At 38.5% G+C, this 494914-nt stretch overlaps 1 protein-coding gene, 1 long non-coding RNA gene and 3 pseudogenes across 6 annotated transcripts, besides 10 other annotated features; 3 read left to right on the top strand and 2 right to left on the bottom strand.

Moving 5' to 3' along the window:
* Window positions 10715-12917, top strand: THUMPD1P1 (THUMP domain containing 1 pseudogene 1; annotated as a pseudogene).
* Window positions 25149-27497, top strand: HSPD1P7 (heat shock protein family D (Hsp60) member 1 pseudogene 7; annotated as a pseudogene).
* Window positions 28699-29257: an enhancer, noted in NCBI's record as "OCT4-H3K27ac hESC enhancer chr21:30257548-30258106 (GRCh37/hg19 assembly coordinates)". NCBI's record gives its function as "activates a minimal SCP1, AML or CMV promoter by ChIP-STARR-seq in primed H9 embryonic stem cells {active_cell/tissue: H9 hESC(primed)}" and the evidence as "EXISTENCE:reporter gene assay evidence [ECO:0000049][PMID:30033119]".
* Window positions 28699-29262: a biological region, named in NCBI's record as "OCT4-H3K27ac hESC enhancer GRCh37_chr21:30257548-30258106".
* On the top strand, window positions 29116-338885 carry HEMK2 (HemK methyltransferase 2, ETF1 glutamine and histone H4 lysine). 4 transcript variants are annotated; one of them, XR_007067787.1, is made up of 9 exons: window positions 29116-29271; window positions 31412-31498; window positions 32233-32323; window positions 34530-34613; window positions 36150-36291; window positions 37992-38171; window positions 41744-41870; window positions 92510-92578; window positions 337103-338885. XR_007067787.1 is itself a non-coding variant. In NM_013240.6 (6 exons), exons 1-6 carry the CDS (start codon window positions 29138-29140, stop codon window positions 38096-38098), a joined length of 645 nt encoding a protein of 214 aa, NP_037372.4. In that variant the 5' UTR covers window positions 29116-29137; the 3' UTR covers window positions 38099-42292. The 4 variants fall into 4 exon arrangements, 2 of the variants coding, with proteins under 2 accessions (NP_037372.4, NP_877426.4); NR_047510.3 differs by lacking the exons at window positions 92510-92578; window positions 337103-338885 and having other exon boundaries at window positions 41744-42292; NM_013240.6 differs by lacking the exons at window positions 92510-92578; window positions 337103-338885 and having other exon boundaries at window positions 37992-42292.
* Window positions 29203-29262: an enhancer, noted in NCBI's record as "active region_18323". NCBI's record gives its function as "activates an Ori minimal core promoter by ATAC-STARR-seq in GM12878 lymphoblastoid cells {active_cell/tissue: GM12878}" and the evidence as "EXISTENCE:reporter gene assay evidence [ECO:0000049][PMID:35858748]".
* Window positions 29258-29817: an enhancer, noted in NCBI's record as "OCT4-H3K27ac hESC enhancer chr21:30256988-30257547 (GRCh37/hg19 assembly coordinates)". NCBI's record gives its function as "activates a minimal SCP1, AML or CMV promoter by ChIP-STARR-seq in naive and primed H9 embryonic stem cells {active_cell/tissue: H9 hESC(naive and primed)}" and the evidence as "EXISTENCE:reporter gene assay evidence [ECO:0000049][PMID:30033119]".
* Window positions 57079-57578: an enhancer, noted in NCBI's record as "H3K4me1 hESC enhancer chr21:30229227-30229726 (GRCh37/hg19 assembly coordinates)". NCBI's record gives its function as "activates a minimal SCP1, AML or CMV promoter by ChIP-STARR-seq in primed H9 embryonic stem cells {active_cell/tissue: H9 hESC(primed)}" and the evidence as "EXISTENCE:reporter gene assay evidence [ECO:0000049][PMID:30033119]".
* Window positions 57579-58080: an enhancer, noted in NCBI's record as "H3K4me1 hESC enhancer chr21:30228725-30229226 (GRCh37/hg19 assembly coordinates)". NCBI's record gives its function as "activates a minimal SCP1, AML or CMV promoter by ChIP-STARR-seq in primed H9 embryonic stem cells {active_cell/tissue: H9 hESC(primed)}" and the evidence as "EXISTENCE:reporter gene assay evidence [ECO:0000049][PMID:30033119]".
* Window positions 79110-80309: an enhancer, noted in NCBI's record as "MED14-independent group 3 enhancer chr21:30206496-30207695 (GRCh37/hg19 assembly coordinates)". NCBI's record gives its function as "activates an origin of replication core promoter dependent on BRD2, BRD4, P300/CBP and CDK7 cofactors, and independent of MED14, by STARR-seq in HCT116 cells {active_cell/tissue: HCT116}" and the evidence as "EXISTENCE:reporter gene assay evidence [ECO:0000049][PMID:35650434]".
* Window positions 124770-124970: a silencer, noted in NCBI's record as "peak4395 fragment used in MPRA reporter construct". NCBI's record gives its function as "represses an SCP1 promoter by STARR-seq MPRAs in K562 erythroleukemia cells {active_cell/tissue: K562}" and the evidence as "EXISTENCE:reporter gene assay evidence [ECO:0000049][PMID:32103011]".
* Window positions 168783-168872: an enhancer, noted in NCBI's record as "active region_18322". NCBI's record gives its function as "activates an Ori minimal core promoter by ATAC-STARR-seq in GM12878 lymphoblastoid cells {active_cell/tissue: GM12878}" and the evidence as "EXISTENCE:reporter gene assay evidence [ECO:0000049][PMID:35858748]".
* Window positions 171192-171291, bottom strand: LOC124905067 (uncharacterized; annotated as a pseudogene).
* Window positions 171582-171876: a silencer, noted in NCBI's record as "tiled region #7516; K562 Repressive non-DNase unmatched - State 13:Ctcf". NCBI's record gives its function as "represses a minimal TATA promoter and a strong SV40 promoter by Sharpr-MPRA in K562 cells {active_cell/tissue: K562}" and the evidence as "EXISTENCE:reporter gene assay evidence [ECO:0000049][PMID:27701403]".
* A 35242-nt stretch (window positions 338886-374127) lies between the features above and the next one.
* On the bottom strand, window positions 374128-375165 carry LINC00161 (long intergenic non-protein coding RNA 161). 2 transcript variants are annotated; one of them, NR_026552.2, is made up of 2 exons: window positions 374599-375165; window positions 374128-374430 (listed from the first exon to the last, which is right to left on the bottom strand). It is a non-coding gene; the product is annotated as a long intergenic non-protein coding RNA 161 (long non-coding RNA). The 2 variants fall into 2 exon arrangements; NR_026553.2 differs by having other exon boundaries at window positions 374955-375165.
* Window positions 375166-494914: the final 119749 nt, after the last annotated feature.

Below are 494914 nucleotides of genomic sequence, written 5' to 3'. Positions count from 1 at the left end.
TCTGGATATCTATTCAACAGCATGGTGATTACAGTCAGTCATGATGTATTGTAGACTTGAAACTTGCTAAGACAGTAGATAAGTGTTCTCACCACACACATAAAATAACTGTGAAGTGACAGATATGTTCGATTCAATAATTTCACAATGTATACATATACCAAAATATCACATCGTATACCATTTAAAATATTAAATAAGATAATAAATAAAATTTAACCAATAAAGCAAACGAGTTAAAGCATTTGTACCTCTCATCATTCTAGAACCTGATATTCCTGAAATGCCCTCTTAACAGAATTTAATATGATGGTGTTTTTAATGGAGCATACTGCCTACTTTATGTGGGGTCATCACATGTTTCTTTCCACAAAATACTACTTTCTGATCTCTTTCTCATCATCATACTGCCTTCCTTTATCTCTCCTTTATCACTTTTATCTATTATTTATTCCCTTAGCCAATCCCCATTTTCCCAACTTTTATCCCATTTTCCTTGTCCATGCAATTAGCTTGTCAGGAGCACGCAGCATACCCCAAAACTCCAGAAAGCTGATTCTCAGGGCTCCAGAGTGTGGTAGTCCTTGAGCCAGAAATGAGAGACCAGGAACAGAGGCTGGGAAAACAGAACTGTCTTCCCTCCTGCTTATTTTGTTTTGAAAATTGCTTCTAGCTCCCATTTATCTTTGTGTAATTATCAAAATAAGAATAACACCTACTTCATATAAAATTAATGGGCTCTGTGTAAATTTATTTGCATTTAGGGGTAGAATATTCTGAAAAAAATAGAAATTGAGATCAAATGGTCATTTATTTTGGCTCTTACCTTTTAGGAGGTAAGTGGTTATGATCTCATTTAAGCTTAATTACTTCCTTAGAGGCCCATCTCCAAATATAGACACATTGAAGGTGTTAGGGCTTCTGGGTATGAATTTTGGAGGGATACATTCAGTTCATAACACACAACTTAATTTTTTTAAAGACTGAAAGTAAAATGATGGAAAAAGCTAAAATATGCTAAATATAAATCCAAAAAAACCTAGTGTTATGGACTGAATTTGTCCATGCAAAATTCATACGTTGAAATCCTAGCCCCCAATGTGATGGTATTAGGAGGTGGGATCTTTCGTAGGTAATTTAGCACATCAAGGTGGAATCCTCATGAATAGAATGCATGCCTTTATAAAGGGATCCAAGAGAGCTCTCCAGCTCTCTTTCTGTCATGTGAGGATACAATGGGAAGATGGTAGCCTGTAACCTGGAAGAGAGCCCTCACTCCAACCCAATCATGCTGGCACCCTGAACTCAGACTTCCAGCCTCCAGAACTATAAAGAGTAAATTTCTGTTGCTTAGAGGCCACTCAGTCTATGGTCCTTTGTTATAGCAGAGCAAACTGACTCAGACACCTACTATACCTATACTAATGTCAGACAAAATAGGTGTTCAGGTAAAAAGCTTTACTAAAGATAAAAAGGAACATTTCCACAATGATAAAAATTCAGTTCACCAGGAAGATATAATTATTCTAAATTTGGTCACCTACTAGCATAAGTTTGAATTCTATGATGCAAAAATTGAAACAGCTAAAAAAAATAGAATTATCCACAATCATAGCGGGAGACTTCAACACACCTCTCTCTGTAACTGATGGAACAAGCAGACAAAAATAGATAAGTAAGGGCATAGACATTTCAAACAATGTGAAAGTCATCTTTAAAGGGCTAGGACCAAGACAAAGAAAAAGATAATACATGTCCGTTTATATTATAGCGGCAGTAGCTATAGGGGCATATATTGTCTTTATTTTCAGTTACAATTTCATTTGACAGAAGGAGAAACCAAGGCTCAGAGAGGTGAAATAACCTTACACCGTCCAAGTGGTAGAGCCAGAAAATTCACTGTTTCTTAAAAGTTTAGTAGGACTCACCAGTGAGTTTCTTACCAAATAAAGATAATATATGCCCCTACAGCTACTGACATTGGGGCAAAGATAAGCCTATCAGTATAAGCAAAAGATGTGAGATAGCAGTGGGAAAGAGAACAAAGTGACATAAAGCCCACTAAATTATTTAGTTCAGGGGAAATAAGGGCATTGAAAATATAAGAACTCAATAGAAGCAAATAAATATGGCCAGGCATAGTGGCTCACGCCTGTAATTCCAGCACTTTGGGAGGAAGAGGCCAGTGGATCACCTAAGGTCAGGAGTTCACGACCAGCCTGGTCAACACGACAAAACTCTGCCTCTACTAAAAATACAAAAAGAGGCAGGAGAATCGCCCGACCCCGGTAGGTGGAGGTTGCAGTTAGCCAAGATCACACCACTGCACTACAGCCTGGGCAACCATGTGAGACTCCATCTCAAAAATAAATAAGCCCAGAGAAAAAATTTCAAACTATTCAACTAAAAGTGGGAAATTGAAATTATAGTCAAAAACTTCCCCTCTCAAAAAAAGCCCACCCAGATGGTTTCATTGGTGAGTTCTATTAAACTTTTAAAAAACAATGAATTTTCTGGCTCTACCACTTGGACTGTATAAGGTTATTTCACCTCTCTGAGCCTTGGTTTCTTCTTCTGTAAAATGAAATCGTAACTGAAAATAAAGTGCTTAGCACAGTGCCTGGGTAGAAAGCATCCAGTAAATAATATAATTTCTGCTATTTTTACTACTTTTACTATTACGATTGCTACTTCTACTACTATTATTCATGAATCTTTAGAGTCTCCTGAGTCCCTGACAGCTACTGACATTGGGGCAAAGATAAGTCTATGAATATTTTTAAATTTGACTTACGGAAATAGATACTAGGTGTTGCAGGCATGAGAAGTGTTTCTTAGCATGATGAAATCTGGAGAAAAAAGTTTGAATTAATTCCAAAGTAAATCAGAAGTAATAGTTGGTGGCACTGGTAATGGAGCTGAATGCATTAGAAAATGTCAGTTATAAAAATTGACTGATCTGGGTGTGAGATCAGTCCAGTTACAGTACTGCCCAGTTACAGTAAGTTAGAAAGAGGAAACGGATGGGAAGAGTTTATTCTTGTCAGTGATTTACTGGCGGGAATAAGGAATGATATCGCTAACTAGGTGCCTACTCCAAGCCCCTACATCTTTGCTTCTGTTTAGTAGAGAGCAAATTTCAAATGGAAGTTTGGCTTTGCATATATATAGTCACTGCTCAAAAATATGTTTATCAATTTATCAATTTTGGTCTATCTGTCAATTTTGGTCTGTCAGTTTAACAATTTCAATAGCTTTGTCAATATCAATTAGGTCATTCATGATTTGTCACTCTTCTTCAGATAGCCAACATTTTCAAAATTGACTTCTTTACTAATATCAGATCCTCAGACTGTAAAGACTCTACTAATAAAGTGAAATTCACACCAGGGGTTTGTGTTCATTATTATGAACAAATGAAAGAAAATGTGCATTATAATCACTCTCTACAAAAACATGGTGACCAAACTACCTTTCCAGAAGCTTGACTTGAAAATTTAGTATTTACTGAGAACAAGAGAGATGAACACCTGAACAGGCTGGAAAACATATGGGGATAAATGCCTGAGTTCACAGCAAAATGTCTGGCAAGAGAAAGAATGTTAGTGTGAAATATACAGAAATTTTGGTTATAAATTTTCCCACCAAAGTTTCACTTCAAAAAACAAACAGTGCAGACTAGTTGTTGTGTCAGAATGGAAAAAGAGTGTACCTTAGGAACTAGTTCAGGAGGATATTTTAGTTCTCTTGCTTTGTTTTTTTCAATCAATCATGTGACTAGTTTGTGTATTTCCTTTCCTTGGGGAAATATGCTAACTCCGATCCAATGTTTTTTAAAAGCTCTTTCATCGTGTGCAAAATATCTTTGGTTAGTGAATTTACAAAATGTTCTTAACCTCAGAGAAAATAAATAAGTTAGAGAAAATTAAAATAAGTCCAAATCATTAAGTACATTTTTTCAAATCCCTCAAGTGTAGGAAGAATGTAGGTGGAACAGAACAACAGTCAGGCTTGGGCCAGAACCTAGAGAAATCTCCAAAGACGTCAAAAATGATTTCACATGAAGAGTTGTGTTCTTTTTTTCTTTAGGACTTCTTCAAAAGCAGAGGAAGGGCTGGAGAAAAACATGAAAAAGAAAAGCTTATCGGAATTCAAGGTTTGGCAAGAATACTTTCCCAAGCCCATCCAGCTTACCATCAATGATAATTCAATTTCAATCAAATCAAAGAGAAGGTGCCATGCTATGTGCTGAGCTTGTGTAGAAATATGAACAAGTCTGTATGCTCACCCTCACAAGCTGTTTAAGATGATGAAGCTGGGTTAAAGATGAACGACAATAACTATAATATTTTATGAGATTATAATATAACAATATTATGGAGAGGATTTTCAAGCCATCTTCTCCCAGAAGTCTAAGTGAGAGGAGCTCTACCTCTCACCTGTTCAAATCCTTCCTATCCCTCAAGGGCAGCGTTAGTCCCACATCTGGTTCAGACTCTCCAAAACTTTCCAGCCCGTTGTTGTTTATATCACAGATGTGAGGCCATTATAAGCACCTCTTGATTTGGGTTATAAAAACAGGAAAAGAGTGTATTTTACTCTGAGGGAGAAGACAGCTTAGTATGCAGAGGCAACAGAACAAAGTGGTCAAGAGAACAGATTTCAGGGCCAGCTGACTTTGCTACAAATCCCAGGATCACCACTGGGGAACACTGGAAAAGTTACTTAAATCTTTCTAAGCCTCAGTTTCCCCATCTTCAAAATGGAAATATTAATAGTTCCTACCTCATGGAATTGTGAGAATCAAATGAGGCAGCAACTGTACTTAAAATACTAGGGGGCAGGTTGGGCGTGGTGGCTCACACCTGTAATCTCAGCACTATGGGAGGCTGAGGTGAGCAGATCACTTGAGGTCAGGAGTTCAAGACCAGCCTGGCCAATATGGTGAAACCCCATCTCTACTAAAAATACAAAAATTATCTGGGTGTGGTGGTGCACACTTGTAATCCCAGTTACTCAGGTGGCTGAGGCAGGAGAATCACTTGAACCTGGGAGGCGGAGGTTGCAGTGAGCTGTGGTCGCACCACTGCACTCCAGCCTGGGCAACAGAGCGAGGCTCTGTCTAAAAAAATAAAAAATAAAAAACACTAGGGGGCACAGTCAACCACTGTGGCACAAGCCTGTAATCCCACTTACTTGGAAGGCCAAGGCGGGAAGATCAGCTTAGCCCAGGAGTTCGAGTCCAACCTGAGCAACACAGCAAGACCCCATCTCTAAAGAAAAAATGAGGTGGGGGGAATAAATATTAGACATATAAATGTTTGTTGGTTATGACTAATGTTCATCTATGCATTCCACAAATGTTCCTTGGGTGCCTTTTCTCTGCAAGATGCTGTTCTAGGCACTAGATCCTAACAGTGGGTAAAACAGACAAAGTTCCAGACCTCATGGAGTCTCCATTCATATGTCAACCAGAAAACAAGCTCTATGGGGAAAGACAGCATATAAAATATCATTTTGTATTTCCTATGGTGCTTTACACAAAATAGACAACAAGAGTCTGTGAAGGAATTCTAAGTGGAAGAAGGAAGACGTGCTTGGAAAATCTTGCACTCCTGCACAAAGAAAAAAATTATGTGAACAAACCATCTGTATTCTATGAAGGTCTTCTAGAATCTAGTCCTTTAATATTTCATAAAATTCAACTCCTTGGTAATTTAAAATAGGATGGATTACACAAAATTTCCACTGCACCGCGCCACACTTTGCTCGCGTGGCGGAGAAGTGCATGGCATGAAAAATATTTCTGGACTATGATGCTCAGCCAGGTGAGCTCAGGTTACTTGTGTTTCATGGCCTTTCAGTCTGGAGCTTGATTGCCAGTTGGAAGCCTTGGATTGGCTCCTTGATCTTAGAGCTACAGGAGGTTAGCCATGTGGCCAGGGTGACTGCGGGAGGCCAGGGAGGCTCAGGGGTGCCTGGCTAAAGAGTTTCACTTCTTTAAGACTTGGGTTACTATTAAAACACATTCCTCAAATGCCAGGCATGGTGGCTCACACCTGTAATCCCAGCACTTCAGGAGGCTGAGGTGGGCGGATCACCTGAGGTCGAGAGTTCAAGACCAGCCTGACCAACATGGAGAAACACCATCTCTACTAAAAATACAAAATTAGCCAGGCTTGGTGGCACATCCCTGTAATCCCACCTACTCGGGAGGCTGAGGCAGGAGAATCGCTTGAACCTGGGAGGCAGGAGTTGTGGTGAGCCAAGATTGCACCATTGCACTCCAGCCTGGGCAACAAGAGCGAAACTTCGTCTCAACAACAACAACAACAAACAAAAACACATTCCTCTAGGACAGTTAGTAATTTGTGCTATTAACAGTTATTCAGTCTTCACAGAAATAAGGACCAGATATATTCTCTTTTTTTAAAAAAAAAAAGAACTTTGGCCAGGCACGGTGGTTCACGCCTGCAATCCCAGCACTTTGGGAGGCCAAGACGGGTGGATCACTTGAGGTCAGGAGTTTGAGACCAGCCTGACTAACATAGTGAAACCCTGCCTCTAGTTTAAAAAAAAAAAAATTAGCCAGGTGTTGTGGCACATGCCTATAGTCCCAGCTACCCAGGAGGCTGAGACAGGAGAATAGCTTGAACCCAGGAGGCTGAGGTTGCAGTGAGCTGAGATCGCACCACTGCTCTCTAGCCTGGGCGACAGAGTGAGACTCCATCTCAAAAAATAAATAAATAAATAAATAAATTCAGCCTAATAATAAAAATAGTTTCCCTTGTTCATTGTAGGCAACTGGAAGCTATAACTTTACCTACATCCATAGTCTTAAGAGCAAGTTTTTAGAATTGTAGAATAACTTAGAGGTAGCTTGAAAAAACACTGGCCTAGGAAGTCAAGAGATCTGAGTTCTAGTTTTGACTAAGTAAGCTGACTGAACTTAAACAACGGAAATAATTCTCAAGCCCCAGTTCCCACATCTGTAAAATGAGAGTTCTTAGGTGTCCCTTCCATTGTTTTTTTAAGTACTTATGAAATAATTATCCATCATATACCCACCTCTTTCATACAATGTTTAGAACAACGACTTTGTACGATAGTGTCTTAGTCTGTTTTGTTCTAGTACAACAAAATACCTGAAACTGGGTAATTTATAAAGAAGAGAATTTTATTTTCTCACAGTTCTAGGGACTGGGAATCCAAGATCAAGGCACCAGCATTTGGTGTCTGGCAGGGCTTTTTTGCTGTGTCCTTATATGGGGAACGTTAGACGGTCAAGAGAAACTAACTCCCTCCATCAAGTCCTAGTTTGATGGCATTAATCTATTTATAAAGGCAGAGCCCTCATGACCTAAACACCTCCCAAAGGGACTCACCTTTCAGCACTGTTGCATTTGGGATTAAGTTTTCAATACATGAATTTGGGGGAACACATTCAGACCATAGCAGATAGTTACATTTGACACTGAGGAGATTAAAGCTCAAAGAAGCTCATTTATTTACCCAAGGCCATAGGCTATGGGGCAAAGGTGTGATTTAAGGTTATCTGCCAACTAAATCACATCCTCTTCCTCCCAAAGTACAGCTGCCTTTAATTTGCTAGTATATGAAATAGCTCTGGGTTTGAAAAGAAAGAATGACTCTGACAAAAAAAATCTCATTGCCTACTTGACCCTTCTGCTTAAGATTCACTCTGCTCTGTCACTTAACTATAGGACAATTTTTTTATGTTTACATTTCTGTGGTGAATAGGTTACAAAGTTAAGTCTTACCTAGAGAGGGTATCTGAGTTTCATTGAATGGATATTCAGAAGATTTGCTCTCAAATAAAGGGGATCTTTATCTTCTTTCCACTTGTGTTCCAATGATTGTGAAGAAGTGTAATCAGAAAGTAAGATGGCATGCAGATCTAACTTACCCATAACCAACTCTCAAGGACTGTCAGGCATATCATTCATTATGCCAGTCACACCCTAGCAAAAGGAAGTTGTCCACCCATTCCCCTCAATGAAGGGCAGCCTTCTTAATGAACATCTTTAATTGGATTAGGAGTAAAGGCCTGTCTGTCCCATCACCAGCCAATCCATAAACTAGCAGTTGGGCTAAAATGTGACCTGGCCAATAAGTCTGTGCTCAAACAGGCCAGAATGCCTGTTTCGAGAGCCTGAATTGTGAAATACAGAAAACACAAGCCCTTTGGTGGACAGGGGAGCACAGAGAAGACAACAGATGCATAGTGTCTTCACATTAACATGGGGCACTCAGAGTGAAATTAATGGACTTCTGCTTCTGAGGATCCCAGACTTGTCTTGGGTTCCAAATCACTTCCCCTAGAAATTATTCTATTACAAATCCTGTTCTTGGATTTCTAAGAGATGATCTTTCTCAAATATATATATATGTGTGTGTGTGTGCATTTATCTATACATATATATCATACTGATACATTAAAATTCTTTTAATTGTTGGAACAGGTGACTCTCTATTCTTTAAAACCAAAAGAACTGAATAAAGCTCTGTACAACTATTTTGTTAAACTATATACTGTAATTCTACTCTGTTAAATAACACTGAAATTAGTAGGGATTTGGCACCTGGTCTGTCAGTTCCAAGGCCTGATTTATATATAATTGCTGCATTATACCATCTGAAATTCTTTTTGCTACTGCAATTGGCTCAATCGTACTCATTTAGGTCAGAAGAATTCAGTAGGACTTTCCAGTAAGAGATATCTAGTATGCAACTTACCTCTCAGCTCAAAGACTACCATTTTCTAAGACCAATTCCCTATTCTCTGGGGGGTGAATTTTAAGCATTTGGTTTTAATCCATCTATAACTTCTACACCAGGAAGAAGCTGAAATATTTTAAGTATGATGAAACTCTATGTAAAGATATGTGGTATTGATTATTTATAAAAGCAATGACTGCTCTTCCAGTAGGGCAAACAAGCTTCTTCTCTTTAGAGGCTTCTTTGCTCACCTAATGAAGATTGGCCAATAAAGTTGAGCCAGAGGGTTTCTAACCTCTGACTTAGTCAAGGCACTCAGCCTTGTTGTTTTTGCTTCCATCAACAGTAATGAGTTCTGCATGCCTTAGAAAAGAACAAAGCACTTGGTTATTTCCCAGATTTTCACTCTCAATGTTCCTACCCCATCTAGCTCATCTGATGCCTGGAGGAATCCTTCTTCACATATTTAATTTAATGTTAGCATTTCCTTCATTGGCTCATTAACTGCCCTCTGGTGCAGGTTAACCAATGACCCTAAAAGAGGTCTCCAGTTGCTCTGCAAGGGTGATGAGCAATTCTCACCCTGCACTTCAGCCAACAAAAATGTTGTGCCATTTTACAAGCAGCAGAAGTCCCAGAAGGCCACACAGTTCCGTGGCCTGATATATGCAGAAGAATAATAAAAAATTTTATGGCTCTGGGGAAACCAATCAATCCCAGGAGTGCCCCAAGGCAGGTAAAGCTGGTGTGTCCTCACTCAGCCTCCTGCCTTGACAGCTTTACCTGAGAACACTTAGACTTGCAGTGCATGGTCTGTAAACATAAAAACAGTCCTGGATTTGAGATAAACACATGCACCAGATTCTGGTGCATGTGGTACACTTATACCACAATGATAAGTGTACACGGATTTGTCAGGAAGTGGGGAAACTTTTCAGAGGTTACTATTTCATTAAAACACCGCAAGTGGTCAATACTTACATCAATTAGTAGATGCAGCCCCTAGATGAGTGTGGCAGCCCCTACAAAATAAAGTAAAAAACTGGTGATGGGTTGGGGGAGGGATGATCCAAGTAATTTAAAGAGAAATCCTTCCACTAATAATCATTTATGCCACTTATTTACTTATTGAAATTATAAAGTTTGTGCAAATTTTCTGTTTTTCTTTTTCTTTTCTTTTTTTGGAGACAAAGTCTTGCTCTATCTCCCAGGCTAGAGTGCAGTGGCACCATCTCAGCTCACTGAACCCTTTTGTCTCCTGGGCTCAAGTAATCCTCCTACCTCAGCCTCCCAAGTAGTTGGGATTGCAGGCATGCACTACCACACCCAGCTCATTTTTGCAGTTTTAGTAGAGACAGGGTTTCGCCATGTTGGCCAGGCTGGTCTTGAACTGCTTGCCTCTAGCCTCGCCCATCTCAATCTCCCAAAGTGCTAATATTACAGTTGTAAACCACCACGCCCAGCCTAAATTTTCTTAATATATATTTTTTCATGCTGAGTGTCAAACCATGAGCCTCATGTCCTAGGTGATATTTAGCATTCGCAAAATGGTATGGAGTGCCCAGAAGGCAAATGTTTTGTCTTTTGCCAAATATACATCACTTTGCTTTGCATACATATATACACACGCCTAATATACATATATGTTTTTTTCAACACTGAACTCTAAGGTGGTCGCCACACAAAACATAATTGCTTTCGGATCCTGTTTAGTTTCCTAAGATTTCTTGATCATACAAACATAACTCTGGTCCAGGAAGCTGCACTAGCTAGATGCCTTCATGAAACACTAACAGGATTTCAAAAGAAATTTGTTTCTTCGGAAAGAGAAAGATGTGTCCATGAAGACTCTGTGAGAAGACAAAAAACACTGAAGTGATTCAAAACTACTCATGGTCTGCAGGTAAAAAGGCATATGTATGCCAAATGTTGAAGCCATCATACTTCTTCTATTCACACCCGTAAACCGTGGAGAAGTTCGCCGGGAGGTGAGGACGCCAACTGCAGTGGAGAAACGTTTCTCTTTCCTCTCAGCTTGCACACATCATGGCGGCTGCTGCCCAGCAGCCTCCTCAGCCTGGCGGCGGGAAGCACAGAGGCAAGGCTCAGTATGTGCTGGTCAAGCGAGCTCGGCACTGCGAATCTGGCGGGCCCAGTCAGCCAGAGCCCGGGCTACGGGCATCCTCATCACCTGCAACATGAACCAGCGCCAAGTGTGTGGAGGAGGCTTACACCCTGCTCAACGAATATGGCGATGACATGTATGGGCCAGAAAAGTTTACAGACAAGGATCAGCAGCCCTCTGGAAGTGAGGGAGAAGATGATGATGTGGAGGCTGTCTTGAAGAAAGAAGTTGGTGACATTGAGGCATCTACAGAGATGAGCCTAAGAGGATTCCAGTCAGTGGAAAGTGGAGCAAATAACGTCGCCTTCATCAGGACACTTGGGAAAGAACCTGAGAAACTGGTGCATCATATTCTCCAGGATGAGTACAAAACCAAGAAGACTCAAGTTATTCTACGAATGTTACCCATCTCAGGCACATGCAAAGCTTTTTTAAAAGATATGAAAAAATATGCAGAAACATTTTTGGAACCCTGGTTTAAAGCTCCAAACAAAGGGACATTTCAGATTGTGTACAAATCTTGAAATAGCAGTCATGAGAGGTGAAGCCAGCTGGACTTCCTGGTGGAGTGGGGACTTGGAGAACTGTTCTGTCTTATAAGGGGATTGTAAAATGCACCAATCAGCGCTCTGTAGCTAGCAAGAGGTTTGTAAAATGCACCAATCAGCACTCTGTAAAAATGCATCAATCAGTGCTCTGTAGCTAGCATGAGGTTTGTAAAATGGACCAATCAGAGCTCTGTAAAATGGACCAATCAGCCTCTGTAAAATGGACAAATCAGCAGGATTCTAAAAGTAACCAATCACAGGGAGGATTGAGAAAAGGGCATTCTGATAGGGCAGAAATAGGACATGGGCGGGGACAAATAAGGGAATAAAAGCTGGCCACCCCCAACCAGCAGCGGCAACCTGCTTGGTACCCTTACATGCTGTGGAAGCTTTGTTCTTTTGCACTTCACAACAAATCTTGCTGCTGCTCACTCTTTGGGTCTGTGCCACCTTTAAGGGCTGTAACACTTACCGCGAAGGTCCACGTCTTCATTCTTTAAGTCAGTGAGACTATGAACCCACTGAAAGGAACCAACTGCGGACACAGTCACATGAATAGAGAAGTTATCAAAAAATTGGCAGGAATAGTGTGCACCCTCAATTCAGAAAGTAAAGTGGCTCTCAGCAATCCACAGTACACGGTGATAGTAGAAATTATGTTGCCTGAGTGTCCTGAAAGATTACATGTAGTTTAGAAAATAGTTTCCGACTGGGCGTGGAGGCTCATGCCTGTAATCCCAGCACTTCGGGAGGCCAAGGAGGCAGGCAGATCATGAGGCCAAGAGATCAAGACCATCCTGGGCAACAGGGTGAAACCCCATCTCCACTAAAAATACAAAAATTAGCTGGAGGTGGTGGTGTGGGCCTGTAGTTCCACCTCTTCAGGAGGAGGCTGAGGCAGGAGAATCGCTTGAACCCGGAGGCGGAGGTTGCAGTGAGCTGAGATGGCGAGATGGTGCCATTGCACTCCAGCCTGGCAACAGAGCATTAGGAAAAAAAAAAAGGAAAAAAAAAAATTCAATCTCCAGGAGGTGATAAAGAGCTCTAAGGGTCCATCACAGCTTAATTCAAAGCAGAGAAATGGGAAGGAAGGTAAACTGGAAGCTGCTGACAAATCAGATCAAAACAATACAGCAGAAGGGAAAAATAACCAGCAGGTACCAGAGAATACTGAAGAGCTAGGGCGGAAAAGAACGTCTAATCCGCAGGTGATAAATGAGGGAGGAGCCAAACCTGAACTTGCAAGTCAAGCCACAGAAGGGTCCAAATCAAATGAAAATGATCTGTCATAGGAGGCCATTTCGTGCTGGAGGTGGGTTTCTCAACTGGGTCTCTATGAGATGTTGCTGGGGTTCCACCTTAAATTGTGACTAAAAACAGTTTTTTATTTGTGTGCTGCATTATGCTATTCTCGCAGTAGTGAACAATGATTGCACAGCCCTGTTAATCATTTTGTTAGGGAACTTTCAGCCCTTATGGTATTATGTAGAGGCAGACCCATGTGCCACACTATTGCAAAGAGGGGAGGATGGGAGGAGAGGGGGACGTTGGCCTCTCCCAGGCTCCTCTTATGTGGTGCCAGCTGACTTACTGTAGTGAACTGACTGTAAAGTAGGAAATCAGAGGGGAGTTTTCATTTGAAGGAAGGAGGTTTACATGCCACAGCTCAGCTGTCCCCCTGCCACTTTGTTGTAAACATTGCAAAAGTGTGGATCATGTAGGTTAGAATTGAATTGTTTGGTGAAGTTTTTGTACTTTGTGATTTTCTTGTTTGGTTATGTCTGTGTGTATATATACATATATATATATATATTTTTTCTTTTCTTTTCTTTTTTTTCTTGAGACAGAGTCTCGCTCTGTCACTCAGGCTGGAGTGCAGTGGCACGATCTCGGCTCACTGCAAGCTCCGCCTCCCGGGTTCACGCCATTCTCCTGCCTCAGCCTCCCGAGTAGCTGGGACTACAGGCGCCCGCCACCGCGCCCGGCTAATTTTTTGCTTTTTTTTTTTAGTAGAGACGGGGTTTCACCGTGTTGGCTAGGATGGTCTCGATCTGACCTCGTGATCCACCTGCCTCGGCCTCCCAAAGTGCTGGGATTACAGGCGTGAGCCACCACGCCTGGCCTGTTTTTATATTATATTAACATTTGTGTGTAACAAAGCTGACAGTTCAGTGCTGCAATTTTGGAAGGTAAGATGTGAGAAAGAAGAGAGGCATTTTAGGCACAGAGCTACAGACATTTCTGAAAAGGTTGGTGATGAAGAATTTTGGTCTTCTGAGTATACTTCAGTATTCTAGTACAACAAGGGACACAAAGAGATTCTGTCTTTATAATGAAAGCTGCTCCTTAAGGGTTTAATATGGACTCAGTCCAAGCTGTCCTGTCCCACTGTGCATTGTCTGTGGCATGCAACTTACAAAACTAAAAATTGTAACTATAAATCACAGGCACTTGACAAGAAAGGATATTCATTATCTTCAGTTGGCTTTTGGACCATCAAAACAGTACGGCTTCTGTTCAAAAATCACGTTTAGTCAAAATGTTTTGAAAGCAAATTATTTACTAGCAGAACTTATCTCAGGAAAGAAAAATATGCATAGTTGATGAGAATCTAATAACATTAAAATGCTGGGGCAGGATGCAGTACAAAATTGAAAAGACTTTATTCTCAGTAAGTTGATTTACTGATGATATCTCATACGATGCTACAAAGGTTTTGTGTCATTAACTGAAGAGCAGCAACTTCAGGCCGGGTGCAGTGGCTCACGCCTGTAATCCCAGCAATTTGGGAGGCCGAGGCAGGAGGATCACAAGGTCAAGAGATGGAGACCATCCTGGCCAACATGGTGAAACCCTGTCTCTACTAAAAATACAAAAATTAGCTGGGCGTGGTGGCGTGTGCCTGTAGTCGCACCTACTCGGGAGGCTGAGGCAGGAGAACTGCTTGAACCCAGGAGGCGGAGGTTGCAGTGAGCTGAGATACGCCACTGTGCTCCAGCCTGATGACAGAGCAAGACTCCGTCTCAAAAAAAGAGAAAAGCAGCAGCTTCTCTATCCAGGATGATGAGTCAACGGGTTTCACTAATATTTGTCATGCTGTAGCATTTGTAAGATTTGTAAGTGATGAAATTCAAAGAAAACTTTTTCTATTGCTAGGAGCCTGCCAAAACAAAGGCCAATATACAATGTTGTGATATCATATCTGATAACCAGAGGTCTGTTATCTACACTCCTGGTGCCCCATCAGTGGTTGTCTCCATAAGTCATTTTGCATCATTAAAAAAAAGAAGAAAGAAATCCTGATGTTGACGCTATAGCACACTGCTTTCTTCACAGAGATGCTGATATCAAAAACTTGAAGATACAATGACATTCTGAATAATGCTACAAAACTGGTTACCTGTATCAAAGACCCATTTATGCAAAAATGTTAAAAAAATAAAAACACCCAAAACAAAAACCTGGACAAACAGCGCATAAACCTCCTGTACCATACAGATATCCAGTGGCTTTTCAGAGGAAGAGTTCTCTACAGGACTTTTGAGTTGAAAGGTGAATTGCCAGAGTACTTACAAGAAAATAGCCAGCTTTTGCTGAATGCTTTGGAAATGAAAAATAGCTACAGAAACTAGCCGATTTAGCAGACGATTTTCATCACATGAACAAATGAACAAGTCTCTGAAAGGTCCTGGAGAAAATTTTTTTTCTTAAAGTGACAAGAGTCTTAGATCAAAAAGGAAACTGATTTGCTACCTTGCCAGGGGAATTATTGAAATGTTTCTGCAGCCACTTGGACTTGAAAATGAAGAGTACAACTCTCAAATCTTGCTATAACCCACCTGGAGGAACCACAAAACACAATTAAGTAGTATTTTCTCTCCTTTTCCCAGCACTAGTATATGACTGTATGGGGAACCCTTTCTCCAAATCTGCTCAGCTTGAAATTTTGTCTCTGAAGGAAGAGAATGAACTCAGCCCTAGTCTGACAGTCCTACATTTCTGTGAAATAAGAGTATTCTTCAACTTAGTGCTCACACTCACACACCATGAGGGTTCCCTGCAGGGGTTTCCTGAATTTGAAAGTTTTTTCAAGGCCTATTTTTGGGTAAAATAATTGAAAAAGGCAGACACCAACAAAGTCTGCAAAGTAAACCATCCAGATTAAGAATATTAAGGAGCTGTAAAGTTAGCTTGTGGAAATGGGCTTATCCTTAAGTTTTAAAAAGTTAGGAAGTAGTAAAAACGTTAGGCTTCCTGCACAAGTGGCTATGTTTATTTAATGGCTAGTGAACACGGGAACATATTTCTATCCTCTTAGCTAGTGGTTCTGTTTGGTAAACCAGACTAGAATGATTTGAGAGGGGCAAAGAGAATAGGCAGGACCTTCCTTCTATAGCTTTACATATTTAGAATATTAATTCTTAATGGCGTTGAAGTTACCTTGAAAGGATTGATAAGAGGTTTATTAATATTATTTAGGGGAATAGGGAGGATAGAATTTTGGTGCCTTCTTTAGCAGACTTGCTCCAAGACAAAGATTCTTTTATTTTGATAGTGCAAGACAAAAGGACTCGGAAAAGAATTGACCATATGCCTACAGAACATACAATTCTGTGGAACGAAGTTGTTTTTACTTTGTGAAGGCTGCCACTCTACGGAAATATTTTGATTTTATAATTTGCTTTTAATTGCCTTTTATCTCTATTTGTATTTGGTAAGGCTTGGTTGTTATACAAGCTGTTCTTTCCCAGCTACAAAATCCTGCGTTCGGTTGTAACCTGAACTCATTAAAAGATTTTTCAGGTTTATCAACTGTTTATTTTCACTGATATTTGAGCATGTTATTTTATAAATAATGAGATTCCAGGGTAGGAGGTAAGTGCTTTTTATTCCCCTTTAGTTTTTTCTTCTAAAAAATTATGTCAGTTAAAAAAAAAAACCTGCAGTCTTGTGGTTTAGAAAACTTGTTTAAATCTGTAGAGAAAAGAATGTTAAACTTTGTATTTTAAAACATGTTTCTCTAAGGTTAAACATGGTTTTCAAATGTTATTTTTACTTGTACTTTGCTTTTGGTACAGCCAAATATCAACCTTGTTTTTCATAGTTCCTGATATTTTCAGAAAAATCAAAATAAATTTGTTCCCCCCCCAAAAAAAATTAGTTTGCCAATGGTCTAGGAAGCTCTAACCTAATCATTCTATTGGTAGCATATTCTATTCCTAACCAGACACACATGTGTTAATGAAGCCACAAGGTTTAGGTCTTTCCTAATGTCTTCAACTGGGTGATTTTCATCCCAGCAAGCTGCCTCCTCTTTTTAATTCTGTGTCTTCCCTGTAAGTATTCCTACACTAAAAGGAAAAAATATGTTTTTCATTTTACCAAAAAAAATTACCTAAATTAAGGTTTTTATAGTAACAATGTCTTCATAGGTATGGACTACTTTTCCTTCCTTTAAAAAAAAAAGCAACAAAACATCCACAAAGGTCACTTTCACCCACCACAGAAAACCCTACCTCCCGCCATCCAAAAATGCCACCTTTGAGCTGCCAACAGGATTTCTCACTATTCCTTAGGCATTCGTCCAGATATTTTTTTCAAAGTCTGACTTAACTCACCACAATTTAATTTGAGATTTGTAGAGGTCAGACTCTGGCAAAATATGACTACAAAAAATGGAGATGCTAGTTTTAAACTGCATAAATATATATAAAATCCATTAACTCTCTCAACTGCAGCAGTCTAATGATTAATCAATAATCTATCAATTGACATAAGTAACCTACATTATATTAATTACATCATTACATAGAATTCATCTGTTTAGAGCAACTGTCCAATAGAAATAAAATATGACTTATATATGTAATTTAAGCTTTCCTGTAACAGCATTCATAAAGTTAAAACAAGTTAAAATTAAAATTAGTAATATATTTTATTTAACCCAATATATCCAAACTAGTATCATTTCAACATGTGATCAATATTTTAAAATTATTGCCAGGTGCAGTGGCTCACACCTGTAATTCCAGCACTTTGGGAGGCTGAGGCAGGTGGATCACTTGAGGTCAGGAGTTTGTATCAGCCTGGGCAACATAGTGAAACCCTGTCTCTACTAAAAACACAAAAATTAGCCAGGCATGGTGGCGCGTGCCTGTAGTCCCAGCTACTTTTGGGAGACTGAGGCAGGAGAATTACTTAAACCCAGGAGGAGGTTGCAGTGAGCTGACATTGTGTCACTGCACTCCAGCCTGGATGACAGAACAAGATTGTCTCAAAAACGAAACAAAACAAAAATTATCAAGGTATTTTGCACTCTTCTTTACAAAATCCACAGTGTATCTTAGACTTCCTGCACATCCCATTACATTCTAGATACATTTCCAGGGCACAGTAGCTCCAGGTGGGGTGGACAGTGCAGGTCTAGAGGGTGCTGGGTTAAAGGGTTGGACAAACACCACGTGAACACTACCAGTTCTCCCAGTCTTCAGTGTGCCCATAGATGTCAGAAGGTTAAATTAGTCTCATATTCATTTAGGTTTGTCTCTTTAGAGAATTTGACAACTAGTGTGTAAAGTTTAAATTGCTTTTAAGTTGGTATTAGTTGCACCATGTTAAGAAAATAAAATCAGTGTTGATTTGCTGTATTCTTCTCCTATTGCTACTATAACAGATTATCACAAATTTATTGCCTTAAAACAACACATATTTATTATTTTACAGTTCAGGAGATCAGAAGTCTAAAACAGGTTGGCATGGTTGTGTTCCTTCTGGAGGCTCTTGGGGGATTTCATTTCCTTGCCTTTTCCAGCTTCTAGAGGTGGCCTGCTTTCCTTGGCTCAGGGCCCCTTCGTCCATCTTCAAAACAAAACCAGCAGCATATCATCTTCAAATCTCTCTCTCTCTTTCTCTCTCCTCTGCTTGAACATCATATATCCTACTCTTATTTCTGACTCTCTTCCTTCCTCATAGGAGGAGCCTTCTGATGACATTGAACCCACCTGGTTAATCCAAGACAGTCTCCCCACATCAAGATCCTTAACTTAATCATGTGTGCAAACTCCCTTTTGCCATGTAAAGCATCATATTCACAGGTTCTGGGGATTAGGATGTGAATATCTTTGGAGGACCACGGCAGACAGAATTGTCTACCACAGTGAAATAGGCTGATATGCTCAACTCAGATCTACAGGTGAGATTTTATCACAACACATCTAGTTATGACATAGCTATGGCAAAAACTAGCTATGCCCTAGATCAGTGGTCCCCAGCCTTTTTAGCACCAAGGACCAGTTTCGTGAAAGACAATTTTTCCATGGCCAGGAGGCAGAGGGGATAGTTTCAGGATAAAACTGTTCCACCTCAAATCATCAGGCATTAATTAAAATCTCATAAGAAGCACACCGCCTACATCCCTCACATGCGCAGTTCACCATAGGATTTGTGCTCTTATGAGAATCTAACACCGCCGCTGATCTCACAGGAGGCGGAGATCAGGCAGTAATGCTCATTTACCTGCCACTCACCTCCTGCTGTGCAGCCCAGTTACGAACAGGCCACAGACTAATACCAGTCCGTGGTCCAGGGGTTCGGGACCCCTGTCCTGGGTGACTATTTGTTTCAATCAGTATTTCATAAAAATAAAAATGTAATGTAATAAATATTAGATGCATGCTTGGCATTTGTGTTTAATAAGTGAATGTGGTGGTTTCTAGAATTTAAATATATAGGCTTAGAGAAAGTCAAGATAGTAGGTATATGAGTTGAATCTGGAAAGAAAGACTCTTCAGCTGTGTATTACCTATTTTTTAAGCTGCTGTTCCAAATTTGCCAGGAAAAATCTTCACCTTCACACTCAAGTAATTAGTACCACATTTAGCATGGAGTATACTTTGTCACAAGAATGTGATAAAATTCTTTTATAAGAATTTACTCTGCTAAATACATGTGATGAAGTAAAAAACATCTTAAATCAACAAATATTTAATAAGAATATTATGAGGAAGGCACAGTGCCCAGTATAAAATATACCATAACTTAAACTATAAATTTAACTTTCTTAAGAACAACGACTACTTTTAAAATTTTCCTTCCTTAGCAAATCAGTGCAAACAAACAAGTAATTTTACTTACAAACTGTTCATGGATTCCACTGGAATACTGCCCTTTAATGCTTTCTCTTCAATTTAATCTTATTTGGAGGTTCCATTTACACACTGAAAGAGAAAATTGAGGCAACAATTCCAATTTTAAAACATGTGTTCCTGAACTGTCTGGACCAACATCTGAGTTTGCACCATCCCTGTGTGCTCAGGCTCCAAGTCTCTTGTCCTTGGGGGATGGACAGATACACCTTGACTTGTGATGGGGTTATGTCACAATAAACTAATCATAAATGGAAAATATCTTAAGTTTAAAATGCATTTAATACACCGAATCTACAGAATATTGTAGCTTAGCCTAACCTTCTTTTTTTTTTCTTCTTTTTTTTTTTGAGACGGAGTCCCGCTCTTTAGCCCAGGCTGGAGTGCAGTGGCACACAATCTCGGCTCACTGCAAGCTCCGCCTCCCAGGTTCACGCCATTCTCCTGCCTCAGCCTCCCGAGTAGCTGGGACTACAGGCGCCCACCACCGTGCCCGGCTAATTTTTTGTATTTTTAGTAGAGACGGGGTTTCACCGTGTTAGCCAAGATGGTCTCGATCCCCTGACCTTGTGATCCACCCGCCTCGGCCTCCCAAAGTGCTGGGATTACAGGCGTGAGCCACCGCGCCCAGCCAGCCTAACCTTCTTGAAACATGCTCAGAATACTTACATTAGCCTACAGATGGGCAACATCATCTAACAACAAAGCCTATTTTATAAAGTGTGGAATATCTCATGTAATTTTTTGAATACTATACTGAAAGTAAAAACCAGGATGACTGTATGGATGCTCCAATTACAATTTCTACTGAATGCTTTTCACTTTTGCACCATCATAAAGTCAAAAAAGCATTAAGTGGAACCATTGTTAGGTTGGGGACCATTTCTATTCCTCAGCTCATGCTGCAATAACAAAATACCATAGACTGAGTGGCTTAACGACAGACATTTATTTCCACAGTTATGGAGGCTGGAAGTCTTCATGCACCAGCATGGTTGGAGCTAGATCCCTCTTTCTGGCTTGCAGATGTCTGCCTTCTCACTGTGTCCTCATAGTGGCAGAAAGAGACACAGCAAGCTCTCTGATGCCACTTCTTTTAAGAGTATTAATCCCATGGCCTCATGACCTCATCTAAACTTAATTATGTCCCAAAGACCCCATCTCCAAATACTGTGACATTGGGGGTTAAGGCTTCAAAATACGAATTTTACAGGGACGTAATTCAGTCTATAGCATGGAATATGCAGGACCTAGGCAAAAAAGGGCCTCAGGGCGATGGACCTAATCTGGCAAACTGGATCAAACTCAGCCCTTTAGTCATCCTCCAGCTTTCCTGGTGGCTTCTTCCAGATGCCCCAGGCTGTGGGGAGAAGAGTAAATGGGATTGCTGCTGAAAGCTCATTTCTCAGGTTCTCTAAATATGGGTTCAATGTGCAACCCTCAAAGGGAATTTTCTACCCAAAACTGTAGCTTTGCAGCTAAACAATTATGTTCTTGAAATGATGTCTAGGGGACTGAGTTTTCTTAAATAACACCTCTAAGGAGAAACCAAATGCCTAGCTAGCAAGATGACTTTCTTGCCTAATTTTACTTTTTAAAATATTTTTACTTTTCTTGAAATAGAAATAAATAGGGTGAAGTTTTATAAGCCAGGGAAAAGATTCACCTACCAATTCTTGAACTAAATATCACTGAGCTGAAAAGAGAAGTAGATGATGAGTGTGTATATGACAATCACTTTCATGAGAATTCAATTCTAGAAAGACACTAAATTTCATTCATTGTTTGTCTAAAGAGAAAGTGCAAGCATAGAAATTAATGGGCAAGACGGCCAAAAAGTAACTGTTCTAGTGCTTTATTCTGGATAAACGCAGCGTAATTTTGATTCTTGTGAATTTCAATAAAACATGATTTAATACCACAGCAAGGGTGCCATTAAAATGTGGGTATTAACTTTCCAATAATTTCTAGAAATTGAAATGGAATCTATTTGGCAATAACATGACATTTTGACACCAATGAAAATATTTTATGTAGTTATGTAAGCGATAAAAATAAATGCTATAAAAATGTATCCAGAAGGACTTATAACTAGGAAAAACAATCATAATTAACAAGATTTTGTGAAGTGTGCAGCAGCCAAAGACAACTTTAGACCAGCTGAAGGTGATGAGGTCATTTCTGGTCCTAAGTTCATAGAGTCTGACCACCTGTAGAGATTTTTTTTAAAGCACTTAAAAGAATTAATTTTCCAAATATGGAGAAGCTGAGAGAGTCTCCCTCTTTTACATGACTTTCTATTGTGCCAATGTAATGGAATCAAATACACACTTCAGCTTTTTAAGCAGCTGTTCCTATGGTGCAGGAGTAAATGTGTAAACTCTACCAGTACCAGCTGGAAAAAAAGAACATGAATCTATTATTTCCGAATGTATTATGAAGCCTAGATTTTGTTTCCAGGATAGAATGTGTCCAAAGCAACCAAATTAAGAGGAGGGTTGTGAAATTATTCAGTGGATAAGGAACCATGTTGACATTTCAACTGGCTGATACAAACAAAGCTATATGGGCAGGTAACCATGCCTCTTGTTGCATGAACTGTGCAGAGTCCACCACAATATTCAAGAGATTCTTTTTACTATTTTTAACTGAGATCATTACAGCACAAGACTCTTAACCACAGTAACGCCAAAAGAATAAGAAGCAATTTTATCAAGTATATGTCTTTTTCAACTAGAACATTACTGATCTCTAATTTCATAATGTCTACTGAGGATTTCTAAGTCAAATAATAATAACTATGATGATAGTAATAACAATAGAAGATATTTCACTAAAACATGCATATCTTTTGACTCTACTTTTAAATATAATCTTAATAAAATTATATTTCTAAGTATTACCAAATAAGGACAAAAGAAGTTTTAGTGTATCATAGTGTTTTTCAAAATAAAATTTATCTTTCAGAGAAGTTTTAGGTTCACAGCAAAATTGAGTACAAAGTAGAGGGTGTTCCCATCTATACTCTGCACCCCCTGACACACACACATAGCCTCCCCGACTATCAGCCTCATACAAGAGAGTGGTACATTTGTTACAATCAACAAACCTACATTTATACACATTTATGACCCCAAATCCATAGCTTACATTAGAGTTCATTCTTTTTTTTTTTTTTTTTTTTTTTTTTTTTTTTTTTTTGAGACGGAGTCTCGCTCTGTCGCCCAGGCTGGAGTGCAGTGGCGCGATCTCGGCTCACTGCAAGCTCCGCCTCCCGGGTTCACGCCATTTTCCTGCCTCAGCCTCCCGAGTAGCTGGGAATACAGGCGCCCGCTACCACGCCCGGCTAATTTTTTGTATTTTTAGTAGAGACGGGGTTTCACTGTGTTAGCCAGGATGGTCTCGATCTCCTGACCTCGCGATCCGCCCGCCTCGGCCTCCCAAAGTGCTGGGATTACAGGCGTGAGCCACCGCGCCCGGCCCATAGTGTTTTTCAAAATAAAATTTATCTTTCAGAGAAGTTTTAGGTTCACAGCAAAATTGAGTACAAAGTAGAGGGTGTTCCCATCTATACTCTGCACCCCCTGACACACACACATAGCCTCCCCGACTATCAGCCTCATACAAGAGAGTGGTACATTTGTTACAATCAACAAACCTACATTTATACACATTTATGACCCCAAATCCATAGCTTACATTAGAGTTCATTCTTGATGTTGTATATTCTATGGCTTTGGACAAATGTATAATGACATGTATCCACAATTATAGTATCATAAACAATAGTTTCACTGTTCTAAAAAATCCTCTGTGTTCCATCTACTTATCTCTCACTCCTCCTTAACCCCTGGCAAGTACTGTTCTTTTTACTACCTCTATAGTTCTGTGTTTTGCAGAATGTCATATAGTTAGAATCATACAGTATATAGCCTTTTAAGATTGGCTTCTTTCACTTAGCAATATGCATTTAAGTTTTCCCCATGTCTTTTCATGGCTTGATAGTTCATTTCATTTTAGTTTTGAATAATATTCTGTTTTCTGGATGTACCACAGTTTATTTACCCATTCACCTAGAGAAAGACATCTTGATTGCTTCTAAATTTTGGCAATTATGAACAAAGCTGTTATAAATATCAGTGTGCAGGTTTTTGTGTAGACACAGGTTTTCAACTCATTTGAGTAAATACCAAAGAGCACTATTGTTGGAGTGTATGGTAAAAGTATGTTTAGTTTTGTAAGAAATTGCCCAGCTGTCTTCCAAAGTAGCTGTACCATTTTGCATTCCCACCAGCAATGAATGAAAGTTCCTATTGTTGCACATTCTCTTCAGCATTTGTTGTCAGTGTTTTAGATTTTGGCCATTATAATAAGTGTGTAACAGTATCTCATTGTGGCTTTAATTTGCAATTTCCTAATGCCATATCATTTTCAGGATCCTTACACATGCATATTTGCCGTCCACATGTCTTCTTTGGTGAGGTGTCTGTCCGGGTCTTTTCTTTTTGGTGAGGTGTCTGTCCAGGTTGTTCCTTTTCTTATTCTTGAGTTCTAATACTCTGCATATTTTGGATAGCTGTCCTTTATCAGATATGTCTTTTGCAAATATTTTCTCCTACTCTGTATCATAGTGTTTTAAGTGTTGGTCAACCTTGAGGCTTTATAGCAACAAAAAACAATTTGAACAAATTATATGGTTCTAAAGCTTTAGAACCATTCTTGAAGATGCATTTAAAATGATCTATTGGCTGGGTGCAATGGCTCACATCTGTAATGCTAGCACCTTTGGAGGCCAAGACGGGAGAACTGCTTGAGCCCAGGAGTTTGAAATCAGCCTGGGCAACATAGAGAGACTCCATCTCTACAAAAAAATTAAAAATTAACCAGGTGCAGTGGCATGTGCGGTAGTCCCAGCTACTTGAGAAGCTGAGATGGGAGGATTGCTTGAGCCCAGGAGGTCAAGGCTGGAGCGAGCCATGATGGCACCACTGCACTCCAGCCTAGGTGACAGAATGAGACCCTGTCTCAAAAGAAAAAATAAAAATAATGAAAAAAATTATCTATCTTAGATTATTATTTCACTAACTACTGTGAAAGTTGTCAGAATCAAAATGGAGTCACTAATGTTAAAACACACACACACACACACACACACACACACAAACCTGACATACCAAAACCAGACAAGGACACAATAAAAAAAGAAAACTACAAGCCAATATCCTTGATGAACATAGATGCAAAAATCCTCAATGCAATATTAGCAAACTGAGTGCAACAACACATTAAAAAGGTCATTCACCATGATCAAGTGGGATTCATCCCAGGGATACAAGGATGGTTCAGCATGCACAAATCAATAACAAGTGTGATACATCATGTCAACAGAACCAAGAACAAAAGCCATGTAATCATTTCAATAGATGCTGAAAAAGCATTCAATAAAATTCAGTGTTCCTTTATGATAAAAATGTTGAACATGTTGTGGGTAAAAAAATACACGCAAACTGGGTATATATGACAAATCCACAGCTAACATCATACTCAACGAGGAAAAGCTGAAAGCCTTTCCTTTAAGAATTAGAACAAGCCCCCTCACTCATCACCGACAGCCTGCGGTCAGCGTGCGCAAGCCCTGCCACTGCCCCGCAGAAATGATTCAATTACCCACAGTCTTAAGTCAGATGACACCAGTGTCGAGGGTCCTGGCTCCTCATCTCACTCGGGTTTATGCCAAAGATGTACAATTTTTGGTTCAGATGCCTGAGTCTTAATGCTTCAAGGTGTAGACCTTTTACTCACTGCTGTAGCCATTACAATGGGGCCAAAGGGAAAAACAGTGATTACTGAGCAGAACTGGGGAAGTCCCAAAGTAACAAAAGATGGTGTGACTGTTGCAAGGTCCATTGACTTAAAGGATAAATATAAAAATATTGCGGCTAAACTTGTTCAAGATGTTGCCAATAACACAAATGAAGAGGCTGGGGATGGCACTACCACTGCTACTGTTGCCAAGGAAGTCTTCAAGAAGTTTAGCAAAGGTGCTAATCCAGTGGAAATCAAGAGAAGTGTGATGTTAGCTGTTGATGCTGTAATTGCTGAACTTAAAAAGCAGTCTAAACCTGTGACCACCCCTGAAGAAATTGCTCAGGTTGCTACAATTTCTGCAAATGGAGACAAAGAAATTGGCAACCTAATTTCCGATGCAATGAAAAAGGTCAGAAGAAAGGGTTTCACCACAGTAAAGATGGAAAAACGCTACCGATGAATTAGAAATTATTGAAGGCATGAGGCCAGGTGTGGTGGCTCACGCCTATAATCCCAGCACTTTGGGAGGCGGAGGTGGGCGGATCACGAGGTCAGGAGATTGAGACCATCCTGGCTAACACGGTGAAACCCCGTCTCTACTAAAAATACAAAAAATTAGCCGGGTGTGGTGGCATGCACCTGTAGTCCCAGCTACTCAGGAGGCTGAGGCAGGAGAATTGCTTGAACCCAGGAGGTGGAGGTTGCAGTGAGCCGAGATTGTGCCACTGCACTCCAGCCTGGGTGACAGAGTGAGACTCCATCTAAAAAAAAAGAAAAAAAAAAAAGAAATTATTGAAGGCATGAAAGTTTGAGGATATATTTCTCCATACTTTATTAATACATCAAAAGGTCGGAAATGTGAATTCCAAGAAAATTTCTAGTGTCCAGTCCATTGTACCTGATCTTGAAATTGCCAATGCTCACCGTAAGCTTTTGGTCATAATTGCTGAAAATGTTGATGGAGAAACTCTAAGTACACTCATTTTGAATAGGCGAAAACTTGGTCTTCAGGTTGTAGCAGTCAAAGCTCCAGGGTTTGGTGACAATAGAAAGAACCACCTTAAAGGTATGACAATTGCTACTGGTGGTGCAGTGTTTGGAGAAGAGGAGTTGACCTCAAATCTTGAAGATGTTCAGCCTCATGACTTAGGAGAAGTTGGAGAGGTCACTGTGATCAAAGATGATGCTATGCTCTTAAAAGGAAAAGGTGACAAGGCTCAAATTTAAAAACGTATTCAAGAAATCATTGAGCAGTTGGATGTCACAACTAGTGAATATGAAAAGGAAAAACTGAATGAACAGCTGGCAAAACTTTCAGATGGAGTAGCTGTGCTGAAGGTTAGTGGGACAAGTCACGTTGAAGTGAATGAAAAGAAAAACAGAGTTACAGATGCCCTTAATGCTACAAGAGCTGCTGTTGAAGAAGGCATTGTTCTGGGAGGGGGTTGTACCCTACTTCGATGAATTGGTGCCTTGGACTCATTGACTCCAGCTAATGAAGATCAAAAAATTGGTACAGAAACTATTAAGAAAACACTCAAAATTCCTGCAATGACTATTGCTAAAAATGCGGGTGTTGAAGGATCTTTGATAGTCCAGAAAATTATGCAGTTCCTGAGAAGCTGGTTGTGATGCCACGGTCAGATTTTGTGAATATGGTGGAAAAAAGGAATTATTGACAAAACAAAGGTTGTGAGAAGTGCTTTACTGGATGCTGCTGGGGTGGCCTGTTAACTACAGCAGAAGTTGTAGTCAAAGAAATTCCTAAAAAAAGAGAAGGACCCTGTATTGGGTGCAATGGGTGGAACGGGAGGTGTTATGGGAAATGGCAAGTTCTAATGATTAGAATAGCGTTTTACTTTAATTAATGAACTGTGGCAGGAAGCCCAAGGCAGTATTCCTCACCAATAACTTCAGAGAAGTCAGCTGGAGAAAACGACTGAAGAAAAGGCTAGCAGATGTTTAGGAAATCACTATAACAATCAGTTACTGGTTTCAAGTGACAAAATATATAATGTTTTACTGCTGTCACTGTCCATGCCTACAGATAATTTATTTTGTATTTTTGGATAAAAAGACATTTGTATATTCCTAATACTGGGTGCGAGAGCACCTATGGTTCCAGTTCCAGCTACTCAGGAGGCTGAGGGAGGAGGATCGCTTGAACCCAGGAGATCAAGTACAACTCTTTCTATATATATATATTTTTCATATTTTTACATAATAAAATTCTATATGGCAGTTAAGAGGAGTAACCTAACCATATATCAAAACATAAATCTCATATAATGTTGACTGAAAAAGAAATTTGAAAAATATGTCCAACCTAGTACCAGTTATGTAAATTTTAAAATACACCGTATGTTGCTTATAAAGATATGAATGTTTATAAACGTATAAATACAAGATCCATGTTTTTACATGGATTAGATGGACATACACTAAATCCATAAGAGCCTTGGAGAGAATGTTACACAATTAAACTGAAGGCAAATAGAGAAAGAACATCCATCTTATTTGTAATATTTTAGTTCTTGTATTTAAAAAATATTTTAAGGAAACATGAGAAAATACTGTCATTTCTGGGTTTAAAACTTGGGGTTTTGAAATTTGTAACCCAGCCGGGTGCGTTAAAGGCTCACACCTGTAATCTCAGCACTTTGAGAGCCCAAGGCGGGTGGATCACCTGAAGTCAGCAGTTTGAGACCAGCCTGGCCAACATGGGGAAAATCCGTCTCTACTAAAAATACAAAAATTAGGCAGCCGTGGCTGCAGGCGCCTGTAATCCCAGCTACTCCGGAGGCTGAGGCAGGAGAACCGCTTGAACCTGGGAGGCAGAGGTTGCAGTGAGCCTAGCTCGCGCCACTGCACTCCAGCCTGGGGGATACAGCGAGACTCTGTCTCCAAAAAAAAAAAATACATAAGTAGAAATAAAATAAAATAAAATTTGTACCTCAAATACTTTTCTGTATTTTTATTTCTCAAATTTAAAAAACGAGCTGTAAAAATGTTTCATTGCGAAACAAATTTCAGAAATTGACTCAAAAAGAATGCAAATACTTGAATAGTCTAATAACTTACAGATGTTCCAAAACATCAAAGATCCATTCACTCAAAAAGGCACCAAGCCCAGCCAGTTTTAAGGCTTTCTACCTAATGTTCCAGAAACAGTGTCCTAACTCACATAACGAGGGTAGCGTAATCTTGGTAAAAAAAAACGGAGCCAGATTATTAGCCTCCCCAATTCAGCAGTGTATTAAACCGCATCATCTTGCTTAAGGTTTATAAAAAGAGTGCATTCATGATTCATCAGGAAGGCAATTTATAAAGTACAGTAAAAAAACGAGGAAAGTCTTCATCTTTATAGCGTAAAGCTTAAAGTTCAGCTGACAAAAAAACAGTAAAATTTATTATGTATTTTTTCAAATCCTTGCAAACTAGGAATAAAACAGAATTTCCAAATATCATTAGAATGAAGAAAGAACATTCACCTTAGTCAAAAACAACTCAGAATGCCCACTATCAGGTTCTAGTTCACAGAATAAAATTTAAATGTTCCAAAGAAGAAAGCAAATGTCAATAGTCACGGATTATACAACTGTCTACTTAGCAATTTCAAGGAGAGCCACTGACAAATTTAGAATTAAGACCCAACAACAACACACTGGTCGCCCGGGACGCCAGCCCCACTCCTAGGCCTGCGCATGAGGGTGAGGGCATGCGCATGCGCATGCGCACGCCCTGCGCACGCGCATGGAACGCAGCGAAGGACTATGGCAGGGGAGAACTTCGCTACGCCGTTCCACGGGCACGTGGGCCGCGGCGCCTTCAGCGACGTGTACGAGCCCGCGGAGGACACGTTTCTGCTTTTGGACGCGCTGGAGGCAGCGGCTGCCGAACTGGCAGGGTGCGAGGAGGGGAGGGGCTCTGACGGGAAAGGGTTGCGGCTTTCTGAAGAAGTGCGGTGGAGGAGGGCCGGAACGGTGACTATCACCGCCCTGAGCCGGAGCAGGCGGGGTCCACTTGCAGATGATTGACAGCCAGGACGCCGTAATTGAGAATTTTCCTGTAGCTACAAGTAATGAGTGTGCCGGGGACGCATCTCCTTTGCCAGGGGGCTGCTCTGTCTCATGAGCTCCCTGACTGCTTACCATGCAAAGGCGTATCTTTTCCTGTCGCCTGTTAATCTGAAGAACACATGTCCCTGAGAGAAGCGATAGTATAACACGTTTGGAAACAAAATATTCCGGAAACATTGCTTATTAATATTTTTAAAGTATTACATATTAAAATTGCATGGTATTATTTGATTTACTCAGCACATAGAAAGCACCCTTAACAAACATGAAAGAAAGTTGTGTTACTGGAGTGGGGAAATATTTTTAAACCCACTGAATAGCATACTCTAGCACCAGCCAGTCCTCACATGTGGCTACAGAGCGCTTGAAATGTGGCTAGTGCTATTGAGGAACTGAATTTTTCATTTAATTGTTACCAAAAAAAAGTTACATGCAGCTAGCAGACAATAGTCTACCCTAGCACTTTATTTAAATGGATTTATTGAAGTGATCGCCATCAATTTTAAATTAATAGCAGAAGGAATGAATACTGACATTGTGATTTTTAAATGTAAGGAATTTGGGTTGTTAGATTTGTTTGAAGATAAGATGAACTGGGTTTTCTCAGGATGGAACAAACAGCTTTCAGGTTTCAAAGATCTATATTGTATTTATTTATCCCTCTTAAACTTGGTCATATTTCTCCAGTATAAAATGTCCCAGCTCTTATTAAACTAGTCTTTCATTGTAGATGATGGAACTTTTGGATCTACTGGAATATACAGTGGAACAGTACTGTTTTATAACTTGTCTTTTCTTCTCAAGATAGCCCAGAAAGATTTACAAGCACAAATTGCACTGCAAAGTATGCTGTAAAAGGAGCTGATTTTGTTATAAAGTCTTGGGTTATTTCTAGTTTGGAATTCTAATTATTTATGAGACCATGATAGTTATTTTCAAAGAGAAGCCACCTGGTGAGATTCTCAGACCTTACTACCACCTAATAAAGACTTGTCAGATGTGTAGACTGGTTCCAAAAGTTTAAAACCTCTGGAGCTTGTCACTGGGTAGTTGTTTTGGGAGTTCAGTGCTAAAAATTTCCCTAAATGCCATCAAGCTGATCTTTTTAATGGGGATGATTTATGCTTTTGATGCATGTATAACATTATAGAGGGCTGGCACTGTGGTTCGTGCCTATAGTCCTAACTACTTGGGAGGCTGAGGTGGGAGGATCACTTGAGCAAGCCCAGGAGTTAAAGGCAGCAGTGAGCTGTGATGGCACCACTGCACTCTAGCCTAGGTGACAGAGCAAGAGCCTGTCTCTAAAAAAGAAGCAACTTCCAAGATTATAGGCAAGAAAATAAATTTAATGGAAAGATAAAGTACAGTAGAATGAAGATTTTATAGTTAACAGCATTCTAAGATGGTTAACATTCAAAGATCAGATACTATTTTCCCAATTAGCATATAGCTGTCCAGAAAAAGAATTTTTGTCCTGCTCTATTATTGGGGGACCTTTTAATTCTCTAGGATATACTGATGGCTCTATGAATGTTAGGTATTAAAAATGATAGAGGAACTTTTTTCAAAAATAAATTTTGTAATAATACAAACTTTATTTTAGGAAATACTAAGCTAGGAGCTCCTTGTGCGAAGGAATGATGTCTTTCACATTAATATTTCCAACCCTAGATTAACATTTTTCCATACTTTTTAATGTAATGGTTTGTTGAAATTAACTGAAAGCCATGTTTGGTAATAGATAACTTTTATGGACTTATATTACGTACCCAAAATATTAGTAATTTTGAGTTATGCAATATTAAGTACAAAGTAGTTGTCAGAAATTATAAATTTCTATTTTCATATATTTGCAGGTGAGTGATGATGCTAGAGAAATATATATGCTAGAAATAACACTAGCATGAGAGTTTTCTGTGAAGAGTATTTTGATTCTACTATACTAATATTTATTTATTTTTTTTTCAGAGTGGAAATATGCCTGGAAGTAGGGTCAGGGTCTGGTGTAGTATCTGCATTCCTAGCCTCTATGATAGGCCCTCAGGCTTTGTACATGTAAGTATATCATATTCATCTAGATCTTCCACTGACAGGTTAACTATGATAACTCTAATGAAATAATTTTTAAAGAGACAGTATGTATCTTATAGTATTTAAGCATAGCAAAAACTCAGATTACAAACTATGCTTCCCTAAAAATTATTCATGTTCAAACTGCTCCATCATACTACGTAATTGTAGAAGCAGCATAATTTTAGATCATCTCTAAATTTGATTTCTTAGCTAAGTAATTTGATATCATAAGACATTTAAAGTTGCTTAAATTTATAGAAGATTGGGAATGTAGAAAAGTATAAAGAAGAAAATTAAAATCACCTATAAATTTTACCATACATGGTCCAACTGTGTTTCCTTCTGTTTTTTTTCATTTCCTGTGTTTTTAATTTAATTTCGTCTCATAAACATTTTCCTATCAAAAATTCCTTTTAAATTTCATTTTTGGTGGCTGCATAGTACTCCTTCATTGGATGTATAATTCATAAATTCCTTCAGATGTCTGTGCATGTATGTGTATTCTTCTACTCTTGGACATTGTATCAATATAACAGTCTTTTTCATCAATAGAACAAATCCTTGTTCTCTTTTTCTTTGCCATTATTGAATACGTTCTAATTTTTTTTTTTCTAAATCTGTTCTGTGTAGAATTAATGGAACATACCTTGATATTACTCAGTAACAGATTTGCCTTATGGACATAGGATATAGTTTCCTTCCATTTCTGTTTATAGGTGCACTGATATCAACCCTGAGGCAGCAGCTTGTACCCTAGAGACAGCACGCTGTAACAAAGTTCACATTCAACCAGTTATTACAGATTTGGTAAGATAATCTTTGTCCAGTAATAATTTTCTTTTCAAATAAAGTTAAGATGCTTTAGGTCAAAGAAACTTTGGTAAGTAATTAACTTTTGACCCACTAAGCAGTATACCATGTACAAAGTAAATTCTTTGTTGATGTAATCCACCTTTTCCACAATTCAGGCCTCTTTCAGTCAGAAGTGATAGTGAACCCAGTTCAAACTGGCTTAAATTTAAAAAATTAGTCCGGGTACAAAGGCTCACGCCTTTAATCCCAGTACTCTGGGATGCTGAGGTGGGATGATTGCTTGAGCCCAGGAGTTCAAGACCAGCTTGTACAATATAGTGAGAACTCGTCTCTACAAAAAATAAAAATTAAAAAAATAGCTGGACATGGTTGTGCGCACCTGTCGTGCCAGCTACTTGGGAGGCTGAGATGCGAGGATCACTTGACCCTGGGAGGTTGAGGCTGCCTTGAGCCATGATCGTGCCACTGCACTCCAGCCTGTGGAACAGAACAAAGCCCTGTCTCAAAAAAAAAAAAAAAAAAAAAAAATTGATGGCTTCAGCACAGCTACTTCCAGGAACTCTAAGAATGCTATAGACATCTTTTTCTTATCTCTGAACTTCTCTCTGGTGGCTCTATTCCTAGGCAGTCTTCCCTTCATGGTAACAAGATGTTTGCATATCTGTATCTTATTTCTGAACACCTTCCCAAGGAAAGAGGCCCTTTCTATTCAGTTACTCTAGAAGAGGCCCCAGAATGAGTGTTATCTGGATCAACTTGGGTTATGTGCCTATCTCTCAACCTTTTGCTGTGGCCAAAGGAGATTTGAATGTGGAGATGATTGGCTTCAAAATGCCTCATAGTTCCATCCCAGGAGCTGGATTGGGATAAACCCTACTCAGGCCACTTAGATTGAGAATGATGGGAGGTAGAGCTTCCCTAACAAAAGTCAAGGAAATTAAATCAGAAGAAAGGGGCAGTGGGTCCTCAGTAGGTAAAAACAACAAATGACAACTGCACAACCATTGTTTTAAGAAGTTAACAGCACACATTTTCAAGTGGCAGTTTTAAATTTGTAGGTTTTTAATTTATATATGTCAAATACCTTTTTATAGGCAAAAATAATAATAGCATGCACCAGGTAGACATATGAAAGGCAAAATACTTCTGTGCTCCTTAACTTGCACTTTTCTTACAATGACGAGGGTAGGTAGCTTTCCGGTTTTTTTTTTTTTTTTTTTTTTTTAAATAAATGATTTTGTAGCTTAGAAGGAATTAAGCCAAAGAGATAAGAAATTATTTTCATATTATTAGAAGTTGTTACTGCTAATAAAAGCTAGAATATCAAGAAAGGTACTCCAGTGATTTACATGAGATCAACGTGGTGATTTTTTTTTTTATTTAAAAAATTTCTTTCTTTCTTTTTTTTTTTGAGACACAGTCTCACTCTGTCGCCCAGGCTGGAGTGTAGTGGCGCAATCTTGGCTCACTGCAGACTCCGCCTTCTGGGTTCAAGCAATTATCCTGCCTCAGCCTCCCCAGTAGCTGGGATTACAGGCACCCACCACTGTGCCCGACTAGTTTTTGTATTTTTAGTAGAGACTGGGTTTCATCATGTTGGCCATGGGTTGGCGAGGCTGGTCTCGAACTCCTGAGCTCGGATGATCCGCCCGCCTCGGCCTCCTAAAGTGCTGGGATTACAGGCATGAGCCAGTGTGCCTGGCCTAAAAATTTCTTTAATGTTTCCATAATTAGTATAAGTAAGTGTTTTTGATAGAATGGTGAAACACCAGAGATAGAAGAGACTATAGAACAGTATCCAGTAAATAATGGTAGGTATCTGTACAGATATCGGAAAAATTGTGAAAATGTTAGCATATATAGTTGTAAACTTATATCCAAGTCTATACAGATTATACAGAATTAGAGTTTGCTTTCTTATTTCATTTTCTAAAAGTGAACCCAGAATATAAATATATGTGCTGTTGAGGAGTATAGGCTTTTTAATATTCATTCTGATAGTTTAATTTCCTTATTTTTATTTAATTGCATGTATTATTTTTCTGAATGAAAACATAAAAATACTTCATTTCTGTCTACAAGCGTAGCCCGTAACACATTATTTTCCCAAAAACATGGGAGATTATTTTTAAAGATTAATTTGTCAGTTATTTAATTCAGAGTTTAATGTAAAATTCTTACTGTTGTTGAATACATTTAGGTCAAAGGCTTGCTACCAAGATTGACCGAAAAAGTTGATCTTCTGGTGTTTAATCCCCCCTATGTAGTGACTCCACCTCAAGAGGTAAAACATACAACAAAATTTAATTATTAATATTTTCAATTATTTTGTTTGTAAAATCAAATGAATGTCATCCTATGACATCAGTCAGCTGCTGCTATCACAGACTACTCTGATTTTACTCCTAATTGTCAGTAATTGAGTCCTATTAAAAGACCTAGGAAAGGAACCTTAAATGATGGAAATACAAACTGTGACACATATCTATCCCTAAAAATCACATTCATATCAGGCCATGGTATTTATATTCATATATTCAAATATAAATGTACATATATATTACATGTATCCTTTATCATGAATAAAAAATTTGCAAAACAAAAGGTTTTAACTGGCCGAGTGCAATGGCCCACGCCTGTAATCCTGTACTTTGGGAGGCCGAGGCGGCAGATTACCTGAGGTCAAGGGTTCAAGACCAGCCTGGCCAACATGGTGAAACCCCATCTCTACTGAAAATACAAAAATTAGCCGGGCCTGGTGGCACACACCTGTAATCCCAGCTATTTGGAGACTGAGGCAGGAGAATGGCGTTAACCCTGGAGGCGGAGCTTGCAGTGAGCTGAGATCAAGCCACTGCACTCCAGCCTGGACGATAGTGCGAGACTCTGTCTCAAAAAAAAATTAGCCAGGCATGGTGGCTTGCGCCTGTAGTCCTACATACTTGGGAAGCTGAAGTGGGAGGATCACCTGAGCCCACAAGGTGGAAGCTGCAGTGAGCCATGATTACACCACTGTACTCCAGTCTAGGTGACAGAGCAAGACCCTGTCTCTAAAAAAAAAAAAAAAAAAAAAGAAACAATCTACAATGATAAGGATCTAAAGATTTTTTAATATTATATAAACTCCTGGATATTATTTCTAAAATATAATTAGATTGTTAGAGGAAACATGCTTCAGTGTGCCTTTATATAATATATAATAAATATATATATTTAATAATATATAAATATAATAAATAAATGCATTCCTTAGAAAAGATCTATGTGTTTCACACTTTAAACTACAAGAGGGCCAGATGCATTGGGACATTTTGAAACTTTGTTTCTGTACAGTAGGTCTCTTATAAAACAAGCTGTTCCTTCTAGCTTCTTTCTGTGTTAAGTACAAAAGCTACCCATGTCTCTCAATGTTAAGCATTGTATTAATAGTAATAACTTATTAAGCCCTTGATATACGCAGGGCAATGTTCTCAAAACTTTAAATATACTTCCTTATTTATTCCTAACAGTGGATAAAAATATTTTTTTATTAATAAAAACATTTTTTATCCACTTATTATTTTTCTAATTGTACATATGGAACTATTCTTTTTCTAATTTTACAGATAAAAGAGGAAAGTAATTCACAAACAGGATTACTAATTTATCCAAGGTTACACACTAGAAAATGATGAAACTTAGATTCAACTTGACTGCTCCTTCGTCAGCAGTAAAATGCAAAATATATACTTTTTTGGTGATATTACTTGTCAAAAAGATTCAGTTTGTGATCTAAATCAAACTTGAGTTAAAAGAAAACATTCTTTCTAATTGTTCACAGGTAGGAAGTCACGGAATAGAGGCAGCTTGGGCTGGTGGCAGAAATGGTCGGGAAGTCATGGACAGGTTTTTTCCCCTGGTTCCAGATCTCCTTTCACCAAGAGGATTATTCTATTTAGTTACCATTAAAGAAAACAACCCAGGTAATACAGACCAATTTATTGTTTAAGCATTTATGTTGCTGAAATCAAAAGTTAATAATGTAAAATGCTTTAATTTATAAGATAACCTGGCATGTTAATGAATCACTTAAAACAGTTAATCACTGACAGTAGCTAATACAGGCATAAATTTATGTTGAAAGAGAAAAGAGGTTTTCAGAGGTAAATTTTTCTGATTTTAAAAAGTATTATCTTCTCTTTTCCCCGTTTATAACCTAATATTCAAGTATAAAAATCTCTAATGTTTTTTTCTAACACCTCACTCTCAGTATTATGAATTTTCTCTCTACCCTCTAGTCTTCATGCCCTTGACAATTGTGCTGTACTCTTTAGTTCGTTAGGAGTTTTATCATGAAAGCTATTTAATTGTATAGATTTTTATATCTTTGTTTTCAGATTGCTTTATAACTAAATTGACCATAATCTTTCCTCTCTTTTTCTGTACACTTCAAGTTTGATTTTCAGCTTATACTAAAAGTCCTCAGCCCTTCAAATCACATGATTGCTAGTTTTCTCTTGTCTTTCTCCCTTCCTTCCTTCCTATTTCTCTCTTTTCTCTTTTTTTCCTTCCTTCTCTCCATCTTTCTTTCTTCCTTTCTTCTTTCCTTTCCTTTTCTTTTTCTTTATCTCTCTCTCTTCTCTTCTCTTTTCTTTTTTCCTTCTGTCCATCTTTGTCTCTTTTTCTTTCTCTTTCTCTTCTCTTCTTTTTTTCCTTCCTTCTGTCCATCTGTCCTTCCTTCTCTCTCTCTTTCTTTCCTTCCTTCTTTTTTTTCTTCCCTTCCTTCCTTCTTTCTTCCCTTCCCTTCTCTTCTTTCTTTTTTTTCTTTCCTTCCTTCCTTCTTTCTTTTTCTTTCTTTCTCTCTTTCTCTCTCTCTTCCTTCCTTCCTTCCTTCCTTCCTTCCTTCCTTCCTTCCCTTCTCTTCCCTTCCCTTCCCTTCCTTTCCTTCCTTCCCTTCCTTTCTCTCCCTTCCCTCCCTTCCTTCCTCCCTCCCTCTCTTTCTTTCTTTCTTTCTCTTTCTTTCTCTCTCTCTCTTCTCTTCTCTTTTTTTCTTCCTTCTGTCCATCCATGCGTCCTTTCCTTTCCCTCCCTTCCCTTCCCTTCCCTCCCTCCTTCCCTCCCTCCCTCCCTCCCTCCCTCCTTCCTTCCTTCCTTCCTTCCTTCCTTCCTCCCTCCCTCCCTCCCTCCCTCCATTGTCTTAGTTCAGTCTTCTTAGTTTTATTTATTTATAAGGAAGGTTTTCTTTTTTCAATATGCCTGAAAGAAATAAGCTACTTCTTTCACTCTCACTGTGCAATGTCACTATTCAGTTTGTCCACACCTTCATTGGCTTTTGTCATCCAAAGAGAAAGACATAGGGCAGAGATTGGAGCCAATCAACTAAAAAACTGATCACTTGCTATAATAACAATGACAATTAATGTTTCTGCTGAGTCAAAAGTAGGCTGTGACTGCAAAGCAAGCCATTTATTCTGATTAGACTCACCAGCAACACTTTGAAAATACCAAGTGCTCCCATTTAGCTGAAGACCAAGTTCACTTTAGTAGACATTTATTTGATATACATTGTTTTGTCAGATGAATACAATTTATAAATCATCTGTGTTTAACTTATTAAATTGCTTATTGATCATGCACACTACCAAATGGCTTAATGGATTTTACCTTTTGATTTTTATTTTAGAAGAAATTTTGAAAATAATGAAGACAAAAGGTCTGCAAGGAACCACTGCACTTTCCAGACAAGCAGGCCAAGAAACTCTTTCAGTCCTCAAGTTCACCAAGTCTTAGCATACAGTGTGTGCCCAGAACTACTGGAAACTGAATGCATTTAGCATATTTTGAAACTGAAGTCATTCATTAGGTAACAAGGAATTTTATCAGAAATTTGTCATTAAAAAAAGGTAGAAAGGTGGAACATTCCCTTTCAGTCAGGCCTATAGAATTATTTGCACAAGTACAAGTAAATATGTGTATTATATTTATAGTTTGCATTTTAAATATAAAAATTATGTATGAAATATTTATTTCAGCATTATGTGGTAAGGCAATGGAATTGATCTGGCAAATGTCTTTTTTTTCATACCAGTCCATAAAGGCAGTTTGCTTTCAGATGGCAGGGCCAGCAACACACCTTCATTGTCGTATCTCCGGTGTGTATCAGCTCTCCAACTCTATGTCATAATTCAGTTCATGGGGATCTTGATTACCTTTCCCTTCCACAAAATATTACACTGATTGGTTATATCGATGACATTATGCTGATTTGACCTAGTGAGCAAGAAGTAGGAACTACATTAGACTTAGTGGAAAGACATTTGCATCAGAGGGTAGGAAATAAATATGACTACAATTCAAGGGCCTTCTACCTTAGTGAAATTGGTAGGGATCCAGTGACATGGGGCATGTTAGGATATTTCTTCTACGGTGAAGGATAAGTACTTGCATCTTGCTGCTCTTAAAACCAAGAAAGAGGCACAATACTTAGTGGGCCTCTTTGGGTTTTGGAGGCAACATTTTCCAATTTCATTATGTTATACCAGCCTGTTTACCAATTGACTCAAAAAGCTGCTAGTTTTGAGTAGGGCCCAGAACAAGAAAAGAGTCTGCAACAGGTCCAGGCTGCTGTGCAAGCTGCTCTGCCACTTGGGTCATATGATCCAGCAGATCCAGTGGTGTTTCAGTGGCAGTGGCAGATAGGGATGCTGTTTGAAGCTTCTGGCAGGTCCCTATAGGTGAATCTTGGTTTAGGATTTTAGAGCAAAGCCGTGCCATTACCAACAAATAACTAGTCTCTTTTTGAGAAACAGCTCTTGGCCTGCTACTGGGCCTTAGTAGAGACTGATACTTAATGAGTCACCAAGTTACCGTGCAACCTGAGCTTCCCATCATGAACTGGATGTTATCTGAGCCACCAACGCACAAAGTTGGATATGCACAGCAACACTCTGTCATCAGATGGAAGTGGTATACACATGATTGGGCCTGAGAGGCCCTGAAGGCACAAGGAAGTTACATGAAGAAGTAGGCCAAATTTCCGTAGTCCCCACTTCTGCTACCTGCCTTCTCTCTTCCAGCCTGCATCGGTGGCTTCATGGGGACTTCCCTGTGATCAGCTGACAGAGAAAGAGAAGACTTAGGCCTGGTTTACAGAGTGTTCTGTATGATATGCAGGTACCACCCTAAAGTGGATAGCTGCAGCACTACATCTCACCTCTGGGCTACCTTGAAGGACAGTGGTGAAGGGAAATCCTCCTGGTGGACACAACTTTGAGCAGTCCCCCTGTTGACTTTGCTTAGAAGGAAAAATAGCCAGATATTCAATTATATGCCAATTCATAGGCCGTGGCCAGTGGTTTGGCTGGATGGTCAGGGAGTTCAATATAACTGGAAAATTGGTGACAAAGAAATTTGGAGATGAAGTATGTGGATAGACACTGAATGGGCAAAAAGGGTGAAGATATTTGTGCCCCATGTGAATGCTCACCAAAGGGTTAGCAAAAAAGGATTTTAATAAAGTGGACAAGATAACCTGTTCTGTGGATACTAGTAGGCCTCTTTCTCCAGCCACACCTGTCATCACCCAATTGTTTCATGAGCAAAGTAGCCATGGTGACAAGAATAGAGGTTATGCATGGGCTCAGCAACGTGGACTTCTACTCACCAAGGCTGACCTGGCCAAGGCTATCTCTGAGTGCCCAGTCTGCCAGCAACAGAGACCAACACTGAGCCCCTGATATGACACCATTCCCCAGGGTCATCAGTCAGTTGCCTAGTGGCAGGTTCATTACATTGATCCACCTCTATCATTGAAGGGATAGTGTTTTATCCTTACTGAAATAGATCTTACTCTGGATACAGATTCACTTTCCCTTCGCGCAGGGTGTCTGCTAAAACTACCATCCGTGGACTTACAGAATGTCTCATCTATGACCATGGTATTCCACACAGCATTACAAGAAACTCAGTTCACAGCAAAAGTGTGGCAGTGGGCCCATGATCATGGAATTTTCTTACCATGTTCCCTACTATCTTGAATCAACTGGCTACATAGAGCAGTGGAATGGCATTTTGAAGACAGTAATAACACCAGCTATATAGCAGTGCCTTGTAGGGCTGGGACAAGGTTCTCTAGAAGACTGTCTATGCTCTGAATCAACATCCAGTATATGGTGCATTTCTCTTATGACTGGGATTCACAGGTCCAGGAATCAAGGGGTCAGAATAGGAAGGACACCATTCGCTATTAGCCCTGGTGACCCACTAGCAAAATTTTTGCTTCCTGTTCCCATGACTTATGCACTGCTGGCCTAGAGGTCTTACATAGGGTGGAATATTTTCCACTGAGAGACGCAATCATGATTTAATTGAACTGGAAGTTTAAGACTGCTCCTCAGCCATTTGGGGCTTCTTATGCCTCTAACTCAATAGACAAATGAGTTACAGTGCTGGCTGGGTGATTGTTCCTGACTACCAAGTAGAAACTGGACTACCCCGAATGGTGGTAAGGTAAAGTATGTTGGGAATACACAGGATTCCTTAGGGCATCTCTTAGTGTTATCATGCCCTGTGATTAAGGTCAATGGAAAACTACAGCCTAATTCAGACAGGACCACTAATGATCCAGACCTTTCAGGAATGAAGGTTTGGGTCACCACCAGGTAAGTACCATGACCAGATGAAGTGCTTGCTGAAGGCAAAGGGAATACAGAATAAATGGTGGAATAAATACTAGCTTTGATCATATGACCAGTTACAGAAACACAGACTGTGATTGTCATAAGTATGTCCTCCATATTTTGCTATAACTACATTTTGTGTGTGTGTAGCTTTGTTTTCTTCTCATTTCCTTATTCTGTAACATAAGATGCATTGATTTTATAGCATAGTGTTTAAATATTGTTAATTTTTTTAACTGGCTCCAGTGTTCAACCTTGATTAATTTTACATCATAGTATTTAAGTTATGGGATATCAAGGAGAGAGTAAACATCACATGAAGACTTTACCACCTCTTCTGGGAAACGGGTTAGAGTGTTTCTGGTGGAATGCTGGATTGTTAATCGTGTTAGATGGAATTATGACCTTGTTGTTGTCTTTATGTGGCAGTTAAGTATGGTTTAAAGAGATGTTTATGGGTGCCAAGTTGACAAGGGTAAACTTGTGATGGTTAATTTTATATGTCAACTTGAATAGGCCACAGGGTGCCAAATATCTGTTTAAACATTATTCTGAAGTGTCTTGAGTGTGTTTACAGACAAGATTTGCATTTGAACTGGGGGACTCAGTAAAGGAGATAGCCATCCCCAAGGTGGGTGGACATCATCCAGTTTGTTGAGGGCGTAAATAAAATAAAAGGCAGAGGAAGGAAGAATTCCCCCCCCTTTTTTTTCCTGCCTCATTGTTTGAGCTGTGACATCTCATCTTCTGTCCTCAGATGGATTTACATCACTGGCTTCCCTGGTTCTCAAGCCTTTGGATTCAGACTGAATTATACCACAGGCCTTCCTGGGTCTCCAGCTTATAGATGACAGATCATGGGACCTCTTAGCCTCCATAATCATGTAAGCCACTTTCTTGTAGTACTGGTAAAAGATATATTAGACCAATCTATAAAACAGCTAGCTATGAAAGAGAAAGGTGACAGGCACAAGCCTAGGCAAATAGAGAAGGGTTCCTGGAGAGCCTCTGACTTGCCTAGGTCATTGTGCACACGTGGCTTGCCTGAATGAACATGCCCACTGTGAAAGATTCCATTTCTCAACACATGTGCAGTAAGGGAAATAAATCAATGTGGCTCAGACTAAGCGCCCACACATGGGGTGGAGCCACGAGGAGTTTGCTCCTTATGCAGGGGAGAAGCCGTGCCTCTTCAGCTCGTGTGTGGTGGCCTGGCATTCAATTTGTGAGGTGTAAAACCTGCATGAAGGACCCCTCTTTTTGTGGAGAGCTTTCCTTTTGCCTAATAAATTCTGCCCTCCTCGCCTTTCAGTGTGTACGCGTGCCTAATTTTTTCTGGTCATGTGATAACCCAAATTTAACTGAACTAAGGAGCAAAAAATCCTGCATCAGCTACATTAATAGCTGATTGTACTAGATTGAGTAGTGTCCCCCCAACAAAATTCGTGTCCAACTGAAACCTGTGAATATGCTCCTATTTGGAATTAGGGACTTTGCAGATGTAATCAAGTTAAGACAAGGTTGTACTTGATTAGGATGGGCCCTAAATCCAATATCTCTTGTGTCCTTGTAAGAACAGGAAAATCTGAACACAGAAACAGAGACATAGGGCCATATGAAGACAGAGGCAGAGGTTGGAGTGATGAGTCAATGAGTAAAGGAATGCCAGGGGTTGCTAGCAACTGCCAGAGGCTGGAAGAGGCAGGCAAGGATTCTTCCTTCAAGGCTTCAGAGGGAGCATGGTCCAGCCCACACCTTTATTTCAGACACCTAGCCTCAAGAACTGTGAGAGAATGCATTGGTTTTACAACAAACAGTTGTAAAACTGTGAGAGGATGTGTTTGTTTTACAACAAACAGTTACCCAGTTGGTGACACTGTTACAGTAGCTCTCAGAAATTAATACGCTGAGTACAAAGTTAAAAGCTAATTAGGAATAGACATGGACACTGATATGGTTTGGATTTGTGTCCCCACTCAAATCTCATGTTGAATTTTAATCCCCTAGTATTGGAGGAGGTGCATGGTGAGAGGTGATTGGATCATGGGGGCAGACTTGCTCCTTGCTGTTGTCGTGATAGTGAGTTCTTAGCGAGATCTGGTTGTTTAAAAGTGTGTAGCACTCCCTCTTCGCTCTCTTCCTCCTGCTCCAACCATGTGGACGTGCCTCCTTCCTCTTCACCTTGTGCCCTGATTTTAAGCTTCCTGAGGCCTCCCCAGCCATGCTTCCTGTACGGCCTGTGGAACCGTGAGCCAATTAAACTTCTTTTCTTTACCCAGTCTCAGGTAATTCTTTATAGCAATGCGAGAACAGACTAATACAGACACTAAAGAATGATAAAGGTTTACACTTTACTAAAATTGTGTCCAGGAAAATTGCTTCATACTATGTAAAATAAAGAAAAATACAAGTATAAATTTGCAAATTGATCATACAGGAGGATTTCAAATTGTCTGTCTCAATTAGTACTACATCAAGGAGACCAAAAAGGCAAAGAGGAGATTTGAACAATAGCAGTGAATTTGATATAATAGACTAATATAGAACTCTGAAACTAACAATCAGGGAATGCATATTCTTTCTCAAGCACCCATGGGATGTTTACAAACATAATTACGTATTAGACCAAAAGTAAGTCCCTGTAAAATTCAAAGAATCAATATGATATAGCTAATCTTCTCTGACTATAAAGTGTTTAGGTTATAAATTAATAACAAAAATAAAATTTTAAAGTCCCCATACATTTACAAAATTTAAAACATGCTTCTAAACAATTCATATGTCAAGGAAGAAATAATGACATTTTAGGCTGGGTGCGATGTAATCCCACCACTTTGGGAGGCTGAGGCAGGCAGATCACCTGAGGTCAGGAGTTTGGGACCAGCATGGCCAACAGGATGAAACCCCATCTTTACTGAAAATAAAAAAATTAGCGAGTGTGGTGGTATGCACCTGTAATCCCATCTACTCGGGAGGTTGAGGCAGGAGCATTGTTTGAGCTTCAGAGGCGGATATGGCAGTGAGCTGAGATCATGCCATTGCACCTCCAGCCTGGGCAACAAGAGCAAGACTCCGTCTCAAAAAAAAAAGAAATGACATTTTGAAAATTAACTGAACAGAGGGTGAACCCTAATATAAACTGTGAACTTTAGTTAGTAATAGTGTATCAATATTGGTTCATCAGTTGTAACAGATATACCACACTAATGCAAGATGCAAATAATTGGGGGGAACTGTGCTTGTGTTTGTGCAGTCAGGGAGAGGAGGTTTGTGTAAAGTCCATACTTTTTTTTGTTTTTTAACCTGTGTCTACAACAAAACTCTCTGTACTTCCTTATCAGTTTTCCTGTAAAGCTAAAACTGTTCTAAAATATATTTGAAAAGTCTTTTAGTATAAGAGAAAACCAAAACAAAGCAAACAAAAAGGCAACAACATAATGATAAACAAAAAATTCAGGCTAGTGCTAACCGGTTGGATGAGAGGAGGTAAGGATGACTGGGAGAAAGGCTAGAGGAGAACCAGGCACCCAGATAAACAGCATAAAGGGACTGGCAGTGTTCCAGTTCTGAAGTTGGCCAGAGAGTTTCTTGGGTATACATTTTATTATTTTAAATTCATGTGAACTGGGCCACGATCTTACAGTCTATGTTATTCTCATGTGCAGAGGTTCAACTGATGTACCAAGTTCTTTATTAGTGACACACTAAAAATTTATTGCTTATGCATTTTATAATCTAATGTGCTTTGTCCAGAGCATAGAAAGTGTTCTATTCCATTTAGTCATTCGGAGACTGAGGATCCCTCTGTTTTGTGCCACCATCACAGTCAGCCTGTAACCTCTAAGTCAGCGTGGATATGGAAAAAAGAGGAAGATTATGCATGAGAGATTTTCGAGCCAGTCCTGGAAGTAGCATAAGTGACTTCAAATTCCAGTGGCCAGGGCTCATTCAGGTGGTTCCAATATAGTTGAACTGTATGCCCAAGAAGAAGAAGTGGTTCTTATAATTCTTTCCCCTAAATAATTGTGTTAGACAAAAACCTTGATAACAAAACCAGATAAGGGTTATATAAGAAAGGAAAGTGACAGGCCAACCACATTCACATAGAGGAAAAAAGAAGAAAACTTCAACAAACTAAATCTAGCAGTATATATAAAACAGATGATACACTGTGACCAAGTTGAGTTTATCCCAGGAATGTAACCACGGTTTAATAGAAAAATCTATAAATTCCATTTATCATTCTAATAGGTTAAAGGGAAGAAAAATAACACATTATCACCTCAACAGATGTGGATATACGTTTGTTGAAATTCAATACACTTGGCAAACTAGGAAGAGAAGGAACTTTCTTAACCCAACATGGTCTGTATACAAAAAACTGTGGCAAATATTCTGAAAGTAGAAATACTGGAAGCATTCCCTATAAGAATCAGAAACGAGAAAATTGCCACCTATTACCACTCCTATTCAACATTTTCACTGGAAGTCCTAGCCAGCAAAATAAAGAAAAAAAAAAATGAAAGGGAAAAGGATAGGAAAATACGAACAAAATTGTCATCACTAACAGATGATATTATTTACCAAGAAAATATTTAAAAAACCACTGACTTATTATAATAAGAGGGCTTAGGAAAGTGGTTGCCTGTAATAACAATATTCAGAAATCATTTGTATTTCTATGCGTTAGTCCCCCAAAGCAGGAAAATGTATTTTAATAATACGACTAAAAATGATAAATAAGGCATCATGGAATAAATATAACGTGTACAGGACTAACATGCAATTTGATTAAAATACTTTTTTGTTTTTTGAGACAAGGTCTTGCTCTGTCACCCAGGCTGGAGTGCAGTGGCGTGAACTTGGCTCACGGCAACCTCCACCCCACAAGCTTAGGCAATCCTCTCACCTCAGCCTCTTGAGTTTCTGGGACCACAGGTGTGCACCACCACAACCAGCTAATTTTTTGTATTTTTAGTAGAGACGGGGGTCTCACCATGTTGCCCAGGCTGGTCTTGAACGCCTGAGCTCAAGCGATCCTTCCACCTCGGCCTCCCAAAGTGGTGAGATTACAGGCATGAGCCACCATGCACAGCCTAAAAGATATTTTAAATACCTAAGTAAATGGAAAGTTATTTTATGTTTATGACTAGGAAGATTCACTGTTATAAAGATACCAATTGTTCCTATACTTACAGTAAAATTCCAGTCAAAATCTCAAAAGTGTTTTTCATAAAACCGGAACAAATGACCAAGAACAGCCTAGACACTCCTAGATAATAGGAGGAGCATGAGAGAGCTTGAGCTACTCAGATGCCAAATACTTATTATTAAACAACAGTAATTAAGATAGTTTTATATTGACCCAAAGATAAATAAACTGAAACAGAATGGAAAGTCCATAAAGAAACATGTACATATATAGAAATGTGTATATGATGAAATGGAACTGCAGAACAAATGGAATAGTACTGTATAAGTGATTATACACAAAGGGAAACAATGAAATTAGATTCTTACCTCACACCATATACAAAAGTCCACTAAAATTGATTAAGTTGTAAATAAAAAGGTTGAATTTTAAATTTGGAAAAAATATAGGAGAATATTTTTATGACAATGGAATGGGAAAGAGTATCTATAAAATAAAAAAGAATCACAGACCCTAAAAGACTGATAAATCCAGTTGCAGTAAAGGGTTTTGTTCGTCAAAAGGCATTATAAAGAAAATTGAGGCTGGACGTGATGTAATCCCTGCACTGTGGGAGGCCAAGGAGGTCAGATCCATCTGGGCCCATCCATGTTACCCCCATAAGACTTGAGGCAAGGGGAAACTGATGAAACATGCTGTTGCTCATGCTAATTGTTGTATGAATACTATGAGTAATAAAGTTCCTTGTCTCTGACCCAAAAGCCTTGTTTTTTTCTGCCAACAGTGAAACTGTGGCAGACTAATTTGGGTTGCAAGTGGAGTAAAATCTCAGATCCTTTACATTTCTCGACAGTGCAGTGTGCTGCAATTTTCCCTTGTTAGAACTTCCTTTAGTTCTGCCTCACTGGAGTCAACAATTTTTCACTTGCCCTTGGTGATGGCACATTGGGATTTTTTTATAGATTATAAAAAGATTTTTATAAATGTCTCAAATTGAGTTTTCTGCTTAATATTTTTGTGCAACTTCTCCATGTTGAAGAGTTATTCACTCATTTTCACCAATATATTCCACTATTCATTTATTCATACTTTGGTCATTGAATTTTAGGTTGTTTCCAGTTTTCACTATTATGAATAATGTTGCTATAAACATCTCTGTACATGTCTGTTGGTACTCTAGTCAATACCTAGAAGTGGAATTTCTAAATCATACGGTACAATTATGTTTCATTTTACCTGATAATGCCAAATTGTTTTCCAGAAAGATGCCAGTTTACTTGCCAGTAGTGTATATGAGTTTCTGTAGCGCCATATCTTCACCAATATTTGGGACTGTTAGACTTCTTAGATTTTGCCAATCTAGTAGGTCTAATATAGTATTGATTTATATTTTCCTAATGAATAATATGGTTGAAATTTTCATATGTTTATTAGCCATTAGGTATTTTTGCTTTATTGTCATTTAAGCATTTTGTATCAGATTTCTGTTGTCTTTTTACTTGTTGATCTGTAAGAACTAATTATTCATATATTCTGGCTACTAATCTCTACATTTTGCAAACATTTTCTACTCAATCGTGTCAATTTTCTTTCTTTCCTTTTTTTGTTTTTTGAGACAGCATCTTGTTTTGTCACCCAGGCTGGAGTGCAGTAGCGCAATTTTGGCTCACTGCAACCTCTGCCTCCGGGTTTCAAGCAATTCTCATGCCTCAGCCTCCCAAGTAGCTGGATTATAGGCATGTGCCATCACACAAGCCTCTGGAGTAGCTGGGACCACAGATGTGCACCATCACAACTGGCTAATTCGTGTATTTTGAGTAGAGAGGGGAGTTTCACCATGTGAAACTAATGCTTATTAGACTGTAGAGAAGAATGTGTGCTCTTTATTTATTTTTTGAGATGGAGTCTCACTCTGTTACCAAGGCTGGAGTGCAGTGACATGATCTTGGCTCACTGCAGCCTCTGCCTCCTGGGTTTAAGCAATTCTCCTGACTCAGCCTCCCGAGTAGCTAGGATCGCTCTGTTGCCCAGGCTGGAGTGCAGTATTGTGATCTCGGCTGTCTGCAGACTTGACCTCTCAAGCTCAAGTGATCCTCTCACCTCAGTTTCCCTAGTAGCTGGGATTACAGGTACGGGCCACTATGCCTGGCTAATTTTGTGTGTGTGTGTTTTTTTTTTTGTTTGTTTTTGTTTTTTCTGTAGAGACAGGCTTTTGCCATACCATGTTGCCCAGGCTGGTCTCCAATTCCTGGACTCAAGTGATCCACCCCTGCCTTAGCCTCCCAAAGTGCTGGAAGTACAGGCATGAGTCACTGTGCCTGCCAAAACTTATACTATTCTTATTGGCCAATAAAAGGACAGTGAACTTTGATTGTGTCACTGCTGTCTAGCCCGGGTGACAGAGTGAGACCGTGTTTCAAAAAAGAAAAGAAAAGGGCAACTTTAGAATTTTGGAAGCCTGAAACAGTGGGGATATGTGGCTACAGTTTGATGATAGAGGAACGCACAGAGAGTTTTGGAGACTGTGAAGTATATAATACATCCTAGAATTGATAATGGCTAAATTGAGTCTAGAAAGGAGAATGGGATTCAGGCAAGTGCAAAAGAGGTGAGAGGGCATTCAGCAGAGGGAAGAGTGCATGGAAAGGCCTAGAGACTTCAGAGTCAGAGTCCAGCATATTCAGGGAGTTGCAAGTAGCTCAGTCTGGCTAGGTCCAGGGTTCAGGTGGAGGACTAGTCAAAGAGGAGTCTAGGATAGAGCAGGAAACAGCATTCAGTGCTCACAAATTATGGGAAAGGATGTAGTCTTTATTCTGAAGATGTGCTTCTAGAAGCGAGGAGTCAACAAAATCAAACGTGCTTTCAAAAGATCATTCTAGGCTGGGCGTGGTGGCTCACGCCTGTAATCCCAGCATGCTGGGAGGCCAAGGTGAGCAGATCACTTGAGGCCAGGAGTCCGAGACCCAGCCTGGCCAATAGGGTGAATCCACATCTCTACTAAAAATACAAAAATTAGCCAGGCATTCTGGTGTGCACCTGTAATCTCAGCTACTCGGGAGGCTGAGGGAGGAGAATCACTTGAACCCAGGAGGCGGAGGTTGCAGTGAGTGGAGATTGTGCCACTGCACTCCAGCCTGGGCAAGAGAGCAAAATTCCATCTTGAAAACAAAAACAAAAACAAAACAAAAGAAAAACTAAAAGATCACTCTGGCTGTGGGGAATGGACTAGAGGCAGGTTAATCAGGAGATGGAGGACCCTCTTGAGACTGCTGTGGTTAAATGAAGAGATGGTAGTGGCCTGAACTGAGGTTAAGGCTGTGGGAATGGGAAGGGGGAACATATCTGCATAGGGTAAGGAAGGGACGACGCTTGGTAACTGATTGAATACCTGTATCTATAGATTCTGTCTGTCTGTCTGTCTATCTATCTATATCATCTATCTATATCTATCTATCATCTATATCTACCTATCATCCATCTATCTATCTATCTATCTATCTATCTATCTATCTATCTATCTATCTGTCTGTCTGTCTTTCAGAGAGAGGTAGGAGTCGAGGTGACTTGTGGGTTTTTAACTTGGGCAGCTGAGAGAATAATAGTGCCATTCCCAGGAATGGAAAACCAGAAGGAGCAAGCTTTGTGGAGGGAGAGTAAAATGGAATAGGGGGAAGATGATAAGGACAACATGGGGGCAAGTTAGGATTGAAGTGAAACTTTTTAAGTGGACGTGTCCAAATGTTTATGCATATGGGTCCGGGTTGAGGAGAGAGGAAATGAACTAGAGTTATTGAAATAGGAGCTATTATCATATGAGGAGCGTTTGAAGTCATGTGATTGAATGAGCTCATCAAAGGACAGTCTTCATGGGACAACAAGTTTTCAGGAAAGATTAAGCTGGTGCAATGCTCTTTTGGACATACATCTTAAATGCTAATGTAAGACCCATAGGGGTCAAATTAATACACTTTTTAAAGTGTCTAATATTTGAAGCTGTAGAAATCTTTTTAGCTATTTACCAAAGGTGTCTTTTGCTTTAGAAGGCCTTTGGTTTTATAGCTCTCTCTCTCTCATCTCTAGATTTATGCAAAAGGAGGTGGGTGGTTAAAGTTCTAGGTTGGGAATGCCAGCTCTTATGTTGCTATAACTTATAATCCTTTCATCCAGCCAAGGGGAGGATTCTGTTCAAAAGGAACATTAAGACTGTTTCTGGGGGCCAGGCACAGTGGCTCATGCCTGTAACCCCAGCACTTTGGGAGGCCAAGGTGGGTGGATCACTTCAGGTCAGAAGCTCTAGACTACCCTGGCCAACATGGTGAAACCCTGCCTCTACTAAAAAAATACAAAAAATTAGCCAGGCGTGGTGGTACACACCTGTAGTCCCAGCTACTTGGGAGGCTGAGGCAGGAGAATTGCTTGAATCTGGGAGGTGGAGGTTGCAGTGAGCCAAGATCGTGCCACTGCACTCCGGCCTGGGCGACAGAGCAAGACTCTGTCTCAAAAAATAAATAAATTATAGAAAAGACTGTTTCTGGTGCCAGAGCAGCAAGTGTTCAGTGAGGCCAAGGAATAAGAACAGTTTCTACGGTCCTGATAATCTTACTCTGAAAAACAGAGAAATGACAGACAGTCTCTCCTTGGTGGTCTCTTAATCTGAAGTTTATGGACTTCCAGAAACCTGGCCACCCTCTGTGTATACGTAAGGGCTTTTTCCTTCTAGAGAAAGTATGTCTAGCTTTGTTTAGGTTTTCACCAGTGTCTGTGATCTCCTGTAAGTTAACACCACTTACCATTTTCTCAAAGCCTTGTAGTAGAATACAGTAAAACGGAACCTTGGTTTATTAGCGTTCTCTAGAGGGACAGAACTAATGAAGTATATATATATATATATATATATATATATATATATATATATATATATATATATATATATAAAAGGGAGTTTATTAAGTATTAACTCACACAATCACAAGGTCCTACAATAAGCCGTCTGCAGGCTGAGGAGCAAGGAGAGCCAGTCCAAGTTCCAAAACTGAGGAACTAGGAGTCCCGCGTTCACGGGCAGGAAGCATCCAGCATGGGAGAAAGATATAGGCTGGAAGGCTAGGCCAGTCTCTCTTTTTACATTTTTCTGCCTGCTTATATTCTAGCCATGCTGGCAGCTGATTGGATTGTGCTCACCCAGATTAAAGGTGGATCTGCCTTTCCCAGCCCACTGACTCAAATGTTAATCTCCTTTGGCAACACCCTCAGAGACACACCCAGGATCAATCCTTTGTATCCTTCAATCCAAACAAGTTGACACTCAGTATTAACCATCGCAAATCCACCCCTTGTCAACTTGAGCCTATACACATCTGCTGAGATCACACATAATCTTCAAATAAAGGCAATAATAAGGTCATAATGACACGTAACATAATTCAACTATCCTTCGTACAACCAGAAACGCACCAATCCCCGACCCAAATACATAAAGTTAACAGTACTTAAATGCTGATGTGAAGTCAATAAATCTTATGTCACATGATAAAGGAGAAAGGAAATAAAATGAAGATATTTTCTTAGTACAAGTGTATGCATGCAAAAACATGTTTTTAACAAAAGGAGGAAATACTCATGACAATTACAGTCCTTCTTTCTGCAGTTGGTCACATGGTCGTAGCTGGTACTGATGACTACTTTCTTTTTTTTTTTTTGAGACGGAGTCTCGCTCTGTCGCCCAGGCCGGACTGCGGACTGCAGTGGCGCAATCTCAGCTCACTGCAAGCTCCGCTTCCCGGGTTCACGCCATTCTCCTGCCTCAGCCTCCCGAGTAGCTGGGACTACAGGCGCCCGCCACCGCGCCAGGCTAATTTTTTGTATTTTTAGTAGAGACGGGGTTTCACCTTGTTAGCCAGGATGGTCTTGATCTCCTGACCTCATGATCCACCCGCCTCGGCCTCCCAAAGTGCTGGGATTACAGGCATGACCCACCGCGCCCGGCGACTACTTTCTTCTACTACTCATTCTGTATTCCTTTTGCCTTCAGCAAGCATCTCAGCAGGTCGTGGTTTTTTTCCTAGTGGAGTGACCCAAACCTTTATTCCTGAAGGGTCTGGGTCATTTGTAGTCCTGCCTGGATTGGGCTCTTGTAGTTTCCTACTGACCTTAATCACAGGGCATGGTAATACTAAGAGACACCCTAATTAATCTCCTGTATTCTATGCAAACTCTTCCTTACCTCCTTTGTGAAGTAGTAGACTGATTTCATCTTGAAAGTCCAGGTCAGTAACCCCAACCAACACTGTAACTCCCTTCTTAGTGTGTTGACTTAAAGGTAGGAGGAGCCCAAAGTGTCCAGGTGGCAATCTTAACTTCCAGTTTAATGGAATTGTTGTGTCTCCTGGTGGCAGCATTCCTCCCTCTGCAATTAAGACCTCTAGGCCAGCACAACGTAATGTGGCGGGAACAGGAAGCAAAAAATTTGGTAGCTGATTACTAAAGGTGATGGTGAGTGGTGCCACTTCCACTTCCACCCCTTGATTCCTGGACCTGTGAATCCTGGCTGTGAGAGAAACAGTACCGTATATTGGACACTGATTCACAGCATACATGGCCTTCTGGAGAACTTTGCCCCAGCCCTGCAAAGTATTGTCACCTAGTTGGCATTGGAATTGTGACTTTGAAAGGCTAATCCACCATTCTATCAATACAGCTGCTTCAGGATGATGGGGAACATGGTAAGACCAGTGATTTCCATGACCATGACGTCTCCTTGGGGAAGGATGGGAGAATCACTGCATAAAGTGTTGGTAATATGGTGGGGTCCTTCCTCAAGGGGAAGTAAACCGTAAACTGGCTCAAGTCTGGAAATTGATTGAGGGGCCGTGATTCTCTGTATTTGTAATTCAAATTAGTCTTTTGTCCATTTGACCTAGAAGTTTTCTGCTTATATAAATTAAGAATGCAGTAGGCTTCCTATCAATTTCACTTCTAGGAGCACCATGATTAATTAGCCAATGCCAGAGCTCTACATGAGTCAGACTATTCTGATTGCTGCTTTGCCTCTGCTGTTTATTACAGCAGGTATGCCCACCTTGCCTTTGATAGTTGAGTGCCACCACTTGGCCCCTGCCATCTTGTGATCCAGTTACTCCCATTGTATTTTAATTTTGTAGTCGAGTGTCTGCAGTTCTCACTGTTAGATCTGACATGCAGACAAGAGCAATTACAAGACTCTTCAAAGATGCAGGTGCTGCCTTCACGAATCTGTTTCGCAAGACATTGGTCAAGGGTATATCTTCTGCACCCTCCCAGCTGGGACGAATAGGTCTAAAGTGTCTAATTCATTCCACCATGCCAATTTCCCTAAGCCTTTGGATCCCTTTTTCTACATTAAACCAAGGAAGATCAGGCATTTCCAGCTCATTCACAGTGGGCCATCTTTTAATCCATATTTCAGCTAATCAAGCAAATAAACTATTAGAACCTTTTTTAACTCCCTGAGCTGCAACATTAAATGCAGAGTCCCTACTTGGTGGGCCCAAATCAATAAATTCAGCCTGATCCAACTCCATGTTCCTTCCACCACTATCCCACACTTTTAATATCCATTCCCATGGCTGTTCTCCAGATTTCTGTTTATATAAATTAGAAAACTCAAGCAATTCTTGTGTCTGTTTTTTCAGTTTCAGCTCTTTCTCGACAGTAGATAAGACTGTCACTCAGGGCAATCTTAGCAGATTTGAGGCTCAGTATCTGCTTCTGAAGCCAGGAGATAGAATCCTTGAGTTCATAATTTTTTAAAATTTCTTTGTTCAGTGAACTTAGGAGCAACCAACTAGGTTCATTTTGTTCTATATATACATATATTTATATATGTATTATATATGTTATATATATATATTTTGTATATATAAAGGGGAGTTTATTAAGTTTAACTCACACAATCACAAGGTCCCTTCATAGGCTGTCTGTAGGCTGAGGGGCAAGGAGAGCCAAGTCTGAGTTCCAAAACTGAAGAACGTGGAGTCCAGTGTTCCAGGACAGGAAGCATCCAGCAGGGGAGAAAGATGTAGGCTGGGAGGCTAGGCCAGTCTCTCCTTTTATTTTTCTGCCTGCTTCTTTTCTAGGCACGCTGGGAGCTGAGTAGATTGTGCCCACCCAGATTAAGGGTGGGTCTACCTTTCCCAGCCCAGTGACTCAAATTTTAATCTCCTTTAGCAACACTCTCAGAGATACATCCAGGATCAATCCTTTGTATCCTTCAATCCAAACAAGTTGACACTCAGTATTAACCATCGCAAGTCCACCCCTTGTCAACTTGAGCCTATACACATGTGCTGAGATCATGCATTATCTTCAAATAAAGACAATAATAAGGTCCAATCAAGTTGACACGCCATATTAACCATCACACTCAGTATATCTTGTTTCCAACGATGAAGCTCAGATAGTTCATTTATTCACTAATTAAAGACAAATATTGGGGAAAAGGATGAACAGTATCATTTTTGGGGACATAGTGACCTAAATTTGGTTACTTTTTTTCTATATGGAGAGCTGGGGGAGGGGGATGTGAGCCTGAGGTTTCCACACTCAGGTCTGGGGTGGTGAGGGCAGCTGCTGCTTCTCCTTCCAGCATCCATGGGAGTCCAGCCATTCAGAATTCTCCACAGTACACCTGAGGTCCCCATAACTATCAGAGATAAATAACCACAAATGTGAGGGTACCATAGATGAGAGATGAAAATATCAGACAAAAATTAGAGCACAAACCCAGTAGAAGAGAATTGTTAGAAGAGCAGAAGAATGGCTGAATTGAAAAAAAGTAACCACACTTAAGGCAGTGGTTAAAAGACTTCTTTGACTTTAATGCCATGATTTCTCAAATAACTCAGTAGATACATTTAAGATAAGGATGGTGATTATTGACATCTGAATTGGTAAACTGGATGACCAGGTGCAGGGAAAACGTCAAAGCACAAATGAAAATTGTAGGCAACTTGAATGCAAGATTTGAGGATCCCTACCATAAAAATAATTGGAGATTCTTAAGGAAAAAAAAGAGCAGATGGAAGATAGGCAATCATTAAACAAATACTAAAAAACAATTTATCTAAGGTAAATACAGTTTTGAGACTAGAGTGTAAGAGCTTTCCAAGTTGCGGGCTTTACTGATGAGACGAGATACACACCAGGTATGTCCTGAGTGAATCCTGGAACTTTAATAATGAAGATAATATTATAGGCTTCTAGGTAGAAATAACAAACAACCAACAAAGGGAAATATGAACAAAGCTTTGGGCAATGGAATCCTCTGTTATTTTTTAATTAATTTACTGAAAGCTGGCTGATAGTGAAATAGCATCAATTAAAGAATTGGAACCCAGAGTCTTCTCAAATAAGATAATTGACCTGTCAGAGTGACAGAGAGATATGTGAGGATAAATAAAAATTCAGAGTATATCAGCCATGTACCCCTTTTATTTTATTTTGTTTTGTTGTTATGTTTTAGAGAGTTGCTCAGACACCCAGGCTGGAGTCAGTGGTGCGATCATAGCTCCCTGTGACATTGAACTCCTGGCATGGTCCCTTTTAAAAAATTTCTTGAGAAAATACTCTAACTGAGCAATAAATGAACCAGAGCAGAAACCTTAGGATGGAGAAAATAAAGAGGCAAGGCAACAAGGCCACAGTGGTGAGCAGCAATACTTGTCCTTCCCTCCTTCCTTCCCTCCTTTCCCCACTTCCCTCCCTGCGTCCCTCCCTCCTTCCTTCCTTCCTCCCTCCCTTCCTCCTTTCCTCCCTCCCTCCTTCCTGTTTTCATCTATACATCTATCTGAATAACAACATAGTATCTCAAAATGTGATCTATAAGCAAGTCTCCTGAAACGGGAAGGATAAGACATTTCTAAAATGTACTACCCAAATTCAGAAAACTTAGGAGCTGGTGATTGTGGTAACAATGGAAAGTAGAAGCTTCCCAAGGTTATAACTGGTGCAGAGAATGAAGTTGGGGAGGAGAAAGGAGAAGTGAAGGTAGTCTATGGGCTTCAACTTATTGGGGTTAAGGAAGAAGTAGAGGTGAAGTAGGGCATACTGATGGGGGAAAAGAGTGGTTAGGGACATAGTTGACAGATTGTAGACTAGGGTACAAACAAATCATAGCTATTTGCTATGTACAAGAAAATAAACCCCGCTTAAGCAGTGTTAACAGCTTAAATTGAGAATTGAGTGAAGAGATAAGAGACATATTCAAATAAAAAGAAAGGAGCATGTGGTAGAACCTTGCAGCTGTTTTGTTGTTCAGTCGCATAAAGATAAGACCAAGGATAGAAGATCTTTATTGTAGGATTGTAGGCTAAGTGGGTCAGCATGACCTATGAAACAAGAGGCCTGTTCCTGTTGAAAAGTCAAAGCCAACCTTAACACCTGACACAATCTGGATACTGTTTGTATGAACAGTGGACTGTGTGGACCCTGTTCTTAGAACATATATAGCTTTGTGACGTAAGTGTTAAACAGTAGAAAGATTTAACATAGAGAGTAGATTTAACATAGAGAGTAGCTCATATAATCTCTTTCCCTAAAGGAGGGAAATCTTTGGTTATTCTTAATAAGACCCAGAACATCTATGTTCTGGCAGGATTGCAATTAATTTTACATAACAAATGGCAATATTAATAACAGACAAGGTTAAATGTAAGGTTAAATGCACTGAAGAGGCATGTTATATAATAATGAAAGGAACAGTTTATGAAGAGTATATTACATTTATAAATCTGTATTAAATGATACAGCAGCTAACTACATGAGGAAAAAATTTGGGAAAATAAAACTATCATGAGAGACAAATTATTTCTCTTTCAGAATTACACAGGTCTAGTTAAAAACAAGCAAAAAAAAGTTATACAGAAAAGAATCATACAATCAATAAACTTTAATAAATGTACATTAAAACTTACATCCTTTCAACGAAGAATCTTTCTTGTATATGTTCATTGAACATTTACAAAATACGTTTTGTGCTTGTATGGTGCTTGGTTTCAGGAAAACCTCTACAATTTTAAGGTAGAAATTTTGTAGTTTGTGTTTTTTTTTAATCAAATTCAATAAAATTAAATAACAAATTCAATAAAATAAAGAACTTTATACAAAGTTTGCTAAAAAGTTTAATCTCCTTGGAAATTAATAAGCATACTTCTGGGTAACTCTTCAATCAAAACAAATTTAAAAGGGAAACTATAAACTCTGTGTAAAACACATGGTCATCTTGGGCAATCTCCAGCCTGCTGCTGCTGCTGGCTGGCTAGAATTCCAAGCCAGTGGGTCTTAACTTGTGAGGTGCTGTGGGAGTGGGGCCCAGTGAATGATGCCACTTGGCTCCCTGGCTTCAGCCACTTTCCTAGGGGAATGAACAGATCTCCTGCCTTACTGGAATTCCCGGGGCTGGAGTATGCAAAAACTCCTGTGTCTCCATGCATGCCTGAGCAGCTGCTGGGAGTCCGCACAGCTCAGTGCTTCAGACCCAAAACCCTGGTAGCATGGGCCCACGAGGGGATCTCCTGATACGCAGGTTGCATAGATCCATGGGAAAAGTACACTTTCCTTGGCAGGGTTGCACAATCACTCATTGTATCCCTTGGCTAGGGGTGGGGGATCCCTGGCTCTGTGCTGCTCCTGGGTGGACTGTCGCCTGACCCTGCTTTTCCTCACTCTTTGTGGGTTGCACCAATTGCCTAGTCAGTCACAATGTGACAACCTGGATACCTGGATACCTCAATTGAAGGTACAGAATTTACTCGATACTTTCATTCTTCTCTGTGAGAGGTGCAGACTGCAGCTGCTTCTAATTGGCCATCTTGGACCACCAGATTTTTCATTCATTACATGGATTTTATCAAGCCAAAATAACCTTAATTATTATTATTCTTTTTTTTTTTTTGAGATGGAGTCTTGCTCTGTCAATCCAGGCTGGAGTGCAGTGGCACGATCTCAGCTCACTGCAACCTCCACCTCCCAGGTTGAAACAATTCTCCTGCTTCAGCCTCCCAAGTAGCTGGGATTACAGGAACCTGCCACCACTCCTGGCTAATTTTTGTAATTTTAGTAGAGTTAGGGTTTCACCATGTTTGCCAGGCTGGTCTCAAACTTCTGCCCTCAAGTGATCCACCCTCCTTGGCCTCCTAAAGTGCTGGGATTACAGGCATAAGCCACTGTGCCCAGCCCAAAATAACTTGTAAAAAAGCTGCCAAAGGTGCCCAACAAATAAAATAATATATCACTCTAACAAAGGAATATAGAGAATAATTCTGAATACATTTTACCTAATAATATCTGCAATGTATTTAAAAAACATATTATTTTTTGTCTTCTGCTAGTTTGGTTCGGTCTTGTTTCTCTAGCTTCTCTAGATGTAATGTTAGGTTGTTAATTTGAGATCTTTCTAATTTCTTGATGTGGGTGGTTAGCATTGTCAACCTCCCTCTTAACACTGCTTTAGCTGTGTCCCAGAGATTCTGCTATATTGTATGTTTGTTCTCATTAGTTTCAAAGAATTTCTTGATTTCTGCCTTAATTTCATTGCTTACCCAAAAGTCATTCAGAAGCAGATTGTTTAATTTCCATGTAATTGCATGGTTTTATATGATTTTCTTAGTATTGATTTCCATTTTCATTGGACTGTGGTCTGAGAGTGTGTTTGATGTAATTTTATTTTCCATTTTTTGAATTTGCTGAGAGTTGTTTTCTGATTGTGTGGTTTATTTTAGAGTATGTGCCATGTGCAAATGAGAAGAATGTATATTCTGTTGTTTTAGGGTGGAAGAGTTCTATTAGGCCCATTTGGTCAAGTGTTGAGTTCAGGTCCCAACACTTATAATTAATATCTTTGTTAGTTTTCTACCTTAATGGTCTGGCTAATACTGTCGGTAGGGTATAGAAGTCTACCACTATTATTGTGTGGGAGTCTAAGTCTCTTTGAAGGTCTCTAAGAACTTGCTTTATAATCTGTGTGCTCCTGTGTTGAATGCATGTATATTTAGGACAGTTAGCTCTTCTTGTTGACTTCAATCCTTTACCCTTATGTAATTCTTTCCTTTGTCTCTTTCGAATGTTGTTGGTTTAAAGACTGTTTTGTCTGAAATTAGAATAGCAACCCCTGCTTTTTTTTTTACTGTTTGCTTGGTATATTTTTCTCCATCTCTTTACTTTGAGCCTACAGGTGTCATTATATAAGAAATAGTCTCTGGAAGACAGCATACAGTTGGGTCTGCTTCTTTATTCATCTTGCCACTTTATGCCTTTTAATTGAGGCATTTAGCCCATTTACATTCAAGGTTGGTGTTGGTATGTGTGAATTTGTTGCTGTCATAATGTTGTTAGCTAGTTATTACGCAGACTTGATGGTGTGGCTGCTTTATAGTGTCAATGATTGTAATGGTTAATATTGAGTGTCAACTTGATTGGATTGAAGGATACAAAGTATTATTTCTGGGTGTGTCTGTGAGGGTGTTGCCAAAGGAGATTAACATTTCAGTCAGTGGACTGAGAAAGGCAGGCCCAACCCCAATCTGGATGGGCACAATCTAATCACCTGCCAGTGTGACTAGAATATATGTAGGCAGAAAAATGTGAAAAGAGAAACTGGCCTAGCCTCCCAGCCTGCATCTTTCTCCTGTGCTGGATGCTTCCTGCCCTCCAACATTGGACTCCAAGTTCTTCAGTTTTGGAACTCGGACTGGCTCTCCTTGCTCCTCAGCCTGCAGATGGCGTATTGTGGGACCTTATGATTGTGAGTTAATACTTAGTAAATCCCCTTTATATATCTCTATCTCTATCTCTATGTATATCTATAGATATAGATATATAGATATATCTATTCCATTCTGTCCCTCTAGAGAACCTGACTAATACAGATTTTGGTACCAGGAGTGGTTCTAGAGGAACAAAATATTAAGGTTGGAGTTCTTTCATTGGTTTTAGGGTTTCTGGACTTGGCTGCTTAATATGATTAGACCCAAAAATGTTAAGGACTCTACTTCTAATAGTGTGGAGAACACTTATAATCCTTGGCATGAACTGTATAGAAAGTTATGCAAAATAAATGCATTTGACATTCCTGATGCATTGGTGATTAGAGGCAAGGAACTTAGCAACTGTATACTTAATACCTTTGATCATATGTGGGGAACCAAGGAAAATAATGAAGCTTGTTGGTTGCTCCTAAGTTTGGTGGACAAAATGATGAAAATATATAATGAACTCAGGGATTCTGTCTCCTGGCTTCAGAAGCAGATACTGAGCCTCAAATCTGCTAAGATAGCCCTGAGTGAGAGTCTTATCTCCTGTCGAGAAAGAGCTGAAATTGTGGAAAAACAGACACAAGCTCTTATCGTGTATATGGCTGACCTGCAGTGAAAGGTGCATGTACAACCTCACCAGGTGTCTACTGTTAAAGTGAGGGCCTTGATTGGAAAAGAATGGTACCCTGCAACTTGAAATGGGGATGTGTGAGAGGACCCTGATGAAGCTGGGGACATTGAGCGTGTAAACTCTGATAAACCTTTTTTTGCCTGAAGAAATACCTTCCTCAACTCCAATAGTGGCAACATCCCCTCCCCAACCCATGCTGCTCTCAGCCTTTCCACCTTTGTCTGAGGAGATAAACCCTACATTGCCTGAGGCAACAGTGATGGCCTCCCCTGAGGCAGTTTCCAGGCAAGATAATGTTGATTCTCCTTAGGAGCCACCCCCAACACTCCTGTTTGCTTCTAGACCTATAACTAGTCTAAAGTCCCAGTAGGCCCTTAGAGGTGAGGATGAGAGTGTGACCCATGAGGGGGTGTGCTACACCTGAAAATAACTGCTTGAGTTTTCTAATTTATATAAACAGAAATCTGAACAACAGTCATGGGAATGGACATTAAGGGTGTGGGATAATTGTGGAAAAAACATAGTTGGATCAGGCTGAATTTATTGATTTGGGCCCACTAAACAGGGACTCTGCATTTAATGTTGTAGCTTGGGGAGTTAAAAGAGGTTCTAATAGTTTATTTGCTTGGTTAGCTGAAATGTGGATTAAAAGATGGCCCACTGTGAGCGAGCTGGAAATGCCTGATCTTCCTTGGTTTAATGTAAAGAAAGGGATCCAAAGGCTTAGGGAGATTGGGATGCTGGAGTGGATTAGTCACTTTAGACTTACTCATCCCAGCTGGGAGGGTCCAGAAGATATATCCTTGACCAATACTTTGTGAAATAGATTTGTGAGGGTGGACCTGCCATCTTTGAAGAGCTCTGTGATTGCTCTTCTCTATATGCCAGATCTAACAGTGGAAACTGCAGCCATTCAACTGCAAAATTTAAATGCAATGGGAAAAATTAGATCCCGAGGTGGCAGGGGCCAGGTGGCAGCACTCAACCATCAAAGGCAAGGTGGGTGTAGCTACCAGAATGGACAGCAGATGCAAAGTCGCAATCAGAATAGTGTGACTTATGTTGAGCTCTGACATTGGCTAATTAATCATGGTGTTCCTAGAAGTTAAATTGATACGAAGCCTACTGCATTCTTACTTAATTTATATAAGCAGAGAACTTTCAGATCGAGTAAACAAAAGACTAATCTGAATTACAAATACAGGGAATCATGGCCCGTCAATCAATTTCAGTACTTGAACCAGTTTACAGACCTATAACCCCTTGAATGAAGGAGAGGTCGGGTCTTTTTGTGTAAGGACCCCACTACACTACTGACAATTTATGCTGTTAATTCTTTCTCCAATCATTTCCCAAGGACACCTCTAGCTTCTACCAGGGCAACTGTGGATTGGGGAAATGGAAATGATCAGACATTTCAGGGACTACTGGACACTGGCTCTGAGCTGACATTGACTCCAGGGGACACAAAATGTCATTGTCGTTCTCCAGTTAAAGTAGGGGCTTATGGAGGTCAGGTAATTAATGAAGTTTTAGCCCAGGTCTGACTTAAAGTGGGTCCAGTGTGTCCCGGGACTCATCCTGTGGTCACTTCCCCGGTGCCAGAATGCATAATTGGCATAGACATACTTAGCAGCTGGCAGAACCCACACATTGGCTCCCTGACTGATAGGGTGAGGGCTATTATGGTGGAAAAGGTCAAATGGAAGTCATTAGAGCTGCCTCTACCTAGAAAAATAGTAAATCAAAAACAATATCTCATCCCTGGAGGGATTGCAGAGATTAGTGCCACCATCAAGTACTTGAAAGATGCAGGGATGGTGATCGCCACCACATCCCCTTTCAACTCTCCCGTTTGGACTGTACAGAAGACAGATGGATCTTGGACAATGATAGTGGATTATCGTAAGCTTAACTAAGAGGTGACTACAAGTGCAGCTGCTGTACCAGATGTGGTTTCATTGCTTGAGCAAATTAACACATCTCCTGGTACCTGGTATGTACCAGGTACTTGGCAAATAACTTTTTCTCCATTCCTGTCCATAAGGCCAACCAGAAGCAATTTCCCTTCAGCTGGCAAGGCTAGCAGTATACCTTTACTGTCCTACATCAGGGTGTATTAGCTCTCTGACTTTGTGTCATTGTCTTATTTGGAGAGACCTTGATCACTTTTCCCTTCCATAAGATATAACACTGGTCTATTACATTGATGACATTATACTGATTGGATCCAGTGAGTGAGAAGTAGTGAACACACTGGACTTATTGGTGAGACATTTGCATGCCAGAGGATGGAAAATAAATCCAACTAAAATTTAGGGACTTTCTACCTCAGCAAAATTTCTAATGGTTCAGTGATGTGGGGCCTGTCGAGATATTCCTTCTAAGGTAAAAGATAAGTTGCTGCATTTGGCCCCTCCGACAACCAAGAAAAAGGCACAACTCCTAGTGGGCCTATTTGGATTTTGAAGGCAACACATCCCTCATTTAAGTGTGTTACTCTGGCCGATTTATCCAGTGACCTGACAGGCTGCCATTTTTCAGTGGGGTCCAGAACAAGAGAAGGTTCTGCAACAGGTCCAGGCTGCTGTGCAAGCTGTTCTTACACTTGGGCCATATGACCCATCAGATCCAATGGTGCTTGAGGTGTCGGTGGCAGATAGGGATGCCGTTTGGAGCCTTTGGCAGGCCCCTGTAGGTGAAACACAGTGGCAGCCTCTAGGATTTGGAGTAAGGCCCTGCCATCTTCTGCAGATAACTACTCTCCTTTTGAGAAACAGTTCTTGGCCTGTTACTGGGCTTTGGTAGAAACTGAATGTTAGATTATGGGTCATCAAGTCACCATGCGACCTGAACTGCCTATCAAGAACTGGGTGTTTTCTGACCCATCTAGCCATAGGTGGGGTGTGCACAGCATCATTCCGTTATCAGATGGAAGTGGTATATATGCATCTGGGCACAAGTAAGTTACAGGAGGAAGTGGCTCAAATGCCCATGGTCTCCACTCCTGCCACCCTTCCTTCTCTCCCCTTCTCTTCCCCAGCCTGCACTGATAGCTTCTTGGGGAGTTCACTATAATCAATCGATAGAGGAAGAGAAGACAAGGGCCTGGTTAATAAACTCCCCTTAGTAAACTCCCTTTTATATGCACATCTATCCTATTAGTTCTGTCCCTCTAGAGAACCCTGACTAACACAATGGTTTCTGTACTTAAGTGTGTTTTTGTGGTGGCCAGTAATGGTCTTTTGTTCCAATATTTAGCACTCCCTTAAGGACCTTTTGTAAGGCAGGTCTGGTGGTAAGAAATCACCTTAGCATTTGCTTATTTGAAAAAGAGTTTATTTCCCCTTCACTTATGAAGCTTAGTTTGGCTCCATGTAAAATTCTTGGTTGGAATTTCTTTTCCATAAGAATGCTGATCACACCTGTAATCCCAGCACTTTGGGAGGCCGAGGCAGGCGGATCACGAGGTCAGGAGATCGAGACCATCCTGGCTAACACGGTGAAACCCCGTCTCTACTAAAAATACAAAAAATTAGCCGGGCGTGGTGGCGGGCGCCTGTAGTCCCAGCTACTCGGGAGGCTGAGGCAGGAGAATGGCGTGAGCCTGGGAGGTGGAGCTTGCAGTGAGCCGAGATTGCGCCACTGCACTCCAGCCTGGGCGACAGAGAGAGACTCCGTCTCAAAAAAAAAAAAAAAAAAAAAAAAAGAATGCTGAATGTAGGTATTCTGTCTCTTCTGGCTTGTGGGGTTTCTGCTGAAAAGCTGGCTGTTCATCTGACAGGATTTCCTTTGTAGGTGACCTGCCCCTTCTCTGTAGCTGTCTTTAACATTTTTTCTTTCATTTTGACCTTGAGGAATTTGGTGACTACATGTCCTGGAGATCATTGTCTTGCATAGTATCTCACAGGGGTTCTGTGCCTTTCCTTAATTTGAATGTTTCCTCTCTAGTTAGGTTAGGAGAATTTTCATGGATGATATCCTCAAATATGTTTTCCAAGTTGCTTGCTTTCTCTCTTTCTCAGGGATGCCAATGAGTCATAGATTTGGTCCCTTTACATAATCCCATATTTGTTGGAGGTTTTATTCATTCTTCTTTATTATTTCTTTATTTTTGTCTAAGTAATTTTGGAGAACTGGTCTTCAATATCTGAGATTCTTTCATCAGCTTGTTTTATTCTGCTGTCAGTACTTACTATTGTATTATGACATTCTTGAAGTGAGTTTTTCAGCTGTATCAGATCCGTTTCTTTTTTTCTTAAAATGGCGATTTCGTGTTTTACCTCTCATATCATTTTATTGAATTCCTCAGATTCCTTGGATTGGGTTTTGACTGTCTCTTGGATGTCGATGATCTTTGTTCCTAACCATATTTTGAATTATATTTCTGTCAACCATTTAAGCCTGGTTAAGAATCACTGCTAGGGAACTAGTGCAGACATTTGGAGGTGAGAAGACACTCTGGCTTTTTGAGTTTCCTGAGTTCTTGCTCTGGTTCTTTCTCATCTGTGTGGCCTGATGTTCCTTCAGTCTTTGAAGTTGATGTCCTTTGGATGGGTTTTTTTTTGTTGTTGTTGTTTTTTTGCTTTTATCTTTTTTGATGCTCTGGGAGTTTGATTGTAGTATAATGTGGGTTCAGCTGACTGGGTTTTTTTCTTTGCTGGAAGATACCAGGGAGCCAAACCTCAGCTCGGCACTCCTGGTCTGCATACTATAACTCTGGGGGGCTGGTACTGGGCCCCTGGCTTTTGTTCTCTGGCCCCTCAAAGTTAGGAACCTTCTGTACCGGAGGGGCTGAGGTCTTCCCAGTCCACTGGCCACAACACTCTGATGGGTGGTCGTAGCCAAAGCATGTTGTCAGGGTGGTGGCTGTAGGATCTGTGCTAACTCACACATGCCAGCAGCTGGGGCAGCACAGTGGGGTGTATGCGTGTCAGCTGGGGTGGGGTACTGGCGGGAGTGGGGCTGCAGAGTTCCTGCGTGCACTCATACCAGTGGCAGAGCGCAGGCAGGGGCAGGGTTGCTGGTGTCTGTGCTTGCACTCACACTGGCAGTGACTGGGGTGGGATACTGATGGGTGTAAGACTGCTGGCCTCCATGTGTGTATTCATAGTTGGTGGTGGTGGCACAGCAGTGGGTGGAAAAATGCATTTCACACAGTGGGTTTTTTAGATTTTCAGTTGTTGAATATTAGGAAATTTTATAAACATAATCTGTTATAACAACACATTAAAGGAAAACTATAGTTTTATCAATAGATGCCTAAAGGAGTTTGAAAGAAATGAATTGTTTCTAATAACATTGCTAAGTAAAAGAGAATGTATTAAAATTAGAAAACATAAAGCCATTCAGAAAATTCTTTAAATTTTAAAATGCTAAAACTATTTTAATTAAATTAGTTACTAGAGGAGGACACTCATTATCATTCTATTTAACATTACCTCAGAAGGGCTACTGAATGTAGTAAGATAAGAAAATTTAAAAAACCGATATAAACTTACAAAAAAGAGATCAAATGATCTCTTTTTGTTGATAATATTGTATGCCTAGAAAATTCAAGAAACCGTAGTAAATATTACTAGATTTAAAAATAAGAATTTTCTACAGTTAGAATTACAAAACATGGCTGAAAGAAATCAGAGACCACATGAACAAATGAAAAAACATTCCATGCTCATGGATAGGAAGAATCAATATTGTTAAAATGGCCATAATACTGAAAGCAATTTATAGAATGAATGCTATTCCTGTCAAACTGTCAATGACATTTTCCACAGAATTGGAAAAGACTGTTCTAAAATTCATTTGGAACCAAAAAAGAGCTCGAATAGCCAAAGCAATCCTAAGCAAAAAGAACAAAGCTGGAGGCATCACACTACCTGACTTCAAACTGTACTATAAGGCTACAGTAACTGAGACAGCATGGTACTAGTACAAAAGCATACAGACAGACCAATGGAACAGGTTAGAGAACCCAGAAATAAAGTTTCGCATCTACGACTATCTGGTCTTTGACAAAGTCAACAGTAGCAAGCAATGGGGAAAGACTCTCTCTCTTCTGTAAATGGTGCTGGGATAACTGGCTAGCCACATACAGAAAACTGAAACTGGACTCCTACCTTTTACCATACACAAAAATCAAGTCAAGGTGGATTAAAGACTTAAATGTAAAACCTAAAACTATAAAAATCCTAGAAGAAAATCTAGGAAATAGCATTTTGCACATTGGCCATGGCAAAGTCTTCATGATGAAGATGCCAAAAGCAATTGCAACAAAAACAAAAATTGATAAATGGGACATAATTAAATGAAAGAGCTTCTGCACAGCAAAAGAAACTATTAACAGAGTAAACAAACAACCTACTGAATAGGAGAAAATATTTGCAAACTATGCATCTGAAAAATATCTAATATCCAGAATTTATAAGGAAATTAAATTAACAAGCAAAAAGCAAATAACTTTGTTAAAAGGTGGATAAAGAACATGAACAGACACTTTTCAGAAGAAGATGTAACCATGGCCAAAACGCATATGAAAATATGCTCAACATTGCTAATCATTAGGGAAATGCAAATCAAAATCACGATGACATGCCATCTTGCATCAGGCAGAATGGCTATTATTAAATGTCAAGAAATAAATGATGCTGGTGAGGTTGCAGAGAAAAGGGAATGCTTATACATTGCTGGTGGGAATATAAATTAATTCAGCCACCGTGGAAAGCGGTCTGAAGATTTCTCAAAGAACTTAAACAGAAATACCAATCCCATTCCTGGTTATATACCTAAAGTAATATAAATTGTTTAGCCTTAAAAATACATGCATACATATATTCATCACAGCATTATTCACAATAGCAAAGACATGGAATCAACCTAGATGCCAGTCAGTGGTGGAGCTGATGAAGAAAATATGGTACATATATACCACAGAATACTACACAGCCATAAAAAAGAACAAGATAATGTTCTTTGCAGTAACATGCATGGAGTTGGAGGCCATTATTCTAAGCGAACTAATGCAGGAACAGAAAAACAAATGCCACATACTCTTGCTTATAAGTGGGAGCTAACATTGAGTACACATGGACACAAAGATGGAAACAACAGACACTGGAGCTTACTTGAGGGTAGATGGTGGGAGGAGGCCAAGGATTGAAAAATTACCTATCAGATACTATGCTTATCACTGGGTTATGAAATAATCTGTATACCAAACTCCTGCAACACACAATTTACCTATATACCAAATCTGCACATGTACCCCTGAACCTAAAATAAAGGTTAAAAAAAATTGACAAAGGGCATGAACGGACACTTCTTAAAAGAATACATACATGTGGCCAACAAACATATGAAAAAATACTCAATATTACTAATCATTAGGGAGATGCGAATTGAAACCCCAACAAGATACCATTCCAAGATACTAGTTAGAATGGCTATTGTTAAAAAGTCAAAAAACAATAGATGCTGGCAAGGTTACAGAGAAAAGGAACACTTATATATTGCTGGTGGGAATGTAAATTAGTTCAGCTATTGTGGAAAGCAATGTGGAGATTTCTCAAAGAATTTAAAGCAGAAGCACCAGTTGACCCAGCAATCCCATTACTGGGTATATATCCAAAGGAATAGAAATCATTTCTACCATAAAGGCACATGAATGCATATGTTCATTGCAGCACTTTTCACAATAGCAAAGACATGGAATCAACCTAGACGCCCATCAGTGGTAGACTGGATAAAGAAAATGTGGCACATGTACACCATGGAATACTGTGCGGCCATAAAAAAGAATAAGATTATGTTCTTTGCAGCAGCATGGATGGAGCTGGAGGCCATTCTCTGAAGCAAACTAATGTAAGGACAGAAAACTAAATACCACATATTCTCACTTATAAGTGGGAGCTAAACACTGAGTACATATGGACACAAAGAAGGGAACAATAAACACTGGGCCTACTTGAGGGCAGAGGGTGGGACGAGGGTTTGGATTCTAAAACTACCTATTGGGTATTATGCTGACTATCTGGGTGACAAAATTATCTATACATGAAACCCCCATGACACACAATTTACCCATGTAACAAATCTGCACACGTACCCCTTGAACTTAAAATAAAAACTTTAAAGAAAAAAAAGAGAATTTGGTAAGGAGATGAATAGAAGATAAATTTTTAAAAAGCATTAGTTTATCTCTGTGTTAACAAAATACTTAGAAATAGAAGTGAGAAAAAAATTTCTACTTACAATTATTGGAAAAATATAAAATACTTAGGAATAAATCAAACAAGAAAAGAAACTGCATAAAGAAAAATAGAAAATCTTACTGAAAGAAAATAAGATTTGAACAAATGGAAAGGCATATCACATTGAATAGAAATACTTAAGAAGAGAAGCATTAAATACACACACCTAGTGAGTGTATAAACATAAGGCAGTAAAATTAGAATTGGCATTCTTTGGAGGTATGATTGGCCAAAGAAGGTTAAAGTTTATACTGAAGAATAAATGCTTCAGAATAGCTAAGAAAATATGCAAAGGGGGAATAGTGAGAGGTCTTGTCTTACTGGATATTAGTATAAATAATAAAACTACTGCATCATAATCATGTGGTTGGGAAAGGAATAAAAATTGCAGAAATAGAAGCCAGTATAGATGAGTTTAATATATTTCCAAAGTAGTAGTTCATTTTAGTGTGAAATGAATCAATTGTTTGATAAATGATGTTTGGACAATTGATTATCCATCTGGAAGAAAAGAAAAGAGGATCACCATTTTATTCTACCTTTAAATATAAATTCCAGATGGCTAAGAAGCTTACATGGTCAAAATAAAATTGTAAAAGCCTTGCAAGAAGATCTAGAAAATTGAATGTAGAAAAATGTATGAACTGAGAGCATCTTTTCCAGAAGCTATAAAAGATAGACATATTTGAACCTTGATGTCACAAAGGATATCATAAATAAAACAATAGACAGACATTCAATTTTCAACAAATATTTGTAACTGATTTTTTCAAATAGCTGAACATTTGGCCAAAAGTAACACAATCCAATTAAAAAATGGGCAAAGAATTATGAATCCATATGTCCAAAAAATATATAGAAGGATTCTCAAGTTTGTTATAATAAGGAAAATGCAAATTAAAGTAAAAGAAAGTGTAATTTTACATCAATCAGATGACAAAAATTGAAGAGTTATAATAAATACTACTGGTGGTGATTTAGGGAAGGGATTAGTCTCATGGCTGGGAAAAATATGAGGTGTTATAGGTTTTGGGAAAGCCATTTGCCAACATCTATTAAATTTAAAAATATATGTGTGCTTCTTGGCCCAGCAATTCCAGTTCTTGGACTCTATTCCATAGAAAGATATTCACATGTAAGGCCATGTGTTTGTAGTGGCAAAAATGTCATTAAAAATAATGATTAGTGCTATACCTATTGACCTGTAGTGATTTCCACAAGGTATTCCACACAAAAGTTTGAGGAGACAAGATATAGAAATTGTAGGATCCCTTTTTGTAGAATAAACAATAATACTTATATATGTAGACTTACATCACATTTCTGTATAGGATTGCATGGTCAGGGAGAGAAGTATGGAATTAGGCTAATATGAAGAGTGGAGAAAAAAGCAGATGGATAGCTTCTCTGCTTTGAAAGAATGACCATCAGCCACTGTTGAGGATATTTAAAATCAGATGGTATTGACTGTTAATAAAATTCCTAATGAGAAATTCAAACAATTAAAGCTTACCAAATTGACCACTATGGAGGATATATATGCTTGAAATTTGTGTATATGTATTACGTTTAAATGTGTATATATATATAATTCCTTTGTCATTTCTCTTATTGCTTCACATATTGGAAGTAGGTATTATATAATCCCTAAATAAGCAATAGATTATTAAAACTTTGACTTAAAAACAGTCACACTTATAATGTGCTCTAATAGTGCATATAAATATATGTTTTATTTTTGAGCATTTTAAAATTCAGATTCCCTTAAAATTTCTTAAAAACACTAATTTCATATTATACGGCTTCCCAGTCCTGAATTACACATTTTACTACTATGTGAAGCTGGATGCCCTTCAGAGAAATTGGCAAAGGATAATGGCATGTAAAATACTGTTCATTTCTCATTTCCCAACCATGAATAGTAATATCCACATTATAAACATAAAATATACTCCTCAGACTTCACATCCACAGAACTGGCTTATCTGCACAGAAAATTTCATGTTTAATCAAGAAGGTCTTTAAGCTGAAAGGAGACCATGACATGCTTTAAAAGACTAAAGAATTTTCTGGTTCTATCTTCCTACCTTTCTTTGCAAAAATAATTGGGTTCTGATTGAAGTTTGTTATTACTGAGTATGTCTTTTTTGGAAGAAGATCATTAAGTTTGAATTGCACATGTGCTACCTTTTCAGAATTCCCGGATAAGGACTTAATATGGTTTTGGATTGTAATCCAAATTGTAATCACCACATGTCAAGGGAGGGACCTCGTGGGAGGTAATTGGATCATGGGGGTTGTTTCCCCCATGCTGTTCTAGGATAGCAAGTGAGTTCTCATGATTGCCTTTCTTCCCCTTCGCCTTTGCCATGATTGTAAGTTTCCTCAGGCCTCCTCAGCCATGCAGAACTGTGAGTCAAGTAAACCTTTTTCCTTTACAAATTGCCTAGTCTCAGGTACTATCTTTATAGCAGTGTGAAAATGGACTAATACAGGGCTGTGCATAATTTGTCTTTACAAAACGCGTGTTGAAACCACATGTGTTTCAAGTTCATGAGGATACTATTAGTCTCATGTAAGAGAAGACTCAGCCAATAGTGACTAGACAAAATGAACATTTACTTTTCTTATTTAAAGGAAGTCTAAATATAAGTAGTTACAAAGTTACAGTTCAACAATTTTATCAAGACCAAACTGTCTATCTTCCCATTCTTCCATCTCCAGTAATTTGATGCTATCTCCCATTGTAGACTTGGGATAACAACTGCACACTTAGCAGCAGGTTTTTACATATCCATCTCCAAAGTTAGGCAAAGGGACCCTCCTAACTAATATCTACCTGATTCTCTGTATACAATCAGAGGAGGAAATCTTCCCAGTTGCTTACTGGGATATTCTACCTTTGTCTCATCATTCATAACGAGGTCCCATGATCACCTGAAATAAATCATTGGCAAAAGGAAATGCGACTACTAGCACTAGCTTAGACTAGCCAAGATTTATCCTCTGTGACTGGGCACGTTGTTGCTGAACAAAACTCGGCTTCTGTTAGGTGGGGAGAAGGAGTAATGGCTTTGGGTAGGCAATCAACAGTGACTGCCACATGAGCAAATAATTTCCAGGTATCGTCTGGGTCTACCCTCTACGAGTCATCAGGAAGGAACAGTAGAAAGCACAATCAAATACTATCAGGCCAGTTGCTAACAAGCATCCAATTATTTCATGGCATCTGTTGATAGTCTGAGAAGTTAGGATATTAGTTCATGTGTTCAGTAGAAATACAGCTAAATCAACAAAGGGTGAGAGAGGTAAATGTTTAAGGAAAAATAAGACAAGAAAGAATTATCTCAATCTTTTATTAATAGTGTATAGAAAACTGAGTTATGTAGTTATACATGTGATATAATAAGATATAATTTTATATGAATAAATAATGTAATATATAATAATGATGCCAATAACACCCATGGAACACTTTAGGCTAGCCATTATGTCAAGTGCTTGATATGCATGTTGCTGTTTAATCTTCACAATTATCCTTTGGGATAGTGTGTCAGGCATCTATCCCTAAGACCACCCCAGGTTCAGTGACTTTCTAGAAGGACTCATAGAACTCAAAAGTTGTAATAGTTACAGTTACAGTTTATCGTAGTGAAAAGATATACAGCAAAATCAGCAAAGGGAATAGGCACATGTGACTAAATCCAAAGGAAAGCAGCCTCAAGCTTCCAAGAGTCTCTCCCAGTGGAGTTGCACAGAATGTGCCTAATTCCTCCAGCAATTAGTTGAGACAAGTGTGAAATGTTGTCTTTCAGCAGGGCTCTCCTAGCCTAGGAGTCTAAGGGTTTTTGTTTTTATTTTTTATTTTTCCATAAATTATTGGGGTACAGGTGGTATTTGGTTACATGAGTAAGTTCTTTAGTGGTGATTTTGTGAGATTTTGGTGCACCTGAGCAGTATACACTGCACCATATTTGTAGTTATTTATCCCTCATCCCCTCCCACTCTTCCCCGCAACTCCCTAAAGTCCATCGTATAATTCTTATGCCTTTGTGTCCTCATAGCTTAGCTCCCACATATCAGTGAGAACATACGATGCTTGATTTTCAATTCCTGAGTTACTTCACTTAGAATAACAGTCTCCAGTCTCATCCAGGTCACTGCAGATGCTGTTAATTCATTCATTTTTATGGCTATGTAGTATTCCATCATATATATTATATATAATATTTTATATATAATATATATATTTTATATATATAATATATATATTATATATATAATATTTTATATATTATATATAATATTTTATATAATATATAATATTTATATATATAATATATATTTATATATAATATATATTATATATTATATATAATATATAATATATATTATATATAATATATAATATATATTATATATAATATATTATATATATAAATATATATAATATATAATATATATAATATATTATATAATATATATATTATAATATATATTTATATATTATATATTATATATAAATTATAATTATATAAATTATATATTATATATTATATATAATATTTATTATATAATATATAATATATATAATATATAATATATAATATTTATTTATATATAATATTTATTTATATATAATATATAATATTTATTTATATATTATATATATAATATATATATGTATCTATCACAGTGTCTTTATCCATCCATTGATTGATGGGCATTTGGGTTAGTTCCACGATTTTGCAATTGTAAATTGTGCTGCTATAAACATGCTTGTGCAAGTGTCTTTTTTGAATAATGACTTCTTTTCCTCTGGGTAGATACTCAGTAGTGGGATTGCTGGATCAAATGGTATTTCTACTTTTAGTTCCTTAAGGAATCTCCATACTGTTTTCCATAGCAGCTGTACTAGTTTACATTCCCACCAACAGTGTAGAAATGTTCCCTGTTCACTGCATCCATTCTAGTATCTACTGTTTTTGATTTTTTGATTATGGCCATTCTTGCAGGAGTGAGGTAGTATTGCGTTGTGGTTTTGATTTGCATTTCCCTGATCATTAATGTTGAGCATTTTTCACGTTTGTTGGCCATTTGTGTATCTTCTTTTGAGAATTGTCTATTCATGTCTTTATCCCACTTTTTGATAAGATTGTTTTTCTTAGTGATTTGAGTTCATTGTAGATTCTGGATATTAGTCCTTTGTCAGATGTATCGATTGTGAAGATTTTCTCCCACTTGTGAGTTGTCTGCTTACTCTGCTGACTGTTCCGTTTGCAATGCAAAAGCTCTTTAGTTTAATTAGGTCCCAGCTATTTATGTTTGTTTTTATTGCATTTGCTTTTGGGTTCTTGGTTATGAAATCCTTGCCTAAGCCAATGTCTAGAAGGGTTTTTCCAATGTTATCTTCTAGAATTTTTATAGTTTCAGGTCTTAGGTTTAAGGACTTAATCCAACTTAAGTTGATTTTGCATAAGGTGAGAGATGAGGATCCAGTTTAATTCTCCTACATGTGGCTAGGCAATTATCCCAGCACCATTTGTTGAAAGAATGTCGTTTCCCCACTTTATGTTTTTGTTTACTTTGTCAAAGATCATTTGGCTGTAAGTATCTGGGTTTATTTCTGGGTTCTCTCTTCTGTTCCATTGGTCTTTGTGCCTATTTTTGTGCCAGTACCATGTTGTTTTGGTAACTATGGCCTTATAGTATAGTTTGAAATCAGATAGTGTGATGCCTCCAGATTTGTTCTTTTTGCTTGGTCTTGCTTTGGCTCTGCAGGCTCTTTTTTCGTTCTGTATGAATTTTGGAATTGTTTTTCTAATTCTGTGAAGAATGGTGGTGGTATTTTGATGGGGATTGCATTGAATTTGTAGATTGCTCTTGGCAGTATGGTCATTTTCACAATATTGATTCTGCCTATCCATGAGCATGGGATATGTTTCCATTTGTTGATGTTGTCTATGATTTCTTTCAGCAGTGTTTTATAGTTTTCCTTGTAGAGGTCTTTTGACTCCTTTGTTAGTATATTCCTAAGTATTTTATTTTTGCAGCTATTGTAAAAGGGGTTGTGTTCTTGATTTGATTGTCTGCTTGGTTGCTCTTGGTGTATGGAAGAGCCACTGATTTGTGTACATTAATCTTGTATCTGGAAACTTTGCTGAATTCTTTTATCAGTTCTAGGAGCTTTCTGGAGGAGTCCTTAGGGTTTTCAAGGTAATCAATCATATTGTTAGCAATCAGTGACAGTTTGACTTCCTCTTTACTGATTTGAATGCGCTTTATTTCTTTCTCTTGTCTGATGGCTCTGGTCAGGACATCCAGTACTATGTTGAAGAGGAGTGGTGAGAGTGGGCATCCTTGCCTTGTTCCTGTTCTCAGAGGGAATGCTTTCAACTTTTACCATTCAGTATTAAGTTGGCTGTGAGTTTGTTGTAGATGGCTTTTATTACATTAAGGTATGTCCCTTGTATGCTGATTTTGTTGAGAGTTTTAACTATAAAGGGATGCTAGATGTTGTTGAATGCTTTTTCTGCATCTATTGAAATGATCATGTGATTTTCGTTTTTAATTCTGTTTATCTGTTGTATCACATTTATTGACTCACATATGTTAAACCATCCCTGAATCCCTGGTATGAAACCCACTTTATCATGGCAGATTGTGTATATATATGTATATATATATATATATATATATATATATTTTTTTTTTTTTTTTTTTTTTTTTTGAGGCGGAGTTTCAGAGTTTCGCTCTTGTTGCCCAGGCTAGAGTGCAATGGCATGATTTCGGCTCACCACAACCTCTGCCTCCCAGGTTCAAGCGATTCTTCTGCCTCAGCCTCCCGAGTAGCTGGGATTACAGGCATGCGCCAACACGCTCAGCTAATTTTGTATTTTTAGTAGAGACACGGTTTCTCCATGTTGGTCAGGCTGGTCTCGAACTACCGACTTCAGGTGATCTGCCTGCCTCGGCCTCCCAAAGTGCTGGGATTTCAGGTGTGAGCCACTGTGCCTGGCCCTAGATCTTTTTTATATATTGTTGGATTCAGTTAGTTCGTATTTTGTTAAGGATTTTAGCATCTGTGTTCATCAAGGATGTTGGTCTGTATGTAGTTTTCTTTCTTCCTTTTTTTTTTTATTTTGAGACAGAGTCTCACTCTGTCGCCCAGGCTGGAGTGCAGTGGCGCTATTTCAGCTCACTGCAAGCTCCACCTCCTGGGTTCATGCCATTCTCCTGCCTCAGCCTCCAGAGTAGCTGGGACTATAGGCGCCTGCCACCATGCCCGGCTAATTTTTTGTATTTTTAGTAGAGACGGGGTTTCACCTTGTTAGCCAGGATGGTCTCAATCTCCTGACCTCGTGATCCACCTACCTTGGCCTCCCAAAGTGCTGGGATTACAGGTGTGAGCCACCGCACCCGTCCTGTAGTTTTCTTTTTTGGTTATGTCCTTTCCTGGTTTTGGCATTAGGGTAATGCTGCCTTTATAGAACAAATTAGGGATGGTTCCTTCTTTCTTTATCTTGTGAAATAGTGTCAAAAGGATTGGTACCAATTTTTCTTTAAATGTCTGGTAGAATTCTGCTGTGAATCTGTCAGGTCCTGGGCTATTTTTTTGTTGGCAGTTTTAAAATTGCCATTTCAATCTCGCTGCTTGTTATTGTTTTGTTCAGGGTATCTAATTCTTCCTAATTTAAGCTAGGAGGGTTTTGTTTTTCCAGAAATGTATGCATCTATTCTGGGTTTTCTAGTTTATGTGTGTAAAGGTGTTCATAGTGGCCTTGAACTATCTTTTATATTTCAGTGATGTCAGTTGTAATATCTCCTGTTTTATTTCTTAGTGAGGTTATTTGGATTTTCTTTCTTCTTTTCTTGGTTAATCTTGCTAATAGTCTATCAATTTTATTTATCTTTTCAAAGAGCCAGCTTTTTGTTCATTTATCTTTTGTATTTTTTTTGTTTCAGTTTCCTTTAGTTCTGCTCTGATCTTGGTTATTTCCTTTCTTTGCTGGGTTTGAGTTTGGTTTGTTCTGTTTCTCTAGTTTCTTTAGGTGTGACCTTAGAGTGTCAGTTTGTGCTCTTTCAGTCTTTTTGATGTACGTGTTTAGGGATGTGAACTTTCCACTCAGCACTGCCTTTGCTGTATCCCAGAGGTTTTGATAAGTGGTATCATTATTGTCATTCAGTTCAAAGAATTTTTAAATTTCCATCTTAATATCATTTTTGACCCATTGCTCATTAAGGAGCAGGCTATTTAATTTCCATGTGTTTGCTGGCTTTGAAGATTCCTTTTGGAGTTGATTTCCAGTTTTATTCCAGTGTTGTCTGAGAGAGTGCTTGATATAATTTTAATTTTCTTAAATTTATTAAGGCTCATTTTATGACCTATTATATGGTCTGTCTTGGAGAAAGTTCTATGTGTTGTTGAATAGAATGTGTATTCTGCAGTTGTTGGATGAACTGTTCCGTATATATCTGTTAAGTCCATTTGTTCCAAAGTATAGTTTAAATCCATTGTTTCTTTGTTGACTTTCTGTCTTAATGAGCTGTCTAGTGCTGTCAGTGGAATGCTGACGTCCCCCACTATTATTGTGTTGCTGTCTATCTCATTTCTTAGGTCTATTAGTAATTGTTTTATAAATTTCAGAGCTCCAGTGTTAGGTGCATATATTTTCAGATTTATGATTGTGGTATTTAGGGTTTAGGATTGTGATATTTTCCTGTTGGACAAGGCCTTTTACCATTATATAATGTTTCTCTTTGTCTCTTTTAACTGCTGTTACTTTAAAGTTTGTTTTGTCTGATGTAAGAATATTTACACCTGCTTACTTTTGGTTTCCATTTGCATGAAATGCCTTTTTTTTTTTAACCGCTTTACTTTAAGTTTATGTGAGTCCTTATGTGTTAGCTGAGTCCCCTGAAGGCAGCAGATGGTTGGTTGGTGAGTTCTTATCCATTCTGTGGTTCAGTATCTTTTAAGTGGAGCATTTACATCATTTACATTCAATGTTAGTATTGAAATGTGAGGTACCATTGCATTCATTGTGCTCTTTGTTGCCTGTATACTTTGTTTTTGTTTTTTGTTTTTGCTTTTTAGCTTGTATTTTTGTTTTATAGGTCCTGTGTGATTTATGCTTTAAAAAGGTTCTGTTTTGATGTGTTTCCTCCAGGATTTTTTTTCAAGATTTAGAGCTCCTTTTAGCAGTTCTTGTAGTGGTGGCTTGGTAATGGCGAATTCTCTTAGCATTTGTTTGTCTAAAAAAGACTATCTTTCCTTCATATATGATGCTTAGTTTTTCTGGATACAGAATTCTTGGCTAATAATTGTTTTGTTTGAGGAGGCTGAAGATAGGGCCCCAATCCCTTCTAGCTTGTAGGGTTTCTGTTGAGAAATCTGCTGTTAATCTGATAGGTTTTGCTTGCTAGGTTACCTAGTGCTTCTGTCTCACAGCTCTTAAGATTCTTTCCTTCGTCTTAACTTTGGATAAGCTGATGACAATGTGCCTAGGTGAAGATCTTTTTGCGATGAATTTCCCAGGTGTTCTTTGTGCTTCTTGTATTTACATGTCTATGTCTCTAGCAAGGCTGAGGAAGTTTTCCTCAATTATTCCCCAAAATATGTTTCCCAAGCTTTTAGAATTGTCTTTTTTCTCAAGAACACTGATTATTACGTTTGGTTGTTTAGCATAATCCCAGACTTCTTGGAGGCTTTGTTCATATTTTCTCATTTTTTTTTTCTTTGTCTTTGTTGGACTGGGTTAATTTGACGACCATGTCATTGAGCTCTGAATTTCTTTCTTCTACTTGTTCAATTCTATTGCTGAGATTTTCCACAGCATTTTGCATTTCTAAAAGTGGTCCAAAATTTCCTGAATTTTTGATTGTTTTTCTTTAAGCCGTCTATTTCCTTGAATATTTCTCCCTTTACTTCCTGTATCATTTTTTGGATTTCCTTGCATTGAACTTTGCCTTTCTCTGGTCCCTCCCTTATTAGCTTAATAACTAACCTCCTGAATTCTTTTTCAGGTAAATCAGGGATTTCTTCTTGGTTTGGATCCATTGCTGGTGAACTAATGTGGTTTTTTGGGGGTGTTGAAGAGCCTTGTTTTGTAGTATTACCTGGGTTGGTTTTCTGGTTCCTTCTCATTTGGGTAGGCTCTGTCAAAGGGAAGGTCTAGGACTGAAGGCTATTGTTCAGGTTCTCCCACGGGTTGTTCCCTTGATGTAGTACTCTCCCCCTTTTCCTATGGATGTGACTTCCTGTGAGATGAACTGCAGTGATTTTTGTCTGTCTTCTGGGTCTAGCCACCCAGTGAGTCTACGCAGTTCTGGGCTGGTACTGGGGGTTTTCTGCACAGTGTCCTGTTACGTGAACCATCTATGTGTCTCTCAGCCATGGATACCAGTGCCTGTTCTGGTGGAGGGGGCGTGGGGTGCAATGGACTCCATGAGGGTCCTTTGCTTTGGTGGTTCAATGCTGTTTTTGTGCTGGTTGACCTTCTGCCAGGAGGTGGCATTTTCCAGACAGCATTAGCTGTAGTAGTATGGGGAGGAACTGGTGGTGGGTGGGGCCCTAGAACTCTCAAGATTATATGCCCTTTGTCTTCCGTGACCAGGGTGGATAGGGAAGGACCATCAGGTGGGAGCTGGGCTAGGCCTGTCTGAATTCAGGCTCTCCTTGGGTGGGTCTTGCTGCAGCTACTGTGGGGGATGGGGGTGAGATTCCCAGGCCACTGGAGTTGTGTACCTAGGAGGATTATGGCTGCCTCTGCTGAGTCATGCAGGTTGTCTAGGAAGTAGGGGAAAGCCAGCAGTTACAGGCCTCACCCAGCTCCCGTGCGAACTGAAGGGCCCATCTCACTCCCACCATGCCCCCACCACCAGATCCCCATTCATTTCCAGGTGGAGAGCAATATGGGTTTGAAAACCTGCCTCAGTCTACCCACCTCCACGCTACAAAAGAAAGGGGCTTGGGTCTTCCCTTGCCTTTGGAGTCTGCATGCCGGATTTGTGCCCTCCCCTGAGTTCTGGCCAGGAGGCTTCAACCCCCGTTCTAATTGTTACATAGTTCAGCTAGAGATTTCCTTCTCCTTGTGTAGTTTTATCCCCTGCTCCTCTCCTGTTGGATCCCTGTGGTGACAGGCAGGAATGGCCTGCTAGGGGAGCCAGTGAGTTCCCAGAGCCTTTCTGCCACTTCCTCTGCCCCTGAATTTCACTCAGCTCTCTAGATTGACTCAGCTTCAGGTAAAGTAAGAAAATTCTCCTGCAAACAGACCTTCAGCTTCTCCAGTGGGAGTGTGAGTTCAGGAAAGGAGGGTCTCCATTTTCTGCTTCCAAGGTTGGGGCACTCACAGTTTTGGGGGGTCTCCCAGGTCCTGTAGGAGCTGTCTGCTTCCTTCAGAGGGTCTGTGGGTCCTCTCAGGATTGCTGGTTTGTTCTTGCAGTTGATCTGGAGCTAAAATTCACAATGCAAGACCTTGCACACTGCTCTGTCTGGAGTTGCAATCTAGTCCTACCTCCCATCTGCCATGATTGAGCGAGTCTAGGGTTTTTGTTGGGGATCATTCACATAGGCACATGACTTGTGCCATTGAAGCTCCAGGCTCCCAGAAGCAAGCATAAACCACGTTGCACACGTATGCAGACAAACTGGTATAGTATGGCTCAAGAACCCATGTGAGAAAAATACTCTTAGTTCTTGGAACATTCTAACAGTTTAATTCCCAGAAGCTGGTCAAAGAGCAGTCATGAAAACAGGCCTTTCTTGGGAATGTGCAAGGTTTGAACAATTCAGCCCTGCTGAGTTAACTCTTTTCTGCACAGGTAGATATCGTTGCTATACCCATTTTACAGATGAGGAAGCAGAGACTTAAAAAAATTTAGTGACTCACTGCAAATGTAGTGAGAAAACGATAGAGGCAGGATTCAGTCCAACCTTGCCTGGCCTTGTCCAAACCTGAGCTTGTAACTCTGAAGTCCATACTTTTCCCTAAACGTGGGCATATGTGGCCTCTTTCCATAAATTTGGAAAAACATTTTTAAGTTAAAAACCTCACAAAGTTAGAAATTTCAAAATGGTAGAGCCAAAAAGGAGGGATAATGTAATTTATGTTTGTTTAGTTGAAAAATAGTTTCTGTTTAGTTAAAGCACTGGCATGTACCTGGTAAGTCATTCTTGGTCTTGGACATGTTCTTAGAGTCATTGAGAAAGATCTTGAGATTATGTAACTGCCATTACTGGATTTGTCACATCCATCTGTTTATGTCTCTGCTGTAAAATTATTAGGGCACAGTACTTCTAGGAATGTAAAGATGTGATGTCACCTGCCACTTGGCACATCTCCACATCACATCTCTGGAGCCTGTGGTTGCTTGGCCTTGTGTGCACAAAGCTATCAGCCCATAGACAAAGGTGGCTAAAATTCTGTGCGGTTTTATTTCTTTCTAATCAAACTATAAGTGGCTTTGTTTCTTTCTGATCAGATATTCTTTTGCATAGAAGAGGATAGTAAAAGCGTGGACCTAAGACAGACAATACTACCAATTAGAAAGAGCCAGAGAGAAGACTCAGGACCAAAAAGCCAGTTTTAAGTCTTGACTAATTTTATGACTTCAGGCAAGTCACTCACCTTTTCTGAGTGTTAGTCTCCTATCTATAAAATAAAAAATGCCGACCTACTAGGTTGTTATGAAGACCAAATGAGATAATGTGTTAAAGTAACTAGTTCAACACCTAGCACATGATAGGCACCTAAATAAGACAAAGTCTTTAGCTCAATACCTAGTGCATGGGTGTTACTCCAGAAATATTAGCTGAATCTGAATTTGAGTTCCTTCAGAGCAGGCACTCAGTTCATCATTGCTGTTTGAACATACGTATCAATACACGAATGGTTATGGTTAACTTAGTAGTCTGTATGTAGGGCAACACTTGTATGTTAAATCCTCTAGCAATGGATAAGTGAGATAAGCCAAATATTTAGAGTATGAGTATTTGTCACACAGGTTGTGAGAATGGGAGAGTTAATGGTTCTTAGGTGGAACATGATGTTTAGAGAGAGTTTTAACTCTGAATACAGGAGGAGCTAGATCAGAACAATCTTCTCAATTTATATCATAATACAAGTTCTTTGTTGCAGCAGAATCCACCCTCAATTCAATGATTCATTTGTTAGTTTACTACTGCTATTAAATTTGTGTTCAAAAGAGTTAAAGTATTTCAACATTTTTGCTTCCGGCTCTTATTACTAATTATTTACATCAATGGTAATGGAGACTCTTGGAGAGGTAGAGAGAAGAACAAGAAGACTCCAGGTAACAGAGACACACTCAAGACTGCTCCTGATTGTTATTTCCTCTCTCAACCCAGCTTTGTGATTGTATCACCTTTGGCTAAAACCACATCCTGAAACATGACTGTGCCTCTTTGTACTGCCTCAAGCATATTTGCCCTACAATGTGAGATCTTTTGCCCTTTCCAGGGAAGGATACTTAAGTCCAGTCCTGATAATAAGGCAGAGTGACTCCAGGGAAAAATGCCTGGTGTCTGGGCTCTGCTCTGTTGGGTTTATGATGAAAAACTGCAAATCAAAAGCTTTATGTACAGTAATGGTGCTTTTAAAGTCTGAGAGTGCTACATAAATATACATTCCTTGTTAAAAAAATAGTTAATTCTCTTTAGCAGTTTGCTAGTATATTAACTTTCACCTCCTACAAATATGATATTTTAGTAAACAGTTATACTATATACCTTACAAAATCTGAATTAAACAGTGTTTTTTGTTTTCTGTCTTGTGTACGTATAGTAAAAATGACACAGAATACAAACAGCTATGGAACATGAGTGTGACAATACTCAGCATATAGGTATTAGGGACCCATCACTGTTTGAAAGGTGATACTGTTTCTTTCTTTCTTTCTTTCTTTCTTTCTTTCTTTCTTTCCTTCCTTCCTTCCTTCCTTCCTTCCTTCCTTCCTTCCTTCCTTCCTTCCTTCTTTCTTTCTTTCTTTCTTTCTTTCTTTCTTTCTTTCTTTCTTTCTTTCCTTCCTTCTTTCCTTCTTTCCTTCTTTCCTTCTTTCCTTCTTTCCTTCTTTCCTTCTTTCTTTCTTTCCTTCTTTCCTTCTTTCCTTCTTTCCTTCTTTCCTTCTTTCCTTCTTTCTTTCTTTCTTTCTTTCTTTCTTTCTTTCTTTCTTTCTTTCTTTCTTTCTTTCTTTCGTTCTTTTCTTTCTTTTTGAGATAGAGTCTCGCTCTGTCACCCAGGCTGGAGTACAGTGGCATGTTCTTGGCTCCCTGCAACTCTGCCTCCCAGGTTCAAGTGATTCTCCTGCCTCAGCCTCCTGAGTAGCTGGGATTACAGGCGCCCGCTACCACGCCCAGCTAATTTTTGTATTTTTAGTAGAGACGGGGGTTTCGCCATCTTGGCCAGGCTGGTCTTGAACTGCTGACCTCAAGTGATCCACCCACCTCGGCCTCCCAAAGTGCTGGGATTATAAGCATGAGCCATAGCTCCCAGCTAATACTGTTCTTTTTTGTGAGTTTTAATCACTAAGTTTCTTCTGTTTGCGTAGCTATGACACATGGCATCCCTCCTGCCCCTACAAATTGATTTCTACTCCTTTACTGAATACCAGTGGTCCTGGGCTCATAAATCTACAAAGTGGAATCCAGAAGAAATCAGAATAAAAGACAATACATATTTTAAAAAATTTTCTACAGATGGATAGAATACTAATTTTCCATTTCCTTTCTTCCTTTCACCTTCTATTCTTTCTGATACCATTCTTTTTTTTTTTTTTTTTTAAAGATGGAGTCTTGCTCTGTCACCCAGGCTGGAGTGCAGTGGCACGAACTTGGCTCACTGCAACTTCCTCCTCCTGGGTTCAAGCGATTCTCCTGCCTCAGCCTCCCAAGTAGCTGGGATTGCATGCGCCTGCCACCATGCCCGGCTAATTTTTTGTATTTTTAGTAGAGACAGTGTTTCACCATGTTAGCCAGAATGGTCTTGATCTCTTGACCTCATGATCTGCCCACCTTGGTCTCCCAAAGTGCTGGGATTACAGGCGTGAGCCACGCGCCTGGCCTCCATCCATACATTTTTTTAAAAAATAAACAACATTTTGAAGATATTGTAGAGTCTGTTCTCACACTGCTATAAAGAACTACCTGACCTGGATAATTTATGAAGAAAGAGGTTTAATTGACTCACAGTTCCATAGGCTGTACAGGAAGCATGGCTGGAAGGTCTCAGGAAACTTACCGTCATGGCAGAAGGTGAAGGGGAAGCAAGCACGTCTCACCATGGTAGAAAGAGAGAGAGAGTGAAGGGGGGGAAGTGCCACACACCTTTAAACATTTATCAGATCTCGTGAGAACTTACTATCGCAAGAGCAAGGGAGAAATCTGCCCCCATGATCCAATTACCTCCCACCAGATCCCTCCCCCAACATTGGGAATTACAGTTTGACATGAGATTTGAGTGGGGACACAGAGCCAAACCATATCAAATATTTTCTGCCGTAAGTGTCTGGATGTACCATACCCAGGGTTCTCAGTTTTAGATAACATAATTGTTATCTAATTATACAGATATAAGATATACTCTCAGCCTGGAGGACTAGTCTCTGGCAAGAATTCAGGGAGACAAAATGTGGCTAAGATCTTAGTGTAGGAAGAGCCCACCCTTCTCTGACTGGGAGCAGACAGATCTTCTCCCTCTTAGGATTCCGTATTGGGAGTTGGGACCTCTGCCTACCATCTTTCCAGGAATTTTCTCCAAATGAACAGGACATTTCATGACAGTTTGCCAAAATGAAACACGTTCATTATAATGGGTATCAATGAAATTTTCACTCTGATATGAACCACATCTTTGTTTTCCAAAGTTTTAGAAACAGAGTGTATGTTCTTGTAAACTAATTGGTCTAGGGAAAATACCTCTTTGAGAGGACATAATTAACTCTCCCTACTCAGATGTCTTAAAATCCATGGAGTTTTGTCTTAAAAAGAATTGCTGCAGCTGAGAATGGGATACTGCCTTAGTCTGTTTTGTGCAGCTGTAACAGAATACCTGAGACTGGATAATTTGTAATGAACAGAAATTTATTGGTTCATAGTTCTTTAGTTGGGAAGTCCAAGATTGAAGCACTGGTATCTATCAGGGACCTTCTTGCTGTGTCATCTCATGGTGAAAGGCATAGGATGTCAGAGGGCAAAAAGAGGATGGGAGAGAGGAAAGGTGACTGACCTTATTTTATAAGGAACCTACTTCCACACATTCATCTATTCATAAATGCAGAGCCCTCATGTTCTAATTACCTCTCATTGGAACCTACCTCCCAACAAACACTGTTGCATTAAAGGTTAAGTTTCCAACATATGCTTTCTGAGGGACACATTCAAACCTTAGCAGATACCAAGGGGCAACTCACAACTAACAAGACTTGGGTAATGGTAGATGACTAAGTGCTTACTGTGTAATTAGCAATTTCACTTGTTCTAAAGAAGCATTTCTCAAGAGACAGCTGCAGTCCATCTTCATCAAAATCGTTAAAAATGAAGATTGTTGAGGATCCCTCCAGGCCTTCAGAATTAGAAATTTTAAGAGGAGCTCTTGAAGTCAGCAATTTTTATAAATCCCCAGATGAACTTTAAACCCACTAAAGTTTGAGAAACACCAGGAATGTAAAGGAATGCAGGTCTATTAAAAATTGTTAAAGCTCTTGTTAAAATCACTCATTTTCAGCCTGTCCTCTCCCTGCTTATAATAATCACTGTATATATAGTTTTATTAAATATTGCATTTATATTTTACTAAGAAAGATGCTATTCTAAGGCTTAATGAATTAAAAAAAACAGGTTGTTGCAGCTGAGTCGGTTTCTTCACAGAGATGGATATTCGTAAAGTGTTAGGTGGCTATTTGGGTGAAAGATCAACAAGCCCACTGGAAACTTTTGGAAGGTGAGCTGGCATGGAATTTCTGGAAGAAAGGGAACATTTTCTGACAGCAGTTGGTCAATGCAGAACTTTCAGATAATGATGGATTGGCAGTCGAAGGGCTACCTAAGCTAAGTGTCACCAAAGTGCCTTTGGTCTGTTTGACCTGCTTAGTGTCTAGTAGCTTCTTAGTTTAGAAAAAACTGAAGGCTGCTTCAATTTATTTACAAATGTGTTGTTCGGAACTGGTGCCACTATTATGAGTGTTCACCTAGTAGTTCTTAGAGCCTCATTCGTATTAGAGTTACCTACATTCTCTACTTCTTGTTGGCACATGAAGCATTAAAATGAGGGCTTCAAGGTCACTTTAGAGGAGAAAAGCCCCTCAAATCAACTCCCCTCTTTCCTTAGCTTGAAATCTCTCATGATAAGCCCAACATGTGCATCTAAATCCCACTGCTCCACCCCTTCCTCCTTACTTACTGTGTCACGGGGTTTTAAACCCTTGGAGTTGGGCACATCTGCACACAAATCCTGTTTCCATCACCTGTAGTCTGCAGGCTTTGTGGGTCTTACGCTTATATCAGTTTCGAAATACTCTTTCAAAAATAGATAAGAAAATGTATGAACATGCAAACATGTTTCTAAGAACCCTTTCTGGAACCTTAGAAAAGCCTATGCTAGTGGAGGACTTGTAGCCTAAGCTACAAGGGGTAAGTTACCTGATACTCTACATTACATATACATATATAAGAATATAAGTATATGCACATACCTACATACATACCCCTCAGAGAACTATGGGAATTGACAGAGATGATATATACTGGCTCAGAGCAAGTTTTCAATAAATTGCAGCTGTTGTGGTTAAGTCCCACAGAGATAGGTTCAAATAAAATGGTTGCAAATTATCAACTCAAATAAGGAAGTATTAAAAGCAGCATGCAATTTCTTGTAAGAACTCATCAAAGCAAAAACTAGATGCATGCAATTATAACAGTAGAATACAAATAATCAATATAGACATTCTAATAGTTCACTACATAAGTGATTTCAACATAGTGGTTAAGATCTTGAACATGAAGTGGACTGTCTGTGTTCACTTCTTGCCCCATCATTGACAGACTGAGGGTAAACTAGTTAATCCCACTGTGATTCATTTCCCCTTGATTTCTAAAGTGGAGAGAGCATGCTGCTTGTTACGCAGGGCTGAGGATTGAGTGGAGTAATGTGTGCAAAACACTCAGTGTAGTGCCTGGCACATAGTAGGTATCACTAAATGGTAGCTGTTGACAGTCTTAGAATCACAATAACATTTGATGAGACTCTGATCTCTCAGAAAAGCAATAATTATTTTTTTCCCAAAAGTGACTCAAAGAAGAAGCTTCTGAGAAGGAAGGACTTAACTGTGGTATCAAAGACAGTTAGTTGCACTGAGAATAATACAAGGCTGGGGAAAATTCTCTCTCATCTGTGCTTCTCTGAGGTTGCATATATCCTTTTATTATAAAACGTCTTAGAGGTACTGCAATTACTTGTTAATTTGTCTGCTTGTTCTATTTGATTACAAATACCTATAAAGCAGTTCCATTAGACTTTGTAGCCTTTCTGCCTAGCATGGGGTCTGGCATTGAGATGGCACATCATAACTATCTGTTGAATGAAAGATTGAATGGATGGGCAAATTCCTGTTTCTTCTGGCATTTTCTCCCAGGTTATCTGGGAGATTTTCAATCTTCTCCACTCTGCTCTGAACTCCCACTTCAGCTCTGGGAGAGTCTCCTCGTCGGATCCCTCTGTTTCAGCCTACTTACTGGATGACATGGCTCATTCCAGAAGGACATAGGGTACTTGCATTTTGAAGATGCTGGTTATGCCAGGTTCTCCTTGATCATGAAGACTCAGCACATTGGGACACTCAATTCACTGCGGCTAAAGTTCATTATCATAGTGAATATTTTAAGTGTGATTGAGAAGATTATTTCTACATAAGCAGCATTTTGCAGGAGTTAGTTGCTGGGAGGATGGATTAGTTCAGTGTTTGCTTTCGGATTTTGTGATGGTTTAGGTACTTTCCCTGGTGATGATCCTTGTTACTGTTAAACGTTTTCTGTTATTATTTTTATACAGTCTGTGGATAACGTTAGTGAAGAACATCTTAAACATCTCTCATGATTAGTAGGCTGTGTTCCTGTCAATAGTGGCCCTCATGCTCCCCATTCTGGTGGAATATTAATATTTGGTTATGAAAGAGATTTGAAATAACTCTGGCATGCTGGGAATGACACTAAGGATCTTAGGTGAAATCCATATTCCCAACAGAGAGATTCTTTCCCCAGATTTAAATGTCCTTTAGTGTTTTAGTCATTTTGAACTGTGTGTTCATTCCACTTAGCTTATTTTTGTGTGTGAAGGAAACCAAAAGAACATGGGAGACTCTGCTAATATTTACAGATGGGTTTTAGTTCCCCTACTGATGTGTACTTATCAGGGCTCTTTAAGGCTATACTTACAATGAGATCTTAAGTGTGTGTGATGACTGTCAAAAGGCAGTGAGAGAGACTTCCATCTACGGGGTGTCTGGATGGTTCTGTTTGTGCTGAACTTTTCCACTTTCATGAGTTTAGAAAAGCTGCAGGCCTGAGGAGTCATTTAACGTGTTTTGCCCATTTAAAGCAAATGCATTTCAGCATTTATAGACAATATTTCTGGGTGCCCTTTTATCCTCTCTTGAAGGCTATAGGTTGCAATGAGCATCCTGGCTCTCTGCCTCGTTTTCCAGCTGGCTCCTCCTCTTCTCATGTGTGCTTTCTTTCCTTATGGCTGGAGCCAACTGACCCAGAGATGTAGGTGGATCTAGGCTGTAGTCTTCTAAGAGCACAATTAGGGTGACCAGATGTCTTAGGACTGAGGGGTTTCTAGGCCCTGCACTTTCAGTGCTGAAGTAGGGAAATTCCTGGGAAAACTAGAATAGTTGGTCACCCAACTTTTATGGTTGTCAGGGGATCTTTAAAATTCCTAATTCAGGAACTCCAGTGACTGACCATTAAGTCTGTGCTCCTCAATGATTGCTTACGCATTGAATTTTGCCTTGTTCCTAAGGCCAACACCACACCTTGCACCCACATCCAGTAGAAAGATCTTGGTCATACTTCTTTAAGATGGAGCTCCTGTTTTGTTTATCTGCCTAGTACTCCAGATCCTCTTAGCCTGGTCCTGCCATGTTAGCTCACATTTGCTCAGTGCTTTGAGTCCTGCCTTTGGTCCCTAGCTCATATCTCTGCCTAATGTGGCCTGCTAGCTCCCTAGTGCCAAGACATCACCTTCACACCTATTACTTATGCTCAGCTGAAAGTCTAGACTAGCACCTAGAGCAGTGGTTCTCAAGGCGTGATCCTGGGACCAACAGCATCAGCATTACATGGGAATGTGTTAGAAATGCAAATTCTAGGCCCCTCTCCAGACCTACTGAATCAGGAACTCTGGAGGTGGTGCCCAGCAATTTGTGTTCTAACAAGCCCTCCAGGGGGTTGTAATACACACTCAAGTTTGAGAGCCCCTTCCCTGGGTCATGCACTGTGCCTTCCCAGCTAGACTTCAAAGCCTGAAGCCAAGTCTGCCCACCTTCATGGATCTTTAGATTGTCCCACTCCCTGCCCATTGCTGGCCTGGCTGATCTTCCTAACTAACCTTAAACTCCCATTCCTGCATAGATCTTCAAAGCAGTGTTTATTTCCACTGCTGATAGGGACTGTCCAGGTTTGCCCAAGACGGGTTAACTGGGCACAGGACTTTCAGTACTAAAACTGAGAACATTCTGGGCAAACTGGGAGGGATTAAAAACCCTAACTGAGCAAGCCCATTAATACATTCAGTGATGTTGCCTTATGGAGACAGAAAAATGGAGAAATAGAAGGAGGATTATTGACCCTTTAGGATATTCCCTTCTTTATAATAACAACAACAAAAAAGCCAAGAGGAAGACTGTCCATTATGGAGTGTGGATGGACTACTTATTTGAATAATTTTTAGTATTGAATAGGCTACATTTCAACTAGGACTGTTCAAAGACTCTCTATCTCTCTCTCTCTTTTTTTATTTCTGGGAAGCAACTCCAGTGAAGTCAGAATTTTAGAATGAATTTGTTGTGTGATCTCAGGCGGAGTACTAATCTTTTGCTTTATCTATAATTGGAATACTAATACGTTTTTCTTCTAATTACATTACAGTAGATGAATTGAAGACAAATGAAATTATGTGCTATCTGTAAAAACTGTTTCTTGCATGGGTGCTATATAAATATGTAATTTTTAAAACAATAACAAACTCATACACACACACTTTTCAAAGAGAACATGAAGTCTTTTGCAAGATATGAGAGGAAATCAAAGGTAGTATCTGACCACTTCAGATAGGAGTGATTTCTTCCTGTCGTAAATTCTGATAGAACCTAAAGTCTAGAACCATGGTTCACAGCCTTGGATGCCCATTAGAGTTACATGTGGACTTAACAACGACAACAACAACAGCAGCAACAACAACAACAATGACTGATGCTCAGGCTCCCCCTTACCCCAGAGGGTCTGATTTAATTGGTCTGCTGTGGTACTAGGTCATTGGTGGTCTTAAATTCACTAGGTGATTCAAATGTGCAGCCAGGTTTGAGAATCCTGAGTCTAGAATAGTTCTCAAACATTACTCATAAGCATCATTTGGGAGAAGCTTATAAAAAAATGCAAATTTAGCCCCCTCCTCCAATCAAGTAGATCTGGGGTGGGATTCAGGAATCTGCTTAATACACAAGCTTACCTGAGGGTTCTGATGGAGATGATTGGCAGATCAGGTAACTTTTAGAAACCTTCTAGAAACCTTCAACTGTGACTTCTTTTTTTTTTCACAGTATGTAACACATGGTTAGTAGAGGGTTAACATATGGCAGGTACTTAACATGTGCTGAATGAAGTTTGCTGATTTATGTCCAAGAGACAATGATTTTAGCTCTTAGATTGTAGGGTGCTAGGTCCTAGGATTTGCGGGCTACTTTTTAACTTATCTGTGTCTCAGTTAAGTCTGATACAGACAAGGTAATATAAGAGCTCAGTATACATCTCTATAGTGCTCAGATCCTTACCCAGTTGGAAAATGCCCCAACAGTAGGAAGATAACCCCACATTGCGGATTAGGTTGTAACCCAGCTTTGTGTTTCAGTGTCTGAGATGGTTCAGTGGAAACAGAGATTCCATGTAAACTTTAAACAACAACAACAAAAAGCACCAGCCAAAAGAAATTAGCAGAGCACACTGTGATATCCAAATCTATGTTTTTATAAAATGATTTTTCTTTCTCTTAGAACCTAATTTTTATGCTCAGATTCAACAAACAACGATCTATTGAGTTTTCTAAGTGTTATCATGGACTCAGAGATGAAAATCCCCAGAGCACTTTGAGCTTTCCTGTTGAAAAATCACAACAGAAAAGCAAAGCCTTGGATATAAAACTGTCAAAAGCCTTTGGATATAAAATTGTCAACTTGGCAGTTTAACAAGGCCCACCCTGTTTGCAGCAAAAGGCCAAAAGTCCAAGACAAGCAAAGGCCTATAGCAATCACTTAACAGAATTAACCCTGCTGCCCTGTTCACATTACAGTGCATTTGTCAAGCTTGATAGCCATCTCTCTTCCTGGAGGAACCAACTTTTTTTTAAGTTGACTTTTGTTTTCTGAGCCATGCCAACATTCCAGCCACATGAGAGAGCCTGAACAGATTTAAACCCCAAATTCAAAAATGCAAAGTACTGTTTGTACTACAAACATACTACAGTTGTCAGCAAGCAGTACACAAACACATTAGAAGGGGTGAATGGAAATCGAATGGAGTAATGGACGTTAATATCTGGGATTAGCCATCAGGTGGAATGCTACATTTCAGAAGGTCCATCTGAATTGTAATGGGCTTCCCAAAAGTTTATATATCAAGTCATTATGGCACAGAGCTTTGTTGATGCTAATTACAGCAGCTCAGCTAGATAATTAAATATAACCTTCAGTAATAACTGGGGAAAGGAATGGCTCCAGCTGGAGTTCCTCAGCTTTTTCATAGCAAAGCTAGTCTAGCAATCTAACAATTACGAGGGCTCAGGGATATATATATGTGTATATATATATATATATATGCATTGTAGCCACTTTTATGGTGTGGCTCATTTAAGGAAATAAACTAGGGAAATTCCTTACATATTTTATTCCACACATGTTCTATAATTTTTTTTGTTGCAATTGGTCTCCTATATCTTTTTAGAACATGAGCCAAGAAATTCAGCATTTTTAAAGCAAATTACTATTTCATATGATGTGTGATTTAAATTGTGGGTATCTTAATATTGTAATAGGACTTGGACCACAATTGCCAAATGATTAAAATAGTCAAACCTTATATTCTGCTCAATTTGGAATGATATCATTAGGTAAATTTGTAACTGCTAAGGAAATGAAAAAATACTTTATTTTCTTTGTCCCAGATGGTATATAAGATACCTCCCTGAGTGCTTCTAAACTGATTGGCTCCACTACAAGTCAAAAAGGAAAATGACTTTTCAGAGTGTGGCTAAACTAGTGATTGGAATTCTGTAGCAGAATAAAATGTCCATAAAAGGGAAGCAGAGAATGTAATATTCTACATGATAGAGTATCTCTCTTCTTTGCAGTTGTTTGTCCATATTGCCTCATTCAATTATACTGATATTTGTGTTTATCTCACTTTTTGGTCCTCCAGGAGGTATTACTGAGGTAAACTTCCAGTATCCAGATCCAAAGCGGTGGACAGTGAAAATAACCAGAACTAGTAAGTGTTGCCACTAACAAATGGAGAAAGGGCAAGGTCTTGAAATACCTTCTGATGTGTAAAAAAACCTTCTAAATTATACTTTAATTTGAATATATTTGATTATATTACATTTTTCTTTGAAGATTGAGCCACCAGTATATTCTAGCAGCAAACAGATGTCAGAATTGTTGTTTTTATTATTAGCGATTGGGGGAGGGGCACTGGAAATTCTTGGGAAGAGTATTCTTGGGTTTTGTGAGACTGGAAATTTGGCAGAAGTCTACTGATTTTTTCAGATAAACATTTTAGCTTCTTTTCTTTGGTACTCTGCCATTGAACTTTCATTTAGATTGTTAAGATAAAGGGGTGCGGTGGAAAAGTGGTATGAGTTTATAGACACAGTCATTGTTATTCCTCCTTCCAAATTCCTCAAACTAGGGAAGAGAAACTAGAATTTACTAAGTATCTATTGAAAGTCAGTTTCTTTCACATAGGTCAACTCATTTAAATATTTCCAGCAAATTACCCAGTTTTGCTATTATCTCCACTTTTACAGATAAAGGAATAGAGGCTCAGAGAGGTTAAGAATCCCGCAGTGGGGCAGCGGAGATTCAGATTGAGGTTGCCGATTCTGGAGCCCACAGCCTCTCCCTCTGTGGTGCAGTGTAATTAGTGCTAGACAATGGAATAGGTTTTGGAAGGTGTCAGTGAACCAAATGGAGGGGGCCGGGGTCGGGTGATGGTGGGTGGAGTGGAAGGTTGGCAGGAAAAATCTTCAAAAAAAACTGAACAACAGAGTAAGTCCAAAGTCAGACAAAAACTGCATTTCAGGCATTTATTGTTTATGCTTTACTATCTTTATTAAGAGTCACAGAAGTATAAATATAAGAAATGAAAACATTTGGTTTATGGAAAAGTAAGAAGAGGAAAGGAATACACTGATAGGTAGGGGAGAATGCTCAGACAACTGGGATACCTTTGGAATTCAGCCCTTGATGTACGTGTCGAGAAACCACTTTACTTGTGTATTTCACATAGGAGGTAAAACAAAAACATATGATTGCTTCAGATTCCCTGCATTTCAGCTTCCCCACATTTTTATAAGACAAAGAAAACCCCCTATGGAAGACATTCAAAAAATAAGAGCCAGAAATATAGTAACCCAAAAGTTACACACTTTTTGTATGGGTGAAGGGAAAGCTTGGAAGGTTTGCTGAAAAATCAACTCACAAAAATTTAGATTAATAAAAGAAAAGGCACACAGATTTATTACTATTATGTGCATGTAGGGAATCTCAGAGTGATTGTCCAATATTCCAATGGGATACAGGTGTTTATATACTCTATTTCTTAGGGGGAATGGAGATGGGGAAGTGTGGATAATTTTAGGGGGATAATAAATGATTTTTAGGGGAAATCAGTGGGCTTGAAGAACATACAGTGGTCTCTTGGGCCCACAGAGCAGTCAAGGTTTTGTGACAAAAGTCTGTCGAGGTCTGTTGACAGACTTTAGTCTTCCTTCTTGCAATATGGGTTCAGTTAATGAAAACTCAGGGAAGGGACCAGAGGTCATTGTTTTCTTCTTTGGTAGGTCCAGACTTTAGGCAGATGAGGGAACTTCAGCTTGTGTTTGGGAGAGGCAGAGGATTGAGAGGCAAGAGGTAGGGGAGGAAAACAATTCCTCTCTTTATGGGTCTCTCTGGTCTTTATGTAGATAGGGAAAAAGTATCTTCTAAAATCTGTTGATCTCTAAAGGCCTTTAGTTCAAAATACTCATTATACTAGGGAGCCATATTTTGGGGTCAAGTTCCCTGAACTCCTTCACTTTAAAGCATTTGTATATCATGATGAAATCTGGAGATTTTCTTGTACATTTAGCTTTCTATGAAAAAGACATAAATTGTTAACCCATGAATTCATATCACTTAATAAATTGACAGCCAGAATGATATTTCTGAGGCATTTTTACAATAAGAACTCATTGGTTAAAAAGTCATGTACCTTAGGTGAGATAAAAGTACTAAGTAAAGGACCTGGGAAGACTTGGTAAAGAAATCGTTAGAAAATAAAGGTGGAGCCAGGCGCAGTGGCTCATGCCTGTAATCCCAGCACTTTGGGAGGCCGAGGTGGGTGGATCATGGGGTCAAAAGATCGAGACCATCCTGGCCAACATGGTGAAATTCCGTCTCTACTAAAAATACAAAAAATTAGCCAGGCATGGTGGCACCCGCGCCTGTAGTCCTAGCTACTTGGGAGGCTGAGGCAGGAGAATCGCTTGAACCTGGGAGGCAGAGGTTGCAGTGAGCCGAGATCGCGCCACTGCACACTCCAGCCTGGCGACAGATTAAGACTCTGTCTGAAAAAAAAAAAAAAAAAAAGGAAAAGAAAAATAAAGGTGGAAAGCTGAAAGAACTCTTTGGTAAATCCTCCACTAACTAGAAAAATCAGTAAGCCAAAAGATTGCCCAAATATTCTCATGTATTTGAGTTAATCGAATTTTTTGGTTATATAACTTTTACCTATGCTTAAATAAAAAAAAGTTAAAAGACTTCCTATATAAAGCATATAAAAATATGTATAAACACATGAATGGCATAGATTTAAATGACCAGGGCCTTTTTTTTTTTTTTTGAGCTAATAAACTGCATGGTTGCTGTGTAGTTTAGATGGCACATTTTGACTCAGCAAAATGAAAGACTTTATGTATCCTTACGTCATGGGTATCCAACAATACCCATCTAGTTTTACTTGAGGCTTTTCTATACCCTATTATTTGTTGGCTTTTCCTTGAGCAACTACCAGAGCTTTGAGAATTTCCAGCTTCTTTGAGTATTCACTAACTGAGGGTAACGAAAACATTAATGACTGATTATAGATAACCCACAGTTCTTAGGCTTGGAAATGGTAAAGACAGGACATGTGAGGAAGAACATTGAAAACAAAACAGCAAATATAGGTCTTAGGTCAACATACCAAAGAGCAACTTTTACATTAGCCAGAACATTCCTCTGTAATTATGTTACTTCTGGCACTAAGAAATAAATCCTAGTTTCTTTCTTTCTGGTCCACTTTTTTGTAGGAATGATCCGACATGATTTGGGGAGGCCATGAAAACCACAGTTCTTTGCCTCAATGTGGTAGCAATTAATGGTGAAGCTAGGCTGATGCTGAAAGAGCTTATTATTGAGCCCCACGGACTGTGATGCAGTCCCTGTGAGGCTCCAGGGAAACTGCAGTGGGGCCCAAGTGTGGCAAGCCCATCAGGCCAACTCCTCCCTGCAGCTTTCTAAGATATGGATTTGCTGAAAATTCCTAAGGAGAGGGTGGGCAAAGAAGGGGAAGGAGAGAAAAACACAAGGTGCTTTGGAGGTGAGGAGGGTCTCAGGCTCTGTCTAGACATTGCTCTATATTCCTGTCTGTATTAGTCAGGGTTCTCTAGAGGGACAGAACTAATAGGTTATACATATATACATATATATATGAGTTTATTAATGAGTGTTAACTTACACAATCATAAGGTGAGGTCCCACAATAGGCCATCTGCAAGCTGAGGAGCAAGGAAGCTAGTCCAAGTCCCAAAACCTCAAAAGTAGGGAAGCCAACAGTGCAGCCTTCAGTCTGTGGTCAAAGGTCCAAGAGTCCCAAAGCGGAAAAACTTGGAGTTCCATGTTTGAGGGTAAGAAGCATCCAGCACGGGAGAAAGATGGAGACCAGAAGACTCAGCCAGTCTAGTCCTTTCACGTTCTTCTGCCTGCTTTTTATTCTGGTCACATGGCTGCTGATTAGATTGTGCTCACCCAGATTGAGGGTGGATCTCCCTTTCCCAAGTCTACTGACTCAAATGTTAATCTCCTTTGGCAACACCCTCACAGACACACCTAGGAACAATACTTTGCATGCTTCAATCCTGTTAAGTTGACACTCAGTATTAACCATCACACTATCTGTATGTGCAGATGGTTGGTCACCAAGGGAGGGTTGACTTATTTATCTACATGGCAATTTTACAAGATTTTATTAATTCCATTTTAACAATGGACACACCAGAGCTCCGAGATAGTAACTGTCATGAGTAAGGACATACAGCTAGTGAATGGGAAGCTGGGACCTGAGCCCCATCTGTGTTTTTGATTACTGCACTGTCTCCCAACACTAATGGCCAAGGGATAGAAGGCACAATTGAGAAGGGTCAGTGTTCCCTGCTACTTTTATAGACAAATTTTCTTCACTCCATCAGACATTTATTAGCAGTTACATGGTATAATTACTACTCTCAAGGAAATCCTTCATCTTCCTTTCTTAGTGACTTTCAAAGTGTATATATTTCTCAAAAATGAATACTTAAGCTTATGTTTTTCAGTTGAAATCTAGAGTTAGTAAACAGGATCCCCAAATAAGAGAAGAGTGTTCCCATTTTTGTCCTCTTTGCCCAACCCTACACCTATCATGGAGAGATCACTTGTAATTTTGTTTATAAAAGGTAATTAAATAAAAATAATACATCAATAACTTTTGAAATAGCTACTTTTTTCTTTGTTTTCTACAATTTATTGTATTCTATATCTTCCTCTTCATTATACATTATCTTTAATTTTTTTGGAATACATCCTTGAGAAACTATTTCAGAAAGGGTAAACAAATAAGCTTTCTGAGTCCTTGCATATCTGAAAATGTCTTTATTTTGTGTTTGAAATTGGGCTGGAAATGGGATTCTAGGTTCAATGTGAATTTTTCTTGAGAATTTTGAATATAATATTCCAACATTTCTTAGCACCCAGTGTTGCTGTTGTGATTACAGACAGTAATCTAATTTTCATTCATCAGTTTATAATTGCCACCCCACCCCCTGCCCAACTGGAAGTGTTTAGCATTTTCTTTTTCACTGGATTTTGAAGTTTCACGTGGATGTGTTTTACTGTGCTTCTTTTATTCACTCTGCATGACATATAATGGTCCATTTGAATGAAAAGATTCATGTGTTTCTTCAGCTCTGAGGAAATTTCTTCAGTGACTTCTAAGTTATCATCTCATGTCTTCTATTTTCTCTGCTTTCAGTCTGGAGCACTTACCAGGCAGCTGCTGAAGCTCCTGGATGCACCGTTCATGCCTTCTAGCTCTTCCTTCGTGCTTTCTTCACTTTTCTTTGCGCAGCATTTTAGGAGAATTGCTTAGCTTGATCTCCCAGCTCACTAATTCATTCTTCAGCTGTATCTCTTCTCTTAGGTAAATTTTAATTTTTTTAAGAGACAGGGCTCACTCTGACTCTTAGGCTGTAGTGCAGTGGTGTGCTTATATTTCAGTGCGGGCTCCAACTCCTGGGCTCAAGCGATCCTACTGTCTCAGCCTCCCAAGCAGCTGGGACTACAAGCGTATGCCACCATGCCTGGGTAATTTTTCATTTTCATTTTTATTTTTTGTAGAGACAGTGTCTTGCTTTGTGGCCCAGGCTGCTCTTGAATTTCTGGCTTCAAATGATCTTCCAACTTCAGCCTTTCAAAGTTCTGGGATTACAGGCATGAGCCACTGTGCCCAGCTGGATAACTTTTAAAAAATTATTATTTTTTATTTCCCTGGGATATAGATCTTGACACAAATTAATTTTAACACTGACATTCTAAATTTCCAAACTATTTAGTTTGTTTTTCCTGGTAGTTAATATTCTCATGACTTCTTTCTGAGAATATCACTATTGTATTAGTTTGCTAGGAACAAAGTATCACAGGCTGGGTGGCTGAAATAACAGAAATTTATTTTCTCACAGTTCAGAAGGCTGGAAGCCCAAGATCAAGGTGCCAGCACAGTTAATTTCCTCTGAGGCCTCTCTTCTTGTCTTCAGATGCCATCTCTTGCTGCCTCTTCACTTGATCTTCCCTCTGGGTGTGCACTTGTCTGGTGTCTCTTTGTGTGCCCTAATCTTCATTCAGATTGTGTTACAGCCCACACTAACAGCCTCATTTTACCTTACTTAACCTCTTTAAAGGCCCCATTTCAAAATACAATCACATTTTTGAGGTACTAGGGGTTACAGCTTCAATATATAAATTCAGGGGGCCATAATAATGCAGTCCATAACAACTATATGTATGGTTTACTGTAAAGACCTTCCTCCCTCAATTCTTCTATGAATTCTGTTTTCTCAGATGTTAGTTATTTAGTTGGTTGGACTTGGTGCCATTTTTTGATGCTGTTGCTTTTACTCAAATATTTGGTAATTTTCATTTTTGTTTTGCTCATCTTTGTCTTTGTCACCTGCTTGAAGATGCTGATTGTGATAACTGTAGCTGTCCTTCAGTGAATGTGTTGGAGGCATGGAATGTCCTGTTGGTGAAAGGTGCTATGTAAGGTGGCACCCTGTTCCTCCCTGGGTCAGTTTTTACCTGGACACCACTGTGTTTTGGGGGCCATGGAGCTGATATTGGTGCTTTACTCCAATTGCCATTTTTTCCTGGCAGCTGTTTAGTAGGATGTGGGAGAGACTAACCAGCTTAGCATCTTCAAGGCTGCCTTCAGACCCTTCCCTATCTTTTTTTCTTTTTTTTTTAATTATTATTATGCTTCAAGTTTTAGGGTACATGTGCACAACGTGCAGGTTTGTTGCATACATGTGCCATGTTAGTGTGCTGCACCCATTAACTCGTCATTTAGCATTAGGTATCTCCCCTAATGCTATCCCTTCCCCCTCCCCCCACCCCACAACAGTCCCCAGTGTATGATGTTCCCCTTCCTGTGTCCATGTGTTCTCATTGTTCAGTTCCCACCTAGGAGTGAGAACATGCGGTGTGTGGTTTTTTGTCCTTGCGATAGTTTGCTGAGAATGATGGTTTCCAGCTTCATCCATGTCCCTACAAAGGACATGAACTCATCATTTTTTATGACTGCATAGTATTCCATGGTGTATATGTGCCACATTTTCTTAATCCAGTCTATCATTGTTGGACATTTGGGTTGGTTCCAAGTCTTTGCTATTGTGAATAGTGCCGCTGTAAACATACGTGTGCATGTGTTTTTATAGCAGCATGATTTATAATCTTTTGGGTATATACCCAGTAATGGGATTGCTGGGTCAAATGGAATTTCTAGTTCTAGATCCCTGAGGAATCGCCACACCGACTTCCACATGGTTGAACTAGTTTACAGTCCCACCAACAGTGTAAAAGTGTTCCTATTTCTCCACATCCTCTCCAGCACCTGTTGTTTCCTGATTTTTTAATGATAGCCATTCTAACTGGTGTGAGATGGTATCTCGTTGTGGTTTTGATTTGCATTTCTCTGATGGCCAGTGATGATGAGCATTTTTTCATGTGTTTTTTGGCTGCATAAATGTCTTCTTTTGAGAAGTGTCTGTTCATATCCTTCGCCCACTTTTTGATGGGGTTTTTTTTTTTTCTTGTAAATTTGTTTGAGTTCATTGTAGATTCTGGATATTAGCCCTTTGTCAGATGAGTAGGTTGCAAAAATTTTCTCCCATTCTGTAGGTTGCCTGTTCACTCTGATGGTAGTTTCTTTTGCTGTGCAGAAGCTCTTTAGTTTAATTAGATCCCGTTTGTCAATTTTGTCTTTTGTTGCCATTGCTTTTGGTGTTTTAGACATGAAGTCCCTTGCTCATGCCTATGTCCTGAATGGTATTGCCTAGGTTTTCTTCTAGGGTTTTTATGGTTTTAGGTCTTACATTCAAGTGTTTTTTTTGAGATGGAGTCTCGCTCTGTCGCCCAGGCTAGAGTGCAGTGGCATGATCTCGGCTCACTGCAACCTCTGCCTCCCAGGTTCAAGATATTCTCCTGCCTCAGCCTCTCAAGTAGCTGGGACTACAGGCGTGCACCACCATGCCCAGCTAATTTTTTGTATTTTTATTAGAGATGGGGTTTCACCATGTTGGCCAGGATGGTCTCAATCTCCTGACCTCGTGATCCGCTCACCTCAGCCGCCCAAAGTGCTGTGATTAAGACAAGTGTGAGCCACCACACCCAGCCCATGTTTAAGTCTTTAATCCATCTTGTGTTAATTTTTGTTTAAGGTGTAAGGAAGGGGTCCAGTTTCAGTTTTCTGTATATGGCTAGCCAGTTTTCTGAACACCCTTTGTTAAATAGGGAATCCTTTTCCTATTGCTTGTTTTTGTCAGGTTTGTCAAAGATCAGATAATTGTAGATGTGTGGCGTTATTTCTGAGGCCTCTGTTCTGTTCCATTGGTCTGTAGATCTGTTTTGGTACCAGTACCTGCTGTTTTGGTTAATGTAGCCTTGTAGTATAGTTTGAAGTCAGGTAATGTGATGCCTCCAGCTTTGTTCTTTTGCTTACGATTATCTTGGCTATATGGGCTCTTTTTTGGTTCCATATGAAATGTTAAGTAGTTTTTTTCTTATTCTGTGAAGAAAGTCAGTGGTAGTTTGATGGGGATAGCATTGAATCTATAAATTACTTCAGGCAGTATGGCCATTTTCACGATATTGATTCTTCCTATCCGTGAACATGGAATGTTTTTCCATTTGTTTGTGTCCTCTCTTACTTCCTTGAGCATTGGTTCACATCCCTTGTAAGTTGTATTCCTAGGTATTTTATTCTCTTTGTAGCAATTGTGAATGGGAATTCACTCATGATTTTACTCTCTGTTTGACTATTATTGGTGTATAGGAATGCTTGTGATTTTTGCACATTGATTTTGTATCCTGAGACTTTGCTGAAATTGCTTATCAGCTTAAGGAGATTTGGGGCTGAGACGATAGGGTTTTCTAAATATACAATCATGTCATCTGCAAAGAGAGACAATTTGACCTCCTCTGTTCCTATTTGAATACATTTTATTTCTTTCTCTTGCCTGATTGCCCTGGCTGGAACTTCCAATACTGTGTTGAATAGGAGTGGTGAGAGAGGGCATCCTTGTCTTGTGCGGGTTTTCAAAAAGAGAGAAGAATCAAACAGACACAATAAAAAATGATAAAGGGGATATCACCACTGATCCCCCAGAAATACAAACTACCATCAGAGAGTACTATAAACACCTCTGTGCAAATAAACTAGAAAATCTAGAAGAAATGGATAAATTCCTGGACACATACTCCCTCCCAAGACTAAACCAGGAAGAAATCTAATCCCTAAATAGACCAATAACAAGTTATGAAACTGAGGCAGTAATTAATAGCCTACCAACTAAAAAAAGCTCAGGACCAGACAGTCACAGCTGAATTCTACCAGAGGTACAAAGAGGAGCTGGTACCATTCCTTCTGAAACTATTTCAAACAATAGAAAAAGAGGGACTCCTCCCTAACTCATTTTATGAGTCCAGCATAATCCTGATACCAAAACCTGGCAGAGACACAACCAAAACAAAATTTTCAGGCCAATATCCCTGATGAACATCAATGTGAAAATCCTCAATAAAATACTGGCAAACCGAATCTAGCAGCACATCAAAAAGGTTATCCACCACGATCAAGTTGGCTTCATCCCTGGGATGCAAGGCTGGTTCAACATACCAAATAAATGTAATCCATCACATAAACAGAACCAATGACAAAAACCACATGATTATCTCAATAGATGCAGGAAAGGCCTTCAATAAAATTCAATACCCCTTCATGCTAAAAACTTTCAATAAACTAGGTATTGATGGAATGTATCTCAAAATAATAAGAGCAATTTATGACCAACCCACAGCCAATATCATACTAAATGGGCAAAAGCTGGAATTTTATATCAATATTAAATAACTCTGGGAATGCCATTATACTATCATTCAATAGCATCAGATATTCAAATACTTTAAAAATGCCATTAATACTTCTGGCTAGACCACAAATACTTGCTAGCTAATGCCCAGCAATTTTCGTTTCTATCTTCCTAAAAATATTTACTTCTACTGTTTTTATCTCCACATCTCTTCCTAAATGTTTTCAATAGTCACGTGGATCCATAACACATCTGGACCTTAGGATTTTTCCACCTTTCTGATGAACCACATTGTTAAAAACCACTACTAACCCCTTAAGGGAAGAAAGTTTTAAAGAACGGATGAATTTTATTTTAGATATGTGGTGTCTGAATGGCTAAGCAATATATTCACAGGAACATTAAGCAACCAGTTGGAGATGTGGTGGAAAACTTTTCAAGCTCCATCTTACCGTTCCATTTATTCATGGAAATCCTGCTATATAATTGGCATCATATTATGTAGCAAAGATACAAAGCTTAGCAAAGTACCTACAACCTAGTGAGAGAGTCAGACACATGAATATTCAGACACATACAGAATTATTGTAAAGCTGGTACGTTCAAAGGGTAGGGGAGGATGAGTGGGAATAGTGAGGATAAGCTACTCCCAAATCTATCTGCTCTGTGGATTCTCTTTGGGTTGGAATATGCCAAAGTATGTTAAATATGAATGTTAAGATTATTATTCATAATAAGAATGTTAAATATATATCAGCCTTCTTGGCTTTCTTTCTTTTCTTTCTTTCCCTCCCTCTCCCTCCCTCCCTCCCTGCGTCCGTCCCTCTCTCCCTCCTTCCTTCCTTCCTTCCTTCCTTCTCTGTTTCTCCTTCCTTCCTTCCTTTCCTTCCTTCCTCCCTCCCTTCCTTCCTTCCTTTCTTTCTCCTTCCTTCCTTCCTCCCCTCCCCTCCCCTTCCCTTCCCTTTCTTCTTTTCTTTTCTTTCTTTCTCTTTCTTTCTTTCTTTCTTTCCTCTTTCTCTGTTTATCTCTTTCCCTCTTTCTCTCTTTAGAGATGAGATCTCAATTTGTTGGCTAATCTTGAATTCCTGGTCTCAAGAAATCCTCCTGCCTTGGCCTCCTAAAGTGCTGGGATTACAGGCATGAGCCATTGTGCCTGGCCTATGTCTGGATTTTCTGTACATAGTTGGTTTTCTGTGCATAGGCTGGTTCACTGAAACACTGTTCAGTGTGTATTGCACAACTTAGCCTTTTCATGTTAGGGACTTAATCTTTGGCTTAGTGAAAGTCTCGCCACATGATTCCTTCTCCATCTTTGAACCTGCAATAATGCATACACTTGTTATTCAAACTCTGGAAAAGTAGCCCTTTGGAAGATCAGATGTAGAGGATGCTGGTTTCCATTGGGGAGCAGACATGCTTATAAGAAGGACTGGCAGAACACAGAATGCAAAAGAAAGAAGACTGAACTGCGCCTCTGAAGGGAAATCACCACAGTGAGAATACTGTGGAAGAATGAGTATTTTTGGGGAGTGGTTTTGGCTATGGGTTATGAGGTAAAGAAAGATGTGCTCGATATTGTCTATTAGTTTTCAGCAATATCCTTGCCCGTCTAAGTCCCACCCTACATTGTAGGGCTGGAATGCTAAAAATTACATTCCCAGTTTACCTCATCAGCAAGATCCAGTTTAGATTATCCCAATGTGAGGCACATATGTGAATGTGGAAAAACAGAAAAGGAGGGCCTCTGATCTTTAGTTGCACCAGCAGGCAGGTGACAGAAGTGAGGTTTGCAAATGGTTGCTGGGTGAGCTCCTGAGAGTCAGCCCCTCTGGTACTAGCGGATATTTCTTTAAATTCATGCCCTTTTTGATTTATTGACTGTAAATGAAAGCTTCCATGACTGTTGCTCTCTCAGTCTTTTTAACAGTTTTGTAAGTCCCTGAGTCCGTCTATTAAATTATTACTGGTTGAAATACCTAGAGTGGCTTCAGTTTTCCTGATGGAAAGCTGAGTGACCAAATGGAAATGACTGCTTCTTGAATGGGTGGGAAAAATTTGTGTCCTATTGGGGGGACCTAATCTAGCACTGTACCAGAGATAGTTTCCCCAAGAGCTGAAGACATGGATACTGCTTAATGGAGAGAAGCACATTTCTGGTAGAGCAGTGTATTAGCACTGGGCTGAGGGAATCTACGGATACTCCATGGCCATGGAGGCTCCAGGCATTCAGACTAGTATGGTTTTGTTTTATACTATTTCAATAGCCTTGTAGACCATGACATTATATAGCAGAGTAAGGCAGTGAGAGAATACAAGGAAATTTGTGCCCAGAAATGGATAACCTTACAAGGTTTGGATCAACTGCTACTCATTCCTTGAAGCATTTCCTTGTGTATTTTAAAGGTGATACTCCCTTTGGATGGCATCAAGATAGATACAACTGTCTATGAATTCTACTCTGTAATTAATATATTTATTGTGAGTTTTTAGCACTATATATCAAAGCATTTTAAAAAGCATTAGAATTCAAGATTTTTTTTATCTTGGAACATTTCATCCACATAGCAGAAATTGCTTCCTCATTTCTGAATGTTAACTATGTATCAGCCTTATATTAAGCCATTCTTATAGGATTAGACATGGGAACTTCCAGCTGTTGCATTTTAAATGAAGTTAGTAGCCTGTCCTCAAGAACATTAATTATTTATTTGGCTTTGCAAAAACACTGATATGGGAAAACTGTTCAGCTCTTACATGAACTGTTAGCTGTACAAGTATTTATACATATTATCTCCTCTCAGAGCTCAACCTTTCTTTGGCTATGGTCTAGTTGGAAGATTTCCTCTTGTAATTCTTCACTACTTAAAAACCTTTACATAAGTAGACCATAAAATCCAAACTCAGTAGCCGATCATTTGAGACCTTCTGTTATTATGTTACTGATACATAACAATATGATTTGTTCTCTGCCTCTATATTTGGAACTTGTTTTGTTAATTTCTCCCTCTACCTTTGCTTACTTTATGCCTCTATCTTTCCTACCACTAATTTGACTGTCTAAACTTTCTTCAAAGGCTAGCTTAGATATCTTGATCTCCAAAAGTTTTCTTCAGTTTATACTACTAATCAGCAATCCCTCTCATTATTTGAAATTATGATGAATATGTCACCTCTATAGAGCAATTGTGAATTTCTCTAGCACAATTCATTAAAGACAAAATTTTATTTTGCTTTATTGCCACTCTTTTTGCACAAACTAGCAAAAGTAAAATTTGATGACTGAAATGACAGTTTTAATCTGTTGTTCTTGAGTGCTTTGAAAAATGAGTTATCTTGATGAACATTAATAATACCATTCTCTTAATTAAAACTATTAAATTTGAATAAGTTGAAATGCATTTTGTTAAATACTAATATAAAGAGCAGACAGGAAAAAGTAAAATTGTCTTTATTAGCAAATGACATGGTTGTTTACATAAATAGTTCTAAGAGTTCTACAACCACTAGAACTCATAAGTGAATTTAGCAAAATCACGGTATACAAGGTTAATGTAAAAGATCAATTTTATTTCATATACTAGCAGTACATAATTGAAAAATGAAATAAAAACAACTGCATTTATAATAACATAAAGATATAATGTATTTATAAATAAATATATAAGCTCTCTACACTGAAAACCACAAAGCAATGCCAAGGGAAATTAAACAAGACCCAAATAAAAGGAGATATACCATGTTCATGGATTGAAACATTCAATATTGTTGAGATGTTATTTCTCATCAAATTGATCTACTGATTCAATGCAATCCTCGTCATGTTTCCAGTAGGCTTTTTTTTTTTTTTGGAAGGGTAGAATTTGACAAAGGAATTAAAAAATATATGGAAATGCAAGGGATCTAGAACATTTCAAAAATATTGGAAAAGAAGAAGAAAGTTGGATGAATTACATTACATTACCTGACTTCAAGACTTACTATAAAGTTGGAGCAAGCAAGGTAATGTGGTCCTGAAATGAGTTTGAAAATCAAACATCACTGGAACAGTACTCCTCATGGGAGTTTTTGTTGAGATGTTTGCCCTTGTCCCTGTCCATGCAGCCCAATTTAGATTCTGCCCTTTTGTTGGGGCCCATGACTTCTCTGCTGTCATCATCTTCCTTGTGTCTCCTCTCTCTTCATCTTGGGGGCAATCTTGTTTCAAGGTTTTGGGGGAGGCACTTGCTCTAGCTCTCTGTTTCTCTCAAACATTCTTTATAAACCTAAACTTTTCTTAGCATCCCAGAAAGACCCAGCTGATGGAAATTCATTCTAGAAGACTCTTTCACATCACCTCCTGTAATTAAGAACACAGAAAGACTGGCTGAGTGGGAAAATGGAGGGGATGGATGGGAAAAAAATTAATCATTAGTTTTCCTGAATTTTCACAGGTATTTAGTTTTACAGGATTTAGCTGGTCAGGATATTTCTTCTTTCTCTTCTAGTATAGCAGATGCTGTGGTATGCCATCCAGATCTTTTTTCTGAACCAAGGTACTTATTACCTTAGCTGTTGAAAAATTTGGAGGCTGATGGCTCTCCACTAAGGACTCTCTCCAGGAATTGCTCTCTGCCAAAAAGAACCATGTCAGCCAAGGCCACATTCCCTTATCAGGGATGACCTGCACTCACTAACTGGTCAGTGGAGTGGGGGTAAAGATGACTCAAGATAGGGGCCCTCACAGCTCCAGAGTTCTTTGTAGGATGAACTGAGGTCCCTATGGTGACTGCATTGCAGTTCAGCTTCTCCCTCTGTCTGTGGATGTTGATTCTGAGGGCAATCCCTGATAACAATTCTGCATGCTAATCTCCACCTCAGAATGTGTCTCCCAGGAAACTGACCTGGACGTAGAATTTAGAGGACACACAGATGGATTGGATATGGTGGGTAGGCAGGAAGGAATTAGGATGACTCCCGGGTTTTTCTTTAAATAACTTAGTAGATGGTGATGTCTTTACTTAGATGCAGTAGACTAGGGGAAGTATGGGCAGGCAATGAATTCAAAGTCCTGCTTTGGTTGTGCTAATTTTCAGATGCTATTAGGCAAGAGAAGCTACCCATCGGGTGGTTGCAGATTTGATTCTGGAGCTCGGGAAGTGGTAATGATGGTAGATAATACCTTTGGAAGTCATATGATATAAATGGCATTTAAAGTCCTGTGCTGAATAAATTCACTTAAGCAGGAACCTCAGTTTAGTTGTGCCTGCCTCTGACATTTTCCAGCTGAAAGTACCTTCAAGGGCTCTATATTTGTTTCCTAGAGCTGCCATAAAGAAGTGCCACAAACTGAGTTGCTTAAGAACAGCAGAAATTTAGTCTCACAGTTATGGAGGCTAGAGGTCTGAAATCAAGGGGTTAGTAAGGCCATGGTCACTCTGAAGCATCTGGGTAGCATCCTTCCTTGTCCTTTCCTAGCTTTTGGTGAACCCAGGCATTCTTTGGTGCGTGGCAGCATAATTTGAATCTCTTCTTCCATTTTCATTCGTCCATCTTCTCCCTGGATGTCTCTTCACATAACCTTTTCTCTCTGCATGTCTATGTCTGTCCCATTTTCCCTTTTTAATTTTATTTTCTTGTCTTTTGCAGACCAGGAAAGATGCACCAGCCAGGCAGTCCAGCCTCTGTGGGACTGCCCAATACCTCCTTTTTACAAGTCCACCAGTCATATTGGATTAGAATTCATTCATGACCTCATCTTAACTAATTTCATCTATAATTACCCTATTTCTAAATAAGGTGGCATTCTGAGTTACTGGAGGTTAGGATTTCAACATATTTTTTTTGAGAGAGCACAGTTTAATCCGTATCAGGTTCATACAAGGATTTTCTACCAAGTTTACTGAGTTAAAAGAATATCCTTAAGTTACAGTCATGTTACATATGGCATATGACATTTTACATGAACCAGCATATTAAATTCATTAAACTATTGCCTTGTAGATTTATTCTGAATAACTAAAAGCCCACAATTCCATAATTATCTGTCGTGACAACATTTCCCTTAGAAAGTAGGTGCAGAACACTTCAGAGGCATCACAGGCTGATCAGGCAGTCATGTGGGGGCACTGGAGACGTAATTCCTGGAAAACACACTCAGATTCCATGAATACGGTACTTTACCAAATTTGTATATAATAGTTGAACAGCTGACTCATGTTTCTGGATTTTTGGAAAACAGACACTATGCCATGGGACATACTGATGAGTGTACTCAAAAACAAACAAGGGAAAAGAAATCACAAAACTGCTGAAAAATCAGAGTAGGCGGAAACACTATGTACTGGCTGAGTTTTTGGACAATCTCAATTTCAACTTTCCTTCAAGGTTTTGCTTGTTTCAGTGTTACATCATTTTTCACAGTTGTAGACTTTTAAAACATGTAGCACCTATAAATACATTAGTTTCAGAGAAAAGAAAGCAGAACTTTTAAATAAAACAATGTAAAGTCGTACAGAAGCATCTACCCAGCCGAAAGAATCAGGGATTCAAAGTCAGAGACTTTTAAAGCATGTAGCACCTATAAATACACTAGTTTCGGAGAAAAAAAAAGCACAGCTTTTAAATAAAACAATGTAAAGTCGTACAGAAGCATCTACCCAGTTGAAAGAATCAGGGACTCAAAACATACTCTGATACTGCTTTGTTTGAGAAGCTACTGAGCTGACGGCAGCCTCCAAATTTCTGACAAGTTGTGTCGATTAGGAATAGCTTGTTGTAATTCCCAAACATTTTGGTTTCAATCAACTCTTTTTACTTTATAGAGGTATGGTTTGAGACAATTAGAAAATAGGATGTGATTCTCATTAGTTTGTCTTCCTGCTCAAGTTGCAATGCAAAATTTTATCATATAATAACCAATAATATAATTCAAGAGCCTATACAGTGCTGGATTTTATGGGCGGGTGGTGGGAGGGAAAACAGGCAGTGAGAAGCTAGAACTGCTATAGATGGGGAACTGAAGCCACTATTTCAGTCAGAGTGCAAATGGAGTTTTACTGGGATTTGGCATGGCCCAGTGATAAAGTCGGCTTTATAGCCAACCTACTTGAGATTGAATATCCAGCTCTCCCTGTGTCATCTGGGTGCCCTGATAAATTGTTTAATTCTCACAGTTGCCTTGCTTCTGCAAGACAGAAACAAGGAAAATAATTTTACAACATTGCAATGAAGAGTACATTTTGTTAAAACACAGATTCCTGGGCCCCAATCTAGCCCAACTGAATCAGAATTTTCAGGGGTGGGGCCTGGTAAGCTGTATATTTAATGACAACCCAGGTTTCTGTAGATTTAAGAAACTCTCAGGGTACTTTGAGAAACATGAATTACAAACAGTATGCAAAGTGTCTAGAATAGGGTATGTAGTGTAATTGTCACTCAATGAATGCTGCTTTTCTTCCCAGCCCTTTTGATATTGTGTGTGCAGGAATGAAAGAAATGTGCACATGCCATGTGGCCCGTCTAATGTTAGATTATCAAGTGTTCTGAGTGATGAAGCTTTTGGATAGGATTTTGGTTTATGATCCATCAGCCTACCAAGTGCCATTGTCTCTTTACCACAGGGTAGATCATTTTAGGGTCATATGTATTACCTTTAAAAATGATTTCAATGTGTATTTATTTATTATTTTATTTTATTTTTAAGTTATTTGTAGAGATGGGGTCTCCCTATGTTGCCCAGGCTGGTCTTGAACTCCTGGGCTCAAACGATCCTCTTGCCTCAGCCTCCCAAAGTGCTGAGATTACAGGCGTGAGCCACTGTGCCCGGCCTCAACATTTAATTATATGAGATATTCAAACTGATTGCTGGAATTTTTCTGTTGACAGCTAAAAAGAAAATCTGGCTGTTCTTGTCTTTATTTTGAATTACAAAATGTTCAAGTCTTGTTTTGCATTTTTTGAAGTAATGGAGCAATGGTAGATAAACATAAGCAGTACCAAAGTCACAGATAGTAACTCTTGGGCTAGTTGGAACAGCACAGAAAATCAAGTAAATTTGTCTGAACTTCCTGATTCTAGAAGAGATGGGAAAAAGGTTTTTCATAAGAAGATAGCCTTTATCTTTTGGAGATAAAGCTAATAAATACCATATGTTAATTGAACAAGATTATTTAGAATGTTGGCTTCATTTTTTAGATACTGATAGAGTACTTGTGCTTCATTTCTTCATTCCAAAACAATTGTCAGTATGAATTTCCTGAGGAATATGCTACAGTCATTTTGGAAGAAATTCTGTTAGCAGTACAGTGTTGATAACTGCAACTGTAACAAGGACAGAAATTATTTGTGAGTATGCATAACTCGTTGCCCTTCTCTTGCCCATGAAAGACAATTCTGGCATTGCTCTAAAGTTCTGCCTCCCCTAACCCAACCCTTATAATTCAGACAATTACTCTAATTGGGGTACCCAAGAAATAGAAATGGATGATTCACATTTGAATAAGTGAGAAGAGGGAAGAGTAGTAGAGGTAGAAAGAAATGAGGTAAGGAACAGAAAATCTATGTGGGTGAAGGTGGGGTGTAAACGGGAGGAGAGAGTTTTGGGAAGCAGCTACTATTAATAGCTTTATGGAGGAGCCTAATAGAGGTAGTGATGAGAGAGAATTTAAAATGTGTTTTTCTGGGCATTAAGAATATATTTCCTTCTTTGGCATTTTCTTAAGAAGCTGAAAAAGAAAACCTTGGAAGTTTCTTTCAGTACTTTCTGGCTGCTAAGCTATGATTCTTTGACTGTAGCAGTAGATTGAGATTGGACCACATTGGGCTCCAGACTTTATTTGGGTTTCACAATTTAATTGAGTGCAGTAAAATAAAAACTTATTATTTCAAAAAACTGACTATGTATACAAAGGCCATTTCTTAAGATTCTATTATTTTGCATGATCACAAATTTGTGATCGAAGATGGTTAGTCTCCAAAGCTTGAGGTTTTAGGATGTGTATGTTAATCCCTTGGGATCAGCACCCGTATATATTCAGGTTAATTGCTTAGGAACCAACAGAACATGAAGTGTATGTGAAATCGAGGGAAATGATTTTTTCCAAGACTTCTGCTGCCTGGGTTTTTGAGAAGCCAGTTGCTTCCCTTTGGGAATGACATTAGTATTCTGAATTTTATATTCTGATGAGTACAGTTGTGTGCAACCAGGGCTAACTTCACAGGTGCCTGACCCATTCTTAGAAGGGCCCCAGTGATTGGTTTAATGCTGTGCTGCTGCCATCTTGAAGTTCTTAAAAAGTTTATAACAAGAGACCTCATATTTTAATTTTCTCAGAGTCCCACAACTTATGTAGATGATCTAGTGTATAAATGATATAAACAAGCATCTACTCCAAATCCTTTGTTGATCAGTCATAAGACTCATTTATTTATTTTTAAGTTAAAATTGTTTTGAATAGATAATGCATTCACCTGGTTCAAAATGCTAAAATTATTAAAAGCTTGACAAGAAAATATATTTTTCATTTCTTTTTTAATTTTTTATTTGTTTTCGAGACGGAGTCTCACTCTGTCACCCAGGCTGAAGTGCAGTGATGTTATCTCAGCTCACTGCAACTTCCCCTTCCTGGGTTCAAGTGATTCCCCTGCCTCTGCCTCCCGAGTAGCTGGGACTACAGGCTCATGCCACTATGCCCAGCTAATTTTTGTGTTTTTTTTAGTAGAGACGGGGTTTCACTATTTTGGCCAGGCTGGTCTTGAACTCCTGACTTCAAGTAATCCACTCACCTTGGCCTCCCAAAGTGCTGAGATTACAGGCCTGAGCCACCACACCTGGCCTGTTTGCCATTTCTGTTCCCCATTCCAGCTCCCTCTCTATGTAACTGGTATTATTAGTTTTTTATGTTGTATCCTTCCAGAATTTCTTTATGCATAGAGAAGAAATATGAATATAGAGACTTATTTCTCTTCCTTTTATTTTCAACAGAGGGTAACATACAACACACACTGTTCTGTATTTAATTTTTTCACTTAGTATTTCTTGGAGATCTTACAGATATGTCTGTACATAAGAAACTTCTTACTTTTTTACAAGCTGTATAGAAAGTCATTGTACCAATGACTCATTATGTTTTTAACTGGTCCCTATTGCTAGGCACTTGCTTATGTATTCCTACTCTTTTGCTGTTATAAACAAGGCTGAAATGAGTAACTTTGTACACTCATCATTTTGCTCATGTATATATACAGGATACATTCTCCAAAGTAGAATTGCTTAGCCAAAGCTTATATATATATATGTAATTTCAATAGATATGCCAAATTGGCCGCCAAAGATAAGTTAATTTATACCAATGATGTGTGAGAGCCTCTGTTTCCCCACAGCTCACCACATAGTGAGTTTCCAAATTTTTGGATTCTTTTTTTGTTAATCCAACAGTGATGTTCTAATTTGCCTTTCTCTTCTTATAAGTGTTATTGAACATTCTCTCGTATGTTTCATAGCTATTTGTTTAAATCATTTGAAATTGCCAATTTTCAAACATTTTTAACAATTAGTTTCATATGATTTAACCTAATCTTATACTCTTTTTCTCTAAGCTGTCTGTTTATATCCTTTGCTATATTGTGTTGGTCTTTTCTTGTTGATTTCTAGGTGATCTTTGTGTATCAGGGAGAGTAGCCTTTTGTGATATAAATTTCAAATATATTTTTTCAAATTTTCCTATTGATTGGCTTTTAATGTTTCTGTCCATGAAGAAGTTTGTCATCAAATTATCATTTTTTCTTTTTTCATTTATATATTTTGAATTATGGCTAGAAAGATCTTCCCTAGTTCAAAATTATAATTTATTTTTACAACTCCAAGATTATAAAGAAGTTATCCCTTTTAAAAAAAGAATGTTTATAGTTTTATTTTTTACTATAAAATATTCGATCCATTTGTAATTTGTCCTAGTATAAAATGTGAGGTATGAATCCAATTTTATTTTATTCTTTCTAGTTGGCTCCCAGTTGTCTCCAAACCATTTATTGAGTAGCACCTTTCCCCCATGGGTTTGATATGCCACCTTTGTCATACGCTAAATCCCTGTCAACATGCCTCTCTGTGCATTTGGTTAATAAATGTTTAGAGGATACCTCATGTACTCAGGACACTTTGACAAAGCTGGCCTGAGGCACAAGTGTGAAGCTGGTGCCCTGTTTCTTCCACAGTGTGTTCTTTTCCTCTTTCCTGGTATCTGTCCTAACCCTGGTACTCTGTCCTGACCCGTAAACCTCTGTCTGTTCACCCTTTCTCCCTACTGTTCTCACGATGCTGCTTCATTTTTATTAGGAAGAGGCTGTATGAGATGAGTAAAAAGGCTACTTAGTCAATGATGGGCCCCACAGGTCATTTTATTTAGGAGACCATTTATTCTGCTTTTCTTTTGGCTACTTTTGAAGGCTGAGATTGTTACTGAATAACATGAGCTACTTGAAATCAATGAAAATTGGCCTTTTCTAAAAGAGTATTAATCCAGGAATTGACATTATTTCTCTATATGTTGAAAAACAGCTCCTTTTAAAAAATACAGGCATTGTTTGATACTTTATCAATCTTGTGAGGTCTCACAATCCTCCACTACATATACACATATATATAGATTTACAGATATATACACACAAAGGCATACACATGCACAATATATATTTACATACACACAGATACATCTATACACATAAAACATACATATGATATATATACATTTATATATAATGTGTATAAGCATATATATGTACATGCATTTACAGTTACACTTTTAATATAATGGGTACAGATCAGGACCTGCCAAATGCAGGGAAACATAGGGTGTGATCTGAAAGGGTCGTGAACACAGAGCTTACACATCCTTTCCTCAATTCCACTGCATTAAAAAAAAAAGATTACATTAAAGCATTGTTTTAACTGGATTTCTTAGTGGTTGGGTTGGTTTTTCTGTTACAACGTGAAGCCATCCAAGATTGTGTAGTGCGAGAATTTCACATGTACGTCAGCATGAGATGAGTCTGTCTGGTGTTTAAGCACCACTGCTTTAAAACAAAGGGGCCCACTTGGAAGCAAGAGACAGATAACTCAGTCATGGTGACAGTGTTTTGATTTCCCAACCAACGTAGGTCTGGACTGATGGGTACAGCCATGAGGAGTTTCCGTGTCTTGGAAAGCACGATTGCACATAAACTGCAGCATCACGTGCATAAAACAGGATTGCCAAAGCTACAATGTGAGTTTCAAAGTGTATACTGCCAGACTTGAGTGTTCTTGGAAAATGCTCTTACTTGTAGACATAAAAAATGGGTATCTGGTTATGTGCTTGAAGCTGGGTCCTCTCATCACTGAACTACACAAAAAACAAAACCATAAAAGAAGATTCCAAATTTGGGCATGCCAAACATTTTACCTGATCAAAAATATGGATAGTTTTGCATAAATAAAGATACAGATAGAAGAATGAGAGGATAAGTTAAAAATAATATTTTGTATTCACATAGGGAAAAATAGGGAACATTTTTGAAAATCTCATAGGGCTTTCCAAACCTTCAGGAGTTAAGCACTAATATGGTTGATGAAATCCTTCAGAGGGTTTAGAATTGTGATTTTATAGGAGGAAACCAAGTTTAGTGCTTTGGCTTTCACAGTCATTTGAAAACTGTGAGCTCTTTGTCTACAAAGTTTTCTCAGTGAGATGATGAGGAGAGGACAATGTTGAAACAGATGAATGCAGACTCACTCTGGGTGAAGAGGGTTTGAGTCTTGGAACCTGATAGGGTTTGGCTGTGTCCCCACCCAAATCTCATCTTGAATTATAGCTCCCACAATTCCTACATGTTGTGGGAGGGACCCAGTGGGAGGTAATTGAATCATGGGGGTGGGTTTTTCCTTTGCTGTTCTCATGATAGGGAATAAGTCTCATGAGATCTGATGATTTTAAAAAGGGAAGTTTCTCTGCAGAAGCTCTCTTCTCTTGTTTGCCACCATGTGAGACATGCCTTTCACCTTCCTCCATGATTGTGAGGCCTCCCCAGCCACGTGGAACTGTGAGTCCATTAAACCTCTTTCTTTTGTAAATTGCCCAGTCTTGGGTATGTCTTTATCAGCAGCATAAAAATGGACTAATACAGAACCCAAATTGTTGATCATGCCACCAGCCCTGGCAATCCTAGGGAGGTGCTGTGGAATTTGGAAATCTCTGTTGTGTGCACAGTGCAGTTGGAAAACCACCAGTTCAGTGTCAGTTTACATTCTTAGGACAGCACTCAAATTAGGATTCCAGTAGGTTGAAAGAGTATCCTGAAAGATCCTTAGGAAGGCACAGACATCTCAAATTACTGATGAGGGATAGGGATGCATTTTGCTGCAGGAGATATAACTGCCCTAAGGCTGCACACATCTCTAGCTTTAAGAGTAGTGGCAATGAGCAATGCATGGAGATTTGTGTCGTTAACACACTCCTTGGCACAACCCAAGGAGTTGTATTAGCTGTATTAGCTGTTACTACAGCTTCTACTACTAGTGGCACAATTCCTACTATGACACCCACCATGACTACTATTCATCTCTATTAATTGACAGCTCTGGTGCTACCATTTCTTTTCCTGTCCAGGCCCCCAAAGAACACAGGACAGGGATCAAAAGGAAAAAATGAGTGGCCACACATCCCTTATTTAGTTTCCACTCAGGCTCTAGAGTTACAGACTTTATGGGTGATAAATAGAACAATTATAATAAAAAAAAAACAGGCTTACTTATTCAGTTATTAGCATGGTGTCTAGCACAGAATGACTGCTGAACATACAGTATCTCATTTTATTCTCACAGAAACTCTATGGGGTGGGTATGCCTATATGCTCATTTTGCAGATGAGTAAACTGAGCACAGAGAGATCAATTAAATTGCCCCAGGCCACAGGGTTACCATGCGAAAAAAGTATGTCTGCAAAGTTCAGTGCTGTTCTGTTTATCTTTTGATTGTTCTTGAATTTCATCTGGAAGTGGTCAAGAGGCATGGAGGTAGTGATTTTAAACACCCTCCTCAAACCCCAAGCTGAGCTTCACATACTCGGAACCTGTCTATACTCCGTGTGCAGAGAAGCACTGAAAGTAGCGGTTGCTGCTTGATGAACGAAGGAGAGAAGGGAGAGCGGAAAGATAACACAGGGTCACTTGCCTGGATCCTCAGGACTGGCTGTTGGCAGAAACTAAGCCTAAAAGGAGGCAGGGTGCATGGTGTTCCAGTTAGAAGTTAAAGGATTGAAAACTCATGGAGCATGAGGGAAGAATGTTTGGTGGGATCAGTAAGTCCAGCCATGCAGATAGGAATCAACAGAAACTTTGATTATCTGTATCAGCTCTAAATGCTCCTTTAAGCCTCTCAATAGCTCCTTTTGCACCCACATGTCACAGAACCCCTTATTTTTACCTTTTAGCAACAACAGGCAGTACCTTTTTAATCTTCCAACTGTCATCTTCTGTTTTACACAAGCTAGTTTTCCTCATTATTATGATGTTGGGTTTTATTATCTTGTGCCTATTTCAGCCTAATAGCTGTCACCCAAGTTATTTTTTTCCCATCTTTTAATACTGAGAATTGGATTCTTCAGTCTCTAGGTTTCTCATTTTCTTTTTTTTTGAGACAGAGTCTCATACTGTCACCCAGGCTGGAATACAGTGGCACGATGTCCACTCACTGCAACCTCCACCTCCCAGATTCAAGCGATTCTCCCACCTCAGCCTCCTGAGCAGCTGGGACCACAGGCACACAGCTAATTTGTTTTTTTGTTTGTTTTTTGTTTTTTTTTTTTGTTTTTTTTGGTAGAGACAGGGTTTCACCATGTTGCCTTGGATGGGCTCCATCTTCTGGGCTCAAGCAATCCGTCCACCTTAGCCTCCCAAAGTTCTGGGATTACAGGCATGGGCCACTGGTTCCGGCCTTCCTTTTTCTTTTTGATACATATCTTAAAAGCTTTTTCCTCACTGGGTTCACTCATTTCCTGTCCTTCCTTTGTTCCTTCAGAACAGGAGTGCAATGTGCATTCAACAGTGGGGATGACTGTGGGCCCCAGTGAAGAGTTAGAGTCTGCAGATGGTTGTAGATGACTTCTGCCAAGTGTACATAAAACAAGAATATCTTGGCATCCAAGGCAGTTTACCAATTCCTTATCTCTATTGGGAGAAAGACCCATTTTCTGTCCTAGAAACTGTCGGAAGGAACAACCAACAGCCTAGGGAATACTTGGGTGCTACCAACAAAACAGAATAAACTAAAAATATAAATATACAAAATAGTGACCCTGGAAAAAACTTAAATTACAATTTGAAATTTATATTGAAGTGCCTTTAATATTAATTGTTATATCCTAAAGGAACAACCAACAGGCCAAGTGCAGTGGTTCATGTCCGTAATCCCAGCACTTTGGGAGGCTAAGGCGGGAGGATCACTTGAGCCCAGGAGTCTGAGACCAGCCTGGGAAACATAGGGAGACTCCCGTTTCTACAAAATAAATTAATAAAAATTAGCTGAGTATAGTGGCATGTACCTGTGGTCCCAGCTACTTGGGAGGCTGTGGTGGGAGGATCACTTGAGCCCAAGAGGTAGATGCTGCAGTAAACTGTGATTGCACCACTGCACTCCTGCCTTGATGGCAGAGTAAGACTCAGTTTTTTTTTCTTACTCATCCGTCAATAGTTTATTAATTCTGTGCATTTTTTGGAATAGTTCTAATAGCCTCTGACTGAAGCTAAAGTCTGAAATTTCAGAGTCTAGCTAATTGGAACATATATCCCAGATTTAAAATACATTTATTTGGCTGGGTGTCGTGGCTCACGCCTGTAATCCCAGCGCTTTGGGAGGCTGAGGCAGACAGATCACCTGAGGTCAGGAGTTCTAGACCAGCCTGGCCAACATGGTGAAACCCTGTCTCTACTAAAAATACAAAAATTAGCCGGACGTAGTGGCAGGCACCTATAAATCCCAGCTACTCGGGAGGCTGAGGCAGGAGAATCGCAGAGAGTGGGGCGGGTGGCGGAGGTTGCTGTGAGCTGAGACAGCGCCACTGCACTCCATCCTGGGCGACAGAGTGAGACTCGGTCTGAAAACATAAAATAAAATAAAATACATTTATTCTAGCTTTGAAGTATCACTCTTCTGTTTGTCTCTTAAGAGCAGGAAAATCTGTATAGAGTCAAGGCAGTATAAAAAATCTCATTTGTTTTCAGAGAAAACAGGAGGTAGAGGGCACAAGGCCCCCTGGGACACAGTAGCTAGCGGCTAGAGACTCAGTTTTAAAAGGTAAGGAACAACCAACAAACCTTTAAACAGTCAAACTGCTGATCATTTTCTCACTCAGATTTCTAATATTGTCATCAGACTCAGGCCAAGCCTTCAATATCACTTTAGGATAATTAATTATCATATACCTGATAATTACAAAATTGTAAACCAAATTTCCTTTTCGATCAGCCTCTAAGTTTTCAAACCTGTGCTCCAAATTCACACTGCAGATAGTTTGCATTTCCTGAACATTGGGCTCCTCTGAATATATTTTATGAATCATCATGATTGGGATATTTATCTATGATTGACATTTCCACATGGAAATGGCAAATACTTCTGAAATGTTCTGTGTAGTTTTTCCTGAGCCCTTTCCCTCTTTTCTGTACCTTTTATCTGTTCACCCAGTAAACACATGTTGAGTGCTTTATTATGAATGATCACCATGGTAGGTATTGCAGATAAAGAGATGAAGAGACAAGGTTCCTTGTCGTTTGTGACTCCAGCAGAGTCTGTTGGAACTGGAGAGGGGAGACACTTGACCAATGGTCAGTTCATTAGAAAGATTTTTTTTTTGAGGTCCTTATTAGGCAGTGTTTTGGCATCAGCCAGGAAGTAGCAAAGGTTCTGGGAGAGAAGCACCTTAGTTATTGGCTCTGTGATATTGGGGCAAGTTCCTCACCCATTCTTAGTTTTAGATTTCTCATCTATTAAGAAAGAAAATTGATATTACTTTTCATGGATTTATAAATGAGAGCCATCATTATCAGAGTAACTCTCTTGCTTTCCTTCTTTCTCAGTGTATCTATTAATTGTTTTGAAAACAATGAGAACAAAAAATAATGGAATTAATTCAACAAAGACAGCACTTTGATCTCATAGGGATATTGTTCATTCTCTGCTCAGACTTTCATTTGACCCTACAAGGCCCTTTACATTTTTATGTAGTGTTCTATTTGAATATATTTGTTCAGAAAAATGGCAGAACCTAAGCCTTTGACACATCAAAGTGCTACGGCACCAGGTCTGGACTTTAATGGCACCCATCGTCAACTCTTGGGCCCCAGAATTCTATCAGCACATTTACTGGAACCATCCCATGAGCATACCACAGAATCCACACTTTTTGCTTGAGTCTCATGTTACATAGAACCCCCAGTTCCCTAGGAAAGAAACAGCCTTCGCAGAGTCAGATATGAAACAAAGGCATCTGGTGCCCAGTCCCATTGTTCTTCAGTGGTTATTTGTCAACTCTGTAGTCAGTGAACGATTTAAAACAGACATCTTCATGCATTATTCAGTAAAAGCAAGCTTGTCATACAATATGTGGATACCACATTTCCTGAAGGGAATTTTCTGCCTTTGATTATTTGTACATTTCCTTCCTTGAAATTCTCAAATATGCAGTTACAAGATTACCTGCTGATCTGAACAACAGTTTTATGAATGCCTCCATTTAATTGTATTGACATTGTTGTTTTTAGTGTTTGCATACCTTCCAAATACTTCACATGATAAACAACTCATAAACATTCCTGTTGAATTGACTGTGCTGTCCCAACTGGACATGAAATTTGAGTTATTCTCATTACACTCATCCATATTTAGGCAAAACTCTTGTTGCTTCATGTTCTATCTTAGAAAGAAGAATTTTAGTTGATTAGTCTTTCAGTTAAGGTATTTGTAGTGAAAAACTTCTGAAATGAAAAGTTTGCTATCCAAAATACCTTTGAAAATTGTAGGTAGACAGTGAAGTATTTATGCTGTTGATTGAATACCATCCTATAATATTGTAGAGCAATGAATTTATATGTATATTATTAAAAAAAACTTTAGGTACCTAGGTCATTTCCAAATATGCTATTTTTGTTTTCTGAAGGAGTGTACTGAAAAGAAAGGAAGAGGAAACCATACTACTTTCTTAAGTCTGCTGTAACAAATTACCACACAGTGGATGTCTTAAAACAACAGAAAATTATTTTCTCAAAGTTCTTCAGGCTGGAAGTCTGAAATGAAGGTGTCAGTAGGGCCATGTTCTCTCCGAAGGCTCGAGTGGAGATTTCTTGCCTCTTTCAGCTTCTGGTGGTTTCAGATGTCCTCTTGGCTTCTGGCTGCATTAATTCCAATCTCTGCTGTTGTCTTCATATGGCCTTTGACTCCTTCTCCCTGTTTTTTCTCTTCTTCTCTGTGCTTCTTATAAAGCACTTGTGTTAGATTTAGGGCCCACCTGGATAATCCAGGATGATCTGTTTTCAAGATTCTTAACATAACATAATAATGATATGGACCAAGACCCCATTTCCAAATAAGGTCACATTCACAGATTTTGGGGATTGGGATGCTGACATACTTTTTCAGGGACCACCACTCACCTCACAGCATCCTCTAAGGTTTTATCATTAGTCATTTCACTTTGGATGTGTATGAACTATTTCATAATAACCACTTACTTTTATCAGTCACACAACCTCTGAATTCACTAAAACACACTTATTTGACAGAATCGTGAAGTGAAGTTGGTTTTCCTTCATAAGTTCAAATAAATAGCAATAATTTATCCCGGGGATATTTACACACACAGATTGGAAGTGGCAAAGGTCTTTTGACAAATAGGTGCATTTCGTTTTAGGCAAATGAGTTATTGAAATTGACCAGCCACTTCCCAAAAAGTTTTGTCATTAATAAAAGTTGAGAAACCTTCTATTTGCAATTCAGAGGTGGTTACCACTAGATGGGAGTCTTGGCTCATTAGAGAGCCCCAATCTCTTGACTAGTGGCTCAAAGACCATCACTTCAGAAGGCATGTTTGCTTTCCTTTAAGTACAACACAGTTAAAATACTAAAATCCATGTGAATAAATGTGTGCTGTATAGATAGAGAAACAAGACACTGAATTAAAATAAAATGCAAGGAGAACAGAATTCCCAGGCATTATAAGTTACCTTCTCCAGTTTTCTTCCTTTTGGGCTAAGGTGGTAATTATAAATCCAAGTTGCCTTACTTGTACCCACTGTTCTTTGGTGCAGTGGTTATCTGCTTGGTTGCACATTGAATCCTCTGGGGAGCTTTAGAAGATACTGATGCCTAGGTGCCCCTGATTTACCTGGGCATTGGGAGCAAATGCTGAAAAGATCCAGATGGAGATGAAAAACAGTGAGAACCCTAGGAAGGCATAGGAAGCTGTACTCTTGAGAAAGCAGGCATAATGAGGAAGAGAAGACGCAGTATTGATAAGCTCAGCAGTTGCTGAGCAGGTAGAAAGCAAGACGGAGCATTGCCATGTCACTCTAGGGGCAGAGGTTCAATACACAGCTGTTGCTGAGTTAGACCATTTCACAATTTGGGGATTCTTGTGGAAGTCACATTTCTCTTATTGTACCAAGTATTCACCCAGAAAGACATCATCTGAGATAGACCATGGGACTCTGTTTCTTACAACCGCAAGAGCAGGGCACAGAGGACCTTCCATTGAATAGTCTTTGGAGTCCCTGAGCTTTTCCCTCTAAGTCTCATCCCTCTCACTTGTGGGGGCTTAAGAGATTTTGTTACCAGAAAGCGATTCTGATCCAGATCCCAAGAGAGGGGTATCGGATCTTGAGCAAGAAAGAATTTGGGACAAGTCCACACAATAAAGTGAAAGCAAGTTTATTAGGGAAGTAAAGAAATAAAAGATAGGCTACTCCATAGGCAGAACAGGCTATGTTCATACAGAGAACAACCAGAGGGCTGCTGGTTGGCATTTTGATGGTTATTTTTTGATCATATGCTAAACAAGGGGTTGATTATTCGTGAGTTTTCCAGGAAAGGGGCGGGCATTTCCTGGAACTGACCATTCTTCCCCTTTCAGACCATATAGGGTAATTTCCAGATACTACCATGGCATTTGTAAACTGTCCTGACATTGGTAGGAGTGTCTTTTAGCATGCTAATGCATTATAATTAGCATATAATGAGCAGTGGGGTTGATCAAAGATCACTTTCGTTGCCATCTTGGCCAAAGCCACCATCTTTGGTGGGCTTTCTTTTTTTTTCTTCTCTGCATCCTGGTTTATCAGCAAGGTCTTTATGACCTGTATCTTGTGATAACAGTCCTGCCAACCTCCTGTCTTTTCCTGTGACTTAGAATGCCTAACCTGGGAATACAGCCCAGCAGGTCTCATCCTCATTTTCCCCGTCCCCTATTCAAGATGGAGTCACTCTGGTAATTTGGGCACAGTGGATTGGCCAATCCTCCTACTGCTGCTTAAAGTTGCCAATGACTCCCTCATGGTCAACCCAGGCACAAATAAATCCAGTAGCAGAAGACACCAGAGTAGTGGGTCTCAGTTTTGACCTTCCCTGACACAAAATGCTAGTAGAGATTTCTTAAAATTGTTTGTATGTTTCTATTAAACATTAACTTTTATAAGATTATGTCAAATAGAGCATGATAAGAGGAATCTTGTTGGAAGAGGAAATATTGAACACTCAGCTTACCTTAGCCCCACTCTCTCACCCTTTTTTTGAATTATGTTTATTTTTTGTTTCCACTTTATTCACCTCCCAGTTGAAAACACAGTGTAGAAAAAGGTGAAAGATTCTTTATCCAGGAGGAACAATACCCCACCATCTCAGAAACACAGGGTGAATTTTTATCCATTGCTTGTCCCAAATGTAGCTTTCTGTACACTATTCCATGGGACAAGAGAAGAATTAGAGTCATATCTGTTATTCTCAACCTTGATCGCATAATGAAATCACTTTTTAAAATATTGATGCCTGTGTTCTACCCACACAGATTTTGATTTCATGAGTGTGGGGTGTGACCTGGGAATTGGGATTCTAAAAAAGCAACTGAGGTAATATTAACATGCAGCCAAGGTTGGGAACTCTTGGTCTACCTGCTGTCCCTAATCCATCATTTTCTATGTCTAACCACTGGCTCACAAATGGAATACTGTCAATCAAGGGTGTTTCTTTTACTTTATTTGCAAAATATTCTTTTTTTTATTATTATACTTTAAGTTTTAGGGTACATGTGCACAATGTGCAGGTTAGTTACATATGTATAAATGTGCCATGCTGGTGTGCTACACCCATTAACTCGTCATTTAGCATTAGGTATATCTCCTAATGCTATCCCTCCCCCCTCCCCCCACCCCACAACAGTCCCCAGAGTGTGATGTTCCCCTTCCTGTGTCAAAATATTCTTTAGAAAATACAAAAAAGCATTTAGAATACACACATATGCAATATCATTTAAACTATTTCCAAAATGTTCTCAATGAATCCAGAATTCATTTTTCCTTCATTAATATTTTTTCCTAAAGTTAGAGGGAAGCTACAGAAGTATTTATTCATTCAGTGACTATGGATAGATCCCTTACTCTGTGCCCGGAATTGTTCCATCAGATAATCCTGCTATGTTTTTCTCACACCAGCCCTGGGGTATTCTTGTGCTGTGTCTTTCACAGTTAATGCTGAATGGAAACTGTTGTATTTAAAACAGTCAAACAATGTCCAAAACAAAGGATCAGCAAAACACCAGAACTTTGGTACTCTCTGTGGCAGTCTGCAAGACGCTTGATGCTTGACAAATGCAGGTTTCACGGATTTAAATTCTTTCTGAATAATAAAAACCATTAACAACAATTAATCCCCCTCCTTCCCACCTAACCAAATAGCAGTTTGATGTGTAACACAACTGGGAGAGTGGGTTGAAAAAATATTCCTAGTTTATTGCAGGTGTTTATCATCAAAATGGAATCACATTTCTGAGTTTTTGTTTTGAAAACTGACAATTCAAAAAGATTTCAGAGATGTTTTATGATGTAGTTCATTGCTTCAAATTACCAAAATTCATTTCATTTCTGTAAATAAACTATATTATAAAATGATTAGCCATGAAGTGTTTGTGAAGTGGCCAAGTTTGTTTTTAAAAATGGAAACACTACGTTAAAAATGTAGTTAGTTAACTAAGTAAGTTAAAGTTAACTCACAAGGCAGTGGGTTTACAATGCTCTGTTGGTGTTTAAACTTTTTAGCATTAGACCAATGTTTAATAATAAAAAAAATCTTCATATGGGTATTGTTTTCTATGAGTGAGTGAGTGAGTGAGTGATTTTAGTCTGGTCTTAGTCTAAACACTCTGCTTTTAGTTGCTCAGGAGCTATCAGTTACTAGCCCTAAGCAGGGCCTTATCTACTTTGGTTCACATTTATTCAGGGTGGTTTTGCAGACCTGCCCGTTAGAGGCTGAAGCAAGTATATGTCATATGTGGGCTTGCTGTTGCTTGCAAGACTTTCTCCAATTACTCGTATAATCTACATGTCGGCTGTTTTGTGTCAAACTTTAAGTAGGACTTGATATCATTTAATGCCAAGAAAGAATCCACTCTAGAAAGAATTTACCTACTTCTACCCCAAGGCATTAGTTAGCAATGTAGATTTTACTGAAATGCACTTGTAGAAGATTAGAAGGATGATTTTATTTTATCTTTTAAGAAAATAGCATAACATTTCATAACTTTCCCTCATATCCCCTCTCCCATGCCCCTTAGGCCTCTGCCAAGCATCTTGTCTTCTTCCCCTTCCTTGCTAGTGCTAACTTCCTGGCTTTCAGTTGGGCATCCATATCTTTCCACAATTGAGAGCTATACGCCGTTTATTGAGCTATTTCTCAGCACCTCACAGCCAATCTTACATCCTCAAACCTATAGAAAGCAGTAGGGCATTAAAAATAAAAAGCCTTCTATTACCAAGGTTGCCACATATAGAAGATAAAAATACTGCCAATGTTACCTGGGACGTCCTTACACTAAAAACTTACTTGATATTCATCTGAAATTCAAATTTAACTGGATATTTGCCTTTTTTTTTAAACTTAAAACAACAAAAATTTATTTCTCACAATTCTGCAGGTCAGAAACCTGAAATCAAGGAGTCAGCAGAGTTTGTTCCCTCTTAGGGGGTTGCAGGGAGAATCTGTTTCCCGCCTCTCTCCTTGTTTCTGTAGCCCCAGCAATCCTTGGCATTCCCTGGTTTGTAGATGCATCACTCCAATCTATGCCTGCGTCTTCACATGGCTGTCTCCACTGGGTGTCTTTATATGGCCTTCTTCTAAGGACATCACTCATTATATTAGGGCCCTACCTAATCCAGTATGATCTCATCTTAACTGATTACATCTGCAAGGACCCTATTTCCAAATAGGGTTACGTTCTGAGAGTCTGGTGGACATGAATACTGTTCAACCCAGGACAGTGGCATTTTTTCTTTTTTTTTTTTTTTGGAGTACCTAAAGATTTTTATTTTATTTTTCCATAAGTTATTGGGGTACAGGTGGTATTTGGCTACATGAGTAAGTTCTTGGTAGTGATGATTTGTGAGATTTTGGCTCACCCACCACCCGAGCAGTTATACGCTGCACCATATTTGTAGTCTTTTATCCCTTGCCCCTCTCCGATTTTTCCCTCAAATCCTCAAAGTCCGTTTGTATCATTCTTATGCCGTTTTGTACTCATAGCTTAGCTTCCACTTATCAGTGAAAACATACAATGTTTGCTTTTCCATTCCTGAGTTACTTCACTTAGAATAATAGTCTCCAGTCTCATCCAGGTCACTGCAATGCTGTTAATTCATTTCTATTTATGACTGCATAGTATTCCATCATATATGTATACACATATATATGTGTGTGTGTGTGTGTGTGTGTGTATATATGATGGAATATATATGTATACATATATACATATATACGTATATACGTGTATATATACATATATACGTATATATACGTATATACGTATATATGTGTATATATGATGGAGTATATATGTATACATATATGTATATTTACATATATACACATATATACATATATGATGGAATACTATGTTCCATTGGTCTATGTGCCTATTTTTTATACCAGTGCCACGCTATTTTGGTGACTATGGCCTTATAGTCTAGTTTGAAATAGTATACATATATATATACATACCATAGTTTCTTTATCCACTCATTGATTGATGGGCATTTGGGTTGGTTCCCTGATTTTGGAGTTGTAAATTTTGCTGCTATAAACATGCACGTGCAAGTATCTTTTTCCAATAATGACTTATTTTTCTCTGGGTAGATACCCAGTGGTAGGATTCCTGGATCAAATGGTAGTTCTACTTTCAGTTCTTTAAGGAATCTCCACACTGTTTTCTCTAGTGGCTGTACTAGTTTGCATTCCCACCAGCAGTGTAGAAGTGTTCACTGCTCACCGCATCCATGCCAACATCTACTGTTTTTTCATTTTTTGATTATGGACAGTCTTGTAGGAGTGAGGTGGTATCACATTGTGATTTTGATTTGAATTTCCATGATCATTAGTAACGTTGAGCATTTTTAAATGTGTTTGTTGGCCATTTGTATGTCTTTTGAGAATTGTCTATTCATGTCCTTAGCCCACTTTTTGATGGGATTGTTCTTTTTTTTTACTGATTTGTTTGAGTTTGCTGTAGATTCTGGATATTAGTCCTTTGTCAGATGTATAGCTCGTGAAGGTTTCTCCCACTCTGTGGGTTGTCTGTTTACTCTGCTGACTGTTCCTTTTGCCGTGCAAAAGCTCTTTAGTTTAATTAGGTGCTAGCTATTTCTTTTTGTTTTTATTGCATTTGCTTTTGGGTTCTTGGTCATGAAATCCTTGCCTAAGCCAATGTCTAGAAGGGTTTTTCCAATGTTACCTTCTAGAACTTTTATAGTTTCAGGTCTTAGGTTTAAGTCCTTAATCCATGTTGAGTTGATTTTTGTGTAAGGTGAGAGATGAGGATCAAGTTTCATTCTCCTACATGTGGCTAGCCAATTATCCCAGCACCATTTGTTGAAAAGGGTGTCCTTTCCCCACTTTATGATTTTGTTTGCTTTGTTGAAGATCAGTTGGCTGTAAGTATTTCGATTTATTTCTGGGTTCTCTCTTCTGTTCCATTGGTCTATGTGCCTAGGTGATGCCTCCAGAGCTGTTCTTTTTGCTTAGTCTTGCTTTGGCTCTGTGGGCTCTTTTTTGGTTCCATATGAATTTTAGAACTGTTTTTTCTAACTCTGTGAAGAATGATGGTGGTATTTTGATGGAGATTGCATTGAATTTGTAGCTTCTTCTATCAATGGTTGAAAATATTACAAGATTTTCATTCTTTTAAAAAAGTACTGTTATTACTATTATCTATGTAGAAAAGTTTTGAAAATAGATTTTAATAATATCATCAGTCTTTCTTATATTAATGTATCTGGCAACAGAGAACATCTCTGTTTCTAGAGAATTAGAATTCCTTTTTTTTTTTTTTTTGACAGTCTCACTCTTATCACCCAGGCTGGAGTGCAGTGGCACAATCTTGGCTCACTGAAACCTCTGTCTCCTGGGTTTAAGTGATTCTTGTGCTTCAGCCTCCCAAGTAGCTGGAATTACAGGTGTGTGCCAACACACCCAGCTAATTTTTGTATTTTTAGAAGAGACAGGGTTTCACCATGTTGGCCAGGCTGGTCTCTAACTGCTGACTTCAGGTAATCTGCCCGCCTCAGCCTCCCAAAGTGCTGGGATTACAGGCATGAGCCACTGCACCTGGCCCAAGAATTACAATTCCTTAATGGGGTATTAGATTAAGTTTTAATAAAGATAACAGACTTGACCTATGGGTGAATAATGTTTTAGACTTTACGAAACACTTAAAAATTAGATCATTTTGTTTTTGCAACAACCTTGTGAAGCTGAGAGATAAGATGATATTGTACCATTTCACAGGTTGAGAAGATTGAAACATGGCGGTGTGATTTGCCTAAGTTATGAAGCCAGAACCAGAGCTTAGATCTCTTGGTCCTGATCTCATTTCCATTCAGTTAACAGACATTTAACAAGCATCTAGTCACTGGGTTATGCACCAGGAATCAAAGATAATGCAAAGTTCTTGTCCATAATGAATTTGTTGTCTAGAGGTAGATGGGTGCAGCAAGTGTGAAAGACCACAAGGAAAGTGTGAACAAGGAATATAAACAAATATCTTAAAATTCACTTTTAAAGTTTTCTCAGATCAAATAAGACATGAGTATGAGTTGACTGATAAAATTTTGAGTCAGGCGTCCTTTTAGAAGGACTAAAATATGCTAATGGTAAGGAATATGGTGTATACGGGAGATGGTCATAAATTTTGAGTCAGAAATTTAGGCTGGGCTCAGGAGGGTGGTTCTTCTGGTCTCATTTGAATTTGTTTATGTGTAGGGAATGACTGAGTGTCGGCTGGGGCTATGAGGATGATTTGACTTGCTCTAATGCCCCTTATTCTCCAGCAGGCTAACCTGGGCATATTCACATAGTGATGACTGAGGTGTAAGAATGTAAGCAGAAATGCGCACCTTTTCAATCCTCTTCTTGTGTAACATTTGCTGATATCTCATTGCTACAAGAAGTTACAGCACTGAAGCAAGAGTCAAAGTGGGAATATACTTAATGTTACATGGCAAACCTTGTGGATATAGGGAGAAGTAAAGAATTGGGGACATATTTGTAATTTATCATGGGGTAAGTGCTAGCAGTAAAAATGCTGTGTTAAGGAACATGCCTAATTTTAAAGTTTGATACATATTGCTGTATTGTCTTCCTGAAAAGTACCAAACTATATTACAAGTTAAGCATCCCTGATTTAAAAATTTGAAATCAGAAAATCTGAAACTTTTTGAGTAATGATATTGTGTCTGGAATTGGTGTGTTCTTGGTCTCACTGACTTCAAGAATGAAGCCGCGGACCCTTGCGGTGAGTGTTACAGTTCTTAAAGGTGGTGTGTCCGGAGTTTGTTCCTTCTGATGTTTGGATGTGTTTGGAGTTTCTTCCTTCTGGCAGGCTCGTGGTCTTGCTGGCTTCAGGAGTGAAGCTGCAGACCTTCGTGGTGACTGTTACAGCTCTTAAGGCAGCGCATCTGGAGTTGTTCGTTCCTCCTGTCTGGAGTTGTTCATTTCTCCCAGTGGGTTCATGGTCTCACCGGCCTCAGGAGTGAAGCCGCAGATCTTCGCGGTGAGTGTTATAGCTCATAAGGCAGTGCAGACCCAGAGAGTGAGCAGCAGCAAGATTTATTGCAAAGAGTGAAAGAACAAAGCTTCCACATTGTGGAAGGGGATCTGAGTGGGTTGCCACTCCTGGCTCTGGCAGCCTGCTTTTATTCCCTTATCTGGCCCTACCCACATCCTGCTGATTGGTCCATTTTACAGAGAGCTGATTGGTCTGTTTTGACAGGGTGCTGATTGGTGTGTTTATAATCCCTGAGCTAGACACAAAAGTTCTCTAAGTCCCCACTAGATTAGCTAGACACAGAGCACTGATTGGTGCATTTACAAACCTTGAGCTAGACACAGGGTGCTGATTGGTGCATTTACAAACCTTGAGCTAGACACAGGGTGCTGATTGGTGCATTTACAAACCTTGAGCTAGACACAGGGTGCTGATTGGTGCATTTACAAACCTTGAGCTAGACACAGAGTGCTGATTGGTGTATTTACAATCCCTGAGCTAGACACAAAAGTTCTCCAAGTCCCCACTAGATTAGCTAGACACAGAGCACTGATTGGTGCACTTACAAACCTTGAGCTAGACACAGGGTGCTGATCGGTGCATTTACAAACCTTGAGCTGGACACAGGGTGCTGATTGGTGTGTTTACAAACCTTGAGCTAGACACAGAGTGCTGATTGGTGTATTTACAATCCCTTAGCTAGACATAAAGGTTCTCCAAGTCCCCACTAGACTCAGGAGGCCAGCTGGCTTCACCTAGTGGATCCTACACCGGGGCCGCAGGCAGAGCTGCCTGCCAGTCCCGCGCTGTGTGCCCGCACTCTTCAGCTCTTGGGTGGTCGATGGGACCAGGCGCTGTGGAGCTGGGGGATGGCGCTCGTCGGGGAGGCTCAGGCCACACAGGAGCCCACCGCCGTGGGGGGAGGCTCAGGCATGGCAGGCAACAGTTCCCGAGCCCTGCCCCGCAGGGAGGCAGCTGAGGCCCGGTGAGAATTAGAGCTCAGCGCCGGCAGGCTGGCATTGCCGGGGGACCTGGCGCACCCTCTGCAGCTGCTGGCCTGGGTGCTAAGCCCCTCACTGCCCGGGGCTGGTGGTGCCGGCCGGCCGCTCCGAGTGCAGGGCCCGCCAAGCCCATCCCTACCCGGAACTCGTGCTGGCCCGTGAGTGCTGCATGCAGCCCCAATTTCTGCCCGCGCTGCTCCCTCTACACCTCCCCACAAGCAGAGGGAGCTGGCTCCAGCCTCGGCTAGCCCAGAGAGGGGCTCCCATAGTGCAGCAGTGGGCCGAAGGGCTCCTCATGCATGGCCAGAGTGGGTGCCGAGGCCGAGGAGGTGCCAAGAGCGAGCGAGGGCTGCCAGCACACTGTCACCTCTCAATACGATGCCACAAGTATATAATTTCTTACCTGGCCTTATGTGACAGGTCGCAGTCAAAACTTTGTTTTATGCACAAAAATACTAAAAATATTATTTAAGGTGGGTGCAGTGGCTCATGCCTGTAATCCCAGCACTTTGGGAGGCCGAGGTGGGCAGATCACCTGAGGTCAGGAGTTCGAGACCAGCCTGACCAACATGGTGAAACCCCGTCTCTACGAAAATTACAAAAATTAGCCAGGTGTGGTGGTGGGTGCCTGTAATCCCAGCTACTTGGGAGGCTGAGGCAGGAGAATTGCTTGAACCCAGGAGGCAGAGGTTGCAGTGATCTGGGATCTCACCATTGCACTCCATCCTGGGCAACAGAGCGAGATTCTGTTTAAAAAAAAAAAATTCTTTCAGGCTATGCGTATAAGGTGTTTAAGAAACAAATAAATTTTGTGTTTAGATTTGGGTCCCATCCCCAAGATAGCTTATTATATATATGCAAATATTCCAAAATCTGAAAAAAATCCAAAATCCAAAATACTTCTGTTCCCAAGCATTTTGGATAAGGGATACTCAACCTGTATCAGGGATGTCTGTGTGAAAGAGATCATTATTCTACACTGTTACCAGCACTTGCGAAAAAACATTTTACATACTGGTCAACTGTTAATTTAATTTATAGAGAGATTGGCCATTTAAAAAAGTAATAGTAGTTTTATTGAGATATAACCACTGAGGTATAATTATTGAGATAATTCAAATACTATACAAATCACTAATTTAAAGTGTACAATTCAATGGCTTTTACTATATTCACAGAGTTGTGTAACCATCAGCACAATCATTTCTACAACATTTTTTATCACCCAAAAAAGAAACCCCATACTCATTAGCAATCACTCTCCGTTTATCCCCATGACCACTTAAAAATTTAAACATTTAACAGTTTTCTTTTCATGGGTTCTTTATATATCAAGGATATTAAAACTTTTCCCTATTACATATGTTATAGTTATTACTTAAGGTTTTTTGATTATTCGTGTCTCCTTTTATGACATGAAGAAGTTTTTCCTTTTGAATAGGTATAATTTGTGGGTTAGTGAAGGCACAAAGTAATGCATTTATAGTTAACGTTTCTGAACTATATGTGTATATTGAATGTACTGGATTTATTGCATTTAGCTAGGAGAGGAACCTAAGCCTTGATTGTTCCCTGAAGATATAGGTCCATTCCTTTTGCCTAGAGTGCCTATAAATGTTGAGATATAAACAGAAACATTTTGGGCACAATATATTTTCCTAATATTATGTGTATATTATAGTATTAGGTGAACCTTGACTGCTGGATGCAGTTCTGTTCTGTATGTGTCAACTAAAATAATTAAAATAAAGAAGGGAAATGACCAAAGGAATAAAGTCACTGTCACTTGGGAACACACTGCAAAGATTAAGACTATTCAGTTTTGAAAAGTTAAAGGGGAGAATGGCTAGAATGTGATTCATGCTTATGTTGATGATTAAGCAATTTTTGCATCTTGAATGAAATAGTTTTTTAAGTTAAGAATTATAGGTGGCCCCAATGAAACTGTATAGTAAAGGATCAGCTCAGCAGATTGTTCACATCCTGCACAATCCAAAGAAAGGATGACCCTTACTCTGGAGGTAACCTCTAAGCCCTTAGAATATCCTCCCTGATAACAGTGTCTGTTTACCTAGAAGCCTTGGGGCCAGAAAATCTATGCAAATAATTCCATTATGTCTGACATTGGGCCAGACAGTATCAATGTGACCACTAGAGGGACTGGAGACTGAAGATCAGCCATGTGGGTGGATAACTATACCCATATAAATGACTCCCAATATAAACTCTGGCCTAAAGGCTTAGGTGAGCTTCCCTGGTTGGTAATACTCTGTGCATGTTGTTCCACATTGCTGCTGGGAGAATTAAGCTGTTCACACAAATTCACTGTGAGAGGACAACTGGAAACTTGTATCTGGTTTCTCTTAAAATTTGCTCTATGTACCTTTTACCATTGCTGATTTTAATCTGATTCCTTTCACTGTAGTATTACTGTAACTGTGAGTATCACAGTTTTCTGAAGTTCTGTGAAATCCTTCAAGATTATTGAGCCTGAGGGTGATCTTGGGGAGCTCTGAACACAGGAACATGCATTGGGAACTCTGGCATGGCGTCATGGGTAGCTATATGTCTCATTTGCCCAATTACTCAATGATCCTTCTGGGAGAAGTAATAAGAATGATAGAGATGGATGAACAGGTTGAAAGCCTCTAAAGTTGATATAGAACAGAAGCATACAAAGCTATCTTCTAATTTTCAGGGAGTACTTTGAGTTGATAGGTAATTCACCTGCAGGAAGAAGTCAAATAATAAAAGAGTGCTTTTAGATTTGATTTTATGAGTTGCCTCTTTCATATCTGCTGTCCTGGCCCTGGGTGCATGTACTCTAAGCAACTTGAGATAGAGGCTTTGAAAAAAACCTGAAAAATGAAGATAATAAAGCCATATTTGTAGAAGTTATTTAGGAACCAGAGAGAGAAAGGAAAATGCTTTTGGGAAACTCTTAATATCTATAAAGATGATGAGAGAACTCTTCCTGTCTCAATGAAAAGTCTTCACTGCAGGATAAGTGTAGCCTATCTGGGAGCTATGGTGATAAATGAGTGATGTCCCTGAGCAGTGACATCATAGTCACCAAGGAGGGGTGGTGGTCAAGAGCCAGAGCAGCAGGGGAAGATAGAGGCCACCAGGAGGGGGGGTTGAAATAAAATAGAAGTGCAGAAGAACTGTAATGGCTGCTTAAAGGAATTCTTAAGTCTCCCATGACGTCTAGGGCGTTGGGACTTGGATTTGAACAACTTTATTTCATAGACATTGGGTCTGACTACTTTAGTGAGCAAAGCTTTAGTTCACTATTATGGTGGTCCCTTTGAATCTCAAGGTTAGAATGAACTTTAAAAGTTGTCTGGCTGGGCGCGGTGGCTCACGCCTGTAATCCCAGCACTTTGGGATGCCAAGGCGGGCAGATCATGAGGTCAGGAGATGGAGACCATCCTGGCTAACACGGTGAAACCCCGTCTCTATTAAAAATACCAAAAATTAGCTGGGCATGGTGGCTCGCGCCTGTAATCCCAGCACTTTGGGAGGCCAAGGCGGGCAGATCATGAGGTCAGGAGATGGAGACCATCCTGGCTAACACGGTGAAACCCCGTCTCTATTAAAAATACCAAAAATTAGCTGGGCATGGTGGCTCGCGCCTGTAGTCACAGCTACTTGGAAGGCTGAGGCAGGAGAATCACTTGAACCTGGGAGGCAGAGGTTGCAGTGAGCTGAGATTGTGCCAATGCACTCCAGCCTGGGAGACAGAGTGAGACTCCATTTCAAAAAAAAAAAAATTGTTTAGGTCAGTCTTCTAAAGTCACCCAAGCAGAACCCAGTGATGTCTCATTAGCTACTCATAAGCTCATAGCTCATGGACCTGAGTTATAGTGTTTGCAATGGGAATCCAGTCTTTGTTGGTCAATGAGACTCTTCCTGCTATGGGAGGTTTCAGTTTGTGGGGTTTTTTTTGTTTAAAGTGACACAGATGATGGGTTGGCAGAGGGAGTTATATGTCTAATAAAAAATAATGTAGCAACAAAAGAAATGCTCAGGAAACAGCAGCATTAATCTCAGGTGTAGATGGCTTTTTTTTAAAAACAAGAAAATTCTTACAATAAACTCTTTTTGCATACTGAAAGAGGAGGCCAGGAGCTAAGTCTCAGGTGAGTATTTGGAGTTAAATTCCTGCATCTTGTAAAGAAATAGACACCTTGGAATTGTCCTTTGGTGCTTGAGAAGTTGAGAACTGGAAGAAGAGAGATGATAGAAAAGATCTAGAGAGAAAGTTTCTGGGAAACATGGCAGGAGAAAGTGACCCAAGGAGACAGAAGATCTCACTTACCCATTATATGTTTGTGGTAAGATGTTTGAAATGTACTCTTAGCAACTTTGAAATATGCAATACCTTTTTATTAACTGTACTCACCCTGCTGCTCAATAGATCTAAAAGCCTTATTCCTTCTGCCTAACTGAAGCTTTATACCCTTTGATCAACACCTCTCCAACACCCTCCTCCCAACCTCTGGCAACCATCATTCTACTCTCTATTTCTAACAATTTGACTTTTTAAAATCCCTCATGTAAGTGAGATCATACAGTATTACTCTTTCTATTCCTGGCTTATTTCACTCCTCATGATATCCTCCACATTCATCTGTGTTCTCACAAATGACAGAATTTCCTTATTTTTAAAGGCTGAATAGTATTCCATTGTGTATATATACCACATTTTCTTTATCCATCCATCCATCCATTGATGAACACTTAGTTTACTTCCACCTCTTGGCTATTGTAAATAATGTTGCAATGAATGTGGGAGTGGAAGCTATCTCTTTAACATACTGATTTCCATTCCTTTGAACATCTATCCAGAAGTGGGATTGCTGGATCATATGTAGTTCTATGTTTAGTTTTTTAAGGAGTTAAGGAGGCTAATTTTAATGTCTAGCTTCAAGTCTCCTTGTCCTATGGCTTCCCTTTGGGTTGATCTGGATACCAAAACGTGATGCGTAAGAGGAAAAATCGATTAAGTTGGATCTCATAAAAATTAAAAACTCTAGCTCTGTGAAAGCCCATGTGAAAAGGATGGAAATATAATATATAGACTGGGAGAAAATATTTGCAAACCACATATCCAGCAAAGGCTTGTTTCTAGTATATATAAAAAATCAACTAAACCCCCAATATATGAAGAAAAAAGTCAGGTAAAAAATTTAATTAGTAAAGGGCAAAAGGCATGAATAAACACTTCAATGAAGAAGATATAAGACGGCAAAAAGCACGTGAAAAGATATTCATTGTTAGCCACTGGGAAAATGCAACTAGAAACTACAGTGAGATACTAGCACATACCTATCTGGATGGCTAAAATATGGTAATGAAACCTAATGCTGGCAAGGATGCAGAGAACCTTGACCACTTCTACATAGCTGGTGGGAATATAAAATGGGACAACCACTCTGAAGAAGTTTCGTAGTCTCTTACTTATAAAACTAACCTGCAATTGCCATAGGACCCAGCAGTTGCACTTTTGGACATTGGTTGCAGATATATTGAAACATGTTCATATAAAAACATGTTGATGAATGTGTATAAAAGCTTGGTTTGCCTTCAGCAAACGAATAGTTAAACCATGACACATCCATACCATGGAATACTACCCAGCAATAAAAAGAAATGGAAGACTCATACATTCGACAACTTGGATGAATCTCCAGGGAATTAGGCTGATAGAAAAAAGCCAACCCCTAAAGGTTAAATACTGTATGATCCCACTTATATAACATTTTGACAAAATTTTAGAATTGGAGGATAGCCTAATAGTTGCTGGGAGTGTACAAATGGGTGGGGTAAAGAGGTGAGTGTGGTTATATAAAAGCTGAGCCATTTCTCATTGTATACAAATTTCACAACATCATGTTGTCCACCATAAATATGTATATTTGTCAATTAAAAATGTAACACCAAAAAATTTATGACAATTCTTTTCTACTACTGAGAATGTTTTCAAGGGTAAACATTTATTTTTTAAAGTAAAGGTTCTCATGGGATTTTGGAAGACTTGCTTATAAGTAAATCTGTTATTTAAATTTAGGAAATTTTCTTTAGAACTTTATTGATGTCTCATAGATACAAATATCCCATTAACTTTGTTTAATAAATAAATGAATTCACTAGCTAGGCTTTGAAGATATCTCTGAAATCAAACACTGTTTGATGACCTTATCTTTAATCTTTTGGAGGACAAGAATGTTTTTTATTCTAACAACAAAGGTCCTTCATTTGTGACCAGATCTCCTCCTCTTGCCAAACGTGTTCTTTAATTCTGCTGTGACAGTTGCTGGTCTATCCTAAGCCATTTCATCCCCTTTTCCTTGAGGGCAGAGACTTGATTTCATCCTGGTGTCACCTTGTCATGAGTTCAGGGTAAGTGACAACCTCTCTGGACCCCAGAGAGTGAATTATGTTTGGGCTAAGGCAATCATGGTGGACTCATTTCCTTTGTAGACATTGATTTAGGGATGGGCATGTGACTACATCTAGCCAATAAGACCTGAGGAGAAGTCAATTTTGGGAGCTTCTGGAAACTTCCTTGCTAATAGCAATTGAGATACAGGAAGAAATTCACCTTCTCTTTGCTGGGTATTTTTGTGTCTGCAGTTGTTGGCTGATGCTGCCAATACCATGTTTGGACTGTAAAGAGGTCACATGACATTCTAAAGATGACAAAACTGAAATAGAGAAGGCACAAGGGTTCTTGATGATATTGCTTTGCTGCTTCATTGCCATATCATAAGCCTTCTTAGTGTTTGAACTACTTCAAATTGGATAGTCTGTGACTTGCATCAAAAACATTCTAATGGATTACTTAATGCTTAAGGAAAACTGAATGAACACATTTTAGTGAAAAACATGTTCAATAATACATAGAATAACCACTGTGATGGTTAATATTGAGTGTCAACTTGATTGGATTGAAGAATGAATAAAGTATTGTTCTGGGTGTGTCTGTGAGGGTGTTGCCAAAGGAGATTAACTTTTGAGTCAGTGGCCTGGGAGAGGCAGGCCCACCCTCAATCTGGGAGGGTACCATCTAATCAGCTGCCAGAGCAGCTAGGATAAAAGCAGGCAGAAGAACGTGGAAGGACTAGATTGCCTGAGTCTTCCAGCCTTCATCCTTCTCCCGTGCTGGATGCTTCCTGCCCTTGAACATTGGACTCCAAGTTCTTCAGCTTTTGGACTCTTGGACTTACACCAGTGGTTTGCCAGGGACTCTCAGGCCTTTAGCCACAGACTGAAGGCTGCACTGTCGGCTTCCCTACTTTTGAGGTTTTGGGACTCAGACTGGCTTCCTTCTCCTCAGCTTGCAGATGGCCCATTGTGGGACTTCACCTTGTGATCGTGTGAGTCAATACTCCTTAATAAACTCCCCTTCATATATACATCTATGCTATTAGTCCTGTTCCTCTAGAGACCCATGACTAATACAACCACAGTCCACAGCCTTTCTCCTACTCTCACCACACTTGCGTGGGCCTCTCTCAGAATAGGATTATACACAGCAGCCTACTAGTGGGGCAAGAATTTTTTGAATTGCACCTCATTCTGGGCTGGTGCAACTGATTCATCAGGCAGATAAGCCACTGGCTCTGTGGCATCCACTCTTAATGTTAAAAGATGTCTTGACTTCAGCTGGGTTGCCTATAGAAGGCACAAGAGATTCTTTCATGTTTTCTTCATGCTTCAAGTTTTGAGAAGAAATCCTAATTAGGGCTGCTTACCCTGTTCCCAGGCTTGAGGCATTGCCATTGAAACTCCCAGAAGTCTACAAATTCTTCTTGACGCTGCCTGTCTGCTAGACTTTTCTCCCCATTCCTTGAATTAAAAAGGGACCCATTCCCTTTAAGAACTTAAGGGGTTAAAACCTATAACTCCTCTGCAGGATCCTTTTCTGCCAATTTCTGTTAAAGGCCATTGCATATTTTGTCTTCCCTCTTTTTTTTTTACCCTCACCTCTCCAATTTCCACCACTCTACTGAATCCTTTCCAATGGCATTTTAACAGTCACGCCCATCTTAATAAAATCCTCCATTTACTTCACTTTGCTCTCTAATTTATTTTCTCTTAAATAACAACTTGAAAGGGTTGTGTACACTTAGTCTCCATTTTCTTCTCTCTCACTCACCATTTATTTAATCTTTTATAATCTGGCTTCAGTACCCATCACTCCACTGAAACAACTCATGTTATTGTCAACAATGACCTTTTAGGACCTTAAATTCAGGTACCTTTTACTGTCTTTCTTGTTGAACTTCTCAGAAGAATTTGACATTGTTGGGGGAAAAAAAGCATTATTTTTTGACTTCCATGGAGCCTCATTCTGGGTTTTTCTTCTGACACTTGGATAGTTCTCCCTTTGTCTCCTTTACATTCTTTCTATCAATCTATCATTCATGGCTATGGCTAAAGCTTACGATTTACATAGTGATACTTTTACACATGTGTGTATATTTCAATATTTTATGTACACACACACACACGTTTTAAATTCTCCTCAGCTCAAGACCTGTATATCCATTTCTTTTCTGGACTTTGTTTTCCTGAATGTTCTGCAGGCATCTCAGTCTCAACAAGTTCAAACTCTTGACTCATCATTTCTCCTCTTCCTTCACTCTGTCTGCCTCCTCACCTATACATCATTTCTAGAGCTCTCAATTTCAGTAAATGATCATCTCTAGAGCTTTCAATTTCAGTAAATGCCAATATCAGTCACCCATTTGCTCCAGCCATAAATCATGGCTTTGATTTTCCTAACCTCCAAAATAAGAGGGTGGCATAAGATTATCTCTAATGTTACTTTCATTTCTTCAAGTATGCAAAATATTAAATGAAAACCGAATAAAAGGAATTTGAGATGTGTTTTGCCTGAAGGGCCTCCTTCCTTATACTGTAAATTTTTCCATTTTGAAGGAAAGTCCTTTCTTTCTGGAATGTATTAGTTTCCACTTATAGGGTTCTTTTCTGCCAGGTTTTCCTCATGAAATTATTAAAAACAAGATGGATCTAAATTTAGATGCATCTTGAAGATAAGTTGAAGAGATAATCTTTTCAAAATTAAATAAATATTACAAAGATGCTCATCTTTTAATTGCTACATACTACTCAGGAATACATAATGTAGATTCAAAAGAAATAATACTTACGTATTCAAAAATAGATTTGAAATAGGAAAATATTTCTACTCTTAGTGACCTTGGTAGGGTTTTTATGAGATCATCATATCACTAGAGAGAAGGAATAAGAAATTTAATTTGCTAATTTAATTTACAATATTTCAAGGGAAGTCTGAATAGTTCTGTATATGGGCATTTCTTTTTTCTTTTTTTTTAGAAGCAGGGTTTTGCTTTGTCACCCAGGCTGGAGTACAGTGGCATGATCATAGCACATTGTAACCTCGAACTCCTGGGCTCAAGTGATCCACCTGCCTTAGCCTCTTGAGTAACTGGGACTGTAGGCATGTGCCACCACACCTGGCTAATTTTTAAACTTTTTGTGGAGACAGTGTCTCACCATGTTGCCCAGCCTGGTCTTGAACTCCTGGCCTCAGTGATCCTCCCACCTTAGCCCCCAGAATGCTGGGATTACAGGTGGAAGCCACCACACCGGGCTTTTATGGGCATGTCTTAATATTGGTAACAGTTTTTAGTAGGTATGCTTGATTCTCCAGATATCCTGACAATATGTTCCAGGAGAAACGTGAGACAGCTGAACTTAAAAACCAAATAGTCATAGGCCTCCAGATTTGGAGTGTATCTTAGAGATAACCTTGTCAATCTCTTTTATTTTGAAGATAAGATAACTGGGTTTGAGAAGTTAAGTAGTTTGCCCAAGCTCATACAACTTGTGAAAAGCCTAAACAGAACCAAAACCCATGTCTCTGGGTTTCCAGCCAGTGTTGCAGGTGTAAGAATTGCAAATGATAAGGAAAACTTGGGATCTATTCTTACATTGTGGCTTATTTCCTCCTTTGTGAAAATAAACTCACAGCTTCAGAAAGACTTGTACCATTCTTGATATTTGCAAGCAGAATTCAAGCCACAGATTGCAGCTTGGGAGCAGTTTTCCTGCTACAGGACATCAAGTATCAGGCCATAAGAAAACAAAATCAAACTAGATTGGTGAGGTTCTGGCTTTCAGGTAGAAACCATGGAGAATCTGATGCAGAATACCAGTAGAGCATTGCAGCTGGGATTTTCCCAGAGATGATCCTTGTCTTTGAATTAATCTTTGCAAGTCTCTTCCCATGCATGGCCTAGAGACCTTGGTCTGCATTATTTATGGGATCTCAGTGGCACATCGTGTATATTTAAAATGCAATTACTAGGAGAGTACCTGTTTCTCTTGGAAACAAACTACTTGCCTGCTCAAGTCACATTCTAGGTCAATATTTTCTGTTAAACAATCTTTTCAATCTTTTAGATATTAAAAGAGAGAATCTTCTATTAATATGTTTCTACATTTGTTCATATGAAGTCAGTTCTGTGTCTTTACTGAGCTCTGTATTTCTAGTTGTTAAAGATGCCTAGTATGTATTAGGTGTTTAAATGTCATTAGTTGATAATGAGAGTTGCCGAGTGAGAGAGTGTCAAGGAGTTTTGAAATGAAGTAAATACAGAAGATCCTACTTTAATTAATTATTAGCTAGCTTGCCTGCAATCAGCCAAACCAGGCCAAATATTCAGTGCATTATTCACCTACTTGGACTGTGGTATTTGGTGTGGTCCCAATCTGAGACTATATTTGCATCAGAAAATGTTTTGTTCATATCCTGGCACCAATGGAAACAAAATTAAGTCTAGAGCAGGAGAGGCACTAGAGCTACCTGTTCTAAGAGATTGAGGCTTGGGTCTCATGTAATTATTAAAATGAGCAAACCGCTTCAAACAAACCAAAAGAACAAACTTGAAGCAATTTTTATTTGATAAAACTCATATGATTACATGTAATTTAATCAATCGTTATTGGATGCTAATTCCAGACACCCTATCAGTTTCCTCAGATGCAAAATGAATAACATGCTGTCTTTCCCACTGAAGGTACTTTAATTACTTTAATTAAAGAAGAAAGACAGAGACAAATATAATGTAGAGCAAAATGATTGTTACATATGCCTAGTGAATACAGAAGCAATATGGTTGGGAGCAGAGAAGCACATTTGGTTAATGCTGATGTGGGAGTCAGGAACAGATTAATGGAGGAATTGGTATCTGAATTAGCTTTTGAGTGATAAGGAAAATTTTGAGAGAATGTAAAAGGGATAAAAGATATCCCAAGCTTAAAGAAGTCAATGAGCAAAACTTGCCAAAACGCTATAATTTGAAAATACATTAAATGAGGCAATACTTATAACTTATTCCATATTTTTCTTTAATGTGAAGCAATTAAGAGCATTCTAAGGTATAAATAACCTTTACCCAGAATTGGATAAAATGTGGAATGCTTTTCAGAGAAATGCATGTGACCATTAATAAATCTTACGGCATTAAGACAGTATAATGAGCTGCCAAAACCAGAGACCAGCCAGGCAATACTTTAAACAAGTTGGTCTTGCTCTTATAATAATATTTTAAAGGCCAATTAAAATATTTTGTTCACTTGATTGCATGCTTTCAAAGTTTACATGTGAGTCCTGTAATGTAAACAAAGATGTTCTCCACTAAAGTTGCCTTATCATTCTTTGACTTTTAGGACTTTCCCAACATAGGCATGGTTGAAACATAGGTTTTAGTACTGAAGCCCATGGGATTTGTCTTCTGACTAATTAGGCTTTGATTTCAGAACCACAGACGATGCATTTTCTCCACATTGTCTCTTCTGTTCCTGCAAACCCCAGAGAACATGCTGTATGAGTGTGATGGAAATAATTTCACTTTCTCTGACTTATGATTAGTGAAGAGGATTTCAGGCTGGCATCAAGTTACAGGTTTGTTGTCTTCATTTTTTTTTTTCTTTTAAGATTTCTCATAGAAATGGTATGTTCCAGGGTAACCACTCTCCTCACCCCTAGCCCCTTTCTTGGGACAGGATTCCAGGAAGCAGTGGTAGTAAGCAGGATTGGATGTGTAAGTGGCAGACGACTGGCTTGTTTGGTCACTGTTCCCAAAATAGTGTTCACAGAGGATTTTGTTCCAAGCAGGGTGCTATTTCTCAGGAGATTTTTTGAATGTCAGTTTTTCCTTCAGTCACACTCCCCTTGCTTCCTAAAAGGACCTTGGAAAGTCATAGTAAAAGATTAACCTAAAACAAGACTGTTAAAATGGACACAGAGAATTAAAATCCAAAGAGAAGAATGGGTAGGGGAGAGGAAAATATGGCAACTAAACCAAACCCCTAGAGGTGGTGTTTGGATCACAGCACTGTGGACATTTTGGAGTAGGCAATTCTTTGGCGGGGGGGGGTGGTGCATCTTGTGCATTATGGAATTTTTCACGGCACCCCTAGCCTGTACCCACTAGGTGCCAGTAGCAGTCCCCAGTTGTGACAACCAAACATGTCTCTGGGCATTACCAAATGTCTCCTGGTCAGGGTGGTGGGAGAGTGATGCAAATAACCTCTGGTTGAGAACATTTGACCTAGATTTAATATGAAAATATCTGACTTTATACTTCCAAATCATCTCTCCCTGAATCGTAACTCCAGAGAGTATAAATTCCAATATTGTAATATTAGTACTTGGCCATCATAAGTCCTGTTCACAGAGCACAGTGGTGACCTCAAACTGGGATTCAAACCTTGGCTTGCCACTTGCTATTTGTGTGGTCACTGTGTCTCAATATCCTTGCCTATAAAATGGGAGTAACAGTTGTTTGTGAGGATTAATTGATGTAATGTTTCTGAAGTACTTATCACAGTGTCTGGCATGAAGTAACTGCTCTATAAATTCCAGTAAGTTGCGCGTGTGTGTGTGTGTTTTAATCTTATTTCTCCATCCAGAGTCATGGCTAGAATAAGGAAGAGAGACAGCATTTGGTACTGACTCACAGTGGAGAAAGAGGTAGAGAATTGTAGCATGATGCTACTCAGGAGATATTCTAAGAGGAGTCTGATCTAGGTGCTCAGTGTGTAGGTCAGTTTGATGCTGCTATGAGAGAATACCACAGACCAAGCAATTTATAACAAAGATAAATGTGTTTGGCTCATGGTTCTGGAGGCTAGAAAGTCAAGGTGTCAGCATCTGGCAAGAGCCTTCTTGCTGTGTGATCTCATGGTGGAAGGTGAGAGCGAGTGAGAGAGAGAGAGAGAGAGCTGAACTTGCTTTTATAACAAGCCCACTCTTGAGATAATTAATTCACTCCCACAATAATGACATTAATCCATACATGATGACAGAGCCCTCGTGACTTAATCACCTCTCATTAGGCCCCACCTCCCAACACTGTTGCATTGGAGATTAAGTTTCTAACACACAAACTTTGGGGGACACATTCAAATGACAGCACTTGGAAAGGTCTCAGTATCATAAAGATACTGGACATATCCTTGGGAAGCCTCATTCCCCATCCTCTTCCCTTCACTTGGAAACAAGTTGAATTGAATGGTAAGGAAAACCTAAGAAGAGCCCAGAGGGAAGAAAGTAAAGGGGCTTGATTACACTAGGTGGCCATGGGGTATAGAGAAGAGGAAAAATCCTAAAGGAAAGGGTTTCTTCCTACCAACTCTTAACACGGTGACCTGTTGAGGAGTCAGGATGTGGGTGAGGATTTGTGGGATGCACAAGAGCAGAGAAGCAATCCCCAAACTCTACTTCCTTGTGAAATCTTTTGTGAGATGGAAAATACAACTTACAAATTCAACGTCACAAAAGCCTTGCTTTAGGGAAGGCAAATAAAAATCATTTATTGATGGTGCATTCTGCAGAAAAAATTCAGCTCTCAGACAGTAACTACTATTGCCTTAGAAGTACTGCCCCACAATGCTGAGGGTGCTGGCTGATGACTTTGAGGCATTCAAATTGAATTATGATGTAATTCATTAGCCCAAAGGCAGGAAATGTCTAGTCAAAATGTGACCCTTGTAAGCAATTGAGTCAGTACAAACTATTGCTTACAAAGGAAGCCCATTTAGAAATTATTCAGAATAAGAAAGCTTTAGAGTTAGAAAGCTTTGAATTCTTGTCCTGGGAACTGGACAGCTAAAACTTTCCAAGATAACCTAGATAACTTTAGTATGTGCAGGCTTTTCCCTGTAGGACAAGAAAGCTTACACTTTGTAGATTTGGTTAAGAAAAATTTCAGTTCACTGGTTCCCTTTTGAGTCATTATAAGCAAGTGAGAGAGAAAAAGGGGCTCTGTTTCAATGGGAAATACTTAAATTCAGAGGGATTAAAATATCTATGATTATTTTATATCACCCTCAAGAGAATCCACAACCTTACTTTAATAATAACCTAGAAAATTTACATCTGGAGTAGAAAAGACAGTGAAGTCCAAATATGGGTCTCCCAGGGCATATATCTGCTGCTATTAGGAACCAAGTATCTGGATTCATTATGCTTTGCTGAAGGTTCTGGTAGGATCTTTGACGTTCATTTTGGGGGAGAAAACAAAGACCTCCCTTATGCTACTGAGCTGAGAGGTAAATTCCAAACCGTATAAGTTAGCTATCTGACAGCCCAGCGCACAAATTTTGCAATAGAAAAAATACTTACACATCATCTAGGGGTAATGCCAGAAGCTTCTGGGTAGAGATTGGGTCTTGTTTTGAAACCTGGGGGTCCCAGGTGGGCCTAAGATCCCTGACATCTGGAGAGATCTCCTGTCAGCTAGTAGACCAGTCAGGATCCTTGCCAGTTTGTAAAATTCAACTGGACCTCTGTTTGTTTGCCAGGGCTGCTATAACAAAATACCAACAGTCTAAATGGCTTAAACAACACAAATTTATTTTTTCACCATTCTGGAGGCTAGAAGTCCAAGATTAAGATGTTGGCTGGTTAGCTCTCTCCTGAGGTCTCTCTGCTTGGCTTGCAGATGGCCATATTCTTGCTGTGTCCTCACATAGCCTTTTCTCTGTGCATGCTCACCCCTGGTGTTTCTTCTTTGTGTAAGGACAGCAGTCCTATTAGGTTTGGGGCCCACCCTTATGACCTCATTTAATTTATTACCTTTTTAAAGATCCTGTGTCCAAATATAGTCACATCAGAGGTTAGGGCTTCAACATATGACTTTTAGGGGGTCAAAATTTAGTCCATAACAGGACCTTAGAGCAATGACCTTCAATCCATCAAGAAACTGGAGGGAAAGGAACTCATCTCACTGACCATGAGATGCTCCATTGGTTGTACTCTAGAGGAGACCGACGAGGATCTGCCTCTTCCTTCTTGTTCCCTATCCAGGAGTGGGTGGTAGGCTGAACATGAGGAGAAGGGTACTTCTTGGATGAAAGTTGAGGAAAGGGAGAATAAGGTCTGATTTCCTCTGAATTGAGTGTGGGATGATGGAGATCTGAAATGAAAAAGAATGGGTATTTCCATACGGGAACACTCACAGGAAATCCTTTATCTCTTTGGCCAATCCATGAAATAAGGTGAGCACAAACTGAGTGGACACTCTGCAAGTGGCTGGATGCTGCATGCTACACAGTAAGAATCCCCAGTATTCTGTGTCTGTGGTGGGGAAGAAGTAGAATGTATCCTTTGGACAAGCTTCAAGAGTTAGGTTAGGTAGAGGATGGCCTTTTGCTTCCACCAACCTCCAGTGGTCTCCATGGCATGATGCGTGGCTCACAGAGGGGAAGCCCAGGGTAAGAGAAGTGCATCCTGTTTGGGCAGAGGAGTAACATCTCTGCAAGGAGACTACCTCTAGCTGTGAGAGATCTCAGCCTCTCAGAGATATAATGAAAGAGAGACCCTCTTCTAACTCTTTCTCACACTTTCCCGACACCCTGATTCCTTGCTCCTCATCCATAGAGGACGCATATGGACCCGAATAACTAACAATCACGTTGGAGGCTGAAACAAAAAAAGGGGGGTCGCTGGAGGGGCACATAGAAAAGCTAAAGGGACTGTGGGGTCCTGTGAGAGGAGAGTTCTCACAGGACTTGCCAGCCATGAGACAGGTGACTGTGAGAGGATGTTTCATGAGCCAATGTTAAAGAACCCACGATTGTAAAGGAGTTGGGCAGAATGACTTTATGGAAGGAAAGAAGTCACTCCTGAGACACCAACTACCGCCTACCCCAAGGCACATCAACTGTTATGTGTTAGATGATATGACTTGACTATAGAGTAAGACCTGTTTCATATGCTCCTCTCGGCTCTGTGTGTGGTTACAACGGATTCCAGTAAAGTCATTTCATAATAAATTGTATAACTCCCTTCTTTCATTATCAAGGGTATTATGCCAGTTAGCATAATGTTGTTGCTCTTGCCAATTGTTTAACGACTACCCTTTATCAGATAGGTTTATATGCAGACTGGAGTCCTGAATTCTCCTGGGTCTTGGTCAGTGCTCTGTAGTCTCAATAATTTTTCAAGAACATAATTCTTTTTTTTTTTAAATCTCATGCCCTTTTTGTTTCAAATCATAGCTCTTAAATTTTTTTTTTAAATTTCAGTAGTTTTTGGGGTGCGGTGCAGGTGGTTTTTGGTTACATGGTGTATTAGTCTGTTTTCATGCTGCTGAAAAAGACATACCCGAGACTGGCAATATACAAAAGAAAGAGGTTTAATTGGACTTACGTACAGTTCCATGTGGCTGGGGAAGCCTCACAATCATGGTGGAAAGCAAGGAGGAGCAAGTCACATCTTACATGGATGGTGGCAGGCAAAGAGAGGAGCACTTGTGCAGGGGAACTCCCCTTTTTATAACCATCAGATCTCATGAAACTTATTTACTATCACAAGAACAGCACGGGAAAGACCTGGCCCCATGACTCAATTACCTCCCATCAGGTCCCTCCCACAACACATTGAAATTCAAGATGAGATTTGGGTGGGGTCACAGCCAAACCGTATCACTTGGATATGTTCTTTAGCAGTTACTTCTGAGATTTTAGTCCACCCATTGCCCAAGCAGTGTACAGTATAACCAATACATAGTCTTTTATCCCTCACCCCCTCCCAACCTTCTCATCCCTGAGTCCCTAAAGTCCGTTATATTGTTCTTATGCCTTTGTGTCCTCATAACTTAGCTCCCACTTATAAGTGAGAACATACAATATTTTGTTTTCTATTTCTGAGTTACTTAAGATAGTGGCCTCCAGCTCTCTTCAAGTTGTTGCAAAAGACATTATTTCCTTCCTTTTTATGGCTGAGTAGTATTCCATGGTGTATATATACCGTATTTTCTTTATCTATTCGTTGGTTGATGGGCATTTAGGTCGGTTCCATATCTTTGCAGCTATGAACTGTGCTGCCTTAAACATGAGTGTGCATGTGTCTTTTTCATATAATGTCTTCTTTTCCTTTGGGTAGATAGCCAGTAGTGTGATTGCTGGATTAAATGATAGTTCTACTTTTAGTTCTTTAAGGCATCTCATACTGTTTTCCATAGTGGTTGAACTAATTTACACTCCCACCAGCAGTATAAAAGTGTTCCCTTTTCACCGTATCCATGCCAATATCTATTGTTTTTTGACTTTTTAATTATGGCCATTCTTTTTTAAAAAAAAAAAATCATTATACTTTAAGTTCTAGGGTACATGTCCACAATGTGCAGGTTTGTTACATGGGTATACATGTGCCATGTTGGTTTGCTGCACCCATCAACTCATCATTTACATTAGGTATTTCTCCTAACACTATCCCTCCCCCAGTCCTCCAACCCCCAACAGGCCCTGGTGTGTGATGTTCACCTCCCTGTGTCCATGTGTTCTCATTGTTCAATTCCTGCTTATGAGTGAGAACATGTGGTGTTTGTTTTTCTGTCCTTGTGATACTTTGCTGAGAATGATGGTTTCCAGCTTCATCCATGTCCCTGCAAAGGACATGAACTCATTCTTTTTTATGGCTGCATAGTATTCCATGGTGTATATGTGAATTATGGCCATTCTTGCAGGAGTATGGTGGTATCTCATTGTGGTTTTAATTTGCATTTCCCTGTTGATTAATAATGTTGAACATTTGCAAATCATGGCTCTTTAGCTAGTCATTACTCACACTTGGCTTTCTCAAATTTCTCCTGAAGCTCAAGTGTGAGGGAAATGGAGCTCACAGCACCAAATATTTCCTTCTGTTTGGAGGTTGATTCTGACCTACAGGGGCACAGTAAGACTTGTCAAGTTATTCCTCATATCTGGCTATTACCAGGGTCTCTCTTATCACTCACCCAAGGAATTGTGTGTCGGTGGAAACTTTTTGGCTGATTTGGTAGCCTGTATTTCAAAAAGGCAATGACAAATCCAATAATTTGCAAACCACATGGTTTATTGGTTTAAAAGTATTCAATATAAATAGCAAAATTCTTAGGACTAAAAGCCAGTAAGTCAATACAAGATTATAGTTAGCGTATTATTTAGCTATTGCTGTGTAACAATATTAGCACACACTTAGTAGCTTAAAACAACACACATTTATCATCTCACCTTTAGCAGTTTAAACCAACACACACTTATTAGTTTCTGTACATCCGGAGTTTGAGTGTACCATAGCTGGCTCTTCTAGTCCTTGGCTTCATGAGGCTGAAACCATAATGTTAAATGGAGCTGCAGTCTCACCTGAAACTCAATTGGGGAAGGATCTGCTTCCAAGCTCATGTGGTCGTTGGTAGAATTCAGTTCCTTGTGGCACGTTAGGTTGAGGGCCTCCATTTCTTGCTGGTTGTTAGCTGGAGGTCACTCTTTCTTCTCAACATACCCACTTGCTCCCTCAGAGGCCATAAGGGTGAAACTTTGCTTGCAAGAAAGACATTAGAATCTTATGTAATGTAATTACATATATTCTATCAACTTCATCATACTCAGTTGGTTAGAAGCAAGTCACAGGTCCTGCCTACACTCAAGGGGAGAGCATCACACAAGAGATTAAATGCCAGTAGGATATTTTGAATATCAGGTGGGTCAAGGGGACAATTTATAGTATGTCTTGACAGTTAGCAATACTGAAAAACTAGTAATACTCATGTCCAGAATTAGAAGTAAATGTAGCTGTCATTATACATTTATGATTTGCTGAAATACCTAGTGGAAGGAGGTGAAATAATCACATTACCTGATTTCTGGCCACTGAGAGTGGTTGAGCCTGTCTCCCTCTCTTTCCTGACAGCTGCAGCCTTAAGTTATAAAAAAGGAGTTATCAACTTGCATCTGTGAGTTCTAGGAGGGGGCAATACTGGATAGGAAATCAGATGCCCTCGCTATTCTCTCCTGAAGATGCTGAGTGCAACTGATAGACTGCCAAAGGGACATGCTTCTTTATCTTTTATAGGACGTTTGTGCTCTCTGTGTATATCCTGATAAGACATAAGTGTGCTAGAAGTAAAACAGGTTTCATTGTAGCTTTTTTTTCTGTCTCCTATATTCCTTGTTTATTATAAGGGGCGTTCTTGTTATCATCTTCTTTTGCTGATTTTTTGGGCCTCTGTGGAAATATTTCTTCCTCAAATTCTCTCTTGTCTTAGCAGCTTCTGCCTCACTTTAAAATTTTTATTTAAACTCACTCTAACCACTCTTTTCCACATAGCAAATATGAATGCACAACAACTTGCAGATACAGTTTGTCCTGCTGACACAACTCCCAGACTTGGATATTAGACTACCTGCTGGGTATTTCTACTTGGCTATCTTAGGTTGGCTAAGTACCCAGTAACAGACTCTAAGATAAGGATTTGAGTGTAAATAGTTTATGTGGGAAGTGCTTCCAGGAAACAGCAGCAGGGAGTAGGGAGGTGAGTTAGGAAAAAAAGAGAAAACTATTAAAGAGTGTGATGCTAAGTAGGTCACTGCTGTGTACAGCTGAGGTTTGGTTCTGCCAGGGGGACACTATGCAACATGCTTCAGAGTTGTTGTGCCTGCTCCTATCCCAGGATGAGGAAGCTGGAGTTTTCAGTCACGGTTGAGGACTGCTTCTAGGGATACATTAACTCCCTAGTCTGCTCCATGTGGTCCATGTGGGCTACAATGGCCAGAGATCACCTCAGGAAGAGAGTAGTTGGTGTTGGCAGTCAAACGAGTTGGTTTGGAAGCACCAATCACATCTGCTTAAGTGCACCTCACTGTGTCTCCTGAAAAGAACATGGTCATAGTCATCAGCTCATTCCCTTTTATGATGACATAGCTTCCCCTTTAACAACTCTGTCTGTCAAGCATTTCCACACCTCCATCACTTAGGCTTGAGTTTACTGGGTTATCCTCATTCTTCTGATAAGACTGCTGAGGCTGAGAATGTTCACGTGTGATATAGTTGGGATGTCCGTCCCCTCCAAATCTCATGTTGAAATGTGATTCACACTGTTGGAGGTGGGGCCTGGTGGGAAGTCGCTGGATCGTGGGGTCTGATCTCATGAAGAGCTTAGCACCATCCCCTTGGTGATGAGTGAGTTCACGCAAGAGCTGATTGTTTAAAAGAGCCTGACCTCCTCCTCTTGCTCTCTCTCTTGCTTCCTCTCTCACCATATGACATGCTTGTTCCTGCTTCAGCTTCCATCATAAGTAAAAGCTCTCTGAGGCCTCACCAGAAGTGAGAAGATGCCAGTGCCATGCTTGTACAGCATGCAGAACCATAAGCCAATTAAACCTCTTTTCTTTATAAATTACCCAGCCTCAGGTATTTCTTTATAGCAAAACGATGGACTAATACAGAGTGACTTACCCAATGTCCCATGACAAGTAAATGACAGAGTTTTGCACTACTCTACATAGCAAGGGTGTCCCATTGGTGGAAAAGGGCTGAAGCAGGTTTGTGTGCAGAAGCTTTTACCTTGTGAAGTCAGATGATCTAACCTGAGGCAATAGGAGTCACAGTCCAGTGCCATTTTTCTCTGGGCTTCCTGTTTCCGAATTTCCTGTTTCCCCTAAGCTGAAATTGGTTCGCTAGCTCTCTGTAGTTACATAGATAATTTAATAAGCCTACTGAATCTTTGTCCCATGTCTTAGTCCATTCTCTTTTGCTATAACACCATATGACGGATGGAGTAATTTATAAAGAAAAGAAGTTTATTCAGCTCACAGTTCTAAAGGCTGGGAAGAGCATGGCACCTGCACTTGGTGAAGGCCTTCATGCTGCATCATAACATGGTAGAAGGGGAAAGATGAAGAAAAACAGAGCCAAGGGAATTTGCTTTTAAAACAAAGCCACTCCTGCAATAATAAACCCGCTGCAGTGATAGCAACATTATTCCACTACTCCTTTCATGAGGGCAAAGAGATTAGGTTTCCAACACATAAACTTTTGTGGGGCACATTAAAACCATTGCAGCTTGCTACCAATTCCATTTAGTTCTGGAACATTAGTCAAAGTACATACTCTCTCTGGAGTTAATTTTTCACATTCAGTGATTTTTGGTGACCCTTTCAACCCCAACAATGTGAGACAGGTGAGAGAGGCCTTGTTTTTATAGTGGGCTGGATATAAATAAATAAGGTGAGACTCAGCTTTATTTGTTTTTAATGTAGACCATGGTTTGGATAACCTTCATATGTCAAGCAGAAAATATTGTAGGCATTTAAAAAATATCCATGGGTATGTTCTTTGTTTCCTTGTGCAAGCCTTTAAAGGATTACAGGAATAGCAAGTGATGTGGGTAACTTGGGCCAATAATGGTATTAATAAATGCTGTGAAACATAATGTGCTAGAGACAGCATCTCCAGGAGTCAACACCCAGGCAGCATTCCTCTCTTCTTGTGTGAATTTCTGCAGGTTGTCAGCAATCTGAGGGCAACGTCTTTTCTTAGGGAAAGCTAAGATATTCAGATTTACCCCAGAGTGGGTATCAAATTATCTGTGGGTGTAAGGAATACACAATGGTAGAGATTTTATTCCTAATGAGCAGAGACTGGAAACACATTTGGAAGTATATCATGATGTTTCTTTTCCTACCTCAGTCTAGTGATCTCATTGGGTTGAATTCTCTGTGGTTTGGCTTCAAACTCTTTTCATTCCAATCTTCGTCTTTTCAATTTGCTGCCCCATTTTATGGTCTACATCTTTCCTTCAAAGATCCTGCTGCTTTTCATCTTCTTGATGCCTCATCATTTATTCAACCTGTTGCGTGCCTTCTCTGTGTCTTCCCTCCATTTCATTTTATAAGGCATTTTAGTGCATTGTATGTGGCAAATGGGGGAGGAGACAGAATGAAGAGAGACCAGTAACCCTTCCCAGGCCAGTTTATACAGTTTTCCTAAGGCTTCCCATATATTTAATACTAAATTGAAAAAAAAAAAAAGCTTTGTAGAGCAGATAGAGAAACTGAGACACCGAGTGAAGAAAGGACTCAGTCTGAGTTATGTGACACAGGTAACCAAGGGAATAAACTTCAGGTCATCCGATTTTTACTGTAATCTATGATACAATGAGATGCCTCCTTTCTCTACAGCAGGGTTGGCAAATTTTGACTCATGGGCCAAATCCTGCTCAACACAGGTCCTTGCAATTAAAAATATTTTTAATATTAATTTTTTGGCTTTACTTTTAAACATTTTGGATAATTTCTTACTCACAGAAAAGTTTTTAAAATAGTGTAAAATAATGAAATAAACACATGCATATATATATTTTTTTCGCTGAATTGTTAAAAAGTAAGTTGCAAATATGGTGCCCATTTATACCTAAATTCTTCAGGGTCCATTTCTTATGAACTGATTCTTGAAGGACATAGATGATTCAAAAAACCTCAGTCAATAAGTTTCAGCTAACTTATATTTGTTGAACATCACATTTTTCAAAAATAATCATATACTGGGCCATAAAAGAAGTCCCCTCAGAACAAAGCAAAACAGTAATAAAATCACTGGAATTATTTTTTTCTGATTATGTATAATTTAAGGTGAAAATAAATAATAACATAAACTCAATAATAAATGAATAGATCTATGACAAAAGGTAAATCTGTATATGTTTGAAAGGGAAAGACTGGATTATCCCCGAATAAAGTAGAAAGAAACAATAAACACACAGTAGAAATTATTGAAATAGAAAACAAATGTGAAACAGAATGAAGACCAAATGTTGGCTTTGTCAAAACACTGTTAATTCAGTGTATATCTGGCAGGATTGGACTTTGATCAAAAACACAAATTACCCATGTCAAAAATGAAGGGGCCATCATAAGATGGGACAGTGTACAAAATAAATGACTATCCTCTAAAAATATCAATGTCATAAATATAAAGAATGATACGGAAAGTGTTCAAGATTAAAGGGAACCAAAGAGTTATGTTGAGTTAATGCTATATGTGATATTGGATATTATTTTGTAACTAATGGATACAGTCAAAACAATTTACAAAATTTATAGGAAGTCTGTAATCTGTATAAAAGTTTCTTTTCCAGTGTTAATGTCCTTGGTACCTGGGTTGTGCAATTAAATTTTTAACAGAATACAGACATAACTGTTTAGGTATTGTCTATGTCTGCTTTCACATTGTCACTGCAGCAAAGATCACATGTGCCACAAAGCCTAAAATTTTACTCTATAGCCATTTATGGAAAAAGTTTGTTGAATCTAGAAAGTGATGAAGGCCTTGATATAGCATGGGCTTGATATTCCTGATAATTGACTCTAGAAATATGCTGCAAAGCCTAATTGAAACTTTCAGAGATCACCAAAAATCTCATCCATCTACAGGGATTTCCTTTTCAATCATCCTTCTCACCCTGAGAGTTGGGAGTTGTTATTGTACCCTCTTCTTCACAGTCAAGATAGAAGCAGTAAGATGCCTTGGACAATTGCTGCATTGTGAGATTTTATACATTTGGTGTGGTACTTTGTACTGTAAGGAAAGAAGTCCAGAAAATATCCCACAAGTGATGGCAATTCAGTCCTTGTTCAGTTTTAGTGCAGGACACAGATCCCAGGCAGGACCAGTTACATAATTTGTCATGTTCAGTGTGTAGTAAACTGTTTTGACACTGCTGATAAAGACATATCCGAGACTGGGTAATTTATAAAGAAAAAGAGGTTTAAGGGACTCACAGTTCCACGTGGCTGGGGAGGCCTCACAATCATGGTGGAAGGCGAAAGGCATGTCCTACATGGTGGCAGACAAGAGAGAATGAAAGCCAAGTAAAAGAGGAAATCCCTTACAAAACCATCAGATCTCATGAGACTTATTCACTATCATTAGAACAGTGTGGGGGAAACTGCCCCATGATTCAGTTATCTCCCATTGGGTCCTTCCCACAACATGTGAGAATTATGGGAGCTACAATTCAAGATGAGATTCCACCCCCGGCCCCTCCCAAATCTCATGTCCTCACATTTCAGAATCAATCATGCCTTCTCAACAGTCCCACCAAGTCTTAACTAATTTTAGCATTAACTCAAAAGTCCACAGTCCAAAGTCATACCAAAGACAAGGCAAGTCCCTTCTGCCGATGAGCCTGTAAAATCAAAAGCAAGTTAGTTACATTTTAGAGACAGTGGGGGTACAGGCATTGGGAAATACAGCTGTTCCAAATGGGAGAAATTGGCCAAAACAAAGGGACTACAGGCCCCATGCAAGTCTGAAATCCAGTGGGGCAGTCAAATCGTAAAGCTCCAAAATGAGCTCCTTTGACTCCATGTCTCACATCCAGGTCACACTGATGCAAGAGGTGGGTTCCCATGCCCTTGGGCACAGTGCAAGATGAAAATGCTGGGATCTTGCTAATAAACTGTCAAGAATTTTAAGATGGTAGCAGCTGAGCATTAAACCAAGTGCAGGACCCACTGGAGCACAGAGCCTTGTGCAAATGCACAGATTGCATGCCCAGAAAGCTGGCCCTGATCCTAGGACTTTGGATCTCAAAGGGACATCAGAGGGCACCTATCCATTTATTGTGACAATTGCATTTTGAAAACCAGCTATGCCAGACTACTCAGCTGACTACCAGGAGTGAGAGTGCAGCAGACATTGGTAGCCCTGGAGAGGGGCCGCAGCAGGCATACATACTTCTCTAACTTGGAATGAATTGCTGGATTGTGTACTTTCTGGATCTAAAAAGCCTATCTAGATCCACAAATCACTGAGCTCCAGCCTATTCACCAGCTTCCCCTGGTACCTGGAAGTTATTTTTAGGTAACCTGTCATGGGGAGGTTTGACATGTTATTTTCATGCCTGAGGATCGGGTTTCATGGGAAGTGTTCCAAAGAATTTAATACAATGCAACACACATATTATTAAGAGCACGTTGGTTTTATTCTTGTTGCCTTACTATTAAGAATTTCTCTTCTTAGTCATCTTCTCTTCTGCTCGTTGCCCTTCCTAACTTAGTTTTCTCCAACTTCATAGTTCTCTCTTGTGCCAGTTGCTGAGCTCCTCACTGCCACACGGATTTCCTTTCCCTCATCTGCTGCCAACTCCTCTGGTTCTCTGCGATGGATGAGTTAGTGTTGTGACCAACTTCCTTTTTGTCTTTTCCAGATTCCTTTCTACTTTTACTCCTTTGCTATGATCATATTTGCCTCTTAATTTCTAGTTCTTAAGTCCAAAAATTGACTTTCTCTTTTTGTCCCGCCCAACATGATTGCACAGAGCAACTCATTCTTAATCATGGCTCCTGCCTTTCTTGTTCTGTTGTTTTCTTGGCCTCCTATTCAGTCTTCCATCTACACTAGAATACTAAGGTGTCAGCAAATAACTGACCAGCTAGTCTGCATGCCTTAGCTCCTTCATTTTTGTCTTAGGATCACAATCTAGCTGTATTTAATCTTCCTTCTTCTTAGAATCTTACTTAGTTTATTTGTCCAACTCTTCCATATGGCTAAGAGGAAAATCATCCGTTATACATCCTCTGCCCCTAAAGTAAAAAGAATTACTGAGAATGCATATTTAAAATGAATCTCAAAGCAAATTTTCATTTATAATAAACAATTGAAAGCAATTGAGATCTTTACTCAGTTTACTGAGAAAATGATGGAATGGAGAAATTCATTCCTAATGCATAGCCTTATCTGCTGTATTTCCTCTGGTTGCAGTCTGTCTCTTATACCCAGGAAAAGCTCCTGAACAAACTCTGTTTCTGCTGTCCCAGAATGCCCTCCTCACACTCCTTCATGGAAACCCCCTCTTGGCCTTACGTCTACGCTTATCCTAGTCAGTACTGTTATCCACTCTTTTGTCCTGACCAACTCAATTCTTTCTTCTGGCCCTGCAGTCTTTAGGGAATTCTGTTTTGTTCTATCTGCTGTCGATTGTTGTGTAGCAAACTACCCTGCAACTTCTCATCTGCAGACAACAGTGATTTAACAACAACAAATTTAAACAACAAAGTTAAATTAAACAATTTAAAACTAACACATCTGTATTTGGGCAGGGGAGTTCCTTTGTTGTCTTTACCTGGGCTTACTCATGCAGCTGCATTTGGCCAGAGGGTCCACTGGGATCTCGGCTGCTGCTATCATTGATTCTGTTCAGCAGACAGAGGAATGGGGCAGGCAGGAATGAGAAAATCTAACATATATTTCTTTAAGGAAACAAACTAAAATTTGTTTCCCTTTCATCTTTTCCTCCATTCTGCTCCCATGGTATGAAATATTCTTATAAATACATAAAAATGTGCCAATTGGTTTTATTATTTAAAAAATTTAACCATAATTGGGTTCTCTTCATTCCTGTCATTTAGTTTGAATCACTTACATGATACCTGAATTAAGCATGGATGACACCTTATAAATAGATCGACTTAGAGTGTGCTGGCATAATTTGATATTCCTAATACTGTACGGTGTAGCATCTTTACTATAGAAAATATTTAATAGACATTTGCTGAATAAATTAATGCAAGAATAGCAGTATGTGTAGTAGAGTTCAAAGCAATACTAACTATCCAGGCTATTCCATGTACAACATGATGAAACTAAAATATTGTATTTGCAATGAATGATAGAACAAAAGTTATTAAGTGAATTATTTACCATAAGTAGAAAATAGCATTGATTACATCAATCTTAGACACCCTTCTTGAGAAAAAGCTATCTAAGTCAGAACATTGTCTAGATGCTGAAGGAGACTTCTGAATAGTTTTACATGATATTGCTGTTGGAAGTTTTGGTTTCTTATGTTAATTTCATGTCAAAATGTAAAAATTCTCCTTTCTTATTTATAGCAGGTGAACCATTAGTACTATTGTTTTACCCTAGAAGGACAAAGTGTTTGGGAATCAAGAGGCCTTGGTTTGTAGACCTGTTCTTTCACTTACTAGCTAAACTCTCTGGCAAAAGGCACTTGTCTTCTCTGTAAATTGTGATAAGTGATATCTATCTCACAAGGTTGTTTGGAGAATCAAGTGAAATGATACATATTTAATGTGTTTTATAATACAAGGTGAGACTCAAATAGGAGCTAAAGAATAAAATAAATTTTTGGTTTATGGTTGGAATGGATGGAGATTTTCCTGAGATCATTTTCTACATGGAATGAAGTAGAGAGTGAAGTGTGAAAAAAGGCCGCCTGAAGTGACAGTAAATGGCTAGAGGGTGGGGAAAGACAGAAAAACTGGGCACATGGTATATGCATGATCTGCCTCTGTAGGAAGGTGCAGTGAGGAAGAGATTGGAAGTTAAACCACTAAGTGGTTTAGCCATCAGTGGTGCTGTTGGCTAAGGTTGGTTGGTTGTGACATTAGGTGGCCCCAGGGTAGACAGATGCACAGTTCATAGGGAATGCATGGTTGAACAACTCACCTGTTGCTCGGAAAAACAAAGTATATCTGTGGCCACTGGTAATGAACCAAATGCCAGAACTGGCCTTGTGTCTGTCTTCTTGAGTTAGGGAGTTATGGAGAACACTCATGAAAACTGTGCCGATGATCAGAAGTTACTTGACTTCAGCTGCTACAATTCTGGCCTTAGAAATGTGAAAATTGGGCTCACACATATATTTTAATGTTTGGTTCAATATACCTTTTGTGCTAGAATATATCCTTTATTTCTAGCTCTTCTTCGTGCATATAGGTATAAGGGTATATGCATATAGGCATCTGGGTATAAGAGAGAGACTGCAATCCATCAGTAGATTGACCAGTCCTGTTCTCTCACACACAGAAATGGCGTTGCTCTTATTTCTGTCTTATTAGGCATTTCTCAGGCACAATTTTCATCGCCTCATACCTGTGTAGACAGTGAGCACTGAGTAACTGTTTGTTGAATGGCTATGCAGTAGCACCTGGCTGGCTCTATCTGGTAGTGTCATAACTTGGCAATCAGTCTTCCTCACAATTGCTAGACAATTATTCTTTAAGTATCAGTTTACAGGTAAACATAAAGGTGATTCCTGAGCAAGCCTTCCAGAGCTCTTCCCACAGAAGATAGACATCACACCTCTTGTATTTACTCCCACAAACTCTATGGTAGAAACATAAGTTGCAGCTTCTTGGTCAATCTGTAATGAGAGGGAGCTACCTAAACTAAAACCCAGGACAAAGAGTACATCAGTTGCTGAAAAAGGAAGAATTGCTATAAGGTGGCGTGCCTAGAGTGTGTTTGTGTGTACATGTACGTGGTGGACACACATGTTTTTAACATGTTCAACAAATGAGGATTAAGCCTTGCCTCCCTCCGGCCTAATTTATCACTCTTGTGGCTTTGGCAGTTTCACAGAAATGATACCCTTCCTTTTGTTTAGAGTCTACCGCACTGTAGTACATTTTCTAGGTGCCATTAGCCTTCTCATTTTGGAAAAATCCTATCCCTGGTGATGATGAAGACCTCTGAAGACCTCACACGAATTCTTCTACTGCCCTGGACTTCCCATCTCTGCACACACCCATGCTGCTGCCTTTGCCTAGAGCACTCCTCAGCTCTGCCTGGCCAACTCTATCTACTCTGAAAGGCCCACATCAAAATGCCACAACCCTCAAGAAGCCTTTGCCAGTTCTTAGCAGAAAATTAATTCCTCCCTTGTCCGTTTCTCCCTAGCTCTTGCTTCTTGCCTCTTCTAAAGCCTGGATCACAGTTTGCCTTGCCCAGAGCAGCTCATTCTCAGGAAAGGTCTTAACGCTTTTCTTATTGCAGGCACATTAAAAATAAGAACAGTTTTTTATTTGACCTTATAGTCCCTGTTAAGCCCAACAAAGTGCCTTGTGTATAATAGGCTCTCAATAATTATTTGTTAAATAAATTATATTACATTTTATAAATGTTTACAAAGGAGAGATCATTGCCTTACATGGTTTACAAAAAAAAATTCTGTTGAGATAAAAATAGACAAACAACAAGAATTTAAGCTGAAGGGTTACTTCTTACACAATGAGGTTGTGTCGTTTTGGATATTTGGAACGCCTCTCAGAATTTCCGCTTCCTAAAGAGCCTGCTGCTCTAGCATTTTGCCCACATGCTAAAAGGCATCAGAATAGATTTTGATAAAACAGAATATTTTTAGGCATTGTAATCAGCCTCACTCTGCCAAATTCCTGGCCTTTGGTATGTGCTGCTGAGTAATGTCAGACCCTCACACGTACACACACTGACATTTACAAGGCACGAGGTAGGCTCCGCCAAGTTCAGAACAAAGCCCCCCTGTTGATTGGTTCACCAGAACTTTCTCAGATGCATTTATTGTTTGCTACTGGAGGAACTGACAGTCTGCTGGTACCGATTGAATTTCCATTCTTTTCTTCACTTCCATTCTTCTCTTCACTCGGGGAAGTGAAGTTGTGGACTCATGAGGTTATATACTCAACTGTGCGAGGGGGCCCTTGGGCCTCTCTGGCATTGACACTGATGGAAGCTACACATAGGAGTGGGGCTGCATTAGATCTTTCTGGTATGAGATTTGTAGAAATGAAAATGAACAGGGCTTCACTCCAAACACGTACTGAATGATCTTAGAAAGTTCCTTCCTGAAAAAATACTTTTACCTAAAAAGACAAAAACAGATGAAAAGAGAGCATTATTTTATTATTGCACGCCATGAAAAAGCCAGAGTATATTTAGTAACCTTTGGAATTCCACTGCCTTTTTAGATGGAGGAGCATCCCAAAAAAGGAGACAGGAGGGCATTGCGTGTGCACGTGTGTTTGAAAGGACCAAATCTCTATCTAGACAAAAATAGTAGATAGGTAGGTTATAGAAAAGAATTTCATAAAACTAAGCAGAATAAATTCTTTTTCCGAAATAGTGCTGTTTTGTGAAAGGTGTTTCTTTTCACATTACTGTATATGGCTAACTCTCAGATTTGTAAATGGCTACCCTTAGAGATGAAGTTACTGCTGAGGATTCAAATCACCTGCCTTAAAAGCTGAGGTAGGATTTATGATGTACTGGGCATTATTTTCTCTTTAGGGGCATCCTTTCTTCAATGATGATTGAGAATGTCAATCCTTCTGCTCCCATAATGACCCTGGGAGTTAGGGGTGAACTCTGGGAGGTGCCAGATGATCTATTCTGGCCATATGCAAGAAAGCACATGCTCTAGTATTGCAGGCACTAAGGATTCTGGAAAAATGTAAACATGTGCGTTACCTTCTACTTTTTTTTTTTTTTTTTTGAGACAGAGTCTCACTGTGTTGCCCAGGCTGGAGTGCAGTGGTGCAATCTCAGTTCACTGCGACTTCTGCCTCCTGGGTTTGAGCGATTCTCCTGCCTCCGCCTCCCAAGTAGCTGGGATTACAGGTACGTGCCACCATGCCTGGCTAATTTTGTTATTTTTAGTGGAGATGGGGTTTCACCATATTGGCCACGCTGGTCTCCAACTCCTGACCTTAAGTGCTTCACCCATCTTGGCCTTCCAAAGTGTACCTTCTACTTCTTAACCCTGGAGAACCATTCTTGCTTAAGAGCCATCGCACCAAGGCATCACCACAGCCTCATTTCCATAGCAGGGACTGCAGAACTTAACAATAATGGTTCTTCAGGGGTAAGAAGAACCATTCGTGGTTCATGATGCCAAGCACGAATGGAGAAGGATGGGCTCACTGTGCACACAGGCCATCCGTTGATACCTGCCCCACATCCCCATGGGCCTCTGCCGTGGCCCTCTGTGTCATGACAGTGGGGTGCTCCTGGCTTCACCCTTTGCATTGTAACAACAATAATATCTTACATTTTGTAGTGCTTCTGCTTTTCAAGAGGCATGTAGAGCTGGCTTTATCCCTTTCTCTCTCATTTCTGCCCCCATCCGATGAGGACGTGGTGCAGAGACTTGCTAAGGACACAAGGCTGGGAAAAGACTGAGTTGAGAGTGGTCCCTGTTCTCCTGATGGCTAACCCAGGGCTCTGTTCGCTGTGTGTGGACACTCAGTATCCACAGCTGGAAGGGTCTGTCTTTAGGTGAGATTGAAGCATTTCCATTTTTTTATGACAGTGGAAGAAAACATATACTATATTGCAAGAATAATAGTATTCAAGACATGACTATGGAAGAAGCATCAAGATTATCATAGGGCATTTCTATGTCTCTGAGGTATGTTGGAAGCCAGGCTCACATACCTTGATTAGAAACGTCTTAGAAGGACTTTATGATGTGCTCCGTCAAGTGAGGTACTACTAACTGGAATGACAGCTGTTTGTTTGGTCCTTTGGACTATCCTGGGATCAGTTGATTCACTCTCTGGTTATTATGATGACCAGATAACCAGATGATGATGCTCCTTCCAGTTATTTTGATTTTCTGTTTGTTTAGCTCTGTAAGATTGGACTTTGTTTGGTTTGGGGACAATTAGTCTATTCACTGGCAAACAGGAATTGAGAAAATGTACATTAAAAACTGGTTTCATGACTTTCACATGATACTTTAATTTTAGAGATTTTAAAACTTAAGTGGGAACCAGAGACTAATCCAATTGTTTTTAGACAGTGAAAGGGTTTTATGTTCTGTTCAATTTATTCTTTCCCAATTTCTTGTCTATAAAACAAACATTTTTTTTTTCTTTTCTTAAAAATAAATCTTGGCCAGGCATGGTGGCTCATGCCTGTAATCCTAGCACTTTGGGAGGCTGAGGCGGGTGACCAGCCTGTGACCAATATGGAGAAACCCCATCTCTACTAAAAATACAAAATTAGCTGGACGTAATGGCATATGCCTGTAATCCCAGCTACTCAAGAGGCTGAGGCAGGAGAATCGTTTGAACCCAGGAGGCAGAGGTTGCGGTGAGCCGAGATCATGCCATTGCACTCCAGCTTGGACAACAAGAGCAAAACTCTGTCTCAAAAACAAACAAACAAACAAAAAACTTTTGCTTATGGTGGTTCTGAACAAAACGTAGATGTTAAAAATTGGCTTTGAAATTTTTCTGTCTAAATCTTCATTTGCAACATCTCTTCTGCCCTTAACTAACTGCTGGTTTTAGACACACGATTTCAAAAAGAAAATGAAAAAAATTCTGGTCTACTTCTGGAATAACCCACAGTGGAGTTTTTAATCTGCACATGGTACATGCTCTGACATTAATCTTCCTCTGTTTAAATTCTAAGCTCAACAAAGTTACTTTGAACAGTAGATATGTTTCCAAGCAACATTCAGAATGATAGTGGGTTCTTTTCAAGATCATTTAGGAAGAATTCATGCAGTTGATAAGAAACCCACACCCCTTAGAAGTATTAGGTAGTGAGTAACTTAGGATCTCTCTGTGTCATGAAAGTGAACTAATGTATCTTTTTTTTTTTTTTTTCATTGAGACAGAGTGTTGCTCTGTCACCCAGGCTGGAGTGCAGTGGCGTGATCTCGGCTCACTGCAAGCTCCGCCTCCCGGGTTCACACCATTCTCCTGCCTCAGCCTCCCGAGTAGCTGGGACTACAGGTGCTCGCCACCACGCCCGGCTAATTTTTTGTATTTTTCATAGAGACGGGGTTTCACCTTGTTAGCCAGGATGGTCTTGATTTCCTGGACCTTGTGATCCGCCCGCCTCGGCCTCCCAAAGTGCTGAGATTACAGGCGTGAGCCACCGCACCTGGCCGAACTAATGTATCTTAATGCTCTCTGAAGTTTCTAAACATGGCGAGTGGAGAAGAGATGGCTGAAAGGTTCTGTATCACAACATTTTAGGCCCAACTGCATTTCTGTTGCCAACAATTCTTTCTTTCATTTTTGTGAAAGACTGAACCAGGTTGTAGAGTTGGCTGTGTCACTAATGAACTGCATGAGCCTGGGAATATTGCTTAACTTCTCTGAGACTTTGTTTGCCTTTTTTTTTTTTTTTTTTTTGAGATGGAGCCTTGCTCTGTCACCCAGGAGGGAGTGCAACGGTGCGATCTCTGCTCACTGCAACCTCTACCTCCTGGGTTCAAGTGATTCTCCTGCCTCAGCCTCCTGAGTAGCTGGGATTACAGGTGTGTATCACCACATCCAGCTAGTTTTTATATTTTTTTAGTAGAGATGGAGCTTCACCATGTTGGCCAGGCTGTTCTCGAACTCCTGGCCTCAAGCGATCTGCCTGCCTTGGCCTCCCAGAGTGTTGGGATTACAGGTATGAGTCACCGCTCCCAGCTGAGACTTTGTTTTCTACTCTGTGAAATGGGTTTGGCCTAGTTGACATCTATGGTTATTTCTGAAGTTATTAAATTATTAAACTGTGTGTCTGTACTGGGATGTTCTACACTGTGGTCTTAGAATAGATTACTTACAGCTAAAAATTAAATATGATGAGGGAACCTAATTTCATATTTAGAAGATTTTTCTCCTCAAATCTCATTCTATAGGATATTCATGTGTTTCTCTTTTCTTAATTTAACCTAATATATGCCTGGGTTTCTACATATATTAGTGTATTTATTCACTGTGTTGTGAGTACTGTTGGTTAGTCTACTCTCTGTGTATTTCAGAAGCATTTACTCAGCTATTAGTCCTAAACTTCAAGATGAGTGACTTGTCTGCTTCTTGTAAAAGCATTGGCCTGTTCAATTAGATTGGTGAAAATAGCAATGACAAAACAACTGACTTAATAACGGATTATTTTTATTTTTCAACTAGTGGTTTTGGCATGTCAATCCAGTTTGCTGTCCTTTTAGAGAATATGCCAGTTTTTGGAAGTGAATGTCAACATTACATGGCTGTAGACACTCCTCTGATGTTCTCGTAAGAGATACCCTATCTCTCTCTGGTTATGTTCATTTTAATTTCTTACAGACTGATCTGTTAAATTGGCCGAGAGCCATGTCCTCTTAGCCTTCAATTGCAGTGCTCATCCTGCTCCTGAAATTGCTATCCTCCTGTGCTGTGAGCAAAGACCATGTTAAAACAGATTGCCTTTTAGAGGATCATACTCTGACGATCAAGTTCAAGGTCACCAAGTGCTGAACAGTATCAGTATTCACACTTCTTGATTGGATTCTTGCACATTTAAAAAAGTGACAGGGCTGTTAGGAATTTTGTATGGAATTTTGGCTGTGTGTCCTTCATGGCAGAAAACAAGTTTATACTTTCAAATTATCTTAAGATGGGCAGGTACTTTGGATCCTCTGACTTTGAGGTAATCATTTCAACTTTCTCTACCTCAATCTCCTCCTCTAAAAATGGGATAATAATAGTATTTACCACATAAGTTCTTATGAGAATTAAATGAGTTAATTTGAGCATGGAACAATGCTTGGCCCATATAACATAGTAACAATATAAGTTGTGCTATTAGGATTATAAAGACATATATGTATATATAATGATTTTCACTACTGAGAAGAAAATCATCTCCTTGTTCCTAGTCATATTCATAGTCTCATAAAGTTTTAGGGTTCCAAGAAATCATAAAGGGAGGGTAGTCCACTCTTTTGGCCAATGCTGGAATCTCCTACAAATATTATAGCTACATTAGGAGGTAGAGCAAACTCGTACAGCAGAATGCAGCTCACCACTGGTTAGCTAAATTAACTCTGCTTCTGGGGATCTAAGGAGCCATGTCTCCAAGGTCTGATAATATGTTAAACCCAGATCTTAAAAGTATGTGATGTTTATTGGGCAATAATATTTATCAAGAATCTAGATCAATTTGCTCAAATATGGGTCAGTTGGTGGGACACATATCCCCGTGAGTTTGGTAATATGAATAGTTCAGCTGACCTCCAAGTCTTTGGAGAAAGCAAACTAGAAAATGGAAATTCTCTAAAAGTTCTAAGGAACAGGGCAGGAATATTACCAATCTTTGTAATCTCTCTCTGACAATGGAAAGATGAACCAATTTTTAAAATGAAGATTAGCTCCATATAATTGATAATGGTGCATGTTTTCCCAGAAGATGGAATATTTATTTCCATGTCTCTGTTTCCTGTTCATGTATGCTTTGTCCCAAATCCTTTTGGTTTCCTGGAATTTTCTTTAGAAAACCCAGATATCACAGCAATAATCCCCAAACCTCACAGACTCCTTCAAAAGTAACTTGAGGGAAAGAATCAAGCCCAAGTGGTTCAATACTTGATGGAAACTTGTGTGAAGAGCAATGTCACTGCCAAATGAAAAAGAACTTACTCCAACCTACCATGTTTATTTAAAAGCAGTATGATACTTTTGTTATCTAGAAGACTTTTTAAACTGAACTCATAATTATTTTTTACCAAGGTATAGTAAAAGGTGAATATCATTATTAATTTATATTCTTATGCTTCTGTTTTAAAAATAATTTCAATGTTTATTTTACATTTTTCAATGTTCATTGTAGATTCAGGTGGTACATGTGCAGGTTTGCTACATGACTGTATTGTGTGATGCTGAGACTTGGGGTTTGAATGATCCTGTCACCCAGGTAGTGAGCATGGTAGCCAATAGGTAGCTTTTCAGCCCTTGCTCCTGTCCCTCTCTCCTCACTCTAGTAGTCCTCAGCATCGTTACCATCTTTATGTTCATGCATACACAATACTGAGCTCCCTCTTAGAAGTGTGAATATGTGGTATTTGCTGTTCTGTTCCTGTGTTAATTCATTTAGGAAATGCCTCCAGCTGCATCCACGTTGAGAAGAGAATGTCAACATTACACAGCCATAGACGCTCCTCTGATGTTCTCATAAGAGATACCCTATCTCTCTCTGGTTATGTTCCTTTTAATTTCTTACAGACTGATCAGTTAAATTGGCCAAGAGCCATTTCCTCTTAGCCTTCAATTGCAGTGCTCATCCTGCTTCTGAAAGCACCTTGTTGCAAAGGATAAGATGTCCTATCCATGTTGGTGCAAAGGATAAGATTTCCTATGCACGTTGGTGCAAAGGATACAATTTTGTTTTCTTTTTATGGCTGCATAGTATTCCATGGTATATGTGTACCACATTTATCTAGAGGAATTTTGACTCCTAACATTTTCAGGATTATGTAACATAAAAGTCCATTTTAAACAGGTAGTGGGGTAGGAGTATTGGAACTCTGAAAGATAACTTCATCTTCACTTCTGGACATTTCCTTTGAGGGTTGAATAGAACTATTTTGTTTTCCTCTGCACAGGATCCCCCAAATTAATTTTCATATGTATTTTCATCATTAGCCATTGGCTTGGAAGGTTTTAAAGTCATTCTGTGTCAACTTCAATTAAATCCCACGAGACTCAGAGAAACTGATCTGGCAGGAACCTGCTCCTGCATTTTTACAGATAAGTACATTAGGGCTCCATGAGGTCCAATAGCTGGACTGCGGTCAAACAGGAAGACAGAATGGGCTCCTCCATCCGGGCCTTGCAGGACAACTCTAGATTTGCTTCTCGCCACCCAGAAACTTTCTCCTCCCAGGTCATAGCAATTCCCATATCTAAGTATGACTTTCAGTTCATCTTTTCCCTTCTGTTCCACATTGAAAACATCAGGTACACCTGTAGACTCCATGGCCACAACAAACCTGGATCTTCTAGATCTGTCCATTTCCATTGCTAGTCAAAGGTGGTGTCTCTTGAGCCTCTATATTGCACGTGATTTCTCACTAGGTATCTTGCTTCTACGTTCTCTGCACCATAAATTCCTGTCTCCATGGAGCAGCCGGAGTGATCTTTTTGATAGTCTCAGAGCCTTTTAAGAACTTCTCTTCCCACCTGGTAAAAAACCTCATTGCACAGCCCTGGCTTATCAAGCCCTCCATGCTGTGGCTGTGTTTGGCTCTCAGCCCTCCCTCTTCCACCCTCTCCCTTCCCTTCTCACCCCTGCCAATGGCCTTATTTGTGTTCTTCAAGTATGTTGAAATGCTTCCCTTCTCAAAGTTTTTGCACTAGCTCTTCATATCTTTCTGGAATGTTCTCCATAGATCATCATATAGTTTTTTTTTTTTTTTAGATTGGCCCTACTTTAATAGCAACTCTTCTTGGACCACTCAATGTATGATAGCCTCTCAGTCACTTTCTATCACGTCACCCTATTTTGATTTCCAGTATAGTTATACATTTTATAAGCTACATTTATCACTCATATATTCCCTTAAAAATATTTATTTTCCGTTGCTCATCTCCCTACCTGCACACATGGTCGTGAGCAAAGAACTTGCTTGTCCTACTGATCTCTGCATTCTCAGTGCTCGGTGATATTTGTTGAATGAATGCAGGGCAATGCTATGTCTATGCTTTATGTCATTATCTTCTGACTCACTGCAAAGACAGGAGTCCCCCACGGGCAAGGAACATACTAAGAGTAGTATGTACCTCATGTTGTTATTGAGACATTTCAAAACATGTAAACATATTTACAGTGATGAAGTATACAGAATACTGCCTGCCACAGAAAAAGCTCCAAATAAATATCAGCTGTTGTTACTGTAGGATGTATACATATTTTTATTTATATTCATATAGTTTTGTTATACATATAAAACAAAACGTTTTATCAGTTTTTATTACTTACACATGTCTACATTATATATGGTGTTAGCTATTGTTATTCTGTTATTTGATAGAGTATCCAATAAAATATGTTACAAGATTTTGCTAAATACCATAAACTAAATGCCGACCACTTTTTTCTCACCTGGCTCTATTTCAGGATTCAGCCAGGTTTCTCTGTCTGGGAGTGTTAATGTTTCTTAGCTAAGCAGCTGCAGTATCTGCGGTTACTGAAATCGTCCTGAAGGTGGCAGCGGAGAGCTAAGGTTTGGAAAGTGCTCACATGTTCTTGTATACATGCTGGGATAGGATTTGAAGGGGGTGAGAAAAGTTATTCCATGGGGCTGTTTTTGCATCTTCAAAATTCCTTTCATCATTATTATTGTTGGGAAGGGGTGTGTTATATGTCGGGAAGCTGCTCAAATGCAAATGATATCTGGGAAGTGGCAGCCAGCTATTATTCATGAAACCTCAGGCAACGTGAGAGCATTAGAGCATTCATCCAGATGCAGGAAAGTGGAACTGCTGGTGAGGTGAGATAGAGGGCAGGTAAAGGGAAGAAAAGGGCTTGGTTTTGGATGGGCGTTTTCTTGGTTCCGAGGACTTCTTGATCTGTGGAGAGGGGTACAGGCAGGAGAGGTCAAAGCTGAGCCCTCTAACTGACGGGGCCAGGGCAGGGCCCCTCTCGTCCGGGTCTAAGGCAGTAAACTCCTGGAACAATCTCATACAACATCCATCTGCTTGTTTAAATAACAAGCCGATTCTATCATGTCTATGTGTACAAATCAGACTCTCTGGGGAGTAAGTATGTGAAAGGAGACTGGAAATATCGTTAACGATTTTCAGACATTTTCTCCAACTAAATCTGAAATACTGCATACTGACCACGAGATGACAGTATTGCACCACTAAATGCTTACACCACAAGCTTCCATCTTGTAAGCTCTTAGAGATCTAACACAAAATCACTGTGCTTCCCACTCGCAGCAGTCATTGGAATTATGCTTATAAACAGCAATTTTTCTTTATTTGCACTTTTTCCATAAATGAGGAATACATTTTTTGCCAATAGTGGCTACTGTATGTATACTTCGGTTATTGTCTTGGGAAAATGGGTGTTGAAAAAATTGAATTGTCTGTGACTCTACACATTTTATAATTCAAAATTTGTGAATAAAATTAATCAGCATGTGAGTTAAAGTGCAGTATTCCTTCAGCTAGAACTGCAAGACCAAAAAAACCCCATAAAAGTGTTTGGTTTATAATTTACTGTTTTTAATTTATGGTCTATAGTAAGATTTTCTAAAAGCATGAAACAGAATGGTTCTAACATATGGTTTTATATAGTTTACATATTTATAACCATGTTTATCTAAAATAGCTCTCTGTAATGCATTTATGTGGTTGAAGAGTTTGAAAAGGTGATTATCAAATGAAATAATGTATGTAAAATACCCAGCTCAAGCCTCACACATGGCAGGAATCATAATAAATAGAGGCTCTTGTTTCCTTTATTAAGAAGAAATCATAAATTAGTGGATAAGTGCAAAAATCCTTTGCTACTATGAAACAGGAGAGGCCAAACAGTGAGATATCATAGAGTGAGTTGCCTCTTATGCCTTTCTAGTTGAGTAGTCAGAGAATGAAAAACTACTTAAGGTTCTACCCTTCCACAGACACTGCAGATGAAAGTGTTCGGCAATTAACCATGAATGACTTTCAGGAACAGCAAATCCATGCTTTTCTATTTTACTCAACTTGGATTACATCTGTAGTGCAAATTTAAAAGAACACTTCTGGGGACAGTTTTTCCCAGGATCTATTTATTGTCTCATTTTTTTCTTTTTTTAATTGTTAATTTATTTTATTTTTGTAAAATATTTTAATGTTTATTTTAGGTTCAGGAGTACATGTGCAGGTTTGTTATATAGGTAAACTCATGACTCAGGGGTTTGGTGTACAGAGTATTTAATTACCCAGGTACTAAGCATAGTATCAGATAGTTTTTTCTCTTCTGAACCTCTCCCTCTTCCCAGCCCCCACCCTCAAGTAGGCCTCAGTATCTGCTATTTCCCTCTTTCTGTCCATGAATTCTCATTATTTAGCTCCCACTTATTAGTGAGAACATGTGGCATTTGGTTTTCTGTGTTAGTTTGCTGAGGATAACAGCCTCCAGTTCCATCCACGTTTCTGTAAAGGATGCAATCTTGTTCTTTTTCATGGCTGTATAGTATTCTGTGGTCTATATGTCCCATGGCTATTTTCTTTGATAGTCTCAGAACAATAAAACATTCAGTACCCACAGCAACCCTTGTAGCTACCAGACACATTTGCATGATCCAAGCATAACAGTTAAAGATGAATGGCCTTAATGCCTGGGGTCATCCAACTTTCACCATCTTCTATTTTAGACTTTTTCCTCCTCCTAATAGGCAGAGATGGGATGAATTCCTTAATTAAACAAGATCTCTTGTTTGAACCAGTTTAGACTGCAATCATTCATCAAACTTTTCTTTCCTCCCTCCCTTCCTCTCTTCCATTCTCCCTTCACCTTCTCTCCTTCCTTCACTCTCTTTTTTCTTTTCTGCATCCCAATGACTTGTTACTTACTGTGTTCTGTTAAGTTTAGGTACAAACAATAGAAGCAAGTGCTTTATTTAACTCCTTATTTCCTGTTATGGGCTGAATTCAACCCAGTCAACACCTTAATCTTGGACGTCTAGCCTCCAGAACTGTGAGAAATAAATTTCTGTTGTTGAAGTGACCCTGCCTCTGGTACTTTGTTATAGTAGCTCTAGCAAATGTACACATCCCCTTAGATTCTGTCTCTCTCTTTTTTTTAAAACACGGAACACTTTTAGGAATGTGCATGTCATCCTGGCGCAGAGGCCATGCTAATCTACTCTAAATTGCTGCTGAAGCAAGCACTCCTGTTAGATTTTTCAACCTCCACATTTTCCAAGACTTCTTAAAATACTGGCTTTTCAGACCTTTGGGTCTCATCCCTCCTGTTGCTACACTCCACCACTGCAGCGCATTTGACAATAGTGACTGTGTTTGTGTGAACGTGAGCAGATACTAAATCCCAACATTTTTGAACAGTTTCATTGCACTCCTACCAGGTACAGCGCATTCATTAATTTTAATATTTACTATCACAATGGGAACTAAGAAGTTGTCAGGAAACGGAATAAACTTAAAAATGGTTCATAGGAGAAGAAGACAGAAGACCGTGACCACAGAGAAAATTTTAGCCTAAAGCCTTCTTATACTGTTGTGCTAGAAAAACGTTTCTCCCTCAATAAATAGATATGTGTCTATAGGGCTTCTTCAAATTCTGGTGTTTGGGTGAAAATATTGAAATACTGTAGATGGCACCATGACATTGCACATGACTGTTTTAGAACAAAACCACTGTGTCGTTATCTCCCTCCCCCATTTTTTTTCCTTTTTTTTTTCTTAGTGGGCAAGTTATTGGAATCTTTAAAAAAATGATCATTTATGATTAAAACTTGGAAAAGGAATTATGCCCATTTTTTTCATGTTTACTCTCATGGCCTGTACTACAAAGCACTAGTCAGTAACCTCCCCTTGAAAAGTCTTTGGATAAGTGCATCATTATTCTAGCTACCAGCACTTGGTGAATCCCCATGTTAAACTCAACGTGTTTTGAAATTAAACCTCAGAGATGTTCCCAACCTTCTTTTATGTCCCTAGAGATAAGTTTACCAAATGTTAACAAAGAAATAATTGTTCTCAGAACTTATGGCAGCAAAGTGATGAGATGTAGGGTTGCTTTAAGACCGAGGCACAAATGGTGCTCTGTGGCAAACGTAAAGAAACTGTTCAATAATTACTGTTTTCAGCAAATGTAAAACTCTAAACCAGGGGCCAGCAAACTTCTTCTGTACAGATCCATCCAGATAGTAAATATTGTCAGCTTTATGGGCTACACGGTCTCTGTCCAAGCTACTCAAAGCTGCCATTTTACCCTGAAAGCAGCCATAGACAATACATATACAAACAGGCATGGCTGTGTTCCAACAATACTTTATTTACAAAAACAGGTGGCAGATTTGGTCCTGAGCGATAGTTTGCCGTCACCTCCTCAAACCCAGGCTTGCTTTCCCTGTAAAGAAGGCTCTCTCTTGTGGTGATTCCTCAAAGACCTAAAGACAGAAATACCATTTGACCCAGCAATCCCATTACTAGGTATATACCCAAAGGAAGAAATATATATCATTCTATTATACAGACACAGGCACACATGTGTTCACTGCAGCACTATTTACAATAGCAAAGACATGGAGTCAACCTAAATGCCCATCAATGATAGACTGGATATAGAAAATGTGGTACATATACACCATGGAATACTATGCTGCCGTAAAAAGGAATGAGATCATGTCCTTTGCAGGGACATGGACGAAGCTAGAGGCCTTAGTATCCTTAGCAAACTAACACAGGAACAGAAAACCAAATACCACATGTTCTCACTTATAAGTGGGAGCTAAATGATGAGAACGCAGAGACACATAGAGGGGAACAACACCCGCTGGGGCCTAGTGGAGGGTTGTGGGTGGCAGGAGGGAGAGGATCAGGAAAAATAACCAATGGGTACTAGGCTTAATAACCTGGGTGATGAAATAATCTGTACAACAAACCCCCATGACACAAGTTTACCTATGTAACAAACCTGCACATATATCCCTGAACTTAAAATCTTAAAATAAAAGTTAAAAAAAGAAACCTCTTTCTGTAGTAGGTTTGAATGCCTAATACACACATTTTCTCTCTCCTGCCTTTTAAAACTTCATGCTTATGCTTTCCCCATATGTTTCAAGCATGATCTTGTGTCATCTTTTTTGGAGGTAAAATGTTGGGTTGAGTGGGTTAGGAAACTGACTTGTGAGTGTGACATTGGAGATGGGTCTAATCATGATGTTGGCCTGGACATATCTCATTTCTTCCCATGGGACCCATCTGATTTGATTTGACTTTAGGAATAAGAGTTCAGATTTGGGATTGTGCTTGGTTTGGAGCTGGCTTGGTGAGCATGAAAATGCTCTTCAGTTATCTTGGAGCTAACACATGTGTATATTAACCAAACAGAAACCAACTTAGGAAGTAAATTATAGTAGTAATTGTATTAGAGGTAAAGCATATATACAGTTATGAACAGTGCCCTGTGTCCAAAAAAATGCATTACATAATTTTCAAAAATGTAATGTATTTATTAACATACTTATCCATAGTCAGGTTCCACAGGAGCTAATTCTGAATATGGTTCACTCAAGGCCACTCTGCCCAGGAAGTTGGGCAGAAGGGATCAATTCCCTTAAGAGGCATTGATCTGTTAGGTTCTTTCTTGCCTATCTAGACTTGAGCAGACTCCAGAAGAATAAAGCCAATAATTTCTAGGAATTCAATCTTGTAAACTTCTGGGTCAGGTAAAGATAGCAGGTTGCTTTTGATAGTTTTTGGCCTCATTTGAATTCTAAGCTTATGAAAACACTGTAGTTGTGAAATACTTTAGCATGAAGCCGAGGCTGGTGAAGGAAGGGTACCTTTTCTCTCCCACAAAAATCCTCTCCAACTAGATTTGATATATTTTGCATGGATTAATTCATAAACAATCACTATTGCCCATATGGAAGCTATGATAGCCAACGGACTGTAAAGTAGGCTGAAATCTGCAGTTGGCCCTCAGGTTTTGACCCACTGTCATTTGAATTCCTGCTTTATGTCAGCTCTCATAGGGAATAAGACATTCCAAAGGGTTACCCACACAATAAAGGACTTTGTCTATGTTCATGTGTTTTGGCCAGTTTGAAAATCTTATTGCGTGGTCTGGGCTACACAAATAGACAAAAGTAAATAGAGAAACCTGCTTCATGGAATAGCTTTGGAAACTGTGGTTGCTAAGATATAGATAGGCTTTAAGTAGAGAGAATTTCCATTATAAATATACTAAAAGGATCAGAAAAGTGAATTTACATGAAAAACATACACTGGGTGTTTGGAAAGTGCTTTTTCTATAGACGGTGTGTAAAACGCATATCAAGGGAACTCTTTGGGGGAAGACAAGAATTTACACAAGGTGTTGGGATGAAAAATATTGCTAACTTGTTTTAATTATTGGCTGAAACTTGATGGAAAGAGGAAAAAATCCTCCAGATGATACAAAGTAGACCTTTCTTCTCATGCTCCATAGAGGTCTTTCGGGAAAAATTTCCCATTTCTACTTATGTTTGGAAAACCTTGGGTGTGTATTTTCACTGTGTATTTAACCTTCTTTCCTGGCTTCTAGAACTGTGCTGTCCAATATGGTAGACACTGGCCATGTGTTGCTTTTGAGCACTTAAAATGTGGCTACTGTCGCTGAAAAACAGAATTGTTAATTTTATTGAATTTTAGTTAATTTAAATTTGAATAGGCACCTAGGGCTAATGGCTATAGGGACAGTACAGATAGAGAACATTTCCATCATCACAGAAAGTTCTGTTTAGACAGCACCCTGCTCTGGAGGGTGACCGGACAGTAATTTTTGCTCATAAGACTTGTTTTTAATATTGAAGATTTAGTTTTCTCCCAACTGATGAAGTTTAGGGAAAAATGCCACGAAGATGGCATTCAGATCTTATTAACATTTTCTCACTACTTATTTTTTCCCTCAGTTCTGAGTAATTCTGTCTATTTTTATCTATACCATATTATATTTAGTTCCTTCTAATGTAATTAAACAAAAATATCTTAATTTCAGAAAACACTTCTTTAATTAGTTGTGTTTGAAATGTCCTTACTAATCCTTACTATAATAACTGAATGGCCAATTTCATAGCCTCAGTGGGAAAAACGAAAAAAGAGAAAGACCTGTGTTCTTGATCTGTGCCAAACAGGAAAATACTGTGGTTCAGCAATAGAAAATGAAGAGGGAGGAAATGTTTCAGGTCATCAAATGGGGTCAGAAATACGCATGTCAATGTACTTTTGCTGCTCTCGCGAATTTCTCAAAAGGGTATCTGTGAATACCTAATTTAGGTTTTTTTGGTTTCATTTTAAGTACACATGAGCTTCTGGAAAGGGCGATATTTATATATTTTTTTCACTGTGGTTTACGATCCAGTGTAGGTATATTTCAGGATGTCACTCACAATTTCAATGTGGTCATAGAATTATTCAGAGAAAGCTAATTGAAAGCAAAATGCATTAAAATGACTAGGATTAAGCTGCCCACGGACACCAACTGTCTTGTTTTGTCCCCATTGTAAACACAAGTGCCCCAGAAGTGCATGTGCTGAAGTTGGCCTCTGTTGAATGAATGCATTTAAATGTGGAAGTTTTTGTATTATTATAGGATAAGAAATGTTGCAATTGCAAAAATGTTGGGGACTAGAGCCATCTCTGGGAGGTTTTCCTAGGACGTAAGCTCTGTTGTTTCGGAGTTCAGGGAGTGGGGCAGTGACCTGCATAAAGAGCCCCCAGGGAGAAGGCCCAGGGTCCTGGCTTCTCCGTGGGACTGTTTCCCGGGTCACAGAAAGGGAGACCCAAGTGTCAGAGATGGGCAGATTGAACTGTCCCTGCCGGTGTTTACAAGAGACACTTGACCTTGATGGAAAGCAGAGGGAGGACAGCAAGAGGGAGACGTTCTCTGTGTCCACATCAGCACCCTTTCCCCCTTCCTTGCCCTTTATCTTGTCTCATCCTTACCTTGTTGGAAAAACACATTGGCAACATCACAGCCCACTCAAAAGGTTGCCAACACCTTCTCCCAATAATAGCGATCAACATATGTAATAGACTTCAGCTGTCTTTTTGGGAGATCTGGCAACAAACTTAACTGAAAAAAGTCAGATTTTTACAAAGAAACACTGCTTTATTGCTTAAATGTGGAAATAATACAGAACACCAGCTAAGCTAATAGCTTTCTGAGAAAGAAAGTTCAAAGTGTCCATTGCTACTTCAATAACACATACATAAGTGGAAGGTGACCAAAAAGATGAACATGTAAAGAGGGGCCCTCATGTGTCGGCAAATTGTTGCTATTCTGAGCTCTCCACTTGCAGCAATTATCTAACTGTTGTTGGAAGAAGCTAAGAAACAATCCTCCAGCCCTCCCATAATGCCCTCTCCAAACAAATGAAAACACAGTGCAATTGGCTTTTCAGTGTTTGCTCCCAACCTGCCCCTTCCTGTGTTTCTCCCTGAACATGATTCTTTACTTCGTAGGTCATCCTCTCATCCTTGCATTCTTTGTGTATATTACTGGCTAGCTGCCAATCAGCAATGGACACCTCCCAGAGTTCTGGCAGACCTGGCTTGTGAAGTTAAGCAGGGCTTGGTGAATTTAGCTCACTTAACTGAGATATGAGAGCAGTGAAGTGATGTATGTAGAGAAAGGCACAGTTCTCCAGAGCTCTTGAGAATCCTTAAAATAAATATATGTTCCTTACAAATTTTCATCGTAAGCTTGGTGCACATTTCTAAGGCAGCTGGGGAATCATAGAGCAGCTCATCTTTTCTTCTTCTTTTTTTTTTTAACAGTCTATGGACTAATTAAGCTCTGAAAACCCATTAAAACACAAGTAGGCCATGATTTCAACACTTCTAAAGAAAAAAAGGCAGATTTTTGAATTCTCGTTTTCTCTGGCTCTGCCTCTAAAGCCTCAAAAACATTTTATAATAAGTGGATAAAACTCCACTGAGGGATTGGGCGTGGTGGCTCATGACTGTAATCCCAGAACTTTGGGAGGCTGAGGTGGGCAGATCACTTGAGGCCAGGAGTTCAAGACCACTCTGGCCAATATGGTGAAACCCCATCTCTACTAAAAATACAAAACTTACCTCGGTGGGGTGGTTCACACTTGTAGTCCCAGCTACTTGGGGGGCCGAGGCCCAAGAATCGCTTAAACTCTGGAAGCAGAGGCTTCAGTGAGCTGAGATTGTACCACTGCACTCCAGCTTGGGTGACAAAGTGAGACCCTGACTCAAAAACCAACCAATTAACCAACCAACCAACCAACCAACCAACAAACTTCACTGAGGACAGAAAATCTGCCTCCTCAACCCCAATCATTTTGTATTTACTGGGACCCTTGTCTCTTTTAACTTCTGAGTTTATGGGGAGCCTCTTTTAAATCTCCCCAGCTACTCAAATTTTATATATGGAAGGGAGGTGGGAACTATTCAGTCTTGGAAGAATAAAGTTTAAACCCCTGTGAATCTCAAAATATCAATAAATGAAAGGACACGTAACTGTCAATTCTGAGTTTCCCAACTGGATCAGTTGTGACTTTTATTTCTTTCGCACCTGCCTGTCTCATCTTTTTTTTTTTTTTAATTGTATCCAAATACAGACAGCAGGTTTCTGAAAGGATCTCACTCTGTTGCCCAGGCTGGAGTGCAGTGACACGATATCAACTCAAAGCAACCTCTGCCTCCCAGGTGCAGGCGATTCTTCTGCCACAGCCTCCTGAGTAGCTGGGATTACAGGCATGCGCCACCATGCCCAGCTAATTTTTCTATTTTTAGTACAGACCAACAGGTGGGGTTTCACCATGTTGGCCAGGCTGGCCTCGAACTCCTGACTTCAGGTTGATCTGCCTACCTCGGCCTCCCAAAGTGTTGGGATTACAGGCATGAGCCACCGCGTCCGGCCACTGAAAGAATATTAACATATTCAGGCTTCAAGTTTGTGAACAAGCAGCTCCCCACTTCTAGGCTCACTTAAGAGAACTGTGAAAGTATCCTGATTTGCTGTTCCATTGCACTAATGAAGGAGCAGGAGGCAAAGATAGCTAGGCTTTGTGAGGTGGAGCAGCTAGGAAATAGAGGTGGGTTATCCTACTTCACGGACAGTGTGGGCCTGACATTTCTTGCTTGTCCTTCCATATTCTCATCCTAATAACTAGAAGTGGGCTCTCTCTGCAGGCCACCTTGTTGCAGCAAGAGCTATCATAAGGCATTGAGCTGCCTGGATTTTTTAAGTCTCATATATCCTGTCTGTAGTAGATTGCAAAATCTGGTGTCGATCTATACCCCTTCCTTGTGTCTACCCTCCTTGTAATGTGCCCTTGTAGCTCCTTCCATCAAAAGGTAGAATCTGTTTTCCCACCATTTAAATTTGGGCTGATCTGCTTTAGTTTTTAGTATGGGGTAGAAGGGCCAATGAGCCGGTCAAGCCCAGGCTTCCGCAGGAGGCTGAATTCCACCATGACCCTTACTCTTGTGTAATCTCCTTGCCTTCACTGTGGTTGGCACTTGTGAATATGATGAGCTATTACTCTTGTCATTATGTTATGTTATATAGCAAAAGAGATTTTGCAGATATAACCAACTTTCCAAATCCGTTGAGCATAAGATAGGGAGGTTATCTGGGTAGACCTGACCTCATCACATGAGTTCTTTAAATCTGAGTCTAGTGGTCAGAGACAGAGGCAGTCCAAGGTCTGAAACCAATCAACCAACAAAACGTCACTGAGGACAGAAAATCCGCCTCCCCAACCCCAGTCGTTTTGTATTTACTGGGACCCTTGTCTCTTTTTACTTCTGAGTTTATGGGAAGCCTCTTTTAAATCTCCCCAGCTGCTCAAATTTTATATATGGTAGGGAAGAACTTGACATACCCTGACTGTCTTGGAGATGGAGGGAGCTTTGTGATAAGGAATGTGGGTCATCTTTAGTGGCTGAAAGTGGCCTCTCACTAACAGCCTGCAAGGAATCAGGGACCTCAGTCCTACAACCACAAGTAACTGAATTCTGCTGACACCAAGAATGGGATTGGAAGCAGATTTTCACCCCCAGAGCCTCCAGCTAAAAACTTAGCCCAGGTGACACCACAATTTCAGCCTTATGATACCCAGGGTAGAGAACCCAGTCCTATTGTACTAGACTTCTGAGTTACAGAACTATGAGCTAGTAAATGAGTGTTGTGTTAAGGTGCTAAGTTTGTAGAAATTGTTATGCAGCAACAGAAAACCAACATAGCCCCAAAAGACCTCATACACTTCTATTCTCTCTCTTGGAACCTTGGCAAGATCAAGAAGCCATGCCCAGACTAGCCTTCTGGGGAATGAGAGATCAATGAAGCAGTGCCGAGGAGCCCCCACTGAAGCTGGCCAACTTCCAGAAGCAGGGCCACCTGACCAACCCACAGTTGATCACAGATGCCTGAGGGAGTTCAGCCGAGTATAGAACCACACAGTTTATCCTACTCTGACTTGCTGACCTCCAGAACCATGAGTTATGCAAGTGATTGTTGTTTGGGCCATTAAGCTTTGGGTTGGTTTGTTACAGAGCAATATCTCATTGATATAAAGTCTGTCTTTATAAGCAGACACCAAACTTGTCTTAATGCTGAGCGTGCACACTGCCACATTTAGAAAGGTTGGAACTGATGATTCTTCAGATAGAAAGCTTTTGTTGACTCATGATGAGACCCACCCATTTCAATGAGGTACTTAGGCAGCACACCGTCACAGAGCTGATCAAAGCTCTGGCATGGGTTCAATCAGGATTATTCCATGGGCCATATCAAAGTTCCTCACTGCACCTTCACTTCATGTAAAAACAATTCATTTATAATTGTTTTACACTTCATGTAAAAACAATTCATTATATAAACTTCTTTCTATGATCAGGAGCTCAGGGTAAATTATTTTACCAACTCACCTTTTCACCATTATAAATATGATTGCAAATTATAAATAAAATATTAAAAAAATTGTCTTGCCAAATTTCTGATTATAGTTGAAAGCAGACATGCCGTGGCAGACAACAGATATAAAAAACAAAGATGAAAACATTTCAGTGGTGTACTCATGCTGTCAGAGTTTAAAACGTATATTTATAAATATATGCAGTGTGTCTCTGTGTGGAGTCTAAACTGTTTTCAATGAACTCAGCCTGTTTGCAAACTTGGATTTCTTCTTCGGGGGGCTACTGTCTACTTTATATTCCTAAGATAATCAGGCAGGTGTGTGAAGCAAATGTGAGTGGCTCAGTTTCATTTTGAACTCCTGATACGGATATTAGGGATCTTGGACTTAGAAGGTTTGATTGCTATAGTATTTCAGTAATAGGAGGTCTGCAATGGCATCCGATGTTAATACCCTCTCTCAGGAAAGATGATAATGGCTTTTCTCCATCCCTAAATGAACCAAAAAATGATAGAACAGACATCTGTGGATGGAGATTGCTGGAAGATTAGTGTGAAGGGGAAAAAGGATCAGCAATAGCGCTGCCGTTGCTGGGAAGGGGGTGGGGAGAGGCTGTCGCAGAGGAAGACTAAACAGTGACGAGTTAATGGGTGCAGCACACCAACATGGCACATGTATACATATGTAACAAACCTGCACATTGTGCCCATGTACCCTAGAACTTAAACTATTATTAAAAAAAAAAAACCAGTGGCTTGCAAAGGGTGGCAATCAGGCTACCAAAAGGTTACATGGGGCAAAACTCCTGTGTGTGAAAAAAATGGGGTTGGGGGGAGTGGGTACGCAACTTAATTCAAAACATTGGTGACCCAGAGAGAAAAGGAAGAGCAAAATGTAAGGTGTGGGTGGAGGAAATACATGTTCAGGTTCAACTGTAGAGAGGTCCACAAGTGCATCACTGGTTCCTTTATCATGAGACCTGCGTGTATGTCCCAGGAAGAGGCAGTTATTGGATGTTTAGGGTACATGATGGGATTTTCAGCTGGAGACTGTTGTGGATGCTTAGCTGAGAAAAAAAGCCAATGTTATCTAAGAGGAATTCTGCTACAAACAGGGAAATGGAAGACCACACAATTCATGTAAACAATATTGCTGCTTATTCTTAATGTTTTTGTTTGTTTGTTTGTTTGTTTTTTGAGACGGAGTCTTGCTCTGTTGCCCAGGCTGGACTGCAGTGGCACGATCTCGGCTCACTGCAAGCTCCGCCTCCCGGGTTCACACCATTCTCCTGCCTCAGCCTCCCGAGTAGCTGGGACTCTAGGTGCCCACCACCACGCCCGGCTAATTTTTTGTATTTTTAGTAGAGACGGGGTTTCACCGTGTTAGCCAGGATGGTCTTGATCTCCTGACCTTGTGATCCACCCGCCTCAGCCTCCCAAAGTGCTGGGATTATAGGTATGAGCCACCACGCCTGGTCATTCTTAATGTTTTTGTTTGGGAGACGTGATGAGTAGAGCACAAGTTGACCCCAGTGAAGCTTCAATATTGCACAGTCCTTATTCTGGAGGTACCCGGGTATTACCGACAAGCAAAATTTTATCTAGAGGCAGACAGAGGATTTTGAAAGACATCTGGGAGAAGGGAATAATGGTCAGGTCTGAGACTCAGCAGAAATCAAGGTTTTTCTTGTTCAGACAGAGTCTTTCCCTCTGAGCAGTGGAGAATCTCAGATGATTTGGGTGCACATACTGGATATATGCTGGTGATCCTTTCTGTCGTCTCCTTGGGAAACATTATTTACACAAGTTCCTTCATCCCTACCTGTGGCCCCCCTGCCAGTCCCTTTCATGCTTACATCCACTCCTCCTGCCTACAGCCTTCTTTTTTTCTGGGCGAGGGAAGAGTATCTTAGTGAACTGCGTCCCAGAGAGGGAAATTGATAGTGATGTCCACAACCCACAGTATTCTGCCTTTGTGAATCCCCTTCACATATGCAGTCCATCCTAGGAGATGCTATGTGACCTGGGACATCCCTTGATGCCAGCACATGCTGTATTATCTTTGGGAATTCACACTAGACCATGTGTGCTTCTGCTTTATTCATCAGTTACCCTCAGCACACATCACAGTGCCTGGCACACAGTGGCACTGAAATACCATTTAATAAAGAACACTAACTGTGACAGCACACATAGAACTATACAGCAATTCAAGTAAATATTTTTCCCATTCTCTTTAACACAGGACATGAAATCTTGAAGAGACGATAGTCCCTGGGCATTCTACTTCTATGCAGCATGTAGGGCTAGAAATAGCCATTGTCCAGCCCTGTACCTCAAAGGCAGCAGGAAGCCAAGTGTCACCATCTGTGATTTAGCCTGCGTCCTAGAACAAAACGGCAGGAGAGGCTGGGTGGCTGATGAAAGCAAGTATCTTGTCTCAAGTTCAAAGCAACGCTTTTCCGACCTGCTAGGTTTCTAGGAGTGACACGTACCACCCAGGGACTCTGGACAAGTTGCCTTGCATGTCACCACCTCTGTGTGGGCTACCAGCTACTGGCAAGGTTCATGGCTGCAGGCACAGGCTGTGCAGTCCTAGGGTGCTCTGCAGAGTTCCCAGACAGCTTGCAGGTGGCTCCAGGGACTGCTCACTTCTCTTTTCTCTCTAGCCCTATGTCATGAAGGGACTGCTCATTTCTTTCTTTTTTTTTTTTTTATTATTATACTTTAAGTTTTAGGGTACATGTGCACAATGTGCAGGTTAGCTACATATGTATATATGTGCCATGCTGGTGTGCGGCACCCATTAACTTGTCATTTAGCATTAGGTATATCTCCTAATGCTATCCCTCCCCCCTCCCCCTACCCCACAACAGTTCCCGGAGTGTGATGTTCCCCTTCCTGTGAGCAACTGCTCACTTCTAAGCCAGGTGTGTATTTTGTTTCCTGGCCAAGCCATTGTTTCATAAAACTTTAGATTTAGGGGACATCTAAGGACACAGAGAGAATGGGGCAGCATCATTCCTGAAATGGGATATTTTCATGGGCAAGTATAAATGTCTTCATCAGATAGCTGCTTCCAACAGATTCTGAGTATGGGACGTATAATTATTACACAGAATATGGCACTTTTTCAGAAATTGGATATTTATAGATTCTAGCTCCATTACATAGTATCTATGTGACCTTGGGTTACTCAAGCTCTATAAGCTTCAAGTTCTTTATATGTAAATTGAGTATCATAATATAAACAGGGTATTGTGAGAATTAGCGGGTTCTCATTACTTACTACTAATGCTCCTTTCGATTTGAAAAGATCTGCTCCTTCCCTCTTCTCCCTTCCCCCAACTTTTTTAGCCTAAGCCTCTCTCCACCACTTCCTCCCTCATTCAGGATTTATTTATGCAATTGATGGGTATGACACAGCATGTGCTGTGTATCCCATCCTCTGTCATTTCACCCATGGACAGGCTTCTTATAGGGAGCGTGAGTTTTTCCTGCTGGGATGGGGTAGAGGGAGGCCTCCAATCCTCCCAGAGCACTGCTTGACTTGTCTGTCACGGTGGGCTGCCTCTGAGAAGGGCCCCTATAATATTCACACACATGTATAATCTCTTCCTCTTGAATGTGGCTGGACTTAGTGACTTGCTTCTAACAAACAGAATGTGGCAAAAGTGGTGAGATATGACTTCTGAGATTAGGTTGTAAAACATTGTGACTTCTGGCTTGCAGTCCTCTCTTTCTTGCTGTCTTGGAGCCCTGCTATAAAAGGAAGCAAGCTGCCATGTTCTAAATAGCCCTATGGAGAGGTCCACATAGCAAGGACTCACGTCTCCAAGCTAACAGCCAGCAAGAAACTGAGGCCTCAGTTCAATAGCCTGTGAGGAACTAATTCCTGCCAATAGCCACATGAGTGAGTGTGGAAGCAGGTCCTTTTCCAGTGGAGCCTTGAGGTGGCCACAGCCTGGCCAACACCTTGATTATAGCCTGGTGAGAGGCCCTGAGCCAGAGAAGCCATGCCGTACCCAGATCCCTGATCCATAGAAATTGTGAGAAATGTGTGTGTGTGTGTGTGTGTGTGTGTGTGTGTGTCTGTGTGTGTTTGAGACAAGGTTTGCCCAGGCTGGAGTGCAGTGGTGTGATCATGGCTTACTGCAGCCTTGACCTCCCAGGCTCAAGCGATCCTGCTACCTCAGCCTCCTGAGTAGCTGTGACTACAGGCTCATCCCACCGTACCTGGCTAATTAAAACTTTTTTTTTGTGGCAATGGGGGTCTCACTATGCTCCCCAGGCTGGTCTTGAACTCCTGGACTCAAGTGATCCTCCCGCCTTTGCATCCCAAAGTGCTGGGATTATAGGTCTGAGCCACCAAGCCCGGCAATGTTTGTTCTTTTAAGCTGCTTAGCTTTGAGGGATTTTGTTACAAAGCAATAGATAACTAGTACAGCTGGGTAGGTCTGGCTAATCTCGTGTTCAGTCTGAGGAAGCCCTTTGCCCCTCAGATGTAAGTGGATACTCTGACCTTCCCTATATTGGGTCGTAAAGATGACAGTTTGTTCTCCACGTGTGTTTTGCATTATTTCCCAATTATTTTTTAATTAGAAAAACTGGGCAAGGGAGTGGTGTGCTGTTTATCACTCGACAACCCGTCTTCTAAAAACCTCAACGTGAAAACTCTCCATAGATATTAGTTTCTTGCAAGAATTTCTGTAGGCCAAGCTTGTCCAACCCACAGCCTGTGGGCCACACGCGGCCCAGGACAACTTTTAATGCAACACAAAACAAATTTATAAACTTTCTTAAAACATTATGAAATTTTTTTGTGATTTTTTTTTTTTTTTTGCTTATCAGCAATCGTTAGTGTTAGTGTATTGTACGTGTGGCTCAAGACAGTTCTCTTTTTCCAGTGTGGACCAGGGAAGCCAAAAGATTGGACACCCCTGCCGTAGACATTTCTGCAAGTGAAATAGTTGGGATCCAGCTTTGCCTGAGACAGTGCTCTTCCAGTCCCTCTGCTATCAACAAAAATGCCCACGCTCTTTCTAGGCACTGCTATAGGACTTGGCAGAGGCTTATGTGCTTTGAGGTCCCTTTACCTCTAAGCCCATTCACAAACATTTTCTAGGCCACGGTCTTGGTTTTGCCATTTGCTCCTATTAAAACCCCTCCCATTCAAGGCCTAGATCTCAGGCATGAACATCTCAAGTGCATGCAAAGCCAGCGTAGGAGGAATTTTGGGGCTTAAGCAGCAACTAAATTTGGAGGTTACTTGAAGAGGAGAACAACAGGCTTTCGCACCTGCCCATGTTATTTTGGGGAGAAGTAGAGACAGAGAAACCTAGAAGATTATTAAATAATTAAAGACTTTCCAGAAAGCATTAATAAGGCCACAAGTATTTGGGTGCCCTTTGCTTTTTCTCATGCATTCTCAATTCAGGGAAACTAAATGAGTACACTCTCAGTCCCAAAGCTTCAGTGTTCCTGGCCATGTTTAAAGCATGGTCTGGGAATGGACACTGTATGAATAGCCCCTCACCAGGAGTCACAGCTCCCTGGAGGGTGGAGAGTGGGCACTGCTTGATCCCTTCTGTAGGGAAAGAGGGAGAGATCTGTGTCCTGGCAGCTTGAGAAGATTAAAATGTACTGTCTTCAGTTTCTTCCCTTGTGTCCTATTTCAGAATCTGTTAAAAAAGTATTTAAATCAGAAAAACAGCATTTGGATTTTATAAAATACAACAGATCAATTCCTACTTGTGGTTTTACCCTGGAGCTTGGCATGGAGAACAGTTTTAACAGACATTTTTCAAAAATCATTAGGCTCACCAAAATTCAAGCTGGCCCATGACATTTGGATTGGATCCATTTTTTTTAAGCTAATACTTTTCCACCCCCTGTGGTCTGTAGCTTTTAATCATTCCCTCTACATCATGAGTTTAGAAGAAAACAAGTATTTGCCTACCGAAGACATACTTAAGAGTTCTTCCATGTTCATGGATTTCTGGGCAAACATAACCACTTGAATAGGAAAGAAAAGCACAGTTGATAAATTTCCCACCCTTTAGGGAGGCCCCATGATTTCTAATAACTCCTGATTTCTACTGCTCAGCCCTGTCAATTTCCTTTGGGCCTAGCCTGGTGATACACTCATTTTCATATCTGTATTAGATTATTTAGGGCAATCCAAAGTCATAGGTGATAATTATTAAAATGGAATTTTATTTTAGAGGACATTAAATACTTTTAATGTAGGATGATTATGGGATGTGTCTACATAGTTAATTTGTAAAGGCATGTCATTTTATTAGGGCACTGAATTAGTTTCCTATTGCCACTGTAGCAAATTACCACAAACTTAGAGTTTAAGACAACACAAATTTATTATTTTCTAGTTCTGGAGGTCCCAAGTCTGAAATGGGCCTCACTGGGCTAAAATTGCACCCTGCATTCCTTGGCTCATGGCCCTGAATCGCTCCAATCTCTGTTTCCATTGTCACATGTATTGCTATAATTAAATAGCAGCAGACTGCTTCAGATTATTATGTGTATGCATACACACACTTCATGAAAAACAGAAGCATTTTTAAAATGAGGGATATTGGCCCTATTTTTTTAATTGGGAACAGAAGAATTTATCAGTTTATTTCAAGCAAGCCCTCAGGCTTACTTGAATGAAACAGGTCTGGTCTGAATTGATTTTCTTCCCAAAGAAATCAGGCTTATAAACAAGTGGTCCTATTTGAACATCAAATTTACCTACGCATTGCAGGTTATCTAATAAGTCCATGCACAGGCATTTTTAACATCCCCACAAATTAATCTATTATATGCACTTCTTTTCTTCTCCAATAAATCTTAAATCTACAAACTAAAGGCCCAAATCAAATGATTGCACTTCATGAATTCTATAGCATCCATAATGGATGTGGCTCCTTTGTTATTTTGAGCACGCAGGGTGCAACTTTGAAAGGTTAGCTAATGTATTTTTTGTTGCTAGAAACTATTTGTCCTCTATCCTTCCCTCCTTTCCAGGCAGCTGCCTGGGCATTAGGTTTTACTAACTTCTCCTGAGGATGATGTAACCAAACCAAAGAGTTGATTCTTAGTTTTTGGGTTTCAAACGCTTGGGCTTTGAATTTCATAAGGCAAAACTAAGAAAGACTTTGGGACCATACAATTATTCCAAAGCCACTGAAGTGTATGTAAATGTGTGGGTGTCCTGGGGATGCATCTCCTTCCCAAGGGAATACGTGGGGACTGAGACAGTGTCAACAAAATCAACCTCCAGATCCTCAAATCCCCTATATTTGCTTTTCTCAGACTCATCTCTCCATAGGCACCCTTATGACTTGCAGAGTTTCTTGCTTATTTTTTCTCCCCACACTTGCCCTTTTCATGTTCCTACTTCCATCCTTTGATTCACTCCTTATCTTGCTATGGTGGAAAAACCCAAGCAAAGGGACCCTGTGAACTAGTACTGATATTGAGAAAACTAATTGATCTGATAACTGGGGACCACATTCTTTTACAATGATTTTTTATTCTTTGCTCAGAATAAAGTTTGAAAACCTACTTAGGATATTCTAAATAATTTTTTTTTTTTTTTTTTAGATAGGGTCCTACTCTGTTGCCCAGGCTGGACTGCAGTGGTGCAAGGATTCTCATGCCTCATCCTCCCAAGTAGCTGGGATTACAGGCACCCACCACCACTCCCGGCTAATTTTTGTATTTTTAGTAGAGATGGGGTTTTGACATGTTGGCCAGGCTGGTCTCGAACTCCTGACCTCAAGTGATCCACAGGCCTTGGCCTCCCAAAGTGCTGGGATTACGGGCATGAGCCACTGTGCCTGGCCTGAAAATAATCTTTGACGGTAGACTACTATGCTATGTTTAGGATGTAACTCTAAAAAATCTCAAAGAAGTGAAAGACACTGCTATAATAAAATCGATTCTATTTTCAACTACTTAAATAAATTCTTTTTGGACAAGTCTTTTCAGTGCTATTTTTTAAACAAAGAACAACATTGATATTAACCTCTGTCTCATTCTATTGATAAATAGTATTCATTCATGGAGAGATTAACTAATTAGAAAAATCAGACCAGTCCCGCCCATTTCATTGAGATGATTTTCCATTAAAATTTAAATTTTTAAGTTTATTTATTAATATTTAAAATATATTTGTATTGTTTTGATCAGTTGTGAACTAAGTAAAACATAGTATGGTAATTCCCCAAATAAAACTTAAAAATATACATTTGAACCTATATAGTCAAAGGACCTTTTTTAAAAAATGTTAATTTATACCCTTTTCTGTGGTGAATTATGTTAATAATTAGTTAAATTCTTATTTAGTTAAATTTAGTTAAATTATTTCAAGTATATTATTGTATTAGAATAAAGTTCTGTGGGGAAAATGGAATGGAAATATGACTTTAAGGAACATTATAAAACAAGATAAGCATGTACATTTATATCGTTAAGTGAACAGTGATGAGTATCCCATTTCTTTGGAATTTAAATTCCACTGGAAACATTTGAAGGATCTGAGTAACAATTTTATTTTAGACTTTCAATATTTACAATTTACTGGAAGTCACTTTTAGCAACTACTTAAACTGATGACCAAGAAAGCCTATAGATGTCAACCTAATAATGTGCTAGGGGGTACAATGTCTTTTGAAATTATTTTAGGGAATAGATGAGTAAAAATAGACAAATTGAAGACCAAATTATAAAAATCATCCAGAATTATTTAAAAGCAAGACTTGAAATGAGATTGAGAATCTGGACTGCGGATGGCAGAGAGCATTGCTTCTGACAGTAACTGGGGTCTGAGTCAGGACATGATAGAACTTGCAGAGTTCAGTCTGAGAGTTGGCAGCACCTAAGCCCTCACTCTTGTCTGGTATCCCTGGAAAGCTGTTGATGTGTGGTTAGGAGAAGGCTAAGGGGGAGAAATGCCTGAGATTTCATCAAGTTCCCTCCATGTGTTTCCTCCCAGTATTCACTCTGAGTTTGCAGCTCAGTTGTCTGCAGTGATTACCTGTCTCATGAATGTATCCCTTTTAGTTTACCTCCCTTCCTAGTCTCACTTTCTCCATTGCCCTACCTGTGCTTTCTGAGGTTATCTCCCAAATAAACTACCTGCACCCAGCTTCTATCTCAGAATCTGTATTTGGGGGACATCAAAACCAAGAGATGTGCCATAAGTCACTTACTTACATGGAATAGATTTAATTTCAATACAATTTAGCATGCATTTATTGGGTGCATGCTAGGTTGGCTCTAGGGACACCCAACAACATTGATTGACTTATTAATCAGGATGGAAGTCAGGACTATCAGCTGGTCCTCTGTACTGAGTGTACATAGAGAGATTTAGGGAAAACTGACCTTAAAGAAATTAATCTTAAAAAGGTGTGATACCACTTTGGGAGGTCAAGGAGGGCGGATTGCTTGAGGCCAAGAGTTTGAGACCAGCCGGGCCAACATGACAAAACTCCGCCTCTACCAAAAAAATTCAAAAAATTAGCCGGCATGGTGGTGTGCACCTGTAGTCCCAGCTACTCAGGAGGCTGAGGCAGGGGAATCACTTGAACCCAGGAGGTAGAGGTTGCAGTGGGCTGAGATCATGCCTTTGCACTCCAGCCTGGGTGACAGAGTGAGACCCTGTCTCAAAAAACAAAAACAAAAACAAAAACAAAAAACCTGATACATGTAGTGAAGAAGCTGATCTGTCAAAAGCCAGAAAGCAAATGCAGAGGCATACTAAAGTCAGATGTTTAGGGGAATTCTTTTGGAATAACTAATTTTTCATCAAACAGGTTTTTCTTCTTATGAAATTTGCTGGCGCTCTGTTATTATAATCAGGAACTATAAGGAACCCAAATGTAGCGTCTGGTTAAAAAACAAACAAACAAACAAACAAGCAGTTAAGTTTTATTTGTAAGAGCAAATAAAAATCATGTTCTATTATGGAGTTAATAGGAAATAAGCAGGTTTTCCCCCTTAGCTTTCATTACAGCTCATGCAAATGCTAGTAATGCAATTATGTAAATATCTAGTTGAGGTTTGGAGTGCTGCCTTTATTATTTAACTCTAAAGTTATAAAATGCCTTATTTGCATATTACATTTTACAGCAATGGTATAAAGCTTATAAACAAGGTTCTATTTTTTAGAGAAGTGTTTAAAACAGAGGTTTCTGCCAGTGAGAATATGAGCCTTACCTAGTATTTAGCCTTGAGCTTTGAGCAAGGGATTATGTTGATAGCCATAAATGAAGAAAACCAAAATTAAAGAAAAATAAAAAGCACGTTAATAACTCTCACAAGTAATTAGCAAACAGAGTCCAAGGGCTTGAGGAAGGGATTGAGTTTCTGATCTCTCTTGGGTGGTTCCTCAACGTGTGTGACCTTGACCAAGTATTGTCCTCACTTCTTCCATCTGTGAAGATGAAAGCAACTCTTAATACTTAGAATCATTGCTGAGGCCTTGGTGTCAGTTGGTTCACTTTCTGATGGTCAAAGTTACGGAATAACTCCTTTTCTCACCACAAAGTTGCAGCATTTTAATAAGGAACAGGCTTGAGTCAGAAAAAAAGACACACCATGGCAAGGCAGTGCTGGCTGCGTATCTTCATAGCATGTCTGAGCTGGAAAGAAGCTGAATTATCATCTAATTTTAAAAAATCATTTTTGGGTTCGTAGTACGTGCCAGGCTAAACACTGTGCTAAAACTTTACAAAGATGATCTCACTCCTTCATTTCATCAGTCCCATGAGGCGGGGATGATTATCAACATCTTATTGATGAAGAAACAAGCTCCAAGAGGTAATGTGGCCAACGTCTTAAACTTGAAGTTGAAGAGCAAGAATCTGAGCCCTGTTTTAGATTTTTAATCTCTGTGTAAACTTCTTCCTTTTGTTCCATCTTTTCTCTTTAGAAATAAAGCCCTTGGAAACTCTGTGATATGCCAAGATCCCCAGGGTAATAAGTAACAGAGAGACTTCGAATGCAGGTTTTCTGAGTCCCAGGCTGGTGATGCGGTTCAGCAACACCTGCTACTAATCCAGGCTTCCCTGTGTAGCAGAGGAGTTGTCTCCATGCAAGTGTGCAGTGACATGTAGACTAATTGTTCTCAGTGTTTTAAAATGAAATCTAGGCCAGGAACAGTGTCTCATGCCTGTAATCCCAGAACTTTAGGAGGCTGAGATGGAAGGATCTTTTGAAGCCAAGAGTTTGAGACCAGCCCAGGCAACATAACAAGACTCTGTCTCTACAAAATAAAAATAAAAAAAAATTAGCTGGTCATGGCAGTGTGCAACTGTAGGCGCCAGCTACTTGAGAGGCTGAGGCAGGGGATTGCTTCTGCCCAGGAGTTGGAGGCTGCAGTGAGCTATGATTGCACCACTGCACTCCAGCGTGGGTAACAGAGAGAGAGACTTGTCTCTATTTTTTTTTTTTTTAATAAAAGAAATCTACAAGGCCTGTATGGAGTTCTGAAGATGCAGATCCTGCAGGTATAAAAGAGAGTCAGGCTCCTCTCATGGCCTTTCTGGATGCTTTTTGTTTGTTTGTTTGTTTGTTTGTTTGAGACTGAGTTTCGCTCTTGTTGCCCAGGCTGGAGTGCAATGGCGCGACCTTGGCTCACCACAACCTCCGCCTTCTGGGTTCAAGCGATTCTCCTGCCTCAGCCTCCTGAGTAGCTGAGATTACAGGCATGCGCCACCATGCCCGGCTAATTTTTTTGTATTTTTGGTAGAGACGGGGTTTCTCCATGTTGGTCAGGCTGGTCTTGAACTCCCGACCTCAGGTCATCCGCCTGCCTCTGCTTCCCAGAGTGCTGGGATTACAGGCGTGAGCCACCGTGCCCGGCCTATGGATGCCTTTCTTCCCAGGAATAACCAGCACAGGAGCCAGGTCATTGTCCTTTGCTAATAAGTGAATATAATCATTATTTTTTAAATGGAAACAACTCTCTCAAATAATTTTCAATTGATTTTTGAAACAACAAACAAGCAGCTTTATATGGTCAGCTTAAGCAGTTTTGTTTTACAAATCCTAAGTCTGTTTATTTAGCACATTTCTGCCTCTTCCATCGGACTCCTGTTCCTGCTGGCTTGGTTCTTCATTTACCTAGCACCTTAGTTCATCTGCAAACTTCACTGTATGCTATCTCTTCTCATTTGAAAAGTTCTTTTTCTAATATTTATCCCCAAATCCCCCTTTAAATTTTTTTGTATTCTCTTTTATCAATTTTTTTTAACCAGTAAAATCGGTATATTTTTACTCTATCTTCCTACCTTTTGACCTGCGTTTCTATACTAGATCTAGATGGAAGACAACACAATATCCTCACATTCATGGTGGCTCAATTTTTGCAAAACCTTGCAAAACTTTTGGAAGTTAATTCCTTTATAAAAATGTCTGTTTCTTTTTATATCTTCAGAGAATGCAACTGAGGCATAAGCTATGATTTCTATTTACTGATAAGTAATTTTTATTTTATGGGTTTGATGATTGCATCAAATAGGTGTATGTGTGTGTGTGTGTGTGTGTGTGTGTGTGTGTGTGTGATGGTTAAGAATGTGAGCTATATTAATTAGGTCAAATCTGGCTCAAATCTAGTGTGACCTGGGGCAAATCACTTCACTTTTCTTTGCCTCAGTTTTTCATTTGCAAAATGAATAGCATCTATCCCTGAGAATTCCAGTGAGGATCAGTCAAGTTAATATATGTAAAGTAATATATGTAATTAGTAATATATGTAAAGTACTTAGAACAGTGCCTGGCTCAGAGTAAGTAGGATGTAAGTATAGCTGTTATATGGTGGTCTAGTTCACTATTTTCACTATAAATTCTTACTATAAATCCTCCCAATTCAGCTGTTTATTTCAAATCAGCACTGTCTAATACAAACACAATGCAGTCCATATAAGCCATGTAACGTTTTCTAGTGGCCACATTTAAAAAAGGTTAAAAAAAGATAAAATTAATTTCAATACTTTTAATGCCTATTATGTAAAAATACTTCAATATGGAATCAATAGAAAAATTATTCATGCTGGGCGTGGTGGCTCATTCCTGTCATCCCAGCATTTTAGGAGGCTGATGTGGGAGGATACCTTGAGCCCAGGAGTTCGAGACCAGCCTGGGAAACATGGTAAAACCTCTCTCTACAAAAAATACAAAAATTAGCTGGGCATGGTGGTGCATGCCTGTAGTCCCAGCTACCAGGGAGGCTGAGGTGGGAGGATGGATGGAGCCCTGGAGGTCGAGGCTTCATTGAGCTATGATTACACCACTGCACTCCAGCCTGGGAGACAGAGCAAAATCCTGTCTCAAAAAATATTCACAAGCAGTTTTACATTATTTTTATCATACTGTGTCTGAAATCGACATCTCAATTTGGACTAGCCACATTCAAGTACTCAGTGACTACTTTTGCTGGTAGCTACTATACTGAGCAGTAGCAATCCATACTGTCAAACATTAAGTGTAAAATCCTAAGATAATACCTCTTTTGCCATGGATAGTTTGTGTGATATTATTACCAGATTATTTACTAATACTATATACATAGCAATAGGGTTGGGCTCAAGAAGTATGGAGAAGAGGTACAAGTTTGTCTGGTGTTTCTCCAGCTCCAGTTGAGTGCTCTCCTATTTCGCATGACACTTTCTTAGTTTCTCACGGTGGAGCCCATCAAAACCTCCATCCAGGCCCTTATATATGTATTTTTTGAGATGGAGTTTTGCTCTTGTTGCCCAGGCTGGAGTGCAGTGGCGCAATCTCGGCTCACTGCAACATCCACCTCCCAGGTTCAAGCAGTTCTCCTGCCTCAGCCTCCTGAGTTGCTGGGATTACAGGCGCCCGCCACCATGCCCAGCTAATTTTTGTATTTTTATTAGAGACGGGGTTTTGCTATGTTGGCCAAGCTGGTCTCAAACTCCTGACCTCAGGTGATCCGCCCACCTTGGCCTCCCAAAGTGCTAGAATAACAGGCATGAGCCATCATGCCTGGCCCCAGGCCCTTATATTTTAACATTACTGTCTGTTCTGGGTCCTATTCATACTCCAGGACCATAATGTGATGCAGTTCAGTTGATTCTCATTATTCATAGTAATTGTCTTCTATAAAGTCACTGTAAACACTGAATTAGCAAATACTGAACCATTGCTCCTAGGGGAAATACAGGGTTATGCTCCCAGGAGCCTCTGGTCACAGTATGTTCACTATCTGATCATCACATACCTTATGTGTGTTTCTATTTAAAATCACCTTATTTACTGTCTATTGTTGGATTGTTAGTATTGAACTCATGGCCAACAATACTGTAGCTCAGGTTTGAATGAAGCTTGCCTAACACATATACTAGACAACACTTCAGCACTGTGCTTGGGAACTTTTTAAGCAGTGAAATCATCAAACCGAAGCACACAAATGTAAAAAACAGGGCAGTAAATAGACAGTTAAAAGGACACTTGTTTTACAGTATGTCCACTGAAACAAGAAGGCAGCATGTTGCCTTGTTCAACCTCAGCTGGGAATATATGTGGCAAGTGACTCAGACTTTTTTCCTGTTCTATGCAAATCTGTGAATGGCCATGAAAGCACTGAGAGAATTGATTTTGGAGTTACAAATAAGTGAATCTCTGAATAATGAGAATAAGCTGAGTTGCTTTTCGTCAACACTTGCATGTTAAGAGATGCTTTCCGTGTATTTGGGTGGGCAGCTGAGAAGCTACTGGGTTCCTTCAAACCCTGTCACTTGGATATTCATAATGGTGAACTGCCCACTCCTACTCCCAGGGAGTGGAACAGCCAAGTGAGTGTATCATAGAGCTTGGTTGGTGTATTATTCTGTTCTCACACTGCTAGTAAAGATATACCTGAGACTGGGTAATTTGTAAAGGAAAGAGGTTCAATGGACTCACAGTTCAGCATGGCTGGGGAGGCCTCACAATCATGGCAAAGGCAAAGGAAAAGCAAAGGCACGTTTTATATGGTGGCAGGCAAGAGTGAGCTTGTGCAGGAGAACTCCCATTTATAAAACCATCAGATCTTGTGAGACTTATTCACTACCACAAAAACAGTATGGGGGAAACCACCCCCATGATTCAGTTATCTCCACCTGGCCCCACCCTTGACACATGGGGATTATTGCAATTCAAGGTGAGATTTGGGTGGGGACTCATCTGAAAGATATCAGTTGGGCAGAGTCAACTGTAAACAGAGCCAGAAAATGAGCAATGCCCCTACTTGGCAAAAGGCAAAAGCAGATAAACCCAAAGCATAATGATGCTCAATTGCAATGCTCCCACAGGGGCTGGAGATGAAGTCAAAAGATGAGAGCCCATAAAAGAAGGCATAGAAATAAGAGCCAGACATCAGCCAGGAAGAAATTGAAAAGGCCAGGACTCATGGGTGAATGGACTGTGGCGCCCATTGTTGCCTTTTTTGGGGACTGGCTTTGTGGGGCATGAGTAGGTTTTTCTGGGATAAAAGCATAAGATTGTGAGTGAAGACATTAACCTTGACTCATACCTAAGCTTGCTGTGCACAATCATTGACAGATTTTGCAAGAATTTTTGATACTTTCATCTACTCTTTTGTCTTATCATGAATCAGGTTGACTGGATTTTCTGAATTCATTAGGACCTCACCTTTTATCTCTTTTGTTAAACAATTTTCTTTGTTTGAAACAAAGAAAAATATATGTATATGTTGTAAATAATTCTGATTTTATTGAGAAAAATGCAGCATATTTAAAATATGTAGTGATTCTATTATATAAGCTTATCTGTTTTCACATAACTCTCCTTTGGATAAATCTCAAGCAGTTTATTTTTTTTTTTAAAGTGGAGATTATGTTGGAGCACTGAGATTCATAAAACAAGTACTTCTAGACCTAAAAAAAGACTTAGCCACACAGTAATAGTTAGAGACTTCAACATCCCACTGACATTGTTAGACAGATCTTTGAGTCAGAAAACTAACAAAGAATTTCTGGACTTAAATTCAACACTTGACCAATTAGACCTAATAGACTTCTACAGACTACTTCAGCCAATAGCCACAGAATATACATTCTTCTCATTTGCAAATGGAACATACTCTAAGATCAAGCACATCTTCAGCCATAAAGCAAGTCTCAGTAAAATAATAATTTAAAAAACCATACTAAGCATACTCTCAGATGACAGTGGAATAAAATAGAAATCAATGCCAAGAAGATCTCTCAAAACTAGACAATTACATGGAAATTAAACAACTTACTCCTGAATGACTTTTGAGTAAACAACAAAATTTAAGGTAGAAATCAAAACAATTTTTGAAATAAATGAAAACAGACACAACATACCAAAATCTCTGGATGCAGCAAAAGCAGTGTTAAGAGAAAAATTTATAGTACTAAATGCCTGCATCAAGAAGTTAGAAAGATCTCAAATTAACAATTTCAGATTGTACCTAGAAGAGCTAGAAACACAAGAACAAACTAAAAAGCTACCAGAACAGAAGAAATGACTAAAATCAGAGCAGAACTGAATGAAATTGAGATCCAAAATCCATACAAAGGACCAAGAAAACCAAAATGCTTTTTTGAAGGGATAAATGAGATCAATAGACGGCTAACTAGACTAACAAAGAAAAAAGAGAGAAGATCCAAATAAGCACAATCAGAAATGACTAGATGGCCAAGTACAGTGGCTCACACCTGTAATCCCAGCATTTTGGGAGGCCGAGATGGGCAGATCACCTGAGGTCAGGAGTTGGAGAACAGCCTGGCCAACAAGGTGAAACCCTGTCTCTACTAAAAATACAAAAATTAGCTGGAGGTGGTGGCATGCACCTGTAATCCCAGCTACTTGGGAGGCTGAGGCAGAAGAATTGCTTGAACCCAGGAGGCGGATGTTGCTGTGAGCCGAGAGCATGCCACTGTACTCCAGCCTGGGTGACAGAGTGAGACTCCGTCTCAAAAAAAAAAAAAAAAAGACTAAAATGACATTACAACTGATCCCATAGAAATACAAAAGATCCTCAGAGACTATTATGAACACTTCTAGGTATACAAACTAGAAAATCTAGAGGAAATGGGTAAGTTCCTGGAAAGACACAACCACCCTAGATTGAATCAAAAAGAAGTTGAAACCCTGAGCAGACCAGTAATACCAGTAATGAGCTCTGAAATTGAATCAGTAGTAAAAAAACACCCAACCTTAAAAAACCCTCGACCTGATGGATTCATATCTGAATTCTACCAGACATAAAAAGAAGAGCTGGTCCCAATCCTACTGAAACTATTCCAAAAAATCAAGGAGGAGGGACTCCTCCCTCATTCTACAAACCCAGCATCATCCTGATAGCAGAATCTGGCAAAGACACAATGAAAAAAGAAAACTACAGGCCGATATTCCTGATGAACACAGATGCAAAAATCCTCAACAAAATACTAGCAAGCTGAATCCCAAAGCATATCCAAAAGTTAATTCACTATGATCAAGTAGGCTTCATTCTTGGGATGCAAGGTTGGTTTAATATACACAAATCAATAAATGTGATTCACCACACAACTAAAAACTGAAGACATAACTGCAAACAAAACTGTATGATTATTTCAATAGACACAGAAAAGCTTTTTCATAAAATCCAGCATCCCTTCATAATAAAAACCCTCAAGAATTAGGCATGAAGGAACATACCACAAAACAATAAGAGTTGTCTATGACAAACCCACAGCCAGTACTGAATGGATGAAAGCTGGAAGCATTTCCCTTAAGACCTGGAACAAGATGAGGATGTCTAGTTTTGCTGCATAGTACCGGAAGTCCTAGCTACAGCAATCAGGCAAGAGAAAGAAATAAGAAGCATCCATATAGGATGCTTTTATCATTGTTTGCTCATGATATGATTTGATATCTAGAAAGCCCTAAAGACTCTGCCAAGAGGCTTCTAGAACTAATAAATGACTTCAGTAATGTTTCAGGATACAAAATCAAAGTAGAAAAATCAGTAGCATTTCTATGCATCAATAGTGTTCAAGCTGAGAGCCAAATCAAGAACACAATTCCATTTACAATAGCCACAAAAAAACCCACAAAATACCTAGGAATACATCTAGTCAAGGAGGGGAGAGATCTCTTCAAGGAGAGTTACAAAACACTGCTGAAAGAAATCATAGATAACATAAACAAGTAACAAAACATTCTAGGCACATGTATCAGAAGATTATTAGTAAAACAGCCATACTGGCCAAAGTAATGTACAGATTCAGTGCTATTCCTATCAAACTATCAACATAATTTTTTACAGAATTAGAAAAACTAAAGTTCACATGGAACCAAAAAAGAGTCCAAATAGCCAAAGAAATCCTAAGCAAACGAATAAAGCTGGAAGCATCACAATACTCAATTTCAAACTAAACTGTAAGGCTATGGTAACCAAAACAGCATGGTACAACTTCAAAAACAGATACATAGATCAATAGAACAGAATGGATAACCCAGAAATAAAGCCTCCTGCGTACAATCATCTGATCTTCAGCAAAGCCAACAAAAATAAGCAATAGGGAAAGGACTGTCTATTCAATCAATGGTGCTGGGATAACTAGCTAGCCATATGCAGAAGAATGAAACTGGACCACTGCCTATCATCATATACAAAAATTAACTTAAGATAGATTAAAGACTTAGATGTAAGACCTAAAACTATAAACGTGGTAGAAGAAAATCAAGGAAATACTCTTGTGGACATAAGCCTTGGCAAAGAGTTTATGACTAAGTTTTCAAAAGCAATTGCCACAAAAACAAAAATTGACAAGTGAGACATAATGAAACTAAAGAACTTCTGCACAGCAAAATAAACTATCAACAGAATAAACAGACAACCTACAGAATGGGAGAAAATATTCATAGACTATGCATCCTACAAAGGTCTAATATCCAGAATATGTAAAGAATTTAATTCAACAAACAAAAAATAAATAACCCTATTAAAAAGTGGGCAAAGGACATAAACAGACACTTCTTAAAATGAGGTATACAAGTGGCCAACAAATATATGAAACAATGCTCCACATCACTAATCATCAGTGAAATGTAGATCAAAACCACAATGAGATACCATCTTGCATCAGTCAGACTGGCTATTAATAAAAAGTAAAAAAAAAAATAACAGATGCTTGCAAGGCTGCGGAGACAAGAGAATGCTTACACACTGCTGGTGGGAATGTAAATTAGTTCAGCTGCTGTGGAAAGTAGTTTGGAAATTTCTCAAAGAACTAAAAATAGAATTACCATTTGACCTAGTAATCAAATTGCTGGATATATACCCAAAGGAATATAAATCATTCTACCAAAAACACATGCACTTATATGTTTATCACAGCACTATTAATATGAGTAAAGACATTGATTCAACCTAGGTGCCCTTCAGTGGTGGATTGGATAAAGAAAATGTGGTACATATACACCATGGAATGTTACAAAGCTATAAAAAAGAATGAAGTCACATTGATTGCAGCAGTGTGGATGGAGCTAGAGGTCATTATCCTAAGCAAATTAACACAGGAACAGAAAACCAAATATCACATGTTCTTGCTTATAAGTGGGAGCTAAACACTGGGTACTCATGAATATAAAGGTGAGAACAATTGACACTGGGGACTACTAGAGGGGAGAGAGAGCAAGGGTTTAGAAACTACCTATTGAGTACTATGCTCCCTACCTGGGTGACGAGATCATTTGTATCCCAGACCTCAGCATCATGCAATATACTCGTGACAAACCTGCACATGTACCCCAAATCAAAAACAAAGGTTTAAATTTTTAAAAATGAAGATTATGTTTGGCCTTCTGTGTATTAGTCAACTCTTTGTCACAGTAGACACTCATTAACCATGTTTGTTTCTTTAACCATGTTTGTTCCTTTAACCTGAAGTGTTATCTGGTTTCATTGTTTCCAACCTGGAGCTGATTTTTCCTACTCTTTATTCTATGTATAATTCAGCCTCATCTCATTGTCTGTACCTACCATATTTCAGAACACTCTCCACACCCTAACTATATAGGAAGATAGTGATATTTTGAGCAAAATTAATAGGCCTCAATGGGCATATTTTCTCAATTTATTGCATCTTTGCAAAAATTAAGGAGAACAGAGGCAAAGAGTAGAAATAATATATCTAGAATGACATAATATGATACAATGGGAAGCCAAATAACTAACCTGGAAAAAAGTTCTAAGAACACAAACAATACATTAGAATTTGGGTAAGACAAAGCTTAGAAAAATTTATCCATCATTTAGAAGGCTATTTTTATGGAAGAGGCATCAAGGCAATGACATACAATAAAATGTTGAGAAATAGAAAAATGGCCCCATAACTCTTAACATGAAGACAACTCTATAACTGTTACCTATTATTCTGGCGTACAGTACAAGGTGTTGGTCAGGAGCGTCTGCTCAAGCCAGACTCATGGACAAATTCCAGGTCCATTATTCCTGATGAACAAGTAACTTAAGAGTCTCTCAGCCTGAGTTTTCTTAGCTATATATGCGTATATAATGTGCATAGAATGCATATGTACATATTGGCCATATAAAATGATGAACCATATACCTGAGGCAAGGTAACATATAATTGAAATAATTTCTTCACACACTTATTTCTTAAGCCCCTGCTATGTGCCATCTTCACAGAGTTCATGGTCTAAAGACGGAGGTAGACAGTCACATGGGTCCGTAGGTAGATAATAACAGACAGAAAAGGAAAAGCGCAGAAGGTTACAAACTTCCAATAGGGAGACCTGGTTTGGTTCCCAGGGACAGGGAAGGTTCCCTGAGAAAGTGCTACTAGGCTAGGATGCAAAGGAGGAATGGGAGTTAAATGAGTAAAGAAGGAGGGGCCTGGGGAAAGAGCATCCTAGCAAGAGGAACTGTACATGCAAAGCCCCCAGTTGGGGATCACAGGTTTTCCTGGGGAACTAAAGGTTGGCCATTGTGGCTGGAGCATCAAGAATGAGTGAGGGAGGCCTGAGAGTCAACGCGGAATAGGTGGGCAGAGGCCACTTCACTTTATCCTAAGTGCAGTGGGAACCAATGCAGGGCTTTAAGCTGGGGAGAGACATGAGCTTCTGTGCTGTTAATAGAGTGGCGGAGTAAGGGTGAATGTTTGCTCTCGCTGTCCTCCCGGTGAGAGATGATGGTGGCTGTGACTGGGTGATGGCATGAGCAATGGAGAAAAGTGGAGGAATCTGGGAGATATTTAGGAGGTAAAATGGATGGGACTTTGTGGTGGGCTGGATATGGCAGTGGAAGAAGAGGGAGGTGCTAAGCATGAATCCTGGTCTCCCAAATTGGAAACTCAGCCTGTGGTGATGCCATTCATTGCAAAAGGCAATACCAGAAAAGTACTGACTTTGCAGAGTACCTTTGTCCTTATTTACTTGCAGACATATTTCACAGATCTGAAACCTTAGTGTACCTTTTGCCTAAAATCTTATTTTCATTCATGAAAGAGCATCATATTCGTATGTATGTATCTATGGAAACAAATATACACAAAAATAGTAGGTTTGCCATGATTGGTGTAAATTAGTCAAAACATTTATTTAGCTTTACTATAAATGTAAGTAATTCAAACATTTTATACTCTTATTATTTTAAAAAACCAATTTCATATGCTTTCTTCATAGTTAGGTTTCTAAACAATTGTAATGTATCAATTCCCTGATCAAACATTTATTCTCTTCCCCAATGTCTATGGAATGAAATGTATGCTCTTTGCAATTAACATCATATCCAAGGTCTTGAGTCACTTTCCTGCCTCATCTTCATGGCTTCTCTATTGCCCCCAAGGGTGTTCTTGGCTTTGATTGTTGGTTCCTCTGCCTGGGATGTCCTCTAAACACTTCTGCCCAGCTGAATCCTACTAATTCTTCAAAGCCTCCTTGAAACATTGTTGCCTCTGGAGCTTTTCTGGATCCCTGTCAAATTGTTTCTGAGCTTTCTTATGTGGGTTTATATCACAGGCACACTTGAATTAAAGTTAAATTGTTCACATCAGCCCCTTCCTCTAGATCAACAAGTTCTCCAACTTATTTTGCCTCTTCTTCTCTATTACTAAACATTGTGAGCATACCCTCTGATTGAAGTTGGGCTTCCCCCAGAAGCAGATCCTGAGATATGGATTTGAGTGTAAGTAATCTGTTTTGGGAGATGATCCCAGGAAGTGCTTTTGAGGGAGTGGGGAATTATCAACCAGATCATGGTGGTGGGCAACCAGGGATCCTTTCTGCTGGGACCTCTCAAAGGCTGTGTATAACATGCCTCATAGTTGTGCAACTGAAGGCAAAGATGCTGGGGAGATTGTCCTCTGCTATGGACTCAAAGTTTGTGTCCTTCCAATATTCCTGTGTTGAAATGTAATCCCCAAGGTGATGGTATTATGATGTGTTGCTTTGGGGGAGGTTATTAGGTCATAAGAGTGGAGCCCTCAGGAATGGGGTTAGTGTCCTTATAACAGGGACCTCAGAGAGTTGCCTCACCCTCTTTTCTGCCATGTAAGGACAAGTGAAAAAATGGAAGTCTGCAAGACGGAAGAGGGCTCTCACCAGAGCTCGAAAATATGGGCACCCTGATCTTGTACTTTCAGCCTCCAGAAGTGTGAGAAATAAATGTTTGTTGTTTAAGCTACCCTCGCTAGGATATCCTCTAAACACTTCTGCCGAGATGAATCCTATTAATTCTTCAAAGCCTCCTTGAAACGTCACTGCCTCTGAAGCTTTTCTGGATCCCTGTCAAATTGTTTCCAAGCTGCTTTGCTCTTATGTGAGTTTATATCACAGACAGACTTGAATTAAATTGTTCCTATCAGCCCCCTCCTCTAGATCAACAGGTTCTAAAACATTTTTTGCCTCTTCTCTATCACTAAACATTGTGAGCACACCCTCTAATTGAAGTTGGGCTCCCCAACTGTTCTAGCAGCCCAAACTGAAAAAGACATCCTCTCACATCAGGCAGTGGTTGAGGGCTGTTCTGAGGAACCATGACTCCCCAGCACTTCTTGCCTGGTTTGGCCTGGACCAAATTCACTTCAGCAGCCAGAGGGCCCCCTCAAGCAGAGATACACAGATATTTGATGTTGAAAAGGCACTAATGGTGTCTGCAATGCCCCCCAGCCCTCATATAGATAGAATATTTTCTTATTTATTGCTCATATACAATAATGAAAGCGTCTCATTCCTCCTCCAAAATAATTAAGAGGACATAGTATTTGGAAAGGAAAATGGGATATTATCCGAAGGGAGTGTAGGAGGTAGGGACTTGGATTTTTTATTTTTTAATTAAAAGTACTTAGAGTTTCTAGCTAATATATTTTAATAGTTGAACATATTAAAAATCAGGATCTAGTATTTATAGTAGATGTAGAAGAAGTAAAGTAAAAAATAACAAGGCTCTGGAGCTTGACAACTTTTAGCATATAGGTGCCACCAGCAGAAAAGACGGGTTATAAAATCTTATGGAATATGGGAGGCATTAAACCACGTAGTTTAAAAAAGGAGAATTTTCTCATGAACAATGTAATGGAAAGCCTGATTAATGAAGAACTTGGAATTTGGGTGGGATCTTCATTTAGGAATGTGTTTTCTGAAGTTTTAAAAAATAGCAAAAATACTATACATGAAGCATATTCATTGAGACAGGATCACTTGATTCTTTCCTATTGAAGAAAAGAAAATAACTGATCCTTTTCTTTCCATCCTCCATATATTTCATTCCATTCTCCACTGCACCCTCTCTTCACTCCTACTCCTTCTTCCTCACTCCCCAGCACTGGCTGCTTTTTAAGGTGATGTGATTTCTGGATTTGTGGAGGATTTAATGTTTTGAGAAATGAAACAGCACTGAAATGCTGTCATGGTGCCTGAGTTATAAAGTATTTAGGTGATTTGTGGTCCACACACATATGGAGAAAGTATCTTTACTTGAGGAAAAGCATATAGATTCTTTTGTACATCTGCACCATTTTTTAAAATCACGAATAGCATTTTAAAGTAAAAAAGAGGTAAAGTCTTGGTGGGTTTGTGTTACTTTAAATTACTTTCAAGAACAAAATTAGACCACCATTGGCTGGTTTTTCTATTTCCAAATCATATTCCCAACAGGATGCCAATGCAGTCCAGCAGTTTAATTCATTATTATACAAAGTCCAAGGGAGTGAAATTTTAACCTTTGCTTCTAACCACTTCGTGTTGGTTTTATCTGTAATTAACTTAGTGAAAGGCATCTGATGACAGATTCTTCCCTGTGCTCCAATTACCTAACTTAGGAGGTTATCCAAGGAGCTTATTTAACCACTTTCTTCTGAAAAGTGTCATGTGGTAAAACAGAAATCATAAGTAGGAATTCTAGGTGTTTTAACAGGGAATCCCAAAGAGTATTATTGGATGAGCCCACATGGGAATGTTTGTAAACCCTTGACTGGTGTGGTTAGGTCTGGGGCAGTATCATGGTCAAAAGAACACAGCACTGAAACCAAAATTAGCTTCAAAGTAACCTAAATCCTTTACATCTGTCAAAAGCAATGCTTTCTAATATCCTCTTTTTTACTCCTCTCCCATCCTCCATGCATATTCTCTGTAGTTATACCCAGACTTTTATTTTCAGGTGCCCTTCACCTGGGAAAATCTCTTCCTCTCGCCCCAGCCCTCTAGTTTCCTGTGCTTTTCTCCCCTGCCCTCTGTCTGATTTTGCCTTACAAAGCCTTACAGGGTCAGTCTGGCAAAGGTGGGAGCTCCTTAGAGGGTGGAAGAAAGGAAGACAGACAAGGAAAAGCTAGAATCTTTTTTATAGGGCAGAAGGATGGGAAAGGCAAGGGACCCTCATAAGATAATCTTTGTATTTAAATTATATAAATAAGGATATAAGAAATTTTTCTATCTGACAGCACCAAGGGACATTTTCTTAACAGTAGACTTGGTTGTCTTTTATAACAGCCGGTTGGAAATACTAGAGAAGTGCATTCCGAAGTTCCATCCTATATTATGACTCTCATTCATGACTTTACCCTAAGCCCTTCCTGAATCTACTTATATTTTAAATTTGTGCCACTCCTGGGTTCCACAATGGAAGGTAATTTGAGAATTCTCAGATTTGATAAACAACTCTAAATTTGCCTCCATATTAACTCTGTATTCTACATATACCTTTTGTGATTTCAAAGACTTTGCAATGGACAGAATGTTTGTGTGCCTTCAAAATTCATGAGTTGAAATCCTAATCCCCAGTGTGATGGTATTAGGACAATGAAGGCCTTTGGGTGGCGATTAGGTCACTAGGGTGGAGCCCTCATAAGTGGGATTAGTGCCCTTATAGAAGGGACCCCAAAGAACTCCCCAGCTCTTTTCACCATGTGAGGATAGAACAAGTTGATGACAGTCTGCAACCTGGAAGAAGGCCCTCACCAGGACCAGACCATACTGTCACCCTGACTTCCAGCCTCCAGGATACTGAGAACTAAGTTGTTTATAAGCCACTCTGTCTTTGGTATTTTGTTATAGCTACCTGAACTAAGACAGTCTTCATTTACACATATAACCTTTCCTTTTTTTAATCTCTCATTTTTGAGAAACCACTCCATTCTTTTAAGCATTTTAGTTAATCTTCTTGGATTTCATCCAGTTTGGCTATGCCTTTATAGAGGTCACAGTTGCTCACAGTGTTCTAGGTATGGTATGAATCCGTTTTGAATAAAGAATGACAGACTTGTATGATTTACTTTTAACACCCTTTTTTGCTATTACCTAGCATTATTTTTGTTAATAGCTTTCCTAAGGACAAATATCTTTCAAACCACACCATAATACTTTCTATTTTTCCTTGGTCATAACCATTGTTGACAACTGTCATAGCTATCCTTCTGTACATATGCTTGGAATTAATTGTTGTACCTGTTTAACCTGTGCCCACATGATATCTTATTTGCCATTTCCTTTCATCCCTGGGATTATAACCATACCCTGGGGATTGTGATCCAAGAACAACTTAATGGAAATTGTAAGATAAATTATAATCATTTACTACATAAGCATGAATAACATAATGAGTGGAAGAAGACAAAGAATACTCTTTGGCAGGAGGCAAAAAAGGATTAATAGTAGGAGAAACCAGTAAAAATAAAACCTGATTTTCAAAAGATCTTTAAGTTTCCACATGTAAGTTTCATATGGTAGAACAGTTTTTTTTTTTGACTACATTAAAGTTCCTCATTTTATTTAAACCATAAAAACATTGTGTCAAGAAGATATTAACATGCATTAATGTTATTTAAACATGATTAAAAATCATGGAATCTGGAATTTTGAAAATATGGGTCCTGAAAACTTTTGGCCATGGGCTTGTTTTTAAAGTAATTGCTTTTTTCACCCATGCTTCCCAATTAGCAGCAGATCCAGCAATCTGGAATCCTCCTAGCCAAGTTCACACCGATCATCTCAGGCTTGTTCTTTGCTCCCACTTTTGTTTTCATCATTTGCTGCATTCTATAACTATATTCAGCTTCTGGTCCTTTATTTTTTAAAACAATATTTAATTGACAATAAAGATTGTATATATTCAAGGTGTACAGTGTGATGATTTGATATACATATACCCTTTGTTTTTATTTCTTTTCTGTCTAAATCCACTCCCACCCAATTCATTATTGACATTAATGAATACATTTGACTTATTCTCGGTAACCCTCAGCTTTATGTAGGGATACAGTGTGTGTGTGTTTATATATATATATAGTAGGATAGTTTATTGAGAAGAGCATTTTAACTAAATGTAGTAGAAAAACTATTTACAAGCAGGCAATTCTCTGGTGAGTCTAGCTGCCTTCTACTAGGGTGTATGTTAAAGAGATAAAAATATTTACATCGAGTGTGGTGGCTCATGCCTGTAATAACAGAACTTTGGGAGGCCGAGGCAGGTGGATTACTTGAGGCAAGGAGTTCGAGACCAGCCTGGCCAACATGGTGAAATCCCGTCTATACAAAAAATACAAAAATTAGCCCAGTCTGGTGGCGCATGCTTGTAACTCCAGCTACTTGGGAGGCTGAGGTGGGAGGATCACTTGAATGGGGGACGCGGAGGTTGCAGTGAGCTGAGATCATGCCACCGTACTCCACACTGGGTGACAGAGTGAGACTTCATCTCAAAAAAAAAAAAAAAAATTAAAATTGTGCAACTCTTCTAAGTTTTGTGATTTGGAAAATATAGTAAATTTTCATTAAGATGTTGTTTGTGCTAACCTTTAATGTGTTTATTGTCGTTTTAAAACTAATAAATATTTAAACATTCTCAATGTAATTTTCTAATATTAGAAATATCAGTACACACAATCCACATGAACTTTGAGGCCCTTCACTTTTGAGAGTGTAAAGGGATGTTGAGGCCAGAAAGTTTGAGAACTGCTAGACTTTAGAGAATCCAAATGTCATTTCCACCTTCTTTGTGTACATTAAGTATTTACTTTTTCAAAGGGTCCATTACATTTCATTCACCAGAGTATATTTATCTGAGAGCATAGAGCAGTTTCCTACTGACTGGGAGTTTCAAAAGTAGAGCACAGTACATAGAACAATAAGGAAATACAGTAGCAGAGAATACAGCTACCAAGAATAATGCTAATTTCAGTTTTTTTGTGGTTCAGAGTGAGTATCTGAAATTCCATATTTAGCCTCCAAATAATAATTTTATAAACTGGGCTTATTTTATAGTCTTGAAAGTACAAGCGTTGCTTTTTCTGCAGTGATAACGTTCATGAAGGGAAAAGAAAACTGCAAAATCAGGAAAAGTCATTTAATTTTTAAAAAGTTTAGGAAATTCTGTGCTTTAAAAGATGAGTTAAAGAGAAGCCTCAATATTTCAGGTAGAGAAAACTGAAGAGGTAAAGAAATTAAGTTTATGAAACTAGCTCATTTTTTCTGTTTCCAAGATGAGTAAAGATACTGCAAGAGTCACCTCATGGCCATATTTTACACACACTCCCCTTCTAACTACATGTGAAATAAGACATGAATGACATTTGATTGAGGCCCGATAAGGACCATAAATTTCTCAGAAAATATAACTAGGATGTTATAGAGTCGTTAAATAATCCTTCAATGTAACCAAACCATTGTGGAACAGATGAAATGAATTTGTAGTTGCAACTGTCTACTTCTGAATGCTCAAAGATATACACTAACAAAATCTTTAGATGAAAACAGAGGAGATTTAGAGACAGGTTTGAGATTTCTTACGAGAACTTAGAGTTACGTCAAATATAGAACAATTAACCTGTGACTTTGTCCGTGTAGAATGAGGCACTGATAGGTGGTGTGGTAGGTAGAATAATGACCACTTCAAAGATGTCTACATCCTAATTCTTGGAATGTGTGAATATGTTGCCTTACAAGGCAAAAATGACTTTGAAGATGTGATATTAAAGACTTTAAGATTTAGAAATTATCTTGGATTATCCAAGTGGGCTCAAGCTAATCTTAAGAGCAGACAACCTTTCCCATTGTGATCAGAGAAAGGAAGATGGAATTACAGAATGGTCAGAGAATTGCATTTCTCTGCATTTTTGTTGCATTTGGCTTTGAAGATGGGGGAGGGAGTCATGAGTCATGGAATGTGGAAAGTCTCTGGAAGCTGGAAAAGGCGAGAACGTTGATTTACCCTTAGAGTCTCCAGAAAGGAACACAGTCCTGCAGACACCTTGATTTTGGCCCAGCGAGAGCCTTGTTGGACTTCTAGCCTACAGAACCGTCAGATAATACATTTGGGTTGCTTTAAACCTCTAAGTTTATGGTAATTCATTATGGTGGAAAATGAATACAGCAGAGTCTTTGAAGTTGGACATTTTTCTGACTCCCAACTCTTCACTCTCAAGTACAGTATTGTGTAGGCTGTACTATGCAGCTAACATATTAACCAAGTAATAAGAGAAGAAGCCAAGAGATATTATGTTGGTTTTCTATTTCTGTCATGAGGAACACATGGGAACCTATTTCTAAGTCTTTCCTTCTATCAATGAATGAGTTAGGAAGGTAGCCTCCTGAAGAAATTATTTAAAAATCTTGATTTTTCTTTGGGTAGATAAAGAAAAGAAAAGTAGTAAAAAAGAGTCTTAAAATTATTCAAATCAATGAAATTCTTCATTGTAGTTATTTAAAGTCCATAGACATATAGATTTCAATGTATAGGAGAGAATGGGCTCAGTAAAATGTTAAAAAATATTTGTTAATATTTTGAGCCTTGATCTAGTAGTATGATAGTGGTAGGAATAAGTCAAGGTAGGACAAGAAAAAAGAAAAGAAATGAAAATTTACCAAGCTGCTTGGAGAGAAAACTGCAGTTTCTATTTCTTTCACCCTCACGTAATTTTGTTGACTTCAAGCCAAAGATGCCTAGAGGGAGACCAGCAAGTACGAACGATAGCAGCAGTGAAGAGGGAAGGAGGCCGTTACTCCGAATGTAAAATTAGAAGTGCCAAAGCAGTTTGAAGCCAGTGAGGCAGTTTGCCAAGCCAGGAAAACATCAGTGCTTGCTGCCTTTACATGCTCCACCTGGTACAGGGACCAGGACAAATTAAGTTGTGTTTACATTCAGCATTTTTATTTTGAAACTTGTATACTTTGTCATCAACATTTATTTTAAATGATTGGCTTTAAATTGGCTTTAAATTACTTCAGAGTAATTTTAGTACATCTTAGGGGTGACAGTTTTCCTATGAATGACCGCTGAAAGTCAGGGGTAAATTAGGGTTACCTGAAGCAATTTGAATTTTTTTTAAACGGTTGTTCCCTTCTGTGTCCATTCAAAACCTACCTGCATTTCATAACCCTAGTATAATGGGAATAAGTTTTTTTTTTTTTTTTTTTTTGCCAAAACCTTCTGGAACATGCTGAATATCATGGTATGAAGAAAATATTTAGTAAAATTGCTAAGCAAGGGGTTTAGAGCTAACACCCTAATCACTTGTTTCTCACCCAGATGGTGTCCCAGATCCAATATAAATTTTCTACCAGGACGTAAAAAAAGCAAACCTTTAACCAGCCATGCGTTTTGTTTGAAGTCTCAGGGCACTTAGGAAATGCCTCATGAGTATAAGGAGATTTAATTGCTTGAGCAGTGCATTAGGAGGTCTGAGAAGGGATAAAAATGGGGAAAAAGTGTTTTCTATGTGGTCTGAATTATATTCCCCAGCTGGGCTTAGTTTATAGAAAGTCAGCATTTTGAACTACCTCTGGCTTCCCTCTACAGTTCTAGGAAGATGCAGCTAACTTAGCTAATTTTCAAGGCACGAGAAGGTGCTAGAAACATGACCTCCAAGCTACTGTTTATATATCAAGGGGTTTATTTCTTCAGTATCTTAACTTCCAAAACAATAGTTTGGATAGTGTTTCAATGCTAATGTGACATGAGCAGACATGTTGTATGGGTTCACAATATTAATTAGCATTAACCATAGTCAAGTAAGCTTCAAGTCCACGAAAACAGCATGAAATGTTGGTGTCCTGACCTAAGAGAATAATGTCTAAAATGCCAAGAGAAGGATGGAAAATATGTAACACCTCATTAAATATAGTGTTACTACACTGTAATTTTTTTTCTGTAACTCTGAATCAGAGCATCCAATAAATTTTACACGGGACGAATGTACTTCTATAAAAACAATGTTCTTTCCTGTTCCAGAGGATGCTGATAAAATGTAAGGGATGTGGAACGTAAGAAATGAAATACAGTAACAGCTACCACAGGGAAGTGCTGCCTTTGGCTTGGACCCATGGATAGAGCACTGGAACAGAAGTCTGGGGTTTCAGCCTGTCTTTATCCATAGATAAAGGATGAGCAGATAAAAGATGCTTAGTTCCTCTCATGAGCTTCTTATTTCATAATACAATGTCAGTAACATGGAGCATTATTGTAAAGACTATGTTAGAAAAAGGAAGCAAGACTTCCAATGTGGTGCCTGACATCTGGTGCTTAATGAGGTTGGCTTTATTCTCTCCCTGGCCTTAACCTGCAAAACCAGGATAATAATGCTTATTGCATCCCCTCCCCATCTGTCCAGCCAGCGATCCTACAGGGAATCATCCTTCCCCCACCTTTTTTTTTTAACTTTTATTTTAGTTTCAGGGGTACATGTGCAGGTTTGTTATATAAGTAAATTGTGTGTTGCCAGGGTTTGGTGTAAAGATTATTTCACCAGCCAAGTAATAAGCACAGTACCTGATAGGTAGTGTTTTTGATTCTCATCCTCCTCCTAGTCTCTTTCCCTCAGGTAGGCTCCAGTGTCTGTTGTTCACTTCTTTGTGTCCATGTGTACACAATGTTTAGCTTCCACTTATAAGTGAGAACATGGTATTTGGCTTTTTTGTTCCTGTGCTAGTTCACTTAGGATAATGATCTCCAGCTCCATCCATGTTGCTGCAAAGGACATGATCTCATTCTTTTTTTATGGCTGTGTAGTATTCCATTGTGTATATGTCACACATTTTGTTTACCCAGTCTACCATTGATGGGCATTTAGGTTGATTCCACATCTTTGGTATTGGGAATAGTGCTGCAATGAACATACAAGTGCATGTATCTTTATGGTAGAATGATTTATATTCCTTTGGGTATATACCCTATAATGAGATTGCTGGGTTGAATGGTAATTCTGCTTTGAGATCTTTGAGAAATCACCAAACTGCTTTCCACAATGTGTGAAATAATTTACATTCCCACCAGCTGTGTATAAGTGTTTCCATTTCCCTGCACCCTCACTAGAATCTGTTATTTATTGACTTTTTGATAATAGTCATTCTGACTGGTGTGAGATGGTATCTCATTGTGGTTTTGATTTGCATTTCTCTAATGATTAGAGACACTGAACATTTTTTCATATGCTTGTTGGCTGCGTGTGTGTCTTCATTTGAAAAGTGCCTGTTCATGTTCTTTGCCCATGTTTTAATGGGGTTGTATGTTTTATGCTTATTGATTTAAGCTCCTTATAGATTCTGATGCATAGTTTGCAAATATTTTCTCCCATTCTGTAGGTTGTCTGTTTAGTCTGTTGATAGTTTCTTTTGCTGTGAAGAAGCTCTTAAATTTAATTAGGTCACATTTGTCAATTTTTTTTTTTTGTTGCAATAGCTTTTGGCATCTTTGTCATAAGATCTTTGCCAGGTCCTATTTCCAGAATGGTACTTCCTAGGTTACCATCTGGGTTTTTATAGTTTTAGGTTTTACATTTAAGTCTTTATTCCATCTTGAGTTGGTTTTTGTATATGGTAATAGGCAGGGGTCCAGTTTCAATCTTCTGCATATGGCTAGCTAGTTATCCCAGAACCGTTTATTAAATAGGGAGTCCTTTCTTTGTTGCTTGTTTTTGTGACTTTGTTGAAGATCAGATGCTTGTAGGTGTGCTGCGTTATTTCTCAGCTCTCAATTCTCTTTTATTGGTCTGTGTATATGTTTTTGTAGTGGTACCGTGCTGTTTTGGTTACTGTAGACTTATAGTACAGTCTGAAATTGAGAAATGTGATGCCTCTAGTTTACTCTTTTTTTCTTAGGTTTGCCTTGGCTATTTGAGCTCTTTTTTGGTTCCATATGAATTTCAAAATAGTTTTTTCTAATTATATGAAGAATGTCATTGGTAGTTTGATAGGAATAGCATTGAATCTGTAAATTGCTTTGGGCAATATGGCCATTTTAATGATATTGATTCTTCCTATCCATGCACATGGGATGTTTTTCCATTTGTTTATGTCACCTCTGATTTCTTTGAACAGTGTTTTATAATTCTCATTGTAGAAATCTTTCACCACCCTGGTTAGCTATATTTCTAGGTTTTGTCTGTGTGTGTGTGTGTGTGTGTGTGTGTGTGTGTGTGTATGTGTGTGTGTGGCTATTGTGAATGGGATTGTATTCTTGATTTGAATCTCAGCTTATATGTTGCTGGTGTATAGGAATGATACTGATTTTTGTACATTAATTTTGTATACTGAAACTTTGCTGAAGTTGTTTATCAGATCAAGGGGTTTTGGTCAGAGGTATGGAGTTTTCTAGGTATATAGAATCATATCTGCAGAGAGGGATAGTTTGACTTCTTCTCCTCCTATTTGGATGCCTTTTATATCTTTCTCTTGCCTGAATGCTCTGGCAAGGACTTCTAGTATTATGTTGAATAGGAGTGGAGAGAGAGGGCATTCTTGTCTTGTTCTGGTTTCCAAGGGGAATGCTTCCAGCTTTTGGCCATTCTGTATGATGTTGGCTGTGGCTTTGTCATAGATGGCTGTTACTATTTTGAAGTATGTTCCTTCAATGCCTAGTTGAGGGTTTTCATCATGAAGGCATGTTGGAGTTTATCAAAAGCTTTTTCTGCAGCTGTTGAGATAATCATATGGTTTTTGTTTTTAGTTCTGTTTATGTGATTAATTAGAGTTATTGGTTTGCATATGTTGAACCAACCTTGCATCCCAGGGATAAAGCCTCCTTGATCCTGGTAGGTTAGCTTTCTGATGTGCTACTGGATTCAGTTTGTTAATATTTTGTTGAGGATTTTTGCATCTATGTTCATCAGGGATATTGTCCTAAAGTGTTCTTTGTGTGTGTGTGTGTGTTTCTGCAAGCTTTTGGTATCAGGATGATACTGGCCTCATACAATGAGTTAGGGAAGAGCCCCTCCTCCTCAATTTTCTGAAATAGCTTCAATAGGAATGGTACCAGCTCTTTATGCATCTGGTAGAATTTGGCTGTGAATCTTTCTGGTCCTGGACTTTTTCTGGTTGGTAGGCTTTTTATTACGGATTCAATTTCTGAACTCATCATTGGTGTGTTCAGAGATTCAGTTTATTTCTGGTTTAATCTTGGAAGGTTGCATTTCCAGGAATTTATCCATTTCTTCTAGGTTTTCTAGCTTGCGTGCATAGCAGTGTTCATAGTAGTCTCTGAAGGCTTTTTAAAATATTATTTCTGTGGGGTTGGCGGTAATGTCCCCATGGTTATTTCTGATTGTGTTTATTTGGATATTCTCTCTTTTTTTCTTTATTAGTCTAGCTAGTAGTCTATCCATCTTAATAATTCCCCTTGTTTTTTGAGAAAGCAAAATATTTTGATGACTGTTTAAAAATGGAAACGTGTTCTTCTGAGGTGAACAATACTTCAAATACCATTGATTATGATGAGGACAGTTGTCATAATAGAGGTATTATTGAGAGAACAAAGTTAGAGAGGCAAAGCAGAATAGGAAAAGCTACATAGTGGGGGTGACACCAATTCCCTGGTGGGAGGAGAGGGGAAGGGGGTCACTACTTGGGAAGAGGAAGAGAGATGGGGACACCCTGGGGATGCATTTCTCCTCCTGGATGTTTTGTTAAGTCTCAAACACTGTGTTGGCCAGGGACTGTTGGTCTGTTTCTCACCTTAAGGATCAGTTGCTGCTTTATTTAGCATTTAGTTTTGGGGAAAGAAAATTGGTATAAATTTATTAAACTGTATTGAAGAAATCTAAATGATATGGAAAACATGGTAATATTTTAGTGATTTAATTGTAAAATTCAATGAAATTAATCTGAGTAAGGATTCTTGTCACATAAATCAAGCGTTTGCAGTTCCCATTTCATGGGGCATGACGAAACCCTATCTGAACCATCTGTTCTTGCACAGTGTTAACAAACTCAAAGTTGAAAAGAGGACAGACATGTTTGTGCTTGCAAACTTTTTCCTTAAATATATTTAATGAAAAACTTTTATACCTGCCCTTGGCACTCCACCCTTTTATTGATTATATCTTCTTGGTAAACAAATTTCTCTTAAATTTGATAAAATCTTAAATCGAACTAAAGTTCAGTGAATGCAATTTTATTTTTACCTTTATCAAACCCTAAAATGCCAATGATACTTTAAAAAATCATGTATTCTTCTTGTTAAATTTTTGTTTGGTCCCACATTAATCTTTCTCCTAAAATAATTCAAACTCAGCTGACTGATAAACTTACCTGTAAATTTTGACCCAACTTAATATCTTCAAAATCTTTGGACAATTTCAATGTATTCATTTTTCCTAAATGTGGACATAGCTACAAGGCACGATCTGTGAACCAGGAAGCAGGCCCTCACCACACACCAAAACTGTTTGTGCCTTGCTCTTGGAATTCTCAGCATCCAGAATGGTAAGAAATAAGTTCTGTTGTTTATAAATTATTCAGACTAAGATACTTTGCAATAGTAACACAAACAGACTAAGACAGTCATGTAGCATTTCATTAAAAGGGTAATTTTAACTAAAAAGCATAGTTTAGATTTTCTCTGGTGGTTCATGAATTACTACTAGAGGCCATTCAGAAAGATGACTTCCAACAATAATTTGAGCAATGGTTGCATGAATTAAAATATGAAATAATATTAGGAGGTGAACATTTCAGAGATTAAAAAAACACATGAATGCTTACATTTTGGTTGATCTTATAAAGAATATGCAAAACCATGGGATAATGTGAATTCTGATAAGTTTTGGTGATGGATTTCATTCGCCACCCATGTGGGGTTTGGTCGGGGTAGGTATGCAAGATATAGTTTGTCTTTTTAAAAACATAATTGATCTATCTAGTCAGGGAAAATATCTAATCAGGGAAAATATCTAATCAGTGAAAATGTCTTTGTTCAAACAGTTCATAGAAAATATATTCATGAAAATATCTAATCAGTGAAAACATCTAATCAGTGAAAATATGTTTGCTCAAACAGTTCATAGGAGATGGAGTAGAAAAAATTAGTTTTTCTTAGCCTTGTAATACTTCAATCCTTCATAAAATTGCAGTTTTTTGATCTTATTTACAGCTTTTGTTGGTTTTACTGTATTAGTTACACATTTTCATAGTCATTCCTCATTTCTTTTCTTTCTTTTTTTAAATTAAATAATTCTTTAAAAAAGAATCTCTCCGCTTGAGGGGGGATAGGACCAAGTCTTTGTATTCCTGGCATGTATGCTGTAATACAAGTAATTACAATTATAATGTCAGTAAGCACTAACATATTATTTGTAATGTGCTCAACATTATTTTAAACAATTTTTCATTTTAACCGATTTAAAGCTATGAAGCAGGCTTTATATATATATATCTGCTCTCCAGTTTATGAGAAAATTGAGTTAAAGAGAGGTTAAAAAGCCCATTCTAACAGCACACAGCTAGTAAGTAGTTGCATAGTGATTCAAACACAGTTGGCTCCAGAGCTCATGCTCCAGCTAAAAGTTGTATGATGTGCTATGGTCTGAATCTTCGTGTGTTTCCTAAATTCATATATTGATAGTTAAACTGCAATACAATAGTATTAAGAAGTGGGTCCTTTGTGAGGTGGTTTAATCAGGAGGGTTGAACCTTCATGAGTGAGATCCATCTCCTTATAGAAGAGGCCCACAGGAGCTTGTTCACCTCTTCCATGTGAGAACACAGTAAAAAGACACTGTTTATGAGCCAGAGAATCAGGCCCTTACAAGACACTGAATCTGCCCTGATCTTGGACTTCCAGCCTCCAGAACTGTGAGAAATAAATTCCCATTGTTTACAAGTCACCGTGTCTATGGTTGTCTGTTTGTTTGTATTACTGTAAGCTAAAGGAATACCCGAGACTGGGTAATTCTTAAAGAAAAGATTTTTTTTTTTTTTTTTTTTTGGGCTCATGATTCTGCAGGCTGTACAAGAAGCCTGGAGACAGCATCTGTTTTTGATGAGGGCTTCAGGGAGCTTCCACTCATGGTGAAAGTGAAGGGGAGCTAATATGTGCAAAGATTACCTGGCAAGAGAGAAAGAAGGTGGCAGCTTCTTTTCAACAACTAGCTCTTGTGGAAACTAATAGAGTGAGAAGTCACTCATTACTCTGAAGACACGCTGGAACTGGGTAACAGACAGAGGTTGGAACAGTTTGGAGGGCTCAGAAGAAGACAGGCAGATGTGGGAAAGTTTGGAATTTCCTAGAGACTTGTTGAATGGTTTTGACCAAAATGCTGATAGTGATCTGGACAATAAGGTCCAGGCTGGGATGATCTCAGATGGAGATGAGGAACCTGTTGGGAACTGGAGTAAAGGTCCCTCTTGCTATGCAAAGAGACTGGCAGCATTTTGCCCTTGCCCTAGAGATCTGTGGAATTTTAAACTTGAGAGAGAGCATTTAGGGTATCTGGGGAAAGAAATTTCTAAGCAGCAAAGCATTCAACAGGAAGCAGATCATAAAAGTTTGAAAAATTTGCAGGCTTAAAATGCAGTAGAAAAGAAAAACCCATTTTCTGGGGGAGAAATTCAAGCCTGCTGCAGAAAATTGCATAAGTAATGAGGAACCAAATGTTAATAACCAAGACAACAGGGAAAATGTCTCCAGGGCATGTCAGAGACTTTCATAGCAGCTCTTCACCTTACAGGCCTGAAGGCCTAGGAGAAAAAAAAATGTTTTCCTTGGCCAGGTCCAGGGCTCCCCTGCTGTGTGCAGCCTCCGGACATGGTGCCCCGTGTCCCAGCTGCCTCAGTTCCAGCCATGGCTAGAAGAGGCCAAGGTACAGCTCAGGCTGTGGCTTCAGAGGGTGCAAACCCCAAGCCTTGGTGGCTTACACATGATGTTGGGCCTGCAGGTGTACAGAGGTCAAGAAATGCAGTTTGGGAACCTCTGTCTAGATTTCAGAGGATGTATGGAAATTCCTGGATGTCTAGGTAGAGTTGTGTTCCAGGGGCAGAGCCCTCATGGAGAACCTCTGCTAGGGCAGTGCCAAAGGGAAATGTGGGATGGGAGTCCTCAAACAGAGTTCTTACTGGGACACTGCTTAGAGGAGCTGTGAGAAGAAGGCCACCATCCGCTAGACCCCAGAATGGTAGATCCAGACTGCTTGCACCGTGTGCCTAGAAAAGCTACAGAAACTCAATGACAACCCATGAAAGTAGCCAGGAGAGGGGCTATACCCTGCAAAGCCACAGGGGCAGAGCTACCCGAGACCATGGGAATCCACTTGAATCAGTGCAACCTGGATGCGAGACATGGAGTCAAAGGAGATTATTTTGGAACTTTAAGGTTTAAAGACTGCCCTGTTGAATTTTAGACTTACGTGGGGCCTGTAGCCCTTTGTTTTGGCCAACTTCTTTCATTTGGAATGGGTATATTTACCCAATGCCTGTACCCCGGTTGTGGTTTGGCTGTGTCCCTGCCCAAATCCCATCTTGAATTGTAGCTCCCATAATTCCCATGTGTTGTGGGAGGGACCTGATGGGAGATAATTGAATCATGGGGGCAGTTTCCCACAAAACTGTTCTTGTGGTAGTGAATAAGTCTTATAAGATCTGATGGTTTTATAAGGGGAAACCCCTTTCACTTGGCTCTCATTCTCTCTTGTTTGCTGCCATAGTAAGATGTGCCTTTTGCCTTTTGCTGTGATTGTGGGGCCTCCTCAGCCATGTGGAACTGTGAGTTCCTTCAACCTTTATATATATATATAAAAATTACCGAGTCTCGGGTATGTCTTTATCAGCAGTGTGAAATTGGACTGATACAACCCCCATTGTATCTGGGAAGTAATTAACTTGCTTTTGATTTTACAGGCTCATAGGTGGAAGAGACTTGCCTTGTCTTAGATGAGACTTTGGACTGTGGACTTTTAAGTTAATGCTGAAATGAGTTAAGTAAGACTTACTTTGGGGGACCATTGGGAAGGCATGATTGGTTTTGAAATTTGAGGACATGAGATTTGGGAGGGGGCGGGGGCAGAATGATATGGTTTGGCTGTGTCCCTACCCAAATCTCACCGTGAATTGTAATAATCCCCACGTGTCAAGGGTGGGGCCAGGTGGAGATAATTGAATCATGGGGGCGGTTCTCATGGTAGTGAATAAGTCTCATGAGATATGATGGTTTTATAAATGGGAGTTCCCCTGCACAAGCTCTCTTGCCTGCTTCCATGTAAGACATGACTTTGTTCCTCATTCACCTTCCACCATGATTGTGAGGCCTCCCTAGCTATGCTGAACTGAGTCAATTAAATGTTTCCTCTTTATAAATTACCCAGTCTTGGGTATGTCTTTATTAGCAGTGTGAGAACAGACTAATACACACACCAAGTCATTTATGAGAGATCTGCCCCCACAACCCAAATACCTGTCATTAGGCCCCATCTTCAACATGGGGATCAGATTTCAACATGAGATTTGGAGGGGTTAAACAAAACAAACTATAGCAATGGTATTTTGTTGTAGCAGTCTGAATGAACTAAGACAAGCTGCTATATATATTTTTTCACTGGTTCATTATTTGTTCATTTAGAAAAAAATATTAAGCACTAACTGCATCAGGCAGTATTTTGGGCATAAGAAAGTCAAGATAAAAGATCGCATATTGGCCTTCATACCTGACTCAGCCTAGCTAGGAGGAGAAAGTTCAGCAAAGTTTTACAATGTTGAATCTTTTTTTTTTTTTTTTGAGACAGAGTCTCGCTCTGTTGCCCAGGCTGGAGTGCAGTGACCCCATCTCGGCTCACTGCAAGCTCCGCCTCCTGGGTTCACGCCATTCTCCTGCCTCAGCCTCCTGAGTAGCTGAGACTATAGGCGCCCGCCACCACGCCCGGCTAATTTTTTGTATTTTTAGTAGAGACGGGGTTTCACCGTGTTAGCTAGGATGGCCTTGATCTCCAATCTCCTGACCTCGTGATCCTCCCGCCTCAGCCTTCCAAAGTGCTAGGATTACAGGCGTGAGCCACTGCGTCCGGCCCTGAATCTTGAAAAAGTAATTACTCCAAGAACCAGGAAGAGATAAATGTTCCAGGCAGAGAGAAGAAAATACAAAAAAAAATAGAGGAGGGAAATTGAACATTTGGGAAATGCAAGTATAACTACATTGTAGAGTGTGTCAAGGACAGTTGAAGAAAGAGGATAGTGTAGTGAGGCAGGGACCAGATTATGGCTGGTTTTGAGAACCACATTAAGGGCTTAGAACTTCAACCATAAATGATGGAGGGAGGCTTTAAAGAATTTTAAGAGCTTGTAATGTTGATGACCTCTTAGTGCTATACTAAGATTTTCTGTACCTTCCTTTTGTTGTTTTTCTCATAGTACTTAGAGCATTCAAAGATGATGTGTATGTTAGTTATATAGATATTGCACACAGACTTATAAGACATTCCTGCAAATTAGGTCAAAGCAAATTCTACATGTTGGGTAGTCTACTATTTATGGCAAGTATGTACCGTAACCATTAAAAGAAACAAGAGAAAACGGAAAGTAAGCCTCAGAGTGTACTTGGTATGAATGCCCAGTGTGCTTGAGGAATGGAATTGTCCAAGAAACTGTAGGCCAGGCCAATAATTACAAACAGGTACCCTTCCTTTGACAATGTACTTTTGAAACTGCCTCTGTAATTACATTGTAATGGTTAAGCAGATATATTTGGTAATCATTTAATGCTTTGTTTGTACTATCTACTACTCATACATTTGTAAATAAATTTTTAAATGGGTACATTTTCCTGGAAATACTTTGAAAAAAAATTCTCTCTTGATTGTGTGGGTAAAGAAGTGAAAAATCCATGTTGAATTTTAATTCAGCTAAACACTGATTAAGAAAGACAAAATTAGAGTCTTTCTTCCTTCTTTCTGGCAGTGTATAAGAGGTGATATATGTGCATCTTAGATAGCTAGATGAGATTGCCAATGTGTCACTGTTATCCTCAAGGCAAGTTAGTTAGGTAAACCAGCTGAAATGATGAGGGCTCACTGTCTTTAATATGATAAAGAAGAAAGCATGCTTTCCTGCATGTTCTATGAATACAAAATGATGTGATTCCCAAAAGATAAAAATGTACTTCATTTTGGCAGGCTGCGGCATGCTTAACGGGTGTCATTTTAACATTATTGCTGCAGCAATCAAAATGTTGAAGCAGAATCAGAGATTTTGGTTAAGAAATACATGTACAACCTGAAAAATTCCTCATTCTTTTGGGGGCTTGGCAGAAAACTTTCACCTCCAGTTGATCGGGCTTAAAAGTGAATCCTTGTTAGGTTGAAAATGTTATAAGTCATAGTACCCAAGTCCTTATTACTATGATGACATTAGCTTTAATAATTTGTCATGCTTGCTAAAACTTGGGCAAATGGTGCACGCTTCTATGCCTAAAACCCCTCACAAATGCCACCTTCTTTGTAAAGATCTCTAGTTCCTCTCCTGTTCTCATCTGTATAGAGCTTTATAAAAAGTAAATGTTTTTTGAATGAATTATTTTACCATCTACATTATACATATATTTTAAAAGTTTTTACTGGAGACATAATTCATTACCACAAAGTCCCCCCTTTTAAAGTGTACATTTCAATGGTTGTTAGCATTTTCATGAAGTTATGCAATCATCACCACTATCTAATTCCAGAATATTTTCATCACCCCACAAAGAAACCCAGTACTAATTAGCAGTCACTCCCCATTCCTCCCCCTCCTCCAGCTGCTGGCAAAACACTAATCTATTTTCTGCCACTTTGGATTCGCCTATTTTGAACATTTCATGCAGATGGAAGCATACAAAATGTGGCCTTTTGTGACTGGCTTCTTTGACTTAGTATAATGTTTTCAAAGTTCATCATGTTGTAGTGTATACTTTTTTCCATTTTATTGTAGAATAATAGCCTCTTGTTTGAATATACCACACTTTGTTCATCCTTTCATCAGCTGATGAAAGGTGATTTGAACTTTTTGGTTATCATGAATAATGCTGCTAGAAGCATTCATATACAAGTTTTTGCATAGATCATGTTTTACATTTAAATGTATTTTATTGAAATGAAAATACTAATATTTAAAAACTATTCAATCACTACAACATAAAAATATCAAAAATAAATAAAATATACTATTAATCATTTTGGTTTATTTCCTTTTAGATTCTTTGGTTAGTTTTATAGTGTTTTTATTTAAAAGAGAAAATGGTATCAAAATATGAATATTGTTCCATATTCTATTTTTACTTTACTTTCCTTATTGTAAAGCATATACAGTATATATATTCCTAGGATAGAATTTTTAATCATTGCATATAGCTTCATATTTTGTTTTAATTTTTAGATTGCATTTCTGTACACTATTAATTGCATTTCTTGAGGACAGTTGCTTTTCTTGTCCCTGATTGTATCTCTTTCTTTTGCTTCCATTAGTATCTCATGGATACTAGTCTCTTGCTGAGACTAGTAAGAGTAATAGTCTCTTGCTGAAATAAATTTATAATGCATATGGAATCATAGAATGTCCAGGGTTGCAAGGAATCTCATGGGTCAACAGTACTGTGAATAACATGGGTGATACAATCTTTTAGATAAAGTGGGTTTTAATTAATGACTATAATTTTGGCCTTTAAACTGCACTTTACCATTCTGGTGTATTCTTTAACTAAACCACTTGGGAAGGTTGAAAGAAGAGTAGAACATTTGTTCCAGTCAAATAATGAGTAAGATTTAGTAGCTTCCTGCATTTCTGTATGATAAACTTTGAAATTTGGAGAGAGCCAATAAACAGTTTTTTGGTTAGTTTGTGTTGGTGAAAATGCATATTATTTTCTGAAATAATGAAATGTTTAACAAAGTCATTTAAAGAATGTTCAGCTATCTCCAGTGTTGTCTTGTTAGATATTCACAGGTTGTTTCAAAAGAGTAAACATTTGATTCTATGCTGGGTCCAAGCTTTATATTCTGACATCTTTGTTGACACTTTATCTGCTGTTGAATCGTAACATCACTATCTCTTGCCAACTTGAGTTTGTTCCAATTTTTAAAATATCGTTAATCCTAGCTCCTAGATTGTGGCATTGAAATACTATTTCCCACTGAGGCAACCAGAACTTTTTGGAGAAATGGCTGATTGCAGGCTCGGGGGCAGTATATGTATAAGATCAACCTGTAACACCTTGTCATGCCAGATTTCAAGGAACCCACCAGAGACCATCAGGGTCATGAGAAAAGGCTTCAGAAACCAACTTGAAGAGGCCAACTCACTGGCCAAAAATGGAACAATTTGGGCTTTTAATAAGGATTTTAACTGACGTGGAGTGAACCCCATCAGAGATATTTAAATCCTTAAATTCATAAAGATATTTAAAAATTAATTGATTATCTTTGGAAGATGCTGAATCAATTCATTGTTTCAAAAACTGGTTAAAAGGAAAGAGAAAAACCCAAGCGTTCAGTCCCTCTCTCATATGAACTGTCTCACTGGGTAATCAATAGTAGATGAGGGGAAGCATCTCTTTAACAAGAGTATTCCAATGAATGAATGAGAAAGAAGTGATAGAATTATCACCATTTTGCAACACACATGAAATACGATCTAGGTATTCAGCTGCTAATGTCATGACCAGAGTGAAAATCAGACCTTCTGTGCCTCCTAAAGGGAGAGAAGTACAGCAACACCTATAACCTTGACAAAGGGATGCAATCTGAGATTGATCAAGACTCTGTATCTAGCTGCCAATTTGCAGAAAATAGAGAGGACTGAGAAGCTTGCTGAATTGCACTGTGAATATCAATCAACAAAATCCTGACCGAGAGAAGCTCTACAGGTTAAAATGGCTGTGTTTTTACACAGATGGACTGTAAGGAAAAGAAGGAGATGGAGGGAGATGCTGTATATTGGAAGTAACAGACGTGTTGATTTCTAAAAAATTGAGGTAAATTATACATAATATCTGGGGCTTATCATTTTGATGATAAGACTATACAATGCAAGAAAGAAATTACTTTGAAGATACTGTAAAGGCAAGAGAGTGGTTTCTTTGTGGAGAAAGAGGTGGCTGCATTTGAGTTGGGGCACATAGAGGGGGCTTCTAGGTGGCTGGCAAAGCTCTACTTCTTGGTTCAGGTGAGGATGTCAAGGGCATTGTATTCGTTCTCTATTATTGCTGTAACAAATTGCTATAAACTTAGAGGCTTAAAAAAACCACAATTTATTTTCTCATGGTTCTGTAGGTCAGAAGTCCAGGTGAGCTTGACTTGCTTCTCTGCTATGAGTCTCATAAGGCTAGAATCACATTGCTGGTCAGCTGGGCTCTTATCTGGGGCCTCTGAGCAAGAGCTCACTTCCAAGTTCATTCAGATGATTGCCACAATTCAGTTTCTTGAGGCTGCAAGGCTGAGGATTCTGTTTTATTGATGGCTATTATCTAGGAGCTCCCTCAGTGATATGGTTTGGCTGTGCCCCTACCTGAATCTCACCTTGAATTGTAATAATCCCCATGTGTCAAGAGCAGGGCCAGGTGGAGATAATTGAATCATGGGGGCAGTTTCCCTCATACTGTTCTCATGGTAGTGAATAAGTCTTTCTAGATCTGATGGTTTTATAAATGGGAGTTCCCCTACACAAACTCTCTTGCCTGCCGCTGTGTAAGATGTGCCTTTGCTTCTCCTTTGCCTTCTGCCATGATTGTCAGTCCTCCCCAGCCATGAGGAACTGTGAATCCACTAAACCTCTTTCCTTTATAAATTACCCAGTTTTGGGTATGTCTTTATTAGCCGTGTGTAAATGAACTAATATACTCAGCTTCTTAAGGCCACCCCTACATTGCCCCCTTCATCTTCAAACAGCAGCAGTAAACGGAGTCCCTTTTTCGTTTTGAATCTCTCAGAGTTCTCCTTCTATTGCAACTCTTCTGCTTTCCTCTGCTGCTTTGAAGGGCTCATGTGATCACATTGGTCCCATATGAGAATACAGGATAAGCTCCCTATTTTAAGGTCAGTTAATAAGTATCCTTAGTTCCATCTTCAATGTCTCTTCACAGCAGTACTTAGGTGAGTGTGTTTGATTGAATAACCAGGGGACTAGAATCTTGGGAGGATGTCTTTAGAATTCTGCCTGCCAAAGGTGTGATCGCCTTATACCTTGTTTTGTGTTGTTTTATGTGTTTGTATTTTATTTCACAAATAATATATGAAGGCTAAAAAATTACTGAGATATACATGCTGGTGCCTTCTTGTGATATTTGAAAGATACTTACCAAAGGTACTTAACCTTCTTTTTAAGAAAAAAAAAGACAAAAAAGAAAATTATTTTTTTCTTAGCTGAAATATTTCTCTAAGGATAGTGAAAATGTAGGTATAAAAAAGTAAATTCTTGAACTGGCTGCTTTTGTTACTGTAACCCTAAGACATTTGTGATTAAATGATTATGTCTTAACATCTACAATTTGCATGGAATTATTAAGCATGGCTTTTAACGGGATATTCTTTATAGTGGATGCTCAGGTTCATAATGTACAAGGAATGCCTCAATCACTTTGGCAATAGCTTTTAGAAGATACTCCTTTGATTTTTTTCTGCCATTTTATAACTACTTTTTGGTATAATTGTCATTACATTTTTTCTTAATTGATGGTATGTTATACTTTATCTACACCGGGGTGGGCAGACTCTCCCTGTACAAGGCCAGACAGTAAATATTTTCAGCTTTGTGTGCCATATTGTCTCTGTTGCAGATATTTAACTCTGCCATTGTAGCCTGACAGCATATGAACAATACGTCAATTAATGGGCATGGCTGGATTTGGCCCACATATCACCACTTGTAGATCTCCTGTCTATGCATTTAAAGATTCCCTCTCCTGTTGTGTGTGTGTTCTGTATTTTACTAGGGATATATTTTCATTGTATTTGTTTATATGGGCATATTATATAAAAGTAAACAAAATGGAGACAGCCATGAAAATCTACTGCTTCTTTAGTCATAGCATAAACATTTCTTAGAATAAATTTTTACGCATCTGTAGTGTACATATCTGAATTCTTCTCTCAGCTCTGATAATAATGCTAAGTATATTTTTGTATCAACTTACTCATTCATTTATTCATTCAACAACATTTATTGAGAACCTAGTATGTGTCATCCTAGATCCTGGAGATAAGCAGTTAACCAAGCAAAGTCCCTGCTTCATCATGCATGCACTCTAGTTGACATGCTGGTATCAAGAGTCCAGGATATAATAAACTTTTTCTAACAGCTTCTCCCAGACCTGCCACAGAGCAGCATCTGAAGATAAAAGTTAATGCATTTTTGTTGTTAGATGTAAGTATTGTTTGCATATGTTTCCTATAAATTGTTCAATTACTGTTGAAAAATCTGAGTTTATGTTGTATGTTCACTATGTTTTGTTTCAGATTTACACTGGAGTATATTTGAAGGCAAAATTATTTTGAAGAATTTCACTCGAACCCATTGAATGTACTCTCAATGAATGGGCAATGTACTCTCATTCTTTATTGTCTTCAAGTTGTGTTATGCAGTTTGAGAGAGGTTTCCTTCATTTGACGTGCAGTTGTGAATGGAATCCTGGTTGAAAAATCAGCTGGTGATCATCAGGCATTTTGACAGTTTAACTTGAGCCACATCCATTCACCATATCCATCAACAAATCTTCTTGGAAGCTTTATTTTTAACCAGTGATTCATATCAATTTTCAGCTTTAGAAGGATTTATTTTTCTTACCTGGGGAAAAGAAACAGTTAGGTAAAAAGACCCCAAGACTTACAATGCATCTAGCCTTAAAATTAAAGAGTCAAATTTTAACAAGAACTTACAATAAATGCACAAAATGTTGGGCCTTTCCTTTCTATTGCATAACTGACAACTATGCTGTGATGAAGGCCTCCATCCTTAAGCTTTTCCTGGCATTAAGCCAAGTACATTACCTGTATCTTAGTCATGTCCCTTGTCACGTACTTTTACATGAGTTGACATGCATGGGCCTAAATTTAACAACAAAAAAGGTTGAGTTACAATCTACCTTCTCAATCACATGTTTATAGTATCTTTATATATCATTTACAGATATGGTTAGAGAAGCTTTATTCTAAGATTGAAAAAAACAAGTTGGTCTGGTAGCACTAAGTCTACTCTGTTGAATTTTGCTGGGTGTGTGCATGCTATGCTGACATGTACATCATACTTTCTCTTTTTTTCTTTAAAAACACACTGCAAATAAATGATATAAAAATGTATATCACAGGTTTGTAGGATTCCTGAATCTCCTCCACAAAACCCTAAGTTTCTGTAGGACAAATTTGAGAAATGTGACCTAAGTCAATCCATTTATTTTCTAGACGAGGAAAATGAGGTCCAAAGAGACGGTGTGTCCAAGGTGGGTGCCCTAAAATCAGAATCCAGGGGTCCTAGCCCCAGGTGCAGTATGTTTGCCATTGCCATGGTTCAGCTTTGTATAAGACATGTATTACAATCTCTGTAATTTACTTTAAAGTACATACAGCATGAGCAAACTTTAGCTAAGGCATTAACTTTATATGTGGCCAGATAGAATGCTAGCAGGGCAGCACAGTTCAGATGTGGCAGGGGGTATAATGTGAGAGGGGCCCACTGTGGAAACAGCTGCTACATGCCCTTTATTATATCCTTTTGTTCAACCTCTGATACTCTATGAACTAGCATATCAATTCCAAATTTGGGTTTCCATTGCTGAATCTAGTGTTTGTTGATTAGCCTGATGGATGTTAGAAATAGGCTTTGGCTCTCACTGATGAAATTAAACATATTTTGAACATATGGATTGGCTAAAATAGTTCAGAGTCTCTCCATCCTTTTTAAAAAGAGTATAAAAATGCACGAAGGCCTGACCTGATATTTTTAAGGATGACAGTCATGGTTTGATTCCCTTCAATCCAGATGTTGACTTAGGAGAATTTCTGACTGCATGGTGCTGTGTAAGCACAGAATCCTGCCTTGGAAATCTCACAGTGTCTATTTCAACTGAATGTTTCATCCCTGGGCCACCTAAAAAGCGTTCATCCAGCACACAGAACAAATAGTATAAACTCTTTTATGCTTTCTTGCTAATGAATAGTTGCTACTACATGTCTGTCTATATAAAGAAATTTATGCTGAGATTTGTTTTTATTAAAACCTAATGGTGGCCAGGTGTGGTGGCTCACTCCTGTAATTGCAGCACTTTGGGAGGCTGAGGTGGGAGGATCACGAGGTCAGGAGTTCGAGACCAGCCTGGCCAACACAGTGAAACCCCATGTCTACTAAAAATACAAAAATTAGCCGGGCACAGTGGTGGGTGCCAGTAATCCCAGCTACTTGGGAGGCTGAGGCAGGAGAGTCGCTTGAACCTGGGAGGCAGAGGTTGTGGTGAGCTGAGATTGCGCCATTGCACTCCAGCCTGGGCAACAAGAGCACAACGCCATCTCAAAAAACAAACAGCAACAACAACAACAACAAAAACAAAAAAACAAAAAACAAAAAACCTAATGGTGAGGTGTGGGAGAGTAGTAAATTTTCACTATAACAGATTCTCTCCTTCACCAAACTCTAGCCAGGCTCTTTGGAGCCCTCTTCTTGACTAGGCCTCAGCCTGGCATATAAAGACTTGAACACTCACTAATATAGTTTCTAATAGCTCAAAGTAGTGTTCCTAAGAATGACCCTAGACCCACATATAAAATGCTTGCCTGAGAACACTCAAGGCTGTCACAAGGATGTACTGTTTGTTTCAGCCAACACCTGAATACAGGGACCCTGTCTCCCAGCCTCTGTGGGAGGGAAGGAGCCTAACTCTGATAAGCTCCAGTTAGCAAAGTTGTGTGGATTTTACATGAACCAATTCCCTGTTTCTGTTTTTTTTGTAATTTTTTACTTCCCTGACTCTAATACCTGCCCCCTCCCTACTCTCTCATTCTCCCTTTAAAACAACAGTCACCTCCCTCCAAATTGAAGCTGAGTTCAGTTTATACAGAACATGTTTCCTTATTGCAATAGTACATTACTGATGAAAATCTGTCCTTACCTCTTTAGCATCCGGCTTTGTTTATTCTTGACACCATTTCAACCTTTTTGGTGACCACTAGAAATCTAAGTGTGCATAACCAAACTGGCTTCTGTAAGTTTGCAACGATGGGCTTTGTTTTGGTTTGAGAGTCAGTGGGGTCTTAAATCTTCTGCTTTCTTAATATATTTTTCCTTTTCCACTTTACCACAGCCTTTAGCTAAAGTTTAAAAAAGAGGGAGTCATCACTGTGGCTCTTTGTGACTTTCTGATGAAAGTCTTGCTGTTCTTCAACTTCAACTTCCTGTCCTTTCTGGTATACTGGCTTTTGGGACATAAAGGCTCATGATCAGTTGAAAAGATGAAATACATATCATAGTGTATTGTACAAAATAATGCCAACAATTTAAAATAGTGAAAAAGACTTAAAAAAGGAAAATCTAACATATGGAAAACATATGGCAAGGCAATTGCATAGAGGTAGCCCCTAAGAGCTGACTTTTATGATCACTAACTATATTCTGAAGTCTTGCATCCTGAGATACTTCACATGAACCGATTCCCTATTTCTGTTTTTTGTAGGTTTTTTTTACTTCCCTGACTCTAATACCTGCCCCCTCCCAACTCTCTCATTCTCCCTTTAAAACACCAGTCACCTCTCCACAAATTGAAGTTGACTTCGGTTCATGCAGAACTCATTTCCCTATTGCAATAGTACATTACTGATGAAAATCTGTCTTTACCTCTTTAACTAGTGTCTGACTTTGTTTACTTTTTACACCATTTAAATCTTTTTGGTGGCCACTAGAAATCTAAGTGTGCATAACCATTCCTTGTAGAATAGAGCTGATCTCACAGGTACTTGGTCATCAAGGTGAGGAAGGGCAGTTGGATGTTCGACCCAGGAGCTTGGAGCTCAAGTGAGCCCATGGTCCACTGGAGTTCCCAAGTACTATGGGTGGGATTGTGCATCCCCCATTCACGTGTTGATGTCAGGTTTGGATCATAATTCTGAAAGACACAATCCTGAATGCCGTAATCTCAAATGATGAAATCCCAAATGATGAAAATCCCTGCAGTATAATATCCCTTATGTCTAAAATGATGAAAGTCACAGTCACAGGATGGTTGCATCATGTCAGGTTGAACTATTACCTTGTAGTCTTTATGCAGAAGGAAATGGATTTCAATTGAATTCCCAAACCGTAATGACAGACTCGAAATTAGGTGTCATAAAGGATTATAAAAGTGAATTTCAAGGTATTACTAATGAAGTTTGTTTTTCCGTTTAGCCTAGTGCATTTGGAGGGAAATTCAGATGGATGAATTGGTCCAGTGAAAACTTCAGTTTAAAAAATGTGTCATTTGCCTGCATTGACATTCCTTCCTAGCTGACAACATTCCAGATTTTAAAGAATTAAAGCTGCATTTGGCTGAAGAAGCCAGAGAAGTTACTTAGTGTTTGAGAATAATTATGTGCACGGTAGGATAAGGAAACACACAATGGTGTTGCTGTTGAATCACCAGTATTGTTTCTGCCAAATTTGTGGTCTGCATATAGGTGCATGTGGAATGGATTTCTGAGTATCCAAAACAACATATAAGCATAGCACAGAAGATGGGAGAGTTTAATAGTTTAAGATGGGAATGCTTATGTTGGTGTCTATTGAATTATACAGTAATTTTAAAAAGAGCAGTGCCACATAGAAAATAAATGTCAACATATTCTCCAAGGAGATACATATCCCAAAAGATAAAAAGAAGCTTCTCATGATGCCAGACTTCAGAATATAGTTAGTGATTATGAAAGTTAGCTTTTAGGGGCTGTCTGTGTGCAATTGCTCACAGTCTTTCTTTGCAATGTGTTTTTTCATGTTAAATTTTCTTTTATTTTTAGTGTTTTTCACTATTTAAAATTGTTGGCATTATTTTTTACAATATGCTGTGCTATATATTTCACCTTTTCATAATCGCTAACACTGGAGATGTAAATTGTATTAAGACTTTCAGAGAGTTCTAATTTGTTTTATGTAATTTTTTACAAATGTGATTCCATGAACGTGCATCATCACAATGTTGACTAGGTGTGTAAACATTGTGCGTGTATGTAAAAATGTTATATAAGAGATATCCTTTTTGTACATTTGCATTTGTGAAAGATAAAATTTCTCGAGATACTGGCTCTTTGGGCTACTTACAGTGATGACGCGGCAGTGACCCATCATGGTTTTGGATTAATCTTATCAAAAGACTTGGGTTGTTCATCACAGTGTTTCAGATGACTGCAGTTATAAAGCTGGGTGCACACAGTTACCAGCCATAGTGATAAGCGTTCATACATTTTGCTTTTTGACCTATTTCTTTATGAATATTGTTCATCTGCTCATAATTGTTATACCTGTGTGACTGTTATTAGTATACCTCAGTGTTTATGCTTGCCAAAATGTGTATGTTACTATTACCTATTTTATTGTGTAAAGTGGCTTATGAAGTGTTCTCTTGTGTTTGTGTGTTTCTGAAATAAATCCCCTTTAAAATATAATATAAATATAATCATAAATATAATATAGAAATATTTTAAAGAATTTTATTTTATTTTTATTTTTTAATTTAATTTTTTTATTATACTTTAAGTTTTAGGGTACATGTGCACAACGTGCACAACGTGCAGGTTTGTTACATATGTATACATGTGCCATGTTGGTGTGCTGCACCCATTAACTTGTCATTTAACATTAGGTATATCTCCTAATGCTATCCCTCCCCGCTCCCCCTACACAGGCCCCAGTGTGTGATGTTCCCCTTCCTGTGTCCATGTGTTCTCATTGTTCAATTCCTACCTATGAGTGAGAACATGCGGTGTTTGGTTTTTTGTCCTTGCGATAGTTTGCTGAGAATGATGGTTTCCAGTTTCATCCATGTCCCTACAAAGGACATGAACTCATCATTTTTTATGGCTGCATAGTATTCCATGGTGTATATGTGCCACATTTTCTTAATCCAGTCTATCATTGTTGGACATTTGGCTTGGTTCCAAGTCGTTGCTATTGTGAATAGTGCCACAATAAATATACGTGTGCATGTGTCTTTATAGCAGCATGATTTATAATCCTTTGGGTATATACCCAGTAATGGGATGGCTGGGTCAAATGGTATTTCTAGTTCTAGATCCCTGAGGAATCGCCACACCGACTTCCACAATGGTTGAACTAGTTTACAGTCCCACCAACAGTGTAAAAGTGTTCCTATTTCTCCACATCCTCTCCAGCACCTGTTGTTTCCTGACTTTTTAATGATCACCATTCTAACTGGTGTGAGATGGTATCTCATTGTGGTTTTGATTTGCATTTCTCTGATGGCCAGTGATGGTGAGCATTTTTTCATGTGTCTTTTGGCTGCACAAATGTCTTCTTTTGAGAAGTGTCTGTTCATATCCTTCACCCACTTTTTGATGGGGTTGTTTGTTTTTTTCTTGTAAATTTGTTTGAGTTCATTGTAGATTCTGGATATTAGCCCTTTGTCAGATGAGTAGATTGCAAAAATTTTCTCCCATTCTGTAGGTTGCCTGTTCACTCTGATGGTAGTTTCTTTTGCTGTGCAGAAGCTCTTTAGTTTAATTAGATCCTATTTGTCAATTTTGTCTTTTGTTGCCATTGCTTTTGGTGTTTTAGACATGAAGTCCTTGCTCATGCCTATGTCCTGAATGGTATTGCCTAGGTTTTCTTCTAGGGTTTTCATGGTTTTAGGTCTAACATATAAGTCTTTAATCCATCTTGAATTAATTTTTGTATAAGGTGTAAGGAAGGGATCCAGTTTCAGCTTTCTACATATGGCTAGCCAGTTCTCCCAGCACCATTTATTAAATAGGGAATCATTTCCCCATTGCTTGTTTTTGTCAGGTTTGTCAAAAATCAGATAGTTGTAAATATGCGGCATTATTTCTGAGGGCTCTGTTCTGTTCCATTGGTCTATATCTCTGTTTTGGTACCAGTACCATGCTGTTTTGGTTACTATAGCCTTGTAGTGTGGTTTGAAGTCAGGTAGCGTGATGCCTCCAGCTTTGTTCTTTTGGCTTAGGATTGACTTAGCAATGCAGGCTTTTTTTTGGTCCATATGAACTTTAAAGTATTTTTTTCCAATTCTGTGAAGAAAGTCATTGGTAGCTTGATGGGGATGGCATTGAATCTATAAATTACCTTGGGCAGTATGGCCATTTTCACGATATTGATTCTTCCTACCCATGAGCATGGAATGTTCTTCCATTTGTTTGTATCCTCTTTTATTTCATTGAGCAGTGGTTTGTAGTTCTCCTTGAAGAGGTCCTTCACATCCCTTGTAAATTGGATTCCTAGGTATTTTATTCTCTTTGAAGCAATTGTGAATGGGAGTTCACTCATGATTTGGTTCTCTGTTTGTCTCTTATTGGTGTATAAGAATGCTTGTGATTTTTCACACTGATTTTGTATCCTGAGACTTTGCTGAAGTTGCTTATCAGCTTAAGGAGATTTTGGGCTGAGATGATGGGGTTTTCTAGATATACAATTATGTCATCTGCAAACAGGGACAATTTGACTTCCTCTTTTCCTAATTGAATGCCCTTTATTTCCTTCTCCTGCCTAATTGCCCTGGCCAGAACTTCCAACACTATGTTGAATAGGAGTGGTGAGAGAGGGCATCCCTGTCTTGTGCCAGTTTTCAAAGGGATTGCTTCCAGTTTTTGCCCATTCAGTATGATATTGGCTGTGGTTTTGTCATAAATAGCTCTTATTATTTTGAGATACGTCCCATCAATACCTAATTTATTGAGAGTTTTTAGCATGAAGGGTTGTTGAATTTTGTCAAAGGCCTTTTCTGCATCCATTGAGATAATCGTATGGTTTTTGTCGTTGGTTCTGTTTATATGCTGGATTACGTTTATTGATTTGCATATGTTGAACCAGCCTTGCATCCCAGGGATGAAGCCCTCTTGATCATGGTGGTTAAGCTTTTTGATGTGCTGCTGGATTCGGTTTGCCAGTATTTTATTGAGGATTTTTGCATCAATGTTCATCAGGGATATTGGTCTAAAATTCTCTTTTTTGGTTGTGTCTCTGCCCGGCTTTGGTATCAGGATGATGCTGGCCTCATAAAATGAGTTAGGGAGGATTCCCTCTTTTTCTATTTATTGGAATAGTTTCAGAAGGAATGGTACCAGCTCCTCCTTGTACCTCTGACACAATCTGGCTGTGAATCCTTCTGGTCCTGGACTTTTTTTGGTTGGTAAACTATTAATTATTGCCTCAATTTCAGAGCCTGTTATTGATCTATTCAGCGATTCCACTTCTTCCTGGTTTAGTCTTGGGAGGGTGTATGTGTCGAGGAATTTATCCATTTCTTCTAGACTTTCTAATTTATTTGTGTAGAGGTGTTTCTAGTATTCTCTGATGATAGTTTGTATTTCTGTGGGATTGATGGTGATATCCCCTTTGTCATTTTTTATTGCATCTATTTGATTCTTCTCTCTTTTCTTCTTTATTAGTCTTGCTAGCAGTCTATCAATTTTGTCAATCTTTTCAAAAAACCAGCTCCTGGATTCATTGATTTTTTAAAGGGTTTTTTATGTCTCTATTTCCTTCAGTTCTGCTCTGATCTTAGTTATTTCTTGCCTTCTGCTAGCTTTTGAATGTGTTTGCCCTTGCTTCTCTAGTTCTTTTAATTGTGATGTTAGGGTGTCAATTTTAGATCTTTCCTGCTTTCTCTTGTGGGCATTTAGTGCTATAAATTTCCCTCTACACACTGCTTTGAATGTGTCCCAGAGATTCTGGTATGTTGTGTCTTTGTTCTCATTGGTTTCAAAGAACATCTTTATTTCTGCCTTCATTTCGTTATGTACCCAATAGTCATTCAGGAGCAGGTTGTTCAGTTTCCATGTAGTTGAGTGGTTTTGAGTGAGTTTCTTAATCCTGAGTTCTAGTTCGATTGCACTGTGGTCTGAGAGACAGTTTGTTATAATTTCTGTTCTTTTACATTTGCTGAGGAGTGCTTTGCTTCCAACTATGTGGTCAATTTTGGAATAAGTGCGATGTGGTGCTGAGAAGAATGTATATTCTGTTGATTTGGGGTGGAGAGTTCTGTAGATGTCTATTAGGTCCTCTTGGTGCGGAGCTGAGTTCAATTCCTGGATTTCCTTGTTGACTGTCTGTCTCGTTGATCTGTCTAATGTTGACAGTGGGGTGTTAAAGTCTACCATTAGTATTAGTATTGTGTGGGAGTCTAAGTCTCCTTGTAGGCCTCTAAGGACTTGCTTTATGAATCTGGGTGCTCTTGTGTTGGATGCATATATATTTAGAATAGTTAACTCTTCTTGTTGAATTGATCCCTTTACCATTATGTAATGGCCTTCTTTGTCTCTTTTGATCTTTGTGGTTTAAAGTCTGTTTTATCTGAGACTAGGATTGCAACCCCTGCCTTTTTTTGTTTTCCATTTGCTTGGTAGATCTTCCTCCATCCCTTTATTTTGAGCCCATATGTGTCTCTGCATGTGAGATGGGTTTCCTGAATACAGCACACTGATGGGTCTTGACTCTTTATCCAATTTGCCAGTCTGTGTCTTTTAATTGGAGCATTTAGCCCATTTACATTTAAGGTTAATATTGTCATGTGTGAATTTGATCCTGCCATTATGATGTTAGCTGGTTATTTTGCTCATTAGTTGATGCGTTTTCTTCCTAGCCTTGATGGTCTTTACAATTTGGCATGTTTTTGCAGTGACTGGTACCGGTTATTCCTTTCCATGTTTAGTGCTTCCTTCAGGAACTCTTTTAGGGCAGGCCTGGTGGTAACAAAATCTCTCAGCATTTGCTTGTCTGTAAAGGATTTTATTTCTCCTTCACTTATGAAGCTTAGTTTGGCTGGATATGAAATTCTGGGTTGAAAATTCTTTTCTTTAAGAATGTTGGACATTGGCCCCCACTCTCTTCTGGCTTGTAGAGTTTCTGCTGAGAGATCTGCTGTTAGTCTGATGGGCTTCCCTTTGTGGGTTACCCGACCTTTCTCTCTGGCTGCCCTTAACATTTGTTCCTTCATTTCAACTTTGGTGAATCTGACAATTATGTGTCTTGGAGTAGCTCTTCTTGAGGAGTATCTTTGTGGTGTTCTCTGTATTTCCTGAATTTGAATGTTGGCCCGCCTTGCTAGATTGGGGAAGTTCTCCTGGGTAATATCCTGCAGAGTGTTTTCCAGCTTGGTTCCATTCTCCCCGTCAGTTTCAGGTACACCAATCAGACGTAGATTTGGTCTTTTCACATAGTCCCATATTTCTTGGAGGCTTTGTTCGTTTGTTTTTATTCTTTTTTCTCTAAACTTCTCTTCTCGTTTCATTTCGTTCATATGATATTCCATCACTGAGACCCTTTCTTCCAGTTGATCAAATCAGCTACTGAGGCTTATGCATTCATCATGTAGTTCTCATGCCTTGGTTTTCAGCTCCATCAGGTCCTTTAAGGACTTCTCTGCATTGGTTATTCTAGTTAGCCATTTGTCTAATTTTTTTCCAGGTTTTTAACTTCTTTGCCATGGGTTCAAACTTCCCCCTTTAGCTCAGAGTAGTTTGATCGTCTGAAGCCTTCTTCTCTCAACTTGTTAAAGTCATTCTCCATCCAGCTTTGTTCCATTGCTGGTGAGGAGCTGCATTCCTTTGGAGGAGGAGAGGCGCTCTGATTTTTAGAGTTTCCAGTTTTTCTGCTGTTTTTTCCCCATCTTTGTGGTTTTATCTACCTTTGGTCTTTGATGATGGTGACGTACAGATGGGGTTTTGGTGTGGATGTCCTTTCTGTTTGTTAGTTTTCCTTCTAACACTCAGGACCCTCAGCTGCATATCTTTTGGAGTTTGCTGGAGGTCCACTCCAGACGCTGTTTGCCTGGGTATCAGCAGCGGAGGCTGCAGAACAGCGAATATTGGTGAACAGCAAATGTTGCTGCCTGATTGTTCCTCTGGAAGTTTTGTCTCAGAGGAATACCCAGCCGTGTGAGGTGTCAGTCTGCCCCTACTGGGGGGTGCCTCCCAGTTAGGCTACTCGGGGGTCAGGGACCCACTTGAGGAGGCAGTCTGTCCGTTCTCAGATCTCCAGCTGCGTGCTGGGAGAACCACTAGTCTCTTCAAAGCTGTCAGACAGGGACATTTAAGTCTGCAGAGGATACTGCTGCCTTTTGTTTGGCTATGCCCTGCCCCCAGAGGTGGAGTCTACAGAGCCAGGCAGGCCTCCTTGAGCTGTGGTGGGCTCCACCCAGTTCGAGCTTCCCAGCCGCTTTGTTTACCTACTCAAGCCTCGGCAATGGTGGACACCCGTCCCCCAGCCTCGCTGCCACCTTGCAGTTTGATCTCAGAGTGCTGTGCTAACAAGGAGCAAGGCTCCGTGGGTGTAGGACCCTCCGAGCCAGGCGTGGGATATAATCTTCTGTTGTGCCGTTTGCTAAGACTGTTGGAAAAGCACAGTATTAGGGTGGAGGTGACCCGATTTTCCAGGTGCTGTCTGTCACCCCTTTCTTTGACTAGGAAAGGGAATTCCCTGACCCCTTGCGCTTACCGGGTGAGGCGATGCCTTGCCCTGCTTCAGCTCACACTTGGTGTGCTGCACCCACTGTCCTGCACCCACTTTCTGACACTCCCCAGTGAGATGAACCCGGTACTTCAGTTGGAAATGCAGAAATCACCCATCTTTTGCGTCGCTCACGCTGGGAGCTGTAGACTGGAGCTGTTCCTATTCGGCCATCTTGGCTCCATCTTAAAGAATTTTAAAAGTCATTTTTTCCAGAATTATATTGTTGTAGGACTCTCTCCTTAGTTCCACTAAAGATGTGGGTCCTTGCCACATGGCCATAAAAAATTAGGCTCACAGACAATTTGAAGGGTGAGAATAATGGAATTTATTGGGCAAAAGGGGGAAAAAGGGGAAATAGGGACCCTCCACAAAGCCAGGGTCCGCTAGTGTGCTTCCTGCCTCACAGATTGAATCCTGGGTACCACCCAGGAAGAGGAGGGGCCAGGCTCCTCGCTGCTGCAAAGGCGCGAACTTCTGTGGCTACACCCCAGTGCATGCTCCTCCCAGTGTGCAGGCCAGTTGGAGTTTCTCTCGGGACCCCCTCCCACCTGGCTGTCTCTGTATTTTCAGGATTTTGATCTTTCAGGATTTCAAGATGATGATATTTGGGATTGTGTCTTTTGTGATTATGATCAGCTCCTGTTGAAGTCCTAACCCCCTGGTACCTCAGAAAGTGACTGTATTTGGAAATAGGGTCTTTGAAGGGGTAATTAAATTAAAATGAGGTCCTATTGTGGGCCCTAATCCAAGCTGACTGGTGTCTTCACAAAATGAGGAGATTAGAACGTAGACACACACAGAGGGACTACCATGTGTAGACACAGGAATCTACCAGCTAAAGACAGAGGCCTCAGGAGAAATCAACCTTGTTGACACCTTGATATCAGGATTTCAGCCTCCAGAATTGTTAAACAATAAATTTCTGTAGTTGAAGCCACCCAGTCTGTGGTAGTTTGTTATGGCAGCCCTAAAAACCATACACCAGGGCAGTTTGCTTCAAATTCTACCTTGCTAGCTTTTGTACTTTATCTGCTGCTGAGCTTTGGCTCTGACTCCGAAGGCCCAGACAGTGGAATTGGGGTTAAGCATGAAGGATTCTGTGTTGGAGTAAATTCCACGGGGCAGGGTAATGCCCAGCTGGACTTGCAAGAGAAAGTGGCCCAAGAGAAGAAAGAACTTCATAATTCCAAATGAGAAACTTCCTGTAGCAGCTCCAGGCCCTTCTAAGAAGAGCTAACACAGATGCAACATTCTGGATTACTTTTACTGTCCACTCTGCGGGTGAGGAAAAGTGTGTCTGACTCCAAGTTAAAAACACACACTCCAATATTGCAGGAATTATTAGTAAGATGAGTTCTCAACTCTCTGTTCTCAGTCCCCAAAGATGGACTGGGCCCAGGGTTTGTGCCTTTCCCAGCTCCAAGTCAGAATATGCGTTCCTGAAAATCTGCCCTCTTGGTTGAAATGCAAGTCATCAAATTAATCTTGATGCATCATCAATCCTTATAGTTTCTAAGGGCATGCCCTGAGCAAGGTTAAAATGTTCCCTGTTCTGTCTCTGTCTTGTAACATTTGTGTTCAACTTGCCCTCTTTTTGTTGCCAATGATGGATATCCTGCCCTACTGCTGACAGTCTTGTTGGCAGTCACTTTAGATATTCAAAACACTTAATAACAGTTAGATCACGAGTTTTCAAAATAGGGACACTGGGAGGGGTTGATGAGTCAGGCTGTGCTCTGCCTGACATAATTTGTGAATTGCCAACTTGAGATGTATTCATTTATTATCTTTTAGGATTGATCCATTTTTCATTTTTATTATCATGTTTGAATAAATGTATTGTTTAAAGCAGCAAAAGGTTGCTATTTCACTTCCGTAATCATTGTACATAAAAGAGGAATAAGTTTACTTGTTCTATCTTGTATGAGGAAGACATGGACAAATAAGCCAGTTGTTTGGAAGCACTTGGTAAATGTGCTAAAATCACACAGTAAGCATAAGTTTACTATAATTTACCAATGTGTTTTAGCCCGTAGGTCCTTAGGTAGCTAATGAATCATTTAGTTACTGGGTGCTATGATCTAAATGTTGATGTGCCCCCAGAATTCATATGTTGAAACCTAACTCCCAATTCAATAGTATTAAAGGGTGGGGCCTTTTGGGAAGTGATTAAGTCATGAGGACTCCACTTTCATGGGTGGGATTAATGCTCTTATAAAAGAGGTTGAAGCGAGCTGCCTTGCCTTTTTGGCCATGTGAGGACACAGAGAAAGCACCATCTGTGAGAAACAGGGCCTCCACTATATACTGAACTTGCCACCACCTTGACCTGGGACTTCCCAGTTTCCAGAACTGTGAGAAATAAATTTTTTATGATTTACCCAGTCTAAGATATTTTGTGACAGCAGCAGGAATGGACTAACATACTGGGTCTAGCAAAGAGTTCTCAAGGTGAGTGCTCAGATCTGGAGACAAAAAGAACTAAAACCAGAAAAAATTAATGCAGTTGGGCAATCAAGGAGTGAGATCATGAAGTGAGCCTTCCATTTAACTCCAGAGAAGCAGGACAAGCTCCCTGGGAGTCTCATTCTGTCTGCCTACCTCTGAATGAGTTATGCTTTTGAGAGTCTTTGACTGGGGCTGCTGTTACCAGAAGGGGGTCCAGATCCAGACTCCAAGACAGGGTTCTTGGATCTTGAGCGAGAAAGAATTCAGGACAAGTCTATAAAGTGAAAGCAAGTGTATTAGGAAAGTAAAGGTATAAAAGAATGGCTACTCCATAGAGCAGTCCTGAGGGCTGCTGGTTGCCAATTTTTTATGGTTATTTCTTGATGATATGCTAAACAAGGAGTGGATTATTCATGCCTCCCCTTTTTAGACCATATGGGGTAACTTCCTGATGTTGCCATGGCATCTGTAAACTGTCATGGCGCTAATGGGAGTGTAGCAATGAGGATGACCAGAGATTACTCTTGTCGCCATCTTGCTTTTAGTGGGTTTTGGCCGGCTTCTTTACTGCAGCGTGTTTTATCAGCAAGGTCTTTGTGACCTGTATCTTTTGCTGACTTCGTATCTCATCCTGTGACTTAGAATGCCTTAACCCTCAGGGAATGCAGCCCAGTAGGTTTCAGCCTCATTTTACCCAGCTTCTATTTAAGATGGAGTTGCTCTGGTTCAAATGCCTCTGACACTACCATCTGAGTTATCTGAGTGGTTAATTTTAACGAATGTTTTGTCCTCAAACCTTGAAGGACATTGTTGATTATAATGCAAGAGAAACTATTCATTTTATGCATTTTTCACTTATGTAGCTTTTTCAAGTCATATATTCATATGACCATATATGTGGGTTATATGTGAGCTAAGTGTTTGAGTTTGGAATGTTGCTGAGAATATAAATTTATCTGAAGTTTATTTTTGGAGTGAGAAAGTAGATTTAAATCTGACACTACCATCTGAGTTATCTGAGTGGTTAATTTTAACGAATGTTTTGTCCTCAAACCTTGAAGGACATTGTTGATTATAATGCAAGAGAAACTATTCATTTTATGCATTTTTCACTTATGTAGCTTTTTCAAGTCATATATTCATATGACCATATATGTGGGTTATATGTGAGCTAAGTGTTTGAGTTTGGAATGTTGCTGAGAATATAAATTTATCTGAAGTTTATTTTTGGAGTGAGAAAGTAGATTTAAATCCACTTTCAGCAATGTAAAGAGAAGTAGTGTCAGACAAATTTCTTTTCTTTAAATACTTCTAAATTTTCTGAATCAGACAAATTTCTGATTGGAGAAAACAGTTATGAATGATTCATTTGAATGATTGCTAAAACACTATCATGCATTTTTCTAGACAATCTTTCTTTCTTCCCCCTTTCATCCTTTCTTCTTTCTGTTTTTCTTTCTCTCCCTTCCCCTCCCTCTCTCCCTCCCTTCCTTCCTTCCTTCCTCTTTTTCTTTCCTTCCCTCCTTCCTTCTTTGCTTCCTTCCTTTCTTTCTTCCTTCCTCCCTCTCTCTTTCTCTCTCTTCTCTTTTCTTTCTTTCCTTCCTCCCTCCCTCTCTCCTTTCTCTTTCTTTCTTTCTTTCTTTCTTTCTCTTTCTTTTTCTTTCTCTCTTTTTTTATTTTTTTTCTTTCTCTCTCTCTCTGCCTTCCTTCTTTTTGCGTTTATCATGTAGAAGGAAGAATAGAAAAGGAAGGTATTTTTTGTTTGCTTAGTTGAATCAGGAGTTGGGAGATAAAAGGAAGAGCTGAGACTTAGCTCACATCTGTGAGGGAAGAATTACATTTTTAATTTTTAAATTAAAACAAGTCAAGAAAAATGGAAAGAGAGAGCAGCGTCAAGAAGAGAAAAAGAGCAGGGCATTTGGTTGCTTTGAGTCATACAAGTGTCTTGGATAGCCTACTAATACAGCACCACCTTAAACCATTGTCTTTAAATATTCTCTCTACATTTAATTTAAAGGAGGGGTGTACACTGGTTGGGGAACAAGAGGAGAAAGACCACCTCCTGGAGAGCCCGCTTTCTTCTCTATTAATGGAGAAATTCAGCTCAGGCCCCAAAACTTGCATGTTCTTTTCTACCAAACAGGAGCCTTGCACATTTCTGACAGGGCAGAGGAGCAAACATTTATTTGCAATTCTAGGATTCACCTCAAGAGTCTTTTTGGCTACAAATGACTTAAAGCTCTCTTTGTAAACATATGCAGTCCTCTCCTTGGAAAATATTATGGTCAATACCATTTTCTACATCTTAAATTTCCAGTGGAAATTTAACACCCAGTGATAGGCAGTATCCCTTATAGATTGGTACTTGGGGCAGTTGTTAACCTGAGGAAGACAGAGGGTGAGAAAGAGACAGAGAACAAGCCTCTGTGGAGGACAGGACTCAGCAAAGGGAAGTTCCAAATGATTTAACATCTGTTTCAAGTGAAGAGAGAACTAGACAAATGTTTAATGAGAATGATAACTATTTAAGCCTATGTTTCTTTTTTTGGGAGTTTGCTTTGCAAAAGAGCCTACTATCTAATGTGCTCTGGTGATTGAAAAACAACGTGTACTTTAAACTTGCCTATGACTGGTCATGTGATTGATGGGTCTTGAGTTGTTCTGCTCCACTGTAGAGTGAATAAGTCACAGAATTTCACAATTTTCTGTTTTCCAGCGAAATGATAGGGGAGACCATATATTGGATTAAAGGTTTTGCAAATTAAATTGTGAATATTAGTGCTATGGCAGAATTTACGTGTGACATTAAAACTAACATTTTCAAAGAGTGGAAATGATTCAGAGGATCATGTTTATGATTGTGGAAGCAACCGTCAGATGTAATAAAAAAGCCAAGCTTCCTAGTGACTAAGGGTGTAAACGAGATTTATGGAATGATGATATCCCTGGCATTGCTATACGAAACTCAGCTTCTTGGGAATTAGCATCAAGCACTCTGAGTCTTCTAAACACGTTATAAACACCAGGTTATTTGCCCACCCCACTCCTACCACACTGCAGTAATCCAGGTTGTATTTATCATCATAGTCTTCTGGGCTGGGAAATCACTTCTTCTAGTCCCAGAAATGTTTGATTTCATGTCAAATGAATACAGAGTTGGTCTTTGCTCACCTCTAAGGCTGGATATATGAAGAGGATTCTTCCTTTTCTAGCAGCCAGAGGAAGAGGTTGCCTGCAAAAGGAGGATGCATGGTAGCGTTAACCTGAAATCTTCCTCTCATGATTAGGGCCCACTTTATTACCTTGGGTTTTCAGACAGGATTTATTTGGACCTTTACTCTTTCTTCCAACAGTGCACTGCTTCTCTCCCACCACTGCCTGTTCTCACTTTCTTTCGAAGACGTGATTAAGTTTCCACATTTGTTTGGTCCCTCAAAAGGCAAAGATGAAGTACAGGAGAAATACATGGATCACAGGCAAGATCCAAAGCTGGCTGCAGTCTCTGAGGCCTGAGCCTCCCGTGAAGGCTCTTGCCCCTCCTTGTTCCATACATCTTTCTTCTTCATAGCAAGACACTCCCATTAAGCCCAAAAGCCCAGAGTGCAACTCAGATATACAATATATTACCTGTTGCATCACTTTCTTTGATATAGTTTGACTCTGTGTCCCCAACCAAATCTCATCTCAAATTGTAATCCCCATAATCCCCATGTGTCGAAGGAAGGACTTGGTGGGAGGTGATTGGATCATGAGGGTGGTTCCTCCCATGCTGTCTTGTAATAGTGAGAGAGTTCACACCAAGATCTGACAGTTTTATAAGCATTCGACAGTTCCTTTTTCACATGCTCTCTCTTGCCTGCTGCCATGTAAGACATGCCTCCTTAGCCTTCCGCCACAACTGTAAGTTTCCTGAGGCCTCCCCAGCCATGTGGAACTGTGAGTCAATTAAACCTCTTTGCTTTATAAATTACCCAGTCTCAGGGAAGTTCTTTGTAGCAGTGTGAAAACGGACTAATACACTTTCTAACAGGACAGAGCTCTGACAATACTTCTCAGATTCACTAGCTTAGTAGAAAGATCTGCCTTGCAATGTCAGCCTCCAAGAGTCTTGAGATGATAGAGGCTGTCTGTGTGTGAGAAGTTTTTCTTGAGTAGTTTTATTGAATAGAGAGAAACCGTGTCCTTATGGCCTCAAGACAGTACACAGCAATGAGAAAAGAAAATGGACTCTGGAGATGTAAAAGATACCACACATGGCTAAATGTTTGGTTGAGTGACAGAATAAATTCTATTTTAGGTTTTAATTTCATTTTTACAAAATAAAACTAAGAATATTTTTAATCATGTGGGACAGAGTCATTTGCATCAGTTCCTTTGCCCATTTAGACTGTAGGCTCTGTTTCTCAAAACTATAAATTCTGTATTTAGTTTAAGAAAGTATATTTTTGATTGAGGTTAACACAATATTTAAGTTAATGGAAAACATGCTTCCATTGCAGAGTATTTCCACCAGGATTGCTGGATTCTGTACAACAATCTGTTTCTATTTTGAAAAAAAAAATGATGCTGTTATATGACCTAAATATTCCTATTTTCTCTTATTTCACTCTTCTACATTCATATGCTTCGTTCTTCAGGTATATTCAAATAAATGACACACTGTGAATTCAGATGAGAATACTTCCTAGTAGTATATATCCTTAATGTTTCATAAAATTAGGAAAATTATTTTGCTTAAAGTCTGAGCCCCTTTTCAATGTAGGGAGCATGAGTTCCCACTCCTGCTACCCAAATAATGCTAAAACTGGGGAGAGGTTATGAGTTAGCTTTTGCTGAGTGACAAGTCACCCCCAAATCCATTGGCTCAAAATTGCAATCAGTTTTTCTTTCATGTGTATGGATTTCATATGGAGATGGATTGATCTAACTGCTCTTGGCTAAAAAGCTCTGATTCAAGTTGGGTCCAGCTGGGCTTGGCTTCTTGCTTGGGCTTAGGCTGGTCAATGTGTAACTCTGGGGTCCTGTCTGGACTGGCAGCAGCTACCAGGAAAAGCTGTTCTCAAGGTACAGATCAAGAGGGTAAGCAGGAACACGGTTTAAGCTTGGAACTGGCACTCTGTTACTTCGCCCACATCTCACTGGCCAAGTGAGTCACATGGTTAAGTCTAACCACAAGGTAGGGAAACAGTGGGAGGAACTGCAAAGTCAAATGGCAAAGATATGAAAACACAGAGGGGAAATAATTGGGAGCCAACATCCAATCCATCAGAAACTTCAGTTTATTCTCTTCCTTTTTTGAGTCTCACTCTGTCACCCAGGCTGAAGTGCAGTGGTGTGATCTCGGCTCACTGCAGCCCCCGCCTCTTGGGTTCAAGAGATTTTCCTGCTTCACCCTCCCGAGTTGCTAGGATTACATATGTGTACCACCACATCTGGCTAATTTTTGTATTTTTGGTAAAGACAGGGTTTCACCATGTTGACCAGGATGGTCTCAAACTCCTGACCTCAAGTGATTGGCCCACCTTGGCCTCCCAAAGTGCTGGATTACAGGCATGAACCACTGCACCCAGCCCAGTTTATTCTCTTCTTTCTACAAGTGGGAATGTTGTTGTGTCATCTTCCCTTCTTCCCTGGGACAGCAAGTCAAAAAGTAGGCACCTGCTCTGAATAGTGACTTGTCCTAATCTCTAGGCATAGCTTTCTGCAAACCAGTGATTCTCAAACTTTGGTGTATGATGGGATTATTGATGAGATTGGTAACAATACAGATCCTAGGTCCCATCCTCAAATGCATTACATTAGAATCACTGTGGGAAGGCCAGGTCATTTATACTTTTTAACAATTTCCCCAGGTGATTTTGATGCTCTTCAACATTTGAGACCTATATCACTAATACACGGTTAATTGAAGTGGTCAGTATATGTCTTGAATTTGATGGATGGAACCCTGGTAGTTTGGCAAGTGTGATTGATTGTATTATTGTTCAGCAAATACTGCCCTCGACCATACCAGCACAGGAGGCATGTACTTCCTTGTTACATAGCTATTGGACCTGGTCATGTGATTTATTTTGGTCAATGAAATGTGAGCAGAAGTGACCTACTTCCTGTTCAAATAAGGTTTTCAATTTGTTTATGTCGTTGCTTTTTTTCTCTTGTGTTCCTTCCCTCTGCCATGATAAAAACTTCTTTAGGTGGCTACAGCTGCATCAGCCTTTGAGCGATGTTATAAGTCTTAGACTGAGGAACAGGAACCAGATATATAGCCTGGAGCATAGTCACCATGGCTACCTCACAGATCCATGTGTGACAAACAAATTTCAGTTGTTATAAGTCAATGAGATTTTGGTATTGCTTCTTATGCAGCATTATTGCAGCAAAAGCTGAAAGATACATCCAATAACAGCACAGCAAAACTGGGATAAAATATGGTACTCTAAATTCCTTTTTCCACATTTCTGTTAGATTTCAAGATGCCTTTAGTGCCTTATTTAAGGTTATCTTTAATGTTTGTTCTAATTTGACTTAACCTGGTTGAAAATGCTGAAAAGGGGGAAAATTGGCTTATAACGAGATTTGACCAGGACCTAGAACACTCTCAGGATTGTTCTTGATACTAAATTTTCCCCCAAAGGACTTCTGTGTTTCCCAGACAGAGTACGAGTTTTTTCTCGTTTGCTGTTGGGTTGATTAGCAGTAATAACAATGAATACTTAATAAATATTAGTATATGCCAGGTGCCATCCTGAACACTTTCCATGTATTAATTCATTTAATACTCCCAACAACTCTATGAGGTAGTGATTATTATTAACCTTACTTGAAGGATCACAAAGGATCACACATTCGTAACTCAGATCCCACAGCTAGGAGGCCATACCAATGAGAAGATGGATTTCAGAACTTGTTTCCTTGACCCCTCTGTTGTTGCCTCTAGAATAGTGTTTTTAAATGAATTTCACCCTCTTTTACTTTTGTAACTTTTTATTTTTAACTTCTGTAGGTGCATAGTAGGTGTATATTTTATGAGTTACATGAGATGTTTTGATAGAGGCATGCAATGATGCAATGTGAAATAATCACATCATGAAACAACATAAATACTCCTAGAAAAGCAGTCTGATTTCCACCTAGAGCAGAAAGATTCCAGATTTCAGAAGCAAAATGTGTATTCGACACATTCTTGAGAGTGAAGGACAATCTGCTGCAATATTTGCTTCTTTATTCTCTCTTTCCCCCATTCTCATAGTTTTGGTTTAGAATACTTTTTTCCCATATTCTAATTCTTTCATCAAAGAAACACAAATTATGGCTTCTCATTTCACTTTAACCCAGAAACCTGATGGTGGATTATATACTTTTTAGCAAAGCACATCATTGGAATAAAAATCTGTCAAAACAACACATGTTTATATATTCCATGAGTTCATGACAATGAGATACAGCTCGCACAGGGAGAAATAGCAATTTAAAAATTATGTAAAATAAGAGCATATATTTCATCAGGACCTACTCTGAGACATTTTATATATATTATCTTTATTTCTAATAACAAGTCTACAGGAAAATTATTATCTTCCTTTACGAACAAGATGATTAGGTCTTTACAAAGTTGCATAGCTAGGTGATAGAACCAACATTTGAGCCATAGTTTTATGATTCCAAATTCTGTTGTCCTGGGCTCCATACCTCATGACTTCTGTTTCTTTGAAGAAAAAATACTTTCAGATTACTGCATAACAACTAGTTTTTTCTATTTGTTCCCATAATATAGAAATCTCTGAAATGAATTTCTCTGTCTTTTGTATAGTAAGTCCAAGTGACCAGATGAGAACTAACGACTATATTTTCTAGTCTTTCCTCAGAACACATTATGGTTAGATGAGTGGTTAAACAGGATTTATATATATCAAGAGATATCTAATTCCAAAAAAGCTGCTAAGCTATTTATTACCCTTCTACCTTTTGCTCCAATCTAGGCAAATATATTACAAATCTATAGGAAAACCTGCCCTCCTCTGTTATTAATGATTAAGTGGAGGACAGATTCTTAACTGTTTCCAGTAGTAGATCTAATCATCTAATCATTCATGTCTCTCTTCAACATGGTGTGAAACTAGTTTGATATTCTGAAAGTGCTAAGTCTATTTATCTGCCAAACTGAAGAAGACCACATTGCCAGAAGTGTATATTTTCTTGTTTGCATGTTGGATTCTCCAAAGGCATGTATTAGCAACCTAAACTCCTTTTCTAGTATTAAGTGTATAGTAAAAATTGAACAGACAACTACTTTAAAGAATCTTAAATGTATACTGCAAAGGGAATCTAATGATTAAATGAGAAAATAAATTCTGTAAATTTCTCACCAAAGTCACACATTTTCCTAAATACCGAAGAAAAGATAAATGGGAGACAGAGTAAGAAGAAATCTTCCTTCCTTCCAATCTGCTTCCTTTCAAAGCTGAGACAAATGGAAACAAACTCAAAAGTCCAGGGACATGAGGGAACAACGTAGGTCCTAAGTTGAGGACCATTTGCAATGTTAGAAATAGATTCTAATTTAAAATATGCATCATGCATAATCAATTTAGAATTGTGATTTTAAGGTCAAGACAGAAGTTTATTAATAATATTAGAAAATGTAAGAGAAATTGATGTCCCTCAGATTTATAAGTTTATTTTATAGAGAAGAATTACATAAGCAGTTGGCAAGGCTATTTTTTTTAAAAAATGGACAATGAAGTACCCAAATATATAAATGCAACTTAAAATATTTAAAGAAATATAATCCAGTCTATCATTGTTGGACATTTGGGTTGGTTCCAAGTCTTTGCTATTGTGAATAGTGCCGCAATAAACATACGTGTGCATGTGTCTTTATAGCAACATGATTTATAGTCCTTTGGGTATATACCCAGTAATGGGATGGCTGGGTCAAATGGTATTTCTAGTTCTAGATCCCTGAGGAATCGCCACACCGACTTCCACAATGGTTGAACTAGTTTACAGTCCCACCAACAGTGTAAAAGTGTTCCTATTTCTCCACATCCTCTCCAGCACCTGTTGTTGCCTGACTTTTTAATGATTGCCATGTTAGTTACATATGTATACATGTGCCATGTTGGTGCGCTGCACCCACTAACGTGTCATCTAGCATTAGGTATATCTCCCAATGCTATCCCTCCCCCCTCCCCCGACCCCACCACAGTCCCCAGAGTGTGATGTACCCTAAAACTTAGACTATAATAAAAAAAAAAAAAAATTAAAAAAAAAAAAAAGAAAATTAAAAAGTAAAAAAAAAAAAAAAAAAAAAAAGAAATATAAATAAGTTTTCAAATGTGTTTATAAATTAATCTTTTTTAGATTTATTTACTTTTGGAATAGGGTCTCTCTCTGTCACCCAGGCTGGAGTGCAGTGATGAGATCGCGACGTCTCACCACAGCCTCAACCTCCCAGACTCAAGACATCCTGAGTAGCTGAGACCCATAGGTGCATGCCGCCACTCCTGGCTAATTTTTTTTTTTTTTATGTTTAGTAGAAATGAGGACTTACCATGTTGCCCAAGCTGGTGCTGAACTCCTAGGCTCAAGCGATCTACCTGCCTTGGCCTCCCAAAGTGTTGGGATTATAGGCGTGAGCCACTGTGCCTGGCCTATAAGCCTCTTTAAAAGTAACTGGAGCTATAAATGGAGTAAGATTTGTATGTTGAATTGAAAAGCTTAGGAGTGAATTAGTCTTACAAACTTTTAACTTATAATAAATATTAATTTTTAAAACCAAAGTAATCTTCTGAACAAAATCTACCCCTCTTGAGTATCAAAAACTAGCATTTATTAATCATATAGTAATGCTACTGTAATCTAAAGGTCTAATTTATTTTCCTTTCTGAGCATTTCAACCTGTGAAATAATTATTATTAGAGACTGAAGCATGCAGGAATTATTTCAAATGTAGTGCACATAGAGAAGGACCTGAAGGTATAGTCTGCTAGAATTCTAGTAGAGTGATTATCTTTTCTCTTTAGCTTACAATATATATATATTTTTTAAAAGGCAAAGTTTTAGGAGGAAAAAGTCATGCTTTCAATACTCTGCACTATCCCTATTTTATAAGAATAAACTGTAGTACAGATGGTTGATGGTAGTGTAAGTAAAGTGCTAATTTGAGTTGGGTGAAGGTAGAGAAAGAAGAAAGAGAAATATTGTATTTGATAAAATCCACTGCTCCTTCAAAGTGTGGGCCTATGTAGTGATTTATTTTTCTAGAATAAGAGCAAGTAAGATACCCAGAAACATATGACACAATTTATACAATGCATGTACATATATTTATTTATGGTTTCAATTGTACCAAAAGAGAAATTATAATGGCTTTGCAAAGACCACAAATCTTTTGCATACAAGTCAAAGTGTCTATTCCATGTGGCTTAGGAATATGTGTAAAGCTTCCATATGGGTAAAAGATTTTCTTATACTCAAACAAATGAAAGAATCAAGCATCAAAGAACTTACTAAAAGATTTGACAAATGTAAACACATATAAAACTAATTCCAGTTTTAATGTCTACACGTTTTATTTTGCAATATACTTTATTGTTTTGTAATAGAGCTGTAAAAAAGTTTTTGCCAAAGACAATGAAGCTTTATATATGAGCATACTATATGTACAATGCGTATGTATGTATATACATCGGTGTTAGTCTATTTCAATTTGCCTTCAGTTTGCATATTCAACTACATGTCCCGCTGATGGACTCTTGCTCTTACAAACTAAAGAGATGCCCGCTCTCTTGAAGTAAATGCCAAACCCTCAGAATAATGATTATATGTTTCATTTATACAATTTATTTCCTCCAAAGTGTTCATTTTAAATTAACTCCACATTGAAGTGAGTGATCATGGTAGTGGCTGACAGTGCTAGGTTAGACGGACTTTGTCCTAACGTCATCAATGACAATAACAAAAAAGACAGAGAGAAACAACAGAAACAGCAACAAAAAGAAACCCATCCCAAGTAACCAACATTGCATTAAAATTAAAGTTGGCACCTAATGTTGAACTAGTCTGTTCTTGCCGATGGGCCATGTGATGGGATAGTTGAGGTCCATATATCATTGCTGCAGAGCCCCTTTTGTCCACATGCTGCACTGCAGAAGTCCCAAACCATGGCCCACAGGCTGGATTTGGCCCATCGCAGTGTTTCATTTGGCTGGTACAATGTTTAAAACTTTCCTGAGCCAACATTATGAAATTGGATGCTTTCACATAAAAATCCAGATTTCTGGCATCTCTCAAAAAATTAGGAGATCTGGGAACACTGGGCTCACATTACCGCACTGCAGTCCCAGGCTGGCTGGATGGCTGCTGCCCTCTTTAGACAGGCATGTGTCCTCCACAGTCCCTACTTGTTTCTGTGACTTCACTACACTTATCATTGCACTTTCTCATTTCTCTTTTAGTAGGAAATTATGTCTTTCTTCCAGCGTCTTTATCAAAATATGAAAACAGCATGGTAGAGTTATATCTTTACATCAGATTATTCTTTGTGTATTCTCTTCTCGTTTTTTCACTCTCCATTGAGAGATTATTTCTCTCCTTTATCTCCCACTGAAGTTGAAACAAAGATCTAAGAAACTGGATCAGTGCTGGAGGTGCTGGAAGGTTCTCAGAGGTATGCTTTTTCTCTTAGGGAGCAGTTAAGATTGGGCTTGGGGAAAGCAAGAGGAGGGGAGAATGGAGAAACAGATAAGAGAGTATGTCGGTGTATCAGTCTGTTCTCATGTTGCTAATAAAGACATACCTGAGACTGGGTAATTTATAAAGGAAAGAAGTTTAATTGACTCACAGTTCTGCAAGGCTGGGGAGGCCTCAGGAAACTTACAGTCATGGTGGAAGGGTAGCAAGCACGTCCTTCTTCACATGATGGCAAGAAGGAGAAGTGCAGAGAAAAAGAGGGAAAAGCCCCTTATAAAATCATCAGATCTCATAAGAAGTCACTCACTATTACGAGAACAGCAGCATGGGAGTAACCATCTCCACGATCCAATTACCTCCCACTGGGTCCCTCCCACGACACACGAGAATTATAGGAACTACAATTCAAGATGAGATTTGGGTGGGGACACAGCCAAACCATATTAGTTGGTTTTGGGTTCTTAACTTTGAACACACCCTTCTGTGATTGGCTTCATGGTGCCTGGACCTGGACTCTGAAAGCCACCTTTTTGCTTTGTGAAATGCTTCCTGTTAGACTCAGCCAGCGGAGGGGGAAAGAGGGAGGCTGCATGACTGGAGGCAGATGACAAACCTGCTCCTTCCAGTTGGTTCCTGTGAGAGCAAAAGTCTATCAGTGGGGCATCAGCAACATTCCTTCAGCTTGGCAGCAGCAATTCTTTCAGGATGTGACAAGCTGAATACAGCTTGTAGTGTACAGTTTACACGTATCAGCGTGACCCTCTCCCGCCCACCCTCATTTCCCTTTCAGAGATCTGCTCCTGCTTCATGGGCCTCTTCCCCAAGCTTCTAAGTTTAATATTTCAGATTGTTTATTTCCTTCCCTCAGCTCTAGAGATGACAGTTGCTTCACCCAGTTGCCACTTCTGTGATGCCTTAGAGTCTCTCTTTTTCTCTAATTAACAAAATGTATACTTAGTTAACAATTATTTATGGTACTTTCTCTCTGTTCAAATAACTTCTTCCTGACTACATCCTAACTAACAGAGAGAGAATGGGATGATTCCACTTGTGCTGTTCAATGTGGTAGCTTCTACTCACTTTGGTTACTTAGATGTAAATTTAGTTAATTAAACATAAATAAAATATAAAAACTGTTTCTCAGTTACACTAGTCACATTTCAAGCACTCAATAGCCACACGTGGCTACTGGCTACTGTATTGGACAGTGGAGATACAGAACGTTTCTGTCATCACGTAAAGTTCCATCAGAGAGTGCTGGGCTAGAGGAATGAAGAGTTCTTAAGGTGGAGGGGAAATATGAGTAAAAGAACTTCATTAGAACCAGGAAATGAAATACAAGAGACTCAGCATGAGCTTCCTCAAGAAAAGAGAACATATATATATATATATTTGCATACATATATATGTTATTTTCATTGCTGATGTTAAGACAGAGACAGCAAAACCTAGCACTTTTAGTCATTAGCATAATCACAAAATTGAAAAATATAGTTTCTCTGATCACAGTGCTGTTAAAATCCCATATATTTAAAAATTAATGATATGATAAAATTATAGTGAAATATTGCATAAATAAAGTAGTTATAAATAAAGTAGTCCTTAGAGGAACATTTAGAGCCTTAACTAAATATTTGAGAAAAGATGAAGGTGCAATTAGAAATTTATGTGTCCAGCTCAAGAAGTTAGAAAAAGAACAAAAAGTGAAATACGAAGATGGCAGAAACTTTAGAAAATCAGAAAGATACCATAAATTAATTAGACATCAAAGATAGAAGAAAATACAAAGCCAGTAATTAGTTATTTTGAAGGATTAATAAAGTTGGTAAGCTCCTGGGAAGAATGATGAGGAAAAAATAGAGAAGGCACAAATAATGTCAGTAAATAACCATAGAACTGATAGAGATGAGAAAGGTAAGATATTTTTAACAACCCAAGTCCAATAAACTTGGAAATTTAGAAGAAATGGACCTATTTCTAGAAAAAAATTTACCAAACTGGCCTTAAAAAAGTAGAGTATGTAAGTGGTTCTTTAAGTATTAAACAATTGGTTCATATTTGAATACTTCGTTCAAAGATAACTTCAGGCTCACATAGCTTCACTATTGAGTTCTGTCCCATTTTTTAAAAAGGCTTAATGGCCATCATTTACAAATTCTTCCAAAAAATAGTAATAGGGGAACAATCAGCCATCTCATTTTATGATGTTCTCCAAACTTTGATTTTAAAACCAGACAAAGGAAGAAAAATTACAGGACAATCTCACATATTAACAATGGTCCAAAACTCCTAAACAAAATAATCACTAACCAAATATAACAATATATTACACCACAATTAAGTTTTTTTATGTTCTAGGAATGCGAGATTAGTTTAAAATTTGATCATAAACCAATGTAGTCCATCACATTAAAAAACAAAAGATAAAAATATTATAAATATATAAAATAATTTGAGAAAATTTATGATTAAAAATTCTTAGTATAGATAGTTTATATAGAAAAAATTCACAATCTGATAAAGAAGAGTTACCCCAAATCCTCCAGCTAACATTTTATGTAAAAGTAAAATAGTAAGAACTTTGCCTTTGAGATTAGGAACAAGTAAAGCTTGCCCAATTTACTGTTCAACATGTTAGTGGAAGTTTTTTTATCATTTCCAGAAGGCAATAAAAAGAAGTAAAAACTATAAAGATTAACAAAATTATAATTATTCACAGATGATATTAAGTTTTAGGTAGAAAAATCCAAAAATTAAGTGATAAATTATGAGAATTGATTTGTGAGTTTAGCAAAGTCATTGTATTTCAGCTTGATCAGTTTTATTTTACACTCTAGAAAAAAACAAATGAAAGATTAAAAGTTAAAAATAATACCATGAACAATAATATAAAAATACTGAATACCAGGAATAAGTCTATTAAAAGTTGTGCAAAACCTCTATACAGAAAACTACAACACATTATTGAGAAAAATTTAAAAAGGATCTAATAAATAGAAAGCTATAATCTCTTCAGTATTTCAATTCTCCCCAAATTGATTTAGGTTCAGTGCCATCCCAATAAAAATTCTAGCACTTTTTTATGTGCTTGCACATATGTATGTGTAACTATATTGTTAGGATAATTCTAAAATTTGTGTGAAAGGCAAGAGACCAAAGATAGCCCAGGCAATACTGAAGATGAATAACTAGGTTAGAGGACTTACCTTATCTGATATGGAGATATTTGGTTAGTGGATTGTGGAAAATAATGGTATCCTTTGGGCTAAGCATGAGATGTCTCATTACCTATTTCTCTTTTGTTAGAAGTATACCCCAAATCTTCAAGTCTAACCCATTTTAATTTTTCATTATATTGCAATGTTGAGTCCAGGGTATATGAATATGGAAGGGAATTTCATACTCAAATAGTTCTCTTTGGTTTCTACCTTTCCTCTTGAACAGAAAATGTGGCAATGAGCTTCTTCACTTCTTTTGGCACTTTTAAAATGCCTGGGATGAAGATAAAGGTGCTGAAAAATGAGAAATGGGCAAATGCTGCTAAAATGGTTATCAAAATTCTGAACTGATAAAAATATTTTGATACAGATTGAGGAACTTGATTGTCCATTTGGAACAAAATGCTCTAACAGGTTAATTAGAAGGTATCTTTTGAACTCTTTGAGAAAGCTGAAGCGCTTGCAGTGGGTTATTATTAAATCATGTAGAACAAGGCTTTTCAAATTTTCCAAATTTCTTTATTGAATAAAGCTTCTAGGCTGATTGATTAGGAAAATGTATATCAGAAACTAGTTTATCAGACAGATATGGAGAGAATATCTTTGTGGACAAAAAGAAAAATGTCAGGATGATAATGTATTCAGGAGAATTTGTAAAGTTTTGACTGATAGTTTGTATCTAAGAAAAGCAATCAATATTTTTGACAGTCAGGAAGTAGCTGGTTACATGCAGCAAATGTTTGAGATTATACCTACTCAACACTGTTGGTGGCCATAGGAAACAAATAGTTAACATGGACTTTGGAACTTTAGCTAATATATTGGAGGGCAGAATCGAGATCAGACGCAGGTAAAATAAGTGACCAGGTTTAACAAGATGAAATGTAATAGCAATTAACGTAAAGTGCTACAATGAATCTAAAGATTCAGCATATGCAGCAGACAAGATGTGCCTTAACATTAATTTACATGAAAAGGACAAGAGGTTTTTTGTCAGTCATGAGCTTGGGACAAGTCAACGATATAATACGATTTCTTAAAGTCTAATTGAATCTTAGGCAAATAGCTCATATGAGATTGGTAAATATGACATTAAAATCATGCCAGTGTAACATGGAAGCTGTATTTGTTTACATGTCATTTGTTTTTAGTCAAAAGGAGTCAGAATAGCAGGACCAGATTACAACCTCCTGCAGGCAGAACAAAGGTCTTCAACATGGCAATTGCACAGGCAGAAGACCTTTCAGCTCTATTTTAGGGCAATTTAAAATGGGCACCTAGGCTTCATCTTAACTTGAAGTGGGTTGTATTTATTCCTCTGCTACCTCATCAGGAGCCCCACTGAATCAGAATTCTGTTCTATGCATTTTCTTAGGGCCCTCAAGCCAACTTTCCCACTCTATTGGTTTCGGGCATTTTTAATATCCTTTGAAGTAGCCTCTAACCAAACTGAGCTACTGGAACTCTAGAGGCTCCAGTTATTCTTTTATTAGTATCCTAGTTACAAAATTGTTTGGGTTTTGGATGGTAGGACTTTAATGTTGTTTCTCTTTTAGGTCCTATTATTTTGGTGTTAGAGCCAAATACCATACAGAGATTAGTTGAGATCTGTCCCTACAACCTATATTTGACATGCACACTTGAGTTTTGGAGTCATAAACATAATTTCAAGCATCCCACAACTTCTAGGATTTCTGCACACATACCAAGAAATGGCTTGTCTTAATTCACAGAACTACCATTCAAGAAGTCCATGTCCCCATTTATTCAAAATTTGAGGTATTTTAAGAATTAATTTTATTCCTTTGCATTTTTTCTTTTTGCCTTTTTCCTCTCAATATCCATGTTATACAGTTAATAGCCCTAGGGTAAAGAGCTGTTTCAATCCAAGTCTATCTAGGAAGCTTGGCCCAAGATACCATTATTTATGGTTAGAAAAGATCATTGTTGTGCTAAGTTATTTTTCCTGGTTGGCAGCCTTAAAGGTTTGGGTTGCTGGCTGCTTTTTGGGGATTATATCATAAGTATGGATGAGTTGAAGTACAAACATTTAAAAAACTCCAGTATTCTTTGTCCAAACAAAAGAATAACCTTCCAAGTTATGAGGATATGAATCTCAAGTGTTCTGACTTCCAGAGGTTTTTTTGTTTTGTCTTTTCTCTGCAGTTACAATTTTCATGGTGTTGTTGTAGTCTGCCAATGTCAACCAATTTGTGTTTTCTGGTAGGATAATTGAGTTGAGATTTTTCTCCTTTGACATGAAGTCAGAATATTAAAGTTACAAACTCATGGGTTAGATCTTTGTAGAAGTGAAAGCTAATTCCTCTCTGAAGTCACTCTTGGCATAATTTAGGTAAATAGGACTGCTGTCCTTTTGGATAAACAGTAAATTTTCTATTATTTAGGAGCTGATCAGGTAACTTGTATATAATTCAGTTCTTTGACCTTCCTTTTTCTTAGGGTTTGCTGCTACCTCTTGACTGTTCAATCACTTTTCTGTATCTTTATGCAGATCTGTTTAACCTAAGCAGGATCAAGAAATTGGTCATTTAAATTAGGAAATTTCAGCTGATGTTTGTTTTAGGAAGTTTTTACAATAGAAAAACATACATAGTTGTGTATGAAAACCGTTTAATATAATGTTGAGAAAACATGAATGTAATATGCTGCATGACAAAAAATGATCAGCAAGAAATGTTACTCTATCCATGCCACTTAAAATAGATATTGATAAAGGCTAATTACTTGTTGAGCACTTACTATGAAACAGAATTGTCACAAATATTATTGTAAATGTTTACAGTAGTCTTAGAAGGTAGGTGTTTTTCATTTTTCTCTTGAAGAAATGAAGGATCAGAGAGTTATGTAATTTATCAAAGTTACACAATGGTCAAGTAAAAGAGCTAAGATTTGACCCTTGGTCTTTCTGACACTTAAGTCCTTGTACTATATTGCCTTTGGTTGATGGGCTTATCTTGCTTTGTATTTAGAAAGAATTAACAGTGGCATGTGGACTCTTTGCCTCCTTTGTGAGGCAGATGATTAGTATGTCTTTGGTCGTGTAAATGATAGGTTGCATTAGTTTAGGTGGAGGCCTGATGTTGTCATTGTCTTTATTTGGAAATTAAAGATGGTTTTAGTAGTAGGATGGATGTTGAGTCAATGAGTTAACAAGGGTATTGCATGGACTGTGCTAGGTTGGTTGTTTTCAATGTGGCACCACCACCAAGAGCCCTGTCTAAGGCTGAGGACTGTATTTCCCTATGTTCTTATTCCTAAGTGGTGCTGGGTTAGAATTCACCCACAAGAGGGATTTGAGTGGGATTTGGAAGTTGCAAATGAAGTGGAAGCTGTTATCCTGGGACTGTCCTGATTGTTAGGTGCAGCTGGTTTTTAGACCTCTCCACAAGCCGTTAGTGGTTGTGGTACTTTTTTGGACTTCCCCAGACCGTGTTTTCTATAGGTTGTGGCAAAGGATGTGGTTTCTAGAATTTTCCACAAGGTCCACTTCTTGGGTTGTGTCAGTTTCTTGAACTTTCTAGAGATAAATGGCTTCCCCCCCTAGTTAAGAGATACCTCGGCCATCATCTTCTAAACCTTCATTGCTGCATCCTCTATTTGTGTAGCCTGAATTTGTATATTTAATTCATTTTTCTCATAATGTTGATTTTGACTTTATTTTCCTGACAAAACTCAGTTGGATATTTAAAGTATGACTTTTCATACATTTAAATAGATTCTAATCGTGCACAAATTTTACATTTTGGTTTGGGGCTAGGAGTAAGATAGGATATGTACAAATGAGAAAGTAGAAGCAATCTCAAGTTATAAGAATCAAAAGTTGCCAAAAGTCCTATTAATTGTAATTATTTCTTATATAAATGCAGATATTTTATAGAGTGGAAATAACATTTAATTTTATTTCATTTAGGAAACAGTCATTGAGTATCCAGTATGTAAATACCTGAGCTGTGTGTTTTGGGAAATATCAGAGAGCTAGTACTGACTTGGAGCGTACCATGAGTCAGATGCTCAGATCTTTAATTCACACCACAATCCTATGAAGTAGATATTATTATCCTTATCTTACAGTTGGGAAATTCAAGCCTAGAGAGAATAAGAAACCTGGCAGAGGTCACACAGTGGTTTAAATACCTGGGCTACTATCCTGAGTTGTCTTATTTCAAATTTCCAAGGTTTTACCCACCAGTCTGAGCTGCTTCCTGCCCTCAAAGAGTTTTTAATTCAATTGAGATGGATTTGGAAAAGAAAATGTATTTCCTATTCTCCTTGATGAATTCAAATGGATTTTTAAAACTACTTAGAGTCAGATTTATTTTTTTCTTATTTATAGCAAATTTTTATGCAGTTAGACACTATCACATTTACAAGCAATTACCTCAGGCAGCTAACCACATAGTTTTCATTTGTTCATTTTTTGCCCTATACTAGTTTGTTCAAAACAAATTCAAAATAAAAAACTTATTGTATTCATTGAAATTAGTGAAAAATAGAATAGACAAATAGAGGAGGGGACTTGGGTATTTTCCAACAGTAGAACATTTTGTCATAATATTTTAATAGAAAAAGAGGGGTATTTTAAAGGTATATTAGGCTCAAAATGTGCTTTGAGAACACATGTAATTTTTTCTATAATACCCATCTATTGGCCTCAGATTTTTTTGGTAAATATTTGCTTTCAAAGTGAATTAGTTTCCAGGTGAGTTCATTAAAGATGGATATTTAAGCAGCATGAAGTGAGTGGTGAGCGTAAAAGACAACATTTTCAGCAAGTACATGTCTTTTACATACCTGGTCAAAATAGATATTCAAGTAAGCAGGTGGAAATTGGATTTTATATCCAGCATTTTGTATCCTTGGCATAAGGAATTCTAGGCTGCCAAACCTCTGTTTTTAGGTATCTACAATAACCCTATTGCAGAAAACAACTAACTTAATGTATTAACCTAATGTGCAGAACCACTTTTCTAAAATTGGGTGCTTTATGCTAAAACTATGAATTCCAAGCAGATTTCATTGACTTGTTTCAGTAAGTCTGAACCTGTAGCCAGGTTTTTGTTTGGACAGCACTGAAAATGAGACGTTAAGAGAAATACATTAAAATGTGTGTTTTATTTTTTTCGAGACAGTAGAAACTCTGTCCTGGCAAGTTCCACGGGAGAGAACATCTGCTCAGAAACAATTCTTATGCTTTCCTTGACTTAGAGTGCTGGTGAAAAAATAGCTTTATGGATCTCTAACTTTTGTGCCTTTCTACCACCAAAAAAAGATACTACTTGTCAGAGGTTATCCTTCAGTATCCTTCCCTTCCAAAGTGAGTAACTAAGCAGAGAAAGAAAGAAAATGCTGGAGATAACCATGAAAGCTGTTAGTAGACTTCAACATTTTTTAGACTCTGTGCAGGCAGACAGTATACTTAGTTGCACAAAACACTGTGCTGTTTTTGAAATTAACAAATTAATGGCCTATAAGGATATGGCCCACGATCCATAACTTACTAAATGCTCTTTCATTGTACGAACCTGTTCTGATCGGCCTTCAAGAAGACAGTGAGACCAGTGCAATGTTCTGTGACTCAAATCCACATGTTTTCTCAGAGTTTTATCAGATCTTCCTCTTCATGGTTGCTGTACTTTCTGCTCATTTGACAATTGTCACATCATTTTTGTTAGTGACTTTCAAATACCATTGGTCAACAATAATTCCAGTTGGTAAACACAGTTTGCATATAGGTTAGCGTTTGAAGTTGTTTTATTTCATTAGTCTTTTTGACTTAAAGCTAATGACTTCAAGGGATAAAAAGATAGTTTACAGTTTTTTCTTTTGCTAATCATAGAGCCAGATACATTTTTCATGATCATTTAGGCTTACATAATTTCTCAATAATATCTGGTTTTGTTGCTAGTGCATGCATTAGACCTAGTCCAGGTGACAATTGAGATTTCAAAACTCTTTATAGTCCAATGAACTAAACACAAATCAGTGCTTGTATCAGGGGTCCAAGATTTCTGTGGAAGCAGCAATGCTTTCATTTATTTATTCTTGTGGGCAGCTGAGACTGTAAACAAACAAGAAACTTGTCGGATGTTAAGAAATGTTGTGCAGAAGTGATACGCAATTGACTGAGAAGCGATTTTAATATGGGTGCTTGAGGGAGGTCCCTGTGAGGTTGTTTCCTTTTAAAAAAAGATCGGAATGAAAAGAAGACATTAGTCATAAAAGTATTAGAAGGATGAGCCTTCCAGTTGGGTTGAATAGCTAGGACAAGGATCCTTAAATTGGGAACAAGGAGCTGGACCAGTTTAGTTGGAGTCTAGTGCATGAAGGAGAGAGTGGGTGGTCATGGGTTCAAGGAGTTTGAAGGGAGAGATCTTGCAGGGCTTTGTTATCCAGAGTAAGCAGTTTGGGTTTTCTTCTGAGTATGGTGGAAGACATTGGAGAATGTTAAACAAGCAATATTGATGCAGGACAGGCAAGTCCCAGAATTGGGATTTAGCCTTGGAGGGTTTTAGCCTTCACCCAGGAAATATTTTTAAGGATGAGCCAGTGGTGTTAGACATCCTTTAGTGACCAGTACTGCTCCTTGTGGAGCAGGGCTAACTCACATGAAGTGTGCCGAGAGTTGGCAATGTATGGACTCTTGGCATCTCTCTTTATAATCACACCCACTTTCAATTACATGCAAATTAAGGGGAGGGTTAATGCAAATTGAGGGGTGGGTGATTCAGAACTTTCTAGGAAAGGAACAGTAACTTTTGGGTCAATGCCACAGAAAGGGTCAGTAACTCCCAGGTAATTGCCTGGCATTTGTAAACTGTCATGGCACTCGTGGGAGTATCTTAGGCTAATGAGCAATGAGGGTATCTAGGGATCACTTTCTTGGCCATCTGCTGGTTTCTGCTGATTTTTTCACTTCATCCCTTCAAGACTGGGAAATAAATGCTGTGGTCTTTTATCTCAGGATAATCTGGTTTATGTCTTAAGAAGGCTAAACCTCAACTCAAATGAAAATAAATAATGTTATTTATTTTCTTTTATTTCTGGTAGTCTAAAGGGTAAAGTGGGTTTCAGGTGGAATGAACAATAGCTTAATGGAGTCCTCAAGAATTTAGTTTATTTCTATATTTCTGCTTTGCCATTTTTAATTCTAAAGTGGGTTCCCCTCATGGGAGCAAGATGACTGTCTGTGACAGCTGGGACTTCATGCTTCCTTGTTCATGTCCAGCAGGAAAGAAAGACAGAAAAGAAGGAAGGGAGGGAGGGAGGAAGGAAGGAAGGAAGGGAGGAAGAAAAGAGAGAAAGAAAGGAAAAAAGAAAGAAAAGGAAGAAACTATAAGCCCTTCTTTCCAATCTGATTGGGTCAACTTAGGTCATAGGTTCATCCTGGTGTTGGTTTCCTGGGCAATGACATGCCCAAGAATGGCTTAGGCTAATCGGGATTTCCCCAGTGAAGAGGGGAGAGTGAATGCCTAAATAAAATCAACACTCTGAAAGGAAAGAGGGAAGAAATATTGTTGGGTAGGTGATCAACAGTATCATAAATATTACCTAACTTTTCTTATGTTTTAATAAAGTCAGCAACCACTGTTTGCATTTTAAGATCTTAGGGGACTAAAAATATGGTGTGAATAATTCTGAAAATAAAAACTTTACCTCCATAGGAAAAAATGTAATGAAGCAACTTCAGAAATACAGCTATTCAAATCAAATCCAAAGATCTTAAATCACAGAAATGTGGTAATTTAATTTTCTATTCCACGCTTAGGGGAAAATTTATAAGACAGGTATAATGTGGTATGTTGTGGACTGTTGGAATTTGAACAAGTTGTCTTACTTGATTTTCACATTTTGATATGGTTTTTCTTCCCATCCCCACCTATTTCTTTTATTTAAATTTCTATTAAACTTTTCTCTTTTGCAAAATAATGGCATGTTAATAACATGGCAGACTTTATTTTCTATTTCTCTGTAATGACATTACCAGAGATTCTCTGAGGTGGTTGATATAGAGAGATTCCAAGGAAAACAAAGTGTTTTGAAAGAAGATGGTCTGACCTTCGTGATAATGCTCTATGCAAGATATTATATCAATTTGGTAATTATACAGAGGAGACAAAAATGAAATCATTCTTGTGATAGGTATTAATTTTGATTGAACTCAAATTGCAACTTACAATTAAAAATCCATAGACAATGGTCTATTCAAGTGACAATGTTTAGAAGTGAAATAACACTACTTTATTCTGTTTTATTTCTATTCTGTTTCAAGTACCCTCTTTTTGATAAACTACCATCACATTTATTTCCATAAAAGCCTTGATTCAGTTCAACAATAAGTAGAATATTTTTTATAGTTTTTCTTCTAAATCACACTTCTGGTAGTTTCTTCTTATGGCTAAGTTCAAAAGTACAGTGATTTATTAAATTGCTACATTCTTTATCCATAATTTGCATGGAGTCTGGGGGGAAAAGGAATACTTCTCACTGTGAAATAGGTCTTTATTATGTTTTAAAGTGACTGGTATTTGACAGCTGGCAAAGATTTTATTGGAGCATAAAACTATGCGCTTTGACTAGCACAATTTATACTTATTTCCAGAATAGCAATGTAGCTCTAACTATCTTCCTGAATAAGATTTACTTGGTCCACAGAAATAATAATTACACAATTCCAACTACGGTCTCCTCTCCTCTTGACAATATTTTTGACATTCTTGATTCCTTGCTGCTTCTCTCATTCAATCACTTTCCCCACTACCACTCTGTACCCACCTTTAGCATCCTTTGATGGTTCTTTTTTGTCGTCTCTCCATTTAAATGAAATCATCCCCTAAAGTTCTCTTCTGCATATCTTTCATAGCCTCTTCTCAGCTGTCTGTTTCCTCAAGCCCCTTTCATCTTCTGAGTTAACATCATTCACCCCCATGGATTCAACTCCCCTTTATATGCCGAGGACTTCCAAATCTACATCTTTACCTCTTCCTTCTCAAGACTAGACTTCAACTCTGAATAGTTGGCTAGACACCCCTCTCTAATATTCCAAGATGTCTGACCTCCAGGTACAACCTCACCTGAACTCATCTCACACAGTTGCTCCCCAAGATGTTGGCTATAGGTACTTCCATTCCCCCATTGCCCAATTTGGAAACCCGTAAAGTTTTCTGACTCCTTCCCTCTCTCAACTCCTATATCTAATTGGTCACTTCATACATTATGCTTCCACCTCTGACTGTCTCTTAATTCTCTCTATTCCTTTCCATGACCAATACCACTATGCTGATTCTGCCTCCAATATTAAACGGACCATGGCATTTTTTTTTTTGAGATGGAGTCTTACCCTGTCGCCCAGGCTGGAGTGCAATGGCATGATCTTGGCTCACTGCAACCCCTGCCTCCCTGGTTCAAACGATTCTCCTGCCTCAGCCTCCCAGGTAGCTGCTATTACAGGCACCTGCCACCACGCCCAGCTAATTTTTGTATTTTTAGTAGAGACGGGGTTTCACTATGTTGGCCAGGCTAGTCTCGAACTCCTGACCTTGTGATCCACCCGCCTTGGACTCCCAAAGTGCTGGGATTACAGGCGTGAGCCACCGCGCCTGGCTGGCAATGTTTTTTGTCTGAACTCCCTGCCTCTTTACACTTCAGTGCATTTCCTGCATTCATCCATTTCAACATTTCTCTTGATTTCCCATTGTCTGAAGAATAAAATCTAGAATTTCAGATGTTCTTTATAGCCTCCCAGCCTTGGTTTCTGACCTCATTCCCATGCATATATTTGAATTATTTGTTTCCAAACATGCCATGTAGTTTCATGCTTTTAAACTTTTGTTATTTTAAAAAAAGTAAAAATTTTATTATTTTATTATTTTGCTTTTCCTTGAGCTGTTTCCTTTGCCTTGATTTTCTTCTCCACTTCCTTCAAATTCTTATTGCCCCTGAACCTTAGCATTTGTTGTTCCCTTGGCCTCTGGTATATTTCCTTAGTGCTTAGCATGGCAAGTTCCTTCCCTTTGTAGACTCCAAATAAAATGTTACCGCCTTTGAAAAGCCTTCCTGATCATCTCTTCCAAAGGAGACCCTCTCCCAGCAGTTATCCTGTATCCCAGCATAACATTTATTTACTTCCAATTACTTATCACTCTCAGAAATTCTACTGTTCATGTAGTTGTTTATTTCTGCCTCCCGAACTAGAATATACTCTACTTGTGGGAAACGACTTTGTCTTATTTGTTACCTCTTTCCAGTTCCTAAAACAGTGTCTGTCACAATGTAGATGCTCAGTGAATATTGTTGAATGAATAAACGATCAAAGGTTTGTTCACTGAGGTGATATGTTTTGATTCTTTAGTGTACCCTATACTTATTTCTTAATCGGGTCAGACGAGAGCCCCCTTTCCACCCTCATTCTTTCCTTCTAGATGGGTTTAGTTTTTGTGAACATTCTATTCTACTTATGAGCTTCCTCTTTTAATTTAGCTAAGTGATATGACTTTAAGGGGAGAGGGGAAAAGCAAGGAAATATTGATACTGCCTTGGAGACAGAGCCAGATTCTGGTTAGTGCTTAGCTCTTCTGCTGTACCGTGGCGTAGAGAAGAAAACACAGTCATGTCCTTTGTAGGGACGTGGATGAAACTGGAAACCATCATTCTCAGCAAACTATCGCAAGGACAAAAAACCAAACACTGCATGTTCTCACTCATAGGTGGAAATTGAACCATGAGAACACATGGACACAGGAAGGGGAACATCACACACCAGGGCCTGTTGTGGGGTGGGGGGAGCGGGGAGGGATAGCATTAGGAGATATACCTAATGTTAAATGACGAGTTACTGGGTGCAGCACACCAACATGGCACATGTATACATATGTAGCTAACCTGCACGTTGTGCACATGTACCCTAAAACTTAAAGTATAATAAATAAAAATAAATAAATAAAAGAAAACACAGTATGTTTTGGAAATCCCTGAATTCAGAGACAAGAGACCTGAGTTTTGCTTCTTGCTCTGCCATTGACATACTTCTTTATGGTGAGTGGGTTCTTTAATGTCTGTGGATCTCAGAATCACAACATAGAAGATCAAGGTTGAACTAAATGATCTCAAAAGTCTCTTCTACTGCTAGAGTTCTGGGCTTCTTTGACTCATCAACTTAATTTAATTATTCATTTAACAAACCTTACCTGAATACCTTTCCTGTGAGAGGCACCAAGTTTAGTGCTAGAGATGCAATCAGTAATGGGCAAAGCAGACTTGGTCCCTGTCCTCAGGGATCTTACAGACTAGTGACAAGGACAGACATTTATAAATGATCACACAGCTCTATTGCCAGGATAAAATAGGTATTTCTATTGAGCCAAAACACCCCATACATAACCTACTTTTTGCCAAAGAACCACCTCTGGTGCAACTATTAGGTTTAACTCTCAGGATTTTTCCAGTGGAAAGTGGGTCAAATGCTTTATTTCAAAAAAGTATTTACATACATAAAGTTAGCAGGAGCAATCTGAGCATCTTAGTAATGTCCAAACATGGAATAATTATTTTTAAGCTGCTGTCATAATTTTTCAAGTTCCTAACATTTTCCAGGGACTTCTGAATGGGAAGGAGGTATGCAAAGAGGCAAAAGTATAAAACACCATTAAGAAATCTCAGCCTCTGCTGATAAATTCAGTTCTGACTAGTGATTTGCATTATAATCTGGTAATTACACTCTCAAGTCTCATGTAGAGTAAATATTCAGTCACATTCAAGAATCACTATCCCCCATAATGGTCTTCAGCTCAGCTTCAAGGAACATGGTAGAGAAGAGGGAAAGTTTGATCTTTCTGTTACAATCACTCCCTCTTGTTCTTGCCCTAATGCCTGTGCATCCTCTGAGCACTACTCAGTGCATCCCAAGCCTGAGTGGAAAGGAGAGGTGGAGGAGGGCCTTTTGTGTTGGTCTTTGCTGTCAGAATGGGGTATGTGTGTGTATGGTTGTGGTGTCCATTCACTTCATGTAAGAGGTCTGCAGGGTGGCCTTCTGCAGCCCTCAACCCTCGCCCCTGGGGAATTCTTACAGGCAATGCGTGGTTCCAGCCTTTGTTCCCTCTGCTATAATTCCAAGGCATAATGAACCATAGGGAGGTGACGTTGGGTGGAGTTTTTGGTTGGCCCCTCAGAATTCCCCCAGTGCTACTTTCTTTTTCTTTTTTTTTTTTTTTTTGAGATGGAGTTTCGCTGTTGTTGCCCAGGCTGGAATGCAGTGGTGCGATCTCAGCTCACTGCAACCTCTGCCTTCCAGTTTCAAGCAATTCTCCTGCTTCAGCCTCCTGAGTAGCTGGGACTACAGGCACGTGCCACCATGCCCAGCTAATTTTTTTGTATGTTTTTTTTTTTTTTTTTTTTTTTTTAGTAGAGATGGGGTTTCACCATGTTGGCCAGGATAGTCTCGATCTCTTGACCCTGTGATCAGCCCACCTCAGCCTCCCAAAGTGCTGGGATTACAGGGGTGAGCCACTGCGCCCGGCCCCCAGTGCTACTTTCTGTACCACCTTTTGGATTTGTATTAGCCCATCCTCAGAATCTTGGGTACCTTTTGCATTTTCTTCCAAGTTCCCTTGGTGGAAAAACAAAAACAATCTCTGTACCATATTTCAGAGCCACATTCTATAGAAAATCATATTTTCAAAAGATGGCAGCGACAATATCTCTCACCCTTAATGTTCTTTTCCAATATGACTTTACCACACCCCTTATTAAGAACAGGAGCCTATTTCTTCTTCTCTTGGATTTGGATTGGCCCAAGCAACATGCTTAACTAGTAGAATGAATCAGAAGGGATGTTCTGGGACTTATGAGACTAGTTCACAAGAGGACTTGCTCTTGGATCAGTCCTTTTCAGACTTGCCATGCCCCAACCAATGCTGTTGGAAGCTCATGCCAAATGGAGAGGCCACATACATGTTCTGTGCTTGACAACCCCAGCTGAGCTCCAGGCTGACACTCAGCATCAATTCCTAGTCATATGAGTGAGCCATTTTACATGCATGGCCCATGAACCTTTAGTGATCTCCAAATCCAGCTGCCACCTGACTGATGCTATATGAAAAATACCAAATAAGGCCATCTGACTGAACATTGTCAATTGATAGAACCATGGAGATAACATTGTTATTTTGAGCCACTTTGTTTTGGGGGTGGTTTGTTACATAGCAACAGATAACTGAAATACCCTCAAACTTTATGAGAGAGTTATTTGGGTCAAACCTTTGAAGGAGGTAGGACAAGGTCAATGTTCTTCCCCCTCCACTCTCAGGGAAATGTTAAGAAAGAGGCAGTTGTCCCCTCATATCCTCTTCTCCCTCTGTCTAATCTTTTATGTATGAAGCAGGGATAGGGCATGGTGTCCTTCAGGATATGCTTAAGTGAATCACCCAGCTCACTATTTATGGGTTATCTATCAGGACATCAGGCTTTTCCTGAGATGACAGGTTGATGCAGGAGGAAGGAGCACCTCCCTCTTTCTCTTCATAGTCATCCATATGCTGCTCATATTATAATGATAACATACAGACATCAAACCTCTGCAAACATGTGCCAGATGTTCTCTCTCAAGACACAGATATTTCATCAAGTGACCCTCACAACCTTCTTTTGATTCATAATTAGCCTTTTCTTTCATGATTCTCAGCTTTAACATGAATTAAAATCACCTGGGGAATTTGTTTAAAAATTCCGAATCCCAGCTCTATCCTTAAGAGAATGTGAATTTATAGGTATATAGTGGGTGCCTTGGTCCTTTTGGGCTGTGATAACAAACAGGGGTGGCTTATATACAACAGAAACTTATTGCTCACAGTTCTGAAGGCTGGAAAGTCTAAGAGCAAGGCACTGGCAGATTTGGTGTCTAGTGAGGGCCTACTTCCTAATTCAGAGATAGCACTTTCTACTTGTGTCCTCACATGATGAGAGGGGCAGACTCCCTCAGATCTCTTTTATGAGGACATTAATCTCATTTACAAGGGTTCTGACCTCATGACCTGATCAACTCCCAAAGTCCCCACCTGCTAATATCATTGCATTGGTGATAAAGTTTCCACATATGAATTTTGGGGAGATGCAAGCATTCAGACCATAACAATGGGGCTCAGGAATCTGTACTGTTAAAAAAAAAACAGCTAAGTTGATGGTATGCAGAAATTTAGGGGACCATGATGTGAAAAATTCTTTTTGAGTCTTTTTCCTTTGGAATTTGTGTCAATTTTTCTTAATCCTTCAGTACCTTTATAGGTCTCTGAAACTTTTGAATTATTCTTACCTTGTGTATGGCAGTCTATAACTGAACAGGATCTTGGACAAAAGCTGACAGTGAGATAAACGGAATAATTTCAAATCTGTTTAGAGTAGAAGGCATTTATTAGAAACAGAGGCTGACTGAGATAGACTAAATTCACAGAATATTAAGAGAAGTCTTATCTGAGACCCTCCCTAAATGAATTTCCTGGTGTAAGCTTGGGGATGCATGCAGTTAGTAAAAGGACAGTGCAGTGCAGCATGGAGAATTAAACAGAGTCTGGCAGGAAAATGTGCCCTGTGTGTATCTGGAACTCCCAAAAGGAGGACAAGTAGATTACCTGTCTGGCCTCAAAGACTCACTTCATAGTCTTTGAGATGAGGAGAAGGAGGTAACTCTGTAGTTTCCCTGATGAGGGCACTCCTACCCCAAGGGCATGCACATTCAGTTCCATTCCTATAACTCACCAAAAAACCTTCGAATCTGTGGCCAAGTCTCCAGGCCCCAGAGCACTGGCCTCAGTCTAGAGAGGTTCTTAAACTCAAATGCCAATCTCTCATCAGATTAACAAAAATGTGGAGTGAGGCAGTATTTGTACATTTCTGAGAAACAAAAAATTAGATTTCCAGTATTTTACATTGCCTGGTCATCAAAACCACCAGAACAAATTAGCCAATTTATTATGAAATAGTTATTAGAATGAGAAATTGATTTACCTAAATATTTTCAGGATTTAAATTTCACAAAAAGAATTAAGACTCTATGAGTTGTTTAGGCCATTGGAAAGTAGTCAGAATTTAATACTTTGTTTTGTTATTTCCTCAGTTATTAGCTCATTTGATCCAGCAGAGTGAAGAAACATAAGCAGGGAGAAAGAGCTATGATGTTCTGTGGCTGGAACTTGAGATGAGCTGATTGTTTACCAGACTAATTTCCACTAATTTCTAGGCACACATTTTCCATATTTCTTTGCAGTGGCCAATAGGTGGTGGTGGTGGGATGGTGGGTGATATGGTTTTGCTGTGTCCCCACCCAAAATCTTACCTGGAATTGTGATCCCCATAATCCCCATATGTCAAGGGAGAGACCAGGTAGAGGTGACCGAATTATGGGGCGGTCTCCCCATGTTGCTCTTGTGATAGTGGGTGAATTCTCATGAGATCTGATGGTTTTATGTTTGGCAAGTTTCTCCATTGGTTATTCTTCTTCCTGCCACCTTGTGACGAAGGTGCCTTGCTTCCCCTTCGCCTTCCACCATGATTGTAAGTTTCCTGAGGCCTCCCCAGCCATGTGGAACTGTGGGTCAATTAAGCCTCTTTCCTTTATAAATTACCCAGTCTTGGGTATTTCCTTATAGTAATGTGAGAACAGATCAGTACAGTGGGGTTTGATGTGCCTGAATTCATGTCAATGGAATTGGGAGGTAAGTGTTGCACACAACTTCGAGTCTTGGCCCATGGAACCTTCTCACATGCAGTTCTTCATGCTCCTATCACTGGCTTAATGTAGAGGAAGATGAAGCCTTAGAACATGCTGCTATCACAAGATGGCAGGACACTGCATCCCTGAATGACTACATGGAGCAGAGCTTCCTGCTGACTTCATTTGATTATTACATGAGCTAGTGTCTTAGTCTATTCAGGCTGCTAGAACAAATTATCATAGACTGGATAGCTTATAAACAACAGACATTCATTTCTCACAGTTTTGGAGGCTGGGAAGTCTAAGGTCAAGGCTGCAGCATAGGTGTCTGGTAAGGACCTGCTTACTGGTCACTCTGTTGCCTAGGCTGGAGTGCAGTGCTGCAGTCCTGTCTCACTGCAGCCTTGAACTCCTAGGCTCAAGCGATCCTCCCACCTAAGCCTCCAGTAGCTGGGACTACAGGTGTGCATGACCTTGCCTGGATAATTTTTAATTTTTTTCTCTAGAGAAGGGGTCTTTCTATGTTGCCCAGGCTGGTTTTGGACTCCTGACCTCAAACAATCCTCCCCCCTCAGTCTCTTGATGTGCAATTACAGGCATGAGCCACTGCACCCAGTCAACATAATCTTTTCTCTATGTTCTCATATGTGGAGGGGTGAGGAGTCTCTCTTCAGCCTCTTTTATAAGGGTACTAATCCCATTTATGAGGGCTCTACCCCCATGACTTAATCCCCTTCTGAAGTCCCAACCTCCTGCCACCATCACCTTAAGGGTGAAGATTTCTGCATATGAATTTTGAAGGTACGCAAACATTCAGACCATAGTGCAGAGCAAGTGCAATAAGTGGTTGCTGACACCTTCAGTGTAGCAAAGCAGTAGGAACTGGTGGGGACTGTGGGGAACACATGCCTGTCCAAAGAGGGCAGCAGCTACCCAGCCAGCCTTAGACTGTGGGGTATGTGACCACTGCCAAGGCCCAAGCTTCTAGTACTATTGATACAGAAGGGCTGGGTTCCCGGCTAAACCCCACCCTTACCCTGGAACTGCGACCCTAAGCGAAAACAGCTGACCTGGTTTTTCCACCCAAATGTTGCCTTTTTGCCCTGCCTTGCCCCCATCCTGTGCTTATAAAAGACATTAGCCGGCAGAGCAACACAAGTGGCTGAGCATGAAGGATGCTTGTTATTCAGACAGCTTGTATCAAGCAGCTGAGCAGTGAGCAGAGAAGCAACTGTCAGAGACTACAGTTAGAGGCAGCTAACTTTGGATGGTGCGGCTTCAGAGAGGGCCCTGGCCGGAGATGGCTGGGCTTCAGGGAAAGATCACCTTCCCATCCCTTTCTGCTGAAAGCCACCCTCCGCTCAGTAAAGTCTTCCGCATTCATCACCTTTCAAACAGTTCATGTGACCTGATTCTTCTTGGACACCAGACAAGAACCCTGGTGTTGAGAGGGCAGGGGCTGCCACCCCAACCCTCCACTGAGCTGGTTGGTACTTGGCCATCCCCAGAGAGCAGAGCTGAAAGAGGATTGGTAGTAACACGCTTGGACACTGCTGCTGGGCCTGCGTAGAGCCTGCTCCCACCAGAGAAGAGTGACCGGATGCTTCCAGCATTTGTTCACTCCGGTTCCCACACTTACTTGCTTGCACGCTCCCTCCCATGAGGAGTGGCCAGTGGCAGGCTGACTGAATTGAGTCCCTCCAGTTCCTGCCCATGAAGGGGGTCAAGGGAACTATCCCACCTCAAGATCACTTTTGGGGTTAGGATTTCAGCTTTTCAATTTTGGGGGAACACATGCATTCAGCCTAGAGCAGCAAGAAATAAACTCTTAATGTGAAATTTTGGGGTTGTTTCAACATTTAATGGACTACTAGTATTCAGTAAGCTCCTGAAGGTGCCTATTTACTAATATGTCAGGGGTTCTCACTTTTTCAACATCAAATTTCTTTTGAGCCCCAACGTGATGGCTTGAGTCTCACATGTATTCATCCACCTCTGGAATTCAGAACCATCTGTACATTTGGCTAACTGATGTGGCAGATAGACCAGAGGCCTATTTGCAGTAGACATTGTTGAATCTTGTGGGAGAGAATTTATCCTCAGGGACAGAGATCCAGAAAGATAAGCTTGGCCTGACAGCCAAGCAGTGGTTGTGTGAGGGAAGTGGCTGCTCTGAATATGGCTTTCTGTTTGTTTTTGGATCCATCCCTGGTCCAGTTCTAGCTGAGAGAGAGAGACTTGATAATAAAAACTGAAGAAATTGTATAATTTGTATCTCTGTGCTTCACTTATGTGTGCAAAAACCACTATATTTTTCTAAGTGAAATAAATCTCTCAGTTCCTGTTCATTAGGGTTTGTAGAATATTTAAACTTAGTTATGTTTTGCTGGGTGTCCAGTCTTTACAACAACCAAGGAGCTTTTCCAATCCAGAAGATTGGGGTAAATCCTTTGACCTTCTATCCATCATTGTCTCTTTTGAGATGCTCATTGTTTAGGGTTATCTGTTCTGTTAGGAAATGGGTGGCTCTGGGCTCAGGATAAGAAGACTTCCAGGTGGTCAGGCCTTAAGCCATTATATAGCCCATTTTTTAGAGGTTCTGCAGCCCTTGTCTGTGGGTAGGAGGGGGGCACACTGCAAGTTCATTGTCACCACTGCCTTCTTTTAACTCAAAGAAGCCACCCTAGGTATTGGGGCACTTCTCTTCAGTTCAAAACATCACCTTCCATTACTCTTCCTGACTTCTTCTATCTTTATGGATCCGAAATATGAAAACTGTACTTTCCCCTGGAGTTGTAGTTGAAGGAGAGTTTAGACTTTTAAAAACACAATTGCTGGTACCTTCTATCTGTGGTGAAAGTGAGGAAACAAGGATTTTTTTATTCCTTTGTGAGTTTACAGCAGCAAAAGAAAAATGACAGATGAAAAAAGCATGAAAAAAGGAATAGAAAGAAAAAGACAATAACAAAGAGGCACTAGTCAGTTTTTCTTAACAGTAAATTTTTACAACAATTTTTACTAAAAGCCCAATATGCGCGGTAGGGTAGAATATTCCTTTAATTTCCTTCTGAGAGTGTCAAAGGGTGTCTTCACCTAACATCATACATACTTAGCACTGTGATTGTTCTTCATAGCAGCCATGATCTCCTGCAGGGCAGACCAGAGTTAGACAGAAGGTGAAATGTTAATTAGAAGTGGATGCACCTAGAACAAAAGGCAGGGTGTTGGAGGATGGCAGATCACATAAACCAGAAGGCAGCTGGGCAGATGAGAAAGAAACATTGGATCAATCAGCCAAGTCCTAGAGGATTGGATTTGTTTTGAAGCCTAGATCAGACATCCACTAGGGACTCCAAGAAGTACTCAGTGGTAGTAGTAGTTGTCAGAGGAAACTTTCCAGATAGCTAGATTTCTGCAGATGCAGGGATTTCAGAGATACCTTAATTTGATTTAGGGTGAGAATGTTTCTGTTGGTTTGTGGTTGCCCCTGATTCCGCTGTAGTACCATTCTGATTGTTTCTAGGATCTGCATGTTGACTCAACTCTTCCCCAAACTCAATGAATTATTACGTAAACAGCTTCCTTGCTGGATACGAGAAAATTTAGAAATATTCGTGTCCATCCTGTGCCCTCGCACAAGAGCTCCAAGCACTTTTGAAGGACTCTTAGATGGTGACCCCTCTTCCTGAGCCATCATGAGCCTAAAGATCTTGGCTCTCCATTGTGTCTCCATCTCCCCAGAGCACTGGTCATCATGGGAGGTTGGTAGAAAGTGCTTCCTACTTGCGTCTGCTACTCTTCATTTTCTAATTCCACACTGTTCGGAACTCTCAGAATGACAGCTTGATATCTTCCCTCCCCATTCCCTGGTTTGCATTCTTCTATCTATCTGTAGATTCATTTAAAAATTGTTATTTTCCATGTGCCAGAGACTGTGGGTTTCCTCTGGACTTTGTTTTCTCTTCTAAATTGGAGTGAATGTTCCCTAGGCCTCTTTGCTAATAGGACCTTGTCTCCAGGATTACAACTCAGCCTTTCTTTCTCTCCCTCCAACCTCCTCCACCCCCTCAGATCCCTGCTGGTTTCCTAATACCTTCTCTTGGTTCAATCTGGCTTTGCTCCTAGCATGCCTTTGTACTGGATGATTGGCTCATTACTGGCACAAGTTTTGACAGATTTTTAACAACTAGAATCTGAATCCCAAGAAATAATGTGTAAACCAGATTTTCTTAATCAGGGTTCCTCGTCTGAACCACAGAATATTGAACATGATTTGAATAACTATTTATTTCAATTCTCTTAGCAATGGAATGTGGAAAAGACATTAAAAGTATGTATACTAGTCATATAGATGATACTCGGATAAATTAATATAATGCTAATATTTATGAGACTTTTTGGTTATAAAATCCACCTTATTTAGGTCCCACCTGCTCCATGAAGACTTCCCTGACTCTTCTGGAATTTCCTTCTGTGTTCTGTATCACTTTCTATCTTTACTATATATTTTATCATTTGATCAGTTACTATTTTCTATTATTACCTGATTTCCTGTGTACCTTGTTTCTTGAAGTATTAATTCCTTGAAGGTAGGGTCGTTAGTTGGCACTAGAACTGGGGGTGTTAAATTAATATGTGCTAAATAAAATTGATCCACATTCTTCTCTACTTTTCTTGATGCACACCTGGTACTTGCATAAGGATTGGCCATTGGTATGTTGTTAAGATAATTCAATAAACACATAAGGCACACAAATATTTAGTTTCTATCTTTCTTTTGGTCAAACTAGAGATTTCTTCTTTCTCATCTTGATCTAGTCAATCATGAAATTCTACCATTTTATCCATGAAGGTTTCTTAACTTGGTTTCCTTTTCTCCATTGCTATCGCTTCTTTAGATTAGGCCCATTATCTCATTTTTAGGCTACAGTACACAGCATCTCCTAACTGGCTTTCTTGTCTTTGGTTGTCCTTCTCTGTAGCAGTTTGGTAAAACCTACAGTTTCTCCCATAAAAGCGAGCCATTCCTCTCCACTACACCTCTCTTGAATCTAGACTGGCCTTGTGACTGGCTTTAAGAAATGGAATGTGGTGGTGATGACGTTGTCCACATTGTGAGCTTGGGCCTCAAATAGCCTGGCAGATTTCACTCTTGCTTGTCCTAGAATCCTGAGACCATGTGAGTGAGCTCAAGCTAGCGTGCTGGTGCATATGAGGCCATGTGGTGGAAAACCAAGGAGCTCCGGCAGACAGCCCCCAATCACCATGTACGTGAGGCCAGCCTGGATCATCTAGCTGCCAGACAATTTGCCAGCTGACTGCAGACACAGGAGAGGGCCAGGTAGAATGAGCTGAGCTGGGCTGCTCGGAAGAACTGCCCTCAGGATCATGAGCTAACTATTCATTCTTTTAAACCTCTAGGTTTTGAGGCAGTTGTTTCTTTTGCAGCACAAACCAACTCATACGCCACTAAAAACAAAATCAGACATGTCCTCTCCTTTGCTTAAAACGGCAGAATGCTTTCCACCACATGCTATAAGTAAGACCCTGAAGATCAGGATCTTGCTGGCCTCTCCAGGCTTAGCTCTTATTAATCTGTACCTCATGGTTTTCTCTCTGGCAATGTGGAAACACTTAATTTGCCTGTGCACCGTGCTCCTCCTTCCAGTTCCTTTGCTCTTCCTATACCTCCTTTCACATAGTGACCCTCTACATAACCTTCAAATTGCAGACCAGATCCCACCTCCTCCAGAAAGCCTGATGGGTTAGATGCCTTTGCTTATGCTTTTCTAATACTCCATTCATATTCCTACCCCTACACTTAAGGACTTTCTTTTAAAATATTTATGTTAATACCCTCTAAGTAGATTGTGAGCTTCTTGAGGGCAAGATTTGTATCTTGTTTTCGTTGTGTTCCCTCTGCTTAGCAGGGTGAATGACTATTGAATAAATGCATACCCCAAGTTTCAGGAATGTAAAACTAAAATGTGGAAGAAAATGGTACCCATAATTTGTGGCTACTTTGTACCTTCTAAAGATCAAATAACCACCCATGATTTTCATCTATTTATTTTCATGTCTATAAATTCTATTTTTCTCCTTTACAACAAGTTGCTTTCTGATTGAGATATACTTTATGGATTCAAATCAAATTAGAAGCAAGAACACAGAGAATTTTTTTTCTCACTCACAGCAGTTGTAAACTATCATGCTTATATTAAAATTCTTCAAAATGTAAAACTTAAAACTGGTCTCACTTTTTCATAATTCTGAACTCAGAATAAATGAATTCAGCTAGCTTGGCTTCCTAGAGAAATTCTACAATTAATTTCAGAGTAAACTCCTACCCCCGCATAGAAACCCACCTAGCAAGAAGGCTGCTCAAGTCTCAACATTTATGAGCCATGAATGCAAGTGTTGACTGAAAGTTTTTTGCTAACCCCAGGTGGAGAAGTGAGGCATTTGTGTGGCATGAGAGGTCTACGCCAGTCATGCCTCTGGTAATGCGATTCTCAGCTCTGTTGAGAGCAACACATGGGGATTCTTCCATTTTTTTTTTTTTTAATTTCTGTTACATGCAGAGGCAAGTGCCCACTGTTATATCAATGAAAAAATTGTGTATCCAAGTGATCTTTTAATCCCTTTGATTCATTGTGTCTCAAAAATCACACAAATGATAACCTATGAACACATCAATAGGAATGAAGGTTGGAAAGAAAAGAATCCAATGAAAACAAGAAAAATTAACATATCTCAGAATCACCACCCTAATATCATACAATGATGAATAAGATAAGTACATAACACACATACCCTTTCTGCCCACAAAATTGTGGCAAGGCTGAGTCAGTCTATGTACAGAAAAAGATATGAATATTTTGCTTGGAAATCCAGTCTGAAAACAAAGAGAGGAAATGACTTAGCAGAAGATTTGCACATGAACTACCCAGTCGACTCTGAGCACAGCAAATCAAACTGAACTACCTGAATGTGCCACTTGCTTTTAGACATTATCGGATAATCATTATGTCATACTTTTAAAGCTTGTTTAAGATTTCAGGTTTGTCTGTGAGGCTTCTGTCACGTGGCTTCTAAGCAAAAATGATCCCAGTTGTGATTTTGGAAATGCAGTTTTGAAAATTCTGATCACAAGCAATGCTGTATGAGGGACTCGGGTAAAAGTGATGGAGTCGTACTCTCTGCCCTGATTACAAATGAGACAGCACTTGTTTGGATCGAGCATCACAGCACAGATAATTACATAAAATGGGAATGGGAAGCAAGATGCATGTACTGTCATTCTAAGGAGATTATTTTCTTCATTGCAATATTGATTTAACTCCGGACAAAAAAGTACTCCTTTTCGTGAGTTTTGTTTGCCTGAGTCTCTCTGAACTTGGGCAGGTTTCACTTGGCAAATTACAGTGGTGCAGTGGGAGGCAGAGGTTGGACATGAGGGAATGGAAATTTGCAATTAGACAGGCATGCTTAGGGTAGTTAATTTTATGAAATGGAGGCAAAAGTAAAAGCATAATTTGGTGGATCAACGGAAAGCCAAGTTTGATGGTTTTACGTTAAAAAGTGATAAGATGTCTGTTTTTGTCCATCAAGGCTCCATTTTCAGCTCAGACAACAATAAAGCAGTTGCTAGCTCTACAAAAGAGGGCAAAATAGAACCCGTGTCCTAACTGGAGAACATGGGGTGGCCATGTGCGGAAAGCTGCATGTAACCTGTGGCTAGAGAATAGTGTCTGGCATCAAGCAAGTACAACAAGTAGGCAAAAGGGATAAAAAGTTACAGGATGAACCATTATTAGTGGGGTATTTTGAAGGCAAAATTTCCTTGTACTGAAGATACTCAATGTACCAAAAAAGGCAACTTATTTTTAAAGAAGATAGTAATAAAGGTCCCGAATGAAGGAACTACAACCACTGTAGGCAAGTGTGGAACAAGCACAGTGTGGATAAGGGTCTCTACTAGTTTCTTCAGTGGAACTGGCCCTTTAATAAAGCAATGCAACGGGGTGGTCTATGCATGTGTTGTCCAATAGCCACCAGCCACCTGTGGCTATTTAAATTTAAATTAATTAAAATGAGATGAAATAAAATATTCTATTCCTCAAGCATATTTACCACATTTTAAGGGCTCAATTACTACACGTGCCCAGGGCCTAGCATACTGGGCAGCACAGACAAATCAGTTCCATTATTGTAGAAAGTTCTATTAGACAGCACTGAAAGAGCATTGTCTTGGGAGCCTGGGAGTGAATCATGAGTCTGCAACTTAGTAATGGAGTGGCCACTGTTTCCTCATATTTAAAATAGGGCTAGGTGATATAGTACCTACCTCCTGGAGCTATTATGAGGATTAAATAAATGAGTTATTTTTAAATAAGATGTGTAGAACCATGCTTGGTACACAGTAGTGTAGTATCAGTAGTTTTTAAATGAATGGAGCCTGCTGCCTATATTCTATAGTTTGTATATATTTAAGCTCATGTTAATTTTTAGTGGTAATGATGACTAACATTAATTGTACACTTAATCCTTGTGGGCTTGATGTTTTACTTCCTTTGATTTAAGTGCCATTAAAATCTCATGAGGAAGACTTGATTATTACTTAATAGATGAGGATACCTGTAATCCCAGCACTTTGGGAGTCCGAGGTGGGCAGATCACGAGGTCAGGAGGTGGAGACCAGCCTGGCCAACATGGTGAAACCCTGTCTTTACTAAAAAATACAAAAATTAGCTGGGTGTGGTGGCAGGCACCCGTAATGCCAGCTAGCTTGGGAGGCTCAGGCAGGAGAATCACTTGAAACCGGAAGGTGGAGGTTGCAGTGAGCCGAGATGGCACTACTGCATGCCAGCCTGGGAGAAAGAGCGAAACTCCATCTAAAGAAAAAAAAAAAAAAAGATGAGGACATTAAACACATAGATCATAGATCATTCAGAGTTAATTTTGAACTTTGCTGACTTTTAACTGCTATAGCATTTACCTGCGTGATAAACTACCAGACTCCCAAGTCTATGCTATATTGTTTTTTATCCTTTAAACTAAATGTAACACATGTCTTTCCTGGCTTTAACTCTGAGTTAAAGAAATGTTCAAGAATACCTGGTGTAATAGTAACAGCTAACCTTCACAAGCACTTAACATATGCATCACATAGCACGTAATATGTGTCAGTCACTGAGCTAGAAACTTTATATGCAGTATATTAATTAATTTTATCCTTATAATACGTCTATAAGTTACAAACTTGTATTACCCCATTTTATAAATGAGCAAATTTAAGCTCAGAGAGGTTCGGTAAATTGTCTAAGTTCATATAACCAGTAAGTCACACAACTACCCCAAGGACTCAAATCCTATTTCTAATGTCTGTTTTCATAAGCCCTGTGCATACTGTCTTTCAGTAGAGAGTACAAGAATACACAGGTAGTTGACCTAGGGGGATGCTGCCTGACTAGTGCAAATACTGGTGCTCAGAATAGACAAAGTCAAGGAACTTCACTTAATAGCTACTTATCTACTTAAACAAGGCTATTTTTGTCCTGTGCTATGCGTGCATATCCTGACTCGCCCTTTCCTTGGGGAAAATTGGGAGAAAATAGTACATACATGGAAATGTACTGTTAGCTACTGCGACAGATTTGGCAAGGGCTGTGGACCACAGCCTCTCAGCAAAGGAGGAGAGCATCCCTGCCAGCAAATACCTGCTTCCCAAGCTCAGTTCCATAGGATTCCCCCCTTGCACACTTCCCAGTCTCCTTCCAAATCAGCTGGATCCCCGTGAGAAAAGGAAAAGTGATGTATTTGGGAAGTCAGATCTAAGCAAAGACCAACTCTCTGCTTGGAGTTCTCAAAATAATTTTTAATGAGATAAAGCTTCTTGAGTCAGAGGATATGACATTCTCATTTGCATGATTCAGAATGGCAGTGACGCCACGGGCAGTCAGTCATTGGAAAGGAGTTCCCGAACATGAAACGCTGAACAATTAAACAGGCACTGTAGCTGGCACAGAATGAATTATCTTAGATAACCGAAGCCTGTTCCATTGGGCCCAGCACAGGAAGCTGGTGACTATCAGAACTTCACAGTAGGTTATTCCTGTTACCGCCCTAACGTTTTCCTGGTGTGGAGACGGATGGCAGATAGGTTTCAGAAGGAGAAGTTGCTGAACTTCTTACCCTGAGCATAGTGTACAGTGCTTATTTACTTACACCTTTGTCTTTGCAATGGCTCAGAGAACTATTCGTATTGTATTACAATGGGAATTTGTAACCTGGTAGCCACGCAGAGGAAAAAGCTCTTTAAGTCATCTCGAAGTCATATACAGAAGGTTGATTTTGTGTCTTGAGAAAAGGGTTCACAGTTCCTGTTATATTCTGAAATGGGCCTCTGGTTTCTAAAAGAACAGAACTTTAAAAAATACTTGGCATTTAAAAAAATACTTGGGAATGTGGGTATGACTGCCAGACTTAGCTACTAACAGCCCATTTATTTGGTAGGCTTCCTGTTCAGTCTCTTCTATTCCCTAAAAAAGTTGCCATAATTTTGAAAACAAATAGACCCAGAGAATTGCCCTGTGTGCTTTTAGAATCACAGTTTCCACCTAAGTAGGAGTTTAAGATCTCACCTGTGGATTTTCAATAGTAAATGATGTCAGTAGTAAAGGTGAGGTATTTGTGGATCATCCTGGCTCATGGGGAGAGACAGCTTTGTTCATTTTCTCTTTGTGACTATGCACACTAGTGCTGGCAGGCCTTTTGACAACTGAGGACTGCATTCCTAACCTCTGTAGAGACCCAGCCTTGCCCTTTCAGTACACAGGTTCAGACTTGCTTCCTCTCAGGCCACCTGGAGCAAGTACTCCTTCTATAGTGATGTCAGTCCCCATAATCTCATCCAGTGGGTGAGTGTATCACAATCAGAGTTTGGTGGCTGGTTTTAGAGAAAAGCTGTGGATTGTGAAAATGGGGTCCGATCAAGTGGCAGTAATGCTAGGAGCCATAGGAATGGGAGGAAATAGGACTCTGACTATAAATTTCTTATGTGATGTGTTGACAGTTGAAATAAGCCACTTGCAGCAGGAGAAAACCTGTCTACACTGCGTCTGCTTTTTGCTCATCCCACCGTCAAACTCCAGTGCTATCTTTTCTATGGTGATTCATCAGGGAGGCATTTGCTGCCAAGAAATCACTTATTTTGGTTTTCTTTTAGCTACTGTCATTAGCTAAATCCAAACTGTACAGCAAGAATTGGAAGAGAGAGTTAGAAGCAGCCATCCTGATAAAGTTTTCTATAAATATAACTTTTTCCCCTGTAAGCCAAAAGTTATAAGAACAAATAGTTTGATTTCTATTTTACCGTGTGGACAGAGAAACAGACTTGGTAATGTTGACATCGATAGAAAATGAAAACACATTTTGTGACTGCTCTCTAACACTTCTTTCTACTAAACCGAAGAATGGTTGGAAAAAATGAAAACATCTTATGCTGTTACTGAGAATAATTGGTCAAGAAACTCTTCTGTTTAAAAAAATTGAAGTTATTTAATTATAAAAGGTTAAAATGCAAGAAAATTCACTTTCAACTACAATTTTGCTGCCACAACTGATAAAAACATGTGACATAGTAGAGATCTCATTTAGAGTTCTTACTCTGATAAAAGCTAGGAGACTGTTAGATTTTGGGGTTCCACCCAAGACACACTGATTTCTACAATCTGCATTTTAATAAGACTCTCAGGGAATTTGTATGCACATTTAAGTTTGAGAAACTCTGATATAGGGTAATATTTCACAAACTTAGATAACCATCATAATTGCTTATGTGTAGAGCTCTTCAGAAATATATTGTACAGAGATAATTCATGAGTCTTATTCAACTCACTCATTGTTTTAACAAACTTTCGCCTTTACTTCAGTAAGATATTGACTAGTTACCACAGCAAGCTGACTAGTCCTGGTTTGTAGCTAATTCTCTAGTATTCCAAAGCATTTCTGCACACTCCACTTGATTGTGTTTACTGGATACTGTTGTGTTTGTTCATAAGCCTGCTGATGGTGCAATGTAAATAATATAAATTGATAAAATCTGAGTGTGAAGAGAGTGATACCATTTATTTGTTGTTGTATGTGGACAGGGCAACTGTAAGTGATAAAAAAAATTTTTTTAAATCTAAGAGGTTAGGCTCCTGTTTTTTTTTTTTTAACAAAGTCTTGAAGTCTTCACTCCAAAGAAACTAAAACTGGAGATTATATATCTTGTCTTTGTGTGTGAAATACACAAGAAAATGGCTTTACTGTTTAATCAGTAGACTTATATGAGAAAAAGCCTGTACTTGACATAAAAAGTCTGTCAAATGCATATGTTTATGTTTTAGTTTCATATAAAGGATTAACCTTAAAGATGTACATATGCCATTTTTTTTCTGATTTCTTGCTTTATGAAACTTTTGGGTTGGGCAAATTGTATGCTAGTTATAATTTTGTCAGGGTTTCTACTACACATATTTCCAGATCTCATCCAAGACCACTGAATTAGGGTGGGGTTTAGAATATGTATTTTTAAAAAGACCTGCCATTCAGCTAGGATTGGAAATTATTGAAGTAGAGAATCCTGGTTGACCAAGCAACATTACGGAAGTAGAAAAACTTTTACAGGTTTAGATATTTTAAGAATGTTACTAGCACATTTGCTAAAGAATTTCCAGAATTTTTACAATAAAAAGCAATCTCACCTGATTCCACAGATAATCTTTTGGATATTGTCTCCTTTCCTAGTATGATGTTTTTGAAGTTTTCCTGGGACTGGACCAGCTGGTCCCTCTGAAACTGTCCATTTATAAACCAGGAAGAGGGAGAGCTTTGGATCAAAATTTCCCTATGTCAGTTTTGGAATATCTAAATTTTCCTCTGCACCCCAACCCCATTGAAGTTGGTGAGAGAGGCACACATACTTTGTTTGGGGAGATTCATTACTCTCTAGTGACTTCCTGTTTCCTTAGTCACTGTTAAACCTACATAAAAAACTGAGCTTAATTAATCATTAACTTTCTTTTTTTAAAATTTTATTATTATTATACTTTAAGTTTTAGGGTACATGTGCACAACGTGCAGGTTTGTTACATATGTATACATGTGCCGTGTTGGTGTGCTGCACCCATTAACTCGTCATTTAGCATTAGGTGTATCCCCTAATGCTATCCCTCCCCCCTCCCCCCACCCCACGACAGTCCCCAGAATGTGATGTTCCCCTTCCTGTGTCCATGTGTTCTCATTGTTCAATTCCCACCTATGAGTGAGAACATGTGGTGTTTGGTTTTTTGTCCTTGCGATAGTTTGCTGAGAATGATGGTTTCCAGTTTCATCCATGTCCCTACAAAGGACATGAACTCATCATTTTTTATGGCTGCATAGTATTCCATGGTGTATATGTGCCACATTTTCTTAATCCAGTCTATCGTTGTTGGACATTTGGGTTGGTTCCAAGTCTTTGCTATTGTGAATAGTGCTGCTATAAACATATGTGTGCATGTGTCTTTATAGCAGCATGATTTATAATCCTTTGGGTATATACCCAGTAACGGGATGGCTGGGTCAAATGGTATTTCTAGTTCTAGATCCCTGAGGAAATGCCACACTGACTTCCGCAATGGTTGAACTAGTTTACAGTCCCACCAACAGTGTAAAAGTGTTCCTATTTCTCCACATCCTCTCCAGCACCTGTTGTTTCCTGATTTTTTAATGATCGCCATTCTAACTGGTGTGAGATGGTATCGCATTGTGGTTTTGATTTGTGTTTCTCTGATGGCCAGTGAAAAAAAAGAAAGTTAATGATTAATTAAGCTTTATAACTTTACAGCAAATCGGCCTTAAGATATGTTAAAGCTTTATCCTTTTATTAACATTGTGGCATTAAGATGTAGTGGAAAATACATAGGATTTGGAGTCAGATATACTTGATTACAAATTGTAATACTCATACTCACAAATTGTGTGAAGTTATGACTCTCAAATCCTGTTACTTTAATAAAATCTTTTTGAAAGTTAAATAAAATAATATATCAAAAAAAAAAAAAGAAACTGAGCAAAGGGGGTTTTGAGAAGACTAAGCTGTACTGATTCCCTCTGGACCAGTGGACTAAGCTTGTCCTTCGATCCCCTGATCTGGTTTATGCAGCCACTGTATATGCCTTCCAGGCCCCTGCGGAAACCTGGATACTGGTAGGTTATGTCTCTATGGAAAGATAAACAACCTTCACATGACAGGAGGGCTGGAAAATGAGATTATCACCTGCTTTTTAAATTAGAGATGGCAGCTACAGTTATTCCTGGATCAGATTTGAGTCTTGTCTTTAAGGCTTTAAGAATGTACATTTTAAAAATGATGTTTTAAGTGAGCTGTCTTCTGGACTTGCCATGCTGCCTGCGGTCCACTCTTCTAGCTGCTCTGCATAGCTCCAATATTTGGCTGTCAGATACATACCCAATGTCTACATGAGCATTTGTTTATATTAGGGCCTTTGCTTTGGAAGTGCACATTCTGGCTATTTTGGATGAAAAATGCCATGATGTATTTTGATGTGTAGGATCTGGGTTGGAATATCTGCTCGATGTCGAGGTGATTGCGTGACCACGCTAAACCTAGGCCCACTTATTTATAACTGGAGACAACACCACAGCACTGTCTCCCTTGGCTTCAGAATCTGGCTGTCTGGTTATAATTTGCCACCCACCTCCTCCTTTCTAATTACCAGTGAGACTTTAGAGAAAGAGGTAATCCAAATCCAAGCACACTAAATGCATCAAATGTCTTTGAGAAGAGACCTGCCAAGACTCTGGGGTAAATTCTATGGTTTCTCACATTATGCCTGTGTTTCCCAGACTTGCGTGATCTTAAAAGTCCTTGTGTATGGGGAGGGATGAGGAAGGGCTGTACTTAAAAAATGTAGATCCCAAGCCTTCCCAGGAATTTTCACTCACTTGGTCTGTTGGGGGTGCGAGCAGGTGATTCTTATGAACAGGTAAGTTCAAGAATCCCCACTTTAACTAATATTTTGGGATTTATTTCATTCTGATGCTTTAATACTGCAAGCTCAATAAATTATGACCAGGGATGTGTGTGAACACAGTTAATGCCAGAGCACATGGATGCAGGGTGCTAAAAGCTTCTTGTGATTCTGAAAAAGCCAATGGCAGCACGTGACGCTCACTTGTTCTAAACAGTAGGACTGTTCAAGAAAACTTTTGCAGGCTGGGCGCGGTGGCTCACGCCTGTAATCCCAACACTTTGGGAGGCCAAGGTGGGCCAATCACCTGAGGTTGGGAGTTTGAGACTAGCCTGGCCAACATGGTGAAACCCTGTCTTTACTAAAAAATACAAAAATTAGCTGGGTGTGATGGCAGGCACCTGTAATTCCAGCTAGCTTGGGAGGCTGAGGCAGGAGAATCACTTGAACCCAGGAGGCAGAGATTGCAGTGAGCCGAGATCGTGCCATTGCACTCCAGCCTGGGCAACAAGAGTGAAACTCTGTCTCAAAAAAAAGAAAACCTTTGCAGAACCTGTGATCTAATCTGAACTCCAAAGAATATCACAGAAACTAAAGTTGGCCTTATTTATAATAATGCAGTCAAAACAAGCAATTCTTAACTCATAGTGGTTGCAAAGATCAATTAAAACCATATCCAGTCTTTATAAAATAAAAACACCATATTTTTGATATTTTAAAATATCAATACTATTAAGTTAGCATGTCAAATAAAAAGGAAGCTTATACTATATATAAATGTATGTATTGTATACATACATATGTGTATATCTGTGTAGATACATATGCTATTGTTACTAGTGGAGGGTACCCAGGTTCTTGGCTTTTGAGTAAGGAACTAGACAAAATGCACAAAGCAAGGAAAGAATGAAGCAACAAAAGCAGAGATTTATTGAAAATGAAAGTACACTCCTGAGGGTTGGAGTGGGCAGAGCATAGGGGCTCAAGAGCCCTGTTACAGAATTTTCTGGGGTTTAAATACCCTCTAGAGGTTTCCCATTGGACACTTGGTGTAGTCCCCATGCAAATGAAGTAGTGGCCAGCAACCAGTCAGAGACTTAAGTGATGTTACAAAGGCTACACCCTATGCAAATGTCTGATTGGTTGTGGAAAGCAACCAATCAGTGGTACTTTCAATTTTCCATCTGCCAGGCAGAAAAAGAGCAGGGAGGTTGCAAAGAAAGTAGCCTCTGGTCCTTTTGTTACTTAGGTGTGGTAACTTGGGGTTTTCCTTTTGATTTAGTTCTAGGAAGTCAGTGTGAATTGGCCTTAGGTTCCCTGCCTCCAGATCCTATTCTCCTGCCTCACTGTATACACAAATCTTTATACATATAAGGTACATGAATAACACTAGGTATAGAAAGTTTATGGATGGTACCTGACTTATGTTAATTTTAGCATTGGAAGCAGTTCAAATGGAAGAGCGCTTACAAATAATTCATTTCAACTACTTCATCTTACTCATCAGGATATTGAAACGTGGGGAGGCTAAAATGAAACAGATGGTTATTGTTGGAGCATGGACAAGAACTGTTACTGTCAATATTTTGCTCAGAGCACATTTTAATTTTATTTTAAATCAGATTCATCAAAGCATAATTTATGTGATAGAAAATGCACCCATTTTCAGTGTTCAGTAAGTTTTGACAAATGTATGCCCTTGTGTAACCACCGTCCTGATCAAAACAGGTAACATTTCCATAACCCCAGAAATTTCTCTCATGCCTCTTTGCAGTGCACTGCTCTGATCTCTATCCTTATAGATTAATGTTACCTGTTCTAGAATCTCATATATACGGAATCATACTACGTATGTTCTTTTGTGGTTGGCTTCTTTTGTTCAATGTAATGTCACTGAAATTGATTCATGTTGTTGCACATTTCAGTATTTGTTCCTTTTTATTGCTGACCAGTATTTTATTGAGTGAATATGCCACAATTGGCATATTCATTCAGCTGTTAATGTACATTTGGATTGCTTGTAGTTTTTAGCTCTTATGAATAAAACTGCTGTAGACATTCATGTAAAAATGTTTCTGTGAATACAAATTTTTATTTTTTTAATTAAATACTTAGGAGCAGAATTGTTGGGTCATATAAGTATATGAGTGGGTTTGAAGTAGTGTCTCATTACAATTTTAATTTGCATTTCTCTGATTATTAGTGACCTTGAGCATCTTTTCATGTACTTGTTGGCTACTTGTATTTCTTTTTTCGCTTGTTCAAGCTTTTTGCCCTTTTAAAAAAATTTTTAACTTATTTCATTTTATTGTTTATGTAGAGATGGGGCCTGGATGTGTTGCTTAGGCTGTGTGAAACACCTGGTCTTAAGCGATCCTCTCACCCTGGCCTCCCAAAGCATTGGGATTACAGGTATGAGCCACTGTGTCTGGCGTGTCTTTTCTTTATTGCATTGTTTGTCTTATTATTATTGACTTGTAAGAGTTCTTTATGTATTGTAATATAGGCTCTTTTTGAATATATGTATTTCAAATATTTGCTCCCAATCTGTGCTTGCCATATCATTTTCTTAACAATGAATTAACTAATTTGTTTTAGGATTTATTTTATTTGCTCTATTGACTTCTTAGTTAAACTTCTTTTTATTAATATTTAGTAGTTGTTCTAGCCCTAAAACTTATCAAAGTTTACTACTTCACACTTCATAGTTCCTAGTTAACACTTACACTTACTATAACTACACTTAATACACTTCTCATTGCAATAACCGCATAATAGTTTAATTCTATTTTCTACTCCACCCATCCTTTGTGCCATCTTTTACATATAACATAAAAAGTCCACCATTTAATGCTTTTTTTTTTCTTTAAATAGTCAGTTGTCTTTTAAGGAAATTATAAGAACAACAATAAAAATGTATTTGTTATTTACTGTTTCCTGTGGGTTTCAATCCTGGTATATTTCAGTTTCTATTTGATATCATTTTTTTCCTACAGCTTGGAGAATAGCCTTTAGCATTTCTTCTAGTGCAGATTGATGCTGACAAATTCTTTCAGCTTTTGTTTATCTTAGAATGATTTTTTAAATCCTTTCTTTTACAGGATATTTTCAATAAATATATTCATCCTTGTTGTTACATTTCTGGTGATCTTCATTTTCTCGTGTAGATCCATATTTCCATCTGGTATCATTCCCTATCTACCTTAATCTACCTACCTTGCCAAATAAGGTAATAGAAATAGTCTCTGTTTTTTTAATTTTTTAATTTTTATGTTTTTTTAGAGGGAGTCTTGCTCTGTGGCCTAGGCTGGAGTGCAGTGGCATGGCCCCGGGTCCCAGCTTACTGCAACCTCCACCTCCTGGATTCAAGTGATTCTTGTGCCTCAGCCTCTGGAGTAGCTGAGATTACAGGCATGCACCACCATGTTTTTGTACTTTTAGTACAGACGGGGTTTCACCATGTTGGTCAGGCTGGTCTCGAACTCCTGATGTCAAGTGATCCACCCCCTTGGCCTCCCGAAGTGCTGGGATTCCAGGCATGAGCCACCAAAAATAATCTCTTTGAACTTTAGTTTTCTCATAAGCAAAATGAAAGGATTAGACTGGATTGTGTTAGGCTTCCTACCTGTTGTAATATTTTCAAGAATCTTCTAAAAGTATGTTTTGATTACTGGGCTTATTTTAATATAAGTTCCATAAGTATCTTTTGCAATAGCTAGCTTTTTTCTTTATAGAAAATTTTTGAATAATCCTTCTCCTAAAATAACTTTATTCTTGAAACAAGACAGCTCTGCAAAAATGTACCTGTTTGTTTTTGCATCTAATCTCTCCTTTTATCATTTTCTACTGACCTATGGGCAGAGCTCAGTGATAATGTGACTTTTCCTCAGTTGATTTCAGTAAGTTGGGTGCATGACTTAGCAATTTGTAAAAGGCTGAGGATTTGTAAAAAGGCCGAGGCCTGTTCTAATAGTAAACCAAAGTAGCATAAATGCAAATATAGCTATTCACCTACCAGACAAAAGTCTTACACTCTGCCTTTCATCCCTAGTTTGGCTGAGCCTTGACATCTATTAGCTCATTCTGCTTAATACAGGAGAAGCCTCGCCTAGGCCTAGGTCTGCAGCTGACCTCTTTGGTGCTTGGTGTAGTTGCTCAGAATCATGAGTAAGTGTGAGTGCCTCAGGTGTAGACAGGCTACCTTGTTTGTTCAGCTGGTGATCTGGCTTTCTGCCTTGGGTTCCTGATTAGTGTTCCTAGTCCTCTCTGTGCCTGGTTCCATATTCCAGCCCATTAAGCCAGGAACTTGATATTCTTCTCAGATCTTTCCAGGGTCCTTCTCTAGAGTCTCTAGATCCCAAATAATCATAGTCACTTGACTTGAGCCTGATACAAAACAGACTATTGTCTTAGGACAGTGATGGGACCAGACACATGACTGTGGGTGTCATCATGCCCTAAATTCCACTGCTGCCACCCTCTTCTGACTAGGTGAATATTCCCCTTCGATGACAGCAGCAAACAGAACCCACAACTCTGTTTTTATCCTCATTCTCTTAACCTTTGTTTTAGATAGGAATAGAAGAATGTCACTTCGTATGTATTACGGAGAGAAGTGATTGACTTAGAACTGTGTCTAATTACCAATTTTATGGATAGGATGATGGGACTTCTCAATGGAGAGGAGAGGCTACTTTGCTTTAGCGTTCAAAATTCCCATAGTGGATGTGAGCATAAACTTTCTCTAAAATTCTGGACAAAATCTGAATGTAATTTTTTCTCTGTGCTTCTGGTATTACAAAGACTAGAAATGAACTTTGTTGTTGTTTCTTTCTTTTTGAAAAATGGCTCATACATTCCAGTTTATACAGCTAACAGAACACACATTAAAATTGTTTTGCTGATAAGACAATAACTTCTTTCTCAGTTTTACAGCCTTCTAGTTTTTCCTTACTCATGAGTCTGAAACTGCTGGCATTTGCTTGACACCGCAAATTGGCATTTGAGTTTTTTTTTAATACTTTAAGTTCTGGGATACATGTGCAGAACGTGCAGGTTTGTTACATAGGTATACACGTGCCATGGTGGTTTGCTGCACCATCAACCCGTCATATACATTAGGTATTTCTCATAATGCTATCCCTCTCCTAGCCCCTTAGCCCTCCTACAGGCCCCAGTGTGTGATGTTCCCCTCCCTGTGTCCATGTGTTCTCACTGTTCAACTCCCACTCATGAGTGAGAACATGCGGTGTTTGGTTTTCTGTTCCTGTGTGAGTTTGCTGAGAATGATGGTTTCCAGCTTCATCCATGTCCCTCAAAGGACATGAACTCATCCTTTTTTATGGCTACATAATATTCCATGGTGTATATGTGCTATATTTTCTTTATCCAGTCCATCACTGATGGGCATTTGGGTTGGTTCCAAGTCTTTGCTATTGTGAACAGTGCTGTAATAAACATATGTGTGCATGTGTCTTTGTAGTAGAATGGTTTGCAATCCTTTGGGTATACACCCAGTAATGGGATTGCTGGGTGAAATGATATTTCTGGTTTTAGATCCTTGAGGAATTGTCACACTGTCTTCCACAATGGTTGAACTAATTTGTACTCCCACCAACAGTGTAAAAGCATTCCCATTTCTCCACATCCTCTCCAGCATCTGTTGTTTCCTCACTTTTTAATGATCGCTATTCTAACTGTCATGAGATGACATCTCATTGTGGTTTTGATTTGCATTTCCCTAATGACCAGTGATGATGAGTTTTTTTCATATGTTTTTTGGCAACATAAATTTCTTCTTTTGAGAAGTGTCTGTTCATGTCCTCGCCCACTTTTGATGGGGTTGTTTTTTTCTTGTAAATTTGTTTAAGTTCCTTGTAGATTCTGAAGGATCTACAAGGCCTTTTGTCAGATGGATAGATTGCACAAATGTTCTCTCATCCTGTAGGTTGCCTCTTCACTCTGATGATAGTTTCTTTTGCTGTGTAGAAGCTCTTTAGTTTCATTCGATCCCATTTGTCAATTTTGACTTTTGTTGCCGTTGCTTTTTATGTTTTAGTCTTGAAGTCTTTGCCCATGCCTATGTCCTGAATGGTATTGCCTAGGTTTTCTTCTAGAGTTTTTAGGGTTTTAGGTCTTACGTTTAAGTCTTTAATCCATCTTGAGTTAATTTTTGTATAAGGTGTAAAGAAGGGGCCCAGTTTCAGTATTCTGCATCATATGGCTAGCCAGTTTTCCCAGCACCATTTATTAAATAGGGAATCCTTTTCCCATTGCTTGTTTTTGTCAGGTTTGTCAAAGATCAGATGGTTGTTGATGTGTGGTATTATTTCTGAGGCCTCTGTTCTGTTCCATTTTCTATATATATCTGTTTTGGTACTAGTACCATGCTGTTTTGGTTACTGTAGACTTGTAGTATAGTTTGAAGTCAGGTAGTGTGATGCCTCCAGCTTCGTTCTTTTTGCTTAGGATTGTCTTGGCTATATGGGCTCTTTTTTGGTTCCATATGAAATATAAAGTAGTTTCTTCTAATTCTGTGAAGAAAGTCAATGGTAACTTGATGGGGATAGCATTGAATGTATAAATTACTTTGGGTAGTATGGCCATTTTCATGATATTGATTCTTCCTATCCATGAGCATGGAATGTTTTTCCATTTGTTTGTGTTCTCTCTTATTTCGTTGAGCAGTGGTTTGTAGTTCTCCTTGAAGAGTTTCTTCACATCTGTTGTAAGTTGTATTCCTAGGTATTTTATTCTTTTTGTAGCAATTGTGAATGGAAGTTCATTTATGATTTGGTTCTCTGTTTGTCTGTAATTGGTGTATAGGAATGCTTGTAATTTTTGCACATTGATTTTGTATCCTGAGACTTTGCTGAAGCTGCTTATTAGTTTAAGGAGATTTTGGGCTGACCCATCTCACGTGCAAAGACATACATAGGCTCAAAATGAAGGGATGGAGGAATATTTACCAAGCAAATGGAAAGCAAAAAAAAGCAGGGCTTGCAATCCTAGTTTCTGATAAAACAGACTTTAAACCAACAAAGATAAAAAAAGACGAAGAAGGGCGTTACATAATGGTAAAGGGATCAATGCAGCTGTCAGGCCCCTGAGCCCAAGCTAAGCCATCATATCCCCAGTGACCTGCACATATACATCCAGATGGCCTGAAGCAACTGAAGATCCACAAAAAAAGTGAAAACAGCCTTAACTGATGACATTCCACCATTGTGATTTATTTCTGCCCCAACCTAACTGATCAATATACTTTGTAATCTCTCCCACCCTTAAGAAGGTTCTTTGTAATTCTCCCCACCCTTGAGAATGTACTTTGTGAGATCCACCCCCTGCCCCCAAAACATTGCTCTTAATTCCACCGCCTATCCCAACACCTATAAGAACCAATGATAATCCCACCACCCTTTGCTGACTCCTTTTTTGGACTCAGCCCGCCTGCACCCAGGTGAAATAAACAGCCATGTTGCTCACACAAAGCCTGTTTGGTGGTCTCTTCACACGGACGCGTGAAACAGCAACAAGACGAGATAACTGTCCTAAATATATATACACCCAATATAGGAACACCCAGATTTAAATTAGAACTCAGGATTAAGAAACTCACTGAAAACCACACAACTACACGGAAACTGAACAACCTGCTCCTGGATGACTACTGGGTAAATAATGAAATTAAGGCAGAAATAAATAAGTTTTTTGAAACCAATGAGAACAAAGACATAATGTACCAGAATCTCTGGGACACAGCTAACACAGTGTTTAGAGGGAAATTTATAGCACTAAATGCCCACAGGAGAAAGAGGGAAAGATCTAAAATCGACACCCTAACATCACAATGAAAAGAACTAGAGAAGCAAGAGAAAACAAATTCAAAAGCTAGCAGAAGACAAGAAATAACTAAGATAGACACACAAAAAATGCTTCAAAAAAATCAATGATTCCAGGAGCTGGTTTTTTGAAAAGATTAACCAACTAGATAGACCACTAGCCAGACTACTAAAGAAGAAAAGAGGGCCAGGTGCGGTGGCTCATGCCTGTATCCCAGCACTTTGGGAGGCCGAGGTGGGCAGATCATGAGGTCAAGAGATCAAAACTATCCTGGCCAACATGGTGAAACCCTGTCTCTACTAAAAATACAAAAATAAGCTGGGTGTGGTGGCATGTGCCTGTAGTCCCAGCTACTTGGGAGGCTGAGGCAGGAGAATCTCTTGCACACGGGAGGTGGAGGTTGCAGTGAGCCCCGATTACACCACTGCACTCTAGCATGGGTGGCAGAGTGAGACTCTGTCTCAAAAAAAAAAAAAAAAAAAAAAAAAAAAAAAGAAAAGAGAGAAGAATCACATAGGCACAATAAAAAATGATAAAGGGAATATCACCACTGATCCCACAGAAATACAAGCTACCATTAGAGAATACTATAAACACCTCTACACAAATAAACTAGAAAATCTAGAGGAAATGGATAAATTCCTGGACACATACACCCTCCAAGACTAAACCAGGAAGAAGTCAAATCCCTGAATAGACCAATAACAAGTTCTAAAATTGAGGCAGTAATTAATAGCCTACCAACCAAAAAAAGCCCAGGACCAGACGGATTCACAGCCAAATTCTACCAGAGGTCCAAAGAGGAGCTAGTACCATTCCTTCTTAAACTATTCCAAAAAATAGAAAAAGCGGGACTCCTCCCTAACTCATTTTGTGAGACTGCATCATCCTGATACTAAAATCTGGCAGAGACACAACAAAAAAAGAAAATTTCAGGCCAATATCCCTGATGAACATCGATGCGAAAATCCTCAATAAAATACTGGCAAACCGAATCCAGCAGCACATCAAAAAGCTTATCCACCAGGATCAAGTTGGCATGCAAAATTTGAATGTCCTCTGTCACCACTCCTATTCAACATAGTATTGGAAGTTCTGGCCAGGGCAATCAGGCAAGAGAAATAAATAAAGGGTATTCAAATAGCATGAGTGGAAGTCAAATTGTTTCTGTTTGCAGATGACATGATTGTATATTTAGAAAATCCCATCATGTCAGCCCAAAATCTCCTGGCATTAGAGTTTTAAGAGACATTTCCTTAGATTTACGAAGTCATGTGGTGTTTATCTCAGATTATGGTTTGTGGGAACAATAGTTCCTTAATCTTCTATTGATTTGCATGCTATCCTTAGTCCTTAGCAACCCAAACCCAAATTGAAACCATATCACTTCAATAGGAACATCAATTATTGTTGACAGTGGAGAAGAAAGGAAAGCACTGAATCAATAGTTCTTCTATTCAGTCCTTTTGTAACAAAAATGCAGTCTCTCCAAACAATTTTTTTAAAGGACTCTAAAAGAAGGTATGTTAAAGAAGAGCAGAAATAAAATGAAGATTTTAATGGTAGCCAATGCCTAGAAAAGACTAAGAGCTGTTTTACCAGTTTATTTTAGTATCTTTGTGAGAAGTGCCAATGGGTGGTAAAATGAATGCTTCACAAATGTCATCTTTTATAGGACCATGAGATTTGGTGAAAGTAAATCCCATTTACAAAAAGGCAGTAAATTTGCTTTGGCTTTAATTTGTTATTTCAAAGCCTTTATGTCACCTTATGGTATTTACTTCATGTTCTCTTAAAGATATATTGCCAGAAAATAACTTCTCATAAGGCACAAAATTATATGAGCTGTCTCTAATTTTTGCAGACTCTTTGTTATAAGCCAGTGTATTAGTTTGCTAGGGTTGCTGTAACAATAGTCATGTATCGTCTCCAAGCTCTGAATGCTAGGAGTTCAAAATCCAGATATTGACAAGATTGTTTCCTTCTGAGGGCTGCGAGGGAAGAATCCACTCCAGGCTTCTCTCCTTGGCATGTAGATGGCCGTCTTCTCCCTGTGTCTTCATATTATCTTCCCTCTGTACATGTCAGTGTCTAAACTTCCTTTTCTTATAAGTACACCAATCATATTAAGTTAAGGCCTACGCTAGTGACCTAATTTTAACTTCATAGCTTTTGTAAAGACCCTCTCTCCAAATACAGTCATACGGTGAGGTACCAGGGGTTGGACTTTACATGAATTTTTTTAGTAGACACAATTCAGTTCATAACGACCAATGTACATGGAATACTCCATCAAAAGTTAGTTTATTATTACATATAAACTTGAATGTTAATTTTCCACAGTCACACTAATAAGTGTAAAAAGTGATCATTAGTATTGAGCGAGCTGTGTGCCAATGTACTGTCAAAAAGTAAAAGTACCTTAGGATATGTGTTCATGTGTGCAAGGATGAGTTATAGGAGAGTGTTGTATAGGATCATTGACAGATTATAAATCTGTTTCTAATTGTTTTTCAACGATATCAATTTACATGGTAATTTTTAAGAAGAAGGAGATCAATCCAAAATATACAGTTAAATGAGGTTCACCTGTGATTCAACAATATTTTACTAGTGGACTTAGCTTTGCTTTAATAATCAATTCAAAATAAAATTTCCAAGTGTAGTTTTGACACAAATCTTTTATTTATAGTAGAGAATGATTTAGAAGTGTAAAATAAACTATGAACTATGTGTCAACATATGAGCCATTAATCAAAGATTAAGTGCATGGTAATTACAAGAAAATAGGCCAGAAAATTCCTTTTGTAAGTTCAAGCAAAAAACATATTTGTTTTTGTGAATATACAGTTGTAAGTCATGAAAACCTGAACATTTTACTTTGAAAAGTAAGGTCACAGAGGAAGAAGCTATGAGGGATTTGAAATTCTTAAGTCGCATTTCAAGGAGAAGTAATTTAAATATGCTTATTGTACCACTCATATTATTAATTTTAAATTCTTATCCTAATTTTGATAGCTCTTGATTCTGTTTGTCTTGTTATTCTTTTAATCTTTAAAACAGCCAAGGCTGGGCGTGGTGGCTCACACCTGTAACCTCAGCCCTTTGGGAGTTTGAGGTAAGAGGATCACTTGTGCCCAGGGGTTTGAGACCAGCCTGGGCAACATAGTGAAACTCCATCTTTACAAACAGTACAAAAATTAGCCAGGCTTGATGGCATATGCCTGTAGTCCCAGCTACTCAGGAGGGTATGGTGGGAGGCCACCTGAGCCTAGGAAGTCGAGGCTGCAGTAAGCCATGATCATGCCACTGCACTCCAGCCTGGGTGACGGGAATGAGACTCTGTCTTAAAAAAAAAAAAAAAGGCAGTCAAGAATACCAAGTACCATAATATTAGAGATGAATCAAGCATTCTTATTTTGCTGTTTCCAGGAATAGCTTACAATTTTAATTTATGACCTTTAGAAATATTATTTTGTCCAGGCACTGAACACAAAGTGCCATATCATGAGCTGCTAAGGTAGGAAGAATCAGCAGATTGTTTGGATTGTGAAGAGACAACTTTTATATGCATCTCTCCATGCGGCAATGGCCAATGCTTTGTAGAGCTGAGAGAACTCATAGTATTGTGACTAGAGGTGGCAGTCTGAGAGCTTACAGCAATGGTTGGCTGATTAGCAGTAAGTACTTATGAGGTGTGAAAGGGAAGCAGTGAGAGATTTGATACTGACACCATTAAGGGACTTCAGTATGAAATCAGCACAAAATAACATAATCTTAGCATGTCATGCAAGGTCTTTCATTATTTGGTCCTTGTTTGCATCTCCAGTCTCATTTTGCACTGTTCTCCCTGCCTCCCTCTACTCCAGCCCTGCCAGATGTGCTTCAGTTTCTCAATGCTAAACTGCTTCCCATCTTAGGGCCTTGGCATTGGCTGTGCCTCTGTGTGGAAGGTTCTTCTAGATCTTCATATACATGTAACCTTCCTCAGCAAGGCTATTCCAGACCACCCAATTCAAATTAGCCACCAAGTCGCTCTCTGACCTATTGCCTTGTTGTACTTCACTGTCTGGCTTCTATGTCTAAGTCTTATTTTTCTTGTTTATTTATTTATTTTTTTCCCTTACCAACTAATTGTCTGTGGCCAGCTCACTGGAGCCTAAGCTCTATCATAGCAAGACTTTATATACTTTGTATCACTGTGCCTCAGTGCCTTAAAAAGTGCTTGGTACCTGATGGTTTCTTATTTAATATTGGTGAAGTAACTGAGCAAGAATGACAATTATTTGATTGCCTGCCACGATGGTTAGATCCAATCCTGAGTGATGTGTTGAGTTTTTTGAGTTGGAGAGAGAGAAACTGGAATCCATCCACAAATGAGAAACTAGAATAGCAAAGGGTATACAAATGGTACTTGTAGGGTAGGAACTGGCAATATTCAATCTGGAAAATATTTAAATGACTAGGAAATAGAAAAACAAATTACAAGAACACAGTATCCAACTTGTTAAAAGAAGAATTTTCTGATAATTTTGAGCTTTCCTACAATGGCGTAGGCTAGCATTTCAGCACAGGAATTTTTCATGTGTCAGGGAAGTTTTAGAGAGAATTTTGCAGGTAATAGAATTTAAAAAAACTACAGTTTCTTAAAAATCTAATATTTTATTAGAATAAGACTTTACATAAAAATTCATAACTTTTCAAACAAGACTAATTTTTAAAAATTATCTTTAGCTCATACATTTTAGGCACGGTTCATTCTCAATACTGCTGGATATAAGTCCATATTTCCAATAATTTTTTTATTGTTTCAATGGCAAGTCTTGTCATATCTGATGAAAATTGCCATTGTTTTTCAAAATCTCATGATGTGATTAGCGAAGAACCTCTCCCCAAAGCAGAAGAGTTAGTTCTACATTTCCTTGTTGCTTATATTATTAGCACTATCTTCAGCCTTGAAAAATCTTTTAAAGCTACTTTTTGAGGATTAGAGAAATTATGTCTAGACAATTTGATCTGCAAGCTGAAAGTGATCAGTGACTGAAGCTTCCACTGTCAACCCCTGTTTATTACAAAATGTTCCCTCTGGAGACCCCATGTACTAAACATGATGAGTGGCACTTGATATATGGACCTAGTGAAGATGCCATTATTTGTACTTTAAATATTAGTTATGATTATTTTTTTCTTCTTGTTATAAAAATCAGCATAACTTTTGACTTGTTTTCATACCTCAGTGGGCTATCTTAGACTTCCTGTGATTTATCTACCCCACTCTGGAGATCACTGCACTAGTTCCTGTATAACATCTAGCATTAAAAATATGAAAGCAATCGTTAAGCCTTTCCATTTTGAACCTAATTATAATGCATTAACAAATAAAATTCTAGCCTTGTGGAAGGCAGACAAACATGGCATTCCATACCATATGGACTGTAGTTCTAGTGATTTCACTTTGGGTTTTCCAGTACAAGATTTAAACAAGGGACCAAAGAAAAGTGCCCCTCCTCCTGGTTTTGAAATAACCAGAAGGGAAATAAAATCTACACTTTTTATTTTTATTTTTTTGGCAAGAATTTATTGTAATGAGCAGAATCTGAAAGCTCAGTTCATTCCTGACTTTTTGGTCCTCATGCTGGTGTGCTTATGACTCCAGCTCTGTGACTCAACATTCCTCTCTGCTGGTCCTGTGGTCTAATCTCATTATCATTCTCGGAGGTGGGGGTTTGTGGGGAAGAGAGAGAGAGAGAGAGACAGCGACAGAGACAGAGAGACAGAGAGAGGAAAAGAAGAAGGAAGAGAAGGAAGAGGAGGAGGGGGAAAAGGGGAAGGAGGGAGGAAAGGAAATGGGAAAGAGAGAGACGACCCTAGTAAAACCCCGAAGAATGTATTTCTTTCTTATTCCTTTCTTCCTTCCAGCATCTTACTCCCTGCGTCTTCCTGCTTCATTCAGGGTCATGAACTACAGATCTTTCTAAGAATCATTTGAATGCAGTGGGAAATTAAATTCTTCCCTTATTTGCAGACAAATAAGAGTCAGTTTTATTAATAAATGAGGAAAGGGAGAAGCCACCCATATCACCCTTGTATCTCACCATGCTGGGACATTCCTACTTTGCAGTTAAGAAATTCTGTCCCTGTAGACAAGAAGAGGCATTCTGAACCATGCATTCCAGAGAAACGTTCAGAGATTAGGAAGGGGTTATGGAATTTTATATAGAGTGGGAAAAGGCCTCACTGAAAAAGCAATGCTTACAAGATTGAAAAATATCACTCAATGCTCTGAAGGGTTTTGAAACTCAAAAAGAGAACCACTTTTGTGCTGTCCTTAGAGGCTGCTGTGTTAGCGAATTCTCTAGGTGAGCCTGTGCCATATGCCATGTGGAGGCGTTTGTGCTACTTCCGGTAACACACTTCTTGGATAGGATTTGAATCAGATGTCATCTATTAAATTCCATATTCTAGTGGTTCATATGTCAGCAAAATGTCACTGTAATCTAATTTATATAAGGACTTTTTCTTCCAAAAAATGTCATTTAGTTTTACAAATTGCCTACCATGTTTTTCTTAATAGCCGTAGAGCCCAAGAAAATGGCGAAGTCTCAAGTTGAAATCTTGGCTTTGGCTTACACTATTTGATCATATTTTTCACTCTGAAAACTTCTGGAAAGCTTTTTATTTCAAAGTTTTGTTAAATTGCAAAATGTCTGATGGACAGGTTTCAATATGTTTTTTTTTTAATGTATGAAAACCAGTAGAGTGAATTATCAAAAGTAATCCTAACTAACATTATGCTCCATAGTGAAGAGTTGAAGAAAAATTTAAAAGCCGTACCATAGAAACTTAAAAAAAAACCCACCAGATTATAAGAATATCAGTCTAGTGTAAAGGATATATATGTTCACAGAAAAGAATAGACATCTTAGGTAGTTCTAATTTTGTAAACTATATGTAATTCATCTTTTCTCACTCAATTACCTACCATGGTTAGAAAGTTTTGTATATTGCACCATGATTGTAAATTCAATTCCTGGATGGAGATGGGGGAGGAAAAGAGAGGGAAAGGAATTATAAACTTTATTCAAATTGACATGCATTGCTGCAATAGGGCCTCATAATATGTATGCAAGAGACAGGCATTGGTTTGTTGCTGCTTCTAGAAAATATTCCCACAGTGAAGAAAACATAGCACTGCACTTGAACCGTGGGGAGAAAGTCATGGGTATCTTTTTCCCTGAAGAAAGTGCACTTTTATAATGATGCTTTACAATGGAAATGTAAGTCCTAGTCAGCAAGCTTCATCAGTGTAGGAGTACTGCAACTTAGATTTGAGGACATTTCTTACATGTTTAACTCCATTTCTTTTTTTTTCTTTTAAAACACTTAAGGTCTTTATTTAATACAAATGCTATCTTGGAAATGTGACACATTAAGCTAAATGACTTGGCCTGACTCTTTTTAGTGAATTAATTATATTGTTAGATAGGTCCTGGTTTTGGTTAAGGGCAAAAAAAAAAAAAAAAAAAAAAAAAAAAGAATATGCAGAAAGAAAGGAGAGAAGGCTACCATAATAGTGAGGATCCTGAGAAGACAAGGCAAATACTTTTGCTGGTGGGTAATTTGAAAAAGTTATTTAATCTCTCTATACAATGGTTTCCCCATCTATAGTGTGGGAATTCTGATGGTATCCTATTTTATTTTATTTAATTGATTTTTCTCTTTGAACTTTGAAAAGTTTCTTTATTTTGACTAAGCTTTTTGCTGCTGGCTAAAATGAGTGCAAGCTATGTACAGTCACAGTTACATTATGGAGGGAGGTATCAGCAAATATAGAAGTTCTTGATTCTAGAGTCAAAATTTGCTGGAAGTCACCCCGATCATGTGTACCACTTCAGGTCCACCAGTATACAAGCCACTCTGTGGTTTCTGTGCTATATATACATACAGATACATATTATGTACAGTCACATAGCTTGCACTCATTTTGTATATAATATATATATATATTTAGGTATCTATCTATCTGTAGATCTGTCTATCTATCTATCTATCTATCTTTCTATCTATCTATCTATCTATCACATTTCTTCATCCACTTGTTAATTGATGGGCATTTGAATTGCATTAAATTTGTAGATTGCTTTTGGCAGTATGGTCATTTTCACAATATTGATTCTACCCATCTATGAGCATGGGATATGTTTCTATATGTTTGTGTCATCTATGATGTCTTTCATCAGTGTTTCGTAGTTTTCCCTGTAGACGTCTTTCACTTCCTTGATTAAGTATATTACCAAGTATTTTATTTTTTATTTTTGCAGCTATTGTAAAAGGGGTTGAGTTCTTAATTTGATTCTCAGCTTGGTTGCTGTTGGCATATAGAAGAGCTACTAATTTGTATACTTTAATTTTGTATATGAAAACTTTGCTGAATTCTTTTATTAGTTCTGGGAGCTTTCTGGAGGGGTTTTAGGGGTTTGTAGGTAAACAGTCATCATCAGCAAACAGTGACAGGTTGACTTCCTTTTCACCTATTTGGAAGCCCTTTATTTCTTTCTCTTGTCTGATTGCTCTGGCTAGGACTTCTGGTGCTGTGTTGAATAGAAGTGGTGAAAGTGGGCATCCTTGCCTTGTTCCAGTTCTCAGGGAGAATGCTTTCAACTTTTTCCCATTCAGTGTAATGTTGGCTGTGGGTTTGTCATAGATGGTGTTTATTACCTTAAGGTATGTCCCTTGTATGCCGATCTTGCTGAAAGTTTTAATCATAAAGGGATGTTGGATTTTGTCAAATGCTTTTTTTTGCATCTATTGACATGATCATGTGATTTTTGTTTTAAATTCTGTTTGTGTGGTATATAGCATATATTGACTTGCAGATGTTAAACTATTCCTGCATTCCTGCTATGAAACCCATTTGATCATGGTGGATTATCTTTTTGATATGCTGTTGGATCTGGCTAGCTAGATTTTTTTTTTTTTTTGAGGATTTTTGCATCTATGTTCATCAGGGATGTTGGTCTGTAGTTTCCTTTTCTTGTTATGCCCTTTCCTGGTTTTGGTGTTAGGGTGTTACTGGCTTCATAGCATGATTTAGGGAGGATTCCCTCTATCACTATCTTTTGGAATAGTGTCAATAAGATTGGTACCAATTCTTCTTTGAATTGAATGTCTGATAGAATTTAGCTGTGAATTCGTCTGTCCTGAAATTTTTTTGTTGGTAACTTTTTTTTTTTTTTTTTTTTTGAGATGGTGTCTCTCTCTGTCTCCCAGACTGGAGTGCAGTGGCACGATCTTCACTCACTGCAACCTCTGCTTCCCTCCTGGGTTCAAGCGATTCCCCTTCCCCAGCATTCTGAGTAGCTGGGACTACAGGTGCCCACCACCATGCACAGCTAATTTTTGTATTTTTAGCAGAGATGAGGTTTTGCCATGTTGGCCAGGCTGGTCTTGAACTCCTGACCTCAAGTGATCCATCTGCCTCAGCCTCCCAAAGTGCTGGGATTACAGGTGTGAGCTGCTCCTGGGATTACAGGTGTGAGCTGCTCCCATTTAAAATGGTAATTTTAAATTACTGTTTCAGTCTTGCTGCTTGTTGTTGGTCTGTTCAGAGTCTATTTATTTTTGGTTTACTCTTGCATGGTTGTATATTTCTAGGCATTTATCTATCTCCTCTAGGTTTTCTAGTTTATGCATGTAAAGATGTCCATAGTAGCCTTGAATGATCTTTTGTATTTCTGTGGTATCAGTTGTAATATCGGTTGCAGTATCCAAGAGGTTTTGATAGGTTATGTCACTACTATCATTCAGTTCAAAGAATATTTTAAATTCTACCTTGATTTCATTATTGACCCAATGATCATTCAGGAACAAGTTATTTAATTTCCACGTATTTGCATTATTTTGAGAGTTCCTTTTGGAGTTGATTTCCAATTTTATTCCACTTTGGTCTGAGAGAGTACTTGCTATAGTTTTGATTTTCTTAAATTTGTTGAGATTTGTTTTGTGGCCTATCATATGGTCTATCTTGGGGAATGTTCCATATGCTGATGGATAGAATGTAAATTCTGCAGTTGTTGGGTAGAATGTTCTGTAAATATCTGTTAAGTCCATTTTTGTTGTAGGGTATAGTTTAAATTCATTGTTTCTTTTTTGAACTTCCATCTTGATGACCTGTCTAGTGCTGTCAGTGGAGTATTAAATTCCCACACTATTATTGTGTGGCTGCCTATCTCATTTCTTAGGCCTAGTAGTAATTGTTTATAACTTTGGGAGCTCCAGTGTTAGGTGCATATATATTTAGAATTGTGATATTTTTCTGTTGGACTAGTCCGTTTATCATTACGTAATGTCTCTCTTTGTCTTTTTTAACTGCTGTTGCTTTAAAGTTTGTTTCGCCTGATACAAGAATAGCTACTTCTGCTCTCTTTTGGTGTCCATTTGCATGGCATATTTTTTTCTATATCTTTACCTTAAGTTTGTGTGAGTCCTTATGTGTCAGGTGAGTCTCTTGATGACACTTTGTTGGTGAATCCTTATCCATTCTGCCATTCTGCATCTTTTAAATGAAGCATTTAGGCCATTTACATTCAACATTAGTATTAAGATGTGACATACTATTCTAATTATCATGTTATTTGTTGCCTGAATATCTTATTTTTTTTTCATTGTATTGTTTTATAGGTCCTGTGAAATTTTTGCTTTTGGGAGGTTCTATTTTGGTGTATGTCAAGGATTCGTTTGAAGATTTAGAGCTCCTTTTAGCAGTTCTTATAGTGCTGGCTTGGTAGTGGGAAATTTTCTCAGCATTTGTTTGTCTGAAAAAGACTATCTGTCCTTCATTTACAAAATTTAGTTTTTCTGGATACAAAATTCTTGGCTAATAATTGTTTTGTTTAAGGAAGCTAAAAATAGAACCCCAATCCCTTCTAACCTGTAGTTTCTGCTGTGAAATCTGCTGTTAATCAGACAGGGTTTTCTTTATAGGTTATCTGATGCTTTTGCCTCACAGCTCTTAAGATTCTTTCCTTTGTCGTGACTATAAACAACCTGATGACCATGTGCCTAGGTGATGGTCTCTTTGTGATGAATTTCCCAGGTGTTCTTTGAGCTTTTTGTATTTGGATGTCTAGATCGCCAGTAAGGCTGGGGAAGTTTTCCTGGATGATTCCCTCAAATATGTTTTCCACACCTTCAGATTTCTCTTCTCCCTCAGGAACACCAATTATTCTTAGTTTTGGTCATTTAGCATAATCTGAAACTTCTTGGAGGCTTTGTTCTTTAAAAAAATTTTTTGTCTTTGTCAGATTGAGTTAATTCAAAAGCCCTGTCTTTGAGCTCTGAAATTCTTTCTTCTCCTTGTTCTATTCTATTGCTGAGACTTTCCAGTGCATTTTACATTTCTCTAAGTGTGTCCTTGATTTCCAGAAAGTGTGATTGTTTTTTATTTATGCTATCTGTTTCACTGGAGATTTTTCCATTCATATCCTATATCTTTTTTTTTTTTTTTCTTTAAGTTGGACTTCACCTTTCTCTGGTGCCTCCTTGATTGGCTTAATAGTCAACCTTCTGTTGTTTTTTTTTTTTTTTTCCTGGCAATTCAGAGGTTTCTTCTTGGTTTAAATCCATTGCTGGTGAGCTAGTGTGATCTTTTGGGGATGTTAAATAACCTTGTTTTGTTGTGTTACCAGAACCGTTTTTCTGGTTCCTTCTCATTTGGGTAGACTATGTCAGAGTGAAGATCTGGGACTCAAGGGCTGCTGTTCAGTTTCTTTTTCCCACAGGGTGCTCCCTTGATGTGGTGCTCTCCTCTTTCCCCTAGGGGTGGGCTTCCTGAGAACTGAACTGCAGTGATTGTTGTTTCTTTTTTGGATCTAACCACCCAGAAGAGCTACTGTGCTCCAAGCTGGTACTGGGGAGTGTTGGCAAAGAGTCCTGTGATGTGACCCATCTTCAGGTCTCCTAGTCATGGATACTAGCTTCTGCTCCCATGGAGGTAGCAGGGGAGTGAAGTGGATTCTGTGAGGGTTCTTGGTTGTATTTTTGTTACGTGTGCTGGTTGGCCTCCAGCCAGGAGATGGTGCTTTCAAGAGTGCATCAGCTGTGGTAGTAGAGGAAGGAACAGGTGGTGGGTGGGGCCATAGAGCTCCCAAGAGATTATGTCCTTTGTCTTTGACGACCAGAGTGGGTAGGGAGGACGTTCAGGTGGGAGCAGGTTTAGGCATTTCTGAGGTCAGACTCTCCTTGGGCAGGGCTTGCTGTGGCTGCTGTGAGGGATGGGGGTGTGGTTCTCAGGCCAATGGAATTATGTTTCCCGGGGGATGATGGCTGCCCCTGTTGAGTCACCCAGGTCATCATTAAAGTGGGGGAAAGCTGGCAGCCACAGGCCTCACCCAGCTCCCATGCAGTCCACAGCCCAAAAGGCCAGTGTCACTCCCACTGTGCCCTGCCAATAGCATTGAATTTATTTCCAGGCAGCCGGCGAGCATGGCTGAGAACTTACTCAAGGCTACAAGCCTCCCAGCTGAGAAAGCAAGCCAACTCACAGTTCCTCAGCTGTCTCACAGAGCCTGCAATAGCCATCCACCTCCTTCAAAGGGTCTATGGATTCTCTTGGGTTTCCTGTTATGTTCCTCAGTAGTTCTTGGAGCAAAAGTTCATGAAGTGGGTCTCCATATGCTGCTCTGTCCATCTGAGTGGGAGCTGCAATTTAGTCCTACCTCCTATCAGCCATTTTTTCTGGTATCGCATTTCTTTTTTTTTTTTTTTTGAAGTTGAAAACGTATTAGCCTTGAAGCTAATAGGAGTTTTTAGTTTACTTGAATATACAAATTAAAAAATGCAATTGATACCCTAAAGTGAAAATTTTAAAATTGGAGAATGAAAACATATTATTAAACTGACTTGGGTTTTGGTTGAAAGTGTCTCCTTGCTTTTTCAGCCCTGAAAGACAATCAGTTTGTATCTCCAGAACTGTTCTTTCATGTCAGTGTTCCATATTTTCAATTTAATACTAGATATTTTCATTTCAACATTCTGCCTTATTTTCAAATTCAGTGTGACTACAACTGAACTTAACATATCCCTCCAAATGGTCCTGCAGCTCAAGTCTTGGATTTCCTCAATATCGTCAACATAATTTTGTTTGTTTCGGATGGAAAACATGGGGCAAAGTTGTTCAAAATTGTTAAGTCATTTGTGAAAATACTATGTAAATTATCAAGGTCTGTACAGATGCAAACTGTTAATATCTTTGTATCAGCCCCTCTTGCATCTTCTATATAAAATCATGCTAATCTAATTTTCAATGTTTGCAATATTTCTTCCTCTCTTTTCGTATCCATAATCTTAATTTAAACCTTTATTATCTCATCGTCTATATTGTGTAATAGCTTCATTCACTTATTCGTTCATTTATTTCAAGCTATGTATTGAGCAACTTCTCAATGTGCCAGGTAATATGCATAGTGGTTATGGTAATAAATAAGACAGAATGAGCTTCTGCCTCCGTGAAGTTTACAGTTTAATCTCAAAGGCAGACAAAGAAGAAAAAAGTAAGATTAAACCTGTTGGCTAGAGTGAAGGAGTAGAGTCATATATTTGCATGGATTGGGTGAACATAACCTAATCTTGGATGTCAGAAACCTAGTTGATCTCTTCTCTGCCTGCAATGATGACGCCAGTTTTCCTCAACAACATTTTATTTATTTATTTATTGATGTATGTATTATTTAATAATTTTTTTTTTGAGATGGAGTCTCGCTGTATTGCCCAGGCTGGAGTGCAGTGGCACGATCTTGGCTCACTGCAACCTCTGACTCTCAGGTTCACGCAAGTCTCTTGCCTCAGCCTCCCAAGTAGCTGGGACTACAGGTGCATGCCACCATGCCTGGCTAATTTTTTGTATTTTAGTAGAGACGGGGTTGCACCATGTTGCCCAGGCTGGTCACGAACTCCTGAGCTGAGGCAATCCACCCGCTTTGGCCTCCAAAAGTTCTAGGATTACAGGCATGAACCACTGCACCCGGCCCTCAAACAATGTTTTTACCATATCATTCATATTAAAAATTGACTAAGCCTCCACCCGTAATCCAATTTGAATACCTCTTGCAAGCCTCCATAATCTCTCCTTATCCTACTCATTGATATGTGTTTCTTTGGTCACTGAATTCTGGTCAGAATTTCTTGCTGTTCAATAAATATGTCATACTTTCCCCAGTAAAAATTTCACTTTAGCAAGTTGGCCAAAAATAATTTATTTCACTGAGAAAATCACTAATAGGTTAAGATAGCAATTTCTTTGTCCAAATATCATAGATACTTTTAATGGAACATAATTATAACAATTTTACTTCTTTCATCTTTGCCTGCCTTTGCCATTAAACTGTAAACTTTATTGAGGCAGAAGCCTTTTCTGTCTTATTTATCACTGTAACCACTGTGCATATTGCTTGGCACATTGAGACGTTGCTCAATGCATAGCTTGAAATAAATGAATGAATAAATAAATGAAACTGTTACTGAATACAGACCATGAGTTAATAAAAATGCCTCCATTTAGGACATCATCAGCTTTGTCTTTTACCTCAACACAGTTTTTTCCCATTTTTTTTAATGCTTCTACCAAGTTTATTTGTGTATTTTATCCTGCCTTCCTTGTTACCCCAAAGTTATTTTCTACTGAAGAGTAATAATGGGAGTGAGATGACCAGCCAGAGGAGTCAGGAGATGCCTGTTGCAGGGCAACAGAGTCACACATATTTGGCTTCTTTATGGAGCTCATGGGCAAACATAATTTGGATGGGTCTGCATGTACAACACTGTTTTAGTTGTAATGATATATTCCGGAGAACAATACGATTTTGGTAACTTAGAGAACTACCTTTTAAGGCTCCCTGGCGTTTTTGTTTTGTTTTGTTTTGTTTCCCATTTTTAGAAATCCTGCCCAAAATGAATTTTGAATGCTTGGGGCTTGGATTGCCCGCCATGTTACAGTACTATCTCTCTATACTGTTACAACTCAAAATTTGTCTTTGATTTGTGAATTTTTGGATATTCCAACTGGTACTGCCAACACTACTTTCTCAGGTCTGCAGTTTCTCTTTTTATTATCCTGCAACAGGTTGTGTGAGTGTATGTGTGTGTGTGTGTTGTTATGAAAATTTTACTTTAACATATTGGCCAAAAATAATTTACTGTACTGAGAAAGTCACTAACAGGTCAAGCAAGCAATTTTTTTGTCCAAATATCATGGATACCTTCAATGGAACATAATTGTTATAATTTTATTGTTGCTGTATTTTGACATTGAAATAGAAACATCCTAGTTATGGCACTTACTAATAAAGTATATTAAATTTTTCAATCAAAACTGGCCTTAAAATGAACACTTTCTATACTTGATATACACATATACACACATAAACACACGATACATGGATTAACTCACACAGATACACATATACATATTTACATTCAATGTGTTTACGTATCTGTATATATGTTAAAATATTTAAGCATGAGGAAATTTGGACTGGCCATTCAGGAATATGGAAAAATATGGTTTTCATATTGAACAAAAGTTTCCATATGGATTCAGTCATGTTTAAAGAGCTGAAAAACTGACTTAGTTAAAAAAAAAGTCACAACTTGCCATGGCCTTTATTCTTAATTTAGAACAAGTGCTTTTGACATATTTGAAGACATTTGACTTAAAAATAGCCAAGTTGAAAGTATTTAAGAGTGACACATGAGTGCCATTCTCCACTGCACTCTCTATCTGTTGCAGGCATCCATTTCCTTGACTTCAAAGAGAGTTCTTCAGAACGAAACCACTACACAGAGGAACAATCTGTTCTTCTTCCGCTTTCAATATATTTGAGACTCAGCATTAATATCTGTGTGCAGTTGAGCTCAGTGAAGTCTTGGGTCTGTCAAAACAACCAGCATTCTAATACATGCCAATGGAGTTCCTTTGCAAAGCTTCTGGTTCCCAAATGGGAATTCTGCCTTGGCTGTGTGGAGGTGCTATGAGCAAGAGCAGACCAAGGCCTGAATGTTTGAAATTATGCATGCTTTTTGTTGACATAAGTGCATCCACATGTGGATCAATCCTACATGATACATGCCTAAAATCAGGAGGAAAACAATATTCAAGGACGTGGTCAGTGCAGATTTAGGACAATCCTGTCTCCTTAAGGTAGTTACATGCACGGACCTGTACAAGAAAAATTCATGCCCAAGAACAATTGTCTGTGGCACAACATGGTCCCAATGCATCAAAGAAGACTTCAACTCTGACCACTCCACTGTATTACCAAAGCAGGAAAGTGGGCAAAGACATTTTAGTAAGATCTGTGCCAAGCTAAAAAGCAAATGGTGTGAGGCTTTGGAGAGGCAAGAGTGGTATGTGGAGTGCAAGCTTTGACAATAGAGACACTGAGGTTTGCACCCTGAAAATATTCTTTATCATATGGTCTCAGGTTAAGTCATTACAACTTATAGAACTTCTATTTTCTCATCTGCAAAATGAGGAGAATTGCTGAGCAGTTTGTACAGCAGGTCATTTACTGGTCAATGTGGAATAAAATAGACATTTCTATCTTCACCCACTCTAGACATTTGCTGAATGAAAAATCAAACTTGTTACTCACCTGGAAAGTTCCCATCTGTCTTTCTCATATAGGGAATGGTACAAACTACTCCTGTGACAGGCAGAAATTTGAAGGGTCCTCTTTTCTTTTTTTATTATACTTTTAAGTTCTAGGGTACATGTGCACAATGTGCAGGTTTGATACATAGGTATACATGTGCCATGTTGGTTTGCTGCACCTATCAACTCGTCATTTACATTAGGTATTTCTCCTAATGCTATCCCTCCCCCAGCCCCTCACTCCCTGAGAGGCCCTGGTGTGTGACGTTCCCCACCTTAAAGGCCCTCTTTTAAAGGAAAAAGACAAAATCCAGTTCTATATGAAGCAGGGTAGACTGAGGGTCTAAACACCGATTCTGATCTCAGATCTTGCACCAAAACATTGTGTGACAATGAGGAGCCTCAATTTTCTCATCAGAAAGTAGAGATTGAACCAGGATGACTTGCAAGATCTTCCAGCCACAGAATCCTTTAATTCTAAGGACTGTGTTCACCTCTCCCTATAGCAGTTGGCCTGCCTGGACCAGATGAGTACGCAGAGCTTGCTGCATTCAAGAGTTCAGGCAGGCCACCTGCATGGCTCGCCACCAACTTCTGGGTAGACATGCACTCTGGAATCAACCAGGTAGGAACCAGAGCCCTGTCATAAAGACAATTGAAGACAACACTGCTGTCACCCCATATATGAGCTGAGAGTGAAAGTTCATTTATTGCAAGGCAGACTCCAACTGAGCTGCCGAAACTAAACACATTGTGGGAGTGATGTTGTAGCAGGATGAGCTCCTTCAGAAAACAACCCAGGAAAAGAAAACCTTCTTGGGGTTGTAGTCATATAAGAATTAAGAAGGAAATGCAAAAACAGTATTCTAGAGCATTCAAAGGTTTTATGTTACTTTCCCCTTGCAACCTAAAACACACACACACACACACACACACACACACACACACACACACACATATATATCCTCAGTAAAATAATACTGTGGAAGAGTTAAACTCTCTGTAGAGTGAGTTTGTATCTATCTATCTATATATATCCTCAGTAAAATAATATTGTGGAAGAGTTAAACTCTATGGGCTGCCTCCTGGAAAGCAATATTGTCACTTGCTAAATGTCACTAAGGGATTGCCTATGAATTCACAATGTCACCATAGAATAAGAAAAGGGGGGCTCTATGGGCAATGCCTGAAAATGAGACTAAGAGGGTGACCTAGATTGGGTTCTCCAGAAGTGATCTTTGAGATTAGTATTAGTGGCAAATGATTTATTAGGGAAATTTTCCCAAGAGAAATTTATAAGAAGGCTGAAGAAGCAGGGCAGGGATGGGGATGAAGCTAATGAGTTGTTGAGGATAGTGTCAGCCTGATTCTGCAAGGGTACTCTGGTGTGTGGGTTAAGCCTCAGTGTGTCCCCACTGGAGGCCAAGGAGCTGGGCTTTCCTCCTTGAGATGAGAATTCACCATCGTGGATTTCCATGATGGCTGCAGGCAAGTGGTCTTCAGGGACCCCTGAGGGCAGTTGTCCTAAGACGAGTGTCAGGTGCTGGCCATTGGAAGAAAATAGGCAGCAAAGTACAGAAATGGCAAAAGGGATACAAGGAGGTCTAGGAGAAGCACTGGGTGTCTTTAGCAGGCTACTCCTCTTGTTGATTGCTCAGATGCACTGCATGAAGTTCATTCCCTCCAGCTGTGGCTACCTCAATATGGTGGCTGGAGGGTTAGTGAGATAAGCTCTAATCATTCCTGCCCCCAAGGTTGGTCCCAATGCTAAAACTGTTATCTATCATTTCCACTGCACATGCAAGATTCCTTTTACCCTCTATTGGCTCAGGAGTCTTGCCTTCTAATGTGACACAGATCTTCATACTGTGACCTAGACCTTGTTTCCTGAAGGCTATATAGCTTGTGATTTCTATGCACTTTTCAGGCTGCAGTTACAATTGTGCATTCATAGTGAAGACAGCATGGGAGCATCAGAGATGTCCTAGTGGATTTCTGGAGGCATAGTCTTTGAATGGCATGTGGTGAACCATTGTTCACTTCCAGGATTAATATGCACAAAATGTAGAATACAACAATTCTAAAGTCCCAGTTATTTATTTATTTATTAAATATATTTTTTATTGTAATGAACATTGAAACCCAGTAAAATAAGTATGTCAGTTTTACTGAGTAGCACATCCCTTGGCACATATCAGATATTTAATAACCATTTTTATGACTAAATAAATAAATAAGCACATTGTAGGTGCTCCATAAATACATGTAAAAATGAATACAATAAAGTAATTTAAAAAACACAGTCCATATATTTAAGTTATCAAAGACAACCAACGAAGCCCAGTTTTCCAAGAAGAAAAAAAATGCAGAAATAGTCCTTTTCTCCTTCATAGTTAAATGAATAGATAATTAAAGGTTTTTCTTGTTTAGGAAGCCGAAATTCTTCCCCCTGAGGAAATTAGGCTTGTACAAGCCATTATCTGATGACAATGTACAATGAATTAAATGGTTGAAGCATTGCATAATTCACTAGGAGGACAGTGCTCTATTGGGCAGCTGTTTCTCAGTCCTCACACTTGCTGCTTCCAGACAAGGTTATAACAGGATGTGTCCAAGGGCTGGGTTTAATGGTGAGTCTGCTGATTACAAAATGATGTTATGTAACACTTTCCATTGCTTTTCAGACATCCATTCATTCATTCACTCATTCATTCAACAAATACAGTCTGTGTTGAGTACTTAATAGTCTGCTAGCTTCAGTTCTTGGAACTAGAAAAACAGTAGTGAATGGAAAATCTCCTTGCTCCTTGGGGCTTACATACTAGAAAGAAAGAGCAATCCTAAATGAATAAATTACAGAAAGAGAGAGAGAGAGAGAGAGAGAGAGAGAGAGAGAGAGAGATGTCAGAAGGTGACTAATGCTAGGGAGAAAAAAACTAAAACCAAGGGAGGAGATAGGAATTGCCAGGCGGTGAAGTGGGTGTAGTGCGATTGTAAATAGTAAAAAGTGTTAGTAGAGAAAGTCTCGACTGGAGGATTACATTTGAGCAAAAACTCTAAGAAGCTGAAGGAGAGAAACATGCTTATCTGGGAGACTAATGTTCCAAGAAGAGAGATCAGTAGGTGTAGAAAGCCAGGGAGCACCAAAGAGGCCAGTAAGGCTGGGGAACAGGGGGTGAGGGGAAGTGCAGTGAGGATGCTACTGGCTTAGTAAATGCAGGTCATTGAAAGCCACTGGCAGATTTGGAGGTTTGCGCCCAGTGAGATGGTAGTGCTGGGAGATAAATGACATGACCTGATGGTGTTTTACCAGGATCCCTCTTGCTGCTGAGTAGAATATGCTGGGATGGAGCATGAGGATGAGGAAAAGAACCAGGCACACGATACCGGTGGCTTGGAAGTAGTGAGCAATGGTTGCAGCTGAAGGTATTTTGAACCAGAGTTGACATAATATGTTAGAAGATTGAATATTTGGTTTGAGAAAAACCTGAGTAAAGGATAACTCCAAGGTTTTTGGCTTAAGCAGCCAGAAGAATGAAGTAACCATTAACTGAGATTTGTTATTATGGAGGAGTACAGTTTTGGAACTTATTGGAAACTGGAATAAAGGTGACTCTTGCTATGTTTTAGCAAAGAGACTGGTGGCATTTTGCCCCTGCCCTAGAGTTTTGTGGAACTTTAAACTTGAGAGAAATGATTTAGGGTATCTGGCGGAAGAAATTTCTAAGCAGCAAAACATCCAAGAGGTGACTTGGGTGCTGTTAAAAGTATTCAGTTTTAAAAGAGAAGCAGAGCATAAAAGTTCAGAAAATTTGCAGCCTGACAATGAGATAGAAAAGAAAAACCCATTTTCTGAGGAGAAATTCAATCTAGTTGCAGACATTTGCATAAGTTACAAGAAGCCAAATGTTAATCACCAGGACAGTGGGAGAAATGTCTCCAGGGCATGTCAGAGACTTTTGAGACAGCCCTTATCATCACAGGCCCAGGGGCTTGGAAGAAAAAAAGGTTTCATGGGCCGGGCCCAGGGTGCCCCTGCTGTGTGCAGCCTAGGGACTTTGTGCCCTGTGTCCCAGCCACTCTAGCCATGGCCAAAAGGGGCCAAGGTACAGCTCAGGCTGTGACTTTAGAGGGTGCAAGCCCCAAGCCTTGGCAACTTCCACGTGGTGTTGAGCCTGCAGGTGCACAGAAGTCAAGAATTGAGGTTTGGGAACCTCTGCCTAGATTTCAGAGGATGTATAGAAGCAGTTGGATGTCCATGCAGAAGTTTGCTGCAGGGGCGGAGCCCTCATGAAGAATCTCTGCTATGGCAGTGCCAAAGGGAAATGTGTGGTTAAAGCCCCCACACAGAGTCCCCACTGGGGCCTAATGAAGCTGTGAAAAGAGGGCCATTGTCCTCCAGATCCCAGAATGGTAGATCCACCTGCAGCTTGCACTGTGCACCTGGAAAAGTCACAGACACTCAATGTCAGTCTGTGAAAGCAGCTGGGGAGAAGCTGTACACTGCAAAGCCACAGTGGTGGAGCTGCCCAAGATCATGGGAACCCACCTCTTGTATCAGCATGACCTAGATGTGAGACACGGAGTCAAAGGAGATACTTTTGGAGCTTTAACATTTGACTGCTTTGCTAGATTTTGGATTTCACTGTCTCTGTAGCCCCTTTGTTTTGGCCAATTTCTTTCATTTGGAATGGGTGTATTTATCCAATGCCTGTACCCCCATTGTATCTAGGAAGTAACTAACTTGCTTTTAATTTTACCGGCTCATAGGTGGAAGGGGTGTGCCTTGTCTCACATCAGACTTTGGGCTGTGGACTTTTGAGTTAATGCTGAAATTAGTTAAGACTTTGGTGGACTGTTGGGAAGACATGATTGGTTTTGAAATGTAAGGACTTGAGATTTGGGAGGGGCTATGGGCAGAATGAAATGGTTTGGCTCTGAGTCCCCACCCAAATGTCATTTTGAGTTGTAGCTCCCATTATTCCCATGAGTTGTGGGAGGGACCTGGTGGGAGATAATTGAATCATGGAGGTGATTTTCCCCATACTATTCTCATGGTAGTGATTAAGTCTCACAAGATCTGATGGTTTTATGAGAGGAAATCCCTTTCACTTGGTTCTCATTCTCTCTCTTGTCTGCCTCCATGTAAGACATGCCTTTTGCCTTCGCCATGATTGTGAGGCCTCCCCAGCCATATGGAACTGTGAATCCATTAAACTTCTTTTTCTTAATAAATTACACAGTCTCAAGGATGTCTTTATCAGCAGCATGAAAACGGACTAATACAACACTACTTCACCATCAAGAACGTTGATATTCATTTATTTCACTGTTTTCCTCTATTTGCTTGCATGTGCATTACCCTGGACCACATTAGCATCATAGCTTCTGAATCCTCTCAACTATATTTGCTTTTACCTTCACTGTCAATCAGTTTACTAGCTCCATAGTGCAGACTAAACTTTAGGATTCTTTGCAACTTTACCCATCATTTCTGAAGTGCTGTACTCCAACATCATGTCCTCACTACCTTCAATCCTTTACTGCCACTATTCTTCTTTCTGACCTTATCAGTAACTACAGGGACTACTCTTCTTTCATCCAGCTGTTCCATCTTGACTTCATGTTAATGCTTACTCAGGCTGGATTCTGTGGCATTTTTTTCTGTAACTCTGTCTTCAGTGTCTGCAACTCTTTTCACTTACTGTCCTGCGATTGAGAAAAACTTTCAGTCAACCTCTACTCACTGTTTTTGACTTGGAGTTGGGGAATGGGTAATTCTATAGAATTCCCAGGAATCCCTAGGATCACCCTCAGGCTCAATAATTTACTAGAAGGACTTGCGGACTTGCAGGATTCAGAAAACTCACTAACTCATGGCTGTGGTTTCTTACAGTAAAAGGATACACATTAAAATAAGCTAAGAGAAAAGGTGCATGAGGCAAAATCCTGGAGAAACCAGGCATCAGCTTGCAGGTGTCCTTCACAGGGGAGTTGCATGGTTGTGCTTAATTCTTCCAAGGATGTGTGGCAACATATGTGATGTGTTGCCAACCAGATAAGCTCATTTGAATCATGGTATCGAGGGTTATTTTTGGAGATTTATCACAAAGACATGCAATGACTGTCTGACTGACCTCAGCTGCTCCTACTCCAGCACCTCAAAGCAAAACATGTCATTCATATGCAACCTTAGAAAAATCATTCACGGTAGATCATATTGTCACCATAAACGTTATGATCAAACTAGTGCTGCATGGCCCAAGGCCTCAGGCATACAAAGGACTCTTATCAGGCAGAAACTTTCAAAGGCTCAGAGCTCGTCTTCCAGGGCCAATCCTGAAGACAGGATTTTCTTGGAAGTGTTCAGTTTGAGCAACCCAGGCCTGTTGAGTGAACACTTTTGTGCACACCTGTGAGTTAGCATTCATCTCATACATGATCCTGATCTTTTTTAGGCTCCTCAGTTCCAAGTCTTCTTTCTTTTCCCTTCCTCAGTGTAACTTTTCAGCTTTCACTTCTCTGTTTAAGTTCATGCTTCTTTTGTTGCTCCTATCCCAATGGCAAAAATGACGATTTCTGTTCAAGTTTCTTCCATCCTTAACATCAAATTATCTTTATCTGAACTCATACTTCCTTCTTGTCTCTAGGAAATATCTATACTTATTTCTACATAGGATTTGCAATTTCACCTTTAAAAAAACCTCATCCCATCTCCCTTCTCTTAGAAACTTCTAAAATTCATCTCTTATGACTGTTTCCCATCAGCCTAAAATCCTTATCAGGTCTCTCATCCTAAAAGTACTTCTCTTCTTTCTGATAAGTGTCCTTGGTGCATGACTGGCAAATGTCCTTTTGATTCCTTGTCTCAAATGTCTTTCTCATCAGGATTTTCTTCTCCATTTCCAAACTGGTACTGCCTAGTTAATGATGTATTCCATATAGCATCATGACAGAAACCTAACTGGGTCCAGTGTCTGCTGTTTCTCAAGTCTTCCCTCAAAACTACCAGAAAAAGAATTTGATCACTTCCCTGAATCACTTAAAAATTCTATTAATTACTCCTTGTCTACTGAATACAGTAGAAAGTATTTAGCATGATTTATAAGACTTTCTACAATGGTGCTCACTCACCTTCCAGTGTTGTCTCTTTTCTTGTTCTCACCCACCTCTCTCCTTAACAGATGCCTGACAGTTCCAAGAGTAAGCTATGGGCTGGCTTGTTCAGGCAATTCCCTGTGTCTAAAATGTCATTCTTTTTATTTTTCACCTGTTGATGTGCTATTTATCCTTCAAGACTTAGCTCAAATATTAAATTTTCTGTGGTGCTTTTGCCAGACTTTTTCATTTACATTCTTGTTCCCTTTTGCCTATCATATCTTATTGTGTTGAAGTAATTAATATATTTAGCATGTCTGTTTCTTTCATCAGAGCAGAATGCTCTGGTCATTGATTTCCCAAAGTGACTGAAAGAGTAGGAATCAAAATAGGCTAGTTTAATAGAGGGCTGGGATCTGAATTAAAAAAAGCTAAGAAAATTCTTTCTAAATTATGTATCTTTAAAAAATAATGTGTATATTTGTGGCACTTAATTCTAATTATGTATTATTACTGAAAGCTATGGGACCTATTAACTTCCAGGAGTATTTTCCCATTTTCGGTATGGAGCACACTGTCCATCGAGACACTTCTTTTAAAATTCCCAGTAATATATAATGATTTCTTGAAATATCTTGAATTAAAATTAGCGTATCTTCCATCTGCCAAGACTGAATTTAAATTATCTTTTACAGACTCTAGCTATGGTTACTAGATTAAGCAAAACACAAAATTCCATTGGTAATTCCATTTGTAGTTTTCTCAAAAGAAAAATAAATCAAGATTTGCTTGAGTTGCAGCAAATTATGATAATGTGAATATTCTGAATTAAACCTTCTCTGACTTGGTAATTACTGGGAGCTCTTTCACTGTATATCCTGGATTATAGAATTATTCATATGTAACAATACATATCATAGTCAGATTCAGGGAGAGATTTATTACATCACTTATAATTTAGAACAAAATGTAGGGATTTAGTGTATGTGTTATTTGTTGTAATACTGAGAAGATCAGAAAATTTATGAGAAAGATTTGCCTAATTTAGGCTAAGAAGATTTTGAAAAAAATATAATAATAAGAACTGTTTGGGTTGGGCGCGGTGGCTTACACCTGTAATCCCAGCACTTTGGGAGGCTGAGGTGGGGTGGATCACAAGGTCAGGAGATTGAGACCATCCTGGCTAACACCATGAAACCCTGTCTCTACTAAAAATACAAAAAAATTAGCCAGGTGTGGTGGCGGGCGCCTGTAGTCCCAGCTACTCGGGAGGCTGAGGCAGAGCTTGCAGTGAGCTGAGATCGCACCACTGCACTCCAGCCTGGGCAACAGAGTGAGACTCTATCTCAAAAAAAATAAAATATTGGGAGGCCAAGGCGGGCAGATCATGAGGTCAGGAGATCGAGACCACCTTGGCTAACATGGTGAAACCCCGTCTCTACTAAAAATACAAAAAATTAGCTGGGCCTGGTGGCAGGTGCCTGTAGTCCCAGCTACTTGGGAGGCTGAGGCAGGAGAATGGCATGAACCTGCGAGGCAGAGCTTGCAGTGAGCCAAGATCGCGCCACTGCACTCCAGCCTGGGTGACAGAGCGAAACTCTGTCTCAAAAATAAATAAATAAATAAATAAATAAAGTAAAATAAAATAAGAACTGTTTGGAGGTTTCTCAAAAAACTAAAAATAGAGTTGCCATACAATGTAGCAATCCCACTGCTGGGTATATGCCCAAAAGAAAGGAAATCAACATATCGAAGAGATATGTGCACTCCCATATTTCTTGCAGCTCTGTTTACGATAGCCAAAATTTGGAAGCAACCTGTGTTCATCAACAGATGAATGGTTAAAAAAATGTAGTATTTATTCACAATGGAGTACTATTTAGCTATAAAAAATGAGATTCAGTCATTTGCAACAACATGGATGAAACTGGAGGTCATTATGTTAAGCTAAATAAGCCAGGCACAGAAAGACAACCATCACATGTTCTCATTTATTTGTGGGACCTAAAAATCACACAATTGAACCCATGAAGATAGAGAGTGGAAGGATAGTTATCAGAGGCTGGGAAGGGTTGTGGTAGGGGGAGGTGGCTAGGGGGATGTGGGGGCGGTTAATGGGTACAAAACTAGAACGAATGAATAAGCCCTAGTATTTGATAGCACAACAGGGTGACTATAGTCAATAATAATGTAGTTGTACATTTTAAAATAACTAGAAGAATATAATTGAATTGTTTGTAACACAAAGGATAAACGTTGGAGGATACAGATACCCCATCTTCCATGATGCGATTATTATGCATTGCATGCCTGTATCAAAACATCTCATGTATCTTATAAATATATACACCTACTGTACCCACAAAAATTTAAAATTGAAAAAATAATAACTGCTATAGCTTTTAAAAATATATTGTGTATAATATAATGGAAATAATTGATCATTCCAACTTCATATTCTGCTTCGGTGCCAATAAATACTTGTTAAAGCCTGGAATCAAACAGTAGGAAAGTGATCTAACAATTTCAACTATTGTGAACGATGCAGCAATATGGTTTAATAGCCCTGGTAAATGCTGAATGGCTCTTTGCTATACAGGACAACAAACTTCATTCTAGCACAAATTGAGAGTTTAGGTTTAGTATTCAATGACACAAAAACAACTAAGTGCTGTCTACAAAGGAAAAAGAGATTTAGATTTAAAAATTTGATGTTTATTATCACTTAAAATTAATCATCTTTGGGAGAAAATTAGTTTTGAAATTATAATGAAAGTTACAACTACCCCCTACTGTTGGGGAAGTAGATAATAGCTAGTCAAATAGGAATTTCATATATAAAAAAGGCAGTATTGCCTAGGTTTAAGAGCATGCACCCTGCAGTCAGACTGCTTTTATAAAAATTAATTTTTTATTTTAAATAGTTTAAGTGTACAGAAACATTGTGAAGATAGTACACATAATTTCCATATAACATGCACTCAGTTTCCCTTATTGTTAATCTCCTACATTAGTTTGGTACATTTGTCACAATTAATGAACTAATATGAGTACATTATTATTAATTAAATTCCACATTTTATTTTGATTCCGTTAGTCTTTCCCTGTTATCCTTTCTCTATCTCTGAATTTCATACATGATATCACGTTAAGTTTTGTCCTCATGTCTGCTCAGTCTTCTCTTGGCTAGGATAGTTTCTTAGAGTTTTCTTACTTTTTATTACCTTGACAGTTTTGAGTACTGATCAGATATTTTGTAAAATGTCCCTCAATTTGGGTTTATATTATGTTTTTCTCACAATTAAACAGAGGTTTTGGGTATTTGAGAGCAAGATCACAGAGGTAAAATGCCATTCTCATCACATCATGTCAGGGTAAATGCTATCAATGTCACTTATCGCTGTTGATGTTAACCTTGATCAGGTAGCTGAAGTAGTGTTTGTCAAATTTTGCTGTTGAAAGTTGCTCTACCCCAGCTCTTTTCCAAACTGTCTTTTTTGGAAGGAAGTCACTATGAATGATGCTCTACCTCGATGAGGGTAGAGTACATAAAATATTTGGAATTCTTCTGCAAGAGAGATTTGTCTATTCTCTTCATTTATTTACTTATGTAGCCATTTATTTACATCTAAATGGACTCATGAATATTTATTTTATACTTGGGTTATAACCCAATACTACTGTTTTTTATTTTGCACAAACTGTTCCAGCTTTGGCCATTGGGAGCTTTTTCGCTTAGCTCCTGTGTTTCTTTGACATACATTCATTATCATGAATTTTTTTGAGTACTTCCTTACTTAGTGGCACTACAAAGTGCTCCAGGATCATCTTGTATATTTTGACCCTAGCCCTGGAATCAGCCATTTCTCTGAAGAGTGATGTTTGTTTGTATTGAAGAACAGTATTAGAAACCAAGACCTGGGATCTGGGTCTACTCATTGCTCATGTGATGTTGTTACTTCTTTCAACTATCAGAGCAAGAAAATATAGGTGTACATACTAATCCACGTATACAGGTTGAGTATCTTATCTGAAGTGCTTGGGACCAGAAATGTTTGAGATTTCAGATTTTTTGGTTTTAGAATATTTGCATGCACATAATGAGATACCTTGGAGATGAGATCCAAGTCTAAACCTAAAATTTATTTATGTTTATATGCACCTTATACAAATAGCCTGAAAGTAATTTAATATAATGTATGTATTTTTTTTGAGACAAAGTCTTGCTCTGTCACCTAGGCTGGAGTGCAATGGCACAAATCTTGGCTCACTGCAACCTCCACCTCCCGGGTTCAAGCAATTCTCCTGTCTCAGCCTCCTAAGTAGCTGGGATTATAAGCATGTGCCACTACACCTGGCTAATATAATATTTTTAATAATTTTTTTACATGAAACAAAGTTTGTTTACATGGAATCATCAGAAAGCAAAGGTGCCACTATGTCCACCTTTGTGGATAATCTGTGGTTGTTTGGCATCACCATAATTCCTGACTCTGAATTTAAATGCTACTGATCAATAATCATTTTCTTACACTTATTCATGTAAGTACTTAACAATAAAAAATACGACATGTCCTTTGTGCAGTAAAATCAAACCCAAGAATAGCTGGATCAGCTGTTAAACAACAGCAACAACAGCAGCAACAACAGTAAGCTTTCAGTCTCCTCCTCTGATGCCGTGTTTTGATTAAAAGCTTATTGTATGCTGTATTTTATATTTTTATGTGAGAAGAAACATCAGAAGCATTTGAAAGACCAGGAAATGAGTCCCCTAGGGATAAGAGGCATTCTGCTGGATGGCTTTTAAAAATGTTTCCTCCAGAGTCGTCTGCCTCCTTAAGAATGATTTTTGTCTTAGAAGCCTCTCTTTAATTTTATAAACTGACATGATTTCTTGTTCTGTTATAAATACATGCTGTTTTAGTCCTTCAATAAGCCCATCACACATTTTCACGTATTGTCTACAGGCAGTTTTTCTGCCGTGTTAATGACATCATCTTTATCATCACTCTCATCAAGATCATCTTGATTCAGAACCTTTTTGGCTCCATTGGTCAATGACTGCACAACTACTGCCTCACTATTGATGTGTAAAACCTCAACATCGCTGATCATGAGAGAAATGCAAATCAAAATTACAATGCAATAACATGTCACACCAGTAAGAATAGCTATTACTAAAAAGTCAAAAAATAACAGGTGCTGGTGAGGTTGTGGAGAAAAAGGAACATTTATACACTGTTGGTGGGAGTGTAAATTAGTTCAGCCTTTGTGGAAAACAGTGTGGCGATTCTTCAAAGACCTAAAAACAGAACTACCGTTCAACCCAGCGATCCTATTACTGGGTATATACCCACAAGAATATAATTGTTCTATCATAAAATTACATGCATGCGTATGTTCCTTGCAGCACTATTCACAATAGCAAAGACATAGAATCAACCTAAAAACCCATCAATAGTAGACTGGATAAAGAAAATGTGATACATACACACCATGCAACATTATGCAGCTGTAAACAAGAACGAGACAATTACCTTTGCAGGAACATGGATGGAGCTGGAGGTCATTAGCCTTAGAAAACGAACTCAGGAACAGAAAACCAAATACACCATGTCCTCATTTATAAGTAGGAGCTAGATGATGAGAACTCATGGGCAAATATAGGGGAACAACAGACACTGGAGCCTACCAGAGGGTGGAGGGTGGGAAAAGGGAGAGGATCAGAAAAAATAATTATTGGGTACTAGGCTTAGTACCTGGGTGATGAAAAAATCTGTACAACAAACTCCCATGATGTGAGTTTACCTGTATAAACAATCTGCACATGTACCCCGAACTTAAAATAAGAGTTAATAAAATCTTATTAGATACGCAGCTTGTTCAACTTACTGATGGACTCTGAAAATATATTATTTGCATATGTAAGGACGTCATGCATCATTTTTTTTTCTCACTTGACGTGCAAAATTCTTCAAAGTCACCACCTTGTTCATCATTATCACTGAACATACTCACAGGCCAGAAGTTGTGCCAGGCATGCAACAACTGTGTCTGTAGTCACTGTGTTCCAAGGATTGGCAACAGCATATATATGGCATTTTTCATGCTAACTTTCTCTTGAAAACCTTCCATACCCAAGTGTCTGTTCACTGCTGTTAGCCTGCTGCTCAAGAAAGTGTTTTTATATGTAATCTTTTTTATGTAATGTGATCTGGTCACATTGGCTGAATTAATGAAGTCATATTTGGGAAAAAGTACATGGTATAGACATTATTTTTTATGGGAATTTCAGCTGGAGGATCAGCCAAATAGTTGTGAAGGAATAACACATTCTTGCCATTTAGTCATTATCCATCCAGCTTCCCTGCAATCAGCAGGAGGTGCTGTAACAAAATGTTTGTGAAGCTAATCAGAAAAGATGTCATTGGTGATCCATGACTCCTTATTAGCATAATAATAGACCGGTAAGAAATTCACTCCTTGAAAACAGAGAGGATGCAAGCTTTTGTCTAAGCAGAGTTTACACTTATGCATGCCTGCTGCATTAGCACATCCCAGCACAGTTATTCTGTCCTTGGCATCCTTAATTCCTGGAGGGGCTGTCTCGTCAGCTGTAGCAAGTGTCTTTTTGGACCAATAACGCCCAAGCATTGATGTTTTATCAGCACTTGTTCTGGTGCCAGATTTTCATCAGTGATGACTTTGGCAAACTCATCAGTTAATAAATTTCCCTGCTGCTTCATAATTGGCAGATGCTTTATCACCACAAATCTTTAACAATTTAATGCTGTGTCTTTTCTTAAATTTCTGCAGCCAGCTTGTTGCATGTATTTTTAATTCCTTCCAAATTTCAGTTCACCATGATAGAACTTTGCTTGTTTCATGATCAGTATACCATTAAGTGGCATGTGTTCACTGCAGTGTTGATGGATCACTCTTTCAACACATGATCAAGATATTAATTTTTAGCTTTATTCAGTTTTTTTTTATTTTTCATTAATTTGTGTTCATTACTATCAGCATAGAACTTCAATGGTTCATCTTTCTGTTTCTTCAGTTTGTGTATGGTGGTCATTCCAACACCATGTTCTTCTGTAAGATGTTTCACGCTTACACTGGTGTCCAGTTTCTTCAACAGCTTGACTTTGTGTGCTACAGATAAACATAAATGCTTCCTCTTTTTCTTATCAATCTTACCCATAGTTGAATCTGCAGGCTTTGTTGACATTTCAACAATATCTTTATGCCAAAGAGCAAAGAATAAGCAAAAAACAAAAAGCCAAAAACAGAGAGTAACACAGATTAGTCTTAGCTCCATGTGGGGCATCATGGGGAACCTGTTATTGGCACGTCCAGCCTCCATACATGCCATTTTATTACCTTTTGTGGGCGTGTTTGCATGGGGAAATCTGGAAATGTGTGGGAAAGATATATCGCAGCTGAAGGAAGCTGGGAGAGTCTTCTTCCTTTGAGGATGCTGAATAAAAGAAAACTGTGTGTTATGCACCTGAGTTTTGACTGCAATCCATCTCATGAGGTCAGGTGTGAAATTTTTTCACTTGTGACATCATGTTCTCCAAAATTTTTAGATTTTGGAACATTCTGGATTTTGAATTTTTGAATTAGTAATGATCAACCTATACATACATATCTAAAAATATTTCTATATGTATCCATTTTTATATCAAAGCAAAGCATGGGTTCATATTGATTTTTCCAACTCAAATCTAGTATACCACATGGATCATTCTAGTTTTCCTCTTTTGTTTGTCTGTAACCTCCTGGGCCAAAACTGAGAAACTTGGCTCCCACTGTCCACTGTCCTTTACTTAATTATTTAATTTCAGCCTACATGCATAATGCTTTCAGAATTGTTAACCCCTATGCCCATAGCAAACGAGTTTATCAATAGAGTACATTGCCCATGTGAAGTTCCTTTGCCTGTCTTACAGTCTCCACTCATTTCCAAAGTTACTTTGTGTAATACCTTTCTCCCCCAACCCCCTCAGCGAGGTTGTTTTATATATTTATAATATAGTTATATGATTTTGTAACATCTTGGAATCCCTTGATCTCCTAGATGGTTTTTTTAAAAAACTGCATATGTTGAAATCCATTCTGTGCTATACAGTTCTATGAGTTTTGATAAATACATATTGTCATGTATACCTCAATACAGAATAATACAAAATAGTTTCACTTCCCTAAAAAATTGCCTGTACTTTGCCAATTAAACCCTCCTCTCTCCTCAACAGCCTGATAACCACTGATCTGTTTATCAACTATAATGTTTTGCCTTTTTTATAAGTTTACATAAATGAAATTATATAGTATGTAATCTTTTCAGACTGGTGTTTTTTCACTTAGGGATAGTAATTTGAGATGATTTTGTATGGCTCAATAACTCTTTTTTTTTTTTTTTTGAGACAGTGTCTCTCTCTGTTGCCCAGGCTGGAGTGCAGTGGCGTGATATCTGCTCACTGCAAGCTCTGCCTCCTGGGTTCATGCCATTCTCCTGCCTTAGCCTCCTGAGTAGCTGGGACTACAGGTGCCCACCACAACGCCCGGCTAATTTTTTGTATTTTTAGTAGAGACAGGGTTTCAGCGTGTTAGCCAGGATGGTCTCGATCTCCTGACCTTGTGATCCGACCTCGTGATCCGACCTCCTCGGCCTCCCAAAGTGCTGGGATTATAGGCATGAGCCACCGCACCCGGATCCTTTTAGCTCTTTTCTTCTGTCTCACCCATGGCTTCTATTGCATTATTACATCTATGTTGCTCTTTCTTTGTATGTTTTTCAACTTTTGTACCTTTCATCAATCGACTGACTTTCTTCTTTTGTTTCTGGTTTGAATTCTCCACCCCAACAATCTGATCGGGTAAATTGCTTATCGTCATCTCTGATTGGGCAGGACTTCTGTTAAATCCTGGTCACCGACTGAGTGGGATGACAAACTTTGAAATTTTCAGCCCTTAGCTGTCCTGGATCAATCAGGTGGGTTGGGTCACAGAAAAGATGTGTAGCTGTTATGGAATAAACCATCAATATGTAAGGAACTGCCTAAAGTTGCTCCTGGGGCAGAGCCTGTAGTGTGAGGGTGACAGTTTCCACTAAATGAAGTAATGGGTAGAGCAAGAAGCTTGATAGGCCTTTTTGGTGCCCCAAATCAGCTTTCTTACAACACTTTTTTTTCACTTTGCCTAAATATTACTTCAAGAATGTGGAGAGTCTCTTTTTACAATGTGTGAATTTTATTTGCCACATAATTTATGTCTACCTTTAAAAGATCTAAGAAGTTGTCTTTTGAAATCTATGAATGTTTAGCTATTCAAGAGCTTATATTAGTTTCAGACGCTCACTGGGGAAGAAGAGAGAACACCCCTGCATTTAATAGTCCTGATCTTTCTGCCAACTGCAGCTGGGGTTGGCATACAAGTTGTCTTGCAACATCATACTTTTCCTTGTCTTTTGACCAAAATGCTCTCTGCATATATCTGCATGTGGAGAATACCAAAGTATGCTATTTTAATCTCTGCAAACAAATGAGTCACCTCTAGGGGACTATGATGGTCAATAAAACTTGATCATTTATTTATCTATTTGGGCTTAGAAGAGTTTCTGAACATTCAGTTTGCATTTTGAATTTCTGGAATCTTCATTATATAGTAAGTGAAGAGATGACAGACTGTAGATCAATTTTTTAAATTAAAAAAATCCAACTCCACTGGCATTTGTAGATAGTTGAAAATGTCATTTAGCGGGATAACAGTAAATTATTAAGAAATGGGGCTGAACACACCCATTAGTAACCACAATTGGAAACTTGTGGAAAGGAAGAACAAATAACCTATGCCAGAAGGAAAAGGTGGCTTACCCATGTAGTAAATTAGTTTTTTAGGTTGCCTACTACTGAGTGTCTTAGAAATTTGTCACAGTAATTTCACATACTTTCTGTATCACCAGGAGTGAGTAGATCAATGAACTAATCTATTTGTTTAAAAACCAACCAATTAATCTATTATATTTATAATTTACCATATAAATATATCACAACTATTATAAGGATTAGAGTAAGATAATAAAAAATCAATTTAATACAACCCACAACCCAGGTTAGGTGACTGAATCTTCCAAGGGAAACATCAAGCTTGGTAAAAATTGGCATGAGTAGTTTAGAGCAAGCATTGTGGGATCATAGAGCCTGGGTTTGAAGTGTTTTTTTTTTTTTTGTTTATTTCCTTGTCTGATATGCCTACTCCATTTCCCATGTGTTACTATAAAATAGGATAGCTTGCAATTTTTAGATTGCTAATTTATCTTTTATGGCTAAACTGTCTCTTACTGGGTTTTCTTGAATTTAGTTTTTTGTAATCATAAATATTTTATTTTTACACAAAATATACAGATGCTGCTATGGTCTGAATGTTTGCACCCTCTCACGTTTCATACGTTGAAATCCTAATCCCAAGGTATTAGAAAGTAGAACCTTTTGGGAGGTGATTAGGTCATAAGGGCAGAGCCCTCATGGGTGGGGTTAATGCCCTTATAAAAGAGGCCCAAGGGAGTTCATTCATTACCCCCCTGTGAGAAGACACAATGTTATGAACCAGAAAGTGGGCTCTCACCAGGCATGGACTCTACCAGAGTCTGTGTCTTGGACTGTCCAGTGTTAAGAACTGTAAACAAGAAATTTCTGTTATTTATACTCTACTCAGTGTCAAAAATAAAATCAGATACAATTGAAAGTTTTAAAAGTTTATTGTGGATACAAAAGAACAGTTTGCAAACCAGGAATCCTTAGATGAAAGTGATAAGAGGAAACTCAGAGGCATGGCGTTATAGGATGGCTTATAAAATGCAAATGAGGTAGTTGTTTAGCATTTGCAGTGATTCGTTGTTACCATGGGGGTTTTGAGATGGCAGAGGATTGGTAGCAAGCAATCATCTTATACTATCTTTGGAAGACAGCTGAAGCTTTATTTATGATTATCAGAGGTATTTGCAAGAAATAACCTAAGTTATTTTGCTGTTCTCATTTTGCTTTATTTTAACACCAGTTTAAGATATTGTGGTAGCAGCCTGAAAAGACAGATATGGATTCCTCTTCAATCTTTTTATGGTGGTATAAGACTTTTTCTTTGAAAACTGTGATAGAAAATTTTAGCCTTTTTATTCACAAACATATGCATAATGTTTAGCTCCACTAATTTAAGTTTTTTTAAGTTAATTTTTAATGCATAATCCTGGTTTAGAAATTCAAACATCGCAAAGATGCTTATTGCAAATGCACCATTTCTCTATCCCACCACTTTCTTGCTCCCAGATCTTTCCCAGGGGCAACATTTAAATCTATCTTTCTCCTAGCATTTGTGTATCACTAGTGTTATAAATAATATGTGCATCCTGCCATCTTATAATTCATGAATCTTAGGGAATATCTACTTACTGGATATTATTGTGGTGGAGGATTAAACTATCTGTGCCTTATGATTTCTTCCTTCCTTTCAATATGGTTATATTATAATTTGTTTTATTCAAGATTTATTGGACTTCTTTATCTGAGGATTTATGTCTTTCAATAATCTGGTAAAATTTTTAGCCGTTATCTTTTTTAATGTTTCCCCTTCCCTATTCTCCCTATAATTTACTTCTAGAGCTCAGAATAGACAAATATTGGGCTTTCTTACTCTTTCCTCCATGTCTGTTAACCTTTCTCTCATATTGTCCATACACTCTTTTTCAGATATGTCATCCAACTCACTAATTTCTAACTTTGTGTAATCTGCTGCTTTATATTTCCACTGAGTTTGAAATTTTAGTTTTATAATTTTATTTCTAGAAATTCTTTATTTTAAAAAGTCTGCCTTGTCATTTTTTGTAGTTTTGTTTTGATCTTTCTCTGATTTCCTTACACATGTTAACATAGGTACTCTATGTTCTTTATCTGATAATTCCAATACCTGGAGCCTTTATGGGTCTGGTTTGGTGTTTCAGCTGATTTTCACTGAAGGTGATACATTTATTGGATTACTTCTGATATTTATTTATTTATTTATTTATTTATTTATTTATTTAGACAGAGTCTTGCTCTGTCACCCAGGCTGGAGTGCAATGGCACAATCTAGGCTCACTGCAACCTCCACCTCCCAGGTTCAAGCGATTCTCCTGCCTCAGCCTCCTGAGTAGCTGGGATTACAGGCATGCACCACCATGCTCAGCTAAGTTTTGTGTTTTTAGTAGAGATGGGATTTCACCATGTTGGACAGGCTGGTCTTGAACTCCTGACCTCAGGTGATCCACCTGCCTTAGCCTCCCCAAGTGCTGGCAGTTCTGATTTTTAAGAAAGTTGTGAGCATATACTGGCAATCACCTCTAAGTCCTGTGAGGCTTGAGTAGAAGATATTTTTATCTAGAAAGGAATTGTCTTTGTTTCTGCCAAGTATTCATGGGTGCTATCCATATCCACTTTTAACTAAAATTCTCAGCTTTGGCTTTTTCTTTGGTACATAGTAGACATTTGTGTCATGGTAGATGACTTAGTTCTCTTGTTTTGGAGAGACAGATGATTTTCTTTGCTTCCTATCTCGGTTGTGCCCTTTTTCATCAATTTCACCCTCTCCGTTATAGTGCAGCTCTCTATCAGCCCCAGCTTTACATAGGGTTGTCTCCAATTTGCTTTCCTACTCCGCCCAAGTCCAAGGCTTAGTCCACAGTACCCTGCTCCCCTGGGCCCACTGATCACCATTCCACCAGGCCCTTTTGACATCCTGAGAGTGTGGGGAACTTTCCTTTCTGGAGTGGTGTTTTCACTTTAATGAGATGTGACCCCACTTACTTTCTTATATGCTTTTCTCCTAAATTAAAAGGTTTTGCTTTCCTGACATTTTTGAGATATATTTTAGAAAGACTTTGATCTAAGATATTATTATAAACAGAACTTCTTCAACTGGCTTTAGAGATAATGAATTAATTTAATTATTTATCTTCCTCAATTATACTCAGAAGCTATGAGCAGAACTATAACTGTCCTCAATGTACTAGTAAGTACTGATTCCATTATTACTGATTTGCTCTTGTAAATAAAATCTTTACAACTTAAATTCAAGTTCCTGACACCCTAATTTATTGATAATTCTTACAAAATAATCTTTGTGTTGAATGGCAGCTCCACCAAAATTAACTGTTGATAAGTCAAAGTTGAGTTTATTCTTACGAGGGTAAGAAAAGAACTCCCTTGAGAGAATTTTAATAGTATCCTAGATTGGAAAGGGCAAAATTGGAATATTTTTGAGACTGTGGAGTCTACTTTAAGGTGAGTTTTTCAGTACAGGTTAGGACTGGATAAGGGCTGTGATATATTTGTTTAGGACTGGTGTGCACTCTGAGGATTTTGGCATGTAGCTTTCAGAGACTCCTGTACATTTTCTTTTGATTCTTTCTATTGAAAATTTGAAGGACCTTTCAAGATGATCCTAGAATGAAAAATAAAGTGATTAGAAACTTTTATACTCCTGAAATAGTAAAGTTATATTAACAGAGAGTGAAAGAGTAAAGTCCTGTTAATGTGACTACTGAGCTGTATGGGTGTAGATGCTATGCTTTCTGTTCTTGAGCATAAAATAGCAGTTGTTTATGATAACAATGGGAAATCATTCACAGAACCATGCAATGCTGCACAATTTGGGCAAAATATGGCTGTGGTGCTAAACACACCTGTCTTAACAAGACTTCCAATTATGGTACAAAGATAGACATGTTCTCTGAAATCATTTAATAGAATTAAAATGATGAGACACTCTTGAGCACCATGATTTATGCAAAACCTGAAACGACGTGTTCAGGAAATGATTTTATTCAGATGTTCATTTTGATGACGTAGCCCTATTTCAAGGTCTATGTTCTTCTGTGATCCCCTTAATGACCTCAGACTTTCTCATTCAGTGGTGACCAGAGGGCAGGGAGGACTTTTCACAGGGTCTGCATGCTTTGGATAAAGAGAGGACAGAATTCTTGAAGGGGTTTCTGGCTTGGGTCTTGCCATTTTGCTCAATAATCTACAGCCATTGTGTGTCATTAAATTAAGACACCATCTATTGGAAGAAACTCCGTTATTTTATGTACTACTAACAAACACTTCCAATTGAATCATGTAGTAATGCTTTCTTTTCACCTAGAATTTTTATTTTATAATCATTAAAATATCTCTTTCATATTTAGAAATGTATTTTCATCTTACATAATTCTTTAGCTATGTAAAAAATAAAATAAATTGTTCAAAGTATTTTAAAAATGCTTTCACATTCAGATAGCAACTCTTCAGAAATAGCTTTTGACTCAGTCTCATTGATACTGTTTTTCCAATAATATCACTATGTCATCAACAGCATTGATAGTACCACATTTCTTTAGAATATTCCTCTATTGTCTCTGAAATTCTCTTTCAATGACACCCATTCTGTAAAACCCTGATGGTTGTACTGTCTTGATATTATCAACTAGTATAAAAGGTTTTCAGATAACAACCAGGATTCATATTTCTTCCTCAAGTAGTCCTTAGGTGGTTTGCTGGCTGATTTTTTATACCATCAGGGAAAAACACCAAATTTATTTATATGTAGACAATGGCAATGACATTGTGACAACAGCCTGGCTACTACTGTTTATAAGATATCAATAATTGTGTATCTTGGAGTCAATGAAATAAATTATTTTGTATGAAGAAAGCTACTGATTATAGTATTTCCTCTCAATCTTTCCTAATGTATTCTCTACTATGTACTCTTAATTTGATTTTCTTAGTCCTCTGGGAGGGCTTCCTTCTCACTTTAAATGTTTAGCTCTAAGACTGAGAGCCCTGGCAGACCCTCTGCAGAACTTTAGAGGGTGACTCCTCTGTCTTATAAAAGTCTCACCCTGAAGGCCATGATACACAATTTTCAGAATAATATGTTACTGGTAAAACATACTTGATTCCCCCCAGGTGGTTTAAGTGGAAGTTTCAATTCCAAGTGACAACATGACATCAAATCAAAGAACTGGCCTTGGAAAGCTTACCATCTGAGAAAAAAAATGATATTAATATATCCCTTCTGGATTAAATTATTTAGACCAGAGATGTCTATGAGTGTGAGCTGGACTACCGTCTGGTCCTGGAACAAAGCGAGACTAATAAATTCATTTAAAGTGTCAGCTTCAGTTTAAACTGTGTGAACTGAGTGGTCCCCAAACAGAAAACTGAATAGCTCAGTCCTTTGCTATTCCAGTTTCCATTACCCTCAGCAATAAACTAATCCCAACTGGTGAAATAACCACTTCAGTGTTTGTGGCTCCTTTTCAGTTAATTTGGATCACACTCTGCTGGTTATAATATAATAAGAAAAAGCATAAAAATTAGACTAATACAGTTTGCATTTTGTAAATACTGTCTCTAGTCTTTAGGAACATAGTGAAAGATTATATCTACATTGTCAGTCATAAGTGTTAGGGCATTTTAAACATTTTCCCCCCTTTTAAAATGTATCAGCCATTGCAAGCTTCACACTGCATTCCAGAATTTACTAAGATCATTGGATTCAATTTTCCTTTTTAATTTGGCTGGATAACAAAAGTTCAGGGCAATTCTCTAGGTGGCTTTAAACCAACCTAGTTTTTACCGCTTTCTTGCTTGTAGTTCTCAAGACTAACTAGAATGTGCTGGGAATGGGAATACAATACCCTGAGATAGAAAGCAGCTGCCTGGAACGATCTAGGCCTTTTCCCTGTCTCTCCTAGGGAATATCACATCTTGAGTTAGGGAGAAATTGCTCAGGAAGAACAGGCTTTGTTCCTCTTTCCTCTGGAAGCAGTATATTCCTTCAAAGCTTTAGTGCAGTGAGTGACATTGCCCTTGAGGTATGTAACCCAGGGTGGGCTGCGGTTAAGTTTCCCTCAGCTGTGGTGCAATTGTACCACGCTCAGTCCAGACTCCTTCTGCCCTGGGTACCTCAGCTGTGGTGCAATTGTACCACGCTCAGTCCAGACTCCTTCTGCCCTGGGTACCTCAGCTGTGGTGCAATTGTACCACGCTCAGTCCAGACTCCTTCTGCCCTGGGTACCTTTCTTGAGTCTCAGGGGACTTGCTAACAATGAATCCTAGGCTTCTTTTGTTCCTTGCTGCCTAGCTGTTTAAAAAAAAAAAAAAGCCATACTTTTGCACCAAACTGATAATGAATCCACTCCACATAACTCGTGTATGAATAAGTATGTTCTGTCTCACCAGATTCAGACAAGGTAGTAACCAGTGCACAGTGAAACTGCTTGACAAAAGGGCCTTCATTTTTGGTATTAAGGGACAAGATACTGACCCTTTACTGTTTTTCCAAAGTTAAAAAAAATAAGATTCGTGGGTACCAGAACAAAGGCCATTATTCACGTTGGCAATGGGGGTGTGGGTAAATTCATCATTATTAAACCCTTATTTGCTTAAATATGGATCCTGATCAAGGCCATACTAGGAACTGGGGATATAAGAGGCACAACCCATGATTTCCCAGGATTTTTTAGTACTTTACTTTCTAGTTGGGAAGGGAAACACCTATACAGAAAGCTGTGAATCACAACAGGAACAGGATATGCACACAGCAGAAAGGGCAGGGGAGACAATAAGTGTTTTAGCTATCCAGGTTGGGGAGGATAATTGTCGACTATTGGGTTGGAGGGAGTTTCATGGAGGAGGCTGAGTGTGTAGTGAATTTCAGTGATATTTTCTTTTCATTAATTTTGCAGGCAACAGGGCAGGCACTTTCACTGTGCATACTAAAGCTGTTGCTTTGTCTTCTTCGTCGTCTTTTTTTTTTTAAGTGCATTAAACTTTTCTCATTTTAGCCAAGCTAGTTGAACTTGGTAAAAATGGCTGAGATGGTGCACCAGAAGCCAGGGAATATTGTTTTGCTCAAATGGGTGGGGAGTGGGGTGGGATGCTAAACAGGATCCAGAGAGCCACTTGTTGGAGAGCTCTGCCCTGCCCGTGCTAGCCCTTCTCCCAGGCTGCATTCCTTTTCCAAACCATGTGACCTTGCAGGGCTCTGTAGAGAACTGCCCCTTGCCCAACTCTCTGGGCCCCGTCATGATGGGAACAGGCCAAGAGACTGTGAAGTGAGTACATTTCTAGGTTCTTTCTTTCATTTGTGCTGGAGGGGGAGAATGGCTTGCTTCTCTTAGAGGATCTTTGCCCACCTGCTGCCTACAGACACTGCTTCCCACCAGCTCAGTTACGTAAGAAGTGTACAAAGTGGTAGAAGCCGAGTCACCTATCAACTATATTCAGAAATTGATGGTGTTCACTTTTGACAAGAAAATCTCACTTTTTGCCTACTGTCAGATTTCTTAATGATCTCTTAGAGATTCAGAATTGTGATCTGACATCTGTTTGCACCAGAAAACTCACTGCCTCTCTTCTTTTATGCTTTGTCAGTCAAATTGATGCTTGAAATTTTTAGTCATGATGTAAGCTGCTTACACGATGAGGAGAACTTGGGAATTAAGCTTTTTCACAGAAAGTTCAGTCACCAGAGTGAGCAGTCAAACTTTGAATATATAGGAAAGCAAAACTGGGGCCCTTTGCATGCCCCAAGGGTAATATTTTTCAACATTGCTGAGCAAGGAATTGGATCCAGGCTAATGCTCTTGGTGTTAAATCAGACTAACAAATATGCACAATTTTGAATAGGTAAAAATTGCCACACTGCCTTGACATGGGTCATTCTTATTCCATTCTATTTGTATTATGATATGTTTACTTAGCTCTCTTAAATATATATTATTTAAATTTACAAATTAATAAAAACATTAAAAAATAGACATCTACATTTAAGTATACTTTTATTTTCTTTTTCTAAGACAGCTATTTTAAATCATGGTTTATTTAAAGCATGGTTGCTGAAGTATAACTTCCAGAAAGGTAAAATAATGACTCTCATGAAAATACAAACATGCATTAAAGGTCTTATTAAATTCCTTAATGAGGAAACTAATAAGAGGTTCAAACCTGTTCAAAGAAGAATTTGAAGAATATACAATTATATATCTTAAATACATATGCACGTGTATATATAAACACATACACACAAGAATGCTGAAATAAATTTGCTACTGTATGATTCAAAATTGGTTAATAGTCTATAAGGCAATAAAATATAATGTAATGACATATGTTTAGGGTCATCTACAGTGTGGAAATGAATATTTCTACCAACAGAATTCATTTGCATTGATATGGTCAAAAATCACTTGCATTACCATCCATTTTCTACAACTCGATTTCTACCCCTACCGAGTTCACAAATAGCCTAATTGTTACAAATACAATCAAAAGTACGTTATTCAATAGAATCTGATAACCTCTGGAGTCCATAACTCCACCAAAAGAACATTTTTTTCCCATTTCCAACTCTTAGACAATTTTCCTGACATTACATTTAATTCCATATCTGAATTTGGGGAGAGGTAAATCTGTTTTTTAGGTGCCATTCTGGAAGCAAGTGTGAGCCGTTGCACATACTTACAAATTTATTAGTTATGTGGCTAAAATTAAGTCCCAATATTACGTGTGCTGCCTTGACATCTAGTAAAACTGGGAGGGCCTTGAATGGCTTAGCCACAAATTTCCCTCCTCACTTTCCTCCCATGGATAAGGTCCCCTATCAAACAACCCTTTTTATCAAGGAAACCAGGGACAGTTTCTGCTTATCCCTGAGTAGAAGATTTCAGTTCCCTGCCAGTCCGTATGATAATTCAAATGAGCCAATGTGATCCTCCCATGGGATCCAGGGGGACACCTCAACCTCTTTAAACTACTAAACCTGCCTCCCACACCTCCTGATTGTTCACTCTGTTCCCCAGTGAAACCCCGCTGTGGCCCTGTGTGGTTCATCTGTTTCCACTGGTCTGTGATTATATGCAACTAACAAGTACTGTCAATATCGTCTGTCCTGTTTCAGGTGTTGGATGTTCAACCATCCCCATCACCTGAGGGTGGAAATCCTTCCTTCACCAGAAGGGTGAATAGGAGGTGATTACAACCTTGTTATGGAGAGCTGAATCAGAGCAGAGCAGGAGAAGGGAAAATTATCTTTCTATCTGAGGGCAAAAAGATTTAGGTTCAGCAGAAAGGGGTAGTGAGATTTATGTTATTGGCTGAAAGCATGCTTTAGATAGAAAAAAATTTATATGTAAATATTGGAAACAAAGGGCGGAGTTAAGCTTTTCCAGGAGCCTGAAAGATTTTTCAAAATGGCTGGAGTGTATGCAGAGTGCAAAACAGTGATTGTTTAGAGATAGGATATAGCAATGACAGCTGAGTTTAGGAGTTTAGACTTGATCTTAAATTAATGGAAACAATGGAAGGGGTGTGATACAATCAGATTTGTTTTGAAAAAATTGTTTTAGCTTTAACAGAGAGTAAAGGTTGTTTTGACTGGAGTTTGGGAGCCAATTAAAAGATCATTAAAACAATCGATATAAATGTGGTGTCTTCTTCAAAAGTAAGGGTACTAGAAATAGAAATAAATGGACTGACTTGGGTAATATTGAGGAAGTAGGATTTAGAGGGTTTAATGATGAATTGGATGTGGGTAGGGGTGTCAGATTTATCAAATAAAACTACATGATGTACAGTTACATTTGAATTTCAGATAAATCACTTTTTTAAAAAATATAAGGTCAATATTTAGGATAGATACTAAAAATTATTTATTGCTTAGCTGAAATTCAAATGTAGCTGGGAAACCTGCATTTTATCTGGCAACCCTAGATATGTTGTTAAGTAAAGTAAATTGTTGAGGATGGGTCTTGGGTTTTGGAAATAAAAAGTTGTTAGGTGGGCAAAACAAGGGTGTTTCATTTCCCAGAATATCAATGCTTATTGCAAATCTATTAATTTCTTATGGATAAAGAAAACTTATATCAAAATACATCTTCCTGAAGGTAATTTTATGTTTTTGTCTTTTTCATGAAACATGGTATATTTTGAAATTTCTTTATTTCAGGGAGAAAAGAATGGGAACTGTGAGGAAAAGAATGACATGAACAATGGGAAGACCAAGGTCCCAGCACAAGTAGTAGATGCTGAGGAAAGAAGAAGTATGTTGTGGAGTAAGTGAGTGGGCCTGAGTTGAGAAGATCCTGGCCTTGGATTTTAAAACTGTCAGGTGACTATGGTTGTGCTGGTCTCTGCTTTTCATTATGGATATATGTGAGCTTTATTTTCTATTAAGGTAAGTGGCTCCAGTCAACACTGTGCCAGGGTTTCTTAATTTTCAAAGGTGAACAAATGAGATTCTGGACATTAAATCTCAACATCTTAAGGTAATGGTTCACAGAAATTAATTTGGGAGGAATCATAGACCAAAAAGCTAGGGCTGGGCGCAGTGGCTCACGCCTGTAATCCCAGCACTTTGGGAAGCTGAGGCGGGTGGATCACTTGAGGTCAGGAGTTCGAGACCAGCCTGGCTAACATGGTGAAACCCTATCTTTACTAAAAATATGAAAATTAGCCAGGTATGGTGGCAGGCGCCTCCCATCCCAGCTACTCGAGAGGTGGAGACAGGGGAATTGCTTGAACCCGGGAGGTGGAGGTTGCAGTGAACCGAGATTGCACCATTGTACTCCAGCCTGGGTGACACGAGTGGGACTCCATCTCAAAAAACAAAACAAAACAAACCCAGAAAGGTAAAAGCTAAACCTACAGAGCTTCTGGGAAAAAACATTAGAGTGCATCTTCATAATCATGGCACAAAGATTTCTTAAATGGGATTAATAAAGAGAAACCATAAAAAATTATAAATTGAATTTTATAAAAATGAAAATTCTATTTATGAAAGACATCATTAAGAAAATGGGGATAAGACATATAGAGAAATATATTAAAAATACATATATCTGGCAAATAACTTGTGTTGATATTTTAAAAATTCCAAATCTCAATAATAAAAGACAAACCTAATTTAAAATAGGGAAAAAAACTGAAAGAGATACTTCACAAGAGAAATTTATGAATGGCCAATAAACTCATGGAAAGGTAGTCAATATCATTAATATTCAAGGAAATGTATTTTCCTGAAGACTGCAATGAGATAGCACTTAACCCCAAGAAAGGCTGAAATTAAAAGGGCTGACAGTACTGTTGACAGAGTCATGGAGCAACTGGAACTCATATATGCTGGTTGGGGAATAAAATGGTACAAACACTTGGGGCAATAGTTTGGCAGTTTCTTATAACATTAAACATATATTTACAATATGACCCAGAGATTCTTTTCCTACGTACTTATATTAGAGCAATGAAAACATATACTCATAAAAAATTTATCCAAGAATGCTCATTACAATTTTGTTCATGATAACCCCAAACAGAAAAAAATCCAAATATCAATCAACTGGTGAATAATTAAACAATGTGTGGTGTGATCATACAAAGGGTACCACTCAATGATAAAAGGAACAAGCTGCCTATATGTGGAACAACATGGATGCATTTCAGAAACTTTATGTTGAGTGAAAGAATAAACACGGAGAACATACTATGTGGTTCTCTTTATGTAACATTACAGAAATAAAAACAGAGGCAACCACCTTTGAGGCAGTATGGAGTGAGATAGACTGGAAAAAGGAAGGAAGGAAACTCTACGTTGATGGAAATGTCTGTGTCTTCATTGGGTGGTAGTTATGTGGGGATATACATTTGTCAAAATTTATTGAACTATATACTAAAGAACTCTGCATTTTATTGGATGTAAATAATACCTCAATTAAAAAGACAAAAAAAATCCACAGTGATTGTGATGGTTAATTTTACGTATCAACTTGACTGGGCCACAGGATGCCCAGATAGCTGGTCAAGCAGTATTTCTGGTGTACCTGTAAAAGTCTTTTTGAAACTGAGTAGTATTTGAATTGGTAGACTGGGTAAAAGCAGAGTGAAACAGAGCCATCTGCCTTACTCAGTCCACCACTGGCATCAACCAACTGGTCAAGGGCCTAAATGGAACAAAGAAGAGGAAGAAGGTTAAATTCACTCTCCACCTGACTGCTTGAACTGGGCCATTGGTTTTCTCCTGCTCTCTGCTCAACTCTTAGGCCTTCAGATTACACCACTGGCTTTTGTGGGTCTCCAGCTTGTTGAATGCAGATCATGGTGGTTCTCTGCCTTCATAATCATGTGAGCCCATACCTTATAATACCTTATAATAAATCTCATTATATCTATTGATACCTATTTTGTACTCTGGCTTCACCTAATCTTATCCAGGTTTCTTAAGCTCAGTGCTCTATGACCATGTGGATAAAAATATACATGTAAAAGTGCTTGGTAGAAGCCCAAGTGTTAAGTAAGTACTCAGTAAATATCAGTTATTTTCTCTTTCTCTTTGTGTTACTGTCCTGAATAATGACTAGTTAACTAGCTTGAAGAATTTGTCCAGATCAAAGAACACAGGGTTGATATCAGGCACATAGAATCAACCCAATAATAACTAAAAAAAGAGAGTCTTAAAAGAAAATTAAAATTTTTTTAATGAGCTTTGTGCTTAAAATTTATGTTGCATCATTTTCAAATATTTTTTCTGGTTAATTACTGGATTTTAAATTAATTAAAATCTTTTAAAAGATCTACTCAAAAGTATTTCTTCTACAAGAACTACTTTAAGCAACATTTTTTCCCTTAGGATATTCTTCCCAAGAATAAATCTCTGCCCTGTATTCTGTAGAAGACATTTTAAGTATAGTTTTAGTAATTTAAAACATTCACAGCTTGTCAAGGAACGCTGAGCTAGGCAGATCAGTTTATTAAGATATCTGAAGTGAAATAAAAATGAAGAAAATACATGGTTTTGTAACACTGAATTAATGTGATCATGAAATGATGATCACATTATTTACAGCTTAAACACTCAATTCAAATATTTCTCATATCTGTAGTAAGAATTTCCAAGAGATATAAAAGAGAAATCTTGTTTTACAAAGATTCCAATAGCATGAGTATTTCTTTAATAGAGTTGACAATTTCCTTCATTTCAGTAAATTTAAAACTTATAAAATAAGCACTCTACCAAATGAGGGACAAGAGACTTCCTGTTTCAGTTTTAAATATTATACCATTTATCCTGCAATAAGTAGTCAAAAATTGAAGAGAGATTATGTTTTCCTTTTTTATTTAACAGTTTTATAACTGTTATCTGATTTTTGCATGGATGAAAAATGAGTAAATTCATAAATTATGTTTCTGTGCACACTTCTATTTTAAAACCTATATATTCAATATTTCCTATGATCTTCAGACTCAAGTAAAATGATATAGTAAGGAAAGAAACACAGCATATACAAAAACAAGAGCCCAGGGTCAAATGTGAGGATGAGAACATAAACCTCTTAGAAGTTAAAAACGAATTGAGGTAAGCTTTGAGCTTCAACAGTGCATAAAATGGCTCATTTTAACTGAATTTCAAGAGACTGGGACACTCCAACTGACTGCTGATTTATAGCTATTTTAAGTTTGCTCTTTGTCACCATTCTGAGCTTACTATTTTTCGTTGATTTTCATTTGGGGCTTGTAGATATATAATTGTAGCATTGATAATTGCAATGGTGCTTCCTTCTGCTCTTTAATATTTTTAAATCTCATTTATTTTTTAATGCTATATTTCATTGGCTAGGAAATATAGCATTTAACATTTGTAGGAAAATGTTGAATAATAATAAAAATTATAGGCATCTTTGCCATTTGCTGAATTTAGTAAGATTAATGTTTTAATCTCACCATTAGGCATGACTTTATTTTATTTATATATGTGTGCATATTTATTTTCATATTATATATAGGTTTTTTTCCAAAAAATATAACTAAGAATGGAAGCTAAATTTTACAAATTAAGTTTTCAGTTCCTACTAGGAGCATATAATTTTTTTCTTTTGATTTACAATTGTGACAAATTATAAGTTTTACTACAAGATTCTATTTACAGATATTTTACTTAGGATTTAAAAACCCATACTCAGTGATGACTGTCTATAGTTTTTGTGTTTTTGTATTACTAATATGATTTTACATAAAGAATTTACTTTCTTTCTGTAAGATAAAAAATAGCTTAAATAACACAAGAATTATATATCAGCATTTGAAGAAATTCACCTCTGAAACTACCTGTCACCTTTCGAAGGTAGTCTTTGATAACATTTTCAGTTTATTCTATAATTATATAATTTTCAATGAATTTATGAACTTGTTTAATAGTGATATTGAATTTGTATTAGCTTGCTTTCACAAAATGTTTAAGATAGGTAGTGTAAACATTAGGAACTCAATCTTGTATTTTATGATAATGCCACAATTTAATTTTATTAATAAAAAGCTATTGTTTTATTATATTCCACATTCATATTGAGTGGATTAAAATCCTAGGTGCAACATAAAGTCAAAATAACTGAATAATGTAACATATTGAAAGCATATTTCTGTCCAAAACTTGGGCCATGAGTCACTTTGAAAAACAGTTACTGTGTTTTACACACACACACACACACACACACACACACACACACACTTAATCATCTGCCCTTATACAGTGTCCTGGCATATAGTAGTTGTTCAATAAGTGTTTGGTACTTTGTAAAAACATATGAATGAATCAGCTGATATAAACAGTTTTTATTTTATTTTATATATTTTTTTCCCACAGTGGAAGATCATTGTACAGGGACTCTTGCTGGTGCTATCTCTGTCCCGGGAGTTACAGAGAGTGACCAGGACAAGTATCCCTGTACTCCTTTCTCTTAGAAGCTGCAAAACACATCACGGTGGGAGCAGGTGCTGAACTTTCTCTGATTTATCCTGCAAAGCTTGATCATCTTTAGGGAGAAGAATAAAGTTATCTTGTTAAGAGTAAAAGAAACAAAGGGAAGGTTAAAAGAAGCAGTAAAATGTTAAGTTTTTGTCCTTGGGAGGAAAATATGTTGTTAAATGTAGGCTTAATAAAAAACATCATCAGATAGGTGAATAGCAATATCTTTTTTAGACTCTTAATTATCATAATAAAAAGTATCTTTATGTAACAACAAAAACTCATCTTTATGTAACAACAGTAAAAATTAATAGCTAATTGTTTCTCATTTCTCTCTCATTTATTGCACATGCCATTAAATTGGCATGTGCAATTGCCATTAAATTGGCATGTGCAATTGCCATTAAATTGGCATGTGCAATAATAAATGAGATAAGAAATGAGAAGCAACCCTGGAAGCTGGGTTTTGAATTCACTCTTGTCTGGCTTCAATGTTACACTTTTAGATACAGTATTAAACATACTTTGATTATTTTCTTTAAGTTATAAAAATGTGTTTAAACCTTTTCTCTGGGTCTCCTCGAAATCACCCCAGTAACCCTCCCCAAATTTCATGACTTCCTCAAAAATCAACTGAACTTACTCAGTTTCAGGAAGACAGCTCTAATTTTCCAGTCTCTTCAGCTTTTAAATTCTATATGCTTTAGCTTACCTACTTCCATGACCATCCAGAACCAAATTTTGTTTGTATGACAAAAAGAACATTGGGCTTTTTTTTTTGACTAATCAATCACCAATAACATTCTGGTTGCTTTTTGCAACTAATTTTTATTTAAGGAAATAAATTAACACATTGATAGTTAATATGAAAAAATCATATTGAAAACTATCAGTGTGTCCCAAATAATGATCACATGCAAGATATTTCAATTATTTGATAATACTTTCATCAATCTATGCTGATGTGATCTCCTTTTGCACATTTTTGGAGCAATAAATTACCTTTTCCAACCTGATTAGTTTCAGTTTTGGAATAGTAATTATTTATCTTGTTGCTTACAGCCATTTGTCTTCCCTTCTACAAAATATTTGTAGACATTTTAAGCTAGTAATCTTCTTAATAATTGAGAGCATAAGAGGTCACACTGAACTTGACTTATCAAAACATATCCAAATGTTCTGCCCCATACAACAGGGCTCCAAAGAATTTAGTGAATACACAGCACAAAAAAAACGTCACTGCCAAAGGCAGGTCTTGCAGCATTTTAGGGTGAGTTGCATATTTTTTCCTGGAGTGATTTCTACTCATATGAGAGGGAGCAACTTTTCAATTCTTGTAAACTAAAATTTTATTTCCTATAGAAATGGACTTATTTATCTAACTCACCCCAAATGCATATATTTTGGAGTATAAGATATTGAAATATGCAAGGGCTATTATGGATCAAAGCAAGGGAAAGTGACTGAATAAGATACAATAATAAAATAGAATAATTAATAATTTGTAATAATATGATACTGTTTATCTTCATTATAGTTATAAAATATAAAATTAAAAATCATCATATAATATGTATTATATTATGTATTATAGTAATATAAATAATAAATATAATAATGGAAATACTAATAGAAACAGAGCAAGGTAAGAGAGTTTGGTGGCTCAAATAGTAATTGAGCTCAGAAGAGTGCCTTGTATGGTGGAATGGCAGTAAGGTAGAAATGTCATACTTGTCTTGCACTTTTCACATTCTATTTTGCTGACTCTGATGATACTAATTTAATAACTGTCTTCTAAAAATACAAAAGAACACATACAAAAAAGTAAAAATGACTAATATTGCATTACATTAAATCCCATGAAATTATACAATGAAAGAAATGAAACTATATCCTCTATAACTTTCCAGTTACGCCTGCTGAAATAACCATTGTGGTTTTTTTTGTTTTTTTTTTTTGTGATTTCTGACAATACCTCTTGTACTGGCTGCAGCCTCATCACCTAAAGCTCTGGCTTTTCCATGATCTGCAAGTTTATTAAGAAGTACAACCTAAGCCATAAATGGTGGGGTGGGGGGGCAGAGACAGTGCTCTACCTAACTACTCAAGTCATTGTTCTTCTGTCACATGGGTGGGGGTTCTGCACATACTTCACCTACTTTCAACTGCTTGGCATTTGGGTTCCCTATATCTGGACCAATTCCTTCTTTTTCTTTCTTGAAGCATAAAACAGATGCCAAAACTCAGCCTGTTGATCATTTCTGCTTGAGAAATCTTCCAGTTCTTTTCTCTGTCCATTGACTTCAGCGTGAGGAATAGTCTCCCGAAACACCTGCTTCTTTGCTGCCTTCAATAAAAGCACACCGATTCTCCTTGTTCAAGGATTTTCTTGCAGTTTACTATGGGGCATGCTGAATTTTCAACCTAAATAAGAGAGAGGGTCTCTGAAAGAAAATTATATTTCTTAAAAATAGAGGTTTGCAATGGAAATACGCGTGCCATGGTAAACTATGTGTATATGCAGAGAGGTAAAGAAAGAGTACTTTAAAGGAAAAATAGGGAGGATTACATAACTGTTTTGGGACAATTATCTATCCGTGGCCACAAGGATCAATAAGAGTGGCTCCACACTTTGGGAGGCCGAGGCGGGCAGATCACGAGGTCAAGATTTCAAGACCAGCCTGGCCATCATGGTGAAACCCCATCTCTACTAAAAATACAAAAATTAGTGGGGCATGGTGGTGCAGGCCTGTAATCCCAGCTACTCAGGAGGCTGAGGCAGGAGAATTGCTTGAACCAGGACCCGGGAGGCAGAGGTTGCAGTGAGCTGAGATTGCACCACTGCACTCCAGCCTGGGCTACAGAGTGAGACTCCGTCTCAAAAAGAGTGGCTGCAGTCCAAGGTTGGACAAGCAGTTGCTGGGCAGATGTCCTTATAGAAGTATTTGTGTGTGTGTGTGTGTGTAGGCTTGTGATAGCCTTTTTGCTAGGTTGTAATTTTTGCAGAGTCTTTGCGCTAATTCTTGTCACCCATTTATGCATGAGAAATCTCCTTTCATGGCATTTCCCAGCTCTAGTGTGTGTGTGTGTGTGTGTGTGTGTGTGTGTGTGTGTGTATGTATGTATCATAGGTGACTCTATTTTGATTCTGACAACTTTAATGTTTCCTCTTTTGATCAAAATTTTTCCCCAGAAGCATCTCTAGCAAATCATCCTGTAGTTAGGTTTTAATTGTTCTTCAGTGCTGGGATGAACCTGTCTCTGGTTGCTGGTCTGGGTCCATGCTGGAGAGAGTGAATGACAGCTAGAAGCAGTGTCGAAACCCTTTTAGCCACCTTTGAGCAGTAAGGGAGGTTTGAAGGGATGTGGCTCTCAGGCTAAGTCTACTTGGAGTCCATTGTTAAGTTCAATTTTGTTACTATCATCTCAAAGTGCTGGGCCAGCATTATTCTGTTAAGAGTTGTACTTCAGCAAAAATTTAACAAATAATGATATAAAGTTTAAAAAGGGAAAATACAAAGTAAAATTAATAGTAATATTACAATCTCAGTTTGCATAATGGTTTCGAGCCAAGTATTTAGGCTTACAGGCAACCAGTTGAATAAATGCATTGAACATTATCCTGCCAAGTGAAAAAGATAGGCATTAAGAGAGGAAAGAGTCTCATTATGATGTGGAATCTTATTTTGACATCTTGAGAAAAGCTGTCTAGAGTGTGAAGCTGTCAAGTTCTTATACTGGCTTGCAGTTTGAATGTCTCTGGTTATGTCATTAAGCAGTTTGGTGAACGTTTTGTATGAGGCATACATCAGGCACAAGACTTGCCTCTTAAAATTTATCTAGCTTCAGCTAATAGGGCTTCAGAAACAGAAGCTTTCATTTTTAGTAATTTTGTGAAATAAAGTTGGAAAGAGGAACCTAGAATAATTTAGGATTTGGTCCAGCCTACTACAGACAGATGAAAAGAAATTTAAAATGATGCACAGGGCTACAGTCTATTAATAGGTATAGTATAGTCTTTCTTTTAGGAACATAACTTTTTCTCTCTACATTGATCATATAGGAATCTCAGATTTAAAAACCTCAGGAGGTTTTTAAGAGGCCTCTAGAGGCTAGAAAGCCAAAGCAAAACAGACTTTAGATTCTACCCAGAGTCTTAAGGTTTCTGGGCATGCCAGGAATTGACAGTTTTTATTCATTCACTGTAGGGTTATGAATTCTTGAAGTTAGACATTCAATGCACGTTCTCAGATATAACATTTTAATCAAAACCTTGGTAATGTCACCAGTGTTTCCAATTGTATCTTGTTATAAAGAATGTAGATTCTTATTAAACTTCTGAAAATAATGATTTTGTCCCCCCAAAAAAATAATACTCATGGATAACTTTTGAATTTTGGAAGATCAAGTAAGGAGAAAAAGCAAATGTTTCCAGCTTTGTTCATAAAAATGTGCTTTGCCAAACTGATGTAAACAATAGATAGCTTAAGAGAGAAAATTTCCCTAAATGTGAAAAACAGAACACCGAAGAACCAAGAATGTTTCAAATAAAAGTTATAAAAATGTTATCTTCAGATGTTATTTCATATCATATAATTAATTTTTAAATTTTGTTTGATCTTAATTTGCAGTTGCAGGAACCCATTAATTTCTTTCTTAGAGTTCTGGAAAATTTTTATTATGTTCATAAATCTTAGAGTTATTAGAAACTTATATTTAAGTATACTTAGACTTTTTTCCATCAATCTGAGTGCAAATACTTTTACTGAAAAAGAAAAACAATAACTGTGGGTGACAGAGACTTAAAATAGCAATGGTTAAAAATCTAATGGAAGTTTAATTAGCAATTGACAGGGGACTTTGGTTATTTTTTATGGATACAACATAATAACCAGAATTATTTCTGATGTCATATCAGATTTTTAAGATTTTCATACAAGTTTGGAACATTTATATCAATAACATACCCATAAATGTAACTGACAATAATACTTCTCATATAATTTACTAAATAATATGAATCATTTATTATCTACACAAATGAATACATACATCCTTTGAAGATCTTCAGGGCACCAACAAGAAAGTTTCTAAGCTAACTTTAGGTTAAAAAGACTTAATTTTGAATTTGGATATTGGGGAAGCCTATGAAAGATGCACTTTCAAGCACTATTAAGTGCTTAAAACACTTGATCAAAACAAGATCATAAGTCGCGGTGAAACAATAGTTACTCATTTAATCAGGGTTATAATTAAAAAAACTGCAAAAGCAATAAAGTTAAATAGATGTAAAAAGTCCTTAACTTTTTTAAAGCTCAATTTTCCTAAATAATCAAAAATCTAATAAAGACAACAAAGAAAATCATTTGGATAAAACACAAAGTCTTTATTTTTTAAAGTCAATTGTTGTTTTGTTGTTTTTCTCTTTTTTAAAACTTTTATTTTAGATTCAAGGGTACATGTGCAGGTTTGTTATCTGGGAATATTGCGAGATGATGGGGCTTGGGTTATGAATGATCACATCATCCGGATAGTGAGCATGATACCCAATAGTTAGTTTGTTAACTTTTGTGACCATCCCTCCTTTCCCCCTCTAGTATTGCCCAGTTCTATTGTTGTCATCTTTGTGTCCATGAGTACCCAATGATTAGCTCCCACTTATAAGTGAGGACATGTGATATTTGGTTTTCTGTTCCTGCATAATTTGTTTAGGATAATGGCCTTCACTTGCATCCATGGTGCAGCAAAGAAAATGGTTTGTTCTTTTTTTTTTTTTTTTTTGAGACAGAGTCTCGCTGTCGCCCAGGCTGGAGTGCAGTGGCGCAATCTTGGCTCACTGCAGGCTCCGTCCCCCGGGGTTCACGCCATTCTCCTGCCTCAGCTTCCCAAGTAGCTGGGACTACAGGCGCCCGCCACCTCGCCTGGCTATTTTTTTGTATTTTTAGTAGAGACAGGGTTTCACCGTGTTAGCCAGGATGGTCTTGATCTCCTGACCTCGTGATTTGTTCTTTTTATGGCTGCACAGGATTCCATGGTATATATATACCATATTTTCTTTATCCAACCCACTGTTGAGGCATACTTGGGTTAATTACATGTCTTTACTATTGTGAATAGTGCTGAAATAAATACGTGAGTTCCTGTGTCTTTTTGGTAGAATGATTTGTTTTCTTCCGCATATATACCTAGTAATGGGGTTGCTGGTTCCAATGGTAGTTCTGTTTCAAGTTCTTTGAGAAATCTCCAGACTGGTTTCTACAGTGGCTGGAAGAAACAGTGTACAAGCATTTGCTTCCCTCTGTAGCCTCGCCAGCATCTGTTCTTTATTTTTTATTTTTTAATAATAGCTATTCTGATTGGTGTGAGATGGTATCTCATTGTGGTTTTGATTTGTACTTCTCTGATGATTAGTGACGTGGAACATTTTTTTTTCTATATTTGTTGGCCACATGTATGTCTTCCTTTGAAAAGTGTCTGTTTATATCTTTTGTCCATTTAATGGAGTTATTTGTTTTTTTCTTGTTCAATTGTTTAAGTTCCTTACAGATTCTGGACATTAGATATTTATTGAATGCATAGTTTGCAAATATATTTTCTTATTCTATATGTTGTCTGTTGATAGTTTCTTTTGCTGTGCAGAAGCTCCTTAGCTTAATCCACTTGTCAATTTTTATTTTTGTTGCAACTGCTTTTGAAATTTTCTTCATGAAGTCTTACCAGGGCTGATGACCAGAATGGTACTTTCTAGGTTTTCTACTCAGAATTTTATTGTTTTAGGTTTTACATTTAAGTCTTTAATGCATCTTGAGTTGATTTTTATATATGGTGAAATGTAGTTGTTCAATTTTAATATTCTGCATATGGGTAGCCAGTTACCCCAGCACCATTATTGAACAGGAAGTCTTTCCCCATTGCTTGTTATTGTCAGCTTTGTTGAAGATCAGATAGTTGTAGGGTTGTGGCTTTATTTCTGGGTTCTCTAACCTGTTCCATTGGTTGACGTGTCTGTTTTAGTACCAGTACCATGCTGTTTTAGTTATTATGGCCTTGTACTATAGTTTGAAGTTGGGTAGTGTGATGTCTCCAGCTCTGTTCTTTTCTCTTAAGATTGCTTTGGCTGTTTTGTCTCTTGTTTTGGTTTCAAGTAAATTTTAGAATTTTTTTCCTAATTCTATGAAAAATGTCATTGGGAGTTTGATAGGAATAGCATTGAATCTATAATTTGCTTTGGGAAGTATGGTCATTTTAACAATATTGATTCTTTCTATCCATAAGCGTGAAATGTTTTTCCATTTGTTTGTACCATCTCTGGTTTCCTTGAGTAGTGTTTTGTAATTTTCATTGCCGAGATCCTTCACCTCCTTGATTAGCTGTATTCCTAGGCATTTTAATCTTCTTATGGCTGTTGTGAATGGGATTGTGTTCTTGATTTGACTCTCAGCTTTGACATTATTGCTGTATAGAAATGCTACTGATTTTGTACATTGATTTTGTATCCTAAAACTTTGCTGAAGTTGATTATCAAATCTTGGAGCCTTTGGGTTTTCTAGGCATAGAATTATATCACCTATAAAGAGAGATAGTTTGAATTTCTCTTCCTATTTTCTTTTTTTTTGGAAATATTAGGCATGGGTACCCAGAATTTAAATTTATTTTCTATTAAAATTCATTTTGTGGATACTTGCATAATATACCTTAAATTATTCTTACATCCTCCTTTTTTATTTCTTTTTATGTTTTTTATTTTTTTTTTATTTTTTGACTTTTAATCTCTCTCTCTCTTTTTTTTTATTTTTATTTATTTTTTATTGATCATTCTTGGGTGTTTCTCGCAGAGGGGGATTTGGCAGGGTCATAGGACAATAGTGGAGGGAAGGTCAGCAGATAAACAAGTGAACAAAGGTCTCTGGTTTTCCTAGGCAGAGGACCCTGCGGCCTTCAGCAGTGTTTGTGTCCCTGGGTACTTGAGATTAGGGAGTGGTGATGATTCTTAACGAGCATGCTGCCTTCAAGCATCTGTTTAACAAAGCACATCTTGCACCGCCCTTAATCCATTCAACTCTGAGTGGACACAGCACATGTTTCAGAGAGCACAGGGTTGGGGGTAAGGTCACCGATTAGCAGGATCCCAAGGCAGAAGAATTTTTCTTAGTACAGAACAAAATGAAAAGTCTCCTATGTCTACTTCTTTCTACACAGACACGGCAACCATCCGATTTCTCAATCTTTTCCCCACCTTTCCCCCCTTTCTATTCCACAAAACCGCCATTGTCATCCCGGCCGGTTCTCAATGAGCTGTTGGGTACACCTCCCAGAGGGGGTGGTGGCCGGGCAGAGGGGCTCCTCACATCCCAGTAGGGGCGGCTGGGCAGAGGTGCCCCTCACCTCCCAGACAGGGCAGCTGGCTGGGCGGGGGGCTGACCCCCCCACCTCCCTCCTGGACGGGGCAGCTGGCCTGGCGGGGGCTGACCCCCACCTCCCTCCTGGATGGGGTGGCTGCCGGGCAGAGATGCTCCTCACTTCCCAGACGGGGTGGCTGCCAGGCGGAGGGGCTCCTCACTTCTCAGACGGGGCAGTTGCCAGGTGGAGGGTCTCCTCACTTCTCAGATGGGGCGGCCGGGCAGAGACGCTCCTCACCTCCCAGACGGGGTCACGGCCGGGCAGAGGTGCTTCTCACATCCCAGACGGGGCGGCGGGGCAGAGGTGCTCCCCACATCTCAGACGATGGGCGGCCGGGCAGAGACGCTCCTCACTTCCTAGATGGGATGGCGGCTGGGAAGAGGCGCTCCTCACTTCCTAGATGGGATGGCGGCTGGGAAGAGGCGCTCCTCACTTCCTAGATGGGATGGCGGCCGGGCAGAGACGCTCCTCACTTTCCAGACTGGGCAGCCAGGCAGAGCGGCTCCTCACGTCCCAGACGATGGGCGGCTGGGCAGAGACGCTCCTCACTTCCCAGACGGGGTGGCGGCCGGGCAGAGGCTGCAATCTCGGCACTTTGGGAGGCCAAGGCAGGTGGCTGGGAGGTGGAGGTTGTAGCGAGCCACGATCACGCCACTGCACTCCAGCCTGGGCATCATTGAGCACTGAGTGAACCAGACTCCGTCTGCAAACCCGGCACCTCGGGAGGCCGAGGCTGGCAGATCACTCGCGGTTAGGAGCTGGAGACCAGCCCGGCCAACACAGCGAAACCCCGTCTCCACCAAAAAAGTACGAAAACCAGTCAGGCGTGGCGGCGCGCGCCTGTAATCGCAGGCACTTGGCAGGCTGAGGCAGGAGAATCAGGCAGGGAGGTTGCAGTGAGCCGAGATGGCAGCAGTACAGTCCAGCTTTGGCTCAGCATCAGAGCGAGACCGTGGAAAGAGAGGGAGAGGGAGACCGTGGGGAGAGGGGGACCATGGGGAGAGGGAGAGGGAGAGGGAGAGCTCTCTTCCTATTTTCATGCTTTTTATTTCTTTCTCTTGCCTCACTTCTCTGGCTAGAACTTCCAGTATTATGTTGAATAGGAGTGGTGAGAGCAGACATCCTTATCTTGTCCCAGTTCTCAAGGGGAACGTTTCCAGCTTTTGCCTGTTCAGTATGATGTTGGCTGTGAATTTGTCATAGATAGCTTTTATTATTTTGAGGTATGTACCTTCATGCCTAGTTTGTTCAGAATTTTCAACATGAAGGGATGTTAAGTTTAGAAAAAGCCTATTCTGTATGTATTTCAGATGATCATATGTTTTTTGTTTTCAGTTGTGTTTATGTAGTGAATAACGTGTTGATTTGCATATGTTGGACCAACCTTGCACCCCAGAAATAAGGCCTACTTGATGTTGGTGGATTAGCTTTTTGATGTGCTGCTGGATTTGGTTTGCTAGCATTTTGTTGAGGGTTTGTGCATCTATGTTCATTAGGCACATTGGCCTAAATTTTTTTTTTTGTGGTGTCTCTGCTAGATTTTGGTATCAAAATGATTCTGGCCTCATAGAATGAGTTAGAGAGGAGTCTCTCCCTTTCAATATTTTATAATTTCAATAGGACTGGTGCCAGTTCTTCTGTATACATCTGGTAGAATTTGGCTGTGAATCGTTCTGGTCCGGGGGCTTTTTTTTTTTTTTTTTTTGCTTGGTAGGCTGTTTATTACTGATTCAATTTCAGAATTTGTTATTGGTCTGTTCAGGTATTCAGTTTCTTCCTGGTTTTATCTTAAGAGGTTGTATGTTTCCAGGAATTTATCTATTTCTTCTAGGTTTTCTAGTTTGTGTGCATAAAAGTGTTCCTAATGGTCTCTGAGGGTTTTTTTTTTTTTTGTATTTTTGTGGGATCAATGGTAATGCTCCCTTTGTCATTTCTGATTGTGTTTATTTGGATCTTCTCCCTTTTTTCTTTATTAGTCTAGTTATAAGTCTATAAATCTTATTTATTCTTTAAAAAATTAACTTTTGGTTTCATTCTGATCTTTGGAATATCATGTTTTTTCTCATCTTCATTTCATTCAGTTCAGCTCTGATTTTGATTATATCTTTTATTCTGCTAGCTTTGGAATTGGTTTGCTCTTTTTATTCTGTTTCCTCTATGTGTCATGTTAGGTTGCTAATTTAAGATCTTTTCAATTTTTTGATGTGGGCATTTAGCACTCTAAACTTCCTCTTATCACTACTTTAGTGGTGTCTCAGAGATTCTGGTATGTTGTATCTTGTTTTCATCAGTTTCATTAGTTCTTGATTTCTGTCATAATTTCACTATTTACCCAAAAGTCATTCAGGAGTATATTGTTTAATTTCCATATAACTGCATGGTTCTGAGAGAGCTTTTTTGGTATTGGTTTCTATTTTTATTGTCCTGTGGTTCAAGAGTGTGGTTCATATGATTTTGAAAGTTTTTTGACTTTTTTGAGACTTGATTTATGGCCGAGCATGTGGTCAATTTTAGAGTATGTGCCATTTGCACATGAGAAGAATATATATTCTGTTTTTGTTGGGTGGAGTGTTTTGTAGATGTCATTAGATGCATTTGGTCAAGTGTCAAGTTTAGGTCCTGAATATCTTTGTTAGTATTCTGCCTTGGTGATCTGTCTAAAATTGTAGTGGGGTGTTGAAATCTCCCAGTATTATTGTGTGGTTATTGGTGTCTCTTAATAAGTCTCCAAGAATTTGTTTTATGAATCTAGGTGCTCCAGTGTTGGGCGCATATATATTTAGGATAGGTTAGTCTTTTGAATTCAACCCTTTATCATTATGTAATGTCCTTCTTTGTTCTTTTTTACTGTTGTTAGTTTGAAAATCTCCTTCATCCGATATAAAAATAGCATCCCCTGCTCTTTTTTGTTTGCCGTTTGCATGGTAGATCTTTCTGCAACCCTTTACTTTGAGCCTGTATGTCATTACATGTGAAGTGGATCTCTTGAAGACAGCAGATGAATGAATTTTTTTTTTTAAATGCCACTGGCAACTCTGTCTTTTTTTAAAAATAAGTATTTTATTTGTATTTTTTAAGTTCCAGGGTACATGTGCAGGATGTGCATGTTTGTTACATAGAAAAACATGTGCCATGGTGGTTTGCTGCAACTATCAACCCATCACCTACCTATTAAGCCCAGCATGCATTAGCTCTTTTCCCTATTGCTTTCTTCCCCACCTCCCTCCTCTGACAGGCCCAGTAAAAGTGTTGTTCCCCTTCCTGTGTCCATGTGTCCTCATTGTTCAGCTCCCATTTATAAGAGAGAACATGTGGTGTTTGGTTTTCTGTTCCTGCATTAGTTTGCTGAGGATAATGACTTCCAGCTTCTTCTGGGTCCCTGCAAATGACATCATCTTATTCCTTTTTATGGCTGCATATTATTCCACAATATATATGAACCAGATTTTCTTTATCCAGTCTATTACTGATGGGCATTTGAGTTGATTCCATGTCTTTGCTATTGTGAATAGTGCTGCAATGAACATATGCATGCATGTGTCTTTATAATATAATCATTTATATTCTTTTGGGTATATACCCAGTGATGGGATTGCTGAGTCAGATGGTATTTCCGGTTCTGAATTTTTGAGGAATCTCCACAGTGTCTTCCACAATGGTTGAACTAATTTTCAGTCCCACCAACAGTGTAAAGTGTCCCTACTTCTCCAAAACCTTGCCAACATCTGTTGTTTCTTGACTTCCTAATAATTGCCGTTCTGACTGGTATGAGATGGTATCTCATTGTGGTTTTGATTTACATTTCCCTAATGATCAGTGATGTTGAGCTATTTTTCATATGTTTGTTGGCCACATGTATGTCTTTTTTTGAGAAGTGTCTGTGCATATTCTTTACCCACTTTTTGATGGGATTGTTTGTTTTTTTCTTGTAAATTTGCTTAAGTTCCTTGTAGATTCTGGATATTAGACCTTTGTCAGTTGAGTAGATTGCAAAAATTTTCTCCCATTCTGTAGGTTGTCTGTTTACTCTGATGCTAGTTTCTTTTGCTGTGCAGAAGCTCTTTAGTTTAATTAGATCCCATTTGCTTTTGTTGCAGTTGCTTTTGGCACTTCCATTATAAAATATTTTCCTGTGCCTATGTGCTGTATGGTATTGCCTAGATTTTTTATAGGGTTTTTATAGTTTTGGGTTTTACATTTAAGTCTTAATCCATCTTGAGTGAATTTTTGTACAAGGTGTAAGGAAGGGATCCAGTTTCAATCTTCTGCATATGGCTAGCCAGTTCTCCCAACACCATTTATTAAATAGGAAATCCTTGCCCCATTGCTTGTTTTCTTTGGGTTTGTTGAAGATCAGATGGTTATGGATGTGTGGTGTTATTTCTGAGTTCAATATTCTGTTCCATTTGTCTATGTGCCTGTTTTTGTACCAGTACCATGCTGTTTTGGTTACTGTGGCTTTGTAGTATAGTTTGAAGTCAGGTAGTGTGATGCCTCCAGCTTTGGTTTGTTTTTTTTTTTTTGCTTAGGATTGTCTTGGCTCTGCGATTTCTTTTTTGGTTTTATATAACTTTTAAATTTTTTTCTAATTCTATGAAAAATGTTGATGGTAGTTTAATGGGGATAGCATTGAATCTATAAATAGCTTTGAGCAGCATGGCCATTTTCACGATATTGATTCTTCCTATCTAAGAGCATGGAATGTTTTTCCATCTGTTTGTGTCCTCTTTGATTTCCTTGAGCAGTGGTTTGTAGTTCTCCTTGAAGAAGTCCTTCACTTCCCATGTTAGCTGTATTCCTAAGTATTTTATTCTCTTGTGGCAGTTGTGAATGGGAGTTCATTCATGATTTGGGTGTCTGCTTGTCTGTTGTTGGTGTATACGAATGCTTATGATTTCTGCATATTGATTTAGTATCCTGGGACTTTGCTAAAGTTGCTTATTAACTTAAGAAGCTTTTGGGCTGAGATGATGGGGTTTCTAGAGATAGAATTATGTCATCTGCAAACAAAGACAATCTGACTTCCTCTCTTCCTATTTGAATACGCTTTATTTCTTTCTCTTGCCTGATTGCCCTGGCCAGAACTTTCAACACTATGTTGAATAAGAGTGGTGAGAGAGGAAATCCTTGTTTTGTGCCAGTTTTCAAGGAGAATGCTTCCAGCTTTTGCCCCTGTAGTATGATATTGGCTGTGGGCTTGTCATAAATGGCTGTTATTATTTTGAGGTATATTCCTTCAATACCTAGTTTGTTGAGAGGTTTTAACATGAAGGGATGTTGAATTTTATCAAAGGCCTTTTCTATGTCTATTGAGATAATCATGTGTTTTTTTGTCTTCAGTTCTGTTTATGTGATAAATTACATTTATTGATTTGCATATGTTGAACCAGCCTTGCATCCCAGGGATGAAGCCAACTTGGTGGTGGTTGATAAGCATTGTGATGTGCTACTGGATTTGGTTTGCCAGTATTTTATTAAGGATTTTTGCATCAATGTCCATCAGGCATATTGGCCTGAAGTTTTCTACTTTTGTTGTATCTCTGCCAGGTTTTCGTATCAGGATGATGCTGGCCTCATAAAATGAGTTAAGGAGGAGTCCCTCCTTTTCAATTGTTTGGAATAGTTTCAGAATAAATGCTACCAGCTCCTTTTTGTACCTCTGGTAGAATTCAGCTGTAAATCCATCTGGACCTGGGATATTTTTTAGTTGGTAGGCTATTTGTTACTGCTTCTATTTCAGAACTTGTTATTGGTCTATTCAGGGATTCAGCTTCTTCCTGGTCTAGTCTTGGGAGGGTGTATGTGTCCAGGAATTTACCCATTTTTTCTAGATTTTCCAGTTTATTTGCATAGAGGTGTTTATAGTGTCTTCTGATGGTTATTTGTATTTCTGTGAGGTCAGTGGTGATAGCCCCCTTATTGTTTCTGATTGTGTTTGTTTGAATCTTCTCTCTTTTTTTCTTTATTAGTTTTGCTAACAGTCTATTTTATTGATTTTTTTTTTTTTTTTCAGAAAACCAGCCCCTAGATTCATAGATTTTTTGAAGGGTTTTTCTTTTCTCTATCTCTGTCAGTTCCACTCTGGTCTTGGTTATTGCTTGTCTTCTGTTAACTCTGGAGTTTGTTTTCTCTTGGTTTTCTAGTTCTTTTAGTTGTGATGTTAGGGTGTTGATTTGCGATCTTTCTAGTTTTTTTGTTTTTTTTTTTTTTTGAGACAGAGTCTTGCTCTGTCGTCCAGGCTGGAGTGCAGTGGCACCATCTCGGCTCACTGCAAGCTCTGCCTCCTGGGTTCATGCCATTCTCCTGCCTCAGCTTCCCGAGTAGCTGGGACTACAGGCGCCCACCACCACCATGCCTGGCTAATTTTTTGTATTTTTAGTAGACACGGGGTTTCACCGTGTTAGCCAGGATGGTCTTGATCTCCTGACCTCGTGATCCACCCGCATCAGCCTACCAAAGTGCTGGGATTACAGGTGTGAGCCACCGCACCCAGCCTCTTTCTGGCTCTTTGAATTGGGCCTTTAGTGCTATAAATTTCCTGCTTAACACTGCTTTACATCCCAGAGATTCTGATATGTTGTCTCTTTGTTCTCAAAGTTGGTTTCAAATAACTTTTTTATTTCTGCCTTAATTTTATTATTTACCCAGCAGTCGTTCAGGAGCAGGTTGTTCAATTTCCATGTAGTTGTGTGATTTTGAGTGGGCTTCTAAATCTTGATTGCGCTGTGGCCTGAGAAACTGTTTGTTATGATTTCAGTTCTTTTGCATTTGCTAAGGAGTGTTTTACTTCAATTATGTGATCAATTTTAGAGTAAGTGTCATGTGGCACTGAAAAAAAATGTATATTCTGTTGTTTTGGGGTGGAGAGTTTTGTAGATATCTATCAGGTCCACTTGGTCCAGAGCTGAGTTCGAGTCTTAAATATCTTTGTTAGTTTTCTGTCTCAGTGATCTGTCTGATACTGACAGTGGGGTGTTAAACTCTCCCACTATTATTGTGTGGGGGTCCAAGTCTCTTTGTAGGTCTCTAAGAACTTGTTTTATGGATCTGGGTTGTCCTGTATTGGGTGCATATATATTTAGGATAGTTAGCTCTTCTTGTTGAATTGAATTCTTTAACATTTTGTAATGCCCTTCTTTGTCTTTTTTGACCTTTGTTGGTTTAAAGTCTGTTTTGCCAGAAGGTAGCATTGCAACCCTTGCTTTATTCTGCTTTCCATTTGCTTGGTAAATTTTCCTCCATCCCTTTATTTTTATCCCTTTATTTTGAGTCTATGTGCAACTTTGCACATGAGATGTGTCTCTTGAATACAGCACACCAATGGGTCTTGTCTTTGTATTCAGCTTGCCATTCTGTCTCTTTTAATTGGGGCATTTAGTCCATTTACATTTAAGGTTAATATTGTTATGTGTGAATTTGATCCTGTCATCATGATGCTGGCTGGTTAATTTTGCAGACTTGTTAATGTAGTTGTTTCATAGTGTCATTGCTCTGTTTACTTCAGTGTGTTTTGCAGCGGCTAGTAACGTTTTTTTCTATCCATGTTTAGTGTTTACTTCAGGAGCTCTTGCAAGGCAGGCTTGGTGCTGGCAAAATCCCTCAGCATTTGCTTGTCTGAAAAAGATTTTATTTCTCTTTTGCTTATAAAACTTAGTTTAGTCAGATATGAAATTCTAGGTTGGAACTTCTTTTTTTTAAGAATGTTGAATATTGGCCCCCAATCTCTTCTGGCTTGTGGGGTTTCCACTGAGAGTTCTGCTGTGGTAGACCTTTTTGTGGAGTATCTTATTGGGGTTCTCTGGATTTCCTGAATTTGAATATTGACCTGTTCTGCTAGGTTGGGGAAGTTCTCCTGAGTGATGTCCTGAAATGTGTTTTCCAACTTTTTTCCATTCTCCCCATCTCTTCCAGGTACTCCAATCAGTCGTAAGTTTGGTCTTTTAACATGGCCCCACAGTTCTTGAGGTTTTGTTCACAACTTTTCATTCTTTTTTCTCTAATCTTGTCTGCCTGCCTTATTTCAGCAAGATTGTCTTCAAGCTCTGATATTCTCTCTTCCACTTGGTTGATTTGGCTATTGATAGTTGTGTTTGCATCACGAAGTTATCCTGCTGTGTTTTTCAGCTCCATTAAGTCATTTATGTTCCTCTTGAAACTGGTTTTTCTAGTTAACAGCTCCTGTAATCTTTTATCATGTTTCTTAGCTTCCTTACATTGGGTTAGAACATAATACTTTAGCTTAGTGAAATTTATTATTACCCCCTTTCTGAAGCCACTTCTGTCAGTTCATCCATCTCAGCTTCAGCCCTATTTAGTGCCCTTGCTGGAGAAGTGTTGTGATGATTTGGAGGAAAAGAGGCATTCTGGCTTTTGGGATTTTCAGCATTTTTGTGCTGTTTTTTTCTTATCTTTGTGGATTCATCTACCTTTGATCTTTGAGGCTGGCTGTTGACCTTTGGATTTCTGTGAGGTTACGGAAATCCAAAGTGGGGTTTTTATGGGGTCTTTTTTTGTTGATGTGGTTGTTGTTGTTGCTTTCTGTTTGTTTGTTTTTCTTCTAACAGGCCCCTCTTCTGCAAGTCTGCTGCGGTTTGCTGGGGGTTCACTCCAGATCCTGTTCACCTGGGTATCACCAGTGGAAGCTGCAGAATAGCAAAGATTGCCACCTGCTTCTTCTGCAGAAGCTTGTCCCAGAAGGGCACAGACCTGATGCCAGCTGGAGCTCTCCTGTATGAGGTGTCTGTCCACCCCTGTTGGGAGGTCTCACCCAGTCAGGAGGCATGGGATCAGGGACCCACTTGAGGAGGCAGTCTCTCCCTTAGCAGAGCTGGTGTGCTATGCTGGGCGAATCCACCTAATCAGAATCAGCCGTTCTCTTCAGAGCCGGCAGGCAGGAAAGATTAAGCCCTTTGAACCTGAGGCCACGGCAGCACCTCCCCCCAGGCGCTCTGTCCGAGGGAGATGAGAGTTCTGTCTGTAAGCCCCTGGAGCTGCTGGACTTCCTCCTTCCAGGTATGAAGGATCTAGAGAAGCAGTCTGGCCACAGCCATTTTGCTGTGCTGTGGGGAATTCCACCCAGTCTAAACCTCCCAGTCTCCTTAGCACTGTCAGAGGAAAACCACTGACTAGAGCCACAGTAATTGTGGTCACCCCTCCCCCTGGGAACTCGGACATCCCAGGAAGACTCCAGATTTCTGTGCTGGCAGTGAGAATTTCAAGCCAGTAGTTCTTAGCTTGCTGGACTCCATGGGGGTGGGACCCACTGAGCGAGACTGCTTGGCTCCCTGGCTTCAGCCCCGTTTCCATGGGAGTGGATGGTTCTTTTGTCTTGCTGGAGTTTCAGGTGCCACTGCAGTAGGTAAAAACTCCTGCAGCTCAGTGCCTGCCTGAGCAGCCGCCTGGTTTTGTGCTTGAGACTCAGGGCCCTGGTGGTGTAGGCTCATGAGGGAATCTCCTGATCCATGGATTGCAAAAATCTGTGGAAAAAGTGTAGTACCCCTGGTGGGTAGCACAGTCCCTCACTGCTTCCCTTGGCTTGGAGAGAGGTCCCCCCATCTATGCACTTTGGTTCTGTGTGCCTAGTTTAATGTTTTGTTTGATCTGCATACTTGGGTTAACATGTTTGTGAATACTCTGATTTTGGTTTGGTTATGTGCATCTATAAATGGTTTGGCTCTTATTAATTGTTTCTGAAAATCTTCCAAGAGCAAAAATAAACATTCTAAATGGTAGGCACAATATGGCTAATTAAAAGCCACTAGGGCAGTTACCACCATCTAAAATGGTCCAAACTTCTGATATTTTCTGGCAGGATTTATAAGATTTTCTCTGTTCTTGAGGGGTTAATAAAAAATAAATGAGATTCTCAAACATTAACACATGCTAAGTTTTCTGAAACTCCAGTTGGCTACATATTATGGCCCACTCTCATAATCATTTTTTAATTGGTGGGAAAATTACATCAAGGAAAAATCAGAGAGCTCAAATGTCATTATTCAAACTTGCTTAGCTTATTAGAAACCTGCAAACAAACTGTAGAGTTTAAGAAGTAGAACCCTCTAAGTTATCTTTCTTAATTTTTTTAATAGGGACAAGGTATCAGGCTGTAGTGCAATAGTGTGATTATAGCGTGAAGTAGAGAGGACCATACATTGTACTCTACCCAAGACTTGTCACATCTCAGATTTAGTTTTTATTATCCCATCTGACTAGTAAATGGCCATGGGGACAATTGACTTACCTGTGACAATAACAGCAGAGGCTGACCGGTAAGTTGTGACTCATGGAAAATAGAACCATCATGCATATTAATTGTGAATTTAACTGTAAAATGTAAATGTTATCTAAGTCCCATATTAAGTCTTGGATTTCACAAGACTGTAAACTCTTTGAGGGCAGGGACTAATTGTGATGGTAGGTATGGAACATAATACTCAACATATGTTTTATTCCTGAATTAATATTCTTCCTCTATTCATAGGTACACATAATGGTCAAATATAATGTGTAATTTATTGATGAATATGGTAATTGGTAAAATGCATTGGAAATGAACGGATATTATTCTTGCTTCTAGGCACATAATTAATTTGACATTAGGGATATTCTGAATATCAATACTATTCATTAGGATTTTCTATGTATATAATCATATAGTCTCATAATACATTTGTGTTTCCTTCTTTTCAACCTTTATTACTTTGCTTCTTTTTAACAACCTTATTTCTTCAGCAGGACCTACATATGATATTAAATAGAAGTGGTGAAAGTAGACATCTTTGATCTGGGAAAGGGTTCACTATTTCACCATTAAGAAATATGTTAGCTGTAGGTTTCTTTGCAGATGCCTGTTGTAAGATTGATTTAGTTACTCTGTAGTTATAGTTTGCTAAGAGATTTTTTAAAATCCTGAATTAATGTTAAATTTTGTCAAAAATGTTTTCTGCATACACTGAAATGTTCATAAGATTTTTCTCTTTTATACTGTTAATCAGTTATGTTGACTGATTTACAAATGTAAAATATTGAATACTTGATCATAAGGTATTAGCCTCTTATATATTGCTGATCTGACTTAAATACTTGATAAGAATATTTACATTTATTTTCATGAGAGATATTCATCTGTAATTTCTTTTCTTATAATGCCCTAATTATATTTTGGCATCAGAGTCCTGCTGATCTCATAACATCATTTGGGAAGTAGTCCCTTATTTCCTATATTCTGAGTTTATATAAAACTGATTGTAAATGTTTGATAGAATCCATCAGTGAAGCCATCTTGATTTGAAGCTTTCTTGTGCCATTGTGGAAAAGTTTTAGATTATGACCTCAATTTTTTTAATGCTATTCACATTGTCTCTTTTTGTGTCACTTTTGGGGAATTGTGTTATTTCAAGAAAATTTTTGTTTCAATTATCAAATTTATTGGTATAAATTTGCTGAAAATATTTTCTTATTAGCCTTTGGATGTATGTAAGATATATAGTGATATTGTCACATTTATTTCTGATATTGGTAATTGGTTATTAATGTGTCCTTCCTTTTTAAAAGAATCTTTTTAGTCATTTATCGGTTTTTGTTAATCATTTAAATCCATTTGTGTTTTGGTTTTCTCTGTTGTATTTTTTCTTTTACAATAATTTTAATAATTTTTTATTATGTTCCAAATGTGAGCATCATGAATTTTGTAGCACTTATCTCTAATTCTCAAAATAGTATTTCAGGGAAAATATTACTATTATTGGTTTAAATGGATGGAAAATAAGATGCAAAGAGGTTAATTATTTTGATGTATCTTATAAATATCAAAGGCTGTATTTAAGTCTAGGACTCTCTGATCTCAAAAATGATGCCTTTTACTGCAACATAGTGTTTCACTGCAAAATTGCCGAGTGTTTGAATGCATGAATTATGATTCTAAGTCCACTTCTGGCCATACCACTAATCAACACCACTAAATTTATTAACATCAGTATATTAGGGATACCTTATTTGCATGACTATAAAGGCTAGTTTTGGTAGGATAATAGAACCAACATAGGCACTAATCATATCTACAAACAATATGTTGTTGTTTTATAATTTGTGTGCAAGCCATCTTATCAAGGATGTGAACAGAAAAATTCCTGGAGGAACTAATCAGAATACAGGGGTATAAGATCTCTTTTTTCTTACACTCCATGGCAATTGCTCCCACTGAAACATGCACAGGTATGCTCTCTCTCTTCTGTCCTCCTTCCGGAAGGTCTGCTTTTTGGAATTTGCTCTCATGAGAGATTTCTTATTGGATTCAATCTAGAGCAATGGCCTAGGAAGCTACCAGGGAGAAAGCATCCATTTGATATATGGTAAAAAGGGCCCCAAGTCATTATCCCCCCAAGACACTGCTATCTGCTGTGGTCTCAATGTTTGTTCCCCCAAATTTATATGTTGAAATCCTAATCCCCAAGGTGATGATATTAGGACTGGGAGGAGGGGGGGCGCTGTGGGAGGTGATTAGGTCATGGGTACATAGCTTTTATGAATGGGATCAATGCCCTTATAAAAGAGGTCTGAGACAGACCCCTCACCCTTTTAACCAGGTGAAGACACAGTAAGAAGATGCTGTGTGTGTTAGTCTATTTTCACATTGCTATAAAGAACTACCTGAGACTGGGTAATTTATAAACAAAAGAGGTTTGACTCACATTTCCGCATGGCTGGGGAAGCCTCAGGAAACTTACAATCATGGCAGAAGGTGAAGGGGAAGCCGGCACCTTCTTCACAAGGCAGCAGGAGAGAGAGTGAGTGATAGAGGAGCTGCTAAATACTTTTAAACAATCAGATCTTGTGAGAACTCACAATCATGAGAACAGCGTGGGGAAACTGCCCCTATGATCCAATCACTTCCCACCAGTTCCCTTCCTTGGCATAGGATTACAATTTGAGATGAGATTTTGGGGGGACAGAGAACAAAACCATATTACTGTGTATGAGCCAGAAATTCAGCCTTCATCAAACACTGAATCTGCTGGCAACAGAAGGCTTTATGTTTCATAGCCTCCAGAACTTTGAGAAATAAATTTATGTTGTTTATAAGCCACTTAGTTTATGGTACTTTGTTATAGCAGCCCAAATGGCCTAAGACATTAATGGACCATGATAGGCACTCACCTAAGGGCTTTTACCTCTACCCTAAAGGAATATGCCTGTCGAGGAGAATGAATGTGTATAAATAACAACATTTGGTCCACAAAAATCAAATTTTTCTATTTTGGAGATTTGTTTGTTATGGTAGAATAATCTTGTAATAAATATAAGTAATTTGAGAAGGCTGCCTTTGATCAGTTTTCTGTTTATTACAAGGAAATCAGTAGAGTAAATGCAAAAATCAGTAGCTTACTGTAGATCTTAGACACCTACTATTTTGGTAAAAGTAAATAAATGTTACTATTAGGATAGCTTCTGTTTCTTTTTGATTATTTCAACTGCTCAGGAAGTTGTAAGTTCTTGTGTAACCCTTTGACTGCCACAGTTCCTCCCCTTCAGTGCCTGCAGTAAGAAGCATCCATCCTGAACTTTTTGACTTTTTCTTTGTCTGCTTCCTATTTTTAATAAAATGTATTTACTTGGTTTCCTATTTATATGCATTCCTGTCAAATGACAGAAGGCAATCATATAAACAAAGCTGCTTTATTTATAGCTAGAAAAATCTTAACATAGGCTCTTTATGTACCTAAATGTTAGAAAAGAAAATAATGAAAATATCATAAACCCTAGGAGGTAGCTAATTCTGTCAATATATAAGTCCATGTATAAATAGTGCATAATGTGCAAACTAGGCTTTTAAAATTAGAATTAGTCTAATGATGGTTTAACTTCCTCATCTGTGAAATTGGCATAATGATAATATCTCTCCTGTAAGTTTGCCATAGCAATAAAATGAGATGACACATAAAAAGCTTTTCTGGTGTTGTGCCATAGTAAATACTGAGTAAACATTAGTTGTATTATAATTATTTCTAGACATTTAGCAGTTTAAGAATATGTAGATTGAAATAAAGGGATCGGAGTGTAAACCTTTTTTGAGATTAAAACATAAGGAGAAAAAACACATTCCTAAAAGTAAACTTTTACAGTAGTCGTAGTTTTTTCATCCTTTGTAGTTAGTACTACCCCTTTGGGCAGTATATAATGTGTTGTATTACATGTTTCAAGAGTACCTTATAGCGTCCATTGGTGGTATTTCATTAGCAAAGGTATAGTTTTACAAAAAGAAACTAACTTGAGAGAACATGAGAGGCAAGGTCATAAAGAAGAGCAGGGTCCCCCATAAATCAATTAAGGGTGATAGCTGGGCAAACGGGAACCAGAGGAGAGAGAGAGTGATGGTCTCTGCAGTGCAGGCTAACACACTTCCAAGAACTGAGTAATCCACATTTCAACATTCTCAGATAGTACATACTAATTTTTGTAAATGTCATCTTGATGAATGCCTTTGTTACAAAACAGAAATCCCTAGACTATCATGATGAAGGTACGAAACACAAGAAATTGATAAAGTCCAAATCCACATGGGGTAGATAGACATGTAATCATACTAAGACCATACAATATGACTAAGATGCTTTGACAGCTTGGAGAAAGATACCAAATTTTGCTTGGGGGCTTTGGCAAGGACTGCATGGAGGAGGTGACACTGCATCGGACTGTGAAGCCTAAGTAGAAGTCACGGAGTAGTAAATTGGGGGCTCTGGGAAGATTAATCTTTACTAAACTTGTCCTACATGTTGTCTTGTGATATTGTGGTCAGTGTTTCATGAATATTGCCTTACTTGAACCCTATGATCACCATATGGCTGGATATCTTATCCCCATTTTACAGGTTTTGAAATTAATGGTCGTAAATAACAAAGGCTCAAGTTTACACAGTTTGATAGAGGCAGATGTGACCTCTGAATCCATGGTTGCATGACTCCATGTTTCCTCTACTTCAAAGCACTGCTCTGGGAACATTCTATGAAAGAGCCTAGAGTAGCAAAGTTATATCATTTTGGAAAAAATGGCAAACTGAAGAATGAGTAAGTAGGTCAGTGTCACTAAAGCACATAGTTTTGGGAAAGAAAGAAGGTGCTGCAAAGAAATGTAATTGAAGAATTTTCTCATATTCCATTCTCTGTAAGTCCTGTTCTTTAATTTCAATATTTATATTCACTCACACCTACTCACTTACACAACCGAGGCCTTCTCTTTTCATACCCACCATCCACACATCATATCATCAAACTACAATCCCGTGTTTCTAGGCTTATTCTCTTTTTTCTCTTTTATTCTTAGTATCATCTTTGTCTTTATGAAAGAATTATTCTAGCCATAGAGGTTTTTATCCCAATATTTAGATCAAAAAGTGTAGGCATTCTGTTTCCTATACTCCATCTTATAATGTTGAACTTAAGAATGAACCTTAAATTAACCAATTGTAACTGACCTGTAGCCATTCATGTCTCTTAGAAGCCAACTTTTAAAATTGGTTTACATTTCTGTTGAAAAGAATTCTGCTCAAAATAAATTAAAGCCCAAACTTTCTAGTTCAAAATTCACTGGCCTATTTTTCTGCAGTGGTGTTCCATTTCACATAAAGATGGTTTGGCCAGCTGTAGTCCTGATCTAGGCTGGTTGTTGAAAGTCCCATGACATCGTTTTAAAAAGAGCTGGAAGTGTCAAGCCTAGAGTTTTGGTCAAATTCCAGGTTGGATCATTAGGTTCAGCCTCTTAAATTCTCTCTGTGGCTTTTGATGGTATTCTGGCTTGTTTTCTCAGACTTCTCCTTGATGGTTGAGAAGCTTTCTTCAATGGTCAAGTGCACACATATATTGTCTTTGGTACGAAGATCCAAGTGAGCAGGTCAATAGATTAGGGAGATTCCCACAAAATTATCTTATTGTAATAAGTGAGGAGTCTCTGGGAATCCTTTTGTTCTGGCAATCTATTGCTATGTAACAAATGACCCCAAAACTTAGTGGTTTCAGATAATGACAAAATTTATTTTACTTAAGTTTCTGCAATCTATGTGAGGTTTGTGTAGACAAATATTTCTGCTCTATTTGGCATCAATTGTATTATCCCAAAAGTTGGGGACTGGAATCATCTGTGGCCCAATCACTTGCATGTCTGGCAGATGATGCTAGCTGTTGGCTGGGACCTCTGGTGGGGCCTTTGGTCAAAACATCTCGACATGCCTTTCTGTTTGGCCACTTGGGTTTCTCACAGCTTGGCTGTTGTGTTTTATGTGTGATTATCCTGAGAGGGAGTCAAGTTGAAGCTGAATCATCTTTTTTTCTAACTTAGCCTTCGGAATTATGCAAATACGCCTTCTGCAACTTTCTATTCATTTAGAGTCATTATGTCCTGTCCATATTCAGGGGAAAGGGAATTATATGTTGCCTTTCAAAAGACAGCATGTCAATAAACTTGTGGATATATTTTAAAACACTGCACTTACTTTCTTGCCTCTATTTAAAATGAGAAAATGGAGCATCAGAGAGTAGCAGAGCTGTGATTAGATCTCAGGCTGTCTGACCTTGAAATGATTTTTTTTCTCAATGTTAAATGTATTTGTGAACATTTTAAATGTACTTTTATGATAAAGAACTTATACTATTTTGTCTAAATTAGGCATTGTCAAATCATGGTCTATAGGCCAAATCTGTACTGTTTGTTTTTGTAAGTAAAGTTTTATTGTGACACAGCCATATTTTAAAATTTCTATATTTTCTATGGCTGCTTGTTATTCAATATTGCAAGCAGAATAGTTGCAATAAAGACTTTATGGGCTACAAATCCTAAAATATTTACTATTAGGCACTTCACAGAAAATGCAGGCCAACCCCTGCTTTAGATTTTCAATCTATTGTACACATGATTTCTGAGCTTGAGGAGATGGGCCACTGGCTTAATGCTAACTGAACAGCAGGGTGCTAGACTGATGGAATTCTAAAACTGCTAACCTTTGGTCCCAGGGACCAAAGTGTCTGGATAGTTGGACTATGTATACCAAGCTGTATACAATGAAAAAGAGGTTTATAAAAATCACATTTGTTGTGTCAGTCAGGCTTCAATCAGAGTAGAAGAACCAGTAAGGATTATCCATAGAGACTTGACCTTTTGCAGTTTTGGGAGGCAATTCAATAGTAATATGGGAGGCTCTTTTCTTCTATATCAGCCTGAAGTCATCACAGCAGGCATTTAAGAAAGAAACCATGGACAAAGTGGAACCTGACAGTCTGAGCTAGAACCCAGGAGGAAAAACTGGGACCTTCTGGATGAGTTGGCTTATGAAGATGAACTGGAACACACGTCAGTCTCTTACTAAGAAGTAACCCTTGATAACATGGGTGTCCTGTAGAAGCCAGTCCCCTTTTTTATTCACCCAGCCCAAGAGATGCTGAAGAAGGAGCTACAGCAGGAACAGAGGATTATACAGGAATGAGGCTGAATGTTGCCACCAAGGTGAGTTGGCAGGTAGAACTTGACTGTGTAGTTACTGTATCTCATACCCAGCTCCAACCTCTGGAGCATAAAAATAATCCAATGCGACTTCACTTCTGTCTTCTAAATCTCACACCAGGTGCCTTTTGAGGCCCATACTCACAAGAATCATGTGGGGAAGATAATATGAGACATGGAGATCATCCAGTTGGTAAAATACACATCTGTCACAACTTGAAAATATCACTATATACAGGGAGCTCCAGGTCTCATTGGAATAGTGTTCCACAGACATCTCAGAGTCTACACATAATCAACAAACTGACCCTGGTCTTCTACATCCCATGCTTGATAATGCCACATCAACTCAGTTGTCCAGGCCAGGGACCTGGTAATATTTGAAGAGTTCTCCTTGTTCTTCAGCCAGTTGTCTCAAGTGCCAATTCTACCTCTCAAGTGTGTATCTAATTGTTTCCTTCCTTGCTACTGCTACTACTTTAGCCATTGCCACTCCCCATGAGATTACTGCATTGATATGATGGGGCTCTCCTGGTTACTAATCTTAAACTCCTTCAGTCAACTTCCCCACTACTCTCTGAGTAGAAAGTCTAAAATACAGATAATCATGACCTCCCACCATCCACCACCCTGAAAGTCATTTTATGTCTCCTTATATTATTGAACACAATGTCTCAATTCAATGTCGTACACAAAGCCATCCATAATTTGAACAGCATCCTTTCTCTCCATTCTCCCACATTTAGGTTATGTCCTGGCCCACGCTACCCTTTCATAAGTCTACCAACACTCCACATTCTTTCACATCCCCATAGTTTGGATGTGCTATTTAATTTGTCTTCTCCAAGCATTTGTACTTCCTGCCAAACACACATACTTTCTTCTCCAGAATAACTCATATTCATTCTTGAAGACTTGATTCAAGTTTTTTCTCCTCTGGGTGCCTTCTATAAACCTTCTTTCCTCTGCTCCAATTTGGGAAGTGCTGTTCCCTCTATACTCTCATCAACCATAGCAGCCTAGCCTACGTCTATTATAGATTTGTCGTACCTTGTTGTAATTAACTGTATGTTTATTAATAATGATAGTAATGATAATTTTGGTATCTGTAGGTAATTGAATATAAACTTCTGTGTTAAAGTTGTACCGGAAAGCCATGCTTGGAGTCCAAAGCTTCAAGGTGGCTCTTCTTATTAGAGACTTGGGGGAGACTTGGACAGGAAGGATGTTTTTTGGCAGAGCTAACTGGCAGTCCCCATAGGCTGTCTCTGGTTTGGACAGCACCCTTGCGTGGGCGCTTGGTGCTTGATTAGATCACACCTTTTGGTGTTGGCCCTGTCATCAGACTGTGGGAGGATCACAGATAGCACCTCCCATACTGCCATTCAACATTGCCCCATTGTGCTCAAATACAAGCTCATCGCCTGTACTTGGATATGTTCTTTCTTCAAAGACCCCTTGGTCCATTACGTGCGCTGACTGCCAGTGGGCCTACCTTCCTTCTGGGCACCGTAAACAATATCATTTAATTCTTAGAGCAAACCCATTAAGTGGGCAGCATTATCATCTCTATTTTAAATGTGAAAACTGGCCAGAGTTGACACAATTTGCCTACAGTTATATGCCTAAGAAGAGAGGTTCAAACTTGACTTTCAACTCTGTGTCATTAGTGCCTCAAACAGGGTCTGGCTAATAGGAGGCACTCATTAAATATTTACAAAGTTTTGGTTAAATAGGAGGAATAAGTTTTTAAAATCGATTGCACAGCATGGTGACAATAGTTAATGTAATGTATATTTCAAAATTGCTATGAGAGTGGATTTTAAATGTTCATAGCACATGTAAACAACATAAGTAAGTGAGGTTATGGATATGTTAAGTAGCTTGATTTAATCATTCTATAATACACACATACATCGCCTGGGTGCAGTGGCTCATGCCTGTAATCCCAGCACTTTGGGAGGCTGAGGCAGGTGGATCACGAGATCAGGAGATCAAGACCATCCTGGCTAACACGGTGAAACCCTGTCTTTACTAAAAATACAAAAATTTAGCTGGGCGTGGTGGCGGGTGCCTTTAGTCCCAGCTACTCGGGAGGCTGAGGCAGGAGAATGGTGTGAACCCGGGAGGCGGAGCTTGCAGTGAGCTGAGATAGTGCCACTGCACTCCAGCATGGGCGACAGAGAAGTCTCCGTCTCAAAAAAAAAAAAAAAAAAAAAAAAAAAATATATATATATATATACACATGTATACATACACACACATACATAAAACATCACATTGTACCCTATAGATGTATATAATTATTTGTCAATTAAAAAACTTAAAAAAGTTTAATGAATGAACAAGTCAGTGAATGTTAATTTCAGTCTTTTAACATGGTCCTTAGGTTTTAATGCCCTAAATCAGAAAATGGCCTTCAAGCTGGTAATACTAGTCTTTATAAAAACCTGGTGGAAGGCATATTTTTGGCAGGCAGACCGTTCAACTGTCTTGGATTACACCATACAGAGTGTGCACTCTGTGTTCACATAAAGGGCCACCCTTCCAGGAACTGGGACTTTTGTTCTCAAAACATGCCAAACACTGATGATTACTGCCAGTTCTGGCTGAATTACAATGTCATCACTTAATCCAAATGTCCAAACCATAGCCACATTTTAAGGTGAATGAATAATAAAATGATTGATACTTTAGATACTACCAAAATATAAATTGCATTAAAAATTTAAGAGCACAAAACTATATTAATAATTGAAAAAGATAAAAGTACAAATTAGGAAAATGAAATAAAACATATCTTAAACATAGTATTAGGAAAATGTTATAAGAGAAAGAATGGGAAATCAGTTTTCACCCAGTAGAATGGCTAAACTCAAAAAGAAGATACACTGCACACATCGATTATTCTTTTCTGCCACCTAGCACCAAAACTCTCTGTAATACAGTTTGATGAATTCATACCTTATGAGTTTTGGTGGGAGGCACAGACTGCCTCCTACCAAAAGTTGTAAACTTTTAGATGCTACATTTTACGGTTTCCCATATAGTATGATTTAGACTCCTTCAAGTAGTATGAGAAACAGACGTGGTACCTTTGATGGAAAAGCAGACTTTTTTCTTACTCTCTATTCTCAACACTACACTTCAACTCTGGTCACCAAACTGGGTGTGAGTTTTTCCCAAACACCAGACAATTCTCTAGTGGACACCAGCTGGGTGTCTTCTAATTCACCCAACTATCTACTTGGAGTTAGTGTCCGATTTCATAGGTCGAGGGCTCCATTCCTCAAGACTCCCCCCAACTTCAGATGCCAATCACATGCTCCAGGCTTTGGCCTGTGCTTCTGAACAACCAGCTATAAATTGGGGTTTCCATGATCTCCTTGGTTCAATTAATTTGCTATAGTGGCTCACATAACTCAGGGAAACATTTTATTTACATTTATCCATTTTTTAAATACAAAATACTACAAAGCAAACAGATGATCCGCCAGATGGAAGAAATGCATAGGCAAAGACATGTGGAAAGAGGTACAGAGCTTCCATGCCTCTCTGGGTGCATCATCCTCCAGGAACTACCACTTATTCAGCAATCTAGAAGCTCTCTGCACCGTGATCTTTAGTTTTTTATGGATGCTTCATTACATAGGCATGATTAGTTAAATCACTGGCCATTAGTGGTCAACTCTACCTTTTGCGCTTCTCCCCTCCCCAGAAGTTGAGGGCTAAGGTTGAAAGTTCCAACACTCTAATCACATGATTTGTTCTTCTAGCAGCCAACCAACTCCAGTCATGAGGTTATCCGGGTACACACCAAGAGTCACTTCATTAGAACAGAAGATGCTTCTGTTGCCTAGGAAATTCCAAGGGATTTAGAAGTTCTTTGTCAGACACTCTTAGCACTCAGGAAATTATAAAGGTCTTAGAAGCTCTGTGCCAAAACTGGGCTCAGAGACCAAACATTAGAACAAAAGATTCTCTTAGCACCCCTATCTACGAGGTTATTAGGAGCTCTGTCTCAGGAACCAGGTGCAGATACCAAATATATATTTCACAATATCACAGTAAGAAATTCTCAGCCGGGCGTGGTGGCTCATGCCTGTAATCCCAGCACTTTGGGAGGCCAAGGTGGGTGGACCACCTGAGGTCAGGAGTTTGAGACCAGCCTGCCCAACATGGCGAAACCCTGTCTCTACTAAAAATACAAAAATTAGCCAGGCATGGTGGCACATGCCTGTAATCCCAGTACTCAGGATGCTGAGGCAGGAGAATAGCTTGAACCCAGGAGGCAGAGGTTGCGGTGAGCCAAGATTGCACCATTGCACTCCAGCCTGGGCAACAGAACAACTCTGTCTCAAAAAAAAAAAAAAAAAAAAAAAAAAAATTATCTAGAGGCAGTTGGCAGTTACTGCAAGTTTAATTTTTTGGTGCAGAATTGGTAGTAGTGTGCATTTTTATTTTCCATGATTTTGGAATGGTCTTGTTTATTTTTTCATTAAATTAATGTATTAAAAATTGAAAAAATAAACACCGGGCACGGAGGCTCACACTTGTAATCCCAGCACTTTGGGAGGCTGAGGTGGGTGGATCACGAGGTCAAGAGATCAAGACCATCCTGGCCAACATGGTGAAACCCGTGTCTACTAAAAATTCAAAAATTAGCTGGGTGTGGTGGCGTGCGCCTGTAGTCCCAGCTACTCAGGAGCCTGAGGCAGGAGAATCTCTTGAACCGGGGAAGCAGAGGTTGCAGTGAACCGAGATTGCGCCACTGCATTCCAGCCTGGCGACAGAATGAGTGATCAGATCAGGGTAATTAACATATGCTTCATCTCAAACATGTATTTTTTGATCACTTCTATGCAATCCTATGCACTAGAATCCTAATGGACGCTGTATTGGATAAATATTTTAGGCTTAGGTAGGGTGGATTAAAAACTTTCTTTATGAGGTTATACCTATGAATTAAATCAAATACTTGAATAAATAAGGTATGGTGTATATTTCTTCAGACAGAGGCAAAAAGAAAGACACTTCTCCATTCCTTGTGGATATACAGCAAATGAAGAAAATTGCTAGCACAAAGAATGGCAGTCTTGTGTGCTTTGTTTTCAGGGTAACAGCAAGCTCAGATTTCAAGCATCTGCATTTGCTAACTTCTCTGTACTTATTCCAAGGCCAACTAAGAGAAGATAATTCCTATTCTTTGTGAGAGAGTTTTCATTCCACACAGCAAGGTAATAAGCTGTAGGTCTCTCATGAAATAGGTTACTATGATGGTTTGGGAGGGTTAATAGGCAGACACAGAGTTTTTAAAGCAGTGGAAATGCTTTTGTGTGGTACTATGGTAATAGATACATGTCTCTATACATTTGCCCAGATTCATAGAGTGCACAACAGCAATAGTAAACCCTAATATTAACTATGGACTTTGGATGATTGTGATGTGTTGATATAGGTTTATCAATTGTAGCAAAGGTACCACTCTGGTGGGAGATGTTGATAATGCAGGAGACTATGCATGTGGGGCAGGAAGCATATGGGAAATCTCTGCACCTGACTCTTAGTTTTTCTGTGAACCTAAAATTGCTCTAAAAAAAATAAAGTATTTAGAAAATTGCTATAGTGCCTATTAGCTAAGATTCCTTTGCCTTTGTGGCCCCTCTCTTCACTGAAGGGTTGCTGAAAGGAATGGGAAATTGTCCTACAGCAGGCAGTAGAAGGCAGGGGACTAACAGATATCACCATCTCCATTTGTAAATGAGGACAGCTATACTTAAAGAGAAAGTATTCTGCTCAAACTCTACAGTTAGTAAAAGGCCAGTATTTAAATCCAGAAGTTACTCCAATCTTGTGTTCACAACCACTGGACTATGCTGCTTCCCAAAACTCACTTATTAGCATGACATAATGACAGTGTTTGGAAAAAGCTTTTCCACTCCGGATGTGTTTTATGTAAAAAATAATGCATGCTTATTGAAATGAGTCAAATAATACTGAGTCATATAAGGAAAACTTTAATGTTATCTGCTTCCACTTTCTTGTTATAAACTCACTCCCTTGAAGTAACCAATGGCAACAGTTTGATACTTATCTTTCCATGTGTTTATCTGCTCCATACAAATAGATCCCCCCAAAAAGCACAGAGGGGTTTTTATCCCTGTCTTCTTTAAAAATTGGATGATACTCTTTATATTGACCATTCCTTCAGGTATTTTAATAGATATATAATTATGTGTATAAATATATATGGCTTATATGTATAACTATATATGACATATATATATATATATAGTATATGACAATCTAGTGCTTTTTTAATGTGTAAAATAGATTCCCAGAAAAGATAATACTGGGTCAGAGAATACATTTATTTTTAAAAATTTTATAAAAACTAGCAACTTACTTTTCAAATTGTTTTACCAATTCACACCTCCATCAGCACTGCTTAAGACTGGCAATTTCCCCACACTCTTACCAGTCCAGAATTTTATCCGGTATGTCCATCTGAATGCCCACACACAGACAATTCCATAGCTGGTTCATTCAGTAGCTCCACAATTTTAGTTCTCTGTGTTAACCGATTTGTAGTCTATTTGGCTCTTCCCTCATATCCACAAGATGGCTGCTGCATGTCTACAGTTCTCTTCTTCCTGTGAAGATGTAAGCAGCAGAGACTATCCTGGGTGACTTAATCATAAAAAGGCTGTTAAAGGATGATCACTAGCTCACAGAATCACTGGGGAGGCTGAAGAACCAGATTTAGGGACAAATAGAACAATAGTCAAGCCATTGCATAGAAGTGATCAAAAAATACCTACCTAAGCCTAAAATATTTATCTAATACAGCATCCATTAGGATTCCAGTGCTGCTGTAACAAAATGCCACAAACTGGGTGGCTTAAACAACAGAAATGTATTGCCTCACAGTTCTAGAGGCTCAAAGTCCAAGATGAAGGTGCCAGCAGGATTGCTTTCTTCTGAAGGCTCTGAGGGAGAATGTTTCATGCCTCTCTAGGCTTCTGGTGATTTTCTGTCAATCTTTGGTGTTCCTTGGCTTGTAGACACATCACTGTAATTTCTACCTTCATCTTCACATGGTGTTCTCCTTATATGTGGACCTGTGTCCACATTTCCCCTTTTCACAGACACCAGTCACATTGGATTAGAAACCCACCTCACTCAAGTATGACCTCATCTTGACTAATGACATCTTCAACAACCCTAACTCCAAACAATGTCACGTTGTGAGGCACTATGGGACAGGATCCCGGCATATGACTTCTTGGGAGACACCATTCAGCCCACAACCATGTGTTAAAAAGAATCAAAGAAATAATGTGCATAAGTTGTTTAGCACAATGTAAACTGTTTGGTAGATGTTATTAGCATTTTATACAGTCAGTCCCAATGTTTTGTCACTTGACATTTAGCTGTTTCGCTCATTTAATCTGATAAAGAACTGTTCTTTTCTTTTACTATGTTGACTTACTCATTTGATGATGTTTAGCCACATCAGACACACTTCTTCAGGGATCATGAGAATCTATATTGGAATGTTGTTTTAAGTTGTGGACCTCAGCCAAACATTATTTCATCAAAAGACTCATGTTGGTGGCTATAAAGATGGAAAAAATAGATCTGAGAAATCCAAAAGTGGGGAGGGTGGAAAGGGGGACAAGAATTGAAAAACTACCTATTGGATACTATGTTCACTATTTGGGTGATGGGTTCTCTAGAAGCCTAAACCCAGCATTATGCAATACACCCATGTAACAAGCCTGCATATGTACCCTATGAATTTATAATTTGAAAATAAATAAATAAAAAAGATTTCTTTTTTACACACACACACACAAAAGAGGCTGAAGTTGCGACTGACATATCAGCAAGACATAGTGTCTTCTCAATCCTAGCCAGCCCCAGATGTAGCATTCAAACAAAAACAAAAACATGTCTTTGTTCCTGCATTAATTCACTTAGGATTATGGTATTGAGCATACATGGACATACACATGGGAACATTAGGCACTGTGGACCACTAGACAGGGGAGGGAGCAAGGGAGATGTGGGTTGAAAAACTACCCATTGAGTACTATGCTCAATACCTGGGTGCAATATACCCATGTAACAAACCTGCACATGTACTCCCTGTGTCTACAATAAAAGTTGAAATTAAAAAAAATAATAATAACATGTCTCTAACTTCCCCAGTTTTAAACCTTGGAACTGTTAGCAGAATTTGTCAGAGGATCTCACAATTTCGAGAATAGAAAAAGAGTTCAGGCCGGGCACGGTGGCTCACGCCTGTAATCCCAGCACTTTGGGAGGCCAAGGTGGGTGGATCACGAGGTCAGGAGATCGAGACCATCTTGGCTAACACAGTGAAACCCTGTCTCTACTAAAAATACAAAAAATTAGCCGGGCGTGGTGGCGGGCGCCTGTAGTCCCAGCTACTTGGGAGGTTGAGGCAGGAGAATGGCGTGAACCCAGGAGGTGGAGCTTGCAGTGAGCCGAGATCGCGCCACTGCACTCCAGCCTGGGTAACACAGCGAGACTCGGTCTCAAAAAAAAAAAAAAAAGAAAAAATTCAAATGACATAGGATTTCATTTCACGTTCAGAGTTCAGCTTGAAGCTACCACTGTGGACCACTCTTAGAAACTGGAGCCCTAGGGACATGAGTTCCTTGTGAATCAATGCATACTCATTGTATTGATACTCAGCCAACTTAACACGTGGTCTTTAAGGATGACCTTCCTAAGATGTTCTGTTAAACATAGGTATTTATCAAAGTGATTTATTTCTTCATTGGCCTTTTTTACATCACACTGGAGAAGAATATACAAGTGACTCAGATGCATTAGTAACCACAATGGAAATAAAACTTTCTCTTAAAAATTGCATTTTAAACATTCATTTAGAAGATGAGCAATCTAAAATGGTATTTCTATTGGAAGTGGTTTTCTGTGAAATCGTGACTGCTTTCTCCACCATTCGTTTTTTCCATTTACTATCAGTATGTCAATATTATTTTGAAACTTTAGTCAATTGGACTACACTATAAATCCAAGTTTTCATTTTCCCTCACATTAACTTTTCTTCATCTCCCTTTTCAGCTATTAGTCATCATTGTTGATGCCAAAGTCCTTAGCACGTAGAGTTCAATTAGCTTGACAAAGTGTATTAGTTATGAAACAATTTGCACTTTATTTGCTGGCTATTGTTTTCAAACCAGTTTAACTAAGTAACTTACATAAGTAAATAGGAAATAACAACTAGCAAATAATTGAAGCTCAGAGTATAGTTCTTTTGAAGTAGGTGAGTATATTTTGGCTGTTGGACATTGAGTCCTCAGCAACTCTAGACTCACCATTCCTAAGCTTTTCTACTCTATAAACTTTCCTTAATTTCACATTAGCCATTCATGTGTGTGATTATACCTTGAAATTTCTCACCACCGGATCTGATTCTCTTAGGAAACTGAAAGCCAGAAATTTCCTACTTTAACAAAAGGACCCTTTATTTTTATCACTCAAATTATCTTGCTCCCTTTTTGCCTGTCCTTCAACCCTCACCATAATTGTCAAGTTCTTAACTCTGCTGTGTTCTCCAGATCTAATACCTTTTGGTGGTTTTATGAAATTTATGGTAGATTTGTCATGACACCTTGACAATCTCAAACTCTGGACCAATGTAACTAAACAAATTTTTCTATTCCTTGGCTTCTAAGTAGGCTGGAGAAAAATCTATACCAATGCTTTTCTGATTTACTGTAAAGAATCATCAGAAGACAAACATAGTTTAATTTCAGGATTTTATAGTCACTGTTCTATGGATACTTCACCAACATTATAAATGGGTGCTCTGGTTATTTGTAACACCTGTTCATAACATTTTCTATATGAAAATTCTTGCAGCCATAGTCTTTCATGGAGAATTTAGACCTTCATTTACTGATTTGCCCATATTTGCATCAGCCCCAGGAGTGAGTAAAATGTTGGCTCTGCCCAAAGTCACTACCTTGAATCAACTCCATACAGTCATTGGATGAAAGTCTATCCAAGCCCAAGTCTTAGTTAGGCTCCTCATTTTAATAAGGGGATGTCAGTATCCCTGCAGGCCTATTTGATTGTCAAAGCATGATAATCCTCTAGCTATTCCCTACATGCCATGTATAACCTTCAGGTTTTAGCCAGAGAATGTAACTTAAAATGCTTTGCCATGTAATTTTTATCAAAAACTCAGTTTGAGTAATGCTATTCATGGATAACTTACTAAAGAATTTGTAGTCTATGCGTTTTTTAATGTATTTTAAATTCCATGCCTAGATCATGCCAAATTAAACCACATTTTTGTTTTCTTATACAATTATTAAATATTTTTATAGAGTTTATGTGTTGGAACTATGCCTTTGGATTTATTTAGGGAGGCCAGTTGCAATGTTGCTCACTCTACCACTTGGTGCCCTTTTCATGAGGATTCATGGAAGAAATTTCGATTAGGTTTCTGTGCTTGAAAAAAGCTTTTCTGAAGGAATGTCAGTTTCCTTCTCTGCTTTGTTAACTATTAATAGCATGCTTAGATTGTAAATGTAGGACAGCTATATAGTAGAATTTTATATTATGCAGTTTGGGATATAACGTTCACCTTGGGCATTATTTCACCTGTACTTATTTTCTCCTTGCCTCAATTTTCTCATCCTATTTTTTATACTATATTTTCTTAAAATGCTGTTAAAAATCCTTTATAAAAATTAAGCAGAGACTAAATTTATAACTCAACAAGTAATGCATGAAAAGAATGACCTCTACCAATATTTTCAGGAAAGACACATAGTTATAATGTCTTTTAAAACAAGGCTATTCTGTTGGCCTGAAATGGCTTAGTGGTCTCTCAAAACTGAGCTGACAGTGGCCTCCAGCAGAGAGCCAGCAAGAAAGCTAGGTGTTAGTCCTACAGAGGTAAGCAATCGAATTCTGCCAACAACCCATGAATGTGGAAGATGACCAGTAGTCTCAGAAAAGATGGTAGCCCCCTCTGACTCCTTGATTTCAACCTAGTGAGACCCTAATAAGCACAGGATCCAGCTAACTTCTGCCAAGACTTCTGACCCGTAGATACTGTAGTGAGGATTAAGCTCTGACTTTTTATCTTGGCCAAATTCTTACCCAAGAGGTCTAGGGAGTTCATGCCCTACAAACCATCAGTTCTCATTAGATGGGTTTTATTTGACCCTATATATCGTGACTTACTTTTCAATCTGACTCTGGCATAACATTATGAAACAAGGAAAAAGTATTTAACCCCAAAATATATTTCCTTGCCATACCTTGAAATTGCCCTGAGAAGTCTCTTGTGGGAAAAATCCACATTCTATAAAGAATCCCCTCCCCCTTTTGTTTTCCTTCCATTCTTTGCAGATCCAGGAGATAATCAGCTAAGAGCCAGGCACCCTTTTAGGTCTGATAAGAAACATTTACAACCTGTTCTCTCTCTGAAGTCTGCTGAGAGCTTCCTCTGCACAATAAAACTTGGTCTCCACAATCCTTTATCTTAACCTGGATGTTCCTTTCCATTGATCCCAGGTCTTGAGATAAACTCAACCACTTGTCAACCAGAAAATGTTTAAATTTACCTATAGCCTGGAAACCTCTGCTTTAGTTATCCTGACTTTGTGAACCAAACGAATGTATTTATTCAATTTTGTCTCATGCCTTCCTAAATGTATTCAATTGATGTCTCATGCCTCCCTAAAATATACAAAACCAAGCTGCACCCCGACCACCCTGGGCACATGTTCTTAGGACCTCCTCAGGGCTGTGTCATGGGCCATGGACACTCATATTTGGCTAAGAATAAATCTATTCAAATATTTTACAGAGTTTGACTCTTTTCATTGACATAAGATAATAAATTTGTCTTGTTTCGAGTTGCTAAATTTGTGGCAACTTGTTATATAACAATGGGAAATTGATGAAGAAACCAAACAACCCAGGTATACCAACATCATGATAAAGCCTAGTAAAGATAGTGAACTTGAAAAAATGTTCTTTGGACGTTCAGCCTAACAGACAAATTAATTAATAATGCAAATAAAATCAAGTCATAGTTAAACTTGCTTATGTCAACGATTCTGTTCTTGCAAGACCTACCTGGCCTCAAGAGAAATTATTTTCCAGGGCCCAACACATTGGTGTTTTATCAGCACCTAATTGACCTGGGGAAAGCAGAATGCCTAACTCCAGCCTGTGGTATTTTGTTATGGCAGGCTGAGCAGACTAATACAGACTTTAATATACAGACTAAAAGTAAAGGGATGGAGAAAGATACCCCTAGTCAAAATAAAGAAAGTAGTTATGTTAATCTAAGACAGAGCTGACTTCAAAGCAAGGAAACTTATTAGGGATAAAGAGGGTCAGTTCTTCAAGAAGACATAATAATTATTTATGTTTACATGCCTAAAAATAGAGTGTCAAAATATCTGAGACAAAAACGTGGAACTGAAATGAGAAATAGATGGATCCACTATATAGTTGGAGACTTCAATACTCCTCTATCATAAATGAACAGACTCAGTGACAGATAATCAGGACATACTTGCACTCAACACCACCACTAGTCAACTGGATATGTTATAAATGACATCTATAGAATACTTTATCTAACAACTGCAGAATACACATTATTCTGAAGCTCACATGGAACATTCAAAAGATATAACACAGTTTGAGCCATAAACCACACTTCAACAAATTTAAAGGAATAGAAATTATACAATGTATGCTCTCAGAACACAATGGAATTAATCTAGAAATTAATAACAGAAAGATATATGGAAAATCTCAAAATACTTGGAAATTAAACGACACACTTCTAAATAATGCATGGATCAAAGAATAAGTCTCAGGAGAAATTTTAAAATATCTTGAACTAAATGAAAATGAAGATGCAGCTTATCAAAATTTGTGAGATGCAGTGAAAGCAGTGATTATGGGGAAGTTTATAGCATTGCACACATATTTTAGAAAAGAAGAAAGATCAAAGATCAATAATCTAAGCTTCCACTTTCAGAACAGAAAAAGAAGAGCAAATTAAATTCAAAGTAAGCAGAAGAAAATAAATACAAAAATAATAAAAATTAGAGCAGAAATCAATAAAATTGAAAACAGGTAATCAATGAATAAAAATCAAGAAAACTAAAAGCTGGTTCTTTGAAAAAGAATCAATAAAATTGAGGAATGTCTAGCAAGGCTAAGAAAAAAATAAGAGAAAACATAAATTACTAATATTAGAAAAGAGGGATTATTATTACAGATCCCATGGACATAAAAAAGAAAACAGAATACCAGCGATAATTCTATGCCCATACATATTTGATAACCTAGATGAAATGGACCAATTCCTGCAAAGACATAATCTTTTTAAAAAATAAATTTTATTGTGTATACTTAAGGTATGCCACATAATGTTTATAAATATATGTATAAATATATAGAACTAAACATATATATTTAGTAAATATACATATTTACTATACATATTCACTATAGTATAGCACGCCATCTCTCTTGCTCCCTCTCATGCAGTGTGACATGTGTGCTTCCTCTGTGCCTTCCACCATGAGTGGAAGCTCCCTGAAGCCCCACCAGCAGCAAATGCTGGTGCTATGCTTCTTGCACAACCTACAGAACCATGAACCAAATAAAATTATTTTCTTTATAAATTACCCAGCCTCAAGTATTCCTTTATGCAAAACAGACTAACACACTTCCAAAACAGAAAGCATCAGGCCCAGATGGATTCACTGGGGAATTCTACTAAACATTTCAGCAAGAAATTATACCAGTTCTTTACAACCCCTTTCAGAAGATTGAAGCAGAGGGAAGACTTCCTAATTCATTCTGTGAGTCCAGCTTCACTCTAATACCAAAGCCAGACAAAGACATTGTATTGAAAGGAAAAACCTACAGACCAATATCTCTCATTAACATAGATGCAAAATTCCTTGACAAATTATATCCAGTTACACATTACAGCAAAGAATTATTCACTAAAACCATGTGGGATTTATACTAGTTATGCAAGGCTTGCTATGCAAGGCTTGTTTAGAAAATCAATTAACATATTCTAGTACATCAACAGACTAAAGAACCAAAATCACATAATCATAGCAATAGATGCAGGAAAAGCATTTGACAAAATACAAAAGCAATTAATGATAAAATCATCAAACTAGGAATAGAAAAAGGAACTTCCTTAACTTGATAAATAATATCTACAAAAACTCTACAGCTAGCCTTTACTTAATGGTGAAAAAACAGAAACTTTCCCACTAAGAACAGGAACAAAAGAAGGATGTTCCCTTTCAATCTCTTAACTGGAAGTCCTAACTTACATAGTAAGATTAAAAAATGATATAAAAGGTATACAAATAAGGAAGGAAGAAATAAAACTGTCTTTGTTCTCAGATGACATAATTGTCTATGTAGACAATCTGAAAAAATTGACATAAATCTGGATCTAATAAATATATATAGCAAGGTTGCAGGACACAGATTAACATATAAAATCCAATCACTTTCTTAATATTCCAGCAATGAACAAGTGGATATTAAATTACAAACACAACAAAATTTACATTATTAGCCACTCCAAAGTGAAATACTTTAAGTATAAATTTAACAAAATATGTTCAAGATCTATATGAGGAAAACTACAGAGCTCTGATTAAAAAATCAAAGAAAAACTAGATAAATGAAGAGATAGCCCATGTTTGTGGATAGGAATACTCAATATTTTCAAGATGTAAGTTCTTCCCAACTTGATCTATAGATTCAATGCAGTGCCACTGAAAACCTCAGCAAGTTACTTTTTAGATATTGACAAAATTATTCTAAAGTATATATAGAGAGGCAAAAGACCCAGAATGGCAAACACAATATTGAAAGAGAAGAATAAAGTCAGAAGACTGACACTACCTAACTTCAAAACTTACTATAAAGCTACAGTAATAAAAACAGTGTGATATTAGCAAAAGAATAGACAAATAGATTAATAGAATGGAATAGAGAGCCTAGAAACAGACCTACATAAATATAGCCAACTGGTCTTCGACAAAGGAACAAAGGGAATCAATGAAACCAAAATAGTCTTTTCAGCAAATGGTGCTGGAACAGCTGGACATCTACATGCAAAAAGAGGAATCTAGGCACAGACCCTGCACTGTTTATGAAACTTAACAAAAAATGAGTGACAGACCTAAATGTAAAACAAAAAACTATAAAAGTCCAGGAAGATAATATAAGAGAATATCCAAATGACCTTGGGTGTGGTGATGACTTTTTAGATACACAGCAAAGACAAGATCCATGAACAAAATAACTGATTGGCTGGAGCTTATTAAAATCAAAATTTTCTTCTGTGTGAAAGACAATGTCAAGAGAATGAAGAGGCAAGCCACAGATAGAAATATTTGCAAAAGACATGGCTGATAAAGGAGTATTATCCAAAATATACAAAGAACAAACTCAACAATAGGAAAAAAATAACCCACAACCAATTAAAAATGAGCAAAAATCTTGTACAGATGCTCCATCAAAGAAGATATATAGATGGCAAATAATGAAAAAAATGGAGGTTGAGGCAGGAGAATCACTTGAACCCGGGAGGCGGAGGTTGCAGTGAGCTGAGATCGTGCCACTGCATTCCAGCCTGGGAGACAGAGCAAGACTGTGTCTCAAAAAAAAAGAAAAAAAATGGGTCAACATCATTTGTCATTAGAGAATCGTAAATTAAAAAAAAGAGACATCCCTAATGGCTAAAATCCAAAACACTGATAATACAAAATGCTGGTGAGGTTGAGGAACAACAGGAACCCTCATTTATTGCTTGTGGGATGTGAAAAGGTATTGCCATTTGGAAAACAGCTTAACAGTTTCTTATAAAACTTAACATAATCTTAAAATCCAGCAATCACTCCCTGGTACTTACTCAAATATGTAAAAATCTTATTCTACACAAAAATCTGCACATAGATGGTTATAGCAACTTTATTCATAATTGCTAAAACTTGAATGCAACCGAGATGTCCTTCAGTAGGAGAATGAATAAACAAACTGTGGTATATCCACAATGGAATATTATTCAGTGTTAAACAGAAATGAGCTAACAAACCATGAAAAGAAATGGAGACAATTTAAGTGCATATTATTAAATGAAAGAAATCTATATGAAAATGTTACATACTGTATGATTCCAACTATATGACATTTTGGAAAAGGAAGGATAATGGCAGGGTGAGTGAGGGGTGGTCAGGATGGTTAATGGGTACAAAAAGTAGTCGGAATGAATGAATCAGACCTACTGTTTGGTAGCACAACAGGGTGACTATAGTCAATAATAACTGTATATTTTAAAATAAAGAGTGTAATTGGATTATCTATAACTCAAAGGATAAATGATTGAGGGCATGGATACCCCATTCTCCATGATGTGCTTATTTCACATTGCATGTCTGTATCAAAACATCTCATGTCTCCCATAAATATATACACCTATGTACCCACAAAATTTTTTTAAAAATCAGTATTTTCCAGGGGTTATAGGAGAGGGAGGGATGAATAAGTGGAACGCAGGATTTTTAGGGGCATTGAAACTGTTCTATATGCTACTATAATGGTGGATACATCTTGTTATACATTTGCGAAACTCCGTAGAATTTATAATAAGACTGAGCCCTAATGTAAACTATGGAGTGTGGTGATGATGATGTGACAAGTGGACCACTCTGGTGTGGAATGCTGACAGTGGGGGAGGCTGTGCACGTGGGGCAGAGGGTATACGGGAACTCCATACTTTCTTCCCAACTTTTCTGTGAACGTTAAACTTATGTCAAAAAATAAAGTCTATTTTTAAAAAATCTCCTTAGCAAAGAAGACCAAACTAGACAACATAAAAGTAATTATTTTTATCTATCTATTATACGTCTCTCTTTCATTATCCCTATTCTGTCAATTTTTCAATCTCTCTGTTTCGAGTTGAGAAAAACCTAGTGCAGCCTTATGACATTAGGAAGGGTCCACTACTTGTGTAGTGAGGAGAGTTCTGGAGTTGGGAGGGAAAGAGAAGGATGTGAAATTCAGCAATAGACTTTTCAGTGTACCGGTCAAAAATTTCCCAGTGGTTTTCCTTGGGAATTCCTGTGCACTTATTCTTTCTTCCTCCAGTCTATTTCCCTTTCACAATACACTCTCACTTTAAATAAAGGGGGAAAATAAAGGATGTCTTTTAGTTTTGTGTTGGAAAGTAACCCTCTTATATTTACCTTTTCACTGCTGAGTCTCTCAGCCTTAGAAGGTTTGAGAGATCCAGACTGCCTTGAGCCTGTTAAGGCTCTCATGCTGATCTTGTATACTTTTCTTCCATTATATGTTATTCCATATGCATATTGCATTGAGATGTGTAAACCTTGCTTACTACATTGACCTTGCATGATGTGTATAAAATGTAGTCAATTGATTTGGTCAATTGATTTGCTTCTATAAAATACTGAATTTCCTATCAAAAATTGCTAGAAGTTATAATTTTATTTTCCTCATGGTTTTGAAATGCAGATGCTGAAGGTAAAACAACCATCTGTAACGGTTATTACAGTTTGTGCAGTTGCTTATTTGAAAGGAAGGTGCTGAAATTTATCTTCTTAATTTTTTTTTCAAGCAGAAGCTTGCAAGACAAAATGATTCTACTAGAAACTCACAGTTCCTTGTATTAAGAGCAGCATCCAGTGACATAATTAAAGAGGATGAGGAAAGGAAACCATCATCAAATATTTCTGCACTTAAGAGATGGTTTATCTCATCAAATGGGATAAATATATAAGTCTATCAGCTCTTCCTTCACCTCACAGACTTCATTACTCATCTTATACCCATCCTATGTTCTTGCACGTGAACTATTTCAAGTTTGCCCCCAGCAGTCTTGCTCTTTGCTGTTCCCTGTTGGAGACTCCCCACAAACTCCCAACTTAGGTTCAATCCATTTTTCCTGTTCAATTTGAATGTAGAATTCTCCTATGACCATTCAATAACACTTGTGAACAGGATGTGAACTGTTGTAGTAGGATCTGCAAACATGGCTGCCAATTCTTCCCATGTCTGCAGCTCTATGCCACTTCATTCTCAAGAGGAAGAGTCTACTTCCCTTCCTGCTGAATCTGGGCTGACCCTGTGTCTTCATTTGACTAGTAGAATATACAGAAAGTAAAAACATGTGATTCCAGAGGTAGATTTTAAGAACCCTTGAAGCTTCCATTGTTGAACTCTTGGGACCCAGCACCATGTAAAGAAGCTTGAGTTCCATTGACTCGCAGATCTTTTAGCCACACCGAATGAGTCACTAGATATGAAGATAAATCCATCTTAGTAGCTCAGCCCTGATCAAGCATCCTGTTGAATGCAGCTTTAGGAGTCAATATCATGTAGCGAATATCAGGAAGAGAAAACAAATCATGTAGATGAGCCCAGCCAATCTATAGAATCGTTAAAAAAGTCATTGCTATTTTAAGCCACTAAGTTTTGGGATTTCTTTTATGTAGCAATAGGTAACTAATACAATTACCAAATCTAAACATTATTCTACTTTCAGATACCTCCCTTACAGGAGGGGAAATAAAGTATGGCTGATGTATTTGTTGAAAATAATGGAGCCCTTCTCCAGTTTCTTCTAATTATTTCTGTCTACACTTGTTAGAGAAAAACAGTGCTGGGCTCTTGTTAAAGGTGGCAAGACTATTTAATTAGACTTACTGCAGTAAGTAAAGAGTCTCCAGTATAGACTGAGCCCCTGAGCTCAACTCCAACTAAGACAAAGATAACTGAGGTTTTTAAGGGGAGAACAGATAGGACACAAAAAAGGACTTACGGGGAAATAAAAAAGGAAAAATGGACTAGGGAGCCATGTGGAAGTGGAAAAACTACAGAAAGGGGTAGGTGGAGAATTACTGCGAATGGTTTGGCAAGATGGGTTGAAACAATGTATTTTTTATGATTTGGAAGTGCTGTACGTTCTTGGGTGAAGATTCGGTACAAGGCTGGGGTCACTGTTAGGGACATGGCTTCCACCCATGACAGGAGGAAGTCAAGCTAAAGTTTGGTCAAGTCTCTGAGCATAGTGTCTGGGGAAGTCTTTTGTGCCATGTGGGACTTTATGTTTTTACCCTTCTTGCAGGTGACCTCAGGTCCTTCTTCATTGGATGAGATACAGCATAAACTCTCAGCTTCCATTCCAATACATTCTTCACTGGGGCCAAACAGGTGTTGCCCTACTTAAATTTTCTACATATTTTAAGGTTTTCAGGTTGGCAGCTCCCATGGTTGACTCTTGGGATCCAGCACCATGTGAAGAAGTTTGAGCTCAGAGAGCCCCCAGATGTTTCAGTTACAGTGGATAAAGCACCAGATGTAAGAATGAAACTATCTTAAAATTTCAGACACCATCAAATACTCTGTTGAATGCAGTTGTGGGAGTGACCCCAGCCAATATCATAAAGGTATGGTTCTAGTTTTACTTACCTATCATCTATCAAAGGAGTTAGCAAAATATACCTATGGGCCAAATCCAGCCTACCTCCCTCTTCTTTTGGTAAATAAAGTTTTATTGAAACATAGCCATGACCATTGTTTTATGTGTCATCTATGGCTTGCTTCATATTACAATGACAGAGTGGAGTGGTGACAACGGAGACTATATGACTTACAATATCTAAAATATTTACTAGCTGGCCTTTTATAGAAAAATTTTGGTGAAATTTGCTTGTGAATAAATGAATAAAAAGTTTCTTTAAAAGGATAAATCACATTATGAATAAAGTATAGTGAATTATTCAGGGTAACTCTAGCTTCCATAAACCCCAATATTTTTATAATTTAAACAAAACTAAAGTTTCTCTGTTGTTCACGTAACAGTTAACAGGTTAGAAAAGCAGTCCCTCCTCATGCAGTAATTCAGGAAACCTGGTAAATGGAAATTCTTCAACGTGCAATTTCTGAGTAACCCTGGGTGAGAAATAATGTGCCCAGGAAGAAGAGTAGACAATGATATTTGGTGAACAGGTAGCAGATCCTTCCACAAATAGTTTATTACCACTGCTATAATTTTATTAACAATCATCCTCTTTATGCAAATGATTGTTCTAGTTAGTTTATTAAGCTACCACTTATTCACATGAATAATTCTAATAAAATTCTTCTACCAGACACCGAGGTGAGATAAATGACACTTTGGTAAGGATCATGACTTTGGTAAGGACTCAGGGAAGAAGGCAAATCACCTTTCGGTCATGGAGCATTTTGAAGGGAGAATAGTTTTCACATTGTGGGACTTCTGTTATTCAGAAAAAGGCTTAAGGCATTGAATTTTTTAGGATGTTGGGGAGATAAGTGACCAGAAAGGCGTAAAGGCAGACAGAAAAAGAAATGTGAGGTTCTGGAGGACAAGCTTTGCATCTTTGTCATTGGCTGCTCATGGCACAAGTTTTCAGGGAATGAACAGAGTGTTCTTGAGAGGTAGCATCTTGAGGCCACCCTGGAGCAGGAGCCAATTGCCTTTCAGGCAAAGTGACTCGCTTTCTTTTTGAACAGTTTCCAAAATAATATTAATAACAAAAATGATGGAGACAGTAGATTACAGAGCTCTAGAATTTCAGTGATAGAAATGAGAAAGCGATTAAATTGAAAATGTTTTCTTCTGGCAGATCAAGCTGTAGTTGTGTGGTTATAAATTCTGCATACTCATTGAGTCTTGGAACTCATGGAGATTGAGTCTTGGAGGAAAAATAAGCAAAAGAAAGATAAATTCGTTCCTTAAAAGACAAATTTCCTTAAAATTGTAATTTCAGGGGAAAATGTATGTCAGGTAAGAAATTAGTAATTTTGAAGAATCCTTCTATGTCTAGAAATTTAAGTTTCCCAATTGCTCCATGTACCAATTAGATATCTATTGAGCCAAAAACAGGAAAGCTAAGGTGTACTATAGTCTCTCAAGTAGTTCAGAAACACCAATTCACAGCCTAAGACAGTATATAATGAAGGAAAAATGTCTAGGACTCATTGCAGATATATGGTTCATTCTCTGGGGAAATTAGAGGATTAGCAAATCAGTTATCTATTGCTAAAATAATGCTGCATAGCAAACCATTCAAAAACTTAGTGGTTTAAAACAAAAATTATTTATTATTTCTCACAAGTTTATAGTTTGGCTAGTTGGTTATTTTCACCTAGGCCAGAAATATATGCTCTTGGTTTGGCTGATTCACACATCTTCAGTCAAATGGTAGGCCAGCTGGAGTTTGCTGTTCTAGAATGGCCTCAACCTGGATGATAAGGCTCTGCTCCATGTGGTCTGTCATCTTCCAACTGCTCTTGTGATCTCGTTCTTGTGAGGAAGACAAAGGAGCAAGAGAGAGAGGTCTTTGCTTAAAACTAGTATGCTGTTACTTGCATTACATTTTACTGGACAAAGTGAATCACAAGGTAGGCTAAGTTTCAAAGAATAGGAAAACAGACTCTACTTTTCGATGAGAGAAATTTTAAAGCCACCTGGAAAGGGTATGGATACAGGGAGATGTAGAGAATTAGGGCCATGTTTGCAAACAGTTTATTTCATTGAATTTTATCAAGGAAATCTTGGTAGAGGAAGGTACAACTTAGCTTGAGCTTTGAAAGTAAAGGAAAGAATAGGGGGCATTTTTTTAGGCAAGGATAACAACATAAATGAAGCCTGTAGTAGTAGTTTAATAGAAAGAAGGAGTTTGGTTCTACAGCGTGTGATACAAAATTAGGCATGTATTGAGCTGCTTCGGGGGGGCTAAACTGGCTTATATTTAGTATAAATCAGAATATCTGTACAGAATAGATCATAAATTCATCAATTAAGATATGGAAATATACTTATACGTGGTGTTTAAACTCCTGCATGATGGGATGTGTGCGTTTGTTTTTATTTGCCTTTTATGCCTGAGGACAATGCTGCTGTCTTCTTAAATTCAGCACCTATTGATTACCCCAGATAAAAAGTTCTCTTCACTAGCTCCATTTTATTTATGACTTATAGCAGGGTTACAGATTGTAAATACCCTTACACATTGTTTGAGAGCAGGGTGGTCAACCCTAATAGTCTATTTAAAATCTCAAAGGTTCAAAGAAGTATCTCTGAGAGTTGTGCAGAGATATAGTACAGGCTCTATTCCCGCCAGAAACGTGTACATGAAACTTAAAAAGGAAGGGGCTTCTCTATCTTAGAAATTCTCATACTTTTTGATCTTAGGACCTTCTTACATTGTTAGAAATTTGAGGATCCCAAAGAGTTTCTATTTCGGTTGGTTCTTTCTGTTGCTATTTACTGTATTTGAAATTAATATTGAGAAAATAAAAAATATGTATTTACTAATACATTACAAATAATAGTAATGGACAAAAGCAATTAATGAAAAATACTAAATTTATTTCCATAAATGACATATTTCTGTGAAAAGTAACTATTTTTTGAAACAAGGAAAGTGAGAAAACGTCATTGTTTCACATTTTTGAAAATCTTTTATGTCTGGCTTAATAGAAGACAATTTCTTTTATCTGCTTCTGCATTCAGTCTATTACAACATGTTATTTTGGATGAAACATATAAAGAAACTTTGGCTTCATGCAGATCTTTAGATGGAAGCGGGAGAAAACTGTAGGGTCTTAAGAACCGTATTTGGAAAACGCTTCTGTTTAAGAGCTCCATAAGATTTATCATGGCAGAAAAAATAAAAATTAAGAATGCAAAAAGAACATGTAACAAATTGTGATGTTTTTCTCCCCAAAGTAGGCTATTCATTGTGAATTTCCAAAAAAAAAAAAAGAACACCTATTTCCTCTAATTTATTAATTTGTTATAACAACAACAACAAAAAAAAATTATGATTTTTGGGCCAGTGCCCCAAATCTCTTAGTCATCATGCCAAAAATGCAACAAAATAGAATGTTAACCATGGGAAAAAGTTTCAAAGGATCTGACCAAATGCCCAGGATGAATTTGATAAAACGGTGACCTTACTCACATATAGCTTACTTAATAGTCAAGGGATTTTTTTTTTCACCGCTCAAAAAATTCCAGCCAATTTCACTGATATTCTTCCTTGTTCCAGAAACTTCCTCAAAGTTGACCTTTCATTCTCTGGTGACCTGGGCAAGAATTTCTCAGAAACCAAAAGCCTGGCTGTTCAGTTGGTTTGGGAGTGGCATTTCCTAAAGTTTTGATTGGAAAAGAAACCTGGAGTTCTAACAAATTCATTTTTAAAGAAATGAATTGAAGTTTCTTTGCCAAATGCCATATGCAAAGTTTATTACTAATTCTTAATAAACGTAATGCAATTGATAGAGAACGTGAAAGTGAATTATTAGTTCTGGTTTTAAAATCCCATTATATGATCTATATATTTCTGCTCCACTTTTAAAAGTTGCTAGTGATATTGGTATGCATCAAACCCTTGTGGTAGATTATACATGATCGAATAAATGATTTTAAATAACAAGAATTTTATAATCCAATTATAAAAATATACAATATTTAAAAATAAGACAAACGCAGAAGGAGAGATAATCACACAGTCTTCTCCAAAAGCTACCACTCTGTTTTTTTGCATTTAATTTTATTGGCATTATTAACAAAAACATACCTTACTCTGATTTACAACTTTACTTTTTGCTTTAGATATATGATGATTTTTTTCCCTTACATTAACCATAGACATAGTTTTTAGAAAAAAATGAAACAGACAACATATTTGAGGAGATGGGGGTCTATGTTTACATGTAAACAATGACTTAGAAAATTTGTAAAAAGTGACCTCAGAGGGACAAAGGGGAAACAAATCCCTTGGAAGCCTTGGATCCTCCCAGGCAGCTGTGGCTCTGTGTTTCCTTCCTATTAAGAGGGATGTGTGGTTTGTATTGTCCTCCTGGGAGAATAATTCTGTCATTTCCATTAGGAAGATGATTTATTGAGGGCAGTTCCTTTTTAAGATTGAACAGGAAAACCAGTGTTGCAACCTGATGGTGCTATTTCCTTTGTAAAACGCTTCAGTGCTGAAGTTGTAGCAATTACCTTGGCCTTGAACTGAATCACAGACACCTCTCTGATCCCTTCTGTAACCTTATCTGGTAACACACAACGGTAACCACTGTGTCCTCTTGGTTTGAGGTGGGTGAGAATCAGGGCATACAACTCCCAGATTTCTCATAAGAGGGCATCCAGCCCTGTAACAGATATCCCCCAAGGCCATCGTGGAGCAGCCGGGATGCTGCGTAGGGGTTACAAATGCAGATGCAGTTGTTAAAGGGAATTTGACTGCAGCTGGAAAATAATTTTCTAAGAAGGCATATGGCAAAACGTTTTGCTTCCGTGTACCAATATCTCTGCGTGCCTCCTTTATTCCTCATTGAACCTCGGGGAATATTTAATAGTTCAGTCCTTCTTTTAAAGGTATGGTGAAAGGCAGCATCACTGCATCCCAGCAGAGGGCAGTTTCCTCAAGCCTATAGTACACCATTGCAGGTCTCATTCATGCTCAGATGGTGGTTGTTCACACCTTGTTCTTAAGAAAAGTAAACTTGTATTCAGTGACCTAGTTACACAGCAGCTTGGGCTGTGCTAAACAGTCATTCATTCAGATACTTCCTTTAGAAAACTAAAGTGAATCCAGTTGCGGTTTGCAGAAACAAGCTCCACAATGAGAGTAAAGAGATCTGGGTACTGGTCTTGGATTTGTCACTAAATAGCCATTGTGCTGGTGACATTAAGCAAGTCACTTTAGCTCAATTCTGCATCTCTGGTGAGGGGTTTTGGACAGCATGACCTGAAGATTTTAGATACAGTAGAATTTTCACATAATACCTCTATAACCCTGATAAAAATATATTTCGTAGCTGAGGGTTTGGAGTTAAAGAAATAGAGATTCTTCTTTAAAGTAATGCTAATTCAGATAGTTTACCTGGTTTGCAATATAAGCTTTATAGGTTATCCCTCTTCTACAATTGCTGAACTAAACCATCTTATATATTAGGAAAACTCAATTGGGCATGACTGTGAGAGTGAGAAGAACAGATTTCTGGGCCTGTGTTGGCTTCTCTCTAGCTATATGACTTTAGGTGAATCACCCCAACCTTCTGATTTCCAGTTTTCTCATTAGCAAAATGAATGGGTTGAATTAGATCAATGTTTCCTCCAAAAGGACCTGTGATTAAATGAGTCTGGGGGAAAAGGAGGTAAAGATAAGCAGGGGTCTATACTGCATTGATTCTGAAACCATTTCCACAGAGTCATCCACCACAGATTTACTGGGAGCTGCCTGTCTGGTAAGACCTTTTCCAGGGTAACCTACTTTAAACAGTAAACAACTGTTCAGCCTGTCATTGACCAATCAGAATGAATGCTGGCTGCAACTCTGAAGTGGCTCTGAGACCCCCTCTACTAGTCTGTTCTCATGCTGCTGATAAAGACACACCCAAGACTGGGTAATTTATAAAGGAAAGAGGTTTAATTCTCACAGTTCTACATGACCGGGAAGGCCTCACAATCATGGCAGAAGTGAAGGAGGAGGAAAGTCATGTCTTACATGGTAGCAAGAAGAAGGGCTTGTGTAGTGGAACTCCCACTTATAAAATCATCAGATCTCATGAGACTTATTCACTACCACGAGAAGAGTATGGGGGAAACCACCCCCATGATTCAATTATCTCCACCTGGCCCCACCCTTCACACATGGGGATTATTACAGTTCAAGGTGAGATTTGGGTGGGGACACAGCCAAACCATATCACCCCCAAGTGGAATCTGGTATTTGTTTCTGGATCCTGGGGAGTCTGGATGCTCCTTCAGTGGTTACTTATCAGTCAGCATGGAAGTATGTCAATATTTTCACAACTGGTATGGCCCTACCTACCTGCACACTCTCACCCCTGTGCTGTCCGAGGTTGCAGTGCCTTCTCTAGCCTTGTCTCAGAATATATGATCCAGGACCAACAGCGGCAGCAGCCCTGAGAGCTTGTTAAAAATGCTAATTCCTGGATTCCACCCAGACCTTCTTAATCAGAATCTGCACTTCTGCAAGACCCCCAGGTGATTACTGTGTTCTTTACAATTTGAGAATCACTGGCATGCAAAACAGGTCTGGTTTATTTAAAATGCACAGGGCTGATTTGCTGATGTCTACAGGAGGGCAAATAGCTTGAGCCCAGGAGTTTGAGACCAGTCTGGGCAACGTGACAAACCCCCCTCTCTCCAAATATACTGGGTAAATCTGTGGTGGATGACTCTGTGGAAATGGTTTCAGAATCAACGCAGTATAGACCACTGCTTATTTTTACCTCCTTTCCCCCCAAACTCATTTAATCACAGGTCCTTTTGGAGGAAACATTGATCTAATTCAACCCATTCATTTTGCTAATGAGAAAACTGGAAATCAGAAGGTTGGGGTGATTCACCTAAAGTCAAATAGCTAGAGAGAAGCCAACCCAGGCCCAGAAATTAGCTGGGTATGGTGGCGCATGCCTGTGGTCCCAGCTACTTGGGAGGCTGAGGCAGGAGAATCACCTGAGCCCAGGGAGGTCAAGGCTGCAGTGAGCCATGATGGGGCCACTGCACTCCAGCCTGGGCAACAGAGTAAGACCCTGTTTCAAAAAAATAAATAAATAATAAAAAAATAAAGTGTAGTCTCTTTATGATGACTTGGCATAGAACCCTTTTATGATGGAATATATTGTGGGATGAGTGGTCAGTGAAATACATTTTGGAAAACATTGAACAAGATATCTGAAGTTCTCTCTAACTCTAAAATTCAATGATTCTGAGACAGTTAAATGTTCTCACATTTCTCATTTGTTCATAATATTCTTCAAATCAGTTCTACTATAAATTGGATTTACCATTGCCTTTGGGCACTCAAATGTCAATAAAGATTGGGGATATTTTTAGAACTTTGATTTTAATTTCTGAGATATTAAATTGATAAGGAAATGAAAATAATCTGGAACCCAGACAATATGTTTTGTAGGGGCCTAGAGTTTTTTAAAAAAATTATTTATATCTTATCATAGTTTATTTTTTACTGTAGTGAAATGCATATAACATAAAACTTACCATTTTAACCATGTTTAAATGTATAATTCAGTGACAATATGTACATTTACCATGGTGTGTGATAATCACTGGTCTCTATTTCCGGAGCTTTTTCATGATCACAACTGAAATTCTGTACGCATTAAACAATAAATCCCCATTCCCCCCACTTCAGCCTGTGGTAACCTCCATTCTACTTTCTGTCTTTGTGAATTTCACCATTCTAGGTACCTCATATGAATGAAGTTATACAATATTGTGTCTGCCATCTCATTTAGCATAATGCTTTCAAAGTTATCTATATTGTAACATGCATCAGGATTTCATTCTTGTACGTGGCTAGATAATACTTCATTTTATGTGTATACCGCGTGTTGTTTATTCATTCGTCTGTTGATAGATACTTGGGTTTCTAACTGGCTATTGTGAATAATACTGCTACAAACATTGGTCTGTTTGAGCCTCTGTTTTAATTCTTTGGGGTCTATGTCTAGTCATGGAATTGCTGGATCATGTGGTAATTCTATGTGGAGACTCTGAACTGTTTTCTATGGTGGCTGCAGCATGTTACATTCTCACCAACGATCCACAAGGATTACAATTTCACCACACCCTTACCATGAAAGTGTTTAAAGAAAACGTTTATTTGATCCATTCTTGCTTGAGATTTGTTTTTGCAAGTGTTCACTGAAAAGAAAAGGATCAGTAGATCTGGCTAAGTCCAATGACTCATTTCCCTATTGGATGGCAGGCTGGCAGAGCATCCCCTTCTTTGTTTTCTATGCTCTGGCTGCTTACTGTGCACCCTCAGCTGCGTCTCTGTTTCCCTGTGGTCTTGATTACCCAGGAAAGTTAGCTCTAAGGAGCAGATCCATATCTTCTAATAATTTGGAGGTTTCTAAGTGGGTTCTTGATCAGCTCCAGGCTCTATCCTCTCAAATTCAAAGTCTAGAAATTTGTTCTCCATAGCTAGCTTTGAAATCACGGCTGAGCCATTCAACCCTCATGGATTTCAGTCTTCTCAGTCATAAAATGATCTCAAAGTTTACTTCCTCTCAGGTGGAGCCTGCTACATAATTTGTGGGGGAAAATGCAAAATTAACACGCAGTGCCCTTTCTTCAAAAAGCAAATAAAGGAAGTGTGGTTAAAGGAACTTTGGGAGCTCATTATAAAGGCAAATGCTCATGTTTCCCTGCAGCCCTGCCTTCCCAAGGGGGTTTGACAGAATAGGTTTGGGGTGAGGCCAAGGGATTTGTATATTTAATAAGAATTCCAGGTGATTCTGATTCGAATGGTTGGCATAACAGTGGATTCACACTTAATTCAGCATAGGGTTTTGGAATTTATATTTTAGCAAAACTGGACCAAAACCTTAATATAAAGCCTTTTCATGTAAAAATATTTTATTTATAACATGCAATAAGGGCAATAGTAATAAATGAGTAAACATAAACTTATAAATGCAAACAGTAATATTTTTGGTGACAACAGAATATGTTATAAAACTTTATTGGTGGGATATAATGATTCATTGCATAATTTTTCTGGCTTGCTTATCTGGGAATTTATTTATTGGTACAACACAATTTATACTTTTAATGAATTTATTTTCTGATAAATTATTTCAAAATATAAATTTTAGTACATCTAGAGCTAAAGAATCTCGGGGAACGGTTTTTTCAAAAAGATTTAACTTTTCATACAAATCAGTTTTGTAGAAATATGAATTAAATGCACATTTATATAGTGGCATTTAATGTTTCCTCTGACATTTCTGTATTTTAGGGAGGTCATACAAGAAACTGAAAGTGGTTCATGATTTGTTTAGAATTGGATATATTTGTTTATACATTCTATCACTTTATCTTCAGTTACAAGTTAAATTAGATTTAAAATTTTCATTCTCACTAATAATTTATCTGAAGTATCACATGAAAAGAATGCTCTTTTCCATCAATTGCAACAATTTTTAGTTTCTTCTTCTAAGCCTATGGATATTTACTTTGCAATATTCTAGCAGATTTTAAACCAGAGATCCGAAACTCTGAAAAATCCTAATAGCTCCCTAATTTATTTTATTGCAGTGTCCATGTGCCTGCTTTTAAAGTGTAATCGCTTACTGATAAAATATACTGCCTGAGCACTGGAAGTTCCTGTCCCTGCTCGTAGGCCAGGGAGTGGGTATTTGCACAGATACTGCAGAAATTGGTTGCAGGATAGCCAGGCCAGCTGGTCTCTCATTCTGAGGGTCCTTTCCCCTTGGGAGATTCTCTTTTCCTGTAGGGCTGCAGCTGTTACTCTCACTACTACTGCTTTTGATACTGCCGCCATTGTCAGTGACAATCTGGGCCAGAGTCTTAGCTAGGCTGCCCCCTTGAGGCTGCAAGGTGCCCAAGACTGCCCCAGGTGTGTGCAGTGGTTGACCAGGCCAAATGCTCCCTGCTGCTGACTGCTAGCAGTAACAGGGCCTGAGTCCCTGCGTGCCCTGGCTGCTTTCCAGGGTATGTCCCCTGCTCACGTACATGTTTCATTGTCCCTGTGGACTAAATGTATGAAACACAGGCTCAAAGGTGAGATTCTTAAAATGTCAAGATGACTACAGCAAAGCATTAGACCAAGAGCCTGGCCCTTTCTGTAGTTGCCCTGTGCAACTACCCAAGTGTAACACCCAGGAAATTGGCCATGCTCTTAGGCATAATAGAAATTATGCTTCCAAATTGGATACATACCATTATTGACTCAGATTATATATATATATATATATATGTTTCATAAAGGAGCAGGCTGAGATTGAAGAATCTTGCTTCAATGTTTTCTCTCCTGCCCAAGCTTTTCTTTAGTAGCAGTTCTGACTACCTCCTCTTACCCTCCCCTCCAACTCACTCTTTCTTGTCTTCTCCATCTTAAAAGGATGGAGATTCATGAAGGAGAGAGAGAGAAGATGAAACAAGGCAAGTAAAGAATTGTGTACGCGTGTTCTTTCCTGGTGTTATGTTTCAGCTGATTTCAAACATTTTGTGTTTTCATTATCATTTTGCACTACCAGGAAAGAAGCGAATTTTTACTTATCTGTCTTCATCTGAACTCTATTTAGTTGCAACAAATTAAATATTTTCAGACTTGAATAAAACACAAATAACTGTTATCATCTTATAAATTCAAAAGTTTAGTTTTAACTTCTCGTTTAGTGTGTGATTTCCAGCCAGCTAAATGTTTGATTTTTCTGAGCTTTTGCTTTCTGTTGAAATGATTTATAACCTTAACAATTATTTTAGTGGGTTCTAGTGGCTAAAAAGAAAAAAAAAGAGGTTGAGGAATGAAACAGTGCTGTTTTTATAACAGAGTGACTTTTTTTTGAATACTTCAAGAACTTTGGATTTCACCAGAGTTTCCATTTCTTGTCAGATGTCTGAACACTAATGATTCTCAGCTTTAGGCAAGCCACAACTTAACTATGTTGCCATATTTATTTTAAATGGACTTTTCAGCTATGTATAATTATATGCTAATTTAAGAAATGATACTTGAAATTAATTTCTTTATTTGATTGTATGTATTCCTTTACATTTAATCAACTTTTTAAAATTGTCATTTGCTCCACACTCAAATGTATCAGTCAATTTAATATTCTATTTAATGGGGTTTTAGAACTAATATTTACCTTATTTGTGAAATTTCTTTAAAAAGATTCATCTTGGATGAATTACTTGGATTCATCTTGGATGAATTACTTGGATTCATCTGGATTCATCTGAGGCAAGTAGATAAGTGTACTTACATATTTTGGAATGGGAGTCAGAGAGATTGAAAATAGGTCTGTTGGACCACAGTATCTCATTGATGATGTTTATCTTTATAGTTCCAACTCTGAGCGACAAAACACCTTATCATATTTATTAAATAAAATTTGATGTCCCTTTGATTTAATATTGGGGATGCTTTAAATTTGATACTGAAGGATTTGGCCTAACAGGCAGTTCCAGACTTCCTAGGCAAATGGGCTGGCAAAGTTTTTAGAACATTTTCTGAGACTTAGCATTGTGTTCAGAGCATGCCCAGCGTGTTTCCAGAAAGGCAAAGATACAGAGCTTTGAGGAAATTATCTGGGTAATCATGGCAAAACAACAACAAGAACATTGATATTGAAGAAAAGAAAAGGATAAGGTCTGAGTTAACTAGACTATATGTAATCTAATTAATTAAGTGATACATGTTTCTATTCTTAATAATTATAATAAATTACTTTGATAATCAATTCTTTATGCACATTTTATTTACTCATAGCTGTATATAAAGATCTTAGCATCATGGATCCTATCAGTTTGGCTAAACTGAAATTATACAAAACATCTATTTCTCCATTGTGTGCAGACACAGAACTAGTCCCAGGGAAAGTAATGCCATTAGATAACTCCTTAACCTTGTCTTTGTGCCTCTCCTACCTGTCTCTCTTCCAGCCTGTTGCATATTTGCTTGGTTGGATGTATTTCCTGGTATGCTCACTCCTGACACTTCTGCCTTTTACTTTCTCCAAATTGTAGAGATGACAAAGGTATAAGAATCTTGCCTCTGTGAGAGGATCTTATAGCTTTATGAAGCCGATGCTTAAGGTACATTAGACACTTATGAAGAGAATATTGAAAATAACAATACAATAAAAACAATAACAATTATACTCTATATGTTTCAAATACTAGATTCTTGACTCTGGAAGGGATTTTACAGATCATATAGCTCAGTTGCCAGTTTGAGATATGAACTATCCCCTCAGCATTAGTATAATAATGTCTTCTACTTCCGTTGGAGCATTTCTAGTGTGGCAAAGCTCATAGCTTCTAAAAACTCTATTAGAAACGTATTTTCTTTTATTGAGCCCAAATCTATTTTTCTGTTACTTCTATCTATTGGTGTGTGCGTGTGTGTGTGTGCGTGTGTGTATGTGTGTTTTGCAGGTCATTTTGAATAGTTCTAATCCCTTCCATGGTTCAGCCTTTGAAGTATCTTAAGACATCTATCCTATTTCATGTGAGTCTTCTTTTCTCCAGGCTAAATATTTTCAAATTACCTCAACTCTTCATCATATTGCACTGATATGGCTCATAGTTTTAATACTTTCACATACATCATTTCAATTTATTTTCCAGTTAAATTTGAAAAGTAGGTAAGGATTTGTAAAACTCTACATTTACAATGAGAAAGCTGAGTTGCAAAGACTTTGTTTGGAAGAGAAGTGAATCGATACCCATCTGCTTTTTGTGTTACAATTTTTCATTGCCATCTTTTTTATTAATCATTTTAGAAAAGGAGCAGTTTTATTTTTGGCATAATTTGAGGTCAGATGATTACATTAAACTTTTAATTTTCAGGTGTCTTAATGTTTAATCAAGTATTTAAATTTCAGGAGTTCCTGGGTATTAAGCAGGTGAATCTTAAAACAAGGATGTGAGGCAAGCCATCAGTTTTAGTTATCCAGTGATCTTTAAGAAACATATTTAAGCTACATATTTATACTTCTAGAAAATTTTCTAGACTCAAGTTAAAAATATCTACATATAACATTTCCTCAAATGAAATGGCCTCTCTTTGCTGTATTTTTATAGAGCCCTGATTTGCACTGCCTCATTTTCTTTGCATTGAGAGTTCTAGAAAGTTTACTAGTGAGCTCAGAAGTTTCCAGTCACTTATACATGATGGAATAGAGAAATAATACAGTTGGTCTCTTTTTAAGTAGAAGGTGTACTTTCTCATGGGAAAATTGCTTCTACCTGAGAGGTACAATTTCATTTTGTAAACTCTACCTTCTAAATGTTACTTTTCATGCTGTAATGAATTCAAGAGGAAACTCTACCCTTTCCTCTAAATGACTTATGATGTAATGCCTTTACAGATTAAAAGCACAATTTGACTAATGGGCTTCATTCTTACTTGTAAGGTTTTATACATTTCATCACGTTCACCCTATTGGACACACCACACACTACATAACTTGTTCTAAAAATAGACTGTATGAAAAGGGTTGATTCAAGGATCAGAGGTGTCTTATTCTAATCAAGTTCTTAGCTTGGAATTTAACCAGTAACAATGCTAAACTACAATGTTATACAGATACTGTTATGGTTAGGTAGAGTGTAAAAAATGCAAACCATTGACAGTATTATGAAATTGCTTTAAGTGAATATTATCTCTATAAACTGGTAGGTTGGAAGCAGTAAAACCATAAACCTGGTGGCAAAAAAAGCCCACTTGCAAAAATGCCTATTTTCTGATATATTATTTTGATTTTTAAATGACTAAAAGTTCATATTTGTTTTTGATAATAAAAAATCTATTTAGATAGCTAGTCATATCTTTTCAATTAATTGATCCTTAAAATTCCTGGATAAGAAAGAAAATAAAAAATAAAAATAAAAGGCAAATAAGGATGGGAAGAAGGAGACAAGAAGACACATTAAAGTTTTAGGAGAAAATGATGCAATAGGAACACATTCTGATTGTAATAAAGGTATTTAATATTAATTTTTTCAGCCTAATAACTACTCATGACTTTAGGAAAAACAAAGAAGCAAGCAATCATTTGAATAAAATTAATTAAGGTGTGAATTTCCCTAGGCCCATTTAGATTTTTAAGTAGCATATCCTGTTTTTGCATTCACTTGTTAAACATATTTATTGAACAGGCATAAAATATTGCATATTTAGAAATTTCAGATGCCTGTTCCATTTTGCTCAATTTACGGACGAATTTCTTCAATTTAGACAGATGAGGTTCTGTTACTTCAGAAACACCTGAGCAAAGGTGTCCAGTTGACTTTGGGGGAGCAAAGGGAGAAGTCCAGTCTGAGGTAGTCATGGAACAAGATGAGATCACCTAAATAGCAAAAGATACAGTTTTATAAAATCTCAAAGGGCTTTTACAGAAATGAAAATTTGTACCTTAAAAATATGTTCATAGGAGAAAAACTGTATATTTAGGATTTTTTTTTTTTTTTTTTTTTTGCCAAGCTTCTGGAGCTTAAGGGAAGCCAGAGCTATAGCTATAATGATTTCGCTTCTGTACTGAGACAGATGTTTACAGAATACTGTCTACCTTCCACATTCCTGGCTGCTCCTCTTTTTCTCTATTCCTTCTAGCCAGCTTACTGAGAATTTTATTTAGCTAGTTCATTTTTCTAATTATTATATTTAGCATAATTAACATATACTTAAGTTTCCACAAACAGGCAGCAGTTAAAGCATGAGAATAATATCCAGTTAATAAGATGCAAAATTAATAGTATTTTGTCTGAGAAATTTCCTAGTCTTAGCCAATATGAAGCAGTTGCTATTTATATTGAATGGATTTTTTAAAAAATCAGAATTAAAAGAGATTATGACCTAGATGTTCCTGTACAAGGACAAGTGGGTAGGGATGTTCCTGCTTCCCTTTAATACATTTGGAAAACTATTTCTATTTATCAGAAAGAATATGGAAATTTCCATAAAGGGATGATAGTTTCAGGATATTAATTGCTTATTAATAGACCAATCCCAGTTGAAACAATAGAAAACTCCAGGAAACTTGATTTATGAAAAGGGAAAACCCCACCTGTCCCCTCCCGTTTTTATGGGTCCTTGGGAAGGGTGTGGACAGGAAGAGGAATAACAGGTATTCACTGTATTTACTAGAATGGAATATTAAATTGAACACGCTGTTCACATCTAAGCATGAGTGGTAATGATTCCATTATACATTGACTTTTAGAGGAAGAGATAAAGGAAGCTGCCCAGTCAGTACTTGGATTCTAAGGCAAACAATTTCCCATTCCAACATACAGACTTTCTGTACAAGATGAGGCTTATTTCAGAGAGCATTTCACAGTATTAAAAATACACAAAATGCAAAGGAGGTCATACCAGGAATATGACAAGAGAAACTGGTGTCTACACAAAGGAAAATGACATCCTAAGTATCTAACTTCCATTTGTGCCTCTTGCAATATTGCTCTATTATATACCAAACAGAGCAATAAACAAACATTGAGATGTGGTCTTCCACTTCAATTATTATATAAAATAAGACATTCATAAAACTAATTCTTGTCAACCAAAAGGCAATTTGAACTACTAAGCTACCAGGCTGCAATGTAAGGTACCCATTATATTCTGGAATCAACAAATCTGCATGTTAGTATGAGGACTGTCATTTATTAACTTTGACCAAATTATTTCACCTTTGATTCTTTTTTGTAAAATGGAGATAATCATTAAGATAATGTATAAGAAATCACTTTGTGAACTTAAATGTTTTCATGGTATTACTGATCGTGAGGACAAAACTAAAAAAAAAGGAAAAAATTGTCACAGAATCCAGTTTGCTTATCCAGTGAAGGGAAACGAAAATGTGGTTGGCTCATTTGGGGAGCTCAGAGTCCTCTGTCCATGGTAAAAATGGTGTAGGGGGTTGTCATTAAACATTTACAGCAGCTACACCTGCAAGCATAATTTTAAATATAACTTCTCTATATCCCAGTTTAAGTATTCCAGCCTCCTTTCTGCTAAGAAAAATTTGATTTTCCAATTAAAGTTAACATAATCACTCTGCATTTACATTTATCAATTTTGTGTTTAAATATTATTGTTCAAATTATCTCTTTTCCATTTGTCTTCTATCTCTTGGCAGTGATTTGGGTCCCAGGAGGGGTTTATGTGTCATCCTGGCTTTCAAGATATTTGACTGTGTTATAGATTTGTAAAAGGTATACTGCACTTTCAGTAGCTTCATTGTTTCAGCCTCTATCTGTCTTGGATTTCAAAAAAGAAATCTCTTGCTGTTACTGAATGTTTGGGGGAAGAATATGGTAAATGACAAAACACAATGATGAACAATTAAACATAAATTTCCTTAGAGGAAAGACAATTTACTTTCTTTCCAGGTCCACTTAACCTCTGAGTCAAGATCAGGTTAATGATGCTGGAGGCTGAGAGCCTCCACCTGTTAATTCCCTGAGATGAACCTGATCTGGGGGAAGCAGGGCCATTTCAGCAGCTCTGTCATTGCCCTAGAGATGATGGAATGGAGTTGTAATATGGTGGTAGAGACAGTAAAAGTGGGGATGGCCAACTGGAGGGTACAACAAGATGGCCACAGGGAGAGCTCCCTTCCATTTATGCTACGCTAGTTCATTAGAATGGTCCCCTCAGTGACCTGGGCGACCCAAATCAAGGAAAGCTTGACACGTGAAAAATATTTCATGTAATTCAATTGCTGTATGATTCTTCTTTTCAGGCAGAGTAATGGTTCTCAATGGGAGCTCATTTTGCCCTTGATTTTGCCCTCCATGGGGCAGTCAGCCACGATGGGAGACATTTTTAGTCGTCACAACTGGGGATAGGAGGTATGCTACTCACATTGTGTGGGTAGAGGGCAGGGATTCTACCTATCCTATTATGCACAGGACAGACCCTACAGTAAAGAATTATCCAACCCAAAATGTCAATACTGCCAATGGCGAGAAACCTTGACTCAGAGGAAGATGTTTTCAGGGTTAATGTTCGTTCTACTATCCGTCTGATGGGGTGGAAGGGATTTGAATCATAAAATAACTTTTTTGACCATGTCAGGCAAGAATATGTCTGCTGTGAAATTTGGCAGAAACTCAAGTGGTCAATTCAGACTATGTCTACTTAATGTTTTAAAAGTGAACAAGAAAAACAGTAGTCAGTGATTAGATTGTTTGTTTGTTTGTTTTACATTCTGAAACAAACAGAAATCACTCAGGCCTAAATATTTTCCAACTTTGGCTGCTTATCAGAATTACCTGTAGAGATTTAATAGTACGCCCAGAAATTCTGATTCAGTTGTTCAGGTGTGGAGCTTACATATTTATGTTTTTTAAAAGATATAGATAAGATTCTAATGCACAGTCAGGGTAGAAAACCACTGTATCATAGTAACATTAAGAAAGCTAACACAATTTAAATAATATTCTCACTCTTGTTTCTCTGCTTACAAGCTGATTGTTTTGTGGTCTTAATTGATGAGAGGATCACAGATATGTAGAAACATATACTATTCACTCTGAGTTCTATTTCTTACTCAGAGCCTAACTTTAGAGAACTACAAATGATTTTGGATATACAGATAGATGTACCTACAAAATATTTTCTCTTTCTTGCTTTTAAGAATGAATTCTCCTGGCAGAACTGTGTGGCCCATTCAGACTTGATGAGATATTCAGGCTATCTACATTACGATGCTTAAAAGAAATTATCCCTGTATTTCCCTCTTTGGCCTCTTGGCCTTCTTGTGACCCTTCCCCCAACCACATGCGTTTGAATAGAGTTACTGATGAGGAAACAGGGTGCAGAGATTAAGGTCTCAAGATTACACAGGAAATCAGGGGCAGACTGAGATCACATTTCCAGCAACCAATCCAGAAATCCCACCTAAGTAGTTTATCCGGAGTTCTGTAAGGGCCAGCCTGGGCCAAAGCAGGTTTCAGATGAAAGAAACTACAAGCTGGTTTGCCCATTTGAAGAAAACACACACAGGGACACATATCCATACACATGCAAGGACTTAACCTTTCATTTTGATTTTCTCCATTGTTTATTATCTCCTGATTTCAATAGAATGTTCAAGACAATATCTACCAGATTCAAATAAGCACAAGATAAACTGTGAAATCTAATTTATGTATTTTCTGAAGTCTGTTTTAAAGATGTTGCTTTTTTTTCCTTCTTTTTCTGTTTTTGCTTCAAACGTGAGATGCCTTCTCTTTGTCTTCCATTTTCAGGGAAGAGAGATCTCCTAGTGTTATCCATACCCAGAAATTATTGAGGGATATCTTCAATTCCCTGAAAACATGTAATAGCATTTTCACTTTGACATTGCATTCACTGCAAGCACAGCTTAAATCATTTCAAGGCCTCCTCATTTGCATGGAAGAAATAACTAATTTTGATTAATGAGAGTTCTCTGAGAACGTTTGACGACACGTTTATTGGGCAATGTGAATATGGAAACTGCTATCATTTCTATCTCTAAAAACCATTGCCATAAAAACAGTGAAAAACATTTTTGAGCCCCCAAAAGCTTTATTTTTACCCTGAACAGTGAAAATAGAAAAAAAAGGCAAGTCAATAGAAACATTATGTGTTCCAAATGAGTTTTATGTGACCACAGAAGAGGGTGACAGTGTTCTGAGAAATCAGTGACAGAGATTGAAAAAATTTAGATGTAAGAACTTTTTGTGTTATCTAAAAAGAATGTCACACTTTATCTCATTACTCTGGAATAATGGTAGCTGATAAATGTGATTTACTGTCAAATGCCAAAGGCAGCTGTGATTGTCAAGATATTTTCCTTTTGCTCTTTACTGTGGGGATTAAGCACAAATAAGGTAGTCCAAAGAATAAAGAATTGCAGCCTGTGTGTTAGGAAACCCATCTCTACCACCCCGACCAACTGCGTGACTATAAGAAGACTCTAAACCTCTGGGTCTCAGTTTCCATACAGTAGAAAGCAATACGGAGACCCTGAGGTAGCAAAACACATCGGTTACTGCGAAAATGGAAGGGCCCACAAACTCCTAAAGCTACCTTTTTTCATCCATAATATGTTAGGAAGATAACACCAGACAAATGGGGGTGAGGATAAAATGAGATAACCTATGTGAAATGTAATGCAAGTAGATATCCTGAAATAACATTTTGTAGATGTTTTATGCCTTATGTATGTATACATTTCTTTATTGTGATTGAGAAGAACTCTGGAGAAAGTTAAGAATGCTATATTTAAATGTAAGTTACTACTTTAAGCTTCTTTGATAACTCAGCTTCAGGAATAGAAATGTCCTTATTTATTTATTTTTTTTACAAAATTGTTTTCCAAAAGGCTGAGAATAAGGGTACAAGGTTATCAGGTAGCCTAGCCATAAGGTGACCATAGTCTGAGGAAAGATGAGTTTTACATCTTCATGACCATGCTCCTGTGGAGATTGCAGCCCTCTTCAGGGAGCACAGTGCCTATTTTTGCTTCCATTAGGACTATGCATTCAGTAAGAGTATTTCCATTAGACATCTGGGAGTCCTGTGCTCAGTCTTAGTTGATTGGAGAAAGGGGAGAAGAATGTAGACTTTACACTGATCACTTCCTATGTTGAAGGATGATCTGTGCACCCTTCAACTATTAGTGCTACCAAAATGCTGTGGTTTAAAACAAAACTCATCAGTTTTAAAGATGTATGGGTTGTCTGGGGTTAGCTGTTTTTGGCTGGGCTTGGCAGAGAGCTCAGCTTCAGATTTGGGTAAACTGAGAGTTTTTTGTGGGGGCATTTCTATTGTGTGCCTATTTCTTCTGGGGCTGGCTGAAGGAGCAGCAGCTAACCAGGGACAGCTCTTCTCACAATGATGACAAGGGTGGGGCAAGCCTAATCGCTCATTAAACTTTGCTCATTGAGATAGTTTGGATATTTGTTCCTTACCAAGTCTTATGTGGAATTGTAATCCCCAGTGCTGGAGGTGTGGCCTGGTTGGGAGGTGTTTAGATCATGGGGTGGATGCCTCGTGGCTTAGTGCTGTCTTTGTGATAGTAAATTTTCATGAGATCTGGTCATTTAAAAATATGTGGCACCTCTCCCCCACCCAATCTCTTTCTCTCTCTCACTCCTACTTTTGCCATATGACGTGCCTGCTCCCCCTTTGCCTTCTGCCGTGATTGTAAGCTTCCTGACACTTCCCTTAGAAGCTGAGGAGATGCCAGCACCATGCTTCCTTTAAAGCCTGCAGAATCATAAGCCAGTTAAACCTCTTTTCTCTATAAATTTCTCAGTCTCAGATATTTCTTTTATAGCAATGCAAGAATGGTCTAATACAGAAAAACCAGTACTGAGGAGTTGGCATTGCTATAAAGATATGGAAGCAGCTTTGGAACTGGGTAACAGGCAGAGGTTAGAAGAGTTTGGAGGGCTCAGAAGAAGACAGGAAGATGAGAGAAAGTTGGGAACTTCTAAGAAAGTGGTTAAATGGTCATAATAAAAATACTAATAGTGATATGAACAGTGAAGTCCAGGTGACAAGGTATGAGATGGAAATGAGGAACTTACTGGGTACTGGAGCAAAGGTCATGTGTGTTATGCCTTAGCAAAGAGCTTGGCTGCATTCTGTTCATGCACTAGGGATCTGTGGAAGTTTAAACTTCATAGTGATGATTCAGGGTATCTGGCAAAAAAAAAAAAAAAAAAAAAAATCCTAAGCAGCAAAGTGTTCAAGATGTTGTGGCCTGGCTGCTTCAAACAGCCTATGCTCAATTGCAGAAGCAAAGAAATGACTTTCAAGTTGGAACCTAAATTTAAAAGGGAAGCAGAACATAAAAGTTAGGAACATTTGCACTCTGGCCATGAGGCAGAGAAAGAAAAAGATTTTTTGGGAGAGGAATTCAAGCAAGCTGTGGAGCAACTACTTACTGGAGATATTTGCATAATTAAGAGGGAGCCAAATGTTAATATCACAGACAACGGGAAAAAAGGCCTTGAAGGCATTTTGGAGACCTTTTGGCAGCCCCTCCCATCACAGGCCCTGAGATGTAGGAGGGAAGAATGGTTTTCTGGGCCTGGCCCAGGGTCCCACTGCCCTGTGTAGTATTGGGACACTGGCCCCCACCTCCAGGCTGCTCCAGCTCCAGCCTTGGCTCAAAGGGGCCCAGGTATAGCTCAAGTTGGCCACTTGGGTGAATGCAAGCCATAAGCTGCTTCAATGTGGTGTTAAGCCTGCAGGTGCACAGAATACAAAAATGAAGAAGGCTTGAAGGCCTCTACCTAGATTTCAGAGGATATATAGAAAAACCTGGCATCCAGGCAGAAGCCCATTGCAGGGGAAAAGGCCTCACATAGACCCTCTACCAGGGCAGTGTGGAAAGAACATATGGAGTTGGAGGCTCCACACAGAGTTCCCACTAGGGCACTGCCTAGTGAAGCTGTGAGAAATGGGCCATGATCTTGCAGACCAGAGAATGTTATATAGACCAGCAGCTTGCACCCTGCACCTGGAAAAGCCACAGGCACACAACTCCAGCCTATGAGAGCAGCCTTGGGGGCTAACCCTGCAAGGCCACAGGGACAGAACTGCTTAAGGCTTTGGGAGCCCGTCCCTTACACCAATGTGCCCTGGATGTGGGACATGGAGCCTAAAGAGATTCTTTTGGAGCTTCAAAATTTAATGAGTAACCTGCTGGGTTTCAAACTTGCATGGGGTTTGCAGCCACTTTCTTTTGGCTGATTTCCCCCTTTTGGAATGAGAACATTTACCCAATGCCTACATCCCCATTGTATCTTGGAAGTAGCTAATTTGTTTTGGTTATTATGGGCTCATAGGTGAAAGGGACTTGCTTTGTCTCAGATGATGCTTTGGGTTTTGGATTTTTTTTTTTTTTTTGATATGGAGTTTCACTCTCATCACAATGGTGTGGTCTTGGCTCACTGCAACCTCCATCTCCCAGGTTCAAGCGATTCTCCTCTATCAGCCTCCCAAGGAGCTGGGATTACAGGCACATGCCATCACGCCTGGCTGATTTTCGTAGCTTTAGTAGAGATGGGGTTTCCCCATGTTGGCCAGGCTGGTCTCAAACTCCTGACCTCAGGTGATCTGCTTACCTCGGCCTCTCAAAGTGCTGGGATTATAGACGAGAGCCACAGCACCCAGCTTTGGACTTTGGACTTTTGAGTTAATGCTGGAATGAGTTTAAAATGTGGGGAAGTGTTGGGAAGGTATGATTATATTTTGCAATGTCAGAAAGACATGAGATTTGGGAGGGGCTGGGACAGAATGATATGGTTTGGACATTTGCCACACTCCCCACAACCTCATGTTGAATTGTAATCCCCAGTGCTGAAGGTGGGGCCTGGTGGGAGGTGTTTGGATCTTGGGGGTGGATCCCTCATGGCGTGGTGCTGTCTTCATGATGTGCATTCTCATGAGGTCTGGTCGTTTAAAAGCGTGTGGTACCTCCTCACCTACAATGCACTCTCTCACTCTCATGCTCTTATCATGTGATGTGCCTGCATTCCCTTTGCCTTCTGCCATGATGTAAGCTACCTCAGACCTCCCTAGAAGCCAAGCAGATGCCAGTACCGCACTTCTTGTAAAGCCTGCAGAACCATAAGCCAATTAAACCTCTTTTCTTTATAAATTACCCAGTCTCTGATATCTATTGATAGCAATGCAAGAACAGCTTAATATAGTCACATTACATCTACTACGTTCAGTAATATCCTTTTGGTCAAAAAGTCATGTGACAAAATCCAATGTCAAGGGGCAGGGAGTACATCTTGCATAAGGAGGTGGGGGATGGGAGAGTGCTTACCTATGAAGAATATTCTATCACAATCTAAGTGTATTATATTCCAATTGCTGCTGTAACAAATTAGTACAAACTTAGTGGTTTAAACAACATGAATTTGTTATCATATAATTTTGGAGGTCAAGAGTAAAAAGTCAGCCTTACAGTTCTAAAGTGAAGGAGCTAGAGGAATTGTTTGTTTTGGAGACTGTAGAGAGAATTTGTTTCTTTAATGTTTTTAGCTCCTAGAGATCACCTGCATTATCTTGGCTTTGGCACCTTTCTCCATTTTTGAGATGCACAGTGTAACATCTTCAAATCTCTCTCCCACTCTGACCTCTGCTTTCCTTGTCATATCTCCCACTGATGAATTTGATCCACCTGCTTCCCTCTTATAAGGACCCCTGTGATTACATTGGGCCAACCTGGGTTATTACAATAATTTTCCATCTCAATATCCTTAATTTAGTCACATCTGCAAGGAATCTTTTGCCATGTAAAGTAACATGCCTACAGATTCCAAAGATTAGGATTTGGATATCTTTGAGGGAGCCATTATTTAACCTACCATACTAAATATAGAAATCAGTTGGAGACCACTCCTCTCACTGCGTCTGTCCTGGCTGTAGGCAGAACTTTTTACAAATGAAGCTCTGCTGGGCCTGAACTCTGTTTAGTAGCTGGGACATGAAGGCATGCTCATCCTAGGCTGTTTTCTTCCCCAGCTCTCACTTGACTCAACACTGTCAGTTGTTATAGTGGAAATAAAAATTGCTTTGGAGCATGTTTAAATAAAATGAGTTAAATCTTCCCTCTATTACCTTACAATAATATGGCTCAATGGAGATAGAGCTGTATATGTCTCAAAAATAATTTTTATACCATACCTATATGGGGGTAGTAATTTAATCTTCAGAAATTTAAAAATACATTTTATATATTTATATATTTTACATACCTATTTTATGTATTTTATATTTTGAAAAAGATTTTTTCATTTTATATACTATTATACATACTATTTATGTATATTATATTTGTTTATTTATGTATATTTATGCTTATATTGTTATATATGTACTTTCCAATATATAGACATGTTATGAATCAAATGCATACAAATATATTCCTAAAAAAAGTATGTCTTATGAGCTTGAAGCCAAGTATCTGACTTTAATCAGTAATATTAATGGTTTCAAAATCAAATAAAAATATAGAGACAAATTTTTAAACAAAACATTTACTTAGGAAAACAGAATTGCAATTTGGGGCATTTACAGAGATCAAGGTGGTCTTCAGTATGCCTAAATTAAAATGAGAATTTGGGGAGTTTTAATGTTAGTAGAAAAAGAAATGTTACATATTGTTTTGAAAGAAAACTCAGTGGCACTCATTGGCACTAGTGAAGTTTTGGGGAGCTGGCAAGCTGTAATTTGTGAGTGATGGTGGTAGGTTACACTAGTCTTAGAGTCATGGTAGTTTATTTCAGCAGCTACTAGGTGAAACTGGTCTTAATGTTGTAGCAATTCATTTCAGCAGCTGGTTTTTGAAATAATCCTTGGGCAGGTGCTTTGGTCCCCAAGTGCTTTTTCCCTCTGTACTCTTGACTCTAATTGAGTAGGGTATGGAAAGATAATCTTAATTTATATAGTCAATTTTCACATTTCTCTCTCTTGATCAAGATCTTTCTCTGAAAGCATCACTGGACAACTAGCCTGAAGTTAGGCTCACTTGTCTCTTGGTAACAGGATGGATTTGGTGATCTCTGGTCCCGTATTGGGGGAAACTAAGAGAATCAATATCAAGGACAGAGACCACATTTGAGCAACAAAGAGATCAGAAAGGTTAAAAAAAACCTCTTAGGACAGATTTGCTTGAAATTTAGAGTTAAATCCTATCTTATTAGTCCCATGAACATTAGCATTGGGCTAACATTATTCTGTTGGGAGAACTGGCTTTACAAATATTTGATAGGCAACAAGAACAGAGCTTAAAAATCATAATACAAAAAATAATCAGCAACAATATAGTACATATATTCAGTTTGTACAATGGTTTTGGACTAAAAGCTCAAACCTAAGAGTAATCAACTAAACAAATCAAAAGACCGTTGGGGAGCTGGGTGAAACCTGTTGTCCTCATGATATGCTACAGCATATCATGACTGGGTTGAATTAAAGAAAAAAGTGCCGACTCTATAAAAGGGACCACTAGTGAACTGAAACAAATATTGGTGTTAGGGATATTGCCAAAGTTACTTACCAGGTAGACTAAAGGATTTCTTTTTTTTTTTTTTTTTTTTTTGAGACGGAGTCTCGCTCTGTCGCCCAGGCCGGACTGCGGACTGCAGTGGCGCAATCTCGGCTCACTGCAAGCTCCGCTTCCCGGGTTCACGCCATTCTCCTGCCTCAGCCTCCCGAGTAGCTGGGACTACAGGCGCCCGCCACCGCGCCCGGCTAATTTTTTGTATTTTTTAGTAGAGACGGGGTTTCACCTTGTTAGGACTAAAGGATTTCTGATGTCAAGTTCTGTCAACTTAACCACAGCAGTTACTGATTGTGAAATTTTAATTACAGCATTATCCTGTCAAGTGCAAAAGGTAGGCATTAAGAGGGGTAAGAGTCTCATAATATGGAGTCTTGTTCTGATGGTCTCGGGAAAAATTGTTTACATCGTGAAGTTAGAAATTTTACAGTTCAAATGTCAAATGTCTCTGGTTATGGCATTGGGTAGTTTAATGAACTCACTGTGTGGCCCATGCATCAAGCATGAAGCTTGTCCTTGAAATTTGTATTAAGTCATTGAGTTTAGTTTATAGGGCCTTAAGAAAGAGCAGTTTCTGTTCTTAGTAATCACATAGGAGAAAATTGGATTAGAGGAACATAGAAGAATTTAAGATTCAGTCCAGTCTACAGGTTGATAATAAAAACTTGAAAACAATGTACAGGGCTACAGTACAATAACAGAGTTGTTATAGACATTTCAATTTTTACTGAACATAATTAGAGGAAAATAAATTTGTTTGTAAAATAGATTTAGCTTTGTCTGGTTTGACCTAAGTATTTATGTAATTATAGCAAGAACAATGACTGAAGCTCAGACTGGATCTCTTTAACAAAATGTTGAGGCTGGGAAACCAAATCAAGGCAGGCTTCAGATTTTATCTGTAGTATATATCAACATTTTAAAGTATAATATCTTAAGCCTTGGTAATATAATTAACATTCTAGTTACATCCTATTGTAAAAAACGTATTTTTATTGAACTTATGTAAATATATTGTCATAAAATTAAAAAATACAAAAAGTTTTCAAATTTTGGAGGGATCAGTAGGAAGCAAAAGTAAATGCTTTCACTTTTGTTCATAAAAGCATACCAGATTACTGTAAATTATAGGTAGCTCAAGAAAGCTTTCTTAAATCTGGAAAACAAAACATTTAAGTAAAGAATCAACAATGTTTCAAACAAAAGTCACACAATTCATAATTTTTTATCAGTTATATATTCTCATGTAAGTAATTTTTGTTTTGCTTGATCTTGATTTCTTTTATTAATCCATCTTTTTTTATTAGTTTTGGAAATTTTTATTTAGTCCACTTTTCTTAAAGTTATTAGAAACATATTTATGAGTACTTGTTAGAGACTTTTTTATGAATCTGATTGCAATTGCCTTTAGAAATGAATCACCACTATAGATGATTTTTCTTAGTAAAGCCATAGTTACAATATAATGAGAATTCTGCAATAAACAGGAAAATTCAGGAGCTTCTATTGCATACAAAATTTTAAGACAACAACCAGAATCATGAATGATACATCAAAACAGGACCAGTAGACCTTTATAAATTTTATATAATCTTTAGTACTTTCACATCAATAACATAGCCATATAAATATAATTTAAATAATATTTAGTATTGCTTTTTTTATTTGATAATGCTTTTAATACAAACCACCATATCTAATAAGCCTAATGAGAGATACATCCTTTTAATCTTTCCAGTGGTCCAACTGTGAATTCCAAAGTCAATTTTAGATTAAAAAGACAAATTAGAATTTCATTTTGGGAAAGTTTGTCAAAGACGTTAAAAGGCTTAAAACATTTAATTAAAATATAAGCAAATTTCATTGAGAGATAATAGTTATTTTATTTAATGAGTGATAATTAAAAGACTTCAAAAGCAAAAACAATAAATGGCATAATTGAGAGAGAAAAGAAAACTTAAACCAGTGTTAGAGATGACTTAATTTTCTCAAGTAGCCAAAAACCTAATAAAGACAGCACGAAGCATAAGATACTACCTTAAAATACAAAATATCTGTTTCTTAGGCTAATTCCTTAAAAAGTAAAAAAAAAAAAAAAATCCTGCAGTATGACTGCTTCTCATCATGGAAAGCCTGTTTGAATAATCTGAAAGCCAAACGTCCTGAAAAGGTGTTTGAATTCAGTTAGACATGAAAAGAATATGTGTCCAAGGTTATGGAGTATATATCATATTATGGAAGAATAATATAAGCAAGAAAACCAGTACCTAAACAGGGGAATGCATAACTTTAGGAAAAAGTAAAAGCATGTTAAATTGACTGATTATGCAGAAAAAATTTACACACATTAAGAAAAGCCAAGAGTATACAATCAAGTTATACTATAGGAAGCATTGTTCTTCTAGGCTTTTAAGAAGATTCTCAGGATGAGACCATAATAGCAGAGTCAGGACAACAATAAAAAGCTATAGGAACTGACAAAAATAATTGAGGGAGAGAGTCATATCTTTTGTTAAGCAAAAAGATACACCTTTTCAGAGAGAAGGAAGACGAGCAGAAGGCAAGAGTGCATGATCTACAAATCACCTGTAGTGAGATCCATAAAATGCTGAACCTGGGGATGTGAATCTGAAAAGCTTTAAGAGAAAAGCGCTACCTTGAGACATGAAATTATAATTTTAAATAAAGAAGACAGCACTTCCAACTTGAAATCAGGTAGAAAGTATAAAACCAGAAAAAGTTGTTGTTCAGATAATGGTTTCAAATGTAAATAAACATTTCAAAATTAAAACCAAAACCTCTTGCAATTTTTCTTTACTACGGGAAAATTGACATTCCAAGAAATCCTGCTGTTTCAAACAGAGAGGATCAGGCTTCGGCCCTACATGAGTGCACGCCTGACACCAATGCTCAATTCTTAGAGAAACTTATCAACAATTCCCTTCCAACCCAGCCAATCTCATCATGTAAGAAAGTCCCTTTACGAGACCCATCCTTCTGAAACTCTCCATGACCGACTTACATTTTCCATCATTCTCTTGAACTCTCAGTCTTTGTTCTATACTTTCTGTTTTTTTATACCGGAATAACCAATCATTTTGCCTTTGGGCAAAATTTTACCTTTTTTCTCTTTATCGTTGAGACTATACAAATTTCTTTCTCATATAAAAATTATTTTTTGTATGTTTTTTATATAGAATAACATATTAATTAGAACTTTTAATTATTAGAAATCTTAATTTTTAGTAAAAAACTGAAAAGTAAGTAATTTAAAACTGTTATATATTAACATCTCATGAATACGTAATCTATCATCTTAATAGATTTTATAGAACAACTTTTAATGTGGAACAGGACATTTTGTTAATGTATCCAAATATTTGTCTTTTTATGAGGTTTAAAAAGCCAAAACTAAATAAACTTTAATCTATGTTGGGCAATTGTTTCATTATCTTATTTATTTATTTAGAAATTACTCAGATTTTATGAATATCTATTATTAAATTCAACATAACTTTAAAATTTCATACTATAAAAAACTATAAACATTTATCTCATTTACATTTATCTAATTTATTTATTTCTAACAATTCTACCTAGATTACTTGTGAAAACTGAGATATTAAACAGAGCTAGTTGTTATTTTAAGTAATTTTCCTGTCGAGAAAATTTCTGAAGGTTAAATTGGTGTGCTTTATATATAGGAAACAATGGGCACTGCATTGCACTTTCATCTGTACCTTTGTTCTTAGATCAAACTCATACTTTTATGATATTAAAACATCTAGCACAAAAAACCAAACACTGCATGTTCTCACTCATAGGTGGGAATTGAACAATGATAACACAAGGACACAGGAAGGGGAACATCACACACCGGGGCCTGCTGGGGGGTCGGGGGAGGTGGGAGAGATAGCATTAGGAGATATACCTAATGTTAAATGACGAGTTAATGGGTGCAGCACACCAACATGGCACATGTATACATAGGTAACAAACCTGCACGTTGTGCACATGTACCCTAAAACTTAAAGTATGATAAAAAAAATAGCAGAGACAAACATAACCCTGTCTGGCCAGCAAATCCAGGCTATATATACACACACACTATATACATACACACACATTAACAATTAGTGTATATATATACATATATACACACACATTATATACATACACACACACTAACAATTAGTGTATATATACACACACACTATATACATACACACACTAACAATTAGTGTATATATACACACACTATATACATAAACACACACTAACAATTAGTGTATATATACACTAGTTAGTGTGTATATATACATATATATGTATACACACACTAAGAATTCTTAGAAATCTTCATTTTAATTTTATCAATATATTTAAAATCAGCATGTTTATCAAAAATTTACTTATATCATATGACCTAAAAGACATTTGGGTTAATTTTTATATTTCTAATGTACTTCATTTAAGGACTTATTTTTCCCTTTAATAGAGCTCTTTGAAATAATTTGGTAATAAAATGTCATCTATCTCTCTGTCTATCCATCTATTATCTATCTGTCTATCTATCTATCTATCATCTATCTTTCTATATAATTTAAAAATTGTAAAAACATACAGGTGAAGAAATGACAGTTTTCATTAAAAAAATTAGTAATGAGTAAAATATAGTATTAGAAATTTATTAGCTTATATGAAGACAGTTGGAGCCAAATTATAGTTCTGACAAAATGAATAAAGCTAAACTTTCAGATTTTTTATTTGTCCTAATAAGCCTATGAAGGCTAGTGATATGGTTTTGCTGTGTCCACCCTAATCTCATCTTGAATTATAGTTCCCATAATCCCCATGTGTTGTGGCAGGGGCCAGGTAGAGATAATTGATTCATGGGGGGTGGTTCTCCCCGTCCTGTTCTCATGATAGTGAGTTCTCAGGAGATCTGATGGCTTTTCCCTTTTTGCTCTGCACTTCTCCTTGCTGCTGCCACATGAAGGATGTGTTTGCTTTCCCTTCCACCAGGATTGTAAGTTTCCTGAGGCCTCCGCAGCTATGTAGAACTGTGAGTCAATTAAACCTCTTTCCTTTATAACTACCCAGTCTTGGATATGTCTTTATTAGCAGCATGAGAACAGACTAATACAGCTGGGTTGGACAAAGAACAGTTAATTGTAAAAATGTGACTGAATTACATGAGGAGACTTAAAAGATAAGAGTTTTACTGACAAAGTCTGTACAGTGTTCTCTTGGTTTCAATTCCTTGTTTTTGAAGATAAGAGTGTCACCTTTCTTTCTAGTATAGAGAGGGTATCTTTACTTGGGAATTTCATCTTTTGCTTTTAAGAAACAGCATGAAGGTCAAAATAATTTTTTTTGGTATCTACTACTTTTCAACAGACTTAACTTAGTCAATATGCCAGAATAGCTGAGGAGTTTCAGAAAAAAAGAGAGTTTAGCTTAGAGAAGGAGAAAGAGGAGGAGGTGTAGAAGGAGAGGGAAAGGGCCTGGGGAGGAAAGAGCCTCACTTAGCTTTGAGACAGCATTTTGCAGCAAGGTAATCTTTGAGTCCTGAATGCATTTTGGAGCCTTAAGATACCGAATGAGATATGTGCCCTGTTTGGACTGTATGATTTTATAGCAATGGTCTTTTAGTTTATTTCTAAGAAAAACAAACTGTTTGAATAATCCCCATAACATGTCACCAGCTGGAGTTCCAGAACGGGGAATCTATCTTGCCATGCGTTTCAACCTTGAGAGCCCAAACTGTAAATAAACTCATTTAGGTGATTCAGTTTAATGCCAACTACACAAAGCCAAAATAAAATCCGAGCGCGCAAATGAACTGAAAGATAAAGTTTGTACTCATCAGGAAAGACAAGCTTTCTTTAACAGGAGGGGAATATAATCCCTCCTAAACAGAAGACCTCATAACCAGGATGGACAAAATCCCTCATAAACAGGAGGCCTTATGTCCAGCAGGTAGAAAATCCCTCATAAGCAGAAGGCCTCATAGATAGGATGGGGGAAAGACTCTTAAACAAATCCGTGAAGAACTCAACCGAAAGAAAAATGAGAGTTTGATGCAAGAGAGACTCACTGGGGGGAAAGGGGTACCCTGAGGAAGCAGTGGGGAGGCGGAAGGGGCCAGAGTGTGGGTACCATGTGACCCAGTTCCAGGGCTTACTAATCTCTCTGAGGTGAGTCTACTTCAGACTCTGCTTCTAACGTCAAGTATGAAAGAGTCAAATAAAAGTATAAAGATGAATCTCTAAACAAAAGATTTAATTTGGGAAAACAGAATTGCAATTTGAGGCATACATATAGACTGGGGTGATGTTCTCTGTGTTTGAAGAACAAGGAAAAGACTGGGGGTTTTATTAGAAAAAAATGTGTATTGTTTTGAAAGAAAACTAATTGGCACTAGAGAAGGTTTTGGGAGCTGGCAAACTGGTGAGTGAGAGTGTAAATGGTGACTGGCTAAAACGAGTCTTAAATCTTATTCATTCTTCCTAACACAATAGGGTAACTACAGTTAGTCATAATTGTACACTTAAAAATTACTAAAAGAGTATATATAATTGGCTGATTTGTAACACAAAGGATAAATGTTTGAGGGGATGGATGCCTCATTCTCCATGATGTGACTCTTATGCATTGCATGCTTTTATCAGAGCATCTCATGTACCCCATAAACATATATGCTACTATATGTACCCACAAAAATTCAGTATTAAAAAGTAAAAATTAAAAACAAAATGAAATAACAAAAAAAAAAACTAGCCTTAGATTCATGGCAGTTCATTTTAGCAGCTACAAGGTAAAACTTATTTTAAGGTTATAGCAGGTCATTTTGGCAGCTGGCTTTAGAGACAGTCTTTGGGCGGGTGCTTTGTGCCCCGAATGTTTTTTTCTCCCCTGGCCTCTTAACTCCAATTTAGTAGGGTATGGCAAGATAACTCCAATTTATATTGTCAGTTTTTACAGTGGTCTCTACTGTTGATCTAATAAAATTTTCTTAATGGTTTGGTTAGCACTTTCTGACATATTTTCTTCAATTCCTTAAATGCCTTCTTTAGATCATATTCGCAAGAAAATTAAAGTAGAAATATTAGTTCAAAGACAATTTAAAATGCAAGAATATGATATAGAAATAATATACTTATAAAATATAACATACAAGTGAATTCATAAATTTAAAGCCCTGTTAGATAAAACAATCTAAAAGGCAAACAAAGGTTAATCTGATATAAATCTTAACTTCTAATAAATGCATGAACATATTACAAGTTTTAGTGATAAAGTATTGTCAGCAGTCTATTCAGTTTTTTCTAAACTAAATCCATAAACTGTTGGATGTAGAGGAAAAAAATAATTTACTCAGTCTCATAGGCTTGTCCATTATATTTTGTAAAATTTATGCTTAAATATTTAAAAGGTGACACAGGGGTCCATGCTAAGTTAAGTGACAAACTGTAGCTAAATCTTGATGTTTTAATTGTTACAAATGACAACACAAATGGCATCCCACTGACATTGGTTGTTCATCTTTCTTTATGTCCTACTTCAGACAGGACATGGCCAGTTCACTTACTGTGTTCTGCATGTGATCCCTGATGTGCTTTGTAAAATGAAGATTTGAAGTCATCTCCATAATTCCTGAAAGCTCCCATCACTCTTACTTTTTGAGTATTTCCTTGACCTGTGTTTTAGGCCTATATTACCTGATTAATTGGCTCAGTTTTCACCTTAGACATAAATATAGCTTATGATGTACGATGAAGAACAAAATAACTTGACTTTGAATAAAACTCAAGATTGCAATATGGCTTGACTTATAGAATAACATGACTTTTGTAGTCCTTTCCAAATTTAAGAATTTATGATGCTAACAACAAAAACATACCTGTGGTCCTCTTTTCCTGCAGTGTACAAGAGAAGGAGACCCTAAAAATTGGGTAATAACCAGTAATACCAAGAGAAGACCCATATTTGACCTTTTCTGCCAGACTGTATACCCCATCCACAGTTCACATATCAGAAAAAACTCATAGCCTAGAATTTTCCCCAGAAAGAACAAAGGTAAAACCACCAAAACCCCAATATGATGATTTCTCCATTTAAGAGTTAAGTTTCTGGCTAGTTATGTTAAAAGTAAATCGCATTTTATTGTGACTTACTTATGAGGGAAAAACACATTCTCACCATTGTTAAGTACTTAAAGTCCTCAGGTATCCAGACTGAGTGACTCAATGCATAAAGGAATATGGATGCAGATATGTTCTGAGTTTATATGTTGATCTGCAGATAGATTTGTTTGATACGCAGTTCTTTTTCTAAAATGTAGCAGTCATTATTGGAGGTTGTTATTAGAATTCATTGCAACATGATAAGCCATAGGCCCTGAAGTCTGTTCTTAGGATCTAATTTGTATAAATGTCTCTATGTACTGAGGGAACTTACGTAGAGTAGCACTTGGTGGTGGTGTAAAAACTTCTTCCTAGCTGTGCTTACAGACATTTCAGGGAAAAAGAGAGAGACTCAGTATTGATCCGATTTATTTAGATAAAAGTAACACAACTGATTACTGCAGAGTACTAAATAGGTCACAGATGGGAAATCTGGAGATTATGGTTTGAAAGAGGCTAGGAACCAGGCTAGCTCCGGGAAATTCAGATTGAAAGATCTGTTTAGTTAATAGCAGTTAAAATAATTAAGTTGTGTTTTTACCAGAGCTTCTGTTCTTCTCCAAATTCCCAAATCCCAAAAGACTCTGATTAATTTATTGTGGTTTACACATCCATTCCTGGTCTATAAAAGCAAACACCGTGATTGACCCTCCAAGACAGGTTAGAATTGGGTACGAGAGGGTGCCACAAGGAAATCATGGCCCTGAGATGAGAGTGGGAATAGGTCTATACATGGGCAAATTTTTATCATTCTTTATAAAAATTTCAACAGATTTGAAAATGCAGGAACTGTAGATAATCTAGAAAAAGGGAATTAATACTGTGGTTTATTGCTTTATTGGTCAAATAGAGAACTAAGGAATGCCAAGGTTATGAGCTGCCCTCAAGAGTTACTAGGTAGGGGTATCTCTGAGTTACTAACCTAGAGTGGAGAACACTTGAATTTGGAGACAACTTTCTGGAGTTTCTGGAGACAAACTGGCCAAGCAATTAGGAAGTTTATTTATTTATTTATTTTTACTTATTTATTTTTTGAGACAGAGTGAGACTCTGTCTCCCAGGCTGAAGTGCCATGGCTCGTGATGATGACTTACTGTAAGCTCGAACTCCTGGGCTCAAGTGATGCTCCTGCCTCAGCCCCCCAAGTAGCTGGGAGTACAGACATGTACCACCATGCCTGGCTGATTTTGTTTGTTTGTTTTTTTGTAGACATTCTTGCTATGTCGCCCAGGCTGGAGGAAATTTCTTAAAAGAGAGGAGGAGCTTCATGATGTCCAGATTGTAGGAGTATGTTTCCAGGCGTCTGGATAGGCTATTTCACTTTTGAATGTCTTACTACGCAAAGCCTCTGTTCTGATTCATCTTAACATACTATATTTGACAGCACTCATGTTGACAGCACAGTGCAGCTTTTTGTGTACGTGCCCTGCAGTTGAAAGGATAAAGGTTATCCCCGAAGCCAAAGAGCAGTAATTCATCTCCAGATAGCCCAGTGGAATTGGAGTTCCAGAAACACAGAGTAGAGCCCAGAGCCAGCTACTCAGAGTCTGAAGTGTAACTTTAGCTTGGTTAAATTCTTGGTGGAGAATATGGCATAAGAAAAAGGGTTATGGTTGTATAACAGTGATTATGTTTGGTTTCAAAACATTTACTTACAAAATGATATTCAAGGGCATGTAATCACTGTGAAATTATAGTGTAACTTTCCAATCAAGCTGTGTATAATCATCAAAGAAAGGAGTAAAGTCAGTTTACTTTAGATCTGTGAACCACACTTGTAGGGAAAGAATGGATTCTAGTAGCAGCTGATCTTCCACAGACTCCAAATTGACACTCAAATCACTGAACTTCCATGTGACCCAGTTTCTTCAGTTGCGAAAGCAACATAATAACCTGTATACCTAGCTCAGAAGGGTTTTGCAGAAGAAGATGAAGTAAGTCTTTTCTTAGCCTTTTTTTTTTTTTTTTTTTTTTTGAGACAGAGTCTTGCTCTGTCACCCAGGCTGGAGTGCAGTGGCATGATCTCCGCTCACTGCAGGCTCCACCTCCCAGGTTCACGCCATTCTCCTGCCTCAGCCTCCTGAGTAGCTGGGACTACAGGCACCCACCACCACGCCTGGCTAATTTTTTGTATTTTTAGTAGAGATAGGGTTTCACAGTGTTAGCAGGATGGTCTTGATCTCCTGACCTCATGATCCACCCACCTCGGCCTCCCAAAGTGCTGAGGTTACAGGCGTGAGCCACCACGCCCGGCCGTTCTTAGCCTTTTTCTTAAAGGACAGGTTGATATAAAAAGGAACAAAAACATTTAGTGTTTGCTTGTGGCCTACAACTTAAGGATTATTGTTTTCCGTGATACTGCAATGTGATTTTTAATTTCAGCACTTTATAATTGGCTTCTTATAAACTGCTGGTATTTTGCATTTGGTACCTGAGATGGGGCCTTGTTAAAAAATTGTAATGACAACATAATAACAGCAACAATAATTATTTGTTTTATTAATGTGTGCCAGACACGGATAATCTCATTTACTCCTAAAAGCAGTTGCAAAGCTATCTGCTGAGGAGATATTATGATCTCCAATTTTAGAGATGGGAAAACTGGGACATGGAGACTTTAGAAAAGTTGATCATGTAGTGCTCTTAACATCATTACCCCTCAGAAGAAACCCACTCTGCTGACAGCCTGATCTCAGACCTCTAGCTACCAAGGTGACTCCTGTTGATATGGTAATTGAAGGTTTAGAACTGTAAGAAAATACATCTCTGTTTTGTAAGCCACTCAGTTTGCAGAACTATGACAGAAGCCCTAGGAAGCTAACACAGCAATGAAACAACTGCCTTCTATTGCGTGCAATGACATGGATGATTCTATTGACTAAATCTTTGGATGGATGAAGCTAGACTAAGTACAGACTATACAAGTCTATTTATATACATTTCATACACAAAGAAAACTAATTCATAGTGGTTTCCTTTAGTGTGAGAAGACTATTATATAGGCTATAGGAAGACTTTCTGTGTGTTGTCACACTCAATTTTTTAACCATGTACTGGTTACATAGGTGCGTTTACTTTGAAATAGTTTATTGAGCTGTATGTATTCTTATGATTTGTTTATTTGTTTATATGCATGCTGCATATCAATACAGATGTGTATTGTTGGGGAGATGTAGAGGGGGAAGAAATTGAAGCTAGAGGATTTAGAAGTCATACTTGGCATTGTGAATCAGTACCTGCAATGGAGGCATGGGATCTCACTGAGAACACAGTGGAGCATTTGGCTTAGATGGGAGGAAAGGAACTTCTATGCTTGCTGGGAAGACACTAGATACAGTATATAGAAGCAGGGGTTATAAGAAGTCTTCAGTTTCCACTTTATCAGAGTTTTCTTCTTTCTTTTATCTCAAGTAAAAATTCAGTGTAGTACTTAAAAAATATCGTCTTTGGCAGGCCTCTTTCCATTTTCTAAAATGCCTTCGAAACACCATCCATTTCTCTGGCAAAGTCAGGGAGCTTTTTGGTCCATGTGACATGGCTCCTGTTGCTATAGTAATTGAATGTTTACTAGAGAAAATATTACCAGTTAATAATAGCCTGGATGGAAATAATAGCTACTGCTGGGCCTTCAGAGTTACACACCATCAATTTCCAATTTGCTGAAATAGGTGCAATTTGCTTTTTGAGTTTGAGAGTATTACTTTTTCCAGGCCTCCAGGATCCTTCCCCAACACCACGCACCACAGGCCCACACTCACATACCCATATGCTTCTAAAGAATGTTCAGCTTGTCCAAAATGATGATAGAGAGAAGCTGTTATGTTGGAGTCTTGTCATAATTTCAACAGTAGGAATAATGAATAAATTAGAAGGTTACTATTTATTGGCTTGGGTTAATAGTGCAATCACAGAGAGAATAATCACAGAAAGAGAGTATAATTCATACTATCTCTTATACTCAGCCTTTTTCAAAATCTCATTCCCAAACAGCAAACCAACAAGCAGATGTGTTGAATTAGTCTGTCAAAAATCATGCCTATGCATAACAAAAATGCCCTTCAAGGTATTCAACTCACTGTCTCTCTGAGTCTGGACTATTCCTGCATTTGTTCATTGATTGATTGATTGCTTCTTTCCATTATTCATTCATTCAGCAAATATGTATTGAGCCAGTCACTAACCTAGCTCCTAGGGATATAGCCCCTGCCCCTGCCCTTAGAGGAGCATGCAATATTTTGATGAAGTTGCCCCTCCTAGCATCAGCCTTCCCACTGAATGCCAACAAAGAGAGCAGCTCGAGGCGACACAGTTCATTGCTCAGATTCCATGTCCTCCCACTCTCAGCCTCCTTTCACCCACATGTTGGATGCTGTGCGTAAGCCTGGGGGCGTGCAGACTGATGCCTAGGCATGAGGGAGGGAAAATCCCTCCTCCCAAGTCAAGGAAACAAACAGCACTCCTGAGAATCCTGGCTTACGCTTCCAGAGAAAATCTGGAGAAACACTCAGCTACTATGACAACCAATTCTATCACACTTTGTCCAAATCTATGAGGGCACTGAACCTGAGAGAGGATGCGAGGGGAGTCAATGAGGAAGCCATTTCTCCAGCAGGTCTACCACGGGCATTTTGGCACCACTCGAGCCTGCCAGCAATCTTGTAGGATCATGGGGTGGAGAATATATGGCATTCATTTAAGAATATATATTATTTGTACTGTTTGTTTTATGGGCTGCTTGTTGGGCAACCAGTTTGTGTGGTAGCTAGGGTTAAGTCAAGGAAACAGGTACTGGGAGGTATATTTTTTGTTCTAATAGGTGGAAAAAATGAATGACTAGTTTCAAAATAGATGTCTCAGCTGCTCCGTAGTTCTAATGAATGTATATCCCTATTTTGGTAGTTTGTTCTACAGATCAGGGATTGGCAATCTAGGACCTGTGGGCCAAATGTAGCCAAGCTTATTCCATTACATATTGCCTATGGCTGCTTTCTCCTTACAACAGAAGTTTTATAGTTTACAGAGACTAGTCTGCAAATCCAAAGTGATTTTTGCAGAAAAAAGTTTGCCAACACCGACTTTAGAAGAATCCTCTGGAAAGCTGGAATCATTAGGAGGTATTTGTCTTATGATTGACATCCGTGAAAAAAATAATAATTTTTGATAACTTTAATGTTTTAAAAATACATACATATTAGCCTAACAATCTCCAAGAATGGGTTTTCAGGTAGGTATTCTAAATCTTATTTCTTAGATGAATCTTATTTCTTAAATGAAGGAGAGGTGGTGATTTGCTTGACTTTCACTCTGAGGAACCAGAACCAGCCCCACAGTGTCCTGAATCTAAAGTCGTGAGATTTCTACTTTTTGGCTCCACGCTAGAGCTAAGAGTGGAAGCTCATCTAACAAAATTTACAAAGTGCTGAGAGGCCTTTTGAACCCCAAGATGTGCAGCCAAAATCTCAGCATTAGCAATTCATTCCTATAGATCAACAAGTTCTCATTTTAAGATATAAAATGCCTCTGGCTGGGTGAGCATGCTAAGCGTCACCCCAAGCCACTTGTGTTTTCAGATGAAGTCTCCTAAGGGAATTCCTTCTCCTAACAAGGAGATCTGCTGCTCTGTAGGAAAAGGAACAAAAGATGGGCAAAATGGTAGGTGCAGAAGGAAATATTTCTGAGCTTGGCCAACTGGCCTGGGCATCAAGCAGTGAGAAGGGCAAGAATCAAATGTTTACTTGTGCCAAGTTTACTCATCTCCTTATTCACAATTCTCTTACTCTATTTGGTGCTACAGTGAGAAGGGTGGTATGTAGGCAAATAGATTATGGGTTTCGTTTATTTTTGTAGTTCTTACATTCCTAGGATCTTGTCCTTGCTGCCCTATGACCAACCCTATGTTCCTTCTCATAGTTGCATGGATACTTGCATTCTGGGTGCTGGCAAGCTTTCCAATGATGACAAATTTCGTTTTGTGAGAACTCTAGAATCTCACCACCAGAGTGTCACTGGAATAAATTTCTGGACTCTAAATATTCTCCGCAGATTGTAAATTTTGGACATGGCACTAGCAAAGAGACGATGGGACAGCAGCAAATGTCGGGATCACATGGTTTCCAGTTAGAATGTAGTGACATTTTGTACGATACACTGTGTTCTCTGCTCAAAGCTATTTATTCTTGAGAGTGAGAAGAAACGTTGCATGTTTCTTTTGTGCCAAGTAATGAATAATCAACAGTAGACACTGAGTGTTGTTAGGAAGAAACCGGAATTGTGATTCCTTTTGTTGGTGGCACCATCTCGACATAGTGAAAACAACATGTTTTTCTGTTTCACTTTTTGGTGGATGACAAAAAATGGTGTTCAAACTCGATAGGTATGTGATAGGAAAACTTCATTAGAAAAACTTTCTGTAGGCCAGGTGGAGTGGCTCACGCCTGTAATCCCAGCACTTTGGGAGGCCGGGGTGGGTGGATCAGTCAGGAGTTTGAGACCAGCCTGGTCAACATGGTGAAACCCCGTCTCTACTAAAAAAATATAAAAAATTAGCTGGGCATGGTGGTGCACATCTGTAATCCCAGCTACACAGGAGGCTGAGGGAGGAGAATTGCTTGAACCCAAGAGGTGGAGGTTGCAGTGAGCTGAGATTATGCCATTACATTCTAGCCTGGGCAACAGAGCAGGACTCCATCTCAAAAAAGCAAAAACAAAAACAAACAAAACAATAAAAAAATTCTGTAAACAGTAGAGTTGAAATATATGCTCTGAAAATATGGAATGGACTTGGTGAAAGGGTTAATTAATAAATTTTAGGACATTTCCAATTAAATAGAAAGATGCTGATAGCATTCATGAAACTGAATAATCATTACCTTTCTATAACTGTGCCATCTGTCCATGATGTTTGGAAAACTTTATCGATGTGTGGGAATCTTCCTTCATGTGGTAGAGAGTGAATTATACTGGGATTGGCATGCTCTGGGTTGCATCTCTGTTCTTACTCATAACTGATGTCCTCAGGTAAGACATTGTGTTTGCCTTGCTTGAGTTTTCTATCTGTGCAATGTAAGGACTGAATTATGTAACTTCTAAGTTTTCTTTCACCTCAGAATATAATTCTCTGCCTCATTTTGGCCATGGACTTGGGTCAACATGTTTTATTTATTTATTTATTTATTTATTTTCACTCGGTCACCCAGCCTGGAGTACAGTGGCATGATCTCAGCTCACACCAGCCTCCACCTCCCGGGTTACAGAGATTCTCCTGCCTCAGCCTCCTGACTAGCTGGGACAACAGGCATGCACGACCACACCTAGCTAATTTTTGTATTTTTAGTTGAGATGGGGTTTCACCATGTTGACCAGGCTGGTCTCGATCTCCTGGCCTCAAGTGATCCACCTGCCTCGGCCTCCCAAAGTGCTAGTATTATAGACATGAGCCACCACACCTGGATGTATTTTCTTTCCTTTTGATCCTTTGATATGCATTTTTTTAATCTGACCCCTTAAAATTAAATTATTTTACTTCGGATTTCTCACCTTTCAATCTTTCTTTCTAGTTGTTTTATTCTCTGTGTTAGAATCTGGGCTTCATGAAATTTGAGGATGCCAAGTTTAGAGTGTCACCTCTTATTCAAAACAGGCTTGATAGATTCCTCATCTAATTCTTCTTGTTCACCTCCAGGGACAGAGAGACTGTTACTTCTTAAGCTCAATGCATTCATGCTGGCTTAATTTTAATTATGTCAAATATGACCAAAATTTTGTATGAGCCTCTGACACATTAGATTTACTTAAGGGTGCAACTATTCTATTATTTTTAAACCGATTTATCTGAGTAATGTAATAGGCTTATTGCCTCTACAAGAGTATATCATACAACCATTCCAACCAAAGCTTATGAATCATTATGATTTCATCAAGTTTGGAGAGAAGGAATGATTGGTGGTATGAAGCAATGCCAGAAAAATCACAAAACCCATAGCTCTGTTTTTAACATTTGTGAAAGTGTTACGTGTATAATTTTGCTTCACGAAAAGGGAGGGAGGGAAACAGGAAGGGAGGCAAAGAGAACAAACTGGCTTAATAATAATGGTGCACTGCACAGTATAATGAAGGGGAGGTGGTGATGTTCCAGGCTGCTCTGAAGAGTCCATTTAGAGTGGGATGTCTACTTTAACACTATGACATATGAAGTAAGTACATCATATGGTTTTGTCTGACGTAATTTTCCCTGCTTTATTCCAATTGTCTAGAGAGCATAGAATGAGATGGTGTCAAGTCATAAACCCACAGTTATGTAAGAACATTTAGCCAAGGGAAGGTTGGCAGCTTGGAAGCTTGTTTTATAACACATACTGGGTTCAACTCTGCCTTTCTGAGAAAGTTTCTTCAATATTGAATCTGGGTTTCCCTGGGATATGAAATCTCAACAGTAGAGTACACACATGAGCTGTGGTCAAACTCTTGACAATAAAGCTTTGAGGGGAAGACAGTGGCCATCTTGAAACTGATTTTAGTCCCAATAGTTGCTAGGGAGGAATTCTGTCATGTACAAAGAGACACCTTAACAGACTGGCTGCATGAATTGACATGTGATTGATTCTTGTCAATCATTTCAGCCACAGTCTTTCATTTAAAATGCGTTATTTAATCTAATCTTCTCTTACTATTTGAATTGAATTCTTTCGAATAATAACAGAAGTCAATCTAGTGTGTTTTTTTTTTTTTTTTTTTGTGACGGAGTCTCACTCTGTTGCCCAGGCTGGAGTGCGGTGGTGTGATCTCGGCTCACTGCGAGCTCTGCCTCCCGAGTTCACGCCATTCTCCTGCCTCAGCCTCCTGAGTAGCTGGGACTACAGGCGCCCACTACCACGCCCGGCTAACTTTTTGTATTTTTAGTAGAGACGGGGTTTCACGGTGTTAGCCAGGATGGTCTCAATCTCCTGACTTCGTGATCCGCCCGCCTTGGCCTCCCAAAGTGCTGGGATTACAGGCGTGAGCCACCGCGCCCAGCCGTCAATCTAGTTTTAATATGGGAAATCCAGACCCAATGTTTGAAGACATTTATCTTCTTTTCTCCAAAACATATATGTATATGAATTAAAATGTCTATCAATAAAAGGAAACAATGATTGGTTCCAACAATCAATAAAATTGCAATTCAGAAGAAGTAAAGGTCATGGAAGGCTGTAGTTTTTGTATTAGGCTTTGAGAAATGACAAGCAGACAGGAAGAAACAGGGCAAAGGTATCTGTGACCTTAAATTCTGATTTATTTCAAGTTTAGCTGACTTCGGAGCCTGATTCAATTCTTCCTATTCTACATTTGTCCCACAAATGTTTCCTGTATTTAAAAAAAATGGAAAACATCTTGTCTGTATATGTGTAGGAGAGGGTGGTGGAAGATAGCATTTCCAGAGGGTTTTTCTTTTCTGTCTTTCAGTATTTTGCAATCCATGTTATAGTTATTGAGTGTTGATGTGCCAATCTCATTTACTCTCAAAGTAGGGCTATTTAGAATGCTGATCTTCACATTTAGACAGATTTTTTTGGGCCACCCCACTTTGTGATTCCAAGACGCAACAATTCCAAATAAATGCATATGCAATAATTTTAGAAAACTGTTTTCAGCAATCACCTAATCTATAAAACAGATCCTTTTTTTCTGTCACAAGTTTCCTATTGAATTATGTTTTCAAATCTTTCATCTCAAGGGAATATTTTAATTACTTCAAAGTTGAAAAGTGTGGAATTTAAAATGGATTGATGATTTGATTTGTCAGAGTTTAATAAAGGGTTCCATATGACTCATTGCATTGTTTTATTGTTTGAGAGATTTAAACTTAAGAATTTGGAGAAAAACTAGAGATCTGAATTATTTCCAGGCAAAGATTCAGATTTTCTCTTGTTACTCTATTATATTGACTTTTGGAATGTGATGGCCATACATGGGAAAAGAAAAAGATACGGATATCTGACCTCCTGACCTCAGGCCCCTGGAGGACAAGCTTGTCATGGTTTAGGACTTCCCCTTTGTAAGCACTCCTAACTCAATACTTTTGGAAAAAAAAATTAGGACAAAATTTACTTAATAGGAATTACCAAACTGGCTTTGTAAGAGGCATGTTATGAGGACAAGCTCGATATGGTTTAGGACTTCCCCTTTGTAAGCACTCCTAACTCAATACTTTTGGAAAAAAAATATAATAGGACAAAATTTACTTAATAGGAATTACTAAACTGGCTTTGTAACAGGCATGTTATGACCAAGAGTTTTGCTCTGCCCCCAGCCCTCCCTGGAGGCCCCTGGTTATTCAGCCACCAAAGAAGGATGCAGGGAATACTTCTCCCTTCTCCTGGGCCTGCCCACACCACTTCTGCTACTGTCCTTTGTCACACACGTGTCTCTTAGATTCCCTTTGGTTTTGAAACCACTTTTAGCTTTTCTTTCCTAAAGCCATCCTGAGTCTCCTTCTGATGCCTGTTTCTTAGCCATTCCAGGTACCTGCATATTTCTTCAGTATATCCTTAGTCTTAGCTGGTGAACACATTCACTTTCTGCCTAGAGGCACACATTTTTCCCTCTTCTATGCACCTTCTGGAGCCTCCAGCCCCCGAAACAGGATTTCAAAAGGGAAGTACTTTTATGTTTTTATCCGAGCTACAAGTTAAGTTTACTGTGCATTCCATTTGCAATCTCTCTTCTCTATTTGAAGGTACACGAATCACCTGGAGAGGCTGGTGAAAAGTAGCTCTGAGTCACTAGATCTGGCCTCTACCCCACCGTGTTCCCAGCGGGTGCAGATGCTGCTGGTGCCAGGACCACACTGTGAGTGGCGAGGCTTTACAGTGCTTTATTTTCATTCTTTGAAAGCTGTACTAGTTTCCTAGGGCTGCCATTGCAAAGTAGTACAAACTGGGTGACTGAAAACAAATTTATTGATCCAGAGGCTAGAGGTCCAAAGTCAAGGCGTCTGTAGGAGCATGCTCCCTCTGAAACCTGTAGGGAAAGCCTTCCTGCCTTTTCCTAGATTCTGCTGGTCACTGGCAATCCTTGGAGCCCCTGGCTTATAGATGCCTCACTCCAGTCACATGTCTGTCTTCTCCCTGTGTGTCTTCACATTCACAATTCACACTCACAGTCTTCTCTCTGTGTGTGTCTGTCTCTGTGTCCAAATACAAGAGACCTAATCATAACTTTCTTGTCTCTGTAAAGACCCTATTTGCAAATAAGGTCACATGCTGAAGGACTGAAGGTTAAGATTTCAAGGATTTCAACATATCTTTTTGGGGACCCACCATTCAACCTATAACCTGTAACAGAGAACAGACCCATTTCCTTTCTTTTTAGAATGTGTAAGACTTTCTTTTTTCTTCTCTGTTTTTTTTTTTTTTCTGAATAGAGTTAACTATTTTGATCAACAATTGAAACATGAGAAACTAAGAGTCTTTATAACAGGCCAGGAAGTAAAGCAGACATCTGGAATCATTAAGAAAGAGGCAGTGAAGGAGGATTTTTAAAAAAGAACTTTTCTTCTAGAGTATAAAAGTAGAAAAAGCATTGACTTTTGAGTAAGCCAGTTCTGAAATTCAGATCTTGACTTGTCACTTATTAGTTCTGGGATTTTGGGGGCAACGTACTTGCTTCTGCTCAACTTCTGTTTCCTCATAAGAAGCAGGAGTATGATGATACTCATGACTGAGATGATCAGTAAGGCTTCCAAAGTACCTGCCACATGTAGTAGACATTGAGTACATGTAATCATTCTTTGTAGTGTAAGTCTGTATTCTGAATATCCGATTGGAACTGTCAACATTAGTTAAGTGGGTCACCGAGTGGGCCTTCCAGGGCTACCAAGTCACCTTTCAGGCATCAAACTTCTACCTCCTCTTCTTCTCCTTAAACCACGATGATGATGATTCAGAAAAGCCAAAAGGACAAAGGGACTGCATTTCATGTATTTTCTGTGTAATTTCCCATCCTAGATTTTAAAGAAAAATACTGGTTTCTCATATGTCTCTATATTTTAATGTATATCATCATTCTTCCTTGTTGCATTTCTGTTTTTTTAAAAAACCAATTTCTCCTAAGTGGGTACTATACAAAGACATTTCCATATTTTGGTTGTTTGTGTATAAAGATATATTATTGAAATGTGGGGACTTCTAAAATGAATCCAACAGTCTTCACTGTAATAGGGGTCATTTGCTTTGGTGTTTGGGTTAAAAAAATGGCCTTACTTGTTACTAGTCTAGCATTGCTTGTTACTAGTCTAGTATTGCTTGTTACTAGTCTAGTAATGCTCATTGCTTTGCCATTTGTTTTAGAGATAGATTTTTCAAAGTAGAGTTTGAATGAAAATGGACATTGGTAAAGGGGAGTATGTGATAGTTGCAAATCTATTTGTTTTTTAGATGTGTAAGTCTTATGCTGCAAAAGTAAGAAAATACACAATGCTTAGCCTAGGTCGGGCTTCCAAGTTGAATCTGGAACAAGTATTACTCACCTCTCATATGCCAACTACACTGGAAGCTTATGTACCCAAACAGTAGTGGATGTGATAGCGGAAAACTTTATCCTCATATTTTTGTTAACAATAAGGCAGGCATCATTCCTGAACTGGCTTATTATTATAGGTTCATATAAAACTACAGTGAACTAAAAGGATAATGTGTGTATATGAGTTGAATATGCAAGCAAAACACATAGATGCAATATGCATACTCATATTTCTGTATTATTTTATAATTGCCAAACAAAATAACTTGTTTTTAAGGAAAAAAGGTGTAACTTTTTTTTTGAAGATTACTTGCTTTTTTCCACAAACCAGCTAGTAAAGGGTGGAGAAGTCTAAAAGCCAATTAGAGAAAAAGAGGCCTGCTCAATAAGGGTTTGCTTGAAGTCAAGAGAAATTGAATTGTTTCTCAAGTGAAGCAGGCTGACAGGAACGAGCAGGATATTCTGAGTGCTTGCATCTGGTTTGATTCAAATGGTTTCGTATTTGTGAAGTTTCAAATTAAAATAAAGCTCATAGTGAAATGAAATGCTATTTAAACCATGTGAACTGGAGCCAATGAAAAAATGCATTCTCATAACCGCAATGTGTGAAGTTCTGCTTGGTAAGTCATTTTTCACGGAAGGTATGCAAAATTAAACCAGATACACCTGCATGCTTGGGTTAATTCTTGGGGTAAAATTAGGCCAACCATTCTCATCCAGTTTCTCAGTACAATTTGCTCAACCTTGTCTTTTTTCCTTATGGAGCATCTACAACGTGTGAGGTAGCCCCAGAGGTGCTACAGTGGTGGTATATATTAGTTCGTGCCCTTGAGGGGTTTATACTCTAGTGATGAAGATGAAAACACATGTTTTTGTGTGCTAGACTGATTTATTGAATACTATTGAAACTGATAAAAGAGGAGAAAGAAATAGAATTGGTTGCACCTCTCTTTAAGCCAGAAAGCTAGAAACAGATGGCTCTTTGCAGTGACAAATGGGGAATACCACAGCTGTGAAAAGTCTACACTACTGCTTTGCAAGGTTTTGGGGAGAACTCTTTCATAGTCAATCACAAAAGCTGTCTAAATGAAGAACCACCAAATAAACTTTATATGCCTGCCTTAGTCAGGGTTCTCCAGACAGATAGAACCAACTGTACATGTGTAAATATATATATATATATATATAGAGAGAGAGAGAGAGGGGGAAGGATTTATTCAAGGAATTTTTTTCATGTGATTGTGAAAGCTTGGTAAGTCTAAAATCTTCAGGGTAAGCTGGCAGGCTGCAGACCCAGGGAAGAACGCTGCCTAAGTCCAAAGACAAAGGTAATTCTGTCTGCTGGCAGAATTCTTTTTAGCTCAGGAAAGGTCAGCATTTGTCCTGTTAAGGCCTTCAACTGATTGGATGAGGCCCACCCACATTATGGAGGATACTTGTTATTCAATGTCCACCCATTTAAGTATTGATCTCAGCCAAAAAATACCCTCATGGAAACATCCAGAATAAGTTTGACCAACTGTCTGGGCACTATGGCCCAGCCCAAGTTGACACGTAAAGTGAACCATCACACAGCCACTGATGGATCTGGAGTGCATCTGGGAATATGCTGTCTCAGTGAAGACCAGAACCCATACTAGGCCTACAGAGAGCCCTGCTTAGTTTCAGAGGGAGAATATTAGAATTTAGGCCTTACATTTGCTAGAAGATAGCACCCACAAGGGTAAACCACAAAAAGTAATGTAGAAATAAAATACTGGTGAGGTGTCTCAGGAAACCAAAAAGGGATCACATAGTGGAGTTGCTCTGATCCCACAGGAGTCTCAGCTCAGTCAGTACCTTTTCAGCTTGTTTCAAAATGTCAAGACCAAGGATGGGTGTAGCTAGGGGCTGGATTCTCAACCTGATGGTTGACACCTGTTGCATGAATCATCATGAGTACCCAACAGCTCTTACTCTAGTGAGCATGGCATGGCCTTCCAATTTTTTGGTAGAGGAAATTGGAGAGAGAGTCTTAGCTCATTGGTGAAGAGATGAAAATGGAGTCAGGTGGAGAACCAGCTCACCACCTGTTAGAGTTGACTCTACACCTGGCTACTTTTAAACCTCACCACCTCCCACCCTCTACTTTATGCAATTATGCAAAAACACCAAAGACATATCTGGACTCTCTGGGGCTGACACCTTTTTTGGCAACCCAATTTAAATTTTTTCACACTTTCTTCCACTTTCTTCCTCCCCATTGCACCCCTTGCCCTTTCCAAATGATGGTTTAAGGAGATCCTTTTCCTGATTAAATTTCCCCCTAAGAATTTATTCTTATTTGACATGTTATTTATCTTAGTAATTTTATTTTTTTGCCCCTGTGGTCTGCCCCTATCACTAGTATGTAAGCTCCATGAAGGTAGAGATTTTTGTTTGCCTTGATCACTGTCTTATTTTCAGTGCTTAGAGCAGTGTCTGGCATGTAGTAAACACTCAATAAAGATTTTTTGATTTAATAATTAAATTATTTCTCTGGTTGGAATGTAGCCAGTGTGTATTGGAAGAAATTTCTCCAAAAGAAGATAGTGCCCTTTAGGAAGCAGAAAACTTGCCTAGTAGCCAGGCTTACCTAGGTAGTAATTGGAGAGATTCAGGAAAACTGAGTCAGCTAATCTTTGAATGCTAGGACTAATATCCCAAAGAACCCAAATTCAGGATACAAACATGGTTCCATCTTGTTTGGGATGGCCTCTAGATGGAGAGTAAATTATCTCTCTGGGATGACAATAGAGAGTCTTTAGGTGAAGAATAAATCAGACTACAAAGCTAACATATTAATTAGTTTGTTTTTCCTTTTGCCCCTTTCACGTTGACAGACTTTTTTTCACTAAAGGGAGATGTATATAATGGGAACAAAAGCAGAAGTTGCCTTCACCATATTTCCCTTCCTGTCTTTTGCAAAAGCCAAAGTCCTCCTAAGAGATTGTGATAGGTATCCTGAACAGAGAATGGGGAGGGGTAGATAAGTGAAGAGACTTTTGACAGTGAGTGGGAGTAGAGGGTAGGGAGATTGCCAAGAATTGAAAGAAACTGTAGAGTAGTGGTTTCCAGAGAGAGCATGGACCCAAGACTTTCTAGTTGGTATTGTCCTTAGGTAGCATACCCTAGAGGCTGAATCTCAAACAGGGATTGAAATAAGTGAGTCACTATACCACCACCAAGTGGAAACCATAAATTTCAGTCATGGCTATAATGGGCAGATGGTAAGAGCCTCCTTTTCCATTTTAGGGAAACCCATTAGCATCTTGGATTCTGGATCTGCCCTGCAATGGTAGAGATGCAAGTGGACAGATAAACCCTCAAACTGGGGCTTAGCCTGAGAGGGCTCTTGACTTATATTGATGTAGGTCGACAGACAAGCCTCCAAACTGGGGCTTAGCCTGAGAGGGCTCTTGCCTTTATTCAGGAAAGAATTCAAGGGTAAACCAGTGGTGCTGGATAGTGATCTTTTATTGAACTGGAGCTGTTCCTTGCAGACCAGAACTCATAGACATTGTGCCTAGAGCCATGAGCTGTGCTTGTTGGCTGTAGGAAACTGTATTTATAGTCACGTATGTGCACTTTCAGTTACATGCAAATCAAGGGGTGAGGTAATGCAAATTGAGGGTCAGGTTATACAGAACTTTTTAGCAAAGAGGTGGTAACCTCCTGGTCATTGTCATGGAAAGGGACAGTAGCTTCCAGGTGGTTGCAGTGGCATTTGCAAACTGTCATGGCACTGGTGGGAGTGTCTCATGCTAATGAGCAATGAGGCCAGCTAGGGATCACTTTCTTGGCCATCTGCTGGTTCTTGGTGGTTTTTTCATTTCATCCCATCAGAACCTGGAATTAAGTCCAGCTGGTCTCCTACCTCAGTAGTGGCTTCAGGGTTGTTTGGGATTGACATTCTCATAATCTCTGTGGATTTTAGGGACTCTGAGACAGATTAAATTAGATCAAAAGTTTTTAAAATGCTGGATTTAAAGCCTAAAAATTTTAAAGTTAAAAAAATTGGGTTTGCAGAATGAGATTCATGGCTACCATATTTATAAGAGTATGCAGAGGAAAAGTACTGGGGAAGAGTAAAGAGCAAAGGGTGTCTTGAATCTGGACATTAAAGAAAACTGTATTAAGGAGTTAACTTCTGAGTTAGCTTTGAGGGCTTGGGCAAATGAAGGCACTTCACTATAGCTCATCCTCTCAAGGTGGAAAATTCAGGTCTTTCACTGCAGTCTCAGCTTGTCTTGTGCCCTCCTGACTTCTTCCAAGCAATAGATCCTATAGGCCATGCATCCTCCAGCTATCTCTTCACTCCGTATCTCTGTTAACCTGCTGTGCCTCCCAACTATGTTCATGGTGCTCTGAGTCTGTGTACTCCAGAGCTCCTACTTTAAGCTCCTGCGTTAACACACGTAATTGTTGAACTTGCAGAAACATACATTCTTATTTCTTTTCTTCTTCTTCTCTCTTCTTTCCCTCCTTATTTGGTGAGTTCAACATGTCTCTATTTTAAACATTTCTCTCCTTTCCAACTCAGATGTCAGTTTTCAACAGTCAGTGCAACTAGAACCCTATATCAGATTTAGGAATATGTACTTACATCTTAAAATAAAAATGAGTCATAAATACACTCATATTTTAAAAACTTAGGCTATATTATAACATATACAAATTTTAAATATACTAAATAATATTTTTTAAGGCCACTACATAGGGAATTTTACCAAAAAATCGTGTGAAGTGGTAAGGAATCAAAGGAAACTGTAATGTAATGGTTACCTCTCTACTGGGGACTTGGAGTCATACAACTTAAAGCAGACATAATACACAGCTTTACTTTAAAATCTTGATGGTAGAAAGTTTATTGATTACTTTCCCTCAATGTTTTCCAGAGCTTTTACGACTCCTTTGTCTTCTTATCTTCAATCACTCAGTATTTTCAGGATGTTAGGTAGACAGCTTTTCTCTCTTTACATACTTAATATATTTTCTGGTGTTATTAGGAAGATGCCTCCTCTCTCCAAAAAAAGAAAAATAATTTTCAAAAAGACTTTGACATAAAAACAAAACTTATTTTTTTATTTTATTTTTTAACCTGGAAAGCTCTACTCTTTTTCCCCCACCAGCCTTTAACCACTTTAATACTTTCTATTCCAAATATCTTGGTAAATCTGTAATTTGGTATTAGCATTTTGAGCAAAATTCTACAAGACTCTCTAATATTATATAAAATTTGCATAGTATGACCATTATTCATTCTGATTATACGATAAACTTCCAGTGGAATAAACATTTTTAGCAAGGGAAGAGGCATTATGCATCCAAGCACATAGCAGAGAGGTCATAAACATGGGAAGAAAATTAAGGTTCTTTGATGTTCAGTCCTATGATTTGTCCCTTTGACCAGTCTTCATTCTTGCTGCTGCCTCTCATTTTATGCCAACAGCCCTTATATTAATATTTGTCATGTAGAATAAACAGAAAAGGGTTAAATAAATCATCTAGGGCTCGTTGGTTTCATGCAGTATATAAGTAAAAAAATAAAATCCTGAACTCACATTAACTTTTTTGTTTGTGTGTATTTTATGGTTCACTGTAATATTTAAGGAAAAAAATTCTTCTCTGTGCTCTAATACTATGCTAAGAGTGTTTTAATCATATTAGTTGCTACTTGAATTAAATTACTTTCTCCTAAAGTGCTTCTAAAACTTTAATGTATGCATGAATCCCCTGGGCATCTTGTTCAAATGCAGATTCTAATTCAGTAAACCTAAGGTGGAGCCTGAGATTCTGAATTTTTAATAAGCTGCCAGATGATACCAAGGCTGCCCATCTTTGCACCACACTTTGACCAGCAAGATTCTAGAAAGGATTATTGACATTGAAGATAAATGGTATTTTGAAAGAGAAAACAGGACAAATGGTCTGAATAGAATTACAAGAGTAGAAGAGTGATTAGAAGAATAGAAAACATTACCAAATCTTGGAAGCTGGTTTTATCACTAGCAATAATTTTGCTGGGATCTTTCAAAAGATGTTTATTTCAGTTTTACCTGAAGGTGAATTCCCAAACCCTTAAATTTGATGAGCTCAGCTTCACCCAGTCCCTGGGCCAATTTTCACTAATCTGGGAAGAATTGGGAAGGCTATCACCATGCATGATTTGGGACTGGTGTGAGACTTGCTTCCTTAAATAAAATATTTTGTGTGCCTAGAGTGAGCCCATATATCCCCTGAATTACAGACTTTCCTTCCACCCCCCCCTCCTCAACCACTCCTGCTACAGTTATAGGTCGTGTGAATGGGCCTCAGCCTTGGAACCTGAGTGTATTCTTGATCCTTCTTTTAGACTGTGTATCTGCTGTGATTCCCAGCCCACCTTTCTGGGACTGTTAAACATCTCTTACAATCCCTTTCCGCATGAGGATGGGGCATACATCCTGTCTTTATAGTCCATAGCCCTCATGAACCACTATGAAAGAGCCCACCCACTCCAAGTGGAATTACTGCCTCTACCCATGAAATCCAAGGGACAGATAAATTCTCATTGTATCAGTCAGAACAAATGGAAACAATTCCAAATATTAAAACCAAGAACGATTAATTTGTAGAAATTGATCACATAGATGGCGGAAGAGCTGAGATACCAAAAGGAATGGGGAGCTAACCAATACATTAGTTATTACAGGACTGGAGAAGGCAGTTTTGCCAGACTCCAGGAATAGAGTGGCCTAATAGAAGCTAGAACCACAGCAGTTTTAGTGCAGAGGGCACGGGAGCTTGGTGAAGTTATAGCCCTTTCCGGATACTCTGCCTAATGCAGAGGGGAACAGAGAGATTACCCAAGCTTCTTCCTTCCCTCCATCATCACATCTCCCGAGGGTTCTCCCTATTGGCTGAACTCAATGGGAAGCTAGAAAGTCAAATACTGAGATCTGGGATATGCAGACTGCAGGGTGGACCCCACCTGCTATGTTACAGAACAGAGTTGGTTTGTTGGGGCTAAAGGAGAGGAAGGAGAGCCAGGCATGAACCCACAGGCAAATAGTTCTATAAATATACACACTCAGCAGACCATGCTGTCTTGGAGGATAACATCAGTGCAGATCAAACTGAAGCCCTCTCTTCCCCATAACAGTGTGACTGTTAGACTGTTCGGTACCTCTCTGCAGTCAGCCCATAGCTAAGACAATCTCTCTCAGCCTCAGCCCTGCTGTTCTCCCCTCTCTCTCTGACAGCTCAACACTGTAGTACAAGCTTGCCTTGAGCCAAGGTCACATGAATTATGACACATGATGCAAAAGTAATTTCTTGAATGTTTATTTCCCACACTGTTGATGAAATGTGAAACCATCTTTAATTTCCCCTTTTAAATCTGAAAATCTTAGGTTGTCATAAAAGTTAGAATGTATGAGGTTGTTCTGAAATTCTATAAAAGGCATTTTTTTCTCCCTGCTTCTATTTTTTTTAAAGTATGAGAAACTCAGGAGGCTCTGATATTTTGTATTGGTTACTTAACTCATAAAAAAGATGAGGTTTAGTTTTGGAGTTGTGCAATAAAATATGGCTAGATTTACATTTTGGAGAAATGTGATCAAAATATTTCCCAAGCAACTTTTCCAGCAATAAACAATGCTACTATAGCAAATTAAATTGAAAATTTTAAAAATACGTATTCATTCTGACTATATCTAGGTAAAAGTATTTCTTCTTTTCCAGTTGATGAGTTATAATTTTCATTAGATAAATGCGTGGGAATTGTTACCTGTTTTGCTTGAAAACACACACTTATTATTTTATATTATTAAAGACCCTTGTCCAGATAACTTAGCTCCCAAACTCAATTCATCAGGATAAAGGTATATTGAGGTTACACATTATTTCTGTTAGCCCTGAATAAATAAACACATTTTTAATCTCTTGCATTTGTGTTGTTCATGAAGAAGTGTATGTAGTCTAGTTAAAAAACCTTCAAAAACAACTGTAATATAATATATACTTAACAGAATAAAAAAATGACTTCAACTTTTATTTTAGATTCAGAGGTACCTGTGAAGGTTTGTTACATGAGTATATTGTGTGATGCTGACGTTTGGGGTACAAATGACACCATCATTACCCAGGTAACGAGGATAGTACCCAATAGTTAGTTTTTCAGCCCTTGTCATCCTCCATCTCTCTTCCCTCTAGTAGTTCCCAGTGTCTTTTGTTGCCATCTTTTCTTTATCAAATCCACCATTGATGGGTACCTTATGTGGATTCCATGTCTTTGCTATTGTGAATAGTCCTGCAATAAACATACAAGTGCATGTGTCTTTTTGGTAGAATACTTTTTCTTTTGGGTATATACCCAGTAGTGGGAATGCTGGGTGTAATGGTACTGCTATTTTAAGTTCTTTGAGAAATCTCCAGACTGCTTTCCACAGTGGCTGAACTAATTTACATTCCCACTGACAGTGTATAAGCACTCCCTTTTCTTCACAGCCTTACCAGCATCTGCTGTTTCGACTTTTCAATAATAGCCATTCTGACTCGTGTGAGATGGTATCTCATTGTGGTTTTGGTTTGACTTTCTCTGTTTTTCATATGTTTGTTGGCTGCTTGTATGTTTTCTTTTGAGAAGTGTCTGTACATCTGTTCATGTCTTTTGACCAGGTTTTGATAGGGTTATTTGTTTTTTGCTTGTTCAATTGTTTAAGTTCCTTATAGATTCTGAATATTAGACCTTTGTCAGATGCATAGTTTGGGAATATTTTCTCCCACTGTGTAGTTTGTCTGTTCATTCTGTTAATAGTTTCTTTTGCTGTGCAGAAACTCTTTTTTTTTTTTTTTTTGAGGTGAAGTCTCCCTGTTGTCCCCCAGGCTAGAGTGCAATGGCACAATCTTGGCTCCTTGCAACCTCCGCCTCCTGGGTTCAAGCGATTTTCCTGCCTCAGCTTCCTGAGTAGCTGGGATTACAGGTGCCTGCCACCATGCCTGGCTAATTTTTGTATTTTTAGCAGAGATGGGGTTTCACCATATTGGCCAGGCTGGCCTCGAACTCCTGACCTCAGGTGATCTGCCCACCTCGGCCTCCCAAAGTGCTGGGATTACAGACGTGAGCCACCGTGCCCAGCCACGGAAACTCTTTAGTTTAGGTCCCAATTGTCCAATTTTGTTTTTGTTGCAATTGCTTTTGAGGACTTAGTAAAAAATTCTTTCCTAAGGCTAATGTCCAGAATAGTGTTTCCTAGCTTTTCTTCTTCCAGGATTCTTACAGTTTAAGGTCCTACATTTTTTTGTATTATGAAATGTTTTAATTTTTAATTTTTGTGGGTACATAATATATAGATTATATGTATTACATAATATATATTATATTTTATATACATTATATATAATATGTAATATAATATATATTATATATTTATATATGTACACCTCATTGAGATTATATATAGTATATATTATATATTAATATATAATATATATTATATAAATATATATGGGGTACACAAGATATGAGGTCTCACATTAAATTTTTTAGCATTAATTTTTGTATATGGTGAATGGTAAGGGTCCAGCTTCACCTGCATATGGCTAGTCAGCTGTCCCAGCAGCAATTATTGAATAGGGACTCCTTTCTCCATTGCTTATTTTTGTGGACTTTGTCAAAAATCAGATGGCTATAGGTATGAAGCTTTATTTCTGGGTACTGTATTCTGTTCCATTGGTTTATGTGTCTCTTTTTGTACCAGTACCTTGCTGTTTGGTTACTGTAGTGTTTTAGTATAGTTTGAAGTTAGGTAACGTTATGCTTCCAGGTTTGTTCTTTTTGTTTAGGATTGCTTTGGCTATTAAGGCTCTTTTTTGGTTCCAAATGTATTTTAAAATAGTTTTTTTTTTTCTAATTCTGTGAAAAATGATATTGGTAGTTTGAGAGAAATAATATTCATTCTGTAGATTGCTTTGGTTAGTATGGGCATTTTAATGATATTACATCTTCCAGTATATTATCATGGAATGTTTTTCCACTTGTTTGTGTCATCTATAATTTCTTTCAGCGGTGTTATATAACTCTCCTTGTAGACATCTTTCACCTCCTTGGTTAGGTATATTCCTATGTATTTTATTTTTTTGTGGCTATTGTAAATGGGGTTGTATTTTTTATTTGGCTCTCAGCTTGAATGTTTTTTGGGTATTGAATTGTTACTAATTTTTGTACATCAACTTTGTGTCCTGAAACTTTACTGAAATACTGTATCAATTCCAGGAGCCTCTTGGCAGGATATTTAGGGTTTTCTAGGTATAGAATCATATCATCAGCAAAGAGAGATATTTTGACTTCTTTTCTTTCTGTTTAGATTCCTTTTTATTTCTTTATCTTGCCTGATTACTCTGGCTGGGACTTCAGGTACTATGTTGAATAGGAGTGGTGAGAGTGGACATCCTTGTTTGTTCCAGTTCTCAAGGGGTATGCTTCCAGCTTTTGTCTATTCAGTGTGATGTTGGTTGTGGGTTTGTCATAGATGACTCTTATTATTTGAGGTATGTTCCTTCAATGTCTAGTTTGTTGAGAGTTTTTAAAAATAATGGAGTGATGTTGGGTTTTAACAAAAGCATTTCCATGTCTACTGAAATGATCATATGGTTTTTGGTTTTAATTATATTTATGTGGTGAAGCACATTTATTGATTTGTAGATGTTGAACCAACCTTGCATCCCAAGAATGAAGCCTAGTTGATCATGGTGAATTAATTCTTTGATGTCCTGCTGAATGTTTGCTAGCATTTGGTTGAGGAATTTTGTGTCTTGTTCATCAGGAATATTGGCCTATAGTTTTCTTTTTTGTAGTATCTTTGTCAGATTTTGGTATCGGAGTGATGCTGGCTTCATAGAATGAATTACAGGGGAGTCCCTCCTGCTCAAGTTTTTGGAGTAGTTTTAGTAGAATTATTACTAACTCTTCTTTGTGCATCTGGTAGAATTTGGCTGTGAATCTATCTAGTCTGGGGCTTTTTTTTTGGTTGGTAGAATTTTTATTACTGATTGAATTTCAGACCTCAATATTGGTCTGTATATGGCTTCAATTCAGTCTTTATTCAATCTTCGGAGGTTATGTGTTTCCAGGCATTTATCCATTTCTGTTCATAACAGTCTCTGAGGATCTTTTGTATTTTTGTGGTATCAGTTGTAATGTCACCCTAGTCTTTTTTTCTTTGTCAATTTAAGCAGCAGTCTGTCAATCCTGTTTATTCTTTGAAAAATCTAACTTTTGTTTTTGTTGATTCTTCATATGGATTTTTGTGTCTCAATTTTGTTCAGTACTCCTTTGATTTTAGCTATGTCTTTTCTTCGGAAGAATTTTTTAATGTTGAGACTTCTGTATGAATAAACAACATGAAGAATCGGCATGGACTACAATTTTTACTCTTCATTAAGTAGCAAATGATGTATATGTTTTCCGATTCTTACTAATAAGCACTAACATGTATTTACTCTTTGCTGTTATTGAATTGCTGTTTCATCTTTGATGCATTTTCTGAAAAATTTGAGACTAAGCTTCCCCAAAATGTTAAGATTGCTTAAAAAATAATTGAATGGCTTTTACTGAATTTGATAATTAAACATATAATTTTCTAGTTCTTTGCATTTTATTTATGAGTTTTTTCTCATGAACAGAAACAAATCTACTCGATCCCTAGGTAATGTATCTCAACTTGCCTAATAATCTCCTCAAAAAGGTTCGAAGCTATTCATCAGAAATCTTGTATATACACCCAAATAATTCATCCTGTGTTCTTCCTTTATTTACAGCTTTTGTTTTTGTTGCATTAAATTATCACTTGGTCTTTCCACATTCATGTTGAATTCTGGCTATATCAGAAAAAAAATTGTCCAATCTGAAATTGGTTTGGTTTTTGTCAGAAGTCCAGGAAAATTATTCTTTATGTCTGACAAGACTTACAAAAACAGGATTTTCTTTGTGTATTCTCTGTGGGTATGAAATTAAGCACAATTAGCATCCTTCATGTGAACTAGACCATCCATACTCAGATGCTAGATGATCAGAGATGGGTAAAAGACACAATAACAGGCTCAGTTTCTCAATTAGGATATATCAGTTTTCTATCACCACAATAATGTTATATAATAAACCACCTCAAAAACTTGCTACTTAGAATAACAATAATTTATTAATTCTCATGCACCTGTGTTTGCTGGGTGTTAAAAAAATCTCAACTTAAAAAAAACTCTGATAAATTGTTTTAATTTATCAGCGTTTATTTGTGCAAAAATCCTCAAAAGCAACAATTCTCAAATCGGGCAGTCCTCAGAACCAGAACAGTTTCTAAGAACTTCTGCCTGCTACATGGTCAGACAGCATTTATGAACAGAAAACAAAAGTACTGCAAAAAGAACAACTTGGCTGGGTGCGGTAGCATATGCCTGTAATTCTAGTACTTTTGGAGGCCAAAGTGGGAGGATCTCTTGAGCCCAGGAGTTCGAGACCAGCCTGGGCAACACAGTGACCTTGTCTTTACAAAAAATAAACTAAATTAGCCACATGTGTTGGCTTGTGCCTGTAGCCTCAGCTACAGGGGAGGCTGAGGTGAGAGGATTGCTTGAGCCTAGGAGATAGAGGTTGCAGTGAGCTGAAACCACACCACTGTACTCCAGCCTGGGTAGCAGAGCGAGACCCTGTCAAAACAAAACAAAATAAAAAAAACATATTTAATTGTTTATAGCTTGGCCTTTTGTCTTATTTGGATCCACTGGCCATCCACAATTGACTAAACTTCAGCAGCTGTATCTAACTGCAACTCAGCTATAAGTATACTCTCAAGTTAATTAGTTTCATTTAACATGAATGACTCCATATTGATTTGCTTTGTTGGACCCAGCATAGGAGCTTAGTATAAATCAATGGTCTCCTACACATTTTATTATTCCAGAATAACAATACTTTATTATTTTTTAAGCATCTCTGTTTGCTGGACAATTCTGCTAATATGAGTTGAGTTCAGCTGTTCATTGTTTTTGCAGTTAGCTGGTGAGCTAGGGGCTGAGATGACTAGGCTATACTCTATATTGTGTTTCAGCTCTAGCTGGCTAGCTTGAACTTGTCTTACGGAAAAGGCAAAGGAACAAAAGACGGAATGAAAGTAAGGAAGGCTTTTCGAGGTCTAGAGCTGGAATAGCATACATCACAAGGCCAGCCTAGATTCAAGGAGTGGGAAAATAGATAAGAGGAGCTTCAAAATCACATTGTAAAGAAAATGTATATAAAGATGAATAGAAATTTGAAACCACTCTTCTTCTTTTGCAATGAATCCATCACAGTAGCTCATTTTCTTCTCAAAAGAACACTAGTATTACTTGACTCTTCTACTCTTTTAATGTCTTTTAGGTTACTACTTCTCATATATGTTGTCTCTTGGGTCATTGAGAGAAGATAATTTGGCCAGAGTTTGGCTATCAAAGGTGTATGAGTTAGGGTTCTCCAGAGAAACAGGGCCAATAGAGTAACAGAAATATAGAAACAGAAGCAATAGAACTGAGAAAACAAGATATATGTATGTCTATCTATATCATCTATCTATAGATATACATGCACAGTATTTTTTAAATTTATGTTTAAAATATATAACATAGTGTTTTGATATGCATATTGAAATGATTACTAGAGACAAGAAAATTAACATACTCGTCATCTCACAGAGTTACCCTTGTATGTATGTCTGTGTGTGTGTGGTAAAACTAGCTAAAATTACTCTCTTAGTAAATTTCTAGTATGCAATGTAATTTTGTTAACTATCATCCTAATGCTGTAATTTAGATCTCTGTCCTACTTTTCCTACATTATTTTAAGGAATTGGCTAATGTAACTGTGGGACTGGCAAGTCTAAAATCCGTGGAGTAGGCCAGTAGGCTGGAGAAATAGGGAAGGGCAGATGTTGCAGCTCCAGCCTGAAGACATTCTGGAGGCAGAATTCACTCTCATGGGACCTTAGTCTCATTTCTCTTAAGGCCTTCAAATGGTTAGATGAGGTCTACCACATTATGGAGGATAATTTGCTTTAGTCAAAGTCTACTGATTTAAATTCTACTCTTATCTAAAAAATACCTTCACAGAAATATCAAAACCGGTGTTTAACCAAATATCTGGGTACTGTGGTCTAGCCATGTTGACACATGAAATTAACCATTACTGAAGATTTTAGTATTTTCCAACCAGGAGTTTATTTTATTTTGTTAGGTACTTTGGGCAAATGATCAAAGATCCAGTGCAAGAGTAAACAAACTTTTTCTGTATAGGACCTGGTAGTAAAAAATCTCTATCTCACAGCACTTCTTAAAAAACTTCTGTAAAAAATGTAAAAAACATCTTTGGATCACAGGGCTTATAATCTGCATTTGTATATTTGTAAGATATGAGCTGGGTTTGGTCCATGAGCAATAGTTTACTGATTTTTTTGTCTAGTAAATGGAGTTTTACTAAGCAAATCACTATAAATTCAGCCTATTTTAAGAGTGGAAAAAACCTTTCCCATGCCATGGTTTTAGATGCTCAGATGTTAAATGTATTCATTGCCAAGAGCAGATTTAAGACTGATCCGTCGCCTCCTAAGGTCATATATCCTTCTCTATGGCAAAATGCTGCTCAGAAGAGGCTATACAGGATATGTGCAGAGAGTAACAAAAAGGCACTCAATGTATGTTCTGGGTTGAAAGGGTGAGTTTTCCCCATTAGCTTCTCTGATATGGTTAGTCAAACGAACTCATGACTCAGGGTTACATAGCAGATAGGTGCTCTTGATCACATCATCACTGCATTGCAGCAACATGCGTGATTATGAAAACAGAAGCTATTTTCCCCACCAATAGAAAAATTTCTCTGGAAAAAATGGAGGAAAGATAATTGAGCTCAGGAGGCTTTTACTCCCAGGCCAAAAGTCCATGTTTTGTTCACTCAAATATACACATAGAAAAGTACATGAATGATAAGTTTTATGCATTTTTACCTGCATAACTTTATGAATTTTCACAAGGTGAATATTCCCTTATAACCGCTATTCATTTCAAGTAATAGAACATTGCCAAAACACCAGAAGATGTTTGCATTTCGGCACTATATTCCTCCTCCCCCAACTCAGCAATTATCTTGAACCAATATCATAAATTACTTTTTTGCTTCTTTTTATTTTTACCTATCACCTAGCTCATTAATTCTCTATCATAGATGGTCTGTTGTTAAACTCACCTATTGATATGTTATTTTCAGTAATTGTATTTTTCAGGATGGTTTTCTAGGGCTAGTCCTACAATTAGTTTATTACCATTGTCTAGAACTAAATCTTTATTATACATTCCAGTGTTTGGGAAATGAAATTCTACATCTTATCATCTGTTTTACTAAATAGATGTATTGTAATTACTGTAAGGTCTATTTCTAGTAGTTCTTCTTTCTGGACTTCATTCATTCTGATTTTTCTCTCAATTTAGTCATTTGGTCAGTTTTCCTTGTATGTCTGGTAACTTTTTATTGAATGTCAGATAATTGAAATGAAATATTTTAGGGATTATTTGGGGATCTTGCTAATGTATTTTCCCCCCAGCAAGAATTTACTTTTTCTTTTTGGCAGAGAATTAAAGTAGGTGAAGATTAGCCTTAAGCAGTCTGTGACTGAGCTGATCTGAAGTTGGGTTTTAGTTTTAGAAAAGACGATTTGGTTTGTTTTGGCTATAGCCCTTCCAGGATCTTAATAGAAGCTGGGACCTCTTGTTATTATCTCCATAGCCCATTAGAAAGTTAAGATAATTTTTTTTAGGAAATATAGAGAAAAATGTTTAAAAGTTTTTTATTTGCCTGCCAAAATAACGCATTTTTAAATTGCTCTACTTTAAGACTCAACACTTACAGATTATGGTTGTTCATGTAGAGGAGACAAAAAACATGCAAAGATGATGTGAATTTTTCAGAAATTATCTAAGAACATATAGTTTTATTTCATTTTCATGCCATGTTGCAATTAATTTTTTTTATGTTTGAATCCACTGTCCTAAATGAAAGCAAATTGCGTAAGACCAGCACAACATATGATGGCAGTAATGAACATCCTTAAAAATGGTAGGAATGGCCAGGTGCAGTGGCTCACGCCTGTAATCCCAGCACTGGGAGGCCGAGGCTGGTGGATCATGAGATCAGGAGTTTGAGACCAGCCTGGCCAATTTGATAAAACCCTGTCTGTACTGAAAATACAAAAATTAGCCAGGCGTGGTGGCATGCGCCTATAGTCCCAGCTACTCGGGAGGCTGAGGCAGGAGAATCCCTTGAACCTGGGAGGCAGAGGTTGCAGTGAGCCAAGATGGTGCCACTGCACTCCAGCCTGGGTGACAGAGCAAGACTCTGTCTCAAAAAAAAAAAAAAAAAGGTAGGGATACTGGGAACACAGTCACAAAGGCAAAAAAGTCAAAATGAGAGCATATTTTGGAAGATTAAGATTCAAAATCTCACTCTCCTTGAATTATAGATCTTTTTTTACTTCAGTAAATGTTCCTTTTTAAAAACATATATATTGTTTTTCAGTCATCTGGCAGAGTGCTTTTTTAGAAACTTCTTTTGCAGTAATATAATGCCTTAAAGTGTGGTGGGTAAGGGAAGGACAGGCAGAGGAGTGGCTGAAGCACAACTCATTCATCTGCTTTATTATAAGATTGTTTTTCCCCAGAATGTCTGTGAATACTGCACTGAACTACTCCATAATACTGAGGACAGAGCACAAGAAACTACCATTCCTGCTGAAATGGTCCAAAACCCACACATCACTTTTAGTTCTAAAGATTTGAATTTATTTTTATTTTGCTTTTGCATTAAGATGAGAAAAAAGCCAAACTTGTAATTCCACATATTGGAAGAATTAGTCTTCAGGATTTTAAAACAGACAGAATAGGATCAGATGATTAGTGCCCTACATTCCTGACCTAGTTTGCATCTTTCTGTTTAGTTTCCTTATAATTATGAATTATTAGAGTTGTCTGTGACTTCAAAAAGCAATGTTTATGATTCTGTAAAATGGAATTTTCAGCTTCACATGGGTATGTGGTCATAAGATTGTATTCTTTTTCCACAAATATTTCCTATTTTGGTGGACAGTTTCATATTGCCTACTTTTATTAAGAAATTTTACGTTATTTCTTTAGAAAATCATCTATCAAAAAATAACATTATTTTGTGAAGAGTGATGGAGACTTTTTCATGGCTTCTTAGCCTTATTTCCTGATATTCTTTTTAATCCATTCTATGCCATAATGATGAACCTTCCAGCCCATATCCAGTCCCCAAAGACACTGTGTTTGCAGGCAGCCCTGACTTTACACTTGCTCCTTTCCCCATGTGACTGCTTACCCACCTCCTTCACTCATTGTTGAAGACTAAGCTCATGCGTCATCTTTATGAGAACTCCCAGACTTCATGTAAAAAGTCTTTCTTGTACTGTGACAACACGCCGTTTTTTTTTTTGTTTGTTTGTTTGTTTGTCTTTTGAGATGGGGTCTCACTCTGTTGCCTAGGCTGGAATGCATGGCACGATCTTGGTTCACTGCAACCTCCACCTCCCAGGATCAAGCCATTCTCCTGCCTCAGCCTCCCGAGTAGCTGGGATTACAGGTGCCCGCCACCACACCCAGCTAATTTTGTATTTTAGTAGACTCGGGCTTTCTCCATCTTGGTCAGGCTGGTCTTGAACTCCTGACCTCAGATGATCCACCCGTCTCAGCCTCCCAAAGTGTTGGGATTACAGGTGTGACACACTCTGTTTTATAATTATTTGTAATATGTTCACTTCTCTCTATTGAGTTGTGAATTTATGTGTGGTAATGACAGTCTTTTATTATTCTTTAAATTACTGATATTTAATATGCTCCTTGGCCCAAGTACACAATTAATAGATCTTCACTAAAAATAAAAAAAAAATCTAAATTAAAGTCCCAAAGCCCAGCATTTCTTTTGACATAATGTACCTTATATTCAGGTTTTCATTGTTCTTGTTATTATTTAATTAAACATATTCTGGGAAGAGTAAAAGTGTACTTATATCAATGTGTAGGTCTGTGAAATATCTAATACTTTATACCGTATCATTTCTAAAGATATATAGTATTCATTAGCTACTATAATATGCTTTTGAGAGAATGTCCATATGGGTTTTCTTAGACTGATTCGGTCTGTCACCGCTTTAGAAGTTCTTGGCAAAACTGAAATGAGTGATGGCAACAATACATTGACAGAGTCTAGTTTTAGACTGTAACATCAGCTTGTTTGGAATGGAGCTCTTTGGAGTATCAGGAGATGAAGAGATATTATGTTTGCCTTTATGGGAAACTTTCCCTCTGGAGTATCAGTGCCCAACCATATAGAAGAAAAAGAAGGAATTGACTGCCTTTATTTAGCACGAAGCAAGCTTAAAACCTTTGCCCCAACGTGAGGGCCAACTTCTAGTCAAAGGATTGCTTTTGGAGAGTATCACCATTGTATTTGGTTACAAGAGAAACTAATATTCTATTTGGAAAGAGTCAGTATCTTAAATTACCTTTTATGGTATTAACTCAAGAGGAATTTCACCATAATGTAACAATGACCTAAATCAAACTATAAATATGGTTTCTGCTAGTAAAGAAATTGTCTTTACAGGACAATAATGGCTTGGTTTTAAAGAAAAATGTTCTGAGGTTACTTTAAACTTTTCTTACTCGTGAAATAAATATTGTCTGCTTACTATTTATTTAGTAACATTGTGCGTAGGGCATTGTTCACCAATTTACTAGTTCTGGATTCTGCTCAAATGCAATCTATAGCCAGATTCTTCAACTTTGACTGAATTCTTCAGAGTCACTAATATTCCTCTTACATTTTCCAGTATTTCAGGTAATCATGCATATCCACTGCCCAAGCCAGCAAATCTAAGTCTCTTAAGATTTCCAACTGTGCTTGCTACCATGAGAACATTTAGTTCCTAGAAGTTAAAAGCATACCTTTAAGCAGCTCATAAATTCTGGCTTCAGATTTAAACTGATGTCAGATGTCAGAGTCAATAACCTCCTAAACTGATGTGATCTCAATTCCATATGGCTCCGTTAGTCCACTTGATCTTCACATCTAAAACTGCTATGTGGTTAATTACCTGAGTCAGAACCATTCTTATGGGGAAGCAAAGGGTCTTCAGTTCAGATACGTATCAGGCTTCATTACTTTGTAGTTTGAAGGTTATCTCCTTACTTGAAAATATTTGGAAAGAGTGAAGTCTGTGGATCTCAATATTGAGAGTGCATAATTTTTATCACTTGGGGCATGTAAAATGACATTCGGGGGCCCCACCCCAAGACAATCTGGTTCACCGCGTTGAGTTGTTGCAGATTTTGGAGATGCAAAAATCCCACTTTTGAAAACACTGTCTTGAGATTTATACCCTCATCTTGGTGGATTTGGGAGTCATCTGGAGAGCCACAGGGGCTGGTAAAGACAGTCTTCTGGGGAAAGAAGCTCCAGGGGGAAGGCTGGGGCACTGAGGAGCAGGGCACTGAGAAAGAAGATAGAGACCCTAAAAATGTTTGTGTTCACTTTAAAACATTACCACTGTGTTCATGCATAATGAGGAACTGCTTGGGGTTATAATCACATTCTAGTGAGAAATGACTGCTGAAATAATTAAGGGGGTTGACTCTGTCGATGAGGAGTGAATGACTTTGTCTTTGGTGATACTGAAGTGAGGCTCCACTCAATGCACCGATCAAGTTTGTATCCTTGGATTTGACTCCGTACTCTTGTCTCCCATGCACCACACAGTGGTGGTGATCTTACGTAAGAAGTATGAAGACAGCAGTTGGGGTCAGATTAAAAAAGGATCAATCACAAGGAGTGATATAATTCTGCTTGTTAGGAGGGAGAATGAGTTGGACTCTGCTCCTGACCCTCAGTCAAAGCTGGAAACCCGGTGAGACCCCTACATGGTCAGGCACCAGTCCAGAGAAAGGGCCACTATTACATGTTGCTATCACATTCCAGGAGGAGGGCTCTAGCCATGTGTGAGTAGAGTGGAGGACAAAAATGAGAAAACCAAGTGAATGCTGTCAGCTGTCATTTTTGTGAGTGTGTGTGTGCATGTAACTCAATTAGCTGGTGCCTTCTATACCCTCCTTTGATCACATATTTATGTATGTGTTCATTCATTCTTTCATTTGATGATTCCACTAATATTTATTAAGGGTTCACTTTGTGCCAGTCACAGTGCTAAATGATGAAAATGACACAATCATTGCACAATTAAATCTAGTGAGAAAAACAGATGAGGACAGATAATAACAGTACTGGAGAGTAAGTACTATGACAAGGAAATAATGGGCACCTTGGGTGCACATAGGAAGGAAACATTGCTCGGACTTGGGGAATCCAGGAAGGCTTACCATTAGAAGGAGAATCTGAGCCCTGAAGACTGACAATTATTAGTCAAATAACGGAAGTAGTATTGCTGAAGACAAAAGGAATAACTTGTGAGAGTCATGAAGCAGGAGAGATCATGGTGTGATCAAGGAGCTGCAAAGCCAACATGAGCCAGGAACATCTTTCTATTAGTTTGCTCTCATACTGCTGATAAAGACATACCTGAGACTGGGTAATTTGTAAAGTAAAAATGTTTAATGGACTTCACAGTTCCACATGGCTGGGGAGGCCTCACAATCTTGGCGGAAAATGAAGGAAGAGCAAAGGGACATCTTACATGGTGGCAGGCAAGAGAGAACTTGTGCAGGAAAGCTTACTCTTATTCACTATCATGAGGACAGCACAGGAAAAACCTGCCCCTATGATTCAGTTACTTCCCACTGGGTCCCTCCCATGACACAGAATTGTGGGTGCTAAATTCAAGATGAGATTTGGATGGGGACACAGCCAAACCATATGAACCTTGAAACCTGGAAATATGTGTTGCAAAGGATGAGGCTGTAGAGGTAAGCATGGAGAAAATGGGACCTCACTGGGTCTAGGGAATTTAGAGATGAATAAGGCAGACTTGCACCCTCAGTAAGTTTATATTTGAGAATGCTCTTTTCATTCCATTTTTATAAAGTTATGAACCAATCGGAAACATATAGTGCTCAAATTCAATAGACTCCATCCACCATTTTAGATCCCATTACAAGCAAATAAATAATACATTTTACTGAAAGTGTCATTCATTAACTTTAGGCTGAGAAATATCGATGTTGAAGTTCAAATAATGTAGTACTGAATATTCATGGACTCTGTGTGCTGGACACTTTTCTAAACACTTTGTAAGTATTAATATAGTTAATCCTTATAAACAATTTTTGTCACATATATGATTATTATTTTTCTTGTTATGGATGAGCAGACAGAAGCATCAAGAGGTTATGTAACTTGCTCAAATTACATCAGAGCTTCTCTCTACATAATTCTACCTCCAGAGTCTGTCTTTTCTACTCTCATGTTATATACCCTCTCTGATTTAAGAAATGGATACTGTGAAAAATCAGAATAATAGAATTTCTTCAGTGGGTGAGAAGTCTGGTTGAAGACTAAAAGTGTCTGGTTTTTAATCAGTAATAGAGAAGCTACTGTCTTTACCACCAGAAAATGTGTGCCAAGGAGGCTAGTTTTAGTTAACTCTTGGATCTCATTCTTAATTCTGGCAGCCCCATCTATTATTGCAGATCCTGCCTGGGTATACTGGGCTTTCACCAGCTATGTAGAGATAAGACCTGACATCTCTCTTTTGCTTCCTGCCATGGGGATTCTCAGCAGTTGCTGTGGGAACCCACTTGGTTCTCACGCATGTGTAACCTGGAAATGCAGGAGATCTGATGCAGTAGGGGGTGACAGCTGATGCAATAGGGGGTGAGAGCTGATGCAATAGGGGGTGAGAGCTGATGCAATAGTGGGTGAGAGCTGATGGAATAGGGTGGGTGAAAGTCCATTGATCAATGCTTTCTCCTAGTTCTAAGATGTATTTTGTAAGACTCATCAGATGGTCCTGCGGGTTTGGGCACAATCTGTTGTAGCAGTTGGCCATTTTGATAATGCAGCCTTGTACTGGCTTTTCCTCTTTCATGGATTCACTGTTCCTGGACTTCCCTTTAGCTCTCTGGAATCCCACTTGTATATAAACTCCTGGTATGCAAACCTTTATCTCAGAGTCTTCTTTGAGGAACACAGGCTAAGACAATAAGTTAGATCCATATGTCAGAGAAGTTTGGTAATAAATTGTAGTGTAAATGTAGAATACAGAATTGCTATTCCTATAGGAATAAAACAATGCTGATTCTCTTTTTAGGTTTAGAAACTGGGAAACAAAATGTATATAAAAGTCCTCACTCTGAGTTCCTCATACAAAACACCGTAAGATTTTCCTTTAAAGTATAGAGATAAGAAGTACTTTACCAATAGAGCCTATTATAGTGAAGTTACCCAAGCAGCATTTTAGCTCCTGGTTCCATCACAAAATAGTTATGTAATTTGGGAAAGATAATGTCTTCATGACTTACTACTTCTCTTTTCTGGCTAGAACACATGAATATGGATGATTATAACTTTATTTGCATAGTATTTCCTAGAATGGTGTTTATAACACTCCTGCTGCTGTTTAAAGTATATCTTTGCATAACAACATACATAAGTGTCTAGAACTGTGAAGGATGTGAGATTTTTTTACCCTGTTTGCAAATGTAAAAATCAGCCTGCCGTGGATACCTGGATGCTGACAGAAGATGCAAGACTTTGGGGTCAGAAACAAAGGCAGTTTATTATTTGCAGCAATAGCAGTAGCCAGAGTATTAACATTTTTGTGCTGGTTCCTCAGTCTCAATTCCCACAGGAAGATGCAAACATTTTCAGGTGATACTTGTATGCTTAGTGGGTTGTATTACAGTCAAGGAATTCTGAACTTAGGGAACTCACATCTTTTATAATGAGAAATAAGATGCCTGCCCTTTTCTCTGGCAGGAGACGTTATCTTTACTACTCTGGAGAGTAAGCAAGCATGCTTTTTAATTTGGAGGGAGTCATCATCTCCATGTAGTAGGAGGCCATAAATTCTTTGTTCCAGAGCAAGACATTATCTCTCTCTTTTAAGGCTTCTCATCACATAAATATTTTTGAAAAGAAATAATGTGGAATGAAAGGTTGAACATATAGAAATTTGAGAGACCCATGGACTATTGTCTCCCAGGGACTCTCCAGAAACATCGTGTGAAAAGTATGTGTAGTAGTGCCCTTGCCATATGGACACGTGGCAACTGCTTAAGACGAGAGAGTTTTGGATGCCACAAAGTGAAAGTCGTTATACTGATGTTACCCTTGCACCAGGTTAGAAAAATATTTTTCTCTCATGTTCACTAAAACACCAGTTGCACATCTTACTGTCAGGAAATGCTTTACATAAGTACGTAGATATATAGGTAGAGCTAATTATAGTGTATAGATATATAATTTTACTCTTATTCTCAGTACAAATGATACACTTGATTTATTTTATTATTGCCATCTGTCATTTAAGAAGTATTTCCCTGTATTCTATTTTATTTGTGGAAGGCATGGAAATTATTATACATTAAAATTAGACAACGTATATAGGGGTGATCTTTATCCTCTCTAGAAATACTCCCTTTGGAAGACATAAGTCAAATAATATATGTCAATGTATTTGTGTTGTCTCTCACTGAAGAGATGGTGGTCCTCAGAAAGAAGGACATTGCAACATGACAAGTTTATGTGGTAGTAATTTCACAGGTCCTTGACCAAAGGAGCATATGAAAATTACTTGGGTAATATATACTGGGGAAAGAGGAATGTGCAGGCATTTTGAGGATAATTGGACATAAGGTCTGAGCTGACCTTGATACTCAGGAACTGAAGCACAATCATATGCCACTGTTAGAATGGGCATATATGAGAGCAAGTAATAAATGGAGTGCTAGCTCAGGACAGGCTCCCAGTGGATCCACTGATTCCCCAGATTTAGATAGTGGTCATTTCTCTGTGTCTCCAAATGTACAATTGGAATGGATATATTTTGCTAGCCAAAAAATGCCAACCTGAAAGAAGGATGAAACAGATCTTTTTTATGGTACAAATGATAGGCCAACTTGGTGTTGATAGTCTGCAAGGTTGCATACACCAGGAGGTGTTAAGTACCCTAAATCAATAACTGTAAACTGATGTTATTTTCCCAGTAGGTGTCTAGAAGCTAAAGGGTGGAGTGGCCCAGCTTACGACCACACCCATAGCACACTTGGGGGAGTTTTAGCTTCCTTTTTTTTAAAAAAATTTAGGTTTTGTGGATCTAGAAGTACTTATTCTCAAAAGGAAATGCTTTCACCAGGGGAGACAAGGAAAGTCCTGTTGAGCTTTAAGCTATTACTGCTGTCTGGTCAGGCTCCTTATATCAAAGGATGAGTAGGAAGAAATGACTACATCGTGGCAGGGTAGTTGACCCCAAATATTAGGGGTAGAAAAGGTAGCTGTACCACACTTGGGGCAGGGAGGAACATGTTTGGCACCACTGACCTACTAGTGTGTTGCTTAGTACTCCCCTTCCCTGTTGTGATAGGATGGTAATAAACAAAAATTTTGCAACTGTGACCCAAGAATTGCATGGTGGCTAAGACCTCAGACCCCTCAAAGATGAGTATTTGGGTCCCCCCAACAGGTAGACAACCTAGACCAAAAGAGGTGCAAGCTGAGAATGTATGGAATATAGAATGGGGAGTAAAGGTGGGCACTGTTGAGTATCATTTGCAGCCCTGAGACTAGCCCTAGTGGAGAGGACCAAAATTCCTCTAACAAATTGCATTCGAAAATGAGACCAACTAGGATCCCAAAGAGGATGTTTCTAGATTGAGAGAGCTTATTTACAAGAATCAAGTAGAACCAAGCATCGTATATTAGAGTGAACTGTAGTGGATACTATTGTGTGTCACCCAGATTAATGCCTTCAGAGTCAAGGTGCTCGTTCTCCAACCCTGAATATGTTGGCTGCTGTTGGATCCTAGCTGTGTTCCCCTGTAGAAATTGCCCTTGATGGAAGAACACTCCCTCAAGTGTCCAGTGTCTAGTCTGTTGGGTATATAAACACCTGGCCCCCTTTGTCTCAGTTTGGGACATCTTTAGAGGGTCACCACAGATTCAGAGTTCTACAGACTCTCTGTGGGATGGGCTGGAGCCTTTGATTGAACTCTACTACATTTCAACTTTTCCTTTGGAAAAGTCTTACTTCTTCACTCCCTTACAAGCAATATTCCTGAGAAGACATGCTGAGAAACCTCCTGTGCACAGATCTCAGTGTCTGTATGCAGAAAATCTGATCAATGACAACATACTTATTTGTTTCCCTGTGGGACAGTTTGGGCAACCTAAATTAGTAACGGCATACCACTTTTTTGCTTCGTATTTACTTAGTTTGGAATGAAAGTGAGAGATTTCGGGTAATAGACAATATAGAGATTATGTAACTCAATATTTTTCTATAATAGATAATCAAATAAAGGAAGGTTAAGTGAATCTTCTCCCTTTGTAAAAGTTATAAAAGAGCAATGAGAGGATGCCCTCCCTTTCTGAGGCTCTCATGTGCACAGAAACGTAAGAAGGAAATCTCATTCCAACTTGGGCATAGATTACTGTATCTTTAGCATATAAAGGGCAAAATTGGAAATGAGAGAATGAAAGTGAAAGCGTGAAAATCAGCTTCTTCCTCGATTCCCTTGCTATTGGATTTTATTCCAGGCTGGCTCTCCCAGTGCTGTGAAACTAATGAGCTGTGTTCTCATTCTGACTCAGTGTAGGCCACACCATTTGCAAGCCTGTTTAGAATGAGAGTGACGAGAGAAAGAATTACAAGTATTCACCTATTTTGTGTTCTTGCAAATTAAGAAATGTTGGATAAAACCCTCGTTTTACTCAATTCTGGGCAATTTCAAATTGAAGCATATTTTTGCCATCATAAAGAGCAGGCTTGAAGTCCTAATACTGGACTAAATTTATTTATGGACTAGGCATTCTCTCACTATGGCAATGTGGTGAAGTGGCCAGCAGCCCAGGACTACTCACTTTTTCCCTGCTTCCAGGAAGTAGCACAATAATTGTTAACAGACATGGCTGTAGAAAGCTTTTCTTTTTTTAAAATTTCTGTGACTATAATGAATTGTATGCCAAACATATACATATGTATAACTAAAAATGTGAGAAGCATGTATTATTCCAGTCACATTTAATTGCATCAACATGGAATTCCTATTGGCTTTTGCAGAAACAGCTAATGCGCCATGTGTGGAAGAATCCAGATGTTTGGATTCTATGCTCTTCCAATCCATTATATGAACATCCATTTATTACAATGTGTTGCATTGTGTGGAATGGAGAACTGCATCACTAATAAGGAAGTAAAGTTGAAGGCTAATTATACCGTTGCTATTTTCAAATGAGGATTTTTCTGCTGAAAGTGTTATTTTCAACATGAAATGGTGAATGATTTCTGCCTTGTGTTTTCATAGAGCCCTTCTGCTTGTTATTACTTACATGGCCATATGTCTCTTTCAGCAACTTCATTCAGCAACTCCAATCACAAACTCCAATCACATGTATACACACACATGCACACACACACACACACAAACACACACAAAAGCACAAACACATGCACTCATCCCTAAAATATAGGAGAACACAGCAAAGGCTTTAGCAGATATAAATGCCCAGGGCATAGAGTGATTGACAACTCATTCCCTTTAAGAAGAATGGGAACAATTTTCTAATGGGGTTTTGAGATGAGATGATATGAGAGGTTGAAAGATGGGATTTTGACAGTTGCAGTTTGGGGAGAGGATAATTTTAAGTGGACAGAATTTAATAAATAAAAGACAGATGGTGAAGAAAAGGCAACATGTTTTAAACATTTGCTGTATTCCCTTTTAAATATATAATTTCTTCTTTTATGACAAAGCAGGGATGGAACATTTCAACAAATCAGACTGAACACATTTAACGATACCAAGCTGTAAGGCCCAGTGCCCTTCAGTGGGAGGTCACTATTTTATTTACCTCAACAACATTAAAACACCCACATCTCAAGTCCCCACCTGATCTGACATTTAGTCTGATAAATAGTTAAGAGAATCAGGTCCGTGGGTATGATCATAGAATGACATGAGCCTATGGATCTCTGAAGGGTCCATAGAGAGCACAGGGCTTAGAAATGTTTCTATCAGGAAAGGCCTTGGAAAAGGAGCAGTTCTCAGATAGTGGTTGCTCTTCTTGATCTCTTTGGAGCAAAAAATCAGAAAAGCAATATGTACTTTAGATTCCAGGGCTCTTGGCATTGTTAATGTTTGAGCAGAAAGCAAGATAGATTGGACTTACAGATGAACGGTATGGATCCTTTTTGATCCACAACTATCAGTACTTGATTTAATTTGCCTCCTTCTCTTTTTACCATTTTAATCACTCCTAGGACTCCAACTTTTACCTCAAAGTAAAAGTCATCTAAACTTACGTCCTTGGCCATCTCTCCCTGCAAAGCTCCCATTCTCCTTTTCCAGCTACCTGTTCTACCTCAAACTGAGCAGTGCAAATCTTGGCTCCCCATTTTACAGGTTATTTTTTTTATATTTTTGGATGCCTCCCAAACCCCACTTTCCACCTTCTGTTGACCCATCTCGGGGCAGGAATTTGCTACTTGTTTTCCATAGTTAAAGCTTTGGCCTCGTATTCAACAATTCTCTTGAACTTTAAAAATAAGTTGGTTGCATCCAACCTCTTTCAGTTCTACCTTTGAAATGAATCATGAATCCATTCATTCTTTTTTATTCCAATCACTGATGGCATAGTCTGGAAATTCAGTTCTTCCTACTCTGCAGCAATAGGTTCTTAAATGGTTCTTGTGAATCTGTTCTTTCATTCCTTGTGTGTATCCATTTCCCAAAATACAAAATATGATGATGAAGGTAACAATAACTAAATGAGGAAGAGGGGGTACAACTACCTACTTAATTGTTATGAACCTTAATCAAGATTAGTTTTGTAAAGCATGTAGCATAGTGCCTGGAATATAATACATCCTGAATAAATATTGGCTATTACGTTTCTCTTTACCTTAGAAACACTGCATGTGTATATGCCAGTTCTCAAACTCACCTAATTCTTCCCCACATCTGGAGCTCCTTGCATCTGTCCCCTTTATTGGAATATCCTTCCTCTCTCTTTTGTCCTCTCTACCTTCAGCAGGCTACTTTCTGTTCATGCTCCAATCTCTGTTCAAAATTATATGTTTTCATTCCAGTCTTCCCTGAGTGCCAAGACCTGTTTAAACCACTGTGCTATGTGCTCCTGCAGAAAGTTGTATTTCTAATATTGAAGTTATTGAGTAGCAAAATAGAAAGTCATCACGTCAAAATACAGATGGACAAAGAATATGGAGATGATTCCTTTTCTGTAACTGATAGAATCTTCCTGAATGATGCCTACTCTAATAAAGAATTCTAACATGCTTTTAATGGTATTTTGGTTTTTCCCTATATTTTTGTATAGTTAGATTTACTTTAGGTTTATGTCCAGTCATTCAGATTTCCTCTCTGCTCCTTTTTTCTCACTGCAAGAGCCTCCACAGTGGTCTTTCTTGCTGCCTTGATGTCATCTGGCTCTTTTAGGCACTGTAGACCCCATCAAACCTCGGCCACTTGCTATAGAAGCCCCCACTGCAATCTCACTGGCTCTTAATTTCCCTGCCTTTGGAAACCTCTGCATGGCACACGGGGACTTCTAAGCCCCTCTCCTGCCACACTGAAGCAGAGGGACACTCAAGAGCATTACTTCAACCTTCCTTCTGCTCAATCATGCTTGCAATAATCTGCAAGGACCTGCAGGCTTACTGTGATCGAGAGAAAGAGAAGATATTGCATTAGAGTAGTTTTATCCAGGAGGGAAACACAGTTGAGTGTTATCCCTTTCAATCCAGGGGAGGGTGTGAAGGGTAAGAAATCAAATGAGAAGATCCCATTTGGGATTCTGGGAAGAGATGGCCTCACATGATGCCTCTCACCCCAGCCTGGGGTAGTCTTGTCACAGTAGAAATAACAAGCATATTTAGTCAGAAAGAAGGTCTATAATCACACTCTTGAGCCTTTTTCTACTCAAAGCATTTCCTGGCACTTCCCTCTCTTTTCCTATGTTTTATCATCTGTGTTTTTCTATTATTGTGCCTGTCGTTCATTGTATTTTGTAATGTCTGTCTCTTCCTTCTAGACCAGCAGTCCTCATCTGAAAGTGATTCTGTCCCCCATGGACATCTGGGCAATGTCTGGAGACATTTTCCTTGTCACAACCCTGGGGAGAAGGTGGTGAGGGGGTGCTACTGGCATCTAGTGGGAAGAGGCCAGGGGTGATGTTAAATGTTCTACAATGCACAGGAAAAGTTCTGTAACAAAGAATTGCCTGGCCCCCAGTGTCAATAATGGTGAAGTTGAGAAATCCTGTTTTAGACTGTAAAGAACTTGAGGCACGGATGCTGTCTTATTTATCTTTTCATTTCCAGTACCTCAAACATTATGTGGTTTATAATAGAGACTTTATAATTATTTATTTAATGGGTAGGTCATGAATGAATAAATAACTAGAAACATGAACGACATAAATGAATGAGTACCAGATATGTAATTTTTGAAATCTTCTAAAAAGCTCAATTGGTTTTGCTTATTTTGATTGATACAAAATTAACTTTGGTAGTTGAGTAGAAAAATGATCACATCTGATCTTTTCAGGGCCACAGATACTGGTTGATCGCTTAAAATTCACATAGCTCATGAAGGAGAGGAGGGAGCTAACATGGCAAATATTAGCGGTCAGCATCAAGCCCTTGCCCAACGACCTCTTCACCCTCATGTCTCCTAACAAATGAGGATGTTGCAGCACTGGAAAGACCTTCTTGGCTCTATGAGAAGAACAAACTGGATCCCTCCATTCAATGATCAAAAAGTTCACCAGAAATGGTCCCATGGGCATGTAGCATCTGCACTCAGTAATGGGAACTGATAGTGAAATTGTAGTCTACATGGCACATGGTGTGCTATTAACAGTTCCTGGCCAGGTGTTGTGGCTCACGCCTGTAATCCCAGCACTTTGGGAAGCTGAGGGGGGTGGATCACTTGAGGTCAGGAGTTCAAGACCAGCCTGACCAACATGGTGAAACCCCATCTCTACTAAAAATAAAAAAAATTAACCGGGCGTGGTGGCACACGCCTGTAATCCCAGCTACTCAGGAGGCTGAGGCAGGAGAATTGCCTGGGAGGCAGAGATTGCAGTGAGCTGAGATTGTGCTGGTGCACTCCAGCCTGGGCAACAGAGTGAGACTCCATTTTAAAAAAACAAAAACAAAAACAAAAAAAACCCAAAAACTTCCCTTGGCAAAAGGTGTGCCACTGCATGGTTTGGTTGCTTAAAAGTCATCTCCTAAATCCAACCCTGACTGAAAGAAATAGTGTAAGATGGTGGCTGTGCCAATGGCAGAGCTCTGTGGTAAGACGTATACAAAAGACATAGTGACCGCGGTTTAGATTATTCTCAGATGCCGTTTATGTCCAGCAAAGATAGCTCATGTATAAATGTCCGCAGTGTTCACCCTTAACTAGTTTAAATAGTTTTCTTTATTATGCTGTCTTTCTGATAATTTTAGATGTTCTTTACAATATTTGACATTCTCATTGATTTTTTTGTCAAATTGATGTGAATTTGGCAAACAGTCATTTAGAAGATTAGAAATTACAATGTACTGATTTCTTAAATGGTCCTTTATATGAAAGAATAAGCTTGGTTAGCAAGCAGATTTAGTAAGAAAGATCTGTAATCGCACTGGAGTTTTTTTTCTGCTCAAAGCATTTCCTGACACTTTCTTCTCTTTTCATCCATTTTATCATATGTTTTTTTTCTATTATTGTACCTGTGTGATTCATTGTATTTTTAAATGTCTATCTCCTTCTAGACCATTTTTGCATGAGGATTACTATTTTAAGAGTAAGTGTTCTACTGAGATATGGTAGATAATGCATATTTTTAGATTATTTTTAATAAATATATTAAAACGACTATGGAATGAATAAATTTAAAAATACTTAATTTTTAGTATCCCTAGAAATTAATAATCACCACTTTCTTTTCGTGAGAAAGCAATATTTTGTGAAATGAAGGGAATAAATCGCTTAGTTGGTAAAGGCTTATATCAGATCAATGGCAGAGGGAGAAAGGAAGCATTCAGGAGTGAGAGGGAATTCCAGCTTGTTGCAATCTCACCACTTGCCAGCTGTTCTATGATAATTGATCCTTAAACAACCCAGAGAAGTATCTGGTCTTTAAGAGAAGATATTTGTCCTCCATTTTAAGGATACAGAATCTGAAGCACAGAGAGCTTGATTCATTTGCCCCAAACAACACATCTCATCCTGTGTAATTTGAGTTTGAATTCTCATCTCATAGGAGAATTTCCTTCTATCACTCCGCTACCATCTCATAAGCAAATAGATGAGGCCTGTAGTTCTCTACCTTGGCTGCATATTATCATGACTTGAGGAGCTTTTAAAGAATACTGATGCCCGAGTCTAACCTCCCAGAAAGTGTAATATAATTGTTCTGAGGATGGAAGCCTAGGAATCTTCTCTTTTTTTATGTTTCCTGGGTGATTCTAAATTGTTACAAATGTTGAGAACCACCAGATTAGGACTTAACGTTCTTGCAATTTGTTTTATTCTTTGTATCTGAGCAAGTGTATTTATTTTAGATTTTTTAATAGAGCTTTTACATGAAATTCACAAAAAATTAAATTTACCATAATTTGAATGAATCAGAGTGACTTCTTTATTGTTTTGCAGAATAAGGCAGGATGTTTCTTATTAAGTCAGCTTTATTACGTGGGGTCTATAATTTAAGATCATAAGGTTAATTGTGAGTAAGGAAACAAAGTGTTAGCAGTGTGAAGGGTAAGGAACCTTTTCAATTAAGGAACCTTTTCAGTTCTCTACGCCATAACCTTGGAATCAGTTATTAGTGGTCTGGCTTATCACTGGAAGATTCTTGAGACAACTGCAAAAGCATGTACAGTTGACCAGGGCCTTGAGCTGGTCCTGGCTCCCAATCATCTAAGCATTAGATTGGAGGTGGTTCTTGGCTTATTGCATTCGTTTGAAAGATGTATTCTCACATCAGAATGCTTTTGTCTGTGTTTTCCTCTCCAGGTTAATGTGTTTGGAAGTTATACTGTGGTGTTTTGCATTTTAAAGTGTATCTCTGATGACAGTATTTTCTATGAGAAGTTGATCCCATGACTATGCCTTATTGTACATGAAACTTACATGTCCCCTGAAGTACCCTGTCTTCACACCACTGCTTACCACCACTTTTATTATATGTACTTTATTTCCTAAGTACTTTTATCCTTTTTGTTTATGTCTTTTTCTGTATAATTTCCCCTTTCCCAACCTATGTCTTAGGCCTACCAGAGATTTTTGTTATGTCTGTTATGAGTCTTATTCATCCTTGGTGTGATCTATAGGACTAAAGAGGTAGATTGCCCCTAGACTTAATATCAAATTCTTTCTGTTTACAGTTAATAGTGGTTTTGTGTATTAAGGAAAATACACACCTGAGATTTAGATTTTAGAAATAATGTTCATAAAAACTAAAATTTAACAAATGATGATGTTATGACTCAAAACAATGTGCTATGAATTAAGCTTTTTAAAAAGTCAATTTAATATGTCCATTTTTAAAGAAAAACTCAACAAAATTTGTTTATCAAGCACTAAACGCTTAAGATATTAGCTATTAGATGCTTAATAAGATGACATAAGACAAATCTGATTCATGAGTTTGTTGAAAATATAAATGTTAACATTTTCAAAAGCTTTATTTTGTAATAAAAATGTTATAGCTCTTCAGTATGAAAACTCACGTTACAAACTAGCCAATAAATTTGAATTACAAAGTTTTCTGCATGTACTTATTTAATATCTGCAGTTGGCTATATTTTCTTATTTTTGCCTTGGGACCCTATAGATTTTGCACAGAGGTGGAAGAGTTGTGGTCTCACTGTAAAGAAAATGCAGTTCTTCATTTTTCTTTCCCTTTCTAAAGGAAAGGAAAACCTATGTGTTATTTTGAAGTCTTCAAATCTGACTGAGGCCATTGAAGGTTGGTCAAGAATGCTGAGAGCAGAGAACCCTGCTTCTAGGACCTGGGATCTATGCTTTCTTAGCATTGAACATCAACTCATTGATCCTTCTCCCCAACTTTCTTCCTTCTCTACTTGTACATCTGTAATAATCTCCCTTTATCTCCCTAATATTCATTTAATTCTTGTGCACTGCAACTGAGGTTTCCAGATACATGTGTATGTTTTATGGCATGTGAAAAGATTGATGTGTCATCTAATTGAAGTTTGTATCATACAAAAGCTCTATTCTTCAACCTTATTTTTGCTGTTGCTATTACTATTTTTTTTTGAAACTAGATCAGCGATGTTGAGATTAGCTTTGAGCACTGGTTGTGAAATTCCTGCTGAGAAACCATAATGAAAATACAACTTCAGAATATAAAGTACTAGAAGTATTAGAAGTATGTCTGTAATGTGCTACCAAAAGGATTACACATGCATACCCTTGGTTGTATTGTTGTTTCTGAATTTTTGGACAGAATTGTTTCCTAGCAGCATTTTTCTGAAATTGCTTGACTTTTATTTATGTAAAGATTCCTGATTACATAGGATCTGTAAATGATATGTTGCACTTTTTTAATCCTTTGGAAAATAATTACAAATAAGCAGTTCATTGTGACCTTATTGGCTGCACTTGACTTGGGTTAATGTAGAGGTAAAGATGAGCGATAAGAGAAGAATCAGCCACTTCCATAGTAGGTGAACAGAGTCATTAGACAATATTGATAATTAGACAGAGTTATTAGACAATTTTTTTCCTTTTACAGTGTCCACACTGTATGTGTGGTCCACAGGGCAAAAGGCTATAACATCTCACAGGACATGTGTGGTTGGTAATTAAAAATTATTCGTAGAGCAGACATCATCTGATGAGAAAGCTTTATGGAGAAAGTGGCATTTAGTTTGGAAATTATAGCTAGTTTGAATTTTGATAGGTAAAAGTGCAAGAAGGGAGACAATAGTGAGAATAAAAAACAGCAGTGAATATGGAGTCAGAGAGGTGGAAAGGCCTTGGAAATTGTTCACTTAGAATATGAGAAATGTATGAACAGGTTGCTTTGAAAGATGAGGTTGGAAAAGCAGCTGTTGAGGACTGTGTTCCTGGAGATGATATGCTATTTTTCTGCTAGTGGAGTTTAGGAGATGATTTTTAGTATAAAATCAAAAGCTTGAAAGAGTTTATCTGGAATTTATACATGATCTAGTCCACCTTCCTCACTCAGAGATGGAAGTGGCCTTGTTGCTGATTAAGAACAGGGTATTGGTATTAAAGGGAAAGACCAGACTCCTAATATTCACTCCATAATTTATTAGCTCTGTGAACTTAGATGGATTACCTAACTTTCCTAAGCTTTGTTTTCCATATCTGCAAAACAGAAATATAAGGTTTATTGTGAGAATAAGAAAAATGATGCATGTAGTGTTTAGTGTAGTGTTTGGAATAGTAAATGCTCCCAAAACATTTGCTATTATTATACTGGTGCTATTGTTATCATTTGTGACTTCAATGCTACAGGCTCTCATCTTTCCTTGCTCTGTTCTTACAGGAATTGCATAAATTCGCTAGAATCAGAAGTCAGTTGTCCTGATCTCAGAACAATTTGGTGTGTACAAAGTCCAAGGTTTGAAAACTCATCAAGAAGTCAGCATCCTGCAAGAATCAGCCACCCATGCCACACTTTCTATAGTAACTTCTGTTCTGCATCAGACTACATCACTCTGGCTTTCTGGTATGCGGATTTGTATTAGTCCATTTTCATACTGAGACCAGGTAATTTATGAAAAAAAGAGGTTTAATTGACTCATGGTTCCACATGGCTGGGTGGGTGTCAGGAAACTTACAATCATGGCGGAAGGCAAAGAGGAAGCAAGGCATGTCTTACATGGCAGCAGGGGAGAGACAGAGAGAGAGAGAGAGAGAGAGGGAGGGAGAGAGAGCGAGCAAGGGAAATGCCAGACACTTATCTAACAACCAGATCTCATGAGAACTCCCGCACTATCATGAGAACAGCATGGGGGAAACTGCCCCCAGGAGCCAATCACCTCCCACCAGGTCCCTCCCTCGACATGTGGGGATTACAATTCAAGATGAGATTTGAGTGGGGACACAGAGCCAAACCATATCAGAATGGTAGGAGTAACATAGGGGTAGCAAGATTGCATCCTCAAACTCTTGTATTCTGCCTTTTGAATATTGTTGACAACGGTATTTTCTATAAACCCTAAGCAGCTGTAAATCTAAAGGAATAAGGCAAACATGTTTTTCCTTTCCAAACATTAAAATACTTTTATTAAGTCATCCAATGAGCACTTTCTAGGGGAAAAAATAGTTTATGTGTGGTTTGGATGCTAAGCATTGACTCAGTGTCAGGCCTATGAAGGAGAAGGCCAAGCTATGCCTGCTGACACACAAGTAATCATGGAAAAAATAAAGACTGTCCCAAGTTTGTTAAATGAAGCCATACGTTTGGAAAAGCATGATATGCCAAACTCTTATATTCTTCTTTTGTTGTTCAAGATTATTCTCTTTCTTGCCCATCAGAATCATGGTTTTTCCTTCCAATACACAAATGTTCCCAGATCTCACTGTTGCCATAATCTTCTCCCAAGTGTTCTATATTTTGTACAGTGCTAGTCATACATAATATTAAGCAATACTTGAGAAAGCAAGGCATTTGAAATGACTATTTAGGCTAGGAATTTTATAGAGACTACATGTAGTTGTTCTTCTTACTTTAGGGATCACTTTTATAATACAAAGAATGACTGCAATATAAGCTTTGAAAGACTGACTCACTAAGGAAACAAGACAGGTTTGGAAAAATGGATCCCTTGCCATTGACGCACTCTGGAGAACTCTTTAAAAAATGGTAATCTGAGAAATTTAATTGCCACGTAACTGTTCACATAAAACTGATACTATCAGTAAGTGGACCAAATTAAATATTCTGTGAAAACGTTGCATTTCACAACCAGGTGTTTTGATTTTTTGAAATGAAAGAAAAAAAAAGGAAGTCAGCTTTTAGCTATGTGGTGCAGTTGATCTTCTCTGGAAAGTTATTCTGCAGATCTACCAAATGAATTAAAGATGAGAAGACAAATGTAGGAGATAAAAAGGCAAAGAAGAGATGTTTATCTGCTGTGTACCACTTTTGTGATGGTGGATCCCTTCATCTTTCTGTGCCTCATTTTTTTCTTATTTCTACATAGAGGGCACTATTCCAGGCCAGTGCTCTGGGAGGAATTACCCAGAATCCCTGTAGAAGCCACTACTGATGTCAGCTACAAGAGGAAGGGAACCCAAGTGGACTTCAGCCAGAACAAAGCTCTGTCACATGTTGGAATTTTACTGAACTTGAACAAATTATTCTTCAGAAAAAGTATTTTAAAGTCAAAAGACTCCTAGATGATTTCTAGGTCTTTTGCAGCATTAACTTCCTTTGAATCAATGCCTTCAATGATTATTTAAAAGAAAAGAAAGAAAAAATCAGAAAGTAAAGAAATGGATTTAGCTAGTAACCTTTAAAGAAAGCCCTCTTTCATTCATTTTTCTTCAAAGATTTATGTGATTTTTTTCTTATCTTGATGTATAATAATAAGAATTAGCTGCAAAAAGCTACAAGAAAGGTTGCATAAGTGCATACATTCTTTTCGAGTTCTGCTTCCTGTGGTAGTTCTTCACTTTTAATGATGAGTTGCTGAAGCAGGCACTCATTCTTTTATTGCATCATTTATTCTTGTTATCTGGGGAAGTAACAATGACAAGCTTTCCTAAGTAACAGCCCAACTCTTATTTGTGGCCCCTTTTCCTATGTCAATATTAGGATCATTCTATCAACGAAGAGGTCCTATTACCTAGGAAACCATGAAAGGTAAGACCTATGATCACAGGTGCTTACATGCATGCAAATGTAAAAGGAATACTTAAACCCTCACCTAACTTCTTTGGAAGTTTCAGTACACAGTTTTTGTTGATAGGCAATTAAGGTGCGTGTGTGAGTGTAGTATGTGTTTTTGTAAGAAAAAAAGTAGAGGAAATGGGAGATAATTTAGTGTGCTGGAAAGTTATAGAATTTGATATCTTGTTTTGCATAGATGATGCATTGTAGGAGTGACATTATTGTGAAACTTTGTTCAGTCGGTTTTCCTTCAAGCGATTTTGGTGCAGTTTTTCCAATCCAGTGTTAAGGGCATGACGATGTATTTTTCACAAGCTTGTCTAAGAGGAAACTCTGACAGATTATGATGAGGAAAACTAAATCCACTCATGTCATGTAAACACATAGAAGACTTCTCAGTGGGGTCTCTGCCTTGTACCTCAGATGCCAAGGGGGAGTTTGAGATTTGTCAAGTTGTTGACAACTGCCTTAGTCCATTTTGTGCTGCCATAACAGAATGACACGGATGTGGTAATTTATAATGAACAGAAATTTACTTCTTGAGGCTGGGAAATCCAAGGTTGAGGTGCCAGCATCTGGCAAGGGCTTTCTTATTGTGTCATCATATGGTGGAAGGCAGAATGTCAAGAGAGAAGGAGGAAACCAATTTTACCCTTTTATAAAGGCACCCATTCCACATGTAAGGGTGAAGCCCTCATGGCCTGCCACCTTTTAAAGACTCCACCTCTTGATACTGTCACAATAGCAACTGCATTTCAGCATGAGTTCTGGAAGGGACAGTTTCCAAACCAGAGGAGCAATTGCCTATCAGAGGTTGCAAGAAAGAGGTATTTTACTATTATTTGAGCTACCATTTTTAGCTTTATCCATACTTTTAGAAATAGGTGTTTTATTGAACTCCAATTATCCAGTTTGAGAATGTCATAATTTTCTATTAGGAGTCTGGCTGATCTAGTCATTAAAAAAGACACATAATAAATGTATAAGCATGTTTTTAAATGGACAGTTTATAAGTTAGTTAATAATATTAGTGTTAATTACTGTTACCACTAAATAAATAAACCACTACATTTTATGTTCTTTCAACAATCTGAAAAAAATATTTTGTAAAAAATTACTGTAATGCAAAATTTGGCTTAGTTAGCAACAGAGAGGGTAAATATCTGCTTTAAAGATCACAATGTCTGATGGCTATGAAACAGATGAGAAGTTTTGAGAAGATGACATCAATATGGTGTTGATTGGTTTCATGTGGCTTTGAGCTTTTCTGCCACTGGGAAGATCACTACTGTACATAGTTTACATATGATTCATGTGTGATGCCAGATTGCAGCTTCCTTCTTGCTGTATCTTAAGTGTACTTGGTATTCTGATTCAAGAGTGAGATCTTGAAGCTTTGGCAAATAGAATTGCCTAATTTTCATTTGTCCACTAAGCAATGCATGCAGTTAAAAAAATGAAAACAATACCAAACCTCCTTCTTTTGCAGTGAAGGAGCCCAAAACAAGTTACTCTCTTTCCGTCTCTCTCTTTAACTTAGAATATTGGTTATTTTGTATTCTCACACATGTAAAATTCCTTTCCTTTAATGCATATGTTCTCAATAAAAAAGAATTTTCCACTGAATTTCCAGGAAGACTCAACATAATTTAAAGATGGCACCTTACAAAAAGAACTCTCAATAGACAAGAAGAGGAGGCAGTAATAAACAATTATTTTCAAGACAGAGTTACCTAAAATCTTTCCTTGGTTTCTTACCGGCTACAGGACACTTTTCAAACTCTTTGGTTTCACTTTGACAAACTTGCTTCTTGCAATTCTCCTAAGGTTGTGTGTATACAACCACGTGGGATGTGGTGAATTTAGTCGGCCACAATGTAATAGTCTCTTCTCTATACATAAAATTAGATTACTAAAATCCCTATGTAAGAAACTTACAATCCCGCCAGGGAAAATTAGGATTGGGGAAATGAGATAATTAGTTAATCTCTCAAAAATCTGATGAACATAGTTTATGTTTTCTAAAATAGAGCCATGAAAACAGCCCACCAAATAATGAGAATGTCAATATCTCACACGTTCCTTCATTTGGTAATTAATAGCATGGAATGGATATATATTAATTTATCATTCTTTGATCTCCAGTGACTTTTCAGTATCTCTGTTCTCCTTTTTCCATATATTAAATACAGAACTTATACATTTGTTTTGTTTGATGGTGTTAATCTACAGTGCAGAAGAGTCCCTGTGTTTGTCCACTGTCTAATTTTCAAAGCCTCTCTGATTTTATGATTTTAATTTACCTTTTATCAGTGTGGTTTCACCGCATTTCTGCAGACATTCATGTGGATGCCTGAGCTGAAAAACTAACCTCACGTAGTCTTTATTTCTCAACTTGCATTCCCCAGTGCAGGGCCCAGTGGTGCCAATTCTGAACATAGTAAATTTACAAGAAAGCCCTTCCTCACCTATAACTTCAGGGATGTTTTCACCCATAAACCAAAACACTCAATTGCAAGGTTTGGGGATAATCTTCTCCCAGCTCTCTTTCTCTCTCCTACAGTTTCATTGCATTGCCTCATCTCTCTTTTATCTTTTCCCTTATGAGTTATTTCAGCTTCCTTTTCTTAACTTCTAGTTTCCTATTTCTCTAATAATCTAAGTCAGGGAGAAGTGTAAATTCATGTGCATGGAAACTAAAATTTCCCCGAGGATATAATGTACAGAGTAAATCCATCTTCACTAGAATTTTAGAACTTGAGATCGGGCATGTGTGATTATTCTACACATTTTTAATGGGTCTCTGTGCTTTCACATGTGATTTTGCCTCTTCCAAAAACAGTCTTTGTGTTCTTCACCATCTGGGAAATGTGTTTTCATCCATGTAAACCCAAATCAAATGCCATTTCCTTTATGGAAAATTATCCAGCTTCATCAGGCAGAATAATTAGCTCCTCTGTAGGCAAATAGCTCCTTGGTCTATTTTTGCCAAAGCAAGAACATCTTATTTTCCATACCTACTATGTGCTTGGCATTGTATCAGTACACATTTCTATTAGTGCATTCTAGCACTACATATTTTCAGGCCTATCTTATGTGATTGGCTTTGAGCATTTCCAGAGCAAGTATATTTTTGCTTCTTATACCTACCTCAGGATTTAACATAGTGGTGTCTGGCATAACTAGACATGGTAAGAATAAATGTTTGTTGAATGAATGATGTGTGAATATTTGAATGAGCATATTATATGAGTTGGTAAGACTATTCAGTTGCTGGATGTCAAAACTAATTAACTGAATGTATTTTTATCTTTGGCTTTTTATTAGCTTGGTTGCAAATTCTGTGACAACAGAATCTGTGTCTTTCATTCTCATCTTTACACCCCCAGTTCCAGGTACCTGGTGCCCAACAGGCATTACTGGATATCTGTAGAACTTATGATTAAAGAATAAAAGGATAACAGTGTGGGATGAAAATAATTCAATCTTTGACCTTTTTTTTTGAGTAGAGACAAGCACATTAAATTTGATTTTTGTTTAGCCCTAAGCAGCATCGTAGTTCTGTATCACTTTTATAAGCAGCTAGACATGGAAAAGGTAAAAGTAAGGACAGAGGATGGAGGCATAACCTATTCAGAGTCAATCATATGACTTTTGTCTGAAAAATTCGTACATAAAAAAATGAATGGTTTGAAACAAAAGCGAACTATTGGATGGAAGTAATTTGCACATTTAAAACCTGTCTCGCAACCAAGTGCATCAGTTGATTCTCTGGCAAACTATTGCTTTGCCTTTTCTTATCCAATATTTGTTTGTTTTTGAAGGAAAAAAGGTATGTGACTGAGAGGTAAAATATATGTATTTTTTCACCATGAATACTTGTCTTTATGCATTTTGTTAAAATTGTAGTAATTGATAATATGTAAGCCTGTTTCGTAATGGTGATTTTTTTGGTATGATATCTACAGATACAAATAGTGCATGTGTTAAGGAAACTCATGCACAAACAAAACAGCACATGCTGTACTCACAGCCAGTTACACAGAATGCTCATGCATGCATCTGTTGCTTATTAATTTTCTTCCTGCTGTTTGTATCATTCTTTTGAAGAATCTCCAGCAAGCTTTGTGCTTTGCCCAATTGTTTATAATGTCTATAAATCAGGGGCTTGGACCAAATGAAATGTCTTAGTAGTGTTTGCAAAATATTTGGATATTCTGATTGCGTTTTATTTTCCCAGCTTTAGAAAACATATAGATTAGCCTCTGTTGGGAACTTATATTCTCGTTACTCCTTGTCTCTTTTCTTTTTTCAGGAATTGGTCACTCTTTCAGCCAACTCGTAGGTTCAAACAATGTTTACATGTAGTGCTCAGTTTGTTTTAACTTCCTGCTGTAGACATTGACAGTTTTTTCTTCCTAAGAGTCTTATGAATAGGCAACAAAACAAAAACAAAAACAGGCAAAGTCCCAATCTATTAACTACGTACTTACAAATCAGGTGAAAGTGCTTGGTGAACAGTCTATGTTTTAGCAACTGTTTTTTAACGTTTGGTTGTGACATTTTTTAACAACAGCCATTGTTCAATTGTTAAACTATGTTTGGATTTGAGGTCTGAATGAGCTGAATTCAAAATATGGGACTTTTTATTAGAAACCCTGGTAAAGTGGACACTGGGGAAAAAGCCCAAGATTTCATGTGTTTGATTTATTGACTATGTGCGTCAACAGCCTGCTTTTAATTCTCAGAGTAAAATAAAAATACTCAGAATCTAAGTGCTGTGTTTTGGTGCATTATGAGTCTGTATTTTTTGTCACAAACATCGTATCCAGTCCTCTCCCTTTATTTCACAGTCATGGTTTTATAGAGGGATTTGGTAGACAAAAATTTAGGGCTAAGAGTGGGATAGAATAAGTTACATGTGACATTTAGAAGATGCAGCGAGCAACACAAACCTTGGGGGAAAATATCTGTATTTTTTTCAGAATTTAGAGGTAGATGGACTAATCATCCCAATTTAATACCTAGGCAGGTCTACACGATGTGACTGCAAGTTCAATGATAATCTATATCAATTTTGATTGACATCTGTTTTATTCATGTGACTTAGGTTTTAATGTAGATACATACCCAAAGAGTATGTGCTTCAGGTGAATAAGCTATTCCAATGATTAAGCCACTCAGTTAAACAAGGACACTAAATATATTCTATACAACAAAAATATACTGAATAATACCATTTGCATTTGCATAAAGAGTTTACAAAATACTTTCACCTCCTTGACCCACTTTAGCAGAAGAATAAAAATTAATAGATCCATTCTGTAGATTAGGACTCTCAGGCTCAATACAATACATTGATTCATAACCAACATTAAAAAAATTTAACAAGACCAGTTGCAAGGTGTGTATGAAAGTTCCTTTTATGTGTGTGTGTGTGTATAAATATATGAAGATATACTTATTGCAGAATATGCATAAACTTTAGTTATCTAGCCACATGTTAAGAAGCAGCTTTTAAAACTTGGATTTCTGTGTTCTACCAGCAAAATGGAATTTGAAAATAATTATTACAAGCCACCAAAGATCCTGATGTGCCTTCAGAATCCTGAAAGCAGGACGCTGCTTTCTCAAGAAGACGTTCAGTGTATTATGCATGAAACATTTTCTTATGACGAGTTAATGGGTGCAGCACACCAACATGGCACATGTATACATATGTAACAAGCCTGCACGTTGTGCACATGTACCCTAGAACTCAAAGTATTTTATATATATGTATATATATGTATATATATATACACACATAATATATGTGTATATATGTGTATATATATACGTATATATACACATATATATGTATGTATATGTATATATATGCACATATATATGTATATATATATACGTGTATATATATACATATACATACATATATATATATATAGAGAGAGAGAGAACAATACCGATAATTTGACGGTTTGGGAGATGGTAGATTCTGCCATGAATAGCTACTTCATTCCAAACCATCTTTTTGTTGAGCAACATCAATCAATCTGCTTGGTTTCTTAGGAAAAAGCCAGTAGACTGAAACAGATTCTCTCAAACGGATATTCCAATGAACACTTGCACCAGGAAGGATGCCAATACGTGCTTCAAGAACAAATCGTGCAGGGTCAAACAATTTGATAAGTAATGCAAACAGATCCCAATCTTGGAGATTAAAATATTAGTTCTAAAGTAGAGAAACCTATTAAGTATTGTTTTCCTAGTGTTTCTTAAACTTATTGGAATACACACACATACACACATACAGACACATATATAAACATGCATATATATAAAAGAATATAGATTAATAACTTGAAAACAGATTTGGAAAGTTTTGGAAAAGGGATTCATTTCTTTACTTATTATTTAAAGTTTACATTATCATAATGCTATTGTTTGAATGTGTCCCTCAAGGCTTACTTGTTGGAAACTTAATCCCCAGTTAACACTGTTGAGAGGTGGGACCTGAAAGAGGTGATTAGGTCATGAGAGCTAACCCTCATGAATGGATTAATGCCATTATTGGCTGGAGAAGGTCGCTTATCTGAAGAGTGAATTTTTGATAAAAGGATGCTTTCATCTCACTTTCTTCCCTTCCTCATCCAATGCTCTCTTACCCTCATGGCTTCTGCCATGGTATCTTGCAAGATGGCCTTTGCCAGATCTGGCCCCTTCAACCTAGGACTTCCTAGCCCCCAGAAATGTAAGAAATCTCTGTTTATAAATTACCAAGTCTGTGGTATTCTGTTACAGCAGCTGGACTAAGAAACAGGGCACTTAATAAAATTTATGATTTCTGCTTAGGCCATACGATTTTGAAATATGACTGCAACAATTAAATTAGACATTTAAAACATAAATGAAACAGAGATTCAAAGTACAATAGAAAGTCCTTGATTTTTTTTCTGCACACAATTTTGCTTTTATGATGTTATTCTGCTTTTCCAAAGAGCCTTCAGGGTATGAATTCACTAACTTAAATCCTCCTTAAGTCCTCCGCCATGTGGGCCCATCTGCCTTCTCAACTTGCTTCTTTATCACATGATCACATTTTGGAATAATCTCTCTCCTTCCTCTTTGATGGGATCTGAATTCTTTTAGAGGTACCTCCACTGGGGTTCTTGTGTCCATCAGACCCTCAAGTGTCCAGAAGCAGGGCCCAAAGCAGCCCCATGTTCCTGCTAACTTAAGACTTGAAAGTCCAGCCATCATGCACCTCCAAAAGGCAGCTGTTTAATGGAAAGGCTGTCTTTGCTCATTATCCTGAGCATGGCTGACTCATGGTGTTCCATGCTTTGTTCCCTGGCTTTTGTTCCTTGGCCTGTGACTCACCTCCTCCATGCTTTCTCCACCTTCAGCTTCATTTCTCCCAGCTGTGACCTGGGAGAAATGTGACCTGGGAGCTGAAACCTGTGTTCCTGGTTTCATCCCTGGTTTCCAAGTCAGGTTTTTTTTGTTTTTTTTTTTAAGACTTTTTCCATTTTCCTGCTTCTGACTTATTGCTGATACGTCTTTCATGCTTTGCCCTCTGTCCTTGGACATGACTCTGACTAACTGGAAATTGCTGATCAAAGGCTAGTGACCACCAAGTTGAGCCTCTGACTATTACAGCCCCTGTACCATGATGACCTCATTTGTGCTGCTACAGCAGTAACATTTTCCTTTTCTGGTTTACTACTGCATGTGTGCCTTGTTCTCATTACTTGCTATTTATCGAATTGTGCTTTTTATGGTGAACAGGCCCTCTATAATGCAAAAATAAATAAATAAATAAATAAGGTTTAAGGGATTTTGCCGAAAGAAAACTCAGATATTCACAAACATTGTTACTGACAGTGAATACTGGGCTGTTTCCAAATATTCTTGGGTCCTTTATTAAATTACATCACCAGTCATTCATAGTCTCTGGTGTAGGTGTTACTGGTCCCAAGTGGGCAGATTATAAGATATTAGAAGATAAGAGGTGAATATTTATCATAAGGGAGTAGGAATTGCTGGTATTGCAAAACGGTTATGTTGGCCAAGGTGTAGTAAAGGAGAATGATGACAAGAGATGGAGAAATGCAAATAAGAAAGGACATGTCTGTTCTTCCTCATGTATTTTTTTCTTTTTTCCTTTCAATACTACACAGTTTAGATGAGCAAAAGCAGGATAAAGACACTTAGGTGATAAATGAACAAGTAATACCTCCAGGAAACTTCCTTGTTTGCTTCATGTGCTGTGTATGTTATGAGATAATGGACAGGGAAAGGTAAGAAAGGGTATTTATTAATAAGTTAATTTACATTAAATCAATCCAAGGAAATAATGAGCACATCTGTGTTTCTCCACTATAAATAGTGGAGATAGATCTACGTAGGGAAGGAGAGCAGAAAGCTAAATGGTGAAGACTAAAGCTGTGATTGCTCTAAGCTCTGTCTTCACTGATCCTTTCTCTTGATGTCCTCCTCCTGACCCTCGGGTGGGAAAGAACCTGTGGCCTGCAAAGATACATCCCAAACTATGTTCTTTTGCAAAAATATACAAAGCTTCTGAGCAGAGAAAAGTCTTGGAAGCTTTTGTAATTGCTGATCTCTGAAAGTCTAAGGCAATAAAAACAGAGCAGGATCTCTAGTTCACAAAGGGTAAGAGGCAGGCATAGTTTATATGCCAGACTGTGGTGGTAACAAACTAAAGCAAAAACGTATATAATCCTTCTTATAGAAGTGATTTATGCAAGAACAGACAGATCATGCAATTATACTTAGTCCATTTTATCCCTGAAATCATTGTTCAATCTTTCTATTTTCTGCCACTTTCCAAACTTTTGTGTAGGGGACATGATGTGAGTCAAATGGTCTAATGCATAATGTTTCATTTCATGAAATATTTATCTAGCATAACAGCTTTCAAACTTCGGTTCTAGTGGGCTGTCTTCTTAAAACACCGTCTTATTCCTTCTGGTCATGGACCCTGACAAGCCCATTCTGCCTGTCTCTCACCCTCCTGCAGGTCCCCTGTCTACCTGCCATGCAAACCTTGCCAGAAAAAAATACTAGTCCAGGAGTTTCCATATGTCTCAAGTGGGGCCAAACAGAGTAATTTTTTTGGTTAACATATCAACATGGGCCAGGCACGGTGGCTCATGCCTGCAATCCCAGCACTTTGGGAGGCCAATGTGGGTGGATCACTTGAGGTCAGGAGTTCAAAACCACCCTGGCCAACATGGTGAAACCCTGTCTCTATTAAAACTACAAAAAAAATTAACCAGGCGTGGTGGCGGGCAACTGTAATCCCAGCTACTCAGGAGGCTGAGGCAGGAGAATTGCTTGAACCTGGGAGGTGGGAGGTTGCAGTGAGCTGAGATCATGACACTACACTCCAGCCTGGGCAACAGAGCAAGACTCCATCTCAAAACAAAACAAAACAAAAAACATATCAACATGTAGAGAGAAAGATGTTTCTTTTATTTGGGAGGATGCAAAACTTAGTTGCTGGCAAACATGTTTCCTGCTAGGTGGAGAGAAGCCTCCCACAGAAAGAAGCCAGTCGAATACAGAGCTGGGAGGTGGATAATGACCAGAATATTGGTTCCCATAGCTTTTCCTTCCATCTCATGAGTTATACCAATACTATTTCCAGCTCCATGAGTTACAGATTTCCTTTTAAAACTGTTAATTCGAATAAGACTTCCATTACTCACAATATATATAATTTAAAGCTTTTTAGTAGTTACATTTGTGAGATAATTTTTTAAAAAATAGGTAAAATTAATTTTAAAAATAAAATTTATTCATGTAATTATTGAAGATATGAGTATTTTAGTATTTAATATAAAATTATCAATAAGATCTTTTATATTCATTTTTCACATTAAGTCTTTGAAATCTGGCATGCACTATAGCATATCTCTCCTCTCACTGGGACCAGCCATATTTCAAGCATTTACTAGTTGCATGTGTTAGTGGCTACCATGTTGGACAGCTCAGGTGTAGACCATAAATATTAAAAATTATTTTTCCCACTAGTAAAACATAACCACTATTAACATATTGATTATATATTTCTAAGCTTTTTAATAGAGATACATATCTCCATTAAACATGTATAATATCTATTTTTAAACAAAACGTTCATATTGTAAGACATATTTTGAGCTTGCCTTTTTCATTTCATCTTGTCAGTACATCACAGATGTCTTATTTTTATTCAGTTCCTCAATTGATGAAATAGTTTTTCAGTTTTTTTGTGGGGGGAGAGCACGTGGGTAGTATTATTCCTGCATGTGTAAGAATACTGTTCAGTTGCCCTAGCAGTTAAATCTTAGGTTGATTGGGCATGAAGGTATTGAAGCTCAAACTCTAGAAATTTTGCTCTACTATCTTCTGAAATTTGATATTTGTGGAAAAGAAACACATTCACTTTTCCCCCATCTATTATCTCCTCTTTATAAAAATATTTAAATATTTTCCAGTATAATTATGTTTCTACTACCATAACATGTTTTTAACATTTAATGTTTCTTCAATTCAAAGAAATTCTCAACTATTATTTTATTGATTATTATCTCTCCTTTGTCTATTATATCTGCTTCTGAAATTTCTAATATATTGTTTTGAGAATTAGGCTATTTTTTAGATTGCTTCCCTTTTTGTCTAGTATTTTCACCTCCTTGCCCTTTATGTTCTAAATTTTAAAAGAACTTCTTGAAACAACCTTCAGTGGAACTATAGTATACAGTGAGTCTGTAGTATACAATTTTTGGTAACTTCTTAGTATTTGGAAATTTTATGATCTTACTTTAATCTTAAAGCAATATTTTATGTTGTTAGATTATTACCACATGATAGTTACCACACAATGGCATATATAAATGCTAAACTGAGAGTGAATCTGTTTGTTTGTTTGTTTGCTGTTGTTTAATGGAATAAGTAAGCATGTTAAGTCTAATTTTCTATCTTCTAGTTCAGTTACATAATCACCTAACATTTGACAGGAATACCTAAATCATATTTGGGGAAACCTGGTTTTATATGAGCAGAATAATTTCCCAAAGATGTATCATTCATGATAACTTTTACAGGTTTTCTTCTTGTGTCAGAGATTTTAATTGCACCCATTATCCATATTTCCCATATTGCTTAGTAACAGAATCCTGATGTTATTCCAGGCAACAATGTATTCATTTCCTTGCCTTTCCTGCTATGTGAGGCTATGTCACTAAGTTCTGTTCAGTGAAATGTAAGCAAAAATTGAATCTGAGAAATAGCAAATGGCTTGGCTCATGTTATCTTTATTGCAGTGGTTAGAAATCATGACTCACTTTTTTTCCTAATGACTGTTTTTCCTAATGACTTTGAGCTGCATAAGAATAAAGCCATGTCTTAGAATGATGTTCAATAATTAGTTGCTTGGCCGGGCGCGGTGGCTCACGCCTGTAATCCCAGCACTTTGGGAGGCCGAGGCGGGCGGATCACGAGGTCAGGAGATCGAGACCATCCCGGCTAAAACGGTGAAACCCCGTCTCTACTAAAAATACAAAAAATTAGCCGGGCGTAGTGGCGGGCGCCTGTAGTCCCAGCTACTTGGGAGGCTGAGGCAGGAGAATGGCGTGAACCTGGGAGGCGGAGCTTGCAGTGAGCCGAGATCCCGTCACTGCACTCCAGCCTGGGCGACAGAGCGAGACTCCGTCTCAAAAAAAAATAAATAAAAAAAATAATTAGTTGCTCACTGCCTAACCAATAAATGTTAGTGTACTGGGCAGGGAAGGGAAAGAGAAGAATTAGGTTGATGTAATTCATTTATTATCTGGAAGCTCAATAGGGAATGTGACATGAATGAATTTAAGCAAGTCTGGGCATATTGGGAGGCAATTCTCCATGTATGTCTTGCAAATAAAGGCATTGGTGATGATCACTCTGTCTTTTCGAGGATGTTGGTAGAGCAAACAGCTTTTGAAGATAGAGATGATTTCTCTCTCTGAAGGAAAAGGTGTTTGTCTACTTTGCAGTCTAATAAATACAATGTCTTCATCTGGGGCAAACGTTGGGTTTCTTTTCTGCACCTCTATTAAAAACTGGGGTTTTGCCAGCAAGGGGTTGCTCATCTATGATGCAAACCCATTGTGTGTGCTGTATCCACCTGGGAAAATATGAAGATAAGGATGCTCATTGTGCCTTCAGTAATAAAGTCTTTTCTCTTTGATCTAGGAGTCCAGTGTCTTCAGCCCATCACGTTGAAGCTGTGGGGGCTAATATGTTAGCTTGCAAGTGGCTTAATATCTCATAGTCTTCATTCTTGATAAAGCTTCCCTAGTTTCTCATGGGAGAAGGGCCTACTGGGATTATGGAGTCAGAGAAAGTGATGCACAGAGTTAGTCATTGGAAGCTGCACACATTCTAAATCCAGCAATCACTGTCCTGAGTGAACATGAAGTTCTGCAATTACTCAGTGATCACAAAGGTCCTCAAAGCTAACACTACTCACGAAGATGGTGTGAGTTACATTGGCTGACAAGCTCCAGCCATGGACGCAATTCCTTCTAGAAGCAAAATTTATCTCTAGACTCCTCCTGTATTTTAATTTAGCCACTTTTTTAGGGCCTACAATTTTAGATCTCCACAGGGCTCTTGAAACTTCTTGAACCTCATCAGTAACATGTCCATTAGTGGCATGACCCAAGAGTTCTAGAACATCTATTCAGCAAGTGTGTATCTGGTAAGTGAATATTCCTTCTATGTGTTCCCTTTTGCATCAAACTACACACTGTCATTCCTCCTTTATCTCCAAAAGCTTGAAAATTCCTCACTTGTATCTCATTCTTTCTCTCTTAGAAAACTGATCACCTCTGATGAATTAGAACGGAATGACCAAGCTTTGGGAGAGGCAAAAGAATTTCGGTGTTAAAGACTCAGAGTTTAAGAAGCAACAAAAAGATTATACAGATGTGAATATGTGACCTTCCTCCACCAGGGCATGTTGCCTTGGAGTAAGATAATTTAAGCACACACTTCATAGCCTGAGAACAATTTTGGAAGTTTTTGCTTTATGGATATTTACATAAAGCAAATATGGATATTTACCTAAAGGCTGGACCAAGGCCTAATTCCTCTAGAGCCCCTTGATCATGAACACCATTCCTGTCATGATTCTTAAGGTCTTCCTGCTGTTCTCATTAGCACCATTTTCAATTTGCTGCGCCGTGGCCTTTTTCAGTGGTACAACTGCTGTATTTGCTACAGGCTTTAAAATAATGAGAGTTTTTCTCCTTGAGAAACATTACATCTTACCCCACCTGTCTTAAGAAATTTAGCCCAGGTTTTTCTTTACCGGATGGGAGGACATTTAGGTAGTACCACATAGAGCCACACTGAATGCCAGGGTGGGTACCCAATGTCCTATGGGTCGAATACAGCTCACTGTTTTTGTATGGCTCACACACCAGAGACAGTTTTTACCTTTGAATCTCATTAGGTGACACATTATCCACCCTATAAAGAATTCAGCTTTTCTCATTGGTAGACCTATATTACAAAAAAAGTACTCACTTATCATTGTATTTTGAATTTCATCAACGAAAACATTCTGAGAATTTGTTTTCTCACTTATTTTAAAAGTATATAGTATAATTTGTTTCTTGTCCCTAGACACTAAAAATTTTTTCTGTCTGTCTTTTTACAGAAAAAATTTGCCTGCTCTGCTCAGGACCATCACTCTGCCTGCCTGGGGCGGAACTGGATTTTTTCCCCTGGATTCTTTTCTTGTTGGGAGTGAGTGCAAAGCCTTCCATCTATCCCTGGCTACAAGCTGAAAGGCTGGGCACAGTTAAAAGTTTCTACTTTGCTTCAGGGTGTAAATCTGGGTCCATACAGGTGAGAAATTTTATTCTGCTTCTCTGAACAAAATAGTCACCTGAAAATATTTCCCTCATCAGCCATTTTCACTTTCTCCCTATGGTATCATAGGTAAGTTGTTGAAGATTCTCGGGCTGAATTCAGTTCTCTCACTTGCACGATGTCTAGGTGGTATAAATTCTCTAAGAGTCCTTGAATGTATGTATTAGCTACTCTGTTCTAAGAAAGGATAGAGTTGAAATAACATAATCCAGCAGGTTGAACTACAATATCACTATTTAAAATACGATTATTGGGCCGGGTGTTGTGGCTCACGCCTGTAATCCCAGCACTTTGGGAGGCCGAGGCAGGTGGGTCATGAAGTCAGGAGTTCAAGACCAGCCTGGCCAACATAGTGAAACCCTGTCTCTACTAAAAATACAAAAATTAGCTGGGCATGGTGGCACACGCCTGTAGTCTCAGCTACTCAGGAGGCTGAGGGAGGAGAATCGCTTGAACCCAGGAGGCAGAGGTTGTAGTGAGCCGAGATTGCGCCACTGCACTCCAGGCTAGGCAACAGAGCGAGACTCCGTCTCAAAAAAAGATATGATTACCAAAATATAAAGTTATTGTAATATATAATTTTCAAAGCCCCCACTTTCACTTTTTCTTTCCTTCAGGACCATTTTTTTTAGGTAATATAGTGATACAGAAGAACCTATAAACACTGTGGGTAGAAGAAGGTGAATTTGGCATGTTTTTATTAAAACTACTCTAACATTTACTTAAACATTTTTAAAAAGCCCAAACATTGGAGCCTGGAAGATGAAGAGTTGTATATGTTATTCTTTCCAGGAAGTTAAATAATTATAAAGACACTAAAAATAGCAGCTGTTTTAAAAGAATAGCTTGCTCATAATTTGTCCTAAATTTCCTGGAATTAAGAATTATGATATGGTTTCATCCTGCTGTGACTGCAGTAAGAGAACAAACGAAGCTCCTTTTACGTCAAGGAAAGTGTTTTTGAGGGAAATGAAGACTTTTGTTTCTCCTGCTTCTCTGTTGACTGTTGTGATTTCCCAAAAATGGGTCTTTTACTAGGAATAAGAAAATAGTCATCCCCAAGGTAGTTTGCTTTCCCTATTTCATAAATACAAATTACTCTCTCTTTATTTCCCTGCTACATTTGGTGTTAGCAGAACTGGCTGGTACTGTTCTCTGGAATATCCTTGCTAAATTTGCATTTTTTCTTGGCAAATTGATGTTTAGCTTTTGTTATAGTCACTTCCTCAACTCTAAAGAGAAGAGGCCATTGTCTTCCTTCTTACTCTCATCCAAAGTCCGTATAGATTGATCCAGGAAAAATGTTACCTATACATTATTTAAATTGTGTATTACTCTGTTCTTACATTGCTAATAATGACCTATCTGAGAGTGGGTAATTTATAAAGAAATGAAGTTTAATTGTCTCACAGTTCCACATGGTTGGCTAGGCCTCTCAATCATGGTGGAAGGTAAATGAGAGCAAAGTCACGTCTTACATGGCAGCAGGCAAGAGAGCTTGTGCAGGGGAACACCCACTTATAAAACCATCAGATACCATGAGACTTATTCAGTACCACAAGAACAGTATGGGGGAAACCACCCCCCATGATTCAATTATCTCCACCTGGCCCCACCCTTGACACATAGGGATTATTATAGTTCAATGTGAGATTTGGGTGGGGACACAGCCAAACCATATCAAATAGCATCACATATAAAACTGTCTACAGACTATTGACAAATCTTGTTAGTATAAACAGCCAAAACAGTTTGGCTGTTGTTAGTGATCTCTACAAATGGCATATTTTTTTTCCCCCAATGTACAGCATTATGTCAGGGAATGAAGGTTGTAGGTATTTAGTCTTTGTCGGGGAGGCCCAGAGACCAGCTCAGGGTCCTTGCATGTCCTGTTTATTTGCCTGAGCACTTTTTTTTTTCACTGTGTTTGACATCGCTATCTCATTTTTAGATTCATGTCTCCTCACATCTCTTCCCATGGAGAGCTTCTCCTATTTTATCATCCTTAATTATCTTATTTGTGCTTCTTGCTTGCCATCTTCTTCACCTCTGAGATGTAGGTTTCCTAAAAGTCTGACTTTGTCTCATTCTGTTATATCCATTTATCCTCCTAATCCCTTACCCCATTATTGACACTATGAGGCACTACTATTTTAGAGAATTTCAAAAAGATGTTTTAAGAACTTCTTCCCCCTAGAAACATCACAGTCAGGCTGCTTGGAGATGAACATGTCCACTGTTTTTAACTCTCCCTCTGCCCTCTCCAGTATCATGAAAGGGATTACAAGTGCAGCAAAGACACTGTCACCTTCAAACTCCCAATGATGATTTATTGCAACTCCCTGTTATAGTCAACTTTCCTTGAACTCTCGCTGTGCTTGGTCCAGATGATATGAAGCTGTTGCTTCTCAAGATGTACAGTAAGTACACTGAAAGAAGCCAGCTTGTGTAGGCAAATACATGATTTAAAGGGAGACCTGGTTAATTCTTCTCCATTATTAAAATGATTGGGATTTCCTTATTGTATATAATGTTTTGGTGTTGAAATGTATGTGTCAGAAAAAGATAATATTCATGATGCATTAATGTAAAAATGTAGACAAATTTATTACTTAACATGGATGAGTTTATTGGGCATTTTTTTTCTGTGAGTCAATCTGAACAAGAAGTTAGGAATTCATAAGGACCTCAGACATTCTGGACATTCCTAAGGAGGGAAAAAAAGAGATAAAGGTGTTTGAGATGAGCATTTTCTGCTTTCCAGCCCCACTTAGGACTCTAGGGTTACATTTTTGGCAAGTTATTTCTGGAGACAATGGTTTTTATTTATTTTCAGTGTTTTATGCATTAATTATCTCTCTACCTTTTAATATAAGCATTGTGGATTTCAACAAGTGGGATATACGTTCTGTAAATTTCATGCATGCAATGCAAAAAAAAATGCATTGCTTGAGAGGGAAATGTTGGCTAGGAAAGTTAGTGTATAATAGGAGATAGAATGCTTCTTTGGGGGCCAAAGCTTTAGCAAATTATGAACCCAAAAGATAGCAGATTTGGAAAATGGTAATGGAACCTGCAATTGGTTATAATAATCAATGAAAAGAACCCACAAACTTTGTATATGGTCCTTTTCAGTCACTGATGCTATTTTCTAATTTTAGAAATCAACGATATTTTTCTTTGGTACTTGCCATCGTCTTTCCTGTGCATCCTGTGTCTACTCCCTCCCCTCCTGCAGGCCTCATTTCCCAGAGCCCCCTTGCAATACATACTTGCTTGTTAAGAAAGGTCTTACAAAATGCTTCTGCTTTTACCCTTCCTTTCTGGTAATAAAAATATATCTACTTGTATCCAAATCTCTGAGAATTTAGTTGGTTGAATTCCACAGGTGTGTGCCATATGAGCTCCAGTTGATTTGGTTGTGAAGTCTGGGTTGAGAGTTCTGTATCCACAGTGCATTAATCTTGAGATACATAAGCATCTGCAGTCAATTTAAGTAGCTTTTAGTTTTGGCTTTGGAGACAGGCAATTTCTCATATATTTCATGGAGAAGAAGAGAAGTTAGGATAAATTCCTAGACTATGTGTCCATAGTACACAAAACAGTAGGAATTTGTTGACCATCACTCATTTGATCAATTCTGATAGCCAGCATCTGTTTCTTTGCCTGAATTAATAAGCTTGGTGGCCTACATTGATCAAATTTACTGGAAAATTCCTAAATTGCAATTTCAATTTGTTTTGTATGAAAATGCCAATAGAAGGCACAATTAAAACAGATCTTCACATAATTAACAAAATAGGCCTTCATCAATTACTTGTGAATTTGGGGCAGAGTAAGCAACCAATGCTGAAATTAAGAAACCTTGTAAATAAGTCTCTCATGCATCTTTCATTAGAGAGCAACAGAAAACTATATTAGGCATGTGACCTTTTAATATATATTAAATATGTGTTCTGCTTTTAAAAATGTTTTAAAGAAAAGTTATTTATATAACTATGTATATAGTTATTTATATATATCTATCTATTTCTATGATGAGCTGTATAAGAAAAAATATAAATTGGTTGAGTTTCCCATTTCTATTTCTTTGTTAAAAAAAAAAGCCCATGTAGAAATTGTAATTATAGAAGGGCTTTTATATAGGTAGATCTTTGCACATAGATTCTGGCTAATGCACATAGATTTGGAAAGTCAAGTGGTTTAATGAACTAGAGGCTTCTTGGGAACCTCAGACTCTTTTTCAGACAATTTAAAAATTAAATCTTATATGAGGCTCAAGTGGGTCCAATAAAGAGAACTCTATTAAACTGCCTAAGTTCTGAACCAAGTGAGAAGACAAAAGATAAAAAAGAAGTGGAGCAAATTACCACATTTTTTTTAACCTAGTAAATCTGCTTTTGGAGAGTATGATTGCCAATTACAGCAGTCCTGGAAAACCACAAGTTTCCTCAATAGAGACAAGATCCTTTACAACATGGAGCAAAATGGCGCATATGAAAATTCATGCTACTTGCAAGCCTTACGCTTTTTAGATGAAGGAACTAGGAAGAGGGTGGGAAACATTTGTTCAGTTTCCCCTTCCAAACTCAATAACCAGTTTGTGGCCTGCTACTCCTTGAGGAATGAGTGCAGACACCGCAGAGACCCTGCACTGAAGTGAGCATTACTGGTGCCCGCTTCAAATGTAAAAGGCATGGAGTAGTCATTTACCCTTTACTGTGATAGGTTTAGTTAAATTTACTCATTAAGTATATTGTGGTACATAAAATAAGATTAGTTGTCTTAGTAGTGTGTTAATACTTATACAATGTTAAGTTTTTGGCTATGTTGAATTACTGAAATATCTTTTCCAAATCCTCTTCTTTTTGCAAACATACTCAATTGCAACAGACAAGACACATTTATCAGAGTTTCTGTGCTAAATATTTTCCTAAAGGGATAGTAACATTATCAAAATTATTATTCACAACTCAGGGCACATAGCTAAGAAAACTAAGATCGTGGTTTTTATGGAAAACTTCCAAATGAAAACTAAAAACACCAATATACAGATATGTTTGTATATGCAGACACTCGGTATTTTGGGAACTAAAGATCCAAATATTTGGGACAGGGCACAGTGGCACATGCCTGTAATCCTAGCACTTTGGGAGGCTGAGGTGGTTCACGTGAGCCCATAAGTTTGAGACCAGCCTGAGCAACGTAGTGAGACCTCATGTCTACAAAAAATAAAAAAAAAATTAGCTGTGTATGGTGATACAAGTCTGTAGTCCCAGCTACTTGGGAGGTTCAGGTGGGAGGACCACGTGAGCCCAGAAGGTCAAGGCTGCAGTGAGCTATGATTGCACCACTGCACTCCAGCCTGGATAACAGATCAAGACCCTGTTTAAAAAAATGAGTATTTGCTAAATTTTTCCACCTTTTGTCTGTGTGCATACCATGAGAACTTGACTATTTACATCATGTGTCTTAAATGAATAAGTATCTTCACCAACATCTATGCATTTTATCAAGACTTTATAAATTAGATTTGTTTATGAGGCACTTTTGTATTTTAAATTGAATATATAAGGAGTTACACTGTGAGCATAACACCTAAGGCTCCTTCTGTATATGTGTTCTCTGACTGCAGACTTAGAAGGTAGGAGATTTGGAGGGTCATAAGTGAGTGGGTCATGAAGGCCAAAGGTACATTACTGAATCAACTTGCAAACTGTGAGAAATGCTTGTTAGTTTAAAAGTAGTTTTAAAGATAAAACACTAATGATTAGCCACATGATTTTTGATAATATGACTTGCCCTTTTGAATTTCCACTAAACAAATAATTTTAGGATTAAGATTTTAGGTTAAACATGCTTTAAGCTAATAAGCATTTATCAATTGACCTTTCTAGATACATTTTATTTCCTTGGTGCACAGGATAGATAAGAAAATCCAAAGGAGTATGAATGAAAACAGTTACTGATTGCATTTCAAAATGAAGAAATTAAATTGTGTTTAATTTCTTTTATCCTTTGCCACTATTTGCATAGCTTTCATTATTTAAAGGGCCCAGCAAAAAATACTGCTTGTATGAATTAGCAGTAAACTTTTTCACTTGTTCACTTGCTACAGCTTTAAGCAATACATGTTTAATCAGAAACAGGCTAATTGTTTTTCAGATTTGTGTTGTGGTCTCTTGGCTTCCTGAGGAGGCATAAATAAAACCACTAAGCCACATCATAAAATACTTTATTTGCTTTGAGGTATTGGTTATTATTATTATGAGTGATATACATTCAGAAGAATGGACACGCTAAAAGACAACTGCGTCTTATGTTTCTTAACTGAGTGTAAATTTCTGGTTGTCCTACAGAACAATAAACTTTTGAAGACTGAATTTATGCAGTTTCAAGGCAAAAATTAGACATCAAAGTTGAGTTGAATGGTAGAGAGGTCAAGTAGTGGAGACGTGGGAGTATTATTCTGGGGTGATTTTGGGCTGTCTTTCTGGATATATATGAATTGAGTCATTAGCTGTTATTTGAACTTGAAACCATAATCTGAATGCATGGTACTTAGGATTGATGTGACCTCAATTTCCTTTTAACAGTGTTGAAACTGGGGTCTCTGGTCATCAGACTTTGTCATCTTCTATCTATATTCAACTTGAATGTGTAAATAAAGCAATGAATATTACTTTGTGCCTCTGTTGTTTATATAGGTGTTTATACACTCACAACTTCCTCTTGTTGAAGAGGTTGAAAAATTATTTGTACACTCACAACTTTCCTCTAGTTGAAGAGTTTGAAAAATTATTAATTATGTTTCCCAGATATGCTTGCAGCTGCGGTTTAGAAGAAATGACGATCCACCAATTAGACTGATTTCCATGAAATCTGAAAGGCGGGTGTGAGGGAGAAGTCATCCTTTTGTAGCTTTTAGCTGTTGCTGCTGGCCAGTGAGATCATGAAGATAGGAGGTCTCCTTAATTCAGCGCTCCACTGTCCATTCTCAAGCTTCCATGGTGTCAAGAAGCAGGGGCAGAGGTGCTGGCGTCATGATCTGGCTTTCCAGTCTCAGAATCACAGCTCCCAGTATTCATTCTCTTAGCTTTTTGGATGTGGGAAGGACCCTGGAGCCATGTCAGTGGAACGTCTCCCTTCCATCACAGCTCCAGTGACCACCTTAGTGAGGTTAGTGGGTCAGTTTTGTTTCTGAAGTCATTCCACGAGGTCCAGCATAGAAGCTGTTTTTCAAGCCCTTTCAATAATTTTGTCAGAAACAAATTTCCTATTTTAATCTGTCCCTGCTTAAAACCTTCAGTGTGGTTTCTGTGTCCTGCACTGACTTGAATTCCTCCTAACACATTAGGCAAGCAAATAAAGATGTGAATGTTGAAAGCACAAAATAGGGATTGATATCATCAATGTGAAGTTATACCTCCACTTTTATTTCCATTAAATAGTGGAGGGCCTGATGTGCCCAAATCCGAATTTACAAAAATCAGAGAGTAACTTTTCACAGTAAAACATGGTTTTTCATTTCATAATGCTCTGGACTGTTAAGAAAAGTAAGGGATAATTTATATTTGGCTATTTAGGATATAAGTCATTGATATCCTTAAAATGGTTTTAAAAAGCAGATACAAAATTTCAAGTTCCAGATATATTGTGGTAAGAGAGGAATGTAGCTGTATTTTTAAGAAGAATAAAATAATACTAAATAAATTTAATAATAACAGTGCAATGTTGATTTTTTTTCCTGTCTGGATAGACAAAGGGTTTATGAAGTCTGGGTGAGCAGACAGTTCTATAGACATAAGTTCTCCATGGAAAACTTTTTGGAGCCTATTCAAAGCAAGTACTGTCTGAGCCTGGTTAAAGTGATGGCTCAAACGATAGCCAGCCATGGAGCAAAGCACTGGCCTGGATACCAAGAACCTTGACTGACACAGGGAAGGCCTCATGACAACCATTGGACCTAAAATAAAGTACATGTACTCTATCTCCAGGTTTGGTTTCCATGGAAATTTGTGTTGATGGGGAAGCCTTAGATTGTGTCTTCCTGACCAAAATATCTAGGCAGTTCAATCAGTTCAGCCATTCACAGAGTGCAGCTGGTTGGATTTTTTTGTCTTTATGACTGGCACGAAGTGCTGATAGGATTGGTCAGGTGAAAAGTCAAACTCTGTGTACTTTTTGCAGGCTGATGGTTAGCAAATTTGGCTCATGGTTGTTTGATGGGATCATCCATGTCTGGAAGGGAACAGATGGTTTTAGCAATAGTTGGCATGTGCATTGAGAACTGAGTGGACTAGACAGGCCATGGGTGAATTAGGATATTTCCTAATCCAAATTTTTTATAGTTATTTAATAATATGCTTTTAATTTTTTTGTCCCCCTGAGGGAACAGGCAGATAACTCACCGGATTGGTATGGCTGTTTCATCATGTTTATGTTACATTTCTAGAGTAGAAATGAAAGAAGGACATGCAATATTGAGACTTTCTCTCTTGAGGAAGCAGTTTATAATGCATTTCCAGGGCATTTCAAATCAATTCAGTTCAATGTACAAGCGTTTATTGTACACCAAATCTGTATAGCTTACCATGCCAGATGTTAGGCATAAAGTTCAGGACAACAGGTATCTCTGTCCTTAAGAAGCTCGTGGCCTCGTGTTGTGGTTCTTGATCATGGCTGTGTGGTAGAATTACCTGGGAAGCTCTTTTAAAAATATATTTTTGCTTGGGCTTCCCTGCAGACCACTTATTATGTAATCAGAGTTAAGAACAATGTTTGGCGGAATAGGTATACATACACATAGAATGTGATGAATGCTGTAATGTATAGCTACAATTAGACGGGTATAGAGCTTTTAAGCACACTAACATTTTAAAAACCATCTTTTATAAGCATGTAGACAGAGTCTATGTGTCCTAAGTCCCGCGTAGCATTTGCTGCCATAGCAATTTGTACTTAGCCTTTCATAATACACATAATCACATTTGAAATGACATGTCATGCTTCATCTTCCTGGGTAGATGGAAACTCAGTGGGAGTAAAGATCTTGTTGCTCTATTATCTAACACAGTGCTGTGCACATAGTAAATGATCAACAGATAATTTTTAGTTAAATGAATAAATAACTTTGCAAAAGGTAAATTACTGTACTCATGTAAATCATTAATCATTACTAATGAGATTCTCACCTATATTCTGGGGTCATGGATTTTTCCTGAACAATGCTATCGAAAGTATAAGTCACAGATCTGCTATGAATGCTGGGATTCAGAACTACTTTTGTACATTTTGCTTCAGGCAAGCTGGCCTTTCTACTGCACTGAGGAAACTAAGAATGTTTTGTGCTTAGAGATTTTATTTTCTACTCTTCATTTCCACTTAAAAATTTTTAATTATTCTTTTATATTTTTTCCAACATCATAGTAGAAGATATTATCTCAATTATCTGCCAAATCAAAAATGTATTTTTCTTAATTAAACTTTAATTGCTCCATTATCAAACTGCCGTTGTCATTCTTTTGGCAACATTCTATAATTTGATTTGTATTATATTAAACAACTCATCATTTCTTACTCATTGGTTAGGGGGAGACAGAATTTTGTGAGCCCTGTGACTCTTACAGCTAACAGTAAAAAGCCAGCTAACTCAGAAGCGGGAAATAATCAGTCAATTCACGCATTATACTTCTGTTTAGACTTCAACTCCAAAGACTACAGGTTAACATAATGCTTTATCTTTTCATCAGAAGTGTTTCCATTAAAAAAATGTGGTCAGAGTTTGGCTCAGTGTTCAAAATACAAAACATTCAAAATCCCAGAACTTTTTCTCTAGAAAATCAAACCAACATCTCTGTGAAGACAGAGTAATCTATTAACTAAAGAAACAATGTGTTTGAATTTTAAACAGAAGATAATAATTTCCAGACACAAATACGTATATATAGGACAATGGAAAAATTAAACTTATAACAATTAATAATATATACACAGATGTATAACTGGCTAAGAATAAGGAAAATCAAATTTTATATATATATATATCTCCAAGCAGGCTTGACACGTGTTTGGCTTTGCCAAGTGGAATACTGGCTAATAGTAGACTACCTTCTAATAATTCAAAAAGGCTCCCAGAACAAACAGAGGTCACCATGACCAACTGTGTAGACACCTGCTCTGGAAACAAAGGGAGTTAAAATAGGGCTGATGTCCAGGGAATCCACGAATGTTCTATGACTCATGGAAATCAAAGATGTGGATATTTCATGGTGAAGGAAAAAACATTCTATGACATTAAAATAAAAATGCTCACCTTTATGCTGCACCTTTATGTCTTTAAAGAAGATAACAAAATTGAAATTATTAAGTTGCCAATTCTAATTAAATGTTTGGTGATAGTGTAATAGGAAGAAATTGGAGTAGTTAGAAAATTCCCACCACACAGAATTTTACAACTTTTAACTATTTGATTATAAAAAGACAGCTTGGAATAGTGGATAAGAATCCAGACTCCAGAGCTGGACTGTCTAGGTTCAAATCCCTCCCTGTGTCTTACCCACTTTGAGTCTGTAGACACCACACCTAACTTCTCTAGACTTCAGCTTCCCTATCTGTGAAATGGGGATA

This window comes from Homo sapiens, chromosome 21 (genome assembly GCF_000001405.40).
Source record: "Homo sapiens chromosome 21, GRCh38.p14 Primary Assembly".
Taxonomy (NCBI): Eukaryota; Metazoa; Chordata; class Mammalia; order Primates; family Hominidae; genus Homo; species Homo sapiens.
Note: the sequence above shows the minus strand (reverse complement) of the source record. Positions and strands in the feature narration are given on the sequence as shown.

Coding starts and splice junctions, on each gene's coding strand:
- HEMK2 (NM_013240.6), top strand. CDS start 29,138: ATGGCAGGGGAGAACTTCGCTACGCCGTTCCACGGGCACGTGGGCCGC. Junction 31,499..32,232: donor GGCCCTCAGGCTTTGTACAT/GTAAGTATATCA, acceptor TTCTGTTTATAG/GTGCACTGATATCAACCCTG. Junction 32,324..34,529: donor AACCAGTTATTACAGATTTG/GTAAGATAATCT, acceptor GAATACATTTAG/GTCAAAGGCTTGCTACCAAG.